This window comes from Pantherophis guttatus, chromosome 2, assembly GCF_059756535.1.
Source record: "Pantherophis guttatus breed Tessera chromosome 2, ASM5975653v1, whole genome shotgun sequence".
Taxonomy (NCBI): domain Eukaryota; kingdom Metazoa; phylum Chordata; class Lepidosauria; order Squamata; family Colubridae; genus Pantherophis; species Pantherophis guttatus.
Window position 1 is genome coordinate 186,453,367 of NC_142064.1, and position 576,716 is coordinate 187,030,082.

The 576,716-nt window shown below is 37.7% G+C and overlaps 5 protein-coding genes across 24 annotated transcripts; 2 read left to right on the top strand and 3 right to left on the bottom strand.

The window, feature by feature from the left end:
* Positions 1-675: 675 nt before the first annotated feature.
* Positions 676-77,884, bottom strand: STK32A (serine/threonine kinase 32A). Of its 3 annotated transcripts, none has more exons than XM_034405237.3 (13): positions 77,549-77,884; positions 69,947-70,112; positions 52,251-52,306; positions 49,287-49,438; positions 37,357-37,530; positions 19,449-19,486; positions 15,980-16,069; positions 13,273-13,370; positions 9,825-9,941; positions 8,663-8,788; positions 7,704-7,832; positions 5,948-6,012; positions 676-4,447 (listed from the first exon to the last, which is right to left on the bottom strand). In XM_034405237.3, exons 2-13 carry the CDS (start codon positions 69,996-69,998, stop codon positions 4,213-4,215), a joined length of 1,332 nt encoding a protein of 443 aa, XP_034261128.1. In that variant the 5' UTR covers positions 69,999-70,112; positions 77,549-77,884; the 3' UTR covers positions 676-4,212. The 3 variants fall into 3 exon arrangements, with proteins under 3 accessions (XP_034261128.1, XP_034261124.1, XP_087743541.1); XM_034405233.3 differs by having other exon boundaries at positions 77,441-77,714; XM_087887415.1 differs by lacking the exon at positions 676-4,447 and having other exon boundaries at positions 5,944-6,012; positions 77,441-77,655.
* An 11,150-nt stretch (positions 77,885-89,034) lies between these two features.
* Positions 89,035-208,134, bottom strand: LOC117657019 (uncharacterized). 2 transcript variants are annotated; one of them, XM_034405194.2, is made up of 45 exons: positions 207,958-208,134; positions 205,257-205,420; positions 204,219-204,328; positions 203,678-203,790; positions 199,304-199,522; positions 197,400-197,543; positions 193,949-194,112; positions 190,154-190,269; positions 189,217-189,332; positions 185,465-185,674; positions 181,132-181,275; positions 178,908-179,071; positions 175,754-175,866; positions 173,829-173,941; positions 164,600-164,812; positions 161,994-162,137; positions 161,328-161,488; positions 153,227-153,339; positions 151,350-151,471; positions 147,990-148,202; positions 146,375-146,518; positions 144,502-144,665; positions 143,936-144,048; positions 141,599-141,714; positions 139,841-140,059; positions 137,744-137,896; positions 131,992-132,152; positions 130,301-130,410; positions 129,258-129,379; positions 127,490-127,702; positions 126,601-126,744; positions 125,875-126,041; positions 125,618-125,733; positions 124,975-125,099; positions 123,010-123,237; positions 120,702-120,842; positions 115,586-115,749; positions 114,543-114,616; positions 112,074-112,186; positions 110,421-110,630; positions 107,471-107,614; positions 97,928-98,085; positions 92,313-92,419; positions 90,888-90,997; positions 89,035-89,413 (listed from the first exon to the last, which is right to left on the bottom strand). In XM_034405194.2, the coding sequence occupies exons 1-45, from the start codon at positions 208,022-208,024 to the stop codon at positions 89,298-89,300; spliced, it is 6,555 nt and encodes a 2,184-aa protein (XP_034261085.2). In that variant the 5' UTR covers positions 208,025-208,134; the 3' UTR covers positions 89,035-89,297. The 2 variants fall into 2 exon arrangements, 1 of the variants encoding a protein (XP_034261085.2); XR_015732552.1 differs by lacking the exon at positions 92,313-92,419.
* Positions 208,135-219,322: 11,188 nt separating this feature from the next.
* Positions 219,323-468,106, top strand: PPP2R2B (protein phosphatase 2 regulatory subunit Bbeta). Of its 3 annotated transcripts, XM_034405172.3 has the most exons (10): positions 219,323-219,479; positions 219,640-219,717; positions 397,326-397,423; positions 398,813-398,978; positions 405,810-405,922; positions 430,876-431,053; positions 448,662-448,826; positions 462,884-463,053; positions 464,419-464,510; positions 465,981-468,106. In XM_034405172.3, exons 1-10 carry the CDS (start codon positions 219,416-219,418, stop codon positions 466,258-466,260), a joined length of 1,404 nt encoding a protein of 467 aa, XP_034261063.1. In that variant the 5' UTR covers positions 219,323-219,415; the 3' UTR covers positions 466,261-468,106. The 3 variants fall into 3 exon arrangements, with proteins under 3 accessions (XP_034261063.1, XP_034261068.1, XP_034261075.1); XM_034405177.3 differs by lacking the exons at positions 219,323-219,479; positions 219,640-219,717 and adding an exon at positions 227,312-227,708; XM_034405184.3 differs by lacking the exons at positions 219,323-219,479; positions 219,640-219,717 and adding an exon at positions 314,239-315,280.
* Positions 468,107-514,544: 46,438 nt separating this feature from the next.
* Positions 514,545-515,901, top strand: GPR151 (G protein-coupled receptor 151). The gene has a single exon (XM_034405156.2). The coding sequence runs from the start codon at positions 514,590-514,592 to the stop codon at positions 515,817-515,819; it is 1,230 nt and encodes a 409-aa protein (XP_034261047.1). The 5' UTR covers positions 514,545-514,589; the 3' UTR covers positions 515,820-515,901.
* Positions 515,902-519,446: 3,545 nt separating this feature from the next.
* On the bottom strand, positions 519,447-564,672 carry TCERG1 (transcription elongation regulator 1). Of its 15 annotated transcripts, XR_015732553.1 has the most exons (22): positions 564,357-564,672; positions 559,872-560,097; positions 556,765-556,908; positions 555,745-556,030; positions 552,607-552,849; positions 548,376-548,438; positions 546,919-547,119; positions 544,477-544,592; positions 542,087-542,175; positions 541,649-541,809; positions 539,266-539,332; positions 538,901-539,036; positions 537,784-537,873; positions 532,805-532,923; positions 530,663-530,813; positions 525,175-525,339; positions 523,566-523,748; positions 523,152-523,331; positions 522,746-522,886; positions 522,054-522,137; positions 521,801-521,901; positions 519,447-520,617 (listed from the first exon to the last, which is right to left on the bottom strand). XR_015732553.1 is itself a non-coding variant. In XM_034405116.3 (21 exons), the coding sequence occupies exons 1-21, from the start codon at positions 564,473-564,475 to the stop codon at positions 520,416-520,418; spliced, it is 3,126 nt and encodes a 1,041-aa protein (XP_034261007.2). In that variant the 5' UTR covers positions 564,476-564,672; the 3' UTR covers positions 519,447-520,415. The 15 variants fall into 15 exon arrangements, 13 of the variants coding, with proteins under 13 accessions (XP_034261007.2, XP_034261022.1, XP_087743545.1 ...); XR_015732554.1 differs by lacking the exon at positions 548,376-548,438 and having other exon boundaries at positions 564,357-564,637; XM_034405116.3 differs by lacking the exon at positions 522,746-522,886.
* Between the last annotated feature and the right edge of the window lie 12,044 nt (positions 564,673-576,716).

A 576,716-nucleotide genomic window follows, 5' to 3' on the forward strand; every position in this document is an offset into this window, starting at 1 on the left:
GTCTGCATGGCATACATTTTATTTTTTATTTTAATATTTTATATTTGATTTCTAATTTCCAATTGACCTGATGTGGGCCAGATAGGGAAAGGTGTAAAATGTTCAGGTCTTGTCTACTACAAGATCAATTTGGGAGTATTTTTGCTACCAAAACAGCATGAATTAGACATTATTGTCATGGCTTAACAACTGCCAAAATCTGAACTCCCAATGGTCTGCTTAGTGCTGCCTTTCCATGGATTTTTCCCGTCACCCTACTTCAAGTAATCATAAAGGCTGACTAAATCACTGCTGATGTGGTTCATTCAAATATGTTCCATTGTGACTTGGCATTTAAACAGGATCTAAAACATTTTCCATGCTGATAATCACTGTCATAACTATCTCTGCAATTTACATCAATCTTTGAAAATCAAACAATCTGAGCATATCCTAGTGTGACTTGGCATCTAAACAGGATCTAAAACAGTGGGAGGGCAGAGGAAATTTCCCAGGGTTTGGAGTCACAATTTGCATCAACCTCTCCATTATGGACCAGATAAACGAGTGGATCATTGTTTTAAAAATTGGAGGGGGGGGGTGTTCATTGAAATGCTAGAATTTTATGGCTGTAAAAACCTATTGTCCATCAATCGAGCTTTGAAAAAATAGGATACAATGGAGCACAGCTGCAACTAAGAGTTAATACAACTTTATTTTGAGGCTTTACAAAATGAAAAAGGTTAGTGCACTGCAAAAGGCCCTTACAGAAAGGCTAACTAACTTTATTTATAACATGGAAGAGAGAGGAAATGCTACTTTTAACATTCTAATTAGCAACTTCTTCACATTTTTAACAGACATGGAAGCTTCTGTCCCTATTCTCTTTCCATCAGAAGAAAAGAATGATGCCCTTCTAAATCTAACTGAACCAAAAGAACATTAATTGGTATTTATAATTTACTCTTGTAAATATTACATTTACTTTGTGTTTCTGTTCCTGGGAAGATTATTTGGTGGTGATGAGATCAGAATAGCAGGTAGTAATAATGTAATCTGTATATATGCTCTTAAAGGGCCCAAATAACCATTAACACATTCTTTTCAATCTAAAAAGTCTACTGACATAAGAGTCCCTAAAGTTTCTGGGTTAATATAGTGCTGTACAGCAGACTTAAGTAACTGTGCTGGCTGTGGAGAATCAGATATGAAGTCTCACACATTTAAAGAGCATTTAGAAACAGCTGTCCTTTGAACCAAACCATTCTGGGATATCAATTTAGTCCAAATCTTTCTATATCACAACTGGAATTGTGACCATTCATGTATTGGGAAAAAAATCCTAGTAATTAGTAATTTTCAGTGAAAAGAAAAGTTTTGGAGGCAAGATTTGCCCTAATATATTACCTAGAGAATGATGGAGAATATCTGAGGATTGGCCTGTACTCCACAGAAAGACATATGATATGTTTATCATTTAGATGCAACGATGTATTGTTTTTTTACCTTAATTGTCCTACTGCTACTAGTGGAGTTAAATGAACAATGGCAGCAGAAGGAGGGTTGACTGTCTCCTTCCTTGGTCTGCTGGCTTGTCTGGTTCGCAACCCCCCCCCCAAAAAAAAAAAAAAAACCAGAAATGTGATCAATTGCATTTAATGCTTTGTCTTTTTCAGGCACTTTGCTGGTATACAGCTTTTGGACTGATTGCTCTAATGATCCATGAGAAAATTGCTGAACTACAAATCCTTGTACCCAAAAAATGGCCACATTGGACTTGTAGCTCTGTAGCACTTAACAACTGTATTAATTTTGTCCTAGGTAAAATATTCTTGCTGGAACTGAGCAGCCTTAATTTGGGTGAGAATTAAAGAAAAATGTGGATTTTATCTTTAGAAGCTGCCTGAGAGTCAAGATAGCTGACTTGTACACCTATTCTATGAATTTTATATATTACATAGGAGTAGGATTAGATGATCCCTGTGATCTCTTCCAACCGCATCATTCTAAGAGTGCTGAAGTTTTAAATCCAAGCAACAAATAGCTGAAAAATTGGGACAAAAGCTGAATGAGGGGACCAGATGAAATGTAGATAAACTTTGTGTGACTGAAAATTGCCTTTTACATCTGCGGAGGACCCGGAACCACAATGGGCAGAACAATTGTGTGAAGTAGATGGAACCACAACATGTACATAGGAAGGGTCAAGATTTTCTGTTCGCCCCACCCAACAAAAATGTTGCATCAATTTTAGGGTGTGCACTAAAGTTTTGTGTGTTTTGTGCCTCTTAACGGTGGGAATTCCATTGATTTTCATTAAAATTTCATTCCTTCCAGTTGGAAGGAGCCCAATCCTGGGCTAGATTTTCTGGAGCCATATCTATCCATCTGTTTCAGGAAGGAAGGAGTACATGAAGTGAGCAGCTATGCCCTGATCATTCAGTCTGGTTCAGCAGGCCAAACAGAATGATAGTGGCAAGATGGAACCCGAGAATCATCGCTTAGCTATCTGTCCATATGGGACGAGAAAAGCTACAAATGCAGTAAGGATCTAGTTATTGAGCTTATTAAATTATAAGCCTAAGTGAACATTTCCCCCCATTTGCGGGGTAGCAGATTTATCTGTTTTAAGCAATCCGGAGAAAGGAGGTCTTCCATCACCTTTTGCTATCCTTTGCATTCAGAGGAACTACCTTGTTGTAGAGGAAAATTTCAAAAAAAATTTAGGATTAAAAGAATACAGAAAGCATCCACTGATCCAATTGCCTACTGGGCTATCCCAGTAGACACAGAATCCATCCATGTTCTCTTCTTAATGATAATGCACACCGGGTGGACATAATCAATTCACTTTTCTTTGGAAATCAAAGAGATTGTATTGGTTGAGAATGCTTTTACATTTTGTACATACAGAGAACGAAACAAAGAATCGAAATCACTAGAAAGCAAGTGACCTCACAGTGGTATTTTGATTCAAACTACAAACAGGCTTAGAAAAAGATTTCAGCTTGACAATGTACAATAATTGTCAATGTAATTTCCTACTTCCATTGTATTAGCCAGGCTTTTGTCTAACAATGTTGTATCTGGGGAAGAAAGAACAGGGAAAGGAGGACTAAGAGGACTAGAGCCATAAAGCAAAGCAGAGCAAAAAATTAGGTCAAACATAAAATTGCTCCCCATAAAGAATTATGCTTAACCTGGGGTACTTGTAACATTAATATACTCTTTTCTTGCCAATTTCAAACAACCTGGATTTTTGCTGTCTCTTCCCAACTACACATAATAACAAACGGTACTTCAGGGTACAAAGTTAATAGTTTGACATTAACTGTACCAAGCATCTATTGGTCCCAAGAGTCATCAATGGTCTTTTACTAAATGATCACAGATAGTATTTCTTTATGATAGTTGCAGACTTAAACATTTTTAATGATTGCCATCCATCCCTTGCAAGAAATGGAATGACCCCTTTCACTTACTAGTGAATTCTACTTATAAAATGGCCCTAGTGAATTTATCTTGATTTGTATGTCCCATTCTTCCATTTCCTGATTCACATAATGTACACACAGACCTCCCAATCTGAAGATATACTGGATATATTCTTAAGAACTAATTCATTTAAAAGTACCAATAAGTGGAAAACCCCCACAGCAAAAATATTATTTCCTCTTATTCTGTGTCTGATATATTGTATATAGTCAGTTACAAGTATTTTTAAAATGATTTTCATTTTGAAGTCTATTGCACTCTAAGGCAGAGTTATGATTCAGCTCTATTTTTTTAACTTCTAAGAAAATGTGGAGCTACCCCCTCTAGCAGCCCTGCAAAGACCTTTTTCCCATAGGCAGTGGATTTAACCCAATTATCAGCAACTTTGACATTTTACCAACAGAAATTATACCTATAAAGTGAACTTAACCTTTCCCTATTTGGAGTGCCTTTTGCACAGTACTTAAAGAGCATACTCTTTCCTGTTAATGGTCAAGTGGCTTAAAAAAATAAAAACAGGCATAAAGACGGTAATCTGTGCCTTAAGTAGTTCTGCAGGATTGTAGGCCACAAGTCCTTATGGTGGGAAGAGAGACTCAGCATCTAGCCTCAAGGTTCCTTAGCAAGGTATCTGCCTTGTCTTGAAAGCAGTGTGCAATTTTATCTGCTAAGCTCCATGAGCTAAAGTAAAAGCCTGCCCTTTTCGGTAGCAGCACCTGAGCAAAAACTACATTGATCTCAAAGATTATTATTCTGATCGTCATCTTCGTTGTCTTTGGTTTGTGTCACTTCGTTGTCTTTGGTTTGTGTCTCTTCGTTGTCTTTGGTTTGTGTCACTTCGTTGTCTTTGGTTTGTGTCTCTTCGTTGTCTTTCGTTTGTGTCTCTTCGTTGTCTTTCGTTTGTGTCACTTCGTTGTCTTTGGTTTGTGTCACCGTCAAGTTCTCCTGCATTTTGTTATGTTCTTGTCGTGCCCTAAAATGTATAAAAGAGAAACCAAAGTCCATCATCAGATAGCAATAAAGTCCAGCAGTTCTCAAAAATCTTACCATCTGCATTGGGCAGCGGGTGCCTTTGAGTTTGTCCCTTCAGTTTCTTGGCAAAACTTCAGAAATGATTTGCTCTTGCCTTCTTCCTAGTACTCCCAGGCTGGCTTTATGCCTAAGGCAGGACTAGAACTCACAGTCTCCTGGTTTCTAGTCTGGTATCTTAACCAGGATACCAAACCTGTCCTCACCTTCTGCATTAGTCAAGATACAATCAGTTCTCCTTTTATCAGGTTTGCTATGATTCCAGTTATAAAGGCTGTATACCATCCATTTCAAGAACTTATTGCTTGTTAAAAGTCTCTATTAATTGAATGTCTTAAGCCACCGATCAATACTTAAAGATCCAGCCCATAATATCCTATAACTTCCATACACTATGCAATGAAAATTTTGCTATGCTGGAAAGTAGATAATCACAGAATTTATAAGAATGATCTCAGAAAGTCAAGAAACGGAATTATGGGAGCCCTCAACTTATGATGAAAATTGAGACTGAACCAGAGGTGAAATCCAGCAGGTTCTGACAGGTTCTGGAGAACTGGTAGCAGAAATTTTGAGTAGTTCGGAGAACTGGCAGATACCATCTCTGGCTGGCCCCAGAGTGGGGTGGGAATGGAGATTTTGTGGTATCCTTCCCCTGGAGTGGGGAGGGAATGGGGATTTTGTGGTATCCTTCCCATGCCACACCCACCAAGCCACGCCCACAGAACCAGTAGTAAAAAAATTTGGATTTCACCACTGGACCGAACCTGTGTCACTAAGTAGTGTGTTAAATGAGTTGTGCCCAATTTTACAACCCTAGTTATTAAGCAAATCACATCAAGCAAATTTGACTTCTCCCATTGACTCTGCTTATCAGAAATGGGAAGGTCATAAATGGTGATTATATGAACCTAGGATACTGCAACCATTGTAAATATATGCCAGTTGCTAAGTGTCTGAATGTTGATTATGTGACCTCAGGGACTTTGTGACATTATAAGTGTGAGGACTGGTTGTACCTTAATTTTTTCAGCACCATTGTAACTTTGAATAATGAAATGAATGGTGGTAAATCAAGAACTACCTATATATTGAGAAAAATATTTACTGTTTGAACAGCTGCCTTTGTTATTTGCTCACCTACTACCTAACTGCAGCAGATACAATTTCTTTCTGGAAGGAGAACAAGGCAGAAAAAAGTAAAATAAAGCCATTTCAGTCATATTCAAAATTTAAATTCAGTGAGGTTTCCTACCTCAGTGAAATAGTTTGAGCAACACCCAAATGAGAGCGTACAGCAATGCCAGGCTTCCAGTGCTTTTCTATGGATTTTGTGCCAAAATCACTACCTAATTATCTGAGGAACAGTAATCAGATTTCCTTAGTTCTAAGAAATCTTAATGATGTGCTAAGCTAAAGTTTATATTTTCAGGTCAACGCTTACTTTTCTCTGTTGAAAATTATGAAGTCCCTTTGTATTGATTCCAGGTTTTTCTGCAGCTGGCAGGCCTTATATTAAGAAAGAAAAAAGACCAGTTAATGAGAGTTCATCATTGTAGTATTTGATGCAAGAAGCCACTAAACTTATCAAGAAAGACATTTCAAAGGAATTCAAATGATTGATCCATGGACTAAATTATTAGCTGACTCTGTTGTGTACCTCTCTTAACAGAAACTAAATTCATCTAAGAACCTGGATCAGATGCATCGAATTTGATCAAGTATTATTTCTAGTTTATTTTCTTCAGTAGTTGACAATCCAATTTTTAGAATCTACCGTGATCTCTTTAGATCTTGGCTTACCTGAACAGAGGGCTCTAGTAGTAGTAGTAGTAGTAGTAGGCTAAGGATAATGTCCTTCCTCACTAATAGACTAAAGATTATGCCCTTCCTCAATGTATCTTGCTTTGTGAAAGTAATTGACTTAGTAGCAGTGATAATGAAGATACCATAGATTCTCTTGGGAGTAGCTAGAGTCAGAACTTATGGGCACGGATTCTATTCTTTCTCTCCTTCTTAATATCTATTTTTTTCTGGCTTTGTTTGTATCCAGTATTGGTGTAGAGAGGGGGAGAAAGGAGATACAAATCTGAAACAAGGAAGTTCTATTTCTTGATTTCTTTCTTTTTCACAAAAAAGGATGTGTTTTCCCTGCTTTGCTATAGTTTTCAGCCCAAAGCTAATGAACCTAGAAAAAAATTGCCAAAATCACTGTGCACTTTTTCTTATTATCTCTACCTTTCCCAGGGTTGTCCCTTCTTTCTATTCCCCTCACCAAACCTAAAGGTAGCTAAAAAAATATAGAAAATTCTACTCTATCCTCTTGTTCTATTCTATTCTATTCTATTCTATTCTATTCTATTCCATTCCATTCCATTCCATTCCATTCCATTCCATTCCATTCCTATTCCTATTCCTATTCCTATTCCTATTCCTATTCCTATTCCTATTCCTATTCCTATTCCTATTCCTATTCTATTCTATTCTATTCAATGGTAGGCTCCAAATTTTTTAACAACTGGTTCTCTGCCCTAATGACTGGCTGGCTGGCTGGCTGGCTGGCTGGCGGGTGTGTGTGTGTGTGTGTGTGTGTGTGTGTGTGTGTGTGTCATGTGACTCGGCATGGCCAACTCTACATCACTTGTGTGGTGGTACCTGTATGGGACAGGCAGGGTTGGGAGGGAATCCAGGGGTCTCCGGTGGGGGGTGGGGGTGGAGAAAATAACCTGTTTTTGTGTGTGTGTTAGAGAGAGAGAGAGAGAGAGAGAGAGAGAGACGGCGTCAAGCTAGACTGGGAAAGCTGGCTTATTCTTATTCTTTGCTGTCATAACCTTGATGTAAGGTATTGCTCATAGAATTTAAAATAATCCAGAAATCTAAAACTGATATATCTATGGGCCTTTCCCAAATTTTGCAAAGTTTTCAAAAGATGCTCTTATATTTTAAAAAGTATTATAAATATACTGTAGCACCAATTCATCATTTAAATGCCAAGAATAAGAAAGCACAGAGGGTTACAGACTCCATATTTTGGCTGCTGTCCTACTCATTTGGGGCATTGCCATTAAAGTCAGTGTGATTTAGATCTGAGACTTCTGTCTTTTAGATCAATATACCTAATGAAAATGGAAGACATTAAAATGCTTACATCAGCCAAACATCTTTTGGGCAATTCAGGCATCCAACTCTCTGTGCCTTACCTCTGAGGATTCATTTTTGTTGCTTTCCTTCTCCTTCTTAGCCAAGCGCTTCTTCTTTTTATGAAGTGGCTTTGACTCCAGGATCATTTCTTCAAGTTCAAAGGTTGGGTCACAGTTTAACTTCCCTTTCTATGGAAGAAAGCACATGCAGAGAGAAATTGTTACCCTTCCCCCGAAATAAAAGAAAGTAAAAGAAAGACATTTGCATGGACATTCTATGGTGTGATTGAACACCATAAAAGTGAACCAAAACAGATTCCCCAATTAAAACTATTAGGACTCTCTGAAATTTCAAAATTGAAATACAATATAGAGGAGAGCTTGAATTGGACAGCTAGGATCAATAATTATAAGAGTAGAAAAGCTTTTAACTCCAGACAAACATCAAGTCCTTCAGGCTGCAGTAAAGAGAGCACACTTCAGGTCCTCTCATCAAGACACAGCCACCTAATGGGACCTCAAGGACATGTCTGGATGGCAACTCCTGATTTTTTTTTTTAAAAAAAAACAGTGTTTCCCCCTCCCAAATATATGACTGGCCCATGCAGGCCTGGAGTCGCAATTGATTGAGTTGCTATATATTTTAATCTGGTTGCCATTTTATTGTTTCAGTTGGCTTTTAATGTATTGTGTTGCTTTGGGGAGGGGTAGGTACTTGTTGCTGAGTTTTGGGCAGCCCTAGAAATGTTATAAATGAATGAATGAATGAATGAATGAATGAATGAATGAATGAATGAATGAATGAATGAATTGATGTGCCACTTAATTTATCTTAATAATTAAACTATTGATTTTGGGTTTTTAGAAGTTTATGTTTCTCTTCAGACTTGACTCTGTTGGTGTGTGAAATCTGCACAATGATAGTTTATTGCTTTATGCATTAAGAAACGTGCCACAGTGTCATCATCATTATAACTCTAGTTTCTAAATTAAGAAAACATTCAAACTAAAATTCTTACATTAGGAAGAAATCCAGGCAATACTGTCTTCTGTAAAACAGCATCCCAGTTGATATCAGCCAAGTAAGGAAACTCTTGGATATGACTCAGTTGAAAAAATCTTTCTTCTGAATTCATTTCCACTAGCTAGAGGTTAGAATTAAAGTAGTTTATTAAGTATATCAGAATAGAATACAACACAATTGCAGATTCAATACAGAAAAGGATGATATGTGCCTCTTTATCTATCTCAGACATAATAGGGAACCTCCAGCCCATGAATGTTTACAGTTCAAGAACTTCCATGTAGCCCATATGTGAGCATTCCAGAAAAAAACCCAACTCCAAGTAAAGACTCTGAAGCAAGCATTTTTCAAAGTTCTATTTACTAGAATAGGTAAACTGGCACATCTGGGAAAACCTGAATCTGAGAGATCCGAGTTTTCCCTCAGTAAATCAAAACCCCCAAAACCATCCCCTCACTCCTCAGTCGATCACATACTCCAATCAACCGCCGTCCCATCTCGAGACCTCACTCCAACCACTCCTCCTCCAGATGCAGGATCGCCCTGACTTTGACCGACAGGAAGAATGCTATTATGTCTACAGACAACCCCTCTACTAAACCTCCCTCCTACTTTCCCACGCATGAGAAGGTGGCAGCATGGAAGTTTCCAGCCTAATATGGCTTCCAAAGCTGATACCATAAGTTGTTGTGAATATCCTGCTCTGACTTTTCTTCAAATTCTAAGCTCCTATTCAGCACTTCTAAAGTCTTTAAAAAGATTACAACATCCAGTATTGTTGTTTCAGACAGAAATATTTGTATAAATAAACTTAACTGAAGGAGGATCAAGTAAGAAATGTCCAATGTAGTGTAGGATAAAACACTTTCCTATGTTCCTAAAATGATCCAGCATTTTAGGTTTTCCTGCATTCCTAAAATCAGAGCCAATCAAGTGCAGTGGGTGTGTGGAACTGTTTGATGTTGTAAAATAACATCACACTAGGTGTTAAAATGCATTCCAAGGGTGTGGGGGAGGAGAAACGTAGGATGACTCATAGCTTCCATATTTAGCAGCAGTCCTGAATCTCCAGTAATGTTCTACTCCTGATAGAATGAGTCAAAAGGCTTGGAAGACTTAGCATCTTAACCAACATCTGATCTCTAAAGCTCACTCACCTTTTTAATCAATGAGATCATATCCTGTGACCAGGCAGCAGGATACATGATGGTGGCTGTCTTGTACACATGCAAAATTTCATTGGCAGAATTACTAGAGCGAATGTGGTATGGTCTCTGCAAGGAGAGAAGAAGGCAAGGACACTGAAACACAGTTCGACATCCAACAAGAACAGATTAATGAATTCTCTCTTTTAGGTTAGAGAAGTTTTTTAGAGGAAAAAAAGTATCACTAGATTGTAATGGGCTGACAACTTCTCCAAGAGACTTCACTCTCTCTCCTCCTTCCTCAGAGTCCACTAATGTTCTTAGTTAAGGCATTGTGACACTGGGTAATTTTTTGAACACAGATCAACACAGGAAAGGAAGACAACAGAAAAAGTACACTTAAAAAGCAACATGTAAGCAACAGCAAGACATCAAGCATTGTGCAACTGGTGTTTCACTCAATGCAAATTGAGTTCAAGGAAAATCATTTTAGTGGTAGGTGTGAATTCCTTCAACATTACTAGAAATACCATACTTAAAATTTGTATTTTTTTTTCTGAACTGAAATATATTCTCTTTTGAAATAAGACAAAACAGAATCAAAATGACACAGTTTTAAACATGCTCTCAAAATGTTTTGTAATAAATCCTCAGGACATAAATGCAATCAATTAAATTAAGGAGAGTATTTTCTCAGCATGCCTGCAGTAGTGGGCTATTTTCATTCAACTCTGAAAAGAAAATTAAACAATGGAAAGGCATTTCCAACCTGTTCTTGCATTGTACTAAAGAGCAGCACAAATGGTGCCAGCCATTAGAATTTGTGCAAAATTGCAGAACAGACTGCAATACTGGGCGATGCAAGCTCACCTGGCATGTCTGCCTATGCCTACCTCAGAAATTAAAAGCAAAACCTTTAGCTACCCCTGAGCAGGGGTGGGCTGCTGGGAGTTCACAGGGGTTTGGGAGAACCTCTAGCTAAGATTCTGTGCAGTTCGGAGAACCCCCAAATCCCACTTCTGGCTGACCCCGCCCCTCCCAGGAATCCCCATGTGGCCCATTTTGGATGCAGGTAAGTGCAGGGTGCACACAGAGGCTCAGGGAAAGCGAAAAATGGGCTTTTTCCGGCCTCCAGAGGGCTTCTGGAGCTTAGGGAGGCCATTTTCGCCCTCCCAGAGGCTTGAGGAAAGCCTCTGGAACATAGGCAGGGCAAAAACGCCCCCCTGCCGTTGTGTAGGAGGCCAACTAGGCCACACCCACCATGGCCACGCCCACCCAGCAACCAGGCAGAGAACCCCTTGCTAAAATTTTTGAAGCCCACCCCTGCGCCTGAGCTTTTGTAAAGAGCAACCATGTCAAATTCTAGTCTCAATTTGCTGTCTGTTACCACCAGTACAGCAGAATGACAAGTGAGGATGAAAAAAAAATGTGTCATAGGCACGTAGGGGAAAATAGATATGTTATTATTTCAGAATCATTAGCAACATCCATTCCCTACATTTCCAGGATGCAGTTTGGCATTGTCTCTTTATGGAACAGTTCAAGGCATAGCTTCTCACTTCAATCATCTGATTACGTTGGAATTTGTGCCCCTGGAATATGCAAGCTTTTCAATAGCATTTTTCTTACAATAACCAAGATTTTGCATTTCAGATAACAACTTTATCCAGAACCTATTTAATATTAGTTATGTGCTACAGAAAACAACCTGATAAATGTAGAATTCCATTCAGAAAAACAGGTCAGATAGAATGGGGAGAAGACAGAAACAGGAAGATTTGAAAACCATTAATCTAGGCACACATTCAGTAATGCTTAACTTTGGTGTAATTCGCTTTGCGTGTACACAGAACAACAGCAAAGAATACCGAAAATATAAGGCACTAACAGAGGTGGGTTTCAGCAGATTCTGACCAGTTCTGGTCAGTGGAAATTTTGAGTAGTTCGGAGAACTGGTAGTAAAAATTCTGACTGGCCCCGTCCCCATCTATTCCCTGCCCCCCAAATCTCAGCTGATCGGGAGGAAATGGGGATTTTGCAGTAACCTTTCCCTGCCACATCCACCAAGCCACACCCACCAAGCCATGCCACGCTCACCAAGCCACACCCATAGAACCGGTAGTAAAAAAATTTGAAACCCACCACTGGGCACCATGTATTTGAGAAAACCATTTGCTTTTACAGTTTTTTTAAAACAATATAACCTTTTGATTGAATTGTAATAATTCAGTTTCATTTTGAAAATCAAACAACTATTTTAGAAGTAATTATAAAAGAAATTAGTTTTTTTTCTCCTCTGCATAAGGTGCAACTGGCATTAAAGATTAATATTCCCTTTAAACAAACATTACTGTAAAATAAAAGAAAACAAATGTGTTGTGCTTTAGAAATTTGAACTACCTCCAATAATCAGACAAGTATCATGTTACTTACTTGGAATTGTCCCACATACTCCGCTCCAAGAAAATCACCCTCCTACCCATCCCCAGACTGCTTCTAATGGATCGTATATGCCTAGATAATTTTTTAAAAAATGGTACAAATACCCTCGAATAGGAAGTTATACATGTGATACCGTACTATCCCTAAGATAAAGAACAGAACAAATAAGAACTTGCATATTTACACTATAATATATTTCCTACTTTATTCATATGTTTCATAAAATGCCTACTGTCTTCTATACTATCCACTGCACAGTTTGAAAATATGTTATGACCCAACGAACCAATAAGGCCTGTTGCAGCATGAAATGTGTTGGGTTACTAATTCGCACACAGCAGGCCACTTCTTCAGACTGCATCCTTGATCCATAATTATGAAAGGATCTTTTGAAGTATAGTTCAATTTTTTTTCCTTTGAATTGATGATATTTTTATGATAAACTTTACAGCACACATTGGCAATTATCAGTAAATTAATCTCTTTAAGCAGAACAGCTTCTCTTTAGAATTTTAATGACCCTATTACAGGTAGTCCTCAACTTACAACAGTTCATTTAGTGACCAAAGTTACAACAGCACTGAAAAAAGTGACCTCTGACCGTTTTCCATACGTATGACTGTTGTGGCATCACCCAGGTCACATGTTCAAAATTCAGAAGCTTCGCAACTGACTCACGTTTATGACAGATATGATCTCCTTTTGCAACGTTCTGAGACAGAAAATCATTCAGCAAGCCAGATTCACTTAACAGCCACTTTGTTAACTTAATAACTGCAGCGATTTATTTAACAACAGTGGCAAGAAAGATTGTAAAATGGGGCAAAACTCACTTAGCAAATGTCTCACTTAGCAACAGAAATATTGGGCTCAATTGTGGTCGTAAGCCGAGGACTACTTGTATACAGTGGATGCAGTTCTGGAAAGTAATTGTTTCCGAATAATCTAAACATGGTGAAATCATGAGTAGAGAGATAATGGATGGTCCAATAATACATATACGTTAACTGTACCATACCCGGCCTCTGAGAAGTTCATAGGCTGTAATTCCTAATGACCACCAATCAACAGCATAGGAATAACCTGAAGTTTTTGTGGCAGTAAACATCTCAGGTGCTGCAAAAAAAGAGAAATTTAAAATTTGCTTTAGGATGGAATATTCCACAAAATGACTGATTTTTCTTTCTATAGTCTAATCAGTGGTGGGATTCAGCCAGTTCTTTCTGGTTCAGGGAAACCAGTTGTTAAATTACCAATCTCCCGCTATCAAAGTGGATCCTGGGTGCTGAGCTGCAATGGAGAAACAAGCAATAGACTGGCCGTCGTGTGGGAAGGAGAAGGTAGCTTTCTCTCTTTCTTCTCCCTGCTCCTCCTCCTTCCCTTGCACCGGCCACTCCATTGTCCATTTCTCCGTTGCAGCGCAGCACCCAGGATCAGTGGTGGATTGCTCCCGGTTCTGTCCGGTTCTTGAGAACCGGTAGTAAAAGTGGCGGGAAGCTCCGCCCACCCACCTGGACATCATAAGGTGCGCACTCCCATTGCGAACTGGTAGTAAAAGTAAGTAGAATCCACCCCTGCCCAGGATCCACTTTCATAGCGGGGCGGGGGCCTAATAATTTGCCTGGCCAAACTAACTCCACAGTTTCCCCTACATTGGGCCCATCTTCGATCGTGCTGCCAACTTAATTATTTGCCTCTCTCACTTTTGCCCGCAGACTGACCAACACCCCTGCATGCAGCTCAACCGGGAGGGGGAGTCTCTCCCTCCACTTCCCGCCAATTCTTCACCTTCCCACATAAGCTCGGGAGCATCAACTCCTTGTCTCTATGGTAAACCCCCTCCCCTTGTTCCTCAGAAACCTCGCCTCTTAAAGGAGCTGCAAGTTCTCATAAGAAATTCTCTCTAGGGTTATCAATAAGCAACTCCAGAACATCTTCAGCTGCTGGGGAATAGAAGTCAGTGTGAACTTCTTCATTTATCCTTGTTGGCTTCCCTGAGATGTCTGGGAGAACTGCGTGAGAAGAGAATGCTGGGATAGATAATTTTTCATCAGATTCTCTTTCTTATGTGTGAATTATTAGAAAATAAGGAGAAACAATTTGCCTCTTTTTTCAATTGATTTTAATCTGGACCATCATACTGCTAACTCCTTAATAATGGCATTTGGAGGAGATCCAGTCAGACTTGAGGCAAAATTGCATCTCCCAGTAATGAAAAGAGGAAGTTTACTTTGTCTTATTAAATTTAAAAAAAAGAACATAAGAACCAACAGACTTTCCCAAGTTCTTCAAAAAAACATAGCTGTTCAGAAGGTCACTGCACACTGTTCTTTGTGCTCTTGAACTCTTTGCTTTTAATCTCACATAAAGCTTTTCACACCTCTTTCTCATAACCTCCAGGTTACATTTTGACTAACTCATTAGCTATTTGATATAGAAACAAAAGCATGAAAATGGCCATAGAAATAGAAAGCATAGAAATGGCTTTACTATGTTGTTGTTGATGATGATGTTGAAGAACAGCACATTTTGCACCTGCTTAATAGGTACATGTCAGTGGTAGGTTGCTACCAGTTCGTTCCAGATCGGGGGAACCGGTAGCAGCAGCGGCAGGAGGCTCTGTCCGGAGGCTTCTGCACATGCGCAGAAGCGTCATACACAGGCATGCGCATGCACCCACAAGCGAACCAGTAGGAACGGGTTTTGAAACCCGCCCCTCGTACATGCATAATAAGATTAATCCTGAATGTAATTCAAGTCATCTGAAACATTCCTTCATATTTTAAAATGATTATTACTTTGAGGAAAATACTAGCTCTACCCTCTAGCCCTTTGAAATATTCCAACACACTTTAAAGTGAAATATAATATTGAGAGAGCAAATAGAATGGACAGGCAACTGACACTGACTTTATATAGTTTTAATCCAAGGTTAGTATTACCACTGGTCCCCTCCCTTAGCCACATTTCTGGCAAGTGTATTGAACAAAAAATATCTGCAATTAACACTTTTTTGATTCTAAGAATATGTGGTGAATTGGTTATCTTCAGTAACTAACAAGAATAGAGGAAATAACAGTGGTTCGAGAGAAAGAATCAATAAATCCAATTAATGTCACTATGATATCCTGTTAGTATAATTTGGTATAACCTGTCAAAAGTAATATTTTGGCCCCATGTGTACCTTAACATCAATGTGGGATGGGTGATCCAATTATGACTCACATGGCGAAACGAAAGAACTCTATCTATAGTTTTGGATTAGATTTGTAGGATTTCATGTACCCTGTTTCCCCGAAAATAAGACCCAACTGGAAAATAAGCCCTAGCATGATTTTTCAGGATGCTCGTAATATAAGCCCTACCCCCAAAATAAGCCCCAGTTAAGATCGTCAGCAGATGGAGGCATTTAGTACTGTATTTTCCCCAAAATAAGACCTAACCGGAAAATAAGCCAAAATGCGTTTTTGGAGCAAAAATTGATATAAGACCCAGTCTTATTTTGGGGGAAACCTGATCAGCCATCCATCCAAGGACCTTTAAGGTTAGGAGAACTGAAGCCATTCCAAATCTAGCACATGTAAGGCCACATCAGCCTTGAAGTATTTTCTGAATCAGGCTCCATTTCTTAAAACTGTTTTAATGTTTACTAAGAAGGAAGCTGAAAATGTCCATTAAAAACAAAACATTGTGATGCAAATAGCTTGGATCTATTGACTACTCACCCATGTATGGTTTTGTGCCAGCAATGTTGGTAATCTGTGTATCTTTAGTTATCACTGTAGCAATATTGAAATCTGTTACATGAACATGCCCTAAGAATAATATAAAACGATAAATTGTCAATCGAAAGTTTCTACCATATATAATTATAACAGCAGAGGGAAGCAAGGAATTTTGTGTGGATTATGTGCTATTATGTGCATATATGAATATGTTGCCTTCTCATTCTTTAAAGTTTTACGGAACCATAATGCAAAATTTTGCATATGCAAAACCCTTAGAGAAAACCTAAGGAAGGAAAGGGACATAGGAAATCCTCATTCTTATAGGCCACCCACAATACTCATACTAATTTGTCATGATTAATCATTATCCCAAGCCATATTTTTGTCAACCACATGGAACAGCTTGAGAATATTTTTTATCAAGTTTTTTATTTTATATTACATATACATATCAATGCGGGAACAGTGTGACGCCTGGGTGCCATACACTTCAGTACAAATAAAATAATATTATTAATCATAGTTATCATATTCATCCAGCTTATATATTTCTAATAGTAATACACATTTATATCTAATTATAATCTTTCATTATTTCATATTGTTTAAACATACATAATACTACCGCTGTTCAATTTCTAAACCTCTCTCTTAATCATTACACTTATCTTAACAGTTTGAGAATATTGATCTGCTCCTATCTGAACCACTAGCTCAGCATAAAGTTTATTCATTAAGTATATCTTGTGCAGAAAAAGAGCGTGATGGAAAGAGCGTTATAGACCTTTCCTTCAGGAAAGATATATAGCATGGGAATTATTTTTCATATGGATCTATAGCTAATATCTCAAGTGACATCTGTGGCCAGAACTGCTTTTTAATCCATTTCAATTGGTATGCCAAAAGCATCTTTTCCTAGTAAGTAACAACAGTGATCCCTCTACTAATTAAATACTTGATTTTTTTGTAATGTGCTACAAGTAGGGTTGCCCTTATAAAACAGAAAACATTGCTACTGTTTCTACTCGCCTGATGGACTTAGCCCAGTCATGTTCCCATATCATAGCTGCAGAATTCCCACTATCTATTCAAATTGTTTGGGAATCTCTATCTCTGACAGCAACAGGTTTATCTGTCTACTGTGTGAGGCCCAGGGGTGGGTTCTACTTACCTTTACTGCCGTTCACAAAGGGGCCGCACATGCGCAGATTGTCATTTATGACGTCTGGCTGGGTGGGCGGAGCCTCCCACCAATTTTACTACCGGTTCCATAGAACCGGACAGAACCGGGAGCAACTCACCACTGGTGAGGCCTGAATTTTTTATGATGAGGCTTCTCAATGGAATACTGAGGCTGCATTGTGCACAGGCTTTTAAGAAGGCTTTAAGAGCACAGCTTTTTAAATCAGCCTAATATGCCTAATATAATTGAAATTTTAACTTTCTTTTTAACATCTTAAATAGCGATGGCTTTATTTTAATCTCAACATGCTTGGATTTTATAGCTAATAAGCTAATAAGACTTTGGTAGTGAGTACCCTAGAAATCTCATCACATAAACTTAGCAAAACTACAGAAGATTGCGCTGGAGCTTGAAATATGATCCTCCAAGGAAGGAAAGCCACTGGAAAACAAGCAGTCTTAACAGTCTAAATATAGGTACATAGGCTGCAAAAACAATGTCTCAGGGGGAAAGAATTGAACAATAGGTAAAAGGCTTTTTGCACACATGAATGGAATTACACACCTCTCTTGCCATGGTTGGTGAAACACAGAGAAATTGCAAAGAGGAAATAGTTAGAATGACCTCTGAATCAAGGACAAACGGAGAAAAGACAATTCCAAATATACTCTAAAATAACCAGCTAAAATGCATTAAATTGAAAGCCTTTGCAAAAATACTGATTTCAATGGTCTCCTTTAAACCCATACCTTGGTCACAACATTGTCACAATAACAGCGCTGATTAAAACATTGGGGCATGCAAATGTCATTGGGATTGTTGGTTCCTACTCTTTGACTAGTTGTAAACACTACCGTAGTTTACAATTAGTGTAAACACTATTTACCACAAAGTAGGCTATTCCTGCATTTCGTTTCATGGAGAACAGGCAAGAAAATGGTGCTAAGATCTGAAACAAAGCACTGTTGTGAAACTTTTACAGAAGAACCTAAATATTTTTCAAAAGAAAAATACTTCTATATTTAATCACCATACATAAGAATAACCCTTAGTATAAGCTTGCTCTTCAAGCATGTTCTTTGATAGAAATCACTGAGTTCTAAGGGGGCTGGGGTGGTTGGATCTCTGGCCCAATGAAAGACCTTGTTTAGATACTGTATTTTTCATCAACCTGTCATATTTTCATTTTTGTTCGGGGACATGTGAGGACATGTAGAATTAAGTGTGTCATCCAATACATATTTACCTGGAACTGTGTTCCACTGAATTTATTAAATTACTAAGAAATATATATTAGATTCGCCTTATTAAACCTTCAAGCCTCTGTGGGGGCTAAAACAGAGTAACAAAAGACAAAACATAATGTTTTCTATATCTTATTGCATAATATTACATTGCAGGGGTGAAATCTAAAATTTGTTACTACCGGTTCTGTGGATGTGGCTTGGTGGTGGTGGTGGGGGGTTAATGTGACTGGGTGGGAGTGGCCATTTTTTTTTTTTTACTTTTAAAAGCATTTTTTCTACAACCTTAAGAGGTTGCACAAAAAAATGCTTTTAGAAGCCTCTGACAATCAGGCAACTCAATTGGGATCACCAGAGGCTTTTAAAGGCATTTTTTTTTCCTACAACCTCTTCGGCCAAAGAGGTTGTAGAAAAAAAATGCTTTTAGAAGCCTCTGACGATCCCAGCTGAGCCGCACGATCATCAGAGGCTTTTTTTTTACTTTTAAAAGCATTTTGTCTTGTTCTACAACAAGAGGTTGTAGAAAAAATGCTTTTAAAAGTAAAAAAAACCAGCCTCTGATGATCGTGTGGCTCAGCTGGGCATGGGGGGGGGGGGGTGCAGCAATTTTTGCTACCGGTTCTTCGAACCACCCGCCACCATCGCTACTGGATCGGGCGATACAGTCCGAACCAGGAGCATTTCACCCCTGTTACATTGCCTTTGGTTTAAAACATGATGCAGCATGTGTCACAAAAATAATAACAGAACATTGTATAGCTCTCTTAACTGGATCACTAACTGGACTGCACTATCAGATTACTTGAATTTTTTAAAAAATAAAACCTATGATACATTACGAAATCCTTAGAAATGTATTATTTGTATCTTTAGTCAGCAAAAACACCAGAGCTAGGATAAAGGTTTGCCTCAACTTGTTTTCCATCTCACTAGAAGATGGCTTCATAAAGTCTGTCATGATCCTACAGAAAACATTATATTTTGCTATACAGTTGCAAGCATATACATGTTCCTGCAGCCAGATATAATTGTCACTTACCCTGCTCATCCAGCAAGACGTTATCTGGCTTTATGTCTCTAAAATAGAATTTTTAAAAAGAGAAAATATATCAATAAAGCCAAAATTATGACAATAAAGGTCTAGGGTAGGATATAAGAGCTTCATAAATTATCTCTGCTTTATTTCTGGGTTTGATTTAAAAATATGCAACAACCTGCTGAAGACTCTTATAAAATTTACAATAGAATAAAATATGATCCACCATTCAAGAACAATACTAATAAGAGGGAAAAAACTTTGAGAGATGGGTTTTTTTTTAAAAAAAATACACCATACTGAATATTTGATGAAACACATTTAATTTGGGTTTTGAAAAAAAAGTTATTCTGTAGGCTGAAAAGTATATCTGTAATAAACTCCATGTCAGGTTACAGGGGATCACAAGTTATAAGACTTTGGTTATAGCCACTAATTCCTTTACTGAATTGTGCACTGTTAGATTTTGGTTGCAAGTATATATTTTTAAAAACAAGAAAGGATTGCTTCATGAATTCCCAAATGAACCTTTTGGGACATGTGATTTAAATATACAAACCAAAAGATTAGTCAGATTGGCATTAATCCTGATTATCTATTTTTCAGAAGTATGACATCAACAATTCATGTTGATTATGAGATAATTCAGAGAATCCATATTAAGATCATGCAAAAAAATAATAATAATCCAGGATATAAATGGAAAATTAAAATACTATATGAGAAGGCTATTGTGAAACTCTTCCACTCAACGGCCTCAATAAAAAGGTCCTTATTTCCTAAGTAAGATCAATAATATAGAACATTTCAGTATTAGCAGGCACTAAAAATTATATTGAACCGAGACTAATGAGCTAATTCATTTTGTACAGACAAATGTACAAATACAATATACCTCTCTGTTTTGATTAGATATTATCAAGATGGGATTTACATGGACACAAGTATAAAGCTTTTTTGGTGATATTATACAAGTGGCCTACCATTGACTTTTCTGGCAACATTTCTGATTCTATTTTATAGACTCCATTGATCTCCTGTTCAATAGAAGGTCCAACCTTGTATAGCTTCTGAACACAAACAAAAAATAGCATGCTATATGCACATATTTGGTATAATGGTTAAAATGTTGGACTAGAAACTGGGAAACTATGGGTGATAGCCTTCTCTTAATCCCTCACTCTCTCTCACCTCAACCTACCTCACATTTTTCGCCTTATTATTGTGGCGAAAATAGGAGGTAGAGGCATTATATATACTATCTGGAGTTGTAAAAACATAAAAGTGGAATATAAATACAAAAATAATTATTATAGGATTACAATAGGAAAACAAATGTCAACAACATTAAAAGCAAGAGCAAGATATAAATGTTAATTTATTTTTCAAGTAAAGATAAGCAGAAAATTCAATTGAAACCTTAGTTATATTAATCATACAAACAGGTATTGCGTAACACAAGTATTTCAGGACAGCAGAGGGGAGGGAGGGAGGGGAGAGAGAAATTTAAAAATGTTTTTAAATAAAATATTACATATGTATGTATGTATACATACATAGATACATACACAACACACACATATAATCATAAAACTATCATATACATAATTCATATATACATGAACTATATTACTGATCACTGTATATTCATGATTACCAAATAGACAGTGACATGCCCTTTATCCAGAGGGAGATGAGGAAAAAATAATTTAATTTTTAACAAGAAGACAATTGCTGGTCCCAGTTGTGGTTGTTAAACAAGGACTACCTAATTGTAATTGTCTTAAGCAAAGCAGCCAGTAACCATGACTATGCCTATTATCTTACTTCAGTTATCCTCTGCTTTACAGACCTACAAAGACTGTGAATGTGAGGATTGCTTGCAAAGTTACTTTTTCATCACTGTCATAACTGCAAACAATTGCTAAATAAGGACTACCTGTACAGTATTTTCGGGAACAATATACTTGCATTACATATTCTAAAACAGATGCCTTAAAATAATCAGAGGACAATACACTTAACTGATTTTTATTTTCTGGCTGCCTATTCTAGGCAAAAAGAAAAGAGGTTATGTGAGAGCCGTGGTGGCACAGGGGATTAGAATGCAGTATTGCAAGCTAATTCTGCCGACTGCCGGGAGTTCGATCCTGACTGGCTCAAAGTTGACTCAGCCTTCCATCCTTCTGAGGTCGATAAAATGAGGAACCAGATTGTTGGGGGAAATATGCTGACTCTGTAAACTGCTTAGACAGAGCTGTAAAGCACTATGAAGCGGTATATAATTATAAGCGCTATTGCTATTTATATGTGTGCCAGGACCCTCTGTGGAGGAACCCTCTGAGCTTGCCTGTGGAAAGGAAAGACAGAATCCTTCCAAGCACTGGAAATGTTTGGAAATCCATCCTTTCACTGAGAATTAACAAGTGTGACTGTTTCACTGGAAGAAAGGAATATGGGAGCAAGCAAGTCAAGAAGTAAAAGAAATAAGGAAACATTCTATTTCTATTTAAATAAAGAAGATAACTTGATTCTCTAACCACCAGCCCCAATATTTTGAGGAATATGATTTACACCCAGGCTTTTTGATAGTTGATTAAAACTAGTCGAGCCGGAGTAATTTAAATCACAGACGGGGTTATAGGAGTCACTGTTTTCTTAATTTAAAACCTTCTTGCAATGCTGTATTGAGGCTATAATTAGTTCACAAGGAGAGGGGCAGGGAAGAATCCCTATTTAATTTTTTCTTCTTTATTTTGCAATTAATAATCAATGAATAAACTGAAACAATGTGTCACTGATCCAAATTAACTTTTTCTGTGGCTATATTTTACTAAAGAAAAAAAAAGAATTCTGAAATCAGATTACATCTCCTTTCTTTTTCTTTTGGAAAAAGAAAATTCACTTTCAATTCTCTCCTAGGTACAGCAAACCTCCAATGTAAATAAAAGAGTTTTGTTAAAACTCTTTGTTATTTTTAAAAAGAACATTGCCATATGGTTTTAGGAATATTTAAGATATTTACTATTTCAGATCTAATTGCAACTGAGAAGTTATCAGGAAGATGAGAGTGAAAATCTAATCCTAAATGTCATGAATTAGCTTTAGCTTTTTTTTTTTACAATTACTAATTACAGTCATTTAATCTAAGAAACGTTAAGGATGTTTCCAGACTGGATTGGGGGGGAAAAGTATATTTGGGCCTTTCTCTGATTTCATGTACCATATCTGCAAACTATTTCTGTGAGAGGACATTTTGTAAGATGTGTTTTGTTTGTAGCCTAGGTAATTTTTTTTTTCAGTTTTTCAAGATATAAGTGAGAACATTCCCAGAAAAAAAAATCAATGACACCACTTACATACTGCAACAATATGGGGGAAATGGCTTCAGATAAAATGTTCTTTAATTTGATTTTTATACAAACTCTTCCTAACCAGGCACATAAGACACACACAACAATTGTGTGAAAGAGAAACTCAGGCGGCAGTTTGAATGGTGTTGCTGGATCCTTCCAGATGTGAACTCCCTCCTTCCATTTTTCTTTCAGAATCTAACATATTCCTCAAAGAATATGACAAAGGAATATTTTGTCATTCTCTGTTCATGAAGGTACTTCAGTATTAATAAAGCACAGAGCTGCTTATTCATTTTCTCTGTAGCTCTGTAGGACTTTAAAATGTTTGTAAATGGATATCATTGGTTCATGTGACTGATGAGGTGAAGTGGGTTTCATAATGAGAGGCAAGCAAAAATACAGCATTAGTCATGAAAAAAAGAGGAACAATGCTCGGCTGTTCTGAATCTGAAAGGCCTGAGGCTGTGGAAAGTCAAACCTTGTCCCACTGTGTCAGTCCCAGAAGTACATCACAGGGTGTACGGATTGACTGACTCATACAGTATAGAGCTACATGCACTGAAACATCCTCCCTGCAAATGGGAGGATTTCTTCATAGGATATACCAACAGTGTTTCTCTCACCTGTTCCAATTTACCATCAATGCTACTTGGGGACTGTTCACACTTTTCAAACAAGAGGCCTTATAGTGACTCAGATTTGCCCTGACTTAGGTTTTCATGTTATCAGAAAGGACTGGCATTCTGACTAGGCCCTGTGACTAATGTCAATGGCGGAAAAAGAACATACTGTACCTGTTCAGTGCTGGGCTTCAGGGAAACCAAAATCTTGCCTTAGGCATAGAAGGCAGCTGGGTGACCTTGAACCAGCCTTTTCTTTTCAGCCGTAGGAAGAAGGCGGCTATGGCACAGCCCTTCCAAATACTGCTGCCAAAAACCTGCATGGGCTTATTCTGCTAGGACCGACACTAACTTTAATAGCAATAGCACTTAGATTTATATACCGCTTTACAATGCTTTACAGTCTTCTCTAAGTGGTTTACAGAGTCAGCATATTGCCCCCATCAATCTGGGTCGTCATTTTACCCATCCCAGAAGGATGGAAGGCTGAGTCAACCTTGAGCCTAGTGAGATTTGAACTGTCAAATTGCAGGCAGCCAGCAGCCAGCAGAAGTAGCCTGCAATACTGCACTCTAACCACTGCGCCACAATGGCTCATATGAGCCACATACGAAAAGTATACATTTCGGTGATATCTGATTTCCAACTCAGTAGGCTCTTATGTATGGTTGGGATTTCTATTCTCAAATGACAATGAAATCATGTATCCAAACAAAAGACAATTTCATCTCAGGATAATTCTTGGTGATCTCTGTTAGAAATAAAATATATAAATAAACCTGGAGGAAGAGGACTGGATTAAATACATTATAATGTAACACATTATAATGGAACACCAGAGCATATTTCTAAACTTATCTTTATTTCTGTATATTTTGAATGTGCACCGTTTGCTAACTTTTTCTCAAGTAATATTTCAGTTCAATTATTGTTCTTAAATAATTGCATACAGATTGTCTATGCAGGAGTGTATGTTTTTATGTGTTTGCATATATTTGTATATGTCTCTGAATGCATGTATATATTTAAATTTGTAATTCAGCTGGACTGATTTTTTTAAAAATTTGGATAAACAGGGTTTCCACTGGGTATGTCTTTTAAGCTATTTTTCCCCTTTAAAACCAAGGCATCTGTAGTAAAGCAGATACCTTGACAAGAGGAGAAAACTGTCAGCTCTGGAAACAAGCTTAGTTTATTTCAGAACTTATTCTTTGCTATGAAACCTGGAATATCTAGTGGTTAAGCCACCAATCTAGAAACCAGGAAACTATAACTTCAAATCTCGCCTTAAGCATGAAAGCTGGTTGGATGACTTTGGGCCAGTCATGCTCTCTCAGCCCAACCTACCTCACAGGGATATTATAGGGAAAATAGGAGGACAAAGGAATATTATGTGTGTCCGTGCATTATTTATCAAAATAATAAACCTGGAATATAAATAAATAAATAATAAAATACACTATAACTTGGTTTCTTGCATTTTATTTCTGTTCCTTTATATTTTATTTTACTTTAATGACTTTTTACTCACTATTGCACATATTATCACAGAACAATTCCTATGCCAAACAGAAGTCTATTCTGAGCAGACCCACCCAGCACAAAATGCTAGCATTTTTACTATATATTATCATTTCCAATTCACATAGTATTGCACAGTGGAAGAGTGCATATTGAGATCCACCTCATCTTGACTATAACTCTTTTTATTTTCTTTATTTCCTTTTTTTAGTCCCTTGAATTTAGTCCCTTGCATCACCTCATCTGCACAGAGTGGCTAGATTGATGTAAGACGTAAGACAAGTGATAGGAAGGTTGGTTATGAGGATGCAGGTTACATGACAGAATACAACTGCCTTATCAATTAACAATTATAATGTGTTAGAAACCCATCGTGTTTGTTAAGATCTTAACAATAGTAATGCGCTGGCTACACTGTATGCACTGAATAAAGTGAGCTGCAGTTCACAAAGCTTATACAGGTAGTCCTTGACTTACAACAGTTCATTTAGTGACCATTTGAAGTTACAACGGCACTGAAAAAAAGTGATTCATGACCGTTTTTCAAATTTACAGACTTTGCAGCATCCCCATAGTTATGTGAACAAAATTCAGACTTTGGCAAGTGAATTATAGTTATGATGGTTCACTGTCACGTGATCACTTTTGTGACCTTCTGACAAGCAAAGCCAAAGGGGAAGCCAGATTCATTTAACAACTGTGTTACTAACTTAACCACTGCACTGATTCACTTAGCAACTATGGCAAGAAAGATCATAAAATGGGCGAAGCTCATTTAACAAACATCTTACTTAGCAACAGAAATTTTGGGCTCAGTTGTGGTCATAAGTCGAGGATTACCTTCTTAATTAAAAGCGCTCTTGGACTTTTCCTGATTTTTTCCCCTCTGAAAGAATGTCTAAAACAAATATTTTAGATGAAAGTCTAAGCATCTTTTCATGTTTTGAAGACCCCCTCTGAATGCAAATAGCAGTTTAGTTTAGCAGTGGTGGGTTCCTCCCAGTTCGGTCCAGTTCGGCCAAGCCGGTAGCGGTGACGATATGACGTCACCGAACCGGTTCTCACCCCCCGCCCTCCAACCCCCCCCCCACCCACCCACATTATTCTTACCTTTTATTTGGTCCCACCCACAATCTATTGCTGCCTCCTGAGTCCCAGATGATGACTAGAGGGAAAAAAACTGTTTAAACTCTTGCCGCAGGGCTTCAAAGGGCCGTCCTACAGCTGATCAGTGTTAAAAGCAAACAAATGAGTCGGGTTGTAAGTGCGAGGACTGGTCGTAAGTGCGAGGACCTTCCAGAAATGACTCTGACCAGCTAGCCACGCCCACCTAGTCACATGACCTCCAAGCCACACCCACAAAATAAGCCATGCCCACAGAACCTGTAGTAAAAAAATTTAGAACCCACCCCTGATTGACCCACTATTTTTTCTGCAGCAGAGACAAAGGCAGCATCCAGAGGTAGTAGCACTAGTGTGAGTATTTTACTACCTAGATCAATTTTAGAGAGACAGGCAGTATCCAGATGTAGCACTAGTGAGAGTATTTTACTACCTAGATCAACTTCAAACTCCTTCTCTTTCCACAAGCATCCTGTCCCTGCTGTCCTAGTCAATTCTTGCCTCCGTCTATTCACCCAAAACAACTCAATTACAAGCATTAAAAAAACATGCCCTTGTTTTCAAGGCTCCTCCCTCCCCAATGTTCTAGCCAACTTGTTAATTGGTATCACTTAGATACGTATTTTTCAAGCCACAAAAATATGTTCCGAATCAACCAAACTTAACATTTTCCCACATTTTGCAATCTTTAAACCAGGACCTCCACCCCCCCCCCCCACCCCCGGAACTAGGGGAGAAAGAATAATTTCCAAAAATTGTGGAGGAAGGCAAACATCCTTTTTTTGCTGGACTAAAGTGACAACTGATCTGTCTGCTCTGTGCACTTGATTGACTTTACAAGAAATTACCTGAGCTTAATAGGCTAATTACATTGCTTCCAAGCGCCTGCCATGGGAATTAGTCGAGCACCTTGTAATTTAATACACACCATACAGAGAACATGGAAAACACCATGCAAACAGATAAATCCCCTTTCACTGAGAAAAAAAAAGGGAGTCTGCTAGTTTCTCTTTCACCAATGCGTGTTTGCCAGCTAAGTAAAAATCTGTATCCTGAGTCCAGGTTATTTAGCTATTTTCTCCCATCTTCCCCTCACCAAGTCTTCTGATATTTTAAAAACACGGACTGATTTACAGCAATCCCCATAGAGCAGAGTAAACACTGACCTGCCCATCTCTTGAGGATTTCAAAGACAGATGTTGTATTCTACAGATAAGAGGCTGTTTTATCAATTTAATGCCACCTCATTTGGGAATAAGGTTAATTACATGACTAGCAAAATCTTACAGACGGCCAAAACTATTTCATCATGTTACATTTATCTCGTTTATATAACCTGTTTTCCACACTGTGCTAAAGTTTTCAAAAGGCTTTTGATTCCCTCCCACACTGGCCAAAAACTTTTGGATTTCATCATTTTGAAAAGGTACCCAAGAGTTAATTGAAACCAAGAGGCTTGAATTCTGAATTCATTTCAGGGGTGGGTTCTATTTACAACAACAACAACAACAACAACAACAACAACAACAACAACAACAACAATAATAATAATAATAATAATAATAATAATAATAATAATTTTATTTCTATACCGCCCTTCTCCCGGAGGACTCAGGGCAGTGTACAGCCTATTAAAAGCACAAAGACAAACAACAATTAAAATAATGTAAAATTATTAAATAATTTCAGCTCAATATTAAAAACCCCCAAAATTTAAAACATCCAAATTAAAATCATTACATTGATAGCCCGGCCTGGCGGAACAGCAGGGTCTTAAGCACACAGCAAAATACCCTGAGGTCGGAGATCTTACGCATTTCCGGGGGCAGTTCATTCCACAGGGCTGGGGCTCCCACAGAGAAGGTCCTCCCCCTGGGTGTCGGCAGCCAACATAACTTGGCCAATGGCACCCCGAGGAGACCCTCTCTGTGGGAGCGAACTGGCCAGTGGAAGGCTACTGGTGGCAGAAGTCGGTCTCGAAGGTACCCGGGTCCTATGCCATGGAGCGCTTTAAAGGTGGTAACCAACACCTTGAATCACACCCAGAAGACCACTGGGAGCCAGTGCAGCTCATGCAGGAGGGGTGTCACGTGGGCACAACGGGTTGCGCCCATAACCACCCGCACGGCCGCATTCTGGACCACTTGGAACCTCCGAGTGCTCTTCAAGGGGAGCCCAATGTAGAGAGCATTACAGTAGTCCAGCCGGGAGGTGACAAGGGCATGAGTGACCGTGCGCAAGGTGTCCCAGTCCAGAAAGGGCTGCAACTGGCGAATCAGGTGAACCTGATAAAAAGCCCCCCTGGCCATGGCCGTTATATGCTCTTCAAAAGACAGCCGTGCGTCCAGGAAGACACCCAGATTGTGAGCCCTCTCTGTGGGGGGCAAAGATTCACCCCCAATAGTCAGTGATGGCACCAGCTGACTATATCGGGACGCTGGAAGCCACAGCCACTCGGTTTTGGAAGGGTTGAGTCTGAGCCTATTTCTCCCCATCCAGACCCGCACGGCCTCCAGGCAGCGAGACATCACATCAAGGGCATCGTTGGGGTGGTCTGGGGTGGAGATGAACAGCTGAGTGTCATCAGCGTACTGATGGACTCTCACCACAAAACCATGGATGATCTCACCCAGCGGCTTCACATAAATGTTGAACAGAAGGGGTGAGAGGACCGACCTCTGCAGCACTCTCCATGTGAGGCGCCTCGAGGTCGATCTCTGCCCCCCTGCCAACACAAACTGTGAGCGGTCAGAGAGGAAGGAGGAGAACCACCGCAAAACGGTGCCCCCTATTCCTAACCCCCTCAACTGCTGCAGCATGATACCATGGTCGATGGTATCAAAAGCCGCTGAGAGATCTAATAGGACCAGGACAGAGGAGCAACCCCTGTCCCGAGCCCTCCAGAGATCATCCACCAACGCGACCAATGCCGTTTCTGTGCTGTACCCCTGCCTGAAGCCCAACTGGTATGGGTCCAGATAGATAGCTTCATCCAGGTGCCAGGGAAGCTGTTGTGCCACCACGCTCTCAACAACCTTCGCCACAAAATGAAGATAGTTAGCTAATTCAGCCAGGTCCAGGGAAGGCTTCTTGAGGAGGGGCCTCACCACTGCCTCTTTCAAGGCGGCGGGAAAGGCACCCTCACTCAGAGAAGCACTTATAATCCCCTGGAGCCAGCCTCGTGTAACCTCCTGGGAGGCCAGTACCAACCAGGAGGGACACAGGTCCAATAAACACGTGGCAGCACTAATCTTACCCAGAACCCTGTCCACATTATAGGGCCCCACATGCGCAGAATCATTTTGATGACGTCAGGGTCAGTGGGCGGAGCCTCCCACCGGTTTTACTACCGGTTCTATAGAATTGGTGTGAACCGGGGGCAACCCACCACTGATTCATTTGTGTCTTGAAGGCATGACACATATTGCTTGCCAATCCAAACAGCCATCTCATTATCTAAATGTCCTTAAAATGCCAACATAGTATTTACAAAATGATTAGGGGCAGGTGGCTTAAATGACAGGGATATAATTTATTATACTGTAACATACATGCATTGGGAATTGAATCATTAATTTGATTTTTTATATTTCTTACTTTTAACATTAATCAACACCCAAGTATTCTACAGGTAGAATTGGGGCAAATACTGTAAATTGTTCTAGAGTGAGAATTCTGGGAGACAGCTGACAAACCTTCTTGTAATAGCTTTAATCCCACTGATTAAATTAATAATTAGAAAAGAAAGAAAGAAAATTGTGATTTATCACATGGTTGTGACTTGTCCAAATAATACACAATGTACTCAAGCAGTTCACAACCTTCTGCAAATTTCCCACCAATTATTCTGGCATCAAATCTGGGATCCACCATTACAGGAACAAAATGTTTACTTTTTGCAATGTTTGCTGGTATTTTGTCCTCTTGTTTATCATATAAAGTAAGTTTTAAGAACTTAAATAAAGTTTCAACAAGCTGCCTTGAGGCTCTTTTGAATCCCCCTTATGGTATAGGCACCACCAGTTAAGAATAATTTTACTAGCAGACAGGAAATATCATGAAAGTATAATGGAATTCAGAAAACTTTAATCTATACTAGATCTAAGTTTTGAAATTTATGCAGGAACCTGCACAAGACTATCAAAGAATCACATAAATGTAGAATTAACAGAATAATAGAGTTGAGAAAGAGCTTGGAGATTTTCTAGTCCAACCTCCTGCTCAGGCAGGAAACCCTGTACCATTTTAGACAATTGGAATCTCTTCTTAAAAACTTTCAGTATTGGAGCATCCACAACTTCTGGAGGCCAGTTGTCCCATTGATTAATTGTTCTAACTGTCAGGACATTGCCCCTTAGTTCTAGGTTGGTTCTCTCCTTGATTAATTTCCATCCATTGCTTCTTGTCCTGCCTTCATTCTGTCTTTGGAGAATAGCTTGACTCCCTCTTCTTTGTGGCAACCCCTTAGATATTGGAACACTGCTACCATGTCACCTCTAGTCCTTCTCCCACCCCCAATTAAACTGGACATCTCCAATTCCTGAAACTGTTCTTCATATGTTTTAAGTTCCAGTCCCCTAATCATCTTTATTGGAATTGGAAATGGAAATGGCAACAAGAATAAACTAGTTCAATCTTCTGCAATGTCCAGGAAGACCAATTAAACCAAGTTGCTACCCAATCTCAACTACTAAAAGAAAAAAAAATCCTCCTAAACTGCTCCACTGTTATACAAACCTTATGGTCAGGAATATTATCCTTGAGTTTAAATTAAATCTAGATATGTGTGTTTATGTGGCCCTGGAAAATAGATCTTAATCATTTTCCTTGTAGTTGCATCTAAATGTAGCAATCATCTACAGATATAAGGGGAACATTCTGCCTTCAAATGACATTTAGCACAATGGAAATTACCATTTGCAATGGAGCAGGTGTCATCCAAATAACAGATATCCTGCAATAACAACTGCATGCTCAAAAGACCATAACATTAAACAAACAGGGTGACTGAATACACACTAAACTGCAGGGAAGCACTTGTACACGCACATACAACCCACAGGGAAAACAAATCCCCTGAGACAAGGAAGGAAAAGGTCACACGGGGAAGGGAAGAAAAGAGGAAATAAAAAGAAATTACCTACATCCTTCTTGGAAGTCACCTGGAACAATTGAGCCTTTAAACGTATAAACTTTACCTTTGACAAAAGTGCTGTAAATGTTTAATTTCTCAACCATTTCTTTCACAAAAAAATAAAATAGAACATCACAATAGCAACAAATGTGGAGAGAAAAAAAGGCTCAGTCATTTGCTGTCACCAATCATCAATGAAACTGGGAGACAAGTACAACTTTAAAAGGCAATTTGGTGATCTAATTTGCAAAACTATTAGCAGATAAGTGAAGGATAAATAAAATTTACCCAGCACTTACTATTGACTTACCTGAAGAGGAAAGAAAAGGAAATATTGTTATACAAATATTTAAAACTACCTTTGAAAATAAGATAGCCTACTTATACCTAAACAAGCAGACCTAAAATAAAACACTTTGCAACATACAAACTGTGCATTAAGTTTATAAAATAATAAAGCCTATCTATAGCCAAACAAGCACACCTAAAATAAAATAGTTTGCAACATACAAACTGTGCATTAAATTAATAAAATGTTAATATGTTTCCTTCCTCAAGGCATTCAAGAAATAATATCTTGATGATAATGTAACTAAATCCCAACAAAATCAAAAGTCTACTTTTATGCATTTAAATAGAGCATTTTAGTAACATCCTATCTTCATAAAGGATATACCTCAGAAATCATATTTAGCATTGTTATAAATCTTCCATTCTGAAAGGTTTAATTTACTTTCATCATTAGAGTGTTCATAGTTTGTACTTCCTACTGTATAAATACCAATGTACTTGGCTATTATCTTTATTCCATAATGTAATGAAACAATTAACCACTTCCTCACAAAAAGAGAAATATATAAAATAGCTAAAAGGAAAAAAAAACAACAACAACCAGCAAAAGTAGAAGGATTTTATCAGGTCTAGCAAAGATCATCTCCAGAGCATACTGAAAGCTGCCTCAGCCAATAAAGAAGCATGAATGTTGTTTTCACTGCTGAGGTAAAAACATTAGCAAACATCTGCTGATGTGACAAGGCTGTAGTGCTGCTTCAGGATACCAAGACTGGCATGTTTCCTTCAAAGCATGGTGGGTCTACAGAGCACTCACATCAACACAACAGTAGTGGTGGCACTCACTGGGGCTGCCTCCTCTGTTCCTCCTAGCGCAGCTCTGAGACAAAATATTCCCTTGGAAATTTGCAGGGCCAAAAAGCATTAAAAAGGCCAATCCCACAATAAATGGAGAAAAGGAGAAGGTGGCTGCTCTTGTGTTGCACTCACCCCAAGCCCTGATTGTTATCAAATGTCCAGCAGACTGACGTTTGTATTATCTTTACCCCAAACTATATTCTGGACCAGTGGTGGGTTTCAAATTTTTTTACTACCAGTTCTGTGGGCATGGCTTGGTGGACGTGGCAGGGGAAGGATACTGTAAAATATCCATTCCCTCCCCAATCAAGGGGAAGGTTACTGCAAAATCTCCATTTCCTCCCAATCAGCTGGGACTTGGGAGGCAGAGAATAGATGGGGGTGGGGCCAGTCAGAATTTTTACTACCGGTTCTCCGAACTACTCACAATTTCCACTACCGGTTCTCCTGGTCAGAACCTGCTGAAACCCACCTCCGTTCTAGATGTATATTTTCAAACCCCTCTTCCCTCTTTTCCTATATTCTTGGATACACAGAAACTGAACCTAAAGTGAAAAAATACTCAATCACATTTCAAAACATCCCCCTAATTATCTTATTTTTTAATTTTTGCATAATATTCAGTCCAAAGAACATGTCAGAAGAATTTTAAATTTGATCTTCACTTTGTAATATTTCACTGGATCCTGAAAAGCAAAACCCTGCAGTTATTTTAAGGAAATGAAGAGTCTAGTGCTCTGGGAATAAAGTGTGCATGTGCATATATGTGTGTGTGAGACAGAGAAAAAGCCTGGATTACACAGTAATAACGAGCATGTACCGAAAGGAGAATTCAGCGCCTTTCGTACTTCAGAAGCAATGAAACTATTTCACTCCAATGTATAGCAAAACATTTGTGAAATCAGTCACATATATTTGACAGAATTTCATTTAGTTAGAATCCACTCTTATTTCAGTATGTGGAATCTTTTTTTCCAAAGCAATATTTTATTGTTAAATTGATTTAACAGTTGCTACAGTGTTAAAATGACATAAACCACTGTGCAATGAATTTGCAGGCAATTTTCATTTTTATGAAATACAGAAGTTTGCTTATGATAGCCAAAATAGGGGTATCAGATTCAGATTCCTATCAGTCAGGAAAAATCTAAAATTCTAAAATACAGCATTAAACAGAGTATTCATACTTTGTTATACAGCTAGGCTTGTGAAAGAAGTCAGTGTTAGGAATCAGTGAGAAAGTTTGTCAAACATTAATTTACCAACACAATGAAGAAATGATCTCAAAGCATCTGATTATTTAGCTCTATACTCAAATGGTCCAGTAACTCCTTATGAAAAAAGGCAACATACGTCTGGCACCAAATTCTGTCTCCTTATAGTCATCATCCAATATTCTCCATCACATTGGATAACACTATCCAGCAAACTTATCAGGTAAGCTATAACACATAACACCACTCCTCAGCAGAGCACCTCACTGATCCCTTAATTGGTCTGGAAACCAAAATGGTGAAAGATATAAGCTACAAAAAAAAAAAAATCCCTTTCCTCTCTCAACATTATTTTGAATCTAGGACACTTCTTGCTAATAACAATAAAGTAAAAACAGGCAAGCCACAAACTGAATTATTTATATATTTATCAAGCTTGTTTGTATTTTAAATGAAACCATCCATCTTTTGGCCAGTTTCCAATTTCAAACCCTGTGCTAAATAACTGGAATCTTTCTGTCTCGCCAAGTGTAATTTATCCTCATTCATTATTTGTTAGCTGGGTGAACAGGTGCACAGCAGAAAAAGTTAATCTTATACCTTCATTACCAGCCCACTTGGCTTTGAAGCACCTCTGACTCTGAAGGTGCAACACAAGCAGCTGGATTTGTCCAGGTACAACAGTTAAATACAGCAGAATGGAACACAACTGTGTTGTTTTTAAAGTGTGTACCTACAGACAAAGCTCCTGGGAAATATTCAAACTGCAGCAAGACAATTCTAACCTGCCCAAAAGTCTGAAAAACATTTCAGTATGGAAGCTGCAAAGACATCACTTTGAATGCTTTTTTTTAGGTTACATTTTTAAAATGCTGTTAACTTAAAACCGTATGTTCAACCTGATCACTTTCTAATTTCTTTGAGTAAATATGATATATTTTGAAAGACCATGTATGAAATGTTTCATCTCTTTTAAATAACACACGCAATCTTTTTGATTTTTGTTGTCCAAGTCCTGACTGGTAAAGAAAAGCCACACACCCTCAGAAAATTAAAATAAAAGATTTCATTTCTGTCTTTTATCTTAAAATCACTAGTTGATAGTGCTATCAGCTTGAATGATCTGGACAATTTCAATGCTCATCTTACTTTAACGAAAGCCATACAATTTGACCAAACCTAAAAAAAACCCCAAGCACATAGAAAATTTTTATTTAAAAATAGATAATTCATATAAGCCTTTCAAACATTCTAACCAATTGTATCAGTCTAGAAAATTTCTCAAAATGGTGGTCTTCAGACATTGAGGATTGTCTCTTCATTCTACCAATCAGCATTGGGAGGATGCTGGAAATGGTGATTGAATATATCTAGGGGACCGCAACTTGGAGAATGTTGCACAAATGCACAGCATGGAGAATTAACTTGGATTCAATATCAGTCTGCATTCTACTCCTAGAATATACTGAATATCATGACAATATTGATCAGCAATTTATTACTATATAGTAATTATCCAAATGGACAATATTTCTCAGTTGTCTTTTGGAAGCTTTTTAAAATATTATATTTTGTATGTGTATATATACACATTGTGTGTATGTATGTATTGTATGCATATATGTATTTGATTTCTCCATTTTATATTGCCTTCCTATTAAAATTCACTGCCATGAATTCTGGGGGTTGCATAAAAGGATTGGGGGGGGGACTTCCTGAGGTTTGCTTGATGCTAATCCCAGTTAGTCAGTGTTGAAGACTGGTGAAATATAGGACAGAAGGCTATGCATAGAAAATTGTACCTTCTTCTATAGCTTTTAAAGCATGGGAATATTGCTTTAAATATGAATGGTCCTCTTTTTGACTTATTCATTTCCTCTACAAGCATGCAAGCACTTGATTACTTTTAATCAAATGTTTTACACAACTGTAGAAGAAATGTGTAAACTGAGCATAATACACAGCAAAGTTCAAATAATTGGAACTGATCGTGGTTCCAATGGATGATCCTTCTGATATACAAAAAATCATCTCATTGGTTTTTAACACTATTTCTTTAATCCCTAAATTCACAAATTATTCAATTAATCCATGTCCAATTGATTAAACTCAGATATTTTCTCCAACATTCTTTTAAAAACAATATCTCAACTGCCAGTTACTTTCTCTATATTCCTTTATAACACAGAAAAGCAAAAGATTTATGTGCAAACAAATTTGCTTAAATATTTTAAATTAAGGGAAAATAGATATACATGACATCTTAAATAAATAATAACCATCCAATTCTTAAATCTTGTTTTTTAAAATTAAAAATCCATTTACATAAAGCAGAATTCTATTAGCACTTTATTTTTGATTTCTAAGTCCTAAAGTGTTTCTACTAAATTTCTCCTAGTGATATTACTCTACAACCTTATTAGGTATTAAAGACTCCCAGATGAACACAAAGTAAATATGATCACAATCTTGCCCAATAAGATTTTAGATATATTTCTTAAATAGCTGTGCTCCATGATTCATGCCATTGACATAATAAAATATATTGAAGACCAGGTGACTTTAAAACAATATGGAATATTATGCTAGAGGAAGAGGAGACGATGATCTAAACCTCGTATGATACAAACTGGTTTTCTAGATGTGACACTTGTTTGAAATAATGGGACTTACAGAGACTCAATTGCAGCCAAAGAGCTAATCTTAGAGAATCACCTGTCAGAAAGATTGATGGATGCGAACTTCACTCTGTGAAGGTTTTTTTGTAAATGCAAAATATCAGCCCATATTTTTTTTTAAACAAAATTCACTTATATGTAATAAACCTTTCTTTAATATGCAATAGTCTTTTCTTTAAACTACCACATTTTTGTGGGAGATGATGATGGTTCACAGAGGAATGGTATAGAACACTGGTGATTTTTCTATTTCCTCCACAAGTGTTCATAGTGCATATTCCTTTCCCAAAAGAAGGAAAAGCTCACAGGGCAGGAATCACAACAAAAAGGTTAGCATTTTTCATCACATTTCTCACGTTCAAATTGCTTTCCAGGAACTGTTTTACTTACAAGTTTCACAAGGCTGATATGTGTACATCTTTACATAGGTGTATATGGAGTAGCCAGGCTTAAATACATTGATTTAAATGAATTTGTATCTTTAAATCACTTGAACAAAGTATTCCAAATTTAGGAATAACAGGGTTGGTATACAGGGATTCATAGAAACTTCTTAATATTCTCCCATTGTTAATATATATATATATATATATATATATAATATAAACTATATATTTATAGTTTATATAAATATAAACTATAAATACACACACATCACACATACAGTAGGGAAACACCAGTCACATTAGCAGAAAAGCTTATACATGAATATATGCATTTTTAGAATATGTATCAGTTTGTCTGTCAAAAGCCTTAGAAATAAAAATACTCTGAATGTTTGTCTACCATCAGTTACAGGACAGTTAGTTAAGATTTGTGTATTGTATTGCAGAATGGGATGGTCGGTTATAAAAAGAAGAAATAAAAGAAAATATTTGTATTAAGATATTCAATTTGAAAAATATGAATATTTCTTTTAAAATATATTGTTGGTTCAAATCTCTTTGTTTCAGAGAGAACTGTGAATACCACACAGTCACAAATGTTACCTAAAAGGGAGATACTTAGGCTTGCATCTTACTAGTGAAATTCAATCTATCTCAGTTTCAGTGGCCCAGCAAGCCATCGTCTGATACTCATTGAAAACATTAATGTAACTTTCCAGCCCATGACTCACCTGTGGATGATGTTCCTGCTTTGGAGATAATCCAATGCCAGTGCTAGCTCACAGATGAATAGTTTCACAGTCTCCTCTTCAAAACGGACATTTTGCTGCAGGTGGTAACGTAAATCTCCTCCAAGAAGCAGATCCACCACCATAAACATGTCTTCTTCATCCTGGAATGAGTACCTGGAAAAGAATACACAATACGTAAGAGAAACACCGGAATGTTCAATTGCCATGATTCTGCTTCAGGACATTACTTTGTGGATGCACAGCATAATAAACCATAAAAAAGAAGAGTTTCAAAGCAAAAAAAAAAAAAAGCAGACAGGAATCTGTACTCTAAAATAGTATGCCTTCACACTATATTATTATGACTCACCTGGCTCTTAATGTTTTTTTAAATAATACTTTTGTAAAAAGATGTGTTGCTATGTCCTGACCAATAATTAGTATGGCATTTCTCATTTTGAAGGCTATCATGAATTGTTGTTGGAAATTGCCTTATTTGATAACTAAGTTCTGTGATAACATGAAAAAAAATAGTGCAAACATAAGAATATATATTTTGTATATTCCCATAGTAAGCTTTGTCACTAGACAGAAAAATTGTAGAACTGTGTCTTGCTATAAATTCAGTCCTGCTGCTAATTTCTCATACTCCTTTTTATACATTCTCCCAAAACTTCCTCTCAATATCTACATCTTAAAAAGCCAGCAAATTACATGTGCTAAAAAAATCAATACATTTAGTCTTGGAATAGTCATTGTTTTTGAATACAGAGAGGAAAGTTAGCTGCTGCCAAGCCAAGAGATTCCCTAAGGAGCCACATAATTAAATACAAGGTAACCACATCATCGCTAAATCAATGGATGAAGGAAGATTCATGAGAATAAGAAGCAAGGCAAAAATCTATACTACAGTAGATTTGGCGTGCTATCTGAAAACTCTGGGTATAGTCATCCAACACATCTTGTTTACACAAGATGGTGAAGAACTGCTCTAGAAAAATCACCTCTTCAGAATCAGAAAGAACACATAAACTAGCCTATTATGTTGGATTTATATTGCTCTCTCAGGACAGGTTTGTAATCCAGTGTGCCTCAAAATTTTCAGAACACACTGAAATGATAAATGAGTTTATATACCTTCTCCCTTGAATAAAACTGATCAGTTCATTGAAGTTAGGGTTGGGTTAGAAATAAATATGATAAATAATTTTAATAATTAAAGTATAATCATGTTTCTCAAACTTTGCAGGACCATAGTCACCCAGTGCATATTTCTGGTGGAAAAATAACAATGCTGTTTAATCTTGTTTTCCAGGCAAGCCTATGGTCAGCTTATACAGACAAAGCAAGCAGCAAAACTTGGAATGAATCTTAAAATTGCTTTTAGTTTGGCTGCACACATCTATATCATGTTTTAACAAAACTCATAACTTTCCCTCTTACATATTGCTCATAACCATCACAGAGTCATGTTCCACAATTTGAGAAACTGTAACTCAATAATTAAAAAATAATTTATCAGATTCAGTCCTGGCTATTTCCAGTCCTGGAAATTTTTTTACAGCCTAAAATCCTATAAAACATGATTTTAATTTTAATTTTATCTCTAGATTGTGATAAGCTAATCAGTCTAAATCTAGTATGTTTTAGTGTTAATGTTATAGATATTGTCAATTTTCTACAAATACACACTTGCTACTGGAAAATCTGTATATAATTTATATACAGCAATATATATATATATATATATATATATATATATATATATATATATATATATATATATATATATATATATGCTGTATATAATAACGTACATAATTTCTTGAAATATAAGGTTTTTGAAAACACAAATAACTCTATATATTTTTTAAAAAACACCAATAAATCATTTTTAAAATTTATCCCATTCTGTACATGCTGCTTCTTCCTTCCCATATAATGCATTGTGCAATTTTATAACAGAACAGATGTTAATAGATTCCAGTCACTCCTGCCCATCTACTCCATGACAAGATCAGTTCTGGTGAATCAAGCTAATTCATTCTCACTGCAGATCACAACATTTTTTTTTTTACATCCTTAGAAATAGATCAACCAGTGGTTCGACTCAGAATAAAGCAGCTTTCAATAGCAAAACAGTAATCATACACAGTTGAAGTATGTATTTACATTTTTAAAAAATATTTGCAATTCAATGAACTTCTAGATTCATAAATACTTGCACGTATTATGGCAAAGGGTATGAGAACACAGTATTTCCTTACTGTATGGGCAGTGAGCATAGGACTGCAATGTATGTGAACCTTTTCAAACCATAGCTCATTGTACTTGTTTTGCAAATAAATATGGTTCTACTGTAGAAAACATTGACCGTGAAAGTAAAAACAAAGAAATGTATTTGCATATTTAAAGATCAAGAGTTTTGTTATAAAAACTGTCTCAAAATGTATTATGGATTTATTTATTTTTTTGTTCTGCTGTGTCAAGATTAAACATCCGAATGAACTATTTGGGTGGTAATGCTACAATGTAAGTGTTTCTGAACAAGTGGTGCAGCCCTTGGAATTGGTATCACGGTAGATTGGTAGTGTGGTTTTAATATCCTGTTCAACAGAGAAGGGTATAAGAAATCAATCTGGTGCTCAATTGAGTTGTTACATGGTCATAATGTTCTCTACAGGAATCTCCATCAACCTAGAAGTTTTAAGGTTGTTTGTCTTTTAAAACAGGAAAAAGAGAAAGAGCAAACAATTCCTTAAAGTGCAGCCTGCCAACTCCAAAATAATTCTTTCCATTACATGCAGGACTGAAAGACTGCTGAGCATCAAATGTTCTAAGGTCAGAAAATCAGATACTTTATTAGTGCATAATCACAGTAGATGGTTTCTCCCCAGGTTGCCTCTTTGTATTCATCAATATCGCACAGATAAAAGCAACTTCCTGAATCTCTACTTTATTTATTTGTTTGTTTGTTTAATAAATGTAGTTTCTTAACAATAATAGAGAAGTACATTGCCTTCTCCTGGGATGATAATGATGAGGATGAAGAAGATATTTGTTATTTCCTACTGTAACTTATAGTCCAAAGATTTCCTGGAAATTTTCTACCCAAATACTAACCAGGCATGATCCTGGATTAGATGCTGCCACTGGCTGGAAAAAAAAACCCCACCAATTCAAGTACATTGATGGTGCTTAATAACCAAGCAACAACTAGCAGTAGCTACATCTCTGAGTCATGAGTCCTTCTGATCAGATCCAGGAAATTTTTTCATTAGAAAACAGATTAACTCAAGAAGACGCTTCGTGGAAATGTGCAATACAAGGCGACATCACTGCCATTGTGTTCAATTTATATATGAGCTTAGGATCTGAATTCTTCCAGAAACTGACAAAGAAAACCTAGAATTCTAAAACACGATTGATAAATTGAGGTTGTAGTACAAAAGGGAAAACCATTCTTTAGAGGCATTTCTATCAACCATGCTCTATGCAAACAAATCTAGTACCAGGACTCATTCTATTACCTTATATTTTATTTTAAATATAAGATAAACTACTTGTTTATATTAAGGATAATAACAAATAACAGCAAGTTTCGAAATTGCTTTGAATTCAGCCCAGCATTTTTTTTAATGATTGTGCCATTCAAAACTGTTTGTTTGGAAATCTTGCTTCTTAAAAAAGATAAATATGTAGCTCAGAGAGGAACTGTGGACTTCTTGGTGCTCTCTGACTGTGATTGTTTGCTTGCAGACATTTCATGACCCTACTAGTTAACATCATTAGTGTGAGAGCGTGAGGTTTACTCCCTCTTTCTATATAGTGGTGTGTCCTGCCAGGGAATTAACACAATCAAGTAGAAAAACAATACCCTAATCAAGGAACTACCAAGGAGAAAGCCATACCCTCACTAATACTGGTAGGGCAAGCCACTATATATATACTTGACCCTGAGACACCACCACTTATATTCAGATTAACAGAGTTGGAAAGTACCTTGTAGGTCATCTACTCCAACCCCCTGCCCAAGCAGGAGACCCTACACCATTTCTGACAGATGACAGTCCAGTCTCTTCTTGAAAGCTTCCAGTGATGAAGCTCCCACAACTTCTGAAGGCAAGCTGGTCCATTGGTTGATTGCTCTCACTGTCAGAAATTTTCTCCTTATTTCCAGGTTGTATCTCTCCTTGTTCAGTTTCCATCCACTATTCCTTGTCTGGCCTTCAGGTGCTTTGAAAAATAGCTTGACTCCCTCCTCTCTGTGGCAGCCCCTCAAATATTGGAACACTGCTATCATGTCTCCCCTGGTCCTTCTCTTCACTAGACTAGCCATGCCCAGTTTCTGCAACCGTTAATTGTATGTTTTAGCTTCCAGTCCTCTAATCATCCTGGTTGCTCTTCTCTGCACTCTTTTCAGAATCTCAACATCTTTTTTATAGTGTGGTGACCAAAACTGGATGTAGTATTCTAGGTGTGGTCATACGAAGACTTTATAGAGTGGTATTAGTACCTCACTTGATCTGGATTGTATCCCTCTGTTAATGCAATTTAGGATTGCATTGGCTTTTTTGGCTGCTGTGGCATTCTCTTGATTCATATTTACTTGGTTGTCCACTAAAACTCCAAGATCCCTCTCACAGTTACTGCTATTAAGCCAGTCTATATGTGTACTTTTGGTTTTTCTTGCCAAAGTAGGACTATACTTCTCTACATTGAATTTTATTTTGTTAGATAGGGCCCAGTGTTCAAGTCTGTCAAGATCCATCTGGATCTTGAGCCTTTCTTCTAGAGTGTTAGCTGACACAAGTGCAAGCTGACACAAAAGCAACCAAGAGATGGAAATCCAGACTGATCAGTGCTAGCTGCATGTGGGGAGAGACTAAAACTCCCCTCTCCATAAGGTTCCACCTAACTGCGGTCCTCCGAGAATAATTTCTCTTGATAGCCCGACCTTGCAGGTTTTGTATATTGCTTTAAGCTAAGCATCTTTTGTAACTGGCTCTCACTGTGAAGGTTTCTTAGAAATATCAATCCTTGCTTGACTCTGACAATGAACCCTGCCTTGCTCAATGAAAACAGTGTTTGTTACCCACAGGAACCCAATTCCTTTTAAATTCAGAATGCATTTACAACAATGCGACAGTCTGATGGATTTACAGCTTTGACCTGCTAGTTAAGTAACTCCAGCCTAAAGGGCCAGGCAATAAATTCTCACCAAGGTAGACATAAAAGCCTAGACCTAAGAAGATCCATGGTTCAATATTTTTCACATCTATGACAAAAGACAATCCAGTTTGAATGAAGGTTTAACTCTGTAACTTCTGCTTAAAGTGGTTGGCCGGGCCATAATGAGAGAAAATCCAGGTTTAAATTCTAAAACAAGTGAGTTACCGAGACTGTTCGTGTTTTAAAAAGATCTGTGCCCGAAGTATCCATTCAACATCCATGGGTTTGAGGCTACATTGAAGAGCATCCGGAAGCTCCAGTTGGTGCAAAATGCAGTGGCCCACATGAGTTTGTGTAGACCCCGGTGTGCACATGTATCACCTTCCTGCGGGAGCTGCATTGGCTGCTGATTTGCTTCCAGGTACAATTCAAGGTGCTGGTTGTCACCTTTAAAGCCCTTCATGGCTTGGGACCAGGTTATCTGAGGGACTGTCTCTTGCCAGTCACATCTACCCAATCCATCAGAGCAGGGAGGCAGGGAATGCTATGGGTCCCATCCCCAAGGGAGATACACCTGGTGGGACCCAGAAGAAGGGCCTTCTTCGTGGTGGCTCCCTTCTCTGGAACATCATTGCCCCAGAGATTAGAATGGCCCCCACTCTAGTACTCTTCTGGAAGGTGCTGAAGACCTGGCTCTGCCAGCGGGCCTGGGGAACCCAGAGAGCGATGGAGCCCATTAAATGGCTTGTGTGATCTGCTGTCGCTAGGGGGAGGGTGGGTGGGGTGATTTTTATTATATTATACTATATTAATTTATTTGATTCTTTTTATTAGTTTTATTGTTCTAAATGTTGTTTTATATTCTGTAAGCCGCCTTGAATTGCCATGGGCAAATAGGCGACTATATCAATTCAATAAATAAATAAATAAATACTTGCTCGGGAAAATTAATTTACCTTCAGTTTGGCATTGACTGCCAAAAACATATTATTTATAGTCAATGGCCAACAACTCAGAGAAGCAGGGATGGCAGGTGTTATTTATTGCTCCAGCTAAAAGAGCATCATAAGATGCCCTCATTTATCATGTTGTCTGTTTTCTTCACTGAGTGCTTGTAGACAGGGTCTCTCTAGTGACAGGCTGCTGCTTTCTGCTTTATACAGGCTAGATAGACTAAACAGGGAAAAAGAAGAACTAAGAAAATTAACACCAGAGGAGACAAATAGTTGAAACCTTTTACATGCCGGGAAGACTCATGAAAAGGAACAGAGGCACCTGGGGACTAAAACTAAATAAAATGATAGCACCACTTACCATGTACCAATTTCTTCTCAAGCAGTGCATTTTGGCAATTCAACAGACTGATAGGGAAGAGCTGCCATAGGACTCTCCCATCTCAATTTTCTGAATGAAAAAAACTGCTAAGGAGAAACTGGTTTGAAGGTGGAGGGCGGGAGGAGGGATCACAGGTAGGGGACAGGTTTAAATTCTGTGTTTTAAATATGAATTAGGCAGCAACCCAGATATGACACACTGGTTTAGAGATTCGGCATTTGCAATGTGTTTTGGACTCTTTGAAGTTACAGGCTCTGATTTTGTTTTAGGTTATCTATTCCCTATGTCAAATAGAAACAAACTCAGTTGGATGTACCGTAATTAATAAATATTTTAAAATGTAAACAACAACAACAACAACTATTATTATTATTATTATTATTATTATTATTATTATTATTATTATTATTTAATTTGATTTATATGCCGCCCTTCTCCGGAGACTCAGGGCGGCTTACAATGCGTTAACCAATAGCCTTCATTCTTTTGTATATTTTATACAAAGTCAGCTTATTGCCCCCACAAACTGGGTCCTCATTTCACCTACCTTAGAAAGGATGGAAGGCTGAGTCAACCTTGAGCCTTGGAGAGATTCGAACCAGCAGAAATTGCAGGCAGCTATGTTAATAACAGGGTGCACTAAACCACTGTACTATCAAGGCTCTTTTATTTAATTATAGGCATTAATTCCCCTCCCCACTTTAATCCCACTTTGGATGAACCTTCTAGAGATGCTGTTTGCCTTGGAAGAACATTCTCCCTTTGAAAAAAAAAAAAATGGAATATTTTTTTTTTCCCCAAATCAAATAGGAGATAAGAGAATTGGATTCTAAATCAGGATAGTTAAAATTCCATTATTCCTCTCTATCTGTGTTACAATTCAGATTACAAACTTCAGATTGTCTAAGACTTCACTGGAATGTTGTATGAAATGGCTCTCAGCTAGAGTCTTTGACCAAAAATATAAAAGTACCTAGCTGTTGTTCTTACATATTTAGAGCATTCCAATGTTATCTTCAGAATAGCCTCAGAAGAACATAACTGAAGATAAAACCCCAGTTTACTCCTGAATAGGTGTCCATAGGGTTGCTAGATTCATATGTTAAGGAACCTTTGGCTTCTATAGTGCAACACAACAGCTAGGGTCCATTTCTATTTCTAAAGTCCAGCCTCCTCAGATTTCAAAGGATCCCAACTACAACATTTATTTGATAGTAGCATTCAAGTTAAATGTCCAATGGCAAAGGTGGGACCAAGAAAACCTTCTGTGATTGCTGACTATTGCTTTTGTAATTTCAGCATAAGTGATTTATTTTCAGTACCGTGTTTCCCCGAAAATAAGACCCTGTCTTATTTTTTTTGAACCCCGAAATAAGCACTTGGCCTTATTTTCGGGGAGGTCTTATTATTTGGGGGCTCATGGAGCAAGAGGGGGCTCCTCTTGCCATCTTACCTGATTTCCAGATCTGTGTTTAAATATTTTTGGGGGGTCTTATTTTTGGGGGGGAGGCTTATTTTAGCGCATGTGTTCAAAAGCCCGATTGGGTTTATTATCAGGGGATGCCTTATTTTCAGGGAAACAGGGTAGCTATAAGAACACTCAATTGGAGCAAGCTTTTTGTCCCTTCCGGGAAGCAGGATGATTGAATTCATCTGGACTTTAATGTTCTGAGAATCTACAGACTGACTTTGATCTTTTTCTCACTGCCGGTTTCGACAGGGACTGTCCTGTGCAGAACACAGGAAATTTATTTTTAATCCTCATGCAGAGACTAGCACAATTTAAACAAAAAAGTCATCTGAACAAAAGGTCCCAAGCTTTTGCATGGCTGCAGTCAAAGAAAACCTGACAATTCCTTTTGGACAAGGCCTTAACATCATTCCACAACAGCAATATTATATCATGCCTTTTGAATGTAGTCACCCAAAATGCTTGCACAAAAATTGAGCAAAGTTTGAGACGTTGCTAAACCCACTAATCCAGACATCTATCAAAAATTTTCTCCCTCCACCCCTGCCCATGATAAGGAGAGCAATTGGCAGGAGTTTCTTTCCACCAGCTGGTGGTGTTGGGAAGGCAAATGAAACCAGAGGAAACCACCAATCACTTTTCCTTTATGCAACCCATATTAAAGCTATAAAAACAACACCAACCTGGCTTCATTACTTAGGCAAAACAGGGCAAAGAATCCTGGGTACGTTTCTTCACCTTCAAGGATCAGAAGAAAACATTTTAATGTAGCCACAAGGAAGAGCTTCATAGCTCATTCATATTTAAGAAATCACAGCTTTCCATTATGGGCCAGAAGAAAATATTATGCCTAGCAAGGCTGAGAAAAGTAGAAGACAGAGAAAACAATATGTAAGATGGATAGACAGGATTAAAGAAATGAAGAAATGCCCTTAGAAGGGCTACAAATTATTACTGAAGCCACATTAAGTCACCAGGATTCAAACCAAACATTAGTGACACCTAATGATGCTTTCCATCGCATTTCATTTTGAAGTACTATGGTTCTTGCTCTTTTTAATCAAGGGCTTTATTGTTTTTATACAGAATATTAATTGACTAGCCTAAATTATTAGAACTGTTAAGCTCACCCAACTCCCCAAAGAGAGGCTTAAAGTATATGACTGTCCAGACTAAACAGCATTCCCAATAGTTGGAAAAAATGTTGCATTAAAAAAGACAAATGATATGTGTACACTAGTGGTGGGTTGCCCTCAGTTCGCACGAGTTCTATAGAACTGGTAGTAAAACCGGTGGGAGGCTCTGCCCACTGACCCCGACATCATCAAAACGCTTCTGCGCATGCGCAGAAGCTTCTGTGCTTGCGCAGAAGAGTGCGTGTACGAGCGAGCGAAGCAAGCACATGCGTGCGGTACTACCGGCACACATACCGGTAGTAAAGGTAAGTAGAACCCACCCCTGGTGTACACATGTTAAAACAAATCAAGCATGATTTTTAAAAATATCTGATTCTTTTAACTTTTGCCTTCTCATTACAGATGTCAGTTTGGATACAATACCTTTGCTGAAATTCACTGAAATCTGTTTATTATCATTCCCCCCCCCCCATCTAAGAGGTTTTGCTACAGCTAATTTATCAACACTCTGCCAGCAATGCCACCTAGAAACCAAAGCTGAATCAAACGATAATTGAAAAAGGAGACTGGAGTTCTAACAAAGTTACGTTCTATAAAGCCTATATCTCATTCTTTCTGTTTCAAGGTCCCTAGAGCCAAAGAACACTTCCTAAATCAAAGGAGGGAAAAAAGGAAGGTTCTAATATGTATTATTGGTGTTCTGATCAACTCAGATACATAGCAAGTTCTTGAAAATAAACAGAGTGTGAGGCTGATTTCAAAACTTGCTTTGTCCTAAAGTCTGATAAAGGATTTCAGACACAAAATAGGATAGAGGGACTTAAAGAACAAATGAAGAGAGGGTGGTGTTTGAATAATGAACTTTCTAAGGGTTGATCTACACGTCCAGTTTTCCATGAATTCCTGAAGCTGGGAGAAACCATGTTGGCATAAACCATGCTATTTCCACAATATGTTCTTAATGGCCATTTGGAATATATAGCTGTTGTCTGTATATGTCTGCCGAACCCTTTAAGACAGTGATCAACAGTGAGACTCAAATACTGCCAATCAAAGGAAAAGCCTCCACCAATTGCAAGAATAGACTGCGTGCTTAGATGGTACTTGTAGGGTCTGGTTTTCCAGCCAACCAATTTTCTTCTGTTTCTTTTTTCCTGGCAAAGGACAATTGGTCTAATGCATACTCTGTGCTAACAAAGATTTTGTTTCTTCAAAGATAATACCAATGTAGTAATTGGTTTTTCAGATGCAGCCATTTCATGGGCTTCTTGGAGCTGGAGTTCAATAAAAGAGGTTTTGACGTATGAGAGAGAGGTATTCAATTGTGGGGATATTTTGTGGTAGAAGCACATAGTTTCTATCCTCAGCTGAAAGTGCAAATGAAGGTCAAGCACAGAGTGAAAAAATGTGAGTGAAATTAAAGAGGCAAAACTAATACCAACAGTTACAGTGACCAGTCTTAGAATTGACAATGAAGATACTGAAGTGTAGAAATACATTGCCAACCGGCACTTGGTAGAACAGCAAGGAAAACTTTGGAAAAGATATCCATATGGCAGGATTTGTCTGTATCTGCAAAGATCAGAATTGTGCAGACAATGGTTTTCCCTGTGACATTCTCTAGAAGTGACTTTGAAGCATCTGAAACAAGGATGTTGGGTCCAATAACAAAAGATGGACAGTTTGCCAGAGAAGGAAAGAAGCCCAAGATTGATTAATATCATGACTGATTTCCTGCAACATTCAATAGAGTGATTTTTTTTCTCTCTATTTTAAATTTTAAAGAATTCACAAGGTCCAGTACTTGAAAATATTAAAATAGTTAATGTTTTTAAAATTGTTTTATTAATTTAATTTTAAACATTTCTATGTCACTTTGAAGCCTGGAGTCCACTCCAAGGGACAAAATATGCCAGATATTATCCTCCTTTCATAGAATATCAAGTATTAATCATAAATAGATTTAAAGGTATTGATAAGAATCAGGATAATTATTACCTATATTGCATTATTAATAAGTTCAATATCATTATAAATCTCTGTGACAATATATTAGTTCATAAAAATTACTCAATCAGTACTGAAGCTTACTAGTCTACCTAGGGTGGGTTTCAAAACCTGTCGCTACCAGTTCGCACGTGGGCGCAAGCGTACTCGCATGCAATGCTTCTGCACATGCACAGAAGCATCCAGGCGGGTGGGCGGAGACATGCAGGTAGATGTCTACCGACATCAGCATAGAAAACCAAGAAGCTGAACTAAGATTCTAATTAAGCCTTCTGCTGAAATATGTGAGTTGTTGCTAAATTTCAATACCGGACCATTTCTTTGCCTAATCAAGGCCTTCTTTTACAACATTAATCTGTCCAAAAAGGTCCCTTGCTAGATACAGCACCATTGAAGAAAACATTACAATTCCTTCTTTTGAACAACATGAACAATAACAAATCAAACATACAGCATTTTGCACCCTGAGGTTACCAACAACTTAATAATAGAAGTAGATGAAAGAAGGGGGAAGGAGGCTCTATTATCAAGGTCCTGTTTAAAATGTTCGTTTGAACCACAGGTAGCTTTGGAAAGAATCTCTTGATGCTCTCAGAGCCTGCTCAGAAAACTGAGTTATTTTAACAGCAACAAAAAAAAGGAAACCAATAAAGACTGAAGAACAGCAGGGATGAATAATAGTCATGTAGTTAGAAAAAACAAACAAAACTACGCTTTACAGAGAAGCCAAGATAACATAATCCTAGAAAAATAATGGAAGCTGCAGTACTCTGATAGGTGGATGCTCATAAGGAATGTGTGTTACTTACCACAAGTTCACAAGGAAAGGATGTTCCAGTCCCTGCATGATCTGTAACTCTTTGAAGACATTTCGCACTTCATTCCGTTCCACACATTTTTGTTTATTCATGTACTTCATTGCGTACATTTTCTTGGTATCTTTCTTCTGAACAATGCATACCTAAAGGAATAAGGCAAAGTATCGTGTTACAATACTTATAAAATGGAATGTATAGAATGAATATAGAGGAAATGCAGATTCTTCTATAACCTGTCTCCTGTAAAATCTAACATTTCAGTGCTGCAACTTCATTTCCCTAGTTTTCATTCTTTGATGAAAGACATATGATTTGCCTCTGAAGACCATCTCTGGGGAAATTAGTAGACTTTCTTATGCAGCTGGTTGGCCATGGTGAGAACTAGAAAACTGGACTAGATGGGCCAGAGGTTCAATCCTGCAGGGCACTGCTGATTTATTCTTTATTTATTAATCAAATATGAAGAGCCATCTCACCACAGTGACTCTGGAAGGTACACAACAATTGAATAAAAAAAAAAACCACAAATATAAAAATGACATATATAACATGTCTATATTAAGAAATAAACAGTATTAAAAAAATGAAATATACAAACCCCTAGGGAAAGAAAGAATAAAAATAGTCACCTCGACAAAGGAGCCATCTGAGCACAGCTCCAGTTCCCTGGAAGCAGTGGTGGGTTTCAATTATTTTTTACTACCAGCTCTGTGGCCGTGGCTTGGTGGGCGTGGCTTGGTGGGCGTGGCAGGGGAAGGATACTATAAAATATCCATTCCCTCCCCAATCCAGGGGAAGGTATTGCAAAATTCCATTTCCTCCCAATCAGCTGGTATTTGGGAGGCAGAGAATAGATGGGAGTGAGGCCAGTCAGAATTTTTACTACTGGTTCTCCGAACTACTCAAAATTTCCGCTACCGGTTCTCCAGAACTGGTCAGAACCTGCTGAAACCCACCTCTGCCTGGAAACCCCAGGAGTGATAACACACCCAGGTCTTAAGAGCCATTTGGGATGGGGCTAATCTTATTTGGGAGAAATTATGTTTTCCTACATTAATATTTCCACCAGGACTGCTAAATTGCCAATACCAAAGCTTGTATTTTGCATGGGAAATATGATGCATAGGAATAAGATGAAAATATTCAATTGTTTAAAAGTTGTCCTTCTAATTAGTAATCTGATCCCCACTTGAATTAACCCAGAGGTAGTCAGAGCGTCTATTTCTTAGGCTTCACCATTGTCCAACCTCTTGTCTTACGGATAACATACAGTACTTTTTAGTATGTGGGGCAAGATCTCTATCATTTTTCACGAGTCAATTCTGACATGAAATGGAGAACAAATAAATAAATGAAAATACAAGGCTATAGAGAGTCTCTCCCCAATTACATCAACACAGCCCACCAAAAGGTAGGGCATGTTGCAAGCCCCAACTATCAAGGAAGTACATTTGATGGGACCTAGAAAAGGGGTCTTCTTGGTGGCTCCCTTCCTTTGGCATATCATTCCCCCAGAGGTATGATTGGTTCCATCCTGTTGTTTTTCTGATGACCTGGTTGTTTTTCTGATGACCTTGATGACCTGGTTTTGTTGGTAGGCTTAGGGATCCCATTTAGAGCCCATCAAATATTTGTCTGATTCTCTTGTTGTCGTTAAAGAGTGGGTTGGGGGGAGGTTAAGTTGTGAATTATTAACTGTGATTTTTAATGTTTTGTCTATATAAATTTGTTAAAATTATGGAGTGTGCGGAAATGGATAAGCTCACAAAGGAAATACAAGAAAAAAATGAAACAGAATACTACTTAGTCTGGGAGAAATGGTATAAGTGGTTGGAGGAGAAAAGGGGGAGAAGGGGGGGGAACAAAAGAAAACTAAACAATGGTTAAATTAGGTGGAGGAATATGGAAACAAAGGGGAAGATATAAATTGTGGAAAGGAAATTAGGTACCTGTTTATGTTACATGTATATAAAACATTTAGATTAAGAGAATATATTATGATGGTATCTATATGATATACTAGAAATATATGTATAAAAAATATATTAAGATAAGAAAGAGAAAATGTATAAATATGGATTACTGATGCAAAGATGTTGAAAATAAGATGTAAATATCTAATTTTGTTTGTTTTTGTTTGTTTGTTTTAAAAACTGTTTAATAAAAATATTTTTTTAAAAAAACTGTTAAAATAAATAAACAAGTTATGCTCTGGTAAAACTATAGAGCAGGGCCAGATAATGTTTTAAGTAAGTTGTAGCAACAATCCTTGGCTCCACGGCTTGCAGGCTAAAATAAGGTTTCCTTTTTCCATGGAGGAGATTAAACTGCAGAATTTCTGATGCCTTTAGCAACAGACACAATGATATTCATCCTCTTTCTTTCTTTTGCAACCTGGGACTATGTAGGAGATATGATAAGGGATCCATTCTGTGATGGAATCCACAGGAGGTCACATTACTGACTTAGATGTGTCCTGCAGATAGTATCGGATACATTCTCCCAGAACAATACAAGCCAAGAGATTCATGAATGCTCACATCTAATACAATGGCTGAAAACAGACTTAAAGTGGAAATAATTTTTCATATAAATCCTCTACAAAAACAACATGATGGGAATTGGAAGAGGAAAATGAAGCAGAATGCAGCAAGCCCAAATTTGCTGTATAAGAAGGTTTGCATTTACTAGAACTATATACACATACACACACACACACACACACACACACACACACACACACAAACTCGGAAGCTTGGGGCTATCAATATGAACAATTTGATATCTTGTAATATTATTTGAAGATTTTAGGCATACAAGGAACAAGGCTCCAGTTGCAAGTCCTTTAGAAAATAAGATTTAGCATGTAGCTCTGGACAATATTTTATGCTTATTTTGTAAGAAGGAACTATTTCTTTAGGTGATTAACAAAGTATATAGTTTGCAAAAACATACCTTTCCAAAGCTGCCTTTTCCAATGGCTCTGAGAATTTCAAAATGATCAAAGGTAACTATAAAAAGGAATAAAATATAAATAATAAATAAAAGCTCAGCAATTTAACATTAAAATCAATAACTTTCAAATTATTAGTTCAAAGTTCCACTTATGGATCATCATGGCTAAAATGTAGCTATTTGCTCCTATAATTTGTTGGAAGCAATATTATTACCCTATACCCGTTGTTTCATAACAATAGCTATATCATGAAGTAAGTGCTCACTTAATCTTCTCTCATTAATAGTTAAATTATGGCTGTATTAACTATAAAAACTTCTCTTATGTTTAATCTTTTCCATCCACCTCAAAAAAGGATGAGATATTAAGCAGATACATTTTTTTTTATTTTCTCGAAACCAGGCTTGATAAGCTGAAATGATGCAAACAATAGAATAGAATAGAATAGAATAGAATAGAATAGAATAGAATAGAATAGAATAGAATAGAATAGAATAGAATAGAATAGAATAACAGAGTTGGAAGGGACCTTGGAGGTCTTCTAGTCCAACCCCCTGCTTAGGCAGGATATCTTACACGCTTCAGACAAATGGTTATCCAATCTCTTCTTAAAAATTTCCCGTGATGGAGCATTTACAACTTCTGGAGGAAGTTATATATATATATATATATTATAAAGTGATGCAAACTTTGAAGGGCTAGAGTAAGTGGTCAGTTGCAATAAGTCCAGGGCTGCCACAATCTCTATGACCAATAAATGACAGTGAATGGTTAAATGTTTTCTGTATATTTTTGCACCTGCATTTTTGGAGGCAAGCTGTGGTAGATGGAGTGGGAAAATAGTCATTGTCTTTACTACTTATTGTTTTGAATTGAAGCTTTGAACAAAAAGTAGCACCTGGGGTTTCATCAGTGCTCCATCTGCCAGGATTAAGCAATTCAGAACAAACTTTTACTTGCAAATACAGTTTAGGAGTTGTAGTGGTTTTAAGGCACTAGGCTAGAAATGGGAAGGCCATGACTTCTAGTCCCAACTTAGGCACAAAGCCAGCTGGGTGACCTTGGGCTAGTCACTCACTTTCAGCTGTAATAAACAGGCTATGGCAAACTGTTCCTGAAATTTTGCCAAGAAAACTGCAAGGATTAATCCAGGAGTCAATATTTGAAGGCACCAAAAGAAAAAGAGGAAGAAGAAGGAGCAGCTCAGAAGATATGGTTGGGGTTTTTTGTTTTGTTTTGTTTTGCTTTGTTTTGGAAATGCACTAAGCCTTTAAAGTATTCCAGGCCTTTTGATCACAGGGAAGGAAGGAAGGAAGGAAGGAAGGAAGGGAGGGAGGGAGGGAGGGAGGGAGGGAGGGAGGGAGGGAGGGAGAGAGAGAAAGAAAGAAAGAAAGAAAGAAAGAAAGAAAGAGAGAGAGAGAGAGAAAGAGAGAGAGAGAGAGAGAAAGAAAGAAAGAAAGAAAGAAAGAAAGAAAGAAAGAAAGAAAGAAAGAAAGAAAGAAAGAAAGAAAGAAAGAAGGAAAGAAAACAGGAGCGGCCCACTCCTCATAGCAGGCATATGCTAAGCAGCATTTAAATTTCAGACTGATTAAAAAGACTAAATCAACATGTTGGCCTTAATTAACATGACCTCAGAATTGTCAGGCATTGCCCAAGTGACAGCCTGAAAATGCAGCACTTCACGTTCCATCCATCCCACCAATTAAGAAGCTGGGCAAACCATGCATCTAACCTGTTTTTTGCCTAGGATGGCAACAGGAGAAATTGTGAAGAGGTCTGTAAAAAGCTCCCAAAAAGACAGTGAGCTAAGGGTTAAAGTAACACTGAATGTGGCATAATAATGCCAATTGTACAATGCAGTTTAAAGTCTTTATCAGATCATAAACAAGATGACTGCACGGGAATTGTACAAAGTCAATTACAATTTGTACAGAGCAATCTTCCCAGAATTGTAAACTGCCATGCTGGCTGACTATTCTGGAAACTGCAGTCACACTACACGTGGATGGATAAAACCACCTGTGGTTTGGGTAAAACTGGGAAATAGGTTTTGAGGAGCAAGTTGCAAGTCATAAGAAAATGTGAATGCAAAGACACTGGTGCCTCACCCATTCCACACTACAAACAAAAATCTACTGAACAATATGGAGAGAGAAAAAAACCCTCAGTTTCTTTCGCTGTGATCTCAATAATCTGGAATGTGGCTCAATGTCTCAAACACAGTCAATAACCAGGATTCTGGCACAGAGAGAAAGGCAGATCCTTCACCTTCAAGGAATCGGAAACTATAAATCAAGGGAACCGAGTTCTGATGAATAACATGTCAGAATAGCTATCCTTTGAAATACTGGTCCTTAGACTATACCTGATTGCTCTTTAGAAGTCCAGATCCTGAAGATGAAACTGAAATACTTTGGCCACCTAATGAGAAGGAAGGACTCACTGGAGAAGAGCCTAATGCTGGGAAAGATTGAGGGCAAAAGAAGAAGGGGACGACAGAGAATGAGGTGGCTGGATGGAGTCACTGAAGCAGTCAGCGTGAGCTTAAATGGACTTCCGAGGGATGGTAGAGGACAGGAAGGCCTGGGGGAACGTTGTCCATGGGGTCACGATGGGTCGGACACGACTTCACAACTAACAACAACAATAAGATCTTACTTCCTCCACTGCCACATCCTTGGAACACACATAAAATGGGAAATTGATTGGCAAATGAGAAAATACTACCAGAGATTACTTCAGAGAAAATGGCTGCTGGGACTTAGCCAAGGTCTTATAATTCATGCCCACCCTAATGCTCCAGTCCCCACCTGGTTAGTATAGATAACTAATAGCTAAGGCCCCCAGATTTGCTGGCCAAATTGTTTCCTTTCCAAAAAAGATGTGGAGGGTAGCCACTACCAGTTATAGCACCCATTTCACAATGGGAACAGTGGGATTGAAATTATTTTCCATCTCCCATCTCACCCATCTCCATGTTGACCTAGTCATTATAAGTTTGCATTTCTCTATTACTCACAAAGATTGTGTCAAAAGGAACAACATTTGCAACAACAACAAGCAATCCCACCCTTGTGTGCTATCAAAATCAGAAAAGCAGAACATAGAAAGCAGAACTAAGCCTCCACATTTGCTAACAAAAATTACCGTAAATAAAGTCTTAAAAGTATTTGCTGTCATGTTATAAACACAAAAATAATCCTATGTATAGGATATTCAAAGTACCTTCTTCCAATTATTTTTAAAACTTTCCAGTCTATAACTCTGAGATTTTCTGCTAATATCCCACCAAAGTACTAACCACAACTGATCCTGTTTAGCTTTTCCAAGTTATAACCAAGAAATTTGAGGATTGAATAATTTGCTCACAGTGAAATAATATCTAGGCTGTATCACTGCAGATAATTTTAATTTTAAATTTTAAAAAATGTAAAAAGTGTTTTAAAAAATTATCTGTATATTAAGGAGAAATGTCCCAATCCTTCTTCCTTTGAGCTTTCCTATGTGAAGGAATATTTTTTTCTATGAAAAAATGTTCTGTTGCAATATAACATAGTATAGCTCAAATTCTTCATTGTGAACCGTTTCAATGGATCTAGAGAAAGAAGTGTTGATTACTCATTAATAATTGGAAAAAAATTCATATACTACAGAATCTGAAATAAAACCAAGTACAAAGAACTTATATTACATATTATATTATGTAGCAATTCTAACAAATTACATCAAGAAAAGACCTGGGTGAAAGAGAAGAACCTTGCTTAATCCCAGCAAATTAGGGGATGGAACTAGTATGTTCAAGCAAACAACTTTTGTTTTTAAACTTTCCATAATCACAGCTGAGCCTTCTCTGAGTAGATACTGTGGAAAAATATTGCCATCATTGTTTTCCTAACTGTACATAAAATCTCTAGAGATAACTGTTTAAAGGAAAACAATTGTCATTTTCAAGAGTTGTGGCACTGTATATTCTGGAATATGTTCTAGATAAATATCTAAACTATACACTGATCTTGAGAAAAGGTTTGTGTAGGAAGAAAGACACAAACTCCTTAGTAAATAGTAATGCCCTTCTACATTAGGAGTGTGTGTGTGTGTGTGTGTGTGCGTGCATGTGCATGTGCAGCATTCTACCACACTAGACAGAAGTCCTCAGAGACAGTCCAACAGATAGTTTATAAGATGCAAGCAGGAACAGTGTACACCGACTGGCACAACGAAGTAATTGACATGGTGTGTGTACAAGATGTGCACATTGTATGTACACTATGCAAGACCTAGACTCTCCCAAATCCAGTTGGGATATTCCACAGAAGGTCATGGAGAATAAAAGGGCTAAAATCCTGTGTGGATTTCCATATCCACACTGATAGGCAAGTACTCGCCAATCAACCCAACATTGTGGTAGTAGACAAGGACCAGAAGATAGATGGTAATAAATGTAGCACTACCAAGTGGTAGCAACATCAGAAAGATGTACGATGAAAAAATGGACAAGTACCAGGGCCTGAAGGAAGAACTAGAGAGGATGGAGAAAATAAAGGCCAAAGTGGTCTCAGTGATGGTAGGAGCACTTAGGGCTATAACTCCTAAGCCGAGAGAGTGAACCCAATAGATCCCAGGAACAACATCAGAGCAATCTGTCCAGAAGAGTACAGTGCCATGAACAGCTAGGATACTGTGCCAGAACCCTCAAACTCTCAAACCTCTGATACAGGACTTGAGATTGAGGAAGACACCAACCACCCATAGGGGTGAGAAGGAAATTCATATAAAAAATAACGTTGAAATCCAGGTATTTCAAGGAGAAGATTGATCAAGAGATTTGCTAATTCTTTAGATCTTTTTGAAAAACATTTTGGAATTTCATGAATAATATGGCTACACTAGGAAGTTGCCTTTCCTAGTGTAGTCATGGTAGTACTGTCAAGCGCACAATGAAAGAGTCAAACAGATAATGGAGTTTGGAAGGGCATAGATACACCATAACTTTGTGTTGGGGATTCTGCTTGTTTAGAGAAAAGTCATTAGAAATGTAAATAGATTTTTCTGGCCAATTTCAGTTTCACATTTTCATGTACAGAGAAACAAAGCGATCTGCACAACCTTCATGTACAACCATCCTAAATATTTCTTTGGGAATATTTCTTTGTACATGAAATTTGTACTTTGGGAAATATTTTACTTAGGTTTACTTTATAGGCTCAACCCATTAATACAATAAATAAATTCCATGCAAGCTGTGGGGTGTTTGGCCTTTGTGAAGAATATACAGGGGGAGGGGGAAAGAATGCAATGCAAATTTGAATCTAATTATCATAATATCTTTTCTGAACAAAACCTGTTGCTTCTAAGTTTTGTGAAACTTATTCTGGAAAGGGATGCAATAAGCTTGACTCCTAGGATATGGATTTAGTGTTTTAGTAGACTTTACTATTATGATAATTGGGATATTATTACAAGTCAAATAGGTTTTGAGCAAAGTCCCTGAAATGTAATCTGTTTTTTAACTGTGAATATTAACATGCAGGATCTTCCCGCAGATATTTCATATGATAACACTGCTAATACAGTAAGTTAATAAAAAATAAAAATAAAAACACATGTAAAAGTCCCTTCATCAAGAATATGAGATTGTACGAAATAAGAGAAAAGAAAAATACCCCCCTCCAAGCACTGAAAAACTTTATAAGGAGAAATACAAGGTAATAAATATATCGCCCACAATCACCCACAAAGTGATCTGTTATAAATTTTCTCAATCTTATCTGAAATACAGGAATAATCATTCTGGCTCTGACTAGGCATCTAATTACAAGTCACTCTATATCAAGATTGGAAAATCTCCAGCCTCTTTTCTCAGCCCTCTTCCCTTTGGCCTTGAACCCTTTGTTTTTCCAATTGGTCAGTATTTTTTGCCAAACACCTGATCAGCAAGTGGGGGAAGCAAATTATAAATGGGGAAAAAAAATTAGTGGTTTGCCAAAAACCATATTAAGCAATATAACATTACCTCATTATCACCATTGAACACCGTCTCAAATTTCTAAATCATCCAAGAAAGAAGCTTTCAAGGTATCCAACAAGGATGTGTATGGCTATTCATGAACGGAGAATATAATTATATAGATAAATGATTGTATGAGATGAAAGATATCATCAACTGATACTATGAAGAAAGAAAGCTTAGCTAAACTGATGAAGGAAGAATGTATATGCCTTGATGGATGGAGTGATGTGTGCCTCAAAAGGGATTCCTTGAATATACAGCTCTTAAAAGATTCTGCATGAGGGAAAGCAACCCATTAGTTCCTTACTCCTCACCTGGTTTCTAGTGACTCAGGATGTTCTAGTGGTTAAGATGTTGGACCAATTGGGTGACTGACTTTGGGCCAGTCTTTTGTTCTTAGCCTCATCAGCATCCACTTTGCAATAAATCAGCAAAAAAAGCCCAAGATCCTTCATTGCATCATGCACTAACAAGCTTTGCCCTAAGAGCTATGTGATCTCAATCTGAAAGAAGTGGACTCTGCAACCAAATAGGACAAATGTTAAGAATGACATTAACTTCTAGGCAGCTCCTAATTCGGAGACTTGATGGCTCCTCCATCCAGAAATATATTATTTCCCTTTCTCTGTTGCCCTAATCTATCCTTCTTTCTATTAAACCCCTAGATAGCCTCATTCCACACAGTCCAGAACTCACTTTATCTCAATAGCTGTTTGTTCCTAGAACCGATAATTACAGAACTGATTTTTCAGACACAACTGTAATCCAGCCTCAACCTCTTACCATATTCCAAAATGCTATGCAGATGGTGAAAAGGACTCTTGTAAAGAAAATGTTCGATATTTTACTGAAGTGGAACTTCAATTAATCTTGGAATCAGATAATTGCTTCTTTAAGTATATCATCACCCTAATTGTTACTGGGTTCAATTAACAAGAAAACAAAAATATTTAAACTAGGGGGGAAAAGCTTGACTTGCCAATATTGAAATAAATTACTTTTGGCAAGTAATTCACAGACTTCCATCTTAATTGCCATTCCCTGATTACAAAGGCCAATGAATGGAATGTGTGTCACATTCCAAATAATATTTTACCACTGTTAGCCCTGTAAAAATTGGCAGTGTGAGCACAGTGCATAATCACTATTAACCATGGAGACAAAAATCTGAAGTACTTTGAGGGCTCCTGATAAGGTGTAATAGTCGTGACCTCTAAAACTGAATATCAACTATATATCCCCCATCTTGCCAATGGGTCATCCCACCTATCTATTTATGCTGTGCTGAAACTGTGCAGAACTACTTAGAGATAAGCAGCTGGTGTGGAAATAATTTAATCCATTAAGGAAGTATTTATTTCATTAGTCTAGAGATGACCTGAAACCATTTACTTTTAATCAATTTTCTTGTTACTTAGATTTAAGAATGTCAACAAATTAATTCTCCTTTCCAGCAATTTTTTAGAGCTTTCCATTAAGTTTTGAAAAATAATCTCAAAATATGTATCAGTCTATCTCCCATAATTGTGAATATCTTTCCAAAAGGCTAGAAATCCTGCAAATACAGTGATTTCAACTTCCCAAATGTTAAGACAGCAACTCATTGAAAGCTGACGCCTACTTTTTTGGAGGATATCCAGAACACTGTCCTGCACTCCTTGAGAAATTGGCAAGGTTGAAAAAGTAATATACAATCACTGCATGTTACTCATACTCTTTGTCTAAAAGTTTAGAATTGAGAGCCCATGGCAGCATCCCATGTTTTCTTCATAAAAACTGGTAAGAAGTAATTCAACTAAACCCATCAGTGAACTTCACTTAGTGAGACATTGAAACTAAATGTCTTCAGTAGATATCTGCAGCTCTGACTATTCCCAATCCATCTTGGGCAATCCCTCTTTGAATGGTCTTCAGAAAATCATTTTCTCTCCCATTTTATAAAAATTAAAGTGATTAAGAAGAACATAGGCCAGCAATGGCAGACCTTTTTGCCACCGAGTGCCGAAAAGGGAGCATGTGCCCGTGCATCTGGGCCGCAACCCAGGAGAGGAGCTGCCCAGGGCACATGCGCATGCCCAAAAATGAACTTCCGGTTTCACATACTGAACTTCTGGTTTCAGACAGCTACTCTTCCGGATTTCTGGCATGCATGCGCACGCAACAATCAGCTGGCCGGCATGCATGCTCACGCAGGAAAACGGAAGACCAGCTCTTCTAGTTTCCGGCACTGCCGCATGCAAAAAGGCCAGCTGATCGTTGCACGCGTATGTGTGCCAGAAATCTGGAAGAGGAACGGTTGACACTGTGCGTGCCTAGCGACATGGCTCCATGTGCCACTTCGGGCACACATGCCATAGGTTCGCCATCATGGACATAGGCTGTCCAAAGAAATTAAGAATTTTTTAAATAGTGTCTTACATGCCATTTAAGTGATTATAAGACAAACACAAAATATAACTTATTTTACTTGGTAATAACAACTCTGATGGGGATGAATTATAATTGCTCAGTGAGCTCATAATCAAACATCTCCTCCAAGACTTGGCACAATAACTTCAAATATCTGCTAGCATAGAGGCAAGCAATATTCCTGAAAAGCTGTTAATTAAAGTAGGTTAGAAACCAAATCATAAAGCTAGAGTTCACAAAGTTCCATCATTAAATTCTAGAATCTCTGAGTAAGCTTTTCCTTTGTCAGTTTCCATCTCCAGAAGAGATGTACCTCTGATAACGCTCTCTACGTGACATAAATAATGGATCTCTTAATGCTGTAACCTTATTACCAGAAATGACATGAAAGATAAATGCTTTTTGAAAGAGACTTGCAATGCCAAAACACTGAAGAAAGGTGTTGGAAAATCTCACAGGAAACTGGAACATAAACATCCATTAGCACTATATTTTTGGCTACTAGAGTCTGACAAAAGGTATATTGGTTGAACTAATAGTAATGAAAAGAAGCAGGGCTTGTCAATATTATATATAAAAAAGGTTGGCAGCTAACATGCTACTCAATATGCCTCTTTTTGTTTTCCTGTTTTTCAAACTGCTGCATAATTGAGTACAAAAAGAATCTATGAAATCAAATGTTTAAAAAGGGCAGGAAAAAAACAGAGTCACAGATTGCTATCAATATTACTAACCAAAAATGGATTTCCTAAATAAAATGACCAAATTAGATGTCATCCTACATAGCATGAATTGAGTCTGAAGGTGTTTGGGACAGAAGCTACAGACCCAGTCTTGAGGAATGGGTGTGAGTTATTTGTTTATTTTATGTGCTATCCATCTCATCTAGAGGTGACATATATGTCGTGCCTTCTCATTTGGTGCTCTCTGCCATATGCTTAAGGCTCAGAAGAGCAATGGACACATTTCTTATTATAGACTTGTGGCAAAAAGAAGGCTATCATGATGCTAAATCATCACTTACAAGGTAACATCTTTTATTTAGATTGTACTTATAAGAGAATCAAGCTATGATGGCTATGCAAACTTTCCAAGGAGCTAATTTGGCATGAACAAGGACATTTATGAAGCATCTCTTTCTTTTAAAGAATTTGCACATTACTTGCTATTAATGAAAAAAACTGTAGTATTCAAAAAGAGGAATTCTGCAGTCTGTTCCTTTGAGTAATAAATAACATTAGGTATTTTCTGTAGGTGCCAAGGTCCAATGTTATCAGATTCATCAGAGATCACTTTTACACATTACAATTGGGTTGAGTTGCTTGCTTTTTGAGCAAAAACATTGCAGAATACATTAATGATGCTTGACAATCATGGTAGCTACCTGTTATGAGCCATTATTGGCAAAAGCCAGAATTCCATAATTTAAATGAATTAAGCCTATGCCACCTATCTCTGGACTAGCAGTAAAGCTCAGGCAGATGGTCCAGTGAAGAAAGTTTGCAGAGGTAGAAGGGATCATGATATCAATTTTTAAAAACAGGAAAGACTGAACTGAATACAAAAGTGAGGCAAGATCTATCAAATTAAAATCATGTCGTAAAATCATCTGAACCAAGAATTCTGAAAAGGTGAAGAGCAGGGTCAAGAATCAAGAATGTCTTAGGGCTTGGAATTTGTGAAACCACAACTGGCAACTATTACTCCACTTTTTTCCACGATTAAGTATCCATGACCAACAGTTGCTTCACTGATCAGTAAACAATCACTTGCCAGCATTATAAGAGTGCTACTTATCAGCACAACTGTTAAAAGTGGCTCTGTTCTTAGGAAGAAACTTCATCTATTTTTAAAAGTTGGTTATTTCCATTGGAAAAGATCGGTCCTATTTATAAACAGGACGTTACTCTTGAATACTGTTGTTCTATGGGGTAACAAATCATACGAAGCAGAAAAGTGTTGGTTACATATGAAACATTTAAAATGTTTTTTTTTTCCCCTCTTCATTACTATTGCATCCAACAATATGGATTTATCTCATGGTATCACCTTTCTCATACCAAATGATTCCACAAGCCTGAAGACACTTAGAAGCCCTGCACACATATGAAGAGATGGTGTTTCTTTTTTCATTCAAAGACTACCACTCCGTGGAAACTTCTTGGTCAGAACATCTTAGTTCCTGCAACATCAGAGCAGTTTCAGACAAAAGGATCTGATGGCCTTCTCTCCACATTATTGGAAGGCTGTGCAATGATTGGGGTTCAAAAGCAGAAAGATACTTTGGAGCCTACAGGTATACCCACAATTCCAGAAAAGGCACATTTGCTTTCAGGAGTTGCAAATGGAGGATATGTTCTTTTATGATTCTTTTTGCCTTCAGATCTGAACTGTTGTGCAATGGCAGCTAATACTTAGGTTGACTAAATAGAGCTTTTCGCTCTGTGGTGATCAGGTGACAAGCCATCAAAGTAAGCAGCCAGATAGAATACACCTGATTATGATCACCTGCATCAGGTTCAGTTCCATATACAATGAGATTATTTCCTCCTATCCGACTGCACTGAATTGTCTGCTTCAATCTATCAGTCCTTTGAAATGGACCAAAATGTTTTCCAAAGAGGGTTCTGAAAGAGAAATAATGACTCAAGATATAGTGTATATGCTCAACCACTATGTAAATCTAGAACCAGTTTGGTCTAGTGGGTAAGGCACAAGATGAGAAACCAGGAGATCATGAGCCATGAAAGCCAGCTGGGTGACCTTGAGCTAGTCACTCTGTCCCAGCCCAGCCAACTCGCAGTACTGTTGTTGTGGGGAAATAGGAAGAGGAAGGTGTGTTACATATGTTTACCACTTTGAGTTATTTGTACAAAAAATAAAGACACAATGTAAATAAACTAAATAAATAAATTCTGTTATACAGTTTTGATGGGGAAAAGAGTTGTATTATTTCAAAAACTACTAATGTATATTGGGTCAGCAAGTTAAAAGAAATACATCTGTTTGCCAAGAGAATCATTTGATCTTTCAATCACTTTTCGGTTGTTTTAAATGTTTGAATATATCCAGCTGTTTATTGCAGGTGTTTTGTTTTCTCCATGAGGGTGGTTATTTCTCCAGCATTTATGTACAAAACATATTTTTAAATTAGCTTTCCCCAACCTAGTGCCATCCAAAGAAGGCGGGAATGTAATTCTTATAAATCATGGCATCAGATTGGTGACTATCAATTTCAGGTTCCTTTAACAGATGACTGAGGCAAAGATGATACACCAGAAATTACAGAGTTTCCTCCTCAAATCCTCCACTCTGAGAAATAAGTATTCCAAATACTGGTGACACACCATCAGAGACTATTTATAGGAAGTGTCAATGTGAAAGGATTGTATCTATAAGAGTATAATTTGTTAGTAACCAGGAAAGTTTCATGGTACCTTTGCCCCATTATATTTTTCAATTACTTAAATGCAGACACACACAAAATGTATCTTCTAAACAATAGCATTATTAATTTTGAAATGTAGCCAATAGTTATTCTAGCCAAATATGGAGTAATTGTTGTCAATGCACTTGCTCAGCATTTATTACAGGGTCTAGTGCCATGATGTGCAATAATGGAAACGGTGACATTCAGAGGGCATCACTATAAATCTACTAAGTACACATACAACCTAATCATCAAAGAATGTGTGCCAGCAGGTAGACCCCTGAAATGAAGAGACCAAATTTCCAAATCCTTGAAACAAGGATCAAAGCATCCTCAAATGAAAGAAAATTGGCCCTAGAATCAGGAGAGCCTGTAGTACAGTGGACTAAAGCACTGTTATTAACAACTGCTGCTTGCAACTACTGCAAGTTCAAATCTCACCAGGCTCAAGGTTGACTCAGCCTTCCATCCTTTCTAAGGTAGGTGAAATGAGGACCCATATTGTGGGGGCAATAAGCTGACTTTGTATAAATATACAAAAGTATGAAGGCTATTGCTTAACGCATTGTAAGCTGCCCTGAGTCTCCGGAGAAGGGCGGCATATAAATTAAAGCAAAAAAAAGATGTTGTGGCCCAAACGCGGCCTGTGCAGCTAGTAGATGATTCAGACAGTGAGGAGGCTGGTGTGGTGCTGTGCCAGCAGCCTGTGCAGCTGGCAGTCGAGTCAGACAATGAGGAGGCTGGAGAAGATGTGGTGCCAGAGGCGGGCATTCAGCCAGGGCCTTCAGAACCTCCAGAAGCTCCCTTAAGTGAAAAGGATGAAGAGGAGGAGCCTCTTCTCGATGCACGGGCACACAGAGATGCCAAAAGGCAGGAGTGGCTCCTCAGGAGGAGGTCTTCTCAAGAGTAAGATTTGGGGCTAATTGGCCACTCCCTTAGCCTATTTAAGGAGGAACACCGACTGAAGCAATTTGCAGGGAACAACTTAGTTCACATACCTTCATGTCTTGTCTTGTCTTGCTTATCTTATCAGCTTCCTGCAAATTGCTTCTGGGCATTCTGCCAACTATAGTAAGCTTTCAGTTATTATTCTTTGAATTCTTGGCGGCTGTTAATGCAATTAAGAGCCTTGGTACTACAGTGGTTTAAAGCACCCTGTTATTAACACAGCTGCCTGCAATTTACTGCTGGTTCGAATCTCTCCAAGGCTCAAGGTTGACTCAGCCTTCCATCCTTTCTAAAGGTAGGTTAAATGAGGACCCAGTTTGTGGGGGCAATAAGCTGACTTTGTATAAATATACAAAAGTATGAAGGCTATTGCTTAACGCACTGTAAGCCGCCCTGAGTCTCCGGAGAAGGGCGGCATATAAATCAAATTAAAAAAAAAAAAAAAATTAACAGCCGTTGTTGTAAAAGACTGGTTTATTCAGTAAAGTAAGGTTTGAACGGACTTTGTGTATGCTGCGTTCTTTGGGGTCCGTAGCTGGGGCAGAACAGGAGATGGCAATTGGTACGTCTCAGAGCTGGATTATGAATGAAATTAGAGAATGTAGTGCATATTATTGAACATTTAAACAATATATCATGGATCCCTTTCATTTAGCATTTAGGCCTGGGCATGAGATGAAAACTACATGGGTCACTATATCAGGTTACTTACATCAGGTTCTGAATCCAAGGAATTCAGCCTTTCTGGTCTTGCTGGAACTTTTAGCAGTGTTTAATACCATGGCAATCCATGGTATATTTGTGGATCACTCATATCTGCTGGGGATAGGCTTTACTGTTCCTTCCTTCCTTTAAGAGTTTATGTCCAGTTGTGCTAGGGGAGAAGTTGTTGAACAAATGGTTTTTCTTCCTTTGACAGTCCAAACTGGACTAATTACTATCGTTTGATTAGAAGGTAGAGACATTAGGAAGTAGAAGCCAAGTTATCACTCTACTTTGGTTCAGGTAGTCCATTCACCAGTTGTGGTCCTGTTGTACTTGGAGGACTTAATTATGAAAATGTATGCTTTTATCACCTGAAGGTTGAATTATTGCAATGAATGTAGAAATGGCAATTGATGTGCCATAGTCCACATATTGGAAGATTAAGATAATTCAGTAGCTTCATCCCGTTCCCATAGGCAACTCCACAAGTAAGGCTTTCTTGGATTAATATTCCTAGATTGTGTGGTAGGTTTTAGCCATAGCTATTACTTTCAAAATAGTAAATACTCCTATACATTTGCATATGTATATTTGGTCTTCCAAACATTTAGTGAGATTTAATCACTAGTGAGGGGTTTTGATCATTAGGTTGTATAAGTATATCACTGATGATATACTTGAATCAAATCAACAAAGGATATTCATCATACATGTAATAACCCTCAGATTTCTGCCAGAATAATTTTCCTCAAATCCCTCACAGCTTAAATCATTGAATTTTAGAGGTCATCTAAACAACTCCTTGCCAACACAGAAATTCCATTACAGCTAATTGTCAAACCCAACTCAGCACTGGTAATGGCATGAAATCATCTATCTTTTTTCTTGAAGAACTGAGAATGCAAAGTGCATACATTGACTTAGATTAAGTGTTCCCACGCCACAATTAATTTGATAGAGGTGGTTAAAACCTAAATCTGAGTTGAAACTTGAAACCATTTTAATTTTCTAATAACATGCTAACAACTTCCTCCCCCTCCCCCAACTCCCAGGTTCCAGTTAATAATATTTTGGGAACAATCCAATTATTACCACACAAGGTTGAAACATCTTTATGAAAACTGGAGTAGATGCATTGCAAATTAAATCCTGAGATTTGAAAAGAAGCTAAACTGTGAGCTATCTTATACTTGAGTGCTTCAAGTAGATCCAAGTCTGGATAAGAATACAGCTTAATTATGTAGCAAACGAGGAAATTAAGGAACCAAGAAAGAACCTCTGATATGGGAGTCATGAAGGACATGCAACTATTAAAATACGTGACAACAGAGTATAAGCTGAGAAGAACAAAACAAGTGAGTTTAGAAACAGAGAGAGGTGTAACAAGGTCTTTTACAATAACATTCATACATGTCAACCATCATACTCCCTGAGCTGCTACCACAAAATTACGCTCCAGCTCACAAGTAAACACAGCTTTGTGGTCTTTCCCTAAGCATTATTCCCTTTAAAAGATAAAAAGGGCAAAGCTGCAGTGCAGGTGTGAAGATTGGTTAGGTCTAATATTGCATCATTATTGGAAGAAAGAAAGATCCTGCGAGCCAGAACTTGTACTGAGATTAAAACTGCTCAACGGAAAAATTTTAAATGCCTCTTTTTGAAAGTTATATGAAAAACTCCTGAGAAGGAAGGAAGAGAGGAAAAGTTCCATAAACAGAGAGTTCATAATCTGACTTGAAGGATTAAACATTAGAGTTAATGGTTGGAGTTCTGTAACTATCTCATACAAATTTAATACTTTCCTGAGTAAAATAAACTATTCTCAATAATGTATATAGGAAAATGTTCCCTGTAGAAAAATTGTGTCAACAGAAGAAGTTCCAAGAGCATAAAGGATTTTATCCTGGGATTTGCTCAATGATAGTTCTGGTTTGTATCTAAACACATAGGTGTCTATCTCCATCTTTAATCAGATATACTTGTCTGTGAGTTAATTTGGTTATTGCAGATGTATAAAAGCATGTTCATCAGAGATTTTTATAGGTTCCAATATTCTAACCTGTTTGTATCCAGTTTTTGGAAGACGGGTTTAGAAATGAATATCAAAACCCCTACCCTCATAATTACTGCACCTTGGGAATGGAGAGAAAACCTATAGAGCTAATTTACAAGGTGAGGTGGGTGTGTCAAAGGCAGATTATCCTTACAAGGATTTTGGTTCCACTCCTCAATTTCAATCCTACAACATATTTTTTCTGAACTTCATGGGAATGGCAAAAAGACATCCTATGTTCTTCAATTATCTTAGAAAATTATGAGTTTGGCCATTTTTTTCCCCTGGGAACTTGGGAAGCTCTCAAACACCTCCATTTATCATATTTGACTTAACTCCCATGCCCAACGTGGAGGGGGATTGTTAAACAGAACCAGCTCCTTTTCAAATAGCTCCTCAACTTGCTCAAGGCAAATCATTGACTGTGACCAGAATAGCTCTCAGCCTGATTTGGTATAGTCTCAATCTAGTATAGTCTCTAATTTCAAGCAGAGTCCATTGAAAATAGTCAATTGTACTCTTCTCTGCCAGGTTACCTATAGATATACAGTATATGCAGAGGTAGGAGGCTAGGCCAAAGAGGAATGGATAACAAAGAAAAAGATAATTTTATTTTTTTTAAAAAGATTTTTCAAAAGAGATAAACTGGATGCCTTACCTACCTTTGCTTCAATCCAATTTTATTGCTCACTCACCCTATCGCAGAATGCATTCCTCAAATCAACAACAATAACAAATTATCCCACCCATGACTGATGTCATTACACTCCATCACTACACCCCAAAACATGACATTTCACAGAACTTAATCAAAAACCATTTTGATTAAACCAGAAGATTAAAAAAAAAAAAAGCCCAGGCTAAGTAAAATGTAAAACTACAGTTACCAAATGTCACCAGCTGGTAACTAGAGAAAACTAACATTGGCACCTGGCTAATATCCCTAAGGACTTCACAGCACAGCAGCTGCCTGTGAAATGCCCCAGAGTGATGTGAAAATCCTTGGCATTATTTCAGAAAGTCTGGCTGTTTTTCATAGTGGATATGGACTAGGCAGATATTAAGTTGTAACCAGATGTAATCATAGCTGAAATAGATTCACTGAAATCAGAGGTACTTAATCCAATTTATTTCTATGCAATTCTTCTAAATAAGTCTATATCTGGATATAACCCATAATGAATATCAGTACATTATAAATAAGAATGATTAATAAATAGTAGGATGCTGCTTTTATATAAAACTTGCAATAAAATTTGAGGTTCAGAGTTGCATGTTCCCAATATTATTCCAGAATGGAGAAAGCTTTGATGTCTTTGGATCATCCATTATAGGAAGAATAATGACTGCTGCTACCTGTGTCAGATGCCTATAGTATGTTGTCTAGTGTAATCAAGCTCTGTAGGAAGCAGTCATATACTAATAGTATTGTTGGAAGGGTCCTTGGGGATGAGGGAGGCCAACAAAACTGTTTCCAAGATCTTTCTCAATAAGACTTTTAACTGTGATATTGTATATTTCATACATTGTCAACCGTGACTTTGCTATTGTATTTCTGAAAATGTATGCAAAGAAAGGAACCCCGATAATTTCCAAAGCAGAAATTGAATACATAGTATTAATTTATAATTGATTATATTCACAATTCATTAACAAGTAATAGAATAGTTCTCACATACAATGTAAGAAAATTTTGATCCCAAGACCCTATAACCTCACCAGAGATTCAATTTCAGTCTGTAGTTTTGATGGATCAGATAGCAAATATAATTACCACTTTCAGATCTGTCCCAGATCCTTAGCTGCTTCCAAACAGACACGGAATTAGCAGCAACAAAGAAACAGAAGAGAGCAAGCCCAATGAAACCAAAACACCTGGTTTTGCTCCATAACTATTTCAGCAGCAGTTGTAATAAAGAATTCCATAGATAAGGCTTTATTACGGCACCTAAATGTGTCTTTTCCAATCTGATGCCAATTGTATTAGATGATAGATTCCATTATCCTCCTACAACATGTAAACAGGCTATAGTGGCTGACAGGGACACCTACTATAAACCTATATAACAGGTTGGCAATGGTCTGGGAACACCCGGTTTAACTTAGCAATGCATTTTAAACAAAGCAGTCTTCATCTTACCATCTTCATTCTCATCGTATATTGGTGACTTGCTAGAGGTGTTAGAGCCCATGTTGTATTTGGCTACAAGTTCTGCATTTACATCATTCTTTAGAAGAACGGAGTAAGAGCACAGCTATTTCTTCCCTCAAACTTGGCAGATCTGTAAATGTGCTTCCGGTGGATCCTGAGGAGAAAAGAAAAACAGCACAGCTACTATCAGAAATAAGCTTTTAAAAATCACAATTTTCACACTAACCTTGATAATCATCAATATAATATAAATGAATGAAGGAGACATTATTAAATAAGATAGAAGGGAACAGCTAACACAGATTTAGTTCTATGAATAAAATTTTTCTTAGATTAAACATATTCATTTGACTGTAGCCCTTGACAAGCTTCTGCCATTAACATTGAAATTCATTATCCTAATGAATTTCAGCTACTAAATATTCTTCCTTTCTATGTCATTTAGATATCTTCATAGCATTAGAGATAAAGTTAGCAGCTGCAACTTCAAAAAATGTACTGAAATAAATCTTACTTGCTTTATCTAGAAATGAACTGGATAAAAAAAAAACCTTCCCTATTTAATATTGTATATTCAAAAGAAAGTGCACTAAATAAATTCCTTCCTGGAATACCTGAAGTTAGAGCACAAAACTCAGATATAATAAGACACAATTGAAACACAGATTTCATATTTGCCTCCTTTTTTTAAAATTCAAAACCCAGTACCTATTTCATGAGGTACCTTTTCATAATCAAGCTAAATGCTTTTCACTATGATGTTTTGATTCATTGTCCTTTCTACAGTATCTTGGCTGTGGAATGTTTATTACAGCGCTTGGAAGCAATACTGGAACTTCAGGGCACTTTATGTATAAATATAATTAATATGGTCTCAGCTTTGCATATGATGGCAGATGATAAATTGTTTGCTCAAGAGGGGAAAAGTTCCTTCTATCCATATGTTTTCTTAAATAAAAAGAAGCTTTTATTTACTCGTGGAGACAAAGATTGCCTTATTTTACTAGTATTGTAATGTAGTGCCCTGTTACTTTGAATGGCACCTACTTTAAAGAATTAAAGGTAACACCTGCACACAAACATGAAAAGTTTGGTAGTCATAGTATGAAGAAAAGGCATTAAACACCCCAAATGTGATCTTAGCATTGGTACTTGGAAGAAAGTTAGATGCCTGAAACTCAACTATTTGAATCTTTTTTTAAAAATCAGGCCTTGTACAATACAGTACAAGGTTGTTCTCAAAAGAATTAGGTAGGAAATGTAAAAAACAAAAAATTAAGTAAATAAAACCAACCTTCTGTCCCAAGTTCTCGGAAGATATTGCCAGATACATTGCAAAAGACTAGATGGATGATTAGTCAAGTGCAAAACTACCTTCTGCACTCCTAATATTTTTATATTGGTTCTTGGCTTCTAGAGTATGATGTAACCTGAAGTATATATGTATTGCTATGTTCGAATGAAAAACTGAGCGTATATTAACTTTGAGCCTCATTTGGCCATGGGCAACTTTGTTATTCTGTTGCCAGCCATGACTTTCTCTAATAGAAAGGAGAATTACTGTGGTGATGCAGGAAAGTATGCATGCACTTGCTTCAGACAATCTGCTAGATCACAAATTGTATTTACAAATCACTATTTCATGCATCATATTAAGACATACTGTCATTAACTGTGTAAATCATGATTTCTGACTAAAGGTCTTAGTTGAACATACCCAACTATGACTTTCTATGATATCTTCATTAAGAACATCGTAGTTTAGTGATGTATGAAGACCCATGCAATGTGATAAGTGAGGTATAACTTGACTTGTCTTCTACTAATAATCCATATTTCGGAAATTGCTGCTAATGGAAATTGTCGCTAATGGAAATGGTTTCTTGGGAGCTTTTCCCTGGCTTATGTATTATGATGCCATCTTTCATTGTATCACTTTTTAGTGTTCCCTTGGGGCTGATTGTTCTTATTATAGCTATAATTTGTTCAGTTTCTGTTTTAGATCAATTTTATGGCCTTTAGGCAGAAAATAAAACAGAGATAAAAAGAAGGGAGAGGAGGGAAAGAGTCAACGTTTGCACAATCTGCCTATTTGAATTTTTCTGCTTTTGGATATACATTTTTGGGACAGGAGATGGTATCACTCGTGATAAGCAAAAAAAGGAACAAAAATAAGCATCCACAGCAATCCATCTGAAATCCTTTTGGCAGAATCCCCTCCAAAGCCTTGATGCTACTTTAAGTAATAAAACTTTGCAAACACTGTAAGTTGTATAAAAATAACCATAATAGTGATAATAGTGATCAGAAAATCAATGCAGAAAGTGTTTTAAATTGTCCCATTTATATTCTGTGTAAACAGCCAACAGTCATTTTGATTGTGGTGTGGTAGAAATGTGTTTAATAAATAATAAATGATATAGAAATAATAGTAGCAGCTCTTGTTTCTTTTTTGCTTGCCACTAGTGGTAAAAATATCTCTTTTTTTCCCCCCAATGGCAGATAAATTCTCACAGGCAAGTGGTACAAACTTTTATTAATCAATCACTCAGCTCCATGAATATTAATCAACCACTCCAATACATGAACATTGCACCTATATTTCATGTAAAATGAATTCCAAGAGAGCCTTGTTGTGATTACAGAACTCACTGGTAAGCAAACACATTTTGGTGGGCAAGAAAAGGAAGATACTCCATGGCAACCCTCAACTTAAATGTGAATCTGGTTTGGTTAAATGTAAAGCTATTTAAAATAGACAGTCTGAGGAAACCATGTTGAAATTGCATATCTGGAGAAAGTATTTACAAAACTATATCAGTTATGCATTAACAAACAAACATACATACATACATACATACATACATACATACATACATACATATATACATACATAGTTTTTGAATAATAGAAATGGCAAAAGATACCCATTCTTTTATTTAACATTCTCAGATTTAAATGTCTATGAAGATTCTCAGTCATCCAGTTCATAGTTGTATCAAAAGTGGTTTTTATTTTTCAATAAAGTTCTCCGATGTACTTTCTCATATAGCTGTGGTTTCATTGCAGTTGGCTTTTTAAACATTTTAAAAATTCTAGACACATTTTTGTGTTGTAGCTTCAGTCTTGATCTTATACAGCGCTTTATTTTATATGATTTAATGCTTTAATCCACTTAGTTAAAGCATTTTAAACTGAAGTATAGACTGATAAATTAGATAATGAATTCTACCAGAGACTCCAGTTTATTCCTTTCTCATCCATCTATAGTCTGCTTATTTTCCGTATGTTTTAATTCTTTTTCCTTTTCCTAACTCTTTCAACTTTAATTCATCAAAATTGCACTTTTCATTGTAAAGCATTGCAACCATCAAATCATACAAAGCTGGCCCTCCAACAAGTACAGGTAGTCCTCAACTTACAATAGTTCATTTAGTGACCGTTCAAAGTTACAACAGCACTGAAAATAGTGACTTATGACCATTTTTCACACTTATGACCATTGGGATGCTGCAATGATTTACATTCAGATGGTTGACAACTGGCTCATATTTATGACGGTTGCAGTATTCAGGAGTCATTTTGCGACCTTCTGACAAGCAAAGTCAATGGAAAACCCAGATTCACTTAACCATGTTACTAATTTAACAACTGCAATGATTCATTTAACAAATGTGGCAAGAAAAGTCATAAAATGGGAAAATTCATTTTTTAAAAAATTCACTTAACAACATAAATTTTGGGCTCAATTATGGTCATAAATTTAGGACTACCTGTACACAGAAGGAGGCAAGTTCCTCAGACAATAGTCTTACTCTATACATGCTGAACCTTTCTTCTTTCATGCGAATTAAACTGGGAACTCATACATTCTCTAAACTAAGATCCTGCCTTTGGCTACAATGGAAGATACTGACACATCTCCAGCATTGAAGTGAAATTCAGCTACTAGTCCAGTTCCATTCTGTACAAGGCACTGAGCAGACATAATCTTACCTTCAGCTGCAGAGTAACTTCGACTGGCTCTGAACCAAATTCAAGAACATATTCTTAAATATATAATTCCACTTGGCTCAATAAGTCACGGGTGCACAGAGTTATACTTAAGCAATAAGTATGAATTATTGGAGGGTAGGTTGATGGTTTTGTAAATGCTGGAAAGGATGCCAATCTGTCAAGCATGCCTTTCCTAATAGGAGATGCCTTTCAATAGACTTGTCCTCATGAGGCATAGTGATGGGAGCTAAAAGAAGGATAGATGGAGACTGAGTATCTAGTGAAAAGCTGGGACATAATGAGAAAGGAAATAAGAGCCACAACATCTGCTCTGCATTCAGATGTTCCCAGATTCGGCCCTAGCATCCTCAAGTAGGATTGGGGAAAATCTTGGGTTAAAATTCTGGAGTGCAATTGCCCGTTTATGTAAATAATACTAAACCCGATGGACTAATAAAAGTTTGATTCAGTGCAAAACTATTTCCAATGTATTCTCCCCAGTAGAAGAAATTTGGGCAGAAATCCATCTAAGTTAAAATCATGGTGACATAATTTTGTGGTATTATGTACCAATAGGGCTTTCAGGATTTCCTTCATACTGTAATAAAGCCATTTTAACAGCTACAGTTATTTATTTAAAACATTACAGCTCATCCACTATCCTAAAAATCCTGTGACCAATTGCAATTAAGAAAAGCAAGACAAAAATAGATTCATAAATAAATTTAAGTGAAATAAATAATACAGTAATTTGCTTGCATAACAATAATCTTAGTAACACTGAAAAAGAAGTATTGAAGAAGCAAAACAGTCATATTCTTGCAGTACCTGCTGAGTCCTAAACATCTTTTCATCTAAATAGCATAATAGTAAATAGTAAGAATACTAAATACAGTAGTATTAATAGTAAATAGCTTAATAGGAAGTAGCTTTTCATCTGACACTGTAAGGCAGATCATATTGAAGTCACTCTGGCTTTCAGGAGAAACATACACTAAAGTTAAGGGGTCACAATTTATATAGGATATTTGAAGCAGTTCACACAGTTTAGATAATTTCTGTACTTGGTGAAATTAGAATATTTTTTTCCCAAACTCCAGGTTCTATGCTTTGCCATAATTCACTGAACAATCACAGTTATCAGACTCAAAGTTATTAACCATCAATTACACTTTTTTTCATCCCATCTGTCTTATTCTTACTATCATCTAGTAAATTATTTATTTCCAAGTTTGCATATAAAGATTTGCACCTTAAGAAAACTGGAACTGCTCATGTGTAGACAAACATATGTACTGGGAATGAAACAGATTATAAAAATAGTGCATTAAACCATATTTATAAATATGACTTGGTTGGAATAGAGATTATTGGAGATTTTGTTCTCTATTGATCTAATAATAAAATGATTTCACAATCACATTTTAAAATTATTTGTACTGGAAAGTGTAAGGCTTGGGTTTTCACCAAAGATGTCAAAAAATGAAGAATCCCAAGTGACCCTAGTGGTACATATAGTATCAGTGGTCCCAGATTCAACTCTGAATTCTCTTCAAGTGAAAGGATGAGTTAACAAGTAAAGGGCAATATCTCTTCCCATCTTTCCCCCGAATAGCAAAACTCAAATCAAGCAGCTTCTCCTGCTCCATTCTTATTGGAAAATTTCAGTACATTTTTTTCTCTCAATAGAATGTTACAAGTCTGGAAAAATTATGTTGATTATGATTATGTTGGAATAGCATAATAAAACTTCCTACATGCATACATCTGGGCTGATTAATAACAAACTGGTTTTACCATAGTCAATAAATAGAAACCACTGTTTAATTTTTAAGTTTAACTGAAAGTACACAGTTTTACATTTGTTAAAAGGTTCACTGGAAAAGAAATTCTGGGGGAAAAACACTTTCTAAGAATAAAAAAATGTAGATAGTAGGAAATACAAAAGCCTTCTTATTTTGGGGATTAGTTCTTTTGTTTGGTTGACTGCTAGTGAAAATCAAAAGATTGTAACCTGATATAGTGATGACATTTAAGATGCCAATACTTTACCCCACCACAAGCAACATGTGAAGTCAGTTCCTATAGCTTTTATATGAACTTGTTACATAAGGATATCTAAGAGTTGGAAAGATCACTGAATGATCAACTGAAAGATGAAAATTTCAGGAGGAATGAAAGTCATTGTCTTTTTATATTTTACAATTGTATATGAAGTTTGGTTTTGCCAAGTTCATTGAATTTCAAGAATACTGTTCAACCTTGTACAAATCTGTAATTAAAACCTGAATTACCCTGCTTTTAGGTATGTTTACTGACCTTCTTCCTCTTCATGGTATTTAAAAGTGCATTATCAATATGTTTACACAATAGTTATCAGTTGCTCCCAGGAAAATAGAAAGTATCTTAAATAATTGACACATATCTTACTTTACTATTTAAATCTATTTAACCTCAAAAGAGATAAATGTGACAAATAACTTTAAACAACATATTATTTCATATGTATATATAAATATATCTGCAGATGGTTTAGATAACTGAAGAGCAGGAAGTGCCAAATCTTGAAGCTTTATTATGAAGGTCTTTATTACATTTTATACATCGTTGATCTGTATTACTCATTCAATAGTCCTTTCTTTATGGCTCCAGTTTTATGAACGATGTGATGTTATCTTTTATTGATATAATTTTATTGATATTGAGCCTTGGTTATTGACAATAACCAAGGCTCCATTAACAAAACAGCAAATAGATTAATAACTGGAGGAAAAAGCAGGAATGAAGAAAAGGGGAATACAGAAAAAGTAGTTGATTTCAAGATCATATATTTTAGAGAAAGTGCCATATTCAGGTCACAGGCTTGTCAAACTATCCAAGAGAACTCAAGGTGGGGTTGTTGATGTTTTAAAAAATAAAGCCATTTTATCATCTTAAAGAGAAAAGTCAAGATTCTTTACTAGAAACTATAAACAGATTGGTGCAAAAATGTCGATGGAGAAAGCCTAGTTTTGTTTTTTTTAAAGTTATGTCGAAGTCATTTAGCTTGTGAAGCACAACTAGTAAAAAGTTGTAAACGTGTAATTTAAAAGCTTAGGGCTTTTTGCTTAGGAAGAAACTTGACCAGCGCTCTTCTAAAACACTGCTCAGGACAGCCTAATCTCTTGGATCTGACCCGTTGGCTGCCCAATTGGAGCCGGACCCAGTTCTCCAGATAGCCTGCAAACGCACCCCAAGAGCCTCTTTAACTATCACCTCGGTTCGAACCATTCTGCTGTCGCCAGGAATAGCCTTCAAAGTTGTAAACCGGGAGATTTGTGTGCGTGTTTGTTCGTTTGTTTTTAAGTGAAGCTCCAAGAGAGTTTCTAAAGTCACCAGCGGATCGTCCTGAGACAGAAGGCGCTGCTTAGTGGTGGAAAACGTCTTTCAGGGTGAAAGAGAGAGAGACCGAGAGAGAGAGAGAGAGAGAGAAGCGCCTTTTCTTACCTTATTTGAAATCAGCCACAGCGCTGGACGGAGCCACGGACCCGCATCAACCTCAATAACCCGAAGCTGCAGGTACTGGCAGAAGAGGCGGAGGAGACGTTTGCTCACCTTGTGTGGTTTTGCTCTCGGCCAAGGTTCCCTTTTGCTGAATTCCCGGTTGCCAGCAAGGACGCTGGGGAGCAGAGCCTCGATTGCAGGGAAGGTCTCCCTTTTGCAGATCGCAGGAGGAGCCTTGCAGCAGTCACTAGGGGGTGAAACACACGCCAGGCAACAGAAAACAGTAGCGAAAGATGTACGGACGCGCGCACAGAGGACAAGACAGGCAAGTCGTAAGAAGAGCCCAGGGGGAAAAGAAGAAAAGAGGCAGGGGATGAGCGAAAAGGAGCGAGGAGCCACCGCAATTGTGATTAACGCCGGTCGGAATGGCAACTTTTCTGCGGACGAATCAGAAGCGCGCTGGCTGCCACTTAAACGTCGCGTCGCCTCAGCGCTTTATGCAGATCAGCACTTTTCAGAGATCCCCTAAGAAGTTGCTTCTCGTGTCCTGAACCGGGACTGCTGTCTTCAGCCCGGTTTTTTATTATTATTATTATTATTATTATTATTATTATTATTATTATTATTATTATTATTATTATTATTAATAATTATTATTATTATATTATTATTATTATTATTATTATTATTATCATCATCATCATCATTATTATCATTATTTGTAAACTGGAGCGGGTGACCCCCTCCTTCCCAGAGTGAAATAGTCTGAAACAAATGCAAATGATGCTGCATAGAGTAAAGAGATTCGCGGCCGCTGAACGAGGATCCGTCCTCCATCCCCAGATATCTGCATTAAAACGATGTGGGTGTACAGTATCATGCAGCGCTGATTTGTTCCCCTCTTCGGTGACTCTGATCCGGGAAGGAGTTCCGCTAATTCTTTGGCCCGAATCCAGCAAAGCATTTAAACCTTCTGGAGGAACTAGCTCTTTCAGGAAACTGTCTCCATATTTTAAAACGGTGTTTCTCAACCTTAGCAACTTTAAGATGTGTGAACTACAACTTTCAGAATTCTGGATGGGGAATTCTGGAAATTGAAGTTCACACATCTTAAAGTTGCCACGGTTGAGAAATACTGATTTAAATAAAAGTGTGTCTAGAAAAGCCTTTCTTATCCAGCTGTCCCCAGCTAGAATGAGCAAAGGTTATGCTGGCTGGGTAGTATGACACATTGGAAGAACGTAAAAGATGGGGAAGGTTAATCTAGTGAGTGTCTAGTGACACTGTGAGAAGATGGGATCACTATGTAAGAACTTTGTATGCTATTTGCCTTTTCCATTTTCTCTGAGATGCAAGACAAAAACCATCCTCTTGAACCAGATGCATCTTGGCTCATTCCAATCTACCCAATCAGTCCTGTCCTGATATTTAGAAAGTTGAAAGGAAAGAACTCTGGACTAAGTATTAGTGACTGGACTAGAACTGCAATTCAGAATGTTCCAATAACCTCTGATGTTAAGAACTACTTGTCAGAAAAATTGATAGTTTTTAATCACAAAAATATAATGTCAATATCTCTTGTATGTGTGCCACTCTGTAATAAGCCCAGCATGTGATGAGGTTTTCTCACTTTTTTTCTTCATGAACTCCAAAAAGGAACTAGAATTAAGATTTCAATATATTTGGATTCATTTTTATTCAGTAACTGGATATCACTAAACTCTCCGACCCATGTGGGAATGGCTGCCAAGAAAGAAAGGAATTCAAGAATTTAAAATGATGTGTTACCAAATTCTAGTCATTCTTTGGGCTTTGATTTCTGTCACTGCAGTCCATTGCAAAAAAGGTTTTACTATACAATCATGAACCAGGATTGATTGTGTTTAGGCATCCATGCTTGACCTGATGAAATGACAGATTTTGGGCATTTCATTCTTCTCTTCAGCACATCCAGTTCTTATAGCTGAAAGGCTGAGCTGTCAAGATACTCGTACCCCTTCTGAGCTCTATATTGATCAAAGTAGGGAAAACCATGTAATCCTTGACAACTCTAAGATTTGAATGAAAAAAAAAACTTCTAAGGAAAGACTGTCTATTTCTATGTATGTGTATAATCATACATACTGTCCGGAAAAGCAAAACAGAGGATGTAAAGCTGTAGTTCCTCATCTATTATTTAATAAGAAAGTGATATGGGCCAGGGAGTCATAAATATATCAATCTTGTAAAATAAATCATCCGCTCCTCCAACTCATTCCGGGAGGACAGTTTTACCAGAATTTAGAACAAAATTGCAATGTAATAATAACATAGTCAAGCTTGCTATAATTTAGCCACATCTGTGACTTTCCAGTTGCATCCAAAACATTGTTAACCATCTTCTTTAAGAACCATTTTCTGCTATGATTTAGAGAGATTGATAGAAAATCAATTTTCTCACATTCAACCAACCCAAGTATTAATGTGCTTTCAAATAACACCGAAAACTGACATTTTGCATATGTAAATCAATTCTGTGCTATAGAATTAGAAGGAGAAACAAGTGACTTTCTCTCACTTTAGAATATGCACTGCACCTTAGAGGCAGTGTGATGTAATAATTTCAACATGAAGGGAAAATCTAAGAATCTAGAGATCCAATGACAGTTCAGGCATGAAGTCTACTGGGTAACCCTCAATCAATCGTTCAGACTAAGTTACCACAAAGTGTTATGAGAATTTTAATGGAAGCTACCCAGAGGTGTTTTAGACTTGGCAGCCTCTAAATCTTTAAATAAAACAAAATAAATGAAACAGGAATGGAACACAATGAACACACTCTAAACTTCTTGTAAGGAGGAGGAAAATAAAGACAATATAGTAGAACCTCTGGTCACGAACGCTTCTGACTACGACTAAATCGGGTTCCGACCAAAAAATTCACATTTTTTTCTCGCAGTCAATTTCCTCTTCTGCACCATTTTTTTTGTAAGCGCCAAATTTCCAAAATTAGGTTCGGGTCACGACCAAATCGGTTTGCGACTAAAGTTATGGAACAAATTATGGTCGTGACCAGAGGTTCTACTATACTGTAAAACTTTAATGGATGCCAATTTAACACACTTGAGTGCAAATGATAAATTTGTGTTTGGACTTCATATTAACTGTTACTGTTACTTTTCCTCAAAGTCTTATCTATTAATCTACTCGCATTTGCATGCTTTCAAACTGCTAGGTGAGCTTATCCCATTGTGCAACTGTCAAGTCTCGAATCTGGGCTGTCGGCTTTCCAGCTGACAAGCTCAGCATCTCTAACTGTTGAGCCATTGTGTCTCTTTTAAAAGGTCTTCATTTGGTACCAAATTGATGCTAATGTACCCAACACAACAAACAAGTGTATTGTTTCTAAAATCTTTCTAGGCAACTGACATAATTCCCACATTATTTATGCCACTTCATATCATTTGTGTAATTATGTAATTGGTATTTTTACATAATTATGTAATGTAATTAATTAAAACTACATAATTAAGCAAATTATGCCATTTATGTCAATAGTATGCATTTGGATTTTAATGGACATTCAAATTTAATGGACACGCTTTCCCTCAGTGTGGTCTGTTGAATCAAGGTTGAATTGTAAATAAATAAAGCAGTTTCCATATGATGATTAAGATTTTTAGATTTAAAAACTGCTTTTATATACTGTATATTCACACACACGTAATCACACTTACATATACACACATACACACACACACACACACACACACAGAGTGTGTGTCTGTGTGTGTTGTCAACTCTGAATCAAACCTGGCTGAAGTCATCTTGTGCTGCTTCAGTTGCCACGCACTATGAGGGGAGGATGAGGGGGAAATAGGTAGACAGTCTCGTAGACAAAATAAAGAGCTCTCTCATTCGGAACCAAGATCATCCCAACAGGTGGCAGTAGGAGGAGGAACAGAGGTGATCGAGGGAGCCTGCCACTTGTTTTGATTGGACAATGACCTGTGACACCTGGGAAGGAAACTTTGCTCTTTTAATTATATGGTAAACATGGGAAACTTTTAGAGTTGGTTTTCACTGGCTGTACCGATATGATGTATCCAATTAACATGTTCTTTGAATTCCTGCCTTGGAGTTCTAATTTCTTGGGATGCATTACTTGGAATGCTGATATGTCATATACACACACAGTCTTCACCAGCAGCAATTTCTAGAGAAGATACGTATTTTTCTACTCTTGTAAAGTCAACTGTTCAAGCAAAATGAATGAATTTATTGTAGCATGGTCTTGCATGGTCTAGAGTTCACTTGTGATTTGTTGATGAATAAATTCTAGCTTACAAAAGTTTTCTATCGTAATAAATGTATTATCTTTCAAGTTGTCACAGGGCTCTCTTGGAATAACTAGGAATGTCAGAGGATTGGGCATCTGTAAGCCAATACTGGAATTTGGGGTTGAGAACTTTATTTCATCATAGAGACCTGCTTTTCTACCGTAGCATAGAGAGATCTGTCCTTTAGATTTGGAGAAAGGGTCACATTTTCTTTCTGGAGAGTTTGAGCTATTTTTAAAGCTAGCCATCCAAATTCAAGACAAAATTTATCACATGAGAACAAAGGAAATCATCCCCAAGTTTGAATGTCATGGAACTGATATTCCCGACATTTCAGAGAGCTGAATTAGAGCGGAATGGATTTTCAGTGAAAAGTAGGCAGGGAAGAGTGACTCTATACTGTTGGCCAAGATGTCTAGCAAGAACAGTGTTAGCAAGTCAGTTGTAGAATTGGAAGGAACCCCAAACCTCATCTAACCCAATCTTCTCCAAGAAAACCAGTTATTGATATTTTTAAGATTTAGAAGCTGTTCAACTCCAAAATGACTTACATGAAATACGAATTTAAAAAGCAATAAAAAATACAAAGAAAATCCAGTGTGTTTGGACAAATCGACCTCTTCTAACAAAGGCATCACCTACACAAGCACCTATCCTAAGGCCTAGAAGAGGTGGCTGTCCAGCCTCTTGTAAACTTTCAGAGATGGAAAACCCACAGTCCTCATTCATAGATTGCATGTCATTAAGTCAGTGTCAAATCTTAGTGCAACATAGTTTTTCTCAGTGGTGAAATCCGAACCGGTTTGCTACCGGTTCTCTGGCCGCGCATGTGCACTGTGCACCAAATGTGCGCTGCATACACATGCATAGTGTGTACCAAATGTGCACTCTGCACGCACGTGCATGCGCAGTATGCGCCAAAAGAAGGTGTGGGAAGGTAAGTGGAACAGCCGGGGGGATCAGCTGTGCAGCACAGTTTAGCTTTGATAAAAACCAGGAAATCCTGCTTTTTAGCGAATCTAAACCCAGCTGCACAATTAATTGTCGGAAATAGCGGTTCAGAGGAACCGGTAGCTTTTTTTAACTACCAGTTCACCTGAACCGGTAATTTTTATGACTATCGGTTTGCCCGAACCAGAGCAAACCAGTAGCATTTCACCCCTCATTTTTCTTCATCATAGTCTATTCCTAATCTGGTCTTTCAGGTCTTCCAATGGTCCAGTGCTAAATAATTGCATAGATTTTACAGTCAACTCACTTCTCAATCCCACTGTTCAAGTGGGAGGGAAGGGTCTGACATGTTCAGTGGAGCTACAGCTTCATATGTATCCATATGTCTTAGGTAGTGACAAGGTCCTGGCTGTAGTGGCAGACATAGTACTTGGAATACACAAAATATAGAAAGCTTGCTAAACTAGTGCTAAACTAGTGCTAAACTAGTGAGGGTTTCAGAACTGGTTTAGTAGCAACTAGTTAGGTGCTAGTAATCCATATCCAAGTTTTTTGGAAAAAGTCTACTTGAGAAGAAAGAAATGAGAAATGGTCAATCTGGGAATAGTGAAACACAGCAAGACCAAGAAGAAAGAAAGCTCCTGTATTCCCTATAAGAACCCACTGATTGGATCCACACATTAACTATAAAATAAATGGTTTGGTTTTCACTTAGCATGTATCAATCTAGCCAAATGGGATTTATTTAAAATACAGGATGTGAACTGGAGTGGGTGGTGGATTGGGGCTTTAGGTATTTAAGGATGGGGATAGAAGACATTTTTCCCCAGGGCTCTGTCCTTAAAACTCTGAATGAAAGAGTATAAATTGGCTTAAACGTGGCCATTTTTTATTATCACTGTCAAAATGTTACCATTTTACTTCTGAAATTCAGTGGCATGATTTCGGGATTTATGTATGAAGCACACAAATGTGGGCCATCTAAGGGATACAATTTCCCAACAATAGGATTTCCTTGCTATTTTCAAATTTGAATTCCCATATCATAGGAATTTATCATGAATTTACTCCTTCCCTGTAACATAGGAACCAATCACTAATTAAAACAAATAAAAATAACTTCACATTGTATCTAGTTTGCCTTGTTAACTGATATCCAATTTTATTGTTATTGTGCTCCAGTTCTTTGTGAGTGGATGGAATTTATATATTATTAATACAGATTAAACAAATTTGTGGCTTAGAGTTAAGTAGTTTTCTATCTGAGATGACATGCTTGGCCACAGAATTGTTGCCAACCCTATTTGGCTATAAAATAGGAATAAACGCTGAAACAAAATCTCCAATTAAAGTACCACAGAACAAAGTTTTAAGAATTTCTATTCCAAACTGTTTTTTTAAGTCTTAAAGTAATAACAGTCTTGTGAAATATATTTGCTGCCCTCTAATGGCTTTACTGTATAACAGTATGTCACACAACAAAAGCATCTGCTGCCAATCATTAAATTATGTTTTATCCAGTCAATATACTAAATATTGACTGCTACAACAGTTTTTCCTTTTTCTAATATTTCTGATGCTAGTAACTTTATTGGAGGTTTTGAGTTATTATACTGAGTATTATAAAGCGATACTGACATAATTAAATAAATGTTCATATTACATTAAAATTCTATTGATGTGCATGGTTCCATTCCTTTAAATTACTGCAGTGCATCTAAAGAGACCTGCTGTTCAAAACATTAGGAATTACTGCATAGAATCATAAAATCATAGAAGTGAAGGGATCATTAAAGGTTATCTAGTCCAATCTACTGTTTATTGCAGAGTCCACTAGAATATCTATAATAGTTTACCATCCAGCCTGTTTCAAGACTTCCAGTGCAAGGACTCAACACGTTCTGTGGCTATTTCACAACCTGACAGTTCTTCCTGATGTTTAGCCTTAATCTCCTTCTTTGTTATTTTAAACCTTGATTCTAGTACTCCTGACCTTTCACTCAACTAAGATTAAATCTTTTAATTCTTCTATTTGACACCCTTCAGATATATGAAGAACTATATTTCCTCACTATTATCTGGTCGCCCAGATTTCTCTCACATGAATCATTATTAAGACTTTATAATTTTTTAATAAAATTATATGCTTTGTAAACAGCAATGGCTCATGCCCCACATTTCCTAGTCGTACCACAACTAATTGCAACGATCTACTATATATCGATTTTACAGACGATAACGCTGAAAAGGCACTATGAAGCCTAAAACCATCTCTATCTATTGGACCTGATAGATTATGTGCCTACTTCTTAAAAAAGCTTTCCCCTGCCATAATCTCTAAGCATAAACCTCTAAGCATAATCTATGAAAAATCTTTCAGGACCAGTTCCTTGCCCAACCTATGCTCACTAGCCACAGTCATCCCTATCTTCAAAAAGGGTGACCTCATCTTAGTTGAAAATTACAGACCAATCTCTTTATGTTGCGTCATCTGCTAAATCATGGAATCAACCATAAACCAATCCATTATCCTCCACTTAGAGACAAACAATCTACTCTCTAACAAACAATTTGGTTTCAGGAAAAATTTGTCCCGTAATCTGCAACTCCTACATTGCAAAAACATATGGACTACACAACTCGACCAGGGCAAAGCAATAGACAAAATTTACATAGACTTCTGTAAAGCCTTTGATTCAGTGGTACATGACAAACTACTTCTAAAACTAAAATCTTATGGCATTTCCAGATCCCTGCATAAGTGGATAGCTGCGTTCCTGTCAAACAGGCAATAATTAGTCAAAATAGGGAGCGCCCTATCAAACCCTGCACCTGTTAACAGTGGTGTCCCCCAAGGCAGCGTTTTAGGCCTCACACTCTTTATACTTTACATAAATGACCTTTGCGATCATATTATAAGCAACTGCATTCTCTTTGCTGATGATGTAAAACTATTCAACACCACCGACAATGCTGCTGCCCTACAAAGAGACCTTGACTATGTGTCAAAATGATCAAACAATTGGCAACTCCAAATCTCAAACAACAAATGCTCTGTCTTATACATTGGCAAAAAAAAAAATCAGAACACTAAACACAAGCTGGGCGGATATGACCTTGTAGACAACCCTCATTCTAGGTCAATCCTCAAGGACTTTGGAGTACTCATCGCTAATCATCTAAATGCCAGAGCTCACTGTAACAGCATTGCCAAAATGGCATTAAGAGTTGTAAACCTAATCTTGCCAAGCTTCTTCTCCAGTAATATTGTACTGCAAACTAGGGCATACAAAACCTTTGCTAGACCAATTATTGAATACAGCTCATCTGTCTGGAACCCGCACTGCATATTGGATATTAATACAATTGAATGAGTCCAGAGATATTTCATGAGAAAAGTCCTCCACTCCTCTGCTCACAACAGAATATCTTATGCCACCAGGCTTGAAATTTTGGGCTTAGACAACTTAGAACTTTGCCTTCAGTCTGACCTAAGGTTACTACACAAAATTATCTGCTACAACATCCTACTGTCAATGACTACTTCAGCTTCAACCGCAATAATACACGAGGACACAATAGATACAAACTTAAGGTAAACAACTCCAAACTCAATTGCAGAAAATACGACTTCAGCAACCGAGTTCGAATCTCCCCAGGCTCAAGGTTGACTCAGTCTTCCATCCTTTCTAAGGTAGGTAAATTGAGGACCCAGTTTGTGGGGGCAATAAGCTGACTTTGTATAAATATACAAAAGTATGAAGGCTATTGCTTAACGCATTGTAAGCCGCCCTGAGTCTCCGGAGAAGGGCGGCATATAAATCAAATTAAAAAAAAAAAAACCAAACATGCCTACTGTCCCTGTCCTACTGTCCATATTTATTCGTATCCACTTCCTGTATTCATAATAATGTTTATACTTATATCTGTTATCTTATACATGCTTGACAAATAAATAAATAATAAAGAATAAAGAAATAATAAAGAAAAAAAAGACAATCTCCTTGTTCTATAGTTATGCCTATCATTTTTTTCAGCCAGAGGATATTCTGCTTGAGGACCTTGCTCATCAGGCTGACAGGCTGACTTTTCTAAAGCTCCCTTCTTCCCATTTTTTAAGATGGGGATTGATTTCCTTAAATTTTCTTGGACCTCACTAGTCCTCCAAGTATCTTCAGAGATTATTGAGAGGGCTCCTGCAATTACCTCTGCCAGTTCCTTCCATACCCTGGGAGATAAACCATTTGGCTCTGGAGACATGAATTTGTTTGGACATGCTAAATTCTCTAACCCTCTCCGTTTCTATATAGCAATAGCAATAGCACTTAGACTTATATAGCAGTTCACAGTGCTTTATAACCCTCTCTAAGCGATTTACAGAGTCAGCCTATTGCCTATTGCCCCCAACAATCTGGGTCCTCATTTTATTGACTTTGGAAGGATGGAAGGATGAGTCAACCTTGAGCTGGTGAGATTTGAAATGCCGAACTACTGACAGTCGGCAATTAGCAAAATTAGCCTGCAATATTGCATTCCAGCCAATGCACCACTATGGCTCATATCCTATCCTAAACTTCTCCCAGCAGAATAAACATTATCAGACAGGGTTTGATTGCTCTTCTAAGAAAATAATAATTTTTGGTATTCACTTTCAGATCATTATTGCTCTGAATTTCTTCTGTGATTTAGCACTCAGTTCAAGATATACTTTAGTGATTGCTTCAGCAGAGACAACACTTAACTGACATTGTCTGAATTTAGAACTTAAACAGGTTAATACTAGGGAGAACAGACACTAGTATTATGGTAAGAATGTTACTTAATAAGAATGTTTTTGGAAATTAATTCTTGAACTTCCAACTAAGAAATTGCCTAGACAGACAGTTAACCTGATGGAAGTAAGCAATTACTTAAACAAAAATAAAAGATGAAGAAAAAATAATACAGCTGGGTTCTGCAGATGATAGAAACTTGGAGATTTTTTTTTCTCATGCAGAAAAATTCACAGATGTCTGAGTAGCATTACCTTTGATTACTGAAGTGAGTAGGAAGAGCAGCTAATTTGTACTTTCCTTCACAATAAGAAAATAGCATTGTGTTATCTATTTTCTATAAGCAACTATTGTATTTGACAAATCTAAACAGTTAAATGTATAAAAGTCTTATTCTAGTAACAAGGCCAAGTGGTGTCCTTAATGGAGGCCAAATTAAAGAAAGGAACTGGTTGAGCTTCCCAGCTTTTATTCTTTTTTGTCACAAGCACCACCACCTCACAGAAACCACCATCAATCTAACATGGGGTAGAGATGGTTTAGACATACTGTATGTTCATAATAGCTAATTTAGCTAGTCAAATTGTATAACTAATGAGGGCTATGTATTAACAGGCAGTATGAGAAAGCAGGACAAAGGTTACCCACAATCCTCCCAACTGCTCTTTGTTTGCTACATGTCAACTGGGCTGTCTTGAAATAGTGCTAAACCTGTATTCAAAAGCAGTCCAGCTAACCAGTCATAAGCACAGAGTGGGAGTACAAAGTAAAGCAGGAGAGAGCTTCTTTATGTTCCTCTCAAATCCTTCTCTGAGAGATGCATGCAGAAAGTAAAGGTGGACTAGTTTTGCTAGTTCAGGTTTACAAATCAATGATTGCACGATGAAAGCAAGTCAGCACCATCCTTCAAAGGCATGATGAATCATTGATCAAAGGCTTGTTAAACATGAATTAGCATCAACCTTGAGTGCTGTAAGAGGCAGCAAGAGGCCAAGGAGCCCTATTTTGATTTTAAGGCTGGAAGCTCCCAGAAATAACTAAAGAACAGGCTGCGGAAAGCGCGCTATAATGAACTCCCCAAATCATGCAGTTGTGATTGGTCTCCACATTAATAACTTCAACCACACCAGGACACCTAACATTATGAAAGCTGGAATGGAGTGGGTAAAAGGATACATCTTTCTCCTAAGAGGGACATTAGTATCCATGGTGAGTTGTACAAACAATGGTGGAAACTGCAGCTGAATGAGAGAGTTCCATGAAGCATGCCAGATCCATGAAGATGACAGTTGCAGTATTCTTTCCTGAATCCTCCAATACAAAAACTATAAGAATATGGGAAATATGCCAGCAGAAATAGAATACAATGGAATACAAAGAAGGTTTTTTCCCCCCTACAAGTTTATTTATTAATTTCATAAGCAGAAAATAGAACTGGGAGTTCTTCTAAAGACTATAAAATTGTTCAAAGAATTATATTTAAAAGATTGCTATTGAACAGTTGAACTGTTTCAGTTTTATAAATTCTGGAAGCCAGTAAATTCATCTAAGATGATGCTGTTATTTTCCAAAGTTTATTAAAACAGATGAACAATTGTTTAATCTTTAGCATTTTTTCTTCTATTTCTGTGACAAAACTTTATCCACCCATTCACAAATATTTAATAATATAACAATAAAAACTCAATAAATTAGTCTATCAACTATCCACATTAGATTTTGCCCTTTTTTTTAGATGAAAATATATTTCCACAAGTTTCTGCTCTTGACATCTCACTAAAGCAGTGCGGGATTCACTTCGTCTGTAATGTATGAAATTCAGACTCCATATTTAAATGTTACAAACACAGTCACAATCAATACAATAATGGTTGCTATAGTGGATGTGACCAATGACATCCACCATTTTTCTGGAGCATCTACTTGTGTAGAAGCTGAAACGACAAGCAAGGAGAAAATGGAATAAACAATAGCACATTGAAGAATAAATTCAGAAATGATTTGTTTAATTGCATCACCACTTATTAGGAGTTAAGCCTACAGAAATCTTTACTATCATGTTCTCATGTGAGATATCCAGTTGTCTCCTACTTGGATATCCAATTGTCTCCTACTTGGGCTACCATTAAATTTATTTCTTATTAATTTTGATGATTGTATTCCCATGTCATACATCTATTGATTTTTAAAACTGAGAGGAGGAAAATTTTATTCACAAATCCTATAATCAACCTGTGGAATGTGTTGCCATAATATGTGGTGTTGGCCTGTAATTTAGACATTGAAACCAATTTGTAAACATAAGAATACCCTGATAAAGAAAATAATTAATTAATGGAAGTAAGAACTTAAGAATAATTGTGCTAGATCAGGCCAAGATCTCAGTTCAGCACTTGTTTTCAGAGTTCTCCAGGGTGCTTACAAGCATGGAGACATACCTCCCATCTGAAACTGTTATCCTGTAACTAGTTTTTCAAAGCCACATTAATTGGAATTGTCATGACTTGTAGTAATGAATTCATGGGGTAAGGTGAACTGGGTGAAAAAATTACTTTATTTTATATTTTCTACATGTCCTCCAATCAGTTATATTAGATGACTGAGGGTCCTAAGTGTTTTGAGAGGGAGAGAAATTATCCTCTAGCCATTTTCTGCATTCCATGCAGGATTTTATTTTTTATCATGTTCTCTCTCAAATGCCTTTTTTCCAGACTAAGTACCAGCAGTATTCTAGATTCCACTTATCAGAAAAGTATTGAGCTCCCTGAATTACGTATTTTGATTAATTTTATCTGCACTTTTTCTATAATACTGCATGTATAATAATCTTTTTTAAATGCAGGATCTAGAATTATACATATTGCTCCAATGCAGATGTATTGTAGAGTTCTATACATTTGTATACAATATTGTCATTCTTATTTTAAAAATTAAAATTAGATTAAAATCTAATGATTTCAGGTATGAAAATTGCCATTTTCATAAATTCCAAACACTGATTTAACATTTTCATTGTGTTATCTATGAAAAAAGCAATTTTCCTGCTTAGTTACAGATAGTTTGGACCCCAGTGGATGTATGTGTGAATTTAGGAATTTTTGCTTCAATTTGCATCATTTGCTAAAAAAAAATGCATTTACCAATTACTTGATCATTTAGCTAGCTTAAAGAGATGCTTCTGGAGCTCTTTGCAATCACTTTTGCTTTTACCTTCCTGAATAATATCTTCTGCATGTACAGACAAGTTAAGCATGATCCCAATAGAGATCTTTGAGAAACTCTTCTCCTTACTTATCTCCCCTGAGAAAATTGCTCAGTTATTGCTACTTTTTGTTGATGTTGTTCGAGAAACTTGAATGTATTAATGAAGATTAAAAATATGCAATTAGGAATAAGGAAGTAAACCACCTAAAGGGGTTTTGCAGATCCATGAAGCATTATAGGAACAGGGAACTGCCACCAAATGACCTTCTCCAGGCAGCATCTGAAGGCACAGCTGCTCAGTGTCTGTTATAACCCTGAAACACAAAATGACGAAATGAATTTTTATCAGTCTTACATGACTTTACATATAAAATGAACTCTGCATCATCAAACATAATACTATAATTTAACATTTAGCACTGGAAGATTTTTCAAATATCCCTCTCCCTTTAGTCCTCTGAAGTTTGACTGACAAACAAAAAAGACCAAAACACCTCCCCATCAGCAATCAGTATCCAGATAAGCACAAATTAACTTCAAGATTAGCATACAACCAACAATCAAGAAGTAAACAATACCCCAATCAAAGAACTGCCAAACAAGCTAACAGTAAACAGCCCAACCAAAGAACCTCTAAGACCACCCCCCACCACCATGGACAGACAAGCCAGTAGAATATAAACTGACAACAAACCCCACTCCTTACTAGCACTGTTATGTTATCTAATTTGGGTAATGAAACATCTGCAAGAAAACAACCAAGCTCAGAAGTCTAGGCTCTTCATCTTAATATGGAACTTCCTTAATAAAACCCCAAACAAACAAACAAACCATTTGAGGGGACCTATCAATAGATTATTTTGTTTGGGGTTTTATTAAGGAAGCTCCATATTAAGATGAAAAGCTTGGACTTCTGAATCTTTTGTATACATGATGGAAGGAACAAAGTTCTTTTTTATAGGAAGTAGAATGATGGGGAGAGCCTAACTAGTTTTAGTCAAGCATAAATCAATTTCCTTTTGGGAGAAGGTTAAGAAGATGCTAGGTCTGCAGTTGTGGAGAGCCCTGTAAGAAACAGATCATTGACCGTTTTCACATTAAATCCAGCCTGGGCGTTTGCTGTGATTGCTTTTGTGAATTATCTGTGGTACGACTCAGACAGGAGAACGTGACTGCTTTGTCTCGGTCATAGGCTTAATTTCTCAGCTGCCCTTGATACCTTGGACCATGGTGTTCTAAAGGTTGGAGGGAAGAGTGGGGAGAATATAGAGAAGATAGTTCCAGTCGGACTGGGGAGAAAAATCTAGCTATCTGTTGTGGTATTTTACAGAGTTTTATGTAAACACTCCTATAAAACATGTACCCAAAGTCACTACAGAAGCATGTCAACTTGTATCATACAGCTATGTATGATCAGTATCTTGACTCTTCCCAGTCACTGCAGGCTATTAGGGACTGGATTTGGGGACAAAAATGCTTTGATTTAATCTTAGCAAGCCAGATTGGCCTGGATGTAGCCTTTTCTTATTCAAGAGAGTCCTAAAAGTAATTAACATACCCTAATTTCTGTACATGAGAACATTTAAATGAAAACACACAGCCCATATGAAGAAAATTGGTTAGATTTACCTTTCTGTTATCTTTTTTTCCATTGTTGACAGCATTCTTTTAGGGAAGAAAGCTGGGCCAACTGAATTAAGCCAAATTTTTTCAGTGATTATTTTAGCAAGCCAATTCTGCAGTTAATGAACAGAGTCAATAGGAAAAGTCATGATGTCTAGAAGCCTCCATCAGTCCAGCAAGCCATAAAAGGTTAATTCCAGCCACAGACATTTTTCAGCCAATAAACTGTACATGGTGTAAATGGGTACTTACCAATCAGTTAAAAGGGCACCGAATAACTATTTCTGGACCAAGAGCTCATTCAGTCTTGTATAACATGACCAGAATTACCCATATGAAATATGTTAATTGCAATTGCTTAATTAGTCACTCCAATACTCTCAGTATGTTAGTACACTGCAGCATGTTACTAATTGTGGGATGTGGCAGCTATCTATTGGTCTTGCAATATAGCAGCTGTATGTTGGTCTTACAATGTAGAGATCCTAGCTTCCACTGAATAGCATGAACATGTTTGAGATAAAAAATGGTTGGATATGCATCATACTAATCAAAATGACAGTATCATCCTCTTATCATTAGCAGAAAGGTTAGCAATCTAGTTTATTTCTTTTCTACTTTATCAAAAAGGTTTATATGAAAACCTCAATTAGTTAAAGCTATAAGAGAAATGGCCAATACCTATGGGTCTGTTGACAGTGGCAACATATAATAGATTGTAATATGGAATATAAGAAGAGTATATGGTACACACCATGAATTAATAAATTAAATGAAAGAAAAATAGATATTGCATGTTTTTGAAAATAAGAGAGGACAGATATATTTGAATGAACATGGCCTGGTCTTGTGAAGGAGAGTGGAATACATGTTCATGGAAGATATAACTTTAATTATAAATGAAAAGCAAAGCTGTTTGCCAGAAAGTATGAATTGATATCATCTAGGTTACTGTAGATGCAAAGGAATGTAAGAATTCATAGGTTGTTATTAATTGTATGTGATGCTATAGTGACTAGTGTTAGTGAAGGGGATAAATTTACAGCAAAACTGTTTAATATTCTGAATGTGATCTAGGGCATTGTCTCCTAGGTGACATGAATAGATCTGTAATAATAAGATAGGACAGTAACTGTGGGGAACTGGGAGATCCAAGAATGAGTGGACATAGAGATTGCTTGGTGAGTAACTGATTAGAAATTATTTTGAAGACATGATTTAAGCAAGTTTATTTATACACATACATGGAAAAAGAATGAATGTGTTCATGAAGAAAGACTGAGAAAATTAATGAAGAAAACAAAGATTCTGATTATGTGATGCATCATTTTTTGATAGTGTCAAGAATTAATAAAATGGGTATGGGACAAAGGAAATAAAGTGAAAAATAGAATAGCCTCAGAAAGAGAAAGCACAAGTCTAGTAAGAAAAACTTACTCAAGGATAGATTAACCTCCTAAGAGAATGAAAGGAAAATGCCCATAAGGAATAATGACACAAAGGCAGCTTGGAATTAAATGAACTTTGAGTATATCTTATCATAGTTAATCAAGAATTAAACTATGTAGTAATATGCAAGAGGTTTAAAGTTCCATAATTTCCCTTTCACAAAATATCTTTGAGAAGATATGATTTACGTTGGAAAATGGACTGAAGGGGAAAAAATACTTGCACAGCACTTCATTTATTTTCCCCCAAACATCTCCACTAGGTGGCTCCAGAAATTCCAGATCTGCATTCAAAAGTTAGACATTACCCGATTACAATTAATTGGTATTCCCCAATTGTTACTGGAAATAAAGAAGAACTCTTTTCCAAAATCTGCCAAAAGCAAAAAAAAAAAAAAAGCAATACCAGTTGTCATTCAAGTGTTTGCATGTCAAATCACTAAAGCAAACCAAGGAAAAAGGAAAGAAGAAATAAACAGATGGATATTAGATCTTGTATAGAAAATAAACTTTCCGTTCCCTAAGGGTACTTTACAGTTATTTGCAATATATCTGATGATGATAGAGTTTGGTAACTTAAAGCGGAAGGATGTGTGTGTGGCAGTTTAAAAGTTAATTCCAATTAATGCAGAAGCAGTGTGAAATTAAAATATAAACAGCTGTATAAAAACAGAATAGACTTCCTGTTTGCTGCTGGCCGCCGCCAGACGTTCCTTTGGGATCGTCAGCTTCCACTGCCTGTCAGAGCCGCCTTCACAACGGAACGGCGGCTCGAAAAAACTCCGTTCCCATGAGGAAACGGAGATAGAGCCGGCAGGGGTGGGTAGAACTCTCTGCAGAGTCCCAAAAGTTTTTCTTTTACTTTTGGGATGGAGCGGATGAGATGCCCCATATCCCCAGCCGCTGCTCCGGGCTTTGGGAGACCTCTGCTAATGCAGAGCCAGGCGTCAAAAGCAAGCCTGCGAATTTGACAGATTACTCAAAGAAAATGTGAGCTGGACCTGTAATACTGAAGCGCAAGTATTTTACTTATCTTTTAAAAATTACTTAAGAGAATAGAGGAAGAGAAAGAGGAAAAAAGTTTCTTTTTAAAATGGCGTCTGCCGCGGCTGGAGAAGAGTTTGAGAGGGAAAGTTCTTCCGTTTTTTATTATTACAATGTAGCGGAATAAATACCACTGGCTACATTTGTAGACAAAACTCCGCTCCTGTTTTTGTTTTTCTCTTTTTTCCCTGGAGGCTTGAGTGTTGCTGGCTGGAAGTCTTTTGTCTTGTTTTTTTTTTTTTCTTCTTCTAACAAAGCCTGCTTAGGCGGAAACATGGCACTGAGGCTTGTGAAGTCAGACAAACAAATAGGTGGGGGGGATTCCCCCACTAAGAATTTAAAGCAACAAGTTTTAACTCTTCAGTCCCAGAAACCTGATTTTAATATAATAGAATTTCTCTTAGAGGAGATTGAAAGAAGGGATGAGATTGTGAATCAGCAACTTGAAAAATTTAAGCAGGAAACTAAGGAATTGGTGAAATCCAAGTTTGACTTTTTGCAGCAAAAAATTTTAAAATTGTCAGAATTCATGATTCGGTTGGATACAAATACTAATTTACTAGAGTCAAAAATGGATGAAATTCAAGATAAATTGGACAATAGAATTCAAAAAATTGAAAATGATTTGTTAAATATTCAGGATTATAGTTCAGAAGAAAAATTTAAAATGGATGCTGACCAAAAGTCTGGTAATGTAGAATATCTGGAACAGAGGATTCAAAAAGAGGTTCTAAAGATACAATATAATTTCACAGAATATGCAATAAGACTTAGAGGTTTGCAGGAAAATAACAGAGATGACTTAAGGAAAATATCTTCTGAATTTCTAGCTGGGATTTTAAAGATTCAACCTGAGGAAGTGTTTTGTAGGATTGATAGAGCTTATCGAATAAACTCCTGGACTGCCAAGCAAAGGCAATTGCCTAGAGATGTGGTAATCTATTTTTCAGATAAAGAAATTAGGAATAAAATTGTGCAAAATTCCTTCAATTCTAATTTGCAATTGTATGGAAGAAAGATTTGGATTTACAAGGAACTCCCACCTAAGATACTAATGGAAAGGAAGAAATTTGGCTTTCTGGTGTCTGAGTTAAAAAGGAGAAATATTCAATTCCGGTGGGACGTCCCAGTTGGTATTATATTGAGATATCAAGGAGAAAGATACCAGTTAAATACTGTTGAAAGGGCGGAAGAATTTTATCAAAATAGGTTGAAAATGAATTTAACGTCTTCAGATATAATACAGGATAAGCAGAAGGAGCTGGAACTAAAGACAGAGACTGTACCAGATAAATTGCCTTTGGATTTATCGGATACCCCAGCTGGATTATCTACAAATTTGAGAGAAGTGCCATCTGATTTTAATGTGATGACTTATCAAGGCAAGGACAAGCATGGAAACCAATTAGAGGATATACAAGGGATAAAAAAGAAATGCGAGACACAAAAAATTAGGATGGAGGTCAAACCCACAAAAAGAAAACAAAAAAAGAAATAGGTTGTACAAAAATAGAAATTTCTAACCCAAGCAACAGTCAAGCCAGTGATTTTAAAATATGAATGATTATGTGAAAACATAGAGGAGGCGACATATTGGTCAATATCATCCTGAGGATAGTGGCAGATCTCTGCATTGCCGTAATTTTGGGACATGGAAAGAGCCTCAAATTGATGGTTTTGAATTATCTACTTTGAAACTTCTTTTTGTGTTGATAAATATATTATAATTATCTTGAATTATAAGGCAAGAGAATCACATTGGGACATGCAGAAGATCGGGTTGTTACCCAATACGATGATGGAAATTAATAATCCTGATGAAACCCACAATTATTATTATATGGAATACAATTATAATGTCACTCGGGTGGTTGTTTTTACTTTTATATATATAAGAAGATGTTTACTACTGATGGGGGCAGATATGATTGGAGATCTTGAATAAACTGTTGCATCCGCAAGCTATGTCACCCTATTATGGATGTTGGTTTTAATAATCCAGTGGAAAGACTTCAAGAAGATATTATATGGACTATAAATTTAAAGTTATTGTCTTTTCTTTTTTTATTTAGATATAATGGAATATATATATATATATATTTTTAAGTAGTGTGGGCAGTGAATTAAAGATATCAAGAATTGTTGTGTATGGTAAATTTGTAAGACAGTGGGTGAATAAGCTAGCTACAGATTGATTAGTTTAAGAAAAGGGATTTTTAAGTGATACATTTAGGGGAGTGGAGGAAATGGATAGAGTGGAATAAATGTTAAATTAGATTTTATGGGGAGCCCGCTTTGAAATGTTATTAAAGTAGGACTTATTGTATAGTTTTAAAGTGGAAGGTGGTTTTGAATTGTTGCAATAATGCATAGATATAAAACACTATTATGCTAAATTAGAGTTATTTTATAATAGTTATAGTATAATGTGTTTGTTTTTTTTTGTTTTTTTTTTCTCTTCTTCTTTTCTGAAATGTATGGATAAAGGGGGATTTATAATACTCTTAGCAAGTAAAGGTCAGTATTTTGAGGAGGGAGTAAGTAATCTGTTATGAATTAGGGTTTTTTTTTGTTACGAAGAAGTCACAGGGGGGGAAGGGTGGGGAGGGGGGGTTAGGGAGGGGGGCGAGGGGGGGGAAAAAGGGGGAAAAATTTGTATTTGAAAACCTTTTCAATAAAAAAAAAAAAAAAAAACAGAATGTTTCCCAAATAAGTATGAATGGATGCACTGTACAGCACTCTACTTTTTTTATTATTTTCTTCACATAATATAGATTGTGGAAACAAGTGTTATTTAATTATTTCAATTTATTTTATTCCTACTTATTTATTATTCAAATTTATATAGTCACCCATATGACTCTGGGAGACAAATAGTTAAAACAAACAGAAAAACAGCAAAAAGAATTTTAAATAATTTTAAAACAAGAAAAGCATCCAAAAACCACCATAAAATATATAAAACTCATGAGGTGTTCCCATTCATCAAAACAATATATTTTACTTATATTGTATACAGTAAAGCATTAGAAATAAGTTTAAAAAGTATTAGAAACAAATGTTAAAAACAGGATAATTATTATTCTCTTTTTTAAAAAAAACTTTGTGACATATGCCTAAATCATTTACCTTTTCTTGAATGGTAGCCAAGCTTATCAGTTCGGCTCCTTTAAATTGCCCGCACATATATTCTGCGTCATCTTTACTGATCACCCCAAATTTAGGAATATAATAACAGTGTTTATTGAAGTATATCCAGGAATGGTAACAAAACTTGCTTTTCAGTTCTTAAAAAAGAAAAAAAACAATACATACCTGATCAACATTCATAGAATATCTGTTTAAAATAAAGCATTAAATTAACATATTATTGAAGTATCAGGGAAAGGAATTTACCGTGTATGATTAACTGTATCTGTTACATTTTTCTTTATATAATTTCTTGATTGAAATATGATACTGTATAATACTAAACCAACTTATTTGTCTGGATTTAATTTAAGAGTGGGTATGCCAGATTCTTCCAAGTATGCAATGAGTTTGCAACTGAAACTTTGTGGGATAAATTCTGATTTTTCACGGAACATTTTCTTTTTCTTTCTAAAACAAGTGAAATCCAAAAAAACACCACCACCAGCAAAAGAATGAAAACATCTACCCATTTACTTCCATGATATCCTTGTCACTTGCCATGATCACAATGGTTTTTGGAGATGAAAACAACTTCTTAAAATGAAAGTGGGGGATCCTGGTTGCAAACAATACTGGATAAGATATAAAACAAAGCCATATTCTCTAAAATATATTGGTGAGTTGGTATTGCAAAATTAAATCACTAGGAGAAAATAATATGATGTTCTCTCTTTTTCTGATACTGGGGTCTGTTGACACAGAAACATAGCAGGCCACACTGCCCTTATGTATAAGAACAAGTTACTTCCCTATATTTGTGTTGCAATATTTTCAGGATCAGACTCAATAAGTTATGAGAGAGTTAAGAGTTCAAATATATTTTCTTTTATTTACATAAGGCATTCTATATTCACTGAATATTCACAGATAGAAGCAAAGAAGAGAGTGTGTGTAGCTCCTTATATATACAATGGGTGGAGCTAGATATGGGAGTGGTGAAGTATGAATACATTAAGAAGTGAAGAATAAATTAACCCCTGACATCCCGTTCATATACTATTTACACATTAGAGAATAAGGCATTTACTTGTGACAAATCCCCCTCTAAATGCCGATTCGATATGCTACATTTATTACATTCAGATTCAGAACAATATAATACATATAATTTGGAAGTCAAATATTTATGTTGCTTAGATGGCAAAGGCTTTGTCAATATGTCAACTAACTGTTCCGATGTCTCACAATGCACTGCCTTAATAAATCCATCTTGAGATAATTGTCTCACATGTTTAAATTTTATGTCTATATGTCTAGATCTCTGTCCAATGGCGTCGGATCTAGATATTTCAATGGCTGCTTTATTGTCTTCGTGCATGACAAAAGGTAGTGCAGGTTTTTTCCAAACATCAGAAATCAGATCATTAAACCATACAAGGTTATTTGCTGCTTTAGATAAACAAACATATTCCGCTTCTGTTGTTGAAGTGGCCACTAAATCTTGTTTGCCAGTGTACCAGTAAACTGGACAATCGTTTAGGAGAAATAAGTAACCAGATGTACTTTTTCTGCATGAAGTGTCTCCAGCCCAATCTGCATCTGCGTAACATGTGAGTTTCGGTTCCTTGACATTATTAGGTTCTAACATTAAGCAAAAGTCTAATGTGTTTTTTAAATATCTTAATATTCTTTTAACAGCTTCCCAATGATACATAGTTGGTTTGCTGACATGTCTGGACAATAAATTAAGGGGTAAAGCGATGTCAGGTCTTGTCCAATTAGAAATGTAAAGAAGTGAACCTATGATTGATCTATAGAACATGTTATCTTTGAATTCAGGGGATGATTCATCAGCATTTCTTAGGAAATCAGTTTGCATTGGAGTGTCACAGGGTTTAGCATCATTTAGGTTACATTTGTTCAAAAGTTCTGTGATCTTATCTTTCTGAGAAAGCTTGAATCCCCTTTTAGTCTTACTAATTTGAACACCAAGATACTTATTTACTTTACCTAAGGATTTCAATGAGAAATGTTCATTTAACTTTGTTACAAATGTTTCTCTTCTTTCTTTGTGATTACCTATATATAAAATGTCGTCCACATAGATCAATACAAATTCTATGTAATCATTACCCTTTTTAACAAAGAAACAATTATCAGCAGTGGTAGCATTGAATTCCATAGTTCTTAGTACTTTTACTAAACAATCATACCATCGTTTACCAGATTGTTTTAGCCCATATAGACTTTTGTTTAATAACCAAATCTCATTCTTATTTGTATATTGACTGTGAGGTGCTCTTACATATATTTCCTTATCTAATTTTGCGTGTAAATACGCAGTCTGTATGTCATACTGGAATACATCGAGATTGAGTGCTGATGCTACAACTAGAGCCGTTTTTACACTTTCAGTTCTTACTGTGGGGGAGTAAGTGTCAGTATAGTCCTCTGGATATTTCTGTGCATAACCTTGTGCAACTAATCTAGCCTTATATAGAGTATTGCCTCCCTCTAAATTTTTAATTTTATATATCCACCTAGTACCAATAATTGTTTTGTCCTTTGGTGCAATCGCAGGTGTAAATACATTTAATCCTTGTAAGCTTTCCATCTCTTTTGTCATTGCTAATTCCCACTTTTCTTTTTCTTTAGGAGGAAGTTTTAACACTTCCTCATATGTGCTAGGTGTCATAGTTTCTCCATCCATATGCATTATATAATCTTTATATTTATTTGGCATTTGGTTTCTAGTGTTTCTAATTGGCTTTTCGGGTTTGCTGTTATTGTCATGCAAATATCTTGCTTCCTTTTTTGTTAATGTATCTGTCTTTATTTTGTGTTGACTGTTTGTCCATGTTTTGGTTTTGTTTTTATATTTGTTGTCCTTTTGCTTTTCTACAGTTCTTTTCTCTTGGGATTTAGTATCTGTGTTGTTGTTTGGGAATATTTCATTAAGATGTATTCTAGACCAGTTGGCCTGTTCATGAAACACAGCTGTTCTGGAAACTATAAATTTGTTATTATTATCAATGAATCTGTATCCTTTTGTACCTGTCTCATATCCCATAAATCTAAGTCTTCTAGACACATTTTCTCCCTTTCTTCTTAATTGTTTAGGTATGTGTACGTCTGCGGTGACTCCAAAAATGTGCATGTGTGCTAGTTTTGGTTTTCTATTATACATCACTTCATATGGTGTCTTATTCACAATGCTGGACCAAGTTCTATTTTGTGTGTAATTGGAATATTGTAGGGCTTCTGACCAGAATTGTTTGCTTAAGCCAGCATCTTCCAATGTGCATCTAATCATGGTTTGTAATGTTGAGTTCTTCCTCTCTACAATTCCGTTCTGGAACGCGGAAAATGGGCTAGATGTGTAATGTAACATTCCTCTGTCCTTCAACCATTGGGAGAATTCCTTAGACATGAATTCACATCCCCTATCTGTCATTATTTGTTTTATTTTGATATTGTGTTGTGTTTCTATGTGTTTGTAAAACTCTTTAAATTTTTGAAAGGTTTCATCTTTGTGTTTTAATGTGTAAACAAATCCATAGCGACTATAGTCATCCACAATAGTTAAGAAGTAATGTTTTTTATAAATGATTGATGGCGTCAGTGGACCAACCAGGTCCATGTGTACTAAATCAAAAATCTTGTTAGTTGACCTTGTAGATTTTCTAGGCCTGGGACTAGTTTTTAGTTTTGTAGATTTACATACTGAGCATTCCAAATAGTTTTCACAATTTTTTATTTTGACACCTTCTGCGTGTTCAGTCATTTTCTGTACTACAGGAAAACTGGCATGTCCTAACTTCCTATGTAAGACATGAGCACACTCATCATGAATTGGCTTACCTATTTTTGGTTTTTTCTCATTATGTGCATCCTTGTTATCATGAGCTATTTTACATTCATCATTGTCACTGTTGCTAATGTTTTCATTATCTAGTTCAATACAATCTTCCATATTTGAATCAATGTTGTGTAACCATTTCTCTTTAGTTATTAAATAAGGTAGGCCTCCTTTAATCATTACTGTACCTATATCTGTTTTATTTTTCTCCAAAGTTGCTTTTTCTTTTGAGAACACAATATTAATATCAGAATCTCTGCTTAGTTTTATGGCACTTAATATGTTATGAGGTATCTCAGGTATCAGTAATACCCCCTCTATTTTTTCTATACCAGGCAAGGTTACATTTCCTCTTCCTAATACTTGGACCTTTTCTTGGTTGGCTACCTTTATTACAAATTTATCTTCTATAAATGAAGATAGTATGTTTTTATTATTAGTAGTATGATTGGTTGCTCCAGAATCAATAAGCCAATTATTATCCTCAGTTTGCTGTATGTTAGTGTTGTCTTGCTTGTTTAGTCCATTTAGTGAACCAGATTTTCTGTCCTTTGAATTATCTCTACCCCCTCTATATTCTTTGTAATTTGGTGGGCTTCTATATCTATGTCTATCAATGGAAGACTGTCTATGGATGTATTTGTTTCTGTGTTCTGACCTATGTCTTTCTTTTGTAATTTTGGGACAATCTCTTCTATTGCATTCCCTGGATCCACAATTGTGGCATCTGAATGTTTCATTATATCTTTCTTGGAAAACCACTTTTCTATATGGTTTATGTTCAATGTGATTGTTAGAGCGGCTCTTCCTTGAATTGTCTTCAGCTATTAACTTATTGGATAGACTTTCTATGGATAAATATCCAAGATTGATTGTGTCTAAATGTGACATATAATTGTCCCATGATGGGTCAAGTGAGTTTATGATAACACTTTTCATTGTTTGGTCTGAAATCACCTCCCCCCTTAAATGTAGCTCAGCTCTTATTTTGTTTAAAGATATTAAATGTTCACTTATGGAAACCCCTGGTTTTATCCTAGAAGAAAAGAAATCTTTAGACATTCTTGTGGTGGTAGCTACACTATCACTGTGAAACAAATTGAACATGCATTGAATAATTTCTGAGACAGTCAGATTTTGCTTAATACTGTGATACATGGCAGGAGACACACTAGAAATTAATAAGAAAAATGCTCTATGGTGTAAGCAGTCTAACTTTAAAGTCCAAGGTCTTTTTGGGGGATTAGTGATGAAAAACAGTAAGTTTTCTTTCATAAAGACCACCTGGAGCTGCTGATACCATTCTTGTAAATTAATGCCATCTATTCTCAGCTTTGGGAAGTCACTGGGCAAATTTCCGACATTATTAGGTCCATTACTTACAACCGGAGGTAGTCCGTGGTCTCGTAGATGGTGAAAATTACAAAACGGCGTGGGAATGCTCGCGACGAGTCTGCAGGGTCCTTTCGGCAACTCATGTCTTCCCGGGTCATCTGCGTAGTCTCGCGCATGCGCGTTGCTCATTTCGATCCTGGAGTCGTCGTGAGAGGTTCTCGTCGTTGTGGCTCGCTCGTTCAGCTCCTCCTCAGATGAATCGGTCTCCGGCTCGATCTTAGGGGTTCTGACGATGGTGCTTGTTCTTTTTCTTCTCTTGAGTGCGTTGGTGCTTTCATCGGTCTGCGGTGTGGGATGGTATTTGCAGGGCTCTCTTGGTTCATGCGTCGGTGCTCTCGTCGTCAGGATGGGAGCGGGTAGATTTTGAGGCGTTGGCTTGCTCGTTCGTTTTCTGGTTGACTTTTTGGTAATTTTTAGTTTTGGTCCAAATGCAGCAAAAAGCGTTTTCATTGCTGACTTTATTTGAGTATCTGTTGAATCACCTTCACTTTCTGATTCTGATTCTTCTGAGGTGTTTGATTTTTCTTTTTCGTTTTCGTTATCCAGTAGTGCCTTTCGCGCCAGAAATTTTGAATCAAGTTTTCTGATTGGCTCTGCTTCGCTCATTCTGGAGGTCTGTTGGAACCAAGATGGCTGCCATTCAAAATTTTGCGCGGGATCACCGTTTTTCTTCTTTATAGCGTTCTTTTCTTTAGTCGTATCACTTACTATTTTGGAGTCTTTTGACTTTTCGGTGGCGATGTGCTTCTCTCTCGCTGCTCCGCTGTTTTTCAACATGTCTTGGAGGTTCGCGATGAGGCTTTCATCGTTTTTCTGGCTCTTTAACAGTTTTAATATTTCTGACCTGAGTTCGTTGTTTTCTATTTTAATTTCCTCTCGGTCACCATCTTCATCTATTATTTCTTCGTCTTCAGTTGTGTATTCTTCGGATTCTCTCGAAATTGCATTTGTGGACTCATCTATTATTTCTTGATCCGTTTCCATTTCTTTGCTGTATGCCCTGGTGTTGGGCCTATCTCTCTTAGACATATTTAAGTTTTTATTGAGTCAATTTAACCATCCTCTGCTACCAGCTTGTTGCAATATTTTCAGGATCAGACTCAATAAGTTATGAGAGAGTTAAGAGTTCAAATATATTTTCTTTTATTTACATAAGGCATTCTATATTCACTGAATATTCACAGATAGAAGCAAAGAAGAGAGTGTGTGTAGCTCCTTATATATACAATGGGTGGAGCTAGATATGGGAGTGGTGAAGTATGAATACATTAAGAAGTGAAGAATAAATTAACCCCTGACATCCCGTTCATATACTATTTACACATTAGAGAATAAGGCATTTACTTGTGACAATTTGGATTTATGGGTTGTTGTTTTTTGTCTCTAAAGTGTTCACACATATGGATTGTATTTGAATCTCCATATTTGTGGGATCTTTGTTCTTAGATTATTTTTTTCACAATGCCAGTAGTATAACTTATTATACTAAGAATAATGCTAAAAGATTTGGTTGTTCCTCACTAAATTAGGTGAGGCATGGGTATCTTCAATCTCACGAGACTGTGAGCATCACTGGTTAGGATGGTGTGCCTGTGTTAGGCTACTTGTTCTTAAAATACTGCTGTGTTTATATGAATACCCATGGATTCTAAATGAAGTGCAGCCAGTGATGGACAAAATCCTAAAAGGGTCAAAAGAAACTTAGAACTTTGAATGAGAAAGTGCAGATTTCAGATAAATCTTGTGAAGGGCTCACATATGTGGCATATGTAAAAGTACCATATTGTGAGAATTTGTACGTGATAAAGTGATGCTAAAAACAGAGAATGAGTTGCTCATTTCGATCAAAGACCATTAAAAATGTATGAATATTGGTATGTTGTAATTTCTTTACAACAAATTTAAGCAACATACCCCCTGGTCCAATAGCTCAGCAGAAAACACTTTCATTGCTAGCAAAGGCTGGTTCCAGAAATTCAAGAGACATTATTCCATCTGTAGTGTAAACATTAGCTGATGATGAGGCTAAGCCTAACTGCAAAACTCAAAAAATATTGAGGAGAAGGAATATAAATCAGGTTTTCAATGCTGATGAGATGCTGTTATTCTGAAAGAATATAGCTATTGAAGAGAAGAAGGCCCCAAGATTTAAGATGGCATGAGATTGCTAGTTTGCAGCAATGTTGTTTTAGCCTAACCAATAATGAGAATTACACTGAAGCAAAACTAGCCAAGCTTAAGACTCTAGCATATCACATCTTCCAAGATCTGGAGGGATGGAACTGATTCTGGCTCACATCTTGGTTACCTGATTTGAGATCCTGGGGAAGAAAAATTGTCCAAATGTTTCTGTTTGTATTATTTGCCTTTGCATTTATCTCCTCCGTCTTTCAATGTATTAGATTTGTTTTCCTAAAATATTGTACCTCCATACCAATTAGACAGCAAACCTATTGGCAAGAATATATACAAAAATCTTCAATGCTCTGAGCAGGTGATGAGTGAACCCCATTTTGTGGCATCTTCTGTTTAAGTCGATGCCAGGGGAAGGAATGTGTGAGACTAGACCAAAGCCACTACAACTAAAAGTTGCAAAGGCATGTAAGCAGGATGGACAAAAGCCCAAAAAAATTTCCCTCAGGGAAAGGAGCCAGCAGTTGTTAAAAAGGGAACAAAAGCACCAAAATTGGGTCTGAGCACATGGCAAGGCCCTCCCCAAGTCTCACCAACAAAGGAGATGGGCCTGCATGGGAAGCCCCTCCCCACCATCTCTGGGGGATAAAAGAAGTCCTGAAGCCAGCCCAGTCCTCAGACCTGGAGGTTTCTGTCCCTCTTGCTAGTGTCTGGCAGCCTAGTAGTAGATGCTGGGTAAGTATGGATGAGTGTGTGTAAGAGCAAAAATATATCAGTAAAAGTTTGCTGTTATTTGAAATTCACTGGGTCTCTTTGTATTTTAAAGAACTGCCTCAATGTTCAGTTAATTTGAGATTGAGTGTGGCAATTTTCCAGGTCAGTGAGTGTGTGAGTGACCATAAACTGAATCTGAGAGCACACTTGTGTAACAGTATCAGCATGAATACCAGCAGATAAAGATGAACCAAACCTTTCATAAAGCACTTCACTTCATTAAATTAAAAAAAATAAGGATGACATTCACTAAAGGCAGTGGGCAAAGATGGCTGTTACATATAACATTAAGGATGATAGTGCCACTGTTATGTCCTTATATGGGCATCCCCGACGGATTGGCTAGTCCACCGGCGGGAGATTTGAAGATCTGTCATTGGCCTGCTTGCCTGCCGACTCCCTTTATAAGGCGAGCCCGGCAGCACAGTTGGCTGTTCTGATTCTCTTAATAAAAGTGCTGAATGGACCACTCGTTGCTCGCGTATTCTTGTTCCTTGCGCCAATCTAACAGCCACAACTTGGTATTTGGAGTGTGAAAGGAATGCCAAAACACAGGTAACCTGGCACTGCAGGGGATTCAATCTGGAAAGAATTTTACCTAATAGCTTAAGTAGTTCTCATGGATGGTTTCTGAGAAATAAAGAGTATCCCTTTTACTTTGGCCATGAGGAAAGAAGGGGTCAAATCCTGCAAGAAGTGAGATGCAAGAAACTGAAGCTCAAATGTACATCAGTACCTGATGGGCAGAAAGAAGAATAGGGCAGTTCAGAAGTTAAGAACAGTTCCAGCAACAAGACCGAAAAGGGGAGTAAACCATGATATAATAAGGATCCACTGAAGGAATCACTTGGTACAAGATGTGCTTAGAAACCTTGCTTTTAAAAGATGCATCTGAAGAAAGGCAAGATAAATAATAGAGGCTATACCTGCCCCGTGACTCAATAGTTGGAGTAGGCAACAGACCCTCACTATTGTTGGAGAAATTTTGTGCACAAAGCCTGTATGCTGCCTAACCATAATGTTTGCTACTATGACCTAGGTCATAGTAGCTTGCTCAGGAAGAAGTCTTCTCATAGCTGACCTGGTGTTCAAAATGAAGTAAAAGAAGCAACTCGTGTGGCAATAAAGTTTGGTAAGCAATAGTACAATTAAGAGTCAGAAACCAATCAGGAAACTACATTATTTTGGAAAGAAAGATAAACCACAAGCACCATTTACTTAAAAAAAAAATATAGGTAGCCTTGACAAGTTCACGTGGTGAAATATCAATGGAACAATTTACTATTAAACGAAAGCTGATAATAGGGAATTATAATTATATACAGATTACAAAATCAGAATATATAAAAGGGACCATTTACCAAAATAGTAGTACTCACTGAATTTACAGAGATGCATATTCTTTTTTTCTGCACATGTCAATTCATCAGCACATTCTCCTGTTAATCGGTTGCATGGTCTATCTGCTGGGCATTCAGGACATATTTTCTGACAATAGTCTCCATAATGTCCTTCACTACAGGCTGAAAACATACACAAAAACACAAACTGATATTGATAGATAAGTCTAGATCTCTACAGATTTTTCTTTTCAAAAAGGTGACTGCTCTACTAATTTTCAAAATAATTAAGGCATGCAGTGGTCTATGGTTCATATACCTTTGACTAAAATTGAAAGGGACAATAATAGTATTAGAAATACTAATTCACTTTGCTCCTGCTGCTACAAATACTTGTAATTTAAGGACAATTCAAGCTTTATTCCAAAGATGTCAAACCCTTAACCATCTTTTTGATTTCTCTGAATACATCACTATTTGAAACATTCTATTAAACTATTATGCCCAAAATTTTACTTTACTACTAAACTGGCTTAAAGCAGAATAAAAGGGAAATACTGCTTTTTGTGATCAAGACATAAGACACCTGTTAATACTGTATAAGACTGTATTAGCATTTTTAGCAGTGGCAATACTGCTAGATTGTACTAAGGTCCACTAACATCCTTAGATCTTATGTATGTGACCACATCAGATTTCCACCAATACCTGTGCCTTTTATTTTTTAAAAACTTTAAATGCACATTTTTGTACAACCTCCATCAAATTCTTTCATCGAGGTCTTTGCCTTTTGGTCTTTTGAATCTTGATTCTGTTTTATTTATTTGTTGATTTATTTGTTGACTTATTTGTGCAATTTATATCTCAATCCCACATACTGGGCAGTTTATAGAATTAAAAGCCCCAAAGTCATTATAAAAATAACTTTTAAAATCATAAAAAAATATTCCGCAAGAGAGTGTAATCAATCTCACTAACAGTATGGGTTTTCTACAAGCTACACACCACTACTACCAAATATCCCAACTAGATGGCAAAGGCATGTCTTCAGAACCTTCCCAGAAAGCCAGTAAATTGGAGTCAGCCGGACTTCAAAACAAATGATATTCTAGACAGCAGGTGTTACTGCAGAAAAGCCTCTCCTTCGCTTTGCTTTTATTGGATGACATTACTTGGTGCCTTAGGACTCACAACCTGCCTTTTTTGCAGACCTGATGGGCTTATTAGATGTGACTCACAACCTGCCTTTTTTGCAGACCTGATGGGCTTATTAGTTGTGACTGGGGAGAAGCAATCCCTCAAATAGTCTGTCCCCATGCCATGTAAGCCTTTATATGTCAAGTTAGTTCTTTGTTGACTTCCAGGGACACTTTAGGCTTTTTTTTCATTCACTTCATCTCCCTCAATTCCTCTGTAAACCAGGGGGCAGATAGGTACTTAACCATGGGCAGAAAGAAGCCACATGGGCACAATCTGCTCTAACACCCGTTCATTCCAGGTGACAATTAATGCTTCCTTTGCACCATGCAGAGACTATTAGGGACAACCTAAAACTCTCTCTGAAACTTCATAGAGTTCATTAATAGAGTACTCATATCAAATGATCTAAGTGCCAAAGCCCACTGTAATAACATCACCAAAAAGGCATTAAGAGTTGTAAACCTAATCTTGCGTAGCTTCTTCTCTGGTAATATTGCACTACTAACCAGAGCATACAAAACATTTGCTAGACCAATTCTCGACCGATCCAAACTTGATTGCAGAAAATATGACTTCAGCATATATGAAGTCACATCTGAAACCCATCTGTGGACACTTATTATTATTATTATTCTATTAATCAAATTTCTATACCGCCCTACTCCCGAAGGACTCAGGGCGGTGAACAGCCAAGATAAAATACAGACAATACAAATATTAAAAATCCCTTAAAATTATTAAATATTTCGGCCGAAACACAGATTAAAACACCCAATTTATAAAATCACGAATTAAAAAATTTAAAATTTAAGAATTTAAAAGAGGGGAGTTAGGCCAGGCCAGCTTGTTGAAATAGAAAAGTTTTGAGAGCACGGCGAAACGTGCGCAGGTCCGGGATCTTCCGTATCTCTGGGGGGAGCTCGTTCCAGATGGTAGGTGCCCCCACAGAGAAGGCTCTCCCCCTGTGCCCCCACAGAGAAGGCTCTCCTCCTCCCACTTCTAAGTGGCAAACCCTTTCCCCTCCATGGACCAGCCAGATTTCAGGTTTCAGCACATGCCCAGTCAATCTTCTCATCTGTGATCAAATCACAGATGAGGGCATCCTTATTATGGGCTGATCTAGCATTAAACAACAATAATCAGAAACCAGGGCTTTTCTATCATGCTGGCTATTCCTTCAAAATATGTAATAAGAAACCCCTTCTATATCCTTGTTCATATTATTTATAACTCACTAAGAATAACAAGGCTCAAGGCATGGCTGTGCAACATTTAAGACGTCCTTCATGATTGATAATAAAACAATAATTACAATATTTTTTCAAACCATAATTCCAGCTTGGTAAGCACATATCAGTACAATATAATCCATATTCAGAATGAGAACATCTCCACCAGCAGAAGGTGAAAATTCTGAAATGGCCAAGTATTTTCAATCATCAACCATCATAGCAGTCGCAGACTCCAATTGCTGCTGAGTTTGAGATCAATTGCTTTGTTGTGGACGTGGACTGGTTTAATCGCTACTCCTATGTTCTTGCTTCTTTAATACACTTTTTTTCCAGGACATCATAGACAGATGGCAGAACTTGATCACCCATTTTGAAGATTTCAGTCTCTTTTGATTATGACATAAATTTTATCTTCTCTCAATTTCTATATATTGTAGCTTTATTTTGTCCCTCTTAAAGAGACACTGATAACAGGTTATATAGGTCTGATTAGATTATATTGCTTGATCATACTACAATATATACCATAATATATATTACATTAACTGAACATTTACCCGTTTTTATGTATGCAGTATCCCCTTTTGATTTAGTTGAAACCAGTTCTTTACCACTGACTGGTCGATATCTCTTTTTCCAATAACTAATTCCAGTGCATTCTTTTTCTAAAAGACAGGCTGACATTGCATATTCCTTATTTTTATAGGTTCTTTTGCTCAATGGAAAGAGAAGTATTTTTTTAGAGTATTCCCAAAACATGTTGGCATCTAAAATATTTTTTTAAAAAAACACACAATTCAAGTGATTTCTTTTTTTTTTTCTTAGAACAATGTTTCTCTCTTTCATAGTGTTTCTATGAAAATACATATTACTTCACAGATATGTGAACCATCAATATAAAATTGCACATTTTATTTATTCATTTATTTATTCAATTTCTAAAGACGCCCAACTCAATCAAGTAACTCTGGGCTGCTTACAATTCTAGAATTATAAAACAATTAAAAAACATTAAAGTAGTAAAACGTTCATACAATAAATAAATAGAAACACCATCTGATTAATCAGTTAACACTAAAGCCAAGTAATGGGGCTTTTAATACATTCCGAGTCTCAGGCCCAGGTATGTAGCCAAGTTTTTAAAGCCTTACAAAAAGCCAATAGGGTTGGGGCCATTTTAATCTCTAAGGAAGGAATATTCCATTAAGCAGAGGCTAGAGCAGAGAAGGCTTTCCTGAACTGTCTAATGCTGATACTGCAGTAGCCAATACTCATTTTACACTGAGCAACACATATAAAACGGAAAGGAACACTTTGAGTAAGTTTACTCAAAGTACTCCTATGTACTGTAATGTGGCAAGTCACTTCCAGAATTATTCATATTGTTGTTCTCACACTGAGACAATCAAATAAGCAGTAGATTTAACTGGAAAGGCATTCTTTCCATGTTGTTCATGATAGACTAGGCAATCTAGGCAAATCCAATCTGTAGGTGCAGGAAGATGAACATTCAGAAAGGAACACAACTAGGAGAAGGGGTCATTGCTGCTACTGCTATCCTATTGGGCATGGCAACAGAATAAAAATATTACAATAGTGGAGTATAAACTGCAATCCACACAATGCTGTTATTGGTTGTGCAGCGTGTGGGTCTACTACTAGTGTTCTGCAGCACTTCTGAGATGATGGCTGCTGTTGAGAATAAGTATAGCATACACTAAGGAAGGAACAGTGCCTCAATGTTCAGAGCTTTCAAAAAGATCCTATAAGTGAGTTGAGATTTTGTTTGTTTGTTTGAGCAATAGGACTAAAGGGAGAAAGTAAAAAACTTTACTCAGAATGCTTGAATGCTACTCTCCTCTTCAATCTTTGCTGTTGCTTTGAAATATTTACCTTTTCCATTTTAAAGAATTTGAACAAATCAAATCTTCAGTATTAAGAGAAAAATTAGAACAAGTCCAGTTTTCAGATTAAAATTTAAATATATTTTTCTCTCAAAATACACATTTAAAATCTGTTTTGGTTTCAGTTTTAAATTGAGAGTTGTGCCAGACATTTGGAAACTATAAATATTGATAGATTGGTTTTCATCTGCACATTAGTCTACGTTTTCTTGATCAAAATCAGTTTGTATCCCAAAGCCTCCAAAAATTAATTCTAGCAAGAACTCAATTTACAATTGAAAATTGAACTGACTTCGTCTTACCTACCTACGCTTCTTTTACAAACCCAGCTGGCCAAGGATGAACAAGTAACAGTTTCAAAAGTACCTTTCTGTTTCATTCGGGTGCAGGTGGAAAGAACTTGTTTATAGGAATCTTTACTACAATTTAGAAGTATAAGATAAACAAGGATGAGCAATGTTTAAACAGCAGTAGGCTAAAAACAAAATAATACATATTAAAAAACACAAAAACAAATTCAATGGGACTGAAGCAATGTTTGCAGAACAAAATACAGTAATGGAATTTCTAGTTTTTTAAGTTTCATTTTTATGTTGAAATTTGACAACATACTGACTTTAAATTTCATATGAAAAGTGATTTTAGTGATTTTAAAGTTTATATATTTAGTGCCATACCATCTATCCGATAAATGATCAACAAAAAAGTTATATCAATTATATTTTGTCAGAAACACAAATATTTCAAAATGTTTTTTATTGAATTAAACATTAAATATCAAATATTTCTCATTAAAACTGTTTCGACTGACAGTGTGACTAACTCAAAATCATACACAGGTTTTCCATGTAGACCTCAACATGGGTTTAAGTCAGTGGTGGAATTCAAATTTTTTTACTACCAGTTATGTGGGCGTGGCTTGGTAGGCATGGCAGGGAAAAACTCCATTCCCTCCTCACTCCAGGGGAAGATTACTGCAAAATCCCCATTTCCTCCCAATCAGCTGGGACTTGGGAGGCAGAGAATAGATGGCGGCGGGGCCAGTCAGAGGTGGTATTTATCGGTTCTCTGAATTACTCAAAATTTCCGCTACTGGTTCTCCAGAACTGGTCAGAACCTGCTGAATACCACCTCTGATCCAAGTTCCTTCTTGATTAGTACATTACTCTGGTATGCGTATGTATGAAAATCAAAAAGGAGATTGATTAGCATGAAATCCTATTCAAGATTTCGAAGAGGTGAGTAAGAAAAAAAAGGTTTTTGTCCTCCCTGGCCCCCAGAAGCACTCTGCAGGCCTCCCAAACCCTCTGCGCACCCTGTTTTTGCAGAAAATGGGCCCAATTTTTGCAAAAATTAGATGAGCGGGGCACGCTTCAGGAGGCCAAAAATGGCTGTATTCGGTGTATAAGACGCACCAACATTTCCACCCTCTTTGGGGGGGGAGTATGTTTTATACTCCGAAAAATACGGTAAATAACTAGTTCTTCATTGTACTCTCCATGTTTTATATGCACAACTGAGAACATGCTTCTTAGCTGGGTAAGGCCTGATTGTTTTAAAGTAACCAAACAGAGAGTTTGGTTACTTTGGTTGTCAGGTTTCATTGCTATGGGAATAATGATTCGGTCTGTACTACTGCAAGAAGAGTAAAATTCAGGCAGTCATTTGGCAAAATGTAAATGACTATACTGTATCCTAGAGAAAGCTGCCAATGCCGCAATCTCTCTTGCAGATTTAGTGTTGAACAAAAGAAAACAGTTCCCGATGAAAACACTGCATCCTTTAGAAAGTTTTGGAAGGCATTTGAAAATTAAAATAATATAATGTTGTATAGTTCAGCTTTAAAGCATGTGAATACAACAGACATTTAAAAAATATTGATGTTTTCAATACTATTGAGGAACTGGGAAAAATAGTCAGCAATAATACATATTGACTTAAATGAAAGGTTTTTGAAGAAAGAGTAGTTTTGGAAAAAAGTAAAAGTATAAATTGTAAAGAGGCTGAAGCAAAATCTCCTGAACAGTATGCTCAGCTGCTCCTTTTTGGAGGGAAAACCTTCTGACATAACTCTGCATATGATTTAGAAATAACAAGGTATCTTGAAGTGGAAATAGCCCAAAACTCAATATGGAAAACCATAAAATAGTTACTATAACTCAAGAGATTATGGAAACCTTTTTATGGATTAGGGAAATTTATGGATCAAGGAGTTGAAAGTGGCAGTGGGAAATATGTGCCTTCAGATTTTCAAGATTCTGTAAATGTAGCCTTACAATAAATTAAAATTAGTTCAACTAAATTCAAAGCATTTTAGGGATTTGTTTTTTTATCTTAGTGCACTAAATTATACAGCTGTTAACAGATGAATCTGTTTTAGGATAAATGGTTGGAACAGATGGCTTTTTGTAGTATTATCAGAAATTAATAACAGGATTCTTTTATAAAATATCCAGCTTTTACATCCAGCTGTAGGAGTTTAAAAATGCCCTTAAAATATTCCTTTATTAAATGTTATTCCAAGAACAACAAGCCTATGAGGTAGATCAGGGCTGTCAATGCCCGGTTTAGCACAGGGGGAAAAGTCCCAATACATCACGTGACACCGCCATGGTGACGAAAGTTTGACATCCCAGAGGTAGATAAAGCTGAGAAGCCCAAATTAATCTATTGAGTTTGTGTGTACCTGAAATTACATTTTCCTGGTCTTAGTCCTTCATCAGAAATGTAAACCTGGCCAGCATTCCATTAGTAAACAATTATAATTTCTCTTACCTATTTGTCATATCCATTTTTCTCCTTTTAGACTCAATCCATGTATCATTCTTTAACATAGTAATTAGCCACACCTGCAGATTAAGAAAGTTATTTCTTTTACAAATAATTTGCATAGCATCAGCATAACTTCAATATGTCAACATTCTGTTCTGTTCTGTTCTGTTCTGTTCGATTCGATTAAGATGGAGTTTGCCATTAGCTCTTCAGAGTCAAGTTAATTTAAAATAGTCCCTGAGAAGCAGTGAAGATGGGGGGATGACGAGCCAGAAACTAATGATAGTACCAAGTTCTGGCACCCATGAAAAATAAACCTGACTCTAAACATAAGACTTCATTCCTGATACATCTCAGGATTGCTCTTACAAACTTGGACTGAACAGCTTCCAGGATATTAAATTCTGAATCCCACAATATTAATCTTTGTGACTGTCATTATTGTTGTTGGTGTTGATATTAAGTTGATCCAAGTAAATCTACCTTTTGCAATTGACTGACTGTGATTTTGTCAATGCTGGTGGGCATTTAAGTGGTCTCCAGTTGTTTTGAGACTGTACCTACTAAAGGTGTCTATTACTGTTGCTGTTATCTTTGCTTTCTATTATTGTTATTTATTATATGTTATGCTTACTTTTTATTTGCACCTATATATTTGAGGTTTATCTATTTCTGTGTATATCTAAGATGTTTGATGTATTCTGAGTTTTCTGGCTGTAAAACCCAAATAAAGATAGTTAAGAATACTCTGAAATTATCTGTTTCTACTTCCCATAAAGTTCTTAATTTCTTGTTCCTACAAGAGATCAAGACGCTCATAGTTTATTAGGTCAGCCTAATTCAATCTCCAGAAGCAGATGAAATTACTTCAAGAAGCTGTAAAAGCCTTCCCTATTATCCCATGGGCAGGGCTCATTCTCGCTGGTAGTTCTACTTTCTTCAAAGAAAAATCCACTGTATTTCATACATCTGTTCTTCTCGATGAAATACAGTGATTTATAAAATGTAAAAATGCCCTTCCAGTTGTACATCCAAGAACACATTACCTTTTCCTCATCACTTGGATTTGGTAGTAGTTTAGTTTCATGATAAGCCATGCAGAATTTTTTTGCTTCTTCCCATGTCAAGAGTTTTGCTGGTTCTATATAATAACAGCTGTTATTCCAATACCACCATCCACGATCTTGTGGACATTTAAGATGAATTACATCTGAAAAATAAACAGCTATAGTATATTTAAACAACTAAGCAATAAGACAAGATTTACAGAGTTTTGCTGCTGTTGTTTTATAAATACTAGTACAATAAATTGTCCTTAACCAGCCAGTAACACAATAAAATTGTGCATCCAATAACTCAACAATAAAGTCATAACTGAAAGAAGTCAACTTTTAAAAATATTTTTGCTTAAGTTAACCAATATCAATATAAAAACAATGTAGAGTGTTTAATTCCTTTATATTGAAAGTCAGGAAATCTATCTTGAAAGCTATAAAACCTGATACATGGAAGACATCAGCAGTATAATTACAATTGGGGCTAATCTATGTGATGAATTGCTACATAGTGGTAATCTATAGGTATCTTATATTTCATGTCTAAAATCAGATGGAAGTAATTCTTGTTAAACAATTCCCCATATCAGTGGTGGATTGCTACCAGTTCGCACCGGATCAGATGAACTGGTAGCGGCAGTGGGAGGCTCCACCCATCCGCTCAGACGCTTCTGCGCATGCGCAGAAGCTTCTGTTCATGCGCAGAAGTGCCGCATATGAGTGCGTGTGCACACACGAGCGAACCGGTATCGACGGGATTTGGAACCCGCCCCTGCCCCACATGTAATAGCACAGAATTTTGTTTTCTTATATATAGAAATTAATGAGTTTTAAATGATTTCTGGTGAGTTGTTCTTGACTGAATCAGTTTTTGAATCTGTAACTAGTTTGCCATGAGATTGCTCTTTTGTACCAATAGAAAAGAATATTTGTAGCTCAGGGTGGAACTGTGGGGCCCTTAGTGCCTTCTGAGTTTGGCAATACCACAAAGATCAGAAAGTACCAAGGATCCCTTTGCTCTTTTGCTTCTGAATACTGCAAAAAGTTTCCTAAAAGAAAATAGTTATCCCAGTTTGAAAACCTTAAATCAGTAATGGCTAATCTTTTTGCCATTGCGTGCCAGGAGGGGGGGGGGCGGGGGCGGGGGAGGGTCACGTGCCCACGTGCATGCGTGCGCAACCCCCTCCCCCTCCTCCCCGCTCCTGGCACATGATGGCCTGGTAGGCCCGTTTTTCTTTCTTACCTGATTCCAGATCCTCTCTGTGTATCTGGGAAGGGCAAAAACAGCCTTTCCCACTCCCTTGGAGGCCCTATGGAGGCTGAAAGGGCCCATTTTCCAACTCTCGGTGGGACAGGAAGTGACATTTTTTGCTGTCCACAGCCTCCAGAACCTCTCTAGGAGTCTCTAGGAGCCTCTCTAGGAGTCTCTGGAGGCTGGGGACAGGAAAAAACGTCACTTCCTGTCCCATCGGGAGTTGGGTAATGGGCCCTTTCAGCCTCCGTAGGGCCTCCAAGGGAGTGGGAAAGGCTGTTTTCGCCCTTCCCAGATACACAGAGAGGATCTGGAGCCAGGTAAGAAAGAAAAATGGACCTTCCCCACTCCGCCCCCAGGCCCTCCAGAGGCAGGAAACAGCCTGTTTCCCTACTTCTGGTGGGCCCAGAAGGCCCGAAAATCAGCTGGCCGGCATGCGCATGCACCCCAGAGCTGAGCTGGCGTGCCCACTAATATGGCTCCGCGTGCCACCTGTGGCACGCGTGCCATAGGTTCACCATCACGACCTTAAATTATTCTCAAAATCTTTACACATTTGATTTCATTTTAACCATTACTCATTTCAAAGCTTGTTGAAAAATAACACATAATAGTCAAGGAAATAAATGGATCATTGGACAAAAATCCAGTAAGTTCTCCATCATTCCGGGACTCATGCCTCCTTGTCCACTAGCTTAGAGGTAGAACTGAGGTGGAAGGGATGCAGTTTTCTTAGTTTCATGAAGCATTTAAGTGAGAAGTCAATTCAGACTTCTTTAAAATACAAATGGCTGAAATTATAATACTTCAAACACATTATACGGAAAACTAATTCTTTGAAACAGTCTACAAAATTGAGAAAGGTGGAAGGAAAGGGAAGAAGGAGATTTACTAGGAACAAAGTGAATGAACTCCATTACAGAGTTAGCGGGTTCATCGCTGGAAGACTTGTTGGACCTGGTTGGAGATAGATCATCCTGAAGAAACTCTGTCCTTGTGGTTGCTAAGAGTAAATACTGACTTGTAATGGTATTTCAAGTCAGTGAATCAATCAAGCATCTCAAAGCCCATTATTTCTTCTTGCACAAGAGTATAGAGAAATAGGTCTGGAGTCATTATTGATCTATCCATTTCAGCAAATTCAAAAGATTCAGTAAAATTCAGTAGGTTCTCCATCACTCCAGGACTTATGCCTCCTTGTCCACTAGATTAGAGATAAAATTGTGGTGGAAGGGATGCAGTTTTCCTAGCTTCGTGAGGCATTTTGTAGCCTTCAGTGGTTAATATATTATTGTATTTGGGTCATTAAAGTCAACTTAAGAAAGCAGGATAGTAAATAACTTACTACCGAACTGGTTATTTAAATGAAATTCTCCATAGGGGTTATATAAAGGGAAGAAAAGTAATTGCCATTAGACAGGAAGTTGTCAGAGTCCCACTTCAACTATTGATTCTTCCTCAGTCATACTTCGGTGCAGATTTTAGTGTTTTGATAAACTGGAATATCACAATAATATTAAAATAAAACATTACACTGGATATTTGTCAGCAGTGCCCCACTGTACTTTAAACTGGATTCCCAGAATGTCTCTATGAAAAGAATCTAATACAAATCTGAAGCAGCAGTATGCAAAAATGGGGTGGGGATGGAGACAGTGACTGTTCAGAGTAAATAATACTATCCCAGGTCCTTGGAAAGGACTCAATAAGTGGACAAAAATACCAAATCCAGTCTGAATAACTGGCTGACTGTGCAACAGACAATAATAATTTAAAGTATAAGAAACTTTCAGGCTCTTAAAGTGATAGAAGCAAAGGATGGTGGAAGGATTTTTCTTTTCTTTAAAACAGAGATATTTTTCAATAAGATTGTTTATTTTTATCTTGCCTATGTATCTATGTTTCTGTGTCCATATCAACACAAGGTGGTGAGTGTCACCACCATGCATTGGTGACATTCTATTTTCCCCACAACAACCCTGTGAGGTTGGGCTGAGAGATAGCAGTGGCCCGAAGTCGTCTGTCTGTCTTCTGTCTGTCATCTTTTAAGGTACTAACATCCAACTTGGAACATAAACCTGGATAATATGCAGCAATGGCAAAATAAAAAGTTTAACTAAATTCATGCAAGAATGGTTTTCATGTACATTACACATTATGCAACAAGACCAATACAAATATTAAGAGCATGGTTTCTAAAGCTTACATATGAATTGAGATCAAAGAAAGGGGAACTTTAAAAAAAATCAAATAAAGTATCTATTTTGTTTTAAGAGATTTCTTCTTTTTTTCCTTTTTTTGTTTTTCCGTGTTATTTTTAATATTTATAAACAATAGTATAGTAGAGAGTTTATTGCTAAAGAATACGTGTTTCTTTTCCCCTTTTTTGATGGTAGACTGATGTTTTAATGACCATGTTAAGAAAAGTGAAAGGCTGAGAATTGAGGCCACATAGAAAAAGAATGCAATATCAAAGTGGGAACAAGAAATGCAATATACTGGCATGTGGGGAACAAACCAAAAGAATTAGTAAACAAAAGAATTCAATATTTGAATAGTGTGAAAGCAACATAAAGGGAAATAAGGAGAAGATAGACGGTTTGTGAAGAAAAATGTTTTGTGTAGATTTACTAAGCTTGAGATAGAAAAGCATATACAAGAAAAGTAGTGATCAGGCATTTGGAAACCCAAGTGGGATTCTGGAATATAAAGACAGAACTAAGTGTCAGAACATTAGTGCTCTTGAAAGCCAGTGGTTTTGTTGAGATCACTATAAGGGAGTTTTCCAGAAAATAACTAAAGATCAAAAGCAATGTCAAAGAAAAGAGTTTTCCTCTGTGAAATAAAAGTTCAGCTCAGGGGTGAAATGTAAAATTTGTTATTACCGGTTCTGTGGGCATGGCTTGGTGGGTGATGGGGGCTAATGTGACTGGGTGGGCATGGCCATTTTTTTTTTATTTTAACTTTTCAAAGCATTTTTTCTGCAAATGCAAAAAAATGCTTTGAAAAGCCTCTGCGGATCAGGAACACAGCTGGGATCGTCAGAGTCTTTTCAAAGCATTTTTTTAACCACTTCTTCCGCTGAAGAGGTTGCAGAAAAAAATGCTTTAAAAGTCTCTCTGATGATCCCAGCTGAGTTGCCTGATAGTTTTAAAAAATGCTTTGAAAAGTCTCTCTGACGATTAGGCAACTCAGCTGGGACCGTCAGAGAGACTTTTAAAGCACTTTTTTCTGCACTCTCTTCCAGGGAAGAGGTGGTTAAAAAAATGCTTTGAAAAGCCTCTGAGATCTCAGCTGAGCCGTGCGATCATCAGAGGCTTTTTTTTTAACTTTTAAAAGCATTTTTTCGGTGGAAGAGGTTGTAGAAAAAAATGCTTTGAAAAGTAAAAAAAAAAGGCTCTGATGATCATGCGGCTCAGCTGGGCATGGGGGGGGGGGCTCAGGGATTTTTGCTACCAGTTCTCCGAACCACCCGCTGCCATCGCTACCAGATGGACGATCCGGTCCGAACCGGGAGCATTTCACCCCTGGTTCAGCTACATCAGAAAAAGCAGTTTAAGACAGTGTCTTAGAAGCCTGAAACAACGTGGATAATTAACACCATCAAAATAAGCAGAAGTGTTGCAGTTGAACCCTTTTCACTTCTTTTACTGAATTAATGCCAATTTCATGGGGACAGGTGGTAGATTATATGAAGCTCAAAAAGGTATACAAAAAACAGCAGCAAGATCAAACTGGCATAAAGTAGAAACAAAGAATGCAACAAAGAATACCAACGAAAGGGAATATTTGTAGCTCAGGGTTCCCCCTTCTGATATATTTATAGAAGGGAGAGAAAAAAATTAAATTGCGTACCTTGTTGACAATAATTTTTTATGTGGTTTTCATTACACTGCTCATTTTCTGCACACTCTCCATTTAATGGATTGCAACTTTCACTTCCATTGCAACTGCAAGCCATGCCACACTCTGCACCATAATAACGCAGTGCACATGCTGCCAGAAAATTTTTTAAAATTAATTCTCCCAGAATTATAATTATAGTGTTATACTCTCTCCCCACAAGTTTTATAACAGACATAGACAACAAAATACTCAGAGTGAAAGGAAAAACTCTTGAATCATCATAAATTTCCATTTTCATGAAGCTAGCCACAAGTGGAGACTGTCCTAGAAATTGTTTAAAGGATCTATTGTACATGACTTTTCTCCACGGCACAGAACTTCTCTATAAGTGCTAACCCCAGTTAATAGGCTCTACTCTGTGACTTTATGTAATTAAATTAGTTTGGCTTAACCTGGTGCCTGCAATTGAAAAAATCCTGCCCTTGACTTTAATAAGTTGATGGTCCCATCTTTCAACTCCTGAGGGGCCCATAGAGTAAACAAACAGCTGTTGTTGTTGCATTCCTTTCAATGAGAATCTTCCTCATGTGCCTGTTTACTGATTTGTAATCCCATCCTCTAAAACCATTTATTTCCTTCTGGTTACTCAATCCAATACCAGGGTGAGCATTCCAATGGATGGAAGAATGAGGTAAAGGGCTACAAGATCTGCCCTACAACTCTGATTTATGAGTTGAATTCTGGAACTGTTCTTGTTACTTGAGTGCATTGCAGCGAGGAAGCCCCCCACCCACACCCACCCCGGTGCTGTGAATATACTTGGGAATATTTTATTAATAAACATTATTTAAAGTTTGCTGATGTCCTGATGTATCTCCTGGTATTCTCATAGTTCGGTACCTGTCCTGCAATTCTAAATTAAGCACTGACACATAAATTAGTAGCAATAGACGGTATGCTAGATCAATGTTGAAACAAGAAGTGGAAGACTATTGTCACAATGTAGTTCTAGAAAAAAGCAATTGTGAAAATTGATTTGTGATCATGTAGTCCTAAATATCTTAAATCTATTTCCATCTTCTCCATAACATTTGAGTTGAGTGAGTCCCTAGTCTAAACTTGCACTAACTGACTGCTACATCAATTCTTCATGTATAACATCCAAAATGGTCCATTGCGGCCTTCCTCCCAAAATCTATATAAACTACGACAAAACTTAGCATGAAGCCAAGCAGAGAATTTTTGACCTCTTTTTTCTGCTAAAACTAGCTCATCTATCAGCCTTTCACTATATCCAAAAACTTCTAATACATAGTTGTAGGGATGCTCATGCTGGCACTCTTTACCATCAATGGTATTGATTCGGAAATTCAATAATATCCTCTGTCCCGAGCATTTAGCACTGAAATTGAAGAGCACCCGGAGGCTCCAACTGGTCCAGAATGCGGCCGCGCGGGTAATTACGGGAGCTGCATGGCGCTCCCACATAACACCGCTCCTGCGCGAGCTGCACTGGCTCCCAGTGGTCTTCCGGGTGCGCTTCAAGGTGTTGGTTACCACCTTTAAAGCATTCCATGGCATAGGACCTAGTTATCTTCGAGACCACCTGCTGCTACCGATAACCTTCCATCGACCCGTGCGCTCCCACAGAGAGGGCCTCCTCGGGGTGCCATCAGCCAAACAATGTAGGCTGGTGACCCCCAGGGAGAGGGCCTTCTCTGTGGGGGCACCTACCCTATGGAACCAGCTGCCCCCTGAGATAAGGAGAATCCAAGACCTCGGTGCCTTCCGCTGTGCCCTTAAAACTTTCTTTTTTCATCAAGCCGGGCTGGCTTAACATATTTTTAAATTTTTAATTTTTTAATTGGTTTGTCATTTTAAACTGGGGCCAAATTAATACATATTTTTTTAATTGTTCTTAATGTTTGTATTGTATGTTTTTATCTGGCTGTACACTGCCTTGAGTCCCTTGGGAGAAGGTGCGGTATATAAATTTGAAATAAAATAAAAAATTAAAAAAAAAATTTAGCACTGAAATTGAATCAATTGCATATGTACTTTTCAAATGCCCTATTACCCTTGGAAGGCAAAAATAATCTCTCATCTAATCACAAATTACTTGGACCTGTCTCAGCAGGCAAACATGTGCTTCTTATTAAATGATCAAGATTTTAAAATCTCTAGGAAAATGGGCATATTTTTTGCCACAGCAACGACTTAGGCTTACTGTATGTTATACAAATTATGATTCATGTTGTGATAGTATATTAATGCTCAAAAGAAAATCCGAAGTAAATATCCAATGTGACACACATACCACTTTTCAAATACGCTGTATAGAGAGTTGCATCGTTACCAATGATAAGCACCAATCGTTTTGCAAGTAATGTTATATAAATAGTTCTTATTCTCTGAATTCCGGTACAATGTTTTCCTTCAGTTCTACAATGTTGAAAGGCTTCACTTAATGATGTGTAGTTGACTAATTTACTGTCTTTGGTAAAGCCAAGAAAATAGCCATCAAATTTACGAAAATCCTTTGTTTCTACAATATGAACAAAATTGATTTGGAAAATTATCCATGTTGCCTATAGCAAATTTTAGTTAAGTAAGTTATTCCTTAAATATTTTAATTTTGGATTACTTTTATCACACATTTTAGGAATATTACAATTACTCTAAGGCAAGATGATTTTAGGGATAAGATTTAAACAATCATGGCAAATTAGATGTTAAGATTATATCTAGAGAGGCATATGGTTTTGATGAAAACCTATGATCAAACTTGTGATTTTAATAACAATAATAGAAACAGAAATTCAAACATTTGAACTTCTTCTGGCACAAAAATTGCAATCATGATTATTTCATCTTCAAAATGTCTGTATGCCAAATTGCAAAAGGAAGAAGAAATTCATAAATATGTTGGCACTATTTAATTTTTAAAATAAAAGGGGCTCAAAGCTGAATACTAGATACAAAGATATAAACTTGAGTCAAGTTATAGTGAGATGAGAGAAAAAGTGTTCTCTGCTACTATTTACAAATTAAGAATGAAATTGGATTCTAGATTAAGAGAATAATGAGGAAAGATGGTTTCTTAAACACCATGATGAAAGAAAAGAAAATGGAAAAAAGCAAATAAAATCACAACCACCATTAACAATATTAATGTAAAAACTTGAGTAACAGGGTATGGTAAACAATAAGCATTTTGTGACAAATAACAGGAAAGGAATTTGCAATGATGGATGAGAACCTGGCATCAATCCTCTCTTAGCAACTGGGAGGGATCAAGACTTAATTGTTAAGCACTGCAGTCACTACATGAAAAATCACACAAGTGTGATGGGCTTACAACCTCACTTCCCTTCCAGTTTGTTAAGTTAAACATCATGTGACCATGACTTACGATTTTACTTCTACCTTGACTATTATTTCTGCTTGTTGCAAACCAGTTATGAAAGACACAAATGACAATCACATGATTGTGGTACACTGCAATGTTCATAAATGCACGGACATTACAAAGCACTGAAAGGTGATCATGTGACCCCAGGATGCTGCAACAGTCATAAAGGATTGAAAAAACTATTTTTACATGCTGCCGTAATTTTGAACAATTGTTAAATGAGGCAGTCAGTAAGCAAAGACCACCTTAATTTGAATATACTAGGAAGATCAGACATTTACCAAGAGCCTTGGTAGTACAGTGGTCTAAAGCACCATGTTATTAAGACCAGTTGCCTGCAATTACTGCAGGTTCGAATCTCACCAGGCTCAAGGTTGACTCAGCCTTCCATCCTTTCTAAGGTAGGTAAATTGAGGACCCAGTTTGTGGGGGCAATAAGCTGACTTTGTATAAATATACAAAAGGATGAAGGCTATTGCTTAGCGCATTGTAAGCCGCCCTGAGTCTCCGGAGAAGGGCGGCATATAAATCAAATAAAAATAAAAATAAAACAAATAAATTTACTCAAAGTAGGGTGGATTAAGGGCTCAAGCTGTTTTTATTTTGATTGACATAGGATGAACACATGAAAAGGACAACTACTTGGTAGTGTTCCAAGGTATTGGGGTGGGGTGGGATAAAAAAATCCCAATATAGGCTCACAAACTTGTATGAGTGGAAAAGGAAGAAAGTATACACAGCTCAAACTGAGCATAACAATTTAAAGAAAATTGTCTTCAAATATATTTGTTAGTCTGATTTATGATCTATGACCTATCACTTGTTTGTATGTATACTGAGAGCTTCTGCACTGGAGACAAATCACCTTACCTTCTTCTCTTCTTTTGCAAATCCATAAATTGTTCCAGATGCATCCAGTTCCTATCAGTGAACCTTTAGGAACGGTGAGATATACACAGCACTTCCAAAAGATTGACCATGAATTCTTATATAACCTTGATTTTCAAAGCAATAGAGAATAAAATAAAACAGCTCAGAAAAACCTCAAGCTTGTGATTCAACAAGGAAAATTGCAGTCTTCTAAATTTTCACTCATGAAAATACACTGCTCAAAAAAATAAAGGGAACACAAGCAGAAGACATCCGAGATCTGAATGAATGAAACAGCCCTATTGAATACTTTGTTCATTACATACAGTAGATTTGTGTTCCCTTAGTTGTTTGAGCAGTGTATAAACTACTGTATGTAAAGAACAAAGTATTTAATAAGCCTATTTCATTCATTCAGATCTTGGATGTCTTCTGCTTGTGTTCCCTTTATTTTTTAGAGCAGTATATAATATATATAAAGGTATATATTAAAAGTATAATAAAAGGATAATATATAAACACAGAGGGGAAATATGTTCTCAATAAACCAAGGAGTATAAATTAGAGTTCACTGAAATTTAAATTAAATTATTTAGAAAAACTATTTGATTAAGGACTATTATGACATAAGCATGTAACTTACCATTCTATATCTAAATCTGAAACATCAGTGTATGACCATCGCACATGGGTACAAAATTTAATCCCATTAAGACCAATCCAATAAGTTCCACTGGGCAATATAGATAGAAGGAATTTCTTACAAGAGATAGAAATTGGAGAACATTTATTTTTTTGAAACACTGAATATTAATTTAAAAAAACCTCAAAATGTGTTATTTCCCAATGAAATAATTTCCTAGAAAACCCACTGTTACAAAACAAAAGCCATCAGTTTACCTTTTCAGCTTTACTGGTTATCCAGAGAAGGTCTGTATTGCTATACTGCCTGCACATATATCTTGCCTGTCGCCATTTTTTATTTTCTCCTTTATGGATGTAGTAACAGCTGCCACGCCAATATATCCAATTATCTTCAACAGGACACCTTCCACCAATCAAGGTTCCTAAAATATAAACACACAGTTAAAATCAGACTTGGTTACAATATATGATCTCCATAAAAACTGTGTTTGAGTGTGTAGTTGAAACCTAAAGCAGGACAATTGTCCACCTTTCTTCAGAAACATCCTTCAGTTCACTATGTCCTTACTCAAAGTGATCTTACTTCAAGTGAGCCTTCCAATCCAATCCAAGCAGAATGCTGAATGGCTTCCATTCTTGAATATAGAAAATTAAAACAATCAGTCCAAGAACAAAAACAAACAAAAGTACACAGGATCTATTTTTTAAGGATCCATATCTGTTCCCAAAATGGCTTAGAATAGGCAGGTTTTAATGGCTTTACAAAACATTAACCATTTTCAACTTTCTGCTTTTAATTTTGCTCTGTATGTTTAGCCACTTTCTCTAGCTGTTAATTTCAGTTCAAATCAGAAAAATATCAAAACTGCAGGTAGGAAATTCCTACATCATAGGAATTACATCGTAGTTCTAAGGATATTCGGAGTCTTATGATCATATTCAGAAAGGATGTGAAAAGAGAAAAGCTAGTTCTTAAATCACCTGTTTTGCAAGTGAATGAATGATCATTTTTGCTGCAGAACACGCTATCACTACACAACCCGGTATGTGGGTTACATGGTACATCATCATCACACTTGGGACACACACGCTCACATGTCTCCCCATATCTTCCAGCAGAACAAACTATTAAAAAAAAAATGTTATATCAGAGTACATTTTTCAAGGAATCTGCTTAATAAAATTATTGTAGAATAAAATCTGTTTGAATCATTAACACATAGATCTGGCATTATGCTGTAGTGTTTGCTATGATCATTTTCATTTTTTGTTACTTGATGCTCTGCTTTCTCTTCCATATGAAACCTGCAATAGTAAACTTCTTTGGGATGAGACATATTCTGTAGAAACACACACACACACACACACACACACACACACACACACACGGAGTCATGATACATGCACTCACATATTTTCACTTACATCACATAGATACATCCATTTAAAGAGCACTCACACAATAACAGCCAGAAAGGAAAAGCTTTAACATTTCCCCTATCCTCATTACTGAGAATTGCCCTTTGTCCAGAGCAGCCTCTCCCACTCTGCCTCTTTTAGCCCCACTTCTGATATAGCTGAAGTTACTAAAATATTGTTGGTAGAACAGCAGGCTGCTTACATCCCGAAAGCATTCAATATTTATTCTGGCAATTCTCTAAGAGAGGCAAAAAATATAAAAAACCATTATAATAATAATAAGGCTCTATGTTATTTTGGGAAAGTCAGTCCTAGACTGACAGGAAATCTTGGTAGGCTGTAAGTGACATACAACAGATTTAGAGAAAGCATACAGTAATCTCTTGCCTATGTTAATCTCTGCAGACAAAAACAAATAGTAAAGAATCCTATACATATTTTCACTGCATACTTGATTTGATCGAGGTTCTGACTGTTTTGTCTCTAGTATTATATAGGTCTATACTTTTGTGCAGGAGGAAATATTTTTCAAAATGTGTCACTCCAGTACATGTTTCCCAGGCTAAACAGGCCTGCTTAGCTTCAGTCAAGGAAGAATACTTAGACGTTTCTCCATCAGGAAAATAAAATGCTCTTCCATCATGTTCCGTAAAGAGATCAACAACTGTTGAAAATAAAAGCAACCATTAAATAAAACCATCTTTATAAAATATGAAAATAAATTAACTTGCAGCTGGTTAATATGCAACATACAATTCATGCATGGATAGATATAGTCTGTGCATAATAACCTTATAATTGGGGGTGGGGAAGGGAAAACAAACATAGTTAATTTTTTTTATAGATACATGTATATACAGAGAAAATTTATTTTTAATATATCACTTGGTAACTTATTTATTCTTTAGCATGATTTAAGAAATGAAAGCATGCTCCTAAAGTTTGCACTGGTTACTGATACTCATTAGATTATCATACATTTTTTTTACAATGGCCTAGAACCAGTCTGATGCTGCTGCTGCTGCTGCTGCTAATGATGATGATGATATCCAATTATATCAGATTCTTAGCAATTCTATGAACCATCTCCCTCCATATTTTCCAATCTGTACTGCTTCTTTCTTTTATGCTCTAGTACATATTGCTTCGATGGTGGCTAACCACTTTGGTTTCTGGAGGCCCTGTTTTCTTTTACCACCAACCATTCCAGGCACAACTGCCTTTTCCAGTGAGTGTGAATGCATTACATGATCAAAATAAGTATGTCAGAATTTTGTGATTTTTGCCTTCCAGCTATATGTCTGTTTTATATCTTCCAGCACTTGCCTGTTTGTCACCTTTAGTGGAAGGGAAAGACCAGAAGTTCTACTTTTTTCTAAGATGAAGTTCCTTGTGGGAAGAACGTGGTTTGTTTTAGAAGATAAACGGAACTAGAACATTATCAGCCTTGGTAATACTTTTGAGCACAGCTGTGATCATTGGAGCCTTTTTTTTTACTTTTTAAAAGCATTTTTTACTACCTATTCACTCGAGCTGGTAGTAAAAAAATGCCTAAAAAGTAAAAAAAAAAAAAGTTCTGACGACCGTGGGTCGCTCAACTGATCGTCGGAACTTTTTTAAAAAGATTTTTTACTACCAATTTGGCGAACCAGTAGCATTTTTACTATCAGTTCGGGCGAACGGGACCTAACTAGTAGCATTTCACCCCTGCCTCTGAGGATATCCGTATCTGCACAGGAGTATATGGGACAATATACATCTATGGTATCTGTATAGGCAGTAAAGAAGGTTTTACTCCAGCCAGACTTTTCCTAATTTTGTTTCAAGGACAAGCTTTAACTGCAGTTTTTAAATGGTTTTTATTTTTCTATTTTATTATATGTAGTTGTGAGCTCTGATTCCTATATTTTGTTGGAAAATTATTTGACTGAAATGAGTAAAATAATAAATAACAAAATATTCTACACCTATTTACTAATGAGTAACTGAAACACATTAGCATTCAATTTAGCACACATATGATTCAGCTATGTATACTTAACGGTATACTGTTCAATGACCTATACTTTGAATCCCTATTAAAAGCCATTATAAGCTATACATATAAAACATATAATTCTATACCACTTTATTTATCATGAAAAACAATAATTTGCAATCATTAAGAAGCTGTCAGTCTGCTTTTTGAAAAACAAATTATGATGAATTATTTCATTCACCTTCTTCTCTTTTGCAGATCCATTTTCTGTGATGGGAACAATCTACCACAGAAAGATAATCTTTGAAAGCAACTCCACAGTCATAATAAGAGGGTATGTATCTTCTATTTCGCCTAATCACCCTGTCAATAATTATAAAGAAGAAGTATTGTCAAATGTTATTCTTAAACCCTATCACAGTTTAATAATATAAAATAAGTTTGATAATGATCTTCAAACAATGATATAAGATTAATGAAAGGTCATTCTGGCTCAATGAATAGTGGCATCCCACATAGAAAACTCAAAAGTTCTGAAGCTATATAAAAAAAGACAACCATTCTGAAATTGTTGTTTCTGTTCCTAAAAGTTACTGGCCTAGTTCTATTTATCACATACCAAGTGTAATTAGCACATGAACAGATCTTTTTTTAATTGTAATACAACTCAATCTTCTTTACTAAATTGCCCAATCAGATTAATTTAATCTTAATTGAACAGCTGTGGTTACTAACCCTGAAACAAACCAAGGTATTTAAACCAAAATTTGAAGTTGATTTAATATTCTTGGTTGTTACACAGTTGATAACTAGTTTCTCAGTTTGGCTTGATTGGGAAACTAGTTAAAAATATGGCGGTTTGATTTCTCACTTTTCAGGAAAAAAGGAAAGGACTTGCCACGTAGGAAAAATATTTGTTTGTATTGCATCTTATTTTTTGTTATTAAAATGCAGTATGATAAGCAAGGCTATTTTGACTGTCCAAATTGACAAACCCATGGACTGACTGACACCAAAAAATTCTCTACCAAATTTCTGAAAATAAGTACATTTTACTTATTATACCACTTTATTTTAAGCATTTTACGTTTTAGTAAAAAATAAAAAGCAATTCACAATGATTACATTTTATGCAGCTGTAAAAGAAATGAGCAGAACAAGTTGACAGATCACTATGTTTTCTTTCTTTCTTTCTCTTTCTTTCTTTCTTTCTTTCTATGGCAGCTTAAGCTCGTACACTGACTGAATAACAACCAAACTGATTTATTTCAGAAACAGTCTCACCATGCATTTTGAAAAACTGAAGATGAATTATCAACCCAAAGATACTGAGAGGTTCGCTTGTAGAAGATGAAACCAACCCAGCTGTCATCTCCTTTATATTGTACCCACATCTGAAAACAAAACAGTAATCTGAACTATGTATTAACATGAGTCTGGAAAGAAAGTTTGGTCAAAATAACAACTGACATCCAATTTTCAAATGGAATGAAAAAAATTCATTCCATTTGAAAATTAATATTTAACTAGAGGGAAATTTCTAAAGTCTATGTTGGAGCAAGCATTAAGATTTATATCCAACATAAGATCCTATACTCTAAAATAGAAGTTTCAGTTCAAGAACTTCTAATATATTTATTCTTCAATTATATATTCCTCATAAAAGATGCCCAGGGCTTTGGTTATACGTACATTCCTTTAAAGTGAACTTCTAAAAATATGTGCACATTATATTCTAACACCAGTGTTAACTGTAGCAACATTTAACAGGCAACATCTACTTTGAAACTTATTCTCAGTCATGTCAGAATTATTGTATATAATACACAACTAACAACTATGATTAGAGAGGCCTCTTTGCTAACTTAATATGTTTTGCCAGCTGAACAGATTTCTAGGGTAGAACATCAAATCAATTAGGGAAATCTGACAATGTACTTTTGAAAAATACACATTTTCATTTAAATTCACATTTTGGTTGGAAACCTATGAGAAAATTATTACTATTAATAATAAAAGAATGGTGAAACAATATTGAGATTTTGTTACATTAAGAAAATTAAATATTCTGAGCTCCTGGGAGAAAGGCAGTACATAAATCCAATTTTATATATATATTATGTAAATTAAATGAAAGAGACAGCATGAGGCTCTTCTTCCTTTTTTTTGCCTGAGAGTGAATTTTGTGCACCAACTGTGTTTATTTTAGCTGACTTGCACATTTTACCTGCCAAATCAGTTAGAATTAGGATACCAATTGATGCTTGACAGTAACCTTTGGGAATTGATGTACCTACCAATACACTGTAATCATAAGAATATTGTACCGATTGATTATGTTAATGGCAAGCAAAAACTTTCTGGTCATGAGATTTTAATACTAGTGGAGGAGGGGGCTAGAACAAAACGAACAAAACAGAAACTAAATATGCAGATTGATTTTTATATGCAGATTATTTCATTTTATTTATCATAACTGATGTATTGGAGATTACTGATTTCCGAAGCATGTAAAATATCAGAAATTAAATAAAGTGGAAGTTGTATTTGAAATAAATGATTCAAATCCTGTGTCAGCAAAGCATATCTTTGCTATCAAAGTACAAAGAAAAAAAAGGAGCCTGAAAATGATATGGCTGCTTCATCAAACCAGCCTTAATTTTTTTCAATGCTTCATAGATGCTTGAAAAAAGTGCTGGCATCTGATTAATTTAATTATTCAGTTTTGGCCCCACCAAACTTTAAAAAATCCAAAAACTATAGAAAATATAATAATACAACAACAACAACAACAATAACAATAATACTAAAAAGAAATAGGAAAAAAGATTAGAAGCAGAAAAGGGTTATTTTTATGTTAAGCCCAGTGCATTTCTTCCCAATCATTTCTGTAACATGCACATGCCTATCTCCAAAAACCTCCATAAAATGAAATTTAATTTACAATACGAAAATAGTAAAACAAATAATGATACCTTTTCACGGCTGTTTGTAATTTTAACTAAGTCTGTTTTCTTAAATCCTTGGCAAGCAATCCTTGCATTATCCCATGTATCTTTTTCAATGTTTTCCACATAATAACATGCTTTGGAAAAATAATACCACTGGGGTAGTTTTGGACATATGCCTGTGAAAACTTTAAAAAAAAAGATCAGTTGTAATGAAGCAATCCTTCACATGGTTACATGTGGGAACAGAGGTCAAACAAGAATATACTTCAAGATTGGTGCACAATTTCTGGATTGTCTTGAACTCATATCTCCTATTGAATGAACAAGTGGCCACTGTGGCTAACAGGATCTTTTCACAGATACAGTATATCTAATGCACAGGTTGTACCCTTTCCTGAAACAGAAGACCTTTCAAATGTTCACATATACATTGATCACCCTACAAATAGATTTACTGCCATGTGCCCCACATGGGAGTTATGCTTGAAGACATCTTGAAAGGTTTAGAATGCAGCAATGTGGGCAATGATGGTGGTCATGTTTCATTATTTTTAAGACACTCTACTGTTCTTTGAGTTCACAGTTTTGCTTCTGGATGCCATTCAAGATGCTAGTTACCACCTAATAAAATCCCTCCATAGCATAGGGCCTAGTTATTCAAGGGACTGCCTGACTCTAGCTGTTTCTGTCTCTTTAGTGAATTTTGGCAGAGTGGGCATACTTTGCATGTCATCAGTAGACAGTGCTATCTAGTGTGACTCAGAAGTGTGCTTTTCTCTTGTGATGCCTGCCCTGTGCAATGAGATTTCCCCAGAGATCAAGATGGCTCGAACCCTATTGATGTTCAGGCAGCTATTAAAGACCCAATTCAAAAAGTTTCACGTCCTTTTGAATGGGGATGGTGTTTGTCTTTGGTTGTACATAAATAAATACATACATAAATAAAGGATACCCATAACTTGATACACTGGATTAAAAAAATCAATTCCTGCTGCATTGCTAAAGTCAAACCCAATAGCATCTATCTTAGGGACAGAGCACATTATACCAAACCAGACATAAATCTAAAACTAGTACACAAAGATGATTTTTCTCAGGAAGAATGCTATTTTAAAATAAGCATGAAAGTCTGATTCCATTGTAAAGTAACCTGAGAGATTAGACCATATTCTACTTCTTCTAGACCAGAGCCATCAAACACGTGGCCCACGGGCCAGATGCATCACATGCTGGCCACGCCCAGTTTAGCGAAGGGATACATCACATGATGATGCCAGGACAATGTGAGTTTGAAACTCCAGCTCTAGACCTTTGGTAAATTTTCCAGTAAAAGAAAATGCAAATTCACCATCCCTAGAAATTCAATAGATATATTTTTAAACTGTCGCATCTTCTATTCTTCCTATTATTCTAATAAAAATTTTCTCCTTGACACTTATAGCCCAAAAAACTGAAAACTGGCATTAATAATATTGAAATGATTTTCTCTTCTTGGTTGCATAAATGTGCCTACTCTGAGTCACAAATGTTATTAGCATGTTAATCTCACACGTGATAACATAATTGAACATTAGTATTAATAAAAGCTTTGAGTTTAGTTATACTGAAAGCAACTATTTTTACTAATAAACTATGTAGGTTTTATTGGTTTTCTAGTAGACAATTGATCTGCATAGTAGGACATTTTTAAAACCATACCACAGAAAAAGATATATAGCAAACATAGGAGTGGGTATGATTCAAGATGTATGGCCTTACAAATTTGATTAATTTGAACATACTGTACCTTCTAAAATGTAATAATTATATAGTTTGAAATGTTACTGTGTGATCCTTACAATCCTAAAGGTCAATTGATTCCATAATCTATGTATAGGTAAGTAGTGGCATGCAAATAAAAATAAATAAGAAAAACAATAAGAAAAATAAAAACAAACTGAAAAAAAATTAGAGCAGATAGACCAAAAAATGATGACAGTAAACAAAGACTTGGAAAGCTCATTAATGCATTTGGAAATTGATCGAGCCTCTTTTTACCTGAGGTTTCAAAATGTGTCGGAAACAAAAGAAGATGACCTAGGAGTGATAATAGCAGGACTGATTGCGGAAACCCTCCAGAGAGATAAAATTATCTCTTATCTGTATCTTAGCAGATACACTAAGTTGACTCAATTTATTATTTACTGTTTATAAAAAAAAATATTATATGTATATGAAATCTTATTCTGTTCACCGCCCTGAGTCCTTCAGGAGAAGGGCAGTATAGAAATTCAATAAATAAATAAATAAATAAATAAGAGATTATAAACGAGATGGACGAAGTATAGAGTGCAAACTAATTATGCAAAGCGCCACCATTTACCAAGGGAAGTACATATCAGATTTGCATGCAAGAATGTGCGAGATATTATCTATAAAATCACAAGAGATGAACCAATGATATATCATGAAAGAGATATAATAACATTGAAGCAAGTCCTCAGGTGGATCCGAGAACAAAGGAAGGATTGCCAGTTCTTAGCATCTCTACTAAACAGAAGAAAAATATTATTTCGAAGGGAATGTCAGTAACTTGGCAGGCCAAACAAATTAAAATCGATGATCTAGATAAAGCCCAAGAACTATATGATCAACTGATGGGGATGGAGGAAGATTCGAGCAGTAAAGCGAGATTGGAAACACCCAGTTTAGAAGAACAAAGACAAGAATCTGGGGATGAAGATGTCGAAGAAGGAGCCAAAACAAAGAAGGGGAATCGAAATGAAGAAAGGAGTATGAGTACCAGACCTGAAAGAATTACAAGAGCAAACAAAAACCAGAGACCAGCAGACAATTAAGAAAATAGAGAGAGAAATTAAATTACTGTCAATAAACTTAAATGGATTGAATGACCAGGTGAAAAAGAAAAAAATACTTACAAAATTAACAAAACAGAATATAGATATTATATGCCTCCAAGAGGTACATATCAAAAAACAGGATCAGAAATATTTGGAATATAATATGTTGGGGAATTTATATGCCGCACTGGCAGAGAAAAAAGAGAGAGAGGTTGTGACATATGTGAGAAAAGAAATAAAAATAAGTGTAATATATGAAGATACGAAGGGAAGAATATTATTATTGGGATTAATAATAGGGGAACTAAAATGCTATTAGTTAATTTATACGCTCCCAATAAAAACCAGAGGGGTTTTTACAAAAAAATACATGGAAAAATAATTGAAACAGGTTATAAAAATATCTGCATTGTGGGGGACTACAATGGGATAATAGATAGAAAAAAGGATTATATTAATGAGAAGAAAAAGGGGGGGAAAGGAATGTATTACCGAAAACTTTTTTCGATATGGCGGAAGAATTAAACTTGAATGATATATGGTGAACACTAAACCCCAAAGAGAAAAAATTTACTTTTTATTCCAACCTGCATAAGTCCTTCTCAAGAATAGATATGATATGGGCAAATAAAGAACTAAGTAAGGAAGTAGAAAATGTAGAGATTCTCCCAAACATTTGGGCAGATCATAACCCCCTGAAAATAATATGAAAAGGTCAAAAAAAAGAAAATCAGAAGATGGACATTAAACCCACAGATACTACAAGAGAAGGAATACATACAAAAGATTAATCAGGAATTGACCTTATTTCTAGAGGTAAATAATAAACAACACACTTCTTTGCAGAACCTATGGGTCGCAATAAAAGCATATACAAGAGGAATAACTGCAGCATATATGACAAAAAGAAATAAGGAAAAACGGAAACAGCAGGATATATTAGTGAAAGAATTAGAATAGCTAGAAAAAAATTTCAAATAAGGCCAGGTGATGTACAACTAATTGAAGAATTAACATTAGTAAAACATAAATTAAACCTAATAGAACAAACAGAACATGTTAAAAACGTTAAATACGTGAAACAATACCAATTTGAGAACGCAAATAAGTCAGGGAGGTGGTTATCATACAAATTAAGAAAAGAAAAGTAAAATAGAATAATACACCAACTGCAGGACGAGGTAGGGGATTTACAAAATAAGGAAGAAGAAATTAAAAGGATTGCATTAAAATATTTTGAGAATTTATATATACAGGAGGAAACTGAGATAGAAAAAATAAATGACTATTTAAAAGAGAAAAAGATGCCCATCATAGAGGAAGATATGAGAACGCTGCTAAATAGGGAAATAACATCAACAGAGCTAAAAGAAGCAATTCAAAAACAAAAAAATAATAAGACCCCAGGACCAGATGGTTTACCAAAATTTTACAAAAACATGGGGGAGCTATTAGAACCCATTCTTTTAGAACTGTATAACAAGGTCCTGTTAGAAGCAAAAATCCCTGTTTCATGGAGAGAAGCATATATCACAGTGATTATGAAAGAAGGTACCGACCCAAATCAAATTCAAAAGTACGGGCCAATTTCATTTCTGAATGCAGACTATAAGATTTTTATGGCTATCACAGCAGGAAGGATGAAAAAAATACTGAATGAGATTATTCACTCTGACCAAAATGGTTTCCTCCCTTCTAGACAAATTAGAGATAACACAAGAATAGTATTGAACATCTTAGAGTATTACGAGGCGCATCCAAAGAAACAAATTGCCCTTGTTTTTCTGGATGTGAAAAAAGCATTTGATAGTTTAAATTAGAAATATATGATTAGTCAAATTAGAGAAATGAAATTCAGTGACAAATTTGAACAAATGATTAAAGCAATTTATTCATCTCAAAAAGCAAATATAATAATAAACGGAGAAATTACAAAAACATTCAAAATAAAGAAAGGAGTCCACCAGGGATGCCCACTGTCACTTCTGCTTTTTATTTTGACTTTAGAATCACTATTGATGAAAATTAGAGCAAACCAGAGATTAATGGAACCAAAATTAGAATGGAAGAATATAAATTAATGGCATTTGTGGATGATTTGGTATTTTTTTTGGAAGACCCAAAGGAAACAGGACCAATATTATTACGGGAAATAGAAAAATATGGGGAAGTAGCGGGCCTTAAAATTAACAAGACAAAAACAAAAATGATAGTCAAAAATTTAACAATACAATAAGAAAGAGAATCAATATAAAATGTTTTACCGTTGGTACTTGGCACCCTTTAGACTGACAAAAATATATCCAAATTTAAACCCCAATTATTGGAAATGTGGACAAAAGCAAGGTACCTTCTTTCACACATAGTGGTTATGCTCCAAAACAAAAAAATATTGGATGAAAATACATAGTTGGATACAGGAAGTAAAAGGCTTCCAGATAGAATATACACCAGAATTGTTTCTTCTAGGAATAATGAAAAATAAATATGAAACAACAACAACATATATTATTCTACATATGATAATGGTGGCAAGATTGGCATTTGCGCAATGTTGGAGAAGTTCAAACATACCCTCTGAAGATTTAATAATTAGAAAGATATTAGATTGCGCTGAGATGGATAAAATGACATTGGAACTGAAAGGACTGATAGATTCAGACTTTTACGTAATATGGGAGAAATTGTATAGAAGATAGAAAAAAGGGGAAATAACAGATAGTAGATTTTGTAAAATTATATAGAATATAGGAGAACATTGGTGTGATGATATGTAAATGGTCACAGTCATGCACAAGAGTTGAATAAGAATTGTTTAATTGTTAAAACCCAATAAAACTCAAATTAAAAAAAAATAAAAACAAACTGAGTATTTAAAAAAGGCAAGAAAAATGGGAAAGCAAAAAGTTATCAGTGTTTAAAGTAGTATATTTTACCTGGAATAATACATTTTGGATCTGGTGAGTCTAAGCCACATTTTGTTAGAGTAGGAGCTATACATTTGCCAGTGATAGGATTGCAGGGAAGGTCATCTTTACACTTTGGGCATTTGGATTGACAGCTTGTGCCATAAAATCCAGCACTACAAACTAAAAGGAAAGTTTAAATTAAACATCTTCAGAAAAAGCTAGAAGATTAATATGTACGGTATTTTTCCATGCTTCTTCTAAGAACTGTTTGAGTTCCTAAGTACTTTACAAAATACAGTAAAATCAGAACATGGTCATGATTATGAGAACAGATGGTCTTCAGTATTCACAAGGGTTTTGTACCAGCCTAACAATCATGGCTAATGAAATTGTGAATAATGAAATCATTATTTGAATGTGCAAAGCTCATCTACCATTTTTGTAGTTTTACTATAAATAAAACAAGTAGAAAAACTTGTAAATCAGAACCAAGAATCAAAACCTTAAATAAATAAAATACTTTCCTATAGATAACAAGGTTTGGTCTGTATTTTCTTTTACTTATTAATTCATATTTATTGAGAATTATGTTATGCAAATCTTTTTTAATCCTTGAACCCATAAATCACCATATCATTTTATTCCTTTTTCAGTAAAACATCCATATAAGGCTTTCAGTCTTTCAGAAAGTTTTTGTTGTTTCTCTGACAAAACAGGTCAGCTTGATAAATTCTGACATTTTCACATGCCATTCTCCCATTGTAGGAATTTCACTTTTCTTCCATCTTTAAGCATACAATAATCTTTCTGCAGTTACCATATACAAAATCAATCTGATATGTCTCTTTCCTAATTCATTATCCATATGTCCCAATAAAAAAAGTTCTTCATAATATTTATCTTTAAAATCTTTTGCACTATTATATGATTTGTATCCAAAATTTCTTAGCTTTTATCACAAGTCCCCCATGCATTATAAAATGTCCCATCATGCTTTTCACATTTTCAGTACTGGTTTGAAATACTTCTCTACATTTTTGAAAATTTCCTTGTGTCCTATACCAATAATGCATCAATTTAAAAATCATTTGCTTTCAGTTATAACACAGTGTAAATTTGTAAATTTGAAATTATGGTAGTTATCCACCTTCTTTCCCAAGAGTCCATCTGTATATTATATCCAACATTAATAGCCCATTTTGCAATGCAATCTTTAATTTGAACTTCTTCAGTTTCAAATCTTAACAGAAGTTTATACATTTTTACTACCGATGTTCAACATTTGCATGTATTTCAAACATTCAATTTGATAGTTCAATTACAAACGCTATTTTGTGCGTTTCTCAATTACAGTGATCTTTTTATCTATATTAAACCTTTCTTTTAACAGAGAATATAAAAACCATTGAAAACTATTTTGTTCTTCATGTGTTGGTATTTTTCAGCAATAAATACCTAAAATTATGGGTAATGGAATTCTGCATAATGGGAGCCATTTGTACTAACTTGTGCCTACTTATATAGAGGCTGACTCTGTTCCCTCATAGTTTACCATTAAAAGAACTGTAGCCTTAGCAAATGGTAAGTGCTTTTCCTAAATATTTCACATTTATTTTGTAGGATAGCAAAAAGATATATAAATCCTAATAATGTATCTTCCAACAGATGAGAAGATCCACAACTGTCTGAGAAATATCTAAAAGAGTCACTTTGATGTAGGAGTATTAGTATGTTCACCGCTGAATATTAATTTTAATAAAAATAAAAAAGGAGAAATAAAAAGCATCTTCTACTTGTTTATCAAAATAAACAAAGCATGTAATCACTGTATTTCTTATTATAGTCATGTAACTGAAATATTTAGTTACATAAATTTCATTCTCAGACAACATGCAGCCAACAAATTACAAACAGAATATTTATGTCTTTCTAAGGAAGCTGCAAGCTATCAACTGTAGCTATTGTGGTATAGTGGTTAAGGTGCTGAACTAGGACCAAAAACACATTTAAGTCCATTCTCAGTCAGAAAAGACAAGGGGCAAATTTGGGTGCACGCGGCCCCATTGGTAAGTAGAACCCATCCCTGATGTGCATACAGTAGATCAGTTGCTTTAAATAACTCACCAGACTTCAAGTATAATATATCCTTTGCCTTAAGACTTTTGAATATCTCTGTTCCACTGACCACATGGTAGTGCTTCTTTGAGAAGACTACACCAGTACAAATAGTTCTTTCAAAAATGCATTCTTCCTCAGCGGATTGCAAATTAAGGAAACTCTTAGGCAGTACCATTTCCCTTTGTGGTATTATGTGGCCTTCATATTTCTCAAATATATTCACATCTGCACAAAAAAGAATTATAAACCATTGTTATTAACATTATTAATTAAATTTTGATGTCCTGAAATTCTGGGCAGTTCACAAGTAAAAACATTAAAAACAACAGGAAAAATGAAATAAGAAACAAAAATAAAAGAATAAAAGAAGGCAAGATCACAAAAAGCAGATAAGAATAATAAAGAAGCAAATCCATACAAACCGCCCTTACCAAAGGCCTGGGCAAAGAGCAGGCCTTTCAAAACACCAGGTGGGTGGGAACTATCTGGATTTCAGCTGGAACCTTATTCCAAAAAGCAGGTGTTCCTACAAAGGAAGGGTGTTCCCAATAGATGACATTATTTAATCACAGGAGCCCATACTCTGCCAATCCTGCCAGATCAAACCAGTCAGGGTCCTCAGCCATCTCTCAAGTAACCAGGTTCTATGCCATGTGGTGCTTTTTGGGAACAATCAGCACCTTGAAATCACACCAGGAAGCAACTGGAAAACAGTGCAGCTCACAAAGCAGAGGTGTTAACATAGGAATGCTGAGGCCTTCATTGTGAACCGTTTAAAGTTTTCAGAGTGTCTTTAAGAGCAGCTTCAAGTAGAGATATTGCAATAGTAAAGCTTTAAAAACTATCTTAAGAACTTCCTCATCTACAGTAGAAAAGGGTGCAACTGGTGCACCAGATGAAGTTGTGCAAAGGTCTTCTTGGTCACAGCTGCCACTAGCTCATTGAACAGAGTTCTAAATTCAGGAAGACCCCTAGATTAGAACCCCATCAGTGTTATCAATTTTCAAAGCCACAGATTTAAGATCATAAAAGTGACAGTTGATTTACATCAAAAATCAGTATAAAACTGGACTGTTTTCTTGGCTACATTGGCAACATTTAGGGTTCTTAGTTTTTTATTTATTTAAAATAATCTCCCAACCTCCTAATACTCACTGGTAAGTATCCTTAAATAAGTAATTTTGTTATGTTAAAATTTATATTAAGAGCATATATGCTTGAATAGTTTTTCAATCTGGAAATCATTTAACAAAGACTGAAATCAATATTTTCAATTTATAAAGTTATATACGAAGGCATTTTATACTAACAATTATGCAGACACAGATAAATAATTTACAAAAGATCTCTCTAAAATGAAAAATCAGAATGTCTCTGTACAATAAAGGAAGCTCTCAAAAGGTCTGAAGAAAATACTGTAATGAAAGCCAACAATGACTATAGATATAACTGTGCTCAACCAAAATAAATACAACCTACAGTTGAGGTATGAAACCATATAGCAACAGTTTCTGAGAAAACTGGAATGGCATTTTTTCCCTTTCTGAGCAAGCAACTGAAAGATTAAATAAATTATAAATAGATGAATTAGCATTTATAATTTTAAAAAATTTAGAAAAGAATCCTAATCATTTTGTCATCAGCACATAGAATAAAGGAAAGGTTCTTTTCTTCAGTAATATTACATGAGGATATTTCTCACATGTTTATTTCCTACCCCTATTGAGAGGTAGGAATAGATAAGAATAAAAAGCTGATACTTGCCTTCATTTCTTTTACATATGAAGTTGAGCTTGACATTGCATTTTGCAGATCGCAGTGCTAATGATCTTTGGATAAGTGTGCCACAGCTACCAAGCTTGTTTCCTTGTATCTGTAACCTGAATAGAAATAAATTATAAATTAAATTAGAAAATATAACCCATTATAATCCAGTTTACTAATCTACTAATTAAGAAACACTCCTCCAAAAATAGGATAAGAGACAAAAATCTCATACTTCTATCTGGTGCCTTTGAAAGAATTCTATACAGGCAGGCCCCACTAATTTTCTTTTATTTTACTCTAGCTTGACAACTTGTAAAGGCTGTCCTCTAAAAAATTATTTATCAAACAGCAAGGTGCAAAAAAGCAGCAAGATGCAGAAATCTAATTTCCTGAAAAAAATACTTCTGCTAGAGTTTGAATCAGTGGTGGGTTGCTCCAGGTTCTGTCCTGTTCTATAGAACCTGTAGTAAAACTAGCAGGAGGCTCCGCCCACCCACAGAGTGATCGTGCGCAGAGGCACGACGTTATCATTGGTGATCTGCGCATGAGCAGAAGCTTCTGTGCATGTGCAGAAAAGTGCACGCGAGCAAAGCGAGCGCGTGCACAATCCCGCTGCGAACCGGTATTAAAGGTAAGTGGAACCCACCCCTGGTTTGAATCCCACTATATGGTCCCACTATTAAGTATTTGGTCCTACTATTAAGACTCTAAATGTCTTTTTTTCCCTGATGTCTTTTATTGGTATATGCACTTTTTTTCCTTCTACCATTTGGCCAGAGAACACCAGATCTAAAACCTATAGACCTCATTTCAGTGCAAAACAATTATACAAAGTATCAAAATTATAATGATCTCAATACAGGCATTTATGAAAAAGTGTAATTCCCACTGGTCTTATTTACTTTTCCAAATATCCTATATTTTAAATTAGTACAGGCATACTACATGCACCTTCACAGGGCTCTTTGCCATCTCTGCCCCATCAGGGGTGTCAAATAATGAGGAAAATACATGAAGATCTGGCAGAAAAATTTTAGGATAATTTTAATTCTTTTTAAGTACTACAAATAGAGATAACAAAACTCCGTAAGAGTTAAAGGGGTTTTAAAAAATGTTTTCTTGGGGGAAAAAAACCTGTCACAAAACTAAGAAAAATGACCCATAGTACTATTGTTTTAGCCTGGGAGGCTGAAAAGAAAATGTAACTTCTGGATGAAACTATCACCCCCCCTCTCTCCTAAATGTAGTCAGTATTGGAAAATTGTAACCTTTGGACTGCATTAACCAACAATATGCAGTCTGTATCCAGCCCCGCTTAACAATAAGGCAATATTTTTATTTATTTTCTTTGTTTCTTAATATGATAGCTGCCCATCTTACATTTGTAACTTTGTTTGGCTCTTATCATTAAAACAATCACAAAATAAACAAAATCAGATATTAATAAAACAATAACTCCATAAAACAAATTTAAACCATATTAAAACAAATAATAATAAGCAGGCAAATGCAAGAGTCAATCAATATAACCATCTAGCAGTTCCAAACCACAGCTAGATATATCCCCAGGCATGATATGAAAGCCACGGCTTCATAGCAGGGGTTAAATGCTCCCAGTTCTCACTGGATCGGGTGATCTGGTAGTGATCATGGCAGCTGGTTCGGCGATCTGGTAGCGATGGTGGAGCAAAGCTCCACCCACCCGCCTGGGTGTCGTTACTTCTTGGTTTTAACCAGGAAGTAATGTGTTCATTACCTTCTGGCATGCACTTCTGAACCGTTAAGGAAGGTAAGTAGATTTCACCCCTGCTTCATAGCCTTTTGAAAGGCTAGCAGAGTTGGGGCCGATCTAACCTCCAGTGGGATGTGGTGCCAAAGGGCAGGTTTTGCAGGAGAAAAGGCTCTCCTTCTGGGTTCCATCATGAAGAACTCCTTAATAGACAAAATCCATAACTTGCCTCTTTCTCCAGGCTTGATGGGACTAGTAGATGTAACTAAGGAGAGGTGGTCCTTCAAATTACCTGGCTTCATGCCATGTAAGGCTTTATAGATCATTACATCTATAAACATCTAAATGTAGATGTGTAGGTGTTGTTGCTCAAGACATGCATTACATCTTCCAAGGTATTCTATCAATTTCTCATCCAATCATTGAAGGTTTCTCCCAATATTATTACCTGATATAGATTGTTTCATATAATCACTATTTCCTTCAGGTCGCTATATTTTTCACACCTCATCGTGACAATTTATTTTCAATAATCAAAATGCTATAAACTGCAGGACTTTAAGAAATCATAAAAAATAAAACAACCATATTTTTGGAAACCCTACCATTTTCTACTAGTATTTGTTGATGTCCCATTTCCCCATAGCCACTCCATTATTTCTTCATGCCATTTCAGTCCTACCCACATTGGTTGATTTATCATCTCTTGAAGCCACACCTGAAAGGCAAGAAAAGACATAAAATAGCTAATTAACACAACATTGTAAAACCTTGGGGATATAATCTTAATATACTCTATGAATGGAGCTGCCTCTTCCAGAAGGATTAGTTTTTCTTCAATTCTTTCTTTCAATTAAAGATAAATAAAATACAAGATGCTTCTGCAGAGGATGAATTAGAATGAAAAGCCATTCACTCATTTCCCCCTATTTGATTCAAAAATTATTCCACCCAAAAACAAAAATTAGGGAGGAAGATCAGTCTATATTGTACTCTTGTAAATATTTGTATTTTTATTTAATAAACAATTATCTTATTATAAGCATATATTATATGTAAAGATCATCTGCCACTTAATATTTCTAAAAAACAAAAGTAGCAACAAGTTCCACAAATTAACTTATTCCATAAAGTAAAATTTCTGTGAAGTATTTAAAATAAATATTCCAACCTTTTCCCTACGACTATCCAGTTGAAGTAGAGTAGTGTTTTTAAAATGCCTACACAACAGCAAAGCTTCTTCCCACGTCACTTTTTTATCTTTTTCTATCCAGTAACATGTTCCTCGCCAATACCACCAGCCAGCGCCCAGGGAACATTTTAAGCTGTATAAACCTGATATCATCAAAAGGAAAGAAAATGTTATCAATTAAATAGACATGAATTTATTTTCCATTTGTGTTCTTTCCCACTGTTCCTTTTCACCCACCATAGTCTGTCCAATCATAGGCAGACACAGGAATTTTGGGATTGAGAACAGGGAATAACCACATTGCCATCCCTCCTCTATCAGCAGGCAAGTAATGTAGACGTAGTCCTTGATTTATGATAATTTATTCAGTGACTATTTGAAGTTATAATGGCACTGTATGAATGGTGGTTAAGAACTCATTGGAGTTCCAGTGTCCCAGCACTACCTGTGCTCATGTAATTACAATCTGGGCACTTGGCAACCAGCTCACACATACAACCAGTTGTAGCATCCTGCCATCACTTAATTGTCATTTACAATCTTCCCTGCTACATTTCCTGAAAAGTCAATGGGAAAGCCAACATAGGTAGTCACAAATCACTGGGGTGTTTTCTCCACCTGCGCATCCTCCCCAGCCCCACTCTCACGCTGTGCCAGCCATTAGTTCATCCCCACACATCCTGAGTCTTGCTGTGCCACTTCCAAACCATTGTGCACATCTTCTGTGAGCCTCACTGTGCCTCGACCACCACTCCTGCATCCAGAGCCTTCCTCACACCCTCACAAACCCCTGCACACCCTCCCTGAGCCTTGCCATACCTTGCCTGCCACCTGTACCCCCATCTCACCATGCCTCTCTTGCAATGTCACGCATCTATATCATCCCCTGAGTCTTGCTGCACCTCTTTTGTACTCTTGCACATCCCATCACATCCTGAGCTTTGCCACCTCTCCTGCCATTTGTGACCCATTCTGTGCCTCACCATGCTTCCCTCACAATCTTTTGCACCCCCCCAAGTCTCAATATGGCCCCCATTGCACATCCCTGCACACTGTCCCTGAGCCTCTCTGCTTTCTGCACTATTAATGCAAGCCCTGCCAAGCCTTGCTACACCTCCCTTGTCACTTGTTGACAAGGCATGCCTGCCCTGGCACCTGCTGGCCACATGGGGCCATCTTCTGCAGGTCTTGTGAGGAAACTGTAGTGCACCACCTGGGAAAGAAAGCCTTGTGTGACTAGTAGCTGTCAGTGTTCCTGTAACTTCAAACCTACATTGAACAGCTTAAATTGAGTACCGTATTTTTCGGAGTATAAGATGCACCTTTTCTCCCCCCTAAAAGGGAGTGAAAATTTAGGTGTGTCTTATACACTGAATGTAGCCCTGCCCACCCACTGGCTCCCACCCTTTGGCCTCTGCCTCCCAGCAATTTACCTCCTTGCAGCAAGCAGCAAGAAGAAACAGCCCATTTCAGCTTCAGCACAACCTAATTAGCACAAGTTGATTGTCCCTTGGATCTGCTCCTGACTCTCAGCTGTTTTGCGCGGACCTCTGCTGATTGCTGCAAGGAGGTAAATTGCTGGGAGCAGATTTTTTTTTTCTTGTGCTAATCAAGCTATGCTGAAAACGAAAATGAAAGTAAAGCAGGCTTTTTGCTTTTTGCTGCAATGAGGCAAAATTGCTGGGAGGCAGAGGCAGAGGCAGATTTCTTTTTCTTGTTTTCCTCACCAAAAAAGGTAGGTGCGTCTTATAGTCCGGAGCATCTTATACTTCAAAAAATATGGTAATTAGAGGTTGCAATTAAAATTAGAAAGGAAGTAGATATGTATTTTTTTTTAAAGAACTCCACTCACCCAAAGAACATGTGCCTACACTTTCTGGTGCAGCACAAATAATGGGTTTCTCACATGTTCCACTTACAGGGTGGCATAACTTCCCCCAATGGCAACTTGGGCAATTAAAATTACAGTCTTCTCCATAGTATCCATGATCACATACTTCAAAAGAATAATAACAATAATAATATATGATTATATAGTATCTTAGAATACCTTATGTATATTATTTCAATCTTATAACAATTGTATAAAAATGATGATCATAATTATGTACGTACATATGAATTGTTTTTGTAGCCTGGAGGAATTTACCTAAATCCAGTTACTGAGTTTCCAGAAGAGAAATGGCAATTCTCAATGTAAAGTGCAATATAATTGTGTTGTTTTTTAATTATGTAAAACAGCAGTCACAAACTGGTAGTCTGTGGACCACTGGTGGTCCGTGAGAAAATTTTGGTGGTCCGCAGAAAAATTATTTGCATTTTTTTATATTGCACTAAATCAAGGGTCCTCAAATTACGGCCCCTAGGCCAGATATGTGCAATGAACGTTTGTGTTGCTGCAGAGAGTCTTCCCCTTCGGGTTTTTTTTGGGCTGGTTGGAGGGGTGTGGGTTGGAGGGGTGGCAGAAATTCCAACTTGGGGTCTGCTTCAGCTTCCTGGTGTGGGGCTTTGGGCAAAGGCTGGATTCGGAAGTGCTGCTGGTGGCACAGAGCCGGACGGTCTTGTTCCAGTGGGACTGCATTATGGCCTGGAACTGGCTGACCATCTCAGCCTGCTGAGCCTCCAGGCGCCAGTACCTGGCCTTGCACTCCTCCAAGTCTTCCCTCTGCTTGGAAAGCCTATGCTCCTAGTCCTGAGTGAGGTGCTTCTGCTGAGCCTCCTTCTCAGTCAGATCCAATTTGAACTGAGTCAGCTGTTTTGCCAACTCTTTCTCATGGTGGCTGCTTAGCTCCAACAACTGCTTCCTGTTGGGGCCCTAAGGAGGCCGAGGCAAGGAGTGGCTGGCAGGAGAGGGGTGAATAGAGGCCAGCAAGGCACCCCTTGATGTGAGTGACATCGAGTTGGCCATGCCCACCCAGTCACATGACCACCTAGCCACGCCCACCCAGCCGGTCATTAAGCAGATCATATTAGTGGTCCGTGGGATTTAAAATTATGAATTTAGTGGTCCTTGAGGCCCAAAAGGTTGGGGACCCCTGATGTAAAACAACTTAATTATAAGTGTGAAGTTTCCAACAAGAAAATACTTATGTTTACTTTTCTCAAACCCCCTCCATCTTTTTATAGCTTTTAGCTAATAGAAACATTTTCATTATACACAATAATACAGTTTCTGCAGTCACTTCCCATATTAAATTTAATACAACTTAATTTTTTTAAAGAACAATTAATCAGAAGGTGAGATCGCAAAAAAACAGCATATATGAAGAACATGTATCATTTAAAACACCTTTCCAGTTTATAGTCCTTATATACATAAAACTAAGAATGCAAAGCTCATTTGAAATACTAACTATTTTTTTAAAATACCCTAATGACTTGCAATTTAATAGTGAAGATTCTTTAATTAATTTTAACATTCATTCAATAATTTTGAATATTTGAAGGAATATATTTAAAATAGTTACCTGATTTTAAAAACAGTACACTTGGGCCAAACCCTCCACCAACCAAGGTATAGCCATTTAATTGGAAATATCCATTTTGCCATAAGCCATAGCCAGGACAACCAGGGTCTTTAATACATTCATCCTTTGAATCATTGTAAGAAGAATTGGCTGATAAACTTAATGTTGTTGAGATTACCACAGAATCCCAAAAGCCGGAAAATATATCAAGGTCTGCTTGGAAAGAAACAGATGTTGTAAGACTATTTGTCAAATCTATCATTATATAAAAAATATATAATACAACCAGATCCTTCAGGGTGAAGGAGACGTTGATAGAGGGTAATGCAAAATTGGACCAAATCTGGAATTTAATTTATCACATCAATTTATAATGCCCAGGTTTGTCAGGTTCGCCTGATCCGCCAGTTGCGGCCCTTTCTTGATCAGGATTCCCTGTGCACAGTCACTCACGCCCTCGTCACCTCTCGCCTGGACTACTGCAATGCTCTCTACATGGGGCTCCCCTTGGGGTGCACCCGGAGGCTCCAGTTGGTCCAGAATGCGGCCGTGCGGGGGATTATGGGAGCGACAGGGCGCTCCCATGTGACACCTCTCCTGCGCGAGCTGCACTGGCTTCCTGTGGTCTTCAGGGTGCGCTTCAAGGTGTTTTGGTGACCACCTTTAAAGCAATCCATGGCTTAGGGCCGGGGTATTTACGAGACCGCCTTCTGCCGCCAATAGCCTCCCACCGGCCAGTATGCTCCCACAGAGAGGGACTCCTCAGGGTGCCATCGGCCAGACAATGTCGGCTGGTGACCCCCAGGGGGAGAGCCTTCTCTGTGGCGGCACCTGCCCTCTGGAACGACCTACCCCCAGAGATACGCACCAGACCTCCGGACTTTTTGTTGGGCTCTGAAAACACATCTTTTTCACCTAGCCGGGCTGGCTTGATCCCATCCCTTCGATTTTAATTTGTAATTGGTTTTAACCCGGGTTGTTTTAAATGGATAGCCAAAATTATTTAATGTTCTTTAAATTGCTTTTAAATTTTATATGTTATGTTTTATCATGGCTGTTCACCGCCCTGAGTCCTGTTGGAGAAGGGCGATATACAAATTAAATAAAAATAAATAAATAAATAAATATACTGCCCTTCTCCCTGAGGACTCAGGGCAGTGTACAGCCAAAGTAAAAACATAAACTACAAACATTAAAATACAATTAAAAAGATATATATATATTCGGCCCCATAATTAAAAGCAATGACAAAACAATTAAAAACATTTAAAAAAAATGTTAGGCCAGCCCAGCTTGCTGAAAAAAGAAAGTTTTAAGGGCACGGCGGAAGGCACCGAGGTTTGGATTCTCCTTATCTCTGGGGACAGCTGGTTCCAGAGAGTAGGTGCCCCCATAGAGAAGGCCCTCCCCCTGGAGGTCACCAGCCTACATTGTTTGGCTGATGGCACCCCGAGGAGGCCCTCTGTCAGTGTCCCAGCACTGACATATAATAAAAAGAGGAGAAGCCTGAACTTTTGCCTACTAAATCCCTTTGAAGATTCTGTCTCCTCAGAGTTGGGGATGGAGGAGACATTCCTGTGATCTGACGAAGAAGGAATCAGGAAAGTGACTTGGAAGATAGCCAATGAGAAGCAGAGAATTGGGGATTGGAAAGGGAGGGATTGGGGGGCAAAGGTCAGTTCTGACCACGAACAAGTCAGGATCAGATTGCTGTGCTTGAATAAAGAGAAAATTTCCTTAAAGATCGGCAGTTTGGAAATTCATTTATTTTGAGATAGCATCGAAACCTGACACCCTCTCTGTGGGAGCACACAGGTCGATGGGAGGCCGTCGGTAGCAGCAGGCAGTCTCGAAGATATCTAGGTCCTATGCCATGGAGCGCTTTAAAGGTGATAACCAACACCTTGAAGCGCACCCGGAAGACCTCTGGGAGCCAGTGCAGCTCATGCAGGAGAGGTGTTGTATGGGAGCACCAAGCAGCTCCCATAACTACCCGCACGGCTGCATTCTGGACCAGTTGGAGCCTCCTGGTGCCCTTTATATAATTTTAGTATAAAATAAAATAAATAAATAAATGTTTAAGCCAATAAAATCATTTCTCATGGTTAGTGAGCAGACAAATGTTCCTTTTTATACTCAGTTTATGCAATCTTCTAACACAGGGGGGTCAATCTCAAGGCCCGTGGGCTGGATTTGACCCATGGGGTGCTTAGGTCTGGTCCTCAGGGCTGCCCTGGAAACAGCAAAGGACCAGCCTGTGGTGCCTCTACTAGGGAAAACAGAGCTCGGGGGGCTACAGGGGGCCCTGCCAAGCTCCATTTTCACTGGCAGAGGGTTGCAGGAAGCTGTTGCAGCCAGTGGTGGTAGTCAAATCCTGGCGCTACTGGTTCACTATCAGTAGCTCATGGGCGTGCTCACTCGCTATGTGAGCGTGCGGCACTTCTGTATATGTGCAGAAGCTTCTGCGCATGCGCAGAGCATTTTTGGTGACATCTGGGCGGGTGGGTGGAGCCTCCTGCCACCACCACTACTAGTTCACCCAAACCGGGACAAACGGGAGCAACCCACCCCCGGTTGCAGCTGAAAACAGAGCTTGGGAGTCTGTTTTCGCTGGCAGAGCGTTCAGGCCTCCACAGGCACCCCAACCTAAGTGACGTCAAGCTGGCCACAGCCAGCTTGGCCATGCCTACCCCGGCCCCCCAAGGTCAAACACAATCCTGATGCAGCCCTCAATGAAATCAAGTTTGACACCCCTGTCCTAACATGAACCAGGTAAATAAGCTATTGTTTCTTCTGCCTCTTTGCAAATCTGCACTTCGAATCATTTGACAATTTTTCAACTCTGTCCTTATTTGCATTCGTACAAATTCCTTACCCCTGAGAAATCAAAATCAAACCTTCCGTTTCTTTTTTTCAATGCTCCAGTCATAAGTCATTGCCAGGTTTATCTTTATGCCCTTTTCCCTCATTCTTTTGTAAACATTGACCATGCAATGCTTTTATTTGCCAGCATTCTGTTTGTGTTTTTCAATTTTGTCTTTAACAATGCATATTTTTAACTTGTCCATGCTTGATTTCATAAAGTACCCAGATAACATCAAGCATGGATAAGTTAAAATGTGATCAATAAAAAATACATTCAAAGAGAAAATTGTTGTTGTTGTTTTTATATGTTTCCTGACTCCCAGCAAGTCTGGGGAAAAGAAGAGATGAAAGAGTGGGAAAAAATGGAAAGGTTGTATCTCTTAACATGAAACCCATTTATTTATTTATTTTCTTTCTTTCTTTTTTATAAAAATAGATATATGTTCATCTATATTTTTTCTACATAAAACTGCTGTAACAAGACAAACTGCAAACCTCGTTCAGCTGGTCTTTTGCATGCTGACTTTTTCTTTTCATAACAGTGATCTGCACTGAAATCACCTCCATGTGAAAGTTCTACACATCCTTTCCACCTAAGGCTTAGGTGAAGATTCATCCTATCAAGAAATAGTAAAAGATTACATCAAGGAAGTGAGGATGAACAGATTTATACTTAAATCACTTATTCTAAATAAATAGAATTCTGTTTTATTGATTCTTGAGTCTGAACTAACATACTTCGTTCAGAATACTAAAGGACTTTTTCAATACTGTCAATCCATTATGTATAAAACAGAAGTTGTATCTAAGCCCCAAATGCCAAATTACACATTTGACCCACTAAGTATGGCCATAAAAATCACAGTGAAAAATGAAGCACAATCACAAACTCAAAAATCTAACAAAAATCCAGAACAGGATTTAATATACATGACAGGAACCTGGCAAGAATATTGGGAAACGAAACAGATAGGAAAAACATATTTGGTTTACTCGTGTAAACTTCTTTTTAGGCCTAAGCCATTATCGAAAGCAATATTCAAATGTAAAAAGAGATTCTGGTGATCTCTAAGCTTGGTTGCTTTTTTGCAAACATTTCTTAACCAAAATAGGTAACATTATCAATTTTAGGAGGGAGTGGGGTATGCTCTTTTCATGTACTAATGTTTTGTCCTTGTCAATGTTAGTGACTCCTTGAAAGGCTGTTGTTTGCTGTCAGCATATTTGTCTGAGTCGGTAGTTCCTTGATTGAGGTGCTGTTTACTTCTTGATCGTTGATCTAGTATTAATCTTGGTGTTAACCTCTGTTCATTTGGGTGTTGATTTCTGGTCATGAAGTGTCTGTTTCCTTTTGGGCTTTCTGACTGTCTCTTTTAAACTCTATGTAGATGTTGTTTATCTTTATATGCCTGTTGATGGCTGATTTGTCTGAGTGCTAGGCTTCCATGAATTATCTAGCACTTTTTGAACTTGATTTGGCCTAGGATTCTCAGTTTCCCTGTTGAAACTATGGTTAAGTCTACTCATGTGTTGTGAAATTAAGGAGTTTTCATCATATCTTCTGGCTGCTAATTGGTGTTCAGGGATGTACTCTGCTAGTCATCTGCCTGTTTCTCCAGTAGTGACTGTTATATTCCTTACACTATATATTGTAGATGACTTCTGTTTTTTTCTTCTGGGGCAGCTGGGTCTTTTGATTTACTTATGATGTTTTGGAGAGCTTTAGCTGGTTTGTGTGCTACAGTGATGCCATATGGTGGTAACATCTGTTGGTGGTTTATGAGATGTTTTTGATGCATAGTGAAGATTCAGCTATTATAGGTGAAAATGGATTTTTATCTTAATAGTCTTCATCACCTGTGTAGAAAAAAAATCTTTCCATATATGAATATATCTGCAATTTCCCAAAATTTACCTCTACTTCTCTCCTAATATTTCGCTGGTTTGCTTTAAGTATTTTGTAAATCTAAGATCATATTAAATATCTGAATCACCTTACTTTTAGGTACTTTATCTATGCTGAGCTTTTTTCTGGCTATTTATAAGCATATAATGTAAAACTATATCACAATTGGTGATAACAGTATCTAGTTGACCTTGGCTAATCTTGTAAAGTTAAGCAGGATAGGACTTGGTTATTACTTGGATGCTATACAGGTGGAGGGAAAAATCTATCCTATAAGAAATCAATGGCAAATCATTTCCATATTGTTGCCAAGAAAACAATCTGGATGTATCCATGTAGCAACTCAGAATCAAGCTTGACTTTTGACTTTACATCAGTATGTGGCCAGACTGAAGACAGTGTTTGAAATGCCAATTATAGAGTATAATCAGATATCTAAGAAACAGTAAAATATCATTATACGTACCATTTCAATGAATGTTGTGCACTATCTTCATGAGACCAAGCCCAGATTCCATCATGATTTAATTCTTGCAATCCTACCCATATTGGCTGTATGATAAACATTTTCAACCATTTCTTCAATTAAAATTAAGATGAAACATTAAACAGCGATATAGCTTTAAATATGTTTAAAGTTACAGATATTTTGCAAATATTGGGAAGATTATCATTTTTTGCTTTTTTTCTCTGCTGAAACATTTTCTGTTTTCATAAAACAAAATAAATACTCTGATACAAAAGCTAATATGGATTATTTTAAACAAATAATTAGAATTTTCATTAGAATTGTTGAAATTTATAAAATTGCCATATGTACAGTATATAACAATTTAGAAGAGAGGATTGACACTTGTATTTCCATCCTTGCTATATGCCTTTTAAATCATAATACATGTTCTCCAAGGCTTGCATTAAAAATATCTTAAACTCCATTTTTTTCCATGCCATATTCCACTAATTTCAATTCACTGCTTTTCTTCCTCTATTGTTTTTGTTCAAAGTGATCACTATAAAAAAAACCTTATTACTTAAATATAGGTGCTTAAATATCCTGTTCCTGTTTATAGTGTATGCCGTTTCATTTATTCCTACAAAGATTCTATGTACTGTAATAAACAAAAAATGTTGATTTATAAAATACATGTAAACATGAAAGTTACAGTAAATCACCACACTATCCCACCCTGGTTGTGGACCAGTTTCCCAGAACCATAGCATATGATAATATTTCATTAGATATGCTTGATTGTGTCAATCATAATAACTGTGGAATGTCCTCAAAGCAGGGGTGAAATGTAAAATGTGTTACTACAGGTTCTGTAGGCATGGCTTGGTGGGGGGAGTAATATGACTGGGTGGGCGTGGCCATCTTTTTTTTTAACTTTTCAAAGCATTTTTTCTAATGCTTTGAAAAGCCTCTGGCGATCAGGCAACTCAGCTGGGATCGTCAGAGAGGCTTTTTAAAAAATGCTTTGAAAAGCCTCTCTGCCGATCAGGCAACTCAGCTGGGATCGTCAGAGACTTTTCAAAGCAATTTTTTTACCACCTCTTTGGCCAAGAGGTTGCAGAAAAAAATGCTTTGAAAAGCCTCTGAGGATCCCAGCTGAGCCGCGCGATCATCAGAGGCTTTTTTTTTTTTACTTTTAAAAGCATTTTTTCATCGGAAGAGGTTGTAGAAAAAATGCTTTTAAAAGAAAAAAAAGCCTCTGATGATCGTGCGACTCAGCTGAGCATGGTGGGGGGCGCAGAGATTTTTGCTACCGGTTCTCTGGCGATCCGGTCCGAACCGGGAGCATTTCACCCCTGCCTCAAAGGAATTAGAATACCAGACCAACCCATTGTCCTTGTGAGAAACCTAGGTACAGATCAGGAAGCCATATATGGTGAAACACACTAGTTCCAGATTGGCAAGATTGTAGATTCTTCCCTTATTTATTCAATCTATCGTATTTTTCTATGTATAAGATGCTATGTTTTCTTTAAAATATTTACTTGAAAATGGAGGAGCATCTTATACACAGGGGGGCCAAGAGGAGAAGGCGTGGCCCATCCCCATCCTCCAGCTCCGCCGTACATGCCAGATGAGTCTCCCACGATGGCCAACCTGATCCTGGGTAAACTGGTTGTTAAATTAACCCCCCCCCCCCGCTATCAAAGTGGATCCTGGGTGCTGCGCTGCAATGGAGGAACAGGAAATGGAGCAGCCAGCATAAGGGAAGGAGGAGCAGGGAGAAGACAGAGGGAAAGTGGCCTCCTCCTTCCCTCATGCCAGCTGCTCCATTTCCCATTTCTCCATTGTAGTGCAGCACCATGGCATGGAGCTTACCCCACCCACCACAACCCAAATGCCCTGTAACAGGGTTATAGTTACCGGTATTTTCTTCTGTTGGTATTACAGATTTTATATGGCCATTTGGAACATATCACACAGCGACCAAAATGGGGCAGGGAAATCGCCAAGAACAAGTTTCATAGATTACAGTTGCATAAATTGGAGCTACTCCCACCTAACTGTCTGCTTTAGATGTCAGGGGAGGAGGGAAGGGCCTTTCTGTAAAAACGGTGGCGGTCTTGAAAGCAACTTGATCACTCCAAATAAGTCATTGAACTCGCCCCTTGCTGTTTTCGGAGACAGCCAAATCAGCCCCATAGCAACAGTCCTAAAAGCACAGACCTCACCCATGGGGGGAGTTGACCTGCAGCAATCTCTCCACATGTGTACAGCTCTCCAATCCCCATCCCTCACTGCAGCCTCCAGGTCCCGTAGTGAGCACCACCAACAGAGAGCTGCTTCTCTCTATGCCCACTGGTAACCCGCAGTCCAAGGATGAAATCCAGCAGGTTCTGACAGGTTCTGGAGAACCGGTAGTGGAAATTTTGAGCAGTTCAGAGAACTGGTAGCGAAAATTTTGAGTAGTTCAGAAAATCTGCAAATACCACCTCTGGGTGGCCCCAGAGTGGGGAGGGAATGGAGATTTTGCAATTTCCTTCCCCCAGGAGTGGGGAGGGAATGGGGATTTTGCAGTATTCTTCCCCTGCCATGCTCACCAAGCCACACCACACCCACCAAGCCACGCCCACAGAACCGGTAGTAAAAAAATTTGGATTTCACCACTGCCACAGTCCCTGCACTCCAAAAACTGGTCTGATTTCGGAAAAGATTTCTCAGGCAGCCAGATCTTGGCTCCCCATCAGCCACACTGGTGAAGAAGCTGGGCAGGGACCAACAGGGCTCGCAAGGTGGCGACAAGGCAAATCCTTCTGGCAGACACCCACACACAAAGGACCCAAATGGACTGATGGTTGGCAGCAAAGGAGGGAAGGAAGGAAGGAAGGGGCGAGCGGGTCTGGAAGCAGCAGCCCCCAAGTGTACGGGAGTAAACCCAACTTCTCTTGCTCCAGCCACCCTGTTTCCCCATTGCAACCCAGCATTGCACCACAAAGCTTGCCCCACCACCACCACCCAGATGCCACGCGCTTCCCCCAAGCATTTCTTTGCCTACCTGTTTTTCAGCTCTGTCACATTTCTCCATTGCATTTCTTGCTGTCATCTGCAGGGAAACAATTTTGTGGGACTAAAAAAAAAGTTCAATCAATCAATTCCAACTTCTCACGAAAAAAAAAGATCTCGTGAACTTGGAATTGATTGATTGAACTTTTTTTTTTAGACCCACAAACTTGTTTCCCTGCACACGATGGCGAGAAACATGACAGAGAAACGTGACGGAGCTGGAAATCAGGTAGACAAAGAAATGCTTGGGGGAAGCAAGGGCATCTGGGCACCAGGCCCACCGGAGGGAAGGTCAGCATCTACCGGCACCTAAATGCGGTGGCATTTCTGAATTTTGAGTAAGAGAAGTGGGGGGGGGGGCGCTTATACATGGGGGCATTTTATAGACGGAAAAATACCATATATGCTGAATGCATATATTAAGAGAAACTGAATTGAAAGAAAATAATTGTGCTTCTAAAATTGGAGGAAGACACACACTGTCCTGATACTTGAAAATGCAAAGGATCTTCAAGGTCTAATAATAAAAGTTGAGGAGCAGGGTGGAAAAAATGGGATTAAAATTAAATATTAAAAAGACCAAACTAACCATTGTCGGAATCAACAATGAAGATACTAAAGTGGTGGATAGCTTCTACCTTTTAGGATCAACCATGATAGGAACAGAATTGACATTTTTGAAATTTGAGACTTCGGAGAATACCACGGATAGACATGAAAACAAACACATGTATTGTTGAACAATCAACCCAGAATTCTCATTGGAGGCACAAATGATCAGTCTCAAATTATCCTACTTGGACATATGCAAAAACCTAACTATATAAACAAGATCTAATGTTGGGAAAGGTGAAGAGAAGAGGAAGGTTAACTATAAGGTGGATAGATTCAGTTATGGTGGCAATGAGTGTACCTTTGAAAGAGCAGATTTGGGGCAGATTGTCATGATGAGTATCTATGTGACCGCTAAGGTTTGACAATACCTGTCCATACAATCAAATAATCATCTTTGAAATAAGAAAGATGATTTTCTTCATTCTATCCCTCTTGACAGTCATGGTAGTGTAGTGGTTAAAGACATTTAACTAAAGACAGGAAATCTGTGAGCTTTGGTTCTACCGTTGCACAAAACGCTGGGCAACTTTGAACCAGTTGCTCTCTTTCAACCTCTTCAGGATGAATGACAAATGTTTTCCAACTGAACTGTAGGGATTTGTCCTGGCAGTCACCAGGACTCAAGACTTACCTGAAGGTATATACTACCCCTTCAGATAGTTCAGTAAAACACCTTAAGTGAGGAACGTTTAGCAGCAAAGCCAAAGAAATGAAAACGTATTTTCTTTATCCAGCTTTAAAATTTATCTCTAGATTCCAGCATTAAGAAATTCTCTGACCTAGAAACTGTAGACAGCTTTGCTCAGCTGGTATCAAAAAGAAAAAACTGTTCATATTTATTATTTTTACTAGGTGGAACAAGCTCTTCCAAGAGTCCATTAGTTTACCGTACTTTTCTCCCCCCACCCCCACTTTTTCAATCAATCAATCAGAATATAGCTGGAAGGGACCTTGGAGAACTTCTAGTCCCACCCCCTGCTCAAGCAAAAGACCATGTACAATTTCAAACAAATGGCTGTCCAGACTCTTCTTAAAAACCTCCAGTGATGAAACACTTACAACTTCTGAAGGCAAGCTGTTCCACTGGTTAATTGTTCTCACTGTTAGGAACTTTCTCTTTAATTCCAAGTTGCTTCTCTCCTTGATTAGTTTCCATCCATTGCTTCTTGTTTTGCCTCCGGGTGCTTTGGAGGATAGGTTGACCACTCTTCTTTGTGGCATACCCTTAGATATTGGGACACTGCTATCCTGTCACCCTTATGCCTTTTTTTTCATTAAACTAGGCACACCCAATTCCTGCATCTGTTCTTCGTAGGGCACTGTTTTAGCCTCTTGTACCTTAAATATCTTCTCTGCATTCTTTCTAGAATGCAGAGGGTGACTTTTTTTATTGGGGTGACCAAAACTGGATGCAATATTGCAAGTGTGACCTTACCAAGGCATTATAAAGTGGTACAAACGCTTCACGTGATCTTGATTCTATCTCTCTGTTAATGCAGTCTAAAATGTGTTAGATTTTTTGGCAGGTGCAGCACACTGCTGGCTCATATTTAAGTGATTGTCTGCTAGGATTCCAAGATCCTTCTCACACTTCTATTGAGCCAGGTACCACTAAATCTAAAGAGATTTAGAAGACTTCAAAAATTCCTGAAGTTCTTCACAAAAATGGTGGAGCTCAAAATTATACTATGGGAAATGGCTGGCTTTCTTCTTCCATTTTAACTTGACTTGGAACTTGCCCATGAACTGTTTGTGTTCTATTTCAGTCAGTCTATGGCCATGTTTCTGCTGTTATAATTGAACTAGTGTTTCACTATCTTGTACTAACAATATAACCAGTCTAATTTATCTGTACTTCATCTAATAAAGTTCATGTTTATTCCTGCTTGTCTTGCAGGTTCTGTTGATTTCAGACTACAGTTGATAATAAAACTCATCAATCTCTTCTTCTGCATCAATGGTAATTAACATAATATTAAAAGGTTGCCCAGAAAGTCACTGATTGTACTATACTCAAGTAGCAATAGCAATAGCACTTAGACTTTTATACCTTAGAAAGGTGCTTTAAAGCCCTTTTAAGCAGTTTAGAGTCAGCATATTGCCCCCAACAATGTGGGTCGTCATTTTACCCACCTCGGAAGGATGGAAGGCTGAGTCAACCTTGAGCCTGGTGGGATTTGAAATTGCAGGTAGCCGACAGTCAGCAGAAGTAGCCTGCAGTACTGCACTCTAACCACTGCGCTACCAAGGCTCATAGTACTGTCCTTGCTATGTCCTTCAGCAGCACCACTCCATCTTTTGTATGTGATCTTAGTAAATAAAATGATGCTTTTTCATATAAATTCCAGTCCATTTCAATTTGCTGATACTAAGATGTTGATGTGTAATTGATTTCCAATTTTCATGCTTCTTATTTGCCATGTGCCGGTATAATACTCTGAATTTTCTTTTCCTGCATGACAACATCAGCAACTACATATGTGAAAGGTTTTCAACTAGCCACATCATAAATACCATTAGTGCATTGAAAGATCTTCCATTCTTTCTCAGTAGCATGTTGAGTGTCATACAGTCTAGGAGCACTGTATCATTTGTCATTTTATTTTGTCTATCCATAGGGTTTCTTTTTTTGGAAAGATACAGGAGTGGTTTACCAATGCCTTTTCTTGCACAACATGAAATGAAGTCATTAACATTATTACTAAAGTGATCATTTGCCTGAAAAATGTTTCTACGTGTTTCTACCTGATAAACCGTATGAACTTTCTTGCTTTAGTGAGGCAACTGGAATGATTAAGAAGAGATCGGAAAACCACTTGTTGAAATGGTGTAGGGTCTCCTGCTTGAGCAGGGGATTGGATTAGAAAGTATCCAAGGTCCACTCCCATGCTGTATTTCTGTTATTCTATTCTGTGTCTTGAGTGATCCTGCAGAGATCATATATTTTGAAAGGCACCCTCATTGTTTTTCACTTGTTCCACCTAGGAACACTGCCATGTAACAATGAAAGAGGCTTGGAGTAGCACTTGGAGGAATGAGGAGACTAATTTAACAAGTTCAGAGTATTGCTTCAAGATCAAGGCTAGATCTAATGTGTTAGTGTTCATGTAAGTTAGGCCAAGTACAATTATAACTACATTTTAAAAATTGGCCTGAGTTTATGAATTTTACCCAAACTCTCTACCAAGGGCATGGAGGTTGAGATTCTGCTGTGGCAACACCACCTTGAGCTATGCAGTCAAGTCTAGGAGCTCAGGGAGGGATTTTGTCATGGAGCAAGGCAGAAAACACCTACATAGTAATGCTCACTTGCCACTACAGCATACCCTCAAATACATATAGTCCTAGCCCTCAAATTGCTGGTATATTTTTCTTTTGGAGTTTATGGGAAAAGATTGGAATTAATCAACTTTTTAACTTTTTTAATATTTCAAAAATAGTTCAGTTGCCTAAAGTGATGAAACATATTGTAACTTAACAATGTGGGCTTCCAGTTAAACTAGAAAATGCTTTGGAGGTTTCCAAATCTACACTTAATTTCTATAGCTAAAAAACTGTAATTAGATAGCTTTAGGGAATTTAAAGGCAACATGGAACAAGTTGGAACATTGTTTTCACAAACAAATCGGCTAATACTATATAAATGTGGTATCATCTCAAGATGCTATTACTTCAACAAATCTTTATTTTTTGTGTTTATTGGTCAGTTTCCTCCCTTGTCTCTTAACTATATGGAAAAGGTGGGGTTTCCACTTTGATATGTTGGAAATGTAATATTTTGAAGAGAACACAGACTCATATAATCTGGTCTTGTTCTGCATTAGTGCTGTTTTAGTTTATGGTTCATAAAGCTGCTAATACAGCATTAAGAGAAATGGATAAAATGATAAAGAAAATTAATAATACTATTAATAAATTAAATAAGAATAACTGAATTTGCATCTGATAGAAATATTAGTATACCTTTGATCTAAAGTTCTGGATGGAACAAATGTTCATTTCCTACATATGATATAGCTTTTTATCAAAGTTATAGAAAGTCTGATCAATATCTATACTGTGATTTGTTGTTTCAACATGCACTTTCTTTCCTCCCCTTTCTTTATTGGTTCCACTTTGGGTTAATTTCCATTGGAGTCTATTTCTTCTAATTATTTTAATTTGTTACTTTTTTGTCTTTCAGGTTCCAGATTAAAACCAATACATTTTTTAAATATATGGAAGAAAGCATGTGTTTGCTGATATACCACATGAGTACTACCCATGACTAGTATTTAAAAACTGTTAATTCATTTAAATTCTTGCTATAGTTCTTAACTTCAGTAGAATATGAACCAAATCCTTCAAGGTATTCTTCTGAAAACAATTGTGTATTTGGAGCATAACATTAAAATAATTTTAAAAATTCATCAGAAAGAATATTTAGTAATAATCCTACCAAATCATCTTCGTCTTCAATCCATAGAAGTTCAGAAGCTCTAAACCGACTGCAGGAAGAATTTGCCTGTTCCCATGTATCAAAAGAACTTACAAAATAATAACAGTATCTATTCCAGTAGCGCCATTTAGTCATATCTGGGCATCTCTCACTGATAGAGGCTTTAAAAATAAATACATAATAGGTAATTTAATCCTGATATAAAACGAGTAATTAGTTATATCATTAACATCATTCATTCATTTTTTTATTATAAAGCTTGAAATTTCACACCATTCACTCTATATATATTATTCCCTCCCCCCCAAATAGTATTAGACAATAGTTAACAGATAAACAGACAATGAAGGAGAATTTAATATTTGTTTATAGGCAAACCCAGGAACTTTTCTCTTCGTTCAAAAACACACTTGCAATTTAAAAAATCCAATGCTTTTTTGCTTGGATGATGTAAGCATTACTTTGTGGACTTTAGTAGATATATATAGTGGCTAAACCACTATAAAACAAAATGTGTATCAGAATATACCATAATAATATTACTGCTGTTGTTAAGAAGGTACCATAAACAGGGAAGCACTCAGAAATATTCCTGAGCCATTTCACTCAGAAAATTAATTAATAGCTTATATTATCCTAATGACTTAGTTAAAAAAAAAACCTTACACCCGGAACAACTCTCTAGAGAGTTCTTATCTACGCAGGTGGTATTCTCATCACAAAAGCCAGTTATCATGTTACAAAGTGAGGAATTTCTGCATTCTGTACATTCTTCTTCACATGCATATCCATAACGTCCTACTTTGCAACCTAAAATTGAGACAATAAAAAATTCAGGTTTTCACATAAGCCTGACAAAACCATGTAATGGTCTTTAAAAATCAATTCGCTAATACAATTCAGTTATACCGTATACAAAACTGAGTATTAGGCAGTAATATTTTTTTCAAGCTCTTGCAGAAACTTTACAAAGTAATACTGCTGTAATGAATAGCAGGGAAGTGCTGAATGCGAGATCAAATGCTTGTTTCAAATCCATTTAGAAGCATCCACACCCACAATTTTTAATCCATTATATGTTGATATTTCAAAATATATTTGTCCATATGAATATGTACAGGCGCTCCTCATTTAACAACCTAAATATGGTCAGGAATTAGATGTTTTGATTCTCATCACTTTTTAGAGACAATGCAAAATTGAACTGTAAATAAGTAATCTTAGTTTATGGAGATTCTCAGTCATCCAGGTCATTGTTGCCGCAAAGATGCTTTTTCAAAAGGCAACTGGACTTTCTTTTTTCAAACAACATCTTAAAGTAAAAATAATGAAACTCGAGTTTCCTTTGTGATAAATAATCCTAGTCAACTGACACTCAACATTCAACACCAAAATAGAAAGTATGAATCAATACCATAAATTAAAAATCTAGGAAAGACAGAAAATCATTACAAATGTCTTAACAATGTAAATAAAGGTGGTGACAAATCTCTTACATATCCTAGCTGCAGTTTTTATTCTCTTCTGTAGGGATGAAAAAAAATTTTCAGACATTATGTGCATCCCTTACATATTCTCCTCTTCTGGCTATAGGGAATACAGAAACAATATTCTTGCAATGGGTAAAACTATAATTTTTAATTCCTTTTTAAATTTAAGGACAGGATGTTGCCAAAAATTGTAATATTGCTGCTGAATTTCATCATCATAATTACAGGGCTGATATATAAAACCATTGCCTCCTCCACCTATCACATCCACTGGCATTTTTCTTTGGATAATCCTAAATCTTTAAGCTACATTTATTAAGTTTCCTTTATTTTAATTCACTCATTATCTTCTCCAGTAGGACAGGAGGCATTTTTGCTACTGATTTCCACAACTATTTGGGAATGCCTTTACTGGGGTGGCTAGAAAAGCTACTCATTTCCCTACCTGCATTCATAGGCATACTAAATGTTTATACAAATATCAGAATAATAGATTGATATGCAGAATATAATCTCATCCCATCTCCGTGCATACATACGGCTGTTAAAAAACTATTGACAAACAGAAAATTCTTCCAAGTTCTTAAAAATATTTTTTTAATTTAACTTTATTATTCATATTTAGGAACACCCATTTCCTTCATAGACTCTGGGTAATGTACAAATAAATATTGTAGTAATGTTGCCTATATTTGGCCAATTATTTCATTTATTTAGTAATTTAGCAAGATAGCAATCTCGCCCAATATCTATGTGTTCGATGGCCAATGATTGGTCACATGTTGTTGTGGTCTGTCAGCAGCCTGCGGAGCTGGCAGCAGAATCAGACAGTGAGGAGGCTGAGGAAGAACATGGGCCAGTCCTGGAGGCTGGGGAAGGCCCAGATGAGGGCTCTGCGTCAGAGGCAGAGATGGGGCCAGGGCCATCTGGGAGTGATGTGCGGACTCCAGAGCCTCCAGAGGCGGACAGCAGAGAGGCGTGCATGAGAAGAGCTGCCAGAAGGCAAGAGCAGCTAAAGCAAAAAGGACGACTCGGGAGTAAGGCCAAGAGATGATTGGCCCCTCCCATAAGGCTTTAAAAAAAGACCAGCAACAGCTCTTGGGCTCTTTGACAGAAAACAACGTTGATAGATTTGTTTCTTGTCTTGCTACATTTATTTTTTGTCGGCGTCTTCTGCTTCTGAATTTTTGCCAAGAAGGTTGCCAAAGTAAACCAAGAACTGATTGCATCTGATAATACCTACTTGGGCCTACGTCACAACAGATGTCTTTTATTTTGGATTTTTCAGACCAAAGTGAAATGAATCACAGCAAATTCTTACAGTGACTGTAGTCAGGGAACATTTTACCTCTGTGTCCTAATATATGTTCTGTATATGCAATTCAGTCTTTGTGAGTGAGTTTAATGCTTCTGAAGTCTATTTGTTCCCTTGCTGTTTTACAGAGTTAATAGATGAGCTTATCTATAGGAAGGGAATATTTACTAAAAGTAACAGACCAAGCTTTGATGCTTCACCTCCAATTTAATAATTTTGAATTTTCTATACCTAAGCATAGTCATATACTATAATCACATATAAAAACTGAATCTGGCCCATTTTTAATCATTTTATTTGTGACCCTACCTAACATTTTGTAAGATATTCAAATTTAATTTTGATGCTTATTGTATGACAATATTTTAAGTTTCAGAAATCTGCTTTTTTATTCCCCAGTTCACAAATAAGTCTATTAAATGCAATGTTGTACCCCCAATATCTGAAAAAATAGAATGGATCCTTACTTGTTTTTAAGTAAACTACGTGATTATCTGAAGCCTCCACCATTTCTGTTCCTGTGACAGGAAAATGTTCACGTGGCCAGCTACTTATTCCAGTACAATTCACATTTATTATACAATGGTATCTTGCATCTTCAAGTTCTTGATATTCAGCCAGACCATAAGGACTCAGCATTATTTTCCCAGGGTACTCAGTAAAACATTTAGTAAGAGCACCTTTTTTTTGAAATAAAAAATAAAAGCTGTTAACAAGATTATGGAATGTAAATGTAACATGAATTATACACTAAGCATAAAGGAAACTAAGTCTACTCATTTACATTTCCCAGATAAATAACCATAATAATTTTGTGTAGCAAAATAACCCAAAATATTCTATAGCGTATCAAATACTTAACACATTTGTCATTGATCAAGTTCAGATTATTCATGAAAGCATACAGTATATAGTGTTTGTTTGTTTGTTTGTTTATATCCTGCCTTTATTATTTTTAACTCAAGACAGAGAATATAGGCAACACACCTTCTTCCTATTTTCTTCACAACAATAACAACCCTGTGAGGTGAATTTGGCTGAAACAGTGTGACTAGGAGTGAGTAGGTTCTCCCAGATGGCTTTCAAGGCTATGAGAGGACTAGAACTCACAACTTCTTGTTTTCTAGCTTGGTGCCTTAACCACTAGACCAAACTGGTTCTCTCTCAATCAGTTTCAACTGATTGTCTATCATCAGTTACAGATTGATATATATTAGTCTTTGAAAGGCTATGAAACTTTTTTAAAAAATTAGTTGCTAGTTAAACTGAGGGACCAGATCTGATGAAAACAGGAAAAACATATCATCCTTCAGATGTGTATTAAATCAATTATTATGATGCCTAATACTGATTCTAAGTATTATCCCATTTACTTAGGTAATATTCTGATTCAGAAAATTGAAGTGTTCTTTACATCAAGTAAGCAAAACTGTCTAACGACAATCCTATCATAAAGCCTTCTTGTTGCTTTATTACATTTATACACCCCTTTTTTCCAGTTTGACTCGTACCCCTTTGCTGACTGACTTTTCATTTCTTTCCCAATAATTACTTCAATCTGAGAATGCTACAGTGGTGGGTTGCCCCCGGTTTGGACCGGTTCACAAGAACCGGTAGTAAAACTGGCGGTAGGCTCCACCCACTGACCCTGAGGTCATGAAAATGCTTCTGCGCTTGCGCAGAAGAACGCACGCAAGCAAAGCAAGCGTGCGCGCGTGGCCCTGTTGCGAACCAGTAGTAAAGTTAAGTAGAACCTACCCCTGGACTGCTACATATGTTTTCTTTCTTATTAAATTAAATGAAGCTTTTAAATATGTAGTGAAATTATTAAAATCCAGATAGTAATAAAATCAGTTCCAAGTTCCCAGATATCTTCAGGGAAAGATGTCTGCTACAAGAACAACTTCCTTTCCCTCTCTGTGTATCTGTAATCTCTTCAAATATGCTCTATAGAATTTGGATGCTTCCTTCAACAAATTTAGGGACAAAACAAGAGAAAGACCAGCAAAGACAGCAACAAGGTCAAGACAACTTATGGCATAAAATGTAATATACATTAATAATGGAAACACTTGATCTAGTACAGTAGCAATTATTTCCCCAATGATGCTTCACTGGACCAAAGTATAATTCTACAATACGGACTCAGAGATCAGCAAATCTCTAAAAAGTATAAACAGTTTCAGACTTGCAACTGTAAAAAAGGAATAGGAAACATAATACTTTAATAGTCAAATAAGAATGCTCACATTTCATGGTCTTTCCTTAAATGGTACACATGAATAGTAAACTTCTCAATAGTACCTTGCTATCAGGCTTGGGTTCTACTTACCTTTACTACTGGTTCATATCACGCCTGCACGCACTCTTCTGCGCATGCGCAAATCACCTATGACGACGTCCGGGTTAGTGGGCGGAGCCTCCCGCCAGTTTTACTACCGGTTCTTGTGAACCAGTCCGAACCGGAGGCAACCCACCACTACTTGCTATGAATGTAGTCGCAGCCAGCAGGCTCTGACATACCCTTATTGATGTTTTTAAAGACACGTGCTTCTGTTTGTAAGCAAAATGCAGATCTGTCCCAAAGACTCTTTCTTCAGGAGACATCATTCTTAAATGGGTAAGCAGAACTCCAGAATAAATGGAGGAAGAAGTTATTATGTCTCAGTTGCAATACCCAACTCCCTAATAGCTGTGATAAACCACTGATATCCCCAGGAAAACAAGGTAGGAACATGGCATAGTTGATTTCAAAGCACTGTTATTTCCATCTAAATAGGTAAAGAGTATTTGATAAATTTGTATTCCATGTTTCCTTCAGGAGCTAGAACAGATGCACACAACATCCCCTCCTCCAATTTTTCTTTATAATGCTAAGAAATAGATTGAATAAAGAAAGGGACTGCCCCAGTCATTTTTTAAAGTATTTTAATTATATTGCTTACACAGTTCCTCAACTTACGACCACAACGGAGCCCAAAATTTCTATTGTTAAGTGAGACATTTGTTAAGTGAATTTTGCCCCGTTTAATGAACTTTCCTGCCACAGTTGTTAAGTGAATCACTGCAGTTGTTGGAGTTGAAGAGAGGGAGGTGAGCAACGGCTGTAAGGAGCTCTCCCAAAACCAAATTAGGTTTTTCTTTTTTAACGTTTTTAAAGTATTTTTATATTTTTAATTCATTTTTAATCTATTTTTATTTATACTGGACTTTTACAAAGCACATATAGTGTGGCTACTGTTTGTTTTAGACATATTTTAACAACACTACAACCTGCATTCCTGGCTTAGGCTACTCCTGTGACTTCTCCTTGCAAGGCCTGAAATTCGGATTACCGGACTTGTTGACAAACCTCAGTGGAGGCCCCTAACCTCGGAGGGGATTTTGAGCTGTTTGTTTTTGGAACGAGTACAGTAAGGAACTGGCTGGCTGCAGACACTCCCGGTAGGCCTGCTTTTAATGAAACTCTATCAGCTTTTTAGTCTCTTTCTCCCACATATTTCCCTTGTGAAATAATTTAAACAATTCTGAAAATAGATGATAGCAAAGAAGTGGGAGTAAAAGACAAGCCGTTGTTTGGAAAGGAGATTGGTTTTTACCTCTGTGGTGCCTCGGCTGAGACCATCATTAAGGCCTACCTTAACTACGATTGCTGAGGGAGGATAAATTGTTGCGATATTTAATTTCGCTGGGAGATACTGGATCAACTATCTACCAGAATGGGAAAGAAAAGTAAGAGGCAGAGAGCTTGCTCTCTCTCCCCAAAATCTATGACGGAACTTAATTACTCCAAGCCTCTTAAACAGCTTAAATTGGATGACTTTATGGAGAGGTGTAATCCAGAACCCCAATCTGAACTTCGAACTTTGTCTCTGTCGACTGTATCATTGGGAGGGGGAGATACAGAAGGGGAGTTTTCTTCCCGGATTTCAGATTCAAACTCCCCTGCTAGAATGAGTGATTTTTCAAGCTCTATCCCCTCTCCTACTCCTAGCTGCTTAAAAGAAGTTCCGACATATTCAGACCTCAGAGAGATGGTCTGTACTCAGAGTATGTTAACTGCGCACACAGTAGATTCAATATATGACTTACTGACATCGATCAAAAGAGACATCGAGAGGATCTTCCAATTCTTAAATGGCCCTCACTCTGCAGCTAAGGAGGGTGAGATTGCACACCGTCCTGAGGCGCGGAGAGAGTGGGAGGGTGTAAGACCTCAACCCAAACAACAAAGCATTGCAAGTACTGATGCTAACCCTCATCAAGGAAGAAGGTTGTTGTTAAAGAAACAAATCGCTTTAAGGATAAGGAAAATCCCATGCAATAGAGGACGATGGACTTCAAAGGAAAGGATAACCCTCTCACTTGCACAGCTATTGAAATCTGATCCTTTATTAATAGATCTACTCAGATATGAAAAACTTCCCCAGCATAGCAATTGTGTCCGACTAATACTCCATTTTGACAGCAATACTATACCGAACGCTGTAATGAAAAGAAAAGGATCCCTGCTCAGATTTGAAGTCATTCCTACAAGAGTCTTCTCAAGTGGGCCCATTAAACCGCTTTTACAAGGACTTAACCAAACATCAAAAATGGTACCCAAGAACCACGCTGCTACCTCCAGGGTCTTTCCTCCAGAATCCGGAGAAACTATGGAGGCAGGTCAGATCAGGGAGGTCCCACATATGAAGGCAAGCACCGACAAACCAGAGGATGCTATAATCAGCGAATTTGTCTCCTTGTCTCCAAAGGAGCAAAGGTCGATGTTAATTGAATTTGATTTATTAAGATCTTCGCTAGCACAAGCGTGTAGTTCAACGAGAAGGCTATCCAAGTCGGAAGAACGGGGAAAGCATGTGCAGACAAGGCCTAAAGTCGTTAAGTCCGTCCAGCGGGATAGAAGGGAAGGCAAAAGTCTTTTCAAAGAAACAAAGACCATGAACGTAGCGGCAGAAGTTCACCCTCCCCCAACAGTGCAACTGCCCTCACCTGTCTCATCTTCCTTAAGAACGGAGGAGGTACTTCCGCAACAAACAGAGGCCACTTTTGACTCCTTTGGCACTCCAGAGAAGGCGGTGGTAGTAATTCCGGACCCCCCCACCAGAAGGGTGGAGGAAGAGACACAAGGAGTAGTGCCTCGGGGTGACTGACTAAACAACAAATGGCCAACAACTAGGGTATCTTATATCCCTAGCCTTTCCCTCCTGTCCTGGAATATAGCGGGCTGGAAAGGCATTGCAAACCGGATGGATTTTATAAAATTGATTTCAACACATCATCTCATCCTCCTTCAAGAAACCTGGCTGACTACTAATGATCCACAGATCAGTTTACCGGGTTTTGCCTCATGGCATAAACCGGCAGGCAAAGTCAATTTAAGAGGGAGGGCAATTGGGGGCTTAACCACGTTGGTCAAAAGGGATACGGGATGGAAGGGTGAAGAAATTTCTTTAGATCCTCAATTCCAATATATTCTGCCTATTAGATGTACATTCAGGGGGATGGACTTAATCTTAATTAATGTATATATCGCTCCATTTTCATTCCACCTTTTAGGAAGGGATTGAATTAGATTCATGTGGGATGAATTAGATTCAGTATTAGCTACCTTAAAGGGACGCTTTCCCCAAGCAAAAATTATATTAGCTGGAGATACTAATGCAAGACTAGGTCCCTCAATGAAGAGCTATGCTAACCGAGGCCTGGTACCAACTGGTTACTTATATAATGAGTTCACTTGGTCCTCAATGGACAAGAGGACCAATAAATATGCCCAGAGGTTAATTTCCCTGCTGTTTATGAATGATATGCAAGTACTTAGTGGCTCGAGTGATGGCTATATATATCCCTATACTTTCTCGTCCAACAAAACCTCAACCTCTATCGATTATATCTGCACTTCCTCAGTTTAGTACACCATTTTTCAGAAGTAAGAGCTATATTTAGAGAGGAAAGTGACCACTTTCCCATCACGGCTCTGGTTTCACTCTCTTCAGAAGTTAGGCCTCATTCAAGAGAGGAAATTGACACCTTAGCAAACGCCCGGGTTTATAACTATAAAAGGCTATATTGGCACAGACTTGATGTCAAATCTGTCACCACTTATTTGGGCTCAGACGAAGCCAGACACCTAGCAAGGGAAATCTCCCAATCTAAGCCCGGAGACAACACCCCAATGCCAGCTTATACAGAGCTAACTTCTACTCTTAGGAACTTAATGATCCAGAACGATAGAAAAGTAGATGGGATCTCTAGAAAGTGGTTTGATGATGATTGCCATAACTTGAGGTCAAATCTAAGAGCCGCAGTTAAGAAAGTTAACCGATCCAGACAGGATGGTGATTATTCAAACATGGTTCAACTCAGGAGAGCATACAAATCCCTACTGAAAAACAAGAAAAGTAGCTATAACACCAGGATGTGGAAAGAGGTAGAAATGGCAGCAAAATCCCAATTCCCTACGATCTTTTGGCATAAGATAGCCGGTATATTAAAACAACGTTCCCCATTTATGGACACTGATATATCAGCAGTAAAATGGGAGAAGCACTATCTTGCTTTATTTGATGATAACAATACAACAAATGTCTTGCAATTGGATATCCTCCAGCAAGAATTAAGGAAATGTCCGGAATGGACACCAGTTACCCCTACCGAAGTTAAGCATATAATTCAATCCTTAAAAGCCGGGAAGGCCCCTGGAGAGGACTTGTTGCCTCCTGAACTCTTTAGGTCCAACATTGATTTTTGGGTACCGGTGCTGGTAGCACTGTTTACTTATATCGATAAAGTAGGGATAATCCCTGAAGGGTGGAGGTTAGCTATAGTTTTTCCAATTTTTAAGAAAGGTGACAGAGCTGCCCCATCCAACTACCGACCCATCAGTCTTCTTAATATAATTTCAAAAATGTATACGAAACATCTCCTAAATAAAATAGAGGACTGGTGCTTGGATAAGGAAATTCTGGCAAATGAGCAGGCAGGTTTTAGATCAGGTAGGTCTACCATAGACAATTGTTTTGTCCTTTCCCACTTAATTAATAAATACAAGACCCAGGGGAAAAAGCTGTATACTGCCTTTATTGACCTTACTGCTGCTTTTGATTCTATAGATAGGAACCACTTGTGGAGGAAACTACAAGTTATGGGGATGGACCCCAGACTTATTTTGTTGATCAGGATTCTCTATACTAATACGGCAATTAGAGTCAGATATGCAGCAAATGGGGCCTCAACAAAAAGCATACCGACAACTAGAGGAGTGAGGCAGGGCTGCCTGCTGGGCCCTACTCTTTTTAACCTTTATATAAATGATATCCCAGCACAGCTGGATGATCTTCTGACGCACAGCCCCCAAATAGCCTCTAGATTTATTAACGTATTAATGTATGCCGATGACTTAGTGTTGTTTTCTAGAACCCAAATAGGAATGAAGAGACTTCTTGACAAGCTCACACGTTACTGTACTGCAAGCCACTTGACTATAAATGTAGCTAAATCAAAAGTTTTAGTCTTTGGCAATAAGAATAAAAAGCACAATTGGCAGATTAAAGACACAAAAATTGAGCAAGTTACCCAATATACTTATCTTGGAATTGTTTTTTCCAGTGCAGGAGGTTGGACTCCGCACCATCAACACCTTTCTCAAAAGGTCAGAGCAGGAGCAAGCCTTGTATCCAAATTAAGTAAACGAATCCAACCAACCTCCATCTTACCTCTTCGTAAAGTCTTTCAGGCTAAACTTGTCCCGATCATGCTCTATGGTGCTGAAATTTGGGGTCTTACAGAGGCCCCCATATTAGAGAGAACTCAAAATAATTTGTTAAGGAGGATGCTTGGGGTAAACAATTCCACTTCAGCTGCAGCCGTCAGAGCTGAATTGGGACATTTCTCACTGTACACCTATACAATCACTAGGGCGGTAGCCTACTGGCTAAAAATGACCCAGATGGATGCCAGCAGACTCCCCAAAATATGTCTAGAGGAACAGCAGATTTCAAATCCTCAAAGGTATTCCTGGCTAACCCGGCTGTCAGAAATATTGAACCGATATGGCGTAGGGTTCCCGTTGTGTGACACACTGAACCAAGTTAAACAACGGATTAAAGATATACATGGGCAAATGGACATGGCAACCCTTTCAACTAATCATTCCCTTAAGCTGCTGACAGCAGTTAAAACAACTTTCACTCTGGAAAAGTATTTACATTTAGAAATGCCATCAGTGGAGAGACAGTTATTTGTTAAGTTTAGATTCGAACTTCTAGATACAAACGTTAGATTCGGCCGTTATCGGAAAATCCCGTATGACAAAAGAATATGCATATGTGGGGTAAACGTCGTGGAGGACACGGCACATATAATATTCGAATGTAGTCTCTATCAAGAAGTAAGAAAACAATATCTGTCCCCAATTATAAATAAATTTCCCCACTGGAATATAAGCCAAAAACTAGCATTTCTGTTGAGGGCTGACTCTCCTCCCCTGGTAAGAGCGATCACTCGATATCTTAAAAAAATGACAGCAATACGAGCCAGTTATATCAAAAAACATTTTATCGATTGTAAGGAAGATGAGCTCAGTTAGAGAGGAGCTATCCTATTTGGGTTATCTAGTCTTGGCTATTGAAAATTGATATTGTAAAATTTTAACGTCATCTATCATATATTTTTAAATTGCTATTTTTGTAACCGTTTTCCCTTTTTCCCTTTTCTTTTCTGTTTTGTTTGAAAAGGCCTTCGGGCTATTCAATAAACTATACACCATACACCACTGCAGTTGTTAAAATAATAACATGATTGTTAAGTGAATCTGGCTCCCCCATTGACTTTGCTTGTCAGAAGGTCACGAAAGAGAAACTGTGATCACATGGCTCCAGGGAAACTGTGATCATCATAAATATGAGTCGGTTACCAAGCATCTGAATTTTGATCACATGACCATTGGGGATGCTGTAACGGTCATATATCAGTTTTTTCAGTGATATTGTAACTTTGAATGGCCACTAAGTGAACTGTTGTAAGTGGAGGACCACCAGTATTTTTCTCTATACAACATAAGTTGTATGGAATCCTAGCCATCTATTTTCCAGGCTAATCAGGAAGACATGACATTGTTTTTACATTAATTCATATCCTAATAACATAATCTGAATCTTAGATCAAGTGATTGCAGACACTATCTTGTAGTCTGGCGAAGCATTATATTGTTTTACATTTCACATTTTCTGTTTGTCTTTTAGCTCTGGAAGTTATTTTTTTTCTCTTAACCTTGGGTATTTCCATTTCACTTACATGAAATTAAGTTAGATTTTTTCCTCTTTATCTTCTTTACTGTTTTCTTTTCTATTTAGATTCCCATTTTGTTTATCTCTTGTAAAACTGGTCTGTCACTAAAGGGTGAAAGAATGACACCTAATTGACCATGCCAAAGCTCTGTGGCCAGCAAATGGCACAACTTTTGTCATTTTTACTTTGTAATTAATAGAAAGTAACTCAGGTTATAGGAGTCCTCTCTCATGCATCAGGATTAGGAGAAGAGAGCCAGGTGAAGTGCCTCTTAGAAGATGTAATAGTGAGAATTGCTACTCCAAGGGGCAGAAGATGGTGGTCAGAGGAATTAGAGGATTCTGGAAGAGGATGTTTAAAATCTCCACCTTTAAACCTTATAGTTTACATTATGTTTCTACATACCTATTTGTATTTTACATATGTAGGAATGCTGTTCAGTACATTGCAATGCTTGAAGGCCTCTTCCTTTCATCATCATAGCACATCTATTTTTCGTTGAAGGGAAATCCCAAAGCCTAGTTATAGCGGTGTAATGAAAACCATAGTTAATAAACCTTTTTGAGAGTCCAGATTTATAAAATTAGAAAGGAAATGCATAGATTTCATTATGAATTTAGCAAGCTAATTTCTCCTTTCCTGATCATATACAGCCAAACATGATATTCTGAGGGGGGGGGAAGCCATGATGCACCTTAATTTCTAATTTAAAACAAGCAGCAAATTCCTCTAGGATAAGCACAAAGCTACTGCCTGACAGCAAAATGCCAGAAAAGACAGGCAAGCTCCTTTGCCAAAACTGGATACAGAAGCACTTTTAAACAAAAAGTAAAGATAAAGGTTTCCCTGTCAGTTATATACGACTCTTTTAAGCATCAGTGAACAAATGATTAAGACAAACAGAAGGAAGTCTTCTTAGGCTTCAGAAAATCATAAAACCAGAAATATTTAAGAGTTCTTTTGTTTTATAGATGTCACCATATATTTTAATGGTTATTCATTAGTTTATGGGAAATTACTTTTTTCTATACCTTTTGCTCCTTTGATCTTCACCCCAATTTTGCTTCTTCCTTACCCCCCCCCCCTTTAAAATATTTTTCCCTAGTTCTTTCTATTTTATACTTCTGTAAAATTCAATAATGTTCCAACTTCAAAGAAAACAATGAGCCTGACATGTTTCTGGCTTCTTCAAAAGATATGATTTAAACAAATAAATAATAGTTCATACAATTCCAAAGATGCTTTTATCAGGAAGCAATCGGACTTTCTTGTTTTTTCTTTGAAGAGGTTTTGCTTCTCATCCAAGACGCTTCTTCAGCTCTGACTGGATGGTGGGGAACGGAAGAATTTATAATCTTTGCAGATAGCTGGTCATTTGAATTCTTTTAGAGGGTTGTTGTGGCGACTTGGAGGTTTATCTATGTCCTCAGGGTCACCTGAGTAGTGCAAATGGGTATGGAACCCTGTGTCCCTTCACTGTTGAAGACAAGTGCAGGCTGTTGGGTATGAGTCTGTGTTTTCTGCATCTCAAATCCCTTCATACTCCCACACCATTCAAAGAGTATTCATCCCAATGGAGTATGAACAGATTTCCAGAAAAATTGAAGACTACAGGAACCATTTGTGCTTCTATTTGAGATGCAGACAACACAGACAACACAGAGAACATTCTGCAGCCACACCCATTTGCACTACTCAGGCAATCCTGAGGATATAGATAAACCTCCAAGTAGTCTCAATGACCCTCTAAAAGAATGCAAATGACCAGATGTCTGCAAGGAATATAAATCCTTCCATTCCCCACCATCCAGTCAGAACTGAAGAAGCTTCTTGGATGACAAGCAAAAAGTCTTCAAAGAAAAATAAGAAAGTCCAGTTGCCTCCTGAAAAAGAGACCTTTGGGACAACCTTGACCTGGATGACTGAGAATCTCCATAGACATTTACATCATAATCTGTTTCTATTTTGATTTTCCAGTGAATATTCTTTCTTCCTTTCTTTTTTTAAATTGTTGCAACTATGTAACTTTCAATTTCTTAATTTCGTTGCCTTTCAAGTAGCAGCAACAAGTACAACTAGAACAAAAATCTACTGCATAGTGGAGTCACAAAACCAAGAAAATATCTAGGGCGGTTGTTTAATGAATTATTATTGAACAAATGTAAATATATTTTTAAAGACCTGATATATGTTTTCTATTATGGCTATTCTATCTTACTTTATGCTGTAAAAAAATGAGTTTATTTATAAAGTTCATTCCTTTCTTTTAATCTGTTTGTTAGATGTGAGAGAAAGAGAATGAAATATAACAGCTGGCATTGACTGCTTACCAGGTATAACTTGACAAAGGAACTGTTCCAACCTTATGAATGAATTCCCATTTAAATTCCTTCTGTCGCAAACCAATCCAGCTCCCCTTTTCCAACATAGCATCAAGCCATGTCTTTAAAAAAAAATAAGAATCATTTGTAACAGTGCTTTACTTGAGATTTCATGAGTTACCTAGAATTGATGATGGAAAAGGTTAGAATGAAAAAATGAAATTTAGCCCATATAAGTCAAAAAAGTCACTTTTGATTTATGGAAGAATTTATTGAACTTATAACCTGCTACAATTAAATGATTCCCAATGGCTTACAAAATGTGCAACATGTGATTAAAGTATCTATGATGAATTAGAAATGTAAATTACAAAATAATTAACATAATGCCATATATTAAATCAAGAAAATACCCTACAATTCAGTTTTTAGCCACTTCCTAAAAGTAGGGAGATGATAAGACTAAACTCCAAGGTGAAGCCATTCCTGAGCAGTAGCAGGACTGCTCTTGATAGATTATTACCTCCTGCATATGAATAAATATAAATATAAATATATTTATATAAATATAAATCAATTTAGCTTTTGTATTGATTGTGAGGTTTCACTGGGATATGTTAGAGCAGGTAGCACACACTATCAAAAACTTTCCTCTTCAGGCATAGGGGGAGCAAGGAAAGATACATGCTTGGCATTACAAGACAAGATAGAAAGACCTGCACATGGATTAAAGAACGAACAAAATTATATATCATATAGTAAGATAAGAGCCGCGGTGGCGCAGTGGTTAGAATGCAGTACTACAGGCTACTTCTGCTGATTACTGGCTGCCAGTAGTTTGGCGATCGAATCTCATCAGGCTCAAGGTTGACTCAGCCTTCCATCCTTCCGAGGTCGGTAAAATGAGGACCCAGATTGTTGGAGGCAATATGCTGACTCTGTAAGCTGCTTAGAGAGGGCTGTAAAGCACTATGAAGTGGTATATAAGTCTAGCTCTGCAGACTAAAAGCACTGTAATTTAACACCAGCTGTCTGCAATTAAAGTAAGTTCGAATCTTGCCAGCTCAAGGTTGACTCAGCCTTCCATCCTTTCTAAGGTAGGTAAATTGAAGACCCAGTTTGTGGGGGCAATAAGCTGACTTTGTATAAAATATACAAAAGTATGAAGGCTATTGCTTAACGCACTGTAAGCCGCCCTGAGTCTCCGGAGAAAGGCGGCATATAAATCAATTTTTTTAAAAAAGTGCTATTGATATATCATCAAGAGAGTAAAAGGAATTCAAGGAATCTAGCTGGCCTGGATAGCTCAGCAGACTAATGCATTGTAATTTAACTCCAGCTGTCTGCAATTAGTAAGTTCGAATCTTGCCAGGCTCAAGGTTGACTCAGCGTTCCATCCTTTCTAAGGTAGGTAAATTGAGGACCCAGTTTGTGGGGGCAATAAGATGACTTTGTAAAAATATACGAAAGTATGAAGGCTATTGCTTAACGCATTGTAAGCCGTCCTGAGTTTCCGGAGAAGGGTGGCATATAAATCAAATTAAAAAAAAAAACTGTGAGAGAGATCTTGTAGTCCTAGTGGACAACCACTTATATATGAGCCAACAGTATGCTGCAGCTGTCAAAAAAGCCAATATAATCCAAGGCTACATTAATAGAGAGATAGAATCAAGATCACATGAAGTGTTAATACCACTTTATAATGTCTTGGTAAGACCGCCCTTGGAATATTGAATCCAGCTTTGGTCGCCCCAATATTAAAAAGATATTGAAACTCTAAAAGGAGTGCAGAGAAGAGCGACAAAGATGATTAGAGAATGAATAAAGGTTGCAGGAATTGGGTATGTCTAGCTAGTGAAAAGGAGGACTAGGGGTGACATGATAGCAGTGTTTCAATATCTAAGGGGCTGACACAAAGTAGAGGGGGTCAATCTATTCTCCAAAGCACCTGCGGGCAGAACAAGAAGCAATGGATGGAAACTAATCAAGGAGAGAACCAACCTAGAACTAAGGAGAAATTTCCTGACAATTAGAACAATTAATCAGTGGAACGACTTGCCTCCAGAAGTTCTGGGTACTCCAACACTAGAGGTTTTTAAGAAGAGATTGAACAACCATTTGTCTGTAGTTGTATAGGGTTAGACTTCAGCAAGGGGTTGGACTAGAAGACCTCCAAGGTCCCTTCCAACTCTGTTATTGTGTTAGTCTGTTATTCTAAATGGGGGGGGGGGGAGATAATTGTTTCTCTTTTGTTTGGTGGGGGTGACATGTCAACACTCAAATTACAGATTTTCTGAATTTTTGACACACCAAGCCTAAATGGTTTGCCATCGCTATTTTAAGATTACAATTTAGATTTTTTTAAACTCTTTTAAAAAAACCTCTCACAGTAATATTATTTGTTTTAACTTTTATTTTAAAAAGTACCTATAAACTACAAAAATGGCATTTAGATAGAGTCTGCACAGAAAAGAATCCATTCCTGCTCCTCATCAGAACCAAAAATTTTATTGGTGAACTACAATACAGAGCTCACATACTGGTTCTTCAGAGGAATACCTTATTTCAGACTAGCCACATATTTGGGGGGGGGGGCTTTGAGTCAATGGCTATTCTGATAACTGCCTGGACAAGTTCCTACAATTTCTGTAACCAGATTTCAGAAATGCCTTGCCATTATCTCCTTCCTAGGGCTGTAAAAGACTGGCCAAGGTCACCTAGCTGATTTTGTGCACAAGGTAGAACAAGACCTCTTCCAGTGTCTTAACCACTATACTCTTAAAAGCATCCTCTGATCATATTAAAATAATCACATTTAATACAAAACAGAAGAACCGCATTAACTGAAATATGTAATGTGAATTGATCATGATGGTTCTACAAGAATTCATCCTGATGACCTATGAGAACTGCATTAAACCGAGCCATTTCATGGGATAACACTATCATGTGAATGAAATTTTGTTATGTTGCTTTAAAATGAATCTTTTATTTTCTTTCTTTATTATTTTTTATCGTGTCTGTATTACTATTCTAATCATAGATGTTTATTATTTTGATTTATGTTGTTTATGACCAAAAGTGGTTTATGACCACTCTCAATTGTGACAGTAAAGAAATTTAAGAAATAAAAACTAATAACATCTCTACTTAATTAGTGTACCTTTTCTTTTTCATTTGAAATCCAGACAAGATATGAATCCTTGTAGTAGGAACATCGTTTTTCTGCCCAAGCAAAGTCACCTTTTTTTTCCTTTTCAAAATAATAGCAATGTCCATCAAAATACCACCATGGTGCATTATAGGGACATTTTGGACTTTTGAGGCCTGAAAATAACACAGACTGAATTTGAAAAACATTTTTAAAAACTATACTAACTTATATATTCAGCGAGAGCAATGCCTTTGTCTGCAAAAATTAACAATGTATAATTTTATTCCTGATCAAGATTTTAACATTTTAATGTATATTCAAATTATATTTAGTATTAAAAGCCCACATTTGATTTAGCTGAATGAAATTCAGAGACAGCTAAATTTTGCTGATTGAAAAATTTACAAGCAAATCTATATACTGTACAGAAAAAGAATCTTGCGTTAACTGGGGCTTCTTTCTCCCTCCCTCCCTCCTTCCCCCTTCCTCTTAAAATTATATATTTATGAGCTTGGAAAAAAATAGCTATTTATGTAAAACTATGAGTGAGGAAATGTTGTGAACCAGTTTTGCACCCCAAGACCTCTATACTCTTTGTTTATTCTTTGCCATTTACAGAAGTAAATGCATCCATTCTTAGCAAGACGCAGTAATCATCAGTGTGCTTTACTAAACATAAATACCAGCAAATTCTGATAGGTTTGCTTCAACTCCTTGAACCTATTTCTAAGAGAAGGGATGCTGCTCAGAAGCAAACATCGAAGTTTTCCAGAAAGAGAAGTTAATTCGCCACACAACTTTATTCTTTAATCTCTGTAGGAATTTTTAGTTAGATGAATAGGCCACTCAGGGGACTATTAAATGATTAACAGAAGCTGAACAGTGGAAATAAGACATAGTGTTTCCATTTTTATTTATGGATATATTTATGACTAATTGCCCCTGAATAGGGTTATATCAGTAGGCAAAAAGAGAATCCACACAAATTGGAGTAGACTTTAAAAGAACTTAACACTAACTAAATATCCAAATTTGTTCTCTTCATTTTCCTAGTATTCTTTTATAAAACAATATCTTAAATAACCTTAAAAGACTTTGAAGGAATTCAGCTATGCAAAGTACAAGCTGCAGCATTTCCTGGAATCTGAACTGTTCATTGTACTCAATTTAAAATTGCAGCTGTTACAGATAATATGACTATCTAAACTTCACAGGAAAAATTCCTTTTAATTGTACAGAAGTTATAAAAAAGTATACTTCTTTAATGTAACTTTTTACTTTACATTACTATACACATCTGATTAATATTCTTTTTTCCAGTGTTCTTCTAATAAAATTCATTCTATTGCTATGATAGTTTTTCTTACCTTAAAGCCATACCTATCTAGGTTTTCAATCATGATCAAATGCCAAAGCCAGAAAATTCTTCAGATTCAAAGACAAAAAGCTCTATGGAAGGCAGCCACAATATTTTGGGAAAAGGCATAGCTATTTAAAAAGTTACAGATACGATCTATGTTTGCTCCTCATGCTTTTTTTTCCTTTTCAAATCTGGAACTTCACATAATCCTATCAGTCTTTAATATATTTTAAACTTGTTCTCACAAAGGTATTGATTTGTTCTGACTGAGACTGAGTTGCAATTTGGTCCCATGGCTTTTTGTCTGTTTGCTAATTCCATTCAAAGACTTTGGCAAGCCAACCCTGTATATATGTCTAATAATCATATTCTAATTTCTTTTGAAATGTGCACCTTCTATATTTTATGTAGGTTACATACGTAGAGTTACCTATATAGTGATTATAAAGGTTCAATTAATCTATTCATCAGCTGCATCATTTCACAAAACATACTCATGAACAAAAACTAAATTTTCTTTAAAACATGGGAGTGCTGGGGATAAAGGGACACAACTGACACAAAACACATGTATAACTTACATGTATAACATGCATAACTACATGTATAACTATTTAAGATATTACCTTGGATTCTGTAATGCATTGTAATCTTTGATATATAAAACTCAACTAAAATCAGCTTTATGATGTTCATTTATTAAAAAATTACACTGTTTACTTTCTGTGATTTTTACCAAGGGTTTAAAGTTACCAACAGATTGTTTCCTTCATTACAAGCAAAAGCTTTACAGTACATGCCATTTGAATCTATTCTATATTCAGAAAAGAATAAGAAATAATTTAAATGAAGATGACCATATTATTACTGTACCTAATTCACACATTTCACCTTTGAATTGACCATGGCAGTACAATCTTTCTGGGCATTTTCCAGTTATTGAATTACATCTGAATCCTCCATAGCATTTCTTACAAAGAAAGCCACAGTTATTGCCATAGTAACCAAGGGAACATTCTATGAAAAGAATCACAAATCATATTATGTCAACATAATAATATACTTAAAAAATTCAACAATTCTCCAAAGAGAGTTATGCAATGAAGCAACCAAATTCTGAGTCCAATATGTGATAAGGTTCTATAAGGATTCGTCTTATTAATATACTATCATTATGTAAAAGGAATCACCCTAGGATCATTGAAAGTGGCCATGTTGCTGAATTTAATCTCTATTCAGTGCAGAAATCTAAATCAAAGCATCCCCCCAGTAACTATGCAGCTATCAGTCTCTACATCATATCTGGAAACAGCAGCTGATTGGGAGTTGATCTCATTGTCAAACTATTTGAACAAAAATTTTATCTAATAGAGTTTAGAGTTTATTGGATTTCTATGCTGCCCTTCTCCCAGGGGACTCAGGGCGGTGTACAGCCACATTAAAACACATGAATTTATAAAATTTAAAACCAATTAAAACAAATATATACAATTTGGCCCTCAAATTAAACACACATACACCCACTTAAAATTCATTTTAGGCCAGTCCAGCTTGCTGAAACAGGAAGGTCTTTAGGGCACGGTGAAAAGTACGCAGGTCGGGGCTAAGATGAAGCTCTAGGGGCAGCTCATTCCAAAGGGCTGGTGCCCCCACAGAGAAGGCTCTCCCCTTGGGTGTTGCCAGTCGGCATCAAGAGCCTTGATGGTACAGTGGTCTAAGCACCCTGTTATTAACACAGCTGCCTGCAATTACTGCTGGTTCGAATCTCTCCAAGGCTCAAGGTTGACTCAGCCTTCCATCCTTTCTAAGGTAGGTGAAATGAGGACCCAGTTTGTGGGGGCAATAAGCTGACTTTGTATAAATATACAAAAGTATGAAGGCTATTGCTTAACGCATTGTAAGCCGCCCTGAGTCTCCGGAGAAGGGCGGCATATAAATCAAATTAAAAAAAAAATTGTTTGGTTGACGGCACCCTGAGGAACCCCTCTTTATGGGAGCGTATTGGCCGGTGGGAGGTTGTTGATGGCAGTTGGCGGTCTCGTATGTATCCCGGTCCTAAGCCATGGAGCACTTTAAAGGTGGTGACCAACACCTTGAATCGCACTCGAAAGACCAACGGGAGCCAGTGCAGCTCGCGCAGGAGGGGTGTTACATGGGCACGCCGAGTCGCACCCATAACCACCCGCGCAGCCGCATTCTGGACCAGCTGGAGCCTCTGAGTGCTCTTCAAGGGGAGCCCCATGTAGAGAGCGTTGCAGTAGTCCAGATGGGATGTGACGAGGGCATGAGTGACTGTGCGCAGGGCAACCCGGTCCAGAAAGAGACACAACTGGTGCATAAGGCGAACCTGATAGAAAGCTCCCCTGGCCACGCTGTCATGTGCTCTTCCAAAGACAGCCGTGCATCCAGGAGAACACCCAAGTTGCGAGCCCTCTCTGTGGGGGCCAAGATCTCACCCCCAATAGTCAGAGATGGTGCCAGCTGACTATACCGGGACACCAGAAGCCACAGCCACTCAGTCTAATACCCAAAGGAATCTATTTTTCTATGTTTTAAGTCCACTTTGCATCCTATTCTCTGGAATAGGATTCACATCATTTTATGTGATAGATGAATGGTATTACCCCATTTCCACCCTTCCTTATATATCCAGTTTACCTTCTTAAAGCTACCTATAACACGTTTTCTCAATCTCTCCTCATAAGATCTGTTCCCCTGTTCTCAGATTGCCCTTCCATGGAGCCATTCCACTTGTCTGAATTCTTAAAATATGCTATACAGAACTGGAAATAACACCTAAGATGAAGTCTAACTAATTTAGAATATAATGAAACTATTATTTTAGTTTCATTTGGATCATGCTCCTGTTGATAAATCCTAACATTTCATTTTTAAAGAATTTTTTTTGTAATTTCCATTTTTATGGTCATCCACTCACATATGATTCAGCCAAGTTACACTGCTAACACATATTCAGTTTATAATCAACTACTATTTTAAGATTCTAATGGAAGGGAATTTGAAGATTTAGTTTTCCATGTAGAGTCTGTGGTTATGACTGCTCTGTGGCAAATATGGACAGTTCTTATGGCAGAAAGTTGCAAGTTGCAGTCACATGATGTTATGCTTAATAACCATGGGTGATTCATTTAACAGTCACAGAAGAACTGATGTCTTAAATCCGGCATGGTTGCCTGATTTTTTGCTTAGCAATGGAGTTCCAAGTCCCAATTAGTTGTTATCCGAGGACTACTTGTACTATTATCAAGCCAGATACTCGCAGTCTACATCTTTACAGTCAATATTTTTTCTACATAATTTTTTACACCTATTTGTTACATATCATTCTGTAATTTACACCCGTTTCTTATCCTGCCACAATCATTTTGAGTTTTGATGTTATATTCTTCATTAGTTATCACTCTCTTGCATAATGTGCAAGTTTAATAAATATAACCTTTTGATCTAAATCATGAATGTTGAAAAATACTGGACCTAGATCTGTGCCTTATATCATTCTATCTGACACTTTTCCTTAGGCTGATGAAGAACTGTTGATGGGTACTCACTGAGTATGGCTGCAGATCCACCTAATAATATGCCATCTGGATGATAAACTAGACTGTGACCAGAATGTTATAGCGTACTTTGTCAAATGCTGTGCTGAATTCAAGTTATATTATATACCCAGCATTTGCACAATCTGTAAATGAAATTACCTCCCAAACTTGAGGGGTAGTGCAGTAAGACTTGATCCTTTCATATCTACATTTTCTAGTGATCAAGGCATTCAATCAGTATCAGACTAACAGTTCTATAGTTTCCAGATCTTTGTTTTCCTTTTTTTTAAGGAAGGAGCAACTCCTGTTCACCTATTGTTCAGAGTTAACTTAAAAACAATACACAAGGGTCCAGACAGATCATTGTCATGTTCCTTCAGAAAACTAGAACACAATTACCCTAGCTTTGAATAGCAGAATTTATTCAAGGTACTTAAGTATCCCCTGACAATGTCTCTATAAATCTCAAATTAAAATCTTCCTTTTCATCCATTGTACCCAGGATAACACACATTTACTGTCTGAAGAAGACTGAGCCTGAGCCTACTGACAGCTTTGGAATAGTTCAAACATAGCTTTAAACATTTGATATGACTACACATAATAGGAATTTCTAGATAGACAACAATAAACAAGTGCACATTTGATGAATTATAAACATGAGGGAAGGAGGATACTTGTAATTTATTTTTGTGTGGAATGAGAGTAAAAGGATTCTTGTTGCCCCAGCAATGAGTTATTGTTTTTGTATTCTTCTACTAGTCAGCTGAAGGATAAGCACATGATTGTCCCCTATGTGCTCTCATCTGGAGGCTGACATAAAAAAGAACAATACCATGTTGGCTTCAAATATCTCTGGGATTAAGAAATAGAAATAGTTTGGTATAGAAGTACGTTTTGTTATAATTTTAGAACCTTTGCTGAACAGCTGCTATATAATGTTTTTTCTCTTCCTTTCCTTTTATTGTGAATATATGTATATTGCCTGCAAACAACTTTTTTTAACCAATCTGTTCACCAATCTTGACTTATCCTGAATTTCAGCTGTTCCAGTGCTCCCTATATACAGTAATTCCAGGCTTTGAACATGTTTCCTTGATGACTTGCTTGTCCTTTTACCTCATCTATGTGAGGGGAAACACAAATTCTCCACAGTGTTATAGCAAAAAGCCTAGCCTGACAGCTAAAATGGCAGATCCAGAAATTTTCTTTGTTTCCATAGAGAAATGGCTTACCATTGCCTTTCCCCCACCACAATTTCATAGTTTAAGCTTCAGTGCTTAGATTTCATGGTGGTCTTCCTTCCAGGTATTAATAAGATCCAAGCCTGCTTAATTATATGAAATCAGCCAACTTGGCTTGATGCTGCCATCTGCTGAGAATGAAGATCTTACCTCTTAAATAACAGATTTTATCAAATTATAAAAGAATAATCTAGAGAATAATCTAGAAATAATTTCAGAATTTGACTTTATAAAAAATAAAAGTAAATAAGAATGGAGCAGTCATTTTAAATTACCTCCCATTTTTCTTGCATATCAAAAGAAAATAAAGGATTCCTTAAAATTCACATTTGCAAATACTTTTAGAATGGTAATAAATTTCTATGCCTATTTTTGTTTTTTATTTCAGACAAATAAACATACCTCGTCTTTTATATGTAAATACATTTTCATCAGATGCAGCAATTTCATCTATACCTCTTGTTCTTCTAAAGAATCGGCTATCTTGCACTATCCCTGAGCAGTTGGAATCACTTAAGCAGTCTACTACAGCAGTGGAAAGAGTTGTATAAATTGTTGGGTCTAATGGTCCTGACAGAAAGTTATCAGTGTAGAGATCAAAAAGATCTACCCCTAGTGAGAAAAAGAAAAAATGTTTGAGTGGTTTTTCAAATGTCTTGCATTTATTATTTACAGTGGTGGGATTCAATTTTTTTAACAACAGGTTCTGTGGGCGTGGCTTAGTTGGGGGTGTGGCTTGGCAATCATGTGACTGGGTGGGCATGGCTAGCTGGTCACGTGAGTGTGTAGGCGTGGCTAGCTCATCATGTGACCGGGTGGGCGTGGCTATGTGCATAGGGACTACTCAGAGGGCTGAAAAAAGTCATTTCTGACTGGACCTCACACTTTTGACCGGTCCTCACACTTATGACCATCCTCACATTTATGCCCGTGCAGCTTTCTTAACAACCATGTCACTCATTTCACAACTGCTTCTCTTCACCATGGTGACAAGATAGGGCAAAAACGTAAAATGTGAGGACAGTCGTAAGTTCGAGGACTGGTCAAAAGTGTGAGGACCAGTCAGAAATAACTTTTTCAGCCCTCTGAGTAGTCCATATGCATAAAAGGATACAGCAATAGAGAGGGATGAAGGAAGGGAAGGGAAATTAGAGTAGGAGGGAGGGTAAGAGAGGGAGGAAGAGAGGAGGAGAAGGAGAAAGGAAGAGGAAGTAGGGAGGAGAAGAAGAGCAGGAGGAAGAGAAAGTAAGAAGGAAAGAAAAGAGAGAGGTGGTAGGTTTGAGGAGAAAGATTGCTGTACAATAAAAAAGATGAAAGGGAAGAAAGCCAACCCCAAACAAATATAAAGATATTAAGATAAAGAATGAATTGTTAAACTTTAAAGAATAAAAGAGAACAAATATGAATAAATAACAATAATTAGAAACACACATACAAACATACAATGTATTTTCTTTGAACAGAGTATTTGGCCGGTTCACAAATTTAAAAGTGTTTAGTCATTTCAATTAAATTTACAATTTCTATATTTCCTTTTTGCCATATTTATTCCTCATCTATTTTTGTAAAAAACCAATATTACCCTTCATCCTCATCTCTAATCTTAATCAAATTCAATTTTTCCCTTCTATTCTATATTATACCCCTTCCCATTGTCATCTATTTTTATATCCATCCTCACATTGGTTAATTATGTAATATTAGTTGTTTAATATAAATTCAACATTTTAATATAAATCAATTAGTTATATAGCTATCTTTTTTGTATATTAATCAATATGAACATGAATATTCCAATTATTTCCATGCAATCCAATTTCTTACAAATCAATTAATTATATTTACAAATAATAATAAACCAAGTAATTTCCCCCATATATTCCTCCAAACCACAACTTAACCATTTCTGCTTTCAGAAATATACAATTAATAGTATCTCAATTATTACAATTCCCTAGTTAAATAGAGCTTTTTTTGTTTTGTGTTTTAAAATCTTGAACTCTCCTCTTTTTCCCTAAATTTCCCATTGTTTGCACTTACCTTTTTTGGTGAGGAAAAAGAAAAGAATTCTGCCTGCCTAATTTTCCAACGTTGCAGCAACAGCAAAGCAGTTTCAGTTTTGTGTTTCAGCATAGCTAGGGGGAAAAAAATTGCTCCAGGACTCTTTGCAAGGAAGCAGCAGAGCCCTGAGCAAAACAGCTGAGACAAATCAGCTGAGAGTCGGGAGGCCGATAGAATCAAGGGCTTCAGCCTATGCTGAAGCTCCGTGGGCCAATAAAATTACAAAAAAACACCGAATCCTTTGTCAAATTGCTGGCTTGCCCGCCCCTCGCCCACCACTATTTATTGGCAATAAATAGTGGTGCGGAGGGGCGGGGCAAGCCAGCAATTTAACAAACGGTTCAGCTGCACCACTGGCTATAGGGCAGCCCTTTGAAGCCCCACGGCAAAAATTTGAAGTTTTTTTTCCTCTAGCCATCAGCTGGGACTCCGGAGGCAGCAATAGATTGGGAGTGGGCGGGGTAAGCGAACGGCCGGCGATCCAACAGAGCAGAGAGTGAGGGTGAGTGAAGGCGTGGAAGCTGCTTTCTCCATCCTGCTCTCCTGTGTCCGGAGCCGGTGGGGAACCACGTGGCAGCCCACGTGGATCCCAGGCAGCGGAACTCAGGCTAGGGAAGGGGTGGGCAATTGTGGCTCTTTTACAACCTGTGGCCTTCAACTCCCAGAATTCCTGAGGCAGCCAAGCTGTCTCAGGAATTCTGGAAGTTGAAGTCCACAGGTTGTAAAAGAGCCACAATTGCCTACCCCTGGCTAGGGTAGGCTGGCGCCGCGCGGGTGGGAGGCAGGGCGGGCGAGGGGCGGGGCAAGCCAGCAATTTAACAAACGGTTCGGCTGCACCACTGGCTATAGGACGGCCCTTTGAAGCCCTGTGGCAAGAATTTGAAGTTTTTTTTCCTCTAGCCATCAGCTGGGACTCCGGAGGCAGCAATAGATTGGGAGTGGGCGGGGTAAGCGAACGGCCGGTGATCCAACAGAGCAGAGAGTGAGGGTGAGTGTAATAGGGAGGACCTACTTCAACAAATAGTTTGTTCTAAAACACAGGGTTTATTTAAATAAATACATAAATAATAGTTTAACCAATTCTCAGAGGTACCTGCTAAAGCTATCCTGTCAATGATCTAGAAGTGAAGGTAAAGAATATATAGATAGTCTTGTTTGGTTAGGATTAGGGTTAGTATTGGTTAGCATTTTGAATTGCATGGCTTCTTCTATTTTTTAAAATGAGAACAAGCCATCTCCCTTAGATGAGATATTTTCGTCTACCAATAATGTAGCCACCAGAACATGAGAAAAATTGGGAAACACTTGAAAACATCTTTGGTATCTTCCATACCTCTTACATCTGTCACCATTTGAGAACTGAAATATAATTCAGTATGGGTAAAGAACCCTGTCCAGTGAGGGACTAAAACCTCATGTCTGATAGCGGAAATAATAAAACACTCACAAAATTGAAACTAGAAGAAATAATACAAGTGTATTGGTTATTGCTTTTGACAAAGCTTTAATTCTGCAATATTATTATATTTTTAACAAGAAAAAGCTCCAAAAACATGCATCAGTGATATTTTTGTGCACATGCATGCACACGTACCAGTGGTGGGTTTCAAAATTTTTTGCTACCAATTCTGTGGGTGTGGCTTGGTGGGCATGGCATGGCGTGGTGGGTGTGGCTTGGTGGGCATGGCAGGGGAAAGATACTGTAAAATCTCCATTCCCACCCCACTCCAGGGGAAAGTTATTGAAAAATCCCCATTTCCTCCCACTTGGGACTTGGGAGGCAGAGAATAGATGGGGGCAGGGCCAGTCAGAATGTTTACTACCGGTTCTCCGAACTACTCAAAATTTCCGCTACCGGTTCTCCAGAACTGGTCAGAACCTGCTGAAACCCACCTCTGACACACACGCACACACGCACACACATACACACATTGCTTCATGAACACAAGGAAGGATGCACAAATATTGTTGTGCCACATCATGCATAAAGAACATAACTGAAAGAGAAAAAGAAAGAATCATGCATAATATAAATGAAATATTATAACCTGAATGTATCTTTGTCATATTCAAAGCTCCAATACTCGACTTACTTTCCTTTCTCTTACAAATCCACCTATGGTCTTCAGAACAATGTATCTTTAGGGCTGTTTTATTAGCAGGATATAAACCTACACATCTTCCAGAAGGATTCCCTTCCAATTTTAACCTGGATGAAAAAGAAAAACCGATGAAATATTTCATTGTGCATTTTTATTTTGGATTATTGGTTTCTGAGGAACAGAGAGATAACAATAAATTTTAAAAAGAAATATCAACACGAGAACAAAAAAATGGAAACCACCAGAGTACAACAAATAAAAACATTAGTGTAAAGCTCTAGTATTATAAAACCAACCTTCCTGTAAGTTTTGTAAAACTTTGGCATCCAAAACAGACATTTTGTGCAAATAAAAAAAAATTAGCATTAGAATTTTTAGAATTCATATGTATATTAACATATTCATATGTATACAAACATTCCTTTAGGTAAAAGAAAAATGGATGAACTATATATTCATAAGTTATTTCTGTTGCTAGTCCCAAATCCCATCTTGTTATTTCAGATAAGGTTCTACATATCTTATGCCTATTTTCTCCCCTTGGTTTCTTTAATCTAAATGCTGAGAAACTTTATATGCCTTATGTTATGTCTCTCATGTGTAGTTCTAAAAGCAGTGATTTTCTCCATCAATATTCATGTTTATATCATTAACAAGGGATTTAAAAGTTATCTAAGAGAAATGGGTGAAAATAAAGGAATATATATATATATATATATATATATACATGTATGTATGTATGTATGTATGTATGTATGTATATAAAATTTATATTTCGCTGATAAAGAAATAAAGGGAGACTATATATATATATGTATATATACACAAATACATACATACATTTGAAAATGCTAAATCACATTTTTTTTGTTTTCACAAAAACATAATTCCATCCCAGCCTAAAATTAATATAAACAATTAACTTTACCACCGTATTTCTTTAGCTGCCGATCTTGAATCTGACCAAACCCATATAGCTGTTTTCTTCCTACTATTTAATCCAGTCCACAAAATCTCACGTGACACTGCAGATGATATCCAATCCTGTCAAAATGTTATAGAAAAAAGACTTTATTCTTGTATTAGGATAATCTCCAATAGAGAAGAAGAATGAAAATTTGGAATTTCTTCTTTTGCCACATTATTATGATGTTTCCAGAAGTGGAAAATACCAAAAGTATAGATTAAGAAACACTTATATTTCTATTTTAAATTAAATATAAAATTGTTAATATATAAAATAAATTAGGCTATGCTGGAAAATACTCAAAACAAATCTACATGTGACCTTAACGTAAACAATTGTTCATATACCGTGTGTTTGTGTGTGTGTGTGTGTGTGTGTGTGTGTGTGGGTCCCTACAGATTTTATTCCAATAGTCAATGCCAATTAGAGGGGGAGGTGCTCATCTCCGTTTCAAGGCCATTGAGCCAGCATTGTCTGAAAACATTTCTGCGGTCACGTTGCCAGCATGACGTCACCGAGTGCTGTTACCTTCCCACCAAAATGGTACCTATTTATCTACTTGCATTTGCATTCTTTTCAACTGCTAGGTTGGCAGGAGCTGGAGCGAGGATGGGAGCTCACCCCATGGCATGCAAATTAATTAATTTCCCACCTATCTCGCCATGGGGCTATTCTAGTGGCTTACAATAATAAAAAGGAAGAAAATGAAAAGAGTCTAAACATATGAGAAGGAAAATAATAGAATAATCGTATACATAATGAAAAAGGAACATAACCACAATACATCACTATGATAACCAAAAAGATGGACAGGTGGAGATCAGAGAGCAAGGAGGGGGAGTGGAGTCTGCTATCAATCCAGCATTCACTTCAGCGTGGAACTCCCCCATTTGGTTCCCAGGCCAATCCCAGATCCCGTCAGCCAAAGAGCATCAACTTGTGGTGACCAGATATCAAACTTTTTCTGCAGTAGCCTCTGCTGTATGGAACAGCCTCCCATCGGAATTCAGAATGGCCCCAACCCCGTTAAGACTTTCATAAGGTTCTAAAATCCTTGCTGCACTCCTGTCTGGGATACTGAATGTTTTAAGGGCCCCATTTCCTGGCTATATTACTAACGGGCCATAATCTTGCTCTTGTGTGTGCTGATTTGAATGTTTTTAAAGTTTTTTAAAATAGTTTTGCTGTTTTTATTGTTTCTTCCCAAGGCTTAAGCATTTCTAGACAAGATCAGAAATATTCTTTCCTATATAATATGTGGAAGCATGCGGTGCCACTGTCTTCAAATTTAAATGGAAGTTATTTTACTGAGATATGTTTAGGTTAAGTAAATTCTGTTCTTATTGTTATTTCTGTCACTCCTTTATCCTATTGGTTTTTTTCTATTCCAAATATTTATACTGCACTGTATTTTTCCTATTTTTAAATACATGTTTTTTATTGATTGTATAAATCTAACAAATATTTTAATCAATAAATTAAAAACATGCTTATGAGTAGTCATATCTTACAATTTAGGCCAGGTTTCCCACCTTGTATTATTTGTTAAAAAATATTAAAGGCGGAATAAAAATAAATAAATACTATACAGATGTATTATAATTCAAAAATTCATTTTTTCTCTTAGTGATTATAGGTATTTATCTCTAACACAAGAGGGCAGCATATACCATGCAGAGGTAAAATAGATCTTTTTTTTTTTTCTAGTTCAACATAAATTGAGAACTTTTTGAATAACATATGTATTCTTAAATGAAAATTAAATTTACTGAAATACTCAGAAAGGTGATTTGTATTCACTTTGTGAATTGGATTTACTACCATTCATAATCACCTAATGTATCTCAATTTATTTCTAAGCAAAATAGTTTTTAAAAAGCTCATGAACTGTAATCACCCTAAGTGCAATACACAAAAAACACCCAAATGTATATTACATATAGTCCAAATTACTGCTAGTTAATTAACTGGACCTTATATATTTCAAAAATGATTCAATACAATATCATATATCATGCAACACCTCTCTGCCATTCATTAAAGTGGCTGATCTTTTTCAGAAAATTATGAAAAATTAAAAAGACTTTTAAAGTAGCTATTTCTTTTTTCAGGCTTGTATAGCAGTCTGAAAACTGAAAGCTGTTTTGCTCAAGTAGTACTTTACAATCACTTTTGAAGAATGCAAACGCTTGTTAATTACCTAGCCACTATATAACTATATAGTACAGTAGAGAATCAGAGGAACAAATGCTTGTGAAGACTGAATTGCTTAATAAAATGCCTTATATTTGCGATAATATGAGATGCCCTTAAGAGAGCTGAAACCTCAGAAACACTATAGGTCAATTAGTCATTCCTGTTTTTTTTAATTACTAAATATTTAGAAGGCATATGGTTGCTCTTTAATTTGTCCTATATGTGGTAATAATCATATACATTCAAACATTATTCTATCCAAGAAAAAGAAAATTATGCTGGTAGAAAGATTAGAGGCATAAAATTTAAAAAAAGCTTCAAAAAGATGTTCAAAACATTGATAGAATCTCTGAGACCTAGGGAAAGAAATTCAAAGATGCATTATATATATATATATATATATATATATATATATATATATATATATATATATATATATATATATATGTATATATATATATATATGTATATATATATATATATGTATATATATATATATATATATATGTATATATATATATATATATATATATATATATGTATATATATATATATATATATATGTATGTATGTATGTATGTATGTATGTCTTCTTAAGTTTTCGCGGGTGTGCATATGCAAAAAATTAAAATCTCGGGTGTTTTCCCGCGTCATTATAAATAAATTGGTTAAAATATTTAAAATCCTGGTTAAAATCCCAGCTTAAAATCTTCGAAAAATCCTTACAGAGCCAAGCAGCTAGGAGGAGGAGGCAGGAAGAAAAACTGTTGTCCTACAATCGGAACACAGAGTTTGCAGGCTAGCCAGCATACGTCAGCAGCAGCAAATATAGATAAGCGACAGCTCTGGCCCCGCAACAGAGAACCCATAGCTTCTACATGAAACAGAGCCTGAAGATGACAGGGTTGTGAGCCTGTTGAAACATTGCTTTAAGAAAAACTTTTAAAGTCACTGGTAGGATTTTAGCTGAGGTTTTAAAGGACCTTGCAGAGTGCTCTGTAAGGATTTTTCGAAGATTTTAAGCTGGGATTTTAACCAGGATTTTAAATATTTTAACCAACTAATTTATAATGACGCGGGAAAACACCCGAGATTTTAATTTTTTGCATATATATATATGTATATGTTTTTCTTTTAGCCAGGTTTTTCTTACGTAACAAAGATTTTTTCTGCAGCCCTAGCTCAGTGGAGTCACATCCACTCGATTCTGGGCTTTTTTTTTTCTTCTGGCAGCCAGCAGGCCCTATGCTGCCTAGTGAGAGCCTTATATAGATCTCCAGGGAGGACACATCAGATGTGGGTGTGGCTTACTGATGGAATGGGTCAATGTCCTCTGGACCTTAAAAGTCTGAAACCATAAATATACAGAATCTTAGAAAACACTTTGGTGAAGTGATAAAAGAAAATACTACATAAATACTGATATGCAACTAATGTATTTCAAAATAATTTGCAATAAAATCTAACAAATCACTCTCACATATTCACAGACATTCAAACTTTAAAAAATATATGCCAGCTTTGAACTGATTTCCAATTCTTCACAAAATACATCAATACCATTTCATTTTTCTTGTCGATCCAAATCAAGTCTGTACTTCTGAATCTTCTACACTGCTTACGAGCAAGTGTCCAATTGGCTGCCTTCTCAGCACTAAAATAATAGCAGTTATTCTCCCAGTATCTCCAGCCAGAAAACTGAGGGCACCATACACTGTTCAAAGCTACCGCAAATGAAAGTAAAGAGTTAATTTTAAAATATATGTGCTGAAGATAATAATATAATCATCACACATCACTTTTAAGCTTAAATATTTTGGGTGTTCTTTGTGTTCTCTGAGCTTGGTGGTTTACTTGCAGACATTTCATTACCAAACTAGGTAATATCATTACAACCACTTGAATAGCACCAAGGACTGCACATTAAACCCTGAGCTACAAATATTCTCCTCTATTAAATAATTTCCAATGTTTCTTATGTAGATATTTCTGTAACAATAGCTTTCAGAATACCTTGAAAGATAATATACAAATACAATAAATAAATGTATTGCAAGCATGCAACATGAAACATTCCACTAAAAACATCTTCTAAAATTGGTTCATCCCAATAATGGAATGAAAAATTCTACAATTCAAATTTCTTTCCAAATTTCTTTTGTTTAATTGTATATTCCTTTTACATCTGAAATATCATCTGCAACTTCTTATAAAAAAAGTCTGTTATTTTGTTCAAGCTATACTAAACCACTGTATTATAGGTTTTTTTAGTCAGTGCCTTTATATTATGATTAAAACACTGCAAAAATAATGATGCCATAGTTGAGTAACAATCTTTTCCTTTTTCAAAAAGTAGTCTTTATGTCTTTTCTTAATTTGTCATCATAAAGTTGTCATGAACTTTTTGCAAATTACATTTTCAACAGACTATGAAGAGGTTTTAAAAAGCAACACAGTATTTTCTTAATTGTGGAAAAGGTATGAGTAAAAATACTTTAACTTCCAAGCCTTTTGAATTTGCTTGAGCATTTTGGAGAAAGATAACTATCTCTTTTACTTAAGTGGAGAAGCTTCAGTTTTTTGTTTCCTATATATGTGGAGGAACTTCAACTTTTTTTTCTGTGTATAAAAGCAGAACTACAGAAATTTCTGCATTTGAAATAATGAGGAGGAATGCAAGGCTATCACAGCAGTAAAAATATGTTTTTAAAAAATATTTTATTTAAAGAATACCTCTCACATATGTAACTTTAGAAGCTCTCATCCTTCTCATGTTTGATGAACTAGCTTTAAAAGCCATAGTATAAGAGTCGTGGTATAAGAGAAGGCAGAAGAAAAAATCTGGGACTTTGACACAGAAGAAAGGAAATAGTTTAACAGTGTATGTGTTTGGATGGAGGGAAAAAAATCTGGGACTTTGACCCAAAAGAAAGAAGTAGTGTGTGTGTGTGAGAGAGAGAGAGAGTACACAGTAGTGTGTGTGTGTGAGAGAGAGAGAGAGTACACATACAGACATGCACACACACACACACACACACACACACACACTAGAGTTAAACAGAAGGGAGGGAGGGAGGACACTTGAAATAGGTGAAGCAGATCATTATTAGAAAAAAAGAATAAGAAAATAAAAGTCTATAAAAACATTATCACTGAGAATAATATAAAACAAGAGCAGAACAAAACAAACCAGAACAAAGGATAAGGATAAAGAACCACAGCTGGAGGACCACATAGAAAAAGATGTCAAATCACTGTTTAATATCTAGCAAAATATACTTTTATACCTTGCATTTTCATAATTAAACAACATTGTCCCAACAAGAGGTGGTTTATATCTATCTTGATTTGTCACTATCCCTGATTTCTGCAATAGTCAACAAGGACAAAGAAGGTGCTAACTAAGCAAAGTAATTAGTCAATACAGATGGTTGTAGCAAACAGCACATGGACCTGGTTTTTTAAATAAATGTCAATATCAAGCTATCCAACAAACAACAAATGTAACTGGGGACACTATCCATTTCTAATAATTGTGAATAATAAGGAAGAGAGCTTATAAGAAAGTGAATGACACAAGAACCAACATTTAGGATTGCTTAATTCTTTACATCACATACTTGTTTACTGGAAATATATATTCCCTTCATTGTTGTGAAATGGATCTCCCAACCTTCCACTGCAAATGTTGGTGAAGGAGCACAAAGGGGTTGGCCGTGAAGAGAGGAAAACTATTGCACTAGCACCAGCAGTATCCTTTCGAAAGGCAGATGGGCATAATTTGATTCAATACATAGTTACACCATCTACACTTTATATACAGGTAGGGCTCAGGTTCCGACGTCAAATGGGACTGGGATTGCTCCCACTAAGTGATGTGATTTTAAAGCCCAGTATCATGTGACCACATTTCTTAGTGACAGCAGTCACAATTTCTGCTGTAATCCCAATGGATGCGGGTTGTTAAGCGAGAAACAGTGGGAGTCCAGGTAAGGAGCGCAGGGAGGCTGTAGAGGGGTGGGGCAGGCTCTGGGTGGTCTGGCACAGTCTGCCTGCAAATTGGGGAGAGTACAGGATATGAGTTGGTGTGAACACAGGAAGGCTGAAGAATGAGGGCACAGGTTGGCACAAGTGTAAAGGAGAGAGCAGTATACTGCAGGAATTTGGGGAGTGGACACAGCAAGTTGCAACCTTGGCTGCCAGGTTCCCCATTGACTTTTTTTGTGGGAAGCTAGCAAGAAAGGTCGCAAATAGCAATCATATGACCGCAGAACGCTGAAACTGTTGATAGGGTGAAATGGTTGCCAATTGCCTGAATTGCAATCACATGACCATGGAGTGTCATGAAATTTGTGGATTGGTAAAAAATACATTCATTCAGCACTGTCCCAGTTCAAATAGTCACTGAACAAGTGATCAATAAGCAAGGACTACTTGTACTATACTTGTTGCAGGAAGTACCAGTCTGTTTCTGCTATTTAATAGCAAGATAGAGTGAAGAATAGGTGAAAAATAATGAAAACTTTAATTGTTTGGGGCCACATGCAACAATGTAGATAAGTGGCTACATTTAAAATCAATTCAGAAATTCAGATTGAGGAAGATGACCTTGATAGAAATATGCAAGAACAGTTGTCTAGGCAAAAGGGGTTGAAATATTATTTAAATCAGGGTAACTTTCCAAGACAATTGCAAGAAGCTCAGGCAGATGCCTCTTTAATTTACTAGCTTATAAAATGGGGAAAATATAACATGATTGTACTGGCTGTTATTATAGCCAATTTCAATAAAAATAGTTTTAGCCATCTTCTGGAATTGATTTCATGTGCTGGTCTACCTACTGGGGCTAACAGCAACCCATAATATGGGTATAACAGTAATCTATTGTTTCAGTGACATCAAAATTAATTAAATAAATTATATATTTTTTTTATTCAAAACAACTCCTTTTTGCTTCCCATCTTCCATTTTCGATCTTTCATTTTCATGTTTCAAAGCCTTATTAAGGTACCTTGTTCACAAACAGCAGGAGAATCTTGAGATCTGCAAGAATGGAAAATATCACAATCTCCTGTATAGGGATTACACAATTCATCACCATAGCATCTATTGCAAACAGAGGAACAGTTTATTCCAAAGTAACCCAAGGAACAATCTGTGAAAATAACAATTGTAATAAGAGGATGAATATTCACTACTACTGTAATAACTTCCATCAAGCAGCATTCAATATCTTTATGATAGGGATACTAGCATGGCTACTAGCCTTGATGGCACTATGTCCATCTGATGGAAGACAAGTGGGCTTCATTCAATATTTAAACTGCTGGATTACACTGGCCAGGGGTATAATTCAGCAGGGCACTGCTTCAGGGGTGGGTTCTAAATTTTTTTACTACCGGTTCTGTGGGCGTGGCTTATTTTGTGGGCATGACTTTGGAGGGGTAATGTGACTGGGTGGGCGTGGCCAACTTTTTTTTTTTTTACTTTTAAAAGCATTTTTTCTACAACCTTAAGAGGTTGCAAAAAAAAAATGCTTTTAGAAGCCTCTGACGATCAAGCAAGTCAGCTGGGATCGCCAGAGGCTTTTAAAGGGATTTTTTTTCCTACAACCTCTTCGGCTGGAGAGGTTGCAGAAAATAATGATTTTAGAAGCCTCTGACGATCAGGCAAATCTGCTGGGATCGCCAGAGGCTTTTAAAGGGATTTTTTTTCCTACAACCTCTTCGGCTAAAGAGGTTGCAGAAAAAATGCTTTCAGAAGCCTCTGACGATCCTAGGTGAGCCGTGCGATCATCAGAGGCTTTTTTTTTAACTTTTAAAAGCATTTTTTCAGACCAGGACGTTGTAGAAAAAATGCTTTTAAAAGTAAAAAAAAAAAAGCCTCTGATGAGGTGGGCGAGCGGCGACCGGGCCGGGACTGGTCAATTATTACTGGTTCTCCGAACTACTAAACATTTTTACTACCGGTTCTTGTGAACCGGTGCGAACCGGGAGCAACCCACCACTGCACTGCTTATGTTCTTCTGTTATCTTAAGGATATACTGAGCGACTTTACCTACCAGCAGTAAAAATAAGTACAGAAGAATTAGAATAATTGGAATAATCTATGGAAATTAATGCATTTTATTATTTTTCTGTGAAGTAATTTCAATATGTGTCCATATTTATTTAGTGTACAAACAATATCACTGACATATTTTGATAAGTATCCCATCTGTTATATACATTTTCATATACATTTTCTATGCCAATTTTTCTCAATGTTACAATGCCCCTTCCATGTTTTTATATTATTTTCATTCTATCCACGTTTATGTACAATTCATAATATAAATATTTTAATTGAAAAATTGCATAACAAAACTCAGAGGTATATAAATACTTAAGAATAACTATTAGATCATATATTCATGAATGTACTAAGTTTAAAAGTCCAATGATCTTCTCATGAATGAGAACACATGAAACCAATGATCTTCTCATTATCGATTCAAAGGTAAACAGGCTAACAGTTAGGTAGCAACTTCTATTTATCCTTCAGAAATCTGTTCCACCGCAAGCAAATAAAATACTTACTTTCTCTATCACTACCAAATTCTTTCCTTTTTATACATTAGAAGTCATAAAACTTAAGACTTTTAAAACAGAATAAACACTGCAAATTATCCAAACACATTTTTATTACTATTTACTAAAAGGATACATTTTGGTTTATCATTTGTATTCATTTCAGCAGAAAATCTTCCTCTGTTTCCTTTAGAATATAAAAAAACTCTAACGTTACATTTTAAAATATTCAGTCTAACTTCTATTAACCCCAAATGATTTAGGGCTGCTGTTGTTGTTTTTTGCTTTTTAATATGATACATGACTGTAAACAGACATAGGAAATATCTGGATTACTTAGCACACCTGATTTGACATATGCTACAGACTGTTTTTCCTTGCTTTTTAGCAAAACTCTTCCTCTGGCAAGTGCATAGGCATTATTCCAGGTTGTTATTCCTGTACACTGCTCTCTAAGCTCCAAACATGCTATTTTTGCAGAAATCAAATCTGTGTGGACTTGAGACATAGAACCTTTTGGTGATAAAAGCACCTTTCCTTTATGTTCTTGATATCTCTCAGCAACTAAAATAGAAAAAGGAATCCATTTATTAATACAAACAAAAATATTATTCTTGAAGTCTTCACATTTGCACCAAGTTTAATTCTCAATAAATAAAAAGCAATCATAAATGAAATTTTATTTCTACACTGCATGGCAAACATGTACAAGCTTAGGGGTGTTATATCATTCTTCTTCAGAATTTATAAAAATGGAACACTGAGTTTTTCCCAGGAGAATAAATCAGTCAAAAATAAATTGTCTACTTTTATAATAATTATAACTGCATTATCAGTTAAATTAGAACCAATGAAATGATGCATTGTTTTATTTTATTTCCTGAATTAAAGGCTACTAGAGTCTTTGGAAAATGTTGGATCTCTAGTATATTTTCAGCTGTGTTTACACAATAAAATTACAGTGTATTATGGGATAATTACAGCTTGAAAATTTGGAATAGGGAAGACATGAGCTACTAATCACATTAATTTTAAATAATTTAATTATTGGAAATGAAGCTAATTCTTAAGCTAATTATGCTATTACAAGAGAAACTTAAACTAAAAATTTAAAATGACAATATATTCAATTAAAGCATCTTCTGAATTTGCAGATAGTCTGAGGTGCACTGCTATATCACTATATTTACTGGAATATACACTAGGTTCATCTAAGTATGTATTGAATTTATAAATTTAGTAATAACATAGAGCAATTAAGGTTTAGTGGATGAACCAAACATGACTGAAGTGTCATCCCAGTCTAGTAATGAAGAAGAAATTGTGGAGGAGTATGTTCCAACAGAGCTAAAAATATAATTAAGCAAATCAAATAAGAACTAAAGTCAAAATGAGATACATTAATATGATTTTACAGGACTTGACAGGTATATTTAAAGAAGTTAATAACAATTAATAGAATTGTATTCTCAAGTTTCAGAGGTCACCCAGACTGCTATCAAAGGATATGACATTACTACCGGTAGGAGAAATGAGCTGGATTTTGGAAGTTAAAAATGACATTAAATCAGAGTAAATCTGGGTGATGTACAGAATTAAAAAAAATAGTTTAAGAATTAGAAGAATTAGAGAAAATGCAGAAAATACTGAAACTGGATATTTCAATTTCTTATCTTTCAAATAAGAATGTGGACCATAAAATATTTATTCTTATGGCTTGGATGCATATACCAAGAAATATAATAATAAAATATTTAAATGTTTGCAAAAACCTCATGTGCTGAAGTAATAAATCAGGACAAAGATAACGTTTCTTTCTTTCTTTCTTTTTTTTTGAAGACAGTAATCTGGCCATATTATAGAGAAGAAAAACTATATTCAAAAATATAGTTTAAATGAGAGTTCCATTTCAAATGAATTTTCTTTCAGCCACAAGGAAAACTATTAATCTTAATCCCAACAGAGTATTAGAAACCAAATAAAATTTTCATTAAATTCTAAGTGAGAAAAATGTATACATTTAAAAAATAGATATAACTTTATAAAAACAAGGTAAGTTGTAGGATCATTTAGCATTTGAGAATTATGAGATGGTTATAAAATAGATGCTTAAACATGTTTCATATTCATTGAGAAAGAAGACCAAATGCAAAAAATGGTAGTGTAGTATATAGATATTAATATAAAGACAAGATTTCTGGGAACAGGGAGCTAAGAATTCAACATAATATTCCCATAACTAAACAAATTAACTAAATACATTAGGATGGAATTGGGAGAATTTGCATCATGATAAAGTATAATAAAATATACTATCAAGAGTTTTAAAAGTCAAATAGGATTTTTCGTATTTTTCTTAGATTACAAACAGTAATTTAATATTTAAAATATATTGGAAGAGTTCCAATCCTTTCAACTATCTAAGAATTAATATTACAAAAATTAACAAATTGTTTAATAATAACTTGACTCTAGTGAGGAAGACTTTTTTAAAAAACAAGGGATGAAAATCTGAAATAAGTGATACTTAAAGACACTAGGTTCAATTGCAACAGTTAAAACAAAGTCTTTCATTTTTTGTTACTTCAAATTATTCTAGCATAAGTAGCAAATAAAATATTAATGCTAGGACAACAAAAATGGGAAATTTCTTTTTTCCATACTAAAAAATTTAAACTTTCCAGAGGGAATACATATCGACCCAGAAACAGAGTAGATGAGGCATGTCTTTCTAAAATTATATTATCAAGCAGCATGTTGGGTCAAGAGCCAGGTTTTGACCACCATTCTAAAAGTGTGCAGGGTTGGGAACAATGGCATGTTGGGGATAAGAAGGGGATCTGTCCAAAGATCATTTCACTATGTAAAAAAAAATGTAGTGGAGTTATAAATAGATTGCCATTTGTCTTGGCTACCATGGCTTCAACCTAAATCCTTTTGGAATAAGATATATGTAAATGAGTCAGCATTTTGTTGTCTAATAGCCTTAGAAAAATCAATAATTAAACGAACTAATTACAGGAACAGTATCAAAATTAATAGACTACTATTTGAATTGGATTTATTGGACCCACCTCGATTTTGAAATACAAAGTGGGGGAAGCAGAATTAGGAAATGAATACATGAATACAGATAAAGTGCCAAAGAGCATATAAATCTGGTTTCCACATGATCAAATTGGCATATTGATGTTCAATTAAAATAATACAAATATTGCATAATTACTTATAAAAATATTGGAAAAATTGCAACGAGAAAGGACTTTTTTCATATGTGTCCAAAGCTGAAAAAAAGTTTCAGCTTTCTGGAAGAAAATATTTGAAGAATTCAGAATGATAATTAAACAAAAAGTTATTTTTGTAGTCCGGCAGTGGCCTTATGCCCTTGTGGGATATAATTTTAAATTAAGCAAAAGGAAAGTTATTATAGTTATATTTCTAGGTGCTAATTCAGCAATTACTCAAAAATGGGAATGTTTAGATAATTTAACACTGAGCAGTTGGCATAATTCATTGCTCTTCTTGAAAATTCACTAATAAAATCCATATATTAAATTCACAAATTTTTACTGAAAGATTATATGTTTTACTGAAAGTTTATATGTTAAAATTAACAATCACAGCTAATTATGATAACATGGATGATTTTGGGAACTGTTACTAAATTTTGAAATATACTGTTTTTGGATACTGTCTTGTATTTTTGTTTCTTTCCTGTTTTATGAAATATCAAAAGTGAACCATAATTTTTCTTTTAAAAAAAATAATACCAGGAGCTTTAAACTAGGAAGCCCCTCTTATAGAGTCAAGAATAAATAGTTGCTGGATGAATTGGACTGAATGCAAGAGTAATGTATGAAAAATGTTTGTTAAGATGTTTGTTTATATAGAAGAGATTAGCCAAAACTAAATTGTAAAACATATAATAGTCAAAAAAGGTGCTACCAGTCCCCCTCTGAAGTTTTGCTATCACAGACTAACATGGCTTTCCGCCTACAAACTGTACATCTATGAAAGATGAGTGAACAGACTGAGATGAAAGGGGAGACTGATAAAGTCATGGCTGGGTGGATTTGATGAGACTGTCAAGAAGTAAACAGTAAGACATTTAAACCAAAAGTCAATATATAAATCATATACTCGGTGAACATGATAGAAGCAAGTATGGTTTGCAAAGATAGGAAGATAGACAGTTAAATAGTAATTGATGTAGGTGTAAAATAAATTTAGCTATATTTTCTTTCCTTTCTCATGCCTAAATTTCTATGGCCTATTATTTCTTACTTCTTCTATATTTTAATTTTGCTTATCCTGGAAAAAAAAGAACAGCATGATGTAGGCATATATAGAAGTTTTAGAAGGTTACAAAGAATACTCTATAATATGCTTGATATTTGATTCCATCCATAATTCTTAATTAAATGGCTGTTATATCCACATTGCGTATCTTACATATTTACTAAATTTTCAATTATTTTTATGTTTAAAGTTTATTTTACATGCTCATTACAAACTACTGCTCTTATCTACTGCTCTCATTTCTCAATGCAGAATCAGCATATTATTATTATTGTATTATTATTTATTCTGATTTATTTCCTGATTCTAGTCATTTCCAGTTATACTATTAGTTCACCAGATCAAATTTAACAGAGCTAAAGTTCAAACCATTCTTTTCCCACAATAATTTAACATCCTAGAGAACAGATAAAAACTTACCTGCAGATCGTTGACAGATCCAATGGGCTTTCGTATCACAATTGACAGCAACCAAGCTGTGTTTGGAAACTTTCACACAAGTATTTGGCTGAACTGGATTTGATAGCTGAAACCTTTCCAATTAAACCGAAATTAAACAAAAGAGAAACCAAATTGGTCTCTCTTGGAAATTAGTCACACAGAGAATGTAACCAACCAATGTAACCATCTGTAACCCTGATTCAAAAATCTAGCCATTTGGGCAGCCTAATTTATTTTGGCTCTTTCGAAGCCATGTAACTCAGAAACAAATAAAATGTTCTCGATAAGGAAATCTTTATTATGTGATTATTTTTATTTTTTAATAAATAATTAAAAATATTTTGAAATTGCTTGCCAATACAAACAGTTGAGGTATTTCTGCATATTTTAGTTTTCTTTTTGTTTGAGTAATATCAAGACAATGATCAAAAGACTAGAATACATAAAAGATGTTATATTCACATTGAAAAAAATGTTTCAGAAAAATTAAATAAGACTGCTTTTCACAGTTAATCTTTACCAAGAAGTTGCATTTGCTCGTGTGCCTTCTGACCACGAAAAGCTTTGAGTTTCTTCCAAATTATTCAATCCAATCCAAAAGTTGTCCAAAGGTAAATCTAAAATCCAGTTCTACAAATATTTAATAAATTTATATTTGAAATATCACATTTAACTACTACTTCGTTTACATCATACATCTCTCTTTCTTTTATTTGTTTACTTTATTTTATTAAATGTATTGACCATCCATCTTACCACAAGGTAACTCTGGGTGGTTTCCAACATTAATAAGGAGCTTGCATATTAATTTGTACTTGCATATAATCTGGATATATTTGAGGTTGCTAACTGAACAGCTGAATCAACTGATCTGAACTGAAGTGAACCAGAACAGCTACTTTGGTGTAGTCTATGTTTGGACCAAAATACATATGTTTTGTCTTGGCCCAGACCCAGAACACTTAAGTTCTAGATAGAAATGTATTAGGAACAGAAACATGGTATGTGTGTGTGTGTATGGAATCAAGGGTATCAGAAATGGTGCCTTGAGCATTTGGGCTCAGGTATGGAAAGGGAGGTATTGGCAACATCATAAAGTGAGAACTCAGTAGATTCACTACAGTTGTTACATTTTCATGCCATCCTTGAATTCAAGAATGATATAAGCAATCACCCCGTTTCCTTTCCCTTCACTGCATCTTGCTCTGCTTACTTTCCCTTATGGCTACCCAGGAATTCAAGCACAATATATCTAGCCAGCCTGCTTGCCTGCAATAACATGAGGATCAGATGCATCAGATGGATACACCACACTTGAATTCAAGGACAGCAATGTCTAGCAACAGCCCAGAAGAACTAAGGAAAGGATAGTAGTAGGAAGATCAGCAGATGAGTAAAAGATGAAACTACCCAGTCTACTCTGACAAAGCCAGACATATAAGTTCTTTTAAAACCCAAGCCAAAAACGAGATGGGTGGCGAACAAATTTAATAAAAAATTAAAAAATAAATAAAACATTATTACAGAGTGGCACACAAATAATATTTTTTCAACTTACTTTTTCCTGAACACTGTTAAACGTCACTAACTCTGTAGATGTATATCTCTTGCAAAACTTTAATGCTTCAGTCCAAGTCCCCTCTTGATTTTCTTCTAGACAATAACAAGTCCCATTCCAATAGTGCCAGTATGAGGCATCTGGACAAGTCAGTCTAAATCTGGCTTTAAGTGAGAAAATAAAGATACAGGAACTTGTATAATTATAATATTTTAGCTAAACTGAAAATCTCTTGCATTTCTACAATCTTTATTCCCCTGAAACACCAAATGTTTAACTCCTCTAACCAGATTTTTTTACTTAACATTTCAGACAAGAAGAAAATGAATTAAAAATATTGTGTTTAACACTTTGTAGATGTTTGCCTCTTAATTTACATACCTTTTTGGCAAAACATAATTGTGACTTACAACAACAAAACATAGAAATATCTCTTTTAAAAGTATTGCAGAAATGGAAGAAAACCAGCATTCTTTAAAATTCAGTGAGACTAGAAGACCTTGCATTGGGTTTTCTTGTTCCTAAATGGTTTTAAAGAGAGCCAGTTTGTGGAGTGGTTAAAGCATCATACTAGAAACTGGCAGACCAAAATTTCTATTCCCACCTTAGCCACAAAGCCAGCTGAGAAACCGTGGATCCTTCATTCTCTCTTAGACCGAGGAAGCAAGCAATGGCAAACAATTTCTCAAAACCTGCCAAGAAAACTGCAGAGACTAATGAAGACATTGTCAGGAGTCAACACTGACTCAATAGATAGGGGATAGTTTTCCTAGTTGTAACTGAATAATTGTCTTATATCACAATTGTGTCCTTTCCTGGACTGAGCAGCATTTTCCATGTCACTCATGCCCTGATCACTTTGTATGTGAACTACAATATTGCAGTTTTAAACTTTATTGGACTTTTCTTCATGCAAGCTTGAAGACTTGGCTTTTTCCAAATATTTTGATCTAGGCCAGGGTATATATCCACAGTGGAATAGTTTTTGTAAACTTATGTTTATGTTTATTCCCCATTATAACCATCTTTTGTTCTGTTTTTAAGCATAATATATTGGATCATTGTTTTTTTCATGCTAGCCAGAATCAGTGATGAGATAGCTGGCCCTAGAAATTCAAATACGGTAATAAATAAAATTACATCTAAAACCCATGCAATTTAATTTAGTCATGACTAAATGTAGTCATGACTACACACATGAATACATTTATTCCCCACTGTACCTCAGTGGGGAATAAATATAATTAGGTTCCTTGAACACGTCTCAATATTTAATACCAGAGGTACCTTGATTCATACTGATGACAATTGTAAGATTGAAAATAGCAACCATGGAGTTCCCATCATTCCCTTTATGCTGGAACCAGGTATTGTGTGCGGAATATGCAGAGACAAGATGCCTATATCCCTTTTTCTATACATAACTGTGTTCATCTTGTTCCTTTGATTTTGTCTGGAAAATTGTTTTGAGAATGCTTAAATATTGTCTTCCTCATTAACATTATGGCACAGAAATCTGCAGAAATCAGAAGACTTATATCCAATCCTGGATTCATACACACTGATTGTACTGATGTACTTAAATAGTCAGAATTTCTCCTGAGATTTTCAAATATGCACAGGTGAATATCATCACAATACATTGTAGCATTTTAAAATGTTAGAAGCAGTTATAGAAGGAGAGGTATGGGAGACCATTTATTGTACCTGGACAAAAGTAGAGGGCAATCTGCTCTCTTGAACTGCCTTATGGCTGCTCAATTCTTTTTCTTCTATCTTTAAAGGCCCCTTTTACCATTGTTGCTGAAAACTGGTTACTAAAGTCCATACAGTATATCATTTTCAAATATATGTGGGGTGTATTTTAAAAAAATATGTGATTTCTACTCACAACTCAGTTTCAGTGGCAATGAGTGCACTCTTGGGAGACTTGAAAGACCAGGTTAGGGGTAGATCACGATAGAGAAAAACTTATTTATTCTTTAAAAATAATAACCAAAACAAGAAACAAAATACAAAGTTTTGTGTTTACATTAATTATAATGAAAATACATTTTCAAAACAAACTACATATAAAAAGTGATTGAAATGGTAGTTGGGTTCTATAAATGGGTTAGAAATTAAAATATACATGCTTGGATGTAATTTACATTAAGTAAATATATAAATAGAATTGTAACAGTTAATTGCTAGAATGATGTATATACTTTATTCTGTTATTTTTTCTACTGTATTTTTTTACTTGTCTAAAAGCATATTTGTATGTCATGGAGAAAATTTGTGTGGACACATAAACAGGAATCATAAATGCACAGGAGTCAAAAATGACCGGATGACACATCATTGATTAATAATCTACTCACAAAAAATAAGCACCTATGATTGTCATTCATTTAAATTTTGAAGCAGCTGTAAAGAGATTTTTTGATGACCTATTTCCCCCAAAGTAAAATTGTATTGAATATTGCCCTGTAAAGATTTATAGATATTGGGGGGGGGGGGGAGAGAAAGGGGGAGTGTTACTGAGATTCCAGTTGACACCTTACTTAATCCTTCAAATATTAATTACTCCTGTTTTCTCAGAGGTAGATTTTACTCTCTCCAGCAAGGCTTCCTTTTTGGGAAAGGGACACAGACTCAGCTGGTTGCTCTTTATACAGACATCCACAGAACCCGAGTGACACTTTCAGGCTGTTTTTACCTTCATCTTCCCAAGTTTCAACCCACTGCATTTGCCACAACCCAATCAAGGCCAGCAAAGCCCACATCCCACCGTTTCCTCAGCGAAAACCCGAGCTTTCTAACCCGAGCTTTCTAACCCGAGGACCGCGTCCGCTAGAGCGTTTAGCTGGTGGCCTCTCGCGAGTAGCCGAGACCGGGGGGGGGGACGACGCAACGCCTGCGCATGCGCTGACATTTTTGTAAAAAGGGGGGTGTTTCGCATGGCCTGGCGCTGTGTGCAAAACTTGCTGTTTGCCCCGCTTCCTTCTGCAATAACCGTCCCACCCCGCCATCGCGCTGCCATCACGAAGGTCTTTCGAAAAATCCCCACCTCATGCTTATCATTCTCCGCTTGAAAAAGCTCCCGATCCTTAAGAGGCAAAATGTCGTTATAGGTGTTCATGAGTGATCAAATTGTCAGCATTGTCGGCGCTTCCAAAAACAAAACAAAATGTCAAATATCTATGGAGATTCTCAGTCATACACGTCACGGTTGTCCCAAAGGTGCTTTTTTTCCAAGAGGCAACTGGATTTTTTAGTTTTAATTTGAAGACGGTTCTCTTCTCATCCAAGAAGCTTCTCCAGCTCTGACTGGATGATGGGGAATGCGAGGAATATAAATCCTTCCACTCCCCGCCATCCAGTCAGAGCTGAAGAAGCTTCTTGGATGAGAAGCAAAACCTCTTCAAAGAAAAAAACAAAGTTCAGTTGCTTCCTTAAAAAGCATTTTTGTCAAATACCGTACCCGCATTCCTATTATTCTTTTCCTTTTCAGATGTACCTCCTCTGCTCATTTAGAATCGTAGTCTTAGGATTTTATTTGGTTTTTAGCTTTAGCTAAATAGCTAACTGATTTAATATTTTAAATGTGCTGCCTATCACATCCAAAAATATAGAGGTGTCTGTTTTGCTTTGTGTTTCCTCACAAGGACAAACACATGGACTTCCCAAGTTCTAGCAAAATAGATAAAATAATTTCCACATTATGGTCTTGACCTGTTTTTCTTGCTGGTTGCCTTGGAGTCCTAATAGTAAAGACCACATGTTCTGACTTTTTTGTTTCTTTAGTTGTAATAGGAGTTCTAAGTTAGCTGGCTTTGCTTTTACAAATTAAGTTAAAATAAAGAAGTTTGCAGAAACCACAAAACTGAGTATTAAAGAATAGTTGCAATCAGCAATGTGGCCCCACCAGCTCATTTTAAAAATTCTAATATTGGTATGATTGGAAAAACTAATTGTTTCATTCACAATTGCCTAATTATGTGTAGTTTAGTTTTAATGTGAAATCATTAATATTTTTATTAGCCCACACTTTGCTTTCAAATTGCTAGCCATAAAATCAATTAGCTTTATGGAAAATATATTAACAATAATGAACAAAGACTGAACCATAATAACTAGGCATATGCTTTTCTCTAGAAAGGAAAAAAAAGTATTCTGATCATAACAAACCAAGGATCTCTGCACATTGTTTTTTTTAGACTGACATTTTCATAGCGAAGCATAATAAACGCTGATATCAATCCTTTGTGTAATACAGCAATCTGTTATTTTTATGCAAATTGCCAGGAACATCTGCCTTTACTTTCCAGGCAATTTAATAGATTAATAACAGCCTTGATTCTACATTTTTTTTCCTGGAGTATTCTATAAAATATATAATTATTTTCTATATTTGTATACAACTGTTATACCAAATATGCAAGGCAGTTTATATTATATAATTATGACTTACAATCTTACAATTCATAAAGCGCATGAAACAAATACAAAGGAATAGAGCAAAGGCCAAAAAAATTAAGCAAATTCAGATATTGAAATTTGGGTTCATGGGAGTTACCATTTAGCCACTGAATCCAACCTCCTATTTTATATAAAATCCAAATATAAATAAAAACATTCATGAAGGTAACTATTATGTTTGAACGTACCCAGATGAATAGGAGAATATTATGTCTCAGGTTCTACTGCCCAACTGATCTAGCAATTGGAAATTTTTTCTAACATTTAACCAGAATCTGCCTTCTCAGAACATGAATCCATGTTCTGTGTCCTACACTCAGGGATGTTGGAGAACAGGACTTGGTCTCCCTGTGAAGTTCTTTCAGGTATTTGAAAATTGCTATCACACTCATCCTCCTCTAATCTTATCTGTTCATCTTTTTCTTCTATTGTTTTAATTTATAGTCTGCTAGTCGTTTCTGTCTTTCTCTGAACATGTTCCAGTTGATTGGAATTTTCTTTTTTAATTGTGGTGCCTAAACCTGGAGATAATTCTCAAGATGAAGGCTTCACTTCAATACAAAATTATGTAAAATTATTCCTTCCTATTTTTCCTATATTTTATTATACTACAAAGGTGTTTCTTGCATTTCTGATAAGATATTATCAGGTTCAGTCACTGTGGTTTATTAAGTAAAACCAAGTGAATGTGAAGTGATCGTGTATAATTGTGTCCCGGGTTCATTGAGCTGACTTTCTGACATCAAAGTCAATGAGGAAGCCAAATTCACTTAACAACCATGTTATTAACTTAACAGCTGTAGTGATTCACTTAACAACTGTAGCAAGAAAAGTAATGGAGCAAAATTCTCTTCCTTTCTTCCTCCCTTCTTCAGTTCTCCAGTAAACTGTCTATCTTTATCCTTGAGCCCAGGAAAAATAAACTAGCTAATTTGTGTAATTTTTCATATTTGATGCCAAAATAATGGTTCAGAGCTCATAGGAATATCAATATAAAAATACTTTGCAAATCTTTAAAACAACTACTGCATCTTTTCACAGATAAGAGCTGTGGTGGCACAGTGGTTAGAATGCAGTATTGCAGGCTAATTCTGCTGACATGAATCTCACCGGCTCAAGGTTGACTCAGCCTTCCATCCAGGGGTGAAATGCTCCCGGTTAGGACCGGCTTGGGCGAGTAGATAGCAATGGCGGCAGGCAGTTCGGAGAACCGGTTGCAAAAATCCCTTCCCCCCCAGCCTCCAGCTTTCTTACCTTCGCACGCCTGCCTTGCTGTAATCCCTGCAATCCATTGCATCAGCAAGCAACTGAATCTCTCTGCCTGCAATCAAGCTCATCGGTGAGCAGCTCTTTCTGCCTGCCTGCCTGCTTGCCTGTAAGTTTTTTTCCCCTTTGGGAGCTTTAAAAAAAATAGTTAATTGGGTTTTTTTTTAGTCGTTTTTTTTTAGACCTAGCCATTTAAAGTTTAGGAAGTTTTAAATTTAGCTGCTTTTATATAAAAATAATATAATATAATATAATATTTGTGCAGCTTTCTGAGATTTTGTGTGTTTCTGTAGTGTTTCACTCTAACTACACAAACACACAAAATCTCACAAAGCTGTATATGGAATTTTGTGTGTGTAAAATGTGAAAGTTGGTTTTTTGAGCTTTTTGTGGCTGTGTGAGGTTCCTGCTTGTTGCAGGGGCCATTTTGCCCCTGCTTTTACATTGTGGGTGAGCCAGTTGTTGTGTGTGTGTAAAGTGTGAAAGTTGGTTTTTTGGACTTTTTGTGCCTGTGTCAGGTTCCTGCTTGTTGCAGGGGCCATTTTGGGTCTGGCACAGCTGCTTTACATTGTGGGTGAGCCAGGTCTGTTGTGTTGCGTTGTGTGTGTGTAAAGTTTGAAAGTTGGTTTTTGGGACTTTTTGTGCCTGTGTGAGGTTCCTGCTTGTTGTAGGGGCCATTTTGGGTCTAGCACAGCTGCTTTTACATTGTGGGTGAGCCAGTTGTGTTGTGTTGTGTTTTGTAGGTTAAAAAAGGGCAAAGAAGTGACATCGACTTGGCCACGCCCACCTGATCACCAAGCCACGCCCACCCAGTCATCTGACCACCAAGCCATGCCCACTACTTAAGCCACGCCCACAGAACCGGTACCGAAAATTTTTAGATTTCACCCCTGCTTCCATCCTTCCAAGGTCTGTAAATGAGGACCAAGATTGTTACGGGGCAATATACTGATTCTGTAAACTACTTAGAGCTGTAAAGCACTATGAAGCGGTATATAAATCTATGTGCTATTGCTATAATTATATGGCAGCTCACTTCATCTAGCCATGGTGATGCAGTGGTTAGAATGTTGTATCGCAGGATAACTCACTGCTCACAACCAGGAGTTTGATTCTGACTGGCTCAAGATGACTCAGCCTTCCATCTTTCTAAGGTATGCAATCTGTGAACTGCTTAGAGGGGGCTGTAAAGCACTATGAAGTGGTATATACTGTATTTTTTGCTCCATAAAATGCACTTTTTTCCTCCCAAAAGTGGAGTCTTATGGAGCAAATATGGGAGATAGACAGCAGTGGAGAATGGTGGCAGTGATCCCCGCCGCCTTGAATAGCTGATTGGTAGTATTCCGGGAGGTCGATCCAACTGCCGATCAGCTGCTTGGAGGTGAAGGCTCCAGCATTCCCTGGCAGAGGCAGCAGACAGGGAGGAGGCAGGCTGTTTGCTGTAAGGACGCTAACCAGATGAAACAGGAAAGGTACACAAACCCTAACCCTAACCCCAAACAGCATAATAAATCAAGCTCATGTTTAAACCCCAGCCTATTTTCTACAGATGTATACAACACCAGTTCTTAAAATGATAAAGGGAAGCACTTTCTAACATTGTGTTTTTGCCCCTAAATCCTAGATTTGATATGCTTTCAGTCAAATCTATTAGTATTGGTTAAAAATTTGTGAATTTTTCTGCCTGGAAAAATTCCGCCTGGGCCTGATACTGACCCAGATTGCAAAAATTGGTAAATTTAATTTCCTATTGACTTGTGGGCTTATCGATAGAATGCAGTCTTTATAATTTCTGGAAGAACATCTTAAAAACAACCAAAGAATGACTTCATCCCTCAGTGTGAATCACTCAACTGTGAGGTACAAGGCAGAAGTTGTCCAACAGAAAATATCAGCTCTATATAAATAGATAATTCAGAAAGGAAGAAAATATCTTTGGATACAAAACATTACAGAAAAAAAATCTAGCTGACATTAAGCTTCTCACATTTGAGAAGATAAAAGCAGAATTAGGCTAACTTCGAGCAGTAATTGAGAAATTGCAGCAATCATTATGGGGAGAGAATGACTACTAGTTCACATTTCTTGTTACAACAATATTTTATCCTTTCTTTCCTTCCTCTCTTTTCATCATGTTAAATAAACTCTTCATAGAGTATTACTGTATATATATTGATTTGCTTGACAATTTAGAAGTGCACATATTTTAAAAGCTAATTTTGAGATATCCGCCAAAGGTTATACTTTGGATGGATGCATATCCATTTTATCTTGTTCTGTTTTTACTTTACTTTTATTTTTTTTATTTTTTTTATTGAAAAGTTTTATAAAAGATACATTTTCTCCCCCCTCCCACCCCTCCACCCTCACCCCATCCCACCCCCCTTGCCCACCCACCCACCCTTTCCCCCTCTCCCTTCCCCTTCCCCCCACCCCCCTCCCTAGACTTCCCAGAACAAGCACAGGGTAAAGCATTCACAAACATAAAACTAAAATATGCTAACAATTTGTTAACTTCAAATTCTCCCTAGGTCTTTAACTCCTTATAACTCAAAACACTATAAACATAAACTAACAATTAAAAATGTTTCATTCATAAGCTATATGAAACTTCTTAGTCTGATACTTATTTTGAATATAGTCAATCCACCTTCTCCATTCCGATATATATCTTTCGTTTGAGTGATCTTTAAGATACGATGAAATTTTTGCCATCTCTGCTAAATGCGCGACTTTTAATGTTCATTCCTCAATAGTAGGTGGATCTTTCTTCTTCCAATACTGTGCCACCAGTAGCCTGGCTGCTGTTATTAAATTTAAAACCAACTTAGTCTCTATTACAGTACAATCCGTAACTATTCCCAACAAAAAAAACTGTGGTGTAAATTTAATCTGTAGTGTAGATTAAATTTACTTTACTTTTATTTTTAATGTGTTTCTGTTTGCTGTTTTAGTTGGTAACCATAGTAAAAACCCTTCAATTCTATTCTTTAATATCCAGGATGAAAGCTCTGTACAATGCCTAATTTCATCTTTTTTGTTCAAGTTAGCTCTATTATTTTATTTATTCATTTATTTTCAAGATAGTGAAAAATATAATTTCTGTGAAGTTTATAGTAATAACACTGTCAGACTTCGATGCTATCTCAAAATAAATGAATTTCCAAACTGCCAATCTTTAAGGAAATCTTTTCTTTAATTGAGCACAGCCACCGGAACATGACTCGATGTGGACAAGACTGAACTTTTGCCCCCCAATCCCTCCCTTTCTGATCCCCAATTCTCTGCTTCTCATTGGCTATCTTCCAAGTCATTCTCCAGACTTCTTGTCACGTCATTTCCCAGGAATGTCTCCCCCCCTCCTCATTTCCACGACAACCCAACTTCAAAGGGAATTAGCAGGCAAAAGTTCAGAAATTATCTCTCTCCTCTCTATGCCAGCGCTGAGGCGCTGACAAACACATATATAACAGCAAAATTGACTTTCAAGACACCTTAAATTGTTCTGAAAGAGAATTAGCATGTAGATATTTATATTTGGAGGAAGAATAATAATAGAGAGATCAGAGAGAAATAAAATGTGCATACAGATAATGAACATTGCTTATAACAGGCATCAACAAAACTATTGTTGGGAGTGACATATGCATTTTATATAGATGAACCCCATTTAGATGCATAATTAGGGAAGTAAACAAAACTACTCTCCAATTTTCTGCTCAAAATTTTTGGCAGCAAACCCAGTAGAAGTGTCTTGTGTGCAGGCAGATCTGCATGTTCAGTTTACATGGGTAGTCTTTGATGTAGCAATGAGAGTATAGGGCACCTTAGTGCTTTTTGTTTGTTTATTGAAGAGACTTTCTGAAGAACTCCCACATTCCTACTAATTTCTGACTTTACATACATAAATATGACCATGAATGTCTAGTCTAGTGCGTCGAAATTGAACCCCATATTCAGTGACTGGTTAACAGCAGAATCTCTGTAAACTCTGTAAGAACTAAAGAATACAGGAAATTACAGAAATCCAGCCATATCTTTATATTAGATTTAAATCCTAAGCATTTTCCTCTTATACTTCCTCTCATATTTTGGACCCAATGGACTTTGGGATATTCCTTTCACAGCCTTGTGATGGAAGACGCCTAAGCAATATTTATTCAACCTATCTGCTGGAGAAACATTGACTCCCATCTTGCCAATTTCAGACATTATACAACCTCCCTCTCTAGTTTATCCTTCCTCCTCGGTAAATAAAAGGTGCCATGAAAATTAGAGGACATCATTCCAGGGATTCGACTGGAAGCATCGTGGCAAGACAGTTGGCGATTAGCGGGCTCTGATGAGCCCCGCAAAATCCTGGGCTGACAAACTGTCTTTGGACCAGATCTGTCCTGTAGGAACAGAGAAGAAAGAGAGGCACCTCGGAAGACCAAGAGGAAAAGGCAAGTTCCTCGGAGGTCAGAGGAAATTCTCTCTGATCTGCAGCAGGGGGCGGCACCATTACGACCGCCAGTAACCTGGGGCAACTGGATTAAGCAATGTGCAGGAGCGGAGAATTGAACGGAACATTGCTGCCGGGTGAGTGATATCTAACTCGTAGGCAGAAAGGAAAAAAAAAAGGAAGGATTTTTAAAACAATTGCAAATGTTCTGGCATCATAATAGCGGCTAGTAGGCGTGGGAAAAGACAGAAGAAGAGTAAAGTGGAAGTTACAAAGTAACAGAACCCGACTAGAAACCTGTTTGTTTTGGATTTAAAATACTTGGAAAACTTTAAAAAAAAAAATAGAAAAACCAAGAACCTGAAAAGATTCTTTCTCATTTTGGAAACTTTAAAGGGAGTTTTTAAAAAAAAAAACACGAAGAAAAGCCTGTAATAGAAAGGACTGGTTAATGACTCTAAATTGGAACCTAATTGGAATGTAACGTGGAATTTGGACTTTATAAATTTGGACTGAATTTTAAATTGACTTGGTGTAAGTAAAAACTGCTAAAACGGACTGCAACCAAAATGGATGCCTTTTAAACTCGCCAATTGTGAACGTGGATTGTAGAGAGCCATCTTCAGGAGAGGGAAAAAAACATCATTATAGCACTGAAATTTTTAGAAAGAACAAAATGGCGCAGGAACTGAAGGAAATGATAACGATGTACCTATCACTGAAAATGGAAATAAGGGAAATGACTACAATGTTGCATGGAAAATTGAAACTTGATGACCAAAAAATTGATTTAGGATACATTCAAGCTGATAAAGAAACAACTAACGAGAAGCAAGGAAAAGAGACTGAAAATAAAGACAAAGACAAGGAGATTGGTTATGGAAAATTAAATGATTATTACATTGGGTTTAACAATGGAAAAAATGGAAAAAGGGGAAAGAAAAAAAAGAAAAGAGGATGGAATAGAAAGAATATAAAAAACATAAATGATTACACTGGGGTTATCAGTGAGAAAATAAGAAAAAGGGAAAAGGGATGGGAAATAATGGGAAAGATACAGCAAAATAGAAGAGTTTATGATCCTAAAAAACAAAATGATTACAATGGGATTAGGGAAAAGAGAGATCAGGATTTTAAAATACAAAAAAGAAGAAGGGGTAAGAAAAAGAAAGTAAAATATAAAGATAGAAAAGGATAATTCCAATAGCAGTATTTTCCATTTCTTTCTTTGCCTACTGATTAATCATCAATAATAAGAAACCTTAACACAGGAAACAGTGTTAAATCTTTTAATGGATCCTAGATGATCGTTTCTACCGGTAGATGTAATGAATTTTCAGAATTCCTTTGCTGAAGAATAGCCACCTTTATTTTCTTTCTCTGAATATTATATTCCTCTCTCGGGACAAACACTTAATATATCTGATGAATGGGACTATAGCTAACAAAAACGTACTCTATAGCATTTTTAAAAATTTATAAGGTATCACAAAATATGTCATCGTGGTGCCTACCAGATTTTTGACTAGATACAAGATCATATATGAGTAATTTCGAAATGAAATGGGTGGAAAATAAATGTAATAAATCAATCAATAAAATATTATTCATTTATTGAAGGGCTACAGAATTAAAGCCAAGTCAAATTGGGCTTTTCATACATCTTAGTTGACTTTCCTGAGCTGCTGTTCAGACGCCATTTGTCAAAAAGGGAGATGTCCATAGAGATACTCAGTCAACCAGGTATGGTTGTCCCAAAGGTGCTTTTTCAGGAGGCAATTGGACTTTCTTGTTTTTCTTTGAAGATGTTTTGCTTCAGATAGATAGATAGATAGATGGATGGATGGATGGATGGATGGATGGATGGATGGATGGACGGACGGACGGACAGACAGACAGACAGACAGACAGACAGACGTCTGTCTATCAGACAGACAGTCAGATGATATAGATCTATCTATCTGTCTGTCTGTCTGTCTGTCTGTCTGCCTGCCTGCCTGCCTGCCTGCCTGCCTGTCTGTCTGTCTGTCTGTATTCCTCCCCCTGTATCTCCTGCCCATGATGCATGGGGGATTATGTGGGTAGATGTTGCTCAATAAAGGAAGAGTAAATGGAAAAAATGGATACATGTGGCTCTTTAAAATCTAGGCCTCTAGCGCTACCTGGCTGCTAAAGAGCACCTTTTCCATAGTCTGTAGGCACAGGCAGATAAGGAGTACAGAGGGGTTGCTCCAATCATGGGAAGCTGCGAAGGAGAAAATTCTTTTGATTGTGAGGCCTATGTCCCCACACATGCATGTAACTTGGCTGATAAAAGACTGCATTTTCCAGTTTCTCTTGTAATCTGTAACAATTTAATATTAATAGCTGAAAGACACAGTGGAAGGATTGTGTTTTGTAGCAATAGAGAGAACTGGCTTTCTTCTCCTTCATCAAGCAAGACCCTCTGTCCCTCTCCCTGGACCGAGCAGCTATTGTTTGGACTAAATACAGATTCCCAAAACAGGGATCAAGTTGGAGATTGGACAGATACAAGATAGGTACAATGGGAGATCCAGGTTGAAAGAACTGGACTCTCTCCACCCACTCCCACCCCCACCAAAAAAATTAAAATAAAACCCCAGAAAAAGGAACCTTGCAAAGCCGTAGCCAGAGACAAGGGCAGTCTAAATTCTCCAATAGGTTTCAACTACTGAGTGCATCATGAAGCATGCTGTTGGTGAAGCATCCAACATCCATACTAAAAATGTTTTGGAAGAGGAGAAAGTATACTACAGTACTTTAAAATAAGACAAGCTAACAATGATTCTAAGTTGTCTCCAGCTATTGGCTAGGGATTAGGGCAACATCATGCTGCCATGTCATATAAAAGCAAAAAGCAATATTGGGTCATGTTTGTGCCATGATTAGGGAACATGTAAGGGTAAAATAAATAACATATATCCCCATAAATGGACACAATGTTTGGTTTTACCTGGTCCTTTTCTAATAGTATATCCTTTGGACAACACATAAGATCCATAGTAATTGCTTTGTTGTGTGTAGTCATTCAGTTGCTTCCAACTCCCTCATAACTTGATGCTGTTTTTTCACTATGATTGCTTTACAGTAAATGCTTGAGTCATCAATGATAGCATCCAGTCACTTGCCTTTTGTCAGATTCCTTTTCTATTTCTTTCAATTCCCCCAAGCATTAGAATTTTTCTAATTATTTGTCCCTTTGCATTAGGGATCCAGTACCGTAATTGTTAGGACACCTTTCCTAAAGCTAGTGATGATATCCGCCCAGGGTTTTGGATACAGCTCCTCACACCTCTTCAAATTCACCAGGATTGTTTTCCATCTTTTGAAATAAATGAAGCAAAAAACACTTTAAAAAATATATGCGGAAATAAGACTAGTAAGCGTGGATCCTAAAATGACTTCAGTGCATTTTGGTTTGGATAAATCCCTGATTATTTGGATGTGTTAAAGAGGTGCCAAGGCATGAGAGTGCCTCTACTTTTTTCAACTCCTAGTTGACGTGTTGCTCTTTTTATATTTCAGCATTTACACATTACACTCCATAGGGTAGCACTATCCAGCTTGATCCCGATTAGATGAAGTTATGCAGATTATGTCTGAAAATAAGTTAAAGGAAAGTCCCTACCCCACTCGTATTAATGACAATAAGTCGGAGAAGAGAATGAGAGAAAACTGGGACAAAGAAGAAAATGAGATAATTTTAAAACTCATTTTAATGTTATAAAAAGAATTCAGTTATGAATTCAGAACAGAATATTTTGTCACCCTTTTAAGAATGCTGAGAGACCCAAACAGATGTGATTGTGTATGCATTAGTATTCTAATGAAGAGAAGCTATGATAAAGAATGTGACTGCTGGTCTTCTGACTCCTCACTGCCAGCGAAGCCTTGGTAGCTGACTCCAATTGCACCGTTTTTGAAACAGCTTCACAAAGCGGACAGAGAGGCAATTCACAACATGGGCATAATGTTGCCACTTTCCAAGGAGCAAGTTATCGCTTTCCATTGCAGGATGATTCCAGGTGAGTAAACACAATTTGAATTCTCTTCAGAATCAAGCATTTATTGTTCTTTTAGATCCATCACATGTTCATGTTTTTTTAAAAATAACTATTCAGATGCAACCTGTTTATTTAACATACTGTACATTTATATTTAATGGGGGAATCTGCCTCATTGCAGGACTTGAGAACCTCATGCAAGATATATTGTGGTGCTTCAGTCAAGTGAAAGGAACTATTGACACAGGGGTCATAGAAGGTGGGTTTATTTTTTCATTTGTTCTTGGAATCAGAATAAAGTATTTTCTTCAGCTAATTGTTCATGCAATCATGGTTTTGTTTCTGTTCAAGGGCTGATGGTGTAACCTGCAAACAGCACCCATGTCATGATTTTTTAAGGGCTTTTTAAAGGTCTAAAATGTGAATACCGCAAACCTTTCTGTTCTCACAGCTTTTATTCAGAATCATGATTCAGTGCATTAATCATTAAGGCAGAATGCCTCCCCCGCTCTGTTTTTGAAAAGGAAAGAGTTGAATAATTTGTTCTGGTTCTTCATGAAGACGTTAATTGTTGTGCTGCATACATTTTATTGAATTTTGATACAGGAAAAGGGAAGCCCTTGATATGTGAAAAGCGAAGTCTTTTTAAAAAGTGCTCAAATGTCAAGCTGTACAATTCTTGATTTTATTTTGTTGAGCTGATTTAATAACACCTGTGAAATAAATGAAATTGGGTTACCATTATTTTTTAATCTAATATCCTTTCTGCTGATAAGATATGGAAATTTGCCCTGAGCATAATTTTACCTTTTTTAAACAACCAACAAAATATGTGTTCCATTTTTTTTAAAAAAAAAATCAGATTCTGTAATGTGGTAAAACATTTTAAATAATTTGAGAAATTATTGGGATCTCTAATAGCCTAAACTTCTCACATTGAACTGTTTGTTAACTATCAGAACAGCTAATTTTTCACTATAGCATTTTGGTTCCATTAATTAATCCATCAAAAAATAAGTAGTTCTACATATGAATTCCCGTATGAATTCTTGCATTTTGCTATTAAAATTGCTGTTTTCTAAGTAAAACATAATATAGGCTTCAATCCACAGGGGATAAAGTGAAGGTTATTTTCAGAGAAACCTGATTTGTAACAATAATAATTTATTACATTTTATGCTACCTGAGTCCAGCATGTTAGCCCTGGGGCTTAGTGCAAGCAAGATACATCACCAAAAACACTACCTTTATTGTAAGGTTATACTGACAGAATCTTGCAAAACTACAACTATTTCTCCCTCTTTTCCTTTTACTCTCTGGAAAACTAAGGTCCCTACTGAAATGTTTTCCGTTCTCTCCCCCATTCTGTGGACTGAGACATCTTTTACATGCCAGTTGTCTAGTGTGCGGCTGTCCCTCTGTCTCCGAAGGTCCTTCCAACATGGCATTTACACAGCAAATCCTGAGAGGTTTACAATTGTTTAAAACATTTAAATACAGAGAACAGGACAAAACACAAAAATTGCACAAGACAAAAAGACAATGATGGCAAAGAAAACATATCCAGAGGAAAACAAGAAAAGGGAAGAAAGGGACCTTCGTGCTCACCAAGGGCCTGGTACAGACTCTCTTTGTTTGTTGAGGAAGTTTTAGAATGTTAGAGCTTTACTTCTATCTCTTTAAAATGCTGATGATATCAGAAAACTTTATCACATTTTTATAATTATATTCTTCTGAAATTTTGAAGGTGTTACATGTAATAGTGCTGTGATTTGCACCAGCTTCCTAAGTAATAGTAATAGTAATATCAATTATTTTTAGATAATATTTAGATATTATTTTAAGAACCATGCTGGAGATTATAAAAGCCTTGAGAAATTAGAACCGGGAATCACAGGTTAGACGTCTGAGAGACGCCCTTTGTATTATTTAGGATACTCATGTTAATTACAGGGCAATATTAACTTTAGGATAAGTTCCATTGTCACCAACACAATCACTTGCTTTTCTATGCTTCAAGATCTTTCAAGGTGGTATACTGTATAAGCTACAAAGAAAAAAATAAAAATTCTGAGCAATAGAAGGAGGGGAAGTTCTAGTAGTCGATTAGAAAAGCTTTAGCAAATGATCCTTGTATATAATAATGCATCTCCATATAATGATTTAAAACCATTTATTTCCAGGTATGTGAAAAATCATTAGCACTCAAAAAGCAAAGCTGAAATCTTAGTTGGTTGCTTAACAGTTATAAATAAGGATGATAGGTTGTAGATCTCAAAGTATTATCCAGGTAGGAGAAATGTTCTCCTCTGAATGTAGGCATTCAAATATAAAAACATTTTGTTCTTCATGTGCTAGTTTGTTTTAGGATGGCCTTAAGTTTTAACCAATAACCGGGAAAAAAAGCATGTGAGTATAGTGGTTAAAGCACCAGACCAGAAACCTGGACACCATGAGAACTAGTTGTGCCTTATATGAGGTTGTACCTGCATGAAGCCAGCTGGGGGGTTTAACCCTAGAAAATGTTGCCAACATATAGCAAGGACTTGTCCAGGGAGTTACCAGGAACTAACACAACCCCACCCCCAAACATAACATCCCTATACACTATTTATTGTTTATTTGGTTACATTATTTCATTTGCATATTTTAAAAAAGATATTTATGTAAATATAAATTAATCCTAGCAATGTTATTCTCTAGTGATTTCTCCAACCTATAAAATTGAATCGAAAGTGTTTTTTATGAACTCGTGATATAATGAACATAGGCAATCCACGTGCTGTGTATATTTTTAGTTTTATGACATTCTTCTGAGTGCTGGGAATCACGATAAGCATTAAAAGCAAATAAATTAAATGATAAATTAATTCAAAGCCCATATGAATTCCTGTGAGACTAACAAAGAGCAATTAAGAGATGTAGTTGTAAAGGCCATGGGGCTAGGACCTAAATGAGAGAGTAAATATCACACACCAAAAGATAAGTAATGTTGACAATAGCCTGGCCACAAGGAGAAAGGGCATTCCAAAAAATAGGATGACACATCAAAGAAGGCCTTCTCTCCTATTCCTGCAACAATGCAAATTGCTCAGCTCATTGATTTAAAGATGTTAACAGTTGGGTAGGTACATACTGGTGAGGCACTTCATTATGTATAGAAATGATTAGCTATTAAGAGCCTTAAACACCTTATACAAAAACCTTGAAGCCTAATCAATAACACAATTCAATTGTGCTAGGACTGATACTACGTGGTCTCTGAAGAATGTTCTCTATAAGTGTTGCTGCATACATTATTAGTTGCCATTTCCAAATTATCTTTAAGGGCAAGCTGACATGGGCTGTGTTGCTGTTGTCCAAATGAGAGAGTACAGCCAGCAGATACCTATCTAGGAAGAAGTGCAATTGCAGCACTAGATAAAAATTGATTGAGCATACTTTGGGCCACAATGCCATGTAGACCTTAAGAGGCAGCAGACCCTCCAAGTTGTGTCTTTGTTGCTTCAGAGTTGGAGACCTACTCAATTCCCAGACCCATAAGATGCCATTCTCATGCTTTAGTCTTGTTGGAATTCAGTTTCAGTTTATTACTGTATCTAGATGTCAATTCAATGCCTGCCCTGATAGGAATAAACTTGGAGACAGGTCTGTGACAAAATATTTACCCCTTTTGGATCTTCTGAATTTTTGCACATTTTCCCTACTTAGTATTCTTATTATTTATTAATTTGATTTATATAGCTGTCCAACTCTCAGAAAGGATGCTGGGTGGCTTATAATTGAATGGAAAGACAAAGAATGGAATTAAAAATAAAAAGTATATCCCATCTTCTCCCCTGCAAAGTAAAACAGATAACCAAGGCCAACTAGATGGGTTCATCATCTTGCATTCCAGTCCAGTGCCTGAAGTATATACAATAAAATGAAGATAAAGAGAACAAATCAAACGGGCCTGGTGGCTCAGCAGACTGAAAGCATTGTAATTAACACCAGCTATCTGCAATTACTGTAAATTCGAATCTCACCAGGCTCAAGGTTGACTCAGCCTTCCATCCTTTCTAAGGTAGGTAAATTGAGGACCCAGTTTGTGGGGGCAATAAGCTGACTTTGTATACAAAAAGTATGAAGGCTATTGCTTAACGCATTGTAAGCCGCCCTGAGTCTCCGGAGAAGGGCGGCATATAAATCAAATTAAAAAAAAACAACCCCAAAGTTTGATGCTTGTTTAATTTAGTTTATTAATAAAAGTGCTCAACGTGTGGGAAAAAGAAATTGCCTGTGAAAAGATTAGTTTCTTCCTGTTTTTTCTCCCTGAGCAATGTGGGTACTAAAGTCAGGCCTGCATATTTTTGGTTGTCTTTCTTCCTCTTCATTGCAAACTCTGAAAACAATTAGAGAGCACAAACTAAAATTTCAACCTCAACAATTTACAGAAAAGAGACTAAATGTGAGATTCTGTTGGTTTTTCAGGCTGTGGTTTTAAAATTTACTGCAGGGGAAAGATGGGAACTATCTATTATACATAGTTCCAAAGGGATTGATAATATTTAGATAATGCTTAAGAGAGCTAATTTAAATCAATAAATTCATTATTTTGTGGACCAAAAATACAATCCAATGCTACTGCATATTTCATTACACAGGGAGAATGGCTTTGTTGCTATCCCGTGGGATGCTATTGGATTAGTCTCTGCTATTTGATATATAAGTCAGCAAAATCTTCTCAAACCCAATAACTCTGGTTTGAGATACAAAAAAAAATGTCCCTTTGCTAGTAATGCTGCATGCACAAATGTTCAAAGTGTCTATTTGCAGCTGTATCAGTATAGATCACCTTTAAAAGTCCAGTAACTGCTAAATAATAGAATAAATAATAATTTCCAAGGTTTATTTTTTAATATGAACTGGTTGATCAAATACGTTACAAAATTTCAAGGCTGACAATTCTAAACAAAAATTAAATTGAAATTGCAAAGTTATTGTCAGGAAAATTGTGAACAAATTTTAATACAAATAAATGGTAGGTAGGTAGGTAGATAGATAGGTAGGTAGTTGTTTTCTGAAGTTTTCGCGGGTGTTTGTATGTGGGTCTTTGGTTATTTGGGTTTTCTCCCGCGTAAAATTGAAAGTGTCTTGGCGACGTTTCGACGAAGTCTCATTCGTCATCTTCAGGCTGGTGTTTTCGGCTTCGTACTTCTAGGAGCAATGTGTGATCGCAGCTGTTTCTTCCTTTTAACTGCCAGTTGGGGTGTGAACTGATTGGGTGGGAGCTTGGCTGTGTTCTGATTGGGTGGAGGTGTGTTCTGATTGGTTGGGGGCTTGGCTGTGCTTTGATTGGTTGGGGATGTGTTCTGTTTAGGTGGATGGGGGCTTGGCCACGAACGCGAAGCCAAACAACAGCAACGCAGCTCACCAGCTCAAATCCCCAGCTCAGACTAACCCGAGCACAAACAAGCCCCCACCTAAACAGAACACACCCCCAACCAATCACAGCACAGCCAAGCCCCCAACCAATCAGAACACACCTCCACCCAATCAGAACAAAGCCAAGCTCCCACCCAATCAGTTCACACCCCCACTGGCAGTTAAAAGGAAGAAACAGCTGCGATCACACATTGCTCCTAGAATCACGAAGCCGAAAACACCAGCCTGAAGATGACGAATGAGACTTCGTTGAAATGTTGCCAAGACACTTCCAATTTTACGCGGGAGAAAACCCGAATAACCAAAGACCCATAAATAGATAGATAGATAGATAGATAGATAGATAGATAGATAGATAGTCAGTTAGTCAGTCTGTGGAGGTTCTCAGGCATCGAAGACATGGTTGTCCCAAAGGTGCTTTTTTCAAGAGAGAACTGGACTTACTGATTTTTCTTTGAAGACGTTTCACTTCTCATCCTAGACCTAAAAGCTTCATCCAAGAAGCTATAAATAGATGATAGACATTCTTTTTTTTTCATTTTAATGGAATTATTATTCATGACACAAAGTTTAGCATGCTGTGTGGACTTAAGATAATGATTCCACCTATGAGAATGGGACTTGCTTCTGTACATACGTAAGCATAACTCTATGGGAAGGTTACAATCTTAACAAAATGTAAATAACTGAATTAGTTACCAGTTGGATTCTGGGTGCAATTCAAAACACTGGTGGTCACTTATGAATCCTTTCATGGCATGGGCCTATTTGTAGAGCTGCCTCTCCTTCATTGTTTCTATCCATCTGCATTAAGAGGCACATTAAGCTCCCATCATTCATGGAGTATCATCTAGCAGACTCTAGAAGTGGGCCTTTTTTCTTGTGGCACCTGCCCTTTGGAACATCATTCGCCCACAGACTAGATGGCCTCAACTCTGTTGGACTTTCATCTATGCCTTGGAGAAGGGGGACAGATTGTCAAAGTCTATGAGATGGTTATTTTAATTGGTATTTGATGGGGGGGGGGGGAGAGTTGCCTTGGATGCCAGTTATGCATTTGACTTTGCTGTTGAGTTTTTTAACTGCTGTTAGCCACCCAGAATCGTCATAGTGAGATAGGCTGCCATAGAAATTGAATAAAATAAACATGGATAAATGATTGCACTGTTATCCTATAATTCTATGGCTCTTTCCTGAATATTATACTTAGTAATTTATTTTCAGGAGCTTTCCTCTCTACTGAGAAGTGCTATCAACCCATCCTTAAATCAAGAAAACATACAGCCCAAAATTTACTGCTCCCATTGCTGATACCTATTCCAAATCTCTAGCATTGCTGCTATGGTAATTCTGACAGTCCATTGGCACAGAGCCACCATGACCAGGTTTTTAGAGAGATAGCAACTGACCAGGATGTAGTGGCTCTCCAATCCCAGCCATTACAGGGTCAGCTCATGAAATGGGTAGCAATGTGTATAGATGTCTATGGAGATTCTCAGTCATCCAGGTCATGGTTATCCCAAAGGTGCTTTTTCACGAGGCAACTGGACTTTCTTTGAAGATGTTTCACTTCTGAGCTGAAGAAACTTCTTGTATGAGAAATGAAACGTCTTCAAAGAAAAAAAACAAAGTCCAGTTGCCTCTTGAAAAAGCAACTTTGGGACAATATATAGAGAGTATTTATGACTATCCTTGGATGCTAATCAGCTAAAAAACATCCACTGATGTTTTTAACTCTGTTTCAGAGTTAAAAGATGATTTAACTCTGTTTCACTAATGAGCCGGGAGTGAATATGAAAGAAATAAAGGCATTCCACAGAAAAGATGCTTCTAACATGTTAGTTTGCTGCCAAAAGGGGGAAAAAAAACAAAACACCAAGGCAACATTGAAAAGATTGTGCTAAATAACCCTCCCCCCCCTCAATGCACATGTTCTAGGGAACAAACTCAATTGAACTAACTGCACTCAGCTTTTTTTTTTTAGTAGCCTTGCACAGATGGATATTGGCGTCTTTTAGTCCAAAAGACATTTCCCTTTTGCTTCTATTAAATTTCTCCACCACGGGAAAAAAAAAAAAAGACACCTCCGAGTAAAGGCATCCTGTAATAGGAACACAAATCGTCCTTGATTTTCTTTTAACGCGCGACCTTCCTGAATTGTAGAGTTTTCCTCTTTTTCACGGTTTCTGGGCTGAGGTTGCGCCCAGTCCAGCTGACATTGCGGGAAGTCTGCCCTTTACATGCAATGCTAACCTTGATGTTGACAGCCCTTAGAAGTCGGCTTGGCGGAGTCGTCTGCGCTTCGCTCCAAAATCAGCCCTGAAACTTGCCGTGGCAATTTCCAAGGATCTTCCACGCCCGCGCAGTGAAGCCGACCTTCCCCGCCGAGAGCGAGCTTTCCAGGATTATCGCACGCAAGTCCCCTCGTTGCTTCTTGTGTATTTACCAGCGGGAGGGACTTAGTCAGCAAATCCTGCTCGGAGGCGCTTTAGCCAATGAGGAACCTCGCCCTGCTTGCTAGGGGGCTTCGGAGTTGGCGCTGGACGCCTGCAGAAATGCGAGGCGGTCCTCGCTGGGGCTGATGGCAAAAATGGGGTCCGGCAACAGAGGTGGTGACTTAGCTCGCTCAGCAATTGGCGGGATTCCGTAATGCATCCATCATGTAGCCTCGCCTGCCCAGCCCCATGGAGCGAGAGGATTGTTTACCCCTCACTTTTGCATAAATGCGTCTTTGCCGCTGGAAGATGAAATGCTTTTCTCGTTACCTGCCTTACCTCTTCCGACCGCCGAACACCATCCTCTCTTCCAGCTGCCACACCGAAGGTACCCGAGCGGAGAGGAGAGAAGGGCAGGATGGGTGGGACGCGAGGTACGGCGCAGAGCCGAGGGGAGGGGAAAGAGGAGAAAGTGGGAGGAGAGCCTGAGATCGCCTTTGGCAGCCGATGTGTGACCGGGCTTGGCAGAGCTTGGGGGGGGGGTGTTGTTGTTGGGGGGGGATCCGCGATAAGATTTCGGGAATCTCGGTGTGGCCTTGTGGAAAATCCGCCCGCCGTTCCTTATCAAGGTGAATGGGTGCACGATACTACTACCCTTCCAGGAGGGTCTTCTGGTATTGGATGCTTTTAGGCGATCGCGTACAAAGGTTGTTCTTAAGTTTCATGGGCTTTTAGGTTTTGCCCCGAGAAGAAACGGAAGAATAAGATTTGCCCTCCCGTGGAAGCAATCCCGTTCGGTGCGTGGAAAGCATGCTTTTACCGTGTGGCTTGCTTTGCCTCCCTCCCTCCCTCTCACATCCCTGGCAATCTGTGTGTTTTTTTTTTTTAAAAGATCTCTTGTCCTGTAGAGGTGAGATCAGCCACTGCATACAGTACAGTAAGTTCTTAGTAGGATTTTTACATGCTAATGAGCGAAGGGTAAGGTTAACAAGGTTCTGGGGTTGGCAAATATCCGACTTTTTGTGTGCCTGTGTGTGCAAGTTTTTCCTTCTGCACTGATCTGCAGGATGTATACAAGAGCAATATCAGGCCTTTTTTTTTAATGAATTGCCATTCATTCACAGTCTAAGAGTTAATGTAAAAAAGCTTACAGAAAATAACATTGAAACGTTATCCCTCATACTATACAAAATCGTCTGGTAGAGGGGCCACTGATGATAGGCATGATACAAAATCCTGGATCTATAATTAGTGAGCAGTAGTATAGAAATGTTTCCAAAATGTAACTTGCATTAATTTCTATGTAAACAAGCCAAGTGAGTTTATTAAACAAGCTTAAATAGGACTGTGGTGCTGCAAGTTAACTAATTAAAATGTAAAGCTGTAGTTGTCTATAGAGCACATTCTAATGCTGAGCTGCCATTAATCTATGTATTTTAGATCAAAACACATTTTAGTTTGGCTCAGTAACTTATAATTAGAAGATGGGAAAAGCAGATAGGATAGGGTTTTAATTGTCCTCATAATGTCCAAATATTATGTGCTTGAAATTGGTTCACTTAGGATATAATTCAAAGTTAGTAAATTTGCTATAAAGAAATAGGCTTGGATCATGCTTTCCTGCCTTTGATTTTTACAAATAAAATATTTCTACGATGATACGTTCTGTTATTACATGATGACCAATCTGCATCCTATAATTTTTGGGCTTTTTCTATCATTGAATATTTCTGAAAAAAATATTATTACACTCCTTTAAGATCCATTTGTTTTAAAAAGACATGTTTTTAATGTGACTTGGTATGTGACAGGATTTCCAAGCATGTTTTAGATACCTATCTTGGGTTCTTCTGTTTCTGTTTGGGTTCTTCCTTCTTGTCTCATTTTCTCATTATTTTGATAATAAACTTTTCAGGGAAGGAGATGGCCTTTTCACTTCTATGGCTCTTTCAGTCTTTCCAAATTTGATACTGATCAGATATACGGGATTAGCATATATCTTCAAGCCAATAGAATGTGTAAATTGCAATCCAATTCAACACAGCAGGGTACACAATTAGGTAAAGTTAATGAAAAGGCCATTAATATTGATATTGCTGCAAAGAAAAATTGAAATCAATGTAAAGGAATAGTCAGATATTGACACCTGAAGGTAGACTTGAAAATATACTAAAAGAAAACAAAAGCAATATACATCTGGTGAGATGGGTGGCAAATTAATAAATAGAAAATAATACACCTGGATTTTTCTTAACTGATCTGCTGAAGGAATGGGCAGGGAGGAATCCCTTAAAACTGAAGGCAATCAACCAGCTGTCCCTGTGAAGGGTAAAAGCTAGTTGATATTTTTTTCCTTTTGATGTTAAAATAACAAACAGTGGGAGAATCCAGAAGATGTGGCCACTTCTAAATTTGATATGGGAACCAACTGGATATATTATCCCTTGAATTCCTGTGAATTTCCCAGAGCTTGTTTGGTGTCAAATGACACTAAATAAAATAAAAGGAATAAATAATAAACTCTATCAAAACTAAAAAAAGGGAAGCCGCTTCAATCTAATTTAACCAGCAAACCATAGGAGGGAAGCAAATCAAAAATTATTGTCAATTATTTCTGTAATTGATGTGTAGGTACACACTTTTCCCATTTCTGAATTCCGACCATTGGTCCAATATTTGTTTGTTTATTTAAACAGTGTGTATGGCTACCCATCTCATTACAATACTGTGATTCTGAGAGGCTAACTTAAAACCAGAAAACAGCAAAACAGATCAATTAAAAAAGAAATTACAACAAGAGTCAATCGCTATATCGTATGTCAGAGATCCTAATAGATCATTCTGTCTTGTAATTGATAAACAATAAACAAACCAACAAATCTCTTCTAACACCAGATTCAAATGTCTTAGGGAGAAAAATGGGTCTGTAGTCACTTATGAAAGACCAACAGGGCCATTCTGCTCTGTTGGAATGCTGGTCTACAAAGCAGATGTTAAAGTGTAGCTCCTGAGTCCCAGAAGATGGCATTGCTTAAAGGAAGAGACCAGGAACATGGCCACATTGTCACTCCTAGTGGGTTAAGCCAAACAATCTGACATAGTAAGTCCCCATAAGTAACTTTGGCTCTGTGTCATACAGGCACTAACCATCATCTTGAATTGCAATCTAGAAACTTATTGGAAGCCAGTACATTTTGTAGAGAAACACTCAGAACTGCTTGCACCACTGTGTTCTGAACCAGTTGCAACTTTTGAATGTTCTTCAAGTGCTGCTCCATGTAGAACATTCTGATTGGCTCAGGAATTCTGGGAGTTGAAGTCTACCTGTCATAAAAAGGCCAAGGTTCCCTGTTCTGCAGTAATACTATTCTACAGTAATCGGTGTATTATCATGACTAGGGTCTCTTCATCCAGAAACAGATGCTATTGGCTCAAAAGCTGAACTGGGCAAAGACCCTCAATGGTTGCGAATTGCTTCTGGGTGCCCTTTGTTGGGATTGAACAGAAGCTCTTCTCTAGCCAGACTTCCAAATCTCTAGGCCCATGATGGTGAACCTATGTCACGCGTGGCACAGGTAGCACACAAAGCCATATTGGTGGGCACGTGAGTCTTGCCCTAGCTCAGCTCCGGCATGTGGGAAACAGTCTGTTTCCGACCTCCTGGGGATGAGGAAGGCCGTTTTCGCCTTCCCCAGGTTCCTAGAAAGGCTCTGGAGCCTGGGGAGGGCGAAAAATGGGCCGACCGGGCCCACCGGGTCATCACATGCCAAAAGCGGGGAGAGTCCGGGGGGTCGCACACAAATGCAGGGGTGGAGGCACATTGAATTATGGGTGTGGGCACGTGCACGTGTGACCCCCCCCACTCCCCCCGCTTTAGGCACGCAACGGCAAAAAGGTTAGCCACCACTGCTCTAGGCATTGGGAAAGAACCTTGACAGCATTACTTGGTTGACTTGGGGCAAAAATGTATAATTGGATTTCTATGCTATGCTATGTTTTACATAAAGTTTGTTGCCACAATTGATTGCCTTTATGCAAGATATGAAACCATAAACATTGTATTATGGCATTGCACAGCTATGAACTTTCTTGATAATCTTTGTTATTTGTTGTAATATTTTTCTGTTATTTTATGATGGTTGTAGTTACAGTATTCTCTTGTAAGCAGCTTGGGATATCTAGGAGGAGGTGGCATAATCTGGGCATAAATAAATAAAAAATGCAAAGCTGCAGCCTCAGATTATGAAGGAGAATACTTTTGAAAGCTATCCAAAGATTTTGTGTGAATTTGATATGATTTGGCAGGAGTTGTGTCATAATGCAAGCTACATAATTTACATCATTTGTATAATAATTTGCGCCCTTTGAATGATGATGTCACAACATGAGATAATTGCAGATGGTGCCTGATGCACATGTTACTCGTGTTTTTCTATGTGGTAGCAAAGAATTCTGATGTTGGGCTTATCCCTTCATCTTCATGTTGGAATCATCCAGCAAGGGCCCATTTTGCCTATATTTCTTTAATGCCTTTGATGTCTGATTTAAAATAGCCTGGGCTTTTCTCCGAATCCAGAAGCCTTTTCTGTATAGAATTCTGTGAAAGGAAAATGTATATCTGATTAATTTGAAATGTTCATGTGTTTTGAAGATGCAGGATTTTTCTATATTTTAATGGAATGTTTGGCTTTCTGATGCAATTATCTTAAATAAAATGATACCAGACCAAATAATGAAGTAATACGTCACATGTCTTTGCTAGAGATTGCTTTGTTTTGATCAATCTGTGCAAATGTAATTCAAATCATGTGATGATTATCTTGATCTGAAAACTATGGCCTGAGATGGGGGTCATACTGGCAACTCGCGAGCTGGATGCATTACACGCAGGCCATGCCCACCCCAGCTCTGCGAAGGGAAAAAAGTCATGAAACATCATATGACGGCAATGTGAAACTGCAAATTTGATACCTGTGGCCTAAGACAATCACTGTACATGTTGCACATGTATGGAAAGAGCGAATCCCAGCATTTTAGGGGAAGTCACACATTTGGGCAGACCTGAAAAAAATAATGATGGCTTATTGCTTACATTACTGATTTTTACGTGATAGTTGTGAAGTCATAGAATTCCACCATTGATTGCCAAATTCCTGAAAAAAATATTGTTTCTATTTTTTATTATTTTATATTTGTCACTGCACAGTACATTAAAATTATGCAAGAATACAGAAAGCCAAGGTACTTGTAGTAGTACTGTAGTAAGGGCTTGTATCTAGAAGATCCAGATTCAAATTTCCCATGTGCATAGAAACTCAGTGGGTAATTGCAAATTAGTAATTTTCAGCTAGACCAACATTTCTCCCTATGGTGGTCTTGTGGAGGAAAATTGGAGGGTGTAGTTATACAGGCTTGAGCTCCTGTAGGAAAGGTAGGCTATAGATCTAACAAATAAATAGATTAACAGATTAACAGAGTTGGAAGGGACCTTGTAAATCATCTAGTCCAACTCTCCCACTCAAACAGAAGAGCCTACACCATTTCTGACAGATGGCAGTCCAGTCTCTTCTTGAAAGCTTCCAGTGATGAAGTTCCCACAACTTCTGAAGGCAACTTCTGTTCCATGGGTTGATTGCTCTCCCTGTCAGAAAATTTCTCCTTATTTCCAGGTTGAATGTCTCCTTGTTCAGTTTTCATCCATTATTCCTTGTCTTGGCTTCAGGTGCTTTGGAAAATAGCTTGACCCCCTCCTCTCTGTGGCAGCCCCTCAAATAGATGATAGATTTTCACTTGCAGTATTCATTGTAGTGGAAAATTTCCATAAGTCCACATTGTTGAATTGTTTAAATTTTCTATATATATATATATATATATATATATATATATATATATATATATATATATATATATATATATATATATGATGTATTCTCAGATTTAGTTGGAATTATTAATGGGTAGTACTCAAAATGTCACAGCTAATGGGTTTGTTTCAATTGTGTTTTACTGATAAAGTCAGATATACACTTAATTTGGTAATACATTTCTTGGAAGTTTATGAGTTTTAAAATTGTCATAATTGTGGCTTAAAATAGTTTTTGAATTCTTTTTGAATGCAGAAATGATCTCTTATGCACACATAAAAAAGCACAAATGAAAATACACAAAATGACTCATGAGAATAATTGGAGTTCTGAGATTAAATTAATCTCCATTGAATAAAATGGGATTTTCTTTTGAATTAAGATACATAGCAACAGACTCAGCTATCTTAAGAGCACTTAATAGCAGGGACTCTTTGCTCAAATCCATCTTGTGTACTGTTGCATCTATTCCTAGATTGGGTGGCAATAACTCCTTAACCCATACATGTAAGTTAAATCTAAGTTAGAACTCCATATGATATTCATCTATTGCTTGCTTCAGCTGCTTCTGTGATATATTTTATTTCTTAATTTTGAACATATGAGTTACTGAGAAAATACTTCTGAAAAAATGTGGCATTGACAAACATAAAAACATATTTCACTTGTATTAATGCAGGAAAATCTTATCAGTACTGATACATTCATACTCAGTGGTCTTTAGACAAATATCTGTATGGACAAAATCCAAGTTATATGAATATTCAACAGTAAAATAATGCTTGGACAAACTAATGCCAAACAGCAGCTCAAATGAATAGACAGATATTCATAAATTTGCTTTCCATTGTCTTCCACTTGTAGTAACTGCCAATAACTAGATATTATAATATAGCCTTTTTATTATTTCAATGTGGCACACCTGGAAAGAGCTAGAATAGCACTATGTAGCTATATGGAATGTGTTGCCAATGTATGTGACCCTATTCAGAGCTCTGTAGTATTCAATTACTTAGCTGTAAATACTCTCAAATAGTCCAAGTTCTATAAAGTTTCTAATGCCCTTAATAAGTGAATATAGCTTCTCTAGGTTTTTAAGAGTAAGCAAAAAACCAGGGGGGAAAAAAAGGAAACACGTATTTAAGTTCAAAAATAGAAGAAAGCTCTAGAGAAAAATCTACTATTTATATAACATAGAAACATTCCTGGTGCCATTTTATAGCCAACAGATTTTCGATAATAATTCAGTCAAGAAGAAGATAGCAAGAAACTGGCTTTGTGACTTTAGCTATGATATTGGCTAATTCACACAACTTAGTTAGTCATAATGCTTGGGGACTTTGTTAGAAAAGATTCTAAAAAGTTAAGATGGATGCAAATGTAATTGAAACTCCATTCCTTCTTAGTATGCATTAACTATATGTAAAAAAAATGGGTAGGGTTTTCATGATCATTTTTAATGCTCTTTTATGCATAGTGCTACTTGTTTGTGACTTAATTGAAGGTGTGAATTTAACAAGTGCAGTTTATTCAGTAAACAGTTACTTAGTACATGTAAACCTAATGACAGTTTTAAGAGGGTTTTATAAGAAGAAAATAAAGCAAATTATACCAGAAAGGCTATGCGTATAATAAACCCATGTTTGTTTATTTGTTTTATATCCCACCTCTTATTCAGGACCAGAAAGCTTGGTAGAAATAATGAGAATCAATTCATTAATCAATAAATCAATGTGAAGGAAATGATTTACTTTTAATTTAAAATAACATTTTCAGCTATCAGCTTTGGACTTGATTAGCATAAAATGTTGAGCAGCTTAGAGAAGTTTTAACATTTTTTAAACATCAAAATTATTCTTTCCCAGAATTTTTCTGACACATTCATGCAGCTGAATTCTATTTGAAACAATATTTATTCATTGAACTTCTGGAACATTCTGGTTTAAAAAGAAAAAATGTGCCCTCATATGATAATAGATGTGTTAAGAATTGCTTAGGTCATGCTTTTTAAAAATATCGTTGAGGAATTCAACAGATTGCAGGAGAAATAAAAAAGACAGACAAAAAAAACATGTCTAGTAAGAGTTAAAGCAACTTCTACAGCAAAATTTAGGGAGTCTAGATGAGATATAAAGAAGTAAGCTGTCTTTAATTTATAGAGCTCCAGAAGAATGGAAATGATGCTGTGGCATTTCAGCTGGCAGGTCTTTTACTCAAAAGACCCTATTTCTGATTTTTCCCTAAGGGAGGGTACAACAGTATTCATGCTTTCTTAAGTTGTCTGGGAAAAAAGGAAACCTAGGCAGCACTTTAAAAAAAAGTCAAATTGTTTTCCACAGTAAATTCTCAGTTGCTGGGTAAGGGCTTTACATGGCAACCAATTGAAAAGTTTTCTTTATTCACCTGCCAAGAAGGAAAAGACAAAAGAATAATCAGAAACAAAGCTAGAAGGAGGAATTAAAATATATCTCAGTGTGTCTTGATTTCTTGCCAGTTCTCCAAAACCGGTTAGAAGATGGGTTCACTCACTGTACTACATCTAAATCAAATTCCATAATGATTTAATGTGACTGACTTCTATGCATTTCTCATGACTCAACACCAATTTCTCTTTAGCTTTTAACTAATTTATAGTAGAAACATGGAGCATTTAACTTAACTTGGATCCATTTTGAATGCTAAAATTTACCTTTAAGTAGTTAAGTAAATATTATTTTAAAGAGATGGTGCACAGCAGAGTGACCAGGTCTGGAAAGCAAAAATCTGAGTGCTAAGAAATACTGATTAGCCAAATTTTTGCAGCCCAGATCTGAGAACCTAAGTGTGTCCTTGGTAGAGTTTTGGATTAGATCTGGGGAAGTTCATGTTCAAAGCCCTCCTTAGTCATAGAGATCACTTGGCTAATTATTATCTCCTAGTTTATCCACCTGATAAGATTATTGTGAGAATAAAATTGGGAAGTATATTAAATATGCTATTTTTAATTTCTGGAGGAAGGCTAAAATATATATATATATATATGATTTTATTTAATTTTTGCAACACTGGGTATCAAATACTAGGAATTTCAAGTTGCATCAATGCAGATATCTCTGTAGTAGCTTTAAATGGCTTTGAATATAAAGGTAATTCAGCACTTATTTGGCATGTTTAATCACAGTGAAATGATGCAGGATGGACATTTAATTGTGGTTAAATTGTGCTCAGAAGTATTTATTTGAAGAACTACTTTGAACTTGGCAAAAGAAAAGGTATTTCAGAGCTACTAATTGGGTATATATATTGATTACTCAGGTTGGAGTTTTCTAATTTTCAGTTTCAAGAATATTATTTAAAGATTCTCCTTCTTAAAATATAGTTTTAAAATAGTATGTCCTATAACTTCATGTAATTATTATTTAAACAAATCTGTGAAGGTTGTTATTAGAATGCAATTACAGGAAATAATCTTTGTCAGGGTACTATGGCAGAAAGAGAATCTTAACGGTACTTAAAAATTTTATTATGGCATAAGTTTTCATTGGTAGGACTGAAATTCATTCATTCATTCATTCATTCTTACCTCATATTTCTTAACCACCCCTTTCCCTTAATATTAATCAGTATTAATAAAACAAATACTTTGCCAGCTATCTTTATGCATATTAACAGAGGGAGAAAAGAATAAAGTGGCCAAAACATATGACATCTCTAATATATCGATGTAGAAGCCAAAAAGTATTATAAGTACCCTGTTTTCCCGAAAATAAGACATCCCCTGATAATAAGCCCAATCGGGCTTTTGAGCGCATGCATTAAAATAAGCCTCCCCCCAAAAATAAGCCCTGCCCAAAAATATTTAAATGCAGAGCTGGAAATCAGGTAAGATGGAAAGAGGAGCCCCATCTTGCTCCACGCACTCCAAAATAAAATGACCTCCCCAAAAATAAGGCCAAGCGCTTATTTCGGGGTTCAAAAAAACATAAGACAGAGTCTTATTTTTGGGGAAACACAGTAGAAGAAAGATTACTAAACACAGTCCAGCAGCTACTAGAATTACAGTGATGGTAAATACATTTGTGACAGGGGTAGTATTCACTTATCTTCACTACCAGTTAGCAAATGTGAGCACGCATGCGCAGAGCCTTCCACGCATGTGCAGAATGTCAAAAACAGGACATGATGATATTCAGGCAGGTGGGCAGAGCCTCTCGCAGCTGCCGCTACCAGTTCGCCCAAACTGGATAGAACCGGCTGAAAACCACCACTGATTTGTGAGTTGCTATATTCCACATATTTTGAATAAAATGTACCTGAAGAGAAACACAGTTATATAGGAAAATTCTAACATTTGACCTGTGTCACTTTATAGTGTTCCAATTAAAAAAAATTGTTTTAAAAATAAATAAGCATAGTGACCTATTTTGTAAGTTTATATAATATTCGTAAAATTATCTTAGCCTCTGACAATGTTACTTTAATACTTTTAATACAAAAAAATGTGTATTTTGGAATAAGGTCCAACCTGGTGATTGAGTGGCGGGAACCACCCTTTGAAAACAAGGCCAGAATAAAGATCTAAGCAAGACAAGAAGAAAAATATTTTTGTTTTAATTTAAATTTAATTCAAATTAATATTATTATGCCATACATATATTGAATAGTTTTCTTTCTATTCTCCTGAGTGCCCTCAAGATTTTTGAAGGAAATAATTGAATATGCAGACTCAGGCTTTGCACCTATGTTTAGAGAAAACAAACAAATCCACTTTAATCTAAATTTATTTAAATAAATTTACATACTATATATACATAGCAATAAATATGTGTTTATATGTATGCATTCTGATTGAGTTAAAACATAAATGTGTATATCTTCATCAGTCTTTAAAGAGCTATACATGTTCATTTTTATATAATTTTCAGGATTATGAGCTTGTTCTGTTAAATAGCAGATTGCTCTTTAATATCAGATCAATTGATGAGTAATCTAAGTTAAAGTACAGTCTTGTGCTCCATCACTATGTTAACTATTTCCAGGGCTCCTTCTACATTTATAGCAATCCATGAAGGCTTAGATGTGTGTTGATAAATACAGGAAGAAATGAGAAATTTCAATTGAAATTTGAAATAAGATTGAGAGCTGAAAGTTTCTGAAGGTAAAAGGTTCAGAACAAACAAACAAACAAAAATACAAATGATAAAAGAGAGGGTGAGAAGGAAGAAAAAAAAAAGGAGAGAATAAATGGAATAAGATACTAGGTTGCATAATGCAATGTGAGAGTGCTGAGGATAAACCTGGGCTTTAGTTGTTCTTATGGTATGCTGATAAAAATGTCAAGAAAGGCCCAAACAGAACACATAACACTAAAGGTATGGTGTGTGTCAATGAATTGCATATATCTGTGAGTTGATGGGATGTAGACAACAGTATGTTACCTTGCAAAATAATCTCTCGATTAGAACTACTAGGTTGAATAAGGCAATGGGAGAGTGTACCTTACCTGGGCCTCAGTTGTGCTTATGGCATCCTGATCAAAATGTGCCAAAACTGATCCTGACTTACAATTATCAAGTAATATTCCAAGTGTGTGGGTATTCAGGTTGATATCATAGTTTACACTGCCTCTAAAAAGTTTTACACGAAAGTTTTAATTGATCAAAGCCATGATGGGTGACAAGGATCATTATTTATAGGCCCATCTGTGGAGGATAAGTCAATTTGGAATGCAAGGAGAATAATGTTAAAGAGCATACAGAAAGAAGAGAAAGCCATAGTAGAGTGAAGTTGTTTGGAATTGGTGGATTTGGCGCAAGGAATTGAAAATTGTAGGAAGTAGTGCACATGGCACTGTAGAGGTAAGAAATCGCTTAGTGCTTATTTTTCTAATATACACGCTTATTTTACCATGACTTCATCTGTATCTGAGTATGGAGTCCTTGATAGCTACCTTGTAACCAATAATCTGTTTGTAATTTGAGTCTCTTTGTTCCTGTAAAGTACAGTAGATACAGCCTGTGTTTGACAGTAGGAGCTGTTTAGCCTTGGGAGCCGTTGCTAATTTATCCTTCGTGTGACTGACCAGGCTCTGCGGCTCCTTGCGAATAAATTATTCTGGATATTGAATATTGGGTTCATGGTCTCAACTGAGTAGATGAAGAATTGGGATGAACCTTGCTGCAAAAACAATTGAGAAGGGAGACAGAGCTGTGACATTCATGAGTTTTCTCTCCAGCAAGCTGGAGGTTTAATTATGAATGAAATTGCTCAAATTTATATCAGGAAGTATCAATTGGTGTGGTACATATGAAACTGGGAATCTATAGGATTAGTGACAGTTGCATATTACAACTGTCCAGTAAATAGTAATAATGGAAGAAATAGATACAGGTAATTGTATGTCACTCTGAGTGACTACAGTCCAAGTATTCTAAAAGGTGATATGACTGGATGAGTAGAAAGAATACAGCGAAGAAAAAATATTATGACTGGTCACAAAATCAGCCAGATGTTTAGACTGGATTTGGCATTTTTGTCTACTTACCAAATATTTCCCAAAGGTCTGAGATAGAATTGCTGTAGAATTTAGATTGCCAGAATTTCTGCTCTGTGGAGTGGTCATATGCTTAATGACCACATTGTTTAATGATGAAGGTGCTAATCCCAACTGTGGTCATTAAATAAGTACTACCTATATAGGTTGAATAAATAAGAGAAGAATATTGCAGCCTTGTTGCACTCGTTTGCTAACCTGGAGATGGTCTGTTTTCCATGTTTTATTAGATAGTTTCCTGACCTATATATAAGTTTCTCTTGAGGATACTTCTTCCTTTGAATCGATTACTATCTGATTGGTGTCCTTTAGCATACCAGTTTGAGGTTTGAACCTCCTGAGATCATAGATCTTTTGAAAGATTTCCTTGTTTTTCCATCTGTTTCCATCTTCAGTGTCTTTACAGATGCTATTGTAGTACTACTTCCTGCCTCTTCTAACAGCTTTCTGAAACTCTTTGTTAAATTTCTTTCTGAAATTTTTGTCTTTCATGGCTTCTCTTCTTTTTCTGGACAATTTTCATGGTTTGTCCTGGCATTGAGTTTGTTTTCTTCTCTCTTTTCATTTTGACGGTGTCTTCATTTTCAACATTAAGTTCATATCACAATAACTTGCCCATCCTCTTGGCATAGCACAGCAGGACCTGGGGTGTATAACCTGGTTAATAAAGTCATTGTTTAATATTATATGTAAAAGCAGCCAATTTGGTTTAATGTATTGGGGGAATCCAGCCAATTATTTTTTATAAGATAAGACATAGTTTAACAAACCTGGTTAGGTAAAATATATGAATATCTTATACCTATAAAATACCTATAAAATATCTGAATTCTCTTGCTTAAAAGGTTTAAATCTTTGAACTGTACGGTTCTTACAAGCTAATGAATAAGTGTGTGATCAGAGGGAAGTCTTGCTATATATTTAGGGAAATTGCTGGTGGAACAGTTTTTCAAGCTATTATAGATCTGGTGCACAAATCTATCTTGCAGGAACTCTTGCCTGAGGTGTAACTTTTATTTCAAGTGCTCATAATTTGTCTTTTTAAAATTAGTTTAGTTGTCAGTTTAAAAAACTGCTCTTGTGAATTATTTTGGTCGTGGAATGGCAGGTATTTAAATATTTATGATCTTTTCATTCCAGGGTTTGAGCATAAAATACTAGGGAGGAGCTTAATAAATGGACAGAAGCCAGCTAGCTGAATGAATGTTAGGAAAATACAAGCTTTTCTTTAAGGGTCTTCAGCAAACAGAGACATTGGCAGTTCAGAATAATTTCTCTGGACTTAAAACGAAAACAATCAATTGATTGTTTTCCAGAAGTCACAGCATCAGTTACTCCTCAGGCAGCTAACTATGATAGAACATGCTTTCATTATCCCTTATAGCAGGGGTGTCAAACTCGCGGTATCACATTGTTATCATGTGACGTATCACGACTTTCCCCTTCACTAAACCGGGGGTAGGCGTGGCCAGCTTGTGACACATCCAGCCCACAAGCTGCGAATTTGACACCCCTACCTTATAGAAATGGATAGAAATTTAGAAATAGGCCACAGCTGATGCTAGGGAATACAGGGAAGACATTTTATCTTTAAAGGAATTTGGTGAAAATAAACAAAACAAATCCATTCTTTGGTTGGCCCCATTAACCTTATAGAAGACTATGATGTATAAGTTGTCCAGAGTCACAAAATCCATAATGTTTGTTAGTATAGTGGATAAACGTAGTTTGTAAACTATGGGTTTATGGCTGATTATATTATGCAAGCCCAACCAGTTGTGATTATTTTGGTAAAACCTGGTTCTCCAACTTGTAGCCAGCCTTATATTCTTGAATGCAAAATGAGTCTTCATAATTGACATTCATATATTGTTTTAAAAATACTTCAAAGCATTTTTGCCCCTCTTCCACCAGCAAAGCTGCCAGACTGCCTTTGGGCTATTAGAATAAAATAGGAAAGGGGGTTATTGGATGGGGATGATTATAAAAGGCCTATTAATCAAAACCACATTTCCTCAAAGACAGACCCACGAAATAGAAAGCGATTGGTGATTTTTTTTTTCTAGCTTAGGCAGGAGCAATAAAAAAGCAGAGCTATGTGTCAGGTCATATTAACTGCTACCCAAATAGAATACCTGGCCAGCATTGTTGCCAAAGCTGAAGAGTGGATTGAAATCTGGAAGCAGATGCTTAAGCCAATTTCTTAATTTCCAGTTGGTTTTAGCTGAATGACAAGCAACTTAAGGCTGCTGTGTGAAATAACCCTCAGGTAATTATCGGTGAGAATAACACAATGCTGAATAGCATTAAGGGCATCTTATGTTTTGGTGCCTTCAAGTCGATGTTGACTCCTGGTGACTGCCTAGACAAGTCCCTGAAGTTTTCTTAGCAAGATTTCAGAAGTGGTTTGCTATTGTCTGCTTCTTAGGGCTGACAGAGAGGGACTGGCCCAAGCTAGCCAATCTGGCTTTGTGTCTAAGGTAGGACCAGAAGCCACTGTCTTCTAGTTTCTAGCTTGTTGTCTTAACCACTAAACCAAACTGGCTTTCACCACTGGCAAAAAAAATAATTACGTCATGAGATAATAGTTTAATTTATCAGTTACTCTATCTTCTATTGGTGACAGGAATTGAAGCTGAGTTTCTCGACTCTTCATTAAATATCTGAATCATAACACTCCACTCTCAGGCTATTAGATCTTGGCTACAAAAATCTGAAAACTTCTCTTTGCTGTCTTCTAGTGGTTATCTGGATGTTTGCATCTGATAGCCCTATTCCACTGACTGTTAATATGAAATGGGTTTCATTGTTGGGAGGTTAATGTGGATTCCCCCCCTCTGATTTCTCTTGGTCAGGAATAGGCTGGCTTTGGGTATTCATTTGGGAAGGCAAGAGTGAAATATGGCACTGCTTAAAGAATAGTGCCCAACTTCAAAGTGTTTGAGTACCTTTCTTCCTCTAGACTAGATGATAACATCTAGAAGTTTCTAAATCCCATGTGACTCAGTGGCCCTTTCTGACCTTCTCAATCCTCACATTTTGCTATGGCTGTGATGCTATGACATGGCTTGATTAACCCTGATTTATTGAATAAATCACAGTTGTATCCTCCCAGTATGGTAAATCCTAAACTATGTTTTAATGTTTGGGTTCTCACAGCTTAGTCAAAACCAAAGCAATGACAAAAATAATCAGGATATTTGAACTAGGCCTTTTGTTCACTGTATTATCAGAAACCCACTAGTTATAAGTATTACGATATAAGAGAAAGAGAAGTATGCTATGAAATTTACATATTAAATTAGTTTTAAAATATCATTGGGGCAATATTTCCCACATTGGAATATAAGAATAATACATAATTCCATATATTTGGCTTGCTGGTTGTAATATTTAAAATTATTTCCTATAAAAATGAAGATTGTCTTTTTTTCTGATGACAAAGGAATCCCCAAGACAGGTGATGATTTCATTATGTGTATATAGCTGCCAATATTACAAGATTCTGATGGTATTTAAACACAGCATTAAAATCGTAAAAGCTTGATTTACCATTGGTGATATAGAGTACTTTGTGTCTGAATCAGGAACAGTTTTTTGGAGGGAGAGGAGGTACACAAACTATGCCAGTCAGAGCCTCCTTAATTAAATTGTTTCTTTTCTTGGGCTTGTGTAGTGGCTGTGGATTCTTAGGACATATAGGTTTGAGGCAAGGAGATGCCAACAACAGGTAACTGGATGATTCATAAATGATGTGATTGAACTGTTGGTGCCTTCTTATCTCAAATACTAATTTTCCTGAGATCTATCAGCCCTGCAAGGTTGACCGGACCAAGAAATAGGTCTAAATCGTAGAGCTAAAACCATTTTATCAAGACTGGTTAAATAACAGACTCCTGCAAATCTTTATGTGCTTCTCTTCCTCTTTCTTTTATCTTCATGTGAATTTTTTTTTGCTTCAGATCTGGAATATTATATATCCCTGTTAACCATATACTCATAAAATGACTTTTATGACTTGTTTTAGTCATAAAAATAAGTTAATTGTCTTACCTGTAGCTGAGGTTGGATGTGGGCAGAGAGAGGATTCTAAGAGTCTGGACTTTATTGACTTATTCATAAATGAACAAACAAATAGCAGATAAAGTAATAGTAGATAGAGGGTTGTAAATCAGGTGAGGCATCTATGCAGTTTATGTGTTATTTGTAAAGAAGATTTGTGAATATGTTGGTTGTGATTCACCAAAGGGGAGGCTGTTATGGTTTAGAGTGAAAGTTAATAGTCTAGAGCAAATGAAGTCTATAGAATCCAGTTTCAGGGTCAGAAGTTGAACATTTATAAGGTAAGGAATTAAAAGGTCAGAAGAATGTGAAACCAAAGGAATGTAAGCAGTGGTGAAATGTAAATTTTATTACTACCGGTTCTGTGGACATGGCTTGCTCGGGGGGGATGGGGGGTAATATGACTGAGTGGGCATGGCCAACCTTTTTTTTTTTTTTTTTTACTTTTAAAACCATATTTTCTATTTTCTTTCGGCTGAAGAGGTTGTAAAAAAATGCTTTTAAAAGCCTCTGATGATCCCAGCTGACTTGCCTGATCGGCAGAGGCTTTTTTTCCTTTTAAAAACATTTTTTCTATAACCTTTTCGGTGGAAATGGTTGGGGTTTATGATAATTCTCCTGGACTCATAGTTCCTACTAGAACACAGGCAGATTACCGATCTTTGCCTAGATATAAGTGTTTCTGGAACAATATGCTTTGGCAATTATCACATAAACCCCAGCCATTTCCCTTCAGGACAGTCAAAACATAAAGATACAATTATATTGGTTGTAATTATATTGGATGATATCTGGACAAGTCCCTCTGTCTTGCTATAATTTAACTTGAGCTGTTTTGTCTTTAAATCCTAAGACTTTCCAAATACCGAGTCAAGACATTCTTGTTCAATCTGAGATGGAGACACACAGTTGGATATCTTGAATTGATTTAATTCATCCTGAATGGATGGATGGTTTCTTCCAGTAGTTTTATGTGGCTGTTAAATAACATGGGACAGAGAAGAAACAAGGGGCTCTGTTATAGTTTCCTCTGACAGACCAGATAGACCAGGGGTGTCAAACTCATGTCGTCACTGTGGCATCATGTGACGTATCAGGACTTTTTCCCCCTTTGCTAAACTGGGCATGGGCATGGCCAGTGTGTGATGCATCCAACCTGCGGGCTGGGACTTTGACAGCCGCGAGATAGACTATCAGGCAATCATATACCTAAGATACCTCCAGGTAATATTGAGCCCAAGCATATAATAACTGTCATCTTATCTAATGAAGGACCATATTTTGATAAACTCCTAATTCCAGAACAGGCCAGCAGTGATGGGAGTACAGAACAAAGATGGTCAGTGCTTCTCTGTGAAAAGAGAGGGAGGCAATGCCCCTAATGTAAGCCATGTCAACAGTTGGGACTATATAAAAGTAATCAGGTTCTTACCCTTCTGTGGAAAACAGCTCTTTAACTGTGGACCTGTATTGTTACTGGTTTTGCTTTTTGCAAGACTAAGTTTGACATTTGGACTGGCTCATGAAATTAACTGGTACCAGAACTTTGGATTGTTATCAACAACTCTTGTGTCCCTGCCTCTCTCTTGCTAGCAGATTGTTAATGGCTCAAGTTACAAGCCTATTTATGGACTCTGCACTTTCCAAACCTTAAGTGCTAACTGACTAATTACCTGCCAATTCTTGGTTATAAGAAGAAACCTAATGCCTCAAGTGACTGCTAGAAGCACAAAGAATCCACAAGGCACCCAAAGTGGACTTTATGTCCTTATGGAGTTTGGCCATGGCAGCAATCTGTAGGATAAACAGAACATGGTCTGTCTATGGCAAAGAATTAACATCTTTCATATACAGTTTATGAGCCAACTGTTCCAAAACAAAAATTAGATCAGATATATGGTTTCCTGTATGCATGAGAATCTGGAGGGAGGGCCAGTTGGGGGCAAATGATGACGCATAGCAAAAAATGCCTCCCGTGTCAGACACAAGTACATAATAGCTACACTTGTCTGAAAATTTCATCATGCCTTCATTTTGGTATCATTGCAATTTCCTTTAGATGCTGCTGCTTGTATGAGTTGGACTAGTGGTTACCTGGGACTCTTCTATAGTAGATATGGTAGCCAAGAAGTCTTGAGCAACTAACAAGCCAATCCTCACCCAGATCACGGCAATTGAAATCTCCCAAAACTTTAAGATTGGGAGATTACACCACCTTTTCAAGGAGGTCAGAAAGGGATAATACTGGGCAGCAGAATAGACAGTAGCATATCTAGCATGTTTATAGCCCCAACATCATATACATGGGTTCACATCCTATGTATGAATGACCAGATGCTATGAAACACAGCATCTGGTCACTCTCAAGGTGTCCTAGAAGGTCATCCCAATTTCTTCTTTCAGATCCTGGGGTTAGGGTTGCTGCAGTGTCTGAAATTCAGTTGTGTAGATTTCCAAGAGAAGAAACCCATCATCTCCCATCTAGGCCTTGGGAAATTCTAAGAAAATAATAAATAATAAAATTATAAATGCAAAAGAATATAGTAGTGCAGCCTTCCCAGTTCAGTGTTTACTATACTGCTAAGTGATTTTGGAGTTGTTATCCCAACACATGGGCAAATTGTCAAATTATACTGAGCCATGCTGGTGCAGTGGTTAGAATGCAGTATTACAGGCTAATTCTGCTGACTGACAACTGCCAGCAGTTTGGCGGTTTGAGTCTCACCTGCTCAAGGTTGATTCATCCTTCCGTGGTTGGTAAAATGAGGACCCAGATTGTTGGGGGGAATATGCTGATTCTGTAAACTGCTTAGAGAGAGTCATAATCACTGTAAAGTGATATATAAGTCTAAGTGCTATTGCTATTGCTATATAGAAAGTTATTAATCTCTCTTTAAAGTTTTTTTAAAAAAATTATAAATGAACATCTTCCAATAAAAATGAATACTGTATGATAAAATCTCTTGTATTACTGAGTTTTGGGCAAAATGATGGTAATAGATTTAATTATAAATAAGTATTGCTTCAAGGTTACCCCATCTGATTTGCAAAATTCTAGATAACCATTCTATGATAGCAGACAGACACAGAAAACAGTAACTCTTTGTTATCAATTAGTGTTATCATCTGTTGGAGCTAGATATGATAGCCCTATCTGCTGCAAGCAGTTACATCTCTGAGTGGTCTAAGGACTGAATGACAGCTTTAATTTTTTGTATGGGTTTGTGTGCTGGATTAGTATCTCTGGAGGCAGAAAAAGATCCTATTTGAAAGACAATATAAAATTGTATTGATATATTGATTCCTTAGTTTTTTAAAAAAACAGTTATTTGCATATACTGTATGATGAGAAATAAATTCCATTTAATTCAGTGAAATGTATGATAGATTGTCCTTAAAAGAATTTGCAAATGAAATGGTTTTTTTTTTCTGCCAAACTGATGCATCTCAAGATTGTTTCATGGGATAGTCTTGAATACATAACTGAATGTGATCATTTAGGCTCCAGAAAACAAAACAAAACCAATCTAAAAATTCTCAGGTTTGATTATGCTTGGAAACAAAATAAATGGATGTGAACATTATTATAAATGTTCGCAATGTAACAATTGTAAAAACATTGAGAAGCTTATTGGAAATATCCTGCTTCCATGATCGTGAAAGTTAACATCTTCTATTTAAAAGCAATTCAGTAGATGAGTTTGATTTTTTAGATGCAAAAATGGAGGACACAATTTTAACATCTGTAACTTGCATGACCCCAATTTACACACAGTTATTAAAGGTGCAGGAGTTCTGTTCTCTTTTGCATCTAGTCAGCATACTGTCATGGAGGATAATAAGAACTAGGCATAACAGCATCATACAAATTAAAATTCGAGCTAATAAAGGGAGTAGATGAGGACAAAGGACAGCATCAGGCATATGGCTACATCAGTGAAGTAGTGAAGCAGGTTTTGCTTCCTTAACAAAAAAAAAAAAAAAAAAAAAATCCTGAGCAGGAAATAGAATCCTCAAACTTAATATGGGTATTGAATAATCTGTGCCTTTTTTTGAAGAAATACTGACAGCCAATTGTTTAAAATATCCCTGCCAATTATCTTCAAGGCCTGTTTAGTTTGATTGAAGTTCCAAATGAGAACACAACTTCTTAATGAAATTGTTAAACTTCTGACATCTTATGAAGTCTTCTTGGGAGATTCTAGCACAGGGGAAAACGTAGTTTGCTTGATGTTACTGCCTGTAAAATAAGACATAGTGACAGATTGAAGTAAAAGAATAAAAATTGCCCCCCCTAGAGGCTGATTTGAAAGCTGAGCCATGTGAAACTCTCACGAGCAGTGGTTTGTTTTGGTAACAACAGCCTTCTCAAGCTCTGTCATCCAGGCCTTTGGACACATGTGAACACCTAAGTTCTCTGAAGAAGGTTTCAATGCTGGGAAAGTGGAAGGAAAGAGAAGAAGAGATTGACAAGGAGAAAGATGTATGAACTTAGTTAGAGAGATGATGGGTACATTATTAAAAATCTAAAGGACCAGATTAAGGACAGGTCATCTGGCAGAAAACCTACCGTATTTTCCGGCGTATAAGATGACTTTTTAACACATGAAAATCTTCTCAAAAGTCGGGGGTCGTCTTATACGCCGGGTGTAGTTCTCCTGTAACCAGGCAGACCAGCCCGAAAGGCTCTGACGAGCCTTAAATGGCTCTGGCGATCCCAGCTCTGGCGATCCCAGCTCTGACAATCCCAGCTGAGTTCCCTGCAACTCAGCTGGGATCGCCAGAAACCACGTAAAAGGGAAAAAGTTTTTTCCCTTTTACTCTGAGGATCCCAGCTCTGACGATCCCAGCTGAGTTCCCTGCAACTCAGTTGGGATCGCCAGAAACCACGTAAAAGGGAAAAAGTTTTTTACCTTTTACTCTGAGGATCCCAGCTCTGACGATCCCAGCTGAGTTCCCTGCAACTCAGCTGGGATGGCCAGAGCCGTGTAAAAGGGAAAAAGTTTTCCCCCTCCAGCTTGCTTACCTCAGCTGCTAATCGCAACGCTTGCCTTGCTTTGCTTGCTTGAATCTATTCAGGCAAGCAAGCAACTCCCTGCCTGCAATCAAGCAAGGAGTTAGTTGTGGACTTCAACTCCCAGAATTCCTCAGCCAGCAAAGCAAAGCTGGCTGAGGAATTCTGGGAGTTGAAGTCTACAAGTCTTAAAGTTGCCAAGGTTGGAGACCCCTGTTCTATTGGGTAAGATTTTTCCCCTTTGGGAGCTTTAAAAAAAATAGTCAATTGGGGTTTTTTTAGTTGTTCTTTTTTAGACCTAGCCATTTAGGAAGCCCTTTAGGAAGTTTTAAATTTAGCTTTCATATAAAAATAAAAATAAAAATAAAATAAAATAAAATAATATTTGTGCAGCTTTCTGAGATTTAGTGTGTTTCTGTAGTGTTTCACTCCAACTACACAAACACACAAAATCTCACAAAGCTGTATGTGGAATTTTGTGTGTGTAAAGTGTGAAAGTTGGTTTTTTGGACTTTTTGTGGCTGTGTGAGGTTCCTGCTTGTTGCAGGGGCCATTTTGGGTCTAGCACAGCTGCTTTTACATTGTAGGTGAGCCAGTTGATGTTTTTTAATTTTTATTTGGTGTGCATTGGAAGAGGGGCAGTCTTATATGGCAAGTATAGCCCAAACCCTATATTTTAACAGGAAAAGTTGGGGGTCGTCTTATATGCCCAGTCGTCTTATACGCCGGAAAATACGGTATTTATATAGTCATTAAGACTCAACACCATCTTAATAGCATAGTCAATACACAATTTCTAATTGTTTTTATAATGCAGTTTCCAGTTTATACATGTTTCCAGTATATCCAGTGAATAATGTGGTTTTCTGAACTACAGTATGTAAATTTTGTATATTATAATAATATATATACAATATATATCTTTTACAATAAGTATATTCTACAAAATAGAAAATAATAATAATAATAATAATAATAATAATATAATAATAATAATAATAATATTTACATATCGCCCTTCTCCCGAAGGACTCGGGGCGGTGTACAGCCAGAATTAAAATATAAATATACAATATCATAGTTAAAATCATTAAATAGTTTTGGCCGAATTTTAAAACCCAAAATTAAAACCCAATTTAAAATCATTCAGTTAGACAGCCCCGCCTGTCGGAACAGTAGGGTCTTGAGGGCACAGCGAAAGACCCGGAGGTCAGAGATGTTACGAATATCCAGGGGCAATTCATTCCAAAAGGCAGGAGCTCTGACAGAGAAGGCTCTCCTCCTGGGTGTCGCCAGCTGACATAACTTGGCCGACGGTACCCTGAGGACTCCCTCTCTGTGGGAGCGAACTGGTCGGTGGGAGGCTATTGGTGGCAGAAGGCGGTCCATATCGGTAGATATCCTGGTCCTATGCCATGGAGCGCTTTAAAGGTGGTGACCAATACCTTGAATTGCACTCGGAAGACCACTGGGAGCCAGTGCAGCTCGTGCAGGAGAGGTGTTACATGGGCGTAATGAGGTGCGCCCATAACCACCCGCGCGGCCGCATTCTGGACCAGTTGGAGCTTCCGAGTGCTCTTCAAGGGGAGCCCCATGTAGAGAGCATTACAATAGTCCAGACAGGAGGTGACGAGGGCGTGAGTGACCGTGCACAAGGCGTCCCGGTCCAGAAAGGGACGCAACTGGCGGATCAGGCGAACCTGATAAAAAGCCCCCTGGCTACAGCCATCATATGCTCTTCTAAAGACAGCCGTGAGTCCAGGAGGACACCCAGATTGTGGGCCCTCTCTGTGGGGGGCAAAGATTCACCCCCAATAGTCAGCGATGGCACCAGCTGACTATACTGGGACGCCGGGAGCCACAGCCACTCAGTCTTGGAAGGGTTGAGCTTGAGCCTATTTCTCCCCATCCAGACCCGCACAGCCTCCAGGCAGTGGGACATTACTTCAAGGGCATCATTGGGGTGGTTTGGGGTGGAGATGTATAGCTGGGTGTCATCAGCGTACTGGTGGACTCTCATCCCAAAACCACGGATGATCTCACTCAGCGGCTTCACATAAATGTTGAATAGAAGGGGCGAGAGGACCGACCCCTGCGGCACCCCCCAAGCGAGGTGCCTCAAGGTCGACCTCTGCCCCCCTGCCAATACAAAATGCGAACGGTCGGAGAGGTAGGAGGAGAACCACCGTAACATGGTGCCTCCCATTCCTAACCCCCTCAACCGCTGCAGCATGATACCATGGTCGATGGTATCAAAAGCCGCTGAGAGATCTAATAGGTCCAGGACAGAGGAACAACCCCTGTCCCGAGCCCTCCAGAGATCATCAACCAACGCGACTAATACCGTTTCTGTGCTGTACCCCTGCCTGAAGCCCGACTGGTATGGGTCCAGATAGACAGCTTCCTCCAGGTACTGGGGTAGCTGTCGTGCCACCACACTCTCGACAACCTTCGCCACAAAACGAAGGTTGGAGACCGGACGGTAATTTGCTAATACAGCCGGGTCCAGGGATGGCTTCTTGAAGAGGGGCCTCACCACCGCCTCTTTCAAGGCGGCGGGAAAGGCACCCTCACTCAAAGAAGCATTTATGATCCCCTGGAGCCAGCCTCGTGTAACCTCCCAGGAGGCCTTGGCCATCTCTGCAGATGCAATAAGAGCGGAAAAATAGTTAGATTTTGCCACTTTTATCGCCACTAGGTAGGTCTTGATATAAGACTCTCACCTGTGTCCGGTCAGATTCGGATTGACTAGTCCTCCAAACACTCTCTAGGCGTCTTTTCCGATGCTTCATCTCTCTCAGCTCCTTGGAGAACCAAGGAGCCAATTGAGATCGGCATCAGGTCAGAGGCCGCAAAGGCACGACGCGGTCCAAAGCCCCTGCGGCCGCACTATCCCATTCAGCCACCAGGTCTTCAGTCGAGTTGTGTGCCAGAGTCTCAGGAAACAGTCCAAGCTCCATCTGGAACCTTTCGGGATCCATCAGGCGCCTGGGACGGAACCATCTAGTCGGTTCCGTCTCCCTGCGGCGGGGGGAAGCGGCTTGAAAGTCTAAGTGAAGGAGCGAATGATCTGTCCATGACAAGGGTTTAATGTCTAGGTCCCCTCTACCAAGATCATTCAGCCACTGACCAGAGATGAAAATCAAGTCCAGAGTGTGTCCCCCTGTGTGAGTGGGGCCTTGCACTAACTGGGTCAGGTCCATGGCCGTCATGGAAGCCATGAACTCCCGAGTCACCTCTGACGTCTCACCGATGGATGCTAGGTTGAAGTCCCCCATAACAATAAGTCTGGGGGTATCAACCGCCACCCTGGCAATCACGTCGAGTAGCTCAGGCAGGGTCGCCACCACGTGGCAGGGAGCCAGGTAGTCAGCAAACCCATCTGGAGAGAACAGCTGGCATCCAAAATAACTCTTCTAAGTAATTAAGATTTTTTTTTGTCATGCTGTCTAAAAGAAGAAAGTAATAGTCAATATCTATATACTACCAAAACTCTTAACAATGATTATCTGTTACCCCAAATGGTATAATATACAGTCCTCAACTTACAACCAGCCTGTTAGTGAACATTCAAAGATATGACAGACTGTTCAAAAGCTACTTATGACTTGATTTTGAAGTTGTGGCAACCGCAGAGCCCCCTACTATCATGTTAACAAAATTCAGACACTTGGCAACCTACTTGCCCTACTTGACCACAAAGATGCTACATTGCTATATTAGCCAACCACACCTATTTCCCGTCCATCACTGTTGAGAGTGGCTGTAATAAATTGGGGCCACTTCGAAATGCTGCCCAGTTCTTGGATGGAGTTCCGGAGATTGTGTTGGGGAAGGAAAGCAGGCCACTCTGCCCCATGGCTTCCCTGCAGGCCAGGCAGCTTTGTCCTGGAAGCAGGTGCTATTTCAGAATGAACTGCGGCCACTCCCAAATTGGTGCCTTCTTCAGGCATGGAGCCATGGAGCCTCCACTGTATGGAAGGTCACATGATGCAGTTGATGCTTCCAGAAGGAGATCTACGGTAAAAGGTAAGTGACCAATAGGTGGTAGGTTGTATGGAGGAGAGCGTGGGACCCAGCAGGGTAGGAAACAGGCCCAAGGCCTACAGGGACCCGGTGGATCAGGAAAGGAGGCCCAAGACCTGCAGGTATCCTGATGGATGGGAAGTGGAGCACAGGGTGCCTCAAAGGATGGGAGAGGCCTTTGGAGGTCTGGGACAGGGCACATGTGAGGTGGTCCAGTGCTTGGTGCTGGCCTGGGCTGTGCTAGGCCTCCCAGAATCCCCACCCCTGAGGCAGCCCATGTTCCACTTAATGATCGCATTAGGGAGATCAGGGATGGAGAATCATTAAGTGAGACAATCACATGGATGCCTCACTTAATGACCACAATTTGCAGTCTCCATTATGATTTAAAGTTGAGGACTATTTGTACCGCAACAAGTTTTGCATCAAGGTACCTAAAATCTGCTACAGAAAACATAAAAAAATTGGCACCCATTACTTCTTGGAATTGAAATTTTCATGACATTCAGACTAGTTGTATTTGCAAAGTTGTGGCTATTGCACTGTCCCCATGAGCCATATGGCTCAGTGGTTACAATGCAATACTGCAGGCTACTGACTGCCAGCTGCAAGCAGTTTGGCAGTTTGATCCTGACCGGCTCAAGGTTGACTCAGCCTTCCATCCTTTTGAGGTTGGTAAAATGAGGACCCAGATTGTTGGGGGCAATATGCTGACTCTGTAAACCACTTAGGCCTGTAAAGCATGTGAAGCGGTATATAAGTCTTAAGTGCTATTGCTATTATGGCATTGTGAATTCTGACTGTGTCTGCCAGCTTCCCATGAGCAAAGTCAATGGGGATGCCTGGAGGAAGAAAAAAGTCAAACCCATTGATTTTTTTCCACCTGTGGTCATTCTGTTTATTTATTTAGGCAGTTAAATACTGACTTATTACTGAAGTTCCTTTGCCTCTTCAATTATTTTTCTATATATGATAAAACCTCTTCTTAGATGATCATGGGACCATCCACCCATGGGGTTAAAAAAATGATCATCCTAAAATTTAATATCCCTTTTTGTCATATCAGACTTCACTACAGTACCTTTCTCTCAAAGGAAAACCAACGGGTAACAGGGTTGTCTTTCAAATGAGCTTATACAACTATGTTGCAGCATCAGCACCAGATTCTTAGAAACTTTTAAGGATGGCCTCATTTCCTTTGTTTCAGCATGTCTTAGTTGTTTTCCAGGATATTTCTCCAGTTATTTTCCAGACCAGGGTCTTTTACATTGTGCATCAATGGTAGTTACACAATTGTTTTACAAAGTAGGCAGTGAATGAAGTAAAAGAGGCTGCTGACTCATGTATGCTAGCTTGCAGAACAAAACAAAATGGAGTCTGCTGAACCGAAGACAATACTTTATATTTTTCTCCCTCAATATAATACGCAGCGGTTCCATAAAGGGTATTACGAACGTACTGCATTTGCTTGCTTGTTGTTACCTCAGGATTCCACAGGGTGGGGATGTTCATTAACACTCAATTATCATTCTGTAACTCAGTTCTTGTTAACTACAAATGCTTCCTAGGGTTCTTTGTTAGCAACATTCCATTAAAAAAGAGAGGAGAGCATTCTAGTTTTTGCATTCAGTTCAAAAAGTAGTCAGACAAAATGGGGAAAGGGAGAAAAAGTAGTTACATTAGTATTTGATGTGGGATGGAAACTTTTTTCAAAGGAAAGGGTTGTTGCTGTTGTTTTAAAAAAAGATAGGCAAATCAATTGTACTTGAAATTAATTAACCAATTTGTAAACATGATGCTCCCTGTATCTTTGTTTTTAAGACATTTGCCCATGGGGTATATGATTAGCATTTTCCCTTGGAAATTAGTGACTTGACTAACTTGATCAAGCTCATAAATGCTCAATCTGGTTGATGTAAAAGGTTTATTTTTAATGGCTTCATGGTGCTAAAAAGGACTAGGAAGCCAAGAGTATGGAGACATCATTAACAGATACAATATATTGGCAGCTTATTTAAAAAGGCAAACAAACAAGACTACTTTAATTATGGGCGCTGGCCTAGAGAGGCAGCAGCAAGCCAGCAAGCAAAGAACCCCCACTGTGAAAGTGTTTTCAGAAAAGTGCTCTGAATAAAAACATTGTGATGACCTGTCAATATTGTCTTTTCAAGGAAAATAACTGCATTCATGCATTTTGTATAAGGGGTAGATCAAACAGGCAATCAAAGTCTTATAATATATATATATATTATATGCTCCTCTGCATTGTTTGTAGCAGTATAGATGCTCAGGCATTACAGGATGGGCTTATTTGCCTGCAGCTGTTGAAATGGTCATCTCTCAGTGTCCATAAAGAAACTACCCTGCGTTTTAAGGCTGCATCTTATCTATTTCTGCCACATCTCTTACATGGGATTAAGGTCTTTTCCCTTGTGTGTCTTGCGATATAAAATCTGAACTGTTTCTGGCAATTATATCATGACACAAAAGAACGATCTATTGTAAAAATGTCCTTCTGCACTAGGTGAGCAGTTCCCAGCATGATTCCAGCTGGGAGTGGTCCCAATGTCCTCTACTGCATGTTTTCAGCAGTCCAGACTCAGCAGTAGACTAGCAGTTATTTGCAACATAAGCAGCTGCCTAGTCAGCATTGCATCTGGCCTATTGACAAAACATGGCTAAAAAAGAAAAGTTTCTTTCCTAACTCAGCAGCAAGCAATGTTTAAGCAATCTCAATCCCAATAGCAGTGAATTAAAGATCTTGGTGCTTTTTGCAAGAGTACGCACGAGAGAATAATATGCAAAAAAGTTTCTCAGATGTTCAGCCTGGAGCCACAGGTGGTATTCAGCCGGTAGCGAACTGGTTCAGCCTGTTCAGCCTGGAGCCACAGGTGGTATTCAGCCGGTAGCGAACTGGTAGCGGCGACTACGGCACCCACCCACCCTGATGTAATGCCATCCTATTCAGGCACGTTTTTGTGGCTGGGCGCATGCGTGGAAGGCGCGAGCAAAGCACATGCACGGAAGGTTGAGCATATGCATGGAAAGCACGTGCAAGAGCAAAGCGCATGTGCAGAAGGCGCACACATGAAGTGAGCGTGTGCATGAATGGCGAATCGGTGGTAAGAATATTGGAAACCCACCGCTGCCTGGAGCCATTCACAGATCTATCCAGTCTCCAGCAGGCTGGAGGGTAGGGCACAAAGTAAAAAAAAAAAAAAAAGCTTTCTATTGTAACATTAATCACAAGTTTTGCTTACATTTGTGAGAATTCCATAAGGTATAAATGAGTAATGCAGCATGAATTGCAATTAACCTTGGCTCTAAACCAGCACCTATTAATGTCAACACAAATGTATCTTTGGAGACTGAAATCAAGTCCCCAATCTGGTCCTTTGAAGTAAAAGTAATTCTGCACAGAAAGAAAGTTTTGTTTCTTATGCCCTACCAAGCCAAGCGCTTGACGAGTGATAAAATCAAATAATGTGTCCGGTTTGTATAGCACATCAGATTTGTATATTGAAATACATAAGGTAAGTAAGGTACACACAATCTGTATACAAGAGAACATGTTTTAATTAATATTGTGTAATTGGAAAATAGAGAAGAAAATATCAGTCTCGTTTTATATTGCCTGGATCCACTAGAACAGAGTGAAAATAAGCCTTTTAGCTTATTAAATCATTACTTAATTTCTGAGTATCCTGAAATATTTCAAAAATAATTGTTTAATATTTCATTAGAAGCCTGGAAAAGTAGTTGATACTTTTCCCTCCATTTTTCATAAAGAACTCAAAACTGTTTGCTTGCGTTTACCCTATAACGCATATAGGTAGAGACATCTATAGGTAAATTTAATTTTTTATTGTTATTCAGTACTTTATAGTGAGTCATACACAAAACAACTTGCCCTGAGTAGTGTACACATCTATAATTAGATTGGAAGAAGAAACATTGGACAGGAGGAAGAAGCAAAACTGACTGGTAGCATGAATTTCTTTTTCCTTGTGATTGTATCTGTCCATACCAAGAACATTCAAATGTTGTATATTTGCAGTTTGGAAGGTGCCAGGTACTCTGAACACCTGAAAATGTCTCTTGTATTTTTTGAGTTGGTCATCTCAGCCTAGGACATATAACAGAGGTGTGCCTGCAGTAACGATACAAGGGAAAGGATTGTTGAGATAAAGACAGTGAGACCTTATTTTCTGCACGCTAATGCATGTAGCCCCTTGAACTTTTCCATTTCACCATTGTCTGCTTTCCATCTGGACTTCGAATGATTTTCTAATGTGGATTAGGCTGTGAAACATTTCTGCCATAGGATTATCTAGTTATATTTGTGGAGCTAATATATCACCAGCTTTGTAAAATCCATGGCGGTGTATTCATAATCAGCAGTTCCATTTAAATGCAAGTTCATGGCTGTTTGCAATAAATTTTCCAGTACACAACTCAGTGTGCTCTTTTTCTCCTCATCTGACTCAGCGGGGCTCTGCTAGGTGTAATTTTTTACACTGACCATTGTTTGCACACACTGCGTGGATTGAAATATTACATATCATTTACGTTAGTGGCTCCCTAGTGACTGTTGGCTGCTTTATCTGTAATTTCTGATGCCACATGCCCTCCCTCCAGCCTACATAGATCTCAGCTGAATACATAAAGATGCCCTTGAGTCAAACTTGAATTCTGGTGACTACATAGACACAAACACGGACAATTTTCTTGGCAGCAATTCAGATGTTATTTGCCATTGCCTTCTTTAAGGGTGTTTTTTTTGACTTTGACAGCCCTATAATACTTGGTTCAGATTAACTGGGTCCAACCCCATGCAGCATCAGCCAGGTGCTGCCATCTGCTGAGATAAGCTGAATATTTATGTTTGCTTGCGTTCCTGAGCAAAACAGATTTATTGCTGGTTAACACTGTGCAGATGCAGATGGTAGGGTTTCCATTCTCGCAACTTTCCTGATTGCCATGGTGGTGGTGGTGCTGGAAAAGGGGAGCAAAGTGGTGAATTTTGACTAAATTCCAGGGAATTAATTTTTATGTTTTGGAGGTCCCTGTACCCAGGAGTTCCAGGACATGTCAGGAGAAGGCCTAAAAATAATGTCATTCAGTTTGCTTTTTTTTGCCCCCATGAAGTTGTATATACAAATGCACAACTGTATGGATAACAATAGCATCAAACAGCAGGCTAAAAGAGCCAATAGCTAACTATGATCACAAATGCACTTTTTTCAACCTTTGAAATAATGGAGATGTCTATGCAATCAGAATATTATTGATATATTGCTTGGTTCATGCTGTTCTTCATAATGGTAAGACTAATCATAACACAGTCAACAAACATAACAGTAGAAAGTCTGATTCAGTGGCAAGAATGACGTCCTGAAATTCAAGGTAAGGTTGATTGGTTGGATGTCAGAATTAACTGGTTTATAGGAGAACATCCCTGCTAATGATTTTCTAGCCAAGCTGCCTCCTTTCCTTGGTAGCATGGTTAGAAGATGGCTTGTCCATGGCTTGCTATGTGATCTGGGGGATTTTTCTTGGAGCAGTTGACCAGGGAGTATCCTTGTAAACAATCCTAAAACAGTCCATCAGACTCTGAGATGGTTAGCTGTTCAGAGATCTCAATAAGCCTTAAACAGGGTATGAATAGCTGCTTTCTGTCTGCAACAAACAAGGGAAATACCGTGTTTCCCCGAAAATAAGACCCTGTCTTATATTTTTTTGAACCCTGAAATAAGTGCTTGGCCTTATTGCCATACGCTCAAAAGCCCGATTGGGCTTTTTATCAGGGGTTGTCTTATTTTGGGGGAAACAGGGTATCAATGGGCATGTTTCTCAACATGCGATTCCTATGCTTGTCATCATCTCAGTAACCCAATATATAGACTTAGTGAAGCATGAAGCCAATTAGTTTCCACTTTTTCAACATGAGTGGGTGTTTTACTCCTTTGCTATAAGTGAAAGTTGGACACTTGTAGAATTATTAATGTCACCAAAACAAGGCTTCTTTATCCTAACATTTGTATAAAAGATAGAGTTGGGCAGTTTTGTTGAGGAATGTATGCACCCACTGACATTTCCTTTTCTATAGAACTATTGAAAGTACAGCAGTCCTTGTCTTATTTACAAGCTAGATTAATTTTAATATGTGAACATTTAAAAACTAGTTTGGGTGCAGCACGAAGGAATCTCATTCTTTATCTTGAGCTCACACATGGCTTTCATTTAAGGGGCTCCAAATGCTGTGCTGTTTTGTAGGATGTGTTTCTTAGCTCTGGTTATATAGATACTCGCTAGTAAACCAGAAATGGTACATTAACAAAAAGAAGCTTAAATATTCATTTTTACCTTTCTTCTGACTCTCCCTTTAAATAAATTAATCTGTACAATAATAAGTACTCTAGGCTTGAATGAAGCCCTCTGTTGATAGAAGTGCATAGGAAGTCCTTAGGAATAGGTTTAATAAATATGTTTGAGATAGAGCTAATCAGTGAAGACTAATACGAAATCTAGAGCTACCAAATCTGGGTTGCAGAAATCCAGAGGATCACTAGAGGGCTACAAAGAGCCATAGAAGACTCTCTTTGTTGCCCTCTAGTGGACATCTGGATTTTTTTCACTTTCCATTAGAAATTTGTTCTTAATCATTTGATGATAATCTTGAATAGATGGTACCACTTTCTCTCTCTGTGTCAGTCTCAGTCATTCTCTCACACATACACACAAGTACAGTATATATGGCAAAAAGAACTTTCCAGACAGCAATTAGTTCCATGCTAAAGGCCATATGCTAAGGAGCCTTGAATGTTGCTCCTTCCACTGACATCACTGGGAGCTCATTATCCTCATTATTGGATGTGAAATTCCTCTGGGGTGTTCTGCATCTACTAGTATTCTAAGTTATAATAACAGAAATACCTAAAATTGGGCTTGACAGCAATAGGGAAAAATGTGGATACTTTTGTATATTGAAAGAATAGTTGAAGGATCTAATGCTTTATCCTTTTGTTTTTGAATATTTCAGAGCTTCTGTGTTTGCAGTCTGCATATGAATTCCATACTTAAAACCTGACTTAATTTGGTTATTTCTGTAGTATAAATAACCAGTTGAACAGCAACCAAGTCTTGCTCCTGGAATGCATTGAAACGGGAGAAAAGTCACACTTGGGTATGCATGCTAGAGAAAAATAGAGCACCCAAGTGTGATGCGGGACAACTTGCTGGGTGGCACATGTAATTGCTTCTCTGAGCTGAAGCAACCTACATGCCCTGCCATCTGCTGCCTCAGTGCTTGCAGCTGTGCAGGCAACATATGTGCCTGCAGGAAGAAGTGGAGAAAGAAGGAGGGAGGAAATAAGTATGGCATTTCTTGTGAAGATCTCACTTCCTTGGGGGATGTGGTGAATGAACTAGACATATCTCCTAGGATCTTTCTGGATATGATGAGAAAAAAAAAATACTTGATGGCAGCTGCATAAACTTATGCTGTCTATGTCTTCTCTTCTAAGAAGGGACAGTTTGAAGTTAAGCAAGTTAATTTAAAAATTAAACAGGTCCTGGAGATTGACCACCAAACACTTGATAGTGAGTGAACATGTGGGTTTTCATTCAGTTGATTATCAGCTTTGCTTCTGGTTCGTTGAGGAAAATTCTAAGAGCACTACCTCTGTATTGGAAATGGTGTTCACTTAGATCAGGGCTGTCAAACTCCCGCCCACAGGCTGGATGCGTCATGTGCTGGCCACGCCCACACCCAGTTTAGCAAAGGGGAAAAAAGTCTCGATATGTCGCCGTGATGATGTGAGTTTGACACCCCTGACTTAGATGTTAGTTAATAAGGATGGGTGAAGTTGTGTGTCCAGTTTTACTTGTACAACATTCTTTGAACTTCTTTCATTTCACATGCTGTATTTTAAATTGCCATGTTTGGCTTTTTTAGAACTGGGCTATGCACATAATTGGCTCTGTAACTTCATGCAGTCTGCCTCCATGTTTGTTGTTTTTTTAAAATCTAGTTTAACGCAAAATGTGATGGTCATGACACATATTATGTCTGGTATGCATAACAGAGTGAACCATCATTTATTTAAAAAAAGCAGAATTGGCTGGGTTTGCACCATGCTACACCACAACTTACAAATTACTCAATATATTAGGCCAAAACCAAACTATTTTTTGGGGGGGCGCAATGTGTGATACACAAATTCAGCATGTAAGAATTCATTCCTTATCTTAGGTTAAAAAGTTGGCAGCCATTCCAGTTCAGTATCTTACCAGCTAGCAGAGAAAATGTCTACCAGTCATAGACGGTGCAATTCCTGCAGCAGGAATTGGGCAGGTCTGAACACGGGACTGTTGTCATTCTCAGACTCCTCCCATGACGCATTCAGTTGTAGTACAAGTTGAATAATGAAAAGGCTACAAGAGATTTGAATCATGAAAGATGTTGATTTCAAGATTCCTCCATGTTTTGTTGGGAGGAACTAAGAAATTAAATTGACATTCCACTATTATGCTTTTTTAGCCTTTCACAAGGTAAGGGCCAAAAATTTAAAGCATGTGCATATTGCCAGCTGAATAATCTAGCACCATTGTGTAAGTATGTTTTGGAGAGGCAACAGCAGAATGACATCAGGTCATTCAGCTGAAAGGAAAGAAGCTCACTCACATGAACTTGAAAGGCCAATGAGTACCTCTCTCATCTAACCCATTCTTGGTCACTTTACCTCCAAAATAATAGATGGCAAGGCTTTGCAACCATCACTGGGTTCTGTTAAAGGGAAAAAACGCTACTGTAACACTGGTATATAGTGAAAGAATTAACCTAACCCACCCATAGGCCAAGAACAAAGCAATACCATGGGTTTGCACCAAAAAACAAAAAGTATGTTGGCAGGCATGTTTGTCCCACAGTTAGACACAAGGGATAAAACTGTCTCAGTTCAATCTGAAATGGTCAAATTGCTCTTACAGCAGCCAGGTTTAACCTACACTTCCAGAGAATCAGGCTTATTTGTTCTCTAGATCTGAAAAAGCTGAAATTTGTGAACAGGAACCAACAGTTCTCAGATCAAATGGAATTGTTATGTAAACAGAGGTGGCTGTCTCCCATGGCCTTAAAGAGAATGACAAAAGATCTATTGAGTTGGACAGTATGCCCCAGAAAAAATGATTACTCATGGGTCTCATGCTTATTGTCAGAAAGATAAATATAAATAAATTGTAGAAACTGAATAGGACAAAATAGTAGCCCGTTTTCATCGTTATTAATAAGGTCTATCAGAGCCATTTGAACCTTTTCCCCAGAATGTGACACCAAAGGTCTAATCACTCTTTTGCCAGTTGACATTGAAATATCCATCTGCTTATCATATATTGTTTTGATTAACTCCCAGACTCAGAGATCTCTATTACAGGTGGAACTTTATGTCTCCTTGACTGCTGTGAACGTCAGTTGACAGATTAAGTTGATGTGTATGCATATATGACTTCTTTTCGGCTTATCAAGTTGTGTTGACTCTGAGAAACTCCTGCTGTCAACTGATTTAAAAAATAGTTTGTAGAGAGCAGAAATTTACTGTGGTATCTGGTAGGGACTTCTGGTTAAGATGGTGATTTGAGAAGTTGAGATTTGCAATAACTACTCTGAGAGAGAAAAATCTGCAATTTACATTTCTGCCAATGTTTAAATTAAAGGAAGTGATTAAAGGCTATTTCAGTAAGAGTATTAAGGGAGTTGTCCTTATTAATTTCAGAAGATAGTATTACCATCGTGGTGGCTCATATAAAGGTCTGCTCTCTCTCAAACAGAAGTCCATACCTGGTCTGACTTCTTTCTGTTGTGAGTTGAAAGTCTCAAAGATCCTAGAAAGGAAAAACATGTTTCATATTTATTGTGAAAGACTAATAGTTGAGGCACATAAGAAAAAGATAGGCATTTACAAATCAAGTTTTTGTCTTGTTAGCTTGCATTCTATCTCAAAAGGTTAATCTGTTTGGATTTTATTTTAAAGTATCATTGGCTGCAAAAGTATAACTGTTTAGGGAAATCAAATGTGCACGCAATTCTCATGTATATATATTTCATTTGCTAAACTATTAACGTGGAATCTGAGCATCTGTAACACTGATGTTCTCTGAACTGGGTTGTTTGCTGCAGATGTTTCATCACCTGACTAGCTAATATCATCAGGACTAGTAAGTGTGGGGTTTGCTCCATATTTATATATAGTAGCTTGCCCTGCCAGTGATGTGGGGTGTGGTTTTCTCCCTGGTAGTTCTTTGATTTGGATATATATTTTTTTGTTTTATTGTTCATCTGGGTTTAATCCCTGCTTATCTAAGTATAGGTTGCTGGAGAAGATGTGTTCTGTGGTCATTCAATCCCTGATTGAATTCAAGAGGAAGTATGGTAAACCTCACAGATATGAACTTTAGATGAACTAAGTAATCGTCCAAAAGACATGAATGGCAGTGTTTGAATGGATCACTTATATCTTTGGAAAATGAATGACAGGGTGATATGAATGATAGTTATAGGTCATAGCCATGAAGCTAAGAAATGAATGATAAAGTGTTTATAGAAGAAAATTTTCAATACTATGAATAGTATTTTAGACTGTGGAGAAATTTGTATTTTTGAAATGTTTTTAAGTATGGTTATTGTGTGATTTAAGAGGTGATGGAACTTTAGATGCTTACAAATATATCCATAATTAGTTATTGGTATTATGGGAATAATTTCTAATCCAGGATATGCATTCAGTTTCCCAAAGGGGAAAATGTACAGTTTGTAACAAACCAAAACTAGGAAACTAATATATTATAAATCTTGCTTTTCATGATTTGATATAATATCTACTCATTCAATACTTCTCATTGATACCAATCTAAAATGAAAGAATTTAGTGGTATGTAAACAACATATCAATATTTATAAAATGTATTTTTCTTTACTTTTGATCAGCAATGTGACAGTTCTCAATCAACCTCCTCCCAGCTTCAACCAGTTAAAGAAATTGGATTGTTTTCTTTTTATTCTCCTCCCTTCCCCCAGCATGGAGACATTATCACCATGGTTACCTGGATACCTGTTTAGAGGAGGATGTGCTGTGGCAATTTAGCTATTGAAACCTCTTGTCATTTTGCCTTTAAGCAGAAATTCATCAATACTTCATGGGTTTAAAATGAATGGTTGCTTAAACAATGTTTATACTAAGTGGCAATAGATTTTGATCAAGAATGATAAAAACTGAGATGAATTTGGAACATTACTGGACAGTGGTCAAGTAGCTTTGTCAGTGACACACAGAGAAGAAAATAAAAAGGTTAAGATTATTGACAACATGAATGATATATAGAAGCAAAGTTAGATAATTAGGGATTTTTGTTACCACTTTGTCCTGTGTTTTACACTTGATATATACTTTGGGGTTTTTTTTTTTTAATATCATGTTGATTCTTTGAAAGGTAAGGATATTTTTATTACAGTCAGTGACTAGTTTGTAAGATGTAAAAAGCATCATAACTCAGGTTGACTCAGCCTTCCATCCTTCCAAGGTGGGTAAAATGAGGACCCAGATTGTTGGGGGCAATATGCTATTTAGTATACTGTCTTTAGTGTAAGCCGCCCGGAGTCCTCGGAGAGTGGGCAGCATAGAAATATATATAATAAATAAATAAATAAATAACAAGCATAATTTTTTTTTAACCATCACTATGAAATCCTAAAGATAAGGTTGCCTTTCCTGTGTAAAGCAAAGGCAGCAATAAGAAATTTTGGGACTTTTTTTGGAGATGTTAAAGGTCTCGTCCAATCATGTAAAGCAATAAAATTGCCTGCAGAGCAGGTAGAACTACTGTTAGCAGTTGGAGAGTTATTATAGGGAAGCTGCTATAGAAAGGACATTGAAAGAACACGTGGCCTGGAGTCTCAGGTTTCCTGCAGATTACAAGGACAAGTTTGTTCTGCAAAAAAGGGGTATTGTTATCCATTCCTTTCAGCATTGTGGAGGGCAAGACATTGAAGCGAGCCAAGAGTAGATCTACAGTATGCTGGACAGATAATTTGCTGGCATGAAAGCTTTCCTTCCCGCCCGTATTAGTTACCTATACCCTGTTGGAAAGTTAAACAAAAGACATACTGTAAGTTTAATATTTTCAAAGGACTAGTGTTTGAATTTTCTTCTTGGGCAATTTTGCCAAGCAGATGCTGGCATTTTTTGGTGGGAGAGAGTAACATCGTTCATAAATCCAAAGCATTATATTGTGTTTTATTTTCTATTTTGGTAAATGAATGTGTTCCTTCTCTTCTTCCCCTACTTGTAATTTTTGGACACAGAAATAATTGTTCTCATTTGTCAGAATACATTGTTATAGAACAAAGTGTGAAGAAACCTTCAGAAAATAAGCCTAGCATTATAAAAGGTAAAAAGGTCTAAAGGTCACATTCATTTGTTGCGTGCGTTACTAACAATCAGCCTTTCCAGGTAGGGCAGCTCAAGAAATAGATAAAGTAGGGATTGCAGCAGAGGTGGGTTTCAGCAGGTTCTGACCAGTTCTGGAGAACCGGTAGTGGAAATTTTGAGTAATTCGGAGAACCGGTAAATACCACCTCTGACTGGCCCCGCCCCTATCTATTCACCACTTCCCGAGTCCCAGCTGATTGGGAGGAAATGGGGATTTTGCAGTAACCGTCCCCTGGAGTGGGGAGGGAATCAAGATTTTATAGTATCCTTCCCCTGCCACGCCCACCAAGCCATGCCCACCAAACCATGCCATGCTCACCAAGCCACACCCACAGAACCGGAAGTAAAAAAAATTTGAAACCCACCACTGGATTGCAGGAATGCTGGAGTAAATAAGGAATGAAGTAAGTTGGAATAATTGAATGTGTGAAAGCCTCACAAAGTCTCCCACTTTCCCATCTTAAACAAAACACAATCAAGGTGAGGTTATTTTCAGCATCTTTCTCAGGCTACTGTCAGTCTCAGGAATAGTTAATCTCAAAGTCCCCCCTCCCCCAGTGCTTCACTCGCTCCTTTATAGCTCTGTTCCTTATAGCTCTCTCATACCTTCTCCAAGGTCAGTTCAGAATACCTTTATGTAAGGCCACTTCTATACTGTACCCATAAACGAACCCATGGTGATGCCAGGTAAGCAGGCTGAAGAAAAGTCTGATTTTCCTTGGTGCTCTCTAAGCTTGGTTGTTTTCTTGCAAATGTTTCATTACCCAAACTAGGTAACATCATCGGTGTCACTAGCACTGAGGGGTAATGAAACGTCTGCAAGAAAACAACCAAGCTCAGAGAGCACCAAGGATCCCTCATTTCAACCCTGAGCTACAAATATTCTCTTTTATTGGGAAAAAAAAAGTCTATCCAACACTCTTCCAGGAGCATAATATTTATAACATCTGTCTAACATGCGGAAGGTCATTGCTTCAAAACCCCAAAGAAATTTTCCTACTTTTTTGTCCCTGAACTTTTTACTTCATTTTTTTTTAAAAAAATCCCACAAATGTACTTATTTCATGGTTTTGCTGTCATTTGAAGTACATAGGTTTCATTTTACCCCCAAGTAGCCCCAGTGCTTAAGTACTGCTGAGAATTTATCATTGCAATTACCTTGTGTCAGGTAACAAAACAGTCTAGTGTCTCTGATGAACCAGGATACTTTTTTTAAAAAAAATATTTTTATTCGACATTTACATCTTTAAAATCTTAGTTGCACTTTTACAGCTTCCCAATACTGGCATCTTTGGTAATATCCATTTTATCCTTTGGCCAATTATATACATATGCATTTTGTTTGTTACACAATTATTCATATAATTCATACAGTCACTACATTATATACATACCTACTATACATTAAATAATGCATTTTCACTATAATTTCTTCTCTTAACAGTCACTATACATTGATTTTAGATTTCTTTTCCAGCCAATTATACCATCTGTTCCATGTTTCGTAATAAATCGTTTCCTCTCTGTCTTTGAGTTCCATCATTAACTTATCTGATTCTGCACACTCTAGCACCTTTTTTATGATCATCGTGTTTGATGGAGCATGTTGTTGTTTCCAATTTTGGACAAATGAAATTCTGGCAGCAGTGATTATGTGGAGCATGAGGTATTGAATATCTTTACTCATTTTTTCTTTTATAATCCCCAAAAGAAATAGTTCTGGTTTCATGTCAATTTTTTTGCTCAGTCATTTCCTCCAACCACTTTTTAATTTTTAACCAGTAATCTCTGGTTTTGGGAAATGTCCACCACATGTGGTAGAATGTCCCTTGTTGATGGTTACATTTCCAACAGTGTGGTGGGTTATTTGGAAACATCTTAGCCAATCTCACCGGGGGTAAATGCCACCTATAAAACATTTTATAGATATTCTCTTTATAGGTGGCCGACAACATCATTTTATAATTTGTTCCCCACACTTTTTCCCAATGCTCTAATTCTATATTATATCGAAATATTTTTGCCCAAATTATCATTGTTTCTTTCACCATTTCTTCCTCCATTTTAAATTTGAGAAGACAATTATACGTTTTGGTAATCATTTTCTCATCAGTCCCTGTTAATATTTTATCCATTTCCAGTTGTTCATTTTGGAATCCATATAGTTCTAAATCTTTTTGTATCTTGTTTGGATCTGTAGATAAGGCCACCAATCTATTTTAATTCCTTGTTCTAATAATTTTTGTTTAGATTTCAAATTCCATTGTCTGTCCAACAACTCTTTATAGGTTACTATTTTGTTTAAGTCAATTAAATTGGGGTAAACCAAGGCTTCCATCGTTGATACCCATCTGGGAACTTTTGTATAAAAATTCTTTTTAATCTTCAACCAAATTTCTAACAGGGCTTCTCTCACCTGATGTCTCTGGATACATTTTTTAAGCCTAGTGGAATAATAGGAAGCTCAATGAAGGAAAAAGAACAATTTGGGGGGGGGGATTTCTGTGAGATTTTTTGATATAACCAGTATGCTACTAGAACAGTGATAGTAGTAGCTGCAGCAAAGGTTGGGGGAACTAAACCTGGAAAAATGCTATTTTTTTTTGTAATGGTACTTCAGAGAGTAGCCATCGACCTGGATAGTGGTCATTTCTGCCATTGCACAGCGTAGCCAATCAAAGTGCAGGGACTTATTTAGAGTTAAAGGCAAATCAGAGAACAACGTTTGAGCTGCTAGAAGCCATAAAACTCTAATCTAAGCACTTCTTCTTCTTGTGACATATCCGTCATTGGACATTGCCGAACATGTTGGTGATCCTATTTTTATCAACAGCCGCACGAAAAAGTGCTGTTGAGTTTTGTCCAAACCAGTCCCGTAGATTTTGAAGCCATAATGTTCTTCTGCCTGGACCTCGTTTGCCTTCAATCTTTCCTTGGAGGATTAAGTGAAGTATGCTGTATTTTTCTGGGTGTCGCATCACGTGTCCAAAATATTCTAAGCATAGAGCAGGGAAATATTCATAAATCACATTTGCAGTGTTTTGTGTGTGTGTGTGTGTGTGTGATATCTATTTCTCCCTCCCGGAAACAGTGTAACCACCCAACCTTGCAAAGCAGATGTGCCCAAGGAAGCTTGGATTATTTTTGGTGCTATTACAGCTTCTCCAAGAAAGAAGTGAGATTTCTTGAATCAAGTGTTTTTCTTGACGGCAATATGGCTGTTTCTTCTTCTTCTTTTTTAAATTCAAGTTTTTCTGGAATTTTCTAATAGTCTTTCATCTTGTCCACTTCCAGACTTTTTTCCCAAGATCATCCAAATTCACCAGCACTACACCCCTTGTGGCTTTTATGCATAAGATTTACAAGTATTAAATGATCTGAAGTAACGTGAGAGGCAAAATGGCAAACAACATTAAGAGGTCAAGGAGAAACAGAAAGACAGACAGTAACTTTGCCATAAAAGAAGTTACAATTGTGAAGAAGGGAGAGGACACTTTTGCATGGATGCAGAGTATCTCAGGGCCCATTCTTTGCTTCCAGTCCCTTTTTATAATAGTAATTCTAACAATAACTCATAGTTGATGCATATTTACAATATAAATTGTAGAATACTCTAGCTCTCTTTTGCTTTGCCTCACTTTTTTCCTTCAAAAAAAAAAGGGACACTGCTATAAGCCACCTTTTTTAATGATGCTTCAGACTCGTTACCTTAGGCCAGGGGTGAAATGCTCCTGGTTCGGACCAGATCGCCCGATCCGGTAGTGATGGAGGCAGGTGGTTCGGAGAACCCGTAGCAAAAATCCCTGCCCCCCCCCATGCCCAGCTGAGCCACACGATCATCAGAGGCTTTTTTAAAAAAACCCTCTGCTGATCAGGCAACTGAGCTGGGATCGTCAGAGCCATTTAAAAGAAAAAAACTTTTTTTCTTTTAAATGGCTCTGATGATCCAAGCTGAGTTGCCTGATCGGCAGAATTTCCTGACGATCAGGCAACTCAGCTGGGATCGTCAGAGCCTTTTGAAAGCATTTTTTTACAACCTCTTCGTGGAAGAGGTTGTAGAAAAAATAGTTTTAAAAGTAAAAAAAAAAAATGGCCACGCCCACCCAGTCACATTACCCCCCCACCAAGCCACGCCCACAGAACCAGTAGTAACAAATTTTAGATTTCACCACTGCCTTAGGCCATATATAGATGATACATTTGGCTGTGAGTCAGGAGGGCAGATCCATTTTTATTGAATTACTGGAAAGTGGAATGGCCAGGTGACCATTTGCATGCTGTTCATACAACTGTCCATGACTTCTCTATGCTGAATACAACATAAAAAGAAAACTGATTCTTTTTCTCACAAAGCATGTTTTTTCACATTCCTACCTTTGAATTACAGAAGCAATCAGGAGACTTATATTGTTTCTGTAGTACTTTTGAAAAATTTCCCATATTGACAGCTTGTTCCTGAAGCTTCTAGTTAAATGCAGTTCTAACAACAGCTGAAAAGAAAAATTATGTCCCCTGCTTATTGGGATCTCTTTAGCACAGAAGGTCAGCTGCGTACCAATGAGCCAGAAAACGCTCTGATCAAACATATGTTTCCTCATTTTTGCCATTCGTTTTTTGAGACAAAGGAAACAGGATGTGTCAACCATTATTCCCTTGGGAAAATAATTTTTCACTATGAAGGTGATGAATTATTTTTATAAATGCTTATTTTTATAACCATGAACATTATATCTAGCTGTCTATCTGTCTGTCTGTCTGTCTGTCTGTCTGTCTGTCTATCTGTCGAGCTATCGAGCTATCTATCAAGCTATCTATTGAGCTATCTATTGAGCTATCTATCTATCGAGCTATCTATCTATCTCAATAAAGGAGAATATTTGTAGCTCAGGGTTGAAATGACGGTTAGGGGTGTGTGTGTGTATGTATGTGTGTGTGTGTGTGTGTGTGTGTGTGTGTGTGTGTATCTTTGAAGCAATGTTGTTTTCATTGGAATAAATATGTGCAAATTAGACTTAGACTGATCTTCTCCAACCTGTCTTGGATAAAACTGTGTCAGTGTTTCTCAGCCTTAGCAAATTTAAGATATGTGGATTCAACTCCCAGAATTCCCCAGCCAGCATTCCCGAGTCCTGCCTGATGGAACATTCTCTCTCTGGTTAGCTCCATTCCTCTTAATGTTCTGGAAGTCCTTCAACATCTGGCTCTGCCCTGGGGGGTCACAGCAACTGGAGACTTGTTTAGACAGCTTCAGTGTTGAGATGAATACACTCACCTTCTCTCTGTTTGGGGTTTGTATATTTTTAGTTTTTCTCATCTCAATTTTAATACTGATCTTTCTATTTTTAAATGTCTGTTTTTAGCTGGTCCTCGACTTACAGCAGTTCATCTAGTGATCATTCACAAAGTTACAATGGCACTGAAAAAGTTATTTATGACTGTTTTTCACACTTACGACCATTGCAGCCTCCCCATGGTCACACGATCAAAACTCAGAGGCTTGGCAATTGACTCATATTTATGACCGTTGCAGCGTCCCAGGGGTCATGCAATCCCCTTTTGCAACCATCTGACAAGCAAAGTCAATGGGGAAGCCAGATTTACTTAACAACAGTGTTACTAATTTAATAACTGCAGTGATTCACTTAACAACTGTGGCAAGAAAGGCAAAAATTCACTTAACAAATGCTGGACTCAATTGTGGTCATAAGACGAGGACTACTTGTATATATATTTCTTTTCACTGACTACTGCACACCACCAAGAGTCACCTATATGAATTTGCTGAATGAATGAATTGCTGACGTTGAGAAAAAGTGATCAATGTGATCGCTAATAAATGACAATTCATTTCATTTTTCATTTCATTTATTGGATTTATATACCGCCCTACTTCTGAAGGACTCAGGGCAGTGAACAGCCACAGAATAAAACACATAAATACAAAATTTAAAAACAGAATAAAACTGAATTAAACAATTGGCCGAGACAAATTTAAAACACCCAATAATTTTAAAAACAAATTAAAATTTACATTTTAAAGGGGAAAGATTTAGGCCAGGCCGGCTTGATGGAATAAAAAAGTATTGAGAGCGCGATGGAAGGTGCGCAGATCTGGGATCCTCCGTATCTTTGGGGGGGGGGCTCATTCCAGATAGTAGGTGCCCCCACAGAGAAGGCTCTCCCCCTGGGGGCCGCCAGTCGACATTGTTTGGCCGACGGCACCCGGAGGAGCCCCTCTCTGTGAGAGCGTACCAGCCGGTGAGAGGCTATTGGTGGTAGCAGGCGGTCCCGTAAATAACCAGGTCCTAAGCCATGGAGCACTCTAAAGGTGATAACCAAAACCTTGAAGCGCACCTGGAAGACCACCGGGAGCCAGTGCAGCTCACGCAGGAGAGGTGTTGTATGGAAGCGCCAAGCAGCTCCCGTAACTACCCACACGGCCGCATTCTGGACCAGTTGGAGCCTCCTGGTGCCCTTTATATAAATTTGGTATAAAATAAAATAAATAAATAAATGTTTAAGCCAATAAAATCATTTCTCATGGTTAGTGAGCAGACAAATGTTCCTTTTTATACTCAGTTTATGCAATCTTCTAACACAGGGGTGTCAATCTCAAGGCCCATGGGCTGGATTTGACCCATGGGGTGCTTAGGTCTGGCCCTCAGGGCTGCCCTGGAAACAGCAAAGGACCAGCCTGTGGTGCCCCTACTAGAGAAGACCACCGGGAGCCAGTGCAGCTCACGCAGGAGGGATGTTACATGGGAACACCACGTCGCTCCCATAACCACCCGCGCGGCCGCACTCTGTGCCAGTTGGTGCCTCCGAGTGCTCCTCAAGGGGAGCCCCATGTAGAGAGCGTTGCAATAGTCCAGGCGGGAGGTGACGAGGGCATGAGTGACTGTGTGTAAGGAGTCCCGATCTAGAAAGGGATGCAACTGGCGAATCAGGCGGACCTCATGAAAAATCCTCCCGGTCACGGCCGTCAAATGCTCTTCTAAAGACAGTCGTGAATCCAGGAGGACGCCCAAGTTGCGAGCCCTCTCCGTGGGGGCCAGCGATTCGCCCCCAATAGTCAGTGATGGCGCCAACTGACTATACCGGGACGTCGGAAACCACAGCCACTCGATCTTGGATGGGTTGAGCCTGAGCCTGTTTCTCCCCATCCAGATCCTCACGGCCTCCAGGCACCGGGACATCACTTCAAGGGCATCGTTGGGGTGGTCCGGGGTGGAGATGTACAGCTGAGTGTCGTCAGCGTACTGATGGTACTTCATCCCGAAACCACGGATGATCTCGCCCAGCGGCTTTACATAAACATTGAACAAAAGGGGCGAGAGGACCGACCCTTGTGGCACCCCACATATGAGGGGCCTCGGGGTCGATCTCTGCCCCCCTGCCAACACAGACTGTGACCGGTCGGAGAGAAAGGAGGAGAACCACCGTAGTACAGTGCCTCTCACCCCCAACTCTTCCAATCGGTGCAGCATGATACATGGTCGATGGAATCAAAAGCCACTGAGAGATCTAATAGGACCAGGACAGAGGAGCAACCCCTGTCCCAAGCCCTCCAGAGATCATCAACCAACGCGACCAATGCCGTTTCCGTGCTGTACCCACGCCTGAAGCCCGACTGGAACGGATCCAGATACGTCGTTTCATCCAGGTGCTGGGGGAGCTGTCACGCAACCACACTCTCAACAACCTTCGCCAGGAAGCGAAGGTTGGAGACCGGACGATAATTAGCCAATACAGCCGGCTTTTGGCACATAAATGACTTTTTGGCACATAATCAGTGAGTCAAAAAACATCAACCTGATGCTTGTCAAATTTGTTGGAACTAAAATTCTCAGAATTTCCTTTTGGCCAGTACAGTGCTCAGCCACCACTATTGTATGGAAGAGGGAATTCCAGTGTCCTAAATAATGTACAGAAGGAATAACCTTGATGAACAAGAGAGGAACCATAAATCATAGTCAAATTTAGAAATCTGAGTCCATAATTTGAGAAAGTGTTTCAGAGATGACCCCACCTCCCTGAGTTCTCATTTGGGTAAAAGGAGGGAAGAGAGAAGCGCGTTCAGACTTGGAAGAAGTTTCTGTTACTGTAACATTATAACATGCTAACATTAGCATTCATAAATTTGGTTCCTCAGTTGGGTCTACCTTGAAGACTGACAATCTGTCAGGAAAGGAGCAAAATGTTATATACACACATGGCCAGTTTGAGACAATGAGCACATCCTTAGCATTACTTCTGCTTTAATTGCAGATAATATTTTAATCCTCTTTCCCATCCAACCTAGCTTCAGCTTCTTGTGGAAAATTAACTAGACCAGTTCACCATTTTTGAAATTGAAGTTCCAGTACAGTTAGAGGACACCAGATTGGAAGAATCAACTATCCTATAATGGATTCTCATGTTAAATTTTGGACTGATGCTTTTTTCCATATTCCTTTTTTATGTACTATCAATAGGAGACTGGGTCATTTTCACTGGAACCTGAATCAGTGCTTAGCTCCATCTAATAGAAACCTTCCCATTCTGTCCTTGGGTCTATGACAATTTGCCACAGTCAGCTCGCCACAGCCAACTTGCCATGGCCAACTCGCCATGGGCCAACTCGCCGTGGGACAAGAGTTACACTAATATCCAAGAAATGGTGGAATAGAATCAGTCAAGAAAGGATGCAAAAGGAGGGACAAAAATGAAATGTGAATGACAAAAAATAATTTTTATTTATTTTAAATAATTACATTGAATTGTTAAATTTTCCTGTGGCGAGTTGGGTGTGGCGAGCTGGCTGCAGCAAGTTGACCACCTCTCTACCTAATAGAGCCATTCCCATTCCATCCATAGTAGCCTGTTGGAGAAGGCGCAGTACATTAAATCTCCCACTTAAGGATTCTGCCTTGATAACAGGTTCTTTGTATATAGGAGATCTTTTTGTCTGAAAAGTTAGTTAGGCTTTGGGCTGCATTTATTTGGTTTTTCAAATTGTTTTTGTTGATATGGGATGTTTGGATTTTAATTGCTATGGTAAACTGTCTCCATGTAATCTAAAGATTAAAACCAGAGTCTTCCTTCCTGTTGTGATACTTAAGGAGTCCCTGTTTCATGTCTTGCTATCATAATTAAATTCATGGCACAAGATCCTTTTCCTCACAGCACCTAGCCCTCGAAATTCCCAGATCTGGCACAACTGTCTAGTCCATAACTTCAAAGTTGATTTGAATTTAACAAAGATTTTGTTAGGTCTTTGTGTTAGAATTGATTTCCTCCAAGCTGCTCTTTTTGACACTACTGTTTGGGTTATCATGTTACTTAGGTTTTGCTTTTAATATTGTGTGAAGCATATATTTGGATCTTTGTTGTAATATGTCATTTTAAGTTCCCTTGCCAGACTTCAGAAAATGCAAGATTCTGAAAAGGATGCATGTTTTCTAAATAGCTCTGCCTCTTCTTTGTCTTGTGCTAGGAAGACTGTTTTAATAGTGTGTTTTAAAGGACATGATGGATTTATAATTTCTTTTTAATGTTATTGGCAGGGGTCTCCTTTAATCTGGTTATTTTGATTTTAAAATAGAGGCTAGACAACAGATAAATAATAAATCCCTGTGTAGTTTCATCTGGGAAGCTGGAATTGTTGGTGAAGAGAAGGACATTTATGTGTTCTTTTTCTGCAAATCCATAACCTATGAGCTTCCAAAGGGTACCTCTGAGTGGGCAACCACACTGTGAAAACAGATCAGAAACCCAGAGTTGCTTGAATTTGTTACCCATTTAAATTAAAAAAGCTCAGTATTTTTCTCCCAGCAGTAGTGCTTGGCATATGCATAAAATCCCCGCCTCCCTCCCTACCCGCTGCTATCTTTCTTTCTTTTTAATCTGGTTTCTTAGTAACATTCCTGAAGTGGAAATTTCAAAACAACACAAAATGGCCTTTAATAGCTTTAAGAAGAAAGGTTACTGAGAAAGAGGCTTGTTCTTCTATTTTCAACTGCATCGTATAAGAGAATAAAAGAAATTTAAGAGAGCGATGGTATGTTAAACCCTGATTATAAAATCATCAAGGTATGTTTTAATCTCATGCCTGATCATTAAAATTAATTTGTTCCACTGAAAGTGATTAACTGATGTAAGTTAATCACGATTTAAATTTCTGTCTAGGGTCCAATATTTTAATCAAAAATCATAAAGCAAGGGAATAATTGAGAAATAATTCAACTGATAAAAACAGTTTATTACTTTTGGAGCATCATTATGAATTCTCAGTTACCTAAACAGAATCCATAGCATACCTTGGCTGTTGCAGGATACATGTAGAGATGAGGAGGAACTCCCTGGCTATACAGGTTCTGGGGTCTTTTGCTTTTATCTTGTTTTAAAATCTTTGCCTATTGTAGCAACACTACAGCAGGTTGGTCTAATTGCCATTGGCCTTTCAAAGGCCCTCTGCTCCAAATTCACACATCATTTTATCCACAGTGTTTCTGCTTACTAGTATCTCACAAAACAGTGTTGAAGTTGACCTATGATTATAGTCACTCCCGCAGTTTACTAAATACTGAGAACAGGCAAGTAACACCATGAGAAATCAATGTCCCAAAGGTGCTTTTGCAAGAGGCAAGTGGACTTTCTGGTTTTTCTTTGAAATCCAAGAAGATTCTTCATGACCTGGATGACTGAGCATCTCCATAGACATGAGCAATCAATGCTTTTTAAACTGACCAATAGGAATGCCAAGAACATGTTGCCTGTAATGAACTAGCCAAAATGGCTGCCTTTTTAAAAATTTCATTAAATATTATTTCTGATCATATGCATAAAAATCTGAGCAGTTGCTATGAAGGGTGATTGCCAAGCAGGCTGGCTTTCATTCTTGTACTCTTAAATCAATGTTTGTTAATCTCAGTAACTTTGAGGTCTGTGGACTTGGAAGTTGGCCAGGGAATTCTGGGAGTTGAAGTCCATCCATCTTAAAGTTGCTGAAATTGGCAAACACTGCTTTAAGAGGTATGTATGTTTGTTAATGTATGATAATATATGTATATAGTAAGCTTGTTCAAAACTGGCCCTGTTCTATGTTTCCTAACCATTGTTCTTTTTGTAAATAAAAAATAGTTCTTTTTGTAAATAAAAATGTATTTGACATAACTGTATCTGTTTGCTAAGCATTATAAGCACAACCTGTGCTTATCTTCTCCAGCGCGCTGCCTAGAGAATCCAAATTATGGGTAGGTTCATCAGTTTGATTGCTAGACTGGGTGACTGTTTCTTTAAGAAACATCCTTGGCCACTCCTCCTTTGTCTGGCTAAGCCCCAGTTCGTTCACTCAGTCAAGCAAGAGACTGGGTTTTCCCTTGGCTCTAGCAATTAACTGAAGAACTACCTTATATTTGGAATTTCCATCTATCCTTTTCTGAGCGGTGTGGATTCAGTATTCTCAGCTGTGTGGATTCAGTATTCTCAGCTGTCTGTCGGATTCTGTGCTGCGGCGGCGGGTGAGTTTGCCCTGGGGTGCACACCAGGGGGGCTCCCCTCCGTTCGTTTCTGCCTTATTCCTCGGAGCTCTACCTTTCAGGCAACTCCGAGTGAGTATAACGTGCCGCCGGCGCTGTTGTTGGGATCCGGATTGCCGGGGTTCCCACCTTCGCCTTCCACACCGCTCCACCTCTAAATTGGCGGACAGGGGTCCCTACGTTTATTCAGCAAACCCCTAGAACCTGGGCTTTGTTTTTTAACGTTGATTGTGGCGCTGACAGGTTTTTTTTTTTTTTTTAAGACGATCGGCTACCATTGCTTCGATCTCTGCCCTTCCCCTCTCTCTTAATGGCGCTCGGCGGCCGAGTTCAAGCCGCGCGCCATTTTTACCTTGATTGACAGCCTCAGCGGCTGTTTATGCAGGACTCGGCGGCATGGACGCTCGGCGGCTAATCTTGAGCCGCGCGCCATTTTAAACGGCTTTTTTTCCTTCCCGCCAATTTCTGACAGGGTTTCTCGGCAGCAAGGGCGTTAGGAGGCTGTTTGTTTTTAACCACCTGCCATTTAAATATTATCTCAGCCCCTAGCAAGTTGAGCTTGTCCTCTTGATGGCTAGGGCGCTTGGCAGTCTAATCCGAGCCTGTGCTCCTTTGCGCACGTCATTTCTGAGCCTCCTGCTGATTATTAACTGCAAGGTCTTCTGCAATTCCTCAGGAGGCCCCCTTTTTTTCCTCCTGCAGCTTGCTTCCGCCTGTGTTGCTCTGCGCCATTGAGAAGCGGCTCTGGGTGTTTTGACACCTTATTGGCCACCTTAATTGTTCTTTGTTGTACTCACCTGCTGCCATATCAGCTCTGTTCCTGTAAAAAAAAAAAAAAGGCGATTAATAATAATAGTAATAATAATAATAGTAATAATAATAATTGCAATCAATTAATCAATTCCTCCATTTTCTGAATTGTTTCAGTTACTTGCCTTGTCTACATCCTGGTTATGGCTGACTCTGATATGTCATCGGAAATAGAGCAGGCCTATAGCCCCCCTGAAGCCAGGAAGTGGTCAAAGGCGACTTCCAAAACTTCGAAGGTCTGGGATGTCAGGGCTAGATCTGCTAGCCCTCATCCTTCCACTCGCTCTGCGGCTGCGGATAGGGCGGAAGAAAGAAAACGCAAGGCCTTTGAAAGGCAGTATCTTCTTGCCCAGCAAAGGGCTCAATCGTCTCATCGACAACTGTCTCCGGATCGGCCAATCCAGGTGCCTCAGGATCTCCCTGTGGCGGCTCATGGCCCTTCAGATGTTCAACACCTGAGAGAAGCTGCATTCCCATCAGTGCTTTTGGGTTCCTGTGAACCAGCCACCCAACCATCGAGTCGTCCTGCTCCGGAGGCAACCTTTACGCCCACAGCAGCTGGCCTTCGCCCATCAGAGGGCCTTCAACCCGCTATGTCTCGGGATATCCAGGATCTCGTGTCTCAAACTGTCTCTCGCATCCTGGCTTCTGCTCCTCACCAGGTGTCACAGGCTCCTGTTATGGCCCATCCCCCCTTGGCTCCTCTATATGACGACCAGCGATGTGTGTATTACCAACGTCCCGAATCCTTTCTTACAGAGGACTCCTTATGGGAGGAGGAGGAACTCGAGGAGGGAGAATTGTCTGAGGATGAAGACCTAGCTCCGGAAAGGCCTGCCTTTACGGGACTCTTCCATCCTTCCATGTTTAAGTCCTTGCTCCACAAGGCCAAGGTTACCACGAACATGGGGATTACTTCCTCTCAATCTTCTCAAACCACTAATGTTAATCCTCATGACGACTTATTTCACTTGCAGAAACCAGATCAGGATTTTATCCCATGTCCGGAGTTGTTCACTGATGTGGTTCAAAGGTCGTGGTCTCAACCGGCCTACATCTCGGCTCCTACCGGACTTGACAAGCGGTTGTATTGTTCAGATCCTTCCTTTCAGGACTTAATACAATTGCCCGCTGTGGATCCACCTGTGGCCCACCTTACGTCTTCCTCGGTAATCTCTAACGACGTCCTTGACGGACTCAGGGCCGAGGACAGGAAGTCTGAGCTGTCTCTCCGCAAGACACACCAAACGGCTGCCTGGGCCATCAGGTCAGCTACAGCGACTTCCTTCTTTGCCCGCGCATCTCTAATTTGGATGCGTCAGTTACAGGAACGGCTTCCCCCTGAGGACAGCAGGCTTCACCATGACATAAATAAAATCGTGGCGGCCACTGAATACTGCGCTGACGCGTCCTTAAACGCGGCTAAGTTTTCCTCCTGAGCTCTTGTATCTAATGTCACTTCTCGGCGTTTACTTTGGCTCCGCCACTGGAAGGCCGATCTCAAATCGAAGTGGAAGCTGGCATCTGCTCCCTACAAGGGTTCTCTTCTCTTTGGAGAAGCCTTAGACCCTATCCTTGTGGAGGATAAGGATAAGCGTAAAATTATGCCATCCTCCTACAGACGCCACGACAGGCGGTTCGCTCCTTATGGCCAGAGGCAGCCATTTCGGACTGACTCCGGGCCCAGGGGGTCCTATTTTCCAAGACAATATTTTCAAGGAGGAGATCGAACCTTTGATCGACCTGCCTACCGTGATCGAGGCAGAGGTCAGCCCACCACCAGACGCCAGTACCGTGGGGCTTCCAGCCGACCCTTCCGAAAGGGCAAGTGACTATTTCGCAGAGCTCCCTATTGGAGGTCATCTTCTCCATTTTTTGCCCCAATGGGCCTCTTCTACAACAGACGCTTGGGTCCTTCAGACTGTGCGCTTCGGTCTTACTATAGACTTCCTCTCCAGCCCTCCGAACCGCTTTCTCCGGTGCCCGCTTCCGAGCAATCCGGAGAAGAGGGCATTAATGGACGCAGAGATACAACACCTGCTCGACATCTGCGCTATCGAACCAGTGCCGGTAGAACAACGGGGCTCCGGGTTCTACTCGCGCCTGTTTCTCGTCCCCAAGTCCTCCGGGGACTGGAGAGGGATCTTGGACCTGAAGGCATTGAACAAGTTCGTCAAATACCACCATTTCAAGATGCATTCGCTCAAATCGATCCTGCAGGGCATCCGAAGAGGCGACTTTATGACATCAATCGATCTCAAGGAGGCTTACTTGCATGTCCCGATCCGTCCTTATCATCGACGGTTTCTTCGATTTGCCTATGCCAACAGGCACTTCCAGTATCGGGCCATGCCGTTTGGCCTCTCGTCCGCCCCTCGGACCTTCACGAAGCTGCTGGCGACATTGGCGGCATCTCTGCGACAAGTTCCCATCAGAGTCATGTGCTATTTAGACGACATCATCATCCTATCTGCCTCTCGTCATCAGGCTGTCGTCGATCTAAAAGCTGTCTCTCGTGTCCTACAACAGCACGGGTTTTCCCTGAACCTCAACAAAAGCCAGCTCTCGCCTACCACTCGCATCCTCCACCTGGGTGCTCTCATAGACTCTGTCAGCTGCCGGGTTTTCCTTTCCCCCGACAGAATTCACAGCATTCAGTCATTAGTGACCAGGGTTCTTTCTCGCAGGTCCGTTCCCCTGCTCACCTTGTCACAACTACTCGGCAAGCTAATTTCGTGTATCTCAATTGTCCCGTGGGCTCGTCTTCACAGTCGTCCTCTCCAATGGTTCCTCCTGCCCTATCAAAGATCCCACCGAGCGTGTTCAAACATCACCGTTGCCCTACCAGCTACGGTACGGTTGTCTCTCAGGTGGTGGACCTCCCCGTCCGTACGGAAGGGCTCCTTCTTCCTGGAACCCAGTCGCTTAATCCTGACGACGGATGCAAGTCAATTCAGCTGGGGCGCCCATCTGCAGTCGTCAGTTGCCCAGGGCCGCTGGTCCAGTCTGGACTTGCGGCACGACATAAATTGGCTGGAACTACGAGCAGTCCACCTCACTCTCCATCATTTCAGAACATCTGTGAAGGGGCATCATGTTCTAGTCCTAACGGACAATACAACAACGAAGGCCCACATCAACAGAGAAGGAGGAACTCGCTCCAAACAGCTGATGGAGGAGGCGACGAGAATGCTCCTTTGGGCAGAAAGGACCGTCCTCTCCCTAACAGCCGAACACATATCCGGGGTCGAAAACATCACCGCAGATTGGCTCAGCCGGACTCAAATAGATCAGGCGGAGTGGCGTCTGGATCCGGCCTTGTTCAGGGAGGTATCGAAGCGGTTCAGCCTCCCAACGGTCGACCTGTTTGCAACCCAGCTGAATGCCCATCTTCCCCGATTCTTCTCCCGGTTTCCCTGCCCCGGAGCAGAAGATTGCGACGCTCTCCGAAGCAAGTGGCCTCCAGGCTTGCTCTACGCCTTCCCCCCCCACCGCTCATTCCTCGGGTGATTCGCAAGCTGTTGGAGGAGAAGGCGGATCTCATCTTGGTCGCACCCAATTGGCCCCGTCGCTCCTGGTACGCGGACCTCCGGAGTCTCTCGGTGGAACGTCCTTGGCAGATTCCCAACGACCGGATAGTTCTCAGCCAGGGGGTCATACTGCACCCAGACCCTCAGTGGTTGCAGTTGACCGTCTGGCGTTTGAGAGGATCCGTTTAAGGAAGGACAACATTCCGGCTAGCGTGATCCACACTATGCAGTCTGCCAGGCGTGCATCAACGAACCGCATATACAATGCCACCTGGCGTGCCTTTTGCACTTGGTGTTCCAAGTCTCACCAGGACCCTACAACTGCATCTCCTTCTGATGTCCTCGTGTTCCTGCAAGAGGGTTTGGACCATGGCCTGGCTCCTAATACCCTGAGGCATCAGGTGGCTGCCTTAGGCACAGTTCTATCTTCTGTAGACAATCGACCTCTGACCCAAAATCCCCGTATTCGGACATTCTTGAGGGGAGCATCAAATCTCCGTCCACCCACTATCCATCGGTACCCAACTTGGGACTTGCCATTAGTTCTAACGACACTCATGTCGCCCCCCTTTGAGCCTCTGGCTTCTATATCCCTTCGATATTTGACTCTTAAGGTTGCCTTCTTAGTGGCTATTACTTCGGCGAGACGAGTGTCTGAGTTGGCAGCTCTGTCTGTACGGCCTGACCTTTGTGTTTTCCATCCTAACAAGGTGGTGCTTCGTACAGATCCTTCCTTCCTCCCAAAGGTAAATTCTCTCTACCACCGTGCCCAAGAGTTAATTCTACCTGACTTTTGTCCGGCTCCTAGCCATCATCTTGAACAACAATGGCATACTTTGGACGTTAAACGAGCTCTCCGACGATACATCAAGCGGACTGAGTCCTTCCGTAAATCCGAAGCATTGTTCCTGTCTTTCAACCCTTCTACCTTGGGCATGAAAGTCTCCTCGTCCACGATAGGCCGTTGGATCAAGGCCTGCATCGTCACGGCTTATCGCACCAGACGGACTCCTCTGCCTGGGCGGATACTTCCACACTCTACCCGTAGCGCAGCCACCTCAGCGGCTTGGGCCACCCAGGCATCCATCCTTGACGTCTGTAGGGCTGCAACATGGACTACCTTGACTCCTTTTGTTAGACATTACAAAATTGACTCCTTTGCCTCGGCTGAAGCTTCCTTTGGACGTCGAGTGCTACAGTCTGTCCTGGCTGTCCCTTCCCGGGATGAAGCAGCCTCCCACCCTACTTCTAACTAGCTTGGGTATATCCCATAATTTGGATTCTCCAGGCAGCGCGCTGGAGAACGAACGTTGTCTTACCTGAACGTTCCTTCTCTGCGTGCTGATGGAGAATCCAACCCATCCCTTGACTGCTTCTGGCCAGGACTGCCTTGTTTTTTTCTTTGTCTCCTTCTATTGTTTCAGGTCTACACCATCTTCTATTGACTTCGCGAACGAACTGGGGCTTAGACAGACAAAGGAGGAGTGGCCAAGGATTTTTCTTAAAGAAACAGTCACCCAGTCTAGCAATCAAACTGATGAACCTACCCATAATTTGGATTCTCCATCAGCGCGCAGAGAAGGAACGTTCAGGTAAGACAACGTTCGTTCTGTACATCTTTGATGGAGACCACAGCAGTATAAAGAGACTGAAATGGTTTTGATTTTAATACTTTATTTGGTTGCAGCAGATTCTCGATAAGGGATAGAAATCTTTCACTGCACAATTGTAAAGCAAATGGTGAATTCTTTCAGTCACTTCTGAAGCTCTCCTTGCTTATACAAGTCAGGAAGCTGGGAGATATTGTTTTATCTTTAATTAGTTCTGATTTTTTTTTGAAAGGGTTAATTTCTTCTCACCTTAGGTACAATGGGAAGGAAAATAATCAGGGGAATTTTGGAGAATCGAGAAGTGATTTAATGTATCCAAGTTGACCACATTCCGATTCTAGAATGTCACCTTTTCAAGGTTTAGAATTAATAAGGACAACACCGGTAGATGATTTACTTCTGAAGAGTTTTGGTGGAAATTTTGAGTGACAGGAAGAATATTTCTTGTTCTGTTTTTTAAGCTCTTCTTCACTGGTGGTATTGCTTATCTGTTAATCTGTGGAATGGGATTCATTTGGTAAATCATTTGGATAGATAAAGATCTAGGATCTAAGTCAAGTGGACATGATTTTTTTAATATAAATTCAAGGCAAATTATCAACTTTCTGACTTCTAGAAATTCTACTGACCTTTCAAAGATTCATATTGCTCATCCTAAATCAATGCCCATTTCAAAAAATGTGTGATGCCTATGTATTTTCAAATTACGTATTCTGCTGTAGTGTCAGCCCAATACGTATAGATTGGTATCTGCCTTATGCTACAGGTTAAAACCTTTCACCTTATCCTGTCGGCCTGACAAGCCCGCTCTGCACAGCCAGTAGTCCTTGAGACTGAAAGCATTGAGGGTTGTGAGATGCCACACATCAGCATCTCTGTCTTCTCTATTTAGATCATGCAGTGTTTGCTAATTAAGAAATATGAATTAGTTTAGGAGAGTGGCAATGAACGATCTATTGTGTTTTAAAATATGGTGGGAGGGAAGAAACATTAAAGTTATTTAAAAAAAAATAGCCATTGTATTTGCTACATTAAAAAATATATAAAATGAGACTTTTTTTAAAAAAAAAGCCCCACCAAATTATGCAGACAGTTTCCCAAGTTTATACAGTTTAGCAAAGTGAAATTGCAAAACAATTTTAGGCTTAAAAGTATTGTAAGAAGGAAAAAAAGATATCTTAAAAAATTTGGTGTCCTAATTTTAATATTCTAGGAAAAATTTGAAACAATGTTAGCATTTCCAAATTTCTACAGTAGAATGCATCCTAAATATCTACCATTCTATTATAGAACATTTCATATTAATTTTTGTCATCTGCATTTACCTTTTTTATCTCTAACTGCATATATATTAACGATTCAGACATAAAGTAGGACCATATCATGCTCTGCATCAAATCTCACTCTATGATTCAATAAGTACAGTCAATTCTCTTCCAGCAGGCCTGGGGAACCCAGAGTGGGATGAAGCCTATTAAATGGTTCGTGTGATCGGCTGGGGCGGGAGTGGGGGGTGATTTTATTACATTAATTTATTTCATTTTTTTATTAGTTCTACTGTTTTTAATTGTGGTTTTTATATTCTGTAAACTGCCTTGAGTCGCCATAGGCGAATAAGCGGCAGTATAAATTTAATAGATAAATAAATAAAATAAATAAATAGACCTTGACTAAATGACCACAATTGAGCCCAAAATTTCTGTTGTTAAGTGAGATGTTTGTTATGTGAATTTTGCACCATTTTATGACCTTTCTTGCCTCGGTTATTAAGTGAATTACTGCAGTTGATAAGTTAGTAATTTGGTTGTTAAGTGAATCTGGCTTCCCCATTGACTTTATTTGTCACAAGGTTGCAAAAGGTATTCACATGACCTTGGGACACAGCAATGGTCATAAATATGAACCAGTTGCCAAGCATCTGAATCCTGATCACATGTGATCATGGGGATGCTACAAAGGTCGTAACTGTGAAGAATGGTCATAAGTCACTTTTTTCGACTTTTTTAGAACTAAGAATTGTTCTAAGTCGAGGACTACTTGTACAGATAGTCCTTAATTTATCACCACAATTGAGGCCAAAATTTCTGTGGCTGAGATATTTGTTAAGTGAGTTTTGCCCTATTTTATGACCTTGCTTGCCACAGTTGTTAAGTGAATCACTGCAGATGTTAAGTTAGTAACATGGTTGTTAAGTGAATCTGGATTCCCCATTGGCTTTGCTTGTCAGAAGATCACAAAAGGGTATCATATGACCCTGGGACACTGCAACCATCATAAATACGAGTCGGTTGCCAAGCAACTGAATTTTGATCATGTGTCTGGAGATGCTACAATGGTCATAAATGTGAAAAATGGTCATAAGTCACTTTTTTCAGTGCCATTGTAACTTTGAACAATCACTAAATGAACTATTGTAAGACAATTACCTGTATACTACTTTCAAACATCTAATGTATGTTGCTTCCCTTGGTAAGAACAAATTTTCAAAGTATATGATGTTTTGGGTACTACAAGAAGTAAAATCATGACTAGAATTTACATTCTCACCAGGAAGTTCAGCAGCACTAATATATTATTTATTTACATCCATTCAAACCATTGATAAATATATAAATATGTAAAAATGCATACAAGTATTTTCAACAGAAAATAACTATTCATTTCACCTATAGTTTGTGCATTTTGTAACACCATTTTTAATATAAATCATTACAAAGTCTGCCTTCTTTAAAAACATTCTTTTCTTTTTCCCTCTCTAATGTTATGCTTACTCCCCTGTACCCATTATAAATTATTTGAAACCCTTGAGGTAGGCTAATATAACTATTGATTAAATATTTAATCAGCATGTATACTTATCTAAATTGGATTATCAAGTATGGTAGTTTTGTTTTTTTATGTGCACGTTACAGTAAGTGTGTGGCATGATAAAAAATATAATTATGTTCCCTTGACTCTGAAGCACCTTCATGAATTGACCATATAAAATCTTAGAATTCACATTCTGTTCTTGAAAATTCTTAAATCATCATGAATGCTGTGGTTAATGTTATTTATCAAATTGGATTAAACAAACCAGATTACCATCTAGGTTTTAATAAAATAGATGAAATGTGTTTTGTTTTTATGGAGCTATTTCAAAGAAGGGAAAAAAATAAACCATTAAGAGAAAAATGGAAACAACACTTAAACACTAAACACTTTGGTAATTATAATTTACATTTCTAAGAACCAGGACACTATATACACAGTTCATCTATGTAGTCCTATAGAATTATTTGACAATGTTAATGTACATCCAACTATATTTTGGGTATATACATCTGCTATGTATACAAATTAAGAGGATTGTTCCTTGATTCTTGATTTAGTTGCGGCTATTAGATTTTCATCCCTGAGGCATTTGATAATCGGTTTAACAGAACATAGTCATTTGTCTTGTTTGTGGACTATATAACAGATGGATTTGTGATTTTAGTAATTATGATAGAAATGCTAATAAGATGTGGTATCTGTTATTAATTAACACTTTTCAGCTTCAGTATGGCTGGGTTATAGGAATTGATTTCATATTAAGCACCAGATTTATGAATTGTATTTTGAAAGACCTCTCTGAACTCTTGAAAAAAAACATTTAAAACATTAAAGATTAGCAATGTATCCCTTGTTTGTCCAAGCTTCAAAGATAAGCCACTAGTTATCTAAATTCTCAGGTCTTTGATTTAGCTTTCCCAAAGGAATTGTGTTAGTGACTAAGGATTCTCTTTCAAGATAACTACAGATAGTTGAATAGTCTTCAACTTATGACTATTTGTTTAATGACCACTAAACATTATGAAGGCACTGGAAAGAGTAACTTATGACCACTCCTTGCACTTATGACCATTGCAGTATCCTCATGGTCACATGATCAGAATTCAAGCACTTGGCAATCTGCATGTATTTATGATGGTAGAACCATTCTGGCGTCATGAGATTGTCATTTGCGATCTGTCTGAGGGACTTCCAACAAGCAAAGTTGATGGAGAAAGACGGATATACTTCACAATCAGTAATTTATTTAATTGCAACAAATATTGGGTGCGACTTACATAACAGACTGCATCACTGGATCTCAATTGTGATCATAAGTCAAGGACTACCCGTATTTCATTTGACTAGTATCACTTGGGAATACCTAATGAGCTAAATTCAGATTTGTAACATTGCTGCTTTCTAAATCTATAAGAAAAGTGATGAATGTTAAGACAATATAGAAATCCATTAAATATGGATTTGATGAGCCCACATCTACAGTAGGTGTAGGCAGTGGATCATTTGAAACCCTTTTGTAAGTCTGATTTTTTTAAAAAAATAGTACTACATTTTTAAATATCTGATTTATCTGTGAGATTAGCAATCACAAAGCTACCCGAAGTACAGTTAGCTCATGCCACCATCTGCCACTATCACTGATTAAGGGCAGGGAAAGTTCATAGTCACCAAGTACTATGGGTTAACAAGAATTCCTAACATTTGACGCACAGGATAGAAAACAAGTTGCTTATGAATCATGTTCTTTTAAGCATAACTGAAAAAACAAGCCACAACTATTATTTAATGTTAACAATGTTTTTTCAGGCTATTCTGTGATTGACTGATGCTAAATGTCCCTCTACCCATGTAATACAAATTATAATGCATTCATAAACATGCACAGTTATTCATTTTTGTTTTCCTTTTCTTCATTTCCAAAAAATTGAAATATAATTCCAAAGGATATGCACTAGTATCTACAAAAAACAGTGAATATTCCAAAACAAAATTAACTCCTACAATAAGTTCTGTCCATATGGGAGTTAGTATAACACAAGAGTATATATTAAACAAAGATTATATTCATTATGGGAGCCAGTTTAGTGTAGTGGTTAAGGCATCAGGCTAGAAACTGGGAGACAGTCACTTCGAGTCTCACCTTGGGCACAAAACCAGTTGGGTGACCTAGTTACTTTTTCTCAATCCTAGGAGGCAGTGGCAAATCACTTCTGAAAACCTTGCTAAGAAAACTGCAGGGACTTGTCCAGGCAGTCTCCAAGATTCAAAAATGATTAAATGGAAAGAAAAAAGATCATTATAATATACTATTTAATTTTATACTGTTGTGTTTTGAGCAACACATTTAGCTAAACCAATCAATTTCTTTTTGAAAAGCACATAACTTTCTAATAGACATGAAACATTTTCTGTTGCATTAATCATAATCTCTATGAATGTTACATAGAGATACTCAAATGGGATTTCATTGGCATTCCATAACAAAACACTCTAGTTCCTGATTCCCACGTTCTTGAACATCTGATTCAGTGTATGTTATCAACTGTTTACAAATACAGTAATTATTATTAGCTTCTTTTATAAAGACCTTGTTAAATTCTCTTGTATTAGACAGGATTCTGAACACTTATGGTTACCCGGTAATATGTACTGTAGACATTGGGAGATATTTTAAATGATGTTGCCACTGTGCACTTTTTGGCAAATATTATTAGTGTTGCAGTTCCTCAAATAACAAGCATCAATAATTTATACTTTTGAAGTATACACTCCATGCTCCACCCAGTTCCTCCAACAAGGAGATAGCTTTTCTATTTTCAAATTTAGATTTGCCCAGAATATTAATTTATAATGATCATGAGGATCAAACTGGAGTTAGTCATACCTCCCTACAATGAATGTGGTAGGAGGGCTTTTCCTATAATTGAACAAGCATTATACCGCCAGCTGCCATGATTACAAGTTTATTTGTTTCCTATTGTTTAGTAAACTGACTTAAATGCTAATAATTCAGTAAACTGATTTAAATGCAAATAATTTAATTATGTAAGACATGTATGCACACACACACACTGTATATATGTAAGACCCTTTTGCCATTTTATGTAGTACTTGAAAGATACGTTTTACAAGATTTTTACTTCATTTTTCTTTCCCACTATCTCTTTGCATTTATAGTAAAAATAAATTAGTATGTTAATAAAGTTTCCACAATTTATTCTTGAAATGAAATAGAATCTTATTGTCAGATGTTTTAAAATTTATTTATTACAGTTACATCCCACCTTTAACTTTTAGGTAGTTAAGGCATACTAAATTTTTTTTATTTTCCTCTCACCAGTAACAGCCTGTGAGATAGGTTGGTCTGCCACAGTAAACTCTTATTTATAGAGAGGAATTTGTTTAACATGATCTTTTTTTGTAAGTGTCAGAAACACTTCTTAATCTGGCAAAACATTGTGCTAATCAAAAATAGGCATGGAATATAGGCAATCATATTCTACCAGAATGGGAGTTCTATGGTAATTTTGGCATGCAATGCCAAAGACAAGAATTGCCTTTTAATATAAATGATTTGCATGAAAGACAGTCATGACTAATATGAAATTGAAATTATTCCTATGTATTAGCCACTTAATTCTGCAAGGGACACATATCTATGTAGACTTCTGTCCGTTGAGGCTTTAGTCTCATTCTGGAAAACTTCATGGTCAGTTCCAAAATCCAAGAAAATTCTTTCTGAATTTAAGTGCACAAACATCCATGTGGGTAGTCATTGCCTTATGACCATTTGTTTAACAACCTTTCAGAGTTATGGCCATGCTGAAAAAAGTGACTTTCCACTCATCCTCACACTGTGTCCCCGTGATCATGTGATCAGGCATTTGGCAGTCGGCATACATGGTTTTGAAGGTATTGTAGAACTCAGCAGGGTTTTTGTACAAAAAATATATACTGGTTCTTTTTGAATTTTAATATTTCTGAATAAATATGATCTGAAATATTATCTGTTCTCTACACAGGTCTTAAAACCACAGTAGGTAAAGAGAAACAGATTAGTCCAACACATTATACTTGGTCATTTATTTATTGAGGAAAGTGATCCAAAGCTATATATGACAATCAAACAAAGATATTACAATAAACATAAAAAATAAAAGAAAAAGTTGGCAGGCATAATAAAGTGAGGGGCCTTATTTTCTCTTGCCAAAGGCCTGGACAAAGATCCAAGTCTTTACAGCACTTCTAAACAACAGCAGATTTGAGGCCATCTGGATCTCATTCCAGAGGGCAGGCGCTGCTACCCAGTAGGTGCACTTCCAGGGTCCTGGGAGATCACATTATTTAAGTGAAGGAATCCGGAGCATTCCAATTCTGCAAAATCAAATTAGCCAAGCAGGCATTATGGGTGACAGGCATTATGGGTGACAGGCATTATGGGTCCCTCAAGTAATCAAGCCATGTGCCCATTATACAGGAGTCCTGGTGGCACAGTAGTTAGAATGCAGTATTGCAGACTGCAATACTGCCTATAACCTGGAGGCAAACTCTGCCTATAGCCTGGAGTTCAATCTTGATGGGGCTCAAGATTGACTTAGCCTTCCATCCTTCAGGTAAAATGAGGACTCATATTGTTGGAGGCAATATGCTGACTCTGAACCGCTTAAAGAGTGCTATAAAACAGGGGTCCCCAACCCCTGGGCCATGGCTGTTCGGAACCAGGCCATGTAGGGGTTGAGCGAGTGCATGCAAGGGCGCAAACTTCCCCTCATGCAAGCAGTGATGGCTTGCCCTTACACAAGCAGCAGCCACTTGCCCTCATGCGCAAAGCTCCCCTTATATGAGTGGCAGCTGTTTGCGCTTGCGCATGAAGCTCCTCTTGTGCAAGCGGCGCCTGCTTGTTCTCACATACAAAATTTCCCTTGCACAAATGGTGGTTGTCTTGTGCTCGCACGCAAAGCTCCCTTCACGCAAACAGCTGGCACCAGCTGCCTGCCACTCGCAAGGAACTATCCCCTCTTCCCCCTTGCTGGGCTGCCAAGCCAAAAAGTTTGGGACTGTTGCTGTAAAGCACCATGGGTAACTATATAAGTCTAAGTTCTATTTCTATAAGGTGTGTGTGTGTGTGTGTGTGTGTGTGTGTGTGTATTAATGTTCTTTTGTTTAAAGTCTAAACTCACACTTCTGTTCTCATATTGAATATAGTATATTGTGGAAAGACAACCAATCCACCTGTTACAATCGCTGAATCTTTAAAATTACTATGGTCCTTTGTATGGATGGTCCCCAAAATGTATCTGATATCATACATGGCCCTATAGCAATTACGTTAACTGGCTTTTCTCTACAGTATTTGTGGGGAGCGGGGGAGGTTCCTTCTGTGCTTTCAAGTTCTATCTTCTGACTAGTAGGTATAAGCTTTTCTCCATGGGTATTGGGTATGGCAATGCCATTCAGCTGAAGTCATTTAGTTAAGTGATGTTCTTCCTATCATAAATTTGAACATATTTGTGCCAGAGATAGATCATGTTGATTCACATATACAAGCACTAGAATGTATAATCATCAAGTGTATAACAGATAGAATCTTAAATTTTTTAATCCTATTTACAACATGACATGGGACTTGTAATTTAAGAACTTTAAGAAGACACTTGTTCTCAGGCAGTCTCTGTTTCAAGTAAATCACCAATGGACTGTAACTATTGAGTTATATACTTTCTCTAAAAATGTCTCACATTGATAGGTAATTTAGCTTTCATAAAATTGCACTCTACTCTATCCAGAAATGCATAATTTTGACACATCCTTGAAATGTCACTTATGATCCGTGATTAGAGCTCCCTTTTTTAAAGCTAGTTGTCTTGCTCTTAATCTTCTTTTAAATTATCTTGTCTCTGGACCCCTTGACTTGTCAATTTATAGGGAACTAAAGCTAGATTAGATTCATTAGTAAACATGGACCCTTTGTTCCCAGCTGAAATATGACAATAATTTTTTTATGTTTTTCTGGGCATTATTGATCTTTTCTTTTCGTGATATTTTGGAAAAGGTATTTGTACTCCTTAAATTCCATAAATGTAACACATATGTGTACAAAAGAGGTGGAACTTACACTATGATACAGCATTCTCCATCTTGCTTTTTTTGTTCTGACCATTTCAAGTAATGCTCTTTTCAAACTCTCATATATTTTGTCTTTCCACACCACTTCTCCATTAGCACAATTCCTTGGGGTTACCTCTTTTATGTTTTCAGTTTAATCTTCTTTACTTAAAGACAATTCTTTGTTTTCTCTACAGCTTACCAAAACACTTTTTTTCAAATGCCTTGCAACTTAAAGAAGACATCCTAGCTTGTTTTCAGAGATTATATCTTTTATTTTCAAAGTTATCAAAATTTCAGGCATCTGTCATTATTTATTAAATTTATATGCCCTTTCCTCCCTGTTGAGTGAATCTGGATGGCTTGTGCTGACTCCAGACCCTTAGCAACTCTTTGACTGAATATGATACATTCTTTAAACGTTTTTTCCATTTCCTTAACCTCTTTTTTTTTATCCTGCTCAGCTTACTTGGCTTATAAAGCCAACCACATCTGCTGCCTATAAGGTCAAACTTTATCATGTTCCTTTCATTCCACTCATCCCTTACATAAAATCCTGATGGACTAAAATGCCCTTTGCGGGCTAAATAAAATCTAAAATCTGAGATTTCGTAGGAATACTTTTAATGTATTTCAGTATTACTTTTCATACATTTTAGTGAACAGTATATATTAGCATATAAAAATCTGAAATAAGTTTTAAAAAATTAGCAACCGATTACTGTCACAATAGGCCCTTAAGAAACAGAAAATAATAGAAAATGGTGTTGCGAAATAGTTTGTCAAATGCAAATTTAAAAAGAAGGAATTTAAGATAAATGCATTTAGAAAGTTTACAAGAGGGAAGACAAAATTGAACTTTTCCATTCAGGTAACTAGACGAGAAAACAAGTAAAATTCTTACCAAACTATTTTTGTTCCTTTGAACATTAGTTTAGAGAGTTGATTAAAATATATCCAAAAATCATGTACATTCCTCCTATAATAATACTGTGTTTCCCTGAAAATAAGACCCTGTCTTATATTTTTTTGAACCCTGAAATAAGCACTTGGCCTTATTGCCGTGCATTCAAAAGCCCGATTGGGCTTATTATCTGGGGATGTCTTATTTTGGGGGAAACAGGGTATCATTTCAGCTAGCAGCTTGATTAGCTTGGCATAGTTAAACACACCTCTGAGTGAAGAATTTAACCATTTAAAAATATATCCAAGAAAGATATCAAAAATGTATTCTACAGTATGCCCTGTTAATTTTACTACTTGCCTTTTTGCTTCAATAGTAGTATTCTTACAGGTTGGCTCTTCAGCCAAGTATTAATATTCCGTATTTATTTGTTGTGTGCAATTAAGAACAAGAACTAGAAGCCAGCTTTTATATCATGCAAACCGCCACATACATTTGCCTAGTTGTGCACTTATAAACAGCATTACTCTAAAAGGGGTCAGGTTGGTGATGTGATGGTATAATAGTAGAAAAACATTCCAGTTCTGAGGTTTACTTTTTTTAAAAAAAGCCTGAACAAAGTAATTTATTCTACACTATCAAGGGTTAGTCCCTTTGGATACTGTATAAATAGAGCATAGGCATATAAATAGAGAAAACAGAATGTCTCATTTGTGAAAGTGCTTAGAATGGGCAGTTTAAAACAGAAGATAAGCTTATGCTATGAAATTTATGTTTCAGCCATTGAGATGTACTGGCACACTAGCATATGGCTTTGAGCTTTGCAAATTGCAAATCCTATTTACAATGTAAGTAGCTAAACGAATTACTATTCTGATTCAGGGATGTGTATGTGACAAGGGTTTGCAGCCTTCTTTCTAAAAGGTATTAAAGTGTTATTTGATCCTCTGAAAATATTCCATTCTTTTAATTAGTAAGGATGCTGCTGCATACCAGTCAGTAGCAGGAAATGAATATAATCTATGTAATTAGTATATGTAATAATTTAGAAGGTACACTATCATTTTGCTAGGCATCATTGCTTATTAGATAGATATTTGAATTTGGGGGACGTATCATGCTGAAACATCTGGGAGATGGTTGAGCTAGTCATTTAAAAGAATGTTGAGTTGCTTTGGGAGGAACTGGATTCAAATCTTTAGTCATTTAGGAGGCTGAATAGCCCTTGTGTATTTCAGTTTAATCTAAATAGAAAATGGCATAAGGCTGAATGGCAAATATGATCTTTTATTATAGCAATCAAGTGGTGAAAAATTAAAATATAATTTAACAAAGAACATGAATGGAATAAGATTATGATGTGAGAGAGAGAAAGGAAGAGAGACACACACAGAGAGAATTGGTCTCTCTAATGGCCTTGCATGCTTTTCTTAATAATTGCAAATTCTTATTGTCATTTATATAGCGTTCTTGTTATATGTTTTATAATTCTGTGATTATATTATTATTCCCTGTAGTTTATGTTCCTGATGGACAGTGTATATTTAGAATTTTATGGTGCCTATTTAAGAATGTTATAAATATTACTCCGTGCTCATTCTGGAAGGTAGTTATCTTTGCTTTGCCAGTTTTATCTGATTTTATTATGACATAAATGAAATGCATTCATCATTATCCCCATTTCAAAGATGGGAAATGAGGTTAGGAAAAAAGTATTTACTTAAAATATTAATGCATGTCTGGTATAAAATTTGAACTCTAATTTTCTGTATGGAATTGTGTATTTTCAGTGACTTCACCCAGGTGGGCATCATTGTGAATATGTCTTTCACTCATCTCATCAATCCATCCGAACTGTCAGAATTTAATTGTGCTCTTTACAACTCTGACTTCAGAGTTTGCTTCAAACTCTGATTCACTCCTAAGGCCTAATTTGGAACCAAATATCTGTCATGATTGTAGTTAGTGAAAAAGTACAGGTAGTCCTCAACCTATGACCACAATTGGGCCCAAAATTTCTAAGTTGTCAAGGGAGACAGTTGTTAAATGAGTTTTGCCTCATTTTATGACCTTTCTTGCCACAGTTGTTAAGTGAATCACTGCAGTTGTTAAGTTAGTAATCTGGTTGTTAAGTGAATCTGGCTTCCCCGTTGACCTTGCTTGTCAGGAGGTCGCAAAAAGAGATCACACGACCCCAGGACCCTGCAACCATCATATATATGAGCCAGTTGCCAAGCATCTGGATTTTAATTATGTGCCCATGAAGATGCTGCAATGGTGGCAAGTGTGAAAAATGGTCATAAATTACTTTTTTCAGTGCTGTTATAACTTCGAACAGTCGCTAAATGAACTGTTGAAAGTCAGGGACTATCTGTATTCTTGTGATCGCTATCGTATAATAGTATAATAAAAATTCTGAACAAAACTTATTTTCATTTACCATATGGTGTAAATCCCTACTATCACAGTTTGTAATCCATGATTTCTAGCTCAGAGTATTTGTTTGTTTACTCAATATATTTAGATATTGCATACCTCTTAAAACTCCTAGAAAGAGATGTGAAGCAACTAAGCAAACCTTGGTTTCCTATGATGTAGGAATCCAATCTCTTTTTGATTCTGCAGTGTGTGCTGTCATTTGGCTTAGGGTTCTTCCTGACTTGGATAAAAGGATGACTGTCAGGTGAGAGATTATCTGGGAAGGTTCTTGGTCACTGCAGAAGTCATGAAATCCTAATCCAATCACAGCTCACACAGATGGCGTTGAAAATCAGTCACCCAGCACAAAAGCCTGAGAAACTCTGGAACTATATTTAGCTAGGTCACCTTAAAACTGTGCATCTCACTATGTTATCTGTCAATCTTTGTTTTTCCTTTCTTATAACTGGATATATGTGCTTGATTTATGCTGATTTATTAGTGTGAAAGATCATTGTGAGAGTTTTATGAGATCATTTTTCTTTTATGCCTAGATTGTTTAGAACCATTTAGTACATGGATGCCCAGCCTTTTGCCTTGTGTGGGCAGCGTTGAGTGAAGAGGAATTATCTTGGGCCGCATATAAAATATATAATATTGTTAATGTGTGTAGATCATAGTGTTGGAAATACAATCTTGTGGGGCTGCGTGACCCGTGGACCACAGTTTGGACACGCCTGATTTCGTGTGTTTACACAAGTGTACCTAAAAGGAATTAAGTGGAAGGAGGAAGGATTGTCCCCTCATTTCCAAGTACTTTAAAATCTTATAATCTTGGAGATTTCTCCCATTCCATGATCAAAGGAAAGCAGACAAAGTACATCCAAGGCTAACTCTCTTATCTCAATGCTACATCAAATTTATCTGTAGGGAAAGTATCAAACAGAGGCATCTGGGGAGGGGAGGGGTCAAACTGTGATAGCACAATTGGAACCTCCGCCCTTTTGCAAATGCGTGAACAACGTACACACATACAAGCGGTATGACTTCAATTGCACAGCTTTAAATATTTGGTAGCAGGACACCCGTTGGTACCAAATCAAATGTGATATTTGTTTCTAGCTTGGACTTCAATAAAACAAACCGTAGTGTCTATCAATACTTTATGTAACTCTAGTTACATCACTGATATACAGTATAAATAAAATAATACAATAAAATAATGCAATGAAGGACACAGTTGTTTCTATCATGAAGTAGTGAATACTGAATATTTTCCCCAAAGTACTGGATGGATGGAAGGACGGATGGATGGACGGATGGATGGATGGGAGAATGTATACAAAATATTAACATTGTACAACACTTGCAGTCTCTTGCTATAAAATAATGATTTATGTGTTACATAAATTTAGCTGATTCAGATAACAGAAATGCACATCATGCTCTCAAGTTTGATTAACCTTTTGTTAATGATGAGGATGAGCTGAAAGCATGGGGGAGGGTGGGTGGAGGCTTTCCTGCCCTTTTCTGTTGGATTGTGTTGGATAAAATAAAATGACCGCTAGGACACAAATCAAATTAAGCTGTTTGGTGGGGGTATATTGACTTTGAGTATGTTTCAGTTTGGATTTTGGGGAGTTGAATAGAGTATACAATCAGAGAAAAGAGAAAGTGTAAATTTCCTCCTCTGCACCATTTTTAAAAAAATGTCAGCCTTTCAAAGTAGGCAAGATAAAAAAAAAAGGAGCAACAGTTATTTCAGGAATGTTCTTTATTGCTGCAAGCTTTAATAACAGGTTCTTGAAAACTTGTCATAGTTTCTCTCTGCTACATCTTTCACCAAGCAAAATCAGGATGGAATTGTGTTTCATTCGTATGTGTCTTTCTCAGGACTGGGTCTTTCTGAACCTCCTCCTCCCTAGGATTCCTTTTCCATTCATTTTTCCTTTCTCCAAACCCAATGCCAATTTACTTTACCTCACAGATTACTCTACCTGCTACTTTGTAATATAGAGACACATTAGTCAGACTCAACGCTGAATGTAAACGAAATCATGACAGTTCAAGCATTCCAAAATTGAAGCAATATTTTGACGCCTTTCAACTAAGGCGATTCTAATTAGGAATTCCAATTGTGTTTAGTGCATCCAAACTGAGATATTTGATCAGGACAATATCTTTCTTCCTTGAAATTAAGAATTTAATATTTAGTACATCTAACTCTTACTTAAAACTTTGAAAAATAATGTTCATAAACACCACTGACTTCATGAGGTGACTACAGAGTAAATCATAATATGCACTATGAATAAATAGTTGCTATAAAGAAACTCCCTAGTATTCTGAACTTAAAATTAAGACAGTAAAGAACAGGAGAGTCAAAATAACCTTTATAAATGTTTTGATTTTGGTGTGTTTTAAAAGAATATTGATTGTGAAGCAAGTGAAGTGAATCAAAAAGCAAAGTTGTTGGTTAGCTGGGGAGAAAGACATGTGCTGAAACTTGGAAGTTTAAATAGAAAATCTATTCAGGATTGGCGTGAAGTATGCAATTTAATTGGGAACATCATGCATACTGGAATAGAAGAATGCAAATGAAGAGATGCATATGCAAAATATTATAGAAAAAAGATGAGTGTAATAGAAGTAAGTTTGGCAAAAAATCTCCAAGGTTAGAGTGAGGTATTCACTGAATACTGAAAAAACTTTGGACTTTAACTAGACACCATTTATCATAGGCAACTTGTGGCTATAGTATATTGTTCTATTTATCATGTAGAGATCCTAGGGAGATGAAATCTGTGCCTATTCTGCATTCAGTGAAATAATCTTTTACTTAGTCTGTTTGAAGGTTATGACTTCCATCATCTTCTCATCCATAAAGTACTTCTTTTCTAACCTTTTATGTGATTTGACTTACTAATTTTGCTAACCTAATGCCTGGCTTTATATAGAGTTAAGTGATGCTGGAAAATTCACTGGAAATCAATCATGCCACTAGCCTCCATTACCATGGGATATACTTTTCTAATGTCTTTAGAAAGCTGGAAATGAAATTTATCTTTGGTAATGACATTCACAAAATCAGATTGCATGTTTTCAGAATATATATATATGTGTATATATATTCATGATAGGAAGAATAAAAGTATAATAGTTTAGTAGCAGAAATCCCACTCTTCAAAAAAGGAAAGAAAAAATGCTTATGTTCATTTATAAATAATACTTAGAGCACATAATTATTTTGAACCTTTTTCAGATAATATCCTTGTAACAGTGGTGGGTTGCCCCCAGTTCCGACCGGTTCTATAGAACCAGTAGTAAAACCGGCGGGAGGCTCCGCCCACTGATCCTGACGCAGGGGTGAAATGCTCCCGGTTTGGACCGGCTCGGGTGAGTAAGTAGCGATGGCGGCAGGCAGTTCGGAGAACCGGTAGCAAAAATCCCTGCCCCCACCCCCATGCCCAGCTGAGCCGTGTGATTATCAGAGGCTTTTTTTAAATTTTAAATGGCTCTGACGAGCCAAGCTCTGACGATCCCAGTTGAGTTGCCTGCTAATCAGCCGCCCTGAGTCTCCGGAGAGGGGCGGCATATAAATTTAATAAATAAATAAATAAACTCAGCTTGGATTGTCAGACCCATTTAAAAGAAAAAAAGTTTTTTCTTTTAAATGGCTCTGACGATCCAAGCTCTGACAATCCCAGCTGAGTTGCCTGCTAACTGGTAGCAAAAATCCCTCCCGCCCCTCCCTCCCCAGCTTGCTTACCTTAGCTACTGGTCGCAACGCCTGCCTTGCTTCGCTTGCTGTAATACCTGCAATCCATTGCATCAGCAAGCAACTGAATCTCCCTGCCTGCAATCAAGCTCATCGGTGAGCAGCTCTATCTGCCTGCCTGCCTTCCTGCCTGTCTTGCACCTTCTATTGCAGGGGTGTCCAACCTTGGCAACTTTAAAACTTGTGGACTTCAACTCCCAGCAAAGCTGGCTGAGGAATTCTGGGAGTTGAAGTCCACAAGTCTTAAAGTTGCCAAGGTTGGAGACCCCTGATCTATTGGGTAAATTTTTTTCCCCTTTGGGAGCTTTAAAAAAAAAAGTTAATTGGGTTTTTTTTAGTTGTTCTTTTTTTAGACCTAGCCATTTAAAGTTTAGGAAGTTTTAAATTTAGCTGCTTTTATATAAAAATAAAAAATGAATTAAAATAAAATAATATTTGTGCAGCTTTCTGGGATTTAGTGTGTTTCTGTAGTGTTTCACTCTAACTACACAAACACACAAATTCTCACAAAGCTGTATGTGGAATTTTGTGTGTGTAAAGTGTGAAAGTTGTTTTTTTTTTTTTGAGGCTTTTTGTGGCTGTGTGAGGTTCCTGCTTGTTGCAGAGGCCATTTTGGGTCTAGCACAGCTGCTTTTACATTGTGGGTGAGCCAGTTGTGTTGTGTTGTGTTTGTAGGTTAAAAAAGGGCAAAGAAGTGATATTGACTTGGCCATGCCCACCCAGTCACCTTACCACCAAGCCCCACCCACTAATTAAGCCACGCCCACAGAACCGGTAGCAAAAAATTTAGATTTCACCCCTGTCCTGACGTCATCAGAAACGATCTGCGCATGTGCAGAAGCTTCTTGCATGAGCAAAGTGAGCATGCGCATGCGATCCCGTTGCGAACTTGTAGTAAAGGTAAGTAGAACCCACCCCTGCCTTGTAGGTACTAATGCATTGAAATCGTCTCTTTTATGTATTCTGGTCAAGAGAGTGTCATTTAATTGAATAGAACTAGAATAAAGGAAATCCTTATTTATTTATATTCCGTTATATAGGTAGGAGGAGGATGTTCCTGTCATTCTGTTGTTCTCACCTTTTGCACTGTGTGCAAACTACAGCAATATAATTGGCATAGATTTCTACCGTAGTTTAATATTTAACTTGAATAAATTATGTGGGCTGGATGTTTCAACTTACTACTTCTCCAAGCAACATCATATATTGCCCGAAGAGGTTCCAGCCCTATATAATTCCATGACATTTACCTAATTTGCAGAACAGTCTCACTTCCTGTAGTTGTTCTTTTTCCTGATCAAGTAACATAAAAGCCAGCATATTTGTCAAAGGTGGATTGCCAGGTGAGGAATGGCGAATTCAACATGTTTCCAAATGGACCAGTGAGTAGAATGTTCCTACAGAAACTCTCCAGAAAAGAAGAGGATGAGAGATTGCCAACAACTGCATCTTGCAAGGAGAACATAGGACTGTGGTTTGAGATAGGAAAATAATGTGAAGAGAGATCGAATCCTATGGCAACATCTGAATGAATAAAAGACCAAGACTGTTAGAAGCAAAAGGAAATAATATAAAGCTGGTTTCTTTGACCAAGGCTAAATCAAGACATGTTTCTTTAAAGCTCTGGAAATCCTTTATGGACTTGTTGCTGACAAGTAATTGAAGTTGTGTGCTGCTGAGCTGACATTATTGTTGGTTTGGAATGCAAGTAACAAGTATTTAATTGCTGAGTTATATTTTAGATTTTAAATATACATAAACTTTTTTACTAGTCAAGCACACCTGCACTTTTAGATCTGGGATACAGAAAAAGCTCACCATGTGCCACTATATTTGCAATAGTTTCATCTTGCTACATCAGTACCTAGGAATAATGGCTAATTGTTATATAAACCTCCTTTTCTCTGATATGAAATTATATATCTTGTTCAGTGGCTAAAATTTTTGTTGCTTTAAAAGATGACGGCAATTGATGGAAGTCTAAAAATTGTTGTTTCTACTTTTTGATTAAGTTTTTGGTCATTTCATGACTGGTGATTAGAGTAAAATTGATCATTTGATTAAATATTATTTTATTTTTAATGTATGGTTTTATTTATTTGTTTATCAAATTTGTATAGAAGTACAGTACTGTTTATCTCAAAAATTATTTCAAACATTGAGTATTATTTTTGTTTTGGGATGGTTTTTTTTGGTAGAACAGCAAAGTGCAAATATAATAATTAAACTTATGATTAGTACCCAATTATGAGAAACTGTCCTTTTTCATATAGAAAAATTTAGAACAATTAAACCTGTAGGTTCTAACCATGTAGAACACTTGCCAAGATTACATGATTGTGGGGATGATACAACAGTTGCAACTATGAGGACCCAATGTAAGTAGCCTTCGTTCAGTGCTATAACTTTGAACAATTGCTGAATGGGTAGACATTAAACGAGGACATTAAGCACTTGTATAATTTAATATAATATAAAACTTAGCCTATGTTTACTGTTTAGTGCTTCTATAATCGCCATTCAGCAGAACTATCATCATCATCATATCTAAACATGAATTTCAAATTTTATTTCCCATTGCATTGACTATTTGTCTTTAGTATAAATTTCAGCAGCTGTTTTTAACAGGAATTTTTTAAATAGATTGGTAAATTTTTGCAAAATGTTCTTCAGATTATAAAATTTGTTGCTCAAGCATCCAAGAAAAATTGTTTATTTTCCTTGGGATTCTACTGAAATAAATTTATCAAGATATAATGAAAACTTTGAAGGATTATCTTTCTAACTGAAATAATCTATGTACAATTTTACAAATTAACAAAAATACAATTTAAGATATATGTCTGTTTCTTTATTAAAATTAAGATTTCTGTACCCTTAAGGAGCATGAATTCTCCAAGTGAAATTTTGTTGTTTCATAATGCTAATAAAACGTGTATGCCAATTATTTCATTTATCTCAACTGTTAAAGGCACTAAATCTTAATCTGAAAACTAGATGATCCCTTCAACACATAGTATTTATTTTGACATAAAATATGGGAGAGAATCTGATGATACTGAGATTAAATTACATAACTAAATTTTTGCTTCTGCAGATGTCAAGACAATCTAATCCTAAATAGGATTACATCCAGTGTGCTGTGCTTACGTGCTGACTGACTTTCATCAGTGATCAAACATGAATTTTGTAGCATGTGAAATTTCTGTCTTGGGGTTTATGAGGTGGAACCTCCAGAAGGATACTTACGACTTGCCATGCCAGTAATTTTTGTATTACAAAATCTCTCAATGCGAGATGACAGTATAACCTAATAAATCCTTAAAACTATAAAAGCTTTATTGGGTCAAGGTGAACTCTGCACATTTCTACGCTGTCCTGTACAATTAAATGCTATAAGAAAAAATATGACAAATTGAAAAAGCATTGGTTGCAAGTCAGAATAAGCAAAGGGATTCATGTTACAAAGCATGATACTTCGGTTAGGTGGAAAATATATTTTATTTTTCATACTTTATCTATCTATCTATCTATCTATCTATCTATCTATCTACTTTCGAGTCATTTTTAACTCTTAGCAACTGCTTGGGCTAATCCCTGCAGTTTTCTTGCCAAGATTTCAGAAGTGGTTGGCCATTGCCTGTTTCCTAGGGGCTAAGAAAAAAAATGACCCCAATTTCGACTCTCTTTAGCACAGTAGAGAATAGAATAGAATAGAACAGAACAGAACAGAATAACAGAACAGAACAGAATAGAATTCTTTATTGGCCAAGTGTGATTGGACACACAAGGAATTTGTCTTTGTTGTATATGCTCTCAGTGTACATAAAGAGAATAAAATACATTCATCAAGAATAAAAAGATACAACACTTAGTGATAGTCAAGGTTACTAATAAGCTATCAAATCGTACTAGGAAACAAAAAACAATATAAATTGAAAGATACAAGAAACATGGTTATAGTAGTAAGTGGAAAGAGATAGATAGTAGTAAGGAAGAATAATAATAGTAATACTGTCTTAGTAAATTATTTGACAGTGTTGTGGGAATTAATTGTTAAGCAGAGTGATGGCATTCGGGAAAAAACTGTTTTTGTGTCTAGTTGTTCTGGTGTGCATCGTTTTGAGGGTAGAAGTTGAAACAATTTATGTCCAGGATGTGAAGGATATTTTCACAGCCCTCTTTTTGACTCGTGCAGTATACAGGTCCTCAATGGAATGCAGGTATTACAACCACAACTTTTTACTTTTACACAATAGTATGTACAAGCCATTTATATAACAATAAACCTATCTAATTAGAAAAAACAAAATCAAAGTTTCATTTTTTTTTCATTTCAAGCACAAAATCCAGAAGCAATTTCAGAATATAAACAAGGTGAGATATATTCTGTATCTAGTTGGTGCCTTTTTCTTTCCTTTTCCCTCTTTACACATTTTTTTTTCTTTTCTCTCCCCCTCCTCCTAGTTTTCTATTACTTTTTTGAATATTTCTTTGTATTTTAAATTTGATAAACCAGTAAAAAAGTTAAAAATATAAAGTGGCTGATTGATGGCTGACTTCATGCCTAAAGTGGAATTAGAACTCACAATCTCCCAATTTCTATCCTGGTGCCTTAACCACTACACCAAACTGGGCTTCTGTAAATGAAGCTTCCTGAAAACCTGGACAATAGCCTCCACCTTCTGATTTGCTTATTAAATAGATGGGTGATGCAACTCACATGAATTTGTATGCTGGAATTGCTGGACATGTGAAATCTAGTTGAGTCTTACTCCCATTCTAGTAATGATCTACGCAAAAGAGTGGTCAAGAATTTAAAGCTTAACTTACATGACTTACATGAATAGGGGTCTAATATTAGAAGCAGGAGTCTAGAGATGTTCAGTCTGGATTTCAGACTTGAAGTGGGTTTAATTATTTGAGACAATCCAGATAATTAGAAGTAAGTGTGCAAAAGTGGCATGATCAAATACTAGGCAATTTCCAATGCCATTTGATGGTGAGACTAACACATGCAGTTTATTACAAAATTGCTAGAACATAATTTGGTATCCTAAAGATTCTATCACAAGTAATCTTTAGGACAGGGATGGACAACTATGGCAAATTTATGACCTGTGGACTCCCAGAATTCCTGAGCCAGTCTCCTGGGAGGAATTCTGGAGTCGAAGTCTACAAGTCATAAAGTTGTCATAGTTGCCTATCCCTGGTTTAGGATGATCTTATAGTTAAGTGATTGTAGGAGTCAGATATACTGTATACAATACAAAAATTTAGAACCTTTTTTTTTTTTTTTTAACCAAAGTCCTCTCTATGAAATATAGAAGGAGATGACTATAAAATGCCTTTTCTCTTGGAGGGATGGAACAGTATTTGCAACTTTAAAGACTCTCCAATATTACAAATATTGTTCTGTGCTGGAACAATTAAACTTTTGTAGAAAATATAAAATGGTCTAAGGAAAAAATATATATTCTTCACAATTGCCATAGATCATTATGCAAATAAAGACTTATCTGTCATGCAGTCATTTTCCATAATCAATTCACCTTTCAGAATATTTACTAAATATTTTTTTCCAGAAATAGCATACCATCATATAAGTGTTTAGAAAATATTATTTCATTTCTATAGATCAAGTTAAGATCACCTAGACCTAGTTGGTGTTCTGTACTAACTGCAAATTCTTGCATTAAAATAAAATCTAGATGGATCTTATGTTATCTAGGATATATTCCAACTGTATAACATCACTGTGAAACATGAATTTCACTGGCAAGATTGACTCCTTCCAACCATTGTTTTGCTTGTGATAACAGCAAGAATGGCACTTCTAAAGAAGTATTTCCCATCAGCACTGGTTCTGTATAATAATATACTTCAAAGAGTACGCAATAAATAAAGAAAATATCTGAATTTAAATTCCCAACGGTCTTGTGGCCTGATGTTCACATGCTGATGAGTTTTTAGCAATTGCTTAAATGAAAAAAAAATTTTTTTCTTGGAGGTTATTATGAATAATGAAAGGAAGGAACAGTGGGAGGGAACCGTGCTGTGGCCAGAGGGGTAAAATTCCATGTAAGACATACTTGCAAAACTTATTTGAAAGACAATATAAAAAAGCCCCTATGAAAACTTAAGGACAATGTGCTACTGATGAAAATTCCTTTTGAAAACAGTTTTGATAAATTAATCTCTTGGGTTGTTCCTGTTATAAATTGATTCAGTATTCAGGCTAAAGAAAAAAGACTGGAATATAAAATTAGGCTGACATTCCTGTGGCCTTCAGAGAATCCTGGTTCATTTCTTACCCAGGCAGCTCAGGAGTCAATTATACATGATATGCTGGTAAAGAGTACAAATAAAAAATTCTGGGAGGACATTTTTTGCTTTAGAGATCTTACCAGCATATGGATAAAAATTTGTCACTTCCACTGAATTCTACTGCATTCAGTGACCCTAAATACTTAATACATTCTCCTACAAGAGCAGGGCTAAAATAATAAAGTGTTAAGATGATGTAAGGCACCAGTTCAAATCATAGTTTTCTTTAAGCAAAGTTTTTTCATTAACATGGGATACATAGTTTTGAAATAAAAGCCAACACTCCACTTCTCTAAATAGGCAGGAAAATAGTTTATATCTGCTTTCATTACAGGTAACCCTTTACAAGCAGTAAAGATAAATCAAAATGTTCTATTAGACCTGTAGTTTTCCAGCTATGCTGCCCTTCAGGTTCAGTAATTCACAGATAATCTATAGAGCAGGCAGCCTCTCACATATTACTGTGTTTCTGAACAGCAAGGATGTCCATGCAAGGGGGAGAAATGGGATCAAAAGCATCAAGATGGCAGCCATGCTCCATTTCTACAGGAAATCCCCCTTTTTAACTCTCTCTTCAAAAGGCACCCCTGCATTTTGTGTGTAAAAGGAATATTCTGAGGAATCTTGTTGAGAAGAAGGAAGTAAATACATCTTTCTAGATTTTGACCAGAGCAATAATATAATTTGGAAGTGTATTTCCACAGGGCAGCTTCTACAGTTATCCAAAGTTCTTCTTGAAGATGGAATAGAATATCACAAACATAGCCATTTTGGACAAATCAGTTCTAAGGAAAGAGAATCAGCTAGTAGAGTGATATATATTTATTTAGGGAATTATCTGCAGGGAATATGTGTACAATAATAGTACTAAATGGATTTTAAAAAAATATATTTAGTTCAACATAGAAGAAAAATGCTATAGCCTCTGCTCACAAACTGAAACACCTTGAGCTTCAACGTTCCTCTAATTAAAAAATGCCATACTTTAATTTACTATAAAGAATAGAAATACTAGTTGATTGTCTCAGCTATTGACTCTCAAGTCCCAGTAAAGAAACTATGGCAATTTACATTGGAAAATGTACTGCAGTAATTCCCTGAAGAGAGAAGCAGCAACAAAATGAAATCAGGCTGGAAACTCTAGTTACCAATCTAAATAACTGAACAAAATATAGTTAATGTTCTTTGTTTCCAACGTGAATGTGGACCTCGTTGTCTTTTCCCTGTTCCCAAAGTCACAAAAGTCAGATTGTCTTTGGTTCAATATCTTTTTAATGTCTTCAGACCCTATTTATGATCCAAGCAAATACTTTATATGGGATTTGCACAATTCTGATTTCATCAAAAACTCAAGAGGCTTCTCCCCACCCTCAATTTAAGAATAATGAAAAACAATGGAATAATCAGTCATTATGTGGGAATGAAGATTTTTAAACGGGCCTCAATTTGGTTTATTTTTCACTTTTAATGGATTGTTATGTTATTACTATATTTACCGTCCAGTGTTTGATGGATACCGTAGATAGGTGGCCATATACAGTAAATGTTACAGATAGATAAGCAGACAGCTTTGTACTGAAGGTGAAAATGCTCACCATCTATTGAAGTAAATATACACACCCCTCTCATGAATAATTATAAATCATTTTGTGATTAGGGGAACATCAATTTCTACCACAAGGTTCATCAAATAGCCAATGGAGGTCAAACTCATAGTTGGCACTATCACTGCTTACCGTAGATACTATAAAATGGAGACTGAATTGCACAATTTTCATCTCTGGTACCTGAAAATTGCCGGATGGTATAAAAATGACAACATTTTAAGTAGCCCTTGCAAGCCTCAAAGTAGAAATCTGTGAAGAAAACCTGGAGTTTAGAGACACTAAATTGGACAAGTCTATGGAAAAAACTGCACCTCATTGACCTACTCACCATCCGTGGATGATAGTTATCATTTGGAGATATATAGACAACGGACTATGAAAATGACCTGTGAACAATGCACAATGCTCTTCTTCAGGATTAACTCCCAAAACGGCATTGATAAATAGACGCCCTAACAGGAAACAAGGCCTTTCAGTGAATACTGTAATCACTACTTCTTGTGAACAAACAAGGTAAAGTCTACTATTGAAAAACCAGCTAATTTAAATCTTCCAATAGAGATCTGACAAAGTCATTGCAACATCAAGATGCAGTTCCATTTTTACTAAGTACAGTTTACTATGGATACTATTTTTTCCTATTCCTCCCTTATTTAATGGAATTTTTTTCCTGTTTAGCCTATAGATTAGGTGACTATTGATAGTTAACCAAAATGACATCTCTGCCCTCAGAAACTCTAGTTTCCATACATAGAATTCTTAGGAGTATTGCCTCTAGATTCCTTTAACCCAGGGGTGTCAAACTCAAGGCCCGGGGGGCCAGATCCGGTTCTTAGATCTGGCCTGTGGGGCTGCCCTGGAAACAGCGAAGACTGGCCTGTGACACCTTTGCCAGCAAAAATGGAGCTCCATTTTTGATGGCAGAGGGTTGCAGGAGGCCATCGCAGCCGAAAATGGAGCTTGGGAGCCCTTTTTCGCTGGCAGAGCACTTGGGCCGCCACAGGCACTCCCAACACGAGTGATGTTGAGCTGGCCACACCCACCCCAGCCCCTCGAGGTCAAAGACAATCCTGATGCGGCCCTCAAGGAAACTGAATTTGACACCCCTGCTCTAACCTGTTTATTAGCTATCTCTTTGGTCCCTTATTATGAGACAGTAGCAGCAAAAATACTTAATTTAACAAAAATGCTGATTTTAAAAGTGAAGTCAATAATGTTAACATAACAAAGTAGGCATATATAAAACTTGTTTAGTCTGATTATGGTTTTGTGACACAATCCTTGAATGGTCGTGATACAAGGTATATTTAGACCAGCTTTTTAAAAATTGGATTGGAGGGTGGGGAGTTATAGCACTTTGTTCCAGAAAGTCTAGCTTTTCTGACCTTATTTTGGATATATAGCGTTTATATGTTATAAAACAAGTTCTGGGAGCCCTGGCATGGGTCAAGATAAACCAATATAATTGAAAGAATTATGACAATGTTATCATTTGTTTAATTTCTTATGTCATTTTATATCAGGGATGCAAAAATGTGGCTCTGGAACCATACATGTCCAGCTACCCTTTTGGGACCTTTTTGGGTTTTGAAAGACACAAAATAGATTAAGCTTGTATTCTTAAGAGCAAAGTGAAGTGCAGAGCTCCCAAGGTGACAGAAGTTGTGAGAGAGAGAGAGAGATAAATAGATAGATAGATAGATAGATAGATAGATAGATAGATAGATAGATAGATCGAACAGAATGTCAGTCTTTAAATATAAATAAGGAAAGATTATTCTCCTAGGAACTGAAGATTTATGTAAAAGCTACTGCTTTCTGATTCATGTACTCATATAATACCAACCACATGCTACTCCTATGAGATTCTCTCTCCCCTCCTACCCCCCCGTCTGTCTGTCTGTCTATCTATCATCTATCATATAGCATTTTTTTCTTCATTGGGAGATTTCTAAGATGGATATTTAAAACAACACAATAACCATTGTTCTGACAATGTAACGTAACCTGTAATATACTGTACCTTAAGATAAAAATATTAAGTGCTGAATTCCAGATCTCATTAAAATATCATGAGAGTTCAGGTTTGGGCATAGATTTTTGAATTTATTTTGGCTGACAGTGATTGTCCAAATACCCAGCCATAGAAGTTATTTTTTTAGAATGTGCATCTGGTTCTTTGGCACACATACAGTTGGCGTGAATGGAAGTAGGGACATTTAGCAGACCAGCTACCCACTTAGTAACCATTAAAATGAGATGAGTACTGCATTGTGTTGGCCTTGTGCCTATTATTGCCTACTACAACTAAGAGTGCAATCTGAGGGAAGGACTGAAATAAAGGATGGCCATAGTGGGGAGGATCACCCTTTTTTCAAGTCTTTTGCAGGTAGGTTGAAGAAGCAGTGGCTGCTATTTCCAATTTTTAACTGTTAGTCAAATATATGGCTCTTTATTTTGTGATGGTTTTGTTAATAGGAAATGTACCGATGCATTATTGTCTGATAAGATGGACAGCATACAAGAATTGGGAAACAAATAATAAAAATACAGTTTCCTCCCCTGATTTAACAAAAGTGCATCCAAGGAAAGTAGGCATTAAACAGGACATTTTCAGTGATATATGTACTGTTTCTCCAGATGCAGATTCAACAAACAAGGGACTGGCCCTTTTTGGTTTCCAATATTGTTATCCTGGCATGCCAGAAGATGCAAGTGAAGTTTCTGATCGTAGTGTGAGATTATACACAAGGGAATTGTGTCTGTACTGTTATTTTCATCTTCCTAAGGAATGTTTATGTTGGTTCATGCCCTACTTTGAGGGGGCAGTTTATAGCATATTGAGAATTACTGCTGTCAGATGGCAAGCTGCTTCAAGACAAATAAAGTCTCTTCTTGTATATTCTATCCCAGGGTGCCGTGACTTCTGTTCGGCGTAAACGTGTAAAAGTAGAGAACATACTTGTTGTTGGGGACCATGTAGTGATACAGAAACCCCCAAGTCAATCTCTGAAACTTCTAAAGAATTCTTTGAAAGCGTGAGACGCTTGAGAATTGCACCAGGAAATGAAGAGATATTAATTAGGTAGACTTCATTTGAAGTGCTTTTGATCATTGTTTTCTCTTCAAAATGTGAGAATGCTGCCATTTCCTGAACACAGATCAATCTGTAGGCTAGCAAGGAATATATTCAAACCAGTTGTGTGCATTTGGGAATCATATCTTTAATTTCTCTGCAGTTTATATGCACTATGCATTTTTGCTATTATCATTTCTTCCTATTGTTTGTCTGTTGCTATAGCAGTATACCTAGTACATGTTGATGTCATCAGCATCCATGAACTGTCATATATAGTTCTTGCAAGCATCAGACTAAAGTCACACAATTCTTTCTGATACCTAATATACTATTCTGCCCCAACATTACTGTCTTTTGTGTGCAGAGCAGTACTTTCATGTCAAGTGTGTGACCAACTGTTTTTTTTTTTTTTATCAAGACCAGTTTTTCTTCCCAATTGATTTCCTGGTTGTTTAATTGCTGTATGATGTTCTTTCCTTGTTCTTTAGAATAAAGCACCAATGATTATTCACAATTACCTATTATGAGTTGGACTCCCTCTGAGACAAGACTTTTCAGAATGGCTAAATGTATCTCCCCAATTACTGTATATCTCATGCAGCTACTACATACAATGGGGCTACAAAGGAGGCCTGTCTTTTGGTTCATACGGTCTTCCTTCTTACCTGGAAGAACCTTTCACATACCGTCTCTAGATATCTGGGTAAAGTCATTCACCAGATGGTCCCTCATATATCATGAGAACCAGTGTAGTAGCCTCAAGTTGGCTGCAGGTAGTCCTCCCTTAACAACATTTGTTCAGTGGCCATTCAATTATAATAGCACTGAAAAGAAAACTTGTAGCCAATCCACTAAGTTCCAGCCACTACAGCGTCCCAGTGTTACATGATCGCAGTCTGGGTGCTTGGCAACCATCTTCCACTTATGATGGCTACAGCATCCTATGGTCGCCTTATCAACATTTGTGAACTTGCCTGACAGTTTCTCACGAGCAAAGTCAATAGGGAAGCCAGCAGAAAAGGTTGCTACTTGCTCTAGTACTGTGATGGCGAACTTATGGCACGTATGCCAGAGCTGGCATGCAGAGCCCTCTCTGTTGGCACGCGCACTGTCACCAGCTGATCTTCTGGTTTCCGGTGCACACATGCACGCTGACCAGTTGGTCTTTGTGGGTGCCAGAGTACTGGAAACCTGCCTGAAAACAATGAAAAACCAGGCCATTTTTCAGGCTGTTTTTCGGGCCGTTTTTGGTCCGGAAAACAGCCTGAAAATGCCCCCCAAAACAGCCCAGAAAATGACCCCAAAAATGGCCTGAAAACTAAAAAAAAAAACTGCCAAAAAACAGGCATGTACGCGCCAGCCAGCTGGTTCCAGTTTGGGCACTCGATCCAGAAAAGGTTTGCCATCACTGCTCTAGTAAATCACTCTCAGCCTCCTCCGCCCGGCAGCAACTCACCCTCCAGTCCTACTCTGCTTGTGCCACATGCTGTGCCTGCCTGCTTGCAAGCCACCTGAAATTTGCATAACGACTCAAAATCTCACTTAACAACAGTGATGGAGATTGCCATAGTTAAGCAATGTGGTCACGTGACATCACATTTTCCAACTGCATCGTAACAGAAATTTCACCCTCTTTACTATCGTTAACTGAGGACTGGGGTCTGTGTACCAGGTTTCCTATGCCAGCAGCCTGGATCGTGTGTTTTGCATTGATTGCAGTTTTCAAGATGTCTTCAAAGGCAACCTTATAGCGACCAAGTATGTACATGTACTCCTTGATTTATGACCGCAGTTCAGACCAGAAATTGGGTTGTAAGTGAAGTGATTTTATGACTCTTTTTGCCACAGTCATTAAGCAAATGTGGTCATTGTACACAGTGGTGGGTTGCTACTGGTTCGCACCGGTTCGCAAGAACCAGTAGTAAAAATTTGTAGTAGTTTTGAGAACCGGTAATAACATTGGCTGGCCACGCCCCTGAACCAGTCCCTGGCCCGGTCGCAGCTCGCTTACCCCACCCACTTCATCAGAGGCTTTTTTTTTTTTTTACTTTTAAAAGCATTTTTCTACAACCTCTTCGGCCGAAGAGGTTGTAGGGGGAAAAAATGCCTTTAAAAGCCTCTGGCGATCCCAGCTGAGTTGCCTGATCGTCAGAAGCTCCTAAAAGCATTTTTTCCTGCAACCTCTTAAGGTTGTAGAAAAAATGCTTTTAAAAGTAAAAAAAAAAAAAAGTTGGACACGCCCACCCAGTCACATTACCCCCCCCACCAAGCCACGCCCACAAAATAAGCCATGCCCACAGAACCGGTAGTAAAAAAATTTAGAACCCATCCGATTGTACGTATGAATCCATTCATTCCAATGGGTCACATTAGTGCAGAACCTTACAGCCGGAGGTAAAGATGACTGGTTGCCACGCACCTGACATGTCATATGACTGTTTTCAACAGCCAGGCCATAAAGCATCCATTCCATGATTATTATAAATGCAAATGATTATTAAGCAACCTGTTGTAAGTTGACTACCTGTGGTGATGAGAATGCTAGTTACTGCTACCAAGTGTAGCTGTAAATGTATTAGCTAATGGTCATTTTGGATATACATGCGTGCGCGCGCACACACAAACACACTGATGTCAAGAAATACCAACTGTTAACATAATCAACATAAGTTGTACTTTCAATTTAAAGAAAAGTGATAAATTCTATTTTGTGTATTCTTGGGTGTGTCTTCAAGTCAGTGTTCACTCCTGGCAACTGCCTGGACAAGTCCCTGTAGTTTGCTGGTAATAAACAGCCGGAAGACAATACACAATCAGTCTCCTTAAAACTGATACTGTTTTCATTTTAGAGAAACGAAACATGTTAATTGGCAACAACACCCAAGAATCATGAAAAATGCAACAAAGCCAGGCCAGGATGGTAACGTGTACCAAGAACAACCCAAACAAAAATGCCATAGATAGAACCCTTTATATTAACCATTTTGAGGGCGATGCACGTTGCAGGATATGGCAGCCAGAGACTGTGTGCAGTTGCTATGGTCAATGATTCATCCTTTTATTTATTACCTTTATATCCGTCTTCTCCTCTAAAGAACAAGGTGACATACATGGTTCATTAGAAAAATAACTCTCTCCCTCAAAAGGAAAGAGAGAGGCACATTATGCCGTAATTAAGACCAAATGAAACATCATATTGTGAGCAAGCTTATTAAATTTACAATTAGTTTTTCTTCAAAGTACAGGTTAAGGAGAAAATGTGGGGGTGAAGGGAGTCATTGCAAAGACTAGTTTCCTTGTGAAGAATAGAGGTATCTAGAAGCTATGCTTCCAACAGAATATTGTGTTACACTATCTTGTTTACTCCATAGCAAATATTATTGGGTATCCAGTCTTGAAAATTAGCTTAATGTGGGTCCGAGAATCATTTTGACATTTAATTCCAGTGGTAGAAATGTCTTCCAAGTGATAATTTATGCTGCTAATCATGGCCACTCATGGTCCAGGATGGAGGTAGGCAAGAGGTTGGACAGCAAGGGAAGACAGGAGGGAAGATGTGGTGTTTGACCTCTTAAACTTTCGATATGAAAAGGAAGTCTGAAGAGGACTTTTACTACGCAGTTCCTCTTTTAAGTTTTTATGGACACAACTTTTGAAAAGGGAAAGGTTTCAAAATGAGTAAATTACGACGTGTGGGTTTATTTTATATTCAGGAGAAAGCCAGAGAGTTACTAGGTAGATGAACCTCCCTACCCCATTTCCTTAGAACTGCCAAGATTTAAAAAAAAACTCCTGATTCCACAACCATCGACTGCCTGAAGATCTTTTATGGCAGGGGGAAAAAGCTCGGTCAGAAAGGCGTTTAGGTGGATCCTAAACATTTTGCGCAGCACTGGGAAGAGAGAAAGCTACTTTCTCGCCAAGTCGACGCCCGCGTCCGTCTCTAAACTAACCCGGCCTGGCGACGCCAGCATTGACCCTACCACCGAGCCACGGCCCCTTTCCCAAGGACTAAACCGAGCCCTCATAACCAAAGGCGTCTCGGATTTGCCCCGCGCTCCGTCCCTCAGAGCAGGAGATCAGACGACCGACGGCGACGACGACCGCTTCGACGGCGGCCCTTCCACGTGACCGTCACTCCTGTCCAGGCGGGATCGCGCGCGCGTGGGAGCCGTGGAAGTCTCCGGTGCTGGAGTGGTGGTGAGAACGACAGCAGCCTCGCCTCGCCGCCTCTCCCCGACCTTTGCTCGGCGCGCTTTCGAGCCGGTCCCTTCAGGGGTGGTCCTCGGAAGCTCCACTGCAGCAGAAAAAGCTGCTCCCGCGCTTGGGGGAAGAGTCCCAGGGCCGCCGCCGCGGTTGGCCAAAGCCGAACTGTATGGGAGGAGCCTGGGCTTTTAATGCACCATAAGGTTCCGGCAAGCCGCCGCCGCCGTTACCGCAGAAGCCCGAGCGGTCTCCTGCAGTAGCAAGCAGCGGTGGCGGCGCGCTCCCTCTCCGCCCGCCCGCCCGTGCCTCGGTCTCGGCGTGCTTTTGCAGCAGAGCTTTGAAAGAAGCCGCCTCGCTTGCCGCAGCGGCGCCAGCTCTGCCCCTTGAGAGAGAGAGACACCCCCCCCCCGGTTCCCCTTGGCAGCGCGTGGGGCCGGGGATTTGGCGTGGCAAGCCCATTACTTCCCCGCCTCCCCCTCAACCCCCCCGCCCGCTGAAATTGCGCTAAGGGGAAAAAAAAAAAAAAAAAACCCCGAGCGCGCGAGAAGGAGGGTTGGCGCCGGAGCGCTGATCTTTGCAGTCCACGCGGACACCATTTTGTGACCGGCGGCGTTTGGTGACTTGGGCATCCCTGGGAATTGCTGCATGCGGAGGAGAGCTCGCCAGCCACAAGGGGAACCTGTTGGGCGTCGCGATCGAGAAGTAGCCCAGTTGCGGCACTTCGCCTTGGAACTGGGGATTGCAGCAGCCTCCCTGGGCATCGGGTCTTGCGCGGCAGCGGCAGCCTTGGGAGGAGGGAACTTGGAGCTTGTGCAGCAGCAACGGCGAAAACCGCAGCCCCAGCAGCAGCAGCAACAGCAGCGGGCGGCGAAAGGGAATTGGACCTTGCGCATCCCCATTCCTGGGTGGAGGCGAAGGAGGTTTGCACCTTTGCGCCAACGGCAGGAAGAGAAAGGGGCTTGGACCTTTGCGACAGCAGCGTCCCTGGCAGGAGGAGGAGGAGGAGGTGAAAGCTTGCTTGCTTGCGTTTTTTTTTTGTTTTTTTTTAGTTTTATTTTATTTTTTCCTTGCAGGGCAGAGAAGCATGTTAGTCTCAATGCAGCTCCCCTTCCCTCCTCGCCGCTAATCTCAGTCGTGGTGGGGCGATGATGGATACTTGCCTGCCTGTTCTCACTTCCCACAAAAGTAAGCCCGCTGTCAATGGAGGAGGACATTGATACCCGCAAGATAAACAACAGTTTCCTGCGCGATCACAGCTATGCAACAGAAGGTAATGTAAGGCCAAGCGGGGTAGTAGGGAAAAAAAAGAGAGACAGACAGACAGACAGACAGCAGCTCCGTTCCGCTGCGGGGAGGCGCCTTGCCAAAGCTCAGCTCAGAGGCACAGATCCGGCAGCAGAATGGCGCGGTACTGAATAACAATCGAGCCTAGGGCGGATCGCGGGGAAGTAGTAGTGGCGGCGGCGGCGGGTGAGACGGCATTCAGGAGAGCAGCGTGGAGTTATACCGGCAGCATATCGTCAGCTATGCTCGGAAATCTTGGCCGCCCAGCAGCAGGTGGATCAGGAGGGAAGGTCCCTCGGGCAATGTGTGTGAGCCATCTCTAGGTGATGTCAGCTCCAATTCATCAGGGCCCTTGATCATAACCTCCTCTCTGTGTCAGCAGCCTAGCTTAACCCTCTCCTGGGGGGGGGGAGAGAGGGGTGTCAGGAAGCATTCCTTGGGGCCTGCTGAACCCAAGAATCAGGGTGGCCCTTGGAAACAATGGAGGCCCATAGGGATGAATGGCAAATGAGAAGGGATGTTGACCCTGTTGGGTACCATTGAAATCAATGTGACCTGTGAATAGGTGATCAAGAAACCAGGGAGTGGATCCTGGGAGTGGGTGACAAGAAAAGCAAGCCTTATCAATCCTTAGCTATTCCTTCCTTTCTTTATCATTGAAAAACTTATTTTTGATGTTTCCTTCTATTTCTTCTTTTGCATCATGGTGAAAGCATTTCTTTTAATTAAAATATGTTTTTATTAAATGCGTTCATAATCCAGAGGTTAGAATGACAGAGGCCTCCACCCCCTCCGCAAGCCTGGAAGTGGGTTGACCTCTTTTCCCCAAAAAGGAAAGGCATGGCAATAGGATGGTGCCCTCTGGGGGTTGGAATGAGAGACTTAAAATAACAAAATGCCCTCATCATCTCTTAGAGTGGGATTGCCTTCTTCCCGACCACGGAATGACAGAATTGGGGTGGTGGCTTTTGAAATCGATTGCTCTTCAGAGCACTGAGACAGATCCAGGACTGGAATGATTGACATCCAAAACACACATACACAAATTCAGGTTACAAGATAATCTGGGAATTGGGTGGCTCCAGGGATGTAGAGAAAAATGAGCTCTAGCTCATTGTTGTTGGATTTTTCCACTTCAAAGGAGAAGTCATGTTTTCAGCTGATGAAGATTTTACTATGAAGCTATAGAGAGGCTGTAATGCCTTTAGTGCTAGTTTTCATTAGAGAAATAATTTTAATATTTATGCTAGAACATACACTGATTCTAACCCCAATTATTTCTCTCTAACTCTGGACCAAGAAGTATTTGAATATGCTTCTGTTTTAGTTCATTGACATCACAACCAAACTACCTTTCTTTATTTTTTAGTACTCTGCAGATTTTTGTACTGATAAAGTAGATTGAATATTTAATGGTGTTTGATGGTATGCATTTGCCTAATAATGCTTCTCACAGCTGCAGTGGAACAGCAGAATTTTCTGATGGGAACCTGTTTTTGACCAGGAAGTTCTAAAAACATCAGTTCATTGTTATTTTAGTGACAAAGACACAGTGGTTCTGCTTCTTTCTGGCTTCAAAGATGCAAAGCAGTTTTGTGTCTTTCTCTCTATGTGAAGATGCTAGCCTTTTATATATAACCTGATCCCATGCAATGACAGTTCCCATGCAACTACATTTATTCCTATCTGGTCTGTAGAATGGTTACTCTTCAACCACACAGAATAGATAATCAGTATTGTTTTCAAAGGCAGGCATAGGTTCATCTGCTGAATAGAGCATGAGCATCTTGCTCTCCTACAAGTAATTGTTGCTTTGATGACTGGCAATTATCATGAATGTCACGTGATATTTCAATCTCTTTGACTGAGTTGTCAGTTGTAATTTTTTAAAGACTATATGAAGACTAATTTCAAGCCCCTAAAGCTATGGAAAGCCTTACTGCAAGTTATACTCTTCGAAAATATATGTAAGTTAGCATTTTCTGGTTTTTTGTTTTTATTACAAATTGCACACTCTATGTATTATCGGTTTACAAAAGTTATTTTTATAGACGATTCTGTAATTTGATTCAGACTAAGATAAGCATAGCAGATAAATGCTTCAATAAGTGTCCATTTCTGTTCTTTTATTAAGAATCATAGAGATCTCTTCTGTCTTTGTTTGATTTTGGGAAGTGTACGGATTAATTTAGGATATCACTGATTTCCTTGGAATTACAGCCACAACACTCATCCTGACATTCTCAAAAAAATACTATCCATTGTTTCTACCAGCTTTGTCATCTCTACCAAATCTTGCTATTTTGGCCACATGTCCTTTTGCAGTTGACATATAAAACTTACCAGTTTTGGGAAAAGACTGGGTAGAAGATTTTTCTTGTAGCATTTATATTTTTAAATCATAAGTATCTCTCACAGAGAAGGTACTGGATTGGGGAAAAGGCAATATTCTCAATAAAATACAGGTAATAATTTGGATAGAGATAAATCTATTTGTTTTCCTACAATTTTTATACAGTATCCACATAAAAAATTCACTTGATGCTATCATGTCATGAATCCCTTTAAAGTAATGTAAAATGAAAAGTGTAACTCTGATACTGATTTTTGGAGGCATTAGAATTCATGATACATAGTTTCCAACAGAAAATACAAATTTTAACTCATAAATATAATGCTGCTATATACAGTTACATTGCTAATCTTTTCCTGTCAAATTATTCTCAATAACTCAACGTATACATTCACTGATTTAAGTTGCTATAACTTTGATTTAGAACATTGTAAGAGACCTATCTTAATCCAAGATATGAACTATCATCCCCATCATGGGCCTTTCGGAAGGGAGATGGTCCATTTCCTGTATTCTACTCTTAGAGACTGCCCATTAAAATGATGTTTTATTACTCTTGTTTGATTGTTTAGTCTTATTGCTTTGTCTGTTTGCCTTGTTGCATGCCAGTATGTTATCACTGGACCAGTCCACAAAGATTATGAGTAAATAGAACAATCTTCTAAAAATAAAATGGAAGAATAAAACCTTTATGCCTAAGAAATGCATATCCTTACATTATAATTAAGCAAATGCAAAATGCATTTTTAAATCATGTAAAATAAAGAATAGTATGAAAAATATTACCAAAATACCTGCTTTGGCTGTTGTCTATTTGTAAACTTTGTCATTTACCATTCTTTTCTATGGAACTTACAAAAGTTCCATAGGCTATATTGTTTGTCATTTGCTATATCTTGTTTTGTTTGAAATTACTCTCTTGTTCACTTTTAACTACTCAGGGGTTGCATGTGATTTAATGATTGCTTACATCACAGGGTTTATGTTAATTCTGTGGAGTACTGAGTTGCTGAATTACTGAGTCTCTGTTTTCCCTCTCTCCAAAAGTGTTGGACTTACGATGGGAACAATGATAAAAATTGTACTAATGACAGAACAACGCTTCCAATGAAATAGCAAGAAACGTTTTAATGTGTGCGGCAACATGGCTGTGGAACATGTTTATAGAAAGTAATGCAATTGTAGTTTTGCAGCATTAGACTCTGTTAAATCAAGTAGGAGTGGAAATGAAAAAAGGCTGTTGAGGGAACACACTGCTGAAAGGCATTAGGAAAAGGGAGTTAATTACTTAGTTATTATTAGAATTATATCTCACCTTTACTGTACAACTCAAGGCAGCATATATAATGCCTACATAACAAAAGGAAGCTCGAGTAAGTGCAGAAAGAGGTGTTGAGTGAAGAAATAGTTTCCATGCAATTTTGAATGAAGGAAGGATGGCTTTGAAGATAAAGTAGAATGAGATAGATGTATATTTTCTCCACAAGAACTATGTGAGATGAGTTGGACTGAGAAAGAGTGACTGAACCAAAGTCATTCAGCTGGCTTTCAGAATATAGAAAAACAGAATTGGAAGGGTCCTTGTTGGTCATCTAGTCCAACCTCTCAAGCAGGGGACCTATATCACTTCTGACCAGTCGCTGTCCAATCTCTTCTTGAAAGCCTCCAGTGATGAAGCACCCACAACTCCTGGAGTTCTTTCATGACTTAAGACAGAACTAGACCGCAGTCTCCTGGTTTCTTGCCTGGTACTTAGCCACTAGACCAACCTGGCTCTATTGACCAAACTGGTTCTCTATTATTGCCATTTTTTTAAAGTATCATGGTATAAAAATATACCAAACCAATAAACAAGGACAAGAAAACACAAAGCATGTTATAAACAAAAACAATTAAACTGAAGTCATATGTAAACCATGAAGCTGGTTTGTTTCAACCAACTGTTATTTTATTTAGTTTAGATGTAGCACCAAATTATGCATGATTGAAAACACAGAAATTAAAGCATTCAGTTTTTCTCCTATGGTAATGGAGGGAAGGGGAATAAAAGAACTAGAAACTCTTGATTGCCCTGACCATGTTTAACTATGGTGTGCTGTGACAGCTGTATTGTAAATCTTGTACTTAGTTGATTTCAGGTACAATGGATCCATTTTTTGTTAAGACTTCCCCTCCATTTAATGGACTTGCAAATTCAATCAAAGATTTTGTCTATTAAATCAAGGCTTTATGGGAAACCATGCCATTGTGTCAATTGCATAATAACATAAACAATATACATACAGTTTTAACAGACGTTGGGATTTAACAAACATTCCCTACCCCCATTGTTCAATAAATCAAGGGTTATTGTATCTGCTTCTTATGAATCGTTTAGTAGCTGAATATTATCACAGAAAATCAAGTCACAACTAAAGCTTCAATAGGAATAAATGATGTGAGCTTTGAGCCCTTAAGGCATTGTTACAGATCAATGCAAAGTTCCACTTGCTGTTTCTGATTCAATGTGGAAATACCTTAATAATTCAGCCTTAGACACCAAGAATGACATAATCTATGTAGTATAGTAGTATTCTTAATATCATTTATATTAGTTGCTAATTTATCATTTTATATAGTTAAACATTATGTTAGATAGCCTAAGGAACTGTTAAATATTTGTATACTGACTAATGATCATTACAGAAAGGTTCAGTAACGTTAATATTTTACCAGTTTCTTGGCCTTGATCAGAAAGGGTTTTTTTTCTTCTTTTTATAACTGCATAGCAAGTATAGTATTGTATTTTTGTAGTGTGGGTGTTATTTTTTTATTATTATTATTATTTTTCTTCTTTAAAAGTTAAATTGATTTCATTGGAAAGATTCCCATGCTGTAGGAATGAAACAAGATGTATTATAATCTTTGGCCATCTGTTTCAAATGTATTGATTATTTATGTGTACGAAAAGAGGATGTGAATCTAGAGATTACTTCTTTTTATTATATTTTATTGACATACTTTCAGATATTTCCAAAACTAGACAATAAGTATAATTTCAATATTTGGTCGATTGGCAACTGGAAAAATACTGAACACTTTCAGAAGGCCCCATGCCAGTGATAGATATTTAAGAAAATTCATTGTCTGTTTCAATAGGACTTTTATAAGAAAGTTTCAATTACTTTTCATCTTAGACAAAATGGAATTCTTCAGGCCAAAGTTCTCAAAGGGTTTACAAGAGAGAGACAGCTAATATTGTCTGGCTCCATCTTGTATTCCTAGCAATATCCTGGCTAGTATGGTGAGTCAAGCTCATGGAATACGTATTAACCTCACTTTCATCTAGAACTTCATTTTGCTTTAGCCTACAGATCAGTGGTTCCCAACTGATTTTTTGGCCATGCCCCACATAAGCATCTCTAAAATCCTGATGCCCCCCCCTCCACCCGTGACATATAATTCTTACTTTACTCAAAAAGTGAACTCCTACTCATGCGGAGGAAGCCTATAAAGCCATTAACTTGGTTTAAACAAGGTTCCAATTGCCTCCATTAAAAATCAAATTGCCCCCCTGTGGGGTTGGGAACCACTAGCCTAGATAAACATATCTCTTCTACCGTTTCTTTGAATGGTACTATCTTATCACTATTGCTTTATGACAAAGTTCTGATAGATCAAAATCTAAATAAATTTATCGCTGTATAGATCCTCACTTCTCATTGTTGGTTTGCTGTTTGTTCCTACAGTCTGTGGATTTCTGTTTATTTAATTTCAATTTGAGTTCAGTTGTTGAATTAATATTGTATGTGAATTAATCAATTAGGTTTGTAAGCTATTCTTTTATATATATGTAAGCCAAACTACTGGTTTATTAAGTTAATTATATTTAAAATAAATAATGGTTGGTACAAGTACATTCCATCAATGATAAATCTCTTCTAGTAGTTGTTAAGTGGGAATCTTGATTGAGCTAAATATGCTTCAGATTCGGTTATTTTAAAAAAAAGCTTGTCTAATCTAGTTTCCCAATCTAAGCTTAATTGATATAAAAGGTAAAGGTTCCCCTCACACATATGTGCTAGTCGTTCCCGACTCTAGGGGGCAGTGCTCATCTCCGTTTCAAAGCCGAAGAGCCAGCGCTGTCAGAAGACGTCTCCGTGGTCATGTGGCCGACATGACTAAATGTCAAAGGTGCACGGAAAGCTGTTACCTTCCCACCAAAGGTGGTCCCTATTTTTCTACTTGCATGTTTTACATGCTTTCAAACTGCTAGGTTGGCAGAAGCTAGGACAAGTAACGGGAGCTCACCCTATTATGCGGCACTAGGGATTAGAACTGCTGAACTGCTGACCTTTCAATTGACAAGCTCAGCGTCTTAGCCATTATGTATGACCCCAAATTTAGACATAGGTAGTTAGAGGTTTTTAGTTTAATAGCTATCAGGACTCAGTATAATGTATCAGCAAATATTCCTGATTTTCTTACCAACATCAAAAAAGCATTTTTACGAAAAAGTTCAATCACGAGAGATATCTGGACAGTTGTTTATTTCCTTATTCAATTTCTATAGTTGCCCAACTGAACCAAATGTACTTATAGAACCAACAGAGCACCAGTTTTATTTAGTGCATGAAGAAAGCTGGAGAATTCAAAGAAAATACTAGGAAAGTTTATAGAGGAGAATCATCATAGGACTTTCTTTTCTGGCAAAGCGAATGAGATAAAATGACAAAACATAACAGCTAAAGACCGCAAGGGTAAAAAGCTGGATCCTAATTCATGCTAAAATGATACATCAGAAATAAAATGCATGGATAGCTTTTGGATTATCAGAAGATATTGGTTTTTATTATTTATTTTATTTATTTATTTCCAAAAATTTATATGCCGCCCTTCTCCCTAAGGACTCAGGGCGGCGAATACAGGTTAAAAAAAGGTAATGTAATTAAAACCCAGTTAAAACAACAACAATAATATAATAAAACCCAAGGATCAGGGTCAACCCATTTGTTGAAACAGCCAAGTCTTTAAGTCCCGATGGAAGGAGCGGAGATCAGGCGCTGTCCGAAGCTCGGTGGGTAACTCATTCCAGAGGACAGGAGTGCCTACAGAGAATGCTCTACCCCTGGATGTCGCCGGCCGACATTGTCTGGCCGACGGTACCCTGAGGAGGGCAGCCCTGTGTGAGCGGACAGGACGGTGGGAGGCGGGTAGGAGATGGTCCTGCAAATACCCCGGACCTAAGGCATGTAGGGCTTTAAAGGTAAGTACCAGCACCTTGAAGCGGATCCGGAGGACCACTGGTAGCCAGTGCAGCTCGCGTAGGAGAGGTGTTACACGGGAGTAACGGGGAGCTACCGTAACCACCTGCGCGGCCGCATTCTTGACCAGCTGGAGCCTCCGGGTACACCTCAAGGGTAGCCCCATGTAGAGGGAGTTGCAATAATCCAAGCAAGAAGTAACCAGGGCATGAGTGACCATGCGAAGGTTGTTGTTATTGTTATTATATATTTGAATAATATATGATAATTTCTCCAAGGCAGTTAATGAGAGTCAAACAATTAAGCACTGGAAACAAGTGATTTTTTTTTAAAGATAACTTTAGTCATTAACAAAGACATTGAATGCATTTCCTACAGCAGGGGTGTCAAACTGGCAGCCTGCGGGCCAGACCACACACACCCCAGGTCCGCAAAGGGGGAAAACGTCACAAAATGTCACATGATGACAAAATCACGCAGTGAGTTTGACACCTGTGTCCTAGAGGAGGGTGTTCCAAAAATGTGAGATTACCGGTTTCTAAAATATTGGAAATTTCATTCTTAATTCCTACAGTTTGGCTCCAAATCCAAATTTCTCTATTTACTAATCTGGTGGTTTGGTTTATGCTGATTTATGACTGTAGAAGGTAGTACAATTTGATCCACAACAGATTTGATTTAATTGACAGTCAATAGAGTTCCCCTGTCGGCTAGATAACCCTAGTGTTAATGGGAAACTTAAAAAAAAAATAGAACTTGTTTGGAAACTAATCTATAAAATGAGTATAGCCTTGTAATACTTTGCAATTGTATGTGTGTTTTGTGGCCTCTCAGAAGATGTTTCTAATCTGCAATTGAATACCAGGAAATCGTATCTGAAACAAAACTTTTGTCTTCTATGACAACTCCCAAGCAACTGTCCAGGATAATCACTTTGGCAGGGATCTACAGAATAAGTAGCATGCCGAGTCCCTTAAATTAATACAGATAGTCCTTGACTATGACCACTATTGAGCCCAAAATTTCTGTTGCTAAGAGAGACATCTGTTAAGTGAATTTTGCCCAATTTTATGACTTTTTTTGCCATTGTTAAGTGAATCACAGCAGGTGTTATGTTAGTATCATAGTTATTAAATGAATGTGGCTTTCCCATTGACTTTGTTCATCAGATGTTCACAAAATGTGATCACAGGACCTCGGGACACTGCAGCCATCATAAATCTGAGTCAGTTGCCAAGCATCTGCATTTTGATCATGTGACTTGTTTCTTATCAGAGGAATGTTGGATCTGTGGTATTTTATCAACAATGCAGTATCTGGCAGCAAGGAAATCCAGAAAAAAATAAACTGTTGCTACCATCCAGCAATTAATCTAGATTTTTGAAAACCATATATGGTATGCCAACTTTTAGGTTAGCTTGTTGAGCCAATACAAAGTCAAATATGTTTATGTGCTTTCATAAAGGAACTTAATATGTATAGATGAATTTAATGTATTTAATTCATTTGTCCATTCATTTCTAGCCTACGCCAACTCCAAAGTAGTAATGGTAGTAAATACCAGAACAAAGACTAGAAGTCAGTTTTAAAAAAGCTCCAACATGGACAGTAAATTGACATAGAAAATGTGTACTTTGGGCAAAGTTTGAGATAATTGATGTTGAAATAGACAATAATTGATAAAGGAGCAACAGGTGTTGGCCATATCAAATGAAAGATAGTGACAATGTTTGACTTTGTCTTGTATGAACTCAGCCATTGTGGTTTTTAAACAATCATTTATGGCTTGGTGTGAAATAAAACTACTGAATGTCTAAAGCAAACTCTTGAAATATCTTGATATTTCATGATAGCTCATGAAAATAACACATGCCCAAGGTTTTTATTAATGAAATTCCTTTGAATTTTTAAAGAAAACCGTGACATATATTGCTAAGGAATACTTCAGATATGTCATAGCTAGCTTTAGTGAAGGAATTATTTTTTTTTTGCGCTTATCCCTTAATCAAACTTTTATTTAAAGCTGAAGAACAATTTGGATGCATTTTTAAATGTTGCTACAAAGCTTTTGTTTGTTTACATTTAATCCTACCATTTTCTTCTTAGACCCTTATTTTCTCATCAGTGTCTGCACTGTTCCAAGACTTGTAATTTTACAACATCTTATTTTCTGAACCGCCCTCTACCATTATTTCCACTATTTGGAAATTTTAAAACATGGACTTGGAACTTGGTATACACTGATAATGACTCAAAGTATTCTCGATGTGTCAGAATCACAGTTGTTCTGTCAAGTATAGAAATTATCAGTTTCAAATATTTGATTCTGGCAAGAAAATAATAGTTGCCAATAAAGAGCCAACATCGGTTGGCTAACCAATGACGAGCCAGATAAGATAGGCACAGCTGAGATCGTTCCCAGTGTTGCCTATTGTGAGTTTCCTAATCAAATCCCCAAATACTTTTCCCAGTCGCCTTGTTTTACATCTTTTACTATTCTAGGTTGCTGTGCCAAAAGTAAATTATGCTTCTTTGATACAAATGGCAAGATTTTTTTTAAAAAGACGAGCCTTCTTATGGGATTTAGATTTTGCTGTGTTGCAGATTGTATGTTGGTTTTGTACCACTAAGTTAAATTGTTTACAAACCCAATATGTAAACATGACTTCTTCATTCCTCAACAATTACCTGCTTGGCAGAAGAACTCAGTCTTGATTCCCTTCTGGAAAACTGCAAGGAGATGAACCATTGGGTCTCCGAGGTTCTAAAAAGTAGGTGCATATTCAGAGAAAGATTTACTCTGACCACTCGTTGCGGATAGCTGTCTCAACAGCCTCCTTCAGGCCTGAAGAACTGGTGGGGTCAATTCTGCCTAGAAAAGGGGATCCTACAGAGACCTTGGCACCAAGCTAAAGAGCTTTAAAATCAGCAACTTCTACTGAGAAACCTATTAGTGCCTGCAAAACTAGTACCTTTTCTTTGAAGCCAAACAAGAAAGCTTGTAAGAATATGAAGGAAGGCTGACAATATTTTTAAAATGTTCAGATGAACGCTTATCCTTTATTTCATAATTAAGAAGAATGGACAAAGAAAACCAGGTTGTAACGACAGGAAGTGAGTAAATATTTGGTAGACTGATTTCTATTTTCATTGCATATGATGATACAAGGCCTCCTCTTTCTCTGTCTCTGTCTCTCTCTCTTTCTCACAGTGGAAAAATACAGGTAGTCCTTGACTTGCAATCATTTATTTAGTAACCTTCAAAGTTGCAAAAAAGCACTGATAAAACTGACTTATGACCAGTCCTCATTCTTATAACTGGTACAGCGTCCCTACAGTCAATTGATCAAAATTCAAGTGCTTGGCAACAGCATCCAGGAGTCATATGAATCCCATTTGTGAACCTTCCCAGGTTCACAAATGCTCTGGAAAGAGAAGAACAACACAGATGATTGGCAAACTGGAGGCTAAAATATATGAAGAACGGTTGCAGGAATTGGGTATGTTTAGTGTAGAGAAAAGAAGGACTAGGAGTGACATGATAGCAGTGTTCCGATATTTGAGGGGCCGCCACAAAGAAGAGGGGTCACTTATTCTTTGTATAAACCTATTTTCCAAAGCACCTGAAAGCAGAACAAGAAGCAATGGATGGAAAGTAATCAAGTAGAAAAGCAACCTAGAACTAAGGAGAAACTTCCTCACAGTGAGAACAATTAACCAGTGGAACAGCTTGCCTTCATATGTTATGGATGCTTCATCACTGGATGTTTGTTGTGTCTTTGTCAAAGAGACTGGACAGCACTTGTCTGAAAGGGTATATAGGGTCTCTTGCTTGAGCAGGGGATTAGATTAGAAGACCTCCAAAGTCCTTTCCAACTCTATTCTATTCTATATTCTATTGGCTCCACATGTTATGAGGTGCTGAAAAGACAGTAGCCTTGGTTCTACAATTTTGCTCCAATTTTGACTATAATTCAAAAAGCAAATATTACAATGTATCTAATGCTCTTTTAAAGGTACCATGTCAGACATAAAGCTGTTATTTTACGGGAAACACATTTGTTTCTACCATGGGTTGACTAAAAAACAAATATCCCTAAGAATCAAAGTCTTTAATTTAGTGCAGTGGTTAAGTCAGATGTCCCCAACCCCTGGTCCGTGGAGTGGCACTGCTCTGTGGCATGCCAGAAACCAGGCTGCACAAACAAGCAAAGCCTCATCCACGGGATGCAGGCAGTACACAAAACCAGGCCGCTTCTGGTCCGCAGAAAAACCTTTCTCCACAGAACCAGTCCCTGTTGCCCAAAAGGTTGGGGGCAGGGGTGCTCTTCAGCAGGTTCTGACAGGTTCTGGAGAACCGGCAGCAGAAATTTTGAGTAGTTCGAAGAACTGGGTTGGCCCCAGAGTGGGGTGGAAATGGAGATTTTGCAATATCCTTCCCCCAGGACTGGGGTGGGAATGGAGATTTTGCTGTATCCTTCCCCTGCCACACCCACCAAGCCACATCACACCCACGAAGCCACGCCCACAGAACCGGTAGTAAAAAAATTTGAATTCCACCACTGGTTGGGGGCCACTGGGTTAAGGCATCAGGCTAGAATAGAGACCATGAATTCTAGTTCTAACTTAGTCACAAACTACTGTAGTTAAGAGATGTTGGGCTACTCACTTTTTCTCAGCCTTAGGAAGGAGTCAGTGGCAAACCACTTCTATAAAACCTTGTCAAGAAAACTGCAGGGACTTGTTCAGTCATTTTCCAAGAATTGGACACTATTCATTGGGGGGGGATGTATAAAAGAATCTGCCCATATGTGCTGGGAACACAGGAACACAAAGAAGAGGAGGTCAACCTATTTTCCAAAGTACTGGAAGGCCGGACAAGAAGCAGTGGATGGAAACTAATTAAGGAGAGAACCAACCTAGAACTAAGGAGAAGTTTCCTGGCAGTGAGAATAATAAACAGTACGAATTCATGCTGTTTTGCTGTTGAGTATTTGGGTGAAAATTTGATATTTTGAGCTCCCCCTGAATACCTGTCTGTAATTTGTCACTTTTTAAAAACAAGTGTGTTTCCAGAACTTGCCATAAAAGTTAGTAATTTCAGCCATAAACAGAGATTATTATAATGAGAATAATTCTAATTATTATAATCAGAATGGATTATTTATTGTAATCCAGGATCCAGTGTCACAGAATCATGAGATATGCAGATGGACAAGCTGACACAAATAACAGTTCTTAGCTAAAATGTTAATTGTAGCTCAAACACATCTCAAGGACACCAGGTTGTAGCTCTATAATCTGCTGCAGTTTAATATGGTCTAAATTGCTCTAATATTACTTTGCCTCTGCTTGAAACTCGTGCTAATGGCAAACCAAACAGAAACCAGTTTAGGAGTGAGAAGTTTTGACACTGATTATTGCTGAACTTCCCATCTCTGTGCAAACTGTGTGGCTGTTGAATTATATTCAGCAATATCTGAAAGGTCTTGAACTATTCAAGCATCTGATCACTGAAGAAATATTCCAAAATCAGGTTTAGGAACCCACTTTTTACCTTCTATGTGAAAAGGGTAAGTTACTTTGGGTGCTGCCATTAAACAGAGTTGTTTAAGCTTCACTGATGTATGTAGTTAACCAGGCTTTTTCTAATACGGATATTATTTATTAGTATACTCTGTTGAACTTGTATTATTGGTTGGGGGATTGTCCTTCCATTGTGATCTGTTTTTGGACAGGAAACACTTGGAATCAAGAATGGTGTAGAATTTTTGTTCTCCTTTGGCTATTACAATATCAGAAGGATAGGGAGAAATCAACACAGGTGTGGCCCAAGTCCTGTTCACCTGCCTTTACACTGCACAGCATTGAGTGTTGACAAAAATGCCTTCACAATAATTATATAAAAGAAGGTGAGAGAAGAGTGAAGTCGTCTTTGTAGGCTACACATTTAAAAAATTGAATTTTGCTGTAATTCTTCCCTCCTAATCCCCCATTTTAATTTTGAGCATGAAGTCCCAATTTATTAGAAACACTGATTTTATTGGCTTTGATTGGCTGGCTGGCTGGCTGGCTTGGTTGCTGGGCTTTGTACGTGTAAGTAATTTGTCTCTAACATCTTTCAATGGATAGCAACCTGTAGTACTAGTTTGTTGCTATAGCAACAGCCTGAAGATTTTCTGAGCTCAGAATCCTAGAGAATTGGACAACTTCTGCATAAAACTAAATAAGGGTGGGAAGATTATAGAGGTTTCATTAAACAAAGAATGCAGTAGTCTACAAATGTGCTCAAACTAGGGGGCAAGATGGCTCAAGTGATAACATTCCCATTTCATTACTTCGTATTAGAAATAGCACCTGCATTATATAACTATAGCATATACTATAATGGAGGGGGAAAGAACCCACACTGTGTTGTGTACAACAAAGGCCATAGATACAATCAAGAAAGAAGAAGCAGGAGAGCATTAACATCTCTCCGACAAACAATTGCGAAATATCTGTGTGGAATTTGAATTGGGAGGAAATTTGTCTTCTGCCAGCTGGCTTTCAAACTCATGCTTTTGTGGACAAGGCCTTGGTAATATATCAGCAGGACCTGAAGACAAAAAGATCGAGTTGAGTTGCCAGCATGATTTTCATCTCAGTGACAGCACTTTTATTCCATTCATTCCTACTTACAATATTTGTCCCAACTTAGTTCTTTTCTGAGGAAAGTGATTTCTATTAATTTCAAGGAGTTTATTCTAGGTAAGTTCACAGAATCTCCATTGTCAGCAAGAGTAAAGAGATTCAAGGCCAAGCCAACATTATCCTGAAAGCCTTTGGCTTTGCCTTCCAATTTTATAAATGATTACAAGGGCAGTGGCAATTTGAAGGAAAAGGAGAAGGTAAGATTTATTCTTTCCTCTCCAAGTCATTCTTCTTACGGCTGGGAATGCTTAATTTCAAAGATTCTAAGTGGGTTGATGGGAGCTTTCTTTTGTAATATTTCATGCCATGTCTGTAATTATTTAAGGAAAATTAGAAGATGGATATACATCACATGCATTAAGTGTAATATATTATTCCCCTGCCAGGAAAGAAAAACAATTGGTGAACTTTCTTTTCTCCCTTGAGATGGACGTTCCTGAGACCAGCAGGTGCTGCTTTTTAGCAGGATCAGTTTCCTCAACCAAAGTGACTAGCAGAAGCTACTGACAGATTTCACCAGCTTTTTTGGTGGGTAGGTGGGAAATCTAATCCATAAAAGGACCACTGATGGATAGAACCAACGCTTTTCTGCAAGGAGAGAAAGAGAAACGGACCAAGTTGCTTACCTTGGTAGAAGAGGAAGACATTGCTGCCCTGTGATGTTTTCTTGGGCTTGAGTGTTATAAGGATATTTAACATATTTTATATGAAATCGGTGAAGTTGGTATTCCAAGTATACGAATGACTCAATCCTTTGGAAATCCAGAGAAGCTGTACAAATTCTAAATCTAAATCACAGAGTACTTGAGAGAAAAGAAATAGTAGCCATAGTATCCAGTAGGGTAGATTGAAAGTTAGACTAGGGAACATGAAAGAGCATTTTCAGTGGCTGAGGCCTCATAATTTGAACACCTGGATTTCGAAGAGTATTGTTTGATGAATGCCGAAAGAAGGTAGATCATATCTAATGGTTCAAATGCTGAAGGAGAAAAGTGTTCAAGAAGGATTGAAAATCCTGTGAAACAAAATACGGAATTGTGAACAACTTCCAGAAGAACATGGGGCGAAATCCAAAAAGTTCAGAATGGATACAGAACTCTCTAAAATGCTAAACAGAAAAGAATCCATATACTAGAATATGGAAGGAGAACATAATCAAAGAATGCAAACTAATGTCCAGAAATTGTAGAAATTGTGTCAGATAAGCTAACAGCTCAGAATGAGCAAAGGTTTGTGAGAAGTATGCAAAACAACGAAAGCCACAACAAAAAGAGGATTTTTTTTGTAAATTAGAAATAATAAGGCAAAAAGAGTATTCCACAATTCCATTGTAAAGAGAAAGTGGAGGATCAATAATCATTTGATGGTGAAAAGACAGAACTTATTTGCATCTGTCTTCTCTCAGAAGAGAATTGAGTTTTTTTATGCCATCAGGGAAAATGGGGGAAATGTAACTTAGGATAGACAAGAACTGAACTAATTTAAAGAAATAGCTAATTTACATAAATTATTAAGAAAGCAAGTTCAAGTTAGGTATCAGTCAGAACTTCCTGACTGAACTGTTGGCCAGTGGCAAAGACTACCTCTTGCCTCCAGAAGTTGTAAATGCTCCAACACTGGAAGTTTTTAAGAAGAGATTGGATAACCATTTGTCTGAAATGCTGTAGGTTTCCTGCCTAAGCAGGGGGTTGGACTAGAAGACCTCCAAGGTCCCTTCCAACTCTGTTATTCTATTCTATTCTACCACAAGACACTGCATTCTCCTTGGAGACCTTTAAACAGACTGGATGGTCATCTGTCAAAGATGTTCTACTTGATCAAGCACTGAGAGTTGGACAAGACAACTTCTAAAATATTTTGCAACTGTTAATGGTTTATGAAGAGAGGCCAAGTAAATTTCCTTTCTATTACCATTCTAGTGGTAGGCACTTTTTTTTTTAAATAGTGCAACTGTGTAAACTGGGTTGGCTCTTTAATAAGGTATTGATTACTTGGGTTATGCTGTCTTATTAATATTCTGTCTAAATTTTGCTAATAAACTTCATGTGTTAATATTAAGTATACTTTTAGTTGAATTGTAACTATATTTTGTAGTTTAATTGCATTTTTTCTATTGTTACCTGTCTTGAATATCATTATTTGACCAAAAGATAAATAAATAAAATAAATAAGTAAAATAATATTAAAACATGTAGCTTGACTGAGTTCTTGAGCTGGATTGCCTTATGTATAAGAAAGTTCAGCATTTGAAGGATCATAGCAATGGGTCTAAAAGATAATTCAGAATTTAGTTTTCATTTTTAGGGACTAGGAATATATGTACTGTAGTACGATTCGATTCACATAACATGTTAAGCTCTAAGTAGCTAAGCAATTATTTACTTAACTGAGGATTCATCCAATGATGCAAATCATTAAAAACTGAAATGACTGATATCTACCTAAATCAAAACCAAACCAAGCCAGCCTAATTAGTACAAGTAGTCCACGACTTACAACAATTCATTTAGTGACCGTTCAAATTTATAACAGCACTGAAAAAAGTGACTTGTGACCAGTTTTCACACTTACGATCGTTCCAGCATCCCTCTGGTCAAAATTTGGGTGCCTGACAACTGACCCATTTTTATGAATGGGTCCTGCAGTGTCCTAGCGTCTTCTGATCACCTTTTGCAACCTTCTGACAAGCAAAGTCAATAGGGAAGCCAGATTCACTTAACAATCATGTTACTAACTTAACAATTGCAATGATTCATTTAATAACTGTGGCATGAAAGGTCTTAAAATGGGACAAAATTCACTTCACAAATGTTTCACTTAGCAACAAACATTTTGGGCTCAATTGTGGTCATAAGTCAAGGACCACCTCTGTGGGAACTCAGTGTTTAAACCCAAGTTAATGGCAAGTTTGTGATCCCGGAAGATGAACTTTTCATATTGTCCATTTAAGTAAGGCCATGGGATACCTCACCTTTATGTTTTGTTAAATCTAAATGCTGCTTCCTGTCTCTAAGCTTTATCTACTTGGCATTTTGACAACTCACTCTTACCCATCGCTCAAGGTTATAAAATCCCTTAATATATTATTGGGGGGGGGGAGCGATGAGCAGGGAGAATATTGTGCCAGAGACATTAGTGGCCCATGTGGTGTTTAAAGCTGAGTGGCATTATGAAGTCAACTCTACAAATAGTGCCTAATAGCTTTTGGGTACCTGTATATCATTTCTACAAGCCCTCAAGCTGTTCTTGCAGTAAGCCAGCCAAGATTCTGCCACTTTTGGAATCTGTTCTTTAGTTTTGTTCCCTATTCCAGAACATTAATTGGCATAATTGGCATTTTAATTATTTTGTTCTCTTTGCTTATATAACTAAGTGACTACAGTATTTAGATAACAAGCCATGGGCATTACTTCGAAAAACAGTAATTCTGGTGCAAAGTTAATAGTTCTAATGGAAAATCTTCGTCTATATGGTGGTTTCTCCTTTAATGACTGCAAACCTCTCAATTCGGTCTTTGTTTTGTGGTGCTTGGTGTAGCCCTCAATGCATCATAAAAAATAGCTATTAACTAAGCCTCCTGACTCTCGGAGCAAATTACTGCAACTTTCCTACGCTTGGTTCGGTTTCTCTCTGTAGTCTCTGAATAACAATAAAATGTTAATGGAGATAAATACAGTTATCTCCCTGATGTCTAGTTTGTCACTGGAATAACAGTTTCAAATTTTGGAAGTGCATGAATTTATATGTGTTTGGACAGCTCAGAAAAATATATATCTACTGTATTGAAAGTAGCAACATTTTGTATCACACACATGGTTAGGTGTAAAATATGAAGGGAGGGTTGATACTTCTTTCAGAATCTTAATTGATTATTAGACTGGAATAATAATTCCAAATTATTTACATCTATGCATCTACACGTGGTTGTTTTACTTCAATTCCATCCTGATGACATTAAAGTGTCCCAAGGGTTATTTCAGTAAAAACAAACCAAAAGGGAATTTTGAGGTGCACAGATCATCTAACTTCACTTCTGAAGTACAGTATATATTGACAAAGTTAGATGTTGACAAAAATCACTTGCTAGAAATCGCTTGTTAGGAACTATTTTAGTAATTTCAGGAACATGATACATCATGTTATATAGACTGAAACAATTCTGATTAAATACATGCTCCATTACTATGGTGTAAATTGTTCATCAGTTTCATTGCCTACATCTGCAAGAGGAGGTGTGATGCTGTGCCGCAACAGAGCATGGCCTTCTCTTCTACTGTGGAAGCTGACAGACAGCCTCTAGAAGCAAAATAATTGCTTTCTTCTTTTCCAGAACCCTGGAGAATACATGGAAAGTACATCAAAGAGATTTTCCATTTCCTTTCTTTGCTGATAAGAATTGCAGAAGAGAGGTTTTTCTATGTGAAATATAGAAGGATATTTTATGCTTCATCCCTTGGTAATATATATCTTTGGAGCATAGTTGCATAGAAAGCTAAAGGGCACATTAATTGGAAAATCAGTACAGTATGAGTATGAGCAAACAGTATGAGCCAGAAATGTTTCCTTATATGGTAAAGAACAATTATATTTGAATCCTTAGTATTCATTTTGCTAAAATCATAACAGAAGGAGGAGGTTGTAGATCAACTATGTTTCTAGAAATCACAGTAAAATTACCCATTTTACTCATTTAAATTTATTTAAATTTAAATCCTATCTTTCCATACGCAGTGCTCAAGGGGGAGAACAATACAGTAAAGGTAAAAGAATCTGAGAGCAAGCTTATTAAAGCATAAGGAGGACTAGTCAGAAAATCTTGAGAAACAAGTTTCATAACCTGTGCATTGTCTCTTTTAAGTGTCTTTCTCACATGTATTAAAGGACTAGCAAGCCCAAGAGAAGCAATCCACAGAAGACAGAGGTTTTACTCATGGTGTCTACAAGTTATTGGCTCCTCTGAGGAGCCCAGTCAACAGCAGTGTTGACTGGGCTCCTCAGGCCAAATTTGATGTTTAGAAAATAGAAAGTTTTGCAGTAATCCAGATAGGATGTATGTAAGATATGAAATACTGAGTGATTTGTTACATTAGTGGGCCAACTCCTAGGAAGTCAAAATCAGATGTACTGAACTATCTTCCAGTGCAGTTATATTTCTGTTACAATCTCCCTTAAAATAAAGCATAAATTAAATTTTGTTTTGTTTTCCAAGTAGAAGCAAATGTTACATTGTAAATGTTGTATCCATATTGGACTTTTGATTTAGCACAAGGTTGATTGGACTCATCGGTAAACCGGATGTAGTGGAGTATGCAGTTGACTGGCAGAACTTTAATTACAGAGCATTGCCTTTTTATGACCTGGTCCCTACTGGAAATTTTTGGCTAGCAAAGAAATGGTATGCCAGATGTCTGCTTATGATTATCTTTGGTCCTGAAGAGCAGTTTGGAAGGAGCCCTTCTCAGCTGGAAAATGTAAATAATGCACACATCAAGAGATTTTCTGATTTGGCAGCAGCTAAAAATTCCCCCAAAGTAGTCCTGTTTAATTATGACCATCTCCTTAGAATCAAGCAAACAGTCATACTTATTTAGCTATCTCTTTGATCAATAAGAGATAGTGAAATGCATTGGTTTGCAACTTGGATTGTTTTTCTGACTATGTAAACAAACTCAAAGAAAATAAATAGATGTAGAAATCTAAGAGTAAGGCCAACTGAGTTTGGTGGAATTAAATTGTGAATAACCATATATAATACATCTAATGTTCCACTGCTTGACTTAAACCTGAGTGCTTGAACATAACTAGGTCCTGTATGATTACTTTAGCAATTCTGCTGGTATCTTGGGAATATCTGCCTTGGGTGCACATATGGATAAGGCACGTTAGTATTTTTTTCTATTCCAGGAAGTCTTTTTACATAGCAGCTAATTACTGTAAGCATCAGTGGGGATGAAAAATTGCTTTTTTTTTTGGCTGTCTGGCTTTTTTCAACACAATGCCACTATTGCCTCTTAACTACCTCTCTACAACTACTGAAGCTCATTTTTATATGTTACTCTTTCAGCTACTCATCATTGTGTTTTCTAACATTGACTTTGACTTCTTATGTTACGTTGATAGTTTTGGGAAATAAGAATGATGCTTTGGTTTGCAGCACAGCAACTGCCCATTCAATGTACAAATTCCTCCTAAAGTAAATTCAGGCGCGGCAGGGAATCTGACCAATAACAAGGGAGTGCACATTGTTTTACATGAACATCATTAACCATTAAATGGTTAATGAATTAACCATTTTGATCTTGCAACCTTTTTTAGTCTTAAAGTGCTTCTATGATGGGCAGCCATGGGTTTGCTACTGGTATATACCTGAATCCTTAGAACCAGGGGTGAAATCCAGCAGGTTCTGACAGGTTCTGGAGAACTGGTAGCGGAAATTTTGAGTAGTTTGGAGACAGGCAAATACCACCTCTGGCTGGCCCCAGAGTGGGGTGGGAATGGGGATTTTGCACTATCCTTCCCATGGAGTGGGGAGGAAATGGAGATTTTGCAGTATCCTTCCCCTGCCACACCCACCAAGCCATACCATGCCCACCAAGCCACGCCCACAGAACCGGTAGTAAAAAAATTGGATTTCACCACTGCTTAGAATCCTACTAGTAACTGGAAAGACTGCACTTGATATTTTGTTTTATTTCCTTTCTATTCTGGGGAAGAAGGAAGCAGAGGAAGCTGCTTTTGTTAATCTGTTCAATAGCTGAGCCTCAGAATGAGAGGCTAAGGTTTCAGAGGAAGAATTAAGGCTGATAAGAGAATTTCCCCTGAGAGTCATTCTTTGAAATTTGATTTAAAGTAGGGTAGTAAGGAACCATTTTTGGCAGAAGATTTAATTTATATTTTGTGCCTCCCAAATAAGTGAAAGCCAAAGTACAGAGTGTGTGACCATTCCTGATCTGTCTTACAAAGCATCTGGCTATTTTTATGCCCATATTTTCATACTCTCTTTCCCTCACATGGATACACACAAAAGTAGTATATTTTCTATCTCTCTCACACATACCCATATGCAAGTTGCATTTTTAGAAGTTCTTAAGCCTGATTGCCATGCGGTGTATATGATTGGAGGGAGGTAATAATTATTATGTAGGGTTAAATTTATCTTCACAAGTATAATTACCATGTAATTGAAGTGGGGCTAACTATCTGTCTCTATTCTGCCAGAATCTATTCAATTTTTAGTAAAGGTTTTCTTATATTTTTACAATTACTTTACCTGGAAACTCAACAAAGCAGCTTTCTGATCAGAATCTCAGGAAGATGATAGATAGATAGATAGATAGATAGATAGATAGATAGATAGATAGATAGATAGATAGATAGATATGGATGGATGGATGGATGGATGGATGGATGGATGGATGGATGGCTATAGTATATTATTGAGTTGATCACCCTTTTTGTTTGGAACCATATGCATATCTTGCTGCATCTTAGCACCTGTAATGATAGTTGAGAAAGACTTTGGGGCAAAGAGATGTTGCCTAGGAATGGTCACGTAAGAGCTAGCATAATCTGCAGCTGCATAGTGGGCTGCGGAAGAGGATCAGAAGGGACCCTCCCTTGTTTGTCAGGCTGTAAAGGAGACTGGAGAGTTTTATTTTCAGACTTGTTAATGTAGCTTTACAAAAAAGTACAATTAGTTTTATCTGAATGTGTTTCTACCTGTATTCCTGACATCAGTTTTGGAAGTCTGAAAATGAAATGCTCCCATTTTCTTCTTTAGAGCCCAAAATGATTATTTTAGTCTATGGAAAAATTAATAGTTACTCTCAAGTACTTTAGGCCACAAGAATTAGCATGTCTTCCTATAAACTAAAAGTAACTGACATTCAAAGATTCCACCCAAATGGTAGCAGGAGGTACTGATGGCCCCTTGGTACATGCTTGAGAATTGAAGGTGCAAATAGATCTTCAGATCCTTCTGTATAAGCAGCTGTTTGGGAGTTGGAAGGAATTATTTGTTCCGGATTGGTGCTGCTTGATTAATATATGGTATTTTTAGTTTCCTGTTTTATGATGGAATGGGGATTGGCAGCAAGTCACTCAGTACGTTATTTCTATCCATCTGTTTCTCTTTCCCACTCTTGTGGCCTTCATTTGGAAATAAGAAGTATATATCAGCAGCTATTAATAGCTAAATCCTGGAGCAATCTGCTCTCACAGATGGTCGTCTGAGCTTTTGAAGCTCAAAGCCATAGATACCCATTTTATTTCTTTATTTCTAATTAGTAGGATCATCTTTCTCTGTGCAGGTGCACCACTTGCACAAGCAGGATTCCATGTAGGGACCAATAAAAATGTATGGATTTCTCCATTCTTCTATTACTGAGAAAGGAAGACCAGCACGTATTTCCCATATTCATTTGGGTCTTCTCTCTCCACTGACATGGAGAAAATAATGAAAAAAAAATGATATGTGGGAAATCATGGTTGCTGTATAAATGTATACTACCTAAAGTAATCATTTATATGTTGTAGAGGAATGTCCATCATGTAGTAAGTGACTTAGACTCACTTGTTAACTGGAATAGCACATAGATCATGTAAAAAAATAAACATAAATTATAAGAATCTACTTGTTTGTACCATGGAATTGGCAAAAAAAAATAATAATGGAGAAAAATGCCTACAGAAGGGAGAGGAAAAGAGACTGTGCCATTCCAAGAATAAAATTAAAATTGCTCACAAGAAATAAAATGAGAATTAATATTGTGGGTGTAGTCAAAGTTAGATTGTCTGGCAAACAAAATGTTAAAGTTATAATATTTATGTAGTTACATTCCAAACACATCTAAATTAGATTAAAGTAACCAAAATATCTTTACAATCCCCAAGGCATGTCACAACATTTGAGCACCCTTAATGTTTGGAAATTGAAAGTTGAAAAATTTGACACGCCCTACAAGAGTTGCCTTTGCCAGATTACTCTGTGAAAGAATGGCCATGATCAGGGGTGAAATCCAGCAGATTCTGACATTCTGGAGAACCGTAGCAGAAATTTTGAGTAGTTCAGAGAACTGGCAAATACCACTTTTGGCTGGCCCCAGAGTGGGGTGGGAATGGAGATTTTGCAGTATCCTTCCCCTGCCATGCCCACCAAGCCACACCACACCCACCAAGCCACACCCAGAGAACCGTAGTAAAAAAATTTGGATTTCACTACTGGCCATGATGGATAAATTGCTATAACATGGCCTCAAATAATGATTGGAACTGAATCTACTATATATTATGAAATTGAGTTTACAAAAGTCTACTTCTGTATATATTGTGATTAATCATTCTTCTGAAAGTGCTCAATTACTGCCCTTTGTGTTAGAAATAGATTCAGTATGAAAATTCTTTTTCTCCACTTTCGAAATGCCATGTGCAGAGATCTAGCACTTCTTCCCACATGATTTTTCCCACATATGTTGCAAAAGGATGCGTAGCAAGGTGAAAGTGAAAACATAGCTAGTTGTTTCTGTTAACATGATAATGTGGCCCTCTCACAAATTAAAAACAAATTGCAGTTAATGCTTTTTCTTATGCAGAGAACATATGTTGAAATAATAAATTGATTCTATGAGAATGGAAATGTGTCACACAATTAGAAATGAGAAAACATCATATATTGCGGAACTAGATGACTATTACAACATAATGTGAAACTACACATATCTGATTTCATTATTCTTAGATTCAATAATGTTAAAAACCAATAAGGACCAAATAATAAAACAAAATGTAAAAAGAATATATGCCACAATCCAAAACAACATTTACTGATTTCTCTGGTCTTTCCACATGGTAAAATATTTAGAAGCAGTGTTTATGATCACAGGGACAGGGCCCTTTAATGAGCCTTGAATCTAGATGTTTATAATTCCAAGGTGGTTGTTGCTGTTGTATAATAATACTCTGGGGTATAATAATACACTGGGGTATTGCTTATGTTTCATGTTCAAATACTGTGAGAAAATAATGGGCACCAGGCAGAGCAATAGTTGGGTGGATATAAGTAGAGGCAACACAGTCCAGAGGTGGGGACCATAGGAAGAATTTCCGAGGCTTTCATTTAATTGGCGTGCTCTAAATCTGCCTGGGGATCTGCTTTTTCAGTTTTCAAGACTGTTTCCACCACTCCAGTGTTGCGTTTTCATTAAATAAATATACATTTAAATCCATGCAGTTCTCACACTTTGGGTTTTATAGCTATATGAGCTTGAGAAATACTGAAATAAGAGTTCTCACTCTTAAATTCCTTTTACCAGAAAGATTGTTAAATTTTAGGTTGAGTTAATTGATTAAGTTGAACCCTTTAGGGAGTTTTCATTTCAGCACCGTGGACAGCTCAGCACTACCGAAGTCTAATCACTGCAATTCCTGGGCAGTGTAAAACACAATATAGGAGTCTATTTAATGAAAAACCTTCAGGGAGAGTAGTGTCCTTGGAATCTAATGAATGGAGAGATCTATATCAGGAATGAAAATCAATAACCACCACCTGTTATTTTTAAAATAATAATCCTGCGATAGAAGCCACTGAAACAAACTGTGCTACTCCTCCTCTCTTCTGCAATAGGTACATTAATAATTGATGCCAAAGAGATGGTCCTCTATTTCATGTTTGCTTGTTAGTTGCAGGAGGGCATTTTCCTTCATCCACATTTTGCAGATCTCTAGATTGTTCCCATTTTCAATATCCCTGTTAATGACGGCATCACATTTTTCCATGTAGCTGAAGATGATTCTCAATTTCATTAATGTGACTTTTATGAAGAGAGGAAGATTTTGTTGTTTATTAATTCAGTGTGCATCCATGGTGAAATGTAAAATTTGTTACTACCGGTTCTGTGGGCGTGGCTTGGTGGGGGAGTAATGTGACTGGGTGGGCATGGCCAACTTTTTTTTTTACTTTTGAAAGCATACTGACATGAAAAATAACTATTGTTAGAACTATAGGACCAGTGTATTTTATAAATACACTGTTTTTATTGACCTAAAAAGTTATAAAAACTGGATCCTAGATTTTGCTTTAGCTCTTCAGTTTGCATAAAAGATGATACATAGTTAGAATATAATATAATGTAAACCTATCATATTAATAGAACACAATGTTTATTTCTTCTCATTTAGAAATTGTTCGCTGCAAAATATTGTTAATTGGCTTTTTCCCTACTATTTCTATTAGTCATTCTGTTATAAGGAGGGTAGTCAGTGTCATAATTAATGTATTGGACTAGGTCTGGTGAGAATCAAGATGAAATCCAAACACAGCATGTAGTTGCTGCTTTGGGGATAAAATAGAATATTCCCCACATTAGCCAACTTGAACTCCCAAGGGGGAAAAATGGGATACGTATATCTATAACAAAAGTACAATAAAAAGTAAAATTGTTTATATGAGCCCATTTAAAGAATAATTCCAGAATATATTAAGATTTTTTTTTCTCCTAAGATTGCACCCACTTCCGTAAGAAAAGAATAGCGATAACCTAAAATATTAAATGACAAAATTTAATAGCAAGTTGGACATATTATCAATGAATCAGCAGTCTTATTTGATATTGACATAATGTGATAGGTTTCTTTTTTGGAAAGTTTTGGAAACTTTTAATAGTCACATTTACTCCCCCCCTCCTTTTTTTTTTTTTGTTAGATAGAACAATCTCATGACTCAAATATCTGTTGAAGAAGCAGATTATCTCAAACTTCTATTTAAAAAAACACGTTGCTATGGCATAATATCGCCAATCTTTTAAAAGGCCTAATTGTGCTGGCAGATGAAAGCTGTGACCTCTTTATCTTAGCAGTACTGATGACTATGTGGATTATAAGGTTGAAAAAAGAGAGTTGTTAACCAAGATAGCTACTCTTTCTAGCACGTTGCAGTCAGAAAGTGACAGCTGTCCATTTTTAGCTGCCAAGTTGCTCCCTCGAGAATGCTCTTGTCAATGTAGAAATCTCAACATAGTGAAAAGAGATAAGCCAAATATAACATAAATAGAAAATTTGAGGTGCTGATTGCACTATTCATATTCATGTTTTAATTTAGTGCAGTCCATATTTCACTAAAAATAAACGGGGTTGCTGCACATTCAGTATCCAGAATTTTTCAGTTGATGTCACATCACAAACATTAAATGATGTGACAGGTGTAAATGAGTCTGAAATCTGATGTAGATTTGTGAAATTAGATTAATGTTTAGAATTGTTTTTCATGTATATCCTCACAGAGGTCTTAATTTGGGGCGGGGGGGGAATACTGTCTGTTGTTATTATGAGACTGTCAAATATGATTTCATTTTACGCCTGAACGTTATAGCTGAAGAATAACTGCATTAATCTTTATTGCTTTAAAAAACAGTATCTTGATTGTGCCTATTTTAAAAACTGTCATAGATGAAGAGCCCAAAATAGATCCGTGTATGCTGATAGGGGATGATGTTTCTGAGCATGGAAGTGGGATTATTGAATGTGGAAAGCATAGTAATCCAAAGAGCTTGTTAACTCAGGCTCTCGGGGTGGACTAATTTGCAGATCTCAGCAGCAGTGAGAAAAGCAGGAGGGTGTTGATGAGGGTGGTGGAGAAAGAAAAAGTTGGGAGATCAGCAGATGACAGGGAAAGCCATGTGGTCAGAGAGGAAGTGTGATCACACTTAGTTCATAGAGAGAAGCGTCTTGTGAAATTGCCAGAGATTTAACATATCTATAGGAAGATGAGAATCTGCATACAAGGCTTCCCCCGCCCCACTCCTTTAGTAAATAATAAATAAATAAATAAATGTAGAGATGCTCTTGGATAGTAGTTACATTCTCCTACTGTCCTGACATTTATTGCTTTTATGCTTTGCTGAGCCCACACTTCAGCAATGTCTGAGGTTACGGCTTCCATAAGGTAATACCAGCAAGATTCATCATGACAAATGAGTAGTATTTATGTCAGCATGACACAATGGAGTCACTGGGTGTGAATTGGGCAGCTATATTAAACAAACAAACAAACAAACAAACAAACAAACAAACAAATAGTAAAGCAATATTTGTATTCAAAGGCAACACAGATTTAAAAAAAAACACATGTAAAGACCAGAAAAACAAATGTTTTCAGTATTTTATGGTATATTTCAAGACTTTTACTATTAAAATTGATGAAAGCAAACATTCTGACAGGTACCTAAAAACAAAGAAAAGAAAAGTGATTTCCTTTGTGCCATCTATGGAATTCATGGACACTCAAGAGTTTTGACCAGTTCTTAGAATAAAATTAGTATTTTTGTTTGTTTGCTTGTTTGTTTCCCACCTTTATTATTTTTACAAATGACTCAAGGCAGTGAACATATCCAACGTACCTTTCTCCTCCTATTTTGCCCACAACAACAATCCTGTGAGGTGACTTGGGCTGAGAGACACTGATTGGCCCAAAGTCACCCAACCAGTTTTCATGGCTAAGGTGGGACTAGAATTTACAGTCTCCTGCTTTCCAGCCTGGTGCCTTAACTACTAGACCAGGGGTCCCCAACCCCCAATCTGTGGACAGGTACTGGGCCTTGGCATGCCAGCAACCGGGCTGTGCAAACAAGCAAAGCCCCATCCACAGGATGCAGGCAGCACGCAAAAGCATGTCTGGTCTGTGGAAAAACCTTTCTCTATGGAACCTGTCCCTGGTACCCAAAAGATTGGGGGGGGGGGCACTACACTAGACCAAACTGATACCCAACTCTCAGAAAATTTAAAAGGATTTCATTGCATATGTGCATATGTAACTCTGTGGAACCAACACATTTCTGGATGCTTAAATACTATGATTGTGTAATAATATAAATCATATAAAGTATGGAAAGTGCATTTTCTTTCAACATATAGCAGCATAGGAAGTACACTTAGTTGTCATCAATAGCGCATATTTTTTTCCTGTGTGATACATTACAAAGAAGTTTGCCACCCTTGAAATTGTGGCTTCCAACAGCTTTTTTAAAAAACATTTTTTTAATTTTTGTGGACAAAGAGGAAAAGATGAATATTTTCATATGACGTCTTAGCTTCTGGCTGGAAATGTGAACTAAAGCATATACGGTAAAAGATAAGAAACTCTTGTGAGAAAAGAACATATAAGTAGTCCTCAACTTATGACCAAAATTGAGCCTAAAATTTCCATTGCTAAGCAAGACAGTTGTGAGTTTTGCCTCATTTTATGACCTTTCTTGCCATAGTTGTTAAATGAATCACTGCAGTTGTTAAATTAGTAATGCGGTTGTTAAGTGAATCTGGCTTCCCCATTGCCTTTGCTTATCAGAAGGATTGCAAAAAGTGATCACATGGCCCCAGGTCGCTGCAACTGTCATAAATACATGCCAGTTGCCAAGTGTCCTAATTTTGGTCACATGACTACAGGAATGATGCAGTGGTCATAAGTGGGGGAAATGTGCATTTGGAAATAAAAGTGCTACCTACAGTGTCAAAACGGTCACATAGGAGATGCTCTAATTTAGTCTTCAATTCTTTTGAATCATTTTCGAACCACGCCAAATCCACATTTGAATTTCATAGGAAACAGTAACCATAGGAACAAATACTAATAGGTGTGCTCTGTCTAGTATAACCCCCCCCCCCCCTTAGAGAAATAGTAGTAACTGCCTTCATTCTTAACAGGAGAACACTGAACATCCTCATCAGCAAGTCACTTTTTCAATGATGTAACTTTGGTCACTAAATGAATGGTAAGTTGAGGACTACCTGTAGTCATGCACATCTTATAAAAATATTTTTTGTAAAAAACTGGATTATGGATGAAATTGGAAAAGAGGGAAAAGATGATCTCTGGATTTGAAAGATGACCTCCGGATTTGATAATTGAAAGTGGATTAAATACGGGTAAGGAATCAGAGAGTGATGTCGACTTCAGAACAAATTGCACTGTGTTGCCTTTTTTCTTCTTAATATCAGCTAAAATAAAATGCACGATGGATCATTAACTCAAAAGTGAATTGCCCCATAATATAGTAACATTATACCTTAACTTTCTACACTATTAAATGATTGGAGGATGTGTGTGTGCAGGTGGCGTATCAGCCATACATTTTTATAACATACGATTTTTGTGTGTGTGTGGCTTTACATATCTAAATTTATTCAGCTGTGGTTATGCTGATGAGGATGTTCAGTGCTCTCCTGTTAAGAATGAAGGCAGTTACTACTATTTCTCTAAGGGGTGTGTGTGTTATACTAGACAGAGCACACCTGTTAGTATTTATTCCTATGGTTACTGTTTCCTGTGAAATTCAAATGTGGATTTGGCGTGGTTCGAAAATCATTCAAAAGAATTGAAGACTAAATTAGAGCACCTCCTATGTGACAGTTTTGATACTGTAGGTAGGACTTTTATTTCCAAATGCACATTTTTCTTGTCACCTGGTTCCTCCTTCTGTTAATGCATCTGAAAAAAACAAGAACCTCTGAAACAGTAGATTATTCAAAATTATTCAATTCTACCATATACTCTTTAAGTGCAACAACTAGTTGTATTTAGGGATACTGTATGCACGGACAAAATGTGGTTCATAGCATGTTTGGACATTGATGCAGCAGCTGCAGGAAACTCCTCAAACTAAATGCATCTTTTCCAGGTAAGATTATTGCTGTTTTAAGGTGTTTCCAACAGGTGTTCCATGTATGCCCAATGCACCCACTGAATCATTGCCCTTTGAATTTGGTTTGCTGAATGGCTCTAATTCATACTAAGTGGTCAGTAGAGGAGGTGTGCCTAAGTGTACTAACATGCCCATCATCCCTTTCATTGTATTTTTATTCTCTTATTCTTGTTCTTGTTTTAGTTTGACAAATTCCAATCAATCAATCAATCAATCAATCAATCACTCAATAAATTGCTATAAAAGAATAATGAAGATAGATTTATTCATTCCTTACATTTATATTTCACCCATCTCCCTGTCAAATGACTGAGCAGTTTACAACATCATAAAAACAACATGAAACAATTGGAATGTTATAAACATTAAGCTTTAATAATTAAAATATTAAAAATTAACCAAAAAAAATAGATACAAAGGCTCTAATGTGTAAATAGGTGGAAGTGGAATGTTTTCCTAATCTACTAACCAGATCGGAAAAGACGCCTGGAGAGCGGTTGGAGGGCCAGTCTCGCTGAATCTGATCAAACACTGGTAAGGTCGCATATTAAGGCCTACCTAGTGGCGATAAAGACGGCAAAGTCTAACTACTTTTCCGCCTCTATTGCGTCATCAGGGAATCGTCCGGCCGCCCTGTTTAGGGTGACCCGCGCCCTGCTCCATCTGGGAGTGCGGGAGGATCCCTTAGAAGGCAGGGCGGAGGATTTCGGACAATACCTGTATGACAAAATCGCTCAGATCCGGGGGGATTTGGACTCTGACTGGGTAGATCAGGGCAGGGTGACGAGGAACAGTCTTGAGAATGTTATCTGGGAGGAGTTTGATGCTGTGACTCCCGATGATGTGGACAGGATTTTGGGGAGACTTAGTGCGGCCACATGTTTACTGGACCCGTGTCCCTCCTGGTTGGTACTGGCTTCCCGGGAGGTTACACGAGGCTGGCTCCAGGGCGTTATTAATGCTTCGTTGAGTGAGGGTCACTTCCCCGCTGCCCTGAAAGAGGCGGTGGTGAGGCCTCTCCTCAAGAAGCCGTCCCTGGACCCAGCAATATTGGCTAACTATCGTCCTGTCTCCAACCTTCGCTTCATTGCGAAGGTTGTTGAGAGTGTGGTCGCGCAACAGTTTCCACAATTCCTGGAGGAAACATCCTATCTAGAGCCGTTCCAGTCGGGTTTCAGGTCTGGGCACAGCACGGAAACGGCATTGGTCGCGTTGGTTGATGATCTCTGGAGGGCTCGGGACAGGGGTTATTCCTCTGTCCTGGTCCTATTAGATCTGTCAGCGGCTTTTGATACCATCGACCATGGTATCATGCTGCACCGGCTGGAAGAGTTGGGGGTGGGAGGCACTGTGTTGCGGTGGTTCTCCTCCTTTCTCTCTGACCGGTCGCAGTTCGTGTTGGCAGGGGGGCAGAGGTCGACCTCGAGGCCTCTCATTTGTGGAGTGCCGCAGGGATCGGTCCTCTCGCCCCTTCTGTTCAACATTTATGTGAAGCCGCTGGGCGAGATCATCCGTGGCTTTGGGGTGAGATACCACCAGTACGCTGATGACACCCAGCTGTACATCTCCACCCCAGGCCACCCCAACGATGCCCTTGAAGTGATGTCCCAGTGCCTGGAGGCTGTGCAGATCTGGATGGGGAGGAACAGGCTCAAGCTCAACCCTTCCAAGACTGAGTGGCTGTGGCTCCCGGCATCCCGATATAGTCAGTTGACTCCATCACTGACTATTGGGGGTGAGTCTTTGGCCCCCACAGAGAGGGCTCGCAATCTGGGAGTCGTCCTGGATAGGCAGCTGTCTTTGGAGGAACATCTGACGGCTGTTACCAGGGGGACCTTTTATCAGGTTCGCCTGATTCGCCAGTTGCGGCCCTTTCTTGATCGGGATTCCTTGTGCACAGTCACTCACGCCCTCGTCACCTCTCGCCTTGACTACTGCAATGCTCTCTACATGGGGCTCCCCTTGAAGAGCACCCGGAGGCTCCAGCTGGTCCAGAATGCAGCAGCGCGGGTAGTGATGGGAGCAACATGGCGCTCCCATGTAACACCACTCCTGCGCGAGCTGCACTGGCTCCCGGTGGTCTTCCGGGTGCGCTTCAAGGTGTTGGTTATCACCTTTAAAGCGCTCCATGGCATCGGGCCTAGCTATCTCCGAGACCGCCTGCTGCTACCGATGTCCTCCCATCGACCCGTGCGCTCCCACAGAGAGGGCCTCCTCAGGGTGCCATCAGCCAAACAATGTAGGCTGGTGGCCCCCAGGGGGAGGGCCTTCTCTGTGGGGGCTCCCACCCTCTGGAATCAGTTGCCCCCGGAGATAAGAAGAATCCAGGACCTCAATGCCTTCCGTCGTTCCCTGAAAACCTATCTTTTTCAACAAGCCAGGTTGGCTTAAGAAGAAATTTTTAAAATTTTTAAATTCTTTTAATTAATCTGTGATTCTTAACTTTCGGGCCAAAATTTATATATATTTTTAAATGTTTTAATATTTGTATTCTATGTTTTTTATCTTGGCTGTACACCGCCCTGAGTCCTCAGGGAGAAGGGCGGTATATAAATTGGAAATTAAATTAAATTAAATTAAATTAAATTAAATTAAATCCAGAGTGATGTGCCCATCAGGGTCCCAAGCCAATTGGCAGAGCCGGGTTTTCAGGCCCTTTTGGAAGGCCAAGAGAGTGGGGCAGATTGAGGGTGTGTGTGTGATGATGTCCCAAAGAGTGGGAACCACGGCAAAAAAGGCTCTCTGGATTCTGTCAGCCAATTGGGTCAACAGCCTGCCCCTTCCTTACTATATACCTCAATCCCATTAAATTAATTGTGGTTTGAATTCTGAACAAGCATGAAAATTTTGATTTAAATACAGAAAATCAATCTATTTCTATTATTAAGAACCCAGCAGTGTGAAAGAAAATTAAGAGCTATGTTAATAAATTACCATAGGTTGGGATAAATATTTAATATAATATAAGCCAAATGCTGGTATTTTTCAGTGTCTCTTCTAAATACTTGATTAGAAATCACAGATCAGTGGCTGATTGTGTAATCCAAGTAGAAACTGCGGTAGTTCTAAGGAACTGCATTACTGCATAGCAGTTTGTGAACCCAGTAGTGAGTGCAATCTGCAAGTTTAATTTTGTCTCTGGGATTGACTGGCACTTGTGGGTCAAATTACACCTGCAAATAATAACAAACTACCTCCCACATTCATTCATTATTCTTTTATTAAAATCCACATTGTATACATATCTTCTTCTGAAATAGCAAAAGAATATGAGATTTATATGCAAGAAGTCCATTATAGTATTATTTAATAAATATCCCTGAATGTATTATTATATTCATAAAACAGTAATGAGAAGCTAGAGAGGATACAGTGTGAGCTAAATTCCATGCATGTTTCCTTTGCTAGTAGATGTCACACAGAGGAATTTCCTTCTGATAAATGTGTTCAGTAAGGATTGCAGTTTGAGGTGTGTAGAAACAGTATTTATATATACTTGAAATGGCTTAGTTCTATGGATCTTTTTAATAAGTTTTAAAAGACATTTTTTAATGGTGACTGTTGATTTCAAATGAAAGTTGATGGCATGGATGAATAATATAGTTGCACTGAATTAGAAATTAGAAATACACAGTACCTGAGATTTATGGATGTTACATACAGGAACAAATGCTACAAATAAGATTCAGTTAATTAACTTTCTGGCTAGCTGGAGGTAACATAGTAGAATATATAAAACCACTGTGAAGGCTTTTCCAAAGACAGAAATGGACTTCCTTTCATTTACGTGTATACAAAGATTTTTAAGTATGTCTTTAAAATTCTACCTAGAAGCAGGAATCCCTCTGAGATGGGTGGAATATGAATTTAATAAATAATGGAAATAATGTGGCATTTTATTTTTATTTTATTTTGATAATTTTCCAAAATACAGATGTAGCAAGAACATAATTATATGTAATATGTCGGACCATCACCTCATTGCTAAAAATAGTAGTATTTATTTATATGTCAAAACACTTACATTCAACCAGCTTTCTCTATTAAAAAATATTCATGGTGCAGCACATCACAGAGTTTAAAAGGAATGAGCTACTTTAAAGGAGACTTAAATAATTAAATAATTAATTTAAGTCAATGAATTTCAGTGAATGTACTTAAAGCATGACTAAGTCTGAATCCGAAACAAATTTATTTAAACAAATAAAATAAATCCCGTGGAAACCAATAGGAGGATTTTTGTTTAAGAAAAGTTAGGTGATAAGTAGAATAGAATGAGTCTTGTTGGCCTCTTACAAATTAAACTTTGAACAGCTCACCATGGTCCAAGGTATAGAGGGGAAAAAATCAGTATAGGATTCTTGGGGCCATAATCATGGTTAGGTATAATGAACATCTGGAATTTCAAAGTCATGTCAGGTACTGACATAGGGGTCAACAGTTTTGTAAAATGATTCCCCTATAAGAGGAAGTTTTTTATCTTTGAAAGATAAAGATTTTTCTTTCTGTAGTTTGAACTATCAAATTATAGTTCAATCATCAAGATATTCTTTATTTGGGAAAGATTCCTAGGTTTGTGTATGGGATTTTTTAAAAAGCAAACTTTTGAAACTGCAAGTGAGGCACCATTTGTTCTATATGAACTTGCATTGAAAAGGCTAATCACTTCCTGTAATTGAACTCTTCAGAACAGGAAAGTTAATTTCCCTAATGCACATAAAAAGCTGACACACTATATGAACTAGAAGAGTTGGAGACATTTATAGGCTTTCTTTTCCAGGACCCATGATTTCATCCCACACTAGAATGAATTAATATCGTCAAGTTGCTTTTCCTCTGTCACCAGGTCCTTAGTCATACTGTATGACTGACGCAGACTTAGCAGTTCTGCGCTGAGCTGAGCTACCGATAACCTTGAGGCCAATGAAGGTTATTTGGATGCTTTCATAGATTGGAGAAAAATGACAGATCCAGGTTTCTGAAGTGCTGCTAAACTATCGTACCACATGTGCAGCTCCAGCCCTTCTGCTGAGGATGGATTGCTTGTGGTCCAAAAATCTAGGCACTAGGTTTGGTCCACTATAGAAAATACGCAGTTGGCATAGTTCTCAATTCACACTTCGGGTCCAAGTTGACCTGGAACTAATTTAGATACAAGTGCAGTATGGTACAATAAAAATCTTCTGGTTTCCATGGGGAAGTTAATGGAACTGACAAGTGATGGAGTGATTTATAACCTGATTTTATTGACAGAGAAAGTATATAGGTAGGCAATCTTATTTTATCTAGCTCATCTCTCCCTTTCTCTCTCTCTTGTTTTTTCTATCCTTTCACCAGAGTCTGAGTAAATGTTCAGGTTTGCCATTTGATGCAGTATGTGGGAAGGCTACTAGCACAACTAAGTGAGAAGCTTATGTGTTGAGGTGCAAGGAAAATGTCCACTAAAAACGTCTTGTTATCATACATTTTTGCTCAAAGGGAAAGAAAAGAAGCAAAGTCCGAAAGGTGGAGGTTTGGCTGGGCTGAAAGTGGTCCATGGAACCCAGAGTACCATCCTAGCGGTCCCACCTTGACCAAGGAGCCAAGATGCTCAAGTATTGTCAGTGTTAGCGCTTTCCTTTCCCTGACAGGGAGGCAAGGAATTACAATTCTGCCTTGCTTGCTTAGCACAGAGCGCCACTTCCACAGCCGAAGCAAAGAATTACGTTTCTCATGAGATTTGCTAAAATGGTCCAGATAGGAGACGAGGCTTCCATTCTGACAGGGGAGTGTATTTCAGATGTGATTTTAGTGTCGAGCTATTTGGAAGGCGAGGCTGCTGAATAATTCATAAGAACTAATATATTCTATAAATTTCAGGAGATTGTTTCCTCTGTGCTTGTTCAGGAACGTATTCATTATTTACCAAATTATTTTTATAGACTCTTCTTGCTTGGTATCTCATTTAGTAGCAAATTGATGAAAGAGGAGATGGTTAAAATCTCTGTTTGTTATTATTTGTTTCATTTTTTAAAAAACTTATCCTGCTTCTAATGCACTTTGGAGCTAATGTACCTGTATATGCCCATTTTATCCTCAGTAGTGACCTGAGGTAGGCTGGGTTGGAACTCAAAGAATCATCATAATTTACTGAGTGAGTTTCTTAGCTTGAACAAGGAGATTTAAATAGAGGATTCCTCCTGATCCCAGGATAATACAATTTTAACTTCGCTGAGAAGACACTGGTATTGGCACATTCACAGAAATACTTTTGGAACAGTTCACACCTTTCAGTGTGTTGCCATGGTGAATGCAGCGAAGAGGGAAGACCCATCACTATACACATTCCAGCATATTGTGTGTCTTTCCACTGCATTTTTGTGACAATCCTCCGTCTCTTAAAATACAAATCTTACCTTTGGGGTTAGAGAGCCCACTGAAAGGTGCCTACAGACTTTTACCATGTAAATTAGCCCTGACTCTGAAGCATCCAGAAAATGGGTGAACCAGCTCTGTTGGGAGGATTCATTGTGAACTTGCTCTGATTGGATACAACACACAATAGCAACTCTACAGTACACAATACTTTATTGCAGTGCACACTTTCTCCAACAATAGGCGATTGCTCTGGGTCAGCTCCATCCTTCTAAGACTTGCAAGGTGATGATCCATGTAAATATGTCTACAATCTTGTCCTTTAATGCTTAGTCTTTTAATACTCATTTCAAATAAAAGTCTATAATGTAGCATATAACCTTTGCCTTTTTCCAAATGTTCTCAGTTGAGGCGAGGTGATGTTTCAGTGGGGGCTGCTCCTTTTCTAGTTGGTATTGAGCTCCAAGCAAATCTCCCAAGTTCCAGGCAGGACTCCCAACAGAAGATGCTGCTCACCCTAGCTTGTGATCCTGGCAGTTAAATAAAAGTCCTCCTTGCCTGCTTATAATCTCCAGACAACACCTCTTCTTTCCGAACAGTATGCCATTTGCTATTACCTTTCCTGCTATACACACTCCCTTCTTACAATATTTTAGATTTGGTGGGGTGAGGTCAAGTGTGACCTGTGGGTTCTCAGGGGTTCTGGAGAACCTCTAGCTAAGACTCTGTGCAATTTGGAGAACCCCCAAATCCCACTCCTGGCTGAGCCCGCCCACCCCACCCCCCACTCCCAGGAGTCCCCATGCGGCCCATTTTGGATGCAGGTAAGTGCAGGGCGTGCATGGAGGCTCGGGGAAGGCAAAAAACAGGCCTACCGGAAGTTTGGGAAGGCCGGATATGGGCCCGTTTCCGGCCTCCAAAGGGCCTCTGGAGCTTGGGGAGGCTGCTTTTGCCTCCCAGAGGCTCGAGAAAAACCTCCGGCGCCCAGGGAGGGCATAAATGCCCCCCTCCTCTGTGGAGCAGGAGACCAACTGGGCCACGCCCACCATGGCCACGCCCACCCAGCAATCAGGCAGAGAACCCCTTGCTAAAATTTATAAAGCCCACCCCTGGGTGATGCTGCCTCTGGATGTCAGCACATCCATGAAAACACAAAATGTGGTTCAATTCGTACAGCAGTTGTAATACCTGCTTGTATGCCTGTGAATAAATATATAGTGAATGTCTGAATGCATGAGGGAAGAATTGAGAGAGAAAGAATTCTACTGTCCCCACCCCCACCCCATCCCAGCTACAGGTAGTCCTTGAGATACAACAGTTCATTTAGTGACCATTCAAAGTTATAACGGCTGTAAAAACAATGACTTATGACAATTTTTTACACTTTCACCTACTGCAGCATCCCGGGATCACATGATCACGACATTCTGACCGGCAAAGTCAATGGGGAAGTTGCTGGGGGAAGTTGTTAAGTAACTTAACAACTGTGCGAAAGAAAGGTCGTAAAATGCGGCAAAATTCACTTGACAAATGTTTCGTTGAGTAACAGAAATTTTGGGCTCAATTGAAGTTGTAAGTCGAGGACTATCTGTGTAGTTGTTTTTCCAAAGCACAGATAGCAGTCCCAATTTCATTCATTCACACCTGGATTGCTTGGTCTCCTTTTAGTCACTTGCCCCCTATTTAAAAAGACAAAAGGACCTGGATAAAGGTAGAAAAAGGTAGAAAAAGGTAGAAAAAACATCAAAATCAAAACTTTCAAGAGTGTGGCAGGGCCTTTTAGCAACAAATCAGCAATACAGGTGAAGTGATTTGTGCAAGGTGTTTATCGGCAAAATGCATTGAATTGCAACCAGTGGGAGTGGGGGGGACATGTGCCTTACATAAACAATTTTTATGTGAATAGGTTTGATGACTAAAAATATCAGAAGTGAGATTTTACAATCAGTGTTATTTCATATATGAAATATTTACATGAATTTGTTTCATTTATCAAATATTCTTAAATATGAAACATCTCACGATCAACATTTTTTTACCTGCTCTAGCTGCTACCAAGTATGCACAAAGACAGTTAATCTGCATAAGCAGTGGTGGGATTCAGCCAGTTCACACCACTTTGGGAGAACCGGTTGTTAACTTTCTGAGCAGTTTCGTGAACTGGTTGTTGGAAGAAATTATTAAGGCAGAGAACCGTTTGTTAAATTATTTGAATCCCACCACTGTGTATAAGGCAATACTTTTAAAAATCCCAAGCAATGTCTGTAATTTTTCCACTCTTGCTTCTCTGAAATTACTTAAAAGTATGAGATTTGCCATTAGTTTCTTACGTAAAGAGTATACCAATATAAATTTTTTTAAAGAAAAAAAGATGCCTTCTTTCCCATTAATTTTAAAATGTTGAAATGAAAACTGGAACTTCTACATTAAAGTTAGAAAACATTGCAATTATACAGAAAAAAAGATGACAAATATCCTATCAATAAATTAGTTCAGAGAGTTTGTGACACCTTTGAGGGTTTTTTCATCATCATAGAGCATTGTAGAAGGAAATTACAAAAAACCCTTGGCTATTCCTGTTTTTGTAAAGTTACTCATAAACTAATAACCATATTTTTGGTAGCTTTGGAATTAAGCTTCCTCTAAAACAAATCCCAACTATACATTTTAGTCCCACTGCTGAAGGAAGGATTCAGAAGTGCCTATTTGCATTACTTGGGATGATTGAAATTCTGAGTGGAAATTATTTGTACATAATTTATTACTCTTGATGTCATTTTCCTCATACTGTTAACTTCCCCCAGTACCTCATATTAATTTAAATTTGCAAATAAGAAATCTGGGTACATGTTGTTACACATATATACTGTACATTCATAATCCCTCCCTCTCTTTCAGAGGAAACATAGCCTTGAAGAAATTTGGAACTCTGAGGTTGGGAAATAGGAGTTTCTCATAATTTTCACATTTTCTTTTCTCTTACAATTTCTGTTTAATTGCAAGAATTGGTAATCAGAAATGTGGTTTTAGTCTTGCATCGACAAATAATTACTCTTGGCATTTCAAGATTCATCATGAAAAAATAAAGCATAATTGATTAGAGATTAGTGCAAAAGAGAGAGAGACCGAGAGAGAGAGAAATAGTTTATTCTTCTACCTAAAAATGAAGTAGTTAGGGCCAGCATAGAACCAGAATAAATATCTGCTTATATACTATCATGTTGTGCTACTCACTTTTATTCTAATTAGTAGCCTTATTATATAAAAAAACACACCCACCATTTTGTAATATGGTTGCTTTTCAACTTTACGATTAGTTGTTATAATAGATTCTGCAATATTTTATCATCTTCCTAGATTTAATTCAAACTGCTTATTAATGTTTATAGGTAGAAAAATATATTTACTAATTGTTTACTATGATTGGACTGGTTATGATATAAGTATGGCTGGTGTTTATGTGAACTTGATAACAGCTTTAATATTTCATATTTTCCCTTTAATTCTAAGAACCTTAGATTTTATGCCAGTCCTTTTCTACATTATGAACTAAAATATAGAACAGTGCAGAATCACTCCAATAATCTACATCTGTTCAATTGTTTTGGAGAATTGTGATGAACAATATTAGGGTATTAACAATATTAACATCAACTATTAGGGTATGTGGGGGCTAAATAAATCAACGTGCATGGTTCATTGACCATCTTTGTTGTAAAACAAATTGTATGTGATTGGATCATCAAATAAAGAAGCATCTTGGGTTTGAATGGAGACGCATTATTTGTAAACCCCACATTCTTTTATAGTTTCAGAGATTCCATTAAATATAGGAAATTTGCAATTGCACACTAGTAGACACATTTTCAGCTGACATGATTTACTTTTTGCTTTCAACCATCCTTTTGCTTTTTTAATCAGTCATTAATGTGCCTTTATTGTCAAGGTTGAATTGCAGAAAAGATGCTTTGATCTTGCAACTACGGGAAGGCTGTTGGTTGAATAGTGGCCTATCAACTTCTTCCTCTTTCTCATTTGTTTGCCTGCCACAACCCTTAAACAAAACTAAACAGGCAGTTTGCTCAGCCTTAAATAGCCCAAAGCAAAATTTCTTTATTGACTTTAATTGTTAATGCACTGTGACCGGGCTTTGTGGCTTAGCCATGTTGAAATTCTAGGTTTTGTTGACGCTCATGTAGCCTTCAGGTTCAATTAACCTTTCCTTTTAACATATTATGAGAGTTCATGCCATTGGTGTATGAACTTCTGCTGCTCTGATCTTTCTTTTTGGTATGTGGTTCTTTAAACAAACAGTTTCAACATTCAACATTCCCTTTTCTTGTTTCTCTTGTGTCTTTGGCGTGCACTTTAAATATCTGTAGGCCAATAAGGTCAATAAGAGTCACTAGTTTTGTGAGATGGTCAGTAACTTTTTAAGAATAAATAAAAGTAAAAAATGTGAAATATGTCTAATATGATGTCTTTAAAAGATGGCTTTATTCAAACTAACTATATTCTGCTGCCAATGACATGATAGGGCTTTATTTCTCTGTTTTACATAGACACTCTTGCTGCATTGTATAACGTAAGTTAGACTATATGCTTCGAAAGATTAGTCCAGTTAGAAGAAGGGATGGTTCCCAGATTTCACTTCTAGCTCTTCTAGGTAGGATTAAAAACACTGTGATGATACTGCTATTTACACTAACTCTGCATAAGGTAATGTCTTGTATTATAGTGCCAAAGATTTATTTCTAATGACAAAATTGTTTTTATTGAAATATTCGGCCCTGTTTCTTTTTATAAAGATTTGGGTCTTGATAACTAAATAAGACTGATGTGAAAAAAGTATTGGATTTTAAAAGTAGCATTAATCCAAACTTAAGTACGGAATCACATAATTAGTGCCTAAAATTAAAGTATGAAAAACCAAATTAAAAAACCACTCCAATATAATGTGTACACTGGATACATTAAGCTTGACTATTCTTTTTCTGCTTGCTGTCTGTTTTTAGAGCGGAAGAAGTGTTATATTCCATTTCCCTACATTCTATCTTGTTGGCCTGTAGATTGTAAATCAAGCCTGAGACCTGCATCACAGTTTTGTTCTGAGTAAGAGGAACCATGGGAGTGGGGTGGGGGTGTGTGTGCTTCTTCCTTTGTCAATCTGTTAATTTAAATTGGTATTTTCCATTTTGGGAAGAGTAAGTAATTATGTGCAGAAACTGCTGCCACTGCCTGTCAAATATGAAGCCGCATTTCTACATTGTCCATTATGGTTAGGAAACTTGGTGGTTGCTCTTACTGAGGCAACTGTATAAACTCAGTCTGTGCTGTGGATGTCATGGCTTCTTAGACTGGTGATTTTGTATGAACATCAGAGAGTGTGAAAGCCATGGAGATGAAAGACATATATCCTGCCTCTCCCTTCTCATCCTTGGGGCACAGTTGCTTCTCCCCTACTGTGAAAGGGGTACTAAAATTCCCCAAGTCATTGGAAGAGATATATCCCATCTAGTGGAAATAAAGAAAGACAGCAATCCCAAACTAATCAGCGGTGCCCTTAGGCTGCTTCAGTTTCTGTGACAAATTAAAATAGTTGAGGGGTAAGCTGAGGAGAGGAACCAGAGGGGATTGTATAAGACGAGGCAGCTGATTGTAAAAAGTTTGGGCAAATTAGGCTGCCTGAAAGATCCAATTTGCATGTTGAAGAGGCAGGTTCAGAGGGTGAAATCCAATTAACAAATCAAAGGCAGCCCCACAATTAATAGGAGTCAGAAGATATAAATAGGGCCAAGATGTATATTCAAAATCAATAAATAACCTATTTCTGCAAGGATTTCTTGATTCAAGAATATGTCTGACTTCAAGCTCATAAATAAAAATTTATCCAGCTGGACATCCATATTCATATCAGATCTCTGGCATGGAAAACTTTACATTTAATGAACTGAGCAAAATTGAATACTACAAATCTCCAGGCAAGAATTTCAGTAAACTGTTAGGACAAGAAGTAGTATTACAATGATATCTGTAGATACTTCAACAATGGAAACAGACGTGGAAAACCAAGAAAACTATTGCAAAAGATCTCTAAGCTCCGAATGTTTCCAAGTCAGAATAGATAATAACTGATTCCAAGAAGATTGAACAAAGATGAAGGGAGTGTACTGAGATGACAAAATCTGAGTAGAGATGTCAAAACCCAATATATCCCCTATTTACAAGAACTTCTATTACTAGAAAAATGAAGTTACATCAGCACTCTGGTCATTATCAAATGAGAAGGTTACAGGAATTAAAGGGATATCTATGGCATGGGTGTCAATCTTGTTGCGTCATGTTGCTGTCATGTGATGTATCATGATGTTTTTTTTTCCTTCACGGAGCTGGGATGGGCGTGGCCTGCGCATGATGCATCCGGCCCGTGAGCCACCAGTTTGACACCCCTGATATACGGAAATATGGCAAGCAGCAGACAAAGCAGCTGTAAAAGTTCTAACCAAATTATACCAGTTTAGTGGCAAGCAGATTGAAGGGAGTCAGTCTATATACTAGTATCAAAAAAAAGAGACTTGATCTGCAAGCTTTTATATATTATCCCTAATTTCACATGCTAGCAAAATAATGTTTACGATTATCCAGTGTAGATTAGAACCCTGTATGAAAAGGGCTGGCTTTGAAAAGGGCTGACCCATGCTAAATAATTGAGGAAAGAATATCAAAGAATGTCAAAAAGAAGGCCTACACTTAGGTCAACCATGCCAAGCTATGAGATTCATTTTCAGAAATAGAAATTCTAGAATCTTGTTCAGAACACATAGAACACAACTATTAATAATTAAATAAATAATAAACAATAACATTATTAGTTATACTTAATATATTTAACATACTTAATAAATAATTAGGTATTGATAATTTAATTAACAATAATTAAATAATAATAATTATTATTATTTTGAGAAATAAATGTGATAATTCTGAAAAGACAACATTGGTTTGTCAGGAACATCACTTGATTTTGGGAATAGTGTAAACATAATATCTCTTTACTTCAGCAAAGCGTTTGAGGGAATACTCCATAATATGTTAATTTGCAAGCAATTCCAGTATAAGATGGAAGATAATAATAATTGTTAGATACATGATTGGCTTGAAAATTGTAATCAGTACTTCTCAAATTGGAAAGGCATTCGATAGAGTGCCACAAGATTTAGTTTTGTGTTGATGACTTGGATGAAGAAGTGGCTGGAACATCGATAGAGATAGTTGAGATCTGATGAGATAGTTGATCATTTTAGAAAATATAACCCACATTCAAAATGATCTTCATGGATTAGAGAAACTGACTCAAAGCAACTAAATAAAATTTAACTCAGAAATCCAAAGTACCTTCATTTGATGGAAAAACAGTCAAATGCATTAATGTAGTATAGTGAATATCTGACTTGATAGTAGAACTTGTAAAAAAAAAACCACCCTGCAATAGTAATAGATTAAAACCTGAATATAAGCCAACAGCAGGGTGGATAAAAATCAATGATTTTTTTTAAAAAATCAAAAAAATCAGGTTTTTTTATTTAAATCGATTTTTTTTTATTTAAATCGGATTTTTTTTGATTTTTATCGAATTTATTTTAATAAAAAACTTTTGGGGTAAAAATCTATCGTAAGATAGTTTTCTATTTAAGATACATAAATAATTTAGTTTATTCAGCATGAAATGGAGCTTAGTTATGTAGCATGAGGCTGTATATTCTGCAACACTGGGACTATCGGTGAGTCAACAGTGGGCCAAAGGAGTAGCAGAGATGACAGTTGCTCTTTAAAAATTATGATTTAAATTGAGTTGATTTAAATCAAGCCTTTTTACTAGTGATTTAAATCATGATTGAAATTGTGATTTAAATCAACTCGATTTAAATCAAATCCACCTTGGCCAACAGTGTTAAAAAAAAAAAAAGCCAGATGCCATTTTAACGAACATCAACTGAAGTGTAATTTCCAAATCCTGGAAAGTAATTTTTCCAATTCATTTTGTTTCATAGATCCCACTTCAAGTAGATTAAAACAAATACAAAAAGGTTTCGAGAGGGATAATGGACATGATGAGAGACTAGGAACTAAATCCTAGAAATGGAAGGAGCTGAATGTATGTAGCCTTAAGAAACAACAGCAATGTATTGGTCTTGATAACCTTAAATAGACCTTTCCAGCTCTATATTGTTTTCATACCTACCTGGTGTTCATCCTATTTGACTGGAAAAGAGTCCACTTCTTTTATACTGTCTTTTCATAATTGATCATAATAGTTTTCCCACCATGATTAAGATCTCTTTAAGTGTGGCCACCTCAATTTACAGTTCACGTTTAAAGAAGAGGTCTCTTACCTCTTTCTAATCCTCAACATGTTCACTCGTTAAATTATACATATGCTAATGAAGTGTGAAAATCAACCAAATGACAATTCTCTGTAATCACTTAATGTCTCCAGAGCATTGTGGATTGTTTTTTATTATTATCTTATGATTTGCAACTCATTCTGAGTCATGTTTCATTTAGGGCGTTGTTCCAACAGCTGAGGTTAATTAGCATTTTATCCTATATTGTTTTAGAAAGATGCTCAGGTGGGTATTTGCACCCCAAGAACTGCCTGCATTTGCGATTGTGAATTAATTGAGTGTCTTGTTTTTATTTTGAACCTGAAATGACTTTTTTTTTTTTTTTTGCAGTGTCTGGATGCTGCCCACTGCAACCTAAGAATATTAAATGTGCTGAAAAATTAAAATGTATTCTGCTAGTACGGTGAAACAGTTAAGAGTTGTATTCAGTTGTGATGCTCTGATTCTAATCTAGCTAATGAATCAAAATTCATTAGGTGACAGCCAATCTGTGATTCTTGCTTATCTCACAGGTTGTTGTGGGGATAAAATAAAATGTTTCAAACCTTCTTGAGCTCTGGAGAAAGGTAGAACATAAGTGATATCAATTTCAGGTTGTTTATGCTGATATGCATTTATTTGGATTTTCTGTAAGGCTACTTAGTAGACTCACTTCGAATCATTTCTTCTTCACCTTGCTGGCATTACTGGTTTCTTTTGAAGTTAGAATATTTACTATCTAGCTTTATTATGCAGTTGCATTCATTTTTACTTTTTATCTTGCGTCATAGAACTGTCTTTGCTAATAGTAAAGATACAGTACTTTGCAGTTTAATTTTCATGATAGTAGTGAATGTAGGCTATAGTTAAAATGTCAGAGTATCTATACATGAATAGTTTGACTGGCCAATCTTCTGGGAAATAAAAGGCTTTGTGAAAAAGGATCATATTTTCATTTGCTTTTCGCTGTTGAAAGGATATCAGTTTGTTGGGATCTAAGGAGAGAATCCTTAAGTTACAGAATTTTGCTAGATGAACTGTGGACAATATACACTGCCATTTTAGTTGTGGGGTGGGGGTTAGTCTTTTTGTAGAGCACTTTGGTTTCATCAGTGTAAACAAGCAAATAAATAAATAAATATTCCAGAACATGTTGATATTTCTGTCAATGTTCAAAATATTCTTTCAGTTTGATAAAAAAGAAATCAAAACATCATTTCCTTTCTTTCCCAGTTTGCATCTTAGTATCCTTTTTAAAAAATCATATTTCATGAAACATCAGATGAAATAATGGTGACTTCTCATAATGCTGCTAGGTAACCAGCATTGTATAAAAATAGTTGTGTATTTGACACTGTTTTAATTTGCATTAGAAGCAGAATTCTCCAGCTGAGATTTTCATGAATGCCTTTGTGTCCTTAAAATGTAGGACACTGAATTTTGAGACTAGAATCATTCCCAAGATTACACATAAGACTGGGAGACAGAAAAGTCTGTCCCACAAGAAGGCTTTGGCAAACAATTTGTGTGCTGTTGCCAAGAAAGCCACATGGATACATCCATGCAGTCCCTAGGAGCCAAACTCAACTTCATTTTTTTTTAAAGACACAGATCTATCATGTAAATCTATCATGTAGATATTATTGAGGTAAAAGGTAAAATCTCTTGTTATATAAATAAAACTGGTAGAAAATACTTGCAATCACTCTACCTTATCTGGTCCATAGAAAGCATATAAAAAAGTCTGGAAAGTAAAAAAGAATTACAATTCTTTGTATCAATGTATTAGAATCCATTTTTAAAGTTTTTTTTTACATGTCCACCAAGCATGATAAAATATCCCTTCAGATTGTTCACATTTTCAACATACATTTGAAATTCCTTTATACATTGTTGATAGTTTCTCTGGTCTCACAATGTATCGTTTTACAAAAATTCTCTTTAAAATCATAGCATAATGTAAACTTCAATCCTTTTATCCACATATTCTTCCAGTGAACCATCTCTATATTGCTATCAAAATTCTTAGCTCACGTTATCATATATTCTTTAACCTGTATTATGGAATTTACATTTTAGAAATTATATGTTTATCATCAGAACACAATTCCACTTCCAATTTTCAGTGAAAGTCAGGACTTTTCCTTATAGGATTCATGGCTAAACAGAAAAGGACTACGGAAGATTATTTCAGTATATGATAACTGAAGTAAGATAACTTTATTCAAAAAGGGAAAATTATGTAATAACCTATTACATTGACAAAACTTGACAAGATGGACAAATTGACCTCTTTGTTGAAAAAGATCATTATTGACATTATTGACATTCATCAATGACTGGAAAACCTTTATGGATTTTTTTGCATGGGAAAGAAAATGATTTTGTGATTTAAAGATTTGATGATAAGAAAGAATAGTTTATTGAAAGAAGGGAATTATGATGAAATCTGTGTGAGAGAAATTTGATTACCGTACAATTGTTTGTATAACTGCTGAGATCAGAAGCACTTCTTCATATACAACTAATCCTCGATTTACGACCACAATTGAGCCCCAGATTTATGTTGCTAAGCGAGACGGTTATTAAGTGTATTTTGCCCCATTTTACTACCTTTCTTGCCACAGTTGTTAAATGAATCTGGCTTCTTCATTGACTTTCCTTGTCAGAAGTTCGCAAAAGATGATCCCATGACCCTGGGACACTGCAACCGTCATAAATATGAATCAGTTGCCAAGTGTCTGAATTTTGATCATGTGATCATGGAGATGCTGCCACGGTCATAAGCGTGAAAAACAGTCATAAATCACTTCTTTCAGTGCCATTGTCACATCAAACTAAATGAATTGTTGTAAGTCTAGGATTACCTGTATATGTCTTCTGTACTTTTTATTTTCTTTTGTCTGTCTTCTTATTTTATTTTATTTTGTTTTCTCTCCACTTTTTCTTTTTCACATTTATCTTACTTTTTTTTCTTCATTCGAATGTATTTCTTATCTATGCAAAATCTTTGAATAAAAACTTTTAAAACCAAAGAATATAAAAAGAACTGAAAAAGCAGGAATACATTTCTTTTACTAACTGTACTGGATGTGCAAACTCCAGCCAGCTTATTGGATAAGAGGAGTTCCTGGGCTTTGAACTATGTGAATGCTTGCTAATCTCCTGCCTCAGGCTGTAATTCTTGGACCAAGCTCAAGCAGAATGGCTTGCAAAGGCTTTGCTTGCGGCCTCCTGAGTTAATTACATTCTCCCTGTGTGTGAGCTTGATTTCTCTTTATGTACACTCATCCATTCATCCTTCTTGGGGGTCAGTCTGCCAAATGCCCCTATGAGCATGCTGGCAGAATAGAATCTAGTTCTCTTTAGCCATGATCACACAAGCAGTTGAGATACTGTCTTGATAGGCCATTTCCTTTCTGTTTTTTCCTCTTTGATGGGATTACATATGTGGCATTTTTTTGTGAATAATCTCACTTTCTTTAGAAGAGTAAACATTGCTCAAAGTCTACGGATGCTAATTACCCCTCTGAAAATACTCCCAGTTAGTTGAGCATACACGGGGCTGGCAGCCTGGGACAGGTTTAGGTAGCTGGATCTATCTCTGCCTTTTTCCTGCTTTCCAATTCCCTTCCCCAATCCTCATAGCAAGAGAGAAAATAGACCAAAAATACAGATATCTGAAATCTTAAAGTCTGAAATCTGATGGATTGCTCTCTAATCTCAGGATTTATAAATAGCGTGATTCTCACTGGACGTGTCAAGGGGTTGTGCAGTTTAGTCTTACTCAGCCCTGCTCCCCTTTAGATATATTGGATTCTAACACCAGATTCCAGTCTAAATTGTCAAGAAGAATATTTTTTCCCCCACGTTACATTCATTTTTCTACCAGTGCCTTTTCTTTAAAACAGGAATAAGTGTCCCTGTCTCAAAGGAACAAGCAGTTAAAGAATGAATTACTTAATGTCTTGTTTAATCTGATGTAAAACCAATTTGTAAATATGCTGCTTTGGAAAATAGTTTGAAAATCAAACAAAAGCTTTTCTGTACCTTTAATTCTAATGTAAGCATATTTTTATTGGACATCAGCTGGAATTCAGTAACTATACAACTTCAGATTGCAGTATTCATATGGTAGAGAATAGGGCCAGCTAAATATCATTTATTTCAGACTAAAGTAGAACAAAATGGAACAATTATTTTCTGCGATTTTGAAATTACAGTATAGTTCTCTATATTGTCTTTTGCGCACCTACATTACTCTGCAGTCACATATTCAATTTGCAATTAAGTATTATTCCAAGATCTTTTTCATAAGTACTATTCTATATGAGGTAAAGTCATATTCTATTCCTATGTATTTAATATTTATTTTGTAAGTGGACTTTACACTTGTCTGTTACATTACCTGCTGCAGCAAATTAATTTTTTTTTATACATTGCAAAGTAATAGCTTTTCCATCCAATCTTAAACCATCTGCAGATTTAATAAGTGTTTCTCTATCTCTAATCCAAGTCATTAATAAGTGTTGATTCCCCCCCCCCAGTTTGATTAACACTTTGGGGGTATAACTTCAAGTCATTATGTATCCACTTAATTATCATGATTAACTAGCATTCTAATTAGCATATCAGGGAGTACTTTGTGAAAACAAGATATATTATGTCTAGGGTATTCCTACAATCTATTATGGAACTTACCTGATCAAAAGCTGAAATAAGAATGTATCTCTTTAATTACTCTTGACAAGTCCATGCTATATTCATCTCTTTATGATCTGCTATCATGGATATTGATGCTCAGCTGGCAGTTCTCCAATTCCCTGGGTCTTCCTTCTGTCCCATATTGAAGACATTTGTTTTCTTCTGCTGATCTGGCTCTTCATCAGTTCCTTAAAAATTATCAAAGATAATACATAAGTGCCAGGTGTGACCATCATATAGATCCTTATTATTTTAAGGAAACAATTCATTTGTTTCTGAAGATTTTGACTTATTCAAAGTGTTCTAAGGAAAATAGAGATATTTGGATTTCCAAATAGAAATAGGCATTTTTTTGTCATATACACTTCTCCATCTCTTGCATCTTTTGAACAAATAGAATCCTTCAGTTGCTATAGTCCAGTCATGAAATCATCCCACCAGGCCTCTATAATAGCCATTAAATAGTATTTACTGCTGCCTTTCTGTACTACTGTAAGAAATCAATCTCCTCTTGTTTGTTCTCTGTTTTCTGAGCATTATTGTATGGCTAATGAAGGACATTGACTACCAGTGTGATTCCTATGAGTGATTTAAGAGGTCCCCTTTCAGCAGCAATATACCTGCACTCTATGGTGCAAAAGTCTTTATCTGAAATCCTTAATTCAGGGTTTTTATTTCTATTTTCATCAGGATTCAGTTTACATTCCTCCTTATGAACCTTGTCATCCTTTTGACAAACACATTCCTGTCAGTCTTTTTGATGGACAATCCATTGTTCAGTAATTCAGACCATGATCCAAAAATCCATCCTGTATCATTGGGTTATTATATTGAGATTCCTATAATATATATAAAATATAGTTTTATAGGTCAGGCTAGCATATTTTTAAAAGAGGCATCCTTACTAGATCTCTCTGTTACACTTCTAGAACTGAATGCATCTTAGAAAATATTTGGAGACTCATCCCTTACTGCTTATAATGCAACAAAATATTTTTTATTGACAGACAAGTTATTTTTTTCAGAGGAGTTTAGCTACAGTTATTTAACTGTTTATTGAAGAAAGCTTTTGAGAAACCTCAAGAGTTCCCTGGTTCACAACATAAAAATTATGGGTATACGTTTGCATGTGATTTTCTTAACTGAATTGTATAAATCTACCTGAAGAGATTTACACAAAGCTCAATAGTAAATTTGATTTTTAATCTAATGTATTCAATTTAGATGATACCCAACTCTGGAAGATGTTGATATGAAGTTCTCAATCTCCGCTCATCCCAGAGTGTATTTGTAACATATTCCATTTGTCATATTTTCCAATATTGTTTTTTATTATTATGCTTATGAGCCTTGTGCCCCTTATACAAAAAAAAAAAAAAATCCTTCATTACAAGGTAGTCCTTGCCTTACAATATTTCATTTAGTGACTTTTCAAAGTTACAACAGCACTGAAAAATGTGACTTGCGACCTTTTTGCGCATAATGACCATTGCAGCATCCCCATGTGATTTACACTTGGATGTGTGACAACTGGTTCATATTTATGACGGTTGCAGTGTCCCGGGGTCTTTTGAGACCTTCTGACAAGCAAAGTCAATGGGAAGCCAGATTCGCGTTCCTAATTTAACAACTGCAGTGATTCACTTAACAAATGTGGCAAGAAAAGTGGTAAAATGGGGCAAAACTCACTTAACAAATGTTTCACTTTGCAACATAAACTTTGGGCTCAATTGTGGTCGTAACTCAAAGACTACCTGTGTGTTTATTTTGTTTTGGAAGAAGGATGGGATTCCTTTGGAAAATAAATAGGGACCTCTTGCAGCGCTGTAGAAATCTTACATCTTGAGATCTATTATAGGAAGGTAACATATTGATTCTTTTTTTTTTCTTCAATCATATTGTTGATGCACTGGTATCCAAAATAAAGTTTCTTGGAAATAAACTTCATGTATTTCTTTGAAATTTATTTCCAAACATGCATATTTAAATTGTAACAAACTGACACTTGGTTCATCCAGTCCTCCAACACTATCTAAAATATAGCTAGAGAGATATGCATCTTCATTGCAAGATCAGGGATAATTAAGGCAATAAGTATGATGACAGTCGATTTGCTAGTAGACACCTATCATTAGTTGCCACTGATCAACATTTTACTGAAACAAGTAATAATCGTTGGAACTATGGAGAAATTGCTTGTCTACCTTTCTTTTGTGACATGGCCTTAACCCATGGGAAATTACATTTTATATTCTGTGCACAGGGCATAGCAAAAAGCGAATCTCTTTATGCAAAACATCTGAGTCTTTCCGTAAGAGGCCTACAAAAGCTTCCATTTAAGCCCAGCTAATTATGACTAGCAACCTGTGCCATAAATTAAAGCTTACAATGAGCTCATGACCAGTCAAGGTCTGTAATGTTTACAAGCCAGAAGGTCATGGAGAAAAACAGCAAGGACCAGCCCTTTAATATGCCATTGGCCTAGCTGTCAAAATTATTAATTAAATTTTATCACCTCTCCTGCATGCTTGAGCGCCACCAATAAGAATCTTCATATGAGAGGATCCCATGCGTAGGAATAATTGGGTGCTTATCACAGGCCGGCCAGCCTTTTAATATGATGTTTTGGTTGGCAGCTATCAAAATGTACTGATGGATGATACCAGGATGTGTGTGTGTGTGTGTGTGTGTGTGTGTGTGTGTGTGTGTATCAGAGGTGGGTTTCAGCAGGTTCTGAGCAGTTCTGGAGAACTGGTAGTGGAAATTTGGAGTAGTTTGGAGAACCGGTAGTAAAAATTCTGACTGGCCCCACCCCCATCTATTCTCTGCCTCCCAAGTCTCAGCTGATCAGGAGGAAATGGGGATTTTGCAGTAACCTTCCCCTGGATTGGGGAGAGAATGGAGATTTTACAGTATCCTTCCCCTGCCACGCCCACCAAGCCATGCCCACCAAGCCATGCCCACAGAACCGGTAGTAACAAAATTTGAAACCCACCACTGATATATATATGCATACTGATATCTATATCCATCTATCTATCTGTCTATCTATCTATCTCAGTAGAGATGTCTTTGGATTTTAGATAAAGAAGATAACTGGGTATCGACAGAATATAAACCAAAAAATGTATCCATCAGTACCTTTAGGGGAAAAGAACCCCAGTCAGTGTATCTCATTAATCCCTTATGGAAAATATTATGAAGGAGAAGCATTTTTGTAGAGAAAAAGTAGATTAAAGAAACTCTTCTCTTTTCTGCATTTTAGTCTTTAAAAACTATTTTGGTTAATTTACTACTGTGTCTCGGGTGGATCCCAAATGCCTTTAAAAGATTTCTCATTCTTCTCTCACCAAGAGCGTTAAAACTTAAAATGTAAGATATTTTTTTTCTCTTTTTAGGCATCATATTTGTCATTCTGACTTCCAAACCCTGCTCTGCCATTCAGTTCCTCCTGTGTGTTGGGCACAATTTTGCATACAAATTACCTGACAGAGGATGCATGAAATATCTCTGTGATGTTCTAATAGAAATATCAAAAGCTAGGTCAGGTTAGAGAACAGTAATAGCTACAGGCCCTCTCTTATGAGAAAGATGAGAAGCACTGCAATGCTATTTGATGCAGTAATTTTTTACCATACCAAGTTAACTTGCATTATTTGATCCATCAAATTGAACACAGCCAGTCAATTGAACACAGCCAGTCAGTGCCACTGGTGTGCCACTGGTATGGTGGCACACCAGTGGAATGGAACAAAATACCTAAAGGTTTACTAGAACACACCAGTTTAAGTATTTTGTTCCATTAAAAACTTCAAAAACTAAGGCTACTGTACTAAGGAAACTGGATGATTACTAGATAACAGCAAAGAGGCATAAGAAAACCTCTGTTTTTGCTGCCATTTTGTGATTGTCTGGATCTGGGTCATCTAAATATGGTAGCCATAAGTAAATTGATTTTTATAAATCTGTGAGTCGCAAAAAGTATTTGGCTTGATGAATCATAAAGGGAAATTATGTATAATTTAGATATAGGCTTCGGCACAGGTCTGATTTCAGCATTACTTAGATAAGTTTTTAAGAAAGTACACATATAACTTATCATTTCTGTTTTCAGTTGTAAGCCATGCAGAATCACCATTAGTTGGGCTGCCATATATCTTTTCATGCTAAGTAATAAATACATGTTTATATCTTCCTCTATTATATGTAGAAATAATTCAAGACGGCAAACATATTTAATAGAGATCCAAACTAGCTTTCTCTGGCCCAGCAAAGCAGTTCCCCTCGACTCCGTGAAAGGGAACTACTGCACTAGGCCACAGAAAGAAAGCACAGATCAAAGAAAGGAAAGAAAATGGAAACTGAGATGAGTTTAGAGAAAGGAAAGAAAAAGGAAGAAGAAAGAAAAAAGGAAGCCCAGATCAGATTAGAGCCTGCAGGCTAAAACATATGAAGAACGGTTACAAGAATTGGGCATGGCTGGTCTAGTGAAGACAAGAACCAGGTGTGACATGATAGCAGCCTTCCAATATTTGAGAGGCTGTCACAAAGAGGAGGGGGGGACGACAAACTATTTTCCGAAGCACCTGAAGGCCAGAAAAGAAACAATGGGTGGACACTGATCAAGGAGAGATTCAAACTAGAAATAAGGAGAAAATTTAACGCAATCAGAACAATCAACCAGTGGAGCAGATTGCCTTAAAAAGTCGTGTGAACTTTGTATGAAACACTGTCTGCAATCTGGGCGTTTGAATGATTATTCCAGATGTCAGGTAATTCCTATCAAAGATCAGAAGCATAATTAATTCAGATTTTATTTATGGTCAAAGACCATAATACCAGATATAATTTAACCCAATAAAGTAGGTTAAGGCAGTGTTGGCGAACCTTTTCGGCACCGAGTGCCGAAATGGAAGTGTGTGTGTGTGCACGGGGGAGCACCAGAAACCCGAAGAGCAGTTCCCTGGCATGCACATTTGGGAGCGCCGGAAACTGGAAAAGCAGTTCCCAGGCGTGCATGCACACCAGTCGTCTGGTCTTCTGGTTTCTGGCACACATGTGTGCACGAAGACCTGCTGGCCAGTGTGCATGCACGTGCCAGAAACCAGAAGCTCAGCTTCCCGGCAAGCGCATTCATGCCAGGGAGCTGCTGTTCTGGTTTCCAGTGCTCCCGCATACGTGAAGACCAGCTGGCCAGCGCACATGTACGCACTGGAACCCAGAAGAGCAACAGGTGATGGCTGGCGTGCCCGGAGAGATGGCTCTGTGTGCCACTTCCGGCACGCGTGCCATAGGCTCCCCATCACTGGGTTAAGGGATTAAGTTAATAAGAAGGGCAGAAGTTTAATAAAAATGCAAAATGTTAATAAATCTTTTAGGATCAAATAATTAGCCTACAGTCTACCACATTCAAACTCAGCACTTTTTAACAGATCACAACTAACAAAATTCAACAACTTCTCTGAAAAATCTACAGGTAGTTAGTTCAGAGAAAAGTTATGACATTTGTATACAAGATATAATATAAAGAGTAGCATCATTGCCCTACTTTATGAAACACCTTCCACCCTTTTTGCCTTTTGAAAGGCCATTAACACATTTATATTTGGAAAGGTACAACTTGTTACAGCCAACTCACCATGGCCAATTCTCCATGGCCAACTTGCTGCGAGATAACTCTCTATAGCCAACTTGCCGCAGGACAACTTGCTTTGGAACAATTCAATAATTTGGTGGGGTAGGGTGGGGTGGGGTGGGATGGGATGGGATGGGATGGGATGGGATAGGATAGGATAGGATAGGATAGGATAGGATAGGAGTAGGGTTATTGGCACCTAAGAATGTAAAAAAGATAATAGTTGAAAAGTGATTTTGTTCAAAGCTTTCCCTTACATTAAATTAGAAATTATGGAAATTGCAGACCCACAACAGATGGAATAGTTTACATTCCTTTATCCTTTACAGCTCAAGATTACTTTATTTTCTTCTTTCCAATCATCCTGCAAAAAAATAAGGTACCACACTGTAACTGGCTGAAAAGAGATTTGAACTTAGGTCTTCATAAACATAGCACAACTCTAGTATGCTGTATAGCATTGGCTTTCAAAATATTTTTGCCCACCGAAACTTGGGCAAGAATCCATAAAATCATTACAGTTACATTACAGTCTCAACAGCTTCTTTTTTTAAAAAAAAAAAAGATAACATATATTTTTGTTCTGTTTGGTATAGCAAATTCCTTTCCAAAGGAGAACTTGTACAGCATTGTGAATAATGTACAAAGGGAGGTGAATAAAAGGTTTTTCTATTATAGTGTGGAGATTTAAAATATTAATGCTTTGTGTTTTGAGGAGGGTTATTTCTGAGGTTGTTTGATTTTTTTTAAAAAATAGCATAAAAACAAGTCAATGAATATGAATAATGTAGAGGCTGATGCAAGCTCATTATATGAGTTTAAATAACTTAGTGGATCATGCCAGAAAATACAACTTTGTCTTGTTGTATGGATCTGCTCTCCATAGTTGCTGCTGTTTGTTCCACCTAAAGTCTTGTCCAGTGCCTGTGAGAACAGGAAGAAGCTATTCAACAATATTTTGAATTAACCCATGCAGCCCATTAAATATACCATAAAAATAACTTACAGCAATATATACCAAAACATTTAGTTGTTTATTTCAGATCAAAAACTCTATTAATGAGAAAAAAAGAAGCACTTGAACTGGAGAACCTTACAGTAGCTCTTTTATTAATCATGACTGTGTGTCCTGGGGTTGCTTATATGGGTGGGAATTGCCCAAAATGTCTTACTTTCTGGCAACAAAAACAGTTGATCTATTCTGTCATTTGCAGTCTCTGAAAAGTCATAGCGATGGAGACGTGAATTATTGGGAAGGACAAGCGGGATCTCTGCTTTCAGTCTAGCTCAGGTTATAAAAGGTCAATTTATTCAGTTTCTGACCCACTGAACTAGTTCATTTAATGCTGCTGCATTTTGGAAGTAGTAATAGAAAGCTTAATATCACAAAAACCCTCCTTTGTCTCCATTGAGAATTAACAGAGTGATCTGCCAGTAATCTTACATCCATTAATTTCATAGCTGTAAAGAAGGATCATGGTAGACAGGAAGAATGAACCTTGAATCAAAAATAGAGCTGCCATAAGCAGACCTTGCAGAGTCCTCCCACTTTCTACAGATGTTGAAAAAGCTGTTAGGGATCTGAATCAGATGGTGTCTAAGGACCATCATAAAGATATTACAATAGTACTCTTCCCAATGGGGAAGGTTCCGTGTTTGATTCTGTACTATGATCCTATATTCCAATTCCTTGGGCATCAAGGTGGGAGCTAATAGAATTGTAATCCAAAATATCTGGAGGATCCAGGTTGGGAAAAGATATCATAGTTTGGCTGGATGACTTTAAAAGCTGGACAAGACTTTTAAACCGCCAGAGATCTGTATGATATGGAATGAAATAATGGGTCACCATGAGCTATTGTTGTAACACATTAATGGGTTCAGTAAGGATTTGCCAGACTTCATGATTTCTGGGCTCCTTTCCCAAAAAAACCTTTAGCAGGGTCTCTTTGGGTGGATGCCTTCCCCACCCCCCATACATCCAAAGAAAGTATCTGAAATGTTTCAATGGATCAGAATTGTTAGTTTAAGCCAGTACAGGCAATGAGCTATATTATAAAACTCAATATTCAGTTTTCAATATTGGGCTTTCCTGAAACTCCCATTTCCTAGGCCAGAGTTATCAATACAGAAAAAATAAAATGACATTAAGGTTGGAGGCAGCGTGAAGAAAATGGTAATGGCAAAGCGAGCAAATGAAATTCTGGCCTGAGGCCAGTCTTTAAAAGCCCCTGTTCTGTACAAATGTGGAAGGTTACTGGCAGCATATTCTGCAGATAATAGCTCAATTTGTTTACCGTGGCTATTTTTGCACTACATAACCTATAGTAAAATTCCAAGGTTTCTATGTGTGTGTTTAAGATTTCTGTCCTTCATCCCTTCTATCACTTTAGCTGAAGGTGAGTTGATTACTACTTTTATGTGAGTCTTTTATACATGGTTCTTTTTCCTTGCTGCCAAAGAATGCAGTCATGTATGAATCAATGGAATGTGATAGATCTCTATTCTTTGCTGCACTATTCTCTCACCTCAACAATGATTACTTTGGTAGAGCCACACACTTAATTTACAGCACATCTGTCACTTTCCTCTATTAAAGGGGTACTAGCCAATTCAGTAGCAAGCTTGAGATGGTCTTTCCAATTCCAAGGTGCCTTTCTTAAGGAATGCTGAGCTAGTGTGATTTGACTGGTCTCTTGGGATGGATTCTGAATTGGCTTGAATACAGAATAACAGAGTTGGAAGGAAGCTTGAAGTTCTTCTAGTCCAACCCCTGTTTCAGGCAGGAAACCCTATACCATTTCAGATAAACGGTTGTCCAATCTCTTCTTAAAAACTTCCAGTGTTGGAGCATACACAACTTCTGGAGGCAAGTTGATCCACTGGTCAATTGTTCTAACTGTCAAGAAATTTCTCCTTAGTTCTAGGTTGCTTCTCTCCTTGATTATTTTGTTGCCAGTGGAACCGTCTTGGAGGCTCTGCAGCAAGCATCTGCTAATGAGTATTTGCTTGCCCGTAACTCAACACAACAGTGTAGGCTAAGCCAAACTTTTCTTTAGCTGTTGAGAAGCTGATGCTGACATTTCACACCTGTCCCTGTTTTGTTTATAACATTGTTCTGTTAAAGCTTGAAGCAAGGAACAGTATATAGAGTTGCTCACCAAGCAGATGGCTTTAAATAGATCACAGGGATTAAGAGTGAAATAGAATATGACAGGCTGTAGGCAGCAGCATCTATGCCTGGCTCTGCTAACCTTTATTTAACACAATCCAGTCATATTAGCCCCATTGAAATTATAAGCAAAGCTTCTCTGGGTACCTGACAATTAAGTACCAATCCTAGAATACAAATAGCAGAACAAATAGACCCACAAGCCTTTGTGCCATTTGGAATCCCTCTCATCAGTGCAGTAATACGTTAATCCCTTGCTGTGATTTAAAAATTCCATCAGAAGAGAGTAATGATTTTGGTTCTGGGGTTTACTCCGGTAAAACATTACTGGATTATTTTTATCTTTCCTATTACAGGCATAATTCAGGAGTTAGTGCAATCTATTTGTTAAAATGGGGATTTCTTAAAAAAAGAATCATAACTCTTGGTGCTTTTCCAAGAGGAAGTTCATTTTATTAAAATCAGTTTCTTGCATGCACACTGTCAATTTATCCTGTGATTTGGGATCAAACTGCAACCTACTGTTGACCAAGTATGCCCATCAGCTTTCAGACTGGCGGTGAAGATTCCTGTTTAAATATTTAAAACTTGCCAAGATTTCAGAGCTGTTACACAATTACTCTCCAAGCAGGCCCAAAGAGAAAAGCATTCATTAAAAGGTGGGGAATATAGATTTTAATATAAAAAGCCAAATATACATTTGAAAATCTGGTAGATTAAAGCTGTAATCATAGTAAAATAACTTCACTTTAACTGTTTATTTATTTGAGTTATTATTTGTATAAATAACTCAAGACAGCAAAAGAACCTAATACTCGTTTCTCCTCCAATTTTCCTCACAACAGCAATCTGTGAAGTGAGTTGGACTGAGAGAGAGTGACTGGCCCAAAATCATTTATCCTCCTTTCATGGCTAAGGCAGAACAAAAACTTAGAGTCTCCTGCTTTTTAATAGCAATAGCAATAGCACTTAAGACTTATATACCGTTTCATAGTGTTTTTACAGCCCTCTCTAAGTGGTTTACAGAGTCAGCCTATTGTCCCCAACAATCTGGATCCTCATTTTTACCAACCTCGGAAGGATGGAAGGCTGAGTCAACCTTGAGTGTTGTGAGATTCGATTTGCTGAACTGCAGCTAGAAGTCAGCTGAAGTAGCCTGCAATACTGCACTCTAACCACTGCGCCACCTCGGCTCTCTGGTGCCTTCACCACTAGACCAAACTGGCCCTTATTAAATCTAAAATATAGAGGATATTTTTTCACATGCTGATCAAAACTGTTCCAGATTACATTTTTAAAAATTTATTCTGCCTTTAGTAGATCAACTCATGGAGTCCTCAATAGGATCCAACTTTAAAAATTAGACAATTTTAGATGATACCTGAATATTTCTCTTTTAAAGGATTCTTTTTTGGTGAACCATTTTAAGAAGAAAATCTTTTGGGAGAGAGGTTAGATAAATTAGGGATGTACCAATATGTTAGTTCTCCGGAATATATTTAAGGCATAAAAAAATCGTTGCTTTTACCTCAGCAAAAAGGAGGTTCAGAAACTCTTAATTGTATGCAGGTTATTCAAGATTCACTTTTGTTATATGTCGGAATCCCCAGAGACAAATCATATCAAGCATTTACAGAAAAAATACTTAAACTACACTCAGAACAATTTGAATGCTCCTTGAAATGTGTTAATCAGCACCCCTGGGAATCAGGAGAGCTGGGAAGTTGTTGGCTTATCACTTAAAACAATGAAGAACAATGAAAGTTTTATCTGGAATTCAGGTTAATAATAGTTATTTACTGAGACAGCATTGATTTTAATCAGTTTTATTATTTTTCTACTCATTTATAAGGATTAGGAACCACTTTAACTGAACAATAAATTACCTATTTCCTGGTAATTTCTTTTCACAGGCAGAGAAAAATAAACTCATAACCTGAGTTTACAAAGGAACTTCAATAAATGAATTTAGGGACAGCACCAAGGCAGATGGCCCTCTAATTGAATGGTAGCAACTTCATAGAACCTACAATGTTAAAGGTTAATAATTTAATCTATATTTCCTCTATTATTTAATGAGATTTATATTACAGTCATATTGAAGTCTAAGAAAGTTCCTTCTTGCAAATTATAGACCAAATATTTTTGCTTACTGTGAATGCGAAAATCTTAACTGTAACACTAACTATCCTGTTTAGTATTTAGTATTTGCCTTCAGATACTGAAATTAAATGGAATTATTACAAGTGAAATAATCTCTCAAGCTATAAATTATGATACCATTCGTCAAGAAACCTTCTTGTCTTTTTTTTTTTTTTTTTAAAAGGCTGGATAAAACATTATTTTATGGCTGCACAGTCACCCTGATGTTTAGACTGGATTTGGCAATTTTATCCACAGTATTTATCCACCTAAGTATTGTAAATGTTCTCCTCCTGTGCATCTCTGGAGGAGCTGTAATTGAGGTTCCTTCCTTAAGTGGGAACTTTCTTTAAATACATTGAAATTGACTAATTAAAAAACACCAAGCCTGTATTTTGAATTCATTCTCAAATTTGGGGGCAGTGGGTAATGATGTTGCTTGTGGATGCCCTTACAGTGAGATTAGCTGATGGAAGTTGGACTCAAGAATGTGACATTTTGTACCGTACCATAATGTACCGTAGTATGTCTTTCACTACAGCTAACTTTTGTCACAGTATCTTTCTCTTTCTACTTGAGATGTAAATTAAAAAATGAATCCTGCCATTTGGGACAATGAATGTTAATTAGATAATGTATGGTGGGCAAGTTGCATTGCCAAAAGTTACATATAACTTCCTCTTTCTTGCATTTTTGAAAATGCTTCAGCCTTGGCAGTCTTACTATTTAAAAAAGTTGCTCTTTCTCTGTTCAAAATAGAAAATAAAATTCTGTCTTCAAAATAATTTATTTCCATGGGCAATGACTCTTTACTGGGAGCTAGCTCTGTTTCGGAAGTGCAGTCAAGAGGACTGGGAAGGTAACACAGATGTCAGTTGTCCAGAAGCTTCTAGGAAAATCAGATTTCTTTTATCTGTTACAAAACCAGAAAAACAATATTTGTGAACATTTAAAACAAGAACTGTTTATAGGTATAAAGAATATATCTTATACAAGCATATAGAAGAAGCTGTCTGAGTGTCTCAGAGTTGTGTCAATGTTTTAATCTGATCAACCAGGTCACCCATCTCGATTGGTTAAGATGTCAAAAATATGGTTAATATTGTTAGAAACAATCTGGCTAGAATAAGAACTTTGCTACCCCTTTTCAAGAAGATCCATTGTACTTTCAGTAACTGAAGGAGAAAAGAGCCTTATCATCAACTTCCAGGCTGTCCATTTATTTAAAGCTAATTTTTTATGTGAACCCACTTTTACTGTGTTGGTGCAAAGGACCATGAATGAATATTGAATACAATTTTGCTTGCAGTTTTCAGTTCTCTTACTCATCAAGAAACTCTTGTACTATGTATTAATTATTAAATTAAGCCCTTAGCTAGCAATAGTAGCAAGATTTGAGATGTAAGAGAATAATGTTTTTCCAGAGCCATTTATTTTACCAGCTAATGTAATGTTCAGGCTAATCTGCCACACTTCTCTTCCATTCAGACTTTGTAACAAAAAATAGAGAGAGAAATTACCACTGAGATTTTATGACATGCAAGAAAGAAATCTGTTGTTAACGTTGAGTACTCAACAATGCCAAACCAGATGAAAGTATACAGGGACTGGTTTAAGGAGGAAATGGGGCACATTTAATTTTTTCGAAGGTGGTTTGTTGAGAGTAACTTTATTTCCAGAACTGCTAAGAAAGGAAAAGATTGAAAGGGGCCCATTGCTATTTAAATTATCCTTAACTATTTGTGTGAAAATTAAGATGAGATTGATTAGAATCTCATAATTCAGGCAATTATCACATTTTTAAGAATGTAAAATATATTCTGTAGGAGCTAAGAGAAAATGTGAGTATTTTGAAAGTCTTTCAACAAAAACAACTAACTAAATTTAATTTGTTAAGAGACTAGAACCAAACAATTTTTTTAAAGGAACAGTTCCAACTCCCTAGAAATTGTCTGGTTTTTTGGGAGTACCCTTTCAGAATCATTCTGTGTGGGTCTCATATGGCCTTCTATGGAAGAAACCTAACAAAAACCTTTCCCTTTCTACATCTGAGACAGTTTTTCTAGATACCAAAGCAAAAAAGCTAATCTCAGGAAGCCCACAATGGATTTCTTAGTCCTGATCTGTTCCATCTTGTCTGTTCCAAGATATGCCCCCAAGCTGACACTGGACAGAAAATCGACTCTGGTTTAGTCATTGCTTTTTGCAGTTTCAGTCTTTGTTCCCACCCAATTCTCAAATATCGGACCATATAACTCTCAAATAGTGACTTTGAATGTGTTTTGCATACTAATAATTATGGGTTATGAAAGTCAACTAGATCAAGCTGACAGCACATGGTTCCTCACATGGGATTAGTGAGCAATTTTTTTTTTAGTTTGTCTAACAACTTTGCCTCATTCCTTTTATAACAGCAAAAACTGAGAAAGCTTTACTGTATGTTTAGATTAAAATTTCATTCTTCCAATACTAGCAGTGTCATTTTCAGTGAAGCTGTTTCATTCCTTTTCAGAAGGAATTTAATTAAATGCTCTCTGATTCTGAAAAAAAGGATTCCAATAAATATAAGAGTCTAAGTTCATATATTTATTACAGTCTGTACTATGGCCTTTCCAGAAATCTAGAGAATCAGCAATCTTTTGTTCTGTGGGAGAGATCCATACACTGATACTAGCTAAAAGTGGAATGCAAATAAACACTTTGGATTTGGCTCAGGGGTTGTTTGTTTGTTTGATTGATTTTTGGGATACAGACAGATCATTATTTTGAAGGATCCTCTATCACTAGGAAGCCAAGTGAAACTATTTATCACACATCTCTCTCACCCCACAGTTTTTTCTATGATGTGCAAATCAGTTTAAATACATAATACAGATCTACCAACATCTTGTAGCATGTTGCTTCTGAGCAGCAAAATTCATAGACCCTTTTCTTGGTACCCACCAAGTTCTCTGAGGGATGATAGTTCAGTGTTTATTCTGTCAAGAATAATTCACATACCGGTAATCAACGAATGGCTCAGTCCCATCTCCTGATTTCCAGGCTTTATAGTAAAGCCAAATCTTTAAGGCATTACAAAAAGCCAAAATGATCAGGGCCAATCTGTGCTCTGGGAGATGATGCTCTAAAGGCAGGTGCCTTTAGTGTCACTTGGTGGAGCCATAACAAAAAAAAACCCCTGTCTCCTTGGGCCCAGTTTATGACACTTCCTAGCAGGCAGAATCCACAACATGTCTTTCTTGCTTGAACTAATGAGATGGGATATGTAATTGGGGAGTCGTGGGCCCTCAGTTCTCATTCAATATGCCCTTAATGTGGTTCCAAAAGACTGGTGCAATTTATTTGAAGGGCTACCTCTTTTTATGTGTGTGTGTGTGTGTGTGTGTGTGGGTGGGTGGGTGGGTGTGTGTGCCGCCCCCCCACCACCACACGAGAAAAGAGGTAGCCCTTCAAATAAACTGCACTAGTCTGTTGGAACTACATTACGGGCATATTGAATGAGAACTGATATATATATATATTGTCCAACTAGCAAATATTTCAGAAACTCCCTTGGTGTTCTACGGTATATAAGTATGCTTGATTTATCAGACAAAACAGCATTTTCTGTGGTACCATCCCCATCATAGATCATGCCTTTGTGGCCTGATAATCAAGACATTTCTATTTTGCCACATTCCTTTTAACTGTAATGTTACTTCATTATATATTGTATTTTTGTTTGAGATACAACACAGTAAACTAATTTATATTTTATATCTCTGGCCCATTTTGATAATAGCACTTGTAAAAAAATGCCTGTAAGATTGGGAGAGAATCTAGAGGTCAACAGTATGCTCTCTTTTTTTTTCTTTTTTTTTAATGTTTTTTTTTTAAAAAAACTAATAACATAGCAGGCTAAAATCCAGCACAACAAATCTCTCTCTTTGCTTTATCTTCACACTGGAGACTAGATTTGTAATGCAAGCTTAAAAAGCTTAGGACTCTTTGGGAATGAGTTGGGAAAGGAGAAAATTAACATTAACTTCTGGAAAGATTCAGCATCAGTGATCTGCTCAAGGTTACCTTGGCCAAGTTGGAAGAGGACCCCAGAAAACTTTTGTTTGCACCTATGTTTTCAAATCATTGTTGACAATTCACCATTATTTGTTTGTGGGAAGGATTGCTTTCGTTTCCAGCTCAAAATATGGAAGCTCTAAAATAACAGGGAACGCCATTTAAATAAAGTTGGATCAATAAGCAGCTTTGCCAGACCTTTCCAAACTTGCTGAATCTAGGAAGCAATATAATTCTCCCCTACCCCTCCAAATAAATCATTCTTCAAAATGCCATATCAAATACTTCCTGATTTAAATGCAGACTTTCTATTTTAACAGCCCACAAATAAAAGGTCTTGAAAAAAACCGCTGTAGTTTAAAATTATCAGTCTATTAGCTGATATGCTGCAAGTAAATCCTGCTTCCATTGGTAAGCAAAACATGCAGAAATACCTTAGTTTAGGCAGTTGCAGAACTACTCCTGCTCTTGTTGGAATAAGTGTACATCTGGGTTCAGTTCCAAGTGGGAAGAAAGACAAAGGAAACATGGAGGCTGCTTGGAAGGATGGTTTAATGATAAAGCAGAACCACCAAGCACTCCACATGGAGTGGAGAGAGAGATATATTTATACCCTCTCTTGGGCCTTGCAAGAAATGGTTGTCAGGCTCCCAGGGGGCTATGCGGGGGACCAGCTAACCTGGTAGGCTGTCTGTGTCCCAGGCTTGGTTGAATCTTGCTGGGTGATGATGTAATGAAGAGGGTTGTGTTCTGAAAGGGTGTTGGGCAATTCCTATTATGGCTTAATGGCTTTGTCCTGGTTTGGATCTTGAGTGAGCTAATCCTATCACCCTGGAGCTGAAGGCCTTTTCTCTTGTAGATAGAATGGCCCAGTCTTTCTGGGGCTATTAACAAATAGGGCTGCTTTCCAAGAGCATGTTTCTCCTTTTCTCACCCAGGGAGGTATAATATTCTGCCTTTTTAATATTTCCTAGAATATTTCATTCTTCTAGGAGAGGGGTGGGTGCTAACTTTCTACACGCTTAACCTGTCTTGACACAGACTTCGATAAAGCTGAAGAATTTTTCTTCTTAGATCTCAGTTCTAAAGGCAAGAAATAAAGACAAGGCAAACCTTACTGCAATTCTGCTGTGGTGTGCTGGATGGCTGAGAGAAAAGAGTAATTTTCTCAGCAAGCTAAAGGGACCCTGTTCTGCAGGAAGGCTTAATCCTTTCGTCCTCCTCCCCTTTTGGTTACTAATAAAAATCATTCCACAGGATCTCCCTGGCAGGAAAACTGCCAACATTGTCAGTAGAGGCTTGCCAATCAGGGCTGGTGGGTAAAAGAGTTGGATTTTCCTCAGGATTCCTCAGCATTAAAGAAAAGTTAAGCCTCCCTTCCCTACATATCATGATCTAGATGAAGATCATCCTTATCTACATTTACTGTTAACCATTTCTTCATGATTTTGATATTATGTGTAGTGTGGGTCTCACACTTTGGAGGATGTAACCGTAATGATGATAAGTACTTTAAAAGATATATAAATGTATTTTATATTTTATAAATATCCAGCATTGCCGCCTTTTAAAAATCTGTCTTTGCTGCTGATTCGTATTGCAACATGACAGAAATGTGGCTGGTGAATCTTTGTTGGAGCTGATGTTGGCATGGCTATTGGAAATTTTGTATCATGAAAACAGGATAAACAAGAGTCATAATCTAATTTAACCCATTCAAGTTCTCTTGGTTTTACACTTTGTTTGCTAGTTGTTCTAATGGGTAGCAAAAACACTCCTGGATTTGTCATTTCTGGGTAGCAAAAGCATTCATGTTTTAATCCCAAATCTACCAGGCTGTGTCATTTAATTTTGAAAGCTAAGGTCAGTGTCTTTTACTTGTTTAAAACAGAAAACATTGGGCACAATCAGGAATACATTTATATCCAATAGTTTCCCCAGAAGATGTTCGGCTAATAATTATAAATCTTCATTTCCTGACAAAGGGAAGTAGAATCTATGGAGAATGAGGGGCTTAATAAAAAAAATTCAACACTTGGCCTGTTGACCTCTTGATCTCTTTAGCACAGGCTCTGTAGGTTTAATGAAGGGACATGTGTATAGCCGCAAGACACATGTTGGGGGAGTTTAAAAGAGCCAAATCCCCATATATCATGGGGGAGGGGGTTGAGGTAAAGCAGGAAATAGGAGATGACTCAGTTTCCCATGTAATTTGGAGTCTTACTTATTGTACCTTAAGTGAAATTTGAAACCTGCCCTTTAGTAAAAACATAATATAAATGTTTGGTTTCTTTCTAGCTGAGAAGGAGGAGGTACCATTATAAAATATACTTGGTTATGAAATCACAATTTAAAAATAAATGTGCCATATTGTTATTTAAGGCAAGGTGGGCATCAAACACATGAAACAAACAAACAAACAAACAAATAAAAATACTTTCTTCTTCTATTCAAATGTGAACACGTGATATGATCAATTACAGGTACTCCTCAACTTACAACCACAGTTGAGCCCAAATTTTGTTCTTAAGCAGGACAGGTGTTAAGTTAGTTGCACCCCATTTTACAACCTTTTTTTTTGGCCACAGTTGTTAAGTGAATCAGTGCAATTGATTAGTAAATCATGCAGTCATTAAGCAAATTTGGCTCTCCCCCCCCCCATTGACTTTACTTTTCAGAAGCCAGAGGGGAAGGTTACAAATAGTGATCACATGACCCTGGGACTGTGCAACTGTCACAAATACATATCAGTTGCCAAGCGCATGCATTTTGATTATGGGAACATGGGAATGCTGCAATGGTCGTAAATGTGAAAATTGACATAAGTCACTTTTTTCAGTGCCATGTCAAGGATTACCTGTGTAGTCATCTAATTATAGTCAGATAATTGAAGACCAGTCTTCAAAGTTGAGAATAAAAACAAAATTATGTTAGGAACATCCAGGTTTAAAATGTATTTATTTTGATTAATTTGAATTCCTATTTCAGCATCATAACTTGGAATAGCTTTCAACAACTTAAAAACACAATATCCCACTAATGTTACAATGTCCTAATTAATACAATTTGGTAACTACGGTAAAAGAAGGACCCACCACAACAATTAGTGCAACTAGCCCACAGCCTTTGTATATGTCCCAACCTCCATGAAATGGTGGCATAGCCAAATATTCAAGGAGGATGAGGATGAGGAGGATGAGGATGATTAAATGAAATACAAGCAATTTTTAAAAGAAAATGTCTCCCTCTTTCCCCATTTTCAATTTCTGTTGTTTACTTTGACTCTTTCCATTTTTATGTCCTAATGTTTTAAAATGATATGCATAGAATAAACATGGCCAGGAGTCCTGTTCTTACAATCGCAGAAGGAACCATGTCGACAAATTACTGCAATACTAGATTCATTGCCATATTCTTTGCTTTGAATAATTATTCTTATTTCTAGCTCTTAGGAGACAGTGAGACAATGCATGGACTTTTAGCAGACAAAGGATTTCTGCTGGAAATAACTGGAAATCTTATATCGTGCATAGATAACCTCTGGTTTTGGACATGCATTTCAAACTGGGAAATAACTTGGCCTCTTCTTTCAGATATTGAAAGAAAATGTCATGATTTATGTGTATGCTTTATTTATAACTATATGTCAGGAAAGCCATTTTGCACACAAAAATTGGTTCCTGATATAAAATACAACACATGACTGGCCTAGGTCATTCTTAATAACCAAGGTGTCAGATATTGGATTGTTGTATTATATTGATTAAAGAAAAAGAAAATAATTAAACAAAGGACTACAGTATGACACTTATTACCGCTACTAATGTTCTTATATTTTTATAATATAAAAATATTCCTGCTAGTTCCGATAATCACTTAACATAAAAAAAAAATTGAACAAAGTATTTGAAGAGTCCAGAGACAGTTCCAATTAACTGGAGGAGAATCAGTAGAGGCTCCAAAACATCAATTGGATTTTTATAGATACACAATTTTGCAATTGCTCAGGAACTTATGAACTTTTGATAAAAGATCTAAACTTCCTTCACCGTTTTCAAATATTAATCCTTTCAAATTCATAAAGTTGGTATTAGAACAGGAATACTTCAAAAGACAGTTTAGATACGTAGGTTTGTTAGCTGTAGTGAGTACAGCTTGCACACATCACAGTGATTGGGTAATAATGTTGCAAGCCATTTTTGCTGATGAAATCAGATGCACACTGAGTTTAATGCAGTGGAATTGATTTCTGTTTGCTAGCCTATCATTCCCCTCAGCGGGGGAAGATCAATACAGATCAATCATCTGTGATTTTGCATGCCATTAGATCCTGATTTAACCTCTTTTGCCCCCTCCCCTACTGTGGACCACACAGTTTGAAAGAAGATTGATTGCTTCAGATAATCTGGGCATGACCCTTCCATTCAAACATCAAGAGCAGTTCTTCCCTTCCTAATACGTTTTAACCTAATTATTAAATGCAGGTCATTCCTGCATTTAATTTATACTTGGTAATTTATACTGGAGGGACAAATCATACCGGTTATTGTTTTTCATTTTTATTTCTATTAAAGCTCTGTATCTCTGGTCACTACTCTACAAAAGCAGCCTTTAACACTTAAGCTGACTTTTTATAAGAAGACGTAATCAGTACATTTTGATTTTTTTAAATTACATCTCTAAGCTTTAAAAACAGTTGATCATTCCAATGAGAACAACGCTTTAAAGGGCCAGCTCTTAGATAGGCCATTTCTTTTCTTCCTAAATCAAATTTGATAACAAGAAATAATGGAGGGGATTCCATCTCCCACATGATTTAAAATTAAGAAATGTATTTGCTTCTTAGTATTTCCTTTCCAACAATAAATTAATAATATGTATTTTAACCTGGAGGTTCTGCTAGGATTATTGTTATTTTGTTTTCAAGACCATTTGATCTTCATTATATTGCTATAATTGGAAATATAACATATATTCAGTTTTTATTTGGAATATAAAATATTCTTCTTATGTATAGAGAAGTGGTACATTTATTGTTAAATTGTTTTTCCATATTAAAATAAAGACATATCTTTTGGCTTCTTAGAAAGGTGTCCTCATTGTATGGCTACTAAATCTGGGCTGTAGAAATCCAAGCAACTACTAAACACTGAATACATACAGAAAACTAACTTCTGAGATTTCAGACTTATGCTGGAGTCCATCCTTAGGGAACTTTCCTGAGTTCGAGGTCTAGCACAAGTCCAAAACCTCAAAAGACAAAACCTCTGGTCCTGGTGACCGACCTATTAGATCATACAACATTATCCTGGGACACCTATATTCATCTTCATTTGTGAAAAAACTAACTCTTTGCTCCCCTACAGTGGTCATCCAGATTTTTGCAGCTGTGTTCCAGTAGACCTGACTTGATTTGTACTATAAGGACAACTTTGGTTCCTATAATTTAACTGGAGACCTTACAGCCCAGTGATGGCTAACCTTTTCTGGACTGAGTGCCCAAAGCATGTGCACGTGCCCACCCCTGGACATGCGCACAAGCCTGATGCATGCGCCCTGCCCCAATGCATGTGTGCGCATCCCCACTCACATGCCCCCCCACATGCATGCACGCCCACCGCACATGTGTGCGCGGCCCACCACATGCGCCTCCCCCGTATGCACGGCAGAGACCCTAACCTGGCCGGCGGAAGATGTGTGCATATGCACGGCACAGCTGAACTGGGGAGGGTGCTGCATGCCACCTCTGGCACACGTGCTGTAAGTTTGCCATCACAGTTATAGCCACTATACTTTATGATCAGCAGAATAACATGCAAGAATTAAAGGAAAAACAGGAGCATTGTTCTGTTCAGAATGCGAGATAAATCTGCCTTCCTATCTGATCTGTTAATTTTCTTTAATGTCTTGGATAAATTTATTATTTGAGTATGCTTCCAACATGGACAAATACCACCAATCTCAAATAAAAACCAATTCTGTGGATATTTTGACAGTCCTTTTTCTTTTGGTGCTGTATTGTTGAATTCTAAAGAGATCCTTTGTTTGATTGTAACCAACAGAATACCTCCTAGGAGTGGCAGAGGGGTGGCCTGGATCTTGGTTCAGGCCCAAAAAGAGCAGACCCCATCCTGTACTTTCTCCAGTGGTCACTGGGTGGAGGCTCACAGGCCATGTACCTTGACCCCCTTAAGAGAATTATAGCTACTTCCACCCTGAAAGCATAACAGAGGTGGAAAAACAATGAAGATCCAATTGGAAGATAATACTTAGACATCCACTCCAACTTTCAAATAACATTCATCCTTAAGCATTTCTATTTTTAAGGAGTTTTTTAATTGGCTACATCTTTACCTGTTAGCCAGCTCTCTATATCCCACTCCATTTAAGCAAATTCCCTTTCCCTTTGACCTTGGCAATAGGTGACTATATAGTACTCTCAGTTTTTTGGACTCCTAATTCCTGGCTATGCACAGATAACTGATTGCATATGCTTTTCATTAGGCTCAAGCATCATTTAGGCAATTTAAAGTTACTGGTAAAAGCACTACATTTTGGTGCATTTTAAACCTAAATATTGTCCAGTCATTCATTAAACATCCACCATTCATGTGCATGGGATGTATTTGCAGTAAGATTATGACAAGCCCGGTCCACTCATAGACACTCTATGTAACTCAGAGCAGTGCCTGGACCAAAGACATTTGAGGGAGGCCTTTGTAAAGACGAAATCAGTAAATTGATAAAGTTTGCATGACTGTTTCAATTTGTGTCATTTTCCGCTGTATGTAGATAAGGACCCCTCGCATTCTGGACATAAACTGTTTCAACTCCTATCCTCAAAACAACTTGCTAGGAATAGCCATAGTTACTGGGGGAAGGTTATTGCAAAAACTCCATTCCCACCCCCATGGCAGGGGAAGGATACTGCAAAATCCCCATTCCCTCCCATTCCTGGGGGAAGGCAGGGGTGAAATGCAGCAGGTTCTGACAGGTTCTGGAGAATCAGTAGCAGAAATTTTGAGCAGTTCGGAGATCCGGCAAATACCACCATCTCTGGCTGGCCCCAGAGTGGGGTGGGAATGGGGATTTTGCAGTATCCTTCTCCTGGAGTGGGGTGGGAATGGAGATTTTGCAGTATCCTTCCCCTGCCATGCCCACCAAGCCACACCACACCCACCAAGCCACACCCACAGAACCGGTAGTAAAACCATTTGGATTTCACCACTGGGGGAAGAATATTGCAAAATCTCTATTCCCACCCCACTCTGGGGCCAGAGCATATTTGCCGGTTCTCCGACAAATTTTGAGAGGTCAAAATTTCCGCTACCGGTTCTCCAGAGCCTGTCAGAACCTACTGGAATAGCACCCTGACTCCATTCCTAGCAGTGTTAAACTATATGATATCCTTACCTTGGAATTTGAATGAGTTAGATCTTTCTTCAGTTTCTTGAGAGTTTTGCAAACATACTTCTTAATTTGTTATGCATAAATTTGAAATCCTTGCTTATGGTAGAGAGTAGTAATTTTTTAAAAAGTGGAGATTTGGGGAGCTCAAATGTCTATGAAAAATGTCAGTTATTACAAACAGGGTTCTTTTAATGTAGGTAATTCATACTTTCTATTTTTCATGGGGTGAGATGTCCAAGGTTCCAGAAGTAACTCTTACTTCTCTGTGGAGTAATAAGCACATGAAAAGTATGGGGAGAGGCAGTATGAATCCTTTCATTTGGTTTATTTCTCATAATGTCTGAAATCAATTTCTAATACATCCTCAGCTCTATCCAAGACGGTGAAGCCATTTCTTACTTGAGTTTATAATTAGTTCCACATATATGTGCCTGAAATGTTACGCATAAATGCTTTCTCCAAGATTTCATTGAGTTCAAAAGGCTGCTATTAGGAAACAGGGATTTACAAGAGCCATGTTGGAACAATGGTTAGAATGCAATATTGCAGACTAACTCTGCCCACGGTAGGGAATTTGATCATGACTCAGCCTTCCACCTTTCTGAGGTCACTAAAATGAGGACCCAGATTTTAGGAGCAATATGCTGACTCTGTAAACCACTCAGAGAGTGCTGTAAAGCACTATGGAGAGATACATAGGTCTAAGAACTATTGCTATTGCTATTCTTTTCTCTTAAAAGTATATTTGAAAAAATATTTTTCTGTGCAGATTTTCATGGGGAATGCTCAGTTAATAACTTTTTGTTACAAACATATTTTTAATTTCTTTCTTAAAGCTAACGATACATAAATCAAAGAAATCATGCACTCTCAAAATTTTAAATTGTTATATTTTTGTGTTTTTATTGATAAAGATCACATCTGAACTGATTCAAATTCTGCTTTGATGATAAACAATATAGTTTAGAAATGCTTGAACAACTCTGTTTATGTATCTCTCTATGTGGTACTTCAGATTTGCAGTGTGAGATAGCTGATAGCTGAAATTGCTAAGTGTAACAACAGATTGAAGGAATTAAAGTAGACATTTGTAATATTGCGAAAGCCAGAAGATCCATTTATGTGTCATCATTTGCTACTGGAAAAAAAGTATTGATCTCAGTGGTAAGAATATATAGAATTTTAGTCCAAAATTGCAGTTCTATATAGCCTTATTTGAAGTTTCTACTAAAGAAAGACAGTTAATTAAAAAAAATTGTTTCCAATTCTTTGCTTCATTCCCCACTTCCATTCCTGCCCTACTTTTATTATAGTGCCAGTTGGCAGTATTTTCTGAGAGTTTTCAATTGCTTTTAATGATTGGATTGACGCAGTATGATTATTGGATTGCTTAATGATGAGATTGACATTGAGCCAGCTGCTGTAACATATGTGAAATGTTTAACATGGCATTAGCAACTTTTCAGGAATTAAGCTTTAAATCCCTTTCCTTTCCTTTCCTTTCCTTTCCTTTCCTTTCCTTTCCTTGCCTTTCCTTGCCTTGCCTTGCCTTGCCTTGCCTTGCCTTGCCTTGCCTTGCCTTGCCTTTGCCTTTGCCTTTGCCTTTGCCTTTGCCTTTGCCTTTGCCTTCCCTTCCCTTGTTTTTTTTAAAGTATCTGATGTTTATCCTTGTTTTTTATTATTACTAATACTTCACAAATATCTCCAATGGCAGAAGGCATGCCAATATATAATTCATGCAATGCACAGTTGAATAAGAATGAAAAAGCTGAAATGTAATCCTAATAACATGCTTCAACCTCTTCTGGAAAAAGGTATGCTTGTACTGAAAGAACAAAATTGGAAAACAAGAAACCTCTGGATCTGTCTTTTTCTGTGAATATTCAATTGGCAAACAATGACAATTAGTTCCATTTATCAGTGTTAAATTATTTGGCAGTTGGAAACTTTTGCTTCTATCCACAAGTTAGAATAGATAATTCTCTGGCGCGCTGCTGCAAAGTCACATGATCACAATTTGGGCCCTTGGTAATCCACTTGTAGTATCCTGAACTCATGTGATCGCCATTTGTGACCTTCACTGCTGGCTTCCAACAAGCAGCATCAGTAGGGAAACAAGCAGAAGGTTGTAAATGCCAGTCATCTGGCATCATGCCTCATGACCACACAGGATTCATCTACCGATTGGAACTACCATTGCAAAACCGCACACAGTCATGTGATGTCATGCTTTATAATCAAGTCACTTAGCAATGGAGTTCCCAATCCCAACTACCATACTTAACCAAGGACAATCTGTAATTTAGAAAGAAGGATAATAATACATACAGGGAAAAATATAAAAAGGAAATCACATCTATAGGAAAAGGAAAAGTCAAATTATAAAGAATGTTGCAGCCTTTGAAAATGATCTTTTATACTTTTACACTCCAAATGCATGTTTATCTAGAACAATGTTTATCTAGAACAACGTTCAGCAAGTTTACTCTGAAAAATTTTCACAATCCACCATGTTTTCAATATTTAGTTGTTTTCCTGTCTATTTAGGATTTGAGAGATCTTTACAAACTCAATCCTTAACTTACTTTTTGTACAGCTGCTTTGAAAAGGTTGATTTGGTGTGGAAAAAAAATCTGCAATAGGAGTTGATCAACTCTTGATAACCCACCACATGATTTGCATAGTAAAATAAAAAATAACAACAGACTTAGACTTCCACAATTGGGGTAACTGATTATGTCAACCTGAATAAGAAAGGCACTTCCTTTCCTTTGCATTCTTTCAAGCAGGGGTGAAATTCAGCAGGTTCTAACAGGTTCTGGAGAACCGGTAGTGGAAATTTTGAGTAGTTCAGAGAACCGGCAAATACCGCCTCTGGCTAGCCCCAGAGTGGGGTGGGAATGGAGATTTTGCAATATCCTTCCCCTGCCACGCCCACTAAGCTACACCCACAGAACCGGTAGGGAAAAATTTTGAATTTCACCCCTGCTTTCAAGTCACTCTTGAAAAAAATTCGGGGGGGAGCAATGAGGGACAAAAATATTATCAAAAGCACCCCACAGTTTAAATTCAGGCTTTTTTTTTTTTTTTTTTGCAGCTAACAAAAATTTATATTTTTCCTCCCTGGAATGAAGATATTCCTGAGAATTCATATTGTCCCACCCACTTACTGTCCAACAGGTCATTGTGTGGGTGGAATATATTAAAAATTATCCCTTAAAATAATGCTGAGCTCTATGTGTATATTTGGGGGGGGGATCCCCCCTAATTCTAACCTATTGCTCATAAGGAAATCAAATCCAGTCTTCAGAATACTTAACCTGAGAGCAATAAGCAACATAAATGCATTTCAGAAAGGAGAAAACTACAGAGTGATATCATCTGCCACTTGGAAAATGAAGGGTCACCATGGAAACTGTTTTTGTTGAATTGCTTTTATTGAAGGGAGGCACCCAAGATGCAGGAAAGCAAGTAAAAGGCAAGATTTCTTATTCTTCCTCCTGCTGTTTCTACCAATATGCCGCTGAAGTCCTTTGAGTGAAGTTAGTAATTGTACATCATTCAAATGCTGATTGCGTAGAAATCCAAATTAATATTACAGTGTATTAGCTTTTAAATGAAGTTGCTTGAAGTAGCAGGCAACAAGGAGGTTCAAATTATAATAATATTCAAGTATGTCAAAAGCAAACCTGAAAAGCAGCAATATCTCAGTAAGAGCTGACATGTATTTTAATCACTTGTGACCCATCATTCGGAAGGAATGAGAGCATCTTCAAAGCTAACTAAGGAAGGAAGTGACTGAACAACCAAGAAGCCTATCCTCTAACATGCCCATTTCCCATCCAAACTGTTCACCCATTCATTTTTTAGCAATATTGCAAGTAAGAATATGGACCCAAAATAATACAATTAGCCAAATTGGTGTCTTCCCTTCTTTATGTTTGTGCAGTGATAGAATATATGCATGCACACACACACACACACACACACACACACACACACACACACATACACAGAGAGAGAGAGAGAGAGAGAGAGAGTCCCTTTGGTTTCTAACCTGATGGCTTTAACCGCTACACCAAACTGGGTGCCGTCAAATATCTTTTACTGTAAGATATTTGAATGAGCCGTGGAGGCGCAGTGGTTAGAATGCAGTACTGCAGGCTACTTCTGCTGACTGCCAGCTGCCTGCAATTTGGCAGATTGACTCTCACCAGGCTCAAGATTGACTCATCCTTCCGAAGTGGGTAAAATGAGGACCCAGGTTGTTGGGGTCAATATGTTGACTCTATAAACTGCTTAGAGAGGGCTGTAAAGTGGTATATAAGTCTAAGCGCTATTGCTATTGCTATTTTTCTTATCTGGAATCTGCTTTTCTGTCATTTAAAATACTATTCCATGTCAGTGTCAATGGAGATACCTCCTGATTTCAGACTGACTCTGGGTGGCTCCACAATAAAACAAAGCAAAGTTTTTTTCTAAAAAAAACCCCCATAAAGATGCATGTACAGAAAAAGAAAGCAAGATCACCATCCCATTATTTTGAAGCTTCTACATTGTACACTGATGTCAATTAGCAATCTTAGTTTCTGTATACAGAATTGTCAGATTTGTCACCATTATGTTGGCCATTGAGTCCCAAAGCAATTACATAAAATACACTTTGTGAAATGAGACTGAATTTTTATAGTTTATGTGGGTGGTTCATAAGGAGTTACATCCAGATAGTCGGTATATATTTGATTTGCCATAAAATAGGAGTTCTCCAATATTAGTTTCTCCAGTCCTGTCAAAGTGGGTAATCCATTTTATAGAACTTGATGTTGTTTTTCCATTTGTATCCTGGGGCTAATGTTCATGTTTCAATTAAATTCTGATTGGTTGGCTGTATGGTAATAATGATGCTTTCACAAATACTATCTAAATGGACTGCATGTGCCATGGCTGTATTTAAACAGCTGTGTAGCTGATTTCAATGAAGTTAATTTTAAACTATTGCAAATTAAACTAGAGAATAGCCATTCCAGTAATCTTTTTGCTGTAGAGTTAAATGGCTAAAATATGCCAATTTTACTTTCTTTCATTTTGAATAAACAAGAAACTTTAAAAACAATGAAAAACAATAAAAATAGATTTATCTGGTGAAATTTACACTTTTATCTGGTGAAATTAGGGCGGTATTTCTCAGCCTTGGTAACTTTAACATGTGTGGACTTCAATTCCCAGAATTCCCCAGCCAGCATACTCAAGTTGGCAAAGTTAAAAAGACTGAGTTAGGGCAACATGGAGAAAATGTAAACATTTTCTATAGTTAGGAATGAAGCAGTTTTACAGAGCTCACTATTCATCTGCCTTATAGACAGCAGAGAGAGGGGAGAGCGGATATAAAAAGGACAGGCAGACAGAATGGATGGAGCCATGGATCATAGAGTGTGCAATTTAGGAATAATCATGTTGTAACTTGCAAGGAAATGCATCACTACAGATGAAGATGGTGATCTTTAACATACCATCTCCTTGAGAAATTTTCCATTTTCTACTTGTCCATATTTTTGAAAGCAGAAGTAAACATCCAAAACACAAATTGGCCACCATATAATTTTCTTCTTTGTAATGTCACATTTCTATATATGAAATACCTTCATAGTGGTGAACCTCACTTTCCCGACTCCTGAGATATAAGGCAGCATTAGAATCAAACCCAATGCGATGATTCCATTTCACACAATGTGCTAAATAAATATGAAGTGGCAGTGGATCCGTATCTTTGGGTAAGATACTGTATTGATAGAGATAACATTTTGAAAAAAAGATAAAGGGGATCAGTAATTTTCAGTATTTATTTTAATTATAGCTCTTTTCTCTAAGTTCCATTTCTTACCAGTGAAATTCCAAATGCACGATTATGAAAATTTAAATATCTTTAGCAGTAAAGGTTATTTTTAAGTAGAGTTTGAAATGCATTTGGGTTATGCAGCAACATTACTAACAGAGTGGGGGGCAGTCACAATTTCCTTTCAACGAAAGGCCTTTTGCCTTTGAACATGACAAGTTCGTGTAGTGTCATCTCTCGCTTCTATATTTGCAGAGGTAGCAAGATTCTAGAGAAAGAGCTCCATGTGCTGTCTATGAGAATCAGCATGGCAAAGGTTTTTACACCATTATGGAAATAGCCCTCTGATGACAAGGCAGCACAAGCTACTAGCTGGGGAGAAATATATTTGCTTTTGGAAATTAGAATAAAACATAATGGCTGAACTGAAAAATCTCCTTGTAAAACATTTTTTTGTGACCATAGGAAGTGGTATTAAGTAGCATCTGTGTTTTGCTTATTGGTATTCCTTTGTGAGATTAAGATATATCTCTCGCAAAGATAATTAAATGCATACTTATGTTTTCTGTGTGTACATACACATACATACACATACATCCATAGCCCAACTATGTGTTTTTATTTTGATTTGGGTTTTTTTTTGTATTTTATGGATTTTAATTGTTTTGTCGTAAGCCAGCTAGAGTAAATGTTTATTGGCTTACTTGATACATATCACTTAAGTATGCAGAGCACATATTATGCTTCTTTAGGCTATTATTATTGGATTGCAGTTAATGTCGAGAACCAGTACGCTTTCCAAACCTAGAATGACTCCTATAGTATTATATATAGCTGCCATTAACTGGGTTTGGCTGGAAGGGATTGTGGTAGTTCAGTCAAATCCAAAACACCAACTCTTTCCTTTTTCCTCATCTCTGCAACAATCGTAAGCAGAAAAGAAGAGGGATTTGTGTACAGCCATGGCTGTGCTATTGATCATAGTTTAGTCTTATCTCTGAAACAGCTGATGACTTGAAATGCATAAGAAATGCACACATTCTATTTTCTTCTGGCATCCAGAAGTTATGCATAATAGATCTCATTTCAGGATTATGATTGCACATCTAGGTTTTTTTATTAGGCACAACTATAGAAACTTTCAGTACTCTGATACTTACACACTTCTTAGCAGCAGTACTGAAAGCTTCTGAAGAAACTGAAAAAGCTTATGTAAATACTGGATTTAAACCAAGTAACACCGTCAGATCTAGTCTTCTCGCAGTGAAGATGGATGCCAAAGGTTCAGAATGTGTGAAAGCTTGCTTCATTTTTTTTTAAATGTGGTTAGCAGCACTCCTCTGAAGCCTCTCCCTCCCTTCTCAGTCATGCTTTGCATTTGCTGAAATCTGCACTCAAATGTAATCACTGAAGGCAGAGAGGGAGTAATTGCAGCAAAATTAACCTCTGACTCTCCCCCCCCCAACAATAGCCCTGATAAAACTACTCATCAGCAGTTTACCTTGATGCAGTGCAAACTCTTTTCCATTCTGCTTATTTGAAACACATTATTTGTAATTTCTCTGCACTGGAGTCTTTGTTTTTCTTTTAGCTGCTGCATGCATATTATTGCATTATATTTTGAGGTGCAAAGATGAGTCAGTACTAAAGGTAATACTATAAATATTATTATAGCTATTGATATAGCTAATATCAAATTTCTAGAACCAATGACCTGGGAATTGATTTGAGAACTGGACAAAGTGGCAAAAGAGGAACTGCTTGGTGTAGTGGTGAACATGCTGGATTAGAAACTAGGAGAGTGATTTCTAATCCCACTTTAGACATGAAATCAGGCTCCTTGACTTTGAGCCAATCACTCTCTCTCAGCTCAGCCAACTTCACCAGGTTGTTGTTGTGTGGGAAAATAGGAAATGTATTTAGGAAACGTATTTAGTATTAGGTATGTCCACTAGCTTGAGTTGACCAAAAACATAGTTTAAAAAAAGTTAGCATCATCACCATCATCTTCTTCATTGAACTGCCAGTATAAGAAAATATGGAATACATGGATTTGGGGACACTTTAAATACAAGAAAACCCATGAGACTTAATTTCTGAGTGAACGTGTTTAGAATTGCACTACTTTTTTTACTTTCTGTAGATACTATATATCAGGGGTGTCAAACTCGATTTCATTGAGGGCCACATCAGGGTTGTGTTTGACCTCGGGGAGTGGGTGGGCATGGCCAGCTCAACGTCACTCATGTCGGGGACACCTATGGTGGCAGGAGGCTCCCCCAGCCTTCTACCACTGAAAATGGATCTTGGGAGGGCTGCAGGCTACATTTTTGTCCGGGATGCCCTCCTGCAGCTCTCTGCCAGCGAAAACAAAGCTCGCTCATGGCCCTCCTGAGCTCAGTTTTCACTGTCAGAGGCACCACAGGCCGGTCCTTCATTGTTTCCAGGGCAGCCCTATGGGCCAGATCTAAGCACCCCATGACCCAGATCCGGCCCTTAGGGCTTGAGTTTGACACCCCTGCTTTATATGAACTTCACTAATAATTCCAAACCTGGAAAATCCCAGATCAAACCTCTTTGTTTGGCCTTTCTTTTTCCCTCTAAAGGATTTGTCTTTCTTTGTTTCTTCTGCTTCCATTTTCTTCTCAGTTCTGGACCTTTTTCCAGGACTAATGATTTCATCTCTATCCTTCATTAAGATTGGGGAGATTGGTGCAATAGTAATTGAGAGAAGGACAAATATGGAAGGCAAACGTGCACTCCTTTTAGTCCCACGAGTGATTTATTTTGTGAAATCAGAAAAAGTGCCCCTGGTGAGGCCAGCTCTTCTTTTGACCTATGATGTTCTTCCCACTGGAAAATGTTAGACCTACCCAGAGGCTACTCTGGAAAGAGAAGAGATTATTTGTTCACTGTTGCAATAAAAAAGTAATGTGCTCCTGTCCATATTGTGCCATTAATATAGAATTTAATTTGGGACATTGCATGTCTATACTGTATACGTCCTGCGTGGTTATGAATGTGTCATTTATACAAGATCGTGTGTCTTTTGAAAACCGATTCTATTGGGGTGGATCCAGTTGATAGAAAACAGTGAGAAAAAAAAGAAAGAATGGTTTAATATTACAAAGTTTCAAGTTACTTGTTGCTGTTTCCCGATGCTCTAAATGAGAAGCATGACAAAATATCTCGTATTGTTTCATGGTTTTGAGGCAGGGAATAGGATATGTGCTGGAAGAGTTACTGACTCTTACTAGTCACGTTGTAGTAGAAACAAATTAATCTATTATTATGAGAGATGCTGACCCTTTCTGTGGAATCACATTTCTATCAATCGTAGTTCAAGAGCTAGAAAAGAGAATTTGGCCTCCACCTGCCAATCAAAACTGTAAGTGTCCTATGCAACGTAATTATTATATCAGTTTCTGGTGCTGATTCAGATCCTGAGTTGTTCCAGAAATTATTAGTTAAGGTTAAACAGGTTCACAACACATCCTCTCGAATGTATGCATCTTTAAACAAGCAAAATGATTATTTCAAGATGGCATGATTCTTTCTAGCACTAGAAATACATACTGCCTTGATTTTTTTATTCCTTTTTAAGTGAAAACCGTTGGCCAATCAAGAAAAGTGCTGTCCATCAACCAAAGTGTCTTCCTTTAACCAGTTATTTGGCCTTTGCTAATGCTCTATGCAGCATCAGGACAAGTGGGAAAGGGGGGGGGGGTTTCATGCTGAAAGTGTATGAATGGAGTTTGGAGCCCCAGTACAGGTAGTCCTCGACTTACGACCACGATTGAGCTCAAAATGTATGTTGCTAAGTGAGACATTGTTAAGGGAGTTTTGCCCCATTTTACGACCTTTCATGGCCACAGTTGTTAAGTGAATTTTTACAGTTGTTTAAGTTAGTAAGGTTGTTAAGTGAATCTGGCTTCCACATTGACTTTGCTTGTCAGAAGGTCACAAAAGGTGGATCACATGACCTCAAGACACTGCAACTATCCTAAATATGAGTCAGTTGACAGGCGTCTGCATTTTGATCACGTGACCATGGGAATGCTACAAGTTTGTGATAAATGTGAAAAATGGTCACTTTTTTCAGTGTCGCTGTAACTTCGAACAGCCACTAAATGAACTCTTGTAAGTCAAGGACTAGCTGTATCCTTCAGGAACAATGTTTATGAATCCCCTTAACAAGATTCAAATGTGATTGGAAATCTAAGTGCTCCGTAGAAATTCCACCAGGGAGGCAAAGTCTTAGCAACCATTCTTCCTCTGATTGTATAGGCAGTGATGTTCTGAGATGCCAGTGCAAAAGCTGGTCTGCAGTTAACTTAAATTGCCTTTATCTCTTTCTTTTTAGCTGACATTATCTCTACAGTAGAATTCAACCACACAGGAGAATTACTAGCGACAGGGGACAAGGGGGGTCGTGTTGTAATATTTCAACGTGAGCAGGAGGTAAGTGCTGGTGAATGCAAAAATGCCCATTTTTACGCTTTTAAAAGAAGTTTCCTGCTGTTTCCTAATCTTTGTGTGTCACTCTTTACCAGGCTTCTATCGCAGCGTACAGAAAATTGCAAAAAAAAAAAAAAAAAGAGGAAAAAAGCCATTAAGATCAATCGGGCAGCTTCTTTCTCAAAAAAACAACAACAACCCTACAAATGTTGCATTTTCTTGAATCCCTTTGCATCCTGGAACAATAATTGCCGGCAGGAGACTTCATTCTGCTGCTGAAATGTCATAAATCCAAGCAGAACTATAGTTGTAATGCTTTTGAAGTCTGGTTTGTTTTCAATTAGCAAGATCCCTACCCTTCCCAAACTAGTATAACATAAAGAAACAAACAAACACATACCACATAGTTATAGTTTATGTTGATGGGATGCGCTCTTCTCCTGAACAATGCTCTGGATCTATTCCAACATATAAGAGAAACTAAGTGTACAAATAAAATAAAGCAGAGTTTAAGAAGCCTTTCCATATTAGTAAATTTTATATTTTGATTGGTGTAGTGGTTAAGGTGCTAGACTAGAAATTCACAGGACATTGTGAGTTTTAGTTCTACCTTAGACACTGCTTTGCAGGAAAAAAACAGCTTTCTGATTTGGGTATAGCCAGATAGTACCATTCAGAGGTGCTTCAGTACCATATTCTGGTCCTTTGAGTAATTGTGTTCAGTTTACTACTGTATTTCTATTACTCTATTATTTATTTAAGCCTTTAACATATACAAAGTGCAAAGTAAGAAAGAACAGTTACAGAGTTTTTAGTGACATTATCTCCCATTCCGTTCTATTTACTTCCTGATGCTAGCCTAAATGTAGAAGGATTTTGCTAATACCTATTTCAGTCCTTTCACCTTTTATTTTCTGTTGGTTTCCCAACTCTTTTCCTAGAAACCGTCTTCCAGATATTTAAGTTTACCTTGCTCTGTGAATTCATTTATTACGTTAAATGTGCGGTAGGCTTATATATTAGAACTGGGTCCTTTCTGTTGGAGAGAATTTTGTGCACAAGTCAAGCTGGATTTGGTCTTTGAATTGAGCGATTGTTGCTTCATGCCAATTTGTCTTTAAGTTGAATGATAGGGATTGATGCCTTTTTGAATCAAAATGAAACAAAGATGCTCTTCCTGCTTCCTGTCACCAGTGAACATAGAAAGTGACACAGGAGGAGAAGGCATTGTGCAAGAAATAGCTCCGCTTTGGTACCTAAACTGCTATGTGTCACCATAATCAGACATTTTCCTCTCTTTTAACAATCTTCAGAGAACAAAAGAATCAATTGAAAATTTGCTAGCTCCGGCATGTCTAAGAATCCCTTTATGTTTCTTTCCCACTCCTGCAGAGCAAAAATCAGCCCCATCGCAGGGGAGAATATAATGTTTACAGCACATTCCAGAGCCATGAACCTGAGTTCGATTACCTGAAGAGCTTGGAGATAGAGGAGAAGATCAATAAAATACGATGGCTCCCACAGCAAAATGCAGCCTATTTCCTTCTCTCCACCAATGGTATGTTATAACAACAGGTCCTTTTTTTTTTTTTTTTTTTGCTTTCCAGCCAAAATATCCTGCTTTGATAGGTTGTGCCCATTCATAATTGTAATCTCTCTACAGGACAAGTATTTATTGCTCTGTTTGATCCAGAGAGAGGAATTCAAGAGTGATTGTGGTGGAGATACCCCTAATGTTGAATTTTCTCTCTTCCTTTCTGTAATATGTCTTAAAATGCCTCAAGCATATTTCTCCAAATCATTTACAAGCTAAAGAAAGACATAATCTCACAACATCCGGCGACTTCCTCAGTATCTTCTGATATAAAGGTAAAGGTAAAGGTTCCCCTCGCACATATGTGCTAGTCGTTTCCAACTCTAGGGGGCGGTGCTCATCTCCATTTCAAAGCCAAAGAGCCAGCGCTATCCAAAGATGTCTCCATGGTCATGTGGCTGGCATGACTAAATGCCAAAGGCGCACGGAACACTGTTACCTTCCCACCAAAGGTTGTCCCTATTTTTCTACTTGCATTTTTTACATGCTTTCGAACTGCTGGGTTGGCAAAAGCTGGGACAAGTAACGGGAGTTCACCCCGTTACGCGGCACTAGGGATTCGAACACAGCACTTGGGAGTAAAGAGGATTTCTCAACAGATAGTCAGGTGTTTTTTTTATTAGTAGTACTGAGTTCCTGCCTTTGTACAGCTCTGATTTACACATATTAATGAAACAAGGGAGTATTGATGAATCAAAGAAGTGACAGTTCTGCTCTATCCTGCACTGATGAGGTCACATTTAGAAGTCTGTGTCCACAATTGTCTCTTTTGTTTCTTTGTGTCTGTGTCTGTGTCTTTCTTTTTTCTTTTTTCTTTGTGACTGTGTCCACAAACTTAATCTTGCGTAGCTTCGTCTCTGGCAATATTGTACTACTAACTAGAGCATACAAAACATTTGCTAGACCAATTCTCGAATACAGCTCATCTGTCTGGAACCCGCATTGCATATCGGACATTAATACAATTGAGGAAGTCCAGAGATATTTCTTGAGAAGAATCCTCCATTCCTCTGCTCACAACAGAATACCTTATGCCACCAGGCTTGAAATTTTGGGCTTAGACAACCTAGAACTATGCTGCCTTTGGTCTGACCTAAGCGTAGTACACAAAATTATGTCAATGACTACTTCAGCTTCAACCGCAATAATACACGAGCACACAATAGATACAAACTTAAGGTAAACCGCTCCAAACTCGATTGCAGAAAATACAACTTCAGCAACAGAGTGGTCAATGCACTACCTGACTCTGTGGTTTCATCCCCATAACTTTAACGTTAGACTTAGGTTAGATCAATGGGGTGTTGATCTCACCCCATTCCTAAGAGGTCTGTAAGGGGTGTGCATAAGCGCACCAACGTGCCTACTGTCCTTGTCGTACTGTCCGCATTTATTTGTATCCATTTCCTGTATTCATAATCATGTTTATACTTATATCTGTTATCTTATACATGCTCAACAAATAAAATGAATAAAAAATAAAAATAAATTCTGGTATAAAAAAGACGCTGTAGCCCTAGAAAGTGTGCAGAGAAGGGCAACAAAGATGATAAGGGGTTTGGAGTCTAAATTCTATGAAGAACAGCAGAAGGCACTAGGCATGTTTACTTAACCATGAAGAAAAGGCTGAGGAAATTTGGTAGGAGTCTTCCAATACTTGAAGGGCTGCCTCAGGGAAGGCGGCATTAGTTCATTCTCCATAGCATCCAAGAGTAGGACAAGAAACAATCAGTGGAAGTTTGTCAGAGGAAGATCCAACCTGGAAATAAGGACTCTTGCCTTGGGCGGAGAGTTCAGCTAGAACTCTTCCAATCACCAAGGTTGGAAGAGGGTTGGAAGAGACCTTAGAAGACCTCTAAGGTCTCTTCCAACCCTCTTCCAAACTTGGTGATTGACTTCTTGCCTCATCTTCAACAGAGTCTGGAATTTAATTTTATCTCTTTGTTGACCGTCTATTTGTGTGCTATATATGTATCCTAGGCCAGTGTTTCTCAACATCAGCAATGGTAATATCTATGGACTTCAAATCCCAAAATTCTGAGGGATTCTGGGAATTGAAGTCCATACATCTTGAAGTTACTAAATGAGGTTGAAAAACATTGTCCTAGACCTAGGCTGTCCACTGCCTAACAGTTCATACCTCCTATCCCAGCCTTGACTCTTCTACTTTGTTTTTTTCAGCTCTTTCTCTCTGGGAACCAGGTTGTTCCACTGTTTAATAGTTTTCTCTGTCAAGAAATTCTTCCTTATTTCCAGTTTTAATCTCCCTCTAACTAGCTTGCTATTGCTTCTTGTCCTACTTTCAGGTGCTATGTAGAATGAATCAATGCCCTCTTCCCTCTAGCAGCCCTTGTTCTTCTTCAGGATTTATTGTTCGAAATATGGTTGGGAGTGGGGGGGATTTTATGCTACTTATGTGTCCTGATTGCTGATTTACACATTACCTATAAAATCTGATGCTGGTTATGATCAGTGATCAACTATCAAAGAAAGATAGTTGAGACAGATGTGCCTAGAGGTTTGTCTGTACATTAGGAACTCTTATCTACTTGGATCCTGCAACTCTTAAGTGTTGGAGGAGATATAGTAACATAAGGCCAAACTGATAAACAAACACTGAATTTGAAAGTTCTTACCATTTTGCAAATTATCTAGGCTTTGTGATGGATAGGGAACAAAATCAAATGGAATTAAGACTCTTTCCCCCACCCATGAAATAGATAGATAGATAGATATAGATATAGATATAGATATAGATATAGATATAGATATAGATATATAGATATCTCATACACACACATAAAAGTAAAGTTTTTATTGCAAAGTAAAATATATAATCTGAGATGAAAGAGAAAACAAGGGCATTAAAGCACTTTGCACTTGAAGGAGATAAAGTGCTTTGGAGTATCAGGGCATGCAAATATAGTATCATTTTGCCATTCCTTAAAGCAGCCATTGAGCAATCCCAGGAGAAAATACATATGATTGATATGTTGCAGAAAAGTACTATCTTTCTGACCAAGGCCCTTGGAAGCATTGAACTCTATATAAAATAATATTAAAGCATGCCGTGGAAGCTTTAAAAAAGGTTCTGAACATTTTATAGAATTCCATCTAACGTTGCATGGAGGGTGAGAAAAGGAAATGCAAACTATCTTAAGCCAAATGGACCAAGACTTTTTAATTTTACACCCTTTAATTACTGTATTTTTCACACTATAAGACGCTCCAGAACATAATACGCACCTAGCTTTTGGGGAGGAAAACAAGAAAAAAAATTCTGCCTCTTGTCTCCCAGCAATTTGCCTCCTTGCAGCAAACAGCTGGTCAGCTTCAGCACAGCCTAATTTAGCATGAGTAGCTGACTGGCGGTTGGATTGGCCTCCCGGAATACCGCCGATTAGCTGTTCCGGGCTGCAGGGATTGCCCCTGCTGCCCATCGCCATTGCCGCCTCCACGCGCCCCATTTTCGGCCTCCGCACCTCCCATTTTTGGCCCATTGCAGGCAGTGGGGATTTGGAATTCAGCCCATTTGGTGGCGAGAGTTGGTGGCAGCAACGATCCCCACTGCCTGGAATGGGCCGAAAATAGGACATGCAGAGGCTGAAAATGAGGCGCATAGAGGCTGAAAACGGGGCACATGGAGGCGGTTTGGGCGACAGCTTTCCACCCAGCCTGGAACAGCTGATTGGCGGTATTCCGGGAAGCCAATCCAACCGCCAATCTGCTGCTTGTGCTAAATCAGGCTGTGCTGAAGCTGACCAGGCTGTTTGCTGCAAGGAGGCAAATTGCTGGGAGGCAGAGGCCGAAGGGTGGGGGCTGGCAGGAGAGCAGGGCTTCGACAACATTCACTCTATAAGACGCACAGACATTTCCACCCACTTTTGGGGGTGGGGAAGTGCGTCTTATAGATGGGAAAAATACAATAGTTGGTTGGTTACTTCAGTAGTTTCTGTCCTATGTCAAAATTTCAAGGTAGTGTCAAGGTAGTGTTACCTTGTGACATGTACTCATTTCATGGGTCAATTTGAAAACAAGGAATCTTGTTAATTTTAATGGTCAGTAATGACCATACAGATGCCTCTAAAAGCTCTACATTGTCTACTGCATATCTAATTAAAAAACATAATAAAGTGGGCCCGATTAACAATAGAGATCTCTGTAAGACAGGACAAATAATGTGGGTGTGGTTTTTATAGGGTAAAATGGAAAATTACACATGGGTTTGCCAATAACCCGATGAAAAAAATTCTTCAACCGCAGAAAAATGCTGATCAGTTTGGTCTTAAGAATGAATCTTTCCAGTCCCTCTATTCTCAGCCTTCTCATGATCAATTTATTGTAATAAATTGTGATTGGAGACAACTTGTCTTTAATAACTCTGATGTAAGAAAATCACTCTCATGCTCTAATTATTGTCTTGATTCAGCTTCAAATTGTATCAGGTGTAGTGCGAGGGGAACCTTTACCTTTACCTTTATACCTAATGCAGTGACTAAAAATGTAGTAAGGGTTTTTTTATCTCTTGACTGTGCCGGAAAGGCCATGGCAAAATTATCTCTTGTTTTGTGTGCTTATGAATTTCTGTGAGTCTGTTTCAGTTTTCATTTCCTAAGCATAAATGTAGATTATGTTCACATAACTGTCACTAGGTCCAGTGTTGTTATCAGAATGGATGGAGCTTTAAGATGAATGTGACTTAATTACTACAGAGGAAAGGGGTCTAATTATCTTTCATCGTCAACTTACTTTGTGTTGGAGAATATACCGTATTGATCATTGTAATAAAATTCTGAGAGTTATTAAACTCATTTGAGGGGAAGACTCACTGAAACACAATGAAGATTAATTATATAGCCTAATGTTCTGTTAATTGAGTTTTTAAATAGTTTTTTTTTTATCCATAGGAGAATTAGTTTGCAGTTCCAGAAAGTGTTTTCATATGCTGGGAAGACCCCCAAATAGCACAGATGTTACTGCTATCAGTTGTCCCTAAATGTTCTTTAATATTCCTTTCCAAAAACACACTATGTGAAAGTTGAACTTTTATCAGGATGAGTTAATGCAACAAAATCTATGGGAGTCAACTGCAACCCTTAAGTGAAAAATGAGGATGGGAGAAATGAAGATGAATAAGATTCTCTTTAAAACTTGTGGGAACAATGACAAACTGCTGATAGAATGCCCACCAGGAGGGGGAAATGAAAACACCATTATTCAGAATAAAAGCCACATGTTCCTGAGGCTCTTTTTCCTACAGGAGTTTGTGGCACACAATAAACAGAATGACAGCAAAATGATGAAGCCAATGGAAATATTCAGCTGCCAGGCAAGCTGGCAATTGTGGAGTTTAACATGGATTCACCATCAATGATAAAATGTCAGTTTTTATTCCTATCATTGAGCTTGAAACTGACTTTTGAGTAAATTACCAACATGATTGGGCTCCCTTTTCATGCATACATTGCTGTACGTGTAGTGTAATATGTTGTAATCAAAGCTTGGCTAGAGCAGTTAGATCTCATGTAACTCAAAATTGCTTTTATGGAGCATTGTGTGCCTTGGCTTTCAGTCTAAATTGTTTCATCATCTTAGACCAAAGTAAAATTAATTTAGCTTGACATATCCAACATACAGGGTGTTCAGTTTTAGCACCCAGTTTGTAATCAGAACTCTTGTTCATGTAGACCTACATTTACAGTCTACAACTTCAACACTTGATTTGAAATATTCAGAAATGAGATAGAAGGAGAAAGCAGGCCATGAATTTTTTATCAAATGTCAGGTATAACTGGGGAGCTTCAGAAGGACTTTGGAAGGCCACAGACGTAGTCATCAAGGGATATATACAGCTCAGTGGGCACACTTTCTGCATCTGTATGTTCAGTATTTATTTTCGGTTTTAACCAGTATGTGATGATGAGACAATCTGTAAATGGGACATGAATGCCAAAGAATCTAAAGAACATGCATTATCTTAGTTTGCAGTCTCTTACTGTTCCCTTTTGTTTTAACCAAGCTAAATTATAGCGCAATTTGCAAATATAGTGACCACTCTATTCAGTTGTAACTCTAGATCACTTTTAATACATAAAAATATCATTCCTAGTATATATCCTTGAAGGTTCTTACTATTTGTTCCTGCTGTTGTAAAAACTCATCCTTTTTCTGAGCAAGAAGACTGCTGAAGCTATGTGAAGAGGTCTTGGGCTTCAGCCTCTTAAGACTCCTGGCCTGTGGAACAGCATCAGGCCATGGCATGCCAGCAACTGGGCCACGCAAACAAGCGAAGTCCCATCCGCAGGTTTCAGGCAGCACACAAAACCACGCCCCCTCTGGTCCATGGAAAAACCTCTCTCCACGGAACCAGTCCCTGTTGCCCAAAAGGTTGGGGGTCGCTGTCTTAAGAGATTGTTTAATTAATATGGTCTAATAGATCAGTGTTTCTCAAGCTTGGTAACTTTTAAGATACGTGGGATTCAATTCCCAGAATTTCCTCCAGCATACTGGCTCGGAATTCTGGGGATTGAAGTTCATATATCTTAAAAGTCACCAATTTTGAAAAACACTGCAATTGACAAAAGTTCAATTACATATTTCTCATTTTCCCATGGTCATTGGTTCTCTTAAGATTCTTTAGCTGCCTTCTCCCATATAGCAGATGGTAGCAGTGATCAAATGGCAAAGAAAATCACTGCTGATGAACTGTGCAAGTGATAAGTAACTATAAATCCTAACTGTTACAAAATGCATAATAATTCAGTAACTCAATGAAGCGTTCTGATTTTCTTCCAGATAAAACTGTGAAACTATGGAAAGTCAGTGAACGAGATAAAAGACCAGAGGGCTATAATCTCAAAGATGAAGATGGACGCCTCCGAGACCCCTCCACAATTACCACACTACGGGTATAGCAAATCAGACTTTCCTACTTTCTTCCTGCTAAAAGAGAGAATTGTAACGTTTTACTTCTGGTTGTATGGATCAGCGGTATCTGATTTGATTTATCCTCAATGTTTTAGGTGCCAAGAATTTCTTCTATTTGGATGTAGCAATTGATGTGACTTGACACTGATGTCACTCCATCATTCCTGCCTGAGTCAGAGTTAAGGTGGTTTTATTTATGCAATAACTGCATTAGTTGAGGCACTGAGTACTTTACCCTGGGAAAACTTCTGGTTTGAAAGGCAGCATTTTATATCCTTAAAAGAAGACATAAAAACACTCACACTCTATTTGATGTACTTATTTTAACTCCAACAGAAAGATCAGGCTTGGCTACACATAATAAAAGAATCTGTGTAAGTGGGAGCCGTTTCCAGCGCATTAAGATGAAAAGCATGTCATTTATTGCTAGGGTGAACATTTTGTTTGCTATAGTTCCTGAATGCTCAAGAGATTTGAATGGTCCGTTTTAGATGTCAGCAACTGACCCATAGATGTCTGTGGAGGAGGGCAAGCAACTGCTGTCATTTGTGTCAAGACATCATCACACAAATGGCATCAGGACACATTTGACATCATTTTGATAGCTCTGAGGCTTCAAATAGAGGCCTTGTTGAAGAAAGGCAACTAAAGCCATTGAGCAGCATTTTATATCTTATTTTAAATGTAAAAGCATGGAACATGATAGGTAAAAGGTATAGGTGAATTACCATGATAGGTAAATTTTAAAGGTAAAAGCATAGAACATTTCTTTGCTAATTCAAATTCCATTAGACTTATGTTTATCAGGGCGTGATGGCTCAGTGCTAAAAGACGCTGAGCGTGTCAACTGGAAAGCTGACAACCTGTGTTCGAGACCCGAGTGCCACACAGCAGGGTGAGCTCCTGTTCCTTTCCCGAGCTTCTGCCTACCTAGCAGTTTGAAAACATGCAAATGCAAGTAGATAAATAGGTACCACTTCGGTAGGAAGGTAACAGTCTTCCATGTGCCTCTGGCGTATAGCCATGCTGACCACATGACTTCAGACAGTGCTGGCTTCCTTGGCCAAGAAACGGAGATGAGCACTGCACCCTAGAGTCAGACACAACTGGGCAGGAAAACCTTTACCTTTACCTTTACCTTATGTTTATTACCCAGTAACATACCATAAGACTTTCAGGTCCAATATCAAAGAAGCTGTTACATTGTTTTTCTTTTAAAAGAATTAAGAAACTGCTTACTTACTAGAGCTCTGAAGCTTCAGCAGTAGTTTCATCCTTAAATTCAACAAGCACAAGCTTCATGTGTTGAAGCTTTTTCATTTTTGTTGAAAATATTGACATATTTGCTATCTTTTCTCTTTCCCTCCAACTGTAGAAAATGGTTGTCTTAGTATTATCATTAATTATTCTATAGTAATATGGTTCTTCAATATTAATTCTGAACAGTTCTAAACACCGTTGCTGTAATCGCTTTCACTCAAATTTACAGCTTCTGGTTTTATTAGTACCAGACCAGCAAAGGCATTTAATAACCCCAGACAGCTAATTAATTCTAACTAAGAAACAAATGTCTTCCATATTGCTTTGTCCCTTCTTGCACGTTGTTCAAGACTGAGAAAAAGCTTTCACTTTTCTGTACATTATGTTTATTGTCATTGTGGTTGCATCATGGAGACGCCTGCAGTTTTACTGAGAGTCCCTTTTAAAATAATTTCCCAAAGCTCTTCTATTGGTTAAATTGGTTTATGTCAGTAGAGCGGCCCGCTCTTATCTTAATATATTTTCCTTAAAAAATAGATGTTGCTTAGTGTTTCCTTCTTCTGTGTCTTAGGACATTAGACAAGAATTGAGTATTAAAAGACAGCTTGCATCTTTTGTTTTTTCAGGGTCCAAGCAGAAATTTTCCAAATAATAAAAGTTCTAGTGGCGCTACTGTAATGACACCTCATAATGAAATATTCCATTAATGGTTTAAACCAGGTTTCTCAACCTTGGCAACTTTAAGATGGGTGGACTTCAACTCCCAGAATTCCCAGCACTGTTAAAAAATTAGTAGCCAATACTCTTGCTTATCATTAATTCCTTATTGCATTTCTTATCCCCAGGGTAGTATAATCCATAATCAAAATATACATATACAAGAGACTTACTTTTATATTATTGTATTAGGTAGAAAGTCTCCATCCTAAGGAAGGATTAGGAGAAATGATTACACAGTCCAGAGATTGAAGCAAACATGAGAAAGAAAGTCAAAATAATCCTCCTTGATTTTGTTTATAGTATAAGAGGCAGCAAAAAGGACACTCTGGCAGGATTTCAGAGCACTGTTTTTCTACCCTACAACAATAAACTATTATTCCAGGAATCCTTGCAGTGTCCTATCTTTAAGATCTGAGAGACAACAATCATATTGTCAGCCTTGCTAGGTAGACCAGATCAGGAAATCAGTTCCACAATTAGTTCTAAAATTACTTTTATTTATGTTGGCTATTATACAAGAATCAGGCAAGTCTGATGTGCTATATACTCCCTCCCTTCTTATAGTCCATTGAATCACGGGAATATAAGTAAGCACTTCCAAATATTATCTACTTTCTCAGGGCATAAAGAATGTTTGCTTAAATAACAGTTCTTGCATATTTCTTTCAAGGTCATCTTCCTTAACTCTTTATACATTTGAAGTGTTGAACAATAAAAATAATAGTGAGATCAGAATGAAATGAAATGTGAAATATGAAAACTGTGATAATTACACTGAAGTCTGGATCCCAATTGTAGTCACCCTAAAGCAGGAGTCGGCAACCATAAACACTCAAAGAACCATTTGGACCCATTTCCCACAGAAAAGAAAACACCACAAAACCCTTCCCGTGCCTGACTATTTCCTGAGCAGCCACAAAACTAGCATACTGTATGTAGTTTAAGTTTAAGTTTATTAAAATTTATATGCCGCCCTTCTCCCGAAGGACTCGGGGCGGCTCACAGCAATAAAATCACAGTAAAAACAACAATAATAAATACAATTTAAAATTAACAATTAAAATTCAGTTTAAAACCCACAACTAATTAAATTAATTAATTTAATTAGTTGAATTAAATGTTCTGTTTTCTTCTGAAACTTTTCTTTTCTTGGATTTATCCATGGTTGTCCTACCGGGGGTTGAAAAGCTCAATAAATTGTGTGCTGGCGGGTGTCGCACATTGGCGGTTATGACACATATTTTGAGCGACAGGGAGCCGCAATGGAGGGATGAAAGAGCCACATGCGGCTCCAGAGCCACGGGTTGCTGACCCCTGCCCTAAAGCTACCAAGTGCATAATAGATGCCTCCTCTTGGTTCATGCTATGTTACGTGTTCCCGATAATTTGATTATTAAAATAAAATTAAACATGTTATTCTTTAAAATTAAATGAAGAACTTTTCAGTTAAATGAAAAGTGAGGCTGCTGTGTTCAGAATGCCAACCTCTAACATAAGATTTACATTCATGAAGATTCTGGGTCCCATGTCCACCCAGGACATATGTTTAGACCATTAAAATTATAGACTGCCACAACCCAGGGCTCAGCTGGGAAGTGTGTTTACAGAAACAACAACAACAACAACAACAACAACAACAACAACAACAAAAGTGGTAAAGTAGACCTTGGGAGAAAGAAAGGATGATGGGATGCAGCCTCACACGTTTGCCTTCTGATAGATAGATGTTTTGTGACTTGCCAGATCCATCCTGGCTGCAGTTTTCTGTAATATGCTACAAAAGATGCAATGAAGTCCAACTTTATATTTAAAAAATGCAGTCCAAGGTGTTTGAAGGTCAAAAGAAGTAGGATGCAGCCACAAGTGCACAATTGGAAACTCACATCTTCTTTTAACATGCATTGCACTTCTGTTCACACCAGAATCTTTCTTTTAGATTTTGGAACGATAAACCAGGACACCGTATCTGACCAAGTTGAACTGCTTGATCTGGGCCAGAATAACATTTCATATGTCTGATAGATTTTATGCAGCTGACTAATACAACTACCCACCTGGTAGTTTAGAGCTTTAGTAATCCAAGCAATGCTGATAAACATACTGTAATACAATCCCATCATAATCTAAGTGACATTTACTGTTTGCGATTTTGTCTCCCAATGCAAATTACTCAAAAGAAAAGAGAAGAAAGTTGCTGTAATTTCTTTATATTTGTAACAGGAAATCTTCAGGGAATACATAACCCCGACATTAAAACACTTTCAAGAAGTAGTGTATTTTCTAAATGTCAAATTCGATTGTGCTTATTATGTAGCACAGATACTGGCATCATGTAAGAGCTCTGGATGGCTTTAAGTTTGCAGTTTCCTATTCTGAGACTTACTAAAAGCAATAAAAAGTTAAGCTTGGTTTTATTACTTTGCTACTGCCTTTTTATCTGGAACCGATAGTATTATAGAGAAATCTACTTCCTCAGAGATCAACAACAAAATGCCTTGCTCTTTTGCAATAACCTCTTGCCTGTTTCTGACGATAATTCCCATCCATTTTCAAATCAGCGCTTTCCCCTAAAGACTCCCATGAAAATAAAGATTTCGGTATTTAGGATGAATAGGGAGAGTGAAATTAGGTTGAGGTTTGTGAGTGGATTTTCGATATCAGAAGCCAAGCCTATACACCATAATTTCAGTAATTTAGAAACACCTCATATGTGACATATTTATTTGAATAACTTGATGAAAAGAGGTCCATACATGAAAAAGGGGAAGTGCATTAAGATTCCTTATTAAGGAATCATCGTGTGAGCCAGTATTATGAACCTTAAAACAGACTGAAAATGCGACTCCTTGTTCAGAAACAGTAAAACAATGTTCTGGAAAATAAATCACTATAATAAAAACATTTGTATTGTACTTTATATGAAATTTGGGTGTAATCAGTTTTGGAATATAAGTTTATAATCCTGTTGTCTAAAAGGGAGGGAAAGGAAATTTAAAAAAAAATTCTGCTGGGATAAGGATTTTCTGTTCACAATAAGGGATTTTAATTTAAATTTCCTTCTCACTGTTTACAACTGGAAGAAAAAAAAATGTAAAGCTAGGTTGTCTAAGCAACAAATTGATTTTTAAGACACTCAGAAGAACCAGAAGCATTTTAGAAGGACACTGTGTCCTAGTCTCAGAGTGTACCATTTCTGAGCATGTTGTCAGTAAGGGCATTGATAGCAAAACATTTATATTTGTTGAAAATGGACCTGCACTCCAGGCTGAAAAACCTTATTTTCTTTTAGTCAGGGTTCTTCTTTTTTTTACTGGGCATAAATCCCATTGAGCTCAGAGAAGGGGCGCATGAGAGTTTGCTGCAAGGAAAAGGACAGTGTACAAATTTATGAGCGATGAGTGACTGTGAAAAGGTTGAGTAGGTTTAGCAAAGCATATGATAATATTTGTCTTGCAAAATTTAAATTTTGTTTCATGCACTGTCCCCAATGCATTATTCTGTTTAACTTAAAAGTGCAGAAAAATAGGGAGTGATCAGTGGGGGGGAAATGTCTTCCTTATTGTCTGGCATCTTTCTCTAGGCACATTTTCTACATAGGAGTGTAGGCATTGCTATAATTCCGTGTTAACCCAAAGGGGGAAGGATGGATGAGCACTGTAAAAAATAACACATAGTAACACAGAATGTTCCTTCTTTTGTTTTCTTAAAACTTAGCTTCTTCTAATGAGTTTTGATAAATCTGAAAATTTGCCTATTGCTTTGCAACCTTTTAGTTGTATGAATAGCAGCTGGGCCCCGCCAAATTATCCATTGGACCTTTTCCCACTCTTCAATCCAAGTGCTTTCCACCCATCTTTTAGCTGGCTGAAAACTGCATCCGCATGAAATTGCTGATCCACACCCTGCTTCTATTGCCTCTTTTTCAAGTTGAAGCAGTCAGCTGACGTCCCTCTAAGGTAATTGGCGGAAAAATGAAACAGATTTTATATATCCCAAGGCTGCCCTTGGAAGGAATCCGAAGCAGGGAGAAAATACTATCTTTAAGTCAGATGATGAGTTTAATCTGTTTCATTCATGAGCTGAGAATGAGTGGGAGGCAACATCACGACGATACAGCAGAAAAAAACGATGCCTCCAGAAAAAAACGATGCCTTGTTTGGTTTGGCAAAGCACTGAGAGAGAGGTAACTCAGATCACTCTTCATAGGAAAAGTGGTTTGCACAACATGAGGCCAGTCAATGTGGACAACTGTTTTTTTTTGCCCAAAAAAAAACCAGAAGAAAAAGAACTGCTTTTCTTGGGAGTACAGATAGTCCTCGATTTACAACCGTTCAGTTATGACCACTCAAAGTTACAACATCACTAAAAAAAAGTGACTTATGACCATTTTTTTCAACTTACAACCGTTGCAGCATTCACACACCACGTCGTCAAAATTCAGACACTTGGCAACTTGACTCACATTTATGACAGTTGCAGGGCTCTGGGATCATATGATCACCTTTTGCGACCTTCTGACAAGCAAGATCAATGCTTGTCAGATTCACTTACCAACTGCAATGATTCACTTAGCAGGTGTGGCAAGAAAGGTCATAAAATGGGGCAAACTCGCTTAACAAATGTCTCATTTAACCACATAAATTTTGGGCTCAATTGTGGTCGTGAGTTGAGGATTAGTGAGTTGAGGATATGCAATTAGTGTTTTACCATCAGTGTGCAGGATATATCCCGACCCTATGAAGCTTGCTATCTATGTTGGATAGAGAAGAAACCACCATAACAGAAGAGGATGGGAAGAGAAACTAAGGGAGGAAAAAACGAAGAGACATGAGGTAGATGGGTTCTTCAGGGCAGGATTAGGCAATCCAATGGAGCAGCCAGTCAAGTGTCATCAGCATATTGAGACATCTGGCATCAAATTCCTAATGACCATCCCCCTCATTTATTTGAAATAGCATTAGGAACAGAATAGTGACTCATGGCTTCCCATTACATAGCTATCAAAAGCATTGGGAAATTTTGATGCTGTTCCTACAAGTAGAAGTAGAATCACTATAACTCCCCGAATTTCAGTCCAGTCTAGGAGAACATCCGGTGGTATAAAAAGCTTCTATAAACTAAGCTGGGTTAACAGTCTTCTAAAGTTTTGGACTCCAATTCCCATCAGGCCCAACTACTATGACCACCATTCCAAGTATATGAGGGCTGTTGTTCAAAATATCAGCAGGGCTTTTTGGGCTGTTTACTGTTGTAATAAAGAGGTGATTCAAGACGCTTTATGAAAGAAATAGATTGATGCATGCTCACTCAACCAAACATTGTGCTTCCAGGCTCTTGACTTTTATTGATATTTCTAAATGCAATTTTCATTATTCCTTTGTACAGCAACTACTGCATAAAACCTTTTCTATTATGGGAGTTTGATTTAATATAACCGGAATCTTGGAACAACCCAATGACTGTGGTTTCATCTTTTCTGCAGGATGTTGCAAGAAATAATTAGCACAAACAACATCTAGGATTTAAATTTCTTTAAAAGGGAAATGTTTTGACTTTGATCTTGCATGCTACAAAACAAGCTTCGACTGAAGCACTGATGGGAGTATTTTCCTCACACTTTTAATAACCTTTAAAAGTGTTAGTTAGAAGAGAAGATTTTCAAATGTCTCCCTGGAGTGGCTTTGCACAGCAAGATACTTTCGCTTTCCTTTGATGAACCCCAAAGGGGGGAGACTCATGGAGCAAAACAGCTTCTGCATCTAGTAGCAGAAAATTTGATTTTCGAAAGCAATGAAAAGGTAGCAGTCTGCATTTCTTATGCTTTTTGAATAATATTCCGATGGGAAAACATAGCTTCTAAAAATAGCAGTTGAGTGTATATGTGTGTATATAAAACAGCTGACCCCTGTAAAACGTTAGTTGTTTTGAAGCTTATACCTTTGGGAACCTGCCTTAGACAATTTAAAACACTTCTGTATAAATGTTAAGTCTATACAGAATTGGAACTTCCATATATATTTACTGGGCCTCAAAAAGTTAGAGTTCAAGTAACATCTGATGGCGATGCCATCACAGGGAAGCTCTCCCCCGACCCCCACCCCAGATGGAGTTTTGCCAATACTGGTGTGTCTTCCCTGATGAATGAAGTGATCAACCAAGTCTTTCATGTTGAAAGCAGTATGTGAAGTATCCTGGTCTCCTGTTGTTTCAAAGCTTTGAATCAAGAACAAATCCTTCTATCTTTCTCAACAGCTAATTGGCAGTTGCTTCAAGGAAGACGTAACATGTGCATGGCTAGTGTCCCACCTGGCACCTGGCTGCCACATATGGCACCATCTGCAGTTTTAAGCCCCAGGAGATCCCCATATTGTGTGGATTATAGTAGTTCAAATGTGAGATAAACAGTGTGCAAAGATCAAAAGCTAGGCTATCCTTGTCCTGCAAAGCCCATAGATGATATCCAATAACCACTCTTAGCCACAGAACTCGCAGTCCTGCAAAGAATCAAAGAGAGCATGCCCAACCAATATACAAGCGAGCGGGACTCCACTTAGTCCAGGATGCTCCTCTGCTCCCCTGTCTAGGAAGTGCACAGGTGCAACATACCTGTCAAGATTCAGTCATCAGTTATTATGAGTCATCCATATAGTGGATGAGTCATTATGGAGCAGCTGAGTCAAGTGTCATCAGCGTATTGAGACATTTGGCACCAAATTCTTAATGACTGTCTCCCTCATTTGATTTGAAATAGCATTAGGAACAGAATAGTGACTCATGGCATTCCATCGCATAGCTATCAAAACCCTTGGGAACTTTTGACGCTGTTCCTACAAGTAGAAGTAGAATCACTCCCCAAATTTCAGCCCAGTCTAGGAGAACATCCGGTGGTATAAAAGGCTTCTATACACTAAACAGGATTAACAGTCCATTTCCCACAGGAAGTTATCTGAGAATGCAACCATGGTACACTTTATCCTGAAGCCAACTTTGAACTAGACTGAATGGAGCGAGATGATCTCTCTCCTCTGTAGTTGCACATACACCCTCATTCCAGCCTCTTATCCAAAGTCCCAAAGATGCTTTTTTTTCAGGAGGCAACTGGACTTTCTTGTTTTTTTTTGTTTGAAAACGTTTCGCTTTTCATCCAAGAAGCTTCTTCAGCTCTGACAGGATAGTGGGAAATGGAAGGATTTATATTCCTTGCAGACAGCTGGTCATTTGCATCCTTTTAGAGGGTCGTTGAAGCGAAATGGCTTCAAAAGAAAAAGAAAAGTCCAGTTGCCTCCTGAAAAAAGCACCTTTGGTGCAACCATGACCTGGATGACTGAGAATCTCTCCTATCCAAAAGTGGTCAGTTGGCATAACCCTCCATTTCTTCTGTCTTCCATCTTATTTAACTAAATGTGCCATGCATTGAGTCAGGAGCTGTTAGAAGGAAAACAAGCGTAACACAGTAAGTAACACAGTTGGCCATTATCAGTCTGGAGTTTTGAACCTGACACAGAGCTCCCTAAGTTCTGGTTTTCGTTGCTTCTCACAGATTTTGCCCAAGGAGACATGTTCTAATGTGAAGGTCTGATATTTTAATGTTTTATATTTATGTATGTCAAAAAAATAAAGAGCTGCTACTGAATATTGCATGCAATGCCCTCTTGCTGTCAGCCCTGAGCATTGTGAACCCTGTTAATCACATGAATGCTCAATAAGAAAATTCCACTGAAATATGTAGCTCAGACAAAAACTGGAGAGACAGGATATTAGTTGTACTTGTGCCACTGCATTCTCATCAGAGCTTCAAGGCAAAAATTTTGGACAAATGGTCTTTTAATAAAAAGCTTGACTCTAACAAAAGCAAAGTAAGAGAGCAGTATTACATGGCATTAACCAGAGGGGAATAACTTAATTCTAGGAGATGCTCAGAACCTAGTAGATGATTTGAGGATTAGCAAACAAAATAGAAACATGATGAGAATGAAAAAAAAATTAAAATGTATTTGTAAACGGAAGATTGCCAAGGAGGTTCAAAACATTTATATTTGACATCAAAAAGATACTGAAGAAATTGGAACATTTTTACTTTGTTAAATTGTTTTGTTAAATAGTTTAAAAAGTAATGGCAACATAATATATGAATGTTGTTTACATTTTTTCAGAATTATACAAATAGTATAATGGATGACTGGAAGACGACCAGTATAATCAAAGTCAACCATTATACAGTGGTACCTCGGTACTCATAGTTAATTGGTTCTAAGGCGCAAGAGTACCAAAAATGATGAATACCAAACAATATTTTCCCAAAAGGAATAATGTAGTGAGTCACAAGGTAGATGACACCAACAAGTTCTAGCTTGTGCATTTAGTACCAAATGATGAATACAGGAACAAAATTTTCACATCAAAATGAGTACCAAATTTGATGAGTATTAAAACAGTTAAGTACCATGGTATCACTGTAATCAACATCATATCAGTCATATATCAATTCATGAAATTATAGGCATTGTCTTTATTCCTCTTTTGTGTAAATTAGTTTTTATTGAATGAGGCAGAATAAACTTTTAAGATTCCTTGAGAGAATTCTAAGAATATAAAAAAAGATTAGACTTATTGAACATTACAATTCTTCTCACAAGTCCTTCACCAAAAACTTCAAAGCAGCAGTTAAGGGAGCAGAAGTGAGGAATAAATGGACTATTTTCACAAAAGGGAAATGCAAACAGTGATTCTCCTACAATCAGTATTAGAATTATATTTTTTTCATTGGCTCATAATCTGGGTGACAAATGAGCAGTGAAGTTGCCATATTGCCTTGTGATATAGATAAAAGAGACTGTGAAAAGCTCCAGAAATAACTCTAAACTGAGGCAGTGCACATTAAAACAGAAAATGTGATTCAGTGCAAGCAAATAAAATGAGACACACACTGCACCAATACAACAAACACAGCAATCCTGACTTTATATAGATACAAATGGATGAAAGCTATTATAAGATTGGGATAAGTAAGTCAATGCAAGTTTTGACACAGAAGGTGGTTGCTGTGAAAAAGGCATAATCCAGGTACATAGTTGAAGAACCTAGAGCTGCTCTTGATTGAGAAAGGGATAAATAAAATAAAATATCCCTTAAGATGCAAAACTGTCAAAATAGCACTTTAAACCTTAGCCAGGGATGGCAACATTTTTTTAAAAAGTGAAAAAACCTATCACTGCAGTTGGATACCTGTCATACTGCCACTGATTTGATTTTGTTTTTTATTTCAGCTATGTAGCCTGAAATGTCCATATTTTGTTTAGAGCAGTTGCTCCAGTCCCTTGATCACATTCTAGGCTGACTTCTACTTTGATTTTTTTTCCCGCATGACCCATTTATCAAGATATGTCTACCACAATCATGTGGTTGTTTCTATGTTTTCTCCAACTGCAGAGGCAGAATGTATCTCAACCCAGTTGTTAGGAAGAGGAGGAAAATGTCATTTTTTTATGCCTTGCTTGTGGATTTTTTTTTTTTTCATGGGCATTTGGTTGACTTAATGTATTATTGGACTTTTCTGATACAACATGTCTGGGTGAGAGACAGAGGGGAACAAATAAACACTAGAACGTCAAATTAAGATTAAAAACAATTGGCTAGAATGTCATCCATTGAGAGTACTATACAAAAATGTCTGATTTTGGAGTCTGTTCTTAAGAAGTTATTTTAAAAATGCTTCAGTTATCTAGGCAATGGATGACCGGGTATCTAACATTTAGATTTCTTGCTGCAAGGATTTAAACCTTCTCCACTTGAAATTCTGTTTTCTTCCAGCCCTGCCTAATGAGGCATCCAGTAAATTTGCAGTCAGCCTTTCAGGTGTAATGAAAGAAATGCCATCTAGTTAGTTGTACTGTATAGGCAATCCTACCAGTTTTGAATCACTGTATGGCTCTTGTAGGTTAGTGCTCTGTATGGCTCTTGTAGGTTAGAGCATTGTAACATCAACAGGTTCAGGATGCTGAGATAAAGGTGAGTGTCCACTTTTTGGACAGCTTGAAGGGACTTTAAAGCAGGGAGGTGGCTTTTAAAGAGAAAGGGAAATTTCCTGTTAATTTGCCTGTGTCTTGCAGAACGTTTAGATGCAACACCCGTGTCAGGAAAGTTGGCAACATGTAAATCATCATCTCAATTTTCTGTGCAGTATCAGGTAGTAAAAAGGAAAGTGGGGGGGTGCTAGAGAGTCTGGAGGTTGACCAATACTGTGTAACCTTATTAAAAAGTCTTCAGTTTTCTTTTCAAGCAGAATTTGTCCATTATTGAAGCAAGAGGGAATAGAGTTTGCTGCCTGGTGGATGACAGAAATGGATGTCCACAGGTTGGGTTTCTAAGCCAGTCATTTTTGTGACATTTACTAACAGTCAGTGTTGGATATGACTATCTGCACACCGGGTGCTAAGCCACTACTGTAGCAATAAAAGACAGCCCATCTAGAATTTTTCTAAAAATGCTCAGTTCTGTAATCTAAAAAAGGGACCTTTTTAATAGGCTCTGTAAAAGCAGGGGGCTGACACTAAATATGTTCCTCAAAGGAACTACATAGAGATATCTTCCTGCAAATAGGAAAAGCAGTTCCAGAAATCTTGTATCCAGCTGCAAGTTCCAGGGGATTCTAGTAGCAGTGCCTCCTAAAATTTATTTTTCTTATCTGGCTTTGACATATTTAATAACAAATGGCATGAGCCTTGCAGGAAAGGTAGTTTGCATTTACTATATCAGAATTATTTTTTTAATTTAATACAGCGAGCAGGAATTGTATGGGAAATCTTCAAAACTATAGCAAGGTAATGAGTTTCAAAGATTTTCAAGTAAGACTCAACACAAAACATGAATTCCCAAACAATCTAAATAGCAATCTTCATGGGGATATTTCAGAGGTCTGAATTTCCTTTCCATGTTACCATAAATTTTGGACAGTTTTAGAAAAGTATCATATGTTGATTGTACTCTTAATCACTAGAAAAAAACATAAAATTCTTTCTTATCTTTCTTTGCATGAGAAAAAAAGCTTTAAAAGGCAGTACATTTCTTTCATGTTTTTAATGCTGGCAGGAAATTTCCACTTTCAACAGTTCAGCTTTCATTGTGGTTGCATCCGAGAGGAGGATGGTTTCATATTCCCTCCCTTTCTTTGTAGGGCGTGACAAATTTTTCAACTTTCAATTTCCAAACATTAAAAGGTAAAGGTACTCATCTCCGTTTCAAAGACGAAGAGCCAGCGCTGTCCAAAGATGTCTCCGTGGTTATGTGGCTGGCATGACTATACGCCAAAGGCATGGAACGCTGTTATCTTTCTACCAAACGTAGTCCCTATTTTTCTACTTGCATTTTTTACATGCTTTTGAATTGCTAGGTTGGTAGAAGCTGGGACAAGCAACAAGAGCTCACTCCGTTACGTGGCACTAGGGATTCGAACTGCTGAACTGCCGACCTTTCGATCGACAAGCTCAGCATCTTAGCCACTGAGCCACCGCGTTCCAAATATTAGGGATGCTCAAAAGCGTGACATGCCTCAGGGATTGTAAAGATATTTTAGTTACTTTGATATAATTTAGAGGTGCTTGGTAAGTAACTACATAAATATCATAATTTTTTAACATTTTGTTTGTTTCATTTGCGCATCTTTGTGTCAAGATGCAGTTCCCTAAAAAAATAACCACACTATTGATGCTTTGCAAAAAAACAGACCATGTCCTTCCTTTTTTCACTGTTATTACTTTTTCTCTCATTGCCTTTTAAAAATATGCCAGAAGAGGAATCCTCTGGGACACACATAAGAAATGGAAAGTAGGCTACAGTAACACTGTGGAAATGCAATACCAAATAATCCAGATAACGCTATGAGATGAGTAAACAGATGATATATTTGCACCAGAAGAGCTTGTTCTGCTTAAGTACAAGGTATTTCCTGGACAATGTCTATGGAGATTCTCAGTCATCCAGGTCATGGTTGTCCCAAAAATGCTGTTTCAAGATGTTTCGCTTCTCATCCAAGAAGCTTCTTCAGAGAATGCTGAAGAAGCTTCTTGAATGAGAAGTGAAATGACTTCAAAGAAAAACTGGAAAATCCAGTTGCCTCTTGAAAAAGCACCTTTGGGACTTCCTGGACAATGGGAGGAATGACTGGCAAAAATCCTTTCCTTGCCTTTGTCTTTAAGGAGAAAAATGTTCCCTTGTGGACTGCAGCTCTGTATGTGTAGACCCAGTTTACATTGGGTCTACATTTACAACTTACATTGTATTGTAAGTTACAATATAATACTTACATTGTATTGTAAGTTACAATACAATACTTACATTGTATTGTAAGTTACAATACATTCATGGCAGAGTTCTGTTTTCATTCATTTTCTTTGATCATTTGTTGCCTTGGACTGTTTAGGCTTGTCTTCCTGCTGAGGGCCAAGGTAGGGAAGACTGGATTAGGCACTAAAGAAGTTCTTCATTATTGACCAGCAGATGACTTTGCAGACCAGCCCAATTTATAGAGTTTGCAATTTCAGAAGGACTCGGATTCACTGAAGCACAGACTTTTAGGATGTTGAACATGAAGTTGCAGAGCCATTGTCAACAACATGCATCCTTTTTGAGGGATGGAGGAGGGGGAAAATAATTGCTTTTAAACCACTTCAGACCACTTGTTCATTTTTCTCTGGAGTCTGTATGCAGATAGGCAGCGATTTCCAAGATGTCAGTTGACAGCATCCATTTCTAGAATCCTCCTCTTTTACACCAATGTGTCAGAGGTGGGTTTCAGCAGGTTCTGATCAGTTCTGGAGAACCGGTAGCAGAAATTTTGAGTAGTTCGGAGAACCAGTAAATACCACCTATGACTAGCCCCATCCCCATTTATTCTCTGCTTCCCGAGTCCCAGCTGATCAGGAGGAAATGAGGATTTTGCAGTAACCTTCCCCTGGAGTGGGGTGACAATGTAGATTTTACAGTATCATTCCCCTGCCACGGTCATCAAGCCATGTGATGGCCACCAACCACGCCCACAGAACCGATAGTAAAAAAAAAATTGAATCCCACCACTGCAATGTTTGTGTGCCCACTAAAAGACCCACTAGGAATCCTGGGTAGCATAGCTTGTTTGTTTTTTCACTAGACTAGATTGATCTTGCCCACCGTGGCAGCCATTTTGCAAAGACGTTTGGTACCTATGCAAAAGTGGAGGTATCACAGCCTCACTCCACATTGCCTAACCCTGAGGGAGCGTCATTTGTAAATCAAGCCCTGGTGAAGAGCTTTCCTTTTCACAGTACACAATATTTTAAAATTAGGCAGTGTCTCGTAATCCATTTCAGGTTTTATTAATGTATAGATATTAGGTTTGTTTGATCATTTTAGCCGGATCATTAAGGAAAAGCTAAGTAAAATATTATTAAAAGCAACAATAGTGACAGCAGTAACTGCACCTGGTGAGAAATTTTAAATTAGCTATTAGCAATGTAGTTTACTGGCAGGGAGAGCTATGTTGCAAATACATGATGCAGTGAGATCCTTTCCCCCCATGGCCAGAAGAGAATGGGACTCATTTATAAAGTTTTGTTTTGTTTTTCTTTTAGTGAAGAAGAAAGATGAGTCCTGTGATAGATTTGCTTATCTGCACATGGAGCTATTTAAAAAGAAATAAGGAGGAGGGGGCTCAAATACCGTGCTGGCAATCTGTCATTTCAGAATTTGTTATTCCCCTCTCGCTTTGCAGATGAAAACAATGAGACCAAAAGCTGCTTATCATGTTTGGCTGATTCCAGGGTTGTGCTAAAACATCATATGGTCTGTTAGATTATGCTTTAGTGCGATGTATGCAACTGGTGGCTTCTAAAGCTAACTGTAATATGTTAGGTAAAGGTAAAGGTTCCCCTTGCACATATGTGCTAGTCATTCCAGACTCTAGGGGGTGGTGCTCATCTCTGTTTCAAAGCCAGCACTGTCCGAAGACATCTCCGTGATCATGTGGCCAGCATGACTAAATGCCAAAGGCGCACGGACATTATTACCCTCTCATCAAAGGTGGTCCATATTTTTCTACTTGCATTTTTACATGCTTTTGAGGTTGGCAGACGCTGGGACAAGTAACAGGAGGTCACCCCGTTACACAGCACTAGGGATTCAAATCGCTGAACTGCCAACCTTTTGATCGACAAGCTCAGAATCTTAGCCACTGAGCCACCGTGTAATATGTTAGTTATAGCTTATTACGAAACAAACCACCATACTTGAATGCAGTGAACAAAATCAGCTTATTTGTATGAACTGGGATGTGCAGAGTACTCTTAAAATGTGCCTTTACAGATGCAAATGCAGCAGGTTCAATGGTCTTAACTCTCAGATAAGCATATATGTTAAAGTTTTCCATTGTGTTGTGGTGATCAAGCAGCAATTTTTGATCTATGCTAGTGGTGAACAACCTGTGACCCCAGAACTGCATGCTGTCCACAAATACTTCATTGCAGGGATGTTCAATCTCGGCAACTTTAAGGCTTGTGGATTTTAACTCTCCAAAATTCCCTAGCCACCATGCAATTCTGGGAGTTGAAATCCACAAGTCTTAAAGATCCCAGGGTTGGACAACCCTGCTTAATTTGATCCTTGCAGCTTCTTGACAAAGACTATAGAAAATTGATAGCTTAGTTTCCATCCCTTTGAGATAGGGATAGAATCGGGTGAAATGCTCCCGGTTCGGACCGGATCGCCCAATCCGGTAGTGATGGCGGCGGGTGGTTCGGAGAACCGGTAGCAAAAATCCCTGCGCCGCTCCCCCCCCCAACCATGCCCAGCTGAGCCCCACGATCATCAGAGGCTTTTTTTTTTTTTACTTTCCTTTCCTTTTTTACTGAAGAGGTTGCAGAAAAAAATGCTTTAAAAGTCTCTCTGATGATCCCAATTGAGTTGCCTGATTGTCAGAGAAACTTTTCAAAGCATTTTTTAAAACGATCAGGCAACTCAGCTGGGATCATCAGAGAGACTTTTAAAGCATTTTTTTCTGCAGCCTCTTCAGCGGAAGAGGTGGTTAAAAAAATGCTTTGAAAAGGCTCTGACGATCCCAGCTGTGTTCCTGATCGGCAGAGGCTTTTCAAAGCATTTTTTTGCATTTGCAGAAAAAATGCTTTGAAAAGTTAAAAAAAAAAAAAGTTGGCCACGCCCACCCAGTCACATTACCCCACCACCACCAAGCCATGCCCACAGAACCGGTAGTAACAAATTTTACATTTCACCCCTGGATAGAATAGAATATGATAGTGTAATAACATATTGTGCATTCTAATGTAAAATAGGCATAATATAATTAAAACTATCCCTTTATAACTCTCATCCCAAACTCAGCCCTGAACACCAATGTGATGATGTTATTCCTCCTTATGAACGCCAACTCCTTCCCCACATGTTATATTTAGCCCTTACCCCGAAAAGGTTGCCCGTTTTCTATCTATGCCATAGCTGTGAAAAGACTGCAGGCTATAACAGTTAATTCAGATACGATTTCTATGAGCTAAATTTTAGATTAAATCTGGTTTTAGCTGATTTTTTTTTCCAGGTTGTCCTAGAAACTGCCAGCATCTTTCAGATTCCAGCATTTGCATTTATACACGGGTATAAATCTATAAAAGACAAACTGCAAGTGTGAAGGAAGCTGTTTCTGATGCAGAGCATGTTAAAAATGTTATGCTGCAGGAATCACTGCTTTGACTTTTGTGCCAGATGTGGGTTTATTCTGCAGCATGAAAGTATATATACTCTTATTCCTCCCAATGTTCTCAATAACATTACCATTTGTGATAGATAGGGCAATTTAAAACACATGGCTTTTATAAAAGGAATAAAATGCTATAAAACTCATGTGGCAGAACAAATTAATTTTGAGTTATCAGCTCTTCACCAAACCATTGTAACAAAAGTAATTGACTTTTTTAAGAAAAAGTTTTCTCCATTTGCCGTAAGCATTTAAAAGAGTTCCAAAAATGCTTAGTGGATACCATTTGCATGCTGAACTGATCTCATCAAGAAATTCAGTGTATCCAAGGCAGGATCTTTTGACTTTTCTGGACCATGAATGACCAACTCTTGCTAATTTGTGACTGGAGATATTTTATTATTTCAAAGTGCTCGGTGTTACTAAAGTGCTCTGTTATGTTTAATGTAAAAAAAAGGTCATTATGTTGTTAATACTACTAAACTTTTTTTAATCCAAAAATAACAGATTTTTTTAGGAATGCCCTTGGGAAAAATGCTATTAAGAGTCATTAGCAAACACCAAATAACAACCTGGGAATATTTCAGGAACTAGTTAGTCTTTAGTGTCCTTTCAAAGAAGAACTGGCCTGTCATTCCCAGGATTTATCAAATAAATGGTTATCCAACATCTTCTTAAAAATTTCCAGTGTTGGAGCATTTACAACTTCTGGAGGCAAGTTGTTCAATTGATTAATTGTTCTAAATGTTAGGAAATTTCTCCTTAGTTCTAAGTTGTTTCTCTCCTTGATTAGTTTCCACCCATTGCTTCTTGTCCTACCCTCAGGTGCTTTGGAGAATAGCTTGACTCCCTCTTCTTTGTGGCAGCCCCTGAGATATTAGAACACTATATCACATCTCCCCTAGTCCTTCTTTTCATTAAACTAGACATACCCAGTTCCTGCAACTGTTCTTCATATGCTTTAGCCTCCAGTCCCCTAATCATCTCTGTTGCTCTTCTCTGCACTCTTTCTAGAGTCTCAACATCTTTTTTACATCATGGCGACCAAAACTGGATGCAGTATTCCAAGTGTGGTCTTACCAAGGCATTATGAAGTGGTATTAACACTTCACGTGATCTTGATTCTATCCCTCTGTTTATGCAGCCCAGAAAAGAAATATTTTCAAATTCTGAAGGAAAAGGTAATTTAGGGAACTGATTAGAACTAAAAACTGAATGGGAACTTTTAACAGAGTAATGCCAGTTACTGACATTTAAACTTGGAAGAGTAGTAAGCCTGAAACTTCCTTCATTGCACTTCTAACAAATGATCTTTATAGGCTGCTGAAAGCATAAGAAGAAATAGCTATTTCATGGAGAATATGTTTGAGTGCACATCCATAACAGGGCCTGTTGTATTTTGCCTCACTGTGCTGGATGAACCCACATACTGTGGTTCATAAATGATGGTTTGGGTTTAGCATTACACATTAATCAAACCTGTGGGTATTGGTTTACAGTTCCAAGTTGCGTTTATAAATCAATATTTATGTGATGTGTGAAACCTACCATTATTTTTCACTGAGAAGTTTTAAAGGTATGGGAAGCTGACCTTTTGGGAACTACAGTAGCATCCCAGTCTTTCATTTGCATGCAGGCTGATTTGTTTTGCCCTGTGATTTGTGCTCATTTTATATGTGCTGTGGCTCTGTTTTCATCAGTTATGTGGACTTGAGAATAACATTGACAAGTTTCTAAGGAGGAAAAAGGGCATATGGAATCAGTCATTTCAGGTGTACAATTTTCACTGGCGGTATTCCCTGTCAATTTTTCCTTTTACAAAATTAAGAACTAAGACTGTGAAATTCTTCTTTCTGAAAAATAAGAAGGGTGAAAAAGAGGTTTTTTTATTGCCTCTTTGCATTTTTATATTCTCTTGCCCTGGTCACAAATGGAATCTTTTTTCTCCTCATTATTCAACCATTTCATATTTGTAAAATCAGCATTGAGCCTTGAAAGCCAAAACTGGCCTCCTGGAATTTTTTTTCCTATTCCTCTGATTTGCTACAGCAATTACCTTGTCAGTATCTGCGTCTAGGCATATTGTAAAAACAATATGCCCAACAGAGTTATCAAGAGGAATCTGATTGCTGTGACTTTGCATTTGATAACACAATTTTGCTTTGCATAATTCTTCCTGATTAGTGATACAAGAGAAACTATCAATCTGAGAGATGGCTTTTTGTCTGCTAGCTCTTTTTAGAAAGGAGAAATATATCAGTGAGATCACTTGAAAGGATCACTGTATTTTAGTAGTGAATTGCTAAGAAGCCCATAAATCTACAGAAGCTGTTGACACAGTGGAGAAAAAGCCTCTGGTAACTAGATAATACTGTTGTTTAAAACAAAAGAAAAGCTGCAGTAAATAAATTAAATTCAGAGGAGTAATATTGGATATACCTCAGTACAGCTTTTAGATCTTCCTACAAAAACTTTTTGTGCTTCTTTTCAATCTACACTTGGCCCATCGGTCTTAGATTTGGTGGTCCGATCAGTTATTCCAAAAAAAAAAAAAGCTAGCAGATAAAATCTCGGACTGATAGTTTCCTCTTGTGTCACTAACAGGGAGAATTATGCAAAGCAAAATTGTGTTATCAAATGCAAAGTCAGATGTTTATGAAGTTCAACTGAGGGGACTCAATGCTGCACTCACAATGTTTGAAGGCATCTGGGGAGGCAGGGACTTGAACAAATTGTGAACGATAGCCTAATTTCAGAAGCAAAAGCAGTCTGTCCCTTCAATCATGGTTTGTAAAAGCTGGGTGAGGCAGAAGAAATGCACTCTTTGGTACTGGTAAATACAAGAACTTAGTTATGCCTGACTCACTAGGCAGAGAAGAAAAAAAATAAGCAGGAGGATTCTCAATCCAGTATATCAGGCAACCCATCAAGTAACATACATGAATTATTGTATACATCCCTAGCCCACATGTATTCCATATGTATTTTTTCTTCAGTCTCTTCTCTTCTATAGCTTTCCAGTAAATAGTTACAAACCCCTCCTAGAGTTAATGGAAGACACACATAAGCACATTCACACTGTTACTGCCGTGGTAGTAAATTGAAAATTATTTATTAAAACCTATACACATCCATAACCCCAAACTACATTATCCCAAACTTCATGCCATCTGGCTTCATCTGAATGACACATTATTTCGATTGCAGCCTAGATGCAGAACAGGATCACTTGTACCGGTTTGCAAATAATCATCATATTTGGTATATCCACTTACAAGAACTATTTGCTAAGGCTGGTAGTCCCCTTTCTTTTTCTTTTGAAAAAGGATACACTTGATACCCACACATAGTCTAACCCAAGGGTGTCAAACTTGCAGTGTCATGTTGTCGTTATGTGACGTATCGCGACTTTCCCCCCTTCACTAAAATGGGGGTGGGGTGGCCAGCGTGTGACGCAACCGGCCTGCAGGGCGCAAGTTTGACACTCCTGGTCTAACCTTGGTCCAGTCACACTTGGCCAATAAAGAATTCTAGTCTAGTCTATTATTCTATTCTATTCTATTCTATTCTATTCTATTCTATTCTATTCTATTCTATTCTATTCTATTCTATTCTATTCCTGGTCTAACCTATTGGGAATGAAAGGGCAAATTTATGCAAGAGATGTGTTAGGATTCCAACTTCTTCTCTTTGGGCCACATCTCACCTTTCTCTGTTAGGCTGTGTACTGATGCCAGGTGATGGGGATATACAACAACACATGGGGTGATACAAGATGTAGGGCAGGGGGCTATAATGTGGAAAATGTCATTTTCCTGTTTGCTGCTTTATAGTCCCCTGCCCTACATCTTGCATCACCCCATGTATTCTTATGTAGCCTCTTCATTCACCCCATGTGTTGTTGTTATTGTTATTGGTTAAATGTCTTGCATAGTTTCATATGCTTTGGAGATGCAGCATATCAGCATGCTAGGCACATGCTCTGTAGGGAAATGGTAATGGAAAAGCTCAACAGGGCTCCTGCTTCTGAGTCTGTTAAGAACCACTTAGGCACATTCATTAAAGCAAACAGCCTACTGCTTCTGCCTTCACACACTCAAGAACGGTGGATGCCATCTGAAAAAGACCTAAAGAAATGTTTCGGTTTAATAGGCAAGCTCAGTAGTTGTTTCCACCTACACTTTACCTTTTGGCTTTCTCTGCCTGTTGTAGACTCCTACTCCATTCTGCTTTGAAGTTCACCTCTCCCGATTCTCCTCCGTAATAGAAGGATCCATAGATGAATAAAAAAACAATATGCCGAAAGCAAATCTTTATTTATTTATAAAACCCAAGGACGCAATATGTTTCAATAAGCTTTTGTTCCAGCTGGAGAGATAAATAGATGGACCCACAGAGGGATAGAATGAGTCGCCAAAAGCTGATAAAGAAAAAGAACCTCGGAAACAGGAGCGATCAAATTTATCTTTTTTCCTGGTTTAATTTGAGGTTGCCTAAAGGTAGAGGCTAAAGGGAAAGTCGTTCCCTTTGCTTTTAGAATTACATTAACTTTTGAATCATAACCAAAAATGAATGTTGCCACTCAGGGAGGATTAATACTTTATTAACTTTGGGAACTGGAAATCTTCAGTAAATTGCAAAGGTTGCATGTATAGTGAAGGCCTGTGATGATCACGATCCCATTTATATGTGGCTTGTTCCGTCATATTAAAAACAGTATACACGTACATCAGTTCATTTAGTGACTGTTCAAAGTTACAATGGCTGCTTATCTTCCTCCCGCAGCAGCTGGTCCGGAGTCCAGAAGGCAACCTGACCTCCAGTAGTTTTCAGCGGCCTCCAGCCAGCTGCTGCAAAGCGGCTGGCAAAAAGGCAGTGGCTGGGAGGCTTCTCACAGTCACATTGAAAAAGCAAAAGCAAAGAGGATCTCAAACAGGTGGCGGCTGGCCGCAGGCTGCCAAAAACTACCGGAAGTCACCGAAAAAGCTGCTGCCGTCGCCACCCTGTTCTTTGTGCTGGCCATGCATGCACATCCCATTGCCTGCTGCGTCGCATTCGGACTGACGCAGCAGGCAATGGGATGTGTCAGTCTGAGCGTGATGCAGCAGGCAATGGGATGCGATGGCAGCGGCTTTTTCGTCGACCTCTGGTAGTTTTTGGCGGCCAGCAGCCGCAAAGCAGCTCTCAAAGAGGTGGCGGCTGGGAGGCTTTTTCTTTTTCAATGCAACTGCAAGAAGCCTCCCAGCCGCTTCCTGGCAGTCAGGCAGGCAGGTGGGGCAAGCGAGTGGCGACCGGGCTACCGATTCAGGGGCGTGGCCAGCCAGCGGTCGCTACCGGTTCAGTGACCAAATTACCGCTACCTTAGGTATGCCTGAACCAGTGCGAACCAGTAGAAACCCACCACTGACTAGGAGTGACATGATAGCAGTGTTCCAATATTTCAGGGGTGCCACAAAGAAGAGGGGGGTCAACCTATTCTCCAAAACACCTGAAGGTAGGACAAGAAGCAATAGATTGAAACTAATCAAGGAGAGAAGCAACCTAGAACTAAGGAGAAATTTCCTGACAGTTAGAACAATTAATCAGTGGAACACCTTGCCTCCAGAAGTTGTGAATGCTCCAACACTGGAAGTTTTTAAGAAGAGCTTGGACAACCATTTGTCTGAAATGGTATAGGGTTTCCTGCCGAAGCAGGGGTTGGACTAGAAGACCTCCAAGGTCCCTTCCAAGTCTGTTATTCTTTTATCTATTTGAGCCTGTACATAGAGTATATGCATGTATATACACATAGGCTCCATAGAAATATGATTCCTCTCACTGCAATATTCATTTGTTTCAGTTGCAACATTTTAATAGGAGAATGGCCAACCACTTCCCTGTCCTGTGGTCCATTTGTTCAACCATACTAGAGTAGGAAAAAAACCCTCTGAAATTAGTTCAGCCATCCAGTACTGATGTGGACAATCTTCTCAAAAATATTTGATTACCTTATCCATTGATGTGTTGCTTTGCCCCAGCCTATTCTTACCTACTTTTAATTTTGTTTGTTTCTCGTTTTCAGGGAACTCTGGTCTAACCGTTGAACCTGGGAGCTTTTGAAAACCATCCTGTTTCTGACAGTCTGAATGACTGTTTGCTTCCAACAGGCAGAATACTACCCTAGGTCCCTAGATAGCTGTGGCAGGCCCTCCAAGAGCAAATGATGCATCATTGCATATGTCAGGCTGAATTAGAAAGCAGGCTCATCACATTACACTCAGAGTTGGAGCTGGCAGCTCCTGTGTCCTAGAGTCACTTGATCTGGGCTGTCATACTCCCATCTCCATCACTCCAGCCATGGGAAATCTCCCTAGACAACATACGGACAATAATGCTTAGTAATGAAGTTGCTGTGAGGAAATGGTTTCTTGGCACTGGCCGCCACTAGCTGTTCTATTAAGTTGTCTTATAGTGTTACGTAGTTGAAGGCATCATTTATGCTGCTATATATATATATCATGTGATTTGAGGATGACAAAAAATGGAATCTTTAGTATCTTTCAGATAGATTCCTTGGAAATATTATCTAATGTTAAATAATGAAGGAATGTTTGATCCAAGGAAATTTGATTGGTTATATGATTGATCTGAAGTTTTCTTACTTTCTTTCTTGACAGTAGATGACTAGCATATCTGACAGTATTGCCATATAGTATATAACTAGCATATCTGACAATATTGCCAGATATGCTAGTTATATAATTCAGTTGATTTGCTTGTCAAATTCATATCCTTCCTTTGGACTCATTTATAAAAAATAAATATCTTCATTTTTGTATCAAATGCTGCACCTGAAAATACTACAGAGCACTCTAATACAATAGAACAGCAATAATATGTGATATAAAAAAACAAAAAGTCAAGTAAAATGTACCAAATAAAGAAAAATATTCATTGATCGGTTGACATAAATCTCCTGAACTGTAGAGTATGTATATTTTATCCAATGAAATTAAATTGTCTGGTGTCACACGAACCAGAGGAAGAAATTGTGAACATTGAATTGTTGTATGACAGTGCTGATTATTCAACAAACATAGCAGCATAATGACCATTCAAGGGAACACTGGAAACAGTAACGAAATACTGAAACAGATACACACAGTATACTGTGTGATAAATTTCTTCGATAAAAGTATTAATTATATTTGATTAACTCCTTTTGTTTCTTGTCTTTGTTAGGTACCTGTGCTAAGGCCCATGGATTTAATGGTGGAGGCAACTCCCAGAAGAGTCTTTGCAAATGCACATACCTATCACATCAATTCCATTTCTGTAAACAGTGACTATGAAACCTACATGTCAGCAGATGACCTGAGGATAAATTTATGGAACTTTGAAATAACCAATCAAAGTTTTAGTATCCTTTGCTGCATGAGTCTGCCTGGAAATATCATCCAATCGGAAGAGTCATGTTTTAAGAAGAAGCACACTGCTCAATATACAAGTTTACATTTCTTCAATGGTTGGTTGTAACGTTCAGTTTACATTTGTTCATTTTCCTGGGCCCCATCTACCTTTATCCTATACACTAACTTTTATTCAAAATGGTCATATCTGAGGCCTATTTAATCTGTAGATTTTGCTCCCTTTTTTATGATTCTTTCTGGGTATGGTTTAATGCTAAATAGTGTCTCTAGAGCGGAAGTGCATTTCTGCCACTTAAAAAGTGAAACAAGACATGTAGGAGGAACCAAAAAGAGAAAATATCTCTTTTCAGAGATTCTCTCTATAATTCTGTTGTTGGAATCCCTGTGACTTTTATTTGAAATGTTTCAATAACATGCAGTTTCGAAGTTTAATCAAATGCTTACTTGGGTGATGAGGAGATGTTCTCCATGAGATTTGTGTCATGAAGATAAGTTTACGTAAGTATTAACTATTTAAAGGGTGTGGGGTGCTTCTCTCTATTGTTGTTGCCATGAGCAAAGCAGCATTTGTTGTAGCATCGATGTGATCATATTCCTCAGAAGTGCCATCCTTTGTCAACAGTCAAGGATGTGTCTTCTCGGTATGCATGCACATGCTCAGATGACCTTGGATGGGCACCAAAGCAGCTGTACAGGACTTTTGGAAGAAGACAGACGGACGCTTTGAGAAATAGTGCTTTGCTTATGGTAATGCTGCAGGAGAAGCACCTCAAAATGGTCAAGCCATTTTTAAAATTGTCTTTCTTTTAATTAGGCACTGAAGTAGACATTGCAGGAGTGAACTGTGTTATATAAAAGTATTTGTGCCCTTTTTAAAAAAAAAATCTACAGGCTTTCAAAATTCGGGTTTACTAATATATAAAGCAAAGTCTTTCATGTATTGGTATAAACCAGTGTACTGCAGACAGGAAATATGTCCCATTGGACATTTTGGGAGCTGCTTCCCCATGCAGCTCAGATGGATTTCATGATCTATTTCCATATTTCTCTTATACATATTTTATTCTATGATCACATAGACAGTAGTTTTGTCTTGAGATAGAGGCAATAATGGTAGGAAATATGCTGCACAAATGTCCCTACCCAGCTGTCTTCTGCGTTGTAAGTTGGCTACAGTGTAGTATTTGGGCAGGAGTTCTTTTGAGCTCTCCTGTTCAACTAGGCAAAAATCCAAGCTTGCTCTAGGCAGCCTTAATAGAATGGTTGGATTTGGAAAGGTGACTTTGTAGGCCTTCCTAGCATGCCCTGCATCAACTATAGCCATTTTAAGCGGGTACAAACAAAGCTTTGTATTTAACAAAGATTTATCGACTTCTCCCTTGCCGTAATAGCTACCACACTTTGTGGAGAACAGAACTTCTATCTCAGTACAGATTAAAATGTAGACATTTTTTTTAAAATCTGGCATTTGTGTTTGAAGACATGTGGCTAACAGATTGGTAGGTTTTTGCAAGAAGGAAAGGATAGAGAATTCTGTAATCCTTAAACTCAGGTAATAGGAAGAACAGAAGACACAGTTAAACAAACAATCTGGAGGAGTGTAGTAACTCCTTCTCCAAGGCAACACAATTCAAGTAATTGCTAGAGCAAAGAGGAAAGGTGACATGGAGACGCTGTTTCTATGCTGTTACGTGTAGAAAACAGGAACTTTAGATTTCTTTCACTATGGAGGAAGAAACTGGATCTGCTGTGAGCCTTAAAGAGAAAAGCTACAAGGGCTCAAGGAAGTGACAGGGAGTAGTCTAATAATGTTCTTCTTTGTATATTCTAATTGGTACCTGCCATGTGGTACTCCTGCTCTAAATCAAGGGCATCCTGCTCTAAATCAAGATGATCATCCTGTGTATGTTTTTTTGAAGGGTATTCTGCTCAAATAGCAATAGCAATACGACTTAGACTTATATACCACTTCATAGTGCTTTACAGCCCTCTCTAAGCGGTCAGCATATTGCCCACAACAATCTGGGTCCTCATTTTACCATCCTTGGAAGGCTGAAAGGATGAGTCAACCCAAAGCCGTTCAGGATCGAACTCCTGGCAGTCGGCAGAGTTAGCCTGCAATGTTGCATTCTAAGCACCATGGCTCAAATAAGGAGCATAAAAGAGAGAGAAGAAAGACAGCAACAGAGGATAAAAAGCAGTGGTGGGTTGCCCCCGGTTCGCACTGGTTCTATAGAACCGGTAGTAAAACTGGTGGGAAGCCCCGACCACTGACCCTGACGTCATGAAAGTGCTTCTGCACATGCAGAAGAGTACGCAAGCTAAGTGAGCATGCGTGCGTGGCCCCGTTGCGAACCGGTAGTAAAGGTAAGTAGAACCCACCCCTGATAAAGAGGAATAGCAACAGTGAAAGATGGCTGTTAGAATTTGGGGAAGGAAATCAGGGAAGAAGCAGGTGGCATTAAGGAAGAGCAAAAGGAGAAAAAAAATGCAAAGGGGAGTGTGGGATATGTGATCCTCTTCCATAGTTTATTCCTGCAAGAGAAAGGTATGTCTAGATATGTTTTTCCCTTCCATGTATATGTAAGTGGCCTTGCTTTTTGAATGTTGCCTTAACAATTAAATTCCTTGAGCCTCTTGCACAGCTTTGTTACCAACAACAGAGAATATTCTGGTTTAGGTAGCCAAGAATGCACATGTAGCTCAGATGAGTTGCTAGTGCTGTTTTCCAGCTTGGCTGACAACTGTTTAGATTTTGCTTACAGATTAGCATGGGAGATAAGAGGAGCCATTGTAGGGTGTAATTTAGAAGACAGGTGCCTTTAGAGAAGATGTGGAAAAGAAATATTAATAGGTAGCTTTCACTATGCTCGAGATGTATGACAGGCTGCCAGAAGCCAGCATTCAAATGAGATTCTGCCAGTCAAGTTTATAAAGCCATAATAGGAATTATAATAGGACAAAGAACAATAATTCATTTCTATAAAGCATGTCCAAAACATCACATATTCTTTTAAGTAACACTGCTGTGCAGTAAATGGAAACCGCTTACTCGAGGTGATTGAAAAAAAGAAAGAAAAACCTTCAGAGCCAGATGTATGCATAAGTGTTTGTGCACTTGTAAGTATTTTTTTCTTTTCTTTTTTTTCCCAGCAATGAGATAGAGGCTTGCTGGATAGTATGTCATAGACTCCTCCTCAAATGACAGAGGTGCTGGAGAGGCCACGAGATAACAGTAGTGGTGAAGAGAAGCAGAATGAATCATCATGCGTTTTCCCATAAGGGTCTGATTGTTTGCAGCTATGGTATGCTAGGTTAATCCAGATGTTGGATGCTGCACTTCATATCTCTCAACCTGCAGTTTAATCTCACGCCCTTCCTTAGACTATTTTTGCACAAAGCAAGCTGTAGAAGACCCAATATCATTCCTGACTTCAGATAGAAGAGGTATACAATATTTTGATAGCGGAGGGCTATGCTTTCTAGAGAAAACCAGCATTGTGTGGTAGTTAAAAGTTCTGGATGATGAATTTGGAGATCTGAGTTCCAGTCCATTTTCAGCCTTGGAAGCTCCTTGGCTAACTTTCATTGGTTCTTAGAGAGATTGTACGAAAATTTGGAGGAGGGAATGCTCTGGATACTGCCTTCATCTTTTGAGAGGAAAGACAGGATACAAATCTATTCATCATTTTGTCTGCCAAGGACTGCAGTGGGTTGTCTTGTCTGGCAGAAGAGAAATGGTGGGTCAGCATTGACTCATAGGGTTCAGCCTGTATGTATTAATCTAACACTTCTTTTATAGCCTTAGTTTTTTGTTCATTGCATTACATCACTTTGTCCTTGACAGTTAATCTGCCTTTTTATCATTGGTTGGTTACCTTTTGCAAATTTAATTCCATAGGAAGTAGGAATCTGTAGAACTTGTTCTTCCAAAGATTATAACAATCTCATCTTTATCAAAGTGATCTGTCCTAAAAGAAAAAGGTTCTCCTGCTTTATTGGTAAATCATAGCTAGAACTTAACAGTTTGTAATGAAACCTGACTGATATCTGAAGTGGCTGCTTGATTTTTAGTAGTGTGTTTATAGGGTCCTGCTTGTTTAATGTTCATTGCCAATCATTTCTTCTTGGAAGAATAAAAAAAAAACATGTAAGGGGTATTGCATATGATCTTGCCAGAGTTAAGTGTTTTTAGCATTAGCAGAAATAACATTTCGGATACCTGCCATGTGTATAATACAAGCTGTAAAAGCCCTAGATACTTTAAAGATCTCACTTTTAAAGAAGGATTATGCAGATACCTCATTGTTCTGTCAAGGTTGTTAAATCTGTGTTTGTTTGAACTGTGAAATATAAGCCCCATTACATGGCTTGAGTGGGAAAACTGGTATAGCCAATTATATTCAAGGTTTAAGGAGGCATGAAATGTAATTTAACTTTAGCAATGGCTTGTATCAAAAGAGGCATAAATTCTCATTCCTGCCTCTCTTCTTCTTCCACCAAGAAAGATGCAATCAGTTGAGAACTACTTCACGCTGCAGATAGTAATTGCTTTGCAGGGACATTTTTGAGACTATTTGGTTAACACTGAAATGAAATGTTGGCATATTTAAGAAAGTTCTTCTGTTCAATGCATAACATTATTTTGCCCTAGAACAGTTAGCTGCCTTTTAGTCACAGGTTACCTTCTGCAAATTTAATTCCATATAGAGCCTGTAGAACTTGTTCTTCCGAAGATTGTAACAAGCCCATCTTTATCCAGCTGATATGTCCTACAATCCCAGACCATTATCCATCCTCCCACAACGTCTTATGAAGTTTCTCCAAAAATTCTAGCAAAATTTTCGTTTTTAATTTGTCACAAAGAAAAAGTCCTGAAGCATCATATGTACCTGAAACCAAACTTAGTTTTTGTCCTAGACCCAGACACATTTCTGAAGCGATACTCAAAATCAAACAGACCTCAACCTAAAAAGGCTGGAAACTCCTGCTAGAACAGACAATTCAGCAAAGCCAGTTGTACTTTTGGGGTATAATTAATTTCTGATAAATGCCTAAATATCTAATAGAGGCAACAAAACCTAGAGATTAATTAAATCTCCATAAAGCTGGAGACATTATAAACTGTGCAACCCTACATATGTACTTTCTACAAGCTTTCTTTCAAACGGCTTTGTCACCTTGTGGGTCTTTTTATAATCCTTATTACATTGCTTCAGAGGTGTGGATGTGCTGAAAGACACTTGGAACTTGTCAGACTCTCTAAACTAAATATAAGTATTTAATATTAAAATTTATTTTAAATATTAAACTTAATTATTAATTTAATTATTAAATTTAATTATTAAAATAATTGTACAGGTAGTACTTAGTTAACAACCATAATTGGGACTGGAAACTCCGTCACTAAGCAATGCAGCTGTAAAATGAAAAAATCATATGACCACATTAACTTAACATTTTGCAGGAGGCTAGGGTACTAGAAGAGGTAGCAGGGAGAGTTTTGATCAATGAGTACTTTCTAATTGTTGATGTTCCCTTAGGCAGTGATTTTGTATGTAAGTGAGCACATCAGCTCAACAGCATCAGTTCTGCAAGAGTTTATTTATTTATTTATTGGTTTGATTTATATGCCGCCCTTCTCCGGAGACTCAGGGCGGCTTACAATGCGTTAAGCAATAGCCTTCATACTTTTGTATATACCTGCTTAGTAGGGCTTTCGCCCCCCCACCCCCACCCACCAAGCGGTGTTCTTTTTTATACAAAGTCAGCTTATTGCCCCCACAAACCGGATCCTCATTTTACCTACCTCAAAAGGATGGAAGGCTGAGTCAACCTTGAAGAGTGGACACAACGTGCTCTCAAATTTCCAATATGTCCATAGTTCACAAATATTGAAGAACCCTGAATTTGGTGTTCTGCAAAAGCTAGATGTGCTTGCAAAAATTGTGTGAGGGACCCTCCTCTGAATTTTATAACTGCACCCCATATTTCACTTTGGGCTTACTTTTTATTGGCTTCGAATAGTATTCAAAATGTCACAGTTCGAACCAGCCTCTTTTGTGTTTGAAACATCCTGAGCATGAACCTGATTTCAGATAAACTGCTGCAGAGGGAGAACAAAGCTAATTCAGCTCTTCAGCTATACGAACGTAATGTGAAAGTATAATGTGAAGTAGCGGTTTCTGGGGCAAAGTTATAGGTGGAGAGGCCATCATACTTCTTTCAGTGGCATATTCCTCAAATATTTACATTCCTGTGTAGAATCCCCCAGGGCTAGGAGGAAAATATTGAAATTTGCACTGTATCAATGCAAGACAGTTGGGCTACCTACTCTGACTGACAGCAGTTCTCCAGAGTTTTTTCTACTTCTCTTTAGATGTACTCGAGTTTAGCATTGGACTCTTGTGTATGCTCTGTAACTGAGTTTTTCCTTCTGGGCGTGTCAGTGCTGTATCTAGGCATATGTATGCTCACTGGTGATAGTAATATATTTGGTTGCCAAACACTAATCCAGTTAGTTCACTGAAGTCAGTCAATTTTAACATTTCAGTCTCAGGACATTTTGTATCTAGAAAACTTTTTATTTCATTTGTTTAGGGAAATCTAAATGCCCCAGGTTACAGAAGCAATAGAGGGAATTAATGAAGCCATTTTCTATCACTTAGAGACCCTGGCTCAAATTCTACTTAATTTGTAAATTAAATATATATCAGAAAAATGTACATCTTAATTCAGATTTAATGCATGTCACACCATCTCTGTGTTCTTGGGTACAATTTATTGCAGACATTTCGACTATTTCAGCTTTGTAGTGATTCATTATAATAATAATTTCTGTCATTTTGAATTGACAGGCAGCATTATTCCTTTGATTTAAATCCTCTAATAAACCAAGTCTTGTACTCCTATGCATGTCAGAAGTAAACCCCATTGTGGTCAATAGAAGTTATTCCCAGATAAGAAGATAGCAACCTAAAAAAGGTAGGTATTGCCCCCAACAATCTGGGTCCTCATTTTACTGACCTCAGAAGGAAGGAAGGCTGAGCCAACCTTGAGCCTGGTGAGATTCAAACTGCCAAATTGCAAGCAGCCAGCAGTCAGCAGAGTAGCCTGCAGTTCTGCACTCTAAGAGCCACCGCGGCTCTTAGTCATTGTATTACAAGTATTTGATTACAATTGTTCTTAGAGTATCAGCACCCTTTAAGCATCCTTAAAACAAATCTAGACAAATAATTTAATTTATTAGATTAAATAAACATTCAGAAAGAGCTCTGATTTCCTAATGTGATACTAAACTGTGGCCCTTGCTTCCTGCTAACAGGAGAACGGGCACCAATCACTGAAGTGAGACAATCACTGAAATATTTTACAAGACTGGATGTTCGTTGTCAGTCCATGCCCTACTTATCTATACTATTAACTAGTCTATCTATTAGTCTCCTTCCTTTGGTAGAAACAACTTGAAACATGACCATTATCTTCTGTATGAAATATTCCTTAAATTTTCAAAAGAACTTCTTGCCTGCAATCTGACCAACCATAAAAAGATTCTATTATATTTATGTACTGGTTTAATTTTTCCTGTCAAGTCTGAAATTCATCGTGCTAATATTTTAATATCAAATATTAATATTAAATACTATTTAAAAGTAAGTATATAGTTTTTTTAAAATCTCACAATATCATTACTTTCATACTAGTGAATATTGTTGAGCAGAAATGGAAATCAGCCATAAATTTGGCTAGTTCCTCTTTAAACGCATCCAAATTCCATACCCCAGTACAGTTGTGTTCAGTTTAAAGAAATGCTGTCTTTTCCAATCAGCCATTGTTCAGCATCATTGGATGATTCCAGATTCTAACTAAATGTACAGAGGAAAGGGGAAGAAAATCACCCTATACACTTTTTGCTCCCCGAATAATTTTATAAACTGAAATTGTCACAGCCTTAATTTATCATATACTGTATTTCCTAGACCAACAAATAATCTTCCCTTCTTGCTCCATTTGCAGCTTTTTAAATATAACAAAACCATAAATATTACTTATAGGCCTTGTTTAACAACCAGCGTTGGGACTGGCAATTCAGTTGTTAAGCAAAGTGGTCACTAAATGAAACATCACAATTTTATAATCTTTTTACAGACTGCAAAGGTTGCAAATGTGAAGACTGGTTGCAAAGTTACTCTTTCATTGACATAATGGCGAGCAGTGACTAAACAAGACAGTTATTAAAGGAGGACTACTTTTATTACTACCATTGTAATTCCTCTCAGCCAAGGCTTCTGGTAGCCAACTGTTTATGGTGTTACTTTCCCCACGTCCTTTTGCAATTATATGTGTATTTTGGTCTGTGACCGCAAATAAAAGTTATTATTATTATACTACCGTGTTTCCCCGAAAATAAGACCCTGTCTTATATTTTTTTGAACCCTGAAATAAGCACTTGGCCTTACTGCCATGTGCTCAAAAGCCCGATTGGGCTTATTATCAGGGGATATCTTATTTTGGGGAAAACAGGGTATGTAGCTGCACTATCACAAGTCTATGCAAATCTGTTTCTCTGCCAGCAATTGGGACAATGCAGTTACTGCTCCCTTATAGAAAGGGAAAGATAGCAAGAGTAAAGACGAAAACTATAAGAAGATTACTTTATATGTGAGCCTGGGAAGGTGTTTGGTAGAACTGTGGTTGACAGGTTGACAGTGATCAAAATTTGGTAAATGAAATGTGGCTTTATATTGGCTGGAGTAATGCAGAACATACTTCTGTTCATCAACAGATAACTGAAAAGTCAATAAATATGAGAAAGTTCATTTTACATTTATTGATTTTGAGGCAGCGCATGATAAAGTAAATAGGCTTAAAAATGTTTTGCATTAGTACAGACGGGTAAGTTGGTGGCTGAACGTAATACAAGTCACAAATGATAGAAACAAAGCAAGTGTCAAAATAAATGGGAAATTTAATGAATGGTTCAACACTGAGCTGGGACTAACATATATACTTAATGCCCTCTTATTTATTTAGTATATTTATGGATAACTGTAAGGAATCTTGTGATATTAGAAGGGTACTGATTACATTATATTTATGACCAATTTAGCATGCAGATGATGCCATGTTCTAGGCTGAGAAGCTGAATGACTTGCAATGAACATTAGAGAAAGTGAATGATACCACAAGGAGTGGCAATATGAAAATTAATGTATCAAAGTTGGATTTGACAAGGAAAATGGAATGAGGAATTGCAAGTTATACATACAAAATGAAAAGTTAGAACAAGTATATGACCTTGTGTAGCTTAGTAGAATGATTACTAAAGATGCAAATATTATCAAGTAATTTTAAGATGCATAAATGCTGGGAGAAAGTAGTTGGTAATACAATGTCTTCTGTGAGGAATTAATATTTGGCAAAAGAAGCCAAAAACCCTGCACAGGTAGTCCTCGACTTACGACCACAATTGAGCCCAAAATTTCTGTTGCTAAGTGAAATATTTGTTAAGCGAGTTTTGCCCCATTTTATGACCCATTCTTGCCACAGTTGTTAAGAGGCAAGTTGGTAACATAGTTGTTAAGTGAATCTGGCTTCCTCATTGACTTGGCTTATCAGAAGGTCGCAAAACATGACCTTGGGACACTGCAACTGTCATAAATATGAACCAGTTGCCAAGCATCTCAATTTGATCACATGACTACAGGGATACTGCAACAGTCATAAGTGTGAAAAATGGTCATAAGTCACTTTTTTCAGTGCCTTTGTAACTTTGAACGGTCACTAAATGAACTGTTGTAAGTTGAGGACTATCTGTATTATAAGCAAAAGCTCTGGCCCACTTTGCGGTATGGAAGGGAAACTTGAGTATATCAGTAGCAGCATAAAAAGCAATATAAAAGGAATGGTGTACATAAGTGTATGTGGAAAATATGTATTAAATACAAAAGAGAGTAATAATACTAAAACAATACATTGGTTTGATCATCTAGAGCAGGGGTGTCAAACTCAATTTCATTGAGGGCAGCATCAGGGTTCTGTTTGATCTCAGGGGGCCAGAGTGGGCGTGACCAGGGTGGGCATGGCCAGCTTGACATCACTCGTGTCGAGGGCACCTGTGGTGGCCTGAGTGCTCTGCCAGCAAAAACGGGCTCCCAAGCTCCATTTTTGGCTGTGACGGCCTCCTGCAACCCTCTGCCAGCGAAAACAGAGTGGTCCTCCCGAGCTCCATTTTCATTGGCAGAGGCACCGCAGGCCAATCTTCTTGCTGTTTCCAGGGCGGCCCTGTGGGCCAGATCTGAGCACTCCCGGGCCTTGAGTTTGACACCCCTGATCTGGAGCAATGTTTCTCAACCTTTTTTTCACCATGGACCCCCTTTAAATGAGTTTTGTGGCCGTGGACCATGGCCACCGACATAACTCAAGATTTAAATCATAACTTTTTTTCAAGCCTTCTCAGACCCCGTGTGATGGCATTGAGGAGTCTCAGGGATCCATAGACTACAGATTGAGAACCACTGATCTAGAAAATAAATGAGAATCAAATAACGAAACAAAAAGAAAAAAAGAGGTTGGGAAATGAAAAAAAAAAAAAGCCCTATCTAGTTGGAATTGATAACTAAAAAAGAGAGAAGTTTAATGAAGGATTCTTCTCTAGAGGAGTTTAAGCAATAAAAGTGTATGAAGAAGTATGGAAGCAAGAAAATGTACATGAATAAAAATGTGGAGAAGTATAATGAACTGTGTTGGTATAAACCAGATTTAGACATATTTTCTTTCTTTATCTCTTGCTTTTAATTTTTTTGGGTTCCTATTTCTTACTCAATTTATACTGCTTACTCCAAAGGGGATTATTGTGATAGGTATTAATTATTTCCCATAATTTACCCAGAAGAACCATTAAACCAGATATTAAACTAATTGAACTGTAATTTCCCAAATCCCTACTTTAAAAATTGGTGTTGCATTCGATCCTTTCCAGTCCGTGGAAATTCTTAGAGTCCATGTTACAGCTATTGATAAGAAGATTAATCATTTCAAATCTGAGTACTTTAAAGTGGGTACCATTCAGATCGGGTGTACGATAAACTTTAATTTTATCACCAAAAAAAATCTAGGACATGTAAAGGCAGCTGTTCATTCTGGTTGGTCTCATGCTGGGGACATGACCAGCAAACTGAACCTCCTTATCTGTCTCAAACAGAATTTTCATTTGTGAGTGGATAAGAAGGAAGTTATGGCCACCTATTCAATTTCCCCATCTTATAGCATTAAAGAAAGTAATCTTAACACACAGACACCTTTTTTCAATAATCTCTAAAGGAATGGGATGCTCTCAGTCTCCCATTCACTCCTTTTAACAGCAGGAACTTAATTTATTTTCCACATGGGGCAAAGTGAGTCCCAGTGCTTTTTTCTCTCCTCTCTGCTCTCTCTAAACTAAGATTTCAAAAAGCCATACACTTACCTCATGCTGGGTTTTTACTACTGTAGTGTGAAAGCTTAACCCTAGTAGCCACTATGTTAAAACGTGACTGAGGGCACCAGTATTTGCACTAAGCTGGGATTTCAAAAATACCAAAATATGTACGAGTTCATGAATCCTACAGTGTTTTGCCTTGTGACAGTCTTGGACCCAAATGAGTGGGGGAAGTTCTCTCAGGCGGAATTATTAATATTGGAAATGCTATGAATCTTTGTCTTTTGGGTGGCTTTATTTTGTCTAAAGGAAGAAAAATAAAAACAAGTTTACAATTCCTCCCTCTTAGACCAAAGGGACCATCATTACCTGGAGGTTAGTTGATAGTGCAGGGAAAAATCAATCAAGGCAATAAAAGGCTGGAGATGTAATTAGTGTAGACCCAAACATTTTTGTGAACTCCCCCCCCCCCCCGGTTGCTTCCTTCATCCCAGATTTTTTAATGCAGCACACGGATTTTACTTGGAAAATAATGATCCACAAAAACTATTATATTTATCCTGGATCTACTCTTCATTTAGATCTATAGTGACTTCTAAATTGAATCTTAAAATATAACAGACATATAATGCTAGCTGTTACGTGAACTCTGCTACAGATCTCTGAGCTTTTCTCCTCTTGCACCTAACCGTGGTACAAATCCCTCATGAAAACATCTTTATTTATATAAAAGTGCCTTCATTTCCTTCATGAGCCATATGTGAGACAGGCTTAAATCTTCCTTGGCTATACCAGTGTTAAAATAGCATTTCCGCGCTTTGTTCTGTCACCATCAAAGGTATATAAGATTGGCTAGGTTTTGTCCCCCATTTTTCTTGGACGGCAGTCGGAGGACTGCACAGATTGGAAAGAAGGGAAGTAGAAATGGATTAACGATTTACAGTTGTGAAAGCCAAGTTCATGTATAACATTGCACTGGCTTAAGGGTGGCTGGATAGCATTACTAGTGACTAGTGGATAGAAGTCTTACCTTAGAAAGCTGCAGCTCTTATGCAGATATGATATTGGCTCGGAATCCTGTTCCTGCTACAGCATGTCATGGTTTGATAATTTAGTCCTCATTAGCTTTCTTTTACTATTTGACATTTTTTTCATTTTTGCAAGGCATGCACTCGATACCATTTCATTTTTAAAGGAAACTAGATTTATTTATAGGCAGATAATTTGGACATATTATTAATATATAGATATATTTTATTTATTAAATGCCTTTCAAGAGCTCTTTAGTGGTCCCTTCTCCAGTGTTTTCCAAGCTTGTCTAGACGGGAGAAAATGATTAGCCCAGTGGTGAAATGTAAAATTTGTTGCTACTGTTTCTGTGGGCGTGGCTTGGTGGGGAGGGTCATGTGACTGGGTGGGCGTGGCCAACTCTTTTTTTTTTACTTTTTTAAAGCATTTTTTTACTACCGGTTTGGGCAAATAGGTAGTAAAAAATGCTTTAAAAAAGTAAAAAAAGAGGTTCCGATGATCACAGCTGTGCCGCGCAATCGTAGGAACCTCTTTTTTTTTACTTTTTTAAAACATTTTTTTTTTACTACCGGTTCACCCAAACCAGTAGTTTTTATCACTACCGATTCACCCAAACCGGAGCGAACCGGTAGCATTTCACCCCTGGATTAGCCCAATATTACTGACTGAATTTCCATGGTTGAGACTTAACCTGTGTTTCACCTGGGTGAGAGAAGGAAGAAAGGGAAGATACTGAATATATTATGATGGACAGTTGGAAGTAAACAGAATGCTGTAAGATTGTCTTCATGAAAAAGAAATGAAGGCCGCAGTCTTAACTATGTTCATATAGATAGAGAATATACTGAGATTTACTTCCAAATAAACATGCATAGGATTTCGTGGAACATAGTAGAAGGCGTTTGTCAGTTCACAACTGAGAATAAATAGAAGTGAACAAAAGAAAATTATTTGGATAATTGAAGGTTGTTTATTACCCATAGCACAACATATAACCAACCTTGACTGATCTAAAAAAAAAAAGCAAATAGGTTTGTCAGCATTCCAGAAAAACCCCAACTCCAAGTAAAGACTCTGAAGCAAGCATTTTTCAAAGTTCTATTTACTAGAATAGGTAAACTGGCACATCTGAGAAAACCGGAATCTGAGAGGTCTGGGTTTTCCCTCAGTGAATCAAAACCCCCCAAACCATCCCCTCCACTCCTCAGTTCATCACATACTCCCATCACCATCCATCCCATCTCGAGACCTCACTCCGACTATCCTTCTCCAGATGCAGGATTGGCCTGACCTTGACCTTGTATTATGTCTACAGACAACCCCTCTACTAAATCCCCCCTCCTACTTTCCCACACAGGAGAAGGTGGCAGCATGGAAGCTTCCGGCCTAATATGGCTTCCAAAGCTGACAAAGTGTGTATCTGGTTAGTACCTGCATAGAAGACCAAGTCATCCCAAGCTTGTAGGTGAGACTGAAAAGTATCCCAGGAAAAAGCAATGGAAAAGCAGCTCTATCTTTTTACATGACATGGATAACTCCATGTAGTTAACCAACATTCATTTGACAGATTCTATTTCTTGTTATAGGAACAATAAGAATCCAGCAAAACGTTAGGCCAAGTAAACAGGGAGAGATGTATGGGAGCATAACTAAAAGCTTTTGGAGAGCATTAGATCCTTTCTTTGTCTAGCTTGTCAGTCGATCTGTCTTGGCAAAAGTTTGTAATCTTCACTCCTCTGTTCCTGCATACTTTGGAGATGCTGCATAATAGCCCTAATAAAAGGTGTAGAGATGCTCAACTTAGTAGTAAGCAGTACAAGTAACACTTAGAGGACTTGAGATTTTGCTCTGGGAAAAGAAGATGACATCATGGGATGGATTGTTTGAGGAAAATGCTTTATACTCAATTCTTCATAATTACACGTTCTCTCAGCACAGAGAAATCAAGGGAAATAGCTACAATTCTGTTGCCTTCATTGCAACTAGCACCATGTAGAAACATTTTGATAATGGGAAATCAATTGCAAGTCAGACCCTGCCTTTATTTCTTCAGCTCTTAGGCTGGTCCCAAGTGACACTCAGAAACCGAAAAGATCCAATAAAAGAGAATATATGTAGCTCAGGGTTGAACTGTGGAGTCCTGCAGTGCTCTCTGAGCTTGGTTGTCAGCACCAAGAACTCCACAAAACAGAAAATATTTATTTGGTGGCTTGTAATGGAAAACTATACCCTCAGTTGCCTAGCAAGCTAGGATTTCTTTTTCTTGACCTTCAGTAAAATAAGATAAAATTGTAATAGCCTTTGTTTAGCCTGGGCTTTTTTGGAATGAAAAAAATACTTTCCATTAAGTTGCAGCTCCCAAATTGCCTCTATGATTCAAGAACAGAAGGCAGTACTTAATTAATATGCCTTAGGTAGGTACTTCTCTACTCGAGAGTAGGGTGAAAATAACTGGCTATGATTGTTTGGTCTAAAAGGGGGGTTATGTATCTGTAGCCAAACATGATTAGAAGCCTGCATATATTCAGGAACTTTGCCTTCTTGGGATTCCTAACATGGAAAGCATGCTGATGTAGATCACTTTTTTTTCATTCAGCTGTTTTTCAGCTCTTTTAAATAACTATATATGTGTCTCTAAAAGCAGCTAAATGCACATGAATATAAAAAATGAAGCTTGTGGGGTAACCCATAATTTTCCACAACTTTGTTCCTGTACAGGTAGTCCTCGATTTGCAATAGTTCATTTAGTGACCATTCAAAGTTGCAATGGCACTGAAAAAAGTGACTTATAACCATTTTTCACAGTTATAACCTTTGTAGCATCTCCATGATTATGTGATCAAAATTCAGATGGTTAGCAATTGATTCATACTTATGACCATTGCTGTCTCCCAAGGTCATGTGATCACGTTTTGCAACAAGCAAAGTCAATGGGGAAGCCCGATTCACTTAACAACTGGGTTTCTAACATATCAACTGCAGTGATTCATTTAACAATTGTGGCAAGAAAGGTCATAAAATGGGGCAAAACTCAACAACAGAAATTTTGGGTTCAGCTGTGGTCATAAGTCAAGGACTACCTGTACTTAGATTGCATGCTTAAAGGTAATGTGATGACCGTATTTCCACCTGTATTTTACTACTTAACTGTTCACCCATAGGATTGGCGGATGTCATTTTGGATTTGAAATTATTGGAAATGGCTGCCACTGAGGACGTGTTTGAAGAATAGCTTCTCTCCCAAGTAGCAAAGGGTGAGGTTTATCCCTGTTAATAACGAATGTTAACCCTCTTTGATAGACTTAAACAAAATGTCACTAACTTTTCTTCCTGCCGGTTTCCACTTCCCCTTACCTCAAGAATTCCCAGTCTTGAGTCATGACCTCCAGAGGCACAGCAGTTCTGAGGGAGGTCGCTATGTTTGGGGACTTATGTGTACAGAACTGGAGATTAAACTTGTTTTGGCTGGCTGAGGCAAAGCAGAGAGCAAAGTACTGGAACGGCACCAATTCATCTACACCTCAGGATGAATTGGCAAGGCAAACACTGCATCAGTTTGCAACAGAAGGGGAAGACACATAGTCTCATTTCCACTTGTAAGGCCAGCCTCAGGATTGCCAAGCACACCAACTTACTCCACCTAGGTATTTGGCAGGTAAAAGCAGGTTATTATTATTATTATTATTTATTATTATTTATTGAATTTCTATACCGCCCTACTCCCGAAGGACTCAGGGCGGTGCACAGCCATGAAATAAAACACATAGATATACAAAATTTAAAATCGAATAAAATGAATTAAATAAATTTGGCTGAATTAATACCCAATTTAAAATACCCATATTTTAAAATCCATTAAAAATTTAGAATTTACACTTAAAAGGGAGAAGATTTAGGCGAGGCCAGCTTGATGAAATAAAAGCGTCTTCAACTCGCGGCGGAAGGTGCGCAGATCCGGAATCCTCCGTATCTCTGGGGGGAGCTCATTCCAGATCGTCGGTGCCCCCACAGGTTGCCCTCAAGTTTGGTGAAGAAGGATCATCTTACTCAGTAGTCAACATCAAAGATAAAGGGAAACCATTTCTGCCCACAAACTCACAACGTCCCAGAGATAAAGAATAGACATGATTAAATTTCTCACTAACTAACCTCTCCATTTCATTTGACCAATTTGCTTATTTTCCTCAGACTATTTCCCCTGATAATACAGATTGATTTTGCTTTCTGAAAAGAAAAGTCTATTGTGTAGCTACATCAGCTTGTTGACTAATGAGTGGGGAGTAGTTTAGAGTCAATACCTGGGCTGGGGTTGATAGCAGATAAAACAAAGCATGCATGCTTCCACACAGAAAAATGTGTTATGGGGATGGATATGAGGCCTACAGACTCAGAGATCAAACAATCCCAACATATCTAGTGGAAACCAAGGGAAGGAAGGATGGCAAAGAGGTGAAATGAGGATTTTCCCAAATAACTAACAGTGGGAGCAAAATCCCACTGATGTGTATAGTTAGAAAAGGTAGGAAATTTTTTTTTGTACCGGTGGTCCTCAACTTAATGACACAATTGAGCCCAATTCTGGGATTTGTAATTAACGTCTGCAAGAACTGTAATGAAGTAAAGTTTGGAATTAAAGCAACTGAAAAATCCATTATTTTCTCTGAACCAAAAGACAGTAACATTGAAAACTTTGACCAATTTATAATGTAAACTCCCATTGCACATAGGGATTTGCTCCATGACAAGTCTTTTTATTTTCTTACTTCGTATCAATTTAATGCCAAGACTAATTATGTTAGGATATGTAGGTAGCTGCCTGGAACCATTAAGGATTGTCCTCTAAGTGTGGAAATATGTATTTTACTAAAATGATGCTCAGTTGCTGGATAAATGCTGGAGTTCTTATTCAGCAGGCATTTGAGAGTAGATGAAACATGTCTCTTTGTCACAGATTCCATTTTGCCTCATAAAAGTCCTGTGCGTTAGACAGAAAATACTGGATCAAAGTTTCCCTAGTGAATGAATAGCAATTTCAACCCAAACACCCAAGTCCTGACTTAACATGCTCTATCATACCTAAATCATTCTGAGGTTAGCTTTGAGAAATTCTACATTGTGTTATTTATGTTGCCTTGACTCTCGCGCATCAGATATTGTAGATATAAAACCAGCAAACATGGAAGAATTGACAGAAGTGATTACAGCTGCAGAATTCCATCCACATCACTGCAACACCTTCGTCTACAGCAGCAGCAAGGGGACAATAAGATTGTGTGACATGAGAACGTCTGCTTTGTGTGACAGACACTCCAAATGTGAGTATGGTCGAGCCGTGTGTCGAAAGACATAGTAAAAAGGAAATGTTGAAAATGAATTTTGTATTATGGAAGGATTTCCTCTAGCATATAAAAGAAAAAATGCATTATGGTGTGGGGTTTTTTTGTTTTTTGTGATAAGTGGCCTCCATTTATCCTTCTTCAAGATAAAGAAAAAAAGTACAGTAATCTCTTCCTTTGGTGATCAACTCCTTTCTACTTTGCTAACTAACATGAGGAATGATTTTTTTTCCTTTGCCTGTGAAATCCATCCTACTGGAACAAGCAACCTCCAGAAAACACTTCCATAACTGATTCATTGGGTTCTTAGGTATCTTCTTTGGAAGGTTAGTGTCAAACTGGAAGTTCAAAATACACAGAAAATGCCTGGATGGCACAAGAAATGGCATAAGCAGTGGACTGCTGATTTCATGCATGGGAAACCTGGTTATGCCACTAAATTTTGTCACTATGAAAGAGAAAAAATGGAATTATGGCTTACTAAAAAAAAGCAACCCAAGGCTTAGTTTTTTCTTCTCCCTGCTCTAGATAAGCAAATCAGAGGCATTTGGCTCTACGTTGTATAAAATTATCCTTTGATTTAATATTCAAGAATGCAGCCACCGGTGTCCACAAATCATAGCTTGCTTATAAACCAGGGTTATGCCCTACATCACAAAGGAAGTGATTGAGACAATAATCCAGATTAAGATATAACCCCACTTGTTCCTGCAATGATACATCATGGTTTGATGCTAGAGCTGAACCAATTTATATCTGCTTTTTCTATATACTGTGTTTCCCCAAAAATAGGACCTACCCCAAAAACAAGCCCTAGCCTCAGTTTTATGCTTGCATTTAATATAAGCCCTACCCCAAAAAATAAGCCCTAGTTAAGTCCCGCCCACTGTCTGGTTGTACAAGTTGGGGCGAAGGGCAGGCATAAAAATCAAGATGGGGGTGGAGCTATCCCACATGCCTTGCACCCATTTACCTTAGGATCACTGCAGCCAGGCCTCCCATGCCCCAACACCTGTTGTGCTGCCCAACTTCTTCTGTGGCTGCTCGCAGCTGCACACCTCATGGTGGATCACACCGGTGCTGCCGCTTGCTGCAGGATGCCACATGGCAGGTTGCGCCGCTGCATACACCAGGATGCTGCGTGGCGTGTTGCGGCAGGAGCTTGGCACGTTGTGCTTGTGTCATCGCTCATAACACGCAGCTTCCTGCCGCATGTGGGTAAGACATCCCCTGAAAATAAGACCTGGTACTTATTTTGGGGCCCAAGACAAAATAAGACGGTACATGTTCTGTTTTTCCTATACTACCCTGTTCCATTTCTTGAACAAGACCCACATTTTGACTTCTAGAAATATTGATCAACTTCCTAATATAAACAATAAATTTTCCAAAGATTTTGTGATCCCGGTTATTATTTTAAAGTACATTCTTCTTCCTTTTTTGAACTATTGAAGTATAGTTTGGGATGACAAATTAAATTCTAAAGGTGATCTCCTTCTAGGATAAAAAAGTTTCCATTGCCTATATTACTACTGTAATTTAGAGTGGTCTTTTGCTACCAAATCAGTTCCTAACCTCTAATAATCAGTTTCTGGAAATGATCTCTTCGGTCTTATCTCTCCAATATAGTAGAAAATCCCATAGCAGCCAATTATTTGGCTGCTGCAAGTGTCTGATTCTATTGCTTGTATTGCTTGGTTAGCCTGGGTATTTTTTTTTTCACTCCTTCCTCCCGCTGTCTGATTACTGTAAAATAGAAGGTTCAGTTCAGATTAAATATATTAATAATAAGCTGCAAGCTGGGATCATTTCCTTCCTTTCCCAACAACAGATCCCTTGGCTTAGTTAGTGTTATTCCTTTGTTCTGTTGCTGCTGCTGCTGCAGTGTCCTTTAGAGCTCATTCAAAGCAATTGTGAAAACAAGTTCAGATTGATCTCTCCCTTGATGGCCAATATTGATTTTTTTTTCTATCCTTCAGAAGTGCAGCTCCTCAGTCGATTGTGATTCAGCAGACCTAGAAGTTAGAATTTAGGTTGTTCATCAAGATTCAAAATAAATGCAATTCTGCCCTTTAAAGATGATCTTCCCTACCCCCAGAGGAAATCTTTTATAAACGTGCTTTAATCAGCCTCTTCTCTAGCACATCCCATATCTGTGGTTTATTCCTCAGTTTCAATTTAAAAAGCCAACTCACAATTCTTCTCTGGGCAAAGAGCATTCTTGACATAAATATGGCTGTTCGCATCTGATGATCTGTCCTGGATCTTTAATGAAAAGAAGGACTAGGGGTGACATGATAGCACTGTTTCAATATCTAAGGGGTTACCACAAAGAAAAGGGAGTCAACCTATTCTCCAAAGGCAGAATGAAGGCAGGACAAGAAGCAATGGATGGAAACTTATCAAGGAGAGAAGCAACCTAGAACTAAGGAAAGATTTCCAGACAGTTAGAACAATTAATCAGTGGAACGACTTGCCTCCAGAAGTTGTGAATTCTCCAACACTGGAAGTTTTTAAGAAGAGATTGGACAACCATTTCTCTGAAATGGTATAGAATTTCCTGCCTGAGCAGGGGGTTGGACTAGAAGACCTCCAAGGTCCCTTCTAACTCTGTTATTCTGTTAATACAGTTTTGTACCAAACTCTACCATCTTCACTGGCAAGTATGCCAGTACACTCTTTCCTTACTACCCCTTTCCTTTGTCACTTGGGAAACATGTATTAAATGGGATTGTGCAACAAGGGCTGCTGCATCTCCCCAAATGCCAGTCTGATTGGTGCCCCTGGATTATGCAAACTCACTTTTTCACCATTTCACCTTTGATAGATTCTACTTTCGGACTGCATTCCTTTTCCTCACTGGCATTTGCAAGGTTTGACTTGGTAAAAAAAATAATAAAAATTACCTGACACATTGCAATGAGATACTGGGCCTGATGCAGCAGATAGTTGGCAAGAGAAGGAGAAATGGGTTAGGAGAAGCACTGGAGCTTATAATGCAGTTGATTTCAAAGCAGTTGTATTTTTAATGAGAGCAGAAAGCAGGAAGTCTTAACTGAAAGGGAAAATGTAGGAAGAGAAATGTAAGGTCTTCACTTTCTTTTCCAAGTTGTCAGGTCAATTTGGCAGATATTGAAGCAGCCAAACAACCTTCCAAATCACAAGCAATTTTTAACCTGTTTCAGGTTCTTGTCCTCAGTTCTGTGGGTTTATGCCCTTAGATTGGCATGTCTCTTTATGGCCCACACCATCTTTACTGGATGAATATGCCCAGCAGTTGGATAATCTGCCATCCAATGTCTACCTCCAGAAGCCACCACCAGATCACATTCACCATTATTTTCTTTAAGTCACCGAAATCAAGTTCACTGTTATTGTTGCCTTCTACTCTCTTTTTCATCTGCTTTCTATTTATCCTCTACTTGCTTCAATCCAGCAACACTCTTATTATCCAAACATATATCCTAACTCAATGTCTATCACTGTCCCTTCTTTCATTTTCCATCGAGGACTTCTATCATTTTCTCCATTTCCAACTCTTCTTACCACTGGAATTACAATCCATCCACACTCAGAGCAATTTTGGGGAAAAAAATAATACAGAAGAATGGTTAAATCCTTAATTAAGATCCTTAAGTTTGATCAAAGATGAACCTCATGGTTGCTTAAGCATTTGGTGCTGATTTCATCACTGTAAGGAAAGGGCCGATGTATCTGCTGTGTGAGGGCAATGTATATTTAGTACTACAGGTAGTTCTTGACTTACAATGATTTGTTTAGTGATTGTTCAGAAGTTCAGTGGCACTGAAAAAGTGACTTATGACTACTTTTCACATGTACGGCTATTGCAACATCTTGGTGGCTATGTGATAAAACTTCAGTCACTCGGCAACTGGCATCTATTTATGATGGTTGCAATTTCCCAGGGTCATGCAATCACATTTTGTGACTTTCTGATAAGCAAAGTCAATGGGGAAGTCAGATTCACCTAACAACGTTACTAACTTAATAACTGCAATGATTTACTTAACAACTGCGGCAAGAAAAATCATAAAATGCAACAAAAATCACTTAACTACTGGCTTGCTTAAGCACAGAAATTTTGGGTCTCAAATGTGGTCGTATGCACTACAATATCTCCTTTTCTTTTCCTCTTCATTTGTCCCACATAATTGCAGGTTCTGTTTCTTTTTACATTTTGCTTACCTAGTTCTTACAGAAAAGCTATCAATGCATAACATGACGAGGGTTTCTGATTATCAGCTGACTTTTTGAAGAGTCTGATACTTATTAGAGGTGAGGCAAAATGACTTCCTAAGAGGTCACCCATGCAGTTTCTGTGGAAGTCTAGAACCTGAGATTCCCTGCTCCTAGTCCAGCACTTTTAACCATCAGACCATACTTGCTCTCAGGAATGATATAATGTATGGAATGTTAACTCAGTTCTTCATATCATATTTGCTTGGTAGCATTTGCGTAACTCAGAAGCATAAATAATCAGCAAACAAAATCTGCTTGTGGGCATCAAAGCAGCTTTCTAGCTGAACCTTTGTTGTGCTCTTGGATTCCAGAAGAGAAGCTGCTCTTTATAAAACTGTCTTGTTCTTGGCAGATAGCCACTGCAGAAGATGAAGTGCTCTAGGTTTCGTTCCCAGGGCACTCTCAAGGGTGACATCTCTGAACAAAATTGTGAAGAGAAATAAGATTCCCGGGAAAAGAAATGCAATTTTTTAAATGTCTCTACTGTTAGTCATTCAATTTTAATTTAATTTTGAGCCTTTTTTCTAGACCTTGAAAGACAAAGCTTCATTGCCATAAAACTTGTATTCATTTACATTTTTTATATAATCAGATATTTCCAATGAACTATGAATGTTACCAAATCCAATTTTTTGCATATATTTCTGTGCAATTCTATATCTGTTAACTAAACATAGATGGGTGGGGCCATGCAACATTAATGCATAAGTGCTTCATGAAAACTTCATATCCTCAAAATCCCAGCCAAAAGCTGTGACTTGTTTATTAAAGATTAATTGAAGCAGTTTAAAACACACATCAGGGTCTCTTATTGAACTGAATATGTTAATAGATCAGGAGTATTAGTCTCATGCGTATAGTAGACACAAAAAAGCCAGCTATGCAGCAAGATTTAGTAAAAATACTGTTTGTCTTGTGGGAGAACTTGATTAGAAAACAAGATATTGCATTTTTATCAAAGTACACATAGCTAATTTTGAAATGAGAGCTTGAAACTAAGCTAGTTTTGTTTATTCTAGAGAAAGAAGAGGAAATTAAAAAGAGAGAAAGAGAAGGTGAGAGTTGTTCAGTTCAGCAGCAAGTATGAAGGTCATTCCTGAATTAAAAGAATCTTCTAAAATCCTAGAGTTAATAATAAGCGGTCTCATCCTTTCCCTTAGGGATTTAGTAAAATAAAACCAAGTTCTACTTCAGTATGTCCTATCAGATTTTGTAAACCATTTTTAAGGAATCAATCAGAAGGGGAAAGACAAACTGATTTGCCTTCTCATTCCTGAGCTGGGGAAGAAAAGGAAAAGTTTGCTATTTTTTAGCAAAAGGCTCTGGAACAGTTTTTCATAGTTATTCAGACTGAAAAAAGAAGATTGCCCTAAATAAATAGCTTTCCTGAGATATAGCAAGATGTAATAACATCAGTAACCATGTTAAAGTTTGAAAGAACAGATGGGGAGCAAAGGTTGTTTTTCTTTTGATACAGGAATTACCTGATTTTACTTTTAACATAATATTGGAGTATGAAAAGTAAAGTTGTGTGTACACTTAAATACATTCAATATATATTCAGTTAAAACTGACTGTCAGGTTTTGATGTCATCTCAAATAAAATAAATTGCATTTCCAAACAAATAGTCTTTGAAGAAATCTTTCATTTTATTAAGCACAACAACCTGTCCCCAATTGTGGCGTAGCCAATACTGACTTCCTGACCCCAAACCTTCCCTTTCCGTTCCCCAATTCTCTGTGTTTCATTGGCCCTCTTCCAAAACACTCTCCCCATATCTACTACTTCAGCTCCCAGGAATGTCCCCCCTCCCATCTCATCTCCTAGGGGATATTATCTTCAGGGAAAATAAGTAGGTGAGAAGTCAAGCGTCCTCTTGCCAGCTGCCTCCTCTTCTCCTTCTTATGTCAGCACTAGAGTAAATGCAGGTTGAAGTGCTGACACCGACCTTATAAAAGAAGATCAAAATCAACATAAGAGTTGATTCATCCCACTGGTGGAGGGATGAAAATATTATAAGATAATGGGCCCTTCCAAACAACTTGAACAACCTTGTATATATTCAATACCTCACCTGAGTTTATATTATGAAGCTGTTTCTCTTAACTTCTGTTAAGTTGGAATGGGGCATCTCTTTCCAATTGCATGCTATCTTCATAACAAAATAAAAAAACTAGTAGTAACTTTGTCACAATAGGTTCCACTTTTGGCTTAATTGTCCTTTCTGTCAAGCAAGAATACTTCATGTGGCACACAGCGATATCATTGTCCTTTCTGTCAGGCACAAACACTTCATGTGGCATACAGTGATATCAAGAAGAAGGTAACATCAGGAAACATCTAGAAAGGCTGTTTTCTCCATTTATACAACTATTGACCCCAGGACTCAGTAAGATTCTTTAGCTCTACTGTAGTGTAACTTACTACACTGCTGTCTACTTTTTCCCCTAAGTCAAATTTACAAAGGATTGACTGCCAGTTTCTCTGATATCCAATTTCTCTATATTAAGAGTAACACAAAAATCACCAGTGGGAGAAGAGATGCTGCCCATCAAGACTGAAAAATTGTTGGTTTCTTCAAATGGTTGCTAGTTTCGTAAAAATGGTGCACTTTTATCATATTATGTGAGAAGCTGACAGCCATGTTCCCCTGCTGCAAAACTGCTGTCTGTAATGTTCTACAGATGAGATATTTTTCCAGAAGAAGCATTATCCTTTTTCAATCTTCTCTTTCCTCTACAGCAGGGGTCTCCAAACTTGGTGATTTTAAGATCATGCTGGCTGGGGAATTGTGGGAGTTGAAGTCCACAAGTCTTCAATTTGCCGTGCTTAGAGACCCCTGCTCCAGGAGACCAGTTGGCAGGGAACTGAAGGAAAAGCAGGAGGAAAGTACAAGCACAGACAGCCAGAAGCAATCAAAGAGTAACTACAAGAGTGGAGTAAGGACAGGAGGATAAAGACTATGTTTTGTGCAACAGATTGATTTAAGGAAGAGATATAAAACAGAGACAAATAATCCATAATCTGACAGGCAAATGAAGTCTTAGAAATACCAAGGGAAAACCCCAGAGACTTAAAGATCAAGAAGATCGCAAAAGTCAGGAACAAGAAAGCCTGAAACAAGGGGCACAAAGCTGGATGCCAAAGTTGCTTCCAGTAGTGGAAGGCAATCCCTGGAGGCTGAAATCCCCTCCTCACTGAGTGTGCACAGCTGAAGCTTTTCTCCCTCCATGGTAGCAGATAATGAATGAGGCACCCAGATGACTTGATGTGTCTGTATGTGCCACTTACGTGTGTGCTGCTGATTTTGTTGGGGAGCTGTCTTTTTCTTCTTGACAGCCTTCTGGCTGGAAAGGTTTTGGTGGTGACCAAGGAAAGCCCTTCAATGTGGGGAGATGAAGAGCCTGCTATCTGTGGGGGTAATATCTGATAGGTCTAACCTGCTGCCCTCTTAGAGCCTGGCTCTTGGCCTGTGATAATACATTAATCAGATCAGGTCAGAAAGATACTGTAGAATGCCATAGAGATGACTCTGTAGAAACCATCCATAGGCTATTTAGGAAACAAAAGATGCAGAAGCATGTGTTAAGGCCAGAGAGAGGGAGAACATTAGAAAGAGACTGGTTCCTCCACTCCAGAGGTGGTATTCAGCAGGTTCTGACCAGTTCTGGAGAACCGGTAGCGGAAATTTTGAGTAGTTCGGAGAATCAGTAATTACCACCTCTGACTAGCCCTGCCCCCATCTATTCTCTGCCTTCCGACTCTCAGCTGATAGGGAGGAAATGGGGATTTTGCAGTAACCTTCCCCTGGAGTGGGGAGAGAATGGAGATTTTACAGTATCCTTCCATGGAGTGGGGTGGGAATGGAAATTTTACAGTATCCTTCCCATGTCATGCCCACCAAGCCATGCCACACCTACCAAGCCACGCCCACAGAACCTGTAGTAAAAAATTTTGAATCCCATCACCACTCCATGGGGTAGAAGAGGGAAGAAAGGGAACTTGCGGGAAACTGTCAAGCTTCTGTTGCCAGTTCTCTGTTGCCACTTCTCAATATAGTAGATTTCTAGTTTCCTGTGGAATCTATTTCCTGATCTGTCTACCTTATAGGACTGATAGATACTTCAAAATTGCCTATGTAGCACAATGTTGCTCTAACCCAACATTTCAAAGATTACAGATGGAACTAGTGATTATCTGGGGATGTATGATATTTGTGTCAAAAGGTTTAGCCATAGTTTAATAGATTATCCAAAGTCTGTAGGATGGATAGATGGAGGTCCCAAACCACTTTTCCCCTTAAGCAGTGCCTAAATCTTTACATTCTGTTCCCATTGTTTAATCTCGAGTATTCCTGGGGCCACCATCAATATTCCGAAATCTTCCCACTAACCTAAATGTGTGTAAGAGAGAGGACCTCGTCCCTGCATTGTATTTTGGTGTTTAAAAGGTCAAAACACTGAAATAATTTCAATAATATCCATCCTGGCCATCTAGCATGAAGGAGAATTCCTTGAAAATTCAGCTGCTATTGTTCCCTCGGGGAATCTCACAAGTAATAATCAAAAATTATTTAAAAAAAAAAAAAGAATAGAAATTGCTTTAAACAAAGATAGGGTCAAACATTGATTTCTAAAATAAAATAAAAATACAGTAATAGGTTCAGCAGCATAAATCTACACATTTTAGCCCCTGTTTCAAATTTTGAGTTACAGTAAGCCTTTGGAATTACAGATAAGGGGAAAACCCCTGTTAGAAAGAAAAAAAGGGCAACCAAAAATTTGACCTTGTAATCTCTATTGAATATAATTAATTGAGTATAAAATGCATCTGAGTGCCCTGGAAAAAAATGCAATACAGGCTAAATTAAATTAAGTCAATAATCAGTGTAAAACAGGCATAATAGTGGGTTATATTCAGTTAACTTGCTCTTAACTGATTCACATGATAGGGCCCCTGAGAAACTGGAGTTTTGTGCAAGCTGCTTTTCAAAAGAGCATGAAATATGGGCTCTGGAAAATGTCCATTGGTATTTGAGATGCAAAAGGGAATGTAAATCAACTGCCAGAATAAATCTGGGGTGGCCTTTCAATGATATTTATAATATCATTGAGGTTTGACAATTGTTTACACAATTCTGTACCCTACATCAGCTATTTAATAATCTTTTAAACTTCATCCACTTTAGGGCTAATAGACACCCCAGATGAAAATGGCATGGAAAATGCTTCACCTGAGGTCATTTTCTAAAGTAGTATTAGCAACAACTCATCTGGTAGCAGGATCAGATTTAGCCTGGTAGGCCAATCTCATGGGAGATTAATAACGTCAAAATATTTTTTGAACAATATTTTTTAAATGTTTAATTGCAAATCTTTATTGTTGAAGAAGATATATTATAGAACTGCCCATATTCAGCTGCTAACTTGTTAAAAAAGAAAATGCAATGCTGTGTTCATACTAAAAATATACTCTACATCCAAAAGTCTGTAAAACAATCAGACAAATTAACAAGAACAACAACATTATTCACCATCAGTCAGTTCCAAAGGACTGCAATTGGGAACAGTGACAGTACCTCTAATACCATCAAACATCAACATCTGTCTATTCCAGGTCCTTGGAAAGGATTTGATAAGTGAATAAAAATGCCAAATCCAAATCCAGTCTGAACATCTGGCTGACTGTGCAACAAACCATAACAATAATAAACTGCAAGAGTTTTTAAAGAAAATGTTATAACTTCCTGTACACATTTGATATTATACACACAATTCCATACCTTATTCATATCTTACCCTCTGAGGATAGTGTTAGGCAGAAAACTGAAATCAACCACTTGGTGTAAATTCCTGGCTAGATATATTTACTTACTTTCTGGAGAAATAGAAGGTTTTACTAAACTAAACTAAACTAAATTAGTAGTGACTGACTTTTGTATAATATGGAAAAAACCCTCCTCTGTCTAAAGGTATCCTTTGGCAATATGCTCTCCTCCACAATATTTAGCTACTAGTTGGTGATAATTGAATCCAAAGCTCCTTCTGTGTAAGTTGTCATGGTACTGTCAAGTTTCTTCTTTTATTTAATGAAAGAGCACCATCTGGTAATTGCAGATAATTAAAATGAAAATATACAGAGGAAGGTGTTGATGTCACTCTTTTGATGAATAAATCACAATTCTTTTAAAGTGGCTTTTATTAAACTTGTTGGGCATGGATATATTCAAGGAAACCTAGATTTAAATCCATTTCTAAATCTTTGCAAGCAAAATATGATTCTTTATGTGTTTTAAAATAATTGTTCTATTTTGGAATACTGTATCCAATTTTTATCACGATGATGTAAAAAAGCTGTTGAGACTCTAGAAAGAGCACAGAGAAGAGCAACAAAGATGATTAGGGGACTCAAGGATAAAACATATAAAGAATGGTTACTGGAACTGGATATTTATGAAAAGAATAACTAGGGGTGAAATGGTTTCAGGTTCTCGTCCCCAGTTCTGTGGGTATATGCCCTTAGATTGGCATGTCTCTTTATGGCCCACACCATCTTTACTGGGTGAATATGCCCAGCAGTTGGATAATCTGCCATCCAATGCCTACCTCCAGAAGCCACCACCAGATCACATTCACCATTATTTTTTTTAAGTCACCGAAATCAAGTTCACTGTTATTGTTGCCTTCTACTCTCTTTTTCACCTCCTTTCTATTTATCCTCTACTTGCTTCAATCCAGCAACACTCTTATTATCCAAACATATATCCTAACTCAATGTCTATCATTGTCCATTCTTTCATTTTCCATCGAGGACTTCTATCACTTTCTCCATCTCCAACTCTTCTTACCACTGGAATTATTCTGGGGGAATTATTCTGGGGGGAAAAATAATTGCAAAAGAATGTTAAATCCTTAATTAAGATCCTTAAATTAAGGACACCATCCTTTGATCAAAGGTGAACCTCACCTGCTTAAGCTTTTAGTGTGGATTTCATCACTGTAAGGAAAGGGCCAATGTATCTGATGGGTGAGGGCAATGTATAGTTAGTACTACAAGTAGTCCTTGACTTACAAGTAGTCCTTGACTTTAGTGACAAATGTTCAATGACACTGAAAAAGTGACTTATGACCATTTTTGACACATATGGCTGTTGCAACATCTTTGTGGTCATGTGATAAAAATTCAGTCACTCGGCAACTGGCATGTATCTATGATGGTTGCAATTTCCCAGGGTCATGCAATCACATTTTGCGACCTGGTGTCTTAACCACTAGATCAAACTGATCTGGTCAAACTTTATAAGCTTAGTGACAGAAATTCCAGTCTCAATTGTGGTTGTAAGCTGAGGAATATCTGTAAGTATGGTTGATGGGTAGGTATTAGTCTTCTGACTTAATAGTGATGTTGGGAGAGGTGACTTTGATCAAGAAAACAGAACAAGGGAAGGATTAACCTTCCATACACTTCCAGTAATCCCGGCCCAATCAATCTAAAGCCTCCAGAGACTGCTCTGAAGAAAAATGTTACATCTATCCCCATGTCACACACAAGATAGCTCTACACTTCTTATTTGTACTACATGTTGACATTTTGATGGTAGTTGCAAATTCTCCCTTGTGTCAACATCAGAAACAGTCAGTCCCAGGCTTCTACTGCCACGTTCAAGCTATGTTTACACAGGATAGATCTCCTAGAATTGATGCTGATGTTTGTTAGGTTTTTTTAATCTCCCAAATTGTGCTCCCTAGTGTGGCCAAGTCCATGATCGTGATATAGAAGTTTGATACTTTGTACAAGCCACCTGAGGTCTTGATTCTTTTTCCCTCTGCTGTGATATTTTTATTATATTTTTGAAAAAATTGCAAGTCATCACATTTCCTGCTGGCAGTGAGTAAACGCCAAGCTTAAGAATGCTGTGAGGAATGCCATTTCATATTTGTAGAGAGATCATTTATCTTAGCATCTGAAAATTATTTTTCCTATTGCCTGTATCATATACCAAAAACCAGGATTTACAACCCGGTGTTCCACTACAGAGTAATAAAGTTGGTCAAATATTTATGCAGAGAAAGTAAAAGGAAAAAAAATCCCTTTGCTTAATAAGTTGTCTTTTTCTTATGAAACTGCTACTGCCAATTTTATACCGCCTTTGAAAAATGTTCTGTGGTGCCTAGATGTTAAATGTCTAGCGAAGCAATACCTCCCCTGAGGGGAAGGATGCATACAGCATTTCTGCTATTTCATGATTTTACATGGTATATGTATGTTGAAAGAAATCCCATTGTCTCTAGAAAATTCACCTTTGTTTCATTTCTTGTGTCTACACGGTTGCAGATTTCCTGTCAAATTGTCTTAGCTCCATCTTGAAATATAGCTGTTTGCTTCAAGCTTTCAAGAGACTGCCCCTCTCTCTCACAGAGCAACTGTTTGATATTTAAGCATACATTTTTAAATGAAAGGACAATTTAGGTATCTTTTATGTAGCTAAGGATTTCGTGTTTGTGAAATATACTTTTCTTAATTTTTGCTATAGTGTGATTGATGATGATGTTAAATAAAAAAACAAAGAAACCACACTATGGTTTAGCACAGAAATTCACTATTTTCACCAGCCTGTCAGTTGCATCAAATTTTGCCTGATGTGCTGAGGGCATATTCCTGATGTGGACAGCACTCATTTTTCATTGATTTTAAGAGAGTAAGTCGTGGGAAGTTTGTCTCTCTAACTTGCCAAAGCATCTCTGCAGGGCCTGAAAAAGATTGTTAACCAACCATCAGATGTTTGGCTTTTCTAATTTTAACATGCTGCATTATTCTTATTGTTCTTATTAAATTTATTTGCCACACATCTCACAGTTCAAAGCAACTCTGAACAGCATATAAATTCATGCTTGGGTTTCTCATTTTTAAACCAGATCTGCACCCAGGGTTTGGTACAATGGTGATTTCTCATTGGCAGACTATAACAAATTTTTGAAAATTTATATCAGCGCCAAGAACTTTTCATTTTTCAAGAATTTGTTTTTATTGTTTCATTTCTATTGAATTGTTCATTCAATAAGGAACATCTCGTTTAGTTGTATGACTGTAGCTGTCTCCAATGCCTTTTCATAATACATGAAAAGAATGATAAGGGAGTTTATTTCTATAGTGTTCTTGTTATATTGTCAGGTTGACTTAATATTATCTAAACATTGAATCAAATTCTGTCATATGAAATAACCATGGTAATTTCCCACATCTTAACACACAGCAGGTAGGATTTAGTCGTGACTAAGTTAAGCTCCATTGGTTTCTATGGATCACTTCAGCTGTAAGCATGACTAAGCCTGCAGAAATGTATGGTGCTGCTTTCTATATTAAACTAATACATGAAATAAGTGAAAATTAGTATGGATAAAAGGTTTGAGTTGTGAGCACAACAGCCTCAAAGGTATTGCATCTAATGTGATCATTTAGTTTCCCAGTGAAATTGATGAAATGTAAGTCTTTATCTGTGCAGTTCCATTCCACTGATTTCAGTGGGATTCATTTGCAGTATAATTCTTTAACTCTTTCTACGCCAAAGTCAAGGTAATTAAGTTCAGGAAAATTTATTTTCCAGCAAATATGTTAAGTCTTTTTAGTGGTTTTTAACATGTACTCGCAGAATTTTCCTTATGACTGACCATGTGGAATATTCAAATATTTTCACAATTTATCAGGTTAAGCTGAGTGATACAGATACCTTGACTATATTTATGTTGTTTCTTTTGTGTGTGTGTGGTTCGTGTAGTTTTTGAAGAGCCCGAAGATCCAAGTAACAGATCTTTTTTTTCTGAGATCATCTCTTCAATTTCTGATGTAAAATTCAGCCATACTGGGAGATACATCATGACCAGGGATTATCTCACTGTCAAGGTGTGGGATCTGAATATGGAGAACAGACCTATTGAGACATACCAGGTATTTTATCTTTATCCTTTGGTTCCTGGGATGTGAATGAAGGGTGTAGGTATTAAATACAGTGTTTGAAAGTGTGGGTATCTTCACAACATCCCAAAATGCTTCAAAACCATTTATTTTTACATGTATTTATTTATTACTGCTGTGAGATCTTGGAATTGGCCTACACATAATTTACCGATTTCAATTATATTGCTAATGCAGTAAAAAACAGACTCTTGGTGGGTTTTAGTACCATGTTTCTCCAAAAAGACGACCCACCTTGAAAAAAAGCCCTATCACGTTTTTGAACGCATGTGATCAAATTAAGCTCCACCCACAAAATTAGCCCTAATTTAGACCCCAACCATGTTGGGGTGCAGGGGGTGGAGTGAGGCACACAGGTAAAAAATAAGCTAGGGTGGAGATGGGAGGGTGGAGCTGCCCTACTTACCAGGCCTCACACACCCTGACACCTGCCTCACCTTCTTCTGCAGCTGCTTCTTCTGCAGCCGCTTGCCAACACTCGCACGCATTGCCTTGGCCTTCGTTTCGCCTTTAGATGCCTTCCGGCAGGCATCTGAAGACGAAATGGAGGCTGGGGCGATGCGTGCAAGTGGCGGCAAGTGGCCGTAGAAGAAATGGGCCAGCAGTAGGCTCCTGCTGGGCGGGGCTGTCCGTGCCATCGCCATGAAGTGAGTCAGTAATTAGAACCTTCCAAAAAGAAGCCCTAGCCGTTTTTTGGGGGTTCAAAAGAAAATAAGACCCAGGCTTCTTTTTGGAGAAACACGGGTAGTAAGAGCAACAGAAACCAAAACACTGAGATTAAAACATCCATGATAAAAGTCCCGAAGGTGCTTTTTTTTCCAAGCAACTGGACTTTCTTGTTTTTCTTTGAAGACGTTTTGCTTCTGATCCAAGAAGTTTCTTCAATTCTGACTGGATGGTGGGGAATAGAAGGATTTATATTCCTTGCAGATGGCTGGTCATTTGCATTCTTTTAAAGAGTCATTGAGGCCATTTGGAGGTTTGTCTGTGTCCTCAGGATCCCCTGAGTAGTACAAATGGATGTGGATCCTTCTTGGAACTGCTGAAAGGACTGTGTTATAGACTGGAGAAGCTTCTTGGATGAGAAGCAAAATGTCTTCAAAGAAAAACAAGAAAGTCCAGTTGCCTCTTGAAAAAAGCACCTGAGGGACAACCATGACCTCAATGACTGAGAATCTCCAAAGACATCCATGATAGAAACTAAGATAAAATAACTGTTGCTAATAACTTCAAACTCTTGTCCTCTGAAATCTGTGAGCAGAGCTTGAATCAAACTTTAGCATGGTTTCCTTCTGAGTGCTTCTTTCCTTTTATTCTTTGTGTCTCTCTTTCTTCTAGGTTCATGATTACCTCCGCAGCAAGCTGTGCTCCCTCTATGAGAATGATTGCATTTTTGATAAATTTGAATGTGTATGGAATGGGTCAGACAGGTGAGGAGTTATATGCAGGATTATTATTTTTCATTTTCTGATTCCTCAAATCCACCCACTTTTATCTTTTCTGCTCTTTATTTCCTCATGCAGTGCAGAAACAATTTTTTTTTGGTTAAAGATAAAATATCATTAAATTTCAAATTTCATTGAAACTTGAAAAATGCTCTACAATAAATCTCCTGACTCGTTCAAATGTCACTCTTGTCATCCAGAAAACTAACACAAGACATACAAAGAGCAGCTGCAAGCAATTTGAAGAGAAGTTACTTGAATTAAGATAGTTGAATATGTACTGCTTATGTTGGGCCAAGCATACAGATCCCAAAAACCTGATAAGCATAGAACTGATGGTGAAATGAGCTGCACACAATGACACCAACTTATTAATGTTCTTATGGTACATTAGCATTGGGATGAGTTATGGGGTTTTTAAAATGAAAAGGAACTTGCACTAACTTACATAAATTAGAATTTATGAAAGCCACGCATGCAAAGCCAAGATTTAATTGGCTCCATTTATGAAATAGAAATTAAATTGAAGTGACCTATATATAGTTGCCTAACTCTTCCTTGGAAACTATGGCTAATGGAATTGGGATGTTTCTTTTTGTCAACATTATACTTTCGGCTATGGACAATTAGAAAATTAAAAAGTAATTTGAATATTGCTCATTTGTAACATAAAATTAAGCATGAAATTAACTTGCCATTGTAATTAGTTTTTACATTTTCACTCTAAATATTGGCTGCAGGATTTGTGGACAGGAATATTTCTCTGAATCCACCAGTCCCAAGAAAGGCCCTAATCTAAGGGATGGTGCTGCATTGGGATCCTTCCTTATTTGCAAGCAGCATTCCCCTTGATCTAAATATTTATGGGGGCAACCCAAGCCAACTCTTGAACTTGCTGAAGCTTTTAATTGGATCCATTATCATCATTCTCTTGCTATTCCATCCCACACTTCTTTAGGGTCTCCTTGTAGTGATTTCCCAAGAAAGGAGATAAAAATAGGTGTCCCCTGTCCAGTCATGTCCGACTCTAGGTGGTGCTCATCTCCATTTCTTAGCCAAGAGAGCCAACATTGTCCCAAGACATTTCTGTGTTCATGTAGCCAGCATGACTACCAGGAACACTGTTACCTTCCCACTGAAGTGGTACCTATTCATCTACTCATATTTGCATGCTTTCAAACCGCTAGGTGGGCAGGAGCTGGGACAAGTAACGGGAGCTTACCCTATTGTGTGGTGCTCAGGTCTCGAACTCGGACTGTCAGCTTTACAGCTGACAAGTTCTGCATCTTTAACCACTGAGCCATCCCTCTCCCTAAGAGAGGAGATATGGTGGGTATGTCTTAAAGCTGGATCTGTGCTGAAATGGGGTGTGGTTGAAAGAAGTTGGAAAACTAAAAAGGCTCTATATTTCACTTGACAGTTTGTTTGTTTGTTTGTTTTTTGCTTGCTTCTCAGTGTCATCATGACTGGCTCCTACAACAATTTCTTTAGAATGTTTGATCGCAATACCAAGCGTGATGTGACTCTTGAAGCCTCAAGAGAAAACAGCAAACCCCGTGCCATCCTGAAGCCTCGCAAAGTTTGTGTTGGGGGCAAAAGGAGGAAAGATGAAATTAGCGTGGACAGTCTGGACTTTAGCAAAAAGATCCTGCATACAGCTTGGCATCCTTCAGAAAATATAATAGCAGTGGCAGCAACAAATAACCTGTATATATTTCAAGACAAGGTTAACTAGGAGGGAGAAAAGATGCTCCTTGGGAATCTAATATTCTGGAGACTAGCAAACAAAAGTTTTCTAAAGTTTTTTTTTTTGTCCTGTTTTCTTCTCCTTGTGTTTTTTTTTTTTCCCATCATTCCTCTGCAGACACTAACTGTGCAGAGGTAAACTCTCAGATTCCAACACTTATTGCTTTCCCCCCAATATAAAGAAATTGGGTAGCAAAGCAAATTAGGAACAGTTGAATTTTAAGTACTGAAAGCAACCAAGCTGCTACTACCACAGGGAGCTTGAATTCTGTATGCTTTCATTTCCCCAGTAGTTGCTGGTAATTTAGTTCCTTTACAAAGATAATTTGTAATCTAGAACAAAGGTAAGATTACTAAATTATATTACGAAAAAAGAAAACAAAACTCAGCCAAGGCCATGAAACAAAGATGCATTGTATTAAGCTATCTCTTTTTTTAAAAAAAAATTACTTGGAGATTTTTCTTTCGTTTTACATTATTTGAAAACAGGATTTAGGATTCCTGTCGATTCCGTTCTTGTAATTGAGTGTTTACCTTTTTAAAGTGGTGTGTGTTCCTTTTATTAACTCAGGGCCTTTCCAGATGATCATTTATTGTTATCACACAATGAATGTTTTCCTGTAACTCAGTTCTTGTGAGAGATACATCTTTTTTTTTTTGCCCCAGATTGCACATTGGATTAAAAATAACATAACAACATAAAGTTGCAGCCTGTAAAAAAACACCATCTTCAGGTTTTCACACCTTCCACAAAGGACTCACTGCCTTGAAAGTGCAGTGACGTCTAGGTGCACAACTCTCATTGTCACCTGTTGAGTAGTGTCTGTGACATCAGAGGTGACCTATGATCCGTGTTCACTTTGGCCATAGTGCTAACGTACTTACATTTAGGAATAGATGAAGACCATTAAAGCCAGACTAATCCACCTAAGGCTTTCTGACTTCTTTCTCTTTGTCTTCTTCTTTTACATGTAGTTCAGTTCCGCTGACTCTGGTTCCAGCATTGATGCAACCGTCCCTTTTTTAAAAAAAAAAACAAAACCCAAGATTTATTTTTTAAGATTTAGGAAATAGGTAAACTTCCCCAGTGATATCCCGCCCTATCCCATCCCGCTCCGCAAAGAAGAGCTGTTTCCCTTCCACAAATGCAAATTCTCTTCTACTGCATTTGGAAGGGAGACTGCGCTACTCTTGCTGGATGCAGGCTAGTGCAACGTTGTTCTTAAAGGGCAAAAAGGCCCGTTTTCTTATCTGGAAAGAGCCTCAGACAGGAAAAACAAAGGCAAGACAGAAGGAGCAGGTTTTGCAGCAGGAACATTTTGACTCATCGTTCATGGAAGGCCAGGGATGCTACCACAAGCTGCAACCTGCCGTCATGATTCCCCCCCCCACAAATGGTCTCTGATGGATTTGGCTGAGTCAATCCTTTGGTGCCTTTTGATGGTATACAAAATACCTTAAAACACAATGCTTCCAAAACGTGGTATTTGCAAACCAAATTGAATCTGAGCTTTCTTCTGCAATTCCTGCAAATTTTATTTTGGGTTTTTCTGTTTGTTTTATTTTTTTAGTTCTGATTTGCTTTGGATAAAACATCTCAGAACAGTTCTCTTTTAATCTCTTGCATGTCATAAATATATATGTGTTGGTGGGGGGCAGAATCCCTTTTTTTCTTCTAGTCGTGTATTTTTTAAAGTATTGTTTGTTTGTTTATTTATTTATTTATGCCAAGTGTCATTTTTTTTCCCTTTCTTTTCGAGAGTTTAAAAAAAAAAGAACTCCTTAGTTAAAACTGTATGGCTTTTAAAAGAACTCAAACAAAAATAACCACCAAACCATCTTGTAATGCTATTATTATTCTTAGCACTCGGCTGCTTTCTAAGAGAGGTTGCTCATAGACAGGCGGTATGAAGATTTAACTCGAATAGCTCTTCATCTTTGCATGGTAAACTGTGCAGTTCTACTAAAGGATAATGCCAGTCCTGCCTTCATTTGATCAGTTTGGGAGGCAAATAAAAAGAGGTGGGTGGGTGGAGGGTGGGAAGGAGGGAAGGAGGGAAAAATCAAATAGCCGATTCTACAAAAAATAAACTTAATTCTTTCTCTAACGAGGCAGGTATTTGAAAATCAATGTGCTTTGCATTTTTCTGATTGTAAAAAGGAGGCGATAGCTTCAACTTTTGTGATTGTTGCAGTGAAGCATACAAGAATACCTGGATATGTTCTCTGGTAGAATGATTTGGGGGGGTGGGGGAGGAGAGACTTATTTTCCTGTTCTGGGCTACCAAGGCTTTCCCTTTATAAATGAAACTGGCCACAGTTTTCTGAAAAAGATATCACATCCATGCAGTTATCCAGAACACTGAAGGGGTGGGGACATGAAAATCCTGGAGACAAGAAGAAGCTTAAACATTTAGAACCAAAACTTTTCTTTCATATTAGACCGCTTGCAACCTTGTCCTCTCTTCATAAGATTGAGCCGGACACAGTCACATTAGTGGTTTTGCCTTGTTTGAAGGAGCGATCACAAGACAAAAAAGTATGCTGGCTTATAAATTTATGGCAAGCAATGGCTTTCAGAAGTAGCCTCTTTTTTTTTTTTTTGAAGAAAAATGATTTTTAAAAAAGTAGATGGGTCATTTTTCTATAAAAAGAAACAAAACTAACAAGCTTACATTCTAGTACCGAAAGAAACATTTTGTCCAAGATGCTCCGATGTGAAGCTACCCATTACTAAATATTGAGCAATTCAGTTTAAAGATCTGGCACAACAATAGCAATAGCACTTAGATTTATATACCGCTTTACTTTGCTTTTACAGTCCTCTCTAAGTAGTTTACAGAGTCAACCTGAGCACATTGTAAGCCGCCCTGAGTCTTCGGAGAAGGGCGGCATATAAATCAAATTAAAAAAAAAAAAAAACCTATTGCCCCCAACAATCTGGGTCCTCATTTTACCCACCTTGGAGGGATGGAAGGCGAGATTCGAACTGCAAAATTGCAGTCAGCTTGGCAGTCAGCAGAAGTAGCCTGCAATACTGCACTCTAACCACTGCACCACCATGACTAATAATCCCAAGCATTCAGGCTTCCCCAATCTGGCTCCCATGTTTGGAGAGTGGCAGTTTGGGAAAGGCTAATTTAAATGTAGAACTTCTGATTTCACTTAATCTCATGTGCTCGTATGAAGAGAGAATAAAGGTGACATGTTTTATGGAAAGTAATGTCTTTGCTGAATGCCAAAGTATTTAACCATCTTCGGAGAAGCGCTCAGACAGGATTCTATCAAGGGCCGTCATCTTCAAGGTTTGTCATCCAAATCTTATTTTTATTTACATATCCCATTTTTATGGACGTTCATCTCAGAGTCCGGGCAGTGTACAAAAGTAAAGTTCTTATAAGGAAGTCAGTAATGGCGTATCAGACATAGTTATGAACCACGGAAGGCTGAGGATGTTTGCAAAGGGTTCCTCCCACTCTTTGACTTCAGTTCTTCTCACTGCATCATAAAGTACTGTTGAATCTCTTAAGCGTTTTAAAATACCTTGTCAAACACTGCACCGCTCCTGTTAGAACGTTATAACCCAACTGCATGGAAAGAGCTTACAGGAGAATTCTATGATCCATATCATGCACGTATTCCCTTGGTGGTCCTGCTGCAATGTAGTCACACTGTGTTTCATCATGCACAACTGGGTCCAGATTGCCTCAGATTATCCTTTTTCTTTCAAGGGCCCCCCAGAGAGGGTAGCACACACAGAGGCACTCAGGGACTATGAATCTGTGAAATTATTGGACTACAATGTTAAGGAGTTTAAAAATCAGTCGCATTTACTTTTCCTTATTATCCTGGGTTAATGCCCAAATTTGTTATAGAGGACCCAATCCTTTTCCATGGGCTGCCTTAAAATCCAGGGGTGAAATCTAAAATTTTTTGCTACCGGTTCTGTGGGTGGGGCTTGGTGGTAAGGTGACTGGGTGGGCGTGGCCAAGTCAATGTCACTTCTTTGCCCTTTTTTAACCTACAAAACACAACACAACACAACTGGCTCACCCACAATGTAAAAGCAGCTGTGCTAGACCCAAAATGGCCCTGCAACAAGCAGGAACCTCACACAGCCACAAAAAGCCCAAAAAACCAACTTTCACACTTTACACACACAGAACACAACACAACACAACTGGCTCACCCACAATGTAAAAGCAGCTGTGCTAGACCCAAAATGGCCCCTGCAACAAGCAGGAACCTCACACAGCCACAAAAAGCCCGAAAAAACAACTTTCACACTACACACACACAAAATTCCACATACAGCTTTGTGAGATTTTGTGTGTTTGTGTAGTTAGAGTGAAACACTACAGAAACACACTAAATCTCAGAAAGCTGCACAAATATTATTTTATTTTAATTTATTTTTATTTTTATATAAAAGCAGCTAAATTTAAAACTTCCTAAACTTTAAATGGCTAGGTCTAAAAAAAGAACTAAAAAAAACCCCAATTAACTATTTTTTTTAAAGCTCCCAAAGGGGAAAAAAACTTACCCAATAGAACAGAGGTCTCCAACCTTGGCAACTTTAAGACTTGTGGACTTCAACTCCCAGAATTCCTCAGCCAGCTTTGCTGGGAGTTGAAGTCCACAAGTCTTAAAGTTGCAGATAGAGCTGCTCACCGATGAGCTTGATTGTAGGCAGGGAGATTCAGTTGCTTGCTGATGCAATGGATTGCAGGTATTGCAGCAAGCGAAGCAAGCCAGGCGTTGCGACCAGCAGCTAAGGTAAGCAAGGGGCTCGGGGTGGGGGGGAAAAACTTTTTTTTCTTTTACATGGCTCTGGCGATCCAAGCTGAGGTGCCTGATTAGCAGGCAACTCAGCTGGGGTCGTCAGAGCCATTTAAAAGGAAAAAAAGGCTCTGATGATCGCGCGGCTCAGCTGGGCATGGGGGGCGGGGGCAGGGATTTTTGCTACCAGTTCTCCGAACTGCCCGCCGCCATCTCTACCTACTCGCCCGAGCCGAATATTTCACCCCTGGCTTAACCTTTGCATTTATTAACTTTTTCTTAATATCAGGCACGTTCAACAGAGATAATTTACAAATTAAGTGGGCATTTCTGGTACCATTGAGTGGTATCTTTCCACTCAGGGCCCAAAAACTGCTCCACAGTGTATCAGATTACAATAGAGATGTGAACAAACAATATTATCCCTCAATCTACTAAAGGTCTTCAGCTTTCTTTTCTTTTTTTTTTGAATTTTTTTTTATTTTATACACAAACAAACATTTAATACATCAGTCATCCCTCCTGTGTGACATCTCGGCGTTTTCTCTGTAACTTCATCAGCTTTCTTGATACTTTCAAGACTGGTAGGTAAGCCTTGTAGACACTCTAGGAAGCAAAATAAAAAATAAAAATCTGAAAATCAAGAACGAGGGAAAAAATAACCTAGGTTGAGAATGTTATGCTCCTCCAAAGCATCCAAGAGAGAAGATTTATTGTATACTAGAACATCAGCCTGGAATACTTCACAGGTTGGTGCTTTCCAGGTGCTTCAGGACTACAACTCTTAGAAGACCATGGAATCTAGACATTCAAGATGTTGGACTCTCAACCTAACTGGAGCTGCCATACTGCAGAAGATGCCTAAAAAAATGGGGGCCGGGAGGAAAGAATCAATTAATCTGGTATAGATCAAATGTCTGAAGAGCCATAAGAAGGCAGAGGGTAATCCCAGAGACTATGACTATGGTTCTTAAAACTATAAATGTGGTTTCTAAGAGAAACCTGTCAACCTATCACCTAAATGAAAGACTATTCTTGTATGGCAGTATTATAAAAACAAACTCATAATTTCAAATGGGTCATGGTTGCAGTAATTATGTTACGTTCAACTATTGACTTTGTTTAAGAATTGCAGGGGATTTTATGAAAACTTGAAACTCAAGATTTTTCAGGGTTTTAATATTGTGTCAAGTTCACATACTACCATATTTATTTCTTGAATTTATACCCAAAATAACTCAAACTCACTATTAGTAAAATAATAATAATAAGTGGGAGCAGGATATAATTATTGTATTTTTCGGAGTATAAGACATACCTTTTTCCCAAAAAAAGAGGGTGAAAATCTGGGTGCATCTTATACTCCGAATGCTCCACCCAGCTCCTCAAACAGAGGTTTCAGAGGCTGAAAAAACCATCAGAAACGAAGCTTCAGAAAAGAAGCCCCCAAACAGAGCTTCAGAAAAGAAATCAGCTTCAGACAAAAAACAGAGCCTTTTTTCTGAGGCTATCAGAGGCAGAAAAAAAAGTTTTTTCTGAAACAGTTTCAGAAATTTCAGAGGCAGAAAAAAAAGCAAGGCACAGAGCTCACAACCAAGGAACCTGTTGCTAAAATTCACCTCTGGGAACAGCTGATTGGGGGTATTCCAGGAGGCCTCCACCTGCCAATCAGCTTTTTTCTTATTTTCCTCCCCAAACACTAAGGTGCGTCTTATACTCTGAAAAATATGGTAGTGTATGCACCTGGCTCAATTAGAAACATGATGAAAATGATCTGTGGTTGGTGAGAGAAGGTTAAGAGGAGCAAGCTTTCTTGTTCTGCCTATGAGGGCTATATCTACAGTATTTCTTTACTGTTGAAAATTGTTACCTGGAGCACTTTTGCACCAGAAATTCTAATTTATAATCACATAAGTGAATTATTCTTGGTCTTTATCCAAGTACAATCCCAACATATTTGGGGTGCATCTTGGCTGATTTTCTGAATACCTGCAACAGTGCATCAGAGATCTTCAAGAAGTATATTATGGAGAGACATGGATGGTTTTACTGGCCGTCTTAGAAAATGTAAGAGAACAATGTGGTGTGATTCCTCGTTAAAAATAGGCACCCATAAAGAGTCCCCAAATCATGACAACTCACAATCAATACTAAGTTCATTGAAGCAAGAAACATTTCTCATCCTAGTTACAACCCCAACAGCTCAGCCTCAGCATTCAATATTTCCGATAACAATGCTATGTGAACCTGTGATCTAAATCTCTGAAAATAAAGAGACCAAAATTTTCCCTTTGAGCTTGTTGGGGGCCAGTTTCTTCAGATCCCACATCAGGAGTCAGTTTCTAAACAACCCGAGATTGGCAGTTCTAATTAGTGGAGTTGGCAGTCAGCACATTTCATTGGTGAAAGAAGTTAATTGGTGAAAGAAGTTTCTCTTATCGTGTCCATATTCATCTCCTAAAAGATGGAAATTTGGTTTCAATATATCAGGGAAAATAAACTCAAATAAATGAAACCTTCCAGCTTGGATTGATTGACTGACTGACTGACTGATTGATTGATGCTTGATTTGATCTGCACATTGAAAAAAATGTTTTTCACATAACTGTAGTTAACCATTAAAAAAAGCCACTGAATGAAATAAAAAATAATTCTACAATACAAATGCAAAATATTATGAAAACACAAGGCACTTTGTTTTCTTTTATGCTAATCTTAAAACATAATAAAGAGTAAGAACAAATATAGAAAAGGTTGTATTCAAAATCTTATTTTACCAAGACTAAAATTTCTCTATTTCATAACATCTTGTATAGTTTTCCTGGCCAGTTTGCTGAATCATTTCTGAATGACAGTCCTGAAATAAAAACTAATTTCACAAGGCACAAACTGGAGATAATCTATGGAGTTTGCTCCTTCAAAATACAGTCACACCCAAATGTCCATTACATTATTCCACATCACAATTTAATGCTCATGCACCTTCTTGAAACTGATAGGGCAACCTCATACAATAGTATATCCTGAAATAAAAATAAATGGTCATATGTCATCATTATACATCTTCTCTGATTTCTATTACAAAAATAAGGAAAGAACTTTCATGAGTGATTGTAGACAGAGTAGAGAGAGAGAGAGAGATGAAAGAAAGAGAAAGCGAAGTGCTAGATAATTGAGGGAGATGATAAATATCAAAGTTTTTAATAGGTAATAAGGAATAGTGAAAATGAGTGGCCCTGCTCTTCATACAGCCAAAACTGTATCAATGATTTTTTTTCAATAGCAGGCCTCTACTAAATCAGGCAATTTATTCCACATGTTTCTTTAATATGATTCTGCCCTGTCCTGCTATGCAGCTGGGTCTAGGACAACCTGGCGCAGGCAACTTGCCACAGGACAACTTACCATGATCAACTCGCCACAGGACAACTTGCTGCAAAACAAGAGTTACATTGAGGAAATAGCAATAGCACTTAGATTTATATATAGCTTCACGGTACTTTAATAACCGTCTCTAAGCGGTTTACAGAGTCAGTATATTGCCCCCAACAATGTGGCTCCTCATTTTACTGACCTCGGAAGGATACGAAGGATGAGTCAAAGGAGTGGAATAGAATCATTTAAAAAAGGATGCCAAAGGAGGGACAAAATCAGAGGTGGGTTTCAGCAAGTTCTGACCAGTTCTGGAGAACCGGTAGCGGAAATTTTGAGTAGTTCGGAGAACCGGTAGTAAAAATTCTGATTTGCCCCGCCCCCATCTATTCTCTGCCTCCCAAATCCCAGCTGATCAGGAGGAAATGGGGATTTTGCAGTAACCTTCCCCTGGATTGTGGAGGGAATGGAGATTTTACAGTATCCTTCCCCTGCCACACCCACCATGCCACGCCCACCAAGCCATGCCACGCCCACCAAGCCACGACCACAGAACCGGTAGTAAAAAATTTGAAACCCACCATTGATGTGCACAGTTTGGAAAATATTTGCTGGCATCCTTCTTTATTATAAGCCAGCACACTCCAACTTTGTGGCGCCATGGACCAGAAGTAGTGGCAGCAGCAGTGGGGGAAAGGGGATGGTTTCACGTATGCAAACTAAGTCCCACAAATGAAGCTTTGCACACTCACCTGCCGCTTGTGTGACCCAGTTCCCAATGGGCCACTTGTTATTGGGGACCCCTGTTAAAAGCAGCCCAATAAATTGAAGGGACAAAGTATTTGAATCAGAGAGTATTGGATTTTATTCAAATGCTCTCTAATGTTCAGTGTTGACATTCAGTTGCAGGGGGGTGGGAAAAAGCACATAATTTCTACCAAGTGCCATTCATCTTCCAGTGATACAAAGCCACGTACACTATGTTCTGCTGAAGCAAACAGATTATTAGGGTAAATATGCATTTCGATGAAAAGAAATATTCCTTTTGTGTTCCATGAAACAGCAAAATTGGCTTTTTGTTTCCATCAGCAAGCTTACTCCTTCCTAAAGGGGAAAAATAATCACAGGTGTTCTCCAGCTTGTGCAGGATCATAATGAAATACGAGACACCCTTCCCTTCCAAATTCAGACTGCAGTGCCTAAAGGAATAGCTGTGCATCTGACTGCCAAATATAATGAGCTCAGAAATTCCTGTGTAGCATGATATTTACTACAAAAAATGGCAACAACAATAATAATACGAAAACCCTTCAGGAGCCTGTTTTGATGCAGTTTTATCAAAAGAATCCGTAAGTGGAACAAGATCGATAATGGCTGGGTTATTACAAATCTTAAAATAAGATTAATGAGCAACTTTAGGGAGATTGGGCACCTGGGTGGGGCATGTATTAGTCAAAGAATCTACAATGGAAGAGGCACCATTTCCTAGAACAGGAGTCAGAACCTGTAGCTCTGGAGGCTCTTTCATCCCTCTGTTGCGGCTCCCTGTTGCTAGTCAGCTCCACAATTGCTAGGGCTTTCGGTTATGACTGGTAAAGGAAAAAGGATGCTGCGCTAGGAGGAGACTCTATGGTGGGGGAACCGGACTTCTGGTCAGCAGAGGAAAAAGGACACCGCGCTAGGAGGAGACTACGATGGGGGAACCGGATTTCTGTTCAGCTCCAGAATTGAATGGGGGCTTCCAGTTAGGACTTTTGTGGCTCTTTGAGTGTTTAAAGTTGCTGACCCCTGTCCTAGAAGAAAAGGCAGAGATTGTTCTACTTTGTTCTATTCAGTTCTTTAACATCTTCTCCCATTAATGAAAGGAAAATCTACCGTACCACTATGAGGGCTGGAGTAACTGTTTCTTACTCTGGCACCCTATATTGAGAAGGAGGGAGATTTGAACTTCCAATGACATTCAAACCTTCACTTCTCCCTCTTATCTCACAATATCTTGTGGCCTCTGATTCACTCTCCCAGATTGAAGTAGTCATCAATACATACTCTGTTCTTTTCAGAGATGGTTTAAAAATAGTCCTCAAGGACTATTCTTCCCAAATTTGAATTAAAACATTTTGCAAAGTGCTGATGTACCCAATCTAGGCAAGGTAGCCCATGTTTGGAGCATTTTTTTAAAAAACGAACAAATGTAAAACTTTCCTGCTTCTTTCTTGCTATATGAGTGATTTATACTGTAATTGTGTCTAGAAACCTTGAAAATAAATTATGCTGGGCTCCTTGTGGGCAAATGAAAATATGGTATGAGTACAGATGACAGAGTTGGAAAGTGAATGATAGATTATACTTCTGGAATTCTATTTTCATCTTTCCTCATCATGAAATATACTACAAAAAATAACTATCATGAATGTGTCTCAGGCAACAACTTTAAAGGAATAATAGGCAAAGTACAGCAATGTATTTTGGGATGATCATTTTAAATACCTCTACTCAGTGGTGGGTTGCCCCCGATTCGGACCGGTTTGCAAGAACCAGTAGTAAAACCAATGGGAGGCTCCACCCACTGACCCGGACATCATCATGAGGCTTCTGAGCATACGCGCGCAGTCCTGTTGCAGTAAAGGTAAGTAGGACCCACCCCTGCCTCTACTACATTCTTTAAGCTCTATTCATAATAATTTCAGGAAACAACCCTCTGTTTATTGTACACAAATTTATTTTTATTCATAGCTTGTAAGAATATCTGCAATTAAATATTGACTAGAAGGAAGGAAAGTCCAGAACTGGATTTAATTCATTTCTACAATAAAGAATTCTAGTAATTTTTTCACTGTGCCATCAGATGGGTGATGACTCTCAGCAACTTGATACATATGCCTTCTCCAATGTAATATTGTGTGTCCTTGTGGTTTTCTTGTTACAATGTAGGAGAAGCCATTGTTGCCATCATCTATGCAGTCTAAAATTATTGTGTTGCCATTTTCATGAAAATGATCAACCACTTCTAACATCTTCCTATGTCACTACTGTCTGATATACTACAGGTGCCAGCTTGCATTAGCTGGATGCCTGGATTGGACTTCATTCTTTGGATAACCCTGTGGGAGTACTTTCTCTTGATATACCATCCTTATGACCTTTGCTCCTCTCTTCCAGAAACAACCCTCTGCCACAATGAGGCACCAGAGAAGGAACTAGGGAGCGGTGTCCAGTAATTCTTTAATAATGTTCTTACTTTGATTTTTCAGAATAACTAAAGGCTGGGACATATTTTGGTCCAAAGGATGAACGTGGTCCAAGCCAGTGCTTGGAGGAAACTTTAAGCACAAGCCATCCACTTTCCCCAACATAATTGTTTACGTCCATCTGCTCATATTTCAAAGGTATACAAGAAAAGTCCACCTTTCAATAATTAAACTTTAAAACAGACTCCTCCAACACAAATACTGCTATTTTAAAACCTGACTGCAGTGTGGAACTGGGATTCAACCTTTCTTTCCTCCCTCTCTCAGGAATGTAAATGCTCCCATGACATTTATGGATGCCTTGAAACTACACCCAATGATTTCAGTACAGGACATTACATATTTTGCAACTCTGGGAAGAAGAGTTGTTTTCCTTTACCACGCCCAAGAAGAGAAGGTATTCAGAAGAATGTTGAGGATTAGACTAACTTTGGGGATCCCCGTGAGCTAGAGCTGGTTTATGGATTAAACTACACCGTAGCTGGTTAAATAACAGGAGAATGGCAATAGCAACTACAATAGCAATAGCACTTAGACTTATATACTGCTTCATAGTACTTTACAGCCCTCTCAAAGCAGTTTACAGAGTCAGATATTGCCCCATTTTACCCATCTTGGAAGGATGGAAGACTGAGTCAACCTTGAGCCAGTCAGAATAGACTGCAATACTGCATTGTAACCACTGCATCCACGGCTCTAGGGATAATTGTGAGCATGAAAATAAAGTCATTTGTGGAAATTCTTGAATGGTCAAATTTTCAGAGTGAGCACTACTGCCATCTATATTTTTCATTCTACAATTATTCTGCAAAAACAAGCTCTACGTGTTTAAACAGAGGCTTGCCACTGTCATGTCACAAACTGAAAAACAAATGGACACATTTAAGACTTAGGTGGCGAACTGTTTTCTCCTTGCTCATAATTCTATCTCAGCTACAAGGATGGACACCAAACCTAAATATTCGATGTAGTAAATTAACCTATCAGTCTGTAAAAACAAGAAACGTTGGGGATACACTAGTTTCGTCCCAATATTCTCAAACAATATTTTAAATCAGTTATAATAGCAATGCAGACATTGTCACCATGTATTTGCGAGGTGGTTTGTAAATTACCATCCATTTATATAGTAAGGCATATTTCTTTTGTTACATTCACAAAATGTGCAATATGCGAAGGTCAAAATGAAGCCATGAATGAACTATATAATTAACTGCACTCGGATGAAGAGGCATCAAATGTACTTCAAATGGAGCAGCGTGAGCCACGCTTGACTATAGAGAATTACATGACTTCAAGGCAAGATTTCTGATCTTGTTCATGCTTTGAAGTTTTAGAAGATGTATCATGAATGGGGGAATAAATTATTGTCTTGAAAATCATCATTCCTGAATATAACAGCTCTTCAAGGATGATGCTCTGTGTATTTCTTCTGACCACATCACACAGATACTCAATCAGACTTACAGGTGGTGTGAGAAATAATTGCATTCTGTGCCAAGAAAATAGAAATTATATGTCCCATAATTATCAGCCATCATAGCCAATGGGAATTTGGGGAATTGTAGTTCCAACACTTGGGGGAAGATGGTATCTGGGCTATTCCTTTCCCACACAATGATTCACTTACTTATAAACCATTAGAAAGATGAATTATCCAGCAGCACAAAAGGAGAGGGCCAAAACAGAATTCAAACAACCATACAGATTTACAAACCCATTACATATGCTACTTTACAAATGTTTGCAAAGTTATAAATTATTATCAATCGTATAAAGCAAGACTCCCTAATGACAACTCAAGGCTGTGCTCACTGGCAGCTGATCATCCAACCCTGGGTAACACTGTCTCTTCGCTAGCGGTCTCACTTTCAGGACTAGGGATTAATGTGGAGCTCTACAGAGACCCCGAAAGATTAATTGACCCCAACTGATCTTCCATCGTTTAGCAACCGCTATTGACCCCCAGACATTTACTGACCCTCTTTTGACCTTCAGCTGTTTATTGACCCTTTGAATAAACCCAATGACCCTTGGGGCCAATTCTGACCACTTTGGGAAACCCTGATTCAGTGGAAAATTAAAAACTATTTTACCACAGTGAGGTTATGCCAGACGCCAGACCAGAGGTATAGGAAGCAATAAGGACTGAACTATAGTAGATACTTTATAATAAGAACAGACTCCAAGCCATATTCCACGGATAGTCTTTAGGTGGGCAACCACTGAATCCTACTTCTATTTCTACATGCAGGTCTGCCCTTAACTGTCATAGCTGCTCATGCCATTCTCAAGGGGGTTGGACTAGAGGACCTCCAAGTTCCCTTCCAACTCTGTTATTCCATTATACTGACTAGAAATACATGATGGCATTATACAAATAAGATGCAACCTAGCTTTCCTTCTGCAATTCTGAAATAAGCAGTCATTGAAAATCAGAAGCGCATGGCCAAGATTACCTCCGGAGTTCCTGAAGTCTAAGCCTTTGGATATAAAGACAGGCTGACTGAATGGGCCAAACCAGTGGTGGGTTGCCCCTGGTTCGGACCAGTTCTTGCGAACTGGTAGTAAAACCAGGAGCAGGTTCCTCCCACCCACTTGGATGTCGTCACCGACAATCTGCACATGTGCAGAAGCTTCTGTGATCCCGTTGCAAACCGGTAGTAAAGGTAAGTAGAACCCACCCCTGGGCCAAACCCCTGTCTAATCCACAATTCTCACAGAATTTTTGCAGAAGTCGGTGAAAAGACCCTGCTTGTATGCATAGTATTGGGGATGCATCTAAAAAGAATCTGTTGAGGAAGCAAAAAATCCTTCCCTTGAGAGTTCAAACAGCCACGTTTTCAGGAGCGGCTACTTTGAAAGCAGTCCCTGGTGGAAGGTTCACAGAAAATATTTCTATTTACAACTAAGTAAAGAGCCACATGGGAAAGCATGTGCAAGCACGTACGCAGGCATTCACACACATGTAAACACATTTATATGGTTTCTCTTTGTGAATTTTTTTGTGAATTGGACTGAGCCATCAAAGCACCTTATCTATTAAGCCTCCAGAGTACAAAAATTAAAATGTGAAATGGGTGATTGAAGTCTCCAAAAGCTTAATTTATTATTTTTCAGAATAATCCATATTTAACTCCACAGTTAAAAGGGGGGAGGAGAGACCAAAATTTCCATCTCTGCCCAGAGGGATGACATGGTATTACAGCCTCCTATACTTTTCAGAGCTTACAAAAATTTAAAAGAAGAAAGCAGCTTCTGGTTATCAAGGAGTTTTCTTCTGGTGGTGGTATTAAGTAAACCTTACACTAATAATAAACATTTTTTTGAGCATTAGATGGCTAAAGTACTTTATTTTCTATGACGGAAAACCACACCAATAAAGCTAGCCAATGTTATAGTCTTTTTCAGTTATGCCGAAATGGGATATAAAGTTCTTTTCTAGCTTTGATGCCTACTCAGCAAATTTAAGAATGAATAAACGGGAGGAAAGGCATGCATTTGTCCAAACAAAAGGAGCATAAATTGTAAATTGCACCAAGAAGTACAAATAGTGTTGGACAGCCATTCAGGGGAAGCCTAAGGATGTGAATGCATTATAAGCAGCTTCAAAGCTCTTAGCTTCACCTGCCCACAGTGACATTCTTTCATTAAAATGTTATTTGCTATGATTCACTAGAAAAAGATTCATTAGCATTTCATGGTTTGGTTTTTGTGTCTGTAAAGTGTTGCGTCCAGTCTGTTTCTTTCCAAAACACTCTGCTTTACATTCAAACATCTGTCTACTTACGTAAATCACCACCAATCGATTGCAAAAGGCAGTGTTACTTGGAAAGCTTATATCCTGCAATGAAATCTTTACATCTGCTTCTCACAGATCCTGGGAGAAAGAACCTGTAGGTGAATAAGAATGCTAAACATCTGTCTGGCTGTGCAACCAATCATAATAATAATAGATTTTATTTATTTTTGTCCATCTTTCAAGGATGCTTCTTAAAAATTATTCTTCAGCGGGGCTGGCCATTAAGGAGACATCTCTTCTTGTACTCCTCCAGTTTCAAGTTTTCAGTTCTTACATAGAATAGAAAAAAACATATTAACTGGGACAAAACAGTTATCAGTTCAAGGAAGCCAAGTATGTAGGACAATAAAGCTCAAGTCTGCTTTTTTTTTTTTTACAAAATAAAATTTTACATGGGCTACAGTTGTCTGGCAAAGTCAAATATATTTTTACAATGAGAAAAAATGCCCTACTGGAAATATACAATCAGGATTGAGGAATTTTTTTTAGGACTTAATGGTCCTTAATGCTACAAAAAATTAGCTCTTTGTTGAAGCATTTGTTAAAAGTATTTTGAAGCAAAATGTGCCTTTGACATTCTTATTTGGCATAGCTATTAAGAATTAGGTAATTCTCCTCCCTATATAGACAAAACATTACCTCCATTTCTGTTGTGACATCACATCACTACTGTGGCACAATAAGCTATTGGAGGTCAAGATTAAAAAGAAAGTTAGCTTTTTTAAAAAAAAAAAAAAGCAGTCCACCAGGAATTTAAGTGTGTTTGGATTGGAGATATACAATTGTAAATTACAGGCAACCAAAAGAACAGTTTATTTTCAAATCACTCATTTTAGTTACTTGAAATAATTCAAAATAACAATTAGCCCTGTTTTATTTTTAAGCAAACAGATTTTAAGCTCTTCATATGTAAGCTAATTGAATTGTTTAAACAGCCATCGTTCAATGCTGGAATCAAAATTATATGAGAAATATGGACGCCTCTAATGAAATCTCTATGGGGTCAAATTATATTCTCCGACACTTTCTAAAATCAAACATTCCTTTAAAATGAATGGGCCAAAATGCAGATTTGGGAAACTGATAATATATAAAAAATATCTGTTGGCCTTCAAAAATATCTGTTGGCCTTCATATGCTTCATATACAAAAGGATGGGAGATCTGATGCACTGTAAGGAAGGAAGAATAGCAATAGCACTTAGACTTATATATCGCCCCATAGTGCTTTTTAAACACTCTGAGTGGTTTACAATGTCAGCATTATTTGCATATTGCCCCCAACAATCTGGGTCCTCATTTTACTGACCTTGGAAGGATGGAAAGCTGAGTCAACCTTGAGCCCCGTCAGGATTGAATTCCAGACTGCAGGCAAAGTTTGCCTACAATACTGCATTCTAACCACTGTGCCACCAGGGCTCTTAATCCTCAAGAATCTGTAATCCTCAAAAACCTGGAAGAACCTGGTTAGACTGCGGCATACATCCTATACACAAAGAGAGACCAAATCATGAACTTGGTTGCTATAATAAATTCAGGTTCAGTATTCCGGGAGACTAGCTCTCTGATTCATTTAAAATAATAGAATAACAGAGTTGGAAGGGACCTTGGAGGTCTTCTAGTCCAACCCCTTGCTTAGGCAGGAAACCCTACACCACTTCAGACAAATGGTTATCCAACAGCTTCTTAAAGACTTCCAGTGTTGGAGCATTCACAACCTCTGGAGGCAAGTTGTTGCACTGATTAATTGTTCTAACTGTCAGGAAATTTCTCCTGAGTTCTAAATTGCTTCTCTCCTTGATTAGTTTCCACCCATTGCTTCTTGTCCTACCCTCAGGTGCTTTGGAGAATAGCTTGACTCCCTCTTCTTTGTGGCAGCCCATGAGATATTGGAACACTGCTATCATGTCTCCCCTAGTCCTATTCTAACAATCTAATTTCATTCTAACGATGCCATTTTCTTTTTGCAGATACACCCCAAATCTTTAAGACTAATATAATATGAAAGCTGGCTCCCTCCATGACTCTTGACAATCTTTCCTAAAGCTGAGGTGGTTCATCACCCAGTGATCACAGAAATATATCAAATACTTCTGGTTTCTTTTGAATTTGTGGACTTTCTCATTCTTATCCTTCCTTAACAGAATCTGTCACTGGAGCAAAACTGCCACACCAAGGCTAAGTCACATAACATATAACCAGAATTATGGTCTAATTCAGCAGAGCGGCTGCACTATCCATTTTAATGCATGTTTCTCCTTCTTCTCCCCTTTCCCCTAACTCTTAATCCAAGTTTAAGACCCAATTGCTTTCCATGGAGAAGATCAGGAAGACGAATTTGGGAATATGAGGCATCTACTATACACAGCCAGAGATGAGAGCAAAAGAAAGAGCTTTCAGCTGATGGAGACGACTTACCATAATTCACTCTTATCCATTAGATTTCCAGTGGATTTAGGCTATGTAGCACCTTGTTAAGGCTCCCCAGGGAATCCTCTTGTCAGGCTAGGCTGCTATTCCCAATGATATACTGTATGCACTTCCCTCTTCCTATTAGACTCTGAGCTTCTTCTTTCCCTATCAGAATGAAATGGCAGCTGATGGTTTTGCCACCACTCAGCTTTAAAAGGTATTGGTTGTTTTCACTGCAAGCTTTTTTAGGGTCTTTTTATATTGATCATTTTCATATGGTTGGAGGGAACCTTGGAGATCTTCTAGTCCAGGGGTCCCCAACCCCAGTTTGTGGACTGGCACCAATCCGCAGCATGCCAGCAAACAAGCAAAGCCCATCTGCATGATGCAGGCAGCACGCAAAACCATGCCCCCTCTGGTCCTCAGAATAACCTTTCTCCAGGGAACCAGTCCCTGGGGGCAACTGTCCTAGTCCAACCCTATGACAGGGTAGATATATTTATATATTTATATAGATAGGTAGATAGAGATAGAGATAGAGATTCATGTACATATATGTATGCCAAGCAAATAGTTATCCAGCTTTTATTTTAAAAAACCTCCAGTGATGGAACAAGACAGATTATTCCACAGCTCAGTTGTTCTCCATCACAAAATTCCACCTTATTTTGAGCTTGGTTCTCACTCTGTAAAGCTTCCATTCATTGATTCTTGCCCTCCCCTCAGGTGCTCTAAGAAACAAGTCCACACCCTTTTCTCTGTGACAGTTCTTCAGGTATTAGAAGAGTGCTACCCTATCTCCCCTTACTTTTCTCTTCTTGAGACTTATCTACCAGTTCCTTTAATCATTATTCATAGGACTTATCCTCTCAGCTCCTCACCATCAATGTCACTCTTCTGTAGACTCTCTCTGTTCCTCAGCATCTTTCTTTTATTGTGGCAACTGGACACACTGGACACAGTATTACAGACGGGGTCTAACCAATGCAACATAAAGCAGAATGATTACTTCCTGTAATCTCAAAAATATACTTCTATTGGTGCAGCCCCATATTGCATTGGTTCTTCTGCATCTGCAGAAAAGATGCTGGCTATTACTTAATCTGTAGTCTACCAAAGTATTCAAATCCTCCTCAGAAAATTACTGCCAAGCCAAGTATCTGTTTTGTAATTGTTCATCTGGTTTCTCCTGCCTAACTGTATACCTATATACTTTTCTTTCCTGAACTCCATATTGTTGTATAGGCCCCAAAATTTAAATGTATCAAGATCCTTTTGAACCTTCTGTAATGTTAGCAATGCCCTAGCTTTGTGTCATCTGCAAATGTGATGAGCATCCTATCTATCCCTCATCTAAGTCATTTGTGAAAACATTGAAAAACAACCAAGATCAGAACTCCAAGATACCCCACTGTATATCTCTTTCCAGGTAAACACAAATCTATGGAGGATCACACATTTGGTACGGTTGTTCAACCAACTACAAACCCATCTGATAGTGGGTCCATCCATCCTACATCATTCCATTTTATCAAGAAAGAAGCTACATTCAATTTTTCCAAATACTTTACAGAAGTTTAGATAAACTACATCTACAATATTCCCTTCACTTACTAATTTACTGTACACATTTTGTGAAAAAAAGCAGTAAGATTTGTCTGGCAGGGCCTGTTTTTAACAAACTATACTGGTTTCTGTTTGCAAATCTACTCCTTGATTATCTTTTCTAGAATTTTTCCAGGTATTAATGGTAAACATTGGTGTGTCATTTCCAAGATGTCCTTTGTTAGGAAATGATAATTCACTAACTTGTTGGGTTGGCAATATATAAACCTCAATATAGCTTTAAGACTGTATTGCTATACTGCATCATACTGTGTCCTGATTGGTTAGCTCTGTAGCCAATGTCTTTAAGAGAGAGCTTGAAACATGGTTAGTTTCTCTCTGATACTCTTTACAGCTTTTTGCTGAACGTTACTGATCGTTACTGCTATTTGCTGTGTTTGCTACTGTTTGCAACTGTTTATTGTGTATGACTACAACGACTAGTAAGAAGACTTTGTTGTTGGAATATCCCTGGACTATTGTTTTACTATTTACTGCTTTATCTGTGTATGACCTGGACTGTTTATTGGACTGTGCCTTATTACTATTTTCCTAAAAGTAAACACAACTCAGTGTATCTGTGTGTTAGCTGTGATTATTTGCAACCGTTCTCAGTCGCTTTCATGTGCACACCCTTGCTACTCTAGGGTCTGCGAATTCCTCAACAGCCTTTATTCTCTTTTTTTAAATGTTGGAACAACAGTATTTCTTCTTTAGTCTTTTGTCACTTTTCCTGTACTCCATGAGTTTTTAAAGTTACAATTCATTCTGAGATCACAATTTAGCCCCCTAGGACATAATCTACCGGTTCCTGGTCATTCAAAACAATTGAGTGTTTTTTCACAAAAAAGGAACCTTGCATAGTACAGTGGTCTAGAGCACCCTGTCATTAACACAGCTGCCTGCAATTACTGCTGGTTCGAATCTCTCCAAGGCTCAAGGTTGACTGAGCCTTCCATCCTTTCTAAGGTAGGTAAATTGAGGACCCAGTTTGTGGGGGCAATAAGCTGACTTTGTATAAATATACAAAAAGTATAAGGCTATTGCTTAACGCATTGTAAGCCGCCCTGAGTCTCCGGAGAAGGGCGGCATATAAATCAAATTAAAAAAAAATCCCTTACATATTTTGATCTTCACTTCTGTTCTGCCCCACATTGTGGCAAGTTAGACCATAGGAACACAGATACAAAATAAGAATTAAGCAGTTCAGCCTTCTCCCTTTGGCCCATCACTATTTTACCATTATCTCCTACCAGCAGAACAGCCAGCTTCCTTGATTGTCTCCTGGTTTTGTATATATTCACAGAATGCTTTAAAAAAAAAAAAAGAGGTAGCATTCATTGAAATCCTCAGGTCCTTCTGGGCCTTAACCTTCCTTACCACATTCTTCCAGGTTCTGGCTTCCCTCTGATATTCTGCTTCTCTTTTATAGCAATAGCACTTAAATTTAGATACCGCTTCACAGTACTTTACAGGCCTCTCTGAGCAGTTTACAAAGTCAGCATATTGCCCCCAACAATCTGGATCTTCATTTTACGGACCTCGGTAAAAAGATAGAAGGCTGAGTCAACCTTGAGCCTGATGAGAATCGAACTGCCGAACTGCAAGCAGCCAGCAATCAGCAGAAGTAGCCTGCAGTACTGCATTCTAACCTCTGCACCGCCACAGCTCAGTGTCCCTCTTTTCAGTTTTTAATCTTATCGTCTTTGTTTCTCTTATCAGAGAACTCTTCGTGCAACCACACCAATTTCATCAGCTGTCTCCCATTTTTCTTTCTTTAAGCTATTTTTTGCCCTGCCCTGCCAGCTTGCTCTGCAAGTAGCTTGTCCTGCACGGGCAAGGCAAGCTTTTCTATATAAGCAGGCAGCAAACACTCATTTACACTGAAGACATTACCTAGTTGGGTAATGAAACTTCTGCAAGCAAATAACAAAGTTGATAGAGCACCAAGAATTCCACAGTAGTAGAATCGTTGCTAAAAGTTGACATTGTTCCAGTTGTAGAGGAGTGCTTTTTGACTTCCTTCCCTAGGATTAATCTTCCATATTGGGTTTGGCTTTCCAGGAGTCTTTACTAGAGCAAAATGTTACTATGCTATTATTGAGGAATATTTCATTCGTTTGCCGCCACTGAAAGAGGTCTTCTACTTTTAGACTTTGCAGCTTCTAGCTGTAATTCTTGCTTGGACTGCATAACAATCCACCAGGGAAGGAGAAAATGCAGTGTTAGTTTAATTATATTGATGGGAGAAAACTGGCAGCTGTACATTTCTGAAAGATGGGATTTCCCCCCACCCCTGCCATTTCCTTGATATTTTGGATACGGGTTTCACAACATTCAGTTCAAAATGACAGCAGTCACACGGTATCATTTATTACTTATCGGGAGAGTCAGGAATATATTTCAGGACATTTTCTTGTGCATCTTTCAAATTGCTAGGAGAAACAGGATGCACGACTATGATTTGATAGTATATTTCTTATTCAAATAAGGCTGTCTGCGTATCTGGTATTTGCATAGAAATTGCCAAAGGCAAAACAAAATGCCAAAAGGTAGATAGGTGACTAATTTCTACTTTCCTCAGATTTGAAGATTGAGTTTATAAGGATTGAATCTGACATTTTGTTGGGGCGGGGGATTGTAATTACCTAGGATGATCTCTCTGTTGTATGTCATTCACAATTCTTCGGAAAACACAATCAAGAATTTGCATGTTTCTTTTCTGAAATTCCAGCTTAGCTGAAAATAAAAACCATAGTTCGCTATTTTAAAAAATAATCAAAATCTAAACATATCCAGTGTACATATTCGTTTCCATCTGCTTATCTGAAAATTGTCACGTATAATCTTTCTAGAAAGAACTGCTATTCTTGCACATCACATCTAATTCTGCCAAATAGAAATGGGTTTAGCTATTTATTTATTTCTAGGTATAGTGAACTGGGAAGGGACACGGTGGCTCAGCGGCTAAGACACTGAGCTTATCGATCGAAAGGTTGGCAGTTCAGCGGTTCGAATCATTGGTGGGAAGGTAACAGCGTTTGGTGTGACTTTGGCATTTAGTCATGCCGGCCACATGACCACGGAGATGTCTTTGGACAGCGCTGGCTCTTCGGCTTTGAAACGGAGATGAGCTCCGCCCCCTAGAGTCGGGAACAACTAGCACATATGTGCGAGGGGAACCTTTACCTTTTACCTTATAGTGAACTGAAATCTTGAATGAACTTAGATTTTTACTTTATTTTTTTTCAAAGCACCAAGTTAGGGTTGGATCTGAATCTTGTGGCATCTTTCATATCTTCTGTGTATCCTGTTGTCAAGGAATAATATCGCACTTTACCCACAACACAAATCTCAACAAGCATACTATAAAAAATAATCATTAAATAAAAAAACCAAGATCTTGAAAACTCTTTTTCTCACATGATTTGCTGGGCTATCACCTTCCCTCATCTTCCTTACTTACTTGTGACCAATCTGCATAAATGAGCAGCTTCCTGAGCTGATAAATGTTTCTAATTCATTCTCTGAAAGTCAGCATTTCAGCACTGCTTCCTGTCTTGATGCTTGTAAACTTGAAATTTTATGCTGTTTGTTTGTTTTTTTTTAATTAGGGCTTTAGAGTTGGAGAAACAAACAACTTATATTTAATTAAAAATCACTCATGTGCTTCGATTAGCTGAAATGTGCTGAATGCAAGACTCCCAAACGGACCAGGGAACAGTCTGATAACTAGAAAGAGAAGAAAATATCAGAGTCTGGTTGTAGGGTAGTAACAAATACATTACTCTAATAGTAAAAGTTGCTGTATAGCCTTCAAGGTAAGGCCTAATGCAATGCAGCCATCCACCTTCCTGTTACAGTTTCTGAAACATTTTAGTCAGCCAATACTTTGAAGTATTATTTGCATAAGAATGTGATATGAATAAACTATTATTCCAATTATTCACTAAAGTAGACTTTCTCGTTAAAGTGTCCTACACATTTTTGTCTTAAAGCTCCCAGTATCCCCAGCCACATAGCCATTGGCTATCCAACACAGATACGGATGCCATAGTTATTCAATCAAAATAGCATAAAATTCATTCTAATTGTTGATTCCCACTAAAATTCAAATTGCAAGGAATGGTTTCCTCTCTTAATATCTCAATTAAATCAAACTGAATAGATTACTAGGAATTTTACTTTTTGAAAGTTATATCTCAATTGAAAGTTTTCTTCTGGATCTAGTACCCAATGTCATAGGTTGTTTAAATCTACTCTTTGTCTGCAGCCGATAGTTTTATATTAAAAAGTTCTAGCAATGCATTTGAACCAAGAACATACTACGGTATTTTTTAAAAAATATATATAAAATAAATATACTTTAAATTTGAAGAGGGCAAAAGTGTTTACATTTAAACAATTTTCATGCAGTATAATAAACAAAACTAAAAGAAATTTTGTCCTACAAGAATGTTCTTCACTGAAATGATTATCAGTAAAAGACATGATGAATGTAAGCTTCAAGGATAAAGTCTGCTAAATTTTAAGCAGTTGGATGAACAGCTAGTATGATAAAAAAAAACCAAGGAGCCCCTGACCTCTCCTGTTACCATATTTGCTAATAGTGATAGAAATTAGATGACTGACAGACAGACAGACAGACAGACAGACAGACAGATAGATAGATAATAGATAGATAATAGATAGATAATAGATAGAGACAGACAAATGATGATAGATAGATAGACAGGGAGACGATAGATAGATAGATAGATAGATAGATAGATAGATAGATAGATAGATAGATAGACAGATAGACAGACGATGATAGAAAGATAGATAGATGATAGATAGATAGATATAGATGATAGATAGATAGATAGACAGAGACAGACAATGACAGATAGATAGATAGATAGATAGATAGATAGAGAGAGAGAGAGAGAGAGAGAGAGAGAGAGAGAGACAGACAGACAGACAGACAGACAGACAGACTAGGCAGGTAGGTAGGTAGATAATAGATAGACAGAGAGACAAATGATGATAGCTAGATAGATTGTTAGATAGATAATAGATAGATAATAGATAGAGACAGACAAACGATGATAGATAGACAGGCAGACGATAGATGATAGATAGATAGATAGATAGATAGATAGATAATAGATAGATAATAGATAGATAGATAGATAATGCATGTGGTTCAACAGATTATTTTCCTTTCTTCAGTTTTCTTAATCAATCACAGAGTTAAAAAATATCCTGATTCTTCATTTTTTTTTTTCATTCTTTACAGGGAATGACACGTTTATTCAAAAATCCAAAGAATTTCTTCTAATCCACACCAATCTGATTGAGATGTAAAATACCCAAACAGGAGGCATGCCCTATCCTCCAGGGACTATGAAAAAACCTCCAGTAGGGAATATAAACAATGCATTTGGATAATATGGAACAACTACAGGCATTGAAATATACTAATTTTCAAATTAAAATTAACAGATTGGGAAAATCATTGCAGGTAAATACGTAGACAAGAAGGGGAGAGATAAGGTCTGTGGAGGGTTGGCAGGTGTGTAGTGGGAAGACTGGAGTGGTGTGTAAGAAAGAGGGAGAGAAAGTGAAGGTGCTGTGGCAGGTGAGAGGCAGGAAGATCAGGCCTGATGGAAAAAGAGATGGAAGATGCTGTAAAGATTGGCAGACATGAGGGCCAATAACAATTTTGGCAGCAGTCGTTGGGAAGATGAATGAGGAGAAGCCTCATACATACTTTGATGCAGTCTTTTTGGAATTGGCATAAACAATGCTAAATAGCAGACAGAATTAATATACATTTGGGTAGGGAGCAATTAGTCTTTCTAAACATTTAGAAAGGGAACATGATGCTGAAAGATTTGGGAATCCCAGATAAATCCCATGTACTAATTATGCCAATCTTCGATATCTGTCAAAAGAATCTGATTTTATTCCTCACTTGAGACGTGAGACTCATTAGGCAAAGTCAATACCATTGGCCCTATCATATGAGACCAATTCTTCCAGTCATATGAGACAAATTCCCAACTAGTCCTGCAAGTTCAATGTAGCCGGGAATTTCTCCAGCCTCAAATGCAACAAAAGAATTAATGGGCATCAGGAACATTTTGCACTATTGGGAACTTTAATTATATTAGGCATCTGTTTGGCATCTGAAACAGCATCTAAGTCACGTTTCAGTCCAAAGTATCCCTGTGTAAAATGCTGTCAGTGCAATTTCTTTCATCTGTATTTTAATCATCAGAAATGAATATGAACCTTAATGAGCTTTACTTGCTGAACGTGATTATCAGTGCAGAATTTATAAACTGAAAATTAATGGAGTGACCCTTGTCATTGGTGTCATTTATTTCTGTACTGCAGCCTACAGAAGATGTTTGGGGTGTTTTGTTCACACACTTCCCATTTTCTGGATTATCTGAAGGCCTTTGTTATCTTCCAATTATTAACAACCTTTTGTTCCTCATTTCCAAGAACTGAAATTTATATAAATTATAAGCTAATTCACTAACGTGTGCTCACTGAATTCCCTAGGCAAATAACCCCTTTTCAAAGAAGAAGAAGAAGGAAGAGAAAGAAGAGGAAGGAAGAAAAGAAATGGAAACCTTTGAACTGCTAGATACTGGAAACAGAATAGTATTGGAATCTATTGAATTGTTGGGTGGACCCTATCCAACAACATGAAATTTAATGTGGAGAAAAGCAAGGTTTAACACCTGGGCAGGAGAAACCAAAGGTACAAGTACAGATTAGGTGAAACCTGGCTCAAAAACAGTAACTGTGTGTGTGTGGGTGGGGGGGAACCTTGGAGTCCTAATGGACGAACACTCAAATATCAGTCAGCAGTGTGCAGTAGCAGCAGCCAAAAAAGCTAATAAAATCTTTGGTTGTATAAACAGAGGCATAGAATCAGAGGTGAAATGTAAAATTTGTTACTACGGGTTCTGTGGGGGGGTTGGTGGGGGGGTTAATGTGACTGGGTGGGCATGGCCAACTTTTTTTTTTTTTAACTTTTCAAAGCATTTTTTCTAATGCTTTGAAAAGCCTCTGCTGATCAGGAAACTCAGCTGGGATCGTCAGAGACTTTTCAAAGCATTTTTTAACCACCTCTTCAGCCAAGAAGTTGCAGAAAAAAATGCTTTGAAAAGCCTCTGACGATCCCAGCTGAGCCGCGCGATCATCAGAGGCTTTTTTTTTAACTTTTAAAAGCATTTTTTCATCGGAAGAGGTTGTAGAAAAAATGCTTTTAAAAGTAAAAAAAAAGCCTCTGATGATCGTGCGGCTCAGCTGGGCATGGTGGGGGGTAGGGGTGGGCGCAGGGATTTTTGCTACCGGTTCTCTGAACCACCCACTGCCATCGCTACCGGATCAGGCGATCCGGTCCGAACCGGGAGCATTTCACCCCGCATAGAATCAAAATCATGTGAAGTATTAGTACTGCTTTATTTATTTATTTATTTATTTATTTATTTATTCGCATTTCTATACCGCCCTTCTCCTTTCGGACTCAGGGCGGTGAACAGCCAGATAAAAACATCTATACAAACATCACAATTAAAATAGAATTAAGATAATTTATAAATTTGGCTCATAATTTAAAACTTGTCAATTAAAATAAATATTAAAATTTTAAAAATTTTAAAACTAACCCTAAAATCAGGACAGACCGGCTAGTTGAAAAAGATGAGTTTTTAGGGCCCGACGAAAAATCCGGAGGTCGGAGATCACTCGTATCTCTGGGGGTAGATTGTTCCATAGGGTAGGTGCCACCACAGAGAAGGCTCTCCTCCTGGGGGTCGTCAGCCGGCATTGTCTGGCCGACGGCACCCTGAGGAGGCCCTCTCTGTGGGAGCGAACCGGCCGGTGGGAGGCTATTGGTGGCAGAAGGCGGTCCCGTAAGTACCCTGGCCCTAAGCCATGGAGCGCTTTAAAGGTAATCACCAACACCTTGAAGCGCACCCGGAAGTCCACCGGAAGCCAATGCAGCTCGCGCAGGAGAGGAGTCACATGGGAGCGCCCCGTCGCTCCCATAATCCCCCGCGCAGCCGCATTCTGCACCAGTTGGAGCCTCCGGGTGCACCCCAAGGGGAGCCCCATGTAGAGAGCGTTACAATAGTCCAGACGAGAAGTGACGAGTGCTTGAGTGACCGTGCGTAGGGAGTCCCGGTCCAGAAAGGGACGCAACTGGCGTATCAGGCGAACCTGACAAAAAGCCCTCCTGGCCACGGCTGTCATATGCCCTTCTAAGGACAGCCGCGCATCCAGGAGGACACCCAAGTTGCGGGCCCTCTCTGTGGGGGCCAATGATTCGCCCCCAATAACCAGCGATGGCGTCAGCTGGCTATACCGGGACGCCGGCAGCCACAGCCACTCGGTCTTGGAAGGGTTGAGTCGAAGCCTGTTTCTCCCCATCCAGACCCGCACGGCCTCCAGGCACTGGGACATCACTTCCAAGGCATCATTGGGATGGTCTGGGGTGGAAATGTACAGCTGAGTGTCATCAGCGTACTGATGGAACTCCACCCCAAAACCACGGATGATCTCACCCAGCGGCTTCACATAAATGTTGAACAGGAGGGGCGAGAGGACCGACCCTTGCGGCACCCCACAAACAAGGCGCCTTGGGGTCGACCGCTGCCCCCCTGTCAACACAGATTGCGACCGGTCGGAGAGATAGGAGGAGAACCACCGCAAAACAGTGCCCCCCACTCCCAGTCCCTCCAGCCGGCGCAACATGATACCATGGTCGATGGTATCAAAAGCCGCTGAGAGGTCTAATAGGACCAGGATAGAGGAATAACCCCTATCCCGGGCCCTCCAGAGATCATCCACCAATGCGACCAATGCCGTTTCCGTGCTGTACCCAGGTCTGAAGCCGGACTGGAGCGGATCCAGATAGACAGCTTCATCCAGGTACTGGGGAAGCTGTCGCGCCACCACACTCTCAACAACCTTCGCAATAAAGCGAAGGTTGGAGACTGGACGATAGTTAGCCAAAATAGCCGGATCCAGGGATGGCTTCTTGAGGAGAGGCCTCACCACCGCCTCTTTCAAGGCGGCCGGCAGGACACCCTCGCTCAAAGAAGCGTTAATAATCCCCTGGAGCCAGCCTCGTGTAACCTCCCGGGAAGCCAGCACCAACCAGGAGGGACACGGGTCCAATAAACATGTGGTTGCGTTCAGCCGTCCCAAGATCCTGTCCATGTCCTCGGGAGCCACAGGATCGAACTCCTCCCAGATAACACTCTCAAGGCCTGCCTCAGTCATCTCGTCTGAACTAACCCAGTCGGCGGCCAAGTCTTCCCGAATCTGAGTTATTTTATCATCCAGATACTGTACAAAATCCTCAGCTCGGCCCTGCAAGGGGTCCTCCCGCGCTCCCAGATGGAGGAGGGAGCGGGTCACCCTAAACAGGGTGGCTGGGCGGTTATCTGATGACGCGATAAGAGCGGCAAAATAGCTAGATTTCGCCGCTTTTATCGCCACTAGGTAGGTCTTAATATGAGACCTTACCAGTGTCAAGTCAGACTCGGAACGACTGGCCCTCCAACTGCTCTCTAGGCGTCTTTTCCGGCGCTTCATCTCCCTCAGCTCCTCAGAAAACCAAGGAGCTAAGTGAGTTCGGTGCCGGGTCAGAGGCCGCAAGGGCACGACCCGGTCCAAAGCCCCGGCAGCCGCCCTATCCCAGGCGGCCACCAGGTCATCAGCCGAGTCATGAGCTAGAGTCTCAGAAAATGGCCCAAGCTCCATCTGGAACCTATCAGGGTCCATCAGGCGCCTGGGGCGGAACCACCTGGTCGGTTCCGCCTCCCTGCGACGGGGTACGGCGGTCAGAAAGTCAAGTCGAAGGAGCGAGTGGTCAGACCATGACAAGGGTTCGATATCTACATCCCCTATATCAAGGCCACTCAACCACTGACCAGAGATAAAAACTAAGTCCAGAGTGTGTCCCCCCATATGAGTAGGGCCGTGAATTACTTGGGTCAGGTCCATGGCCGTCATGGAAGCCATGAACTCCCGAGCTACCTCAGATGTTTCACCGATGGATGGCAGGTTGAAATCCCCCATGACCACAAGTCTGGGGGTATCAGCCGCCACCTCGGCTATAACATTGAGGAGCTCGGGCAGGGTCGTTGCCACGTGGCAGGGAGCCAGGTACGTGATCAACAGACCCCTCTGCACCCCGCGACCCCACTTCACAAAAAGGGACTCACATCCGGCTATCTGAGGTACAGTGGTCTCCCTCGGATCAAGACCTTCTTTTAGAATGACCGCCACCCCCCCGCCCCTGCCCTGAGCTCTCGGCTGATGAAATGCCCGGAAGCCTGATGGGCACATCTCCACGAGGGGAACTCCCCCCTCATGGCCCAACCAGGTCTCCGTGATACCTGCCAGGTCCGCTCCCCCCTCCTGAATAAGATCACAAATGAGGGGGGCTTTATTTACCACGGACCTGGCATTACATAACATCAGCCGGAGACTCGGGCGCTGAGACTCTAAGCAGCCTGGGGAACGGGAAGAGCTAAGGGGGCCGGGGCACGCAATCGCTCGAAGATAGCGAGCACGAGCCCCCACCACATGATATGGCCCCCTGCTCCCGCCATACCTGCCCCTCCCACTCAGTGTGTTAATAGAGAAGCCCTCACTAGAGGGCATTCTAACAGTCCCCTTTCCCCCAGAGTCCGCACCCCCTACGGCACCATTAATAGCAACCGGACTGGTCTGCAACCCCCGTGGGTTTTCCCCCAAACCCACATAACCTCCCCCACCCCCAGAACCCCTTAAAAGTCTATTTAAAAAAGTCTTTAAAAAACCCCTCAATCCCCTTTTTGCGACATGCCACCTCTCGGGGTCCCAAGATCCGTCATTAAGGTGGGCCCTCGATAACATAGAGGGCCAGGCCTGCGAGAGGGGGGAATCTCGCAGCGCAAGAAGCTTTGCCCTAGAATACATTTTAACACTAGAGTAATAATACAAGTTTGGCCTAGACATGGCCTAGGGGTTTCTAATGATGGTTTCAGATGTCCAGGAAGCAAGACTAAGTTAATCGGAAGAGTCGCCATTACCCTCTCACGGTAATGGGTAGGAGTCCTCACGTTCAGTCCAGCTGAGGGAAACTATCCAACCACCCTCTCACGGTGGTTGGCCATCCTAATCAAGGCAAGATGGAAAAAGTCAGAAAAAGTCCGAAAGCCACCCTCTCACGGTGGTTTGGGCTTCCTGGCCCTGGAAAGATGAGTCCCATCCGTGGCGAACGAAGTCTGGAGCTGGCTCCATCCATCCTCCCGTAACTGCCTTGTCCTCCATACAGTCAGGAGACAGGACGAAAGACAGAGCCAGGTCCCAAGCTCTGGGGAAGAAAGTCCACATTGGCCAATAGGCCGATAACAGGGCCAGAAAAAGGGAGGGGGGGCCATCCATAGCGACCCAATACTTGAGCCGTCCACCAGCCTCTCCAACCCAGGTCTTTCCATACAACCCTTAACATCAGCCATGTATCCTTCAACCCCTGAGCACAATGGGGTTCAGCTCCCCCATTTCAATGTCAAGGCTTGATGTTCTTCTCCTCTCCTCCAACGCCAACAACTCTCCAGCTCTCCAGCACCACCGCCCTCAACCTGGTTGCCACGCAGCAGCCGCCATCACCATAGCGTCGTCCTCGGCGCCGGCCACACCCAAGCTCCCAGCGTTCCCCAGCACCCCCGGAACATCCAAAAGAAACCCCCAGGGGCGTCCAGGGTCAGGGGGGAGCTCGCTGGGCATCACCGCCGCCGCCGCCGCCGCCAACGCTCTGGCCGCCGCCGGTAAGACCACCCCTGGAATACTGCATCCAATTTTGGTCACCACATTACAAAAAAGATGTTGAGGCTTTGGGAAAAGTGCCAAGAAGGCTTGGAGACTAAAACATACGAAGAACGGTTGCAGGATTTGAGTTTGGCTAGTCTAGAGCAAAGAAGGACTAGTGGGGACATGACAGCAGTATTCCAGGATATGAGAGGCTGCTACAAATAGGAGGGGGTCAATTTATTTTCAAAGCACCAGAGGGCAGGACAAGAAATAATGCATGGAAACTAATGAAGGAGAGAAACAGCCTGGAATTAAGGAGAAACATCCTAACAGTGAGGACAATTAACCAGTGGAACAGCTGCCTTCAAATGTTGTGGGTGCTTCATCATTGGAGGTTTTTAAGAAAAGACTGGACAGTCACTTGTCTGAAATGGTATAGGGTCTCCTGTTTGAGCAGGGGGCTGAACTAGAAGACCTCCAAGGTCCCTTCAAGCTCTGTTCTGATTCTGATTCTTTATTCATACAGCATTATAGTGTATGAAAAACAAGCCATAGTGTTTTCAGGTAATTTTAGTCTCTGGATGGAGTGTTATATGATGCTGTCTTTATTTTAAAATGTAGAAAGTTATCTTCCTTGTTTGGGCCATTCTGTTTGGTCATTTGCTCTAGAGCTATGGCCCCATATTCTTTCCCAAAAGCTAAATTATTTGTTTTACATTAGGGTAAAACAGGTGGAAAAGGAGAAAACAGCTTACGTCTGTCTCAAAGCATCCATAGCTAATGAGGAATTGTGATGTACAGAGGAGCTGAGCAAGCACGTCAAAGGTGATGTTTATGTGTGGTTTCAGGAGAACAATCAGTAACTGATGTTGGAGGGGGAAGAGGAAGGGGAGAAGAAATGGGGACATAAAACAATATTGACAGGCCAGATGCAATAATTGCAGAGAGTATTTTAATTTAAAATAATATAATATATTTTGTAAATGAAATATGCACCTGTCATGTAACTCCCTGCAGGCATTTGAAGGGTAACATGTATAACTCATAGGATAGCATTAACAGTTAAATACTACCCATCTTTTCTGGAATAAATTATGTCCATAGCTACAGCCTCCTCCCTGGGGTAAAAGCTGCCTGGCTGATAGATAGCTCATTCTCTTCAGACAGCAACAAATCATGAAGAATGGGGAGCACATTCCAGAGCCAAAAGGATGTGGGAACATCCCACCCTAACTTCCAGATGCTTGTTTGAAAGAGTCATTCAAACTTGGAAGAGATAAAGTGGGACAGGAAAGAAATTAGTGGGTTAGGACTAGATTTTTAAGACAACCAGGCTCACTCGTGGTTTATTTTCATCTCTAGATGTGTGCCATACTTTATTTAATAGACAAAAGGTCTGGAATCTGGATGGCACTGACTTTATGGGCTTCTGATGTGAGGTCTCAACATGCGGTTGAAGTAAGTTATGGAAATTAAGAGAATTCTCACAGACTTGGCATATTTTTGAATTGGCTGATAATCAATTATTGTTTATTCGAATTAATCCTTTCCCTTGGGGACTCAAAAGGATATTGGAATTGCCATATCATCGCAGCGAAGTCTTGAGGCGAGATGGTTAAACATTCCGGAGATCAAGCACGAAGTGGGAAGGCAAACCTGGTTTGCATTTTGACTGGACCTGCACCATGTTGAAGTCTTAACTAAAGTGTCAGGAGAATGTACAGGATTAATACTGGATTCAATTAAGTATAGAAGTAACCTTAAATTGCACCAAGGATTCTTCTCAATCCATGCTGGGGAGAAGAAACTGCACAATGATTATTGGTGTCACATTATGTCTTCTTTCAAGCAAACCTCAAACACTCTCTTCCTGTTTTTTAAAAAATAATCTTGTCTAATTAAGACTTTTTGAAAATGCTATAACTTACAATTACTTTGTAATTTTTTTCTGTCAACTTCAAGAGATTGGTAGAGATCATTTCAGTCATACTTTCATAAAGATGCTTTAGCTTTAGTTTGCTAGGAGATGTTTTGCTTATACAGGAAGGATTTTGTTTTGTTGTGCCAGTCAATAGTCTGACTTGTGATTTCTTATGAGTATCTCCTTTCACCATCTTCTAAATCCTGTTTCTTAATAAATGTGTGCACCTCTTCCCTTCTTGCCCATTTAGAAACAAATAGGTATGTTTTGATGTCTCCAATTTACAAGACACTCAATGGGTTTTTGGTTCAGGCATAGCTCCTATTGATAATCATGCATTGCCTTCTTCTCTTTCAAACAAATATCTATGCACAATATTCTGTGTGTGTGTGTGTGTGTGTGTGAGTGAGTGAGTGAGTGAGAGAGAGAGAGAGAGAGAGAGAGAGAGAGAGAGAGAGAGAGAGAGAGAGAATATGAATATGAAATATGAAATATGAATTTGTTTGGAGACTGAATAAGCTGTTGTTATAGGCTACGGAATGCACATTCCTGAAAATTAATCTGCCTCCCTAAGCGAAGGGATGAAATTCATCCTATTGTGACCTCTGGCAAATCTTACGAGTTGATCCTCTTGAATGTGTTGGCTTTCAAAATTGACTTTTCCTCCCCTAAAGTGAATTTCATTTAAACCCCAATGTATTGGACCTTTTCTGACAGCTGAAGGAGTAAATAATATCCATGATTTTCAAGGAATGAACTGGCAGAGTTATTTCCCTTCAGGGAGAGTTTTAGATAATGCGATGCTCCCTTTGTATACTGAGAGGGTGTTCCAGAAATGCTGCATGAAAAGATATGGCAAAGTTGCTCCTCCGTACATGGTTTTATTTTCCCAGTTTCAGGCAGTTAAGTCAGCACAGATTATTTTTTAAAAATGTAAATTAATTAATTTCTTTGTTTAGGTAACATAATATTAACATTGTAGAAACAGAACGTTATTAGATAAATTAAACTCAGTTATGTATTAATACCAGGGCAAGGATATAAGATAAATGCACAACCTAATTTACTATAATAATAATAAAAAAATCTGCTCCCAGCCACTTTGTGTCTGCACATCCAAGATTTTCTAAAAAGTTGCCTTGGAGGCTCACATGTTTTCTAAGTAGCAAAGTAATGATTAGCATTCCAGTCCGAACGTTCACTCTCCTAAGTGCAAGAACCTTGCCCTTGTTTTAAGCATGGAGGTTTGGATCCAAGCCATCTAATAAATGGAGATCAATTCATGCTAGAAGAAGGAAGGGGCTTGCTGATTTCTCTTTTACCTATAGCCCCTTGGAAAACTATTCCATAGGATCTGAAGCAGTGTAGGAGATGCAATGGGAAGGAAAACTGACGAGTTTGTTCTCCTGTTTCCTCCAAGGATTGTGTTTTCTGCTGGATCTTAGTCTTTTCCATAGATAGGTTTGCTTTTATGCTCCCTTTTTGCATTTCTTGCCAATGTGACTTGTCCCTTTTCATTTATTTGCTATGGCTAATTGTGTGAGAAACTTATTTATCAAATTGAAACTTTATTATTATAATACTGGTTTTCATAGCAGCTACTCCTGAAGCATTAAAATGTAGAAGAAATAAATGAGGTCTTGCGGATAATATTAAATCACAAAAATTGATTTCGTGAATCCATGGAGTCTTCTAAATTGAATCATGTTAGAAAAAAACAAACTTGGCAGAAATATTTTATTTGGGGGGGAAGGACTTGTTTTTTTAATGTTTCCTGGGGCAGACTGCCTGATCATTGTGTGTGGGCTCAGTGACCCAGAGAGTGGCATCAACAGGAACAGGGACGTTTAGCAATAGCACTTAGACTTATATCCCAGTCCATAGTGCTTTACGGCACTCTCTGGGTGGTTTACAATATCAGCAGCATTTGCATATTACCTCCATCAATCTGGCTCCTCATTTTACTGACCTTGGAAGGATGGAAGGCTGAGTCAACCTTGAACTAGTCGGGATCAAACTCCAGGCCGTGGGCAGAGTTAGCTTGCAATACTGCATTCAAACCACTGTGCCACCAGAGCTCAACTTCATAGGATCAGCTTTGCTGTTTAAGGAGGAGCATCACACTTAAAGCATAATGCGTAGTGGGAGTCAGCACAGATGAGATTCTGCAGATTGGAAGGAAGTTATTCCATGTAGGTAAAGGAGTTATGAGGTCAATTCCAGAATATATTAGCAAAATGGTTATTATTGCCTGGAAAAATATATGGACTTGATTTCAACATTTACACAAGTCTGAGTGGAGGTGATAAATAGTACTTTTCTAGCTACTGGGGAAGAAATTTGAACTTCCACAAGTAAATATGGAGGTGATGCCATGACTTCTTTTTGTGAATATCATGTAATATTAAAATTAATATTTGGAGGAAGTGCAGTCCTAATCTTTTTGAGTAAAAGGCATGAGACGATTGTTTTCTAAATCCTTGATGTTCTCCCCTATCTACATGCCACAAGGACACCCTTGGCCTGACAGAGAGCTCAAAGGCCGGATGATGCTCCACCCAATTGTTTTATTCTTATGGTACTAATGGACTGTGCAGTCAAAACCCACAAAGTCTTTCTGGGCATGATGCACAGGCATCTTTTGCATAATTGGTTTAGCTGCAAAATAAGCAGATAAATAAATGTTAATGAACAGCTGGTCTCAATAAACAAGATAAATTAAAATTAATAATAAACTTATTCATTTAATGAACATGCTAACCATATTTTTAAAGACAGGGATAAAAAATGCATGAACTCCTGCAGGGTGGTGAGAAGTCAAGCGAAAGAAATGTGTTTCCAGGCTCGGCAGGGCTACTTTGAGCTACTAGAGAGTGGGCATTTTGCCAAGGCTTGGGGCGGAGAGCCAGTTTTCAGCCACGGTAGGAAGAAATGCTGTTCCATCAGTTAGTTAGCTTCTTGCCATCAGAAACATGAAGACAGATGTAGTTCTCAGGAAGCATCAGGCCCAGGCAGAGAAAATTGTCAAGGTTGGAGATCTCTGGACTAGAAGACCTCCAAAGGTCCCTTCCAACTCTGTAATTCTGGTATTGGCAAGCAAGCACAATTAAGCTACTTAAATCCTCCAGAGCAGGGGTCCCCAACGTTTTGGACCTCAGGGACCACCAAGTTCATAATTTTAAATTTCGCGGACCACTAATACCAATCCAGTGCATCGCTTGCTGAAGCACCTGGACTCCCAGTGACGGGATAGGGTCCTTCAGGCACTCTCCCCCCCTCTTTCTCTCTCTCTCCCCCCTCTCATTCTCTCTTTCTCTCCCCCCTCTTTCTCTCCCCCCTTTCTCTCTCTCCCCCTTTCTCTCCCACTCTTTCCCTCTCATTCTCTTTCTCTCTCCCCCTCTTTCTCTCTCTCTCCCCCTCTCTCTCCCACTCTTTTCCTCTCATTCTCTTTCTCTCCCCCCTTTCTCTCCCTCTCTCCCCCACTCTCTCTCTTTCTCTCTCCCCCTTTCTCTCACTCTTTCCCCCCACTCTCTCTCTCATTCTCTTTCTCTCCCCCCTTCTCTGTCTCCCCCACTCCTTCTCTCTCCCCCTTCTCTTTCTCTCCCCCTTTCTCTCATTCTCTTTTCTCTCCCCCCTCTTTCTCTTTCTCTCTCTCTCCCCCACTCTCTCCCACTCTTTCCCTCTCATTCTCTTTCTCTCCCCCCTTTCTCTTCCTCTCTCCCCCACTCTCTCTCTTTCTCTCTCCCCCTTTCTCTCCCTCTCTCCCCCCCACTCTCTCTCTCATTCTCTTTCTCTCCCCCACTCTTTCTCTTTCCCCCTTTCTCTTTCTCTCCCCCTTTCTCTCATTCTCTTTCTCTCTCCCCCCCTCTTTCTCTTTCTCTCTCTCTCCCCCACTCTCTCTCTCTCATTTTCTTGCAGGGGGCCGATCTGGTGTCTGCAACAGAGAGCAAAAAAAACACCTCCGTATATTTGCGGCGCAAGGCAGCCCTCGTTTCCTGCCGACTCGGAGCAGTAAACAGCGTCTGGTTCGGGGAGCAGCCGGATTTTGCTCTCCATTACTCTCTCGGCCCCCTGCAAGCTCTCATCTCTCGAGAAGCCCAACCAAAGTTTCCCGCGTCACTTCAGGGAGCACTCCTCAAGAGACGAGAGCTTGCCGGGGGCCGAGAGAGCAATGGAGGGCAAAATCCGGCTGCTCCCTGAACCAGACGCTGTTTACCGCTCCGAGTCCCAAGCGACAGGAGATGAGGGCTGCCTTGTCCCACAAATATGCCGGATTTTGCTCTCCATTGCAGACACCAGATCGTAATGCATCACCTGCAAAAATGCGAAAATTTCCAAATGTAGCCCTGCCCTCTCACAGCTGTCCTGATTTCAACTGTTGTCTTTCAAGGAGGATACTTGGCCAGCTTCATGCTTGATGTCTCCCACCTTGGCAGCTTTAAGACTTGTCGACTTCAACTCCCAGAATTCTCCACAATTCCCCAGAATGGGCTAGGCGGGAGTTGAAGTCCAAACGTTGTAAAAGAGCCACAATTGCCCAGCCCTGGGCTAGGGTAGGCTGACGGCGCGCAGATGGGAGGCGGGGCAGGGCGAGGGGCGGGCAAGCCAGCAATTTAACAAATGGTTCGGTGAGCTGCGGGGCCAATAAATTCCAAAAAAACACCGAACCATTTGTTAAATTGCTGGCTCGCCCGCCCCATTTATTGGCAATAAATAGTAGTGCGGAGGGGCGGGGCAAGGGGCGGGGCGAGCCAGCAATTTAACAAAGGGTTCGGCCGAACCCCCTAGAACCCCCAGAATCCCACCACTGCTTTGAAGGTTATCTTTTAAAGTTCTGGCCAGAAATGTAGAAGTGGTAGATTCAGCAGGGTAACACAAAATTTGTAGCTCAGAAATAAAATCAGTAATGAGGAGTAATGTGAAGAAAAAGCAAGAGAGAAGGAGGAGACTATTGGAAAGTCTAAATGATAAGAATAGGTTCGCAACTATTCTGTAAGATATAAGCTTGATGAAGTAGGCTTTTTACTATGTAGAAAGTTACCCTATTAATGGAAAAGTAGACAACTGTTCAGAGATTTTTACAGTGCATGGAGAGATAGAGATGATAGAGATAGAGATAGAGATAGAAATCGAAATAGAGAATAGATGATAGATAGATAGATAGATAGATAGATAGATAGATAGATAGGTCGATAGGTCGATAGGTCGATAGGTCGATAGGTCGATAGGTCGATAGGTCGATAGGTAGGTAGATAGAGATAGGTAGGTAGGTAGGTAGGTAGGTAGGTAGGTAGATAGATAGATAGATAGATAGATAGATAGATAGATAGATAGATAGATAGCAATAGCACTTAGACTTATATACTGCTTCACAGTGCTTTACAGCCCTCTCTAAGTGGTTTATAGAGTCAGCCTATTGCCCCCAACAATCTGGGTCCTCATTTATTGACCTCAGAAGGATGGAAGACTGAGTCAACCTTCAGCCATTGAAACTCAAACTGCCAAACTGGTGGCAGCTGGCAGTCAGCAGAAGTAGCCTGCAATACTGCTTTCTAACCACTGCATCACCACGGCTCTTTAGATAGATGATAGATCAATAGATTGAAAGAATTTTAAATACATCTCAATTAACCCAAGAACTGAAAAAGAATGGAAAGGGAGCAAGGGAAATTCTCCTTTATATATGGACAGGATCAGGACCAGCCGATGTGACCGTTTAATTTTGATACCTCCATCACTTCTCTGAAGGTGGGACATCTCATTGCTCTCATTATTGTCAATGACTGCATTAGTAAATGCTGGGGGGGGGGGTCAGGGTTGGTATTCTTCCTTATTGACACTATCTTTCCCTTCCACTAAGTCAGAAAAATGAGAATAATCAAGACGATGAGTCAAATCTGAGACAAAACATGAGAAGTTTCTGTTCAGTTGTAGCAATTTGCTTTCACATACTACTCTTTACTTCCTCTTATGTTAGACGTTAAAATACTATCATAATAGGAATATTTTGATCAATATGTTTGAATTATTTATCACAGGTTTAGCTGCCACTAAACAATGCCTAATATTAGTTGGTTATTTTGAAATGCAAAGCTGGGCAGAATAATTACAGGAGACTTGTTTGGTACAACCTCAATTTCAGTATGGATTAGGCTTTTAGTCCTTAAAAATATCATTAATAACTTTGCAAAGAAACACAATCTATAAGTCTGGTGTAATTAAATTTAGGACTAAAAAATAATCCATAGCTATTTCACACACTACGGGGCACTTCTACTGTAAGTTCCATCTTAAGAATACTCTATCATATTTAAATCCTGAAAATTGAACCATTAGTTACATTCTTTGACTCCTAAAATTAAAAGGGCTGCATAACATCTGTATCATATTCTTGGTATGGTGTTATTGGGGAAATTGAGACAAAATTAATATGGATTTCATTAAACATTCTACATTCATCATTGCCAAAAGTCTGAGATTCTATGTTTCTTATATTTCATTTCAAGTAATGAAACAATTTGCTCTTATTTTAAAAATCCTCCCCCATCATGCAAACACCCCACAACTATTTTTATACCATACTATTTTTATTTTCTTCACCAGTGGATAATCATGATTGTGATCCAACTCACTGAAGGAATACAAAACCAAATAATTGAATTATGTATTCAATTATCTATGATTTTCAATTTACAAACAGTGGATTGCTAGAAACAGTAAACTTGGATAGAATACAGCATTTGCTTATTATGATAAAGGACTTTTTAAAAGAGCTGAGCAAGATTAAAAATTCATATAAGATTTTCTAACTGGAAATTGACCTTGGTATCAGAATTACTCAGAGCTTAGGTGGTCGTTCATTCTTGGTCTGACCTCATTTCTATTTTTATCAGAAATCTGTGAAGAAGCAATGCCATCTAGTGTATCAAGACATTTTTTCCTTGAAAATAAAGGCCGAACTGGCTATAAGCAATTGCAACCAATAATAATAATAATTCACAAGTCTTCTTTACTTTGGTATTTAATATGTTTTATTCCTTTTGCCTCATGATTAAATTACAATACATTAAAAACAGTTAATATAAAAACAAATCTTGAATGATGGTGAAAAGGAGAAGATAAAGAAGCAAATTCATGCGTAATATTCATGTAGAAAAGAGGTCTGTCTGCAGGAGTGCCTGAAAGATGTGATTGTAGACCCCTCATTGAGGAAGTTATACAAGAGAGCAGGTTTCATCATAAAGAAGTTGTAGCATAAGGTAGACTTTTTTGAATGATCGTAGTGATCAGTGGTGAAAGAATGGTGGTTGCAAGTGATTTAGTAAGCTGATTGGCAAACAATATAATGGGGTGTGTGGCCAGATTTCAGTTTTCTGCATTCCACCTCAGCTGCAGCTTCTGGTCATGATAGTCCTACATACAGTACATGACAGTAATCTACATGTCAGATAACCAATTTGCAAATAACTAGTAGCTAAGCTAATAACCACCAGCTAAGCCAGCCTTGTCCAACAAGATAAACTGCTGGGATGGCAACTAAAGTTGGTAGTATTTACTTATTTACTTTGTAGTCTGCCCTATCAAAAGACTAGGAAACTGCTTTTGGATGGCTAAATGGTGCAACAAATGTCCAATTGTGGGGTCCTTGGGGTTCTCTGAGCTTGCTTGTTTTCTTGCAGATGTTTCATTGTTCAATCTAGGTAACATCATCAATGCTAGTTCAGTTGGATTCCTACCAGTTGGTCCAGTTGGACTCATACCAGTTGGACTGTAGCTGTTTCTTAGTCTGTTCCATTACCCAGAGTTCTTCAGAAGACCAAATTTCACAGCACTAGACAGATCTGTTCCTGAATAAGACTCTAAGCACAGATCTTCTCAAATGAGTCTTCCCACCCTTTGGAGGAAATGGTGCTGTTGACTCTATAATCAATATGTTTTGATCATATTTTCTCTTTGCTTTTGTCTTAATGCACCGTGTAAATCTTTGCTTCACCCATGTTTAAACAAATCATGGCTCTGGACAGTGCTTGAAAATGGTCTTTGTTTTTTTTTTTTTTTAAAAAAAAAAACAGATTCATCTGGAGCCAAGCTTGAATATAAATGAAATGGGACTCTAGAGAGATGATAATTTCCCATATAATATTCCTCATATTTATATTAAATACGAATAAGAAACTGTCTTGAATATTGATAGACAAGAGAATGTAAGCTATACAGTTTGGAATAGAATAGAATAGAATAGAATAGAATAGAATAGAATAGAATAGAATAGAATAGAATAGAATAGAATAGAATAGAATAGAATAGAATAGAATTCTTTATTGGCCAAGCGTGATTGAACACACGAGGAATTTTTCTTTGGGCATACGCTCTCAGTCTACATAAAAAGACAAGATACACTCATCAAGAATCACGAGGTACAACACCCAGTGACAGTCATACTGTACAAATAAGCAATCAGATCATAGTAGGAAACAATCAATAGCCATATAAATCACAAGGATATAGGCAACAGGTTTATATCATGCAGTCACAAGTGGGAGGAAATGGGCAACAAGAATGAAGAGAAGACCAATAGCAATAGTAATGCAGCCTTAGTGAATAGTTTGACAGTTTGAGGGAATTATTTGTCTATCAGAATGATGGCATTCGGGGAAAAAAACTGTTCTTGTATCTAGTTGTCTTGGTATACAGTGCTCTATAGCATCGTTTTGAGGGTAGGAGTTGAAACAATTTATGTCCAGAATGTGAGAGGTAAATATTTTCACAGCCCTCTTTTTGTGCAGTATACAGGTCTTCAGTGGAAGGCAAGTTGGTAGCAATTGTATTTTCTGTAGTTCTAATTATCCTCTGAAGTCTGTGTCTGTCTTGTTGGGTTGCAGAACCGAACCATACAGTTATAGAGATGCAGATAACAGACTCAATAATTTCTCTGTAGAACTGAATCAGCAGCTCCTTGGGCAGTTTGAGCTTCCTGAGTTGGTGCAGAAAGAACATTCTTTGTTGTGCCTTTTTGATGATGTTTTTGATGTTAGGTGTCCATTTTAGGTCTTGAGATATGATAGAACCTAGAAATTTGAAGGTTTCTACTGTTGATACTGTGTTGTCTAATATTGTAAGAGGTGGTAGTATGGGAAGGTTTCTCCTAAAGTCTACCACCATTTCTATGGTTTTGAGTGTGTTCAGTTCCAGATTGTTCGCACCATGAGGCTAGTTGTATGTGGATTCATTGTTGTCTCAAATGAGACCAATCAATGTTGTATCATCTGCAAACTTCAGTAGTTTAACAGATGATCATTTGAGATGCAATCATTCAGTGGTGGGTTGCCCCCGGTTTGCACCGGTTCTATAGAACGGGTAGTAAAACCAGTGGGGGGCTCTGCCCACCAACCCCGACATCATCAAAATGCATACTTCATCGAAATGCATGCTCACGGTCCCGTTGTGAACCGGTAGTAAAGGTAAGTAGAACCCACCCTTGCAGTCATTGATATATATAGAGAAGATGTCACCAGTGTTTTCAGAATTGCTGTGGCTACTTGATCAGTCACAAACAGTATGGATCCAATCAAGCCATCTCCTGTTTGCAATTAACTGCAAGCCTTCCCCGCCCTAGTTAATTGCAGGTTAACTCCCCATATAAGCACGGACCTTTCTGCTTGCTATTCGGGCCTAGACGCTGTTTAGGTCTAGATGCAGAGCCAGTGCTGAAGCACCTGGACGCAGAACCCAGAGCAGAGCTGCAGAAGGGAGGAGAACTCAGATAAGGAGTCCTGACGGCTGCAGCAGAGATAGCAGCAGAAAAGGAGCCGAAGAGCTGTGTAAAGATACTCCCACGGAGCCAGCTGCAACTGTGAGTTGAGATAGCTGGAAGCCTTTTGAAGTCTCCAATTTCGGTTTGCCTTTTGCTGAGTTGAAGCACGCAAGCCAACATCTGAACTGTTGCTGCTGGACAGTTTCCCTCCCAGGAGCTTCAAGCCATGTTTGCTGATTGAATTGTTTTTCAGAGGTGACTTTTAGCTGTGAAGCCTACGCTGCTGCCCTTCTACCACCTCGATGATGTATCAACACCGAAGCTGTTTAATGTCATGTTAGTTTTTTCTTATGGACTGTTTCGGTATTGTGGAGAGGAATTTAGGGAGATGGCCTGGCTTCATTTAACCAAGATAAGACTTTGTTATTAATGTGCCTTTTTAAAGATATAGTGTTTTTTAAACATTTTGAAGTAAAGTATATTTTTATACAAGACTCCTCTGCTAGTTTTATTTCAGTCCTAGTGTGTTCGCTCGTGAGCTGGTTCACGGTTCGGGGACACCCCTCAACCCCATCCCGACAGAAGAGAAGTGGAGAAAGCACACATCCTTGGGGGGGCCCTGTGCTAATTGTACAGGTATCTGATGTGATTTTGCTTAGCTTCACCTGCTGCTTCCTGTCTGTTGGGAAGCTTGTGATCCACTTACAAGTGTGTTCAGGTACCGCTAGCTGATTTAGTTTAGTTTAGTAAGATAAACGATCTCAAGATGAATAGTAATTCCCAGGCCACTTTCTATTTTGCTTACTACATTCATACCGTATCTAGATGATATTTTCAAAAGTTCGGTTTCTGTGGAAGATATGATTCAATTCTGATCATATCTTTGAAAATGATTAATTCTTTGTTTTAGATGAAAGTTTTTGTTTCCAAAATCTTGGCAGGGTAGATATCTTGTGACTAGTATTAAATTTTAGGTGCCTTTATATAGTATAAATTCCCCTCCCTGCTCTCTTTTGGAATATTCATACATAGCAACTTCAACTAACTGGACTGTTTGGGATCCAAAAGATCTGACACATTTTTTCTTAATATCAGTTTGAGTTTGATATCAGTATCAAACTCAAATCAGTATAACTTAATGTCAGTATACTTAGTTATCAGTATACTTAATATCAGTATCAGTTTGAAAATTGTTGTATGCCATTTCTGGAAAATTGCATTTTATCCCTTTTCTCATATCAGACTGAATTTAAAAACCTGTTATATGGAATATTTGGATGGATACTGGAAATGTTACTTTAGAACATCTAAAGGATGACAAATGCCGAGTTTTCATTATTGTCCAATGTTAAAAGATAAACACTATTTGTCTGTTGCCACCCACTGGCAGAATTTATAACTACAGCATTTAGTGACATCTCAATTTTGATCTGAGACATTTTCTGCATTAGACACACCTATTTTCTAAAAAGTGATCACTTAAATAAAAAAACCTTCCATAGTCACAGAGATCATAAAACCTATATGATGTCTATTTTCAATAAATAAATTTGAAAGGCAAATTTTAAAATCTGAATGGAATCAGAAACTGGAGAGTCTCATTTTGTCTAAACACTGGAAAACTGTTTAATTTAATATAAAAGGTTTTGATTAAAAATTCAATTGCAGATTATTCAACTAAAATAGCATTCAGACTTATCTGATTCTTTTGTGTTGATATAGAAAAGGGAATCAATAAATACATTACTGGTGAAGATGCAGTGAGAGTACAGTTTTATTATAACTTATCTCATGTCCTAAAAGAATGATGTTCTAGGAGAATAAATTGCATATACAGTGGAGACTCTAGAAAGAGTGCAGAGAAGAGCAACAGAGATAATTAGGGAACTGGAGGCTAAAACATATGAAGAACGGTTGCAGGAACTGGATATATATACTTTAATGAAAAGAAGGACTAGGGGAGACATGATAGTAGTGTTCCAATGTCTCAGGGGCTGCCACAAAGAAGAGGGAGTCAAACTATTGTCCAAAGCACCTGAGGGCAGGACAAGATGCAACGGGTGGAAACTAATCAAGGAGAGAAGCAACTTAGAATTAAGGACAAATTTCCTGACAGTTAGAACAATTAATCAGTGGAACAACTTGCCTCCAGAAGTTGTGAATCACTAAATGAATGGTTGTAAGTCAAAGACTACCATTATTTTTCAGTTTGAGATAAATAATAGTTACGGCTTCAAATCTTCTAAATTACACAACTAATACATGGAAATTGATGCTGGGACACAAAAATGGTATCTTTGTATCCTTATTGCTAAGACACTGATTCTTCAACAGTGAAAAGATAAATTTATGGCCCAATTACTCAGTGGATTGATGACCTGATGTTTCTTGTGATTTATGAATGAGTTACAATCATAGTTTTGGTACAGACAATTATAATGAAATATAATAATCTTTTATGGAAATGGGTAAAATAACTTCTTATTAGTCCAAAATCAATCAGAATAAGGCTTCTTCATTGAAGATTATGGACTACAATCTACTACATAGGTTCAGTGCGCGTTGGTTGATAGATGCTTTTCAACTTCTCCATCAAGGACTGAGAGGTAGCGACTGGCTCAAAATCCCCCAGCTGAAGGGAAGGCTAAAACTTGGAGTTTCCCATTCAAATTCAGACCCTTAACCACTATACTTACTGGCACTCCCCCCCCACTTTTAATACATAACATCAGCTTCATAACATCCTTAGCTCTAAAATGTAAATGATTTACTTTGGTCTGGTTTTAAGATGGTATTTTCCTGCTGCTTGGGACGTGGTGGCTCAGTGGCTAAGACACTGAGCTTGTCGATCGAAAGGTCTGCAGTTCAGCGGTTTGAATCCCTAGTACTGCGTAACGGGGTCAGCTCCCGTTACTTGTCCCAGCTTCTGTCAACTTAGCAGTTTGAAAGCAAGTAAAAAATGCAAGTAGAAAAATAGGAATCATCTTTGGTGGGAAGGTAACAGCGTTCTGTGTGCCTTTGGCGTTTAGTCATGCCAGCCACATGACCACGGAGACATATTCGGACAGCTCTGGCTCTTCGGCTTTGAAATGGAGATGAGCACCGTCCCCTAGAGTCATGCAAGGGGAACCTTTACTTTTACCTTTCCCTCTGCTTGCAGCAAAAAATGTGTCATGCAAATGATCAATAATCAACTCAATTGTATAATTGAATTAAATCATCACCTCAGCCTGGGAAAATCTGACGTTCATACCTGCAAAGCTGCACTTCTCTTTTTGATACCAGCCTTATAATATATAATGTATGTAGATTTTATATATTTAAATGTGTGTATGTGTGTAAAACACTTAAGAGACAGGAATATATAATATATTATAATATGTATATTGTGATTGAGGCTTGTTTTGGTCATACACCATTACCAATTAGATCATTTTTAATGCTAGTCTCTATTCCAGAAATCCCAGCTTTATGGCAGAAAAAAAAATTCACAATGGAGATTCCATAAGCAAAATTGTAATTAAATATTTGCCCCCTTTAAATTCTTGCTTTATCAAGTTACTATCAAAACTGCTTTAGTGCCTTAGCTGTGCCATCACTCTCTCTTAGCCCTACTCACCTCACAGGGTTTCTGTTATGAGGAAAATAAGAAGAGGAAAGTGTGTTGGATATGTTCTTTGCCTTGAGTTATTTGTAAAAATAATAAAGGTGGGATACAAATGAATAAATGTACGCAAGCTGATTAGATGAATCAAATGATTCGATAGTATATATATTTACACTTTTTAAACAAAAGGGTTATGAAATATAACTTTGAAAGAGAATATGTCAAATAGAAAAAGAATATTTTATTATAGAGTAAGTGTGCACTTAAATCTACATCTCTCCATCCCACTCACTCACCTTTGTTAATAAAGGTTGAAATATGTTTAGGGTAAAAGAAATCTGTATCTTTCAACAGATTTGCTTGTTTTTGTGAGAATTGATGGTGGGAGAAAGAAAGGAAATAAGCTCTTTCACATAAGTGCTGTAAGTACATGCCCTTGCAGACTTTCTGATGTTCCCAGTGTCTGCATAGTTAAAACCAGCCTTCAGATGAAACGATTGAAAGATCGGCAGTTCAGCGGTTTGAATCCCTAGTGCCGCGAAATGGGGTGAGCTCCCGTTACTTGTCCCAGCTTCTGCCAATCTAGCAGTTTGAAAGCATGTAAAAAATGCAAGTAGAAAAATAGAGATCACCTTTGGTGGGAAGGTAACAGCGTTCTGTGCGCCTTTGGCGTTTAGTCATGGCAGCCACATGACCATGGAGACGTCTTCGGATAGCGCTGGCTCTTCGGCCTTGAAACGGAGATGAGCACCACCCTCTAGAGTCGGGAACGACTAGCACATATGTGCAAGGGGAACCTTTACCTTTATCTATTGTGTTATGGAAATCAGCAAATAAAGAAGATGAAAATGAATGTCTTCAAAGGCTCCAGAGTTGAAGTTCAGATCCTGGAAGGCTTCTTTGTCCCTCAGAATGCTGAAATAGCAGTACAACTAAGAGGAACAAGCTGTAGAATGGGAAATCTTAACTGAATTTTCATCATATGGAATTCACTTTAGGTAAGCCTCTTAGCCTTATTTTGCAGGATAGGGATATCAAAGTTACAATACTTATCATAATTAATTAGATCTTCCAACATCACTTTTTGTAAAGCAATGTAAAAATATTCAACTATTTTAGTTCGCAAGATTTCTGCAATATTTATTTCTTAACACTCTTTAAAATCTTAAAACACAACTCCAGCTAGAAATTAGACATTTCAGCCAATCACTTCTAGCATCTGACTGTATCTCTGCCCAACAAAACAACTCTACATCCTGTTACAATGATCTCCATTCTTCAATTCTTTTTCTTCACTGGACACAAAATGTTGAGGAGCAGCAGCAAGTGCTGCAATTAAAATATACACATAAAACTCCACCCAAAGAGGGATGAAAACATACCTCAAAATCAAATGCAGAACAGAAATCTATGTTAAAGGGATTTTGTACTGTACGATAAAGTTCCAAATGCTAAAGCTAATTTCTGCAAAGCTGAATGGTTTGCTCATGTAGAATTGGAGTAGAGCTGTGCTGTTTCGCTGTATGTTTTGTACTTGTGCACAGTTGTTTTAAGCCTGTCCCTAATTCAGAATATCACCAAAATTAGAGATCTTCTGAGCTTTGATGCTTGCTTCAATCAATATCTAGAATAGATTTCCAAATGATGATGGTTTTTTTTTAAAGGATGGAAATCAAGTACTGTAATTCTGGGTTTTACGCCAGTTGTGGAAGGATGGTTTTAATTACTCCACAGGGTTGCTGTACTGGTTGTCAGACTCGCTAATAAGCAGCTGGCTTTGTGCTCCCACCCACTGGGAGACTGTCAGTCAAAGCTTGTAGCAGTTATATAGCAATGAGATGCTCAGTTAAGATCCATATGTAGCAAATTGAGACACCTCACAGAGGTTCTGTATTATATACAGCATTACCGATTTATCTTGGCCGCAGTTGAACAAAAGAGGCAGAGCAAAACAAGAAGAGGCACATCAGAAACCACCGACGCTTACCAGGACAAGGCTGCTTTCAACATCATGAACAGCTCTCTGGATGAACCTCTCCATTACGCGGGGGGCTACCAACCCCAGGACTCCAAGGAATGGAAGGTGATCATCCCGGCTTTCTTGGGGGTGATTTGCCTGGCGGGCTTTGCTGGGAATGTGTGTGTAATTGGAATCTTAATGTACAATACAAAGAAAGGGAAGCCTTCGGTGATTCATTCTTTGATCTTCAACCTCAGCCTGGCAGATCTGCTCCTCGTTCTTTTTGTCCTGCCCTTCAGGGCAGCGGCTTATTCTCAAGGAGTCTGGTACTTGGGCTGGTTTCTTTGCAAAGCCTCTGACTGGTTCCAACAAGCTTGCATGACAGTGAAGAGTCTAACTATTGCTGTGGTGGCCAAGACATGCTTCATGTATGCAAATAATCCAGCGAAACAAGTGAATATTAAATGGCACGCCATCTGTGCAGTGCTGATGGTTATTTGGCTGGTTGCCTTGGGAATCCCACTACCTCTGTGGTTCTTCAGCAGCCTTTGGGAGCCAGAGATAGGCTCATCTTTGTGCATTGTGATTATTCCAACCCAAGCTCATGAGTTTATGTCAGCCTTTGTCAAATTTTACCCCTTCCTGGTATTTTGTGCCCCTCTCACCTTTGCTTTCTTTTATTTCTGGAGAGCATATGGTAGATGCCAGAGGAGGGGGACCAAGACTCAAAATCTAAGGAATCAGATTCGATCCAGGTGTTTGACAATGATGCTTCTGAGTGTTACCATTACTTCTGCTGTGATGTGGTTTCCTGATTGGATATCTTGGTTCTGGCTCTGGCACCAGAAGAAGGATGGACCTGCTCTCCCACAAGGTTTTATGGCCACTACCCAGGTTTTGATGTTTGCCATCTCTTCAGCAAATCCTGTTATCTTTGTACTCATGTCTGAAGAATTCAGAGAGGGTTTTAAAGGTCTATGGAAATGGTTTACACTGAAAAAGCCTCTACCTCCTACAGAAGATCTGGAGGAAACAGCAGTTGATAACTTGGAGGGAATCCCGAGCAATGCTCCTTCACCAGAGGCAATGACTCCTAATCAAGAGGAAGAGCCCCCTTCTGTCCCTGCTACCTCAGAAGACTTGGAGATGCCCGTTTTGCCAGATGTTGAGCAATTCTGGAATGAAAGGGAAGCTCTTCCTGATGCTCAAGACAATGATCCTGTTCCTTGGGAACATGAAGGACGAGAGATACCAGGATGCGATCAACCAAAGTGCAATTAGGAAGCTGGAAACCAAGTTTTACTAGGTTGGATTCAGGCATAGTCATGTTTAGGGGAGATTCACTGAAATCATGGGATGTTCCTTGGATAAGACTAATTAAAAATCTATAATGTTAATGGATCTCATTCTAACATGCTTAAATCTGATTACACTAGATTTCTTATTATTTAGGTGATGTTGAACTGGCAGTGTAGCATGTAGAAGTTATTTTAATTATTGTACTTAGTTTTTCTCTTTTCATGTGTCTTTATTGTCTTCACATTTACTTCTTCAATTATTGTGTGATGCACAGATGCAGCTCTCATTCTCATTACTCTTCTGTTAAAGAGTTTATTATTTAAAAATTACATTGCACTTCTGGATGCTAATTTAAAGTTTCAGAACATTTTTTTTTAAAGTTAAATTTGTAAAGTAACATTGTTTATGAGCTGGTTCTATGTGATCTATGTTTAAACTTTAAATATTGAACAAAGAATTGCAAAGGAAAAGGTATAATTTGATTTTCAGTAGTGAGAATATTTATTATATATTTTCTTATCAGTACTACAGAAAATGTATATTAAATATGCTGAAAGAAAAGGTGGATCAAGTTATTATATTAACTGATAAGCTTTCAAATTGGTATTTTCTATTACTGAAACTCAGTAATTGAACTGAATTTATATTTTAGTGTTCCGAGGAAGTCAATTCCTATGTACTGCATTAAGATCATTTAGTAACAAAGGTTGTAGCTGGCAGTATTCTATTAACTTGTATTTTAGTCATATCAAATAGACAAAGATTTCACAATATGCAATTTAGAATTTCCCCCCCCAAAGCTGTATGACTTACTAATGTATAAAAAATATATTGACTGTATACTGTTGGCATTTTCATCTTACTGTTTTTATAATTTTTGAAACAAGTTAACTGATTATTATTCAGATGTGACAAGCTGTGATATGCCCATTTGTGACTTAGCAAGACTTCAAGTGGAAACTAATTTGTCTTATGTCCAACCACACAGACAATACATAACTGTGGAGTCATATAAATACATACAGAAAAATTAATGATCTACTTTTGCTTTCTAAACTGTTTAATGGAATCCCCCCCCCCAAATGAGATCAGTTGTATGTTTCATAATTTGGAAAATAATTAAATGAAGAGCAGGCGGCTGTTAAAGATATCAACTCCATCAGCAAGCAGTTTAAAAATCACTCTTTATGGTCAACTGTTTGTAGAGTGGCATCTTTGTCAATTTTTTGATTATCCAGTGTTTTATCTCCATCAGTACTAAAAATTGTGAGAAAAGGCAGTAGTCTGTAGCATCCAAATACAATATTTGTCCTGTGCTTTATCCAGCTATTGTACTGCGTTGCTCTAGCAGCTTGTGTGTGTGCATGCGGCACTAGCAGCATTGCATTTGCCACTAAAGCTTTTTTTTTTTTACTAGATAAAAAGTTTGGTAAGAATGTGCCCAGTAAAAAACAACACACACATACACTGAAAAAAAAAGCACTTTGGTATCTGCAGATGAAACAGCTCGACTCATGTGCCATTTTTGTCTTGTGAAAGAAAAAAAATACTGCTATGCCAAGAAGTAAACTGGATTGAGCAGCATGCCAATTAAGATAACTTCCGGACACACAGGTGGGGTGTATGCAAATCAATTTCATTTCGGACAAAACTCCCCCCTTCCCCCAGGAAACTGTTACCTTAATATTCTGATTTCATCTGTGTTGGTCATTTATTTGTGCAAAGCTTTGTAATTCAAGATGCTAAATCTGAATAGCCACATGCTTGTTATATTTTGAAATGCATTTTCTGTGCAAATGTCATGGAATCACAGTAACAACTTGTTATTTTTTTGCTATTTTAGAGATATTACCCAGTCATGCCTTTATTTAATTTTAAACTATGAGCATTAATTGTATTGTATAAGTATGTCTCCACCATTTATATTAGAATTTTGTTGCCCGATACAATATAATTAATTTAAGGTTAAATTTACAAGATATTACATAGTCAGGCTGGTTAGATTTTTTTTAAAGAGATAAGAAAACTATAGTCAACCAATTGAACTGTTATATGAATCACATAAACATATACTCATGTATAAGCCCATCCAAGGATAAACTGACCCACATTTTTCATGGTATTCTGGTTCAATTTGAGGGTTTGCTTAGCCATGAAACTACAATAAATGCACGAGGACAAGTCCATCGGTGGATAAGATGCATCCAATTTTTAAGCTTTCTTTTAGCACCTAAATTCTTGGTTTATTTCCAAGTTATGCGGTTTTTAATACTTTAAAATATTTTTTAAAATATTTTTTTCTAAGACTATAAATTTGCATTGATAAGCATCTAAACTGAACATTATCTATAGCCCCACACCCACACCCACCATTTTGAGAAAGCATAAGTGAAATAAGTGAAAAACAATGTTATTGCCATGATTAACAGCTCATTAAGAATCAGAAATTGTTGATGTATTGCAAATTATGTGTTGTTCCACCTGTGAAATTCATGATATAAATGTGTTCTGATTCATTTCGAATTCAAGAGATGTGGTTAAATTAAATTACAATTTTGGACTATTTGAATTTTTTCCTTTGTCTAGGCCCCAAGATACTTAGAATTAGCACTTTGAACTAACACTGAAATTAGTGAAGCTGGTAACAAATGTTGGTATTCACCAACAAATGAGTTCCTGTTGGCACTTTAAATGCTGTTTTGTATCAAGCATTTTTTCAAATATAGTCCCATATCTTGCAAATTAAGTATCGCCATCTTCAGAAATGGACCTAGTTCCAACCTAAGCACACAGAGTCTAACCAAAAGTACAGCCTAACTATCCTGGAATATAGACACTATCCACAAACAACTCGAGTGCTTATGGGATTCCTTTTAGAGGTACAATGGCATTCAAAACATGCAGGATTCTTAAACAATGCAAATAAATAAGAGAATTTTGTGCGGTTGGTATTGCATTTCAATCTTCGGACATCCAACTTACTACTGGTCTCAGACACAAAATTAAAATGGAGTGGATAGGAGATAAAGCAAAGCCAAAAAGAAAAAGAAAAAAGAGAGATGAGGGTGATTTTATTGAATGACATCCACTACCAAACATGTGGATAATTTCATCAATTATTTTCTGAAGTACTGTGGAGCAGTATGGGGGACAAAAAACATTGAAGATTGGAAATACGGTGAAATGCTCAGCAAGTGTTTTCTGAAATTACTGTTCGGGAAGAACTAAAAAGACCAAGAAGCATCTTCCCAAAGTTCATTCTGGTTAGAAATATGAGAATATTGGTTATTTGTACCAAAGGTCATAAGGATGGCTAGCCAAATCCAAGGACACATGCTGCCAACCCAGCACACATATGCACATAAAAAGAGGTCTCAAGCATTCATCAACCGTTTTAAAATGTTCAGAGACAAAATTAAATAGAAAGCTTTACAGCTATACTCTTAGTATTAATATAAGGATTACATGATCTGTAAAGCAAAAATGAGTATATACATCCACAGCAGTTTCAAATATAACTGATTTTCTCCATTTTTAATGGAATTTCAGGTGATTATATAATTTTATCTTTAGAATGTAACACGCAATTACTAATATGTACAATGCATATATAAAAAGGGTTGGTTTATTGTCGTTCAAATACATAAACTGAACAATCCCAACATTTCAAAATTAAACTATAGAAACACAAGTTTAACATTCAAAACAGAAACATAGTTTACAAGAAATATCCAGGAAAAAAAATCCATATTCTAATCCAAAGCAGATAAGAGACATTTTAATAGTAAATAAAAATGTTTTTGTACAACCATGCTGTCCTGGCAACTTTTTTACCCCTGTGTATTTTCATTTCAGAGCAAAACATTACCAAACTACCAGGCAAAGCCACTTGATTGTGCCTAACCAGGGGTGGGGGATAGAGGAGGGAAGGGGGGGACAGGGAAGAGAGCAGCCATCAAGGCAGGCTTATTAACTAGATCAAATGGTGTTTATATAATTTGGTCACTGCACTTTTATTTTCCTCTCATGCTGGATCGGGCATTAATGAAGTTAGTCCTGATTTATGCAGGAAAAGTCACACATGAGTAAAAGATTAGGCCCTATCTTTCCAGGTTCACCAAAGGGCATTATCTCACTATGGTCTTCTGCACTCAATAGATTAATCCTCAGAGTACATGACATTAGCTCTCCCGTTAGGACATATGGGGTATTTTTACAGTTCTCAACTTCAAGTCATATGTCAATTTTCCCATGGCTTTGACATGTAACACTGTCAGGAAGAACACTTCCAAATGCTACCAATATCCAAGCCTTGTACCTAAATATTGTATTGTTCTAGGATTGAAAAATCACTGGAAATAGTTGCATGGTTAGAATATTTGTCAGTCATGCAACAAAGAGAAAAAGCATAAATAATGCAAATATTCTCTCTGTACAGAGACTGCTTAATGTTCATAAATGTTGCTTCCTGGATGGTTTTGCAATAGGTTCATGGTAATGTATATGATTAGACCTGACAGATGGCTCATGCAATTTTCTTGATTTAACATAAATCTTTTGCTCAATAATATTTTATAATTATTTTGTTGTTCGCCTTGTAGGTTCTGAAGCTGTAGGAGGTGGAGGGGGACCTCTGCGATCTAAATCATCAACATAGGATACGATGAGTTTTCGCCTTTCCTCTGGCACACAATCTAATACCAGATAACGTTTGTCATTCTGTAATATCTTTTCTATATCTTTCAGGTGTTGGTCAGATTCCTGGATTAATTTTTTGGATCTGCAATTAAATATAAAGATTATCATTATCATCAAATTAGTGGATGTTACACAAATGAACTAGAATTTTGGTAATAATACTCGTGGACAAGCATCCAGTTAACAAGGCTAGAAACCAGGAAACTGTATTTTACTCCCACCTTAGACATGCAAGCCAACTGAGCAACTTTGGACCAGTTAATCTCTCTCGGTCTAATTTACCTCACAGGGTAGTGGTTGTTGGGAAAACAGGAGGGGGAAGGAATATTAGATGGATTCACTGCCTTGAGTTATTTATAAAAATAATAACATGAGGATTAAAAAATTCTCGGGGTTACCTAAAAGACTGCCTCTTCAGGCCTGAAGTGAAGCAAAGTATTAGGGGCTTTTTTAAAAATTGCCCTGTCACTGCTTATGCTCTATATACAGGGTTAGGCTTCAGTTTTGAGAGCTATAAGGTTTAAAATTAGCACTAATTTAAACTGTAAAAATGTAAATAGGGAAAAGATTTGTCACTTTGTAACCAAACAACACTATAGGAAACATATTCCCATAACCTAATGGTAGTCCAGGTTAATCTTTAGGATCAAATTACTCTCATTAATATTTAGGCAGCATTAGTTTGATTTTTAGGACTGCTGAACTCTTAAACTTGAATGAAAGCAGGAGGAGGAGAATACAATTTCTCTTGAGAAAGAGATTGTGTACTGCCATACCATGATGTCATAAGGAAGATTTAAGAATCTTAACGCTTGAAGAAACTCTTTAGGTTTGGGGCCATTTTTTACTTACAAGACTGCTCTTCAGGAAGCAGATCATCTAGATCTAATTCAGTGGCCACATATAAAGTACCTGCCTTTCCTCTTCTATTAAGAAATAAATCCATATCATGCTGAATATATATTCCTATATATATATTCCTTTTGTATAATTAAAAATGATTTAGTCCCCACAATATACACACACAAATTTCCTTGTGTGTCAAATAAAGTATTCCATTCAATTTCCAGAAATATCAATGTTAAACACTATCAATAGTGAATCACTATCACTAACTCATAATCTGGTACATCTATAATTTTTGGAAAAGAGGCTAAACCAAAAGTCCTACAATATTAACTAAGTATTATTCCATATTAGTCATTTAAGATAAAAACAATACAGAAATGAAGAAAACCATTCGTGTACTGTATCTTATAGCATACCTGTATGTTATAAATTTGGTCTCTTTCAAAAGTGTTCTGAAATCAGCTTTGGCTGTAATATATTTGTCTCTGATATATTCTTCAAACTCCCTTTGCTTTTTCTGCATTTAAAGAAATAGAAATAATCACTAGAAATTTCTGCCAGATTATATATATATATTTCTTGAGGAAAAAACATATAAAGAGGAGGTTGTTATATTTACTTTTAAACAGTAAGACAAAAACTCAGGGCAAACCAGTACAAGTTTCTTACTCTGTCACTGGAAGAGAATTTAATGCATCTCGGATCTTCTTTAATTATCTTCTTTACTTCTTTCCATGTTGATGTTAAGGTAATCTTTGAAAGAAAAAAAAACAGAAAAATTGCATGTTTAATGAATGAAGTATTTAAATTTTAAGTGTACATGGCCACGAATAAAGGATTATCTGCAATTTAAAGCAGCTGCATCCCCATCTACCCATAATCACAAACCTGTCATGCATCCCAGGAAAAGGCATGGCTCTTTTAAAGAGTTGCGAACAGGCACTACACTCTTTCCAAGTCCTTTTAGACTTAAGTCTAAACTAGCACTATTCAGTGACTAATGAATAGTGACTATGGTGTCACAATAATAGAATATTTAAATAGTGCAAGATAAAAGAACTCCCTGTTATGCGAGGCCAGCTTCCACTGCATGGCTTTTACATACACATAGATGTGCTGCCTATTTTATTACCCAATGTTCCCTTTCTCTCTCTCCTCATTCCTTCATTGATGGAAAAGCATAGATGGTTCTATTTCATTAAGAAATTACAGAAGGTACTAATGGAGCTCACAGATCTATGAATCAGGTGATTTGCAGGTTGAGCTGAATTTTATTTTACTGTCCAAACCTTTTTAAAAGGATGATAATCTGAGATTATTCATTAACAGTATTTAAAATAAATAAAATGTGAGGCATTTACCTTGATACTATTTAATTAGTATATGCCACTGCACCTATTGGTAAGTTGTTTTAAGTATAGCGATACATACAGGATCAAATCTATTCCCTCTCTTGCCAGTGATTGGTTCATACATTCCTGAGATCTCCAGCCCTTAAAACACTAAAAGGGAACAAAAAAATGTTTACACAAATCCCTCAACTACCTTTTTCCTATGGTTTAGCTTAGAAGTAGAAGTGCAGTATAGGCTTGCTCTAGTCTATCAGCAATGGTTTCCAGATTTTGTGAATCTTAAAATAATGGTTAATTGGAAGACACTAATTTCTCTGAAGAATAATATCATTAAGATATGAACATAAATTGAGCTAAGGAACCACAAAATTATGACATTAATGTCCGGGGAAAATATAAGACATATTAGCCTTACTGATGAAGTTTCATCTAGAAGTTGCCGGAAATGTTCTTTTTTCTTCTTTGTAAGTGCCTCAATGTGTTCATTAAAAAGTTTTTCCTTCTCTTCTCTTTCCAAAAGGGAGCCAGATTCCCAACGATGATCTTTTCGGAGTGTCCTCCTTGTATCGGACCATGACACATCTGAAGATCGTACCTAGCAGAAGAAAACAAATATTTCATTACCATATACTGAAAAGTGTTGATACTATATACTAAAGCAGCAGCTAATCTAGATTTGTCCTCCATGCTATGTGATTGAGGAATCCATGTTCACACCAGCCTTGCCAGCACTTCAAAAATTACTTTCAGTTAAAATTACACAATCAATTTTAATACAAAGAAACTTCAGCATATCAGATAAATGCTCTTCAACACAAAAAAACCTCACCATATCAGATAAGAGCGCTTTGAAATTCTGGATAGCCTCTTCCCGTTTGTGCTGTTCTCGTTCTCTATCAATCTCTTTTGTCTGCTCTGAACGAGCTTTTTGGACTTCTCTCTCTCGTTCACGCAAGCTTGCCTCAATTCGTGCTTGTCTTTCCAGTTCTTTTTCTTTTTCAGAGTCTACATTCTGAAATGCAATCCAAAGCACACATACTGCATTTATATTAGGCTAATAGATAAAAGTACTAACTAAAGTAAATTCAAGCAAAAAACCCAATATACTTAAAGTATGATCCAGAATGACAGAATTATGATAATATTTGTGTTGCATCTTCTAGTCTTTTTCTGACTTAAAAAGAGAAAATATACAAAAAAAAAAAAAAAAAAAATAGAAAAACCCCTAACATTAACATACTAAATTGATACAAATATATCAAATATTCATGAAATCATAATCATAATAAAAATGGCAGCAACCCGTATCAACTATCAGAGCCAGTCAATGATATTTGTGATACATTTTTAAATGTTCAGTTGACTGAGTTTCATGTTTAATGAATAAAAGTTTATAATAATAAATCAAAAATGCAAAATCGTCTACATATTAGGTTAGTTACATAAACTATATAGAGAGATGTGTTAAAAACTGTATCTGGTATAATCAAGCATTTTGAGAATCCTAAATCCATGAATAAGGAACCATTTTATTCCACCAAAATAGCTAAATAATTATAAATTGTCTAATGCATGTAAGACAGTACTAGGGTTGTAGTTCAGGTTGAGCGAAGTAGAAAATACTGTCATATAGCTACAATATATTCCTGAAGCTGGGATATGTAGAGCATCACTTCATCAAAGTATATGAAAAATGGTATGAAGACTGGGAGATAATCAAAAAACCATTCTCAATCCCAACTGAACATACTGTCTACTTATATAAAATAAGATTATACAGGAGAACTAAAGTATACATAGTTCAACAAATGATACAACTTGGTATCGGAAATAAATAGTTTGAAGAAGCAGGGATTTCCAAATTGGAGAATCCAAATGCCAGAACTCTTCTTTCCAGAGGAAGCACTAGCCAGCTTAATTGATGGCATTTAGGACACAATGCTTAAGATGAAAGTTTTTGGCTGCTAGATCACTGATAGGTATCACAGAAGGATCGTTTAAATTAATTTGACATTGCTTCAGGGATTACACTGATATATTTTACAATTACTGTAACCTTGCAAGAATTTATTCTTCTGACTATTCAAACTATAAATTGCAAGTTTGAGGACTTAACTCAAAATATTTTTAGAAAGTGTTAAGAGCATAAATAAATCCTTGGATCACTATATAAGAGTTGGGCAGAGATCTTTCTCTATATGCCCACAAGTGTTCCTAATTATTGCTTTTCCCTTTCAGAATGCATTCTTTCATTTGAAATTGTTATTTTAGCAAAAATAGGATAAAAACACTAGTCTGAGAATACAAACAATGCTTAGCACTAATTAATTGAATTCTAAAAACAGCATTCCACAAAACAGTACTTCAAATTCTATACCAACTGATCCTACAGTGAAATACTAAAAAAATGGAAACAGTGTTGTCATTGGCACACATACTTTGGCTATTTTTTCAATATATTGTTTAAAAAGATCCTCCCTTTGTGAAGAGCTATCCACGGCTTTGTAGCGAGGGTCAGTCTCTACTTTGTCCTTCACTTTACTCCAACGAGACTGACTGTCCAAGTGGTGATTAGATAACAGTTCAAAGAAGTCCATTTTAATCTATGATTTTAAATAAAAGACAAAAGAAAAAGGGGAGGAAAATAAAGTCATTTTGCTTTTCAAATATTCCAAAATTTTAAAAGCAATAAACTTACCGCAATGAAAAATTAGTTTAATTAGAAACTGAGTCATTAGAGTATTAAGGAACAGTAGTAATGGCTACGTTTACATGTATGTCAGAGAACTGCTTCAATACTAGAATATTTCTTAACAAGTTTATACTATGCTGGTATACCCTACTATTCTGTATTAGCACTTCAATAAGTGCACAAACAAGCCAAGCTGTGAAGACAGCCCGGCTAATCTATATAATTACTGAAAGAGGCCATATATGTGCATGATAAGAATGAATACATATAGCAACTTTCTGCAATCTGGGTATCATTTGGATAGGTGGAGTTAGAACGTGCACAATTTTCTAGTCACTGCTGAGAACTGCAGAAGTTTAACTATAATTTGGGTAACTGTATTAACTATAAAAAATAACTATTAATCTGGAAGGTGCATATATTGGGGAAGGCTGATATAAATAAATCATGTAATGAAAATAAATATTATTGTTCATTTTTCCTCTTTAAGGAAATACAGGGAATGCTGCCTGAGTATCCACACTTGTACTGAGTTTCCTAGAATACATGTATGTGCAAACAGTACTTCTGAATACCAGCTATTATTTCACAGAAGCAATATTTGATAGAATATATAGCCTTGGCTTATTAGTACATTTTTAAATACTGCATTCACCGAGTCTCTGGTTTAGGAATAAAGCATCAACATTTATATATGTGCAATAAAATGAGTAAGTTAATCTTTCATGGACATTAGGGATAATAGAAGCTAGAGATTTAGTTTAAAAATCTGTTCAACAGTTACAGCTAAATTTCACTGAAGGCTAATAAGACAATATGTGGCTATCTGACTGAAAATTAAAACAAAGAACATAGGTATATTTCTATTGTATTAGAATTTAATAATCATATATTTGCTTTAATATGGATTTTCCATAATTTTTAAAGAAAATATGGGTAAATTATGGCACCTTCTTTAATTGGTAAATAACTAGAAATCAGTAGATACATAGAATTCAGCCTACACTGATGTGTTTCATAAAATAATTATTTTGCAAACAAATATAGGCTTTCTTTCTTTTCTATCCCATACTCTTAAGAATTCGAAGGATTTTCTTCAACAGAGATGCTTGCAAAATCTTAGGCTCTGTATATGTATGTATATATGCACATATCTATCTATACACACATGCACCACACATAAGATACATAATGGATGCTTCTGATACATCCACACTAACTCAATTTTGCATTATAATCTATCTAAATCAATGAGTTATGGGTGCAGGAATTTTAATTGCAGTAGAGCAAAGAATTCTTTTTTAGTGCATTGCAATTCATATAGTTCCTAAATCACATGAATAGCTTATTCACACATAATACAAACTATGATCCATGGGACAGAGCTTTTTAGTGAGCTCAGTAATTTTATCTTGTTAATTAGCAATGGTCACACCTTTCAGAACATTCACACACTTTTTGGTACAAGACAGAAAAGATTTTACCCTAGCTTCTACATTCAATGAATTAGCCTAACTAGACTATTCCATTTCTCCCATACATCCAGAATTATACAGGGATATAATGATAAAGGTAAACTCCATTTTTAATGTGTTGTAATAATTTTCCTTACTCTAGTGTTCTCTAGATTTACTGGGCTTTAATTTCCATTATTCTCAACCATACTGACTAGGAATGCTGAAACTGTAGTCTAGTACATCCAGAAGTGCAAGGCTGGAGAAAGGCACATTAAGAAAACCAAATCTTGTGCGCTTATTATTGCCAGTTGATGCACCTTCACTGGTCAATTAAAATTTGCATTTGTGATTCCTTTTATCATTAGTTATGTCTACATAAAGGGCATAATACTAATAGTCTGTTGATATTCCTCAATATTGACATTTGGTTATTAGCATAGTATCCTCACATACAAGTACATCAATGATTTTTTTGCAGTAGAAAATCAAATTAAAAAAGAAAATAAATGCCTTATATATAGCAATTTGGTAAATCGTCCATCAATCGCAGAAGCATATAATTAAGAAGATTTGCAACATCCTTATTTTTTTTTTTATGTGGCTTGGGTCCAGAGATATCTTGCTTTTTTGTGTTAGGCAACTTTATTTACTGTTCTTGATTTCCCTGTCCTACTATAGCATTGGGAGTCTATCACACAGAATTAGAAAGGATCCCTTGATCCCCGGATTGAGTTTTTAGAGAGAGCATATAGTGCTATAGTGGGAGGGAGAGACCAGGAAAGTGTTGTTATCAGCAAAGTTCCACATTTCTCTCTCTGGATCCAACACAATATCTATTATTTCAAAGTTGAACTTAAACATATAAGTAGTATTGAAATATAAAGCTTTCTAAGCCAGATGTAAGAAAATTACAGTTCTATCTTATTTTTAAAATAAGGATAATTGAATGAGCACACTTATGAATAAATGCTACTTCTCTTATTTCTTTTTATATCAGCTCTTAGACTTAATATACTATGTTGGTAGTCAAATCAAAATAAAATTGGGAGATCATTTTAGAAAGACTCGGGATATTACAACTATAAAGTAAATCGTGTCCATCATTCACCCAGCATGTATCCGTTTCTATAGAAATAGAAGCTCTCGTCTCCTAGCCGTATGTTATTTTTGTGATCCTGCCCCAAAAGAGAGGGAGTAAAAGGGTCAAAAGTATTTGCAGTACTCAGATCTAATAAAGGAAATAAATTCTGACAACTAATATTTTAATTTAGCATCATTGCTGAAAGCTCACAAAATTTGTAGTTTTGTGCAGGAGATGTTTCTTAAAAGCTGTTCAACTTTAACATTAAAGGAAGAGCAGAGAAGAAATCACACACAGATATACACATTCCTGCTTGGGGAAGAGAAGTGAAGTGTTTCAAATCAAAAGGATAGGGTATGAAATTGTTTAGACAGGTATTAATCTGATAATCCTCTGAAATAATTTCTTACTTTAAATAAGAGTAAGGGTCACATATTTTGAGAGGGCAGCATAATGAGGTGGGTATAATAATGAAGAGACTGATGCAATCTTTACTTTCTCCACTTTAAATTCTAATGTTTGTTGGAAAGGCAAAGAAGTTTCTAGGATATGTGGTTGTTGCCCCCTCCCCTACCATAAGCAATGTGCAGGTCTTCTTTCATATTATCCAAATCCTATGGTTAAGCAACAGAAGCTTTCAATGGAACATCTTCAATCTATTTCAACATAAAAATCTGACTGCATAATATACTATTTTCTTTCTTTCGCCTTTAATTATTTTCTTTAATTTGAAGATTCTCTAGGAAACAGAATTATAAAATACTGATAAGCAATTAATCAAAGTGTGCTGTTTCCAATCCTTACTTTAAAGGGTTTATGGAGAAATCATGCAATAAAATTATTTTCTGATAAACTGGCTGAGAAAGCTTCACAACATTGTGGGGCACATTTCTTGTTAACATTTAGTTATTCTTTGTAAAATAAGAAAAGCAAGGCAGAAAACACTGTTGTGTATTTAGAAGGACTGGGTTTTTTTTTTTGGCAGATTACACATTCTGGGTACAACTCTCATCACTTCACAAGGAAAAAAACTGAAAAAAATGTAAAGTACCGGAACTGCGGGAGGCTAAAGTCACCACACAGAGATACCAATTCTTTCCTCACTAGGGAATCCCATAATACTTTGCGTGTCAGTGATTGACAGCTGTCAGACTGAACTGATTGACAGGCCGCACAGCACAAAACTGTAAAATCTATCCACTTGTTACAAAACAGAATACATAAAATGGTTACAAGAGGTTTTGGGAGAAAAGAAATAATTAGTTTCAAATACAAAGATAAATGCAATATTTAACACAAAATATTACTGATGTTGTTCATGCAATATTAAAGAATTTATTGATGATTATGGCTAAGATGCAACAGTAATTTTTAAACTATAATTATAGAACAAACTGTAGTTTAGGTTGAGGTTTCAGATTTCACATATTCGCCTCTAGACAGCTGATGACTGATATTGTATGAAGACTAATTGCTATATCTAGCATTGGTCAAAGAACGATCACTGAGCATTCCTGTTTTCTTGCTTTCCACCCACCTGAAGGTCTCTATGTGTTCCCTCCATACACAAGAGGGCTCCCCACCTCTTCAGATCAGAGTGAGGGAAGTACAAGAGGAAAAGAGAATCCACTGATGGACACTAATACTACCATATCAACACTAAAGTAAATTGTGATTAAGTTCAATAGGTTTTATTCCTAGATATGTGAATCTATGGCAATGCATCAGGAAATTTTCCATTTGAATCTCTTATCTCCCATAAACTAAACCACAAAGCCTTAAGTTAGTCATTCTTATCCTAGTTCCTTATTTGCAATATCTTAACAGTACTTACATATCCACTTTATAAGGGTGAACTGCAGTGCGATGTATAGAGCACTTCTGAACAATAGGCACAGCAGGAATAACAATTACAGTAATAGCAGCAAATTAAGAGAATGAACTACAACTACTATGAAATTTATTTAAGACCTATAAGAAAATTATTTTTTTTTTTAAAAAAAGTTGAAAACAGAATATGTATCATTTTAACTTACGAAATGTTTATGAATGACAGCTTTTGCATGATATATCACATATCTTTTTGTTACCAGGAACTTATATTGATTTCAATTAAAGGTTAGTTAGATGTGTTTTTCCTTCATTCACCCAGTTAGGTGGGATTCTAAAGAAAGCTTCTACACATTTTAATGTTAATATTGCTGAGAACATTCATGCATCTGCCTTCCCCAGTGATATGCACTTTGTCTCCTGAAGTGACAGTGCAGACAAATGACATTTGGAATTCATTAATTTTTGATAGGTGACCTTTAATTTTGATAACTAGCCAAACTAAAACATATTTAGTGGAAGATTTAAAAAAAACCAACAACAATAAAATATTAGCATTTAGGCAGAATGCCATTTAAAATCTGCCCACAAGGAGGTCTCAGAATCTGATACACAGAACTAAAGATTTGGTTAGCAATGGTTTGATTAGCAAGATGTGTCTTTACCCCCAGCAATTTAAAACTAAGATCTTGATTCTGGAAGAAGGAGGCAAAATATACATCTTCTAGGAAATGATGTTCTTCTGAGTATAGATGCAAAATTATGAGCCAAAAGGCAGAAGAAAGTAGTGGTAATGGGAACCTGGAAGCCTAGCATGAGTCCCTCTCATTCATACTGTTTTTATGATCTTCATATGAAAATCTTACCTTCTCTCCTCTGGTCTTCGAATCTTCTTTTTCCTTCTTTCTTGCTGCTGTGATAAATTCATTAAACAAGGCCTCTCGGTCTTTCATTTTTTCAATTGCTTTGAAACGTGAATCTTTAGCATGCTTGGCTGCAAATTCACTAAAAGTAGTTCTGTAAAAAATGGTAAGTGTACTGATTTGGCAGAGCTTTCTTAACTGGAAATGTATTCTAAACACATCTTTGTTCTGCTACAAAGTGTGTACTAAACACTATTATGTAATTATCTTCTCTTCAGATATATGACCAAGAGGTAAAATATTTATTTTCATGAAAAAAAGGGCAGCTCTTTTGATTTCATCAAAAATTTGCAAGGACAGCCTTACAGATTTTTGATTTATAAAGAGAATACATATAGAATAAAATTTCCAGCAACCGCACAATAGTTGTTGAATGGAAATTCCTTATTCACTGGTCCTGGAATTCAAGGTTATGAATTAAAAAATTAACAGTACTCATTTGCCATCCAATTGTACCAGGTGTGAAATTAATAGCAGTATCTGCCAAGCTTTACACTTTGTTTTGTAGTTTTGCTACAAGATATTCTCACCTTCAGGGCCAGATTCCAAATTTCAGACGTGCAGTAGATATAATACTGCCACTTACCTTTAAAAAAAAACCATTATTGTGCTTTTTCCAAGATCTGATGCTAATCTGACCCCGAGATTACGTGAGACATTATAATCCTATGAATGTTTTCATCACAGCATGGAAATAATTAGACTTGGGAAATCCCGCCTACTGTTGCTGTAGGGTAAATTAAAACAAGAGAAGAATTTGGTAGCTTATTCTATTATTTAGAAGTGAACTTAAGCCTATGCTAAAGAAAATGACCTGCAAAAACAAGTCTGGGCATAAATTTGTAAGCACAGAAAATACAGAGTTGACTTTCAAGGAATGCAAGTGTCCAAAGGGACATCATCATTACCTTGAACTAAAAAGGGGGGGGGGGGGAAGCTACACTATAATGACAAGACATACAAAAGTTATCTTATTTACTGATTATCAAAACCAAACAATAAGTATATAGTAATAGATTTGATGCAGACTACTTGCAGTGAAATTCTCCTACTGGAGGAAGTTAACATTTCCTTATATTTTCTCTTTCCAGCAGCAACCCCTCCTTGATTTGGGCCCTTCCATCAAGGAAAGAAGGCTTTCTATTCACAAAAGGACAAATCAGAGCTAACTTATTCTACACCCTTTGAAATATAAAAGGCAATTTGGAATTACTGAGATTAAATTATAAAAAAGGACAACTATACTAAAACAATTATATTCAAATTCAGTATTACAGCTATTCCAAATATTAAACTATTTTTTAAAAAATACAATTTTATTGTATTCCAGAACTTTAATGTAAAGATATGCTTACTGATTCAAAATTCAGTTCATCTGTGTTCAGTGGAGCATAATCCCAATTAACAGTATTAAGGATCAGAAGCCTAATCAAAGAGGTCTTTGAGGATAGTAAATCAATTCAAGCAAAATAAACGCAACAACTGAAAATAAGCCAGTAGATAGCAAAGAACTGAGAGTTAATGCAAACTAATTCCTAACTAGTTTAGGTAAAATAAAATTGAACAGTTCTCTAAAAAAGTAATAATTACATACAGTCTAACAATGTATTAAAGGTATCCTGTGTACAATATGATTTGTCTGAAGAAACCCACTTGGACATTAACAGTAAGACTATAACCAACTAGCTGAATGACCACATAAGTTTTTCCCTTTGTTGACAATCGGATGGCAAAAGGATCCAGGAAAATGTAGTTTGTTGAAGTAGGTCAAATAGATTTTTTTAAAAATATTGTGAGGTATTATCATCATCAGTTCTTATAAGATATTCAGTATTAATACTGTAAAAGGGGGCAAGTCCTCCATTACATCATATATTTCCTTTATTAGGATTGTCAATGGTCAGCTAAATTTAGGAAACATTACAGTATTACAGGCATGGTTTACTAGAATTAGTAAATTCATCCTCATGAAACAGTCAGGATTCTTTCATTTTCTGAAAGTCAACATGTATTAAGAGTTCAGGTTACAATTAAAACTGGGTATCTGATAAAAGGGGGGGGGGATAGAGAAAGACACTGACTTACCTAGGATTAATCTTTGCTTCTTCCATCATTTTCTTGAAATCTTCTTTGGCCTGCATTATTTTATTTTTCTTTTCTTTGCGTTCTTCTTCTGCCCTGGTTTTTACATACTGATCAAATACCTGAATAAATAGCAAATATAATTTGGAGCATTATTGCAAGAGAACAAAGACTAGGATTACCTATTTGTGATGATGTAACAAAATACCAAAGAATATAAAGGAATCAGCACAGTGAATCTCAAATTCACTGAAACGAGTATCTTTCAGTAATAACTTTTACACCAGGCCATTCTATAAAAAGCAGTTTTACTGCTATTTTTTAATGCGACAAATTATAGTAACAGAAAGAAACAGACTTAAAAAGATGTTTGCTTTCAATAAGAAGAATGCATCTAAGTTTATGTGTCAAGGAAATTTTCCAAAGGTAATGAATTTCAAAGTCAGATGAATGGAATATTCTCTAACAAGCTTCCTCTACTATCTGAAAATGTTAAGAGAGATCACAGGACCCTGACCCACGGAGTAGGCTACAGAGCTGGAGACCAACATGGAAGCAGACAATCTAAAAACTGAGCAGAAATAATTTCTTCTGTAATGCAATAAATAATTTTAATTTAATACATTTATTCAAAATAAATACTAGGCATCCTTAGCAAGCTTGCACAACTGCTTCAAATGCTGTCTATAGTTATCTCTGCACGCATACACATGCAAAAAAAACACTCCCACTGTACCTGTCAATGAAAAAAATATGCTTCAAATGCATTCATATGAAAAACCTTCAAAGCAGCTGTTTGCTTTTTGGGAAGGGCACAGCAGCTCTGACATTTTGAGAGATGCTCCTTTTAGGTTAATGCACTTGTGAATCATCTATTTTCATTGCTTTGCACAGTCCTAAAATAATTATAGTATTATTATTAGTAGTAGTATTGTTGTTGTTGTAATGAATAGTTTGGGTAAGATGAAGTTACATCTAAGAGCTCTTCTCGCACCCCAGGCTGTTCAGTCTCTCAGGGCCCGAGCCTTCGGCTGCTGTTGTGCAATGCCAGGTCCGTGGTAAATAAAGCCTCCCTCATTTGTGATCTTATTCAAGAGGGGGGAGCGGACCTGGCAGGTATTACGGAGACCTGGTTGGGCCAAGAGGGGGGAGTCCCCCTCGTAGATATGTGTCCATCAGGCTTCCGTGCATTCCATCAGCCAAGAACCCAGGGCAGGGGCGGGGGTGTGGCGGTTATTATAAAGGAAGGTCTTGATCCGAGGCAGACCACTGTTCCACAAGTAGCCGGACGTGAGTCCCTTTTTGTGAAGTGGGGCCATGGAGTACAGATGGGCTTGTTGATCGCGTACCTGGCTCTCTGCCACGTGGCAACGGCCCTGCCCGAGCTGCTCAACGTCATAGCCGAGGTGGCGGTTGGTACCCCCAGACTTTTTAGTCATGGGGGATTTCAACCTGCCATCTATCGGTGAAACGTCTGAGGTGGCTCGAGAATTCATGGCTTCCATGACGGCCATGGACCTTACTCAGTTAATTCATGACCCTACTCACATAGGTGGACACACTCTGGACTTGATTTTTGTCTCTGGTCAGTGGTTGAGTGGCCTTGATATAGGGGATATAGTCATCGAACCCTTGTCATGGTCTGACCACTCGCTCCTTCGACTGGACTTTCTAACTGCTGCACCTCGCTGCAGGGAGGCGGGACCGACCAGGTGGTTCCGCCCCAGGCGCCTGATGGATCCTGATAGGTTCCAGATGGAGCTTGGGCCATTTCCTGAGACTCTGGCTCATGACTCGGCTGAAGACCTGGTGGCCGCCTGGGATAGTACGGCCGCCGGGGCTTTGGACCGTGTCGTGCCTTTGCGGCCTCTGACCCGGCACCGAACTCACCTAGCTCCTTGGTTCTCTGAGGAGCTGAGGGAGATGAAGCGCCGGAAAAGACGCCTAGAGAGTAGTTGGAGGACCAGCCGCTCCGAATCCGACCGAACACTGGTGAGGTCTCATATTAAGACCTACCTAGTGGCGATAAAAGCGGCGAAATCTAGCTATTTTGCTGCTCTTATCGCGTCATCAGATAATCGCCCAGCCGCCCTGTTTAGGGTGACCCGCTCCCTCCTCCATCTGGAAGCGCGGGATGATCCCTTGCAGGGTCGAGCTGAGGACTTTGTGCAGTATCTGCATGACAAGATCGCTCAGATTTGGGAAGGCCTGGCCTCTGACTGGGTAAGTCCGGACGGGATGACTGAGGCAGGTCTTGAGAGTGTTATCTGGGAGGAGTTTGATCCTGTTGCTCCCGAGGACGTGGACAGGATCCTGGGACGGCTGAACGCGACCACATGTTTATTGGACCCGTGTCCCTCCTGGTTGGTACTGGCTTCCCGGGAGGTTACACGAGGCTGGCTCCAGGGGATTTTTAACGCTTCTCTGAGTGAGGGGGTCCTGCCGACCGCTTTGAAAGAAGCGGTGGTGAGGCCCCTCCTCAAGAAGCCCTCCCTGGATCCGGCTATTTTGGCTAACTATCGTCCAGTCTCCAACCTTCGCTTCGTTGCGAAGGTTGTTGAGAGTGTGGTAGTGCGGCAGCTTCCCCGGTACCTGGATGAAGCTGTCTATCTGGACCCGCTCCAGTCCGGTTTCCGGCCTGGGCACAGCACGGAAACGGCATTGGTCGCGTTGGTGGATGATCTCTGGAGGGCTCGGGATAGGGGTTGTTCCTCTATCCTGGTCCTATTAGACCTCTCAGGGGCTTTTGATACCATCGACCATGGTATCATGTTGCACCAGTTGAAGGGGCTGGGGGTGGGGGGCACCGTCCTGCGGTGGTTCTCCTCCTACCTCTCGGACCGGTCGCAATCCGTGTTGACAGGGGGGCAGCGGTCGACCCCGAGGCGCCTTGTTTGTGGGGTGCCACAAGGGTCGGTCCTCTCGCCCCTTCTGTTCAACATTTATGTAAAGCCGCTGGGTGAGATCATCCGTGGCTTTGGGGTGGAGTTCCATCAGTACGCTGACGACACTCAGCTGTACATCTCCACCCCAGGCCACCCCAACGATGCCCTTGAAGTGATGTCCCAGTGCCTGGAGGCCGTGCGGGCCTGGATGGGGAGAAACAGGCTCCGACTCAACCCTTCCAAGACCGAGTGGCTGTGGCTTCCGGCGTCCCGATATAGCCAGCTGGTGCCATCGCTGGCTATTGGGGGCGAATCACTGGCCCCCACGGAGAGGGCTCGCAACTTAGGCGTCCTCCTGGACGCACGGCTGTCTTTAGAAGAGCATATGACGGTCGTGGCCAGGGGGGCTTTTTATCAGGTTCGCCTGATACGCCAGTTGCGTCCCTTTCTGGATCGGGACTCCCTATGCACGGTCACTCAAGCACTCGTCACTTCCCGCCTGGACTACTGCAATGGTCTCTACATGGGGCTCCCCTTGGGGTGCACCCGGAGGCTGCAGTTGGTCCAGAACGCGGCCGCATGGGGGATTATGGGAGCAATGGGGCGCTCACATATAACATCTCTCCTGCGCGAGCTGCACTGGCTTCCTGTGGTCTTCCGGGTGCGCTTCAAGGTATTGGTGACCACCTTTAAAGCGCTCCATGGCTTAGGGCCGGAGTATTTGCGAGACCGCCTTCTGTCGCCGATAGCCTCCCACCGACCGGTTCGCTCACACAGAGAGGGCTTCCTCAGGGTGCCGTCGGCCAGGCAGTGCCGGCTGGCAACCCTCAGGGGGAGAGCCTTCTCTGTGGCAGCGCCTGCCCTCTGGAATGACCTGCCCCCTGAGATACGCACGATATCAGACCTCCGGACTTTTCGTCGGGCCCTGAAGACACACTTGTTCCATCTAGCTGGGCTGGCTTGATCCCATCCTCTCAGTTTTAATTGAATTTGGTTTTAATTGGGTTATTTTAATTACTGGGCCGAAATTATTTAATTGTTTTTAACCTGTTTTTTAAATTTTATATGTTATGTTTTATCTCAGCTGTGCACCGTCCTGAGTCCCGCAGGAGAAGGGCGGTATAGAAATATAAATAAATAAATAAATAAATAAATAAATAAATAAATAAATAAATAAATAAATAAATCATATGATTTGGCATGGAAGATACCCATTCCATCTTGATTCTGAGGTGGCTCTATTAATAACTTTTAGAGTATGTTTTTGTGTGTGTGTACATAAACATATACGTATGTATGTATGTATGTATGTATGTTATATATGTTAAAAGATTTCAGTTTGAGACACAGACAACAGACTCATCCCCAATAGCCTGTGCCTGTCTTTAACAGGAAAGGGACACAGGGCAGAAAACATCCTGCAGCCAAGAAGGCTCCACATCCATTTGCACTACTCAGATGATCCTGAGGACACAGATAAACCTCTCTAAAGGAATGCAAATGACCAGGTGTCTGCAAGGAATATAAATCCTTCCATTCCCCACCATCCAGTCAGAGCTAAAGAAGCCTCTTGGATGAGAAGTGAAATGTCTTTAAAGTCCAGCTGGCTCCTGAAAAAAGCATATTTGGAACAACCATGACCTGGATGATTGGGAATCTCCAGAGACATATGTTAGAAGAATTTATCCTTCTTTGGAAAGTTTTTCATCTAACTACAGTAATTCAGCATCTTTTGGAATCAAGGTTTGTTTGGTGTTTTAATTTATTTCTATAGATATTAGTTTGGTGCAATTTATCTGAAATAAGTATTTCTTGTTTGTAACTATTCAAAGCAGTACCTATGTAATTTGTTGAAGGATGAAGCTTCTATTTCTCAATAGAAAATAGTGTTTTAGAAGTTTTCCTCCTTCCTCTATATAATTTAAATTTCAGGCATTTAAAACCTTCCAGATATTAATGAAAGAAGTCCAATTGAAGAATAAACTGTTGTAAAGAGCCTCAAATATTTTCAAACATTTCCAACCTTTAAAAACCCCGTTTTTGTATTTTATTATATGAATATAATACATAATTTATTTAAAAGACCTTTTCTTTTACCTGTTTTCTTTCCTTGGGGTTAAGGAGGAGGTACCGGGGATCAAAAACAATTTTGTGCAGCTCCTTTTCCCATGTAGAAAAAGCAGAAACCTTTAAGAAATAAAGTGGGGAAAAGTAATGATTTTGCAGGCAATTAAATTCAGGCAAAAAGATACAAGTTGTGCAATTCTGCTTGAAATCTACAGGACTTCTATTAGAAAGAAGCTATAGCTGAAATCTTTACAGCAGTTTCATCACTAATAGATGATGAACTGCAGGAAGTCAGCAGGGCCAATTTCCACACTAATTGGCTCTGAAAACTTCTACATAATTACAGAGAAGTAACACATATCTAATTACTCATTAAAATGACCACTACTGTGTGACATTTAAAAACTGCTTTATCAAAAGAAAGCCTTGAAGTTCTGACTTTCTTTGCTTTCTTAGGTCTCTGCAGAATGATCAGAAATTCCACTTTCTCCCCATAAATTGAAGTACTATGCATACAATCAACTCTGTAGCATGTAAAACGGAAGATTCTGAAAGCTCAATTAGATTCTGACATTTCATAGAAGTGCACCAAAACCAGACGTTTCCTTACAAATATGCTTAGTTCTTAACCAAAGTGCATGCAGATCTTTCAAAAATGAAAATTTTATTTATTCCCTAACTGCAAACACTATTCATTAATCAAGCAGTACTAAATGCGTTTTTGATATTAAATAATTACCTTAATATAGCAATATTAATATAATAAGATTAAAATAAAATTCAAAGTAATGTAATTATATTCAATCAATCAATATAACAGGACCAGGATAGTCACACTTTCTCCCTTCTGGTCCCATTAAAAGTCATAAACAAGAGTGACTAATGTGCTTTGATTTCACACTCTCGTCTAAATCCTGACTGAAAAGAATCCAGATTATGTTTCTTTTAGTATTCTCTTAACTGTAGAACAATAGTTTTCTCAATAATAGAAAGGAAAGATTGGAGACCAACCTTTTAGACTATTTTATATTAGAGCATATGGCAATTTATGTATCTCATCAATTTAGGAAATGGTCCTCAGTGATAGCATAAACAATGAAATACTTTGAAAAATTCATATAAATTTAATCTGAGAATTGTTTCTGACCCCTCTTTCCAGGAGCATGTCTTTGAACTGTTTCATTCGAGCCTCCAGAGGGACAATGGCTCTTTCTCGGGCAGCTTTAATTTCTGCCTCCATGGCAGCCTCTTTTTCCGAATCCATGTCTTTGTTATCTTCTTTCCTATAAAATAAAAACATATGGTAGGATTCTGTTCATTTATTTATCAAACTTGTACGCCATCAATTTCATCAAAACTCATTTTGGAGCAATATTACATTTCAATGATCTGTTCTTTATACTCAGACAACTACTACTTCATTCTGAGTTCAGAAATAAGAAACAGTTAACTTAGCTTTATGGTCATAGAGAAGTTGATCATGTGCATTCTTCCTTTCATATAGAAACTTACTTCCGCTTCTTTGTTTTAATAGGCTCATCATCATTGGCTTCTTCTAACATTTCATGCTCATCTTTCACTGTAAAAGAAATACCTATTTTTACTTTGTAGATCATCATTCAAATGTATTAGTTATGCTTAATTAACATCTACATACAAATTTTAAAGAACATTTTCTTCCTCCCATTTTCCCACAACTGCCGATCTGGGTTTTTTTTTTTTTTTTTTTTTTTTTTTAGATCAACCGGGTTTTGATCCATTGGATGTGATAGGAATTGACAGACCAACTTGTCACCTGTCTGATGTTGTGGGCTAAGAGGCTGTGACTAGCCCAAAGTCACCCAGCCAGCTTTCATGGCGAAAATTGGACCAGAACTCAGTCTCCTGGGTTCTAGCCTGGTGCCTTAACTATAATTAAATCCCACATTATAAATTAAATATATCCCATATTATAATTAAAAGACAAAATACTATTCTACATTAGCATCTTAAAATTCAATATATTTCTTCAACAACAGTTGAAGAATTTAAATTAAAATTCCACTTAAAATTTAAAAATCCACATAATTTTTTAAAAAGTGCGTAGCATAGCTTCCAGAAGCTATTATTCTTTCCAAGAAAGATCCAAATTGATGAAAGGACTAATACTACCTTTGAATCGAATTATCACTTGAACAATATTTTACAGGATACAAGGACCACCAAAGAATCTCAATGAAAATACTTGAAGACGACATGAATTTCAAAAAATAATTAATTAGTGCCAGGCTAATTAATACAGGTAATCCTCACCTTACGACCAATTGCTTAGTGGCCATTTGAAGTTATGGCAGATCCTCCAAAAGCTAATTACAACCTGGTCCTGAAGTTACTGCTGCTGTAGCGCCCCTGTAGACATTTACTTGTATATCTGAATCTCTCCCACTAGATCCCTATGGGCCTGGCTTTCCACCCCACCAGGACCCATACTCTCCTTCTCTCTTACCTTTCGGAGATTCCCAGAGCTTGGGTTAGGGAAGCATAGCAAGCTGCTTTATTGCTGAGCTTTCCGGAAGGCCTCCATTTTCCAAGCAGCCACATTGAACCATGGTAAATTGGAAAATGGTAGCCACTTCTGGGATCCCACCACACTGCCCAGCAATGAAACAACTTAAAACTTGCTATACTTCCTAAAGCGAGCTCTTCAGCCTTCTGCAGCATTCCACGGAAGAATCGGGTTTTTCTTTTAGAAATACTTCTGGTTTAACTTCTAAATATAAGTGCCAATTTTGGCGCAGACTTCTTTTAGTCATCCAAAGCTAATTAGGTCTGTTTGTTATACCACAATACAATACGATAATCTACATAGGCTGATTTTGAAGACATTTCAAAAAGGTCTTACAAATACACTAGCCAGGCTATAATTTCTTTGGTAGATTATGATTTCCAGTCATAACTGAGAATACTGTTTATAACCTCTAGAAACTTAAATTATTTAAGACCAAATTACCTAAGAAGTCATCTTCTCCTGCATGAACCTACTCAGATCTTGAAATCTTCTGAAGAAGATGCTCTTTACCTTCCTAGCACCTTAAATGCCTTGTGGAAAAGTTTGGGAAAAGGCATTCTTAGTAGTTATACACCCTATCAAATGTGGATGATTAGGCTCGGCAATTTATTTTATTTGTGATTTTTCCCAAACATTCTGGGCAGTGTATAACCAGTATAGCAACTTTAAAATCAGTGTTATTCTGCAATGAAGATGGTTTACTTACCAGTTCTTTGAAACAATTGCAATTTCTGAATTATCTCCATGTAGATAATTCTCCACTCTATTTCATGTAGAGTGTTAACAATAGAGCAAATATGTGATCAACTCAACAATTACTGTAGGTTAGTAACCAGCAAAATCTAAGCAAACCAAACCCCCGATATAATCTTCAACTGCTGCTTGAGCAGGAGCTTTTAAGTTCAGAAGGATAATCAACCAGGGCCACCAATGCCATTTCTGTCTCATAACATGACAGTTTTTGATGTTACTTTTAGGATCCTTTTTAGATGAATCACTTCTTTCTGAACAGACTTCCATAAAAATGGATGACTGAAGATTAAGCAAAGGGTACTGAGTAGGATGATTGTTGTTTAATATAAACTATTTTAAATGTACGTATGTGTTACTCTTTCCCTCAGATAAGCTTTAGCAATTTCCTGAATCAACCTGCTCATACTATGCCTGGCTACCTGAAGGAGCCAGAAAGGGCAGATCTAGTTTACAGGTATTAACAAATAATTCCCAAAACTGCAAACCAATCACAACTATTTCTATTCCATATTATATTATATCCCTTCATATCAAATGCAGATTTTAAAAAAATAACCTGTCAGAATTAATTGAATAAGTGACTTTTAGCCTTACTTAGTTTTTTTCCTTCATCCATTCCTTTTTTATGGGGAGGTTCCTGAATAATTTTATCCACATCTGCTCTTCCTATTAAATCATCTGGTCGATCCCACATTGATAGTCTAGTGGTAGGGTTATAAAAGAAAACCCGTTCATCACCTGTCCACACCACACACCTAGAAAAAATATATAGAGTATATTATATAATTGTTGCAGGGTTTAAATAATATTTAATTTTATATGAAAGTTAACAAGCAAGAAAATGCTTTTTTTCAAAATAGACTATGTAGAGTAGAGCTAACACTAATTTTAAGAAAGTTTTTCTAATAAAATCTTGAAATTGAGTTCAACTCCTGGAAACTTGGTGCACTTGACCATTTCTTTTCCAACAAAATCAAAGTGGTTGGTCACTGCCTTCTCCACACAATCAATTTGAGAACAAATGCTACATACCAAGGAGTACCAGGTATAGGTGTAGTAGCAACAGGTTTTGCTTTCTGAGCAGCTTTCTCTTCTTCAGTCATTTCTTCTTCTTTGGGCTCCTGGTGAGAAATATTAAGATTGAATATTCAGTCACTATTTATACAACACTAGCAAAGAAAGAACAATAACTTTTTTCCTACTATAGATAGGAAACATTTCTCCCACATCATGTAATCTGTGAAATTAAAAGTTTCTCTGTTACCTCTACCAAAATATCTTGTATCAAGGATTGCATCTTCATTAGATATTTTTAACTTTTTCCACTGCAGAAAGGTGGGATTGCAATGAAACAAGAAATTAAGATGGTAGTTTCAAAGTGCAAGTAGTCTTCAGGACTGCCTTTCCTCCATTTACACAGAAGATACCAAGCTGTTGTTTTAGGAAGAGATCTCTAAGGTCCTAACATTTAACATTATCATATACATTTGTGTCTATACAAACTCTGTATCTTGCATAGGATTCAGTTCATATTCCTATACTAATGATTACATAAATGTAACATAACTTGTGCAAGATCTAGTGTAAATAGTCACAAACAAAAATATTAGATCTGATATATGTGCAAGATCAAAAATGCTTTCACAAACATTACAACCATTCTAAATTAGATTAGATTAGTTCATTTATACTGAGACTGAATAAAAATTAAACACATTTTTAGAAAATAACGAGTTAGAGCTAAGCCTTCTTTCTTAATGAAACAAGTTCCCCTACATCTGGAAGGTTTCCAATCTAGTGCCCATGTTTCTACAGATAGGAGACCAATCATCACTAATTCACCACTCTGCTGGGGAAGAGTGCTGGAGTGCTTCTCATCACCATTTGGTACATTTCAGAACATATCAAATGGTGATGAGAACTGATGAGGAAAATCAGTAAAGGCTGACTTCTCACATGATCTGCAGGAATTTCTAAATTCTATTTAGATAACCACTTAAACCAACCCACTTTTTATTAAAATCTCAGCAATAAACCTACCAAGACTTAAATTTCATAAAATTTAAATTCTGTGCTTCCAATATTCACTTTATTTGTACATTTCAAAATACACTGCTCAAAAAAATAAAGGGAACACAAGCAGAAGACATCCAAGATCTGAATGAATGAAATAGCCTTATTAAATACTTTGTTCGTTACATACAGTAGTTTTGTGTTCCCTTTAGTTGTTTGAGCAATGTATAAACTACTGTATGTAACGAACAAAATATTTAATAAGGCTATTTCATTCATTCAGATCTCGGATGTCTTCTGCTTGTGTTCCCTTTATTTTTTTGAGCAGTATATAATTGGCAAGTTTTCTATATATAAAGTACTGAATGTGTATTTTAAAATATACTCCCACTATCAGTACCATATAAAGAAAATGCCTACAAGATGTTCTACAGATGGCATCTTCCCCCTGCACGGATTTCAAAAATGTTTCCCAGCTTCTCCACTCTGTTGGAAATGCAAAAAACAAAAAGGGATATACTACCACATGTGGTGGTTATGCCCAAAAGCAAAACAATTTTGGAATAAAATCAAAACCCAACTGGAAAAATAACAGCACAAAAAATACCACTAAGACCGGAAGCATATTTATTAGGTATATTCACAAATAACTACGAAAAAGAAACAATATATTTAATTACACATATTTTGACCACAGCGAGAACCATCTTCGCACAAAATTGGAAATCAGAAGAAATCCCAACACAAGATAAAATAATATCGAAAGTAATGGAATGTGCCGAGATGGACAAACTCACTAAAGAAATCCAAGAAAAGGAAGAATCTGAATACTACCTGGTTTGGCAAAAGTGGTATCAATGGCTGGAGAAAAGGAAAACCAAATAAAAGATGATCCTAAAAGATTTGAACCAACTCGTGTACCAAACGAGACATATTAGAGTTAAAATAGAACTTTAAAAAATATCGTTATATAAGGTGAGATGTGGATATAAATATTGAGAAACGTAATTTACCGATGTACTTATCTTAAGAAATAAGTCATTACGTTTAAATGTTGTATATGTTGTGTATTGTTTTACTTGTATCTTTTCTTTTTGTGTGTGTGTGTGTGTTTAAAATTAATAAAGTAATAAAAAAATATACTCCCAATATCTGCAATTGCAATATTTTGGAACAAATCTTAACATTGTTCTTTGTTTCTTCATATAATCTATAATATTAAACAATACTTCTAAATAAGATGATAAAATATAAAAACTATGCAGTTAGCATTAGAAACCATCTAAATGGCAAATAAGTTCAATAAGTTATTTCAAGGTGGTATTAGTTTATCTTTCTTTTGATGTCACTTTGTTATTAAAAGAACAAACAAATATCAAATTAGACTTTATGTACATCAGAGCTTTTACCTCCTTTATAAGTTCCTTGATGGGTTCAATTTTGGGTTCTTCCTCTTCTGTTTCCATAGGCAAAGGATCTTCAACAGGTTCTTTAATGCTATCTTTCATCTTTTCTTCTACTTTTTCTAAGAAAAATGTATAATTTCTTTATTTACTTTCCATCTGCTGTACATCCTTTACTTTCCAATAATATACATTCAAGCTCATTTTCTGAGCAAAATTATCAAAATCAGCTTTATCCCACCCCCAAGTTAAAGGCAATGAAGACTATACTTTCAATGAGCAAGAATTCTTTAGAACAGAAGTTACATTGCAGGAAGATATAATAACTACCTAGAAGAATCTCATTTTCCAGTTCTGAACGCTGCAAGTATTGTAATGATTGTTTTTTTTTCCCTGTGGTCTTTTTTCATGGCCTTGTGTAGTTTGCTTTCACGATTTTCAATCTACATTGAATGCAACTTGTTCTTACTCTTTTGAGTTTTCCTACCCTGTTAAACACCTGATACATTAGCTTTTAAAACCAGATTATTTTAATGATGAGTCATAATATTTTAAATTTCCTTATAGGAAAGCACAGAAGAAATAGAACCCAGGAAATCATTATAGATCTACAGTTCTCAAATACTCAAGAGGCAAAAGAATATTAAATAGCTAGATAGCTAGATCGACAGACAGACAAAGAAAAAAATACCAAAATCATGAGGCAGAATTAGCAAAATCATGAGACAAAATTATTATTTTTAAATGAAGAGGAATACAGGACTAAGAAAATGTTGGCGAACAGGAGAAAATCCTAAAAAGCAGCCTTCAGAGTAAAACATCTATATATTAACCATACAAAACAATTAAAAATGTCCAAAGCAAATTAGATACTCAATATTTACCAGAGGCAATTTGTCATTTGCATATAGTAGAGCAATCCTTGAAAAAAATTCATTACAACTAATCGATTGACTCCAAATTAACATTATGAAAAAGTTAATATTTTAAAGAATTATTTTTAAAATAATGAATGGAGTTGGCTAGACCTTTACATGCACAATATCAATACAGAATTCAAGATAATCACAGGAAAAACATGGTTTTAAGTACTAGATAATGGGTTATTTGCAATGACAGTAAATACCAAAGTTACATTAAAATAATATTCAGATATGAGCAATTACATATATAGAAATGACCAAACTGTCTATTAGAAATGTATACATACAAATTTGCTATATAGTTCTGAGGAAAATTTACTGATGAAAAATAAATATATTCACCAAACAGCACTCAGAGAAGAATCAGTATAGCAATACATTTCTTGGGAAAAGCACGGAAGGAATACACAAACACAAATAGAATTTACTTGTTCTAATTGGTAAAACAAATATTCTGAAAAAATATTTTCTTTTATTAGCATTGCAATGTATAAAAACATCAAACTAGATAAACACTTCTACGGTAATTATTATTGGCCAAATTCTTTATTGAAGACAATCTTCAATTGTGCTGTCTCTTTCCCGCTGCACATTAATGCTTTGTTCAGTTCCGCCTTCGCAAATCATTCAGTTACTGCAATCATTATACTACCCAAAAAGACATACTATGTTTTCTAGCTCAGTGAATATTTACAGCCATAAGTCATACATCTAAAATAAAGTGTCTGCTCTAAAGACTGCAGAATAAAGAAAAATAGGTGTCATTTCCTTGTGTCAGTTACAATTTTTTTTCATGCCAAATTGAGATGCTTTGAGAAATAGTGAGTGGCATCAATATTTTTGGCAGTGTCTTATGTGAATTCTTGCAGAAAGGTACAAATACATTAACCACTATACCAAACTGTTGATTTTATCAGTTTTGTAAATAAGTTTTGGATTTATGAGACAAAAACCGAATTTCAAGGAAGAGGGAGATAAATGCTTAGCAGTAAAAAAATAAATAAATCTGAAATTAGGCCAAGAAAATATATGATCTAATACAGGAAAATGCTAGACATTACTGTCTGCAATGAACAATTACTCAAATATTGTGTTTAAGAAATTTCGTATGTACATGGAGTGGACCAATTGAAAATAAATTATAAAATCAAGTGATATATAGCTTTGTTAATTTGTGAACAGAATGGAAGTGTTAACAAACTGAATCATCAGTGAAGCTTATAGTGATTCAACAAAGAAGGCAGAGTCTTCCAAGATGCATCAGACATTTTCTTCAAACTTCTCACTCATCCAATATCATTATAACTGTAAACCAGCAAACCCGCCCCCTTCTCTTCCTTGAACTGATGGTTATTGATAGGTTTTCTTTTTACAAGTGCATTTTTGATCTTGAAACCACTTATTGTACATTTGATTTTAATAGATATCTATCTCAGTGTCCATTAAACTGAGAGTTCACTGCAATTTGTCTTAATTTTCTGAACCAACTTACATTGTATATACAAACCAAAACTAAACATTGTACCTTTCTCTTTCAGTTCTTGAGGCTTCTCCCATGTTGATTCTAAGGTCCTATTATTATAGTAGTATGTTTTCCCGTCTGCTGTTTTGTACTCTGTCCATTCAGAGACTGCTGTTGCTCCAGCCAATGCAGCAGGTGAAGCGGCAATAGCAACCTGAGGATGGATCATAGGTACAATAGGAGGAGCCATTCCTGGCAAGACACCTACATAAGAAGGAGCAATAAAAAGGCAAATACTGATGAAAAGTAACTCTATTAATTAAAACCACCAACCTAAATTCAATATATAAAGCAACTGAAAACCAAGCCATTACTAATAGTAGTTCATATATTTCTTCTAAATAGTAAAGTGTGCTTCCAGCACAAATTCTAATCACTATCATTCCTTTATTTCACAACCAACTTCTAACAAACTGTAGTCAGCATTCAACATACCATGTGAAATTGTACCATTCATGTTTAAAAAGTTTTTTAATGTTTACATTAGTTTTTAGCATTAAGTAAAAATAATTTACTCTCCTTGAAAAGTAGTACTTTCAACATAACTAAGTAGTAAAAAGTCAACCACTGCACAGTGAATATCAGTAAATAATCACTTTTAGTGCTTTTTTTTCTAGTTAAAAGTTTTATATATGAAAGCACCATGAAAAAGAAGAGACACTTATAAGTTCCATTCGCTACCAATGGTAGTAACCATTTATAGGAATCGCTATTTTTCTATGTCTTTTCAACCTGAACATTGGAAATATTCCAATTTTGACAAATAGCCTTTTAATAGTCATTTTTAACAGGAAAAATATTTCTGTTGAAGATTAACTTTACAGTATTTTATTCCTAGACCTGATCTTTACTTAGAAAGGTTTTGAAATACTTAGTACAATTTTAGATAGCTGTTGGGTTAAATAGTGATAGTTTATAACTGTGTTGCCAATTAAGAATTTTTCTTTTAAGTACATCAATATAAAGTATATATGTTAACAAAAATAACAGGCTTAGTGCCACATAAATCTATGTTTATGTTTATTTATTTTTAATGAAATATAGGTATGTAGAACAACCTTCATAATATTGGTTTAAAATCAGACATATACATAGATACACAAACACAAACACACTAACATGCAAACAAGATCTGGTCACTGTACAAATGGCAGGAGAGGGAAAACCAAGCACTGTATCCCCATAAAGAAAAAGAAAAACAAAACATGGACATGGAAGAGATTCACATGAGTAATTTTAACTTGCAGAAAATCCATACTACAATAATTAAACTAATAATTTAAGTTAATTGGGAGAGTTTCTTGCTGGCTACATGTGAAATCTGTACTTATAAGTATATTTTGAAAATAAAGATAAATATTCAGTTATTTGGGAAAAAGCAAATAAAAGGTAAAACAACAACATTCACTACCATGCCAACTTACAGACAAAACAGACTAAGATGTTTTTAAAAAAATTACCGGTCTTGGTGGTAGCGACTGTCTTTACATACGGGCAGCTGACTATTTGCATCATTGCTACACCTGTAAAATGGATAAGCAAGCATGTTGGAAAGCTGCCACTGTATGTCAGCTACCACTGGGAATCTGAGCAGTATCAATTTTCTGCTAGAAATTTAGCATGCCATTTTTTTTTTCCAATGGCAACAAGAAATAAGTAGGAAGATTTAAAGTCAGTTTTGTGATAGTATTTTCTTAAAATCATGCCAGAAAATTACTGGTTTTACAATAATCTTGCTTTATAATGAGCAAGATTGGAAGACACCAGTCCTTTCTATTAAAAAAAAAAATCTAACAATGACCCGGGGCTTTAAATTCAATGAGGACACACTTCTTTACCCCCTTACAAAGCAATGCTATGAGACTAAATCATATTTATTCTGCTCTGTTTACATAATTTTATCAAGTACTTAGGTAAGAACAGCTTATACAAATCAATTCTCTGCATGTTTACTTTGAAATAAGTCCCACTGTGCTCAATAGGGCTGTTATAAGTGCTTACTGGACTGTTTTATATTTAACAAGAACAGAAAACTGGTGGTGAGAAGCCAAAATGTGATTAGAAGGTCAAGAAGTATCAGTTTAGAAGGCGGGGAAAAGACCAGATTGAAGGCAAGGAAGTAAACTGAGATAAAAAGAGATAAGATAAACAGGGCGAAATAAAGAAAGAGAAAAGCTGAGTTGATGGCTCATTAGCAGCCTACATTAGCTCTGTCTCATAATTTTTTTCACCTCAAATATCTCATCTAAATTTTAAATAAGTTCCCTAAAATATGGGAGCTTCTGCGAACTACTGAGTAGTAAAGATAACTGAAAAGATCTGATTAAGTTTATTTGTTGAAAGGAACAAAGCTGGTAAATGTTTTATATTTAAAAAACTGATTGGCAGATCACATAATATTAGGCATCCAATAATGAACAGAGAAGGGAGGAAATAATATACAGAATGAGTTTCCACACAAGAGATTATTTAAAGAATATAACTGCAACAGAGGTATAGTTATTATATCTCCTAACACTTAATATGAAAAATTGGGACTTTCTGAATCTTTTTTTCCACATATTTTCACTCCCATCTATTATTTAATAAACAAGAAATTTTCAGTTCAAGCACATACACAAAAATAAAACTAAATGCTTCTCCACAAGTGTCCAACATAAAATGTTAAGGTATCATTAAATTGATCCAGAACCTGTATTAACTGCTAACTATTTTTTATAATTGTCTATATGGGATTCTCAGTCTTCTATGTCATGCTTTTTCAAAAGGCAATGGACCTTGAAGATGTTTTGGTTCTCATTCAAGAAGCTTCTTCAGTTTACTGAAAAAGAGATGAAGCTTCTTGGATGAGAAGCGAAATGTCCAAAGAAAAACAAAGAGCCCAGTTATTTGGGATATTTTTGGGATTTGGCATAGTTTTTCTAATAAGGGATATTTTGGGGATATTTTTTTTTAATAAGATGCAGAACCTTTACTTATGTATAAAGCAAAACTGTAAAGGTTTTGAGTGTATGCTAAATTGTTTGAACAACTCTGAAAATAAGGTCTATACACTTTTATTAAGAACAAGCCCTTTTCATTAAATCTATAGCTACCTTTTACAAGAAATATTCAAAGGAAGAGCAGTTACATTTATAAATACTAGTATAAACTATGCTACACTGGTTTTTCAAATCTGCACGGTTGTAATTACAGTCTGATGTAGTGATTAAGGCACCAGGCTAGAAACAGGAGATAGTGAATTCTAATTCTACCTTAGACACAAAGCCAACTAGCTAGCCCCTCTGACTCTCAGCCCTAAGGAGGCAAGAGCAAACCACTTGCAAAATCTTGCCAAGAAAACTGCAGGAACTAGTCCAGGCAGTCTCCAGGAATCTGCATTGACTCAAGGGCAAAATATTGTTTATTTAATTATTCAACAGATCAAATATGTATTTCCCTTAATTATGATTAAACAATAAAGATTCCAGTTCTTATAATAGCAAAGAAGTTTTTAGGATTACAAAAAGTCTAAACTGGGATATCTCTCAATTGTTTATTATTGATTTTATTTAGCAAAATACAAGAACATTTTTCAATATCGAAAATGTTCCAACCCTGTATTTTTTCCCTCAGTGAAATAGAATTTTAACCTGACAGGACTTCAAAGTAACACAGATTGAAAAAAATGAACCATAGTGGCATGAACAGCTGTGCAAAGACTTTTTTTATTTTAAATTATTTTAACAAATGAAATTAAAAACTATTAACTTCAGTTGCAAAACTGCTATTCTGAATATTCTGGAAACATTTCAAGCTTAAGGATAAATGATCATTCATGCTGATATTTTAGAGAATACTACTTTACAAAATAGCTACTAGAACATCACTTTGTATGTTATTAAGAAGTCAAGTTTCCACTACAAATTCAAACATTTTGGCAAGTAGTACAGACCACAAACAACCATTCTGAAATGTGACCTTATGTCTCAGCATGACACTGATGGTGTCAAAGTATGAAACTGGCATTGTATATATCTATTCTAAAAAGTGCTTCCAGGCAATTGAGAATGGTTGCAATATTCATAAAAGAGCTACATCCATTTTCAAATATATTTCTATGATTAGGTTACTACTTGAGAAGAGTAAGAAAGTCAAGAAAAGCAGCAACGTCTTTACATTAGATTCAAAAGCCAGGACATGAATTTATAATTGGACTTTTCAATCTTGGCTTGTCAAAATGCAGTAGCCACAGCTAGTAGCTTGCATGCACTTACTCAATAGCTTTCTAGTCTGTACCCATAATTAGGTAAAGGAAGGAGTGAAGAAACCAGGATTTGAATAAATAAACATGTTTATTAACAAAAGATTTAATCCCATTAACATCAGTTGCACATCTCCTTTTAAGCACAGCTACCTGACGCTTGATTTCATTTTGAGATTAAAAACTTTACATTGATCGATCAAGTGAAATTTAACATAACATTATGTTCTACTCTGAAAAGCAATCTTCCCTGAAATCCGTGAGGAACTTATGGCTATAATTTGAGATGCAGAATTAAAGTCTATATCTCTTTCCCAAGCCTTATATAAATGGCTTTTAATTTCCCTGTTCTTTCTTTCAATTTTTAACTGAATGAATTATTTTATACTATTTTAATCTACTGTTTATATTTTGTATTTTAATTTATGATTATATTTATATTTGCAATAAAGGAAATCAGTACAAAAATATTGAATGGCCAATATGTAATTGAAAATGCTAATGATCTAATAGACACTTCAGTATATGTAGTGTGTACATATCTAAATATCTGTCCATAATTATGAACTTTCTTGGCCAAATCATATTTCAGGAACAGCTTTACAAAGGAGTAAAAAGGATAGAATAGGAGCTGACTACACATGCTGTCATGTATTGTGCTCCTTGTTTTTAATAATACATTTTACCTGATAATTACTAGTGAGCAAAATAACTCTTAATGCTTAAAGTGTTCTAAAATTCTATAATTTATCAACTTAATATTTATCAAATGTGTGTATGCATAAAGGGCCTAAATTAGTACACAATGCTGAACTACACTTCTCACCATCCTTCATTATTGGTCATGATGACTCAGGCTGTTGAAAGTTATGATCAGATAATATATGAGCTCAAAGGTTCTTCTGTTCTCCAAATAATAAATACTGCTATTACCAAGTATAGTTTAAACTCATTTCTGGAAATATAATGAACTTTTAAGGTGATTAGTTTAAAATTCTGAATAGAGTTTTGTTTAACATGAAAATTTTCTTCTATCCATAGCAATATTTTCAATATCTCATTTTTATGTCACAATCCTGCATTGGCCACCCAAAAGCATTTTTTAAATCAAATTTAAGACCACTTATTCATAAGTTAAGTTCTAAAGGATTGCAACTTAAGTATCACAGAAAAGGTGAATTTCTTCCAAATATTAGTTGAAATAAATACATTTTAAAACATAAGATGTATTCTGCTCAAGCAAAAAATGTGGCTTCATTCTAATAAAAATAGATATTGAGAGCTGGGGAAGGGTGCTTTAAATAGCCTATCTAAAAAGTCCAAATTTTAACAATAAATTTTAAATGAAGAGGATTCAGGCAAATTGCATACACAGTGGACACATGAGTGCAAACAAATTGACAACACGGACATGTGGCTAATAAGACAGTCATTGTCTCCCAATTTACCTGGAAGTGGAATAGGCATGCCAGGAAGGGGAACACGAAATGGAGGTACCATTACTGGTGGAAAAGCAGGTATTGCTGCTGTTGGCTGAGGAACTGCATGAGGAACTGCAGGAGGCAGCGTCTGTGGGACTGGCTGGGGTACAGTCTGCACAGGTGTAGCAGAAGGAGCAGAGGTTGAAACACTGACTGAAGGTGTGGCAACTGAAACAGCTGAGCTGGGGGTCTGGTCTTGTGTTGTAGGTGCTGATAAAGAAAACAAACATCTGAAACCCTGAATCATATAATACAAATTGTATATTTTATAGGGTCCACTAAGACTTCCTTGCAAAGCTGGGTATATTTATAAATATATAAACAATTTGCAAAGAGACTGCTTAAGAATTTACACACTTTTTCATTTTAGTAAAAATTTGCTTAACATGTTTAAAAGTTAGAACTAACATCCTCAAGTTGCTCTATTCTTTCAAAGGCATTTCTGTTTCAAAGAGTAAATAAGTATTCTGGGTAACTCTAAAAAGATACCTTATATTCACATATTCATCTCAAGAGCGTAAGTGAGCTATACTTCTGAATATAACTAATACTGAGATTTTTTTTTCAAATGGTTATATTTCACCTCATTTTCTATATAAGTTACCTAACAAACCTTCATAGCAATGGCAAAATATGTTTATATGTATATTTACGTTATTTTACTTGACTAAATAGAAAAACATCTAGTCACTTAAAAAGTGGATGTAATAATATAAATATATACCAAGCTGATAATTTCCCTGTTGCTTAGACTATTTGAAAATATGAAATATAAATCAAAACATTTCAAACCAAAAGGAAAGCACTACAGGAGTATAATGTACAATCTTTCAATCTTGAAATGAAAGAGTACAAATTTTAGAATCCTATAGCACCTCCAGCTGGCACTAAAAGTTAATACTACATTGGATAGGTTGACATTATATTTCAATACTGTATTGCATTTAAGAAAATAAAATAGATCATACAATGAAATCAGGAAAACCAGCAACTTGGATTAATTTAAGAGTTATTTACTCAATATGTTCTTATTTTTATATGGATCTAAAAAGAATAAAACAGGAAACACACATTTAGTAATTCAGAAGTTCGATGTCTCCCCAAACTGAAGTATTTAATTTTTTAGCAGATCATATGCATTTTTGCCGTCTTAAAAAAATAAATCTACAGTTTATAGAAGAGCCTAATAATATTCTCATTGCTTCCAGAATCACAAATATAAACAATTGTTGCATAAGAATTGCCACTTTCTACAAATTGTCTGTACTGCCAAATATTTATACTTTAAAGACAGATGGAAATAAAAGTACCATATTTTTCACACTATAAAATGCACTGGATTATAAGACTCACCAAGATTGCGAAAAGGTAAACAAGAAAAAAACTGTTTTTGCCCTTCCCGGCCCCCAGGAGCACTCTGCAGGCCTTCCAAACCCTCTGCGCCTCCCGTTTTTGCGAAAAACGTGAAAACAGGACGCGTGGAGTGGGATTTCGGAAGGCCAAAAATGGCTGTATTCAGTGTATAAGACACACCAACATTTCCACCCTCTTTTGGGGGGGGGAGAGAAAGTGTGTTTTATACTCCGAAAAGTACGGTATACTAAATAAATATATATACAAACTGAACTCTAGTGGTTTTTTCCTGTCTCCTCCTTGATTTACAGATGGCAAGTAGGAATGAACTCTGGAAAGTTGTGTTTATGTATATATACACATGTACAAAGACAAAACCACACTTAATCACTTCACATTCAAACATATATTTAGACATCGTAGAAACTTAATATGTTAAATTTCTTATGAATCACTGCCATATAGTCATCACACTACAAGATCAATTAGGCATTTATGATATAAACTGAATATGGTTAATATACTACAATATACAGCACTTCTCACAAGCTCAAACCATTCTTCCTTGAACTGCCGTGAGTTTGGAGTGCTGCAGAGTCATCAAACTCAGGAGAAGGAAAAGGAAGAGAAAGAGGAAAGAAATACTTTTGAAGAGCCATAGGGGGATAAACATATGGAAGGATCAAGAATTTTGCTGTTCTCTATTTTGTAAGCTAAAGCAGCGCTTTGGAAATAATTAGCTATGGTTATTTTGGGACAGATAATGATGTGCTTTTATATTATTAAGCATTGTTATTGTTCTTACACTTTCCAACTGGATATGTATACATACATATAGTTTAACAGATTAGGACTATCACCAGCTTATCCCTTAATAAGAAAGGCCAACAGAAGTCAAATATCTATTTCTGAAATATGAAGACCTAAGCATGCAGGTTTTTTCCTTTCTTAAGCAAAAGTGTACGTTCCATTAGCAATTCAGTTAAGGAATTGAAAGGTACGGTGTTTCAAAATGTGCCTCAGAGCATACAGAAGTACAAATATAGTGCTGTTTTCAACACCTTAAAGCAGTTGTGCTTTTCCTAGGAGCATACCCAGATGTTTACAAGGTGTTGCAAATCAGTGCTACATTCACATATTGTAGTGGTTTCTGAAGATCAGATTCAAAGCACAGTGCAAGCCTAGAGATTATTGTCACACATTTCCCTACTAATGACATTAGCTGTAATAGGCAAACAGGGAAATTGTTGTAGAATTCTACTTTGAGACAGAATTTCACCAATTGCATGTTTAAGCCAGCAAGGCACGTGAAAATTTTATTACTTGTATTACCTCAGATTTAGTATCTGTATCAAAAAAGTAAACAAAGTTGAAAAAATTTACATTTCCTTTTTTAAAGAGGGTTTTTTCCTGTTAAAAGAATAAGGTTATTTTAAATGTGATACAGATGACCATAGAAACTGTGGAGGTGCAACAATATGCACATAGGACAGGTGTACAACTTAAATAACCTAACTCGTTTACAAAGGTACCCCCTCAAGAAAGCTAGATTGTTTACATCCATGCAGATATACTAAACAATGTTCCACTTAACTGATTAACAACATAAATGATAATCCTATGTGTACCAAAGGAATATACATGAAGACCTACAAAATTATATTGATAAAACAAATTATATAATAAATTATTTCCCATGTTTATAAGCTTCCCCTGTCCTCTATTTTGTTTCATTTTGCAAATTTTACTCACTGGAAACTGTTTGTGAAACCGAAGTTGCTGTTGTAGTGGTAGATGTAGTAGAAGACAAGCTACTCGATGATGTAGAAGGAGATACTGCTGATGCAGGACTACTAGTAGTTGGTGTTGACGCACCTACAGCCTGTGCCTGTGCCTGTGCCTGTGCCTGTGCCTGTGCCTGTGCCTGGGCCTGAGCTTGAGCAGCTAAAATTGGGGTTAATTCAGACTGTTGAATAACTTTCACTCCATCAGGTTTAGTCCACGCTGACTCACGTGTCCGTGCATTGTAATAATAAACCTAGGAGAAAATTACATCTTTGTTATTCCAAATAATTTTCCATTCAACCTCTACTATCTAGCCATTATAATTTTTAATTTAGCTTCAAGCTAAAATTATGGTGGTTCGTATAGGCAGCACATAACATCTACCCACCCCACCACTCACCCCCAGGATGAGGTCTATTTTACACCCTCCTGTCTTTCTGTAAGAGTCTGAAAATGTGGCTCTGCTGGTTGGGGATCCTATGGGGGAATACCATTGGTTATTAATAGCAGACCAAGTCTTGCCATCCTGTGCATTCTCCCTACTTGTCCATCTTTTAAATCATATTACCATATTTTCATTGTTTTTGTTTTGTTTTATTTACATTACACACACACACACAGACTACATATTATGTTTTATGTTGTACCCAGAGTGGGCCAATGGTTAAAATGGATAACAAATAAATTGAATAATAAAAAATAAAATAAATCTTTTTAACTTCTCTTTCCATAGTTTCTTATGAGAATTTAAAATGTGATTTAAAATAAAGATGCCAATCAGCCAATTTTAATAAAATTGATTATCCATGCCAATCAACATCTTTGAGCAACAAAGAGTGATTTTCAGTTATGACTGTTCTCAAACATTTAGAATATAAAACAGAATGCACTGATTGGAATTGTTTAGGCTATGCAAAAATATTTTTTTCCATTTCATTTGCTGACGTAACAATTACTGTTGTAATTATTAATAGATATAACTCTGACCTTTCCATCTGGAGTTTTGTTTTCTACCCATATCTCTTCATTAGGTGGCATAGTTGGTGTTCCAGGAGCAGACACAGGTGGCATCCCTGGAGGAAACATCATACCAGGAGGGGGTGGCATAGGAGGAGGCATAAAAGGTGGTCTCTACAAATAGAAATAATAGTAATACATCAAACACTCTTAATCCAGAAATGTTATTTCCTACAGAAATGTTAAATATGCTTGTTCATGTAAAAGAAACAAGGTTATCATGGAAGAGGAAAAAGTAGCACAGAACAGAAAAATGCATTTCATATTACAGGAAAGCAGACCTTGCCCAATATAGTTCCAATAACAAGCACAATTGTTATATAACTATCACAACTGTTATAGTTATATTAACAATAAACACAAAGCATAGCAATTCAATGTGTGAAATTTGTTAAATTCATTAGAATTGAATGCTGAAAGCAGCAGAATTAATCTTACTACTATATTTAAGACTACAGTACCAGATCATGAGGCAATTTTTCATAAAGTCTTCCTACTTTGATGTATATCTTGCCTTTTATTCAGGATCTCAAGGCAAGCTATTCACAGAATAAAACTCCAACCAGGATGATATTGCAAGACTGGCAACTCAATTGGGATCTTCCCAGTCAGAGTCTAACTCTGAACAACTGGTCAGATAGCATGAATGTTATTCACTGTGGCCCTATGGATATTCCTAGGACCCATAGCTTCCCAGGAGGCAATAGGTTATCCTAACCAGAACTGCAAGGTGGTTACTGCCAGATGCAAAAAGGGTGAACAAATAACAGCATTTTCCAGCCCTTATCATCACAAAATACCGTAAGCCAAAATGTGGGCTGTTATCTGCGTTCAGACAGATTTATTGTTTGTCTTCTGCAAGAGCGCTCTAAACATTCCTTCTGGTGCTTCATTTCCCTGAGAAACTCAGAAAACCAAGGTGCACCTCTGGATCTGCACACAGAAAGAAGCCTCATTGGACCAATCCAATCTATAGTCTCATCACCTACCTCAGCGCCCACCCAGTCATCAGCTAAGTTGCCTACCAGATTCTCAGAGGAAATCCTGATGCCCCATTGGAACTGAACAAGATCCTTTAGTCTCCTGAGGGAGGTTGTTGGAGGGAGTGACACTGCCAAACCAGAGGGCAATCAGAGAGTGAACTGTTCATAGCAACAGACTGATGGCAATACTCTCCAAAATTAGACCATGTTACAAAACCAAAACCAAATCTAGCATGCCCCATGCATCAGGCCCTCATTTACTTGGTGCAAGTCAATAATTGACATAGAGGCCATGAACTCCTGAACCACCTTGGACTTAAAAATCCCCAGGAGACCGGTTAAAGTCCAGAGAATAAATATTTTAAAATGTAGTTTTGCTTTATTCAGATTTGAATATATTTGTAAACTAAGAGACTGTCAAGATTGAGGTGGTAGATAAATTGCACAAATGAATAAAATTTGAAGAGCATTAACCTCAAGAAAAAAGTAAATCGTCCCAATTTAACATTCTGCTAAGACATAGAACTAAAAAGTCTGGGAAATGTGTAAGACCTTCATTACATCAAACCAATGTGGATGTCTGGCAAGCCTCTCCATGAAAGAAATCCCATAACTGTGCAAGATCTTGATATAATCTTTAAACTTTTTTTAGAAAATTATTTTCATATAATCCAGTTACTTTGTGCACATCTTAATTACCCCAAAATTATATTGTAAATTCTCTGGCACTGACTAAGCTCACTGATATCATACAATAATAAACACTGTAAAAGTTCAGAGGGAACAATTAAGCAATTGAGAGAGACCAGTCTGCCTGGAAAATGGGCCTCCTATACCTCTAGCAGATATGGAAAAGAACATTTCATTAAAACCAAACAGTTGATAAACCAATAAGAATGAATCGAAAATTAAAGCAAAGGTTCAGGTGACAGGCCTTAAAAGCACACTCCTGAATGAAGATGTACCTAGTTGGTACAGATAGTCCTTGACTTACGACTAGTTGCTTAACCACCATTTGACGTTATGGTGGACCTCCTCAAAGGTTACTTATGAGCTAGTGCTGAAATTATGATCACCATAGCACCCATGGTTATTCACCCTTAGGACCGACCAGAGGGATGCTACAGCCCACCCTCCCAATTATCCCTTCCATTAGGTCACACAGGCATTGGTCCTTCTTTCCACTCCCACTTCTTCCCAGGTCCAACCATTTCCTCACTTATCTTTTAAAGATCTCCAAAGCTTGGATTAGGGAAGCATAGTAAGCTGCTTGATTGCTGGATCACATGGTGCAAACCTGAAAGCAACTGTCATTTTCCAAGCAGCTGCATGGAAGTGTATTTGCTCAGAAAATGGCTGCCACTCCTGGGGTTGTGCCCATATGGCCCAGTAACAAAGCGATGCTTCCTGGGTCCTTAACATGGTCTGTGCAGTACTGTGAAAAGCTCCAGAGGACTGTTTCATTGCTGGGCTGTGCAACTGCACCCTGGAAGCAGCCGCAATTTCATCACTGCCACAAGGAATTGTGGCCATATTGAAATGGGACTGCTTCCAGCATGTGGATAGACAACCCAGGCATACTGACAGATGAAGTGGCCAGCCCTCCTTCCTTAATATGAAGTCCAGACCTCCAGAGATCTTCAAAAGATGTGTGCGCGGTGGGTCATGGGGAGGAAGTCCAAACCTGCAGGGACCCAGTGCAGGGGTAAGACCAGTAGGGAACCAGTGTTGAGGGGGAAGTAGCCCAAGGGCTGTGGGTATGCAAAGGGGCAGGAAGCAGAGCACAGGGTGATGCGGGAAGCCTTTGGAAGAGGAAAAGTCTATCACTGCCATGTTAATTTTCTTTGTCAGGTAGCAAGCTGAAATTAAAAAAAAGGTGGGAACAGCCAACATCTTATGTTTCCTGTTTCAACAGTGATCAACTTGAAGTCTTGTAACCTATCCATGAATAGCAGGACAAAATTGGAACTCAGTAAGAACAAAGTGTGCAGTTCAGAAAAGCTTTTCATTGGAAATATATTACAATGACTTTTCAGCAGACAGAATAATTACACATTACAAAGAATTGAGCAATAAAACCCATAAACCTTTTACCTGTAAATGTGGAGGTCCCATAGGAGGAGGAATTCCTCCAGGTGGTGGCATCGGAGGCATATTTGGATCAAATGGAGGACGTCCAAAAGGAGGTCGAGGTGGTGGAGGTGGGCCTCTCATCATACCAAAAGGTGGTGGAGGACGCATAAGAGGTGGTGGGCCTCTCATAACAGTGTTTGGCGGAGGAGCCGGACCACGAAATCTCAGTGCTTGTTGTTGAGCCATTCTGTCAGCAAAACCAAAAGAACAAAAACTTGCTTATCATCAAAAGCATTGCTGTTATGCATGTAATGAAATAAACTCACAGAAATTCTCAAAAATAATACTGAGACACCAAACTTTTGGGGAGGCTTTGTTTTCACCTTTTAAATTACTATGAACCAGTAGTTAGCAGGAATTACTTAGAATGAAAAGACACAATGCAAGTTTCCCTCCTAGTACCAAAGTATCTCAGACATGAGATAACAATCTCACACCCTTCCTACAGATATCTATGATTTCGAAATCAATTCTCATAGTACCAAGACACCCAACAATATCGTAACATGAATGGATGTGCAAAACATGGCTGCATGAGAATATCTACATTATTTTCACTTGTTAGTAGAGCAGAATTTGAGTACACTATACTAAACCCACTATGCAACCTAGCATTCTATAAAGATACTTTAGTAAATGTGTCTGTGTGTTCAAAATTGAAAGCAAAGGTTATAAGGTAGTAAACAACAAAGACATATTTAATGCCTTCTCATTTTGAATTTGTCCAAATTCATATGCTTAAGAATGTAATTAATAGTAAATTCATAATTTGATATGAAAGATGAACATGTAAACATTTTATTATGCTTTTAACATTGGTGAAGCCAATGTAATAGCCTCTATCCATTTAAACTTCAAGCCCAAAAATTATAGCTAGAAATAGAAAATAAAAATGGGAAACAGCGCAATATCTGGTTTGTGGCATTTTAAAAATATCAGCAATGCTGATCTAACCTTTCCATCTGTCATCCACATGTCTCATTAGATCTCCTTATGAAGTATTTAATTATTTGCTTATAGATAAGTACAATTTGCTTACAATAAATATAACCACCTTGAAATCTGATTGGGTTAGCTCTTCCAAAGAGTAAACGCATCTACAATCATAAAAGACAAACATTAAATGACATGAACTCTTTGAAAAGATAAGTTTAACTCCCTAACCAAAACTTGTACAAAAAGTTAGATTTTTCCTGTTTGTCATGCAGATACAGAATGGAAAAGTAAATTCTCTCATGACTACCAATTTTATACAAATTGGAGATGACCAGTGAAGCAAGTGTGTTCTGCAACTTCCTCTAAATCAATCATGCGGGTGGGGGTGTGTGGTGGGGGGGCGAAACAGATGGACAAATGACACGACAACATGACAGATTCAACAGAACATGTACCTTATTCTTTCCTATGTTTACACATATTTTCAGTTTAGTTCATAGTAGGCATTTAGAAAAACGTCTTCAGACTCAGAAGGGACAATGTAATCCCAAAGAATACAGCGCTTTCACAAAATAAAACCCTCCGTTACCTTTCTCCACCAAAATCTACACTGTTCACTGGACATAACCACTGCTCAAATTCTGGCATTAAGGCAAACAGTGTAAGCTAACCGTATCTTATATTGAAGGCTTTTAATTATTGGATACAATATTGCATGCTATAGTTATTGTAATAATGAACAAGATTTGGGCCAAATCTACCACAGCATAGTCTAGTTTTTTTCCCCTAATTTCTGATGTTTAATACAGGTAGTCCTTGACTTACAACTATTCATTTAACAACTGTTCTAAGTTATGTCCTTGAAAAAGTGACTTACTCGCTTTTATGACCTGCATGTATGACTGTCTCAGCACCCCATGGTCATGTGATCATGAGGCAATCAGCTTGCATTTACAACTGGATAGTGTCTTGCAGCCATGCGGTTGCAATTTTTACTTTTTTTGCCGATTTCTGGGGGGAAAACCCCCAACCATTGGGAAAACCTGGATTTGTTTAATTGTGGGGATTTGCTTAATGACCCTGTAAAAATTGTCATAAAATTGGATCCAACTTGACTCACAACTGCAACAAACTACAATGGAAATTCTGCTCCAAACAGTAAGTTGAGAATTACCTGTAAGAACACTATTGTTTACTAATTCCAAATACTATATATAAACCTGGGTAATTGCAGTCTGCTACCATAAAATCTAAGGCTGCATTCATGTAAGACTTTATACCAGGTTATTTTGAGAATAAGTTTTTAAACTAAAGGCTTGGGCAAACTTTTTACTTAAAAAGTTTACTTTTTACTTATTTGCTGTTGTGTAACATCTTAACCACAGTTATCTTGTTGTCCAGATTCAAAATGTTGGGTTACTTTGATATAAACTGATTTCTAGCCACCAGACGCAGACTGGTGATGACCATAAATTGAATAAGTAAATATCTGAACACTTCCACCTACAAAGTTTTAGAGGCTAGAGTAACCATAAAAGGGACAATTCCAGCTATATTTGTTTCCACTCTTTTTCATTTTACCACCATGATGCACTGTTTTCAGTGCTCTCCATCATGATTAAATCTCCATGGACACTATTTAAAATGGTAACTGTTCACTTGTCACTCACAAAGATTTTTGGAATAGTGGCCAAAATGGCTGTTATAAGTCACATGATTTGTTGAACTGACAAATGCTATTCACTAGAAAAAAACCCAGACTCATCAGCATTGTAGGAAAGACATCCTAGGAGTTAAGATTTAACTATAATTTTAACAAAATTATGGGTGATTTTTTTTTGGAAGAGGGACAATTCTCTTATCATAAAAGTATCCTGGTAAACTCTGGATAGCCTTTTTTGCAGGGTACACTAATCATAACCCTATGATTATAGTCCTACATGTTAGTCCTACATGTTGAGCCCCCTCAATTGCATCTTAAAAAATGCAAAGGGCTTTATTACAATCCAATAATAACCGCACTCAAATATCTTCATGGTTAGTTTCATAATATACCATACTCTTTTCGGAAGAACATTTACTATATGGATGATTAAATATTTTCTAACAGAAACAATACATTCATTCTAATAAAGGGAGATTTAGTAATATTTTCTAATGGAAATCCCGGTTGCATTACCTTATCAGACTACCCTATAACTGGGTAACACGATTTGGTGTTATGTGGAGAAGCTGCAGCTTTCCCCAGCATGATCGACAAACACCCTTACCCAAGATCTCATTTACAAATGGGGAAAACGTGCTATAGCTACTTGATATATATATAGTCTCCCAATAGGCAGCAGAGTGTTTGCTGGCTGTGGGGAAAAAAAAGCCTAGAAACTAGTGGATTGTGATTTCACTGAACTAGGGCTGCATAAAAATCTTGGTTTACGTAGGAAGAACCTGGCTAAAGAGAAATACATATATATATAGACATATAGATGCCTATACATATACATTTTACTAATATACCTGGAACTCGTGTGTGTATGTATGTGTGTGTGTGTGTGTGTGTGTATGTATATATATATATATATATATATATATATATATATATATATATATATATATATATATATAAAATTCTTTTCGTAGGCCTTTATGTGTATTTATGTGTATACACACACATATATAATATATATATACTACCATAGTTCGACACAGACGACCCCTGACCATCTTATAATCGCCATCTGTGCAGTCTTCCTGTATCCATACCAACGTCTCGCTGCCTCCTGCTGAATGACCCCGGATCCAGTCAGTCTGCGGCTCCAAAGACTTGGGGAAAGTTTGGCGTCCGGCATTACCTCAGACTTCTGGGCTGAGCCCACCACCTAAATGCCTAATGCCGAAGCCACGTGCCAGGCTTCGGGGTTCAACCAGAGAGGGCGAGAACTCTCTCTTCCCCCCCCCCGCTCCCCACGGCGCCGCCCCCCCCCGCTTGCTTGACGAGGTTCTCGCGCCCAGAAGCAACACACACACCCCACCCCCACCCCGGGAATCCAGCCCTGAGGAGAGCACCAAACGCTCCGTCCCCGCAGCGTTTTCTCTTCCTCGAAGACACCTGATAGCCGTTAGAAACAAACAAACAAACAAAAAAAAAGCCCACACCCAAACGGCACACTTTCGGGAGCGTCGGGAAAAGAACGAGGGGGTCCCTCCCGGGAGAGCAAACGTAGAGCAAATCCTCACCGGAGCTGAAGTGAAGACTGAAGAGGGGCGGGGAGGGGGGGGGAAGCTGAACGGCCGCTTCCGCCTCGCGCCGAAAGAGAGGGAGGGCGGGGGGGGGGCGAATGAACCACTGAGGAAACAGTGAAGCCGAAGAACGCTCGAGGTTTCGGCGCGTCGTGTGCGCAGGCGCGCGCAGGCGCGCGCTCTTAAAAGGCCTCGTGCTGCCGGTGACCGCTTGTTCCTCCCACCTTCCCGGTGTTCTGCGCGAAGTGATTCCAGCGGGAGATTTCTCCTTACCTTATTTCATTGTTGTACCGTTCCGCTGCACCAGCAGCGGAACCTTCGCCGCCGCCAGGACCAACGCCGCCGCTACCACCACCTCCTCCGCCGCCGCCGCCTCCGCCTCGTTCCGCCATCACTAGCCGACTCTGGCTTTGTTCACGCCCACGGCCGCCAGGCCCATCTGTTCGCTAATGGCTACTAGGAACGTCGATCGTAGGACGAAAGGGCTCATCTTATCTCTGATTGGCCGTGGTCGCCGCCGATTTTGAATGAGAGGCGGAAAGCGCGCGATGACTGGCCATTTTTATTCCTAGACCGTCAGGAAGCGCCCCGTTGTGTGCGCCCTCTTGTGGACCGGTCAAGGTGGCGTCACGTGACCTGTAACCCGGAACAGGCCTTTTGAAAGAAAATATAGTGCTATACCAAAATCGCAGAGCTAGAAAATGAAGAAATGTTTTGTAATCTCGTATGTCCGAGGTTATATTGTAGCCCGATTTATTACCTTTTGAGGTCTTGCTTGATGTGAATCAATTATTATTTATTTTTAAGCGTGCCACCGTATTGCTAATTCCAATTTCAATACAGCCCGTCAGATTCACCCTACAAATTCTAAGTGACGACATGCCCCAATTTGCGACGTTTTAAGAAAAAATTCGGGTTTTTTTTTTTTTTAGAAAAATCTAAAGGCATCCGTCTTTGTCACAGTCTTCGTATTAAAGTCTAGGGTTTTTTTTTAAAATGGTTTTTAGATTTCTGCACGTGTTAAGGTGCAATTTTTAAAATTAATCTGCAATTTCACCTGTTTTTGGTGGATTTTTATTGGCGGGGCGATAATACCATACAAGCACAATACGCGTTTCAAATTATTTAAAACTATATTTAATGAGCTCGTTTAGAGATACGAAGAGCCTTTCTTTTCTTCCTTCCTGCTGTCTTGATCAACCCGACTACTTAATAGCTGGATAACCTTGGATTTTGCATTGGATTTCCGTTATAAAGAAAGGGGACAAAAGCGACTTAAGTAGTTTATGTATCCTACAAATCTTATGCTTCTGATAAAAAGGCGAGTTTTGCACCCATTTAAAGGACATCTCGGTATCAGCATAATACCAAATCACATACCAATTTAATGGGCACATGGGAAGAGACGTTTGAGCTGCGGGATCCAATCCGCAATAGCGGAGTCACTTTTAGAGAAGAGGCGGTGGTGGAGTTGAGAGGGAAATTTTGATTTAAGCGAGTGTTTGTGTCGGACAGATTCAGTGTATTGTTTCAAGCCCCTGCTCTTTAAAAGGTACACAATAGAGCCTTTGGGGAAGGTATTCGGCGATAGCGGGAATCGCTTTTTCTGCAGCTTTGTTGAAGTTAAATACAGTGCGGGTTATTTAACTTTCAAAAACTATGGGTTTTTTTCCACCTTAAGCTGTTCGTTGCACTCCTACCCATGCCAAGAAACAAGATAGACGACATACAAATCTAATAAATAAAATAAAGCAAGTGCTGTACAATGTCAAACCCTTTCCATTCCATGGGCAGGATTTTAAGGAAGTGGTTTCCATTGGCCAATCTCTTCTACTGTATTGATTCCCGCTCTTAGGAAAAATTGGCAAAATTTTAGTAAATTTATTTTTTTTAAAATATTTTTTATAACAAAACAATGCTTAATCTTAAAAAGAAGGAAACCTACAAAAATTAAAAATGCAAACTAAAAATACCATCTAAGGAAAAGGAAAAAAAATGTTTATCAATGGTCACTAGTTTACCAATAAATTCACTACTGTAATATGAACAACAGAAGACATAATTGTAAAATATCACAGAATCTATACTATAATACACACAAACCTTTGGTATAAAATATTGCCATTCCCAAAACAAATCATAGGTTGAAAACTTTCATCAATTTCAATGAAAAGGGAAAAAAAAGAAAAAATCACCTTTGTGTTTTATAATTGAAAATCTAAACAGCAAGAACAACGGCATAAAATCCACAGAAAATATCCATCAGTATGAAACAAACAAACAAAAAAAACAGGCATTCACTAGTTGAGATAACTTCAAAAATATTGGCCCCATAGCAAGAAAAGATGGGAGAGATTACTTTCTAGTAGTCTGGGGTCAGGTAAAGGATGATGTACATTCCTGCCTCCAGAAATAGGTAATGGGTTACACTCAAACTGGAGAAACTTGATGGTGCAGATCAGATTTCCGTGTGTATAATTTGTGTTCCAAGATACTGTAAACCAGGACTAGGCAATTCACTAGTACCTCCCTTATGAACCCTACTTTATTATTTTCCTAAAACAACCAACCAACCAAATCAAACACAGGAAGCTAGCATTCTGCAAATTGAAAAATTGTAATCTTTATTTACACATAAATACGCCATAAGTATTCTTGGGAAATAACAATGATGGAGGGCTAAACCCCAGTGTTATGTTGAGAATGTACCAGCTCACCTGATAATCTAGCTGTTAGACTGTAAACTTTTGCACTGGTCAGTATGTGCAGGCATAGTTAGTGAAATGGCTTCTTACCATCCCCTCTATGTTTCTGGACCAGTTCACGAAGAAAAAGGAAAAAGTAAGAAATTTCCAGGGGCGTAGTGGGGATGATAAAAGCAATTTCACTAACTGCACATATTGAGCAGTGCAAAAATTTGCAGTCTGTTGTAAACCTAATAGCTGTATTATCTTTACTGTGTTCCTTATATTACTTTTTCCCAAATTATGTACCGTGTTTCCCTGAAAATAAGACCCTGTTTTATATTTTTTTGAACCCTGAAATAAGCGCTTGGACTTACTGCCATGTGCTCAAAAGCCCGATTAGGCTTATTATCAGGGGATGTCTTATTTTGGGGGAAACAGGGTATTTATTATGCTTATATAATTTCCAAATAATTCACATGAATAATTTCATGTTAGAATGGGGGGGGGGGAGGAAAGCCCTACCCTCCTTTTCTTAGAATATCCTATAGAAATTTTTCTTCCTCTGTCTTGATTTTTTCATTGTTAACCAGGATCATTTTCTAAGAAACTTGTGTCTAGCATGGGTCTTCAGGTAAATCATATAATTCTTTTCTTCCATTCATTTGTGTCTGACTGGCTCTCATATAATAATATAAACAAGTTTATTGTTTATTTAATAAAAGTAAAAAATAATTCCCATCTGTGTTATTCAAGGTCAGTCCTGTCAAAATAAAATTTTAAGCACAATATTTTTCTGCAGATTCGAATACATACTTTGTGTTCACATGTTGCTACTTTCAGGTTCAAAATAAGAAAATTGTGAATATGGCAAGTGCAGATATTTGACAATTTTTAATCAATATTTTGAAAGTATTCCTTTGGCCAGAACAACAGTTTCTGTATAATTTCTCTTGCCAATTAAGTTTTTTCCCCCTATTCTTGTGTTTGGAAAATATAAAATTCTTCAGTCATGTTCATTAAACAAATCAATTCTGGGTTATTACTTAAGGCACACATGAGTAGGCTCAAATTATAATACTTTGGACACATTATAAAGTGATATAGAAGTCCATAATGCTGAAAGATAGGATGGTATCAGCAAGGTGGATGGACTTAATCACAGAGATCAGGGGTTCATTCTTGGAAGATCTGAATAATCTGTAGGGGACAGATCATCCTGAAGTAAATGTACCTATTTGGCCACTAGGAGTCATACCAATTTGACAGCACAGAATCATTAATAATAATTTTTTTAAAAAAATTTGATTTATATGCCGCCCTTCTCCGAAGACTCAGGGCGGCTTACAATGTGCTCAGCAATAGCCTTCATCCTTTTGTATATTTATACAAAGTCAGCTTATTGCCCCCACAACTGGGTCCTCAATTTACCTACCTTAGAAAGGATGGAAGGCTGAGTCAACCTTGAATAATGGTCTTAACATAAACAGAACAAGCATACATTTAATTCAGGGGTTTGTCTAGTATTAGAATAATTTAGAATAATTTTATTTCTATACAGTCCTACTTAAATGTTCTCTCCTTGTTTTCAGCATGTTTGTTCCATCTCACCAAAATTATCCCAAATCCAGTTCTGTTTCTTCCTTTTCACTATGTATTTTATTTATTTGCTTGTGAGAGAGTTTTCTTTTAAAAATATGCTACATACTGTGAGAAGAATCCAAGTGGTATCATATGTCAGTTACACTAACTCCCAGCTGTTTGTTTGTTTATTAGTCCATATTTTTCCTAGCAACAATTCCAAGGAATACATTTCTCTATAACCCAGGTAAATGTCATAGTTTTATTATATAAACACAATTAAACTCTGACCCTCTGAAACCATCCTTTTAATTCCTAGCACTTCCTTGGCTCTGCTACATTTTCTGAAATAAATTGCTCATTGGGTCAAGAAGTCAGGGCAATGGTGACCAAGTTGGAAAGCCCAGCTACACATCTGTAGAGCATTATCAGTTGGAGTTCTTACCTAAAGAAGGTAAAGAACTATCTTCCAATAATGAGTAAATTTAAAAAGTATGTACAACGAATTCTAGTAAATAACAATAGGCATCGTTGGAGGTAGTCAAATTAGTTTTACAAGAATTGAATCCCAGATGCAACGTGAATAAAAATTACAACTTCTATTTCATCATGTCTATAATTTTTTTATTAAACGGGTTTTATTTTCATTTATTTTCATTCTTCATTTTGGCCACTAGGAGATCCCCTTTATCAGCTTTAGCTATTATTCTATGAAGGCACATTTTTCATAGATGTAATAATGCAACCCTTGTTGGAAGTCCTTTACTTAATTCACCTGTCTCTCTTTGTGATTGTCCACTTGGAAGACTGCATTGAAAAAGACACTCATTTAGTTAAATCTGTTCTGATAGTCACATCTCTTCAATTCTACATCTAGGCTTTGGACAATTTTATTAGAAATCTGATGGCAAATTTCAGTCAGCCTTGTTTTTTTGGGGACTCCTTTGGTCCTTGGGAAGAAGAACATTTGTGTCTGGGCTAGCACCTGAATAACATATAATAATCCCTCTCTCATTTTCCATTAAACAGATATTTAGTATTAAGCAAGCTGAACTTGCTAATCACAAAGAGCTATGACCTATGTCCTATGACTTTCTATCTCTCTTTCTCCCTCCCTCCTTGGTCGCTCTAAAGACTGCCACCACATCACAGCAAATGGCTGTGACTGCTTAACCAAGCCAAAAAGTTTGTTTTAAGTGGACTCATAACTCATTTTGGGTTTTTGTAGGTAATTACAACAGATATTTCTTTTAAAAATTCTGAACTGAGTAATTTAGTTCTCATTCTTTCTATTCTTCCAGGTGGTGTGCCAGTCAATTGATTAAAACAGGAAAAGAATGCTTGCTTGTTAAGGAAACTCTGATTATGAACTGCATTCTCTCCTGTGCTTTTTAGCTTAGAAATATGATTGTTTCCCCCAAATATCCATGTTTTAAATGTTCTCTACTTGCATTTGGTAAGACACATGTACATATACTACACACAGCAATCCTATGTTTATGTTACTTGAAAATCCTATTGGATATATTTGGACATCTATATAGACTCATAACTTTACCATTGTTGTTACTGGAATGTACACTGTCACAAGACTCTAGGAAGGGAGACTGTTCACAGTCTCTCACACCACCACAATGATGGTGGGCATGATATTCTTGCTACTTAATTTAAAGATCTTTGTTCTGACTTCACTAGCAATAATAATCTGTTAACCCAATGTTGGAGTTAGCAGCTTTTTAAACTTATCACAGATTCATTGCTCTATTCAAGAGAAAGAAAAAAATATACTTTGAGATGCCATCAGAGTGGAACAAATAAAAACTTGTTCTTATGCTCTGTGCGCTGCATGATATAATAAATTTTCCTTGTAAAAATGTTTATTTCTGATTATAGCCCATTTAGTCTACCATTCACCATTCACTGATAGCCATTTAGAACTGAAATTCATCTCTCTGTGGCTCAATATTTAATTTTAATGGCTCTATTCTGTTTCTTGGTCATAGTGTGGTAAAACAGAATGTTAGGAATTGAGAAATATCTCTACATCTGTATATCTGTATGCTTGCCAATTTGTGAATAACTGGAAGAGGCTAGCCGCTAGTATAAGCACACCAACAGAAGTCTATGGAAGTCAGAACCATAGATGATGTTATTCATTGTACCATCGTTTAGAATAGAATAGAATAGAATAGAATAGAATAGAATAGAATAGAATAGAATAGAATAGAATTCAATTCTTTATTAGCCAAAAGTGATTGGACACACAAGGAATTTGTCTTTGGTGTATATGCTCTCAGTGTACATAAGGAGAATAAAATACATTCATCGAGAATAAAAAGATACAACACTTAGTGATAGCCAAGGTTATTAATAAGCTATCAAAACGTACAAATAAACAAAAACAATATAAATTGAAAGATACAAGAAATATGCTTATAGTAATAAGTGGAAAGAGATACTAGTAAAGAAGAGAAGAAGAATAGTAATACAGTCTTAGTAAATTATTTGACAGTGTTGTGGGAATTAATTGTTAAGCAGAGTGATGGTATTCAGGAAATATGTTTTTTTTAAAATATTATGTTTTTCTAAATCACCATTTCTTTTGTTTAATCTAGATAAGTTGCCCACTTTTGCTCATGACTTTTGTGCAACTGCTATTTTTTTATTTTTTTAATTAGATTTTTATCCAGCCTTTATTACTTAAAGGTTACTCAAGGCGGTGGCCATACCTAATACTTCTGCCTCCTATTTTCCTCACAACAACAAACCTGTGAGATGTTTTATACATTATACCTGTAAAACAATATTAACACAGATTCTAGATGATGCAGGACAGGACGGGAGCAAATAATAAATCATCAAAAGATGTTCAAACAACTAAATAAGGGGATTATAAAGGAAAGATTTTGATAATAAAGATATATATTTATAGGACAGAAACATTCAGCTACCTTGGGTTATTTTTTGCAGCATTTTTAAGGAACGTAGTAACCTAACCAGAGAGCTTTGGCTAATTGTATAGCTACAAAATTAATGAAAATTGTTTTGTGTGTGTTCTTACACAAGAACATCCTTTGATGTTACTAATGAATGAGTTCTTTTTAACTTGCTCTGATGGCTGATCCTCATGCTTTGGCTCCTGGGCAAAAGTTATCAGTAATGTGGGTTTGTAGAATGGCCCCCGGCATCAAATATTCATAGAGTCACAGATGGGAATCTACAAAGAGTTAGCAGAGAAATGGAACATATTCCCAACCATTCTGTGGTGATCACGTCAAAACTTCAAGAGGAACTACTGAGTTGTTGCTAGAAATATGTAGATTGATGACATCTGCATTTTTAGAAACATATAAGGCAGTGTGTTTGTCCACTGCTATTTCTAATGACAGTAAACCATGGTATGTCAGAAAAATTAGAGGTGGGGAAAACACAAAATAACTCATTTTGTGACAATTATGGTCCTGCAGTGCAATCTTTTCCCTCGTTTATTTCATATATCATCTCAGCTAAACCTCCCTGGGCTTATGGATCCTAAATATATATTAGTGTTAAGGGTTGTTACAGCAAAGCTCTACATTTATGTTCATGTAATGTAAGAAGGAACACTGTTTTGCAGGCTGTGGGCTAGATATAGATCTATAGATGTCCTTCAGAAAGTCGTGGGCAGCAAGATTAAAAATTATAATATAATTTACCTTTAAATTTGATAAAATTAAATAGTTAATATGATGACTCTCCATTTCATTATTTAATATTTTCAGTCCTGTCAGATTAAATATTACAAATTGATTATTCTTGGAAGTTCTGGGTGCTGAGCCGAAGGCTTTGGAGAGCCACATGCCTTCTTGGAACAATGCCTATGAATTGAACTATTGTGGGTTAATGGTATATTGAGATCATTTTGCAACTATAAAGGTGCCGCTCTAAGAAGTTTGCAGGAGTATTAAGTTGGAATTCTGTACTTATTCAAAAATTAGCCTTGTCCCCTGCAACAACAAAAATCCAGCGTGAAATATTAAAACCATTTAATTTCAGTTAATTTCAGTTAATTTCAGCAGATAAGAAGATTCCCATATAACTGTTTTCCCATCATCCTCTATTCTTTCTTCACAGTCATCATGGAGAAAACAATTGACTCAGGATTTGGTCATAGAAAGATAGAAAAATGACAGCCGAAAAAGACTTAGTGGGCCATGGAGTCTGCCCTTTGAGTTTGTTTTTTGTTTTCTTTATAGTTTCTTTATTATTTTCTTGTTTTCTTTATAGTTTCTTCATTATTTTTAATTGTTATTTTTATATTTGATTTTTAATTTTTGTTGGGTGATGGACACGTGTTTACCCTAAGCTTCTTTAAACTCAGTCATGTTAAAGTAGTCTTGCACATTCTGTGCCATCACAAGCAGAAATCAATTCCTGTTGTATTTGTCTAAGTTCCTGAAATCCAGCAGGTTCTGACAGGTTCTGGAGAACCGGTAGCGAAAATTTTGAGTAGTTCAGAGAACCGGCAAATACCACTTCTGGCTGGCCCCAGAGTAGGGTGGGAATGGAGATTTTTCAATATCCTTCCCCCAGGAGTTGGGAGGGAATGGGGATTTTGCAGTATCCTTCCCCTAGAGTGGGATGGGAATGGAGATTTTGCAGTATCCTTTCCCTGCCACACCCACAGAACTGGTAGTAAAAAAAATTGGATTTCACCACTGTCTAAGTCTCTAGCCAATCCTCAGAGCTGCAGAAGAAAACAGAAAAGAAAACAAATCAAGATTTGCCAGACAAGTTGTGATTACTTTTTAAAGGCTAATAATCTTCTTTCTTAACAAACCATGATTAAAACAAATTTAGTATCAGATATGAAGCAATATTAATCTACATATGTTTAGCTACCTATGTCTGACACCTACTTGGCAAGTCCACATCATGTCTATTTAGAGAGCTGGAATTTACTTTTCATAACGTGGGATATGAATAAACAAATTCATAGACAAAATTCCGTAACAGATAGAAAACTACAAATGTGAAAGTGTCTAATATTTGTATTAAATAATACCTATTATGGAGCGACCTTAACTTATTGTAAATTATGAATATATGTATGCTTAGAGATTTAGCCTTACTTCCAATCTAGAGGTTTTGTTTATGAAGCTATCGTAACCAGTCCTTATCAGGACTTTTTTATTTAGAAATAAAAGAGCAGCAGGTAGAACAAATGCTTGCTCAGCAGTTAGGATTCAAAGTCTGTTGTAATTGTATAATGGTTGCTGAGATCAACATGAAAGTATGTAGGACAGAGAACAAACTAGGAAAAAAAACATTTAGCAAACTGCCAAATATAAAAAAACAAACAAAAAATAAACCAAAACAAAACCTGCACTAGTCCTAAGATTTTTTTTTTGAGAGACCTGTAATGTTAATTCATCAGATGAAGTTGAAGACTATTAATAATGTTTAATGAAAAATAACTCAGGAGGAGCTGAAGATCTGTGGGATCAATCCAAACATAAAAGTTGGACTAAATTCTTAGTGGAGGAATGGAGGCTTTTTGAGACAAGTCTGATCTTTTTGAAGAAATTATGTGCTTTTAGGAAAAAAATACCTCTTGTTCCCTCCTTCTGCCACACAGGATTCCTGAACATCTGATTATGTATTCTATTATGTATGATCAATGAGCTTAAGGCTGAAGAAAAAATATATGCATATTTACTTCTAAGTGTTTAGATTTTGCTTCAGATATTTTACAGAAATTTCCTATAGAAAACAGAAGCATCACATCAAATCATTCATATATACACACATGCAGTACATGCATACATACACACCTGTGAGGTAGTGAGAGAGGTTGTTTTTTAAAAAGTGAAATTCTCGCAATTCGTGCCCTACAAAAAACCAGTGCTTTCTGTATTGTGTAAATCTTATAATTTTGTTTTAATATGGGCAATAACATCTGTTTCTAAACAATCACAGGCAGAATATTTCGCTGAATTCAGTTAAAGAAGCAGTGCTGTGATGATAGAAACTGACATAATGCAGACCAGCATTTAATCATTACACCACAGTACAGTAATTTAATTTAATTTTAATTTAATTTTAATTAATTCAATTTATATGCCGCCCCTCTCCGAAGACTCAGGATGGCTCACAATACATTTTTAAAAATCATTATTAAAAACATTTAAAAATTAAAAACATTAAAAACTAAAAACTCATTCACGCCATTCATGGTCGGATCTTGCCAGATCACAAGAGCGAGATCAACAGCCCCAGACCTGCTGGAAAAGCCAGGTCTTCACCGCTTTTCAGAAGGCCAATAGGGTGGGGATGGTCCGGACCTCAGGAGATAACTGGTTCCAGAGAGCTGGGGCAGCCACAGAGAAGGTCCTCCCCCACGGGCCCCCCAGCCGGCATTGTTTAGCTGATGGGACCCAGAGGAGACCAACTCTGTGGGATCTTACCGGTTGCTGGGAGCTATGCGGCAGAAGGTGTTTTCGAAGATAACCTGGCCTTGAGCCATGTAGGGCTTTAAAGTAGCTATCAAATCATCGCCAACCTCCATCACTGGAGGTTTTTAAGAAGAGATTGGACAGCAATTTGTTCAGAATGGTATAGGGTCTCCTGCTTGAGCAAGGAAATTGGTCTAGAAAGCCTCCAAGATCCCTTCCAATTATGTTATTCTATTTAGCAGGGTTTTTCAAATATATGAATCAACTCCCAGAATTCCACAACCATATGACTGTCACTAAAGATTCTGGGAATTGAAATCCATGGATCTGGAAAATAGGCAGGTTAGGGAAGTCTAATGCAGATTGCTACATTCTTGAAATATTCAACATTAATCAAACAAGTTGAATGTTCTTATGGACAGAATTATTGTAAATAAAGAAAGTGTGTAATAAGTATATGTGTTTAAAACTATTTTTGTTTTTTTAAAATCTAGAAAGCTCCTTCTTTCAAAAATAGCTTAATAACAAAAACTGTCTCTTAACCAAACTATTAACTCAAAATGGCATAGAAGAAGAGTAGCAGGAGTATACACATTTCATAACATTCTGAATAATGACATGGATATCAAACAATTTACTTTATCTATGTTAATGTCTCACACTGGTGCTAATTTATAGAAAAGTAAAACAGATTTTTTTTAAAAAATATTCTTTTTTTCTTTTTCATTATCAGCAAAGAGTCACAGGTGATGTTCAATAGAGTAGTAGTTACAATAATCTGAAACCACATAAATGCAAGGATACATAATTTTTCACAAACATAGTATGGAAATGTCTTGTGAGGAACTGAGTTGCTTAATAAATGTATCACCTTGAATATCATGGGCTGAAATAATACCAGTAAGCAAATCCTCTTGGAAATACTATATTATTCTCCAGAATGGAAAGATTTTTTAAGAAAGACTTTTCTGATTACTTGAGAGTATTGCTGATAATGGCCTCATGCATATTTAAATGGTCAAAACAATGTGGGAGATTGTTGCCAAGGTCTGGGTCATGATAAGTACAAAAAACAAAACAAAAAAAAACCCCTTCACTTGAGCATTATGGATACTATGTCGTAACTACATCAGTACCTTGTTAGTGTCATATGTAAGTTTTTTTTGTCAGTATATTACAAGGAATGTTTTGAACTAGCAGTGTTGAGAGTGGTTGCTCTCCAGAGGGAATGCATTGGCTGAAGGTTGGCTTTTTAAAAAGGCACATATTCCCTGTATTGATACTTGGGTTCTTTCCTTTTTTAAAACTTTTTTTATTAGTTTATCAAAATATAAACTATCATTAAGTGTTGTACCTTATGATTCTTGATGAATTCTTTTCTTTTATGTACACTGAGAGCGTATGCACCAAGACAAATTCCTTGTGTGTCCAATCACACTTGGCCAATAAAGAATTCTATTCTATTCTATTCTAAAATACAAAGAAAAAAACATGGAAAAGTGAGAAGAGAGGAAGGGAAAAAGAGGTCATACAAGCTCTTTCTTTTTTCTTTCAACCTTAAAATGGAAGAACATCAAAGGATAAATATCTGTGATTGATTCTTCAGCTTTCCCCAACTTAATATGCTCTAGATGAGTTAGAATGACAAATCAGAACATTCTGAAAAATGACAGTATCAGGTATCTGGAAGGTACCAAACTGGACAAAGCTATAGGAATTGTGGCTCACCAATTCCACAGGTATGTGATTCCTTTTCTGTTGCTGATCTGCTGTCATTCCATTTTCCTAGTTTACTGTTTCTCTCTACGTTTCCCTCCATGAAACAGCTGTCTACTTTGAATAACCACCGTTACTAAGGGACTCTTTGGATGAACAGGCGTTAAAACAGATCTTGGTTTCTTTCACTTTGATACTATTGTTATTAATTTTATTCA

Bases quoted from the DNA above. Each gene is read 5' to 3' on its own strand.
- GPR151 (XM_034405156.2), top strand. From the start codon at position 514,590: ATGAACAGCTCTCTGGATGAACCTCTCCATTACGCGGGGGGCTACCAA.
- STK32A (XM_034405237.3), bottom strand. From the start codon at position 69,998: ATGGGCTCTAACACCTCTAGCAAGTCACCAATATACGATGAGAATGAA. The intron at 16,070-19,448 runs GTAAGTGACAAT...TATTATTCTTAG, and splicing joins CGTCTTGCTGGATGAGCAGG to GGCATGTTCATGTAACAGAT. The intron at 4,448-5,947 runs GTAAGCGTTGAC...TATACATTTTAG, and splicing joins ATAATTTTCAACAGAGAAAA to GGCACGACAAGAACATAACA.
- TCERG1 (XM_034405116.3), bottom strand. From the start codon at position 564,475: ATGGCGGAACGAGGCGGAGGCGGCGGCGGCGGAGGAGGTGGTGGTAGC. The intron at 521,902-522,053 runs GTAAGAAACTTG...CTTTAAATGCAG, and splicing joins AATTCTCTTCCAGTGACAGA to AAAAAGCAAAGGGAGTTTGA. The intron at 520,618-521,800 runs GTATGCTATAAG...ATTTAATTGCAG, and splicing joins ACCAAATTTATAACATACAG to ATCCAAAAAATTAATCCAGG.
- PPP2R2B (XM_034405172.3), top strand. From the start codon at position 219,416: ATGGGCATAATGTTGCCACTTTCCAAGGAGCAAGTTATCGCTTTCCAT. The intron at 397,424-398,812 runs GTAAGTGCTGGT...CCACTCCTGCAG, and splicing joins TATTTCAACGTGAGCAGGAG to AGCAAAAATCAGCCCCATCG. The intron at 463,054-464,418 runs GTATTTTATCTT...TCTTTCTTCTAG, and splicing joins GACCTATTGAGACATACCAG to GTTCATGATTACCTCCGCAG.
- LOC117657019 (XM_034405194.2), bottom strand. From the start codon at position 208,024: ATGTGGGCTTTGCTGGCCTTGATTGGGTTGTGGCAAATGCAGTGGGTT. The intron at 173,942-175,753 runs GTAAGCAGTCAA...CGCTATAACTAG, and splicing joins CCTTTGTCAAGTTATACCTG to GCTTTGGGATTTCCCTTCAA. The intron at 130,411-131,991 runs GTATCATTATTT...TTTTGTTTTCAG, and splicing joins TTACAAACAGCCGTGAAAAG to ATGTGGGTACAATATAAAGG.